The 576,716-nt window shown below is 39.7% G+C and overlaps 1 protein-coding gene and 2 pseudogenes across 10 annotated transcripts; 1 reads left to right on the top strand and 2 right to left on the bottom strand.

The window, feature by feature from the left end:
- Nucleotides 1-13,994, bottom strand: part of LOC119522182 — a 78,637-nt pseudogene extending 64,643 nt beyond the window's left edge.
- An 82,645-nt stretch (nucleotides 13,995-96,639) lies between these two features.
- ARHGEF9 (Cdc42 guanine nucleotide exchange factor 9) lies at nucleotides 96,640-447,290 on the top strand. 10 transcript variants are annotated; one of them, XM_037821289.1, is made up of 11 exons: nucleotides 299,431-302,634; nucleotides 302,993-303,190; nucleotides 313,059-313,238; nucleotides 350,140-350,331; nucleotides 357,874-358,053; nucleotides 380,832-381,064; nucleotides 386,121-386,250; nucleotides 399,416-399,547; nucleotides 420,294-420,537; nucleotides 430,958-431,026; nucleotides 443,976-447,290. In XM_037821289.1, the coding sequence occupies exons 3-11, from the start codon at nucleotides 313,113-313,115 to the stop codon at nucleotides 444,155-444,157; spliced, it is 1,488 nt and encodes a 495-aa protein (XP_037677217.1). In that variant the 5' UTR covers nucleotides 299,431-302,634; nucleotides 302,993-303,190; nucleotides 313,059-313,112; the 3' UTR covers nucleotides 444,158-447,290. The 10 variants fall into 10 exon arrangements, with proteins under 10 accessions (XP_037677210.1, XP_037677218.1, XP_037677211.1 ...); XM_037821287.1 differs by having other exon boundaries at nucleotides 302,835-303,190; XM_037821282.1 differs by lacking the exons at nucleotides 299,431-302,634; nucleotides 302,993-303,190 and adding an exon at nucleotides 96,640-96,683.
- LOC119522705 lies at nucleotides 235,716-236,831 on the bottom strand (annotated as a pseudogene).
- Nucleotides 447,291-576,716: the final 129,426 nt, after the last annotated feature.

The following is a 576,716-nucleotide window of genomic DNA, read 5'->3' as shown; positions in this document are numbered from 1 at the left end:
AACTATCTGGCCAGACCTAAGACTAAAGCTAGACCTCAGACTGTTTTACATAGTTAGCATTAGTGAAAAGCCCCTGCAATATGCCTTAATTCCACTCTTGACAAGGCTAAAGTTCGCTGTTTGTCTTGCTTGCCCAAACCTCTCTGATGTGAAACATAGCGGGTACTGGGACCCATGCAGTATGTGTGCGTGTGTGTGCACACGCATGTGTGCCCACCCCTAACAATAGTGCTATAGGTGGATAGTGATTGTCTTTACATGGGGTCTCCACTCTGGATATAAATAAAGGTGAGGGAATGATTCCAAGAGAGAAAGAGCTGCTGAGGCCAGAGCAAGCTATGCAGACTGGATTAACAATTCCCAGCAGGAACAGTAGCTCTGGAATGCCAATTAGAGCAGATGTATAGGACGTTAGGAAACTTCCAGAGGCAGGTCAGGCGTCTGTGGTGAGAGGAACCTTATTTAACGCTTCATGGATACTGACGGTTTCCCATCCCTTCCAATGAATCTCTTGGAAAGTGGGTTATGAGTTTTGCCCTTGCTTTCCAGGAAAGGAAATGGAGGTGTGAGGGAAGTACTCAGGAGGATAGCAACCTTGCTCCAGAGTCTCTCCTCTTCCAGATATGAAAGAACCTCCTCTGGCAGGGAAGGGACCCACAACTCACCATGGGCATTAAGTTAGGATCCATAAGACCCAAAAAAGGTACTGTCCCAAGTTAGAGATATAAAAGCATGGAAGATCTTCATCTGAGATTATAAATAGTAAAAATCAACCCATATTCAATGAAGCTAGCTGTCTACAGAAGTGATAGAGCCAAAAACTGAAGACAGCATGTGCAAATGGCTGCTGATGGGAACTGGTGTTTCTAAACTCAGTCAGGAAAATAAGTTGATCCTTAAAAAGGTGTTACCCACTCACTGCTGGAGAGGGAAGTGCTCTGGCGTGGGGGTTGAGAGCCCTAGAGTTTGGATGACAACTTTGTTATTAATTGGCTACATGACCTTGGGCAAGTTCTGCTTCTTCAGTGGAGATGTTTCCTTATCTATAAAATGAACGGACAGGACAGGGAATCTCTTAGTACCTCCTAGTTGAAAATTTGATGATTCCATTCAAATGTGTTGTAACTTACCTGAGATAATTGTGATTTCATAACAGAGAGTGTACCTGTTAGGGGGTGTTGTGTGGGAAACCGTGTAGATTCCAAATTTCTGAGAAGGTGTGAGAATTGCCCTAACACACAGAGGAGAAAAACTTGAGCTGTGGAGACCAGACTCCCTGAATCAAGAGAAACATCCTTGAAGAATATTTAAACTCCTTTGTCCTAATTCTGTAATGACCAAGAGACCTCCTGAGGATGCATTCAGCCTCCTGAGTGGACTGACCTACCAGGAGAGAAGGCCCTTGAATGTTAGTTGTGGGTGACCTAAGCAGCATTGTCCCCAAGGGGAAATTAGTGAGTTGACATCTGCCTTTTCTTACACCAAGCTCTGAAGAATTTGGTTAGTAGAGATTTGTGTTCCTGAGCCTGAACATCCCGGGAGGAGGGGGGTGGGCAGTACATTTCCATTTCTGGCCTTCCAAACTGAGGCCCAGCTCCCACTCCCATGGCAAGCTCCCCAAGACCCTGAGTCTGTCTGAGTCTGGCCCCCCATCCAATAGCAGCCAGAGCATCCTTTTCCTTGATATCTCTGGAGCAGCACCATCCTCTCTCTTTCTTAGTCAGACTGCATATTGAGGGAACATGTCCCAACCTATGCTGCATTTGTATCCCCTCACAGGTATAGCCTGACAAGGCTCTAGGCACTCTAGCAAGCTGCAGGGAGAGCCAAAGTGTTACCTTGCTTGCCAAAGCACATTCATGAGATGGCAGCTGTTCATAGGTCATGCCACCCGGGGCAGAGGACAGATCCCTGGCCTGGGGAGAAGAGGCCCTTTACCTTTCAGTGACACAGATTATTTATGTGACCTTGAACAAGTTGTTTTCTCTGTATAGGCCTCCATTTCCTCATTTTTGCAAAGGTGGAGATCAGACAAGTCCAGGGGTACAAACTCAAATGAACCCTATAAATATTAATGCTAGCAAATGAATGATGGTTGCTTAATGCAGTACAACAGGGAGTGATAGGGATTTTGGCAAAGTGAAGAGTGTATGCTTTGACTAAAAGAAGCAACTGCTCCTCAGCCCTAGCCATGTGTGGCCATATTCAAATGCATAAGAGATGGTAGAAATCTAGAATTTTTAATGTGAAATCTTCTGATTTATAACTAATTGAATTTTTTAAAACAGGGTGCAGGCCACTTGCCAAAGTCTGTCTGCAGATCGCCAAGTGCTCTGGAAGTTCAGGGTAGCAGTGTGATTGACAGGAAAGAACAGTGAGGTAGGGTCGCTGGAGCCAGTTTACAAGCCATCCTCGAACTTGAAGGACCTGAAGTGCTGCTCAGGGGCTTGCTTTTCTCACCTATAACCTGGGACAGTAAGTATTGTCATGCCTCCCTTTCAGGGTTGTTTTGAGAAGCCAAAGAGATCAGGTTTGTAAAAGTACTTTGATAATGATAACATCTATAGAAATAGTGTTCATTTAAACATTTATTGAGTACCTATTCTGTGCCAGATAAAGGGTGGGAGGGACACAAAAAGATAAATGAAGCAACACTGTGGTGTTTAAGAAGTTCCTATTCTAGTGAAAAAGATAAAATGAGTGCTATTGTGGTGCTTAGTGCTATAGGGGATACTACTCAACAGAGAAGGTGGTATTTGACTTGGGATTTGAAAGATGAGTAGGAGTTTTTGGGGTGAACAGTAATTGTGATGAGGGTGGAGATAAAATTCAAGGAAGAGGGACCAGCTCCATTAGGACAAAAGCTCCATGAGGCAGGGGTCGTGTTTGTTTTGTTTCTTACTCTATACCCAATGCCAGGTACATAGGAAGTGCTCAACAGATATTTGTTTCATTGAGTGAGTGTATATGTAAAAGCATGCATAAAGACAGACAAGTGAGAAAGGACAAATAGATTTAAGAGATAGTCAATAGTCTGATGTGGCTGGAAGTAAGCTCACTTGGGGATTGGTCGGGAAACAGGCACCTCATCTGCTTCATTTGTAGCAAAAATGCCAGACAGGAAACCCAAGCTACTATTCCATTCCTTGACCCAAGTTTCCAAGCTAAACCTTGGGGCAAAACCTCTTTAGAGACTGGCCTTGCAGGGATAAGAATGTGGAGAAAGGAAATGGAAAGTTCTTACTGTCCTGTTCTCCATGCAGAATTGGAAGAAGGAATATGGATCTGTCATTGGTTAGCTGCCATACTGGGTTATGTGATACCTACAAGATTTGAGGACCACTTTGGTGAGGGCTAACTTTCCAGAATTGTAATAATTCAAAACCCATTAATGGAGGCCACCATTGAAGATCACAGAGCTGGGAGTTCTCTTAAGGACAAGCTAGCTAGGCCAGTGGTTTTCAGTCCTTTAGGAACTCCTCAAAGATGTCTTAGTGGGAGGCTAGCTGGGAACTATAGCTGGCAGCCAAGTGGGAGGCTCTGAGTCCCCAGCATAGCTTAAACTAAAGCAGCACTACTTATATCTGTTTTATCAACTGGTCTTCTGCATTAGCTTTCATTTGAAGAAAGGATTCCACTGAAAAAAATTTAAAATAAAATAATAGAACAAAGCAAAACAAAATTAAAAAAAACTGGAAACTACTGCTTAAGTCAAATTCTGCCATTTTACAGGGACTGAAATGGAAACTGATGACAAGTGGCCACAGTGATGTCACACAGACAGGAAATAGCAGAGTTAGGACTCAGGGACACCCTGTTGTACAACTCTTGGGGGCATAATTCCCATTGTAGTCACCTGGAGTTGTGCAGCATGGCAACCCTTCACTAGAATACATCTCTCTTGATGCACAGCTGTGTTATTTTCATACTAGGACATATACACAGCATTAGTAAAGGAGGTGCTCAAATTCAAGGAGATGCAAACTTTGAAAAACTTGACTATGCTCTTCACTTGAGTGGGAAAACCTTTCATGAATTTCAAAAATCAATTTTTGAATTGAAAATAGACACACTTATACCTGGATATATTTATTGAGCACCTACAATGCACCAGGCATTGAACTTGGTGTTGGGAAAACACATAAGAACAAGATCTGGTTCTTATTCTCATAGAGCTTACAGTCTAGTGGAGGAGAGCCAAGACTCTTAGGTATTCAATACCAACCCTTATCTTCCAGCTACCCCTCAAATCTTTTGAGAATTGAGGCAGGGTATGTTCAATGGTGTGCTGGTAAATTTTTAACAAATTGACACTCCAAGAAAAATTCCCAACAACCCTAATTTGCAGTCTTTGCCAATTTCCATGATGTAAATACTCCAGCCATGGCCAATTTCAGGCTACCAGTGCGATGTCACTGAATGTGGAGTTGGGAAGAGATGCCTAACATCATCTCTCTCGCCAGCTGATGTAAACCAGCTCTAGCACACTACTAGAGGAAAACACTCTCTTTTAAATTCCCTCTGAATTATTTTATGCCTAGCTGTAATTTGTGTGCATGGTGAATTTTGAGTCATATTTTCCAATTATCATTATTTGGTAAACACAGGCATCAACAGCATCGTCACATTTATCATTTTTTATTGAGAGCAAGGGGCTTTAATTTACCATTTTCTCTGCTGCAGCACGTGTTTCCTAAAGAGTAACCATAGGACAATTGATAATTAGGATGCTAGTGCCCCAGTCCTTTTTCCTAGTGTCCTTATTACAGCCACTTTATCTATTCCCCTCCATTCTTGGCATTTACATCCAGACCATCCTCTGAGACAGAATGACAGTTATCACAATCAGAAGATGGATATATAGCAGGACTCGGTGGGCTGGCATTTAGGAAGGTATGAAGCTGACAGAGAGGAACTCGAAACGACCCAGAAAGAGCTGCTTCTTTTTGCCAAGGCCTTTTCATGACACTCACCTCATTGCTGATACCTATTGGTTTGACAACTCTATCATTACTTAGATAGAGGAGTCCATGACAGAGAAGTTGTCTCAAGATGCCCATCAAGATGGTCTATTGGCTTTTCTGCTCCCTCCTCTCAGAAGCCCTAGTTCACGATGCACACCTAAGAATGGACCTCATTTCCAAGGTCAATTGTGGTGAAGAAAATATGCAAAATAGGTATAAATGTACTATCTATATCTCTTCCTCCAGTAAGCCTTCCCTTATCTCTTCTGCCCAAGATTGATCTCCCTCATTTATGACTTCCTATAATAAATCACCAACTTGATTTATTATTCAGTTTAACTTCTATGTTTTATCTCCTCAACTAGGCTGTAAACTTTTCAAGATCAGGGAGTTTATTTGCTTACATGGCTGTTCACCTCATGATAATATAGAATTTTATAATTTACAAAGCACTGTGTCCTCTGTCATCTTACTTGTGTCTCCAGAAAATCTTGTGATGATCACAGGATAGAAATGTTAATATCCATTTTACAAAAGAAGAAATTAAGGCACAGAGAGGAAAAGTGACTTGCTCAAGTTCACACAACAGAGCAGAGCAGAGGCTCAAACCCATTTCTCTTGATACTCAGTTTGCTGTGGTTTTTACTACCCCACACAGAACATAGCAGAACTTCACTGGATGGTTGTTGATGACTGAAAAAAAGGAAAGTTAGCATGAAGCAGTGGCTCAACCTTCATCACAGCCTGAGCCCAAGCCTGGTAAAGATATAGGGCACACAATCAAGCAGTACAACATATTTCCATTCATTTGTACCCATGGAACATGGGCATATCTTTATCATAGAAATATTTGCACATCAATTTTTCCTGACACTTGGAACATTTAAACCCCCATTCATCAATTTTACTTGAAATCCAGGACACTGGAATCCCCCCCTTCAATTTTATCTAAAACTCTGATCATAGAAATCCACACTAAATTTTACCTAAAACTGGGATAATTAAAATCCCCGCACATCAATTTTTCCAAACACCTGGGTCATTGAACTAATACAATTTTGTTTTGCTGCTCAACCCCTCCTTAACCAAAAAAGTCCTGTGAGACAATAAGGATGGCCCAGAGTGGGTGCTGCTATTTAATTTCCCTGCCTACCTGGTTGTGGGAGACGTTAGTGGAAATAGCACAATGATCCAAAGTTAAGGAAACACCTACCTCAGTGTATGTATGTGTGTGCATGATGTGTGTGTGGGGACAGAGGAGAGACAGGAAGGATGGGTAGGGGAGGGGCTTGAATTGTCAGTTTTGAGTTATCTAGAACTGTTTCTTGTTCTGTGATTCCTTTTCCCTTTTTTACTTCTATGAGAGAGCACTGAGCTGCTCGTGCATGTTCTGAGCAAGATCTCAGGGATCTGGGTCCATAGCAATAGTAGCACAGGGCAGAATACCCCCAATCACAGTGCCAAAGAACAACAAGGTTGGCATGGTTATCTGAAGCCATAGAGTCCAACCCCTTCAATTTAGAAGTGAAGAAGCAGAGGCATAGAGAAGAGAAGGGACTTGTTCAAGGCTGCACAGCAAAATTAGAATCCTTCTGGATTATCTTCATAATAATAACTATATAACTTTTATACTTGATTTAGACATTATCCTGTGCTATTTATCAGTTTCATATGCTGTATATATATGATCTCCCCAACTAGAATATTATTTTGTTATTATTCTTATCAGTATTATTTTACTTGTTTCCACTTCAGCCCAGAGTCTCCTGTATCACTATTATTCAGTAGGCTCAAACGCCAGGATATCTATGTCAATTATAAGAAAATGTTTCCATGGTCAATACAGAGCATATCTTTCACTATGGTGGGAGAAACAAGACAGAAAATCAAGGTTTCTCTAAACATGATGCTTTTTTATCTTAAGCTTCTTTGAATGTGTGTGCACATGCATGTGTACATTTGTGTGTTCTGAGATAAAAATCTGTGGTGCTTATTTCTCTGCAATAGACTTATATAAAGCAGTCTCATCAGTGACAGGTCTGGAACATCAGAAAGACAATTTCCTAACTATTCCCGTACATTTGACTCTAGTCTAGCTTTATTATCACCTTGTCTTTGCCAATCTTGGATGTTTTGATCTGATTATTGACATTTAAACTTTTTTTCTTGAGGCTTGGATCATTATCTAGGTGCTTTTCTCCTCCAAGAAATTTGCAAGCCCTAGAACTAGCCAGGTCTCCGAGGGGCCTCATGTCTACCTCACCTCCAAGCAGGACTGTACTTAATTCAGCCCGGAAAAAGAATATTCTATCCTTTCCTTAACTCTCTTGAAAAAATTATTTTGCAACATTTCTTGATCCCATCTCCTTGTGCCTCAGAGTCAGGAAGTGTTTAATGATGTCTAGCTTGAAGCCCAACTGCTACTCTTGGTGTCATTTCTATCTTGCCTGGATATTTACAAATTTGCAATGAGCATCTTATGGTTACCCCTAACTTCCCCCTTGCCCTCAGGTGTCATTAAGGGTGCCCTAACTCAGTGCTAAGATTATGTATAGGGTTGTATGGGCTGTGCACTGTACAATTTCAGGAGATGCCAATCACCTAGACAGGAGTTTTGCAAATTGCTGGCCCTGTGAGAACCCTAAGCCAAAAAGTCTCCAAGGGAAGCCCAAATGGTTTCTATAGCAAATGAAGCTTCTGCATTCTTCTAAATCACTTCCACTATTATAAGAGTAAATGGGGAGGAAGTGAGACACCCCCCCCACACACACACACACAAAATACACACATCCCCTTCTTCCAGGAACAGCAGTAGTAATGGATATACTTCAACTTCCCTTTCCTCTTGCTGTCTCAACCTTCCCTAGTAGACCCCACACAAGATCCAGGAGAGCTCAAAAGAAGGGGAACTCTTTTTTTTCCTCCTTCTTCTTCTCCTTGTCCTCCTCCTCCTCTTTCTCCTTTAACTCTATTGAGCCTGTACCCTTCATTTCTTAATCAAGGTAATGCCTCTGCCAAGCCTCTTTAGAATTTCTTTTTCACAAGACATGGTCCTTCTGGAAGCAGGAGAGATGATGTTTTCTAGGCTGACTCTTTGGTCATGGGTAAAAACAAGTGTTTAATAATGCAAGATCCTAGATCTACATGCTAACTTTTTAATTCCTTCAAGGTCTTTATTTTACCATTACATGGTCAATAGCAGCCTTTATTTTCATGCCTCTAAGAGGCTTACACAAGATGGAGAGTGTTCTAGTTTGCTAATGCTGCAGAATGCAAAACACCAGAGATGGATTGGCTTTTATAAAAAGGGGGTTTATTTGGCTACACAGTTACAGTCTTAAGGCCATAAAGTGTCCAAGGTAAGACATCAGTAATCGGGTACCTTCACTGGAGGATGGCCAATGGCGTCCGGAAAACCTCTGTTAGCTGGGAAGGCACGTGGCTGGCGTCTGCTCCAAAGTTCTGGTTTCAAAATGGCTTTCTCCCAGGATGTTCCTCTCTAGCAAGCTTGCTCCTCTTCAAAACGTCACTCACAGCTGCACTGCATTCAGTCTCTTTGAGTCAGCACATTTGTATGGCTCCACTGATCAAGGCCCACCCTGAATGAGTGGGGCCATGCCTCCATGGAAATATCCCATCAGTTATCATCTACAGTTGGGTGGGGCGCATCTCCATGCAAACAACCTAATCCAAACATTCCAACTTAATCCCCACTATTATGTCTGCCCCACAAGATTGCATCAAAGAATATGGCTTTTTCTGGGGGACATAATACATTCAAACCGGCACAGAGAGCTATTCTGCTGCTTTGCGATGGAACCTTTAGCCAATCAGGATTCTGGAATTGAGAGGAGAGGGGAGCCACGGATAAATACCCAGATATGGGTTAAAAAATGTCTGCCCATAGATAGGCTAATATCAGACTTATTGAAGTCAGTCTCTGTGCATGCTTTAGAAGGGAGTGACTATCTTGCAGCAAATCTAGCTGGTGAGAACCTGCCTAATGGGATCCCATGCACTGGACTATAGGCTTACTTCATATGAGGAAATGTTTGTTTATTTTTGGTGTGTTTCTTGCTCCCATAGTTGTGAGGAAAGGAACCACCTCAGCACTGGAGTGAGTACAGACCAGAGTCACTGAGCCAGGGCTCCATGCCAACTTCAGCTACTGTTGGGCACATCAGAAGAATTCAAGACAGGAAAGATGTATGAGATCATTTTTTTTTTTTGCCCAGGAGCCAGTAAAAGATCCCCCTCCTCTTCTTACCCAGCTCCATCTAACTACTGGATGATTCAGAACGCAATATTTTTTTCTTTCCCCCACTTTTAGATTCAGTGATCCACCAGCTAGGGTATTGGGCAGGACAATCTGTTTCCTTTTTAGTACTGAACTTCATCACAGCTTGAATGAATCTCGTTAACACCTGGCAACTACTAATCTGTTCTCCATCTCTATAATTTTTTCACTTCAAGAATGTTATAACATTGTAATCATACAGTATGCAGCCTTTTGGGATTGGCTTTTTTTCACTCAGCATAATTCTCTTAAGGTTTATCCAAGTTGTTAGATGTATCAATAGTTCATTTCTTTTTATTATTGCTAAGTGATATTCCATGGTATGGATGTACCAGAGTTGGTTTAACCATTCACCCATTAAAAGCCAACTGGGCTGTTACAGTTTTTGACTATTACAAATAAAGCTGCTAAGAAATGTTTGGATGAACATAAGTTTTCATTTCTCTGGGATAAATGACCAAGAGTCCAATTGCTGGGTCATATGGTAATTGCATGTCATATTTTTTTTAAGAAACTGCCAAACTGTTTTCCACAGTGGTTGTTCCATTTTAAATTTCCTCCAACAATGTATGAGTCATCCAGTTTCTCTGAATCCTCCCCAGAATTTGATGTTATTACTATTTTTTTTATTTTAGCCATTCTAATAGGTGTGTAGTGATATTTCATGGTAGTTTTAATTTGCATTTTCCTGATGACTAATGGTGTTGAACATCTTTTCACGTGCTTATTTGCCAACTGTATATCCTTTTCAGAGAAATGTCTGTTTATGTCTTTTGTATGGCTTCACTTTTTCCCCTTCCTCTACTTAATAAGTTCATATAAAATTCCCAAGGGTCTTCCACAATCCTTCCCCTCCCAAAAACCTTGGTGGCAAACACCTTAGAAGTCTTGATAAGAAAATTTACTGGGTTTCATCTTTTTCCCTAGCCATCCACCTATTACCAAATAAACCCCAATTAGTATCAGCCTAACATACAGGAACAAAGCTTCAACTTGTAACTGCTGAAAGGCCACTGTCTCCTGTACTCAATCCTCCCTGACGGGCTCCAGAGACATATGACTGTGCATGCAAATATGGAACCCAGGGCTTACTTCCTCTTAACTTGCTGGAATGTAACAGCTGGCCACAGGATTCTGCCTGGGGAGCTCCTCAAGGTCTTATCAAAGTATCAGTACTAAGATTGTTATGCTTATAATACTTGTTTCAACAAATAGCTGCTGAGTGCCAGGCTTTACACAGAAGCCCATTGAGGTGACAGCCTAGATTTTCCATTGGTGGGAATAAGCAAATTCAGAAGCTTGGATGTTTCTACAGTTGAGGACTGAATTGCAATTTTTTTAGGTAAGGTTGAGGAGGCAGCTGGACATTGTCCCAGATTGCCTTTCCTCAAAGGGTAATAAATCAAGCCCCAGGTCTGAAGCACCACCTCTTCCTGGGGATCCTTCACCCTGCTGGAAGCTCTAACCAGGATCTTTGGACCTGTGGCTAAGGGGGTGGATGTGAAAATAATAGCTCCCTTTCCCTTTCCATTTTATCTCCTATATTATATGATCAGGCAAGTGAAACAGCATGTGTGAAGTGTTCATCATAGATGCTTAACACTCAGAAAGACCTTTGATATGCTATTGTAATTGCCAATTGGTTAATTTAAGGACAGAGAAGACAAAAAGATGTTTGGAGACAGGCACAGAAAGAATAATGATTAAAAGAAGATAAATAGAGAAAAACTTGAGAGCAGGGAGTAGTTTGTGGAGGTTCCTAGGATGATAGAACTAGGAGAGATAGCACATTCCTCTAATTTTCAAACTTGATTCTAGGCACCTTTGCCCTTTGTAAGGGACTGTAGGGCGGCCTCTCTGACTTGGTGACATTTGAGCAAAGACCTGAAAGAAGTGAGGAACAAGTCAAATTGAGACCTGGAGGAAGAGCATTCCAAGCAGAGATAATAGTCAGGACAAAGATTCTAAGGTGAGAGCGTGTTTAGCTTGCTGAGGAATAAGGAGGCTGCAACATCGCTGGAGCAGTGTGAAAAAGGGCAAGAGTGTAGGAGAGGAGGTCAGAAAAGTATTCAAGATCAAACCTACGTACCTACTTCAACACACCATACTTTCTAATTGACATCCCTTAGGATGTTTACAAAGTATATAATGTCTTGTTCTTTGTATAGGAGGAGCTACACTGACAGAACCCAGCATACTGTTAGCAGTATATCAGCAGTAGTTATGGATTGCAATGAGCTGGGCATTCTCTCCCCACACCATTCCTCTGACTACTTTTATGATCAGTGGTATCATTTCATTTATTCATTAAGTATGCATTATTGAATGACAACTAGATCCAAGGCCCTCTGCTGGACATCGTAGCTTATAATATGGTGGGGAGTCCTAGCAAGGACATGAATAACAAATTAGATGACATAGAATGAAATACAACTATAATAAAAGTGTATTAGTTTTCTATGGCTGCTGTAACAATTTGCCACAAACCCAATGTCTTAAAACAATGAAATTTATTCTTTTACAGTTCTGGAGGTTAGAGGTCCCAAATGAGTCTTATGTGGCTAAAATCAAGGTGTCAGCAAGGCAGTTCCTTCTAGAGGTTCTGGGGAAGAATCCATTCCTTGTCTCATCCAGCTTCTAGTGGCTGCCAACACTCCTTGGCTTGTGGCCACATCACTCCAATCTTCAAGGTCAGCATCTTCAAATCTCTTTCTGCTCCATCTTCACCTGGACTTTTCCTCTGTGTGTGTAAAATCCCCCTCTGTTTCCCTCTTATAAGGATATATGTGATTGCTCCTAAGGCAAACCCTGATAATCCTTAACTTAATCACATTTGCAAAGTCCCTTTTGCCATGTAAGTAAAATATTCACAGGTTCTGGGGGTTAGAACATGGGCATTTTGGGGAGCCATTATTCATCCTACCACAAAAGGTATGTTTAAGGCCAAGGAAAGGTGGCAGATGCAGGAACATATCTAGGAGGCAGTTGGTGGGATGAGAGGTGAGGGCTGGGGCTAGAGTTTTTTTCTTGGCAACCCCAACTGGCTTATATGGAGTCCAGAAACACGACTGTAGCCTCTTCAATACCATACTAAACAGTTGATTAGAAATGATAGCCCACTCTACCAAAAATAACTGGAGAAGTCTACACCCAGGGGACCTTTGTCAAGTATTAACTAGGCTGTGGTGAAAGGCTTAAGGAAACAAGATGTATGCACTGCTTGACTTTCAACAGGAAAAGTGTATAGTGGCAATTTGTTTGCACAATATTAGTGCAATTTTCTACTGTCTCTGGGACAATGAGAGGTGGAAGATGCTAGGTGGGGGGCCTGTTGTTTGCTTATTTGCCTTATCTCCTGGCTAGACAAAGGTTCCTTGAGAGCAGGACCTGGGCTTTGTCCATCTCTGTGTCACAGTTAAAACCCAGCCAGGTTGCCTCCAGTGTAGGTATTCAGAAAATATTTGTTGACTTCCTGAATGGCTGTCTTTCTCTGGAAAGCTTGACATTCATGAATAATCCTTGTGGCAGGGGCCTGCTGGGAGGCAAGCAGTTAGATGAGAGAGCCTCTTGAACTGTCCCTTGTTATCAAGGTTTCTTGGAGTGTATTTCCACATGGGCAGAAAGGCTTGTCTCAGAAAGGTTTAATACTCCTGCTGTCTCCTTCTCCATTACAGAGGCTCTCAGCTGATATTATTGTTATTATCATGGTAATTATGATGATGAGGAATGACTATAGCAAATCAAAATATGTAATCACGTCTGTATTGTCAACAGTGTGCCTGCCACGTGTATATAGCATGTTGGAAGAGCTAACCCTTGTTAGGGTTAGGGTGCGGGTGAGGGTGAGGGTGAGGCCTGCTTCTAAAGCAGGAGACCAGGCCCTTTCCCTCAGAGATCTGTCCCGTCCTCCATTGAAGATAATGGTCCATGTATGACATAGGGGATCTGGGACTCACTATCTTTCAATTCTGGAGGGGAAGGGAAACATACCTTTATAGATCCCTTACTATGGGCCAGTCATACAGCATCCCTTTGAATCCTTTCTAAATACTGTGAGGTAAGTCCTCTTATTATAGCCTTTTGCCAGATGAGGAACAAGAGGTTCCAAAGAAGTGAAGTGACCTGCTCAAGGTTTCCATCTCAGTTTGGAGGTGGCTCAGTGCTCTCAGTCTTCCATCACTGTTACATACCCTTGCAAGAAGAACAGGAGCAGGATGGGGTAGAGGGATGTGGGGAAGGAAGAGGTGGCTTCTGTATGGTGCTGACAGGCTATATTTATGTGATAAATTTGTTCAGGTTCATTCACTTAGTGAGGATTGCAGCTTTTCTGTTTTCAGGCATAATTTTGAGGAAGTCTTACCAGGGAAGTGTTGCCACACACAATTGCCTCCTTTGCAGACTGTTGTATCTCAAGAGTGAAATGTTTCCCATGGCTTTCCCCCACCCCCACCCCGGCATGTTATACAAATTTATTAGCATAATTGCCAGGTTGATTAGCCTGATTTCTCTATTTAAAATTAGAGGTGTGTCCAATAAGCCCTCCTGGAAAATTCTAAAGTCTTTTTTCCCACCTAGAGAGCAAGGCCTGGAGGCATGACCTGGAGGAGGTAGAGCTCATTCTTCCTAGTACACGCCTGGTAAGAGGAGAGGGAAAGCACCATCCAAGTTCCCAGGTCCACCGCACCCGAGCTAGGTCTTTTCTCAACGTTCCCAGGCGTGTTGGTCAGAAGCATATGATAACAGCACTAATAAAAAAGAAGGGAGGAGGGTGATTAAAAAATGCACTCTGTGATTAACACTCAGAGAATCTGCCCTCCTGGGGATGTAGCAATCGCCGGGAAACCATGAGGAATGAATTGAATGGATCCAGGTAAAATGTTGTCAACAGTCGGTCGCGCCTTCCCACCCCATCATCCCTTTCCCTCTCAAGCTTGTTGTCTCCGGGGGCGCGAGGCAGGGCCCAAGGCGAGGGTGTGGCACTCCGCAGGGCGCTCGGGTGGCTGGTGTAGGCGCCCCTTTCCCCTGGCCTACCGGTGCGCGGCCATTTACTCCCTGGAGCTCAGCAATTAGGCTGATGAAATGTTTGAATTACAAGTCGGAGCTTGGCAGACCAAGCCAGGCTGCACGACCAGAGCTGGAAACGGGGGGTGGGGTGGGGACCGCCATTAGGGCGCGGCTGGATGGATCCGCCCTCACCGCTGCGCGCACCCTGGCACTGCGTACCCACCTCCGTCCCCCGGCCGTGGCGAGGTCGCTTGAGTCCGCCCCTGGGGAACGCTTCAGGGAGTGTGTTGGACTTCCGCCAGCCTTCTCCGGGCTAGCAGCTGAGTTCTGAACTGAACTTCAGAGTTAGGGCCCTTCATCCCCCTTCCCCCACTCCCTTCGCTCGCCTTTTCGGCTCCATCTTCCCCCAACTGTGTCCAACAGAACCCGCCGCCCCGACGTCCAGTCGCTGGCGACAGGCAGCGGCCAAGAGCTACAGAGTTGGAAGCCTCCTCGGCCTGGAGCTGGCGCTGTGTGAACCCCAGCCAGCGCTCCCTGGCGCACGTAACCTGCTGAGGGCAGTTGCGGCCCTGTGAGGCAGGGCAGGGGGCCAGGGGCTATACAAGCAATTCCAAGGTTCTCTCGCTCAGGCTGGTGTGCCGGCGGGCAGCGGCGCTCCGGCCGCAGTGGCACGCCATCCGAAACCGCCGCCGTGCCGCCGGCCGCTTCGGCGGGCCGCCTGTCAGACAGTAAGTCCAGCGCGTGGTAGCGCGGGGCTTGGGACCGCCGCTGGTAGGCCGTCCGCAGCTCTGTCGGTTGCTTCGTACCGCGCTGCCGGACAAGAGCAGCCGAGGCGTGGACCCACCTACAGGCTGGTCTGGCGGCCCGACGGAGCGCTGCGGCTTGTTGCTCCCAAGGTAACTCCCGCTGCCGGCTCCCTGCCGAGCCCGTGCCTCTGCCGCCAGGGGAACGATCCAGTTTTGCCACTAGCTCCAGGAAAGTGGTAGACTGGCAGACGAGGGGCGGGGGTGGGGGTGGCTCCCGGAGTGCCTTACAGGGGCAGCTGAGGCGCGCCAGGATAGGGAGGTGAGCTAGGGCTTCCTACCCAGTGGCCCGACAGCCAGTTTGCATGGGTCTCCAAGCCAATTTAAGGATTTAGCAATTTAGGGGAAACTTTACCCATCCCTGAGGAGTCTTCCCATAGGAGTGGGATGGGGAAATGGGAAAGAGAGGAGGGGGAGGTGAGTAGAGGAGGACAGGGAAGCTGCCATTGGCAGCGGAAAGTTTTGGTTCTTCTGAGGGCCCTTCAGTAGGCAACCCAGACGTGTGGAACTCAGCTCCCTTTCCGAGTGCAGCGCAGGGGCCAGGGACCACAGGATGAGTGCACTTCCGTTGTCCCAACTCCCCAGGCAGAGACGGAGTGACAGCCTCCAGTGACAATGTCACAATTTTGTCGAAAGCGAGGGCAATCTTAAACCGCCTTTATGAAGGGAGATGCAATCTTGATTGGTGGAGATTAGTGCAGTGAATTGTGGTGAGGGAGGGGAGATGGGACGGGGGTGCTGTCTTAAAATATCTGCAAAGCTGTCATGCGGAAAAGGATTAAGACTGTTCTGTGTGACCCCAGAAAGGAGAACCAGAATGAGTCAGAGTTCAACAGGGTGGAAACCACTGGGAGGCAAAATTCAGCTAATTATAAGGGAACACTTTCTAACAGTCAGGGAGGGAGGAGCGCTTTTACTATGTATTAGACACTGTTAAGTGCTTTACATATATTATCACATTAACACTTAACATTACTCTGATCTGTTCAATGATGAAATGGGCTGGCCAGGAAGTAGTGAGTCACTAGAAGCCCTTATGCAAAAAAGAGGTTGAAGAACCACCTACTAGGTTGCTATATTGTGGGGGATACTCAGACATCATGTGGGGATTTGTACTATGTGACTAATAGGCCTTTTTAGACCCTGCCCATTCAGAATCCTAAATCCAAAGGTCAGGGATTTTTTAAGAACAGAAAGAACCTGACACCCGGAGGGATGTCTGTGTCAAACTCCTCACTGCACCCATTCTGTGAATCCTTATTCCCTGTGTTGAAAGTTCAGGCTTGGCAAGAAATGGTTATACTTATGTAGCTTGCAAAAGCAGCCTCTCTGATTAAATACTTGGTTGGCCAAAATACACATTTAGCTATAGGGTAATTGTTCCACCTGGACACCTAGAAGGATGGCTGAACTTTTGAAAGTCCATGTTGGTTGGTTCAGTGTGGGCAACTTGAGGCACCTTCCTTTGATAAGAAAGGGATGTGTGTATATGTGTGTGTGTAGCTGGTAGTTAAGGGACAAGATATATGAAAGAGAGAAAAATAGCCCCCCACCCTTTGGGAAAGGAGACTGTGCTCATCTAAGGCTGTGACTCTCCAAGCTCTCAGGTTAAAGTGAGGTTGGTGACAAACACCTTTGGATTTGGTGGAGTTGAAAGAGGCTTGCACAAGGAATTCAGTGGTTATGTTACTGACTGGTGTTGTGACTTCAGGGAAGTCCTAGCACTTCTCTGGGCCTCAAGTCTCCCATATGTAAACCTAGGGAGATGGACTTCACTGGGTGATTTCAAAGATCCTTTCAACCAGCAAAAATAAAAATTAAAACAAACTAGGCTTTGGTGTCTTCTACACTTATGTTTGTGTGTGGGGTGGGGAGGGAGGTGTTGAATCAGAGCTCCATAATGCCTTAAAGATGGGTCCCTTCAAGGGAGGGAATTGAAATGCCTCTCCCACTATTTGTTGGGTAAAGTGTGCCTCTAATATTGTTTCAACTAAGATGGGCTTTCACTGGCTTCAGGGTTTCCAATCAGCCAAGGTCCCTAATGGGTAAAAACTTAAGGTCTCCTTTGATGATGCTTGGATTTTCCTACGACAGCTGCATTGCTTTCTTGTCACTGCCAAGGCAATTGCCTTAGCCTGATGTGCAAAAATAAGGAGTCTCTGCTGGTGTGAGGTGCATTGTGCTGGATAATTGGAGAGGAGGGCAGAGAGGACTGGATACAATAGGCTTCTGTCATTAGGGGGCTTCAAATCTGTTGGAGGAAAAGTGGATACAACCTACCATATTATAAAACAGAAAGACAAAGTGCCTTGGGGGTGCAGAAAGGGAGGAGCCATGTGGATCAGTAAAAAAATACACTGGACTAGAAGTTTGGAAGCCATGGATTATAATCTCAACTGGTCACTTAGGGTAGCTCAGTGAACCTCCTGAGGCTTGCAACTTTAATGCTTCCTGATATTAGAAGAGTATTTCTGGTTTGGGTGAATCTCCTAAGAGCCATTCATGGTGGGCTTTGAAGGACTCTGGATAAGGTTTCTACTGACATAGTTGACAGTAAAGGCTTAGACTGAACTTTCTCAGGCAAGTGAATAACATGTGACTGTGAAGAGGCAATGAAGTACTGGATGTTCAGGGGACAGCTAAGAGCTGGCATGATTGCTCAGCAAAAGTGGGGAAATGGAGGTTGGGCTTGCAAAGGGGTCCCTTGAACACCAGTTCTAGGCTAGACTTGCTCCTGGAAAGACAATAGCAGCCATGCCTGGTTCGTGAGCTGGGCAGTGCTGGCAATCAAACAGCCATGACACTGAATAGAGGTTCCTATAATGACTATACCATATACAATTTCTGTTCTGCTCAGGAATTCAAGGAATGAGAGTCCCTCCCTCTTAAGGAACTTGAGCAAATGGCCTACTGAGTACCTCCCAATGCCAATGGAGAAGAAACAGTGTAGCTGTAGTGGCCTATCCTTGAGATTGCTCACAGTTGACAGTACATGGCTCTAGCACTTTGCTGGGAGCCAGGTGGTCCAGTCTAGTTGGATGCTGAGGGATGGTGAAGGAGGTGATCAGTGGATTGAATGTTATCCTCTCTGCCTATCTGAGGCTGATTGATGGAGGGCATAGTTGAGGCTAGGAGGAGGGTAGAGGAAGGTAAGGGCTTCTTCCAGATCACATGGCTTGTCTTAGTTATGAAGCCCCTTCAAACAATGAGTTTGGAGACCACCAGGGGGGTCAAGAGTGGATCCAGTTTCTGAAGTGGAACCTGCATATTGGAAAAGTTCTTTAGCCAATCTCACTGCAGATATGGAAAAAAACCTTGGCCTAAGAGTCAGAAGACCCTGATGCTATCAACACCCTTTCCCTTTCTGAGCCTCAGTTTGCCCACCTTCAGTATGCAAGTGACAGAGATTGGCCTGGATGATTTCTCAGTTCCTAAATCATTATATGATTTGAATCTTCTGTGGATAAGAGAATTTATCCAGAATTGAAGTAATAAAGATTGGGTCTATTGAATTGTGGAGGGTAGAAGGGTCTAGAGGTAGTTTGTGTAGCTCTGCCCCACATTGTAGTTTCTAGAACAATGGCCTTATGTGCTACATGTTCTTGCCTTTGGAAAATGATTTCCCTTCATCCATCTCAGGGCCCCCATCTCTGGTAGAGGAAGGTTTGTAGGCATGTCAATGAGCTGAAAACTTTGGATACTTCCTTTCTCATAAGCCTCTCTTTTCCTCTCTTCTTCCTTCTTGTGCCCCACCCACACTTGTCGCTCAGATTTCCAGTGACCATTGCTCTGCCCAGAACACCTAGTTCATTGGGGATTTTTTCTCTTTTTACCTGCAGAGGGCAGCTCCTAGGTTCTTTCCCTCGTGTCTACCAAGCAAAACCCCAAGCCATCGTTGTCTTCCGTATCCTAGAGCTGAACACATCCCTCCCTATCCCCGATTTACTTAGCTGCTAAATCTTTATAATCAATAGTGATAATTTTATTGCAGTTTTTCAAATAAGAGAAATACTGCAATTTACTATGAAATGCATCAACATAAGATCGATGGATGGATTGATACACATGCACATGAGAAGGAGAGGAAGACAGATACAGAGAGGTTTCAGAGAAGAGTGTATACTTCCATCTTTGAAGGAGAGGACTCTGGCAAGACTAGAGAAGGTGGCATTTAATCTGAGCCTTGAAAGATGAACAAAATTTGGTCATGTGGAGATGGGGAGAGGGAAGAGCATTTTAGGTGGGTGGCTTGAGGAAAAGCAGAAAGGAGGAAAAATATAAGATGCATACGTGAGCTACTTTATCACTATTTACTTTGTATGATGGCTAATTATGTGCATGTGTGTATTACATTTTTCTCTCTTTTCTTTCCTTCTAAGGGCATTAGTTTCTCATAAAATGAATAAATGTATGAATTTTGCTGAAAATAAGCATGGACCCACACACCTAAAGAATGGGATTTTCCCTGGCTTATGTTGAAGATTTCGGGGTGAAGGAGTGCAGTAGGGTTGGGGGAAGGGTGGAGAAACCCATGATGTGCTTAGTGCTAGCAGACATGCTTTCTCTGAGACCAGTGACATGGGGAGAATAGTTCAATGAGGGAGACAAGGAGAGGAACTATGGGTGGGACCAAAAGAGCTATTGCTGTGCAATTAGTGCTTTGAGTACTGCTTATTTGCCAGAGTCACTCTGAGTGTAATGGGTGAAGTCACCGTGTTGTGTCACCTTGGACAAACCACTTCCCTACTCTGAGCTTCAGGTTCTCATCAGTCAAACAATGGGTAAATAATACTGATCTTGCTATGGGAAAAAGCAAATGAGATATCTGTGGGAAAACATATTTTAAAAATAACTAAAATGCTTCATAAGTATGAAGTACATCTAATTATAATAATGTTTATTTGTATGGTGGAGAGTCAGGAGACCTGAGTTCCTGTCCTGGACCTACTCTAGCTTCATACATGACATTGGACAAGTACCTTGTTCTCTCCTGGGGCTTGGTTTACCATCTGTAACACTGGATTGGGCTAGATTAGTGATTTTTAACAAGGGTATCTCCCATGGAAGCCCAATATGCTCCTGGTGGAATTCCTTGGGCTCTGAGATCATCTTCTGGGCTGGTGCCCAAGACATGGTCTAGACTAGGCTAAATAATCTTCAAGGGTCCTTCTGGTTCTGACATTCCTATGAGTCTTTCCCTTCAAGTAGCTGTACCACCACCCACCACTGTTTTCTAGGTGAAAGGTAGGAGAGAAGCACAAAGCATGACTCTTCCTGCTTTCCCACCTAGTCTTATGCCCCCAGTCACACTCTTTTTCCCAGCACTTGTTCCCTTTCCACTTTTCAGTTCAGGAGGCTGTGGAAATTCATTCAGGAGCTGTGGGAATCCAGGATTGGGTATTATTCTTGGAGCTTGTTCTCAGACACCCAAGACCATTGTTAATGCCCACAGACTGACCTTTATTACTGAACAATTCCAGATGAGATCTGGGGAAGCAGGGACCAATGTGTGAGGGAAGAGGGTACAGCATGGGTGCCCACAGTCCTTTGTGGATATCTCTTTGGGTTATGACCTTTTGGGTTTTGAGGGAGAGGAGCAGCAGTTACACATAGGGTTCTCTACACATTCCCCACACTGAGTTTGATTCTCAGTGCTTGCAACTATTGTAGACATCTGAAGTCACTCCAGGATTTTTGCACCTGTGAACAGAATGTGCTCATCCTTGCCTAGCACCTGAAGCCAAACCCTCAGTCTAACCTTCAAGGCATTCTTCTAAATAGGTCCATCTCTCCCATTTCTTTATTCATTTATTAAGGCAACTGAGTCCCAAAAAACCTAGTTGAAAACCACACTCATGTAATATGCAACTGAGTGCAACTAAACTCCTTATGTTGGACCACATTCAAATAAAACAACACAGTTTAGAACATTTTAGAAAGAAATTTTCCTGTCTTAAAAAAGAACAGGGAGAAAAATAGAATATTCAACAGATTGGAATTCTCCCCAACTATACTTTAATTCCCATAATGGCCAATTAGAGAGGAGTAGAGAAACAGAGGGTAGGAAAGGGAGAGATAGGTGGGGTGAGGAGGGGTGGGGTGAAAATCAGTGAGTGACAGATACAGAAGGAAAGAATTATGATGTTCTTGAATTGCTCTTTATCCTTGAACTTTCAGAACTTCCCTCTGAAAAAGAGGGAAATTATTCATAACAATTCATCCAAAGCAGTGATCAGAGCACCATTACCCCAGACTTTCTGTTGAAGTAGGACCCCTCCAACAAGCCATTTGTTCCTTTCTTTCCAGTTTCTCTTTCCCCCCGCCGCAATCTGCTTGTTGCTGTCTTGGTGCTTTCAACTACTATTCTGCAAGCTAGACTGGGAAGCAGGGCATCAGGGACAGGGCTGTTGGAAGATGAAGATGGATAGGGAAGGTTGGGCCCTCAGGCTGAGGACCTTGAAGCCTGAGGTGGGGGAGTTTGTACAGTCACTCTTCATGGCCCTGGTAGTAGGAGGTTAGGATTTGGTTGGGAGTTGGGGGTGGGGCTACAATACAAGCAAATATAGGCTACAGAGCTTGGGCCATGATTATTACCAAAACCAGATAATTATAAAACCTAGTTTCAGACAGTAGCCTCCTTCACTTTTTTCCCACCCCCAAACCAAAGTATATTTGCCTTCTCTGCCATTCCCATTTTTATTCCCTAGGGAGAGAACGAGGAAGGGGCAGGGGATCAATGCTTGGGGGTGCGGATGGGTGAGGAGGGAGCCAACTGAGGTTTCAGAGGAGACTCAGCCAATAAGAACAGAGGGAGTGAAAGGGTTTCTAGAGCAGTGGGCTGGTAGACAGAGGCTCTCTGCTTCTCTATCTTGGTTTCCGATGGAATCCTGGGCCAGAAGTCAGGCTGTTCTTACATTATTCTCCAGCCTGGAAGATAAGTATCTGGTGATCTCCTTGGCCAGTGAGAGAAGGCTGAGCATTGATGAGAAAGCACCAAGCCCTGTAGCTCTGTGTCTCTGCTACCCCCACACCCCAGCCCTGGCTTCCTTCTTGTTTTTCTTGTTTGAAAAGTAGTAGGCCTCATCAGAGTCCCAAGAGTCTGACTTCAGGAACTAGAGGGTGGAGATGGGTGAGTGTAGAGGACAGTTCCCAGCTCCAGGGTCTTCTCTATTGGCCCTTCTTCATTTGCTCCATCCCTCTCCACTCAATGATTAAGTGCCCCAGCCTCACAATTCCCTTACCTTCTGCCCCTCCCTTCAAATAAAGCCCCCTTATTCCAAGACATCTGATCTTAACTAGATTTTAAGGAAAATCCTGTGATTGATTACAATTAAGGTGTGCCTGACTGATTTACATGTCTCCTAACCTCTGTTCTTTGGGGGCACAGTTCTGTTCCTCCAAAAGCAGTGCTTGGCTCTCACTGGTGGACCATTGTACTTCTGGCCAAAATTCTCACTTCAAGAGTGTTTCGATTTATTTATCTGTAATGCTGCAAAACACTTAGAATGGGGCCTGGCACATAGTAAGCCTACGATAATGTTAGTTGTTGTTAATTCCATAAGGGAAGGAAGAGTGTGAAAAGAGCACTGGACCAGGAGTCAGGAATTTGGGGTTCTAGTACTAGCTTTTCCATCTTGCTGTGGCTTCTTGGACAAGTCCCTGACTTTTCTGGGCTTCCATTTCCCCATCTGTGCCATGAGGATGGTGGGGGAAGGTTGCAATATGCTGAAAGCAGACCTCTTCCATCTTGTACCCATTCTGGACTACTTAATAGCTACAGCTGGCAGGGTGCAAGGGAGTTATCAGGCTGACTTGGCCAGTCTGAAGGCTCCATGGTGGGGAAAGCTGTATAGCCTGAACCCAGATGGAGCCTTTGCTGCTCCCCTGATAGAAGCCTGCAAATTCAAACGCCTTGCAACATTGGGATGTGCTGCTCAGCCTCCTTCCCTTACGTAGAGGCAGGCTTATGGAAGACAGAAATTGGGGTTGATTTGGAGGGGGGAGGGTATTGGGTGAGGATTGGTGCAGAATGGGGAGTATAAATGGCTTTCAGTTAGTCAGTATTTATTGAAGGCCTACTATGTGCATAGCCTAGAATCAGGCCATGCTGTAGGGGGAAGAGAGGCTGTGGGGGGGGGGGGGTCAGAGGGCAAGGACCCCAGCCCTGAGGTCTTCAGAGCCAAGGCCTCCTTACTGTACCTCCTGGACAGAGAACAGTGATTCTAACCTGTAGATCCCAATTCCCAGGGCTATAAAATTTCAGAGAAAGGGGAGGCTGCTTCCCACTGAAGTTGGCATGTGCTGGACTTTGGAGGGTGTGAGAAGTTGAGAGTTGAGAGGATGACAATCCAGGCAGGGTTTGGGGAATTTGCATTACTAGCTGAAATCTGAACAAATCATCCTCCTCTTCCTAATCCCTCCTGGGAGTGGTTCCTTCCTTTCTCCCCTCACAACTCCTTCCCACCCTCCTTCCTGTCCCTTGACTGAACAAAGATGCAGTCAGTGCTTGGACATACGTCTCTGAAGATTGGGCAACCCTGAACCTGTGTTAAATTATCCATTTGTCCCTTTGTCTGGATGTTTCTCTGCACCAGACCATTCCTCAGAGAGCTCTTTTTTCCTGTAAGATGGGGCAATTCTGGAGGTGCTGGCCTAGGCTCCCCCAAGTAGGAGGTACAAAGACAAATGAGATAAGGCCCCTGTGCCACGGTCTGGCAGGTGGGGGAATAAGACAAGTATGGAAGTAAATATTAAAAAGCTGTGGGAGGAGGCAGGGCAATATGGCAGAGAGGTGGAATTTAGTTATTCCTTTAGGGGAGCTGGTAAATAGCCAGGAACTGAATGAAACAGCCTTTTGGGTGTTTTTGGTGACCAATCATACATCGTACAGTAGTCTGGAATGGGTGGAATGGCTGAGATTGCAGCAAAAAACTTTAAGTTTCCCTGGCCAGGGGACTGGTGCCCCTTCCCACCAGGCATGGCAGAGTGTCTTGGAGCTGGCTCCCCAAAGTAAAAAGAAAAAGTCTGTGCTGGGAACAAGAAGGGGGGCTCAACCCAGCCTCAACTGCAGAATTAATTCACAAATTTCAGGCTGCTTAATAAAAGCTTCAAGCAAAGATAAATCAGGAACAGGCAAGTGCCAGTTTGAATGTATTATGTCCCCCAGAAAAGCCATATTCTTTGATGCAACCTTGTAGGACAGACATATTAGTGGAGATTAAGTTGGAACATTTGGATTAGTTTGTTTCCATGGAAATGCAACCCACCCAACTGTGGGTGATAACTCTGATTGGATAATTCCCATGGAGGTGTGGCCCCACCCATTCAGCATGGGCCTTGATTAGTTTACTGGAGCACCATAGAAGCTCAGACAGAAGGAGTGAGCTTGCTACAGCCAAGAGGGACTCTTTGAAGAATGCACAGAAGCTGAGAGAGTAGCTGAAGATGAGAGACAGTTTGAAGATGGCCGTTGAAAGCAGGCTCTTGCTCCAGAGAAGCTAAGAGAGGAAAAACACCCCAAGAGCAACTAAGAATGACATTTTTGAGGAACTGCAGCCTAGAGAGTAATGTCCTGGGAGAAAGCCATTTTGAAACCAGAACTTTGGAGCAGATGCCAGCCACGTGCCTTCCCAGCTAACAGAGGTGTTCCAGACACCATTGGCCATCCTCCAGTGAAGGTACCTGATTGTTGATGCATTACCTTGGACACTTTATGGCCTTAAGACTGTAACTGTGTAACCAAATAAACCCAATTTTATAAAAACCAATCCATGCATGGCATTTTGCATTCCAGCAGCATTAGTAAACTAGAACAAGGCATAGAAAAAAAAAACCAGGGGATCTTTGGCCCAGCAGAGAGAAGGTGGGGTGTATTAGTTAGGGTTCTCTAGGGAAATGGAATCAACAAGAGATATCTATAAATGTAAGATTTATAAAAGTGTCTCACACAACTGTGGGTATGCACAATTCCATATTCCATAGGGCAGGCAGCAAACTGGCAACTCCAATTAAGATGTTTGATGAACTCCTCATTTAGCAACTCACAACTCTGATAAACATGTTTGATGAATGAACTGGCAAGTTCAGTGAACTCCTCAGGTAATGCTTCAGTGGTTAGCTGAAGAAGAAGTGAATGTCTTCTATCTGACTCACTTAAAAGTCTTCAACTGATTGCATTAAATGCAGCTGATTGCATTCTCTCATTGTGGAAGACACACCCTTTGTTGATGTAATCAGTCACAGCTGCAGCCAATTGACTGATGGTTTAATAAACCAGCCTTCTGGTTTATTAAGCAGCCACAAATGTTCTTGCAATAACAGTTAGGCCAGTGCTTCCTTGACCAGACACCTGGGTACCATCACCTGGCCAAGTTGACACATGAACCTAACCATCACATAAGGCCAACAAAAACAGCAAAAAGAGAGAGAGAGAGAAAGAGAGAGAGAGAGAGAGAGAGAGAGAGAGAGAGAGAGAGAGAGAGAGAGGGAGAGAGAGAGAGAGACTTTTGGAGTTGGAGGTGTTCAGAATACTGGAAGAAGGCTGGGATCCAAGAAAAAGGGGTACATAGAGAAAAGGGCAGCAAATCAAGCTCTCATTTGCAAACCTGGTGAGCTGGGGTCTGGCTCCAAAAAGGACTGTTGTTTTATTTTTTTCTTTCCTTTTTCTTTTCTTGCTCTCTGATGCTTCATCTTTTTGCACTTCAACAGCCCTCAGAGCTCCAGAATTAATGCTGTTGGAGAGTAACTATTCAGGTGAAAGGATAATAGCCTAAATCACAGAGCCCTAAATACTCTATACGGAGACTGACAAAACTTTGGGGCTGGGGAAAGGCCTTGAAAAGGGATTTCTTTTGTTTTCTTAAATAACTATTCTAAGTAGCTCTTTACAAAAAGCCTCAGATATTTGCAACTGGCCTCTGGACCCAGGCAACAGAGAGCTAAGATAGGTCTGACAGAGCAATGAATATAGTGGGGGGTGGGGGACAAGTTCCTAAAAGGCATAACTTCCCCAAGAAAAGGGGTATGTGGCCCAGGTCAAGTGACTGCCCTCCTTCAAAGAACTCAGAGCCCAGGGGCTGGAAGAAAGAAACCATCTTCAGTCAGCAAGGCTCCTGACAGGGACAGGGTCTGCATAGAATTAAAGGCACCTGTGGCACCTCTTTAGCCTTGTGGGGAGCTGTGGGCTGACAAGCACCACCTGCTGGACAGGATAGGAAAAGCAGAGTCTAGAGGCCTCCCAGGAGGGTTTCATTCTCAGGGAAACTCCATAACTTACTCCTGAGACCTGGGCCTCTTGGTACTGGGAAAACCTGTTTGTGGTGGACCATATCTAGGAAGATCCTCTCACAAGAAGGTTACATAGATGCAGGGCAAGAAACAAACAAAAAAAAAAAACAGGTGAAAAATTCTGAAAAACAAAATAGAAGCTAAGTTAGAGGTCTAGAATAAGTTGAATTGAATGCCAAAGGATAGAGAAAACAGGCAACCAATAAGAAAACCCTAGGTAAAAGAGTGAGAACAAGCTCCAGAATAAATTAATCAAGAAAATCAGATGCCTAGACAGCTAAAAATAATTAGACACACAAAAATATGGACCAGCCAAAGGAACAAACTAACACTTCAACTGAGATACAGGAATTGAAACATTGAATTAATTCTCAAACAAATCTCCAAAATCAGTTGAAAAATCAAATCAGTGAGCTGAGGGAAGATATGGAAAAAGAGATGAAGGATATAAAGAAGACATTGGGCAAACATAAGGAGGAACACAAAAGTATAAGAAACCCAATGCAGAAGTTATGGGAATGAAAAGCACAAGAGAAGAGATGAAAAACACAATGGGGACTTACAACACCAGATTTCAAGAGGCAGGAGATAGGATAAGTGATCTAGAAGACAGGATATCTGCAATCCTACACACAAAGGATCATTAAGGGAAAAGAATGGAAAAATATGAACAGGGTCTTAGGGAGCATAATGATAATGTGAAGCACACAAATATATGAGTGATGGGTGTCCCAGAAGGAGAAGAGAAGGGAAAAGGTGCAGAAAGAATAATAGAAGAAATATTCACTGAACATTTACCAACTCTTATGAAAGATATTAAATTTCAGATTCAAGATGTGCAGCATACCCCAAACAGAAGAGACCCAAATAGACATAGTCATAGACACTGATCAGATTCTCCAATGTCAAAGACAAAGAGACAATTCTGAAAGCAAGAGAAAAGCCATCCATCACACATAAGGGAAGCTCAATAAGATTATGTACAGATTTCTCTGCAGAGAACATGCAGGCAAGAGAGCAGTGGGATGATATATTTAAGATACTGAAAGATAAAAATTGCCAACCAAAAATTCTATATCTGGCAAACTGTCTTACAAAAATGAGGGACAGATTAAAATATTTTCAGACAGTCAGACACTTCAAGAATTCCTAAAGGGAGTGCTACAGGCTGATAAAAGACAGAAGAGGAAGGCTTGGGGAAGAGTGTAGAAATAAAGACTATCAGGAAGGGTAAAAGGAGAGAGAGAAAAAAATAATATATGACATATAAAATCCAAAAGACAAAATGGTAGAAGAAAGTACTGCCCATACAGTAATAACACTAAATGTTAATGAATTTAACTCCCCAATAAAAAGACACATACTGGCAGAATGGATTAAAAAAACAGGTCCACTCTATGTGCTATCTACCAGAAACTCACTTTAGATACCATGACAAAAATGGCTGAAAGTGAAAGGTTGTAAAAAGATATATCAAGCAAACAACAAGCAAAGAAAAGTGGGAGTATCTATATTAATATCAGATAAATTAGACTTCAAATGTAAAACAATTAGCAAAGAAGGACACTATATACTAATAAAAGGGACAATTCATCAAGAAAACATAAAAATCATAAATATTTATCCACCGAGTCAGAGTGACCTGAAATATGTGAGGCAAACACTATCAACACTGAAGAGAGAAGTAGATAACTCTACAATAATAGTTGGAGAATTCAGCACACTGCTCATATCAATGGGTAGAACATCTAGACAGAGGATTAATAAGGAAATAGAGATGTTGAATTGTATGATAAATGATCTAGACTTGACAGACATTTTTAGAACACTACACCCCACAACAGCAAGATGCACATTTTTCTCAAGCACTCATGGATCATTCTCTAGGATAGATCACATATTGGGTCACAAAGCAAGCCACAAAAAATTTTAAAAGATTGATATTATACAAACCACCTTATCAGATCATAATGGAATGAAGTTGGAAATCAATAACAAGCAGAAGTTCAGAAGATTCACAACTATATGGAGGCTAAATAACACACTCTTAGAAAGTCAGTGGATAAAGGAAAAAATAATAAGAGAAATTAGTGAATACCAGAAGACAAATGAAAATGAAAACACAACATATCAAAACTTATGGGATGCAGCAAAGGTGCTGAGAGGGAAATTTATTGTGCTAAATGCATATATTAAAAGAGAAGAAGAAGAAAAAATTTAAGAATTATATGCTTACTTGGAGGAAGTAGAAAAAGAAGAGCAAACTAACACCAAAGCAAACAGAAGGAAAGAAATATCAAAGTTAGAGCAGAAATTAATGAAATTAAGGAGAGGAAAACAATACAGAGAATCAACAAAACTATAAGTTGGTCTTTGAGAAAATCAATAAAATTGATGGACACTTAGCTAGGCTAACCAGAGAGAGAGAGAGAGAGAGAGAGGGAGAGAGAGAGAGAGAGAGAAAGTGGATTTATTATACACAATCAGAAATGGGAAAAGGGACATAATTACAGACCCTGTAGAAATAAGGGACATAATGAGAGGGTACTATGTGCAACTATTTGCTACTAAATTAGACAACTTATAAGAAATGGACAACTCCCTAGAAATGCATGAAAAACTGACATTAACTCAAGAAGAAATTGACAACGTCATCAAACCAATCACAAGTAAAGAGATTGAGTCAGTCATCAAAAAGCCCCCCAAAAAGAAAAGCCCAAGACAAGATGGCTTCACATGTGAATTCTACAAAACATTCAGGAAAGAATTCATACCAATCCTGCTCAGACTCTTCCAAAAAATGAAGAGGAGAGAAAGCTGCCTAACTCATTATGAAGCCAGCATAACCCTAATACCAAAGCCAGACAAAGATACTAAAAAAAGAGAAAATTATAGACTAATTTCTTTAATGAATATAGATGCAAAAATCCTTAACAAAATACTTGCAAATCAAGTCCAGCAGAATGTTAAAAGAATTATACACCATGATCAGGTGGGATTTATTTCAGATATGCAAGACTGGTTCAACATAAAAAACTCAATTAATGTAATACAGCACATCAATAAATCAAAATGGAAGATGCACATGATCATCTCAATTGATGCAGAAAAGGCATTTGACAAAATTCAACATCATTTCTTGATGAAAACACTTCAAAGGGCAGGAAAAAGGGAACTTTCTCAATATGATAAAGGCAATATATGAAAAACTCATGGCTAACATCATACTCAATGGGGAAAGAGTGAAAGCTTTCTCTCTAAGATCAGGAAGAAGACAGGGAGGCCCAGTGTCACTGTTGTTATTCCACCCTGTGCTGGAAGTTCTAGCTGGAGCAAATAGGCAAGAAAAAGAAATAAGAGGCATCCAAATAGGAGAGGAATAAGTAAAACTTTCACTGTTTGCAGATGACATGATTCTCTATGTGGAAAATCCAGAAAAATCTATAGCAAAGCTACTAGAGCTAATCAATGAATACAGAAAAGTGGCAGGCTACAAGATCAGCATGCAAAAATCAAAAGTCTTCCTATAAACAAATAATGAGCAACAGGAGGAGGACATCAACAAAAAATTCTATTTACAACAGCAACCCAAAGAATCAAGTATTTAGGAATAAACTTAACCAAGGCCACAAAATATCTATACAGAGAAAACTACAAGAAACTGCTAATATAAATCAAACAGTACTAAAAAATTGGAAGAACATATCATGTGAATGGATTGGAAGCCTAACTATAGTTAAGATGTTGATTCTACCTAAACTGCTTTATAGATTCAATGCAATACCAATTAAAATACCAACAGCCTACTTTCCATATATATAAAAACCAAAACCAAATTTATTTGGAAGGGCAAGGTACCCTGAATAGACAAAAATATCTTGAGAAAGAGAAAGGAGGTGTGAGGCCTCACACTACTTGATTTTGAAGTATACTACAAAGCAACAGTGGTCAAAACAGCATGGTACTGGCATAAAGACAGATATACTGACCAGTTCAACTGAGATACAGGAATTGAAACAACTAACTAAAGAGGTTCAAACAAATCTCCAAAACCAAATCAACGAGCTGAAGAAAATGTGGCAAAAGAGATGAAGGACATGAAAAAGACACTGGACAAACATAAAGAATTCATAAGCTTGAAGAAACAAATAGCAGAACTTATGGAAATGAAGGACACAATAGAAGAGATGAAAAACACAATGGAGACATAGAACAGTAGATTTGAAGAGGCAGAAGAAAGGATCAGCTAACTGGATGATAGAACATTTGAAATCATGCACACGAAAGAACAGACAGGGAAAAGAATGGAAAAATACAAGAAGGGTCTTAGGGAGCTGAATGACAACATGAAGTGCACGAATATACATGTAATGGGTGTCTGAAAAGGAGAAGAGAAGGGAAAAGGGGCAGAAGGAATAACAGAATAAATAATCACTGAAAATTCCCCAACTCTCATGAAAGACATAAAATTACAGATTCAAGAAGTGTAGCATAACCCAAACAGTACTGATTCCAATAGACCTACTCCAAGACACTTACTGATCAGATTGTCCAATGTAAAAGACAAAGAGAGAATTCTGAAATCAGCAAGAGAAAAGCGATCCATCACATACAAGGGAAGCTCAATAAGACTATGTGCAGATTTCTCTGCAGAAACCAGGGAGGCAAGAATGCAGTGGCATGATATATTTAAAATACTGAAGGAGAAAAACTGCCAACCAAAAATTGTATATCCAGCAATACAGTCCTTCAATAATGATGGAGAGTTTAAAATATTTTCAGACAGACACTGAGAAAGTTGGTGAATGACAGACTGGCACTACAAGAAATATTAAAGGGAGTGATAAAGGATGATAGGAAAAGACAGGAGAGGGAAGCTTGGAGAATAGTGTAGAAATGAAAACTATCAGGAAGGGAAAAAGCAGAGAGAGAAAAAATAAGGTATGATATATAATATCCAAAACACAAAATAGAAGAAAGTACTGCCCCTACTGTAATAACACTAAATGTTAATGTATTAAACTCCCCAATAAGAAGGCATAGACTGGCAGAATGGATTAAAAACAGGACTCATCTATATGCTGTCTACACGAAACTCAATTTAGACAGCAGGACAAAAATAGTCTGAAAGTGAAAGGTTTGAAAAAGACATTTCACACCAACAACAATCAGAAAGAAAGTGGGAATAGTTATATTAATATCAGACAAATTATAGTTCAAAAGGAAAACAAAGAGACAAAGAAGGAAACTATATATCAATAAAAGGGTCAATTGATCCAGAAAACATAACAATCATAAATATTTATGCACCAAGCCAGAGTGCCCCAAAATACATGAAGCAAACACTGAGAACACTGAAAGGAGAAGTAGATACCTCTACAATAATAGTAGGAAACTTCAGTATTCTGCTCTCATCAAAGAATAGGACATCTAGACAGAGGATCAATAAGGAAGCAGAGATGTTAAATTGTGCAATAAATGAACCAGACTTGAAAGACATTTATAGAATACTACACCCCACAACAGCAGAATACACATTTCTCTAAAGTCATGGAACATTCTCTAGGATAGACCACATGTTGGGTCATAAAGCAAGTCTCAACAAATTTAAAAATACTGATATTATACAAAACACTTTCTTAGATCATAATGGAATGAAGCTGGAAATACATAAGAGGCAGAAGGTTATAAAATTCACAAATGTATGGTGGCTAAACAAGACACTAGTAGAAAACCAGTGGGTAAAGGATGAAATTACAAGAGAAATTAGTAAATACCATGAGGCAAATGATGACGAAAACACAACATATCAAACCTTATGGGATGCAGCAAAGTTGGTGCTGAGAGGGAAACTTATTGCCTTAAACACCTATATTAAGGGAGACAAGAGACCAAAAATGGAGGAATTAACTGTTCATCTTGAGGAACTAGAGAAAGAAGAGCAAACTAACCTGAAAGCAAAAAAAAAAAAAACAACAAAAAAAAAAACAGGAAACAATAACAATGATTAGCACAAAAATAAATGAAATTGAGAACAGGAAAACAACATAGAGAGTCAACAAAACCAGAAGTTGTTTCTTTGAGAAAATCAATACAATTGATTGACCCTTAGCTAGGCTAACAAAAAGAAAAAAGAGGGGATGCAAATAAATACAATCAGAAATGGGAAAGGAAACATAAATACTGACCCCACAGAAATAATGGAGATAATGAGGAGATACCATGAACAAGTATATGCTAATAAACTAGACAACTTAGATGAAATGGATAACTGCCTATAAAACATGAACAACAAACATTGGCTTGAGAAGAAATAGAATAGCACAACAAACCAATCACAAGTAAAGAGACTGAGTCTGTCATCAAAAAGCTCCCAAAAAAGGAAAGCCCAGGAACAGATGGCTTCACATGAATTCTACCAAGCATGCAAGAAAGAACTAGTACCCATCCTGCTCAAACTCTTCAAAAATTTGAAGAGAAGGGAAAGCTACCTAACTCATTCTCTGAAGCCAACATCACCCTAATACCAAAGTCAGACAAAGATACTACAAAATAAGAAAATTATAGACCAAGATCTTTAATGAATATAGATGCAAAAATACTCAAGAGAATACTCACAAATCAAATCCAGCAGCACATTAAAAGAATTATATGCCATGACCAGGTGGGATTTATTCCAAGTATGCAAGGCTGGTTCAACACGAGAAAATCACTTAATGCAATACACCACATCAATAAATCAAAGCTGAAGAACTACATGACCACCTCGATCGATGTAGAAATGACATTTCACAAAATTCAACATTCTTTATTGATGAAAACAATTCAAAGACAGCAATAGAAGGGAACTTTCTCAATATGATAAAGGCAATATATGAGAAAACCACAGCCAATATCATACTCAATGGGGAAACATGGAAAGCATTCCCTTTAAGGTCAGGAACAAACTGGGATGCCCACTGTAGCCATTGTGCTGTACACTGTAGCTAGTGCAATTAGGCAAGGAAAAGAAATAAAATGCATCCAAATTGGAGATGAAGAAGTAAAATTTTAACTGTTTGAAGATGACATGATCCTATATGTAGAAAATCCAGAAAAATCTACATCAAGCTTCTAGAACTAATCTATGAATACAGCAAAGTGGCAAGCTATAAGACCAACACAAAAGAATCTGTAGTGTGCCTATACAGAAGTAATGTGCAACAGGAAGAGGAAATCAAGAAAAAAATTCCATTTACAATAGCAATGAGATGAATCAAGTATTTAGGAATAAACCTAACCAAGGCCACAAAGACTTATACAGAGAAAACTACAAGAAACTGCTAAAAGAAATTGCACAGTACCTAAAAAGTTGGAAGAACATACCATGTTCATGAATTGGAAGAGTAAATATAGTTAAGATGCCAATCCTATCTAAACTGATTTATAGAATCAATGAAATACCAATTAAAATCCCAATAACTTTCTTTGAAGAAACAGAAAAAGCAACAACCAAATTTATTTGGAAGGGCAACGTGCCCCAAATAGCCAAAAACATCTTAAGAGGAATGAAGAGGGATGGCTCACACTACATGACTTTGAAATGTAATACAAAGCTACAGTGGTCAAAATAGCATGCTACTGGCATAAGGATACATATGCTGACTAATGGAATTGAGCTGAGTGTTCAGAAATAGAACCTCAAATCTACAGACAATTGATCTTTGTTAATGCAGTCAAGCCAAGGCAATTGGGACAGAGCAGCCCTTTCAATAAAGGGTGTTTGGAGAACTGGATATCCATATCCAAAAGAATGAAAGAGGACTCCTATCTCACACCTTATACAAAAATTAACTGAAAATGGATGAAAGACCTAAACATTAGCATTAACAACATAAGACTCTTAGAAGAAAATTTAGGGCAATATCTTAAATATCTGGTGATAGGAGGTGGTTTCCTAGACCTTACACCCAAAGTGTGAGCAACCAAAGAAGAAATAGATAAATGGGACCTCCTCAAAATTACAAACTTTTTTACATCAAAGAACTTTGTCAGAAAAGTAAAAAGGCAGCCTACACCATGGGAGACAATAATTGGAAACCACATATCAGATAAGGGTTTAATATCCCACATATATAAGGGATCCAACAACTCAACAGAAGAAAGACAAACAGCCCAGTTTAAAAATGGGCAAAAGACATGGACAGACACTTTTCCAAAGAGGAAATACAAAAGGCTAAAAAACATGAAAAAATTCTCAACTTCACTGTCCATTAGGGAAATTCAAATGAAAACAATGAGCTATCATCTCACACCTAACAAGAATGGCCATTATCAAAAACAAAACAAAACAAAACAAAAAACAAAATTACAAGTGCTGGAGAGGATGTGGGGAAAGAGGCACACTTATTCACTGTTGGTGAGAATGTAGATTGGTGAAGCCACTCTGGAAGACAGTGTGGAGGTTCTTCAGGAAGCTAAGTATAGATTTGCCATATGATTCAGCAATTCCATTACTAGGTATATACTGAGAGGAACTGAAAGCTACAATACAAATGGACATTTGTAAACCAATGTTTATAGTGGCATTATTCTTGATTTCCAAGATATGGAAACAGCACAAATGTCCATCAATGGACGAGTGGATAAACAAACTGTAGTACATACACATGATGGAATATTATGCAGCTGTAAGACTGAACAAAGAACAGAACATATAATAATGTGAATGAAACTTGAGGACGTTATGTTGAGCAAAGTTAGCCAGAAACAAAAGGAAAAATAGTGTATGGTCTCACTAATATAAACTAACATTAATGAGCAAACTTTAAGAGTTAAAAGCTGAGAACACAGATTATCAAGAGATAGGAAGAAGGTAGAGATTGGGCATTTGATGCTGAAGGTGTGTAGAATGTTCAACAAGATTGATTGTATAGATCCAGAAATAGATAGCACAATACTGTGTTGTGGTAGCACAATATTGTAAGTACACTGAACAAAGATGTCTGTGAGTAAAGCTGAAAGATGAGGGCTAGGGGCATGTATGACACCAGAAGTAAAGATAGAAAATAAAGACTGGGACTGTATAACGTAGTGAAATCTAGAGTGTTCAATGATTGTGACTAAATGTACAAATATAAAAATTTTTCTACTGTGGGAGAACAAATGAATGCCAACCTTGCAAAGTGTTGAAAAAGGGATGGTATAGGGGAAAAATATAATCAAAGCAAACTGGAGTCCATGGTTAACAGTAACATTGTAATATGCTTCCATTAAATGTAACAAAGCCAATATACCAAAGCTAAATATTTGTGAGAGGGGGATGTAAAGGAGGGATATGGGATTCTTGGTAGCAGAGGTGTTGTCTGACTTTATTATTATATCAAATTGTGTGGTATTTTATTTTTTATTATCTTATTCTTTAACAAAATTTTTTCATAGTAATGAATGTGTTCAAATGCTGATTGTAGGGATGAATGCATAGCTATATGATAATAATGTTAACTTTGAGAGTGGATGATTGTACAGTATGTGTGTATATCTCTATAAAATTGTAGGAAAACTATAAATAGTGATAAAAATGCTGGAGAAAACATGGAGAGAGGGATGCACCTATTTACTGTTGGTCAGGAAGTGGAATGGTGTAGCCTATCTGGAGGACAGTATGAGTGTGGTGCTTCCAGAAGAAGCTAAGTATGTGGGTGCCATAAGGTCCTGAAACCTCATTATGGTGTATGTACTTGGAAGGTCTGAGAGCAGGAACATGAATGAACATTTGCTCACTGGTGTTTATGGAGGCATTATTCATGGTTTGCAGTGGTTTGGAGGTGGCCTAAGGTTACATCGACTGATGAACAGAAAGGTAAACTGTGATGTATGCATACAATGGAATATTGAGCAGCTGTGAGGAGTGAAGCTGTGAGACACGCAGTGAGGTGACTGGATCCTGTATACAGCATTTTGAGTGAAGTACACCAGAAACAAAAAGATAAACATTATAATGCCTCACCAATATGGACTAACTACAATGTGTAAACTCTGAGAATTGAGTCTTAGAGCACAGCGGAACACTTATTGAAATGGTCCCTAGATTGTAAGCTCTTACAACAGTCACATCTATTCCTGAATTGTAATGGCTGCCTCCAAATTTTTAGATGCTGATCTCTTTTTTTTTAAATGAGACTGTTCAGAAACCATGCAATTATCCAAAGATCCAAAGTGTACAATCAATTGCCCATGGTACCATCATACAGCTGTACATCCAACACCACAATTAATTTCTTTCAATTGTTAGAACATTTCCATTACTCCAGAAAAGAAATAAAGACAAGAAAAGGAAACTCAAATCCTCCCATACCCCTAACCACCCCCCCTCCATTACTGATTCATAGTATTGGTATAATACATTTTGTTACTGTTGATGAAAGAATGTTAAAATACAACTAACTGTAGTATATAGTTTGCAATAGGTATGTATTTTTCCTAAATACCCCTCTATTATTAACTTCTATTTATAGTGTCATACATTTGCTCTAGCTCATGAGAGAGATTTCTAATATTTGTACAGTTAATCATGGACATTGTCCACCACAAGATTCACTGTTTTAAACATTCCCATCTTTTAACCTCCAACTTTCCTTCTGTTGACATATGTGACTCTGAGCTTACCCTTTCCACCACATTCAAAGATCATTCAGCACTGTTAGTCATTCTCACAATGTGTTACCATCATCTCTCTCCACTTCCAAATGTTTAAGTTCGCCCTAGTTGAACATTCTGCTCATAATAAGAAACTGCTACCCGTTCTTTAGCCCCATTCTATATCCTGGTAACTTATATTTCATGTCTATGAGTTTACATATTATAATAAGTTCATATCAGTGAGACCCTGCAATATTTGTCTTTATGTGTCTTATTTCACTCAATATAGTGTCCTCAAGGTTTCTTCATCATCCCATTTTTTAAGACAGTTTTGTTCACAAACCATACATTCCACCCTAGGTAAACAATTGATGGTTCCCTGTATAGTCACATATTAACGTATTCACCACCATCACCGCTATCTATATAAGGACAGCTCCCTTTCTTCCACAAAGAAGGAGGAAGAGTCAAAGAAGATATAGAGACAAAAGAAAAAAGAGAAAAAGAAAAAGAAAAACCTGATAGCTAGGAAGCAACAAAAGGAGAGGTAGCATTAAACCAAAGTAGAATAAAGAGTCCGACAAAATCATCAATGCCAGGAGTCCATTACCACTCCCTATATCCCCACCATATACATTTAATGTTGGTATATTGCCTTTGTTACATTAAAGGAAGCATAATACAATGTTTCTCTTAATTATAGTCTGTAGTTTGCATTGATTGTATTTTCCCCCAATACCACCCTATTTTTAACACCTTGCAAGGTTGACATTCATTTGTTCTCCCTCAAGTAAAAATATATTTGTACCTTTAATCAAAATCATTGAGCACTGTAGGTTTCACTGAGTTATACTGTCCCAGTCTCTATCTGTCCTCTTCCTTCTGGTGTCCCACATATTCCTAGCCTTCCTCTTTCAACCATATGCACAGTCATATTTTTCAGTGTACTTACATTGCTGTGCTACTGTCTCCCCAAATTGTGTTCCAAACCTCTCACTCCTGTCTTTCCCTTTCTGTCTGTGGTGCTCCCTTTAGTATTTCCTGTATGGCAGGTATCTTGTTCACAAACTCTGTCATTGTCTGTTTGTCAGAGAATGTTTTAAGGTCTCCCTCATATTTGGAGGATAGTTTTGCCAGATATAGGATTCTTGGATGGTAGTTTTTCTCTTTTAGTGTCTTAAATATATCACACCACTTCCTTCTTGCCTCCAAGGTTTCTATTGAGAAATCTGCACATAGTCTTTTCAAGCTTCCTTTGTATGTGATGGATCACTTTTCTCTTGCTGCACTCAGGATTCTCTCTTTATCTTTGATATTTGATAAACTGATTATCAAGTGTCTTGGCATAGGCCTATTCAGATCTATTCTGTTTGGGGTACACTGCACTTCTTGGATCTGTAATTTTATGTCTTTCATAACAGATGGGAAATTTTCATTGATTATTTCCTCTATCATTGCTTCTGCCCCTTTCCCCTTCTCTTCTTCTGGGACACCCATTACATAGACACTCCTGCCTGTCATGTTGTCATTCAATTCCTGGAGTTGTTGCTCATATTTTTCCATTCTTTTCTCTGTCTGTTCTTTTGTGTGTAGGCTTTCTGGTGTCTTGTTCTCCAGTTCATGAGTATTTTCTTCTGTTTCTTGAGATCTGCTGTTGTATGTCTGCATTGTGTCTTTCATCTCTTGTGTTGTGCCTTTCATTTCCTTAGATTTTGCCAGCTGTTTTTTCAAACTTTCAATCTCTACCTTATATACAGCTGGTGTTTTCATTATATGCTTCATCTCTTTTGCCATATTTTCCCTAAACTTTTTGAATTGATCTAGCATTAGTTGTTTTAATTCCTGTGTCTCAGTTGAAGTGTAAGTCTTTTCCTTTGACTGGGCCATAACTTCATTTTTCTTAGTGTTGGTTGTAGTTTTCTGTTTTCTAGGTGTCTGATTTCCTTGGTTACCCTAATCAGGTTTTCCCAGACCAGATCAGGCTCAAGTCTCAAAAGGAAGCAATATTCAGTATCAGGTTTCCCTGAGGATGTGTCTTAGAAAACTGTTGCACCCTGTGTGCTCTCAAGCCACTGTGCTTTTCTGCCCAGCAGCTTTTCTGCCCAGCAGCTGGTGCCTGTCAGCCTGTCCCTTCATACTGGTGTAGACAGGTGTGGCCCATGGCTGTTTTTCCCCAGGCTCTGGGGTCTGGTTCTGAATGGAAGGCAGGTAGTAGAGCTTGGCACCACCTCTTTCCTCTTAGGGAAGATAGACCCTCTGGGGAGATATCGTTTGCATTTGAATAGTGTCTCTGACTCTGCTATCTCCACCCTTTTCTGGGTCAGAGCACTGGGAACTGAAAATGGCTGAGGCCTCCACTGAGCCAAAAAAGGGAAAGAAAACCCCCCTTCAGGGCCAGTCTGTGGCCACCATCAGTTTCATCCATGGCCAGAGACAGCACCTGATCCTCTGGGCTCCCCCTCCCTCCCAGAGAGGTCCTCTGGTTCTCCAAGGTCAGTCATCACCAAAAGCCTCTGTCTGCTTGTTGGGGATTCATAGCTTGTATTGAGCAGTCAACATTTGTTAATTAAAACCTCAGTTGGAGCTGGGCTGAGGTATATTCACTTGTTCATAGACTGCTGCTCTCTAGCACAGTGAGGCTTTGCAGTATGGGCTGCCATGAGGGAGGGACTCCTGGCTCTGGTCCACAGTTTTTACTTACAGATTTTATGCTGTGATCTCGGGCATTCCTCCCAATCCAGGTTGGTTTATGGTGTGTGGACAGTCACATTTGTCCCCCTGCAGATATTCCAGATTATTTACTAGTTGTGCCTAGTTGTTTATTAGTTGTTCCAGGGGGACTAACTAGCTTCTACTCCTCTCTATGCCACCATCTTCCATGTATTTTCTTTTGATCTGTACCTTTCTTAGCCTTTTTCTGCTCTCATCACTTGTACGGGTTTTTCCCCTCATGTAAACTCTATGATGGGCTGGGACATTTTCTTCACATTTTAGTTATTTAAAGGAGCATCTTTACATGCAACAAACAAAAGGCTTGCGGTGTTTGAAAGTGACTTTCAAATAAGAGTAAATTTTTCTTTTGATGAAGCCTTCAAGAGTCATCCTGTTTGCTGCAGGTCTGCTTAAGACTCCAGGTGACTAGGGCAGAATCCCTCCCCAGTCCCCATTCCCCACCTCCTGTAGACCTGGCCTGCTGCTGATCTCTTTTTGTATAACCAGGTCAGTCTCTGGAACTTTTGGTATCTGTGTGACACCTGAAACTCAGGGGTAGAGCTCAGCAGCTCTGAATGTCTGTATTAGTGCATATAGCAACTGTTAAGAAAGCTGAAAAAGAGTCCAGACTTCAAGTAGAGATATGAATGAAGAAGATCTGGTTAGGACTAAGGTAAATCTGGCCAAAGGTAAAAGATGATTTTGACTGTTTTAAAACTTGAACTTCTGTATGAGACTGTTCTGGTTTGCTAATGCTGCCAGAATGCAAAACACCAGAAATGGATTGGCTTTTATAAAGGGGGTTTACTTGGTTACACAGTTACAGTCTTAAGACCATAGTGTCCAAGGTAATGCATCAACAATCAGGTACCTTCACTGTAGGATGACCAATGGCATCTGGAAAACCTCTGTTAGCTGGGAAGGCACATAGCTGGCATCTGTTCCAAGTTCTGGTTTCAAAATGGCTTTCTCCAAGGATGTTCCTCTCTAGGCTGCAGCTCCTCTTCTTGGGGTGTTTGTCTTCTCTTAGCTTCTCTGGAGCAAAAGTCTGCTTTCAAAGGCTGTCTCCCAAATGACTCTAAACTGCAGTTCCTCTCTCACCTCCTGTGCATTCTTTGAAGTGTCCCTTTTAGTCATAGCAAGCTTGCTCCTTCTGTCTGAGCTTATATAGTGCTAGTAAACTAATCAAGGCCCATGCTGAATGGGTGGGGCCACACCTACAAGGAAACTATCCAATTAGAGTCATCACCCACAGTTGGGTGGGTGACATCTCCATGGAAACACTCAAAGAATTACAGTCTAATCAACACTGATACCTCCGCCCACACAAGATTGCATCAAAGATAATGGCATTTTGCGGGACATAATACATTCAAATCAGCACAGAGACCAATGGATGAGATGTGTATTTGGTGCAGGGTATATATCTTCTATAGCACACTAAATAATTTGACTTGTATGGTCAGCTTATTGAAACACCATAATTATATGGAACTTTGAATAGGAAGTGAGATCTGGTAGGTTTGTTCAGGTTAGTGTGAAATAGTGATACATCCCAAAGTTATTTGGGCAGAGAATAAAAATATATTTGCAGTGCCCCCTGAGTAGCTGGGGAAAAATGTGGAAATGTTGGATGTCCCCACCTGGGTTATTGCTAATATTCTCACAAAGATTGAGGACTGAAAATTTGGTATATTGGGGCCTTGATCTTGGGCTTTGCCCTTATGAGGCTTGTTACTGAAAAGGAGAAGCTAAGCCTACTTATAATTGTGCCTAAGAGTCTCCCACAGAGAACTTCTTTGTTGCTCAGATGTGGCCCTCTCTCCCTAGCTAAGCCAACTCAGCAGGTGAACTTACTTCCCTCCCCACTATGTGGGACCTGGCTCCCAGGGGTGTAAATTTCACTGACAATGCAGGATATGACTCTGGGGGATGAGCCTGGACCTGATATCCTGGGATTGAGAAAATCTTCTTGACCAAAAGGGGGAAGACAAGTGAAAGAAAATAAAGTTTCAGTGGCTGAGAGATTTCAAATGGAGTTGCGAGGTCACTCTGGACACCATTCTTTTTTAATGACAAATACCCTATTTTATTAGTTGGAGACAATTCATATATAATAGAGTATATAATTTTGCCTGAAACTTTAATAAATTTCTCTTTAAGTGCTGCTTAGACTACACAGAAACTGAAGACTCTGCATTTCTGGAAAAGAAATCCTAAGTACAGTCATTTACAAAATAATTGCCAAGAAACTTTTAGAATGATAATGCCATAAAAGATATATTGTTTTATCTATAAAAAATGCTAAAGCCATTTTTTCCATTTTTCAGGATAAGTTTCTTTTTTAAATGCAATTTAATTGGCATATATTCCCATAGCATACAATCTATCAAAGTGTACAATCAGTTGTTCATAGTATCATCATATAGTTGTGCATTCATCACCACAATCAGTCTTTGAACATTTTCATTACTCCAAAAAAAATTAAAATTAAAAAAGAACATCCAAAACATGCCATTCCCTTCCTTCTCCCATTGTTCATTTACTCCTTTTTTAACACTAATTCATTGTTTTTTCTTTAAATTATCAAAAAATTTAAAAAAACAAAAAAACATTTCAAACAAAACCAAAACAAGGGAATAAAAAAATAACCTAAAATAACTACAATGCTTCCAACATGTTCCTACCATACCCCAAGAAAATTAACAAACCATACTGAACAAAGGAATAAAAAAAACAAATAACCTAAAATAACTACAATGCTTCCAACATGTTACTACCATACCCCAAGAAAATAAACTATAACCCAACAAAGGAATAAGAAAAACAAATGACCTAAAATAACTATATTTCTGTGAACTTTTTCCTACTATACCCCCAGAAATTAACAAACCACAGTCATTCCTGAGCATTCCCATAACATTAGGTTTACCCTCCATAACTTACCTGTTTTTATTAGACTATCATTCCCCCTTCACTATTTGCTGTCTGTCACTAGGTCCCCTACATTCTACAATATAAAACATTTATTTTACATTTTTCACAGAGTTCACATTAGTGGTAACATACAATATCTCTCTTTTTGTGTCTGGGTTATTTTGCTCTGCATTATGTCTTCAAGGTTCATTCATGTTGTCACATGTTTCACCACCTTGTTCCTTCTTACTGCCATGTAGCATTCCATCATGGGTATAAACCGCATTTTGTTTATCACTATGTGTTGAAGGACATTTGGATTGATTCTATCTCTTGGCAATTGTGAATAATGCTGCTATGACCATCGGTGTGCAAATGTCTGTTCATGTCACTGCTTTCAGATCTTCAGGGTATATACCAAGAAGTGAAATTGCTGGGTTGAAGGGTAGCTTTATATCGAGTTTTCTCTGGAACCAGCAGACTGTATTCCAGAGTCCCACCAAAAATGAGTTAAGAGTCCCAATTTCTCCACATCCTCTCCAACATTTGTAGTTTCCTGTTTGATTAATGGCAGCCAATCTAATTGATGTGAGATGATATCTCATTGTGGTCTTAATTTGCATCTCCCTAATAGCTAGTGAAGATGAACATTTTTTAAATGTGTTTTTTGGCCATTTATATTTCCTTTTCAGAAAATGTTTTTTAATATCTTCTCCTCATTTTATAATTGGGCTGTTTGTAGTATTATCATTGAGTTGTAGGATTTCTTTATATATGCAAGATATCAGTCTTTTGTCAGATACATAGTTTCCAAAATTTTTTCCCATTGAGTTGGCTGTCTCTTCACCTTTTTGACAAATTCCTCTGAGGTACAGAAGCTTTTACATTTGAGGAGTTCCCATTTATCTATTTTTTTCTTCTGTTGCTTGTGCTTTGGCTGTGTGGTCTAAGAAGTGACCTCCAAATACAAGGTCTTGAAGTTGTTTCCCTACATTGTCTTCTGGGAGTTTTATGGTACTGTCTCTTATATTGAGGTCTTTAATACATTTTGAGTTAATGTTTGCGTAGGGTGTGAGGTAGGGGTCCTCTTTCATTCTTTTGGATATGGGTATCCAGCTCTCCCAGCCCCATTTGTTGAATAGACTATTATGGCCCAGTTCATTGGTTTTGGGGGCCTTATCAAAGATCAAACAACCATAGATCTGGGGGTCTAATTCCAAATTCTCAACTTGATTCCACTGATCAATATGTCTGTTGTTGTGCCAGTATCATACTGTTTTGAATTCTGTGGCTTTATAAGCTTCAAAGTCAGGGAGTGTAAGTCTTCCCACTTTGTTTTTCTTTTTTTAGAAAGTTTTTAGCAATTCGAGGCATCTTTCCCTTCCAAATAAATTAACTAGCTTTGCAAATCTGCAAAGTAGGTTGTTGGAATTTTGATGGGAATTGTTTTGAATCTGTAGATGAGTTTGGGTAGAATTGACATCTTAATGGCATTTAGCCCTCCTATCTATGAATGCGGGATATTTTTCCATCTTTTTAGGTCCCTGTCTATTACTTTTAGTAGTGTTCTGTAGTTTTCTATGTATACATATTTTACATCATTTGTTAAGTTTATTCCTAAATACTTCATTTTTTTAGTTGCTATTGAGGATGGAATCTTTTTCTTGAGTGTTTCTTCAGTTAGGTCATTTCTAGTCTATAGGAATAGTACTGAGTTACATGCACTGATCTTGTATCCCACTTCTTTGTTAAATTTGTTTCTTAGCTCAGTTAACTGTGTCATTGATTTCTCAGGGTATTCCAGATATAAGATCATATCATCTGCAAAAAATGACAGTTTTACCTCTTCCTTTCCAATTTGGATGCCTTTTATTTCTTTGTCTTGCTGGATTGCTCTGGCTAGTACTTCTAGCACAATGTTGAATAGCAGTGGTGACAGTGGGCATCCTTGTCTCATTCATGATCTTAGAAGGAAGGCTTCAGTCTCTCACCATTGAATACTATGCTGGCTGTGGGATTTTCATATATGCTGTTTATCTTATTGATGAAGTTTCCTTCAATTCCTACCTTTTGAAGTGTTTTTATCAAAAAAAGGATGCTGGATTTTGTTGAATGCTTTTTCAGCATCTATTGAGATGATCATTTGATTTTTCCCTTTTTATTTGTTAATGGCTGTATTACATTGATTGATTTTCTTATGTTGAACTATCCTTGCACGCCTGGAATGGGCCCTATTTGGTCACAGTGCATGATTTTTTAAATATATCTCTGGATTCTATTTGCAAGTATTTTGATGAGAATTTTTGCATCTAGACTCATGAGGGAGATAGGCCTGTAGTTTTCCTTTCTTGTAGCATCTTTACCTTGTTTTGCTATTAGAGTGGTGTTAGCTTCATAATATGAGTTAGGCAGTGTTCTATTTTCTTCAATGTTTTGAGAGAATTTAACTAAGATTGGTGTCAGTTCTTTTTGGTAAGTTTGATAGAATTCTCCTGTGAAGCCATCAGGACTTTGTCATTAATTTGTGGAAAGCTTTTTGATAACTGACTGGATCTCTTTATCTGTGGTTGGTTTGTGGAGGCCTTCTATTTCTTCCCTGGTCAGTCTAGGTTGTTCATGTGTATCCAAGAAATTGTCCATTTCCTCTACATTATCTAGTTTGTTGCTGCACAGTTGTTCATAGTATCCTCTTATAATTTTTAAATTCCTTCAGGATCTGCAGTAATGTCCCCTTTCTCATGTATTATTTTGTTTATTTGGGTCTTCTCTCTTTTTGATTTTGTCAGTCTAACTAGGGGCTTGTCAATCTTGTTGATTTTCTTAAAGAATCAACTTTTGGTGTAATTTATTTTCTCTGTAGTTTTTTTGTTCTCTATTCCATTTATTTCTGCTTTAATCCTTGTTATTTCTTTTCTTCTGCTTGGTTTAGGATTAGTTCACTGTTCATTTTCTAGATTCTTCAGTTGTTCCATTAGTTCTTTGATTTTAGCTCTTTCTTCCTTATTAATGTATGCATTTAAAGCTATAAATTTCCCCTTCAGTACTGCTTTCACAGCATCCCATAAGTTTTGATATGTTGTGCTCTCATTTTCATTTGTCTATATATTTAGCAATTTGTCTTGCTATTTCTTCTTTAACACACTACTTGTTAATGTCCAGATATTTGTGAATGGTTAAATCTCTGATCGTTATTGACTTTTAATTGTATTGCATTGTGATCCGAGAATGTGCTTTGGATAATTTCAATATTTTTAAATTTATTGGTGCTTGTTTTATGGCCCAGCATATGGTCTATTCTGGAGAAAATTCCATGAACACTAGAGAAGAATGTGTATCCTGGTGATTTGGGTAGAATGTTCTATATATGTCTGTTAATTCAAATTCATTTATCAGATTGTTTAGGTTTTCAATTTCCTTATTGGTCCTCTTTCTGGTTGATCTATATGTAGGAAAGAGTGATATATTTAAGTCTTCCACAATTATTGTGGAAACATCTATTGCTTCCTTCAGTTTTGCCAATGTTTGTCTCATGTACTTTGGGGCACCTTGAATGGGTGCATAGACATTTATTATTGTTATTTCTCCTTGTTTAATTTTCCCTTTTATTAGTATATAGTGACCTTCTTTGTCTCTTATAACATCCTTGCATTTATAGTCTCTTTTATCTGAGATTAATATTGTTACTCCTGCTTTCTTATGGCTGTAGCTTGCACAGAATACTTTTTTCCATCCTTTCACTTTCAATTTCTTTGTGTCTCTGGGTCTAAGATGAGTCTCTTGTAAGCAACATATTGATGGCTCATATTTTTAATCCATTCTGCCCATCTATATCTTTTAATTGGGGAGTTTAATCCATTCACATTTAATGTTATTACTGTGAAGGCATTTCTTCAATCAACTCTCCTATCTTTTGGTTTTCATTTGTCAGATTCCCCCTCTTTATTTCCTTTAATGTACCCTTACTAATCCACTTTAGTTCTGAACTCTTCTCCATACTTCTCTCTCCTTTCTTTTTTTCTCTGATGGTCAGGCTCCTGTTAGTACCTCCTGTAGGGCAGGTCTCTTGTTAGCAAATTCTCTCAGCATTTGTTTTTCTGTGAAGATTTTAAGCTCTCCCTCAAATTTGAAGGAGTGCTTTGCTGGATAAAGAATTCTTTGTTGATAATTTTTCTCTTTTAGAATTTTAAATATGTCCTACCACTGCCTTCTCACATCCATGGTGGCTGCTGAGTAGTCACTATTTAGTCTTATGTTATTTCCCTTTTATGTGGTGAATTGTTTCTCTCTTGCTTCTTTCAGAACTTGCTCCTTATCTTCAGCATTAGTATTTGACAATCTGGTCAGAGTATGTCTCAGAGTGGGTTTGGAGTTTGTTTGGTGTCTATGATTTGTGTATTTATGTCATTTAGAAGGGTAGGGAAGTGTTCCTCAACAATGCCTTTGAATACCCTTCTTAGATATTTTCCCTTCTCTTCCCCTTCTGGAGCACTAATGATTCTTATATTGCATGCTTCATGTTGTCCATCACATCCCTGAGATACATTTTGAATTTTTGATTTTTTTTCTCTGTTCTTTATTTTGTACTTTCACTTTCAAGCTTGCACTCTTCCAGTTCTCTTATTATTTCCTCAGCTTCCTCTAGTCTAGTACTGGTATCCAGAATCCTTTCAATTTGATTAACAGTTTCTATTATTTCCATAATATCATCTATTTTTTATTTACTCTTGCAAATTCTTCTTTATGCTCTTCTAGGTTCTTCTTCATGTCCTTTATATCCTGTGCCATGATCTTTTTGGTTGCGATTGCTTCTTTGATTAATTGCTCCAAGTACTATGTCTCCTTTGATTTTTTGATTTGGGTGTTTGGGTTTGGGTTACCATATCTTCCGGTTTATTCATATGTTTAAAATTTTCAGTTGTCTTTGGCCTCTTGGCATTTGCTTATCTTGATAGGGTTCTTTTAGCATATACAGACTTATTTGAACAATTATCTATAATTTGTCAAAGCTACAGTTTGGTGGCATCCACTTTCCCTGACTTACCAGTAAATGGTGCCCCCAAGCCATCTATTACCCTCAAGCCAATTCTCCTCAACTTTGTGTATGCAGCCCAGTGGGGTTCCAAACTTTCTGGGCATCCAATCAGTGCACCAAATTTCCATGTGCCGTTGGGCTGCCAGCACTGAGTGTGAGTGGTGTGCCCTGTGCAGTTAGGCAGGGAAGACCACTTTAATTTTCAGAACTCCCAGCCATTCCTGGAGCCTTAAAGCTGTTTCATGAGTCCAACCTTTCAGCTCAGATTCCCCACAGTCTTTCTCTGCTATGGGCCCACAAGTCCCTGGGATTGGTGTAGGGCCCTTGGGACCTCCATGTGGGACCCTGACTCTAGGCTGTGAACTCTGCAGGTCTCTGTGGAGGAAGACTGTGCAGCATTGCAGTCACATAGAATCCCCAAAGGAAGCACTTGGTTGCAACACTGCAAAGGGGCATCTTCCAGCCTGCTGAAAATGTGGCTGTATGGGGTGTAGTAACTTTCCAATTCTGTGGTCACCCACCTGCTGCAGCAGGCCATTCCTAGCTCTAAGACAATTAGCTGTGGATGTGTGAAAGTCTATCATCCATGCCAGATAATGAGGCAGGTGCTCAGGGCATGGAAGGCACTCACCACTGCACTCAACTGTGCAGTTCTTTCTGACAGATCTGCAGCTGCTTTCTGGGTTTTTAAACTAACCCACTACCAAACACAAACCCCAGGTTTCTCCCCACTATGGCACAGCTGCCATTTCCCCAGCCACCTCACGCATTCAATTTTGAATGCAGAGTCTTGGTTTCACCAAATGCACAGTCACTGTGGATGTAGCAGACTTTGTCCAGCCAGTACAACCCTGGCACTGGTATTTTGGAATGATTTCTGTCTTTTATCTAGTGTTTTTCATGGAGAAGTATTTTGCTCTGTCCCTCCCAATCTGCCATATTGGATCCTTGAGCCTGGAGGTCATTCTTATGCACTATATAGATATCCCTTTTTAGATTTTAGTGTATTGGAATAGCTAGAAGGAAATACCTGAAACTATCAAACTGCAACCCAGTATCCTTGATTCTTGAAGATGATTGTATAACAATGCAGCTTATGTGGTGTGACAGTGTGATTGTGCAAATCTTGTGGCTCACACTCCCTTTATCCAGTGTATGGATGGATGGATAGAAAAATAGGGACAGAAACTAAATAAATAATAGGGTGGGATGGGGGATGGAATGATTCATATGTTCTTTTTTTTAATTTTTATTCTTATTTTTATTCTTTTTGGTGTAAGGAAAACGTTCAAAAATTGATTGTGATGAATGCACAACTATATGATGGTACTGTGAGCAGTTGATCGTACACCATGGGTGATTATGTGGCATGTGATTATATCTCAATAAAACTGAATTTTAAATAAAATCTATGGTAGTGTTTGCAAAGTCCCCTTGAGGGACTGGAGGAAAATGTGGAAATATTAAACTTCCTCACCTGGGGGATTCCTGATATACCACAAGTATCATGGAATTCCAGTTTAATAAGTCAATCCCTCAATCTTCAGGCTTACCCTTATAAAAATTATTGATGCAAAGGAGAAGATAAACCTACTTATAAGTGTGCCTAAGAGTCACCACCTGAGAACCTCTTTTGTTTCTCAGATGTGGCCTCTTTCTCTCAGTCAGTGCTGCAAATAAACCCACTACCCTCCTCCTTTTGTGGGACATGACTCCCAGGGGTGTAATTCTCCATGGCAATGGGGAACAGGACTCCCAGGGATGAGCCTGACCCTGGCATCATGGGATTTAGAATGCTGTCTTGACCAAAAAGGGGGAAAGAAATGAAAGAAAATAAAGTTTCTTTTGCTGAGAGACCTCAAATAGAGTCAAGAGTTCAATCTGGAGGTTAATCTTATGCATTATATAGATATTCCTTTTTAGTTTCTAGTGTATTAGAATATCAAGAAGGAAATACCTGAATCTACTTAATGGCAATCCAGTATACTTGATTCTTGATGATAATTGTATAAATTTATAGCTTTTATCATGTGACCATGTGGGAATGAAAACCTGGTGACTGATGCTCTCTTGATCCAGTGTATGGCCAGATGAGTAATAAAATAATGACAAAAATATATTATTTAAAAAGGGGGTGTAAGGTGTATGAGATGCTTTGGGTGTTCTTTTTTATTTTTATTTTTAATTTTTTAAATTTATTTTAGAGGAATTCTTATTTTCTAAGATTGATTGTGGCGATGAATGCAAAACTATCTGATGATACTCTGAGTCATTGATGGTATTCTTTGGATGGATTATATGGTGGGTGAGTATATCTCAATAAAAATGCATTAAAAATAAAAAACTGAGATCAAGAAGATGGTGGCATAGGAGTGGAAGTTAGTTAGTCCCCCTGGAGGAATTAATAAACAACTAGGAACAACTAGTAAACAATGTGGAATAACTCCTGGGGGACAACCATGACTGTCCACACATTGTACATCAACCTGGATTAGGAGGAATGCCTGAGATCACAGCATAAAATCTGTAAGTAAAAACTGCAGAACCTGATCCAGGAGCCCTCTCCCCCCATGGCAACCCAAACTGCAAAACCTCGTTGTGATATAGAGCATCATTCTCTGAACAAGCAAATATACTTCAGTTCAGTTCCAACTGGGGTTTTAATTAACAAACATGGACTGCTCAGTGCAAACTACAAATCCCAACAATGAGAGGATTTTAGTGATGACTGACCTTAAAGAGCTGGAGGATTTCTCTGTCCTGGGAGGGGGAGCCCAGAGGACCATATGCTATCTCTGGCTGGTGGGTGAAGCTAGGGGAGCTGTGGACTGGCACAGAAGGTGGGCTTTCTGTCCCTTTTTCTCTCTCTCAACTTGGGCAGCTCAGTGGAGAAAGCCACAGCCATTTTCAGTTCACAGGGCTCTGACCCAGACAAGGGTGAAGATAGCAGAATCAGAGAGACAAAGAACCTATTTAAATGCTGATGATCACTCCCTAGTGGGTATATCTTCCCTAGGAGGAAGGAGGTGGTGCCCAGCCCTACTACCAGCCTCCATTCAGAACCAGAATCCAGAGTCTGGGGGAAAACAGCCAAAACAGGAACTAAACTGGCCACACCTACTTACACCAGTCAGGAGCAGGCTGACAGATGCCACCATTGGGCAGGTTAGGAAAAGCACAGTGGCTAGAGGCCTCATGGGGTGTGTCAATCTTCTAAGACACACCCTCAGGGAAACCTGATGCTGAATATTGCCCCCTTCTGAGATCTGAGCCTGTTCTGGTCTGGGAAAACCTGATTGGGGTAACCAAGGAAACCAGATGCCTAGACAACAGAAAACTACAGTCTACACCAAGAAAAATGAATTTATGGCCCAGTCAAAGGAACAAACTTCACACTTCACCTGAGATACAGGAATTGAAACAACTAATGCCAAATCAATTGAACAAGTTAAGGGAAGATATAGCAAAAGAGATGATACATATAATGAAAACGCCGGGTGAACATAAGGTAGAAATTTAAAGTTGGAAAAAAACAACTGTCAGAATCTATGGAAACGAAAGGCACAAGACAGGAAATGAAAGACACAATGCAGAATATGACAGCAGATCTCAAGAGGCAGAAGAAATCACTTGTGAACTGGGGAACAAGATAACTGAAATCCTACACACAAAAGAACATATGGGGAAAAGAATGGAAAAATATGAGCAACATCTCCAGGAACTTAAAGACTACATGAAACACAGGGATGTATATGTCTTCAGCATCCCAGAAGGAGAAAAGGGAAAAGGGGCAGAAGCAATAATAGAGGAAATAATCAATGAAAATTTCCCATCTATTATGAAAGACATAAAATTACAGATCCAAGAAGTGCAGTGTACCCCAAACAGAATAGATCTGAATAGGCCTATGCCAAGACGCCTAATAATCAGATTATCAAACATCAGAGATAAAAAGAGAATCCTGAAAGCAGCAAGAAAAAAGTGATCCATCACATACAAAGGAAGCTTGATAAGACTATGTGTGGATTTCTCTGTAGAAACCATGGAGGCAAAAAGGAAGTGGTGTGATATATTTAAGATACTGAAAGAGAAAAACTGCCAACCAAGAATCCTATATCCGGCAAAGCTGTCCTTCAAATATGAGGCAGAGCTTAAAATATTCTCTGACAAACAGACAATGACAGAGCTTGTGAACAAGATACCTGCTCTACAGGAAATACTAAAGGGAGCACTACAGACAGATAGAAAAAGACAGGAGTGAGAGGTTTGGAACACAATTTTGGATGGTTGTAGCACAGCAACTTAAGTACACTGAACAAAGATGACTGTGAGTATGGTTGAAAGGGAAAGGTTAGGAGCATGTGGGACACCAGAAGGAAAGAGGAAAGATAAAGACTGGGACTCGATAACTTAGTGAAACTTAGAGTGCTCAACCATTGTGATAAAATGTACAAATATGTTTTTACATGAGGGAGAACAAATGAATGTCAACCTTGCAAGGTGTTAAAAATATGGTGGTATTGGGGAAAAATAAAATCAATGCAAACTAGAGACTATAATTAACAGAAACATCATATTATGCTTCCTTATTGTAACAATGACAATATACCAAAGCTAAATGCATATAAGAGGGGGACATAAGGGAGGTGTATGGGACTTTTGGCATTGGTGATGTTGGGTGACTATTCTACTTGAGTTTAATGATATCTTTCCCTTTGTTGCTTTCTAGCTATCATGTTTTTTTCTTTCATTTTTCTTTTTCTTTGGTCTCTCTACTTTCTTTGACTCTTCCTCCTTCTTTGTGGAGGAAATGGAAATGTCCTTATATAGATAGTGGTGGTGGTGGTGAATACATAAATACATGACTATACAGGGAACCACCGATTGTTTACTTAGGATGGAATGTATGCTGTGTTAACAAAACCATTTTAAAAATGGTTGATGAGGAAACCTTGAGGACACTATATTGAATGAAATAAGTGAGACACATAAGGACAAATATTGCAAGGTCTCACTGATATGAACTAATTATAATATGTAAACTCATAGACATGAAATATAAGTTACCAGGATATAGAATGAGGCTAATGAATGGGGAGAAGTTGCTTATTATGAGCAGAATGTTCAACTAGGTTCAACTTAAGTGTTTGGAAATGGACAGAGGTGATGGTAACATATTGTGAGAACAAGTAACAGTGCTGAATGGTGTGTGAATGTGGTGGAAAAGGGAATCTCAGAGTCATGTATGTCACCAGAATGAAAGTTGGAGGTTAAAAGATGGGAATGTATAAAACTGAATCTTGTGGTGGGCAATGTCCATGATTAACTGTACAAATAGTAGAAATCTCTTTCATGAACTAGAACAAATGTATGACACTATAACTAGAAGTTAATAATAGAGGGGCATATAGGAAAAAATATACCTATTGCAAACTATATACTACAGTTAGTTGTATTTTAACATTCTTTCCTCAACAGTAACAAATGTACTATACCAATACTATGAATCAATAATGGAGGGGGGTGGGTTAGGGGCATGGGAGGATTTGAGTTTCCTTTTTTTGTCTTTATTTTTTTTGGAGTAATGAATATGTTCTAAAAATTCAAAAAAAATTAATTGTGGTGTTGGATGCACAGCTGTATGATGGTACCATGGGCAATTGATTGTACACTTTGGATCTTTGGATAATTGTATGGTATGTGAACAATTGCAATAAAAAATAAAATTAAAAATTATGCAAGGAAAAAGCTATGGACCCAGTGCTCTGGTGAAGTAAAGGAGAGGCAGCTTAATCAAGGAAGGCTTCATAAATGTTATGCTTCAGAATGGGCAAATTGGGCATGTGGGAAAGAAATGGGAGATGAAGTTAGACCAGTAGGCTGGGGACAGATTGGGGAAGACCTTGAATGCTAAGTGAGGAATTGTATTTGATTCAGAAGGCAGCTGTGTGAAGAGCTGTAAAAGAGGAGGAATCTGGAAGCAGATAAACTGGTAGGAGGCTGTTGCAGCCATCCTGGTAAGCAAGGTTTTGTGTCTGAACCAGGCAGTGGCAGTGGGAGCACAAAGGAGGGGATGCATGGGAGAAATACTTAGGAAATATGATCGAACATAACTTTTAGATAAATAGCATTGCACCTCCCTCTTCTGTTACTGCTTGTGAAGGCAAAGGAAAGACATAATTCCCAAAGCCATGGAATAAAGTCTAGAACAGCATTTCTCAGAAGTACAATCTGGATATTAAGGAACTACTGTTAATTGTGTTAGTCTTTATAGTGGTATTGTGACTATGTAGGAAAAGCTATTTTTTTGTAGAGCATACACTTTTTTATTTTTTACTTTTTTTCTTTATTAGAGACATTGTGGGTTTATAGAACAATCATGCATAAAATACAGGATTCCCATATACCCCCCATTATCAATACCTTGCATTGGTGTGGCCCACTTGTTACAATTTATGAAATCACATTTTTATACTTATATTATTAACTATAGTCCATGGTTCAACTTAGGGTTCACTGTTTGCATACTGCAGTTCCAAATTTTTTTAAAAATTTATTCTATAACCATTATAGAATACCATATATGCAACCTAACATTTTCCCTTTTAACAACATTCAGATATATATTCTGGTGCTGTTAATTATGTTCACAATGTTGTGCTACCATCACCACTATCCATTTCCAAAACATTTCCATCATTCCAAATAGGAACCCTGCATATTTTAGGCCTTAACTTCCCATTCTCTGTCTCCACCCCATCCCCTGGTAAACTATATTCTAGATTCTGACTCTGTGAGTTTGCTTAATCTAATCATTTTGTATCAGTTAGATGACACAATACTTGTCCTTTTGTGTCTGGTTTATTTCACTCAATATGATGTCTTCAGGGTTCATCTATGTTGTCATATATATCATGACTTCATTCCTTTTTATTGTTGAATGATATTCTATTGTATGTATATACCACATTTGTTTATCCATTCATCAGTGATGGACACTTGCCAAAAGCTCCTATTTTAAAAATAAGCATACTGAACAGTTAGAGAGAAACTTCATGATATCTGTAATTTACTTTAAAATACTTAAGGAAAAAAATAGATGACGCGAGGGAGAAAACATGGCGGCATAGAGAGAAGTGGAAAACTGTTAGTCCCCCCAGGAACAATTCGTAAATGACCAAAAAAATAGTAAATAACCAGGAATAACTGCGGGGAGACAAACGTGACTGCCTACTCATCATCCACCAACCTGAATTGGGAGGAATGCCCGAGATCACAGCATAAAATCTGTAAGTAAAACTGCGGACCCGCACTGAGAGCCGAGAGCCAAGAGCCCCTCCCTCGCAGAAGCCGCGCGGTGCTAGAGAACAGCACTCTCCGAACAAGCTAGCGTACCGCAGCCCAGCTCCATCTGGGATTTTAATGTTAACTGCTAAATACAGACAGTGAATCCTCAACAAGCAGACAGAGGCTTTTGGGGACAACTGACCTTGGGAGAGTCAGGGGACATATCTGTCTCAGGACGAGAAACCCAGAGGCTGACGGGTGAACCTGGGAGCTTTCCTGTCCCTTTTGCTTTCTGTGGAGAAAACTACAGCCGCTTTCAGCCCGCAGCGCTTTGCAGTAAAGACAGAAACAGCTATTTTAAAATAAAAATACTTTGATCAGCAGAGTCAAAGAAACAAAGAACTTCCTGATAGGCCGTGACCTCTTTGGAGGGGGCATAGCTTCCCAAAGGAAAGGGAGGGGCCCAGCTTTACCACCCGCCTTTCTGGAACCAGACCCCAAAACCTGGGGGAGGAGAGCCACAGGCCACACCCCCTTACACAGGCAGTGACAGACTGCACCTGCCAAACAGAAAAGCACAGGTGTATTAATCCTCTAAGAAAAACCATCAGGGGAACCAGATACTGAATATTTCCTCCTTCTGTGACCTGAACCTGTTCTCATCTGGGAAAACCTGACTGGGGTGGCCTAGGAGGTCAGACGCCTAGACAACAGAAAACTACAACCTACACTAAGAAAAACAAAGCTATGACCCAGTCAAAGGAACAAACATACACTTCAACTGAGATACAGGAATTTAAACAACTAATGCTAAATCAATTCAAAAACTTTAGAGAATATTTCGCAAAAGAGATAGAGGCTGTAAAGAAAACACTGGGCATATATATGGCAGAAATTGAAAGTTCAAAAAAACAACTAGTAGAATCTAAGGAAATGAAAGGCACAACACAAAAGATGAAAGACACAATGGAAACATACAACAGCAGACATCAAGAGGCAGAAGAAAACACTCAAGAACTGGAGAACAAAACACCTGAAAGCCTACACACAAAGGAGCAGATGGAGAAAAGAATGAAAAAATATGAGCAACATCTCTGGGAACTTAAAGATGAAACAAAGTACAAGAATCTACGTATCATTGGTATCCCAGAAGGAGAAGAGAAGGGAAAAGGGGTAGAGGCAATAATAGAGGAACTAATCAATGAAAATTTCCCATCTCTTATGAAAGGCATAAAATTACAGATCCAAGAAGTACAGCATACTCCAAACAGAATAGATCTGAATAGGCCTACGCCAAGACACTTAATAATCAGATTATCAAATGTCAAAGACAAAAAGAGAATCCTGAAAGCAGCAAGAGAAAAGCAATCCACCACATACAAAGGAAGCTTAATAAGACTATGTGCAGATCTCTCAGCAGAAACCATGGAGGCAAGAAGGAAGTGGTGTGATATATTTAAGACACTGAAAGAGAAAAACCTCCAACCAAGAATCCTGTACCCAGCAAAGCTGTCCTTCAAATATGAGGGAGAGCTCAAAATATTTTCTGACAAACAGACCATGAGAGACTTTGTGAACAAGACACCTGCCCTACAGGAATTACTAAAGGGAGCAATGCAGAGTGATAGGAGAAGATGGGAGTGTGTGGTTCAGAATACAATTTTGGGAGATGGTAGCACAGCAATGTAAGTACACTGAACAAAGATAGCTATGTATACGGTTGAGAGAGGAAGTTTGTGAGCATGTGAGACACCAGAAGAAAGGAGGAAAGATAAAGAATGGGACTGTGTAACTTGGTGAAATCTAGTGTTCAACAATTGTGATAAAATGTACAAATATGTTCTTTTACGAGGGCAACAAGAAAATGTCAACCTTGCAAGGTGTTAAAAATGGGGAGGCATTGGGGGAGGGATGCAATCAATGTAAACTAGAGACTGTAACTAACAGAATCATTGTATTATGCTTCCTTTAATATAACAAAGGTGATATACCAAGGTAAATGCAGATAAGAAGGGGAGATGGGGAAGCAAGATAGACACTTGACATTGGTGGTGTTGTCTGACTCTTTACCCTACTTTGATTTAAGATTACTTTTCCTTTTGCTACTTCCTAGCTGTCATTTTTTCCCTCTTTCTTTTCCCTCTCTACCTTCTTTGATGCTCCCTCCTGCCTTGTGGAAGAAATGTAGATGTCCTTATATAGATAGTGGTGAAGATGGTGAACACATAAATATGTGACCATACAGAGAACCATCAATTGTTTACTTAGGTTGGAATGTATGGGGTGTGAACAAAACCATCTTAAAAAAAATGGGTTGATGTCAAAACCTCAAGGGCAATATACTGAGTGAAATAAGCCAGACACATATGGGCAAATATTGCAGGGTCTCACTGATAAGAACTAATTATAATATGTAAACTCATAGACATGAAATATAAGGTACCAAGATATAGGATGAGGCTTAAGAATGGGGAGTGGTTGCTTAGTATGAGCAGAATGTTCAACTAGGATGAACTTAAATGTTAGGAAGTAAACAGAGGTGTAGGTAGCAAGATGTGAGAATAACTAACAGTGCTGAATGGCATGTGAATGAGGTGGAAACGGGAAGCTCAGAGTCATATATGTCACCAGAAGGAAAGTTGGAGGTCAAAAGATGGGAATGTATAAAACTGAATCCTGTGGTGGGCAATATCCATGATTAACTGTACAAATATTAGAAAACTCTTCCATGAACCAGAACAAATGTATGACAATACAACTAGAAGTAAACAATAGAGGGACATATAGGGAAGAAATATATACCTATTGCAAAGTATATACTACAGTTTGTAGTATTTCAACATTCTCTCATAAACAGTAACAAATGTACTATACCAACACTACGAGTCAGTAATTGAGGGGGGTTGGTTAGGGATACGGGAGGATTCGAGTTTCCTTTTCTTTTCCTTTTTTTTTTCCCCCATCTTTCACTTTATTTCTGGCCTGGAGTAATGAAAAGTTTCTAAAAATTGAACAAAAATTAAGTGTGGTGATGGATGCACAGCTGTAAGAGGGTACCAGGGTCAACTGATTGTACACTTTGGATCTTTGGATAATTGTATGGTATCTGGACAATCCCAATAAAAATTAAAAAAAATTAAAGAAAGTAGATGAAGCAAATACAGTAGAATGTTAATAATTGCTAAATCTAGGTGATGGGTATGTGGGTGCTCATTATACTACTCCCTCTACTTTTTAGATATTTTATAGTGAAAGTTAAAGAAAATAGTGCAATCTGGGCACAGCCTGCATCAGAGTCACCTGGGGAACATATTACACATGGAAATTCCTGGGTCTCATGCCCAAACTCCTGGATCAGAATCTCAAGGGTAGGGCCCAGGAGTCTGCATGTGCATCAACTCCTTAGGGTTTCTGATGTCCATTTGAGTTTGAGATCTGTTCATCTACCATCCAGTCCAGGGACTGTTGCTTTCCCTGTTTTCCTGGGAAAAATCCTGGGTCATTGCTTCCATTGGTGCCAGTTCCCCAGTTTTAGCAATGGCAGCTCTAACATTGCATATTTACAGAGGCACAGAGCAGAGACAGGGACTGCCTAAGGCTCTGATGTCAGTCAGGAACAGGGAAGAGGATGTTACATCTCTTGGGCCACAGCTCTTCCCAGAAACTAATGACTGGACTTCCTCAAGGATTTCAACTCTGCCTTGCTAGAATGTCCAGAATAATCTTCAACCATTGTTGTTTATCATGGGAGTAAAAAAACACTGCTTCTGAAGAGCTCAGAAAGTGGATTGATAAATGGACAGACAGACAGATAAAAAGATGGGCAATAGTTAGATAGATGGATAGAATGATATGGCAAATATGGCAAAATATTAAAATTGATGGATCTGGGTATCTTGGAGGTTGGGATATGTTGGAGTTTTCTCTATGGGGTTTGTATTATTTTTGTAACTGCCCTGGAAGTTTGATACTATTTCAAACTAAAAAGATAAAAAGAACCCAAAACACTGCCTCTGAGATCAAACAGATTCAACTCAAATCCCAGCTCTGCATTTACCAATTCAATACATTAACTGCCTTAAGCCTCAGTTTCCTCCTCTGGAAAATGCAGGTACTATGGTACCAACTTCACAGGGTTGATTTGAGGACAGGCTCAATAAATGATGGTTTTTATTATGATTATTTTTCCCATCTCAGAGACTGTCTCTCTGGTGTTGAATAGCCTTCAGCTGTTATCACCTATGTATAGGCAGACAATTAATTCCGAGGCACAAGGGATTCCCTACTAGAGCTTACGAAGGATTTAATTCCTGTACAGTCAAGTCCTCTGAGGACCCTGTAGTGCTATGCCAAAGTACTCTGTCCCAAATTTTCCTATACAGCTGTGTGGACACTATTAATACAGGCTGAGAAGTGGGTGAAAATGTCACAAAAAACCCAGGGTCTGGAGCCTGAAGCTTAACTCCATTCAGTTAGTTATCTAGTAGATTAAGGGACAAAGCATTTTACAGCATAGTTTTCCACAGCCTTTGTCAAACAAGGAGTACCCCATGTTTCTGAGGAAGTTGGAAGTTGAGCTGGGATAAGAGAAGACAGCATCCATGGAACAAACCTCCCAAAGGCTGTGTACAAGAAAGAATAAATCTTTTTCAATCTTTATAATGTGAAGCTGATGTACAGTGTAGAAGAAGCCCTAGGCAGTGGTCCAGATACTTCTGATCTGAGGAGAAGTCGGATCTTGGTTTTGAGTCCTGGCTCTGCTATTGTCTAGCTGTGTCATCTTGAGGAAGTTCTTTTCTATTTCTGGACCTTAGTCTCATCACCTGCACAGTGTTGGTTAGCGAGTGGAACTCACTGAATTTGAAGGCCTCCAGCAACTTCTGCTAGCCTATGATGGAAATGTTTTGTCTCCTCAGAGGAATTTCAGGCATCAGTAAACAGGGAAGAAATTGTTTCTGGGACTTGGACCCTTGAAACATTGTAGGATTTTAAGCTAGCACATTTTCAGGCCCAGCCACAGATGTATAGTTGTTCTGAAGGAGATTCTTAGAAAAGGCAAACTCCCTCATGGCAATGCCTGGCTGACTTTTTGCCTCTGGTGTTTCCCAGTCACCTATCCACTTTTTAACTTCTGCGAGGAAGTGTCATGAGTTGCAGGAAGTAATATAGAATTGCTGATCCCACTCCTGGACCTTATCCTTGCTAATGTGAATCCTTTGTAACTCAGTTTCATTAAACATTTATTGCAAGTCTAGTGGGCAGTGTGACCTTTCCTCAGGGAACTTTTCCTAACCTTCTTTGCAGTTGATTTCCTGAGAAGACAGTGCAAGTTGGTAGAAATTCTGTGGTCCTAGCCCCATTCTGTTCTCTTGGCCTGATTCTTCTCATCTGTAAAAATGGGTGGGGATGGGGTGGAGGAGCTTGGTGATGTGGTTTCGAAGGTCTTTTTCAGCTTTGACAGTTCTGTTTCTGTGATTTTGTTCCCCAAGTTCTGCAGCCCTATCTGGCCAGTGAATCTTGAAGTCCCTTCCTAACCTCCAGCCTAGGCCAAGAGGCCTCCAGGCATGATCAGATTGCCTCAGTGGTACCTCCATGACTCTCCAGTTTGGGAGAAGAGAGGTGGAGTGTAAGGTAGGCATAACAACTTTTTACCCTGAATAACTCAGATGTATATTTTCTGTTTGGGAAAAATTCCAAACCTGTTTGGTTGGACATTTATTAATCTTTCTGTTTGAGTTTTAGATACAACATATCTAACTATGACCCTACTGGGAATGGTGGTACTTAACATCATTTAAAAGGAGTCAGGGAGGTGGTTGGAAGATGGTGGCAAAGAAAGAAGTGGAAGACTTAGTCTCCCCCAGACCAATTCATAAATGAACAAAAAACCAATAAATAACCTGGAATGGTAGTGGGGAGACAATCATGACAGTACACTCAACTTCCAATGACATGAATTGGGAGGAATGCCCGAGATCACAGCATAAAATCTGTAAGTAAAATTGCGGACCCGCGCTAAGAGCCGAGAACCTAGAGCCGGGAGCCCCTCCCTCACGGAAGCCGCACCGTGCACTTTCTCAGCCCAGCCAGTTCCAAGTGAGGTTTTAATAATAACTGCTCAATACAGACAGCGAATCCTCAACAAGCAGACAGAGGCTTTTGGTGACAACTGACCTTGGGAGAATCGGGGGAAATATTCTGTCTTTCACTCTCTCTCTGTGGAGAAAACCTCAGCTGCTCTCAGCCCACAAGGCATTGCAGTAAAGACAGCCTCACACATTCTGTATTCTGAAACGAGCTGAGAGCCCCGCGGCACAGCCAAGTGGCCCAGGAGGGACAGCACACACTGATGACATAGCACGGGCAGCCCCCTTGGCTGAGGGAGGATCGTGGCTGGGAAGGGGGATCCGCTCAGAGAACCCAGGGGCACTACACCAAGTCCGGTGGTTTAGGGGGCACAGAGAGAGAGCTGCCCTTCCTCCCTGGCCACCCGTGCGTGCGCCCCACATTCAGGGCGGGCAACTCCAGTGGTGCGCCCAGGCTGAGCTCTCCAACTGAACACACAAGAATCATTTCCCCTCACTACGTGAGAACTGACTGGAGGGATATAGGTGGCTCACAGACGCCATCTGCTGGTTACTTAGAGAAAGTGTACAACACCAAACTGTGTCTCTGAAAAATTAGATCGATATCCCTTTTTTTTTGATACAACTTGAAAGAACCCTATCAAGCAAAACAAATGCCAAGAGGCCAAAAACAACAGAAAATCTTAATGCATATGATAAAACCAGATGATATGGAGAATCCAGCTCCAAACACACAAATCAAGATTTCAGAAGAAATGTTATACCTCGCAAATTTAGTTAAAGAACTACAATCAAAGAATGAAAACATGGCAAAGGATTTAAAGGACATCAAGAGGACCATGGCCCAGGATATAAGCGCCATAAAAAAGACACTAGAAGAGCATAAAGAAGACATTGCAAGAGTAAATAAAAAAATAGAAGATCTTATGGAAATAAAAGAAACTGTTGGCCAAATTAAAAAGACTCTGGATATTCACAATACAAGACTAGAGGAAGCTGAACAACATCTCAGTGTCCTAGAAATGCACAGAACAGAAAATGAAAGCACAAAAGAAAGGAGAAAAAAATTGAAAAAATCACAATGGATCTCAGGGATACGATAGATAAAATAAAACGTCCAAACTTAAGACTCATTGGTGTCCCAGAAGGGGAAGAGAAGGGTAAAGGTCTAGAAAGAGTATTCAAAGAAATTGTTGGGGAAAACTTCCCCAACCTTCTACACAATATAAACACACAAAGCTTAAATGCTCAGCGAACTCCAAATAGAATAAATCCAAATAAACCCACCCCAAGACATATTCTGATCAGACTCTCAAATACTGAAGAGAAGGAGCAAGTTCTGAAAGCAGCAAGAAAAAAGCAATTCACCACATACAAAGGAAACAACATAAGACTAAGTAGTGACTACTCAGTGGCCACTATGAAGGTGAGAAGGCAGTGGCATGACATATTTAAAATTCTGAGAGAGAAAAATTTCCAGCCAAGAATACTTTATCCAGCAAAGCTCTCCTTCAAATTCGAGGGAGAGCTTAAATTTTTCACAGACAAACAAATGCTGAGAGACTTTGCCAATAAAAGACCTGCCCTATTTCAGATTCTAAAGGAAGCCCTACCAACAGAGAGACAAAGGAGAAAGAGATATAGAGAATTTTAACAGACATATATAGTACCTTACATCCCAAATCACCAGGACACTCATTTTTCTCTAGTGATCACAGATCTTTCTCCAGAAGGGACCATAAGCTGGGACATAAAACAAGCCTCAAGAAATTAAAAAAAAAAATTAAATGTACTCAAAGAACATTCTCCAAACACAATGGAATACAAATAGAAGTCAATAATTTTTGAACTATAACTCCACTATTTACTTCCTACATGATAAAAAAATACACAAACTCTAAGGACAAATCAGTGGTTTTGAACTCAATGTAAAATATGTAATTTTAGACAACTATATAAAGGTGGGGGAACGAAGGAGTATAGGAACATAGTTTATGTGCCCTATTGAAGTGAAGGTGGTATCAAAGAAAAACAAGATTGATAGGGATTTAAGAGGTTAATTTTAAGCCCCACAGTAAACACAAAGAAATTATCAGAGAATATAACCATAGAGATGAAATTAGAGTTTGGGTTAAGAGAAATGGGGGAAGGGGCAATGGGAAGTTAAGAAAGGAGTGTAGGGTTGCTGTTTGAGGTGAAGGGAAATTTCTAGTAATGGATGGTGGGAAAGAGCATAACATCATTCTAAATGTGATTAATCCCACTAATGGAAGGCTAGGGAGGGGGTGGAATGGGAAGATTTAGGCTGTATATATGTTTCCACAATTGAAAAAAGGAAAAAAAAAAAGTCCAACTAGATGACAATTGAATGCTAAGGATGAACTTGGATGGGATTGGAGGGTGGAGGACAGGTGGCATGAAGGGACACAGTTGAGACATAAGGAAAAGGAAATATAGAATGTAAGCATTGTATCATTGCTGAATCTCTTATACTTCTTAGCTGTGCTTAATGGAATTACATAAAACAATGTTCTTGTTCACGGGAAGTACATACGTGAATTATAGTGTATGTTCAAGGATGTGTGCAGCTAACTCTTATATGTTCAGAAGACAGAGAAATATATGATGGATGATAGATAGGGAGGGAAAGAAATAGTGATGTGACAGCATGTTAAAGTTGGTGGATTGAGCTATCAGGGGAGGGGGGTCAGGGTATGATGGAATTCTGTGTATGGGGCTAGTATTGTTTTTGCAACTATTCATGTAACTTTGAATTTATTTCAAAATTAAAAAAAAGGAGTCAGTAAGAAGTACCTGTTATTTTCTGAGGCAGAACATTCTATGAGTTCTCAAGCAAGGCATTTCTACTCTGGAGTGGGGCCCTGGGTTTCCCTTTCTGTAAAATAGGTGTCATGGACTAGGGGCTATCCAAGGCCCTTGAGCTTTGACTTCCAAGGATTTGAAAATGATTTCTCCACTGTTGTAAGCCCAAAGTGTTTATGAAACTAGAAAATGAAGAAGGGGTACAGGTCAGGTATAAGAGAAGCCGTCAAGTGGGCTTATTTCCTGGGTTGTGCTCTCTCTCTCCACAGAACTGGAGTTTGGGGATGGTCTCTCTCTAGACTTTTGGCATTATTCTTATACTTTCAATAGAAAATTGAGGAGGTTCCCTGGACTATTCTCAAAAAAATAAAGAAATAAAAACCAAACAAAAACACCGGACTAGGAGTTTTGTCCTGACTCTGTGACTTCCCACTTGTGTGTCCTTGAGCAAATGGCTCTATATTTATGGGTCTCCATTTCCTCATCTGTATTTTGGAGACAGACCTTCTGTCCTGTCTCCCTCTGTAGCATGTTATAAGGAAGATATTTTTAAGAATGTATGTGAAAATAGGCATCATACACTACAAAAAATGTAGGGATATCCAGGCCCATAGAGGAAGCTTTGTGCATCAACTTGCAGTTGGTCCAAGGTATCAAAGAGACAAAAGCTGAGCTACAGAAAAGGAATAAATGGCCCTAGGGGTCAAAAGAGTAGAGGTGAGGGCAAGATTTCCCTCAGGCTCTGAGAATTTCAGCTTTGGAAAGGCCCTTACAGATGGAGAATTCTCCTACTCCTAATTGTGCAGATAGGGAAACTGAGGCTTAGAGAAGGGAGGGATGTGTCAGTGGGAGTTGGGGCCTCTTGGTTGCCAGGATACTGATCTTTGAAGCACACTACAGTGTGTCCTTTGGAGAGGCAGTCTAGGCTTCAGGTCTTCCTAGAGCTAATCCTCTTTCCATATCCAGGCATGTTGACTAGTCTGGCTGAAATATTCAGACTATACTGGCTCCCTGATCACTATTGCCAGGGCAAGAGTCTGCCTCTTTAATCCCACCACATTCTCTGAAATCTCCCTTCCCTGGAATGTTCTTGGATTTCATTGAGCCATACACCTGGGAATGGGCAAAGTGGTCTTTGTGTTGATGGAGGTCTATACAGAGTGATTCTGTGTCTTCATCTCTACCTTTGTTCTCTCATGCTTAAAAGATAACTGAGGGAATGATGTAATCATCATGGCAACATAAGACATTACCTGAAAAACTCTTCCCTCAGAATCAACTAATAAAAGGACAAATCCCACATGCTTGGAACTCTGGAGGATAATAAGAGACTGGACAAGGATTCCACAAATGCTGAATCAGAAAAAAGAAAAAGAAATACAATAATCAGGTAGGAGATTTGCTTCTTGGGCATGCCAGTCTGGACCTCTCTTCCTTGCTCCATCCCTCACAGCTTCAGAGTTGCACAGAGACACCATGGCCCAGGTCCCTCCTTCTGTGTTTGCAGACCATAGAGCCTGTTCCAGTTTGCTAATGCTGCCATTATGCAAAATATTAGAAATGGATTGGCTTTTATAAAGGGGGTTTATTTAGTTACCAATTTCCAGTCTGAAGGTCATGAAAATGTCCAAATTAAGGCATCAACACAAGTATACCTTCACTGGAGGAAGGCCAATGTCATCTGGAAACCTCTGTTAGCTGGGAAGGCATGAGGCTGGCATCTGCTGATCTTGGGTTGTGTTCCAGCTCCTCTCTCAGCTCCTGTGCATTCTTCAAAATGTTGTTCTTGGGGTGTTTTGTCCTCTCTTAGCTTCCCTGGAGCAAACTCTGGGCTAGCATCTCTGAAGCATTAGCAAACGTCTGCTTTCAATGGCCATCTTCAAAATATCTCTCGAAGCTGCAGCTCTGAGGTCCTTCTGTTTGTGGGCTCTTTTGTAGGACTCCAGTGATTAAATCAAGACCTACCCTGAATGGATGGGGTCCATATCCCCATGAAAATAATCCAATCAAATGTTTCACTCACATTTGATTGAGTCACATCTCCATGGAAACAAAGGATTCCAACCTAATCAACACTAATACATCTTCCCCCCACAAGACTGCCTTAAAGAACATGGTGCTTTGGGGGACATAATACATCCAAACTGGCACAGAGCCATTCACAGAAAGGAGTTAGAATGGGCATATCCAGGCACAGGCACCAAAGGCTGCAGAGACCCGGGGCAGAACACAAGTGGCTGAGGGGTGCTGAATACAAAAGTGCCCCCAGGGGAAAGAAGAGACAATGGCAGAACTGTTGGCAAGCGGTGCACACATTCATCCCAGTCACTATTTTCTGGACAACCTAAATGTAAAACAGACCCTATGTGGCTCCCGAGGCTGGGATACCCTAATGAGAAACAAAGCAGTTGAGGAAAAACCTCACAAAAAAAGGTGAGGAAACTGAACTGCTATAAGAAAGGAGAGGTTCCATAACTGAAAAGGATAAGGAAAAGGGGATACTGAGTGAGGGACTGAATTTAAACAAATCATAGGAAATAGGGAGAAAATTCTGCACAGAACCAAACAGAAGAGGTCAAGTTTCCAAGAAAAGGAAAAGAGGAAAGGAAGCTTTCTCCTGAGGGTGAAACAACTGTGTGCAAAGCTGGCAATCTTAAAAATTGCACTGTATATCTAGGGCAAGAATTGTGTGCAAAAGAGCCTAGAAAATATGAATGTTTAGACATGGGTTACTCTAAAAGTCCAGAATAAGTTGGAACAAGCATCAAAGCAGAGCCTTAACATAAAGCTACTCAACAATAGCATCCTAGGCAGCAATGCATATAGAATTTTTAATGAGGTTGAACTTAAATGTTTGGAAATGGATAGAGGTGAGGGTTATTGAGATTATAAGTAATAGTGCTGAATTGTGGGTGAATTTGGCTGAAATGGAATGTTTAGAGTCATGTATGTCACTGATTAACACTACAAATATAGATAAGCTCTTTCATGAACTAGTACTAATCTGGTACACTTGTACAGAGACTAATAGAGTGGTATATGGTGAAAATTGCATATTGCAGAGTATGGACTATAGTTAACAGCAATACCTTAATATTTTTTCATCAACAGCAACAGGTGTACCACATCAATACCAGGGGTCAATAATAGGGAGGGATAAGGGGTGAGGAGTATTTTGGATTTTCTATTTTTATGTCTATCAGTTACTTTTTTTCAGTCAATGAAAATGGACTAAAATTGAGTGTGGTGATGATTGCACAACAAGGTGATGATACTGTGAGCCACTGTATACATTGGATTGTATGGTATGTGAATATATCTCAATAAAATTTGCAGTTTTTAAAAAATCCTATGCAAGAGGGAGAAATTGACATTCAGAGCTAAGACATCAAAATAATCAGATGCCCAGATAAGCCATACTATGAAACAGGAATATATGACTCAGTAAAGGGAACAAACTAAAACTTCATAAAGACAGAATTTGCAACAACTAATCAAAGAAGTTCAAACAAATTTCTTAAATCATTTCAAGGAGATGAGGGAACATATGGACAGAAATAAATTAACAATTGATAAGAAGAAAATGTGTGATGTGAATATATCTCAGTAAAAACGCATTTAAAAATAGAATAAATAAATAAAAAGAAGAAAATGTGTGAGTGCAAAGAAAAATTCAGAAGTTAAAAAATAGCATAACAGAAATTATGGGGATTAAAGGCACAATTAAAGAGATTAAAAATACACTAGATGGGGGTGCAGAGCAAGATAGCAGCATAGAGAGGTGTGGAATTTAGTTAGCCCTCTAGAGCAACTAGAAAACAACCAGAAGCAACTAGCAATAATCTGGAACAACTGTTAGGAGACATCCATGAATGAACACATATCATACACCAGCCTGGAATGAGTAGAGTGGCTGAGATTGCAGCACAGAATTATGAGTAAAGTTCTGCAAACCCAGAGCTGAAGCCCCTCCCCACTCAGACAGGGAAGGCTGAGCTGAAACACTGTCATGTGAACAAAAGAAACAGGCTACAGGAAAAGTCACTCAACAAAGCTCCAATTGTGGTTTTAACTAACACATTTGGACTACTAAATACAAGCTATAAGCATGGAGCAGGAAGGGAAGCAGATTCCTTCCAGCATAGAGGAGGCAGGGCTGATGGGAAAAACTACATAGATAAATAAAAACAGAGACTTTTCAGAATGCTGGAAGATAGCTGTGTCCCAAGAAAACTGAGGGACTGGGGACTGGCTCTGAAAAGGGGCTTTTACTCCTTTCCCATTTTTTTTCTCTCATTCTAAACAGCCCATTAGAGAAAGCCTCAGGCATCCTCAATTCTCTGCTGACCCAGACAAGTGTGGAGTTAACAGAGCCAGAAAGACAAAGGAGGTACTCAAATGGAGATGATAACTTCCTTGGGGGCATATTTTCCTTAAGAAAAGGGGGGAGGGACCAGCTCTAGTGGCTGCTCTCCCTCAAAGAATTCAGACCCTGGGGCCTGGGGGGAAACAAGCAAACTGGAAACAACTTAAGCTTGGCTTCTAACACTCTCCACCCCTCACCAGGTCAGGATCCCCTGTGAATTAAAGGGACTGCACCTCTTTAAGCTTGTGGGGAGCTGAGGGCTGACAAGCACCACCTGCTGGGCTGGATAGGGAAAGCACAGAGTCTAGAGGCCCCACTGGCCCCACTGGTCAATGTTCTAGGACCCACCCCCAAGGAAACCTAAGACTGAATACTGCCTCCGCCTGAGACCTGAGCCCTTCTGGTCTGGGAAAATATGATTGGGGCAATCAAAGAAAGCAGATGCCTAGACAACAAAAAGTTATGAATCATATTAGGATAAACAAAGATACAGCCCACTCAAAGGAACAAACTTATACTTCAACTGAGATACACAAATTGAAACAACTTATTATTAATCAAACAAATCTCCTAAATCAATTCAAAAATCAAATCAATGAGTGGATGGAAGATATGGCAAAGGAGATGAAGGATATAAAGCAGACAATGAGTGAACACAAGGAAGAAATCGAAAGTTTGAAAAACGATTGGCAGAACTTAGGAGAATGAAAAGCACAACACAAGAGATGAAGTACACAATGGTGACATACAGCAGCAGATTTGAAGAGGCAGAGGAAAAGATTCATGAACTGAGGAACAGGACCTCTGAAACCCTACACACAAAAGAACAGATGGGGAAAAGAATGGAAAGATACGAGTGACATCTAAGGGAACTGAATGACAGCATGAAGTGCATGAATATACATGTCATGGGTGTCCCAGAAGGGGAATAGAAGGGAAAAGGGTCAGAGGCAATAATGGAGGAAATAGTCACTGAAAATTTCCCATCCTTTATGAAAGACATAAAATTACTGATCCAAAAGCACAGAAAACTCCAAACAGAATAGATATGAATAGACTTACACCAAGACACCTAATAATCAGATTATCAAATGTCAAAGACAAAGAGAGAATTCTGGAAGGAGCAAGAGAAAAGCAATCCATCATGTACAAGGGAAGATCAATAAGACTATATACAGATTTCTCAGTAGAAACCATGGAGGTGAGAAGGCAATGGTATGATATATTTAAGATACTGAAAGACAAAAATCACCAACCAAGAATTTTATATCCAGCAAAACTGTCCTTTAAATATGAGGGAGAGTTTAAAATATTCTCTGACAAACAATGACAGAGTTTGTGAACAAGATACCTGCTCTACAGAAATACTAAAGGGGGCACTACAGACAGATAGGAAAAGACAGGAGAAAGAGGTTTGTAGCACAATAATGTAAGTACACTGAAGAAAGAAGACTGTGAGTGCAGTTGAAAGAGAAAGGTTAGGGACATGTAGGACACCAGAGGGAAAAATAGAAGATAAAGACTGGGACTGTGTGGCTTAGTGAAACCTAGAGCAGTCAATGATTCTGACAAAATATACAAATATGTTTTTGCATGAGGGTGAACAAACAAATGTCAACTTTGCAAGGTGTTGAAAAGGGGATGGCATTGGGGGAAAACACAATCAATGTGAAATATAATTAACACTAACATTGCAATATGCTTTCTTTAACTGTAACAAGGCAATACACCAAAGCAAAATGCCTATTAGAGGGAGTATAAGGTAAGGGTATGGAACTCTTGGCATTAATGTTGTTTTCTGAACTTTTTATGGTATTTTATTTTATTTTAACCTTTTCTTTTGTGGCTTTTTAGTTGACATTTTTTCTCTTTCTTTTTCTTTTGCCTTTTTACTTTTTTCACCTTGTCCTCTTTCTTTGTGGCTGTATTTTTTATCTTATTTTTTATTTTTCATTTTATCTTTTTTATTGCTGATCTTATTGCTGTATTTTATTTTATTTTACTTTCCCTTTTATCCTTTTTATTATTCTTTTGTTTCAGTTCTCTTTTTTTGAGTAATGAACATGTGTAAGTGCCAATTGTGGTGACGAATGTACAACCATATAACAATACTGTAAACAATTGATTGTATGCTGTGGATGATTGCATGGTATTTAAATATATCCCTATAATATTTCAGGGAAAAAATAAACAGAGGGACACAAGTGCTGGAGAGAACTTGGAGAGAGAGATGTATGCATTCACTGCTAGTGGGGGAGTAGAATGGTGTAGCTTACCTGGAGGACAGTATGGTGGTCCTACAAGAAGCTAGGTATGTGGGGGTTACAAGGTCCTGAAACCTCAGTATGGGGTATATACTTCAAAGATCAGAGAGCAGGGACATGAATGGACATTTATTCACAAGTATATATGGCAGCAGAATTCACTATTTGCAATAGATGGAGGTGGCCTAAGAGTACACTGACTGATGAACAGAATGGTGAACTGTAGTATATGCATACAATAGAATATTGAGTGGCTACCAGAAGAAATGAACCTGTGAGACACACAACTAGGTGAATGGATCTTGAGTACAACATTTTGAGTGAAGCATGCCAGAAACGAGAGAACATTTTAATGCATCACTAATACGGACTAATTATAATGTGTAAACTCTGAGAACTCAATCTTAGAGCACAGCTTATCAGGGAAATTCTTACTGTAATCATCCCTAGATTGTAAGCTCTTACAGCAGTCACATCTATTCCTGAGTTGTAATGGCTATCTCTAAATCCTGAGATGCTGAGATTCTTGTGTATAACCTGGTCACTCTCTGGTTGGAAAGAGCTGAAAAAGAATTCAGACTTTAATTAGAGATACGAATGAAGAGAATCTGGTTAGGACAAAGGCAAATCAGGCCCAAGGGTAAAAGATGACACTGATTGGGTTTTAAAACTACAACTTACATGTCAGACCAAGGGAGGAGAAGTTTATCTGGTGCAGGATCTGTATTTTCTGTAGCACACTAGATAATTTAACTTGTATGATCAGTTTGAACACCATAGGTGCACGGAGTTTTGAATGGGAAGTGGGATTTGGTGAGTTTGTACAGGCTGAGGTGAAATTCTGACACATCCCAGAGTGATATGGGCAGAGTATAAGTGTATTTGCAGGGCCCCCCAAGAAGCTGGGGGAAAATGCAGAAGTGTTGAACTTCCCCACATGGGCTATTGCTGATTGTCTCACAAACATTGAGGACTGCCAACTTGGTGGACTGAGCCCTTGATCAGGGGCTTTCCCCTGTGAGGCTAGTTGCTGCAAGGAAGAGGCTAAGCCTACTTATAGTTGTGCCTTGGAGTCCCCCCAGAGAGCCTCTTTCTTGCTCAGATGTGCCCCCTCTCTCACTAAGTCCACTTGGCACACGAACCCACTGCCTTCCCCCCTACATGGGACATGACTCCCAGGGCTGTGAATCCCCCTTGCAATGCAGGAAGTGACTCTTGGAGATAATCCTGGACCCAGCACTGTGGGATTGAGAGGATCTTCTTGACCAAAAGGGATGAAACAAAATAGAGATGAAACAAAATAAAGAGATGAAACAAAATAAAGTTCCAGGGGCTGAAAGATTTCAAATGGAGTTGAGAGATCATTCTGGAGGGTATTCTTATGTGCTATATAGATATCATCTTTTTGTTTTTCATGTGCTTGAATGGCTAGAGGGAAGTACCTGAAGCTGTCAAACTGCAACCCAGTGAATTTGATTCTTGAAGATGATTGTATAACTATTAATATTGCATAGTGTGACTGTGTGAATGTGAAAACCTTGTGGCTTGCACTATCTTTATCCAGTGTATGGACAGATGAGTGGAAAAATGGGAACAAAAATTAGGTGAAGAATAGGGTGGATGGAGGGGATGGAAAGAGTTAGGGGTTCCTTTTTGCTTTTATTTTTATATTGGAGTAAGGAAAATGTTGAAAATTTGATTCTGGTGATGAATGTGCAACTGTATTATGGTGCTGTGAATAATTGATTATACACTGTGGATGACTGTAGGGTATGTGAATATATCTCAATTAAACTGGATTAAAAAAAGTAAATGAACAATAAGGGGAGGAGGGGAGTGGGATGTCTTGGATGTTCCTTTTTATTCTAATTTTTATTTTTCTTTTTGAAGTAATGAAAATGTTCTAAGTTTGATTGTGTGGATGAAAGCACAATTATATTTCAATACTGTAAACAACTGATTGTACACTTTGAATGATTATATGCTATGTGATTATATCTCAATAAAATTGCATTAAAAAGAATCATTATGATCATATAACTATATAGCTTATATGGTGTGACTGTGTGATTGTAGAAAACCTTATGGCTCACACTCCCTTTACCCAGTTTACAGAAAAATGAGCAGAAAGAATAGGGACAAAAAGTAAATGAGAAAAAGTGTCTCCAAGGGCGGGGCAAGATGGCAGACTGGTGAGCTGTATGTTTTAGTTACTCCTCCAGGAAAGTAGGTAAAAAGCCAGGAACTGCGTGGACTGGACACCACAGAGCAATCTGTCTTTGGGCATACTTCATACAACACTCATGAAAACGTGGAACTGCTGAGATCAGCGAAATCTGTAAGTTTTTGCGGCCAGGGGACCCGCGCCCCTCCCTGCCAGGCTCAGTCCCGGGGGAGGAGGGGCTGTCAGCTCCAGGAAGGAGAAGGGAGAATTGCAGGGGCTGCTCTTACCGGAAACTCATTCTACTGATTCAAACTCCAACCATAGATAGACTGAGGCCAGACACCAGAGACTCTGAGAGCAGCCAGCCCAGCAGAGAGGAGACAGGCATAGAAAAAAAACAACACGAAAAACTCCAAAATAAAAGCAGAGGATTTTTGGAGTTCTGGTGAACACAGAAAGGGGAAGGGCGGAGATCAGGCCTTGAGGCGCATATGCAAATCCCGAAGCAAGGCTGATCTCTCTGCCCTGGGCACCTTTCCTTAATGGCCCTGGTTGCTTTGTCTATTAGCATTTCAATAACCCATTAGATCTCTGTGGAGGGCCGGTTTTTTTTTTTTTTTTTTTTTTTTTTAAATCCTTTTTGCTTTTTCTAAAACAATTACTCTAAGAAGCTCAATACAGAAGCTTCAAAGAATTGAAATTTGAGCACGTCAAGTCAAGAGCAGAACTAAGAGAGCTCTGAGACAAAAGGCAATAATCCAGTGGCTGAGAAAATTCACTAAACAACACAACTTCCCAAGAAAAGGGGGGTGTCCGCTCACAGCCACCATCCTGGTGGACAGGAAACACTCCTGCCCATCGCCAGCCCCATAGCCCAGAGCTGCCCCAGACAACCCAGTGTGACGGAAGTGCTTCAAATAACAGGCACACACCACAAAACTGGGCGTGGACATTAGCCTTCCCTGCAACCTCAGCTGAATGTCCCAGAGCTGGGAAGGGGGAGCAGTGTGAATTAACAGAGCCCCATTCAGCCATCATTTGAGCAGACTGAGAGCCTCCCAACACAGCCCAGCAGCCCAGAACTGCCCTGGGGGGACGGCACTCACCTGTGACATAGCACAGTCATCCCTCAACAGAGGACCCGGGGTGCACAGCCTGGAAGAGGGGCCCACTTGCAAGTCTCAGGAGCCATACGCCAATACCAAAGACTTGTGGGTCAGTGGCAGAGACAAACTGTGGCAGGACTGAACTGAAGGATTAGACTATTGCAGTAGCTTTAAAACTCTAGGATCATCAGGGAGATTTGATTGTTAGGGCCACCCCCCCCTCCCGACTGCCCAGAAACACGCCCCACATACAGGGCAGGCAACACCAACTACACACGCAAGCTTGGGACACCAATTGGGCCCCACAAGACTCACTCCCCCACTCACCAAAAAGGCTAAGCAGGGGAGATCTGGCTTGTGGAGAACAGGTGGCTCGTGGACGCCACCTGCTGGTTAGTTAGAGAAAGTGTACTCCACGAAGCTGTAGATCTGATAAATTAGAGATAAGGACTTCAACTGGTCTACAAACCCTAAAAGAACCCTATCAAGGTCAGCAAATGCCACGAGGCCAAAAACAACAGAAAATTATAAAGCATATGAAAAAACCAGACGATATGGATAACCCAAGCCCAAGCACCCAAATCAAAAGACCAGAAGAGACACACCTAGAGCAGCTACTCAAAGAACTAAAGATGAACAATGAGACCCTAGTACGGGATATGAAGGAAATCAAGAAGACCCTAGAAGAGCATAAAGAAGACATTGCAAGACTAAATAAAAAATGGATGATCTTATGGAAATTAAAGAAACTGTTGACCAAATTACAAAGATTCTGGACACTCATAGTACAAGACTAGAGGAAGTTGAACAACGAATCAGTGACCTGGAAGATGACAGAATGGAAAATGAAAACATAAAAGAAAGAATGGGGAAAAAAATTGAAAAACTCGAAATGGACCTCAGGGATATGATAGATAATATGAAACGTCCGAATATAAGACTCATTGGTGTCCCAGAAGGGGAAGAAAAGGGTAAAGGTCTAGGAAGAGTATTCAAAGAAATTGTTGGGGAAAACTTCCCAAATCTTCTAAACAACATAAATACACAAATCATAAATGCTCAGCGAACTCCAAATAGAATAAATCCAAAAAAACCCACTCCGAGACATATACTGATCACACTGTCAAACATAGAAGAGAAGGAGCAAGTTCTGAAAGCAGCAAGAGAAAAGCAATTCACCACATACAAAGGAAACAGCATAAGACTAAGTAGTGACTACTCAGCAGCCACCATGGAGGCGAGAAGGCAGTGGCACGATATATTTAAAATTCTGAGTGAGAGGAATTTCCAGCCAAGAATACTTTATCCAGCAAAGCTCTCCTTCAAATTTGAGGGAGAGCTTAAATTTTTCACAGACAAAGAAATGCTGAGAGAATTTGCTAACAAGAGACCTGCCCTACTGGAGATACTAAAGGGAGCCCTACAGACAGAGAAACAAAGACAGGACAGAAAGACTTGGAGAAAGGTTCAGTACTAAAGAGATTCGGTATGGGTACAATAAAGGATATTAATAGAGAGAGGGAAAAATATGGCAAACATAATCCAAAGGATAAGATGGCCGATTCAAGAAATGCCTTCACGGTTTTAACGTTGAATGTAAATGGATTAAACTCCCCAATTAAAAGATATAGATTCGCAGAATGAATCAAAAAAAATGAACCATCAATATGTTGCATACAAGAGACTCATCTTAGACACAGGGACACAAAGAAACTGAAAGTGAAAGGATGGAAAAAAATATTTCATGCAAGCTACAGCCAAAAGAAAGCAGGTGTAGCAATATTAATCTCAGATAAAATAGACTTCAAATGCAGGGATGTTTTGAGAGACAAAGAAGGCCACTACATACTAATAAAAGGGGCAATTCAGCAAGAAGAAATAACAATCGTAAATGTCTATGCACCCAATCAAGGTGCCACAAAATACATGAGAGAAACATTGGCAAAACTAAAGGAAGCAATTGATGTTTCCACAATAATTGTGGGAGACTTCAACACATCACTCTCTCCTATAGATAGATCAACCAGACAGAAGACCAATAAGGAAATTGAAAACCTAAACAATCTGATAAATGAATTAGATTTAACAGACATCTACAGGACATTACATCCCAAATCAACAGGATACACATACTTTTCTAGTGCTCACGGAACTTTCTCCAGAATAGATCATATGCTGGGACATAAAACAAGCCTCAATAAATTTAAAAAGATTGAAATTATTCAAAGCACATTCTCTGACCACAATGGAATACAATTAGAAGTCAATAACCATCAGAGACTTAGAAAATTCACAAATACCTGGAGGTTAAACAACACACTCCTAAACAATCAGTGGGTTAAAGAAGAAATAGCAAGAGAAATTGCTAAATATATAGAGACGAATGAAAATGAGAACACAACATACCAAAACCTATGGGATGCAGCAAAAGCAGTGTTAAGGGGGAAATTTATAGCACTAAACGCATATATTAAAAAGGAAGAAAGAGCCAAAATCAAAGAACTAATGGATCAACTGAAGAAGCTAGAAAATGAACAGCAAACCAATCCTAAACCAAGTACAAGAAAAGAAATAACAAGGATTAAAGCAGAAATAAATGACATAGAGAACAAAAAAACAATAGAAAGGATAAATATCACCAAAAGTTGGTTCTTTGAGAAGATCAACAAGATTGACAAGCCCCTAGCTAGACTGAAAAAATCAAAAAGAGAGAAGACCCATATAAACAAAATAATGAATGAAAAAGGTGACATAACTGCAGATCCTGAAGAAATTAAAAAAATTATAAGAGGATATTATGAACAACTGTATGGCAACAAACTGGATAATGTAGAAGAAATGGACAATTTCCTGGAAACATATGAACAACCTAGACTGACCAGAGAAGAAATAGAAGACCTCAACCAACCCATCACAAGCAAAGAGATCCAATCAGTCATCAAAAATCTTCCCACAAATAAATGCCCAGGGCCAGATGGCTTCACAGGGGAATTCTACCAAACTTTCCAGAAAGAACTGACACCAATCTTACTCAAACTCTTTCAAAACATTGAAAAAAATGGAACACTACCTAACTCATTTTATGAAGCTAACATCAATCTAATACCAAAACCAGGCAAAGATGCTACAAAAAAGGAAAACTACCGGCCAATCTCCCTAATGAATATAGATGCAAAAATCCTCAACAAAATACTTGCAAATCGAATCCAAAGACACATTAAAAAAATCATACACCATGACCAAGTGGGGTTCATTCCAGGCATGCAAGGATGGTTCAACATAAGAAAAACAATCAATGTATTACAACACATTAAAAACTCGAAAGGGAAAAATCAATTGATCATCTCAATAGATGCTGAAAAAGCATTTGACAAAATCCAACATCCCTTTTTGATAAAAACACTTCAAAAGGTAGGAATTGAAGGAAACTTCCTCAACATGATAAAGAGCATATATGAAAAACCCACAGCCAGCATAGTACTCAATGGTGAGAGACTGAAAGCCTTCCCTCTAAGATCAGGAACAAGACAAGGATGCCCGCTGTCACCACTGTTATTCAACATTGTGCTGGAAGTGCTAGCCAGGGCAATCCGGCAAGACAAAGAAATAAAAGGCATCCAAATTGGAAAAGAAGAAGTAAAACTGTCATTGTTTGCAGATGATATGATCTTATATCTAGAAAACCCTGAGAAATCAACGATACAACCTACTAGAGCTAATAAACAAATTTAGCAAAGTAGCGGGATACAAGATTAATGCACATAAGTCAGTAATGTTTCTATATGCTAGAAATGAACAAACTGAAGAGACACTCAAGAAAAAGATACCATTTTCAATAGCAACTAAAAAAATCAAGTACCTAGGAATCAACTTAACCAAAGATGTAAAAGACCTATACAAAGAAAACTACATAACTCTACTAAAAGAAATAGAAGGGGACCTTAAAAGATGGAAAATATTCCATGTTCATGGATAGGAAGGCTAAATGTCATTAAGATGTCAATTCTACCCAAACTCATCTACAGATTCAATGCAATCCCAATCAAAATTCCAACAACCTACTTTGCAGACTTGGAAAAGCTAGTTATCAAATTTATTTGGAAAGGGAAGATGCCTCGAATTGCTAAAGACACTTTAAAAAAGAAAAACGAAGTGGGAGGACTTACACTCCCTGACTTTGAAGCTTATTATAAAGCCACAGTTGCCAAAACAGCATGGTACTGGCACAAAGATAGACATATAGATCAATGGAATCGAATTGAGAATTCAGAGATAGACCCTCAGATCTATGGCCGACTGATCTTTGATAAGGCCCCCAAAGTCACCGAACTGAGCCATAATGGTCTTTTCAACAAATGGGGCTGGGAGAGTTGGATATCCATATCCAAAAGAATGAAAGAGGACCCCTACCTCACCCCCTACACAAAAATTAACTCAAAATGGACCAAAGATCTCAATATAAAAGAAAGTACCATTAAACTCCTAGAAGATAATGTAGGAAAACATCTTCAAGACCTTGTATTAGGAGGCCACTTCCTAGACTTTACACCCAAAGCACAAGCAACAAAAGAGAAAATAGATAAATGGGAACTCCTCAAGCTTAGAAGTTTCTGCACCTCAAAGGAATTTCTCAAAAAGGTAAAGAGGCAGCCAACTCAATGGGAAAAAATTTTTGGAAACCATGTATCTGAGAAAAGACTGATATCTTGCATATACAAAGAAATCCTACAACTCAATGACAATAGTACAGACAGCCCAATTATAAAATGGGCAAAAGATATGAAAAGACAGTTCTCTGAAGAGGAAATACAAATGGCCAAGAAACACATGAAAAAATGTTCAGCTTCACTAGCTATTAGAGAGATGCAAATTAAGACCACAATGAGATACCATCTAACACCGGTTAGAATGGCTGCCATTAAACAAACAGGAAACTACAAATGCTGGAGGGGATGTGGAGAAATTGGAACTCTTATTCATTGTTGGTGGGACTGTATAATGGTTCAGCCACTCTGGAAGTCAGTCTGGCAGTTCCTTAGAAAACTAGAGATAGAGCTACCATTCGATCCAGCGATTGCACTTCTCGGGATATACCCGGAAGATCGGAAAGCAGTGACACGAACAGATATCTGCACACCAATGTTCATAGCAGCATTATTCACAATTGCCAAGAGATGGAAACAACCCAAATGTCCATTAACAGATGAGTGGATAAATAAAATGTGGTATATACACACGATGGAATACTACGCGGCAGTAAGAAGGAACGATCTGGTGAAACATATGACAACATGGATGAACCTTGAAGACATAATGCTGAGCGAAATAAGCCAGGCACAAAAAGAGAAATATTATATGCTACCACTAATGTGAACTTTGAAAAATGTAAAACAAATGGTTTATAATGTAGAATGTAGGGGAACTAGCAGTAGAGAGCAATTAAGGAAGGGGGAACAATAATCCAAGAAGAACAGATAAGCTATTTAACGTTCTGGGGATGCCCAGAAATGACTATGGTCTGTTAATTTCTGATGGATGTAGTAGGAACAAGTTCACTGAAATGTTGCTATAGTATGTAACTTTCTTGGGGTAAAGTAGGAACATGTTGGAAGTTAAGCAGTTATCTTAGGTTAGTTGTCTTTTTCTTACTCCCTTGCTATGGTCTCTTTGAAATGTTCTTTTATTGTATGTTTGTTTTCTTTTTAACTTTTTTTTTTCATACAGTTGATTTGAAAAAAGAAGGGAAAGTTAAAAAAAAAAAAAAAGAAAGAAAAAAGACAAACAAGGAAAAAAAAAAAAAAAAAAAAAAACGATGTAGTGCCCCCTTGAGGAGCCTGTGGAGAATGCAGGGGTATTCGCCTACCCCACCTCCATGGTTGCTAACATGACCACAGACATAGGGGACTGGTGGTTTGATGGGTTGAGCCCTCTACCATAAGTTTTACCCTTGGGAAGACGGTTGCTGCAAAGGAGAGGCTAGGCCTCCCTGTATTTGTGCCTAAGAGTCTCCTCCTGAATGCCTCTTTGTTGCTCAGATGTGGCCCTCTCTCTCTGGCTAAGCCAACTTGAAAGGTGAAATCACTGCCCTCCCCCCTACGTGGGATCAGACACCCAGGGAAGTGAATCTCCCTGGCAACGTGGAATATGACTCCCGGGGAGGAATGTAGACCCGGCATCGTGGGATGGAGAACATCTTCTTGACCAAAAGGGGGATGTGAAAGGAAATGAAATAAGCTTCAGTGGCAGAGAGATTCCAAAACGAGCCGAGAGATCACTCTGGTGGGCACTCTTACGCACACTTTAGACAACCTTTTTTAGGTTCTAAAGAATTGGGGTAGCTGGTGGTGGATACCTGAAACTATTAAACTACAACCCAGAACCCATGAATCTCGAAGACAGTTGTATAAAAATGTAGCTTATGAGGGGTGACAGTGGGATTGGGAATGCCATAAGGACCAAACTCCACTTTGTCTAGTTTATGGATGGATGTGTAGAAAAGTAGGGGAAGCAAACAAACAGACAAAGGTACCTAGTGTTCTTTTTTACTTCAATTGCTCTTTTTTCACTCTAATTATTATTCTTGTTATTTTTGTGTGTGTGCTAATGAAGGTGTCAGGGATTGATTTAGGTGATGAATGTACAACTATGTAATGGTACTGTAAACAATCGAAAGTACAATTTGTTTTGTATGACTGCGTGGTATGTGAATATATCTCAATAAAATGATGATTAAAAAAAAAAAAAAAAAAAAAAAGTAAATGAATAATATGGAGGTGGGGGATATGGGATGTTTTGAATGTTCTTTTTACTTTTATTTTTATTTTTTGGAGTAATGAAAATGTTCAAAAATTAACTGTGGTGATGAATGCACAACTATATGATGATACTGTGAACAATTGTCTTACACTTTGGATGATTGTATGGTATGTGAATATATTACAATTAAAAATGTAAATGTGGAGGGGGAGGTGGGGTATGGGATACTTTGAGCCTTCTCTTTGACTTTTATTTTTATTCTTATTTTCATTTTTATTTTTTGGAGTGATGAAAATGTTCAAAAATTGATTGTGGTGTTTAATGCACAACTATATGCTGAAATTGTGAACAGTTGTACACTTTGGATGATTGTATGGTATGTGAATATGTTTCAATAAAATTGCATTAAAAATACACTAGACATATACAACAACAGATTTGAACAGGCAGGAGAAAGAATAAGTGAATTAGAAGACAGGGTAATCAAAATCATACAGTCAGAAGAACAGATAAAAAAAGAAAAGAAAAAATTGAGCAGTGTCTCAGGGATGTGCGTGAGAGCATGAAGAGTAAAAGCATATGCATCATGGGTGTCCTAGAAGAAGAGAAGGGAAAAGGGCCAGGAAGAATATTTGAAGAAATAATGGCTGAAAATTTCCCAACTCTTAGGAAAGACATAAATATACATGTCCAAGAAGTGCAATATACTCCAAACAGAATAATCCCTAATAGATCTACTCTGAAACATATACTATTCAGGATTTCAAATGCCAGTGATAAAGAGAGAATTGTGAAAGCAGCAAGAAAAAAGTGATCTGTCACATACAGGGGATCCTCAATGAGACTTCTTATCAAAAACCATGGAGATAAGAAGGCAGTGGTATGACATATTTAAGGTACTGAAAGAGAAAAACTGCCAGGTAAAAATACTTAATGTGGAAAAACTGCCCTTCAAAACTGAGGAAGAGTTTAACATATTCACAGATAAACAGAAACTGAGAGAGCTCATCAACAAGTCTGCCCTACAAGAATTACTAAAGAGAGTTCTTCAGGTTGCAAGGAACAGACAGGAGAGTGGTTGGAGAATCATGAAGAGGTGAAGATTTTCAGTTATGGGTAAATGCAAAACCCAAGAGTACTGCATCCTCAATATATAACTCTACTCTTTAATTCCTATAAGAGTCAGACTACAATTTAATAGGAAAATGTCATATTTCCTGATAACAGACATGCAAAATAAAAGAGGTGATGTGGGACAAAAACAACATAAGAAGGGGAAATGGAGGGATATGAGAGCTGAGAACATGTATGGTATTGAGGTTAAGTTGGTAAATTTTCAAATTAGTAGGTAATACATGTAGGTTGTGTAATAAAAACCCCAGGGTAACCAAAAAGAAAGTAATTTCCAAAAATACACAGAAACAGAAATGAGAAAGGGATCAGATGCATCACAAAACATCAACTATACAGAAAAGAAAAGAAAGCTAAAATCAAAGACTTAACTGCACACTGCAATAAAGGAAATGAGAAACAAAAAACAAATGTCACATAAAAAACAAAGGACAAAATGGTGGATGTCCTGCCTTTACTGTAATAACACTGAATGTTTATGGATTAAGCTACCCAATCAAAAGTCACAGACTGGCAGAATGGATTAAAATCATGATCCAGCTATATGCTGTCTATGAGAGACTCAGTTTAGACCCAAAGACACAAATAGGTTGAAAGTGAAAGGATGGAAAAGATAATCCATGAAAATGGTAATCAAAAGAGAGCTGGGGTAACTATATTAATATACAAAATAGGCTTTAAGTCAAAAGCTGTTACAAGAGATAAAGAAAGAAATAAAACCAAAAAGAAATAGCAATCAAAAATATTTATGCACCTAACTATGGTGCCCAAAAAGACATGAGGCAAACACTGGAAAAAGCAAAGAGAGAAACAAACACCTCTACAATACTTGTAGACATCAATATACCACTCTCATAAAAAAATAGACATAAGATCAGTAAGGAAACAGAGATCTGGAATAACATGATAAGTGAACCAGAACTAACAGACATGTACAGAACATTGCATCCTCCAAACAACAGGATATGCATTCTTCTCAAGTGCACATGGATTGTTCTCCAGGATAGACCAAATGCTGGGTCATACAACAAGTCTCAATACATTTAAAAAGATTGAAATTATATAAAATATCTTTCTGACCACAGTGGAATGCAGTTGGAAATAAATAACAGGCAGAGAACTGGAAAATCAACAAATATATTTCAATAATACACACTTAAGCAATCAATGGGTCAAAGAAGAAATTACAAGGGAGAACAGTAAATATCTTTAGATGAATGACAATGAAAGCACAATATATCAAAACTTATGGGATGCAGCCATGGCAGTCCTAAGAGGGAAATTTATAGCCCAAAATGCTTACATTAAAAAAAGAAGAAAGAGCTAAAATCAAAGACTTAACTGCACACCTGGAGGAACTAGATAAAGAACAACCAACTAAATCCAAAGCAAATAGAAGGAAAGAACAAACAAAGATGAAAGCAGAATTAAAATAAATAGAGTATTAAAAATAATAAACAGCATTAACCAAACCAAAAGATGGTTCTTTGAAAATATCAATTAAATTGACAAACTTTTAGCTAGACTGACAAAAAAAGAAAAGAGAGAAAAGATGCAAATAAATAACATCATAAAGGAGAAGGGGACATTACTACTGACCCCATAAAATAAAAAGGACCGTAAGAGGATACTAGGAACAACTGTATGCCAGCAAATTAGACACCTGGATGAAATGGATAAATTCCTAGAAACACATGAACAACGAACACTGACTCTGGAAGAAATAGGAGATCTCAACAGACCAATTACAAGTAAAGAGATTGAATCAGACATCGAAAACCTCCCAAGAAGAAAAACACCCTGGACCAGATGGCTACACAGGCTAATTCTACCAAACATTCCAAGAATAATGAATACCAATCCTATTCGAACTCTTCCAAAATATTGAAGAGGAGAGAACATCACCTATCGCATTCCAGGAGGCCAACATCACCCTAAAACCGAAGCCAGAAAAAGATACTGCAAGAAAAGAAAATTTCAGACCCATTTCTCTCATGAACATAGATGCAGAAATCCTCAACAAAATATTAGCAAATCAAATCCAACAGCACATTAAAAGAATTATACATGATCAAGTGGGTTATATACCAGGTATGCATGGGTGTTTCACCATAAGAAACCAATAATATAAAACACCACATTAACAAAACAATAGGAATAAACTACTTGATCATCTAAATTAATACAAGAAAGGCATTTGACAAAATCCAGCATCCTTTCTTGATAAAAAATCACTTAGACAAATAGGAATAGAAGGAAACTTCCTCAGCATGATGATATATGAAAAACTGCTATCATCATACTCAATGGTGAAAGATTGAAAGTTTTCCCTCTAAAATCAGGAACAAGACAAGGATGCCCAATGCTGTTATTCAACATTGTACTGGAAGTTCTAAACAGAGCAATTAGGCTAGCAAAAGATTAAATGCATCTAAATTGGAAAGCAAGAAGTAAAACTTTCACTATTTTCAGATGACATGATCCTATATATAGAATGTCTTGAAAAATCTACAACAAAGCTACTAGAGTTAATAAATGAATTCAGCAGAGTGGCAGGGTACAAGATCAACACGCAAAAATCAGTAGTGTTTCTACACAAATCTGAGGAGGAAATCAAGAAAAAAAATTCCATTTACAATAGCAACTAAAGAATCAAATATCTAGGAATGAATTTTACCAAGAATGTAAAGGACTTATACATGGAAAACTACAAAACTTTGCTATAGGAAATTTTAAAAATCTGATAAACTGGGAGGACATTCCAAGCTCAAGGATTGGAAGACTAAATATTGTTAAAATGTCAGTTCTACCCAAAATGAGTTACAGACTCAATGCAATACCAATCAAAATTCCAGAAGCCTACTTTGAAGAAATGGAAAAACCAGCCATCACATTTATTTGGAAGGGTAATGGGTGCCAGATAGCCAAAACTTTCTTGAAAAAGAAGAATGAAATTGGAGGACTCACACTTCATTTCTTTAAAGCTTATTACAAAGCTACTATGGTCAAAACACCATGGCACTGGCAGAAGGATAGATATATAGACCAATAGACTAGAATTTAGAGTTTAGAAACAGACCATTGCATCTATAGTCAAATGATTTTTAACAAGGCTGCTAAGTCCACTCAATTGGGAAAGAATAGTCTCTTCAGAGAAAGGTATTGGGAGAGCTAGACATCCATATGAAAAAGAATGAAGGAGGACCCCTTTTCCACACCATATACAAAAATCAACTCAAAATGGATCAAAGACCTAAATATGAGATCAAGGACTATAGAACTCCTAGAAGAAAATGTAGAGAAGCATTTTTAGGATCTGGTGTTTATCAATGGTTTCTTTGACTTTACACCCAAAGCACAAACAACAAAAGAAAAATTAGATAAATGGGACCTCATCAAAATTAAATACTTTTTGCATCATAGGACTTTATCATGAATGTGAAAAGACAACCTACACAATTGGAGAATATATTTGGAAACCACATATCCAATAAAGGTTTAATATCCAGAATATTTAAAGAAATCCTACAACTCAACAAAAAGACAACCCAATTAACAAATGGGCAAAAGACTTGAATAGGCATTTCTCTAAAGAGAGTATACAAATGGCTAAAAAGCACATGAAAAGATGCTCTACATCCTTAGCTACTTGGGAAATTCAAATAAAAACCACAATGAGATACAATTTCACACCCACTAGAATAACTACTATTAAAGAACAGAAAATTACAAGTATTGGAGAGGGTGTGGAGCAATAGGAGCACTTGTTCATTGCTGGTGGGAGTGTGAAATCGTGCAGCAGATGTGGACAACAGTTTGGCTATTCCTCAGAAAGCTAAGTACAGAATGACCATTTGACCTGGCAATCCCACTACTTGGTTTATCTCAAAAGAATTGAACACAGGGCTGAAACAGATATTGCACAGTGATTTTCATAGCAGCATTATTCAGAAATGTCAAAAGATGGTAGCAACTGAAGTGTCCATAAACCAATAGATGGATCAACAAAATGGGATTTATACATACTATGGAATATTATTCAGCATTAAAAATGAATGAAATTCTGATTCCTGCAACAACATGGATGAACCTTCAAGACATCACATTGAGTGAAATATGCCACACACAAAAGGACAAATTATAAGATCTGACTGACATGAAATAATTTAAATAGCACACTCATAGAGTCAGAATCTAGAATATAGTTTTCCAGGGGCTGGGTTGGGAGTAGGGAATAGGGAGTTAACACTTAAATTGTACAGAATTCCTATTTGGGTTGATTGTAAAATTTTGGTAGTTATTACATTGCAAAGTTTCGGTAGTTAATTACATTCACAATGTTTTGGTAGCAAAATGTGAATGTAATTAACAGCACTAAATTATATATGTGAATGTGGTTAAAAGGGGAAACTTTACATTGTACATATGTTATTAGAATAAAAATTTTAAACAAAAACAGTATAAAATTGAATCACACAATGAATCCTATTGAAAATAATGGACTATAGTTAATAGTACAATTCTAAAAATGTTCCTTTAAGAATTAAAGCAAATGTACCACACTAATGCAAGGTGTTACTAATATTGTGGGATATGGGAGCTCTATTTTGTAGATGTCATGCATGATATTTATGTAAACTTTACAACTTCTCTAACAAAAATTATTAGTAAAAAAATAAATAAATGGAACATACCAAAACAACAACAAAAAAAGATAATTGAAGTGGATTATATGGGAGTCCAAAGTGAGTTTAGAGGAAATGGAGTTACTTGGTTTGCTTGTCTTTGTACTGGACCATTCCCTCATAATACCCCTGTGAGGTATGTATGATTATTAGAACCATTTTACTGATGACAAGACTAGAGATTAGAGGTGAAGTGAACTACCCAAGTTCACTCAACCATCAAATGGCAGAGGGGAGGTTTGAACCAATGTAAGCCTGGGAGAAACTGATACTTATACCACTAAAACCCAAGACAGTGTGCAATAAGGATCAAATGAATGGCACAGACATTGTGCCACAAGGAGTTCTGTGGTGGGTGGGTTTCACTGGCCTAAGGTAGTACAGGGAGACTTTATAGAGGTAGTGGCATTCATGTACTGTACATGTGTCATTGTGTCATTTATAAAGTGCTCTCATGTGCGCTATCTTGTGGAATCCTCAGTTTATCCCTGTGTGGGAGGTTTAACATTTTACATCTAAAAAGTGAGAAAGCCAGGAGGGAAGTGATTAGCTCAATGTCACCTACTGATAAATCACAAGCCTAGAGAATCTAGGTCTCCTGTCTCCTACCCCAGTGCCCTTTGCCACTTTCACACAACCAAGGGCCCTGAAGGACAGGCAGGATTTGGATACAGATGAGAGGTGAAGGAGAGCATGCCAGGCTGAGGAGCCTGCATAGCCTGAACCAAGGCCAGAGAACCAAGGAGGTCATATATGAGGGGCTGGCTGGGATAAAGGGTCTGTATCAAAGAGCAGGGTCAGACTGTGGCAACCTTTTTGTCCTAGAAAGTCCATCCAGAAGGAAGTGTGAATGTCTTTCCAAGGATTAGCCTGAGGACTGTCCAGGGAGCTTGGCTCCTTGATATTCTAGCTTCCAGAGACAGGGTCTGGAACCTGCTACTACCTAAGCCAGTGACCTGCTGTTTCAAGCATATCCATCAGATGGCACTGATGTGTTATTTTGAAATGCTGGCAGTGAGGGGCTGGGATGGAGCTGGCTGCTGTCACCCTGTAGCAACCCTTAAGTGGACTCTTCATTTGGGGCTGAAAGAGCCTCCTCTCCACCCTGTCTCCCTAAAGGTCACTGTCATTTTCACTCCCCCAAGAAGCTTATCCTCCTCCCTCAAGCCTATTCTGGTCTGCCTCAGTTTTTATCTGTTTGGCTATTCACTCCTATTATTCTCTTTCCATTTATTTTCTCTGAGGAAACTTGACTCTGCCCCCTTCTCATGCTACCTCTGTCATCTCTGACCATATATCACCTCCTTTCTCATTACTTTGATTTTTCTCTCCTCTGCTCAGGTTAAGGGTTCCTGTTCAAGCTCACGGTGTCAATTCTTACCTCTATGCAGAAGATGACCAAATTCATTATTCCAGAAATGTTCCCTCAAGTGCTTACGTGGGGCCATTCAAGTACAATACAGTAACTACCTTCACAAGGAACTTGCAGTATAGTGAAGGGTGGGGGTATAAAAAAACCCCACACAGTATGAGATGAGAGCTGGGAGAGAGGTATGAGTAAAGAACTAAGGGTGGCCCTAAGAGCATTGACTAGGAGGATCAGAGTTGGAAGTGTACTTTGAAGGAGGAATAGGATTTGAACAAGTGCAGGGGAGGGAGATGAAATGTGATAGGTAACAGGGTCATTGGGTCCTTGTTTGAGAGTGGAAGGTCAACAGAGGGAGTGGGAGGAGGTGAGCCTGGGAGAAAAGGCAGACTTTCAAATTTGGGTAACAGCACTGACACTGGATCCAGACTGCTTGGATTCAATCCTAACTCTCTCACTTATTAGCTGCAAGATTTTGGGCATTTTCCTGTGCCTTTCCATGTCTCAGTTTCCTCATTTCTAAAATAGGAAAAACACCACAATTTCCTAACCATAGTTCCCAAAATCCAAAAAGCTCTGAAAACCATAAGTTGAGCCACCATATTAGTCAGGGGTCTCCAGAGTAACACAGCCTCAGGATATATGTAATATTTATTATAGCAATTAACTCTTGTGACTATGGGGATTGGCAAGTCCAAATTCCATAGGGCAGGCTGCAAGTTGGGAACTCTAATGAAGGTTTTGGTGAATTCTCCAGGAGAAGATGGTTGGCTGAAGAAGAGAGAGAAATTTTTCTTTCTGACATCTGAAACCATCTGTTCTACCTTTGAGGCCTTCAATTGCTTGGATAAGACTTCTCTCATTGTGGGAGGCAATCTCCTTTGTTGACTGTAGATGCAATCAGCCATAGTTGCAATCAACTGACTAATGATTTTAATCCACAAAATATCCTCAAGGTAACTATTAGACTAGTGCTTGCTTGAACAAACAACTGCACACCATAACCTAGTTAAGTTGACACAAGAACTTAACCATCACAACCCGTAAATTCATTTGGCATTGATATCTGAACAGACATAAGACTATTTAGAGTCCTTATCCCATTTAATGTGAATATTTATACATACTGCTACAGAAATATGGATGTGTTTGATGATGGAGTACTGCCCCAGATCTTGCTGGGAGTGTTTATAATATTTGACATTTTCACCTTCCAAAAACCTGAAAAATTTTGAATTCTAAAACACATCTGGCTTCCAGGGTTTCTGTTAAGGGATTGTGGATCAGCATCACCTACTTTATAGGGTTGTTGTGATGATTTTGAGTTAATATTTGTAAAGGATTTGGAACAGTGTTTGGCTCCTAGAAAAATATGAGTATATGTTAATTCTTGTTATTATTATAATTTGGTCAGATTATAATGGGCCTTGATTACCAATTTAGGGGATTTAGACTTTATAAATAGGCAATGGGAAACTATGGAAGATTTTTTTAACCTTTAATTGTAGTAACATATATACAACTTAAAATTTCCCATTTTAATCACTTTCAAGTGTACAATCTAGTGGTATTAATTACTTTCACAATATTGTGCCACCATCACCAACATCCATTATCCCAACTTTTTCATGGCCTCAAACAGAAACGAAACTCATTAAGCAAGAACTCTGCTTTCCCCTCCCCCCTAGCCCCTGTTAATCTGTAATTTACTATGTCTATGAAATTTGCTTATTCTAGGTATTTCATGTAAGCGAGATAACACAATATTTGTCTTTTTCTGTCTGGCTTATTTCACTTAACATATCTTCAAAGTTATTCCATGTTGGAGTATGTACGAGAATTTCATTCCTTTTTATGGTGGAAAAATATTCCATTTTATGTGCATAGCACATTTTGTTTATCCAATCATCTATTGATGGGCACTTGGTTTGCTTCCACTTTTTGGCTATTGTGAATAATGCATCTATGAGAGAATAAATATTTGTTCAAGTGTCTGCCTTCAATACTTTTGGATATATACGAAGAACTGAGATTGCCAGGTCATATGCTACAACCATCTGTTGAAGATTTTTCTAGAAGGAAGTGATATTACCCTATCTTTGTTTTATAAAAGAAACCCTGATGGTAGTGTGAATGCTGCTTGATGGGAGCAGAATGTTGGACTGAGACGTGAGATAGGCAGAACAGTTGGAAGCCTTTTGTAATAATGGTAATAGCTTATGTGAGAGATGAAGTTTTTTATAGTAAATTGTGGACAATATGATATTTCACCTCTAAATGCTTCAGAATGTGTCTCTTAAAAAAAGACATTATCTTAGTCATAGAACCATTAATCATATCTTTAAAAATTAACAATTCATTAATATCTAAAATCAGTCCATTTTCCAATGTCCCCAGTTTTTCACAAAATGTTTCTGATAACTGGTTTATTCAAATTAGGATTCAATCAAACACCACAAGTTGCATTTAGTTGTTAGATCTCTTAAGTCTTTCTTAATTTAAAATAGCCCCCATCCTCAACACACATACACCATTTTTCTTTTTATTGTTGAAGATAACAGACCATTTGTTCTGTATAATGTTTGCCTTCTGATCTTAATTTAGTTTACTTTTTTAAAAAGATAGAAGTACGTTTACATGGTTCAAAATTCAAAAGGTACAAAAGAAGTACATTGAAAAACCTCCCTTCCATGCAGTACTCTGTCGCACAGTTCCCCTTCCCTGAAGCAGTGTTTCCAGTCATTGATCTCATTTTGAATTCCTGGGGCTCACACTGTCCTCAATGTCCGCTGATATCACTGGTAAAACTCAAGAAGGTCATCGCACCTGACAGAAATGGAAAAATAAGCTCAAGAAGATTTTAGTTAGGCTTACACAGAGAGCAAATCCTGATTACTAAGAGACTCTTGGAAATATTTAGTTAAGTGAAAAGACCAAAGTTCAGGGTATTATGTAGAATATTCTGTTTGTGTAAAAAAAGGTGGGAAGTAAATGCATGTATTTGTGCTTGTTTGTATATGCATTTTAAAAACCCTCTGGAAAACTACTCGAGAAATTAATAACAGTGGTTAACAATGTAAGGAGTGAGAGGTAGACTTTTTTACTGAGTATCTTTTACTGGTTTTAATTTTTAAACTATGTTAATTTCCTTTCAAAAATATATTAATTAACTAAATAAAGAAACAAAATAACAGATATTTGGGGGTTTCCAGCTTGCAACATAGATATTTGTCCCCATTTTTCTACTCATCCATCCATACACTAGATGAAGGGAGTGTGATCCACAAGGTTTTCACAATCACACCGTCACCCCTTGTAATATACATTATTATACAATTGTCTTCAGGAGTCCAGACTGCTAGGCTGGAGTTTGATAGTTTCAGGTATTTACTTCTAGCTATTCCAATACATTAAAACCTAAGAGGTTTTATCTATATAGTGCATAAGAATGTCCACCAGAGTGACCCCTCGACTCCATTTGAAATCTCTCAGACACTGAAACTATTTTGTCTCATTTTGCACCCCCTTTTGGTCAAGAAGATATTCTCAATCCCACAATGCCGGGTCCAGATTCTTCCCCAGGAGTCATATCCTGTGCTGCCAGGGAGCTTTACACCCTCGGGAGTCGGGTCCCACATAGCAGGGAGGGCAGTGATTTCACCTGCTGAGGTGGCTCAGTTAGAGAGAGAGAGAGGGCCACATCTGAGCAACAAAGAGGTACTCAGGGGTCTTCCTCTTCTTTTTTTGCAGAAGAAATGGAAATATTCTCCTATAGATTGTGGTGGTGAAAGCATGTGATTATACCAGGAGCTATTGATTATTCATTTAGGATGGATTGTATGGTGTGTGAATAAAACTGCTTAAAAATAAACAGAAGATACAAGTGCTGGAGAAGATGTGGAGAGAGAGATACAACTATTCACTGTTGGTAGGGAAGTAGAACAGTGCAGCCCCTCTGGAGGGCAGCGTGGTGTTTCCACAGGAGGCTGAGTATAGAGTTGCCATATGATCCTGCAACTCTGTTATTTGGTATATACTTGGAAGAACGGAAAGCAGAGATATGAATAGGCGTTTGCACACTGTTGTTTTATTTTTCAATGAATGGAGGTGGCCTAAGGGTACATCAGCGGTTGAACAAAAAGGCAAACTGTGATGTATACATACAATGGAATATTAAATGGCTGCAAGAAGGAATGAATTTGTGAGGCATGCAACTAGGTGGATGAACCTTGAGCACATTATGTTGTGTGAAATAAGCCAGAAATGAAAGGACAAATATTGTAAGGTCTCACTAATATAAACTAACCATAATGAGCAAATGCTGAGAATTGAATTCAAAAGCATATAATATCAGGGGATAGAATGTGACCAAAGATTGGGCAATGGATGATGCAGGAGTACAGAATGTTCAATAAGGCTTACTGTAAAGGTTCCTACATTGTAAGCTCTTATACCAGTCACATCTATTCCTGAGTTTTAACTGTTATTTAAGAGATGTTTATTAAGTACAAAAATTATATTCTCTGTAGCATACTTTCTAATTTAACTTGTAGGGTCAGTTTATTTAAACAACATAATTACCTGGAACCAAGAATAGGGAATGAGATGTTGTTATTCTGTGCAGGTTAATGTGATACCCTGATGCACCTCAGAGTACTTTGGACAGAAAATTAAAAAAGTATTTGCAATATCCTCTTGAGGGACTGGGGAAAAGTGAGAAAATATTAAACTTCTTCACCTGGGGAATTCCTGATATTCCCACAAACATTAGGGAATCCCAATATAATAACTCAAGTCCTTGATCTTGGGGCTTGCCCTTATGAAACTTATTCTTGCAAAGGAGAAGCTAAGCCTACTTATAATTAAGCCTAAGTGTCACCCCCAGAGAACCCCTTTTGTTGTTCAGATGTGGCCTCTTTCTCTCAGCCAACTCTACAAATAAACACACTACCCTCTTTGTTACATGGGAGATGACTCCCAGGGATGTAATTCTCCCTGGCAATGTGGGACATGACTCCCAGGAATGAGCCTGGCCCTGGCATTGTGAGATTGAGAATGCCTTTTTGACCAAAAGAGGGAAAAGAAATGAAACAAAATTAAGTTTCAGTGGCTAAGAGATTTCAAAGAGAGTCAAGAGGTCATTCTGGGGGTTATTCTTATGCATTATATAGATATTCTTTTTTAGTTTCTAGTGTATTAGAATAGTTAACCAGAAATACCTGAATCTGTTGAACTGTAATCCAGTAGAATTGATTCTTGATCATGATTATATAACTATATAGCTTTTATCGTGTGACCGTGTGACTGTGAAAACCTTGTGACTGACACTCCCTTTACCCAGTATACAGGCAGATGAGTAATAAAATAAAGGCAAATATATATATATATATATATATATATATATATATATATATATATCACTAATGGGGAAGGGGTATGGGATATTTTGTGTGTTCATTTTTATTTATTTATTTTGTAGTAGTGAAAATGTTTTAAAATTCATTGTGGCAATGAATGCACAACTATATGATGCTACTGTGAGCCACTGAATGTATACTTTGGGTGGATTATACAGTGTGTGAATATATATCAATAAAATTGCATTTAAAAAAGCAAATGTCACAGAAGGGACTGTTCCTCAAATCTGTCATTAGCTAGCACTTTAGTGAGAATTAGCAGAATACAAGTTATTTTAGTTTCCTAGGCTGCTTAAAGCAGATACCATGAAATGGGTTGGCTTAAAGCAATGGGAATTTATTAGCTTACAGTTTGAGGCTGAGAAAATGTCCAAATCAAGCCATCATCAAGATGATGCTTTCTTCCTGAAGACTGGCTGCTGGTGATCCTTGACTCCTCTGCCACATGGCAAGGGATATGGCGGTGCCTGCTGGTCTCTCCAAAGCCATTTCAACATTTTTGGTATTTGCAAAAGCAGCACCCCACTCTCCTGGTACCAAAATTGTATTAGTCAAGGTTTTCTGGGAGGGAGGAACTGGAAGAATTCTTTGGATTTGCACAGGACTTTATATTTTGCAGAGTGCTTTCCCATATGTAAATTGATTTAGAAAACTAATTCCAACTATCATCATAATTATCATTATTCCATTAGATAGATGAGGAAAGTAAGGCATGATACATTAGAGAAAAAAAACATTGAACTTGCAGTAAAAAAGTCCTAGTTTAAAGGTTCTGGATCTTGTACTTTACCAGATATGTGACTTTTGACAAGTCATTTAACTACTTTGATTCTTGGTTTCCTTCATATGTCAAATGAAAATAATTAGTCTCCTTTGTTTCCTTATCAGGGAAGAAAGAAAATGCAGATATATTGGGTACCTACTACGTGTTTTTACTCCTGTTATCTCATTTGATTCCTCCAGAATCACCAGTACTCTATTGCTCTCATCACCACTATCCCCTTTTATTGTGCTTCTGCCTACAAATGATACTCATAATCATACTAGAAGCTGCTAGGCAGTGGTTTTTGTCCCCCTTTCACAGATGAAGAGACTGAATCTAGTCCAAAGATGCACAGAGTGAGTCAGTGTTAGATATGGGATCAGGACTCAGGCATCCTAACCCTGAGGCTAGAGCTGGATCTATACTGCCTCTCGCTCCATTCTGGAGGCTCTTAAGAATTATTGTGCCCAATTTCCCCAGACTCCTAGCTGCTACTCATTTCAAAGTTGGTGGCACAATGTCTAGGCTGTGAAGAAAACAAGAGTCAGGTTTTGTCTACTAAATTGTCAGCCACTCTGGCCTCTCCTCTTTGGGCCCCCTCCATGAACTCCTACATACTCCAGGTGGGTTCAGCATCACTTTTCTAGTGACCTCCTGGCAGGGTACAAGGGAGGGGTGGAGAGGGGACTTCCTGAGTAAGCAAGGCTGCCACCCCTGCTGAGGGTTCTGCTATCTAGACCCTCCACACCACTCAGCAAAGAGGAAGAAAGTGCAAAATGGGTACCACATTAAGGTGTTTCTGGACATGCTAAATCTTGAAGTCGATGCTGCAGGAGTCCCAATTTGAACAGCTAGGTTTTAGATTGTCTTTAAAGACATTAGAAGACAAAGGGATTGTGGTCTTAATTCATGAAATTCCTTTTCCAAATGGTCCTTTAGCAAAGGACCATTGTTTTCCTTACCTTCTTCCAGCTCTGGAGGCCCCTGCTCTCTAAGCTGCAAGCTTCTTAGAGCTGTTCCCTCCCCAAGCTTCAGTTTCCAAAATACTCTGTCCTTTCATCCCTGAAGCCATAGCTCTGGTCCCAAGTACAGGCTGGAAAGCAATTTCAGGCTAATTAATATCCACGTATGTTTTCAGTCTCACAAAAAAAACAAGAAGGACCCCTCCCCCCACCATAGTGCTGAAATTGGTAAACTGTCCGGTATTGAGACCAGTGAGGTGGAGATAATCAGGAAAGAGGATTCAAGGGCAAAGATCTCAAAAATCTTACCTCAGAGGTTGACTACATACTCTAGGTAACCCCCTCTTCTATCCAGAATCAAAATAATGCTCCAGTTCCTTCCACTGCTGGGCCTCACCATCTGTTCATGAGGGATAATCTGTCAGGGGGCTTTCAATTCTAACAGTTTATGGGTTTATGAGACAAAGTAAATAAATGAGGATTGGGGGGAGTGGTTGTAAAGAGCAACTTTGAGACTATTTTAGGATTCATAAAAATTCAATTCAGTCTTTTATACCTTTTGCAGATCTATTTTCAGTACTACTCAGTGACCTTGGCTGTTCACAAGGATGAACTGAGTTTGGGAATTGCTTGCCACCCTTGGAAGTTGGGTTAGGTGACTGGGCAGAACTACCCTGAGTCATCCAAATTGTTAACTGCTCCCCGCATCCGACCCTCTTAGGGATGAGTGATGCAGTTGGAAGATGCCTGTACTGTCTCCATAGTGACTTAAGAGTGTTGAGGAGGAGCTGGAAGTATATAGGTACCCAGAAGCTATTTTCATCTTTTCTAGAAAGGCAGCATGGAAGGTCTATAGTCCAACCAACCTACCATTTACTAGTTGTGTGACCTTGGGCAACTAATTTCTCCTTTCTCATTCCTGGTTTCCTTACCTGTAAAATGGTCTACTATCTACCTGTGAAGTGATTGTGAAGGCCAAATGAGACAGCATGCATAAATATGTTCAGCAAGTATCTGATATGTTCTAGATGTGCCACAGTTGTTAGTTTCTTTCCCCTTTTTACTCTTGAGGGGCTGGATTTTGGAAAAGAAAGGATTTCAGATGAAAGTAGCTGACTATGTTAATGTGGAAGGGGAAAACTTAGTTTTAGCTAAGTTCGAGATGTGCTCTGGTAAGAGAGGGTCTCTCTCCCTCCCCCCCCCCTCTCTCTTTCATACACACACACACACACACACACACACACACACACACACACTTTTAGGGGTATTACGTGCTTTACACGCATTTTTCCCATTTCCTCATCCTAGCAAGGTAGATATTATCACTATTCCTTTTGTTCATATAAGGTAACTGAGGCTCCGAGGGATGAAGTCATTTGACCAGGTCTTACATTTAACAAACGTCAGAGTTTATAGGAGATGCAGAATCCTCATCTCCCACATTCCATTACAAATCAAATATACAAAAATTCCCTAGAAAGGACATACAAGTAGATGCTATTTTGTTTCAATTGACTTATTTTCGTTTGCTCCACTGCCTGATGTCTTTTTGGCTCTTGGTAGATGAGTCTTTGCTTGCATTTAGGGATGATATATATTAACCCTGCCTGGAATTGTAGGTCAGACCAGATGATATTTCAAACTAGAAGCTCTGCTGTTTAAGCCAAATGTTTGTTGGTCCACTTCCCACCCCCATAGAGTAACTCATCCTGGTTGGTTTTCTTTACAGGTCATCTTTCCCCCAGATGAACCATCTCCAAGGACCCCACCCCTCAAAAGCCTCCTGGAAAAATGCTACTCTCTATCCATCTCACAGAGCATCCCCATGGAGCTGGACCAAGTGGGCTGGAGAAGACACATGATGCTTGCACAGGTATACCATTTATGCACTGTTTTCTACGTAGGCCTTGCCAAGCAGACCTCATGCATAGACAACTGTGTTGACATGGAGTCCTTCTCCTGAGTCCTCCAGTACTGCTCCTCATTGGTATATGAAAATCCACTACTAACAATGCATTGGTATTGACTTTGCCCTTTCCGTGCTCTTCTTTTAAAATGCAAATATTCCTGCTTGTGGAGCCCTTTAACTCAAAACACCAAAATATCCCATTCTTACCAAGGCCTTTTTTTTCCCTAGACCCTCTGTACCTAGTACCTTCCAGGCCTCATATGGTTCCAATTTCTCCTTTCAACCCTCTTCACCATGCTCTTAGATGCACCCTCCTAGACTCAAAGGAACCATCTTAGCCTCACCTTTCTTGCATCTTGCTTAGACCTACTCCCTGTGGGCCCCAGGTCCTTCCCCTCCTTCACTGGCCATTGACCACAGAAATCCTCTCAAGGCTCAGGGTTGTTTCATTTAACCCATTCTAAGCCCAGAGGCCTCCCCTCTCCCACACCTCAGCTACCTCCCAAAGCCCCAGAATGCACCCTTCTACTCTCAACTCACTGGTCCTGCTTGCCAGACTCTTGTCACTCATAAATAAAGCTCCATATTCTGCCCAAGCTGGAGGAAATCCATTCCCTCCTATCCTTGGGCCTAGCATCACATCCCAACAGCCTCCAGGCCCCACACTCCTTACCTTTTTATGGCAGCACAATTTACCTGAGTGCCGAGGACACATTCATTCCTTTCCAAAGTTTTCTAAAGTCCATAAAATCTCTGGAAACTCTGATCCCACTTCTCCATGCCCCAAATGTCCCTCATTCTTGACCTGTTCCTTCTCCTTTTCTTTTTTCCCCTTATTTTCCTTATCCAGCACGTGGGGTGCATGTGGTATGCTTTGACTTGGAACTTATTTCTAACCCTACTGTTCCTTCCCAGCATTCCAGGAAGGTAAGAGTCAAAGAAACCAGTGGCTTGGGTCTTCTGTAGCATCATCAGAAATTTGCAAGAGCCAATGGGGGGTAGTAAAAGGAAAATGTAAAGAATTCTGTAGACAGGGATATAATCCTTCACTGTCAGAACTACGAGGTCTTAGAGGTTGTTTTAGTTTCCCAGCTGCTAAAACAAATACCATACAATGGAGTTTGCTTAGCAACAGGAATTTATTGGCTCACAGTTTCAAAGTCTAGAAGGTTTGCTTCTTCCCAGAGTCAGTATAATCTGGCTTCTGGCTGGCCTGCAATCTTTGGGCTTCCTTAGCTTTTCCATCACATAGCAATGCACATGGTGGTGTCTTCCTTCTCTTCTGGCTTCTGTTGACTTCCAGTTTCAGGCTGCTCCCTGTGGCATCTTCCCTGTCCAATTTCCTTTTCTTGTAAATACTTCCATAATCCTGGTTAAATCCCAACCTGATTCAGTTGGACTGTGTCTTCACTGAACTAACATCTTGAAGAGATCTCATTTACAGACCCACCAGAACGTGGACCAAGACCAAGAACAAATCCAAACTGGGGTAGACAATTCAATCCACCACAGAGGTCATGCAGCCCTCTCTTTTCACAAATGGGGAAACTGGCTGAGACAGGGCAAGGGACCTGACCAAGGCCACACAGCCAGTTCATAACAGAGTCATGACCGAGGACTTTAACCTCCTGATTTTCCACCATGCCAGAGTGTGATTTTACTGCAGTCTTAGACTAAAGCTTTAAATGCTGAGATACCCAGGCTTTGGTTTCATCCAAGCTCATCTAGAGTGGGGTTACCAGCACCCCCAAGGAGTCTGTAGGTGGGCAGTTACAGACCAATCCACCATGGCAGCAGCTTGCCTTGTTTTCTAAGTCCCATGCCTGGGATAAGGCATTCTCCCATAATCTCCTAGGAGGTCAGACCAAGGTTTCTAGTGTCAGGGAATTTTGTCACAGCTATTCCTCTGCTCCCTTTCTCCCTCTTAGGAAGGAGACCCATTCCCCAGAAATTCTGAGGCTTTTGAGCAGCTGCTACCCACTGCACTTGAAAGTGCATTAGAGATGCCTCCTCACCAGCTTCTTGATTGTCGGGAGCAAATGTCAGTTCCTCAGGGTAGGGCCCGGTAGAGACAAGGTTAATAATCCTTACCCTGGGGACTGCTCTGGGCTTATTTATAGGCTCTGGGTGGCAAAACATACCCCCGAAATTGGCACAAGTCCTGCCATCACCTCAGCAGCCACTATCACCTCTGGGATATAAGTGGCTCCCACATCAGCTCTGTTTCTCAAGGTCCCAATCAGACACACAGCTAAAAATATCCCTGGAAGACCGGTGACATCAGGACCTTATTTGGGAAGCCAGTTGTCATCCAGCTTCTCTTACATCCCTTACCTTGCTGGTGATGAGATCCAAGGACCACATTCAGATCATGGTTAGTACCTGATTTATCACCACCTTGCTCAGGGCCTGAAAGACTTCTGTTTATGCTCTGCTGCTCAATCTCTGTCCTTCCATCTTCCTCCACATACACCTCTTCCAATTCCTCCTAGCTTCTAATCTGGAGGTTCTGGGGCAGATCAGTATAGTGGAAAGAATATCAACTTTGGAGTTGGACAGACCCAGGTTCAAATTTCCACTTTTTTTTCCCATGGACAAGTTGCATAACCTTTCTAGATTTCAGTCTCCCCATCTGAGGAATGGGAAACTAGATCATATCTTCCTCAAGGATCATTGTGAGGATTGAATGAAATAGAATCTTTGGATGTCCCTATCACGGTTTCTGGTACACAGGAGTGCCCAGTGATGGCAGGTGCCTTCTTTCTTCTCCTCTTTACTGCCCACGAATTCCATATGCCCAAGGACTTCTCCCCACCCCCACACATGCACACCTCTGTGGGGTCTAACCTGAATCTTTCCTAGGACACAAGCTGCTTCTCTTCATTATTCACTCACTCACTCAGTCATTCACTCAACAAACATTTATTGAGCAAAATTGGAAAGTCAATCTATAATGTTGGAATAATAATTAGGACAACAGAAAAGTTGTAATGTTCAAAAGGGTTACCAGATATAAAAGTACTTTACCAGCTTTGAGGTACTATACAGCTAAAAGGAATGATAATAATGGCAATAACAATAAACAATTCACAGGTAGGAGTTGTATCTTATACCTTCCCTACCATTACATAGTTGATAGTCCATAATTATCTGTTAATGCCAATATGAGAATTCAAGATTTACTGTTCCAAATGAAGGGGCAGTTCTTGTACTTGAAAGGCCCAGAATCCCAGAAGCATCCCCACATACAGGCCACCCCACATATTGGCTGAACTCTGCTCAAACCACTTGAGACTTGGCTAACTCAGAAGCCTGTTTTGGCAATGACATTCAGATAATTTCCCATTAAGGCCCTGTCACTCTCAGTAAGGGTGGCTTTGGGTTGATCTGGAGAGTTGTAGGTTATAGCTAGAAGAAACTAACACCACTCGATGGAATGGCCCTGGGGACAGTTGGAGGCAATCTTAATCAAGACCCTGGCTTCTGAACAGGTAAGAAGAAACTGATGTATTTTGACCCATTATCTGAGGACTTCCATGATAATGGTACCATTTAATCACATTTGATAACTGAGCCAGATGTTAGGAGACCCGAGTTTTATCACTGGGCTTCTGTGTGTGCTTGTGTGTGCTTAGTTCCAATTGTTCTTCTGTGAGCCTCGTTATCTTCATCTTGGAAATAGAGGCAGTTCTGTGTTTGGCTGTTGCAATAATACAGATTGCACTTACTAATTGGGTCTATTTAGATATGTCCTTGGTTTCTCCTACTCCCTGGTTTTTGGGCACTTCCATTGTCTATTTCCTCTTAGCAGATGGATATAGAAAGGGATGAAAATTCAGAGCTGTTTATATTGTTCTGGATAAGTGTTGGGAGGGGAAAGAAGTTGGAGCCATTGGTGGAAATAAGGTTTGGTAATATCTGTGTATTTTAACTAATCGGGTTGTCTATATCACCTAAGATGTCATGTACTAGAGAATTGTCCAGACCTGGAATTCTTACTAAGTAATTTCAGACACGAAGCTGAGGTTCTTCTTTTCCCACAGTATTCCCTGAGCAATGTAAGATGGTCCAGGGCACTTCAGATTCTGGCTTTGGATTTCTTCTTGAATAATTTCAGCTCCTTTCCTTCCCATCACTGGCATCACATGAACATACCCTCCCATCCCATCCCCCACTTAACCTAATCCTGGTGGTTCTGAAAGGTGGACCAAGGTGACCAGTAGCCAGGCCCCTCCTAAAGGAACTGGGGTCTGGACTCATCTTAAAGCATATTCTCTCACTACAGGTGACTTGGATCAGGGCTCCAAGACACTAGACACCCACAAGAACAGTAGTGGATACTGGAAGTCCCAGGAACCAGGAAACAAGTTAGTTAATAAAGTAAGACTTCTTTCTTAGTTCCTTTGAAGCTTGTCAGGCCCCCAGCACCACTTATGTCTTCTAAGGTTCCCTCTCCCTAGATATATTACCAAGGATTGGCACTTCCAACATGTGGAATGGAAGCAATGTTTAAAATGAGTTTCTGAGCTATTTTATGGCTACATAAAAGATGGGAGCATTAACATTTTTTCCTTGAGATTAATTTCTCCATGAGATAAATCAAGGACATTTTATGGTTCCCATGCAGCCTGAAGCTGCTGTTGTCTTTGGCTGCCTTTCCCATGGCAGATGGGGGAGCTGTGAAATTTTGAACCCTGAGTTCTTTGGTTTGCTTTTATTATATGCTTTGGGTACATGATCTCTTTGAGTTGCGTGCTAACTGGTGATGTACTTATGGGCCATTCCCTAGGAGAATTTGTTTCATAGATGCAGATAAAAGCTGATGCTTAAGAGTTCAGTGTCAGCTGTTTTTTTTTAACTCCATGTCTTCACATCCATGTCTGTCGGGCCCTTATGTGAACCTTCTTAGTGTAGCGTTTTTGACTTTACCTCTGCATATGTGTATGTCTGTCACATACGCCTGTATATTCATCTCTGGCCATCTACATGTCTATTAAAGTATGTATTTGGAGTGTGGGGGAGGGTCCCTGAGCATAACTACCAGTCTGTATGTGTGTTTGGTTTCTTTTTTTTACTTAAATCTGCTTGCATATACCTGTGTTTGTCTTTATCTTTCTGTCTGGTGGTGTTTTTGGAGGTTTTGTCATCTGGTGCCTTTTTGAATGTGTTTCAGTCTATGAGTTTGTCCATTTGTATCTTTTTTTATTGAGAGTGTTAACAGATGTCTGCCTACCAATGTGTATGTGTGTCGGCATGAGACAGTCTATCTGAGAGCAAGTGTGTTTGGACATATAAGGCTTCAGCTCTGTGGCTAAATCATGGTGAGCAATGACAGATGAGAAAGCAACTTCTAGAGAACTAGTTTAGTAGCTTTAGCTTTCACTACCATCCCTCCTATTTGAATATTCCCACTCAAAAAATAGGGTTCAAGTCACAGCAGTTGAAGCTTGTTTCATAACAACCAACCCTTAGAGATTCTTGGCCAGGGAGATGTACCATGAAGTTGAGTTGTTCTAGCTTGAGAACTGCAAAGTGAGGCCCACAGGAAAAAGTAGGATGGCTCTTGGCTTGCCCTCATTTGCTGTTTCCTGCTCAGTTGTCCTCTTGCCAGCCTTCCCCTATTTGGTTTCTTTGCTCTGAACACAGACTGATCCATTCCTCCTGCAACAAAGGGCACCAACAGGCAAATCTGAGCACCTGTTTTCATTTCAGCTTGGTCTCCATCTTGGACCTCTTTTTACTCAGAATGCAAATGATCAGCACCCTCCTAATCAGAAGTCTGTCTATGTACAAAGACAATAATTAATCATTTGTGTTAAGGCCCTTTCCATGGGAAATCTAGCCATTGTAAGGCCCCAGGAGGTGAAATTCAGAGAGGTGACTCCAGTGGGATAAAGTGCCACGTGGCTAGGAGAGAACACCTCTCCCTGTCCCCTGGGAGCACTCAGTTCAAGCCAGTTTCCTATTAACAGTGCCAGGAGTCAAAGTGAGCTACTCCTTATGTATGTGCGTACCTTAGAGCTAAAGTGCATTTTTACATGTATAATGCCATTTAATTCTTGAACTACCCTCTGAAGACTGTGTTATTTCCATTTCTCAGCTGAGAAACTGAGGTTTTAAGGAAAGGACTTTCCAAAGGTCAAAAAGCAAGTTGATATCAGAGTCAGGGTGGATCTTCTTGTGGCTCAAAGTCCAGTGGCCTGATACCTATCCCATACTACCACACAAGGAAAATGGCAGGATGTATGCAGTAAGTCTCAAAGCATATAGATCTAGTCACATTCTCCCTCTGCCACACCAACCATCTGCTGCAGCCATCTCTAGGGCCCCAGGTGGGTTGACCTTGGCCTTGTTGGGCTGGGCCTCCACTGATGGTCTCAACCAGGAAAACCTGCTATAATAGTGGCCCTACCCCACAAAGTCAGGAACCAGCACAACCAGTCCCCCAGAACCGTGGGGGAAGAATACAGTTGTTTTTGGATCTCCTTCAGAGGTTTCTTTTCCCTTCTGGAACCCTCATGTGTTGCATGTTAAAAAGCCAGCCAAACTTTCTCTTGAAATTTAAAATTAGCCAGCTTCCTCTTCTTCCCAGGGCTAGACTGAGAAAAACATTTTCCAAATGAAATTATTAATCAGTTGATGGGGATAAATTGCTTTATAGGATTGGGGCAAGCATTGGGATTCAGAATCCAGTCTGTTTCACTCAACTCTGGGTTGTAGGCGAAGTCTTTTCTGGATCTGGTTAAATTTGGCTGTACAGAGCAAGGATCCTGATCATCATAATAAAAATAAAAATGCTGAACATCCATTATGGAGCCTCATACCCTGGGAAGGCAAGGGAGTATTGTTATCCCTATTTAATGGAGGTAGAGGATGAGTCTTAAAGAAGTTAAACAATTTGTTTAAGATCACATTGTCAACTATTGGCAGAACCAGGATTGGAACCTGAGTGTTTTGACTGTCAGGTCTGTGTTATTTTCTCTGTATCCACCTGGATTACTTACATGGCCTTGGATTTCAGAGTTCCTTTCTTCCTGAGAATCCAGACCTTTCTTTTGTCAGCTTTACTGATGTATAATTTACATATAATAAAATTCATCTGGTTGATGTTTATAATTTTTTGAGTTTTGACAAATGTGTATATTTGTGTGACCACCAGCACAATTGTGATATAGAACATTTTCATCACTCCCAAAAGTTCCATTGTGTTCATTTGTAGTCGTCTCCTCTCCCTACTCCTCTGGACCCTGGCAACCACTGATCTGCTCTCTATCTCTATAATTTTGTCAGAATTTTTAAGTTGGCAATAATTGATTTGACTTCAAAAAGTTGTGATGACAGTAATAACCCTGTTCTGAATTTTGCAACCCTACAGGGAAATAAATGTTTTCTCTAAGTCATCCAATAAGTCTGTTTGCTTATTCATTCATTTACTTATTAATTCAGAAAACGTGGACTCTGTGCCAGGAACTGTTCTGGGTGCTGGGATATAGAATTGGAAAAGACAGTCTATGCTTTCAAAGAGCTCACAGACCAATCAGGAGAGACCCATAAGCCACTGAGGAATCAGAGCAACGTGATAAATCCTAAAAAAAAGGAGGCTTAAATGCTGAACTACAGGATAGGTGCTTAATTCTGTTTGGAGAAGTCAAGGAAAGCTTTCCAGAAGAGGAATTCTTTAAAAATGACTAAGAGTTCTGAAACAAGGTGGCAAAAGTGGGAGAGGTAATGTTGGAGACGTCCTTCCAGGCCAAGAGAGGGCCAAGGTGTGGATACAAGAATCAGCACATTGGGCTTGAGGAACTGCACATCTAATGGATGAGATGGTGGACATCCTGGCAAAAGCTCAAAAAAGCCCCAAAGGTCTGGGGTCCTAGTTGGCTTCATAACAACCCTGAATCAAGTTGGAAAGTTTCAGGGAGTGCCAGAGTGATAATTATCTTCTGAAGCCCTGAACTCTTGGAGCTTTCAGGAGTGTCTGGAGTTGGAGAAAAGTTAAGGTTTGAGGGAAGCTTCTCATTCCTTGCTCAGAGAGCAGAGAGATATGTTCCCAGGGACCTGGGGGAGCTTGCACCATTTGCATTTTCCCAGGAGGGGCAGAAGCAGTAGAAGCTGCTCTTCTCAACCCTGCCCATGGCTAGATATTATGGGGAAATCGGATGGTGGGGTACTGAGATATAGGAGTGACATATTTGTCAGAAAACTCTTAGGCAGTCAGAATTACTGTAGCTCACTACAGGCTTTAGAAATAGATGAACCTTACTTCCCCTGGGGCCAAAGTCTTTCCTGAAGGAGATGCTTTCCTAAGCCAACCACTTGCCATATAGCTTAGAAAATGGATTCTGGAGTCAGACAGTGGTTTAGACCTCTGACCTAGCTGGGGTAGGGACCAAAAAACCCTTCAGATTCTAAGCCCTAGAAATTCCTGGATGGGGAATTGGGAGCTCTAGACTCTAGTTCTGACTCTGGGTAACTTGGGGGACCTTCCCTTCCCTCCCATATCTGGGCTTCAGGTACCTCCTCTGAAATGTAAGAGGGTTGAACCAGTTGCTCTCAGGGATCCTTTCCAGACTTTATACCTAAGGCACATTTTAGTGGCCAAGGGAATCCCCATAGCTGTCGTCATAGAGCCAGGCCCCCACCACGTTCTGGGTTGCTTAGGAAATGGGTGCTTCAGGCCAATAATGAGAGCAGCATGGGGCACAGCAAGTGAGAAAGGATATTTTTTTTCTTTCTTCCCCACTGGGTCCCAGGAATGGGACTATGATAAGGTGAGTAAGGCACTTGCCTTGGGTGCAAAATATAAGGAGGTGCCAAAAAACTCAGTAATTAGGATAAATACAATTTTAATGCAATATTCTAAAAAATCAAAATGAATGCAAAAACTCCACAATTTACAAAATGTCGAAATTTTAAATAAAGGCAGAATTAGTATTACTGATATTTCCTTTTGCCTTGAGTGCCAATGTGGCTTGGCACAGCCTTGTGCAGCACCCTTCCATTTCTCCCCAGTAGACAAACATGCTTCATTTAGGGATCTAAGATGTAGGGTGAACTGGGTTTCTGTATTATGGCAGCTGAGTTTGTAGCTTGTTCTCGAAGAAAAATGACTGATGTATAATAAGAAGGATAGCACAGCATGATGGTTAAGAGAATAGCCGCTAAAGCCAGACAGCCTGAATATGAAGGTTGAGTCTGTTACTTAATACCTGTGTGACCATGGACAAGTTATTTAACCTTTCTGTGTCTCAGCTTCCTCTTCTATAAAATAGGGATAATAATAGCACTTACTTCATAGGAGTGTTCTGAGGGTTAAATTAATTAGTATATGTGAATATTTAAGCAAAGACACTGGCACATGGTATGTGCTTTGTAAAAATTTGTTCTTGTTATATTTAGGCAGAATTTAGTTTAGAATTTCTTGATGAATATTTTGGTGACACCTCAATAGGTGACTGAGGCATGCTGTTGGGTCATCCTTCCTGCTGTTCTATAAAAGCTTCTGAAAGGACACTTGGGTATAGTTTTACTTGAGGCAAAAAGATGAAGTACCTGATTTTTGAAAGTTGTTTCCATTTATTATGATGCCTGTGACAGAGTAGTTTTAATTTTTGGGTTGAGAGCAACTATTTTGTATTGGTCTATCTAAACTATCCAGCAAGTGCCTTACTAAACTGTTTCCTACACTGTGGCCAGCAGGGCCACTCTAGGCAGCATAGTCAATAGTAGTATTCCTTGAGGTTCTAGAAAAACCTCATGCTCCACTTCCTCCTGAGAGAGGCTATAGAGGCGTATGAAGGCGTGTCCAGATGTAGAACTTCGTGAAGGCAAAGACTGTGTCCAGAATTCATTGATTGATAAATTAATGAATTATTTTTTATCTGTTTGATAAACATTAAGTGAGTGCCTACTTTGTTGCAGGTCCTGTGCTGACCCCTATGGATACAAGTAGGAGCCAGACCTAGTCCCTGTTTTCAAGGGGCTCCCACTCTACTAGGGGGAAAGAATGTAGGTGCCACCAACTCTAAATCAATACCCTCTTCCCAGTTAGCAGAAATTAGAGATCCTATGTGTGTGCTATGAACCCCAGAAGAGGAGTTACATCCAGTTGGTTGGGGAGGGGACAGAGAGGGATCATGGGAAATTTCATGGAGAAGATATTATGTTTGAGCTGGGCCTTGAAGGGGTCTCTGGAGGCCAAGTGCTGTCTTAAGCCAGAGAGGCTTTGGAGGAACTTTACAGGGCAGACAGAAGGGCATGCATTGATTGAGCACCTACTGTGTTCCCTGGACTAACCAAGGTACTTAAATGCCATGTTTAGTTAAATTGTGAAGTCTTATTCATGCAACCCAGTGTCTTGCACTCTATCTTCCTTCCATCGACTACAATCTGCTTTGAAGAAAATCTCAGCATTGATCCTTCTTTCTCCAATATGGTAGGCATAGTAATGGCTCCCTGCAAAGATGCCCACATTCTAATCCCCAGAACCTGTGAATATGTTACCCTTACATGGCAAAATGGACTTTGCAGATGTGATTAAGTCAAGGATCTTGAGATGGGAAGATTATTCTGGGTTAACCAGGTGGGTCCAATGTAATCACAAGCGTATTTAAAAGGGAAAGAGGGAGGCAGGAGGGTCAGAGAAGGAGCTATGACAATGGAAGCAGGAGTGTCAGAGTCAGAGAGAGAGAGAGATTGGAAGATGCTATGTTGTTTGGCTTTGAAGATGGAGGAAAGGACCATGAGACAAGGAATATAGGCAGCTTCTTGAAGCTAGAAAAGGTAAGGTAGCATATTCTCCCTTAGAGCCTCCAGAAGGAATGCAGCTCTGCATTCCAGAAGGAAGAACACCTTGATTTTAGCTCAGTTAGACACATTTTGGTCTTTTTGCCTCCAGAACTGTAAGGTAATAAATTTGAGTTGTTTCCAGCACTAAGTTTGTGGTAATTTGTTACAGTAATAATAGGAAACTAATACACCCACCCCAGCATTTCCCTTTTGGCCAAAACCTTCCTTGGAGTTTTAAGGTCTGAGGTTTGGTTATCAGGTTCTGGCCAGCAGGAAACGAGAGAGGCTATTTCAGAACCCTGGCACAGACAAGCCATTATTATATATGTGAGGCATCTCAGCTGTCATGCATGACTGTGTCTAACAGGTGTGTCCAGATTGTCATATCTATTGCTCTGTCTTATCATGAGGATATTATCACAGTCCCTGGTGCAGTCCCCTCCCTCCTCCTTCTGCCCAAGAGGCCCAATTGCAGTAGCTTGTGTGGCTCAGGTGCATCAGGATATGAGGAGAAATCCCATTTAGCACCTTGCTATCCCACCTGTGTCTGCAATGACCCATTCCTAATTCTTGGATTCCCCTAGCCCTGCCTCTCACTCCCAATAGTCTTTTCCTTGCCTTGAGTGCCTCTCATGACTATTCAGTCTCTTCCTCATCCACTGCTACTTGACCCATGACATCACTTACATTTTCCTAATTTTTTTTAATTGTGGTTTAAAACTTTCAATTACAATTGTCAATTTTCAATCTATAGTTATAGATTATAAATAATTGTAGATTCACATTCAGTTGTAAGAAATACTACAGTGAGATCCCATACAACCATTACCCAGTTTCCCCAATGGTAACAATTTTAAAAAACCTGTACTATGATATTGCTGCCAAGATATTGACATGGATACAATTCATCAGTCTTATCCACATTTCACCAGTTGTACTAATATTCATTTGTGTGCATGTATGTATTTAGTTCCATGAATTTTATCATGTGTAGGTTTTTGTGTCCACCACTACAGTCAAGATGTTGTATCATTCCATCATCACAAGGATTCCTCTTTTTATTTAAAAAAATGCAATTTTATTCAGATATACTCACACACCATATAATCCATCCAAAATGTACAATCAATGGCTCACAGTGTCATCATATAGTTGTGTATTCATCACCACAATCAATTTTAGATCATTTTCATTACTCCAAAATAAAGGAGAAAATAAAAATAAAAATAAAAAAGAACACCCAAAACAACCCATACCCCTTATCCCCCCCATTATATATATTATATATATAAAATATATAATATATGTCTTTATTTTATTACTCATCTGCCCATACACTGAATCCAGGGAATGTGAGTTACAAGGTTTTCACAATCACATGGTCATAGATAAACGCTACATGGTTATACAGTCATCATCAAGAATCAAGGCTACTGCATTACAGTTCAACAGTTTCAGGTATTTCCTTCTAGTTATTCTAATACAAACCAAAAAGGAATATCTATATAATGCATAAGAATAACCTCCAGAATGACCTCTCAACTCTATTTGAAATCTCTGAGGCACTGAAACTATTTGTTACATTTCTTTTCCCCTTTTGGCAGGAAGGCATTCTCAATTCCGCAATGCCAGGGCCAGACTCATCCTTGGGAGTCATGTCCCACATTGCCAAGGAGACTTACACCACTGGGAGTCATGTCCCACATACGGGGGTGGGTAGTGAGTTAATTTGAAGAGTTGGCTTAAAGACACAGGCCACATCTGAGCAACTAAAGAGGCTTTCTGGGGTTGACTCAGGCATAATTATAACTAGGCTTAGCTTTGCCATTGGAGAAATAAGTTTCATAAGGTCATGCCTCTAGATTAAGGGCTTGGCTTATTAAATTGGGAGACTTATTGCTTAAGAGAATAGCAGAAATTCCCCAGGTGGGGAAGGTTAATAGATCCACACTTTTCCCCAGTCCCTCAAGGAGACTTTGCAAATATATTTTTTTTTTCTGTCCAAAATATTCTAGGATATATTGGGGTATTACATTAGCCTGTACAGAATAACAAGATCTCATTTCCTATTCTAGGTTCCATGTAATTATGTTGTTTAAATAAACTGATCAGACATGTTAAATTAGATAGTGTGCTATAGAAAATATAAATTTTGTACCAAATAAACCTCTTTTCCTTTGGTATTCACACAGAAGTTGGAATTTTAAAATACAGTCAGTATCATCCTTTATCCTGTATTCTAATTTAACTTTGTGCTAACCAAGTCTGTTTCATTCATATCTCTAATTGAAGTCTGATCTCTTTTTCAGCTTCTTTTATAGTTGCTGTGTGGAGTAATGCTGACTTACAGAGCTGTAGAACTCTAACTCTGAGTCTCAGGTGTCACAGATACCCGAGCTTCCAGGGAAATACCAGGTTACATGCAAAGCACTCAGCATCTCAGAATTTAGGAACAACATTTAAAAATCAGGAATTGATGTGACTGCTGTAAGAGCTTACAATCCAGGAACCATTACAATAAGGCTTTTTAAACATTCTGTACTCCTTAATCATGGATTGCCCAATCTCTGGCCCCGTTCTATCCCCAGATAACTTATGCCCTCAAATTCAGTTCTCAGTATTTGCTCATTATATTTAGTTTATATTAGTGAAGCCTTACAATATTTGTCCCTTCATTTCTGGCTTATTTCACACAATATAAAATTCTCAAGATTCATTCACCTAGTTGCATGCTTCCCGACTTCAGTCCTTCTTGCAGCCACTCAGTATTCCATTGTATGTATACACCACAGTTTGTCCCTCAGTTCATCCACTGAGGTACTCTTAGGCCACTCCATCCATTGCAAATCATGAATAATGCCACCTGATTTCAGTTCTTCCAAGTATACACTACATAATGGGGTTGCAGGATTGTATGTTAACCCTACGTCCAGCCTCCTGTGGAACCACCACACTGTCCTCCAGAGGGGATGCACTGTTCTACTTCCCTACCAACAGTGAATGGCTATATTTCTCTCACCACATCTTCTCCAGCACTTATATCTTTCCCTTTTTTTAAAATTTTTATTGGGATTGTTCAGATACCATACAATTATCCAAAGATCCAAAGTGTACAATCAGTTGCCCCTGGTACCCTCATACAGCTGTGCATCCATCACCGCACTTAATTTTTGTTCAATTTTTAGAACCTTTTCATTACTTCAGACAAGAAATAAAGTGAAAAACGAAAAAAGAAAAAAAAAAGAAAAGGAAACTCGAATCCTCCCATATCCCTAACCAACCCCCTCAACTGTTGACTCGTAGTGTTGGTATAGTACATTTGTTACTGTTTATGAAAGAATGTTGAAATACTACTAACTGTAGTATATAGTTTGCAATAGGTATATATTTCTTCCCTATATGCCCCTCTATTATTAACTTCTAGTTGTATTGTCATACATTTGTTCTGGTTCATGGAAGAGTTTTCTAATATTTGTACAGTTAATCATGGACATTGCCCACCATAGGATTCAGTTTTATACATTCCCATCTTTTGACCTCCAACTTTCCTTCTGGTGACATATATGACTCTGAGCTTCCCCTTTCCACCTCATTCACATGCCATTCAGCACTGTTAGTTATTCTCACATCTTGCTACTGACACCTCTGTTCATTTCCAAACATTTAAGTTCATCCTAGTTGAACATTCTGCTCATACTAAGCAACCACTCCCCATTCTTAAGCCTCGTCCTATATCTTGGTACCTTATATTTCATGTCTATGAGTTTACATATTATATTTAGTTCTTATCAGTGAGACCCTGCAATATTTGTCCTTATGTGTCTGGCTTATTTTACTCAGTATATTGCCCTTGACATTTTGTCATCAACCCATTTTTTTTTAATATGGTTTTGTTCACACACCATACATTCCATCCCAAGTAAATAATCAATGGTTCTCTGTATGGTCACATATTTATGTGTTCACCACCTTCACCACTATCTATATAAGGTCATCTACATTTCTTCCACAAGGCAGGAGGGAGAGTCAAAGAAGGTAGAGAGGCAAAAGAAAGAGGAAAAAAATGACAGCTAGGAAGCAGCAAAAGGAAAAGTAACCTTAAATCAAAGTAGAGTAAAGAGACAACACCACCAATGTCAAGTGTCTAACATGCCTCCCCTATCACCCCCTCTTTTCTGCATTTACCTTGGTATATTGCCTTTGTTACATTAAAGGAAGCTTAATACAATGATTCTGTTACTTACAGTCTCTAGTTTACGTTGATTGCATCCCTCCCCCAATGCCTCCCCATTTTTAACACCTTGCAAGGTTGACATTTGCTTGTTCTCCCTCATAAAAGAACATATTTGTACATTTTATCACAATTGTTGAACACTCTAGATTTCACCAAGTTACACAGTCCCATTCTTTATCTTTCCTCCTTTCTTCTGGTGTCTCACATGCTCACAAACTTCCTCTCTCAACCGTATTCATAGTTATCTTTGTTCAGTGTTCTTACATTGCTGTGCTACCATATCCCAAAATTGTGTTCCAAACCATGCACTCCTGTCTTCTCCTATCACTCTGTAGTGCTCCCTTTAGTATTTCCTGTAGGGTGGGTGTCTAGTTCACAAAGTCTCTCATTGTCTGTTTGTCAGAAAATATTTTGAGCTCCCCCTCATATTTGAAAGACAGTTTTGCTGGATATAGGATTCAGTATCTTAAATATATCACACCACTTCCTTCTTGCCTCCATGGTTTCTGCTGAGAGATCCACACATAGTCTTATTAAGTTTCTTTTGTATGTGATGGATTGTTTTTCTCTTGCTGCTTTCAGGATTCTCTGTTTGTCTTTGACATTTGATAATCTGATTTTTAAGTGTCTTGGCGTAGGCCTATTCAGATCTATTCTGTTTGGAGTACGCTGTACTTCTTGGATCTGTAATTTTATGTCTTTCATAAGAGATGGGAAATTTTCATTGATTATTTCCTCTATTATTGCCTCTGCCCCCTTTCCCTTCTCTTCTCCTTCTGGGTCACCAATGATATGTACATTCTTGTACTTTGTTTCATCTTTCAGTTCTCAGAGACATTGCTCATATTTTTTCATTCTTTTCTCCATCTGCTCCTTTGCGTGTAGGCTTTCAGGTGTTTTGTTCTCTAGTTCTTGAGTATTTTCTTCTGCCTCTTGAGATCTGCTGTTGTATGTTTCCATTGTGTCTTTTGTCTCTTGTGTTGTGCCTTTCATTTCCATAGATTCTACTAGTTGTTTTTTTGAACTTTCGATTTCTGCCTTATGTATGCTCAGTGTTTTCTTTACAGCCTCTATCTCTTTTGCAAAATATTCTCTAAACTTTTTGAATTGTTTTAGCATTAGTTGTTTAAATTCCTGTATCTCAGTTGAAGTGTACATTTGTTCCGTTGACTGGGCCATAGCTTTGTTTTTCTTAGTGTAGGTTGCAGTTTTCTGTTGTCTAGGCATCTGACCTCCTAGGCCACCCCAATCAGGTTTTCCCAGATGAGAACAGGTTCAGGTCACAGAAGGAGGAAATATTCAGTATCTGGTTTCCCTGATGGTTTTTTTAGAGGATTGATACACCTGTGGTTTTCTGCCCGGCGGGTGCACCTGTCAGCCTGTCACTGCTTGTTTAAGAGGGTGTGGCCTGTGGCTCTCCTCCCCCAGGCTTTGGGGTCTGGTTTCGGAAAGGCGGGCAGTAGAGCTGGGCCCCTCCCTTTCCTCTTGGGAAGCTATGCCCCTTCCAGAGAGGTCATCTGCATATCAATAAGTTCTTTGTTTCTCTGACTCTACTAATCAAAGTGTTTTGATTTTAAAATGGCTGAGGCTGTCTTTACTGCAAAGCACTGTGGGCTGAAAATTGCTGAGGTTTTCTCCACAGAGAGAGAAAGGGACAGAAAAGCTCCCAGGTTCACCCGTTAGCCAGAGATAGCACCCGATCCTTTGGGCTCCCAGTCTTGAAACAGATATGTCCCCTGACTCTCCCAAGGTCAGTTGTCACCAAAAGCCTCTGTCTGCTTGTTGAGGATTTGCTGTCTGTATTGAGCAGTTAACACTAAAACCCCAGTTGGAGCTGGGCTGAGAGAGTGCTGCTTTCTAGCACCGCGAGGCTTCCATGAGGGAGGGGCTCTCAGCTCTCGGCTTTCAGCATGGGTCCACAGTTTTACTTACAGATTTTATGCTGTGATCTCGGGCATTCCTCCCAATTCAGGTTGGTGGATGATGAGTGGACAGTCACGTTTTTCTCCCCGCAGTTATTCCAGGTTATTTACTAGTTTTTTGGTCATTTATGAATTGTTCCGGGGGGGGGGGACTAACAGTCTTCCACTCCTCTCTATGCCGCCATCTTCTCAACCATTCCATTTATTTTTTAAACAGTTTTATTCATGCTATACAATCCATCCTAAGTGAACTATCAATGACTCCCAGTATAATCACAGAGTTATGCATTCACCACCACAATCTACATGAGAACAATTCCTTTTCTTCTGCAAGAAAATAAGAAGAGGAAAAAATAGAAAAATAAAGAATAATAAAAAATAAAAAGGAGAGACAACCACATCAGCAACATGCCAGTGCCATGCTGTTTTGGCCACTATAGCTTTGTAATATGCTTTAAAGTTAGGGAGTGTGAGACCTTGCACTTCATTTTTCTTTCTCAAGACATTTGTAGCTATTCAGGGCACCCTGCCCTTCCAAATAAATTTGATTATTGGTTTTTCTATTTCCACAAAGTAAGTTGGGATTTCAATTGGTATTGCATTGAATCTATGAATCAATTTGGGTATAATTGACATCTTAAATATATTTAGTTTTCCAATCCATGAACAAGGTATGTCCTTCCATTTATTTAGGTCTTCCTGATTTATTTTAGCAATGTTTTGTAGTTTTCTGTGTGTAAGTCTTTTATATCCTTGGTTAAGTATTTGCTTCTTTTGGTTGCTATTGTAAATGGAAATATTTTTCTTGATTTACAAGGCTCCCTCTTGTTGCCCTTTTGTGACAGCATCTACCTACCTCCTATCACCATCCTCAACCCTTGGCAAACATCTGCTCTCCATTTCTAATGTTTTGTCATTTCAAGAATGTTATATAAATGGAATCATACATTATGTAACCTTTTGGAATTGGCTTTTTCACTCAGCATAGTTATCATGAGATCCATCCTAGTTTTTGCATGTATCAATAGTTTGTTACTTTTTATTGCTTAGTAGTATTCCATCAAATGGATGAACCATACCCTCACCTGTTGCTCTGGGTTGTTCCCAGTTTTTGACTATTACAAATAAAGCTGCTATATACATTCATACACAGGTTTTTGAGTGAATACAAGTTTTTAATTTTCTGGGGTAAATGCTCAAGTAGTATTTTTGCTGCGTATGATAATCACATGTTTAATTTTGAAGAAACTGCCAAATTGTTTTTCCAGGTTGGTAGTACCATTTACTTTCCCACCAGCCATGTATGAGTGATCCAGTTTCAGTGTCTCAGAGATCCTGTTTCTCAGCATCCTCTCCAAAATTTGGTGTTGTCATAAATTTTTATTTCAGTTATTCTGGTATGTGGTTTTATTTCAATTTCCATAATGCCTAATGATGTTGAATATCTTTTCATGTGCTTATTTGCTTTTTCAGTGAAATGTCTGTTCATGTCTTTCCCCCATTTTCTAATGGGTTTGTATTTTTTACTGTTGAATTTTTTAAAAAAATAATTTGTCAAGGTGAAGTCCACATAACATAAAAGGAACAGTTTTCAAGTGAACAACTTACTGGCATTTAAGTGTCATGCAGCCCATCACCTCTAACTTGTTCCAAAATATTTCCATCACTCTAAAGTGAAACCCCTTACCTGTTAAGTTGTTTCTTCCTATTCTTCCCTTTCCCCATGTCTCCATGGATTTATGTATTCTTGATATTTCAAATAACTGGAATCACACATTTATTCTTTTTTGTTTAGCTTCTTTCACTTAGCATAATGTTTTTAAGGTTCATACACTTTGCAACATTTCTTCCTTTCTTCATTCCTTTTTGTAGCTGAATAATATTCCATTACATAACTATTCCACATTTTATTTACCCATCCATCAGTTGATGGATGTTTGGGCTATTGCCACTTTTTGGCTGTTGTGTGTGATGCTGCTAAGAACGTGTACAAGTTTTTTGTTTGAATGCCTATTTTCAGTTCTCTTGGAGTGAAATTGTTGGATCATATGGTAATTCTATGTTTAACTTTTTTAATTACCACAAACTGTTTTCCACAGTGGCTGCACCATTTTACATTCCCACCAGCAATATACAATGGTTCCAAACATATCCTTGCCAGCACTTATTTTCATTTTTATTATCATTATAGCCATCCTAGTGGGTGTTAAGTGGTATCTCATTGTGATGTGATTTGTATTGCCCTAATGACTAATTATGTAGAGCATCTTTTCATGTGCTTTTTAGCCATTTGTATATCCTCTTTAGAGAAATGTCTATTCAAATATTTTGCCAATTTTTAAATTGGGTTTGATTTTGTCGTTGAATTGTAAAAGTTATTTATATATTCTGGATACTAACTCCTTATCAGATATACGATTTGCAAAAATGTTCTTCCATTCTGTGAGTTGTCTTTTCACTCTCTTGATAGTGTCCTCTGATGCACAAAAGTTTTTAATGATGATGATGTCAAATTTGTCTATTTTTTCTTTTGTTTTGGGTCAGGAGGGAAGTATTAGGCCAGTGGAGAGGAAGAGACTTCCCTGACCAGGTGTGCTTGTAGCTGGATCCCCCAACTGGCCCAGACAGTCACCTTGGTTTCTCTGGGAGTGGAAGGGGAGTACCAGCTTGTTGGGAAAAAGAGGCTTCCAGAATACACCTCTTTCTGTAGCTGGGTTTCTCCTACCATTTCTATGGTCTGTCCTCCCTCCTGCCCCTGTATCTCTTGGAGCTGAAGAAAGTGCCAGGGCCCTGGGAGAAAGAAAACTGGCTGCTTTTTGTCAGTTGGGCTTCCAATAGATCTCTTTTCTGGTTCTTTTGGGTTTATCTGGTGTTTTGATGTGTCTATTTAGTCCAGGGGAAGAATGAGTCTACCTGACCTGCCTTTTGTTGAAGATTGGGAAATGCTGGATCTGGGCTGCCTTCTTCTCTTGGGTGGTGGGTCATTAGACTCTGTGCCACTGTGTTGTTCCTGGAGTCCTGGGGTCCCTAACCAAATCATCTTCCTGTTATCACCTTTCAGAATTCCTCTTTGGTTGCCTCCTGCATTATTTCCAGGGTTTCTAATTGGGCTTAGCAGGGGAAAGCAGAGACAAATGGGTCTACACCATCCAGTCCAGACTGGAAGCCTGTCTCGCATGTATTTTCAAACCTGCAAATACTCTACATCTCTGTCACTGAGCCCCTTCCCAAGTGAAGCTGCTTCTCACTGTTCCTCTCTGAAGCCTCTCACCTCCTTGACTCTATTTCTCCTCACTGAACCCTAATTGCTCACAGAGCTCCCATTCTTCCAGTGAGTTCCCTTTCTCATTAAACTCTCTCCTCCTCACTAAGGCCCCCTTCTCCTGAACCCCCCTTTACTCCATGAGCTCCTTTCTCTGCACTTAATTGTATTCATTCCCTCAGATCCTATCCCTTCTCTTAGCTGTCATATGCACACTGATCCATCATTCCATCATTTACCCTAATCCCCTGGATTACCCACATTGTCTCACTAAGTTTCTCTGTTTCCCTTCCTCCCCCTCCCATGCCCCGTAGGCTTAATTTAGCCTTGTCCTTCAATTAACATCATCTCATGATTGAGTCCCCTGAGTACTTCTTACCACTCTTGTAACCCTGTCACCCAACTTAGCAACACCCTCTTCTTTAGCCTCTATCCACTCCTTTAGTTCTTAACCCCTCACACATCTTTAGCTACCTTCTAAGCCACTGTTCCCTCTGTCTCCACATTTGCATTTTCTTTCCTTTTTCATTGCTGAGCCATCATTTCTGTGGGTGAAACTCTCCTTATCCTCTGTTTCCAGTTACTGCTTTTTTCCCCTCTGCTGTAACCCCCAAGTCTTCCCTTTCCTCATTTAGCCCCTAGCTGACAGTTTCTTATCTTTTAGCTCTGGCCCCATTATTCCTTTAAGCTTCCATATCCTCTCTAAATCCTCATATAACTTTTATGCCACCATCTTCTCCCTCAATATTTCTCTCTACCAATTAACCCTTCTTTCTGCTACTTTGCTTCCATAGAGTGGCTTCTCCATCTTTCATTCCACTGGCCCACATCATGGCTGTTTATCTTCCATCCCTGCCACTTAGCTGGATACACTATTAGCACATCCTTACCGTTTTGCTGTATCTAGACATTTAGTTCCTGTCTCTGCTACCAGAGTAGTTACATTTAGACACCTATATTCTTGACAACACTCTCTTGAGAAAGTAAGAGATCCATAGCTTCTGAAACACAAATCACCTCTGCATGTTCACAGCCAGACAGGCATTTTCCACCATGCCTTTTCTGGGTTGTTCTAGGGTTTTCATGTGCATAAATGGAGACAGCAAGATGTTCAACATTCCCTCCTTCAACAAGTTTCTTTCAGCCCAAGGGACATGCGGTTTTTGCATGGACCTTTGGGGGTGGATGGGATAGCCTGTCTCATAAATTGGCCTCTAGATGCCAGTTGGAAGCAGAGAGTAAGCTGCAATTCTGGAGGCCAAGGTCCATGTCTCCTTCGGATCCTCCTTTTCTTTCATAGGCTGGTGCAGAGTGACTATAATGCTCCCTACTGGGGCCTCAAATTAAATAGGCCAAAGGCCTGGGCCAGACCCATTCAGTTACTTTTTAGTGGCATTGTGACTACTTAAATGATCAGCATCCTTGGGAAGGTCTCTGCCCTTTTGTATTCCTATGGCTGTCCATCCCATTAAGGAGGTGGCACGGACCCATCACCCTTGGCATGTGTGTACAATCACATTTGCGGACACACATGCCACATCTCAGGTCAAGAGCCAGGGCTTTGTTGTCCACTTTGAGAGATAACAATCTCCTATTGTAGAGAATGCATCCTTTCTGTCTTTTAGGTCAGAATATCTTGGCCCTGGAGATTTTAGAATTAGCCAGGGGCCAAGGGGCATGAAGGAAGGTAGGGTAAAGAGAACTCTGGAGTGTATGATCTGATAGGGCCTTGATAGACCATGTGATCCAACAGATTTGTTGCACAGCTGGGGAAACTGAGGCTTAGAGATGGTTGGAGATTTGTCCAGCCAGTTATAGAGCTAAGACCAGAAGCCAGGTTAGGAGAGAGTCATCCTTGTCCATCTTTAGCACACTCTTGTCCCTCAGACTCACACCACCAGACTGGGACTTTGTTGATGCCAAAACAAAGAGGTATGTTGGAAGCCTCCGAGGATTGAAGCCCAAGTGCTTCTCTTTCTGAAAAATGAGCTGCTGTTCTCACAGAGGCTTATCCTGGGTTCATGACAAAGATTGATACTCTTTCTCCTTTGTCAGTCTGTGGGCCTATTTGAGGACCCATAAGGGTCTGACACAGTTCTGCTGTGGGATTGCTGGGAGAATGAGTGATAAGGACAAATAGGCCGAAGCAAACGTGTTTCTACTGACACCTAAGTGGGCTAATGTTTAAGTGCTTATTTTGCACTGTGTGCTTTACATGCATGATTACATTTCATCCTTAAAAAAACTCTGTGAGGAAGGCCCAATTATTATTTCTATTTTATAGATAAAGAAACTGAAACTCAGAGAGGTGAAGTGATTTGCCCAAGGTCATGTGGCAAGTGGTAAAGTTGGGATTTAAACCTGTGTCTGCCTGGTTTCAAAGGCTATGCTTTCATGAAGCTGTTTATCTGTGGATACTTTACCTCAGTCCCATGACTAGAGAGACTCAGGCTAGGCCTTTGAGATGGTGATAGTATGACAATGATGATGATGAAAATTTAACATTTCTTCATCTTGGCACTGTGCCAGACACTAAGGATACAGAGATAAATCAGATACAGCATGTTTCCTCAAGGTACTAACCCAAATGTGAGACAATATGTTTTAGAGTGTGGGTAATGTTTTAGAGTGTGGGCTCTGGAAGGCAGATTGCTTGGGTTCACACTGTGACCTGACACTTCTAGCTGTGTGATCTTTGGCAATTGAACTTGTCTGTGCCTCAGTTGTTTCAACTATAAAAATGGGAATAATAATACTACCACTCTCACAGGATCATTTGAGGACTAAATATAAATATAAGTGCTTAGAACAATGTCTAGCACATATAACCATTTAATAATATTTAACTATTATTATTATAATGATTATCAATGTTGCAATCTGAGGATATTGACCTAATTTTACTAGGTCAACAATTATTTCTACTGATAAAACATACAAAATATTATGAAGCACTTTACATTACCTACCACTTTTGAATAATCTTGTGAATTGAAGGGTCTTCTGATAGATTTATTCTGCTTTAGTTAGCTGTGATCTTTTTTTTTTAAAGTTGCCTCTGCTTAGACAGAGAGAGCCCCTTTCAATCTGGCTTAATTCTCTTTTTTTTTTTTAAATCAAAAATTAAAAAAATTAAAAAAATTAAATGTAAAAAAACATACAATAAAAGAACATTTCAAAGAGACCATAACAAGGGAGTAAGAAAAAGACAACTAACCTAAGATAACTACTTTACTTCCAACATGTTCCTACTCTACCCCAAGAAAGTAACCTAATACAGCAACATTTCTGTGAACTTGTTCCTACTATACCCATCAGAAATTAACAGACCATAGTCATTCCTGGACATTCCCAGAACGTTAAATTTACCCACGATAGCTTATCTGTTCTTATTGGATTATCGTTCCCCCTTCCTTAATTGCTCTCTATTGCTAGTTCCCCTACATTCTACATTATAAACCATTTGTTTTACATTTTTCAAAGTTCACATTAGTGGTAGCATATAATATTTCCCTTTTTGTGCCTGGCTTATTTCGCTCAGCATTATGTCTTCAAGGTTCATCCATGTTGTCATATGTTTCACATCGTTCCTTCCTACTGCTGTGTAGTATTCCATAGTGCGTATATCCACATTTTATTTATCCACTCATCTGTTGAAGGACATTTGGGTTGTTTCCATCTCTTGGCAACTGTGAATAATGCTGCTATGAACATTGGTGTGCAGATATCTGTTCGTGTCACTGCTTTCCGATCTTCCGGGTATATATCGAGAAGTGCAATCCTTGGATCGAAGGGTAACTCTATACCTAGTTTTCTAAGGAACTGCCAGACTGACTTCCAGAGTGGCTGAAACATTATACAGTCCCACCAACAATGAATAAGAGTTCTAATTTCTCCACATCCCCTCCAGCATTTGTAGTCTCCTGTTTGTTTAATGGCAGCCATTCTAATTGGTGTGAGATGGTATCTCATTGTGGTCTTGATTTGCACCTCTAATAGCTAGTGAAGCTGAACATTTTTTCATGTGTTTCTTGGCCATTTGTATTTTCTCTTCAGAGAACTGTCTTTTCATATCTTTTGCCTATTTTATAATTGGGCTGTCTCGACTATCATCATTGAGTTGTAGGATTTCTTTATATATGCAAGATATCAGGGTTTCCAAAAATTTTTTCCCACTGATTTGGCTGCCTCTTCACCTTTTTGAGAAATTCCTTTGAGGTACAGAAACTTCTAAGCTTGAGGAGTTCCCATTTATCTATTTTTTCTTTTCTTGCTTGTGCTTTGGGTGTAAGGTCTAGGAAGTGGCCGCCTAATACAAGGTCTTGAAGATGTTTCCCTACATTATCTTCTAGGAGTTTTATGGTACTTTCTTTTATATTGAGGTCTTTGGTCCATTTTGAGTTAATTTTTTTATAGGGTGTGAGGTAGGGGTCCTCTTTCATTCTTTTGGATATGGATATCCAACTCTCCCAGCCCCATTTGTTGAAAAGACCATTATGACCCAGTTCAGTGACTTTGGGGGCCTTATCAAAGATCAGTGGGCCATAGATCTGGGGGTCTATCTCTGAATTCTCAGTTCGATTCCATTGATCTATATGTCTATCAGTGCCAGGACCATGCTGTTTTGACAACTGTGGCTTTACAATAAGCTTCAAAGTCAGGGAGTGTAAGTCCTCTCAATTCGTTTTTCTTTTTTAGAGTGTCTTTAGCAATTCAAGGCATTTTCCCTTTCCAAATAAACTTGATAACTAGCTTTTCCAAGTCTGCAAAGTAGGTTGTTGGAATTTTGATTGGGATTGCATTGAATCTGTAGATGAGTTTGGGTAGAATTGACGTCTTATGACATTTAGCCTTCCTATCCATGAACATGGAATATTTTTCCATCTTTTAAGGTCCCCTTCTATTTCTTTTAGTAGAGTTATGTAGTTTTCTTTGCATAGGTCTTTTACATCTTTGGTTAAGTTTATTCCTTGGTAGTTGATTTTTTTAGTTGCTATTGAAAATGGTATCTTTTTCTTGAGTGTCTCTTCAGTTTGTTCATTTCTAGCATATAGAAACATTACTGACTTAATGTGCATTAATCTTGTATCCCACTACTTTGCTAAATTTGTTTATTAGCTCTAGTAGCTGTATCATCGATTTCTCGGGGTTTTCCAGATATAAGGTCATATCATCTGCAAACAATGACAGTTTTACTTCTTCCTTTCCAATTTGGATGCCTTTTATTTCTTTGTTTTGCTGGATTGCTCCGGCTAGCACTTCCAGCACAATGTTGAATAACAGTGGTGATAGCGGGCATCCTTGTCTTGTTCCTGATCTTAGAGGGAAGGCTTTCAGTCTCTCACCATTGAGTACTATGCTGGCTGTGGGTTTTTCATATATGCTCTGTGCCGGTTTGAGTGTATTGTGTCCCCCAAATGCCATTATCTTTGTAGTCTTGTGTGGGGCAGAAGTTTTGGTGCTGGTTGGATTTGCTTGGAGTGTGCCCCACCCAGCTGTGGGAGATAATTTTGATGAGATGTTCCCATGGAGGTGTGGCCCCACCCATTTGGGGTGGGCCTTGATCGGTAGAGCTATATAAATGAGCTGACTCAAAGAGAGGAAAGTGAGTGCAGCTGGGAGTGATGTTTTGAAGAGGAGCAAGCTTGCTAGAGAGGAACGTCCTGGGAGAAAGCCGTTTTGAGGCTGGAGCTTTGGAGCAGATGCCAGCTGCTTTCCTAGCTAACAGAGGTTTTCCGGAGGCCATTGGCCATCCTCTGGTGAGGGTACCCGATTGCTGATGCGTTACCTTGGATGCTTTGTGGCCTTAAGACTGTAATTGTGTAGCCAAATAAACTCCCTTTTTATAAAAGCCAGTCCATCTCTGGTGTTTTGCATTCTGCAGCATTAGCAAACTAAAACATGCTCTTTATCATATTGAGGAAGTTTCCTTCAATTCCTACCTTTTGAAGTGTTTTTATCAAAAACGGATGTTGGATTTTGTCGAATGCTTTTTCAGCATCTATTGGGATGATCATTTGATTTTTCCCTTTTGATTTGTTAATGTGTTGTAATACATTGATTTTCTTATGTTGAGCCATCCTTGCATGCCTGGAATGCACCCCACTTGGTCATGGTGCATGATTTTTTTTAATGTGTCTTTGGATTCGATTTGCAAGTATTTTGTTGAGGATTTTTGCATCTATATTCATTAGGGAGATTGGCCGGTAGTTTTCCTTTTTTGTAGCATCTTTGCCTGGTTTTGGTATTAGATTGATGTTAGCTTCATAAAATGAGTTAGGTAGTGTCCCATTTTCTTCAATGTTTGAAAGAGTTTAAGTAAGAGTGGTGTCAGTTCTTTTTGGAAATTTTGGTACAATTCCCCTTGAAGCCATTTGGCCCTGGGCATTTATTTGTGGGAAGCTTTTTGATGACTGATTGGATCTCTTTGCTTATGATTGGTTGGTTGAGGTCTTCTGTTTCTTCTCTGGTCAGTCTAGGTTGTTCATATGTTTCCAGGAAATTGTCAGTTTCCTCTACATTACCCAGTTTGTTGCCATACAATTGTTCATAGTATCCTCTTATAATTTTTTTAATTTCTTCGGGATCTGCAGTAATGTCACCTTTTTCATTCATCATTTTGTTTATATGGGTCTTCTCACTTTTTCATTTTGTCAGTCTAGCTAGGGGCTTGTCAATCTTGTTGATCTTCTCAAAGAACGTACTTTTGGTGTTATTTATCCTCTCTATTGTTTTTTTGTTCTCTATGTCATTTATTTCTGCTTTAATCCTTGTTATTTCTATTCTTCTACTTGGTTTAGGATTGGTTTGCTGTTCACTTTCTAGCTTCTTCAGTTGATCCATTAGTTCTTTGATTTTGGCTCTTTCTTCCTTTTTAATATATGCATTTAGTGCTATAAATTTCCCCCTCAATACCACTTTTGCTGCATCCCATAGGTTTTGGTATGTTGTGTTCTCATTTTCATTCATCTCTATATATTTAGCAATTTCTCTTGCTATTTCTTCTTTAACCCACTGATTGTTTAGGAGTCTGTTGTTTAATCTCCAGGTATTTGTGAATTTTCTAAGTCTCTTAGGTTATTGACTTCTAATTGTATTCCATTGTGGTCAGAGAATGTGCTTTGAATAATTTCAATCTTTTTAAATTTATTGAGGCTTGTTTTATGTCCCAGCATATGATCTATTCTGGAGAAAGTCCCGTGAGCACTAGAGAAGTATGTGTATCCTGGTGATTTGGGATGTAATGTTCTATATATGTTTGTTAAATCCAATTCATTTATCAGATTGTTTAAGTTTTCAATTTCCTTATTGGTCTTCTGTCTGGCTGATCTATCTATAGGAGAGACTGATGTGTTGAAGTCTCTCGCAATTATTGTGGAACTATCAATTGCTTCCTTTAGTTTTGCCAGTGTTTCTCTCATGTATTATGTGGCACCTTGATTGGGTGCATAAACATTTATGATTATTTCTTCTTGTTGAATTGCCCCTTTTATTAGTATGTAGTGGCCTTCTTTGTCTCTCAAAACATCCCTGCATTTAAAGTCTATTTTATCTGAGATTAATATTGCTACACCTGCTTTCTTTTGGCTGTAGCTGGCACGAAATATTTTTTTCATCCTGTCACTTTCAATTTCTTTGTGTCCCTGTGTCTAAGATGAGTCTCTTGTATGAACATATTGATGGTTCATTTTTTTTGATCCATTCTGTGAATCTATATCTTTTAATTGGGGAGTTTAATCCATTCACATTCAATGTTATAACCATGGAGGCATTTCTTGAATCAGCCATCTTATCCTTTGGTTTATGTTTGTCATATACATTTTTCCCTCTCTCTATTATTATCCTTTAATGTACCTGTACTGAATCTCTTTAGTACTGAACCTTTCTCCATGTCTCTCTCTCCTTTCTTTGTTTCTCTGCCTGTAGGGCTCCCTTTAGTATCTCCAGTAGGGCAGGTCTCTTGTTAGCAAATTCTCTCAGCATTTGTTTGTCTGTGAAAAATTTAAGCTGTCCCTCAAATTTGAAGGAGAGTTTTGCTGGATAAAGTATTCTTGGTTGGAAATTTTTCTTACTCAGAATTTTAAATATGTCATGCCACTGCCTTCTCGCCTCCATGGTGGCCGCTGAGTAGTCACTACTTAGTCTTATGCTGTTTCCTTTGTATGTGGTGAATTGATTTTCTCTTTCTGCTTTCAGAACTTGCTCCTTCTCTTCTGTATTTGACAGTGTGAACAGAATATGTCTCGGAGTGGGTTTATTTGGATTTATTCTATTTGGAGTTCACTGGGCATTTATTATTTGTGTATTTATGGTGTTTAGAAGATTTGGGAAGTTTTCCCCAACAATTTCTTTGAATACTCTTCCTAGACCTTTACCCTTCTCTTCCCATTCTGGAACACCAATGAGTCTTATATTTGGATGTTTTATATAATCTGTCATATCCCTGAGGTCCATTTTGATTTTTTTGATTTTTTTTTCCCCATTCTTTCTTCTGTGCTTTCATTTTCCATTCTGTCATCTTCCAGGTCACTGATTCATTGTTCAACTTCCTCTAGTCTTGTACTATGAGTATCCAGAATCTTTTTAATTTGGTCAACAGTTTCTTTAATTTCCATAAGATCATCTATTTGGATGATTGTACAATATGTGAATATATTTCAATAAAATTGAATTTTTTTAAAAAATGTGGCTTTTGGGGGAACATACTATATCAAACCAGCACACTGACCTTAGGAGCTAAGGTAGAGATGAGCATAGGCATTACAGTTAAAAGTTCTGTGTCCAAATCTAGACCCTGGTACTAATAAGCCATGTGACCATGGGCAAGTCACTTTTTCTTGTAGGACTTCTGTTTTCTAATCTGTCAAATGAGAATAACAATATATACTGCTTATGGTTATTTTGAGAATTGGAGGAAACAGTGTGTGTGAAAAGGGTTAGCACACTGCCTAATACAGAGATGCTCAATAAATGTCCATTTCACTGCTTGTCCCCTTTCTCAACCCTTCCCTCAAGAGAAGAGTTTCACTGTTCATCTAAATTCTGATTGGATATGCCAGCAATAAACAATTGGGATTTGAAATTAAAAACACAAAAGCATTTACATTAGCACCATAAAAAAGGTAAATATTTAGGTATAAATCTAACAAAATATATACAAAGTCTATAAGAAGGAAACTATAAAACTCTGATGAAAGAAGTCAAAGATTTAAATAAATGGAGAGATAGTCCATGTTCATGGATAGGAAGACTAAATATTAAAATATAAGTTCTTCCCAACTTGATACATAGATTCAATGCAATCTCAATTAAAATCCCAGCAAGTTATCTTGTGGATATTGACAAACTGATTCTAAAGTTTATATGGAAAGACAAAAGTTCCTGAATAGCCAGAAGAATACTGAAGAACAAAGTCAGAGTACTGAAACTACCCAACTTCAAGTTCAAGACTTACTATAAAGCTACAGTGATCAAGAAAATATGGTATCGGCAAAAGAATAGACAAATAGATCAATGGAACAGAATGGAGAGCCCAAAAATAGACTCAAACATATATAGTCAACTGATTTTTTTTTTAATTCAGTTTTATTGAAATACATTCACACACCATACAATCATCCATGGCATACAATCAACTGTCCACAGTATGATCACAGAGTTATGTGTTCATCACCACAATCTATCTCCGAACATTTTCCTTACATCAGAAAGAATCAGAACAAGAATAAAAAATAAAAGTGAAAAAAGAACACCCAAACCATCCCCCCCATCCCACCCCATTTGTCCTTTAGCTTTTATCCCCATTTTTCTACTCATCTATACACTAGATAAAGGGGGTGTGATCCACAAGGTCTTCACAATCACACTGTCACCCCTTGTAATCTACATTACTATATAATTGCCTTCAGGAGTCCAGACTGCTGGGTTGGAGTTTGGTAGTTTCAGGTATTTACTTCTAGCTATTCCAGTACACTAAAACCTAAGAGGTGTTATCTATATAGTGCATAAGAATGTCCACCAGAGTGACCTCTCGACTCCATTTGAAATCTCTCAGCCACTGAAACTATTTTGTCTCATTTTGCATTCCCCTTTTGGTCAAGAAGATACTCTCAGTCCCACGATGCCAGGTCCAGATTCATCCCTGGGAGTCATATTCTGCATTGCCAGGGAGATTTACACCCCTGGGAGTCGGGTCTCACGTAGGGGGGAGGGCAGTGAGTTCACCTGTTGAGGTGGTTCAGTTAGAGAGAGAGGGGGCCACATCTGAGCAACAAAGAGGTACTCAGGGGGAGACTCTTAGGCACAATTATATGCACGTTTAGCCTCTCCTTTGCAGTAATGAGCTTCATAAGGGCAAGTCCCATGATCAAGGGCTCAGTACATCAAACCGCCAGTCCCAATGTTTGTGACAACATCAACACCAGTCCAGGTGAGGAAGTCCAACACTTCCACACCTTCCCCCAGATCCTCGGGGCTGGGCAGGGGGAGCTGTAAATATAGTTTTTATCATCTGCCCAAATTACTCTGGGATGTGTCACTATTTCACTCCAGCCTATACTAACCTACTATATCTCACTTCCTATTCAAAGTTCCATGCAATTGTGGTGTTTGAACAAACCGACTGTAGAGTTGTACTGTTTAGAAAATTTAGATCCTGTACCAAATAGACATCTCTTCCCTTGGTCTCATATGGAAGTTGAAGTTTTAAAACACAGTCATAGTCAACTGATTTTTAACTGGTGATTGAACCACAGGATTGGCCCCATTGGAAAGTACTCTAATTCAGCAACAAACATTTGTTAAGGCCAACTCATGCATCTCTTAGGCTACCCAGAGATGAGGGAAGCATTGTCACTTTTAAGAAACTCAGGGTCCAGATGAGGAAGCAGGAAATTGACCTTCTAATTATCAACACCTTATACATGCCACAAGAAAGTGTGAATAGAGCATCCCAGGAGCATGAGAAAGGGAGAGATTAGAGGTACTGGACAGATGTCTTTGATGAGGTATGCTTGAGCTGGATAAGGAGAGGAGTTTACTAAGGCATTTGGGAAGATGAGAGTGGGAGGAAGATGTGGTGTGATTCTAGCCAGAGTGCCCAAAGAGAAAGAAGACCAAGGTATGAGAGGGTATGACATATTTGGGGAATGGTATAACTAGACAATTAGGTGGGTGAAGGTGACCATAGGAAACAAGAAGGAAAAGGAAAGCGTGGACCAGATCAGAGAGGTCTTGACTCCTATTTGCTAAGGAGTTTGGACTTTAGATAATGAAGATCCATTGAAACGTTTTAAGCAGGGGCATGGTATGGCTGTATTTATTTTAGATGGATCACTCTGATTGCCCCTTGGAGAGTGGGGCAGGAATGGAGACAGGGAACTCAGTTAGGAGGCAGTCATCCAAGTGAGAAATGAGGGAGGTTTGTGCTAGGGTAGTGTTCCAGTTTGCTAATGCTGCCTTTTTGCAAAATACCAGAAATGGATTGGCTTTCATAAAAGAGGGTTTATTTGGTTACACAGTTACAGTCTTAAGGCCATAAAGTGTCCAAGGTAATGCATCAACAATCACTGGAGGATGGCCAGTGGTGTCTAGAAAACTTCTGTTAGCTGGGACGGCACATGGCTGGCGTCTGCTCCAGAGTTCTGGTTTCAAAATGGCTTTCTCCCAGGATGTTCCTCTCTAGGCCTCAGCTTCTCTCCAAAATGTCACTCTCAGTTGCTCTTGGGGCATTTGTCTGTCCTCTCTTAGCTTCTCCGGAGTAAAAGTCTGCTTTCAAAGGCCATCTCCAAAATGTCTCTGTAAGCTGAAGCTCCTCTCTCACCTCCCGTGTGTTCTTCAAAGTGTCCTTCTTGGCTGTAGCAAGCTCATTCCTTCTGTCTGAGCTTGTATAGTGCTTCAGTAAACTAATCAAGGCCCATGCTGAATGGGCAGGGCCACACCTCCATGGAAATTATCCAGTGAAAGATCTCGCCCACAGTTGAGTGATCACATCTCCATAGAAACATCCAATCAAAAGTCTCCAACCCAATCAACACCAATACATTTCCTGCCCACACAAGATTGCATCAAAGATAATGGCATTTGGGGGAACATAATACATCCAAACCAGCACAGGTAGTAGTGGTGGAGATCGAGAGGATTGGTAGATATAAGATAGAAGTCTTTTGCCCATATTTTAATTGGGTTGATTGTCTTTTTGTTGTTACATTGTAAAAGTTCTTTACATGTAGTATTCTGGATATTAACCCCTTATCAGCTATATGGTTTGCAACTATTTTCTCCCATTCTGTAGGTTGTCTTTTCACTTTCTTGATAATTGTTTTTGATGGACAAATGTTTTTAATTTTGATGAAGTCAAATTTATCTATCATTTCTTTTATTGCTCTTGCTTTTGTTGTTATATCTAAGAATCCATTGCCAAATCCTCAGTAATGAAGATCTGCCTGTGTTATCTTCTAAGAGTTTTATGGTTTTAGCTTTTATATTTAGGTTCCTGAACCATTCTGAGTTATTTTTTATTTATTGTTAACTGTTGAACTGTTGGTACCCTACTCACTGTGTGAAACTATTGATCAGAAAGAGAGACAATTATTATCACTTTCAGGGAAAGGTTCTCACTGCATGGAGGATAGTATGGGCATAACAATGCCTGCTATCAAGATCAGCAGTCCTGGGGTCCCAAACCATTTCATGGTTTGCAGGTGTCAGATTCACCAATAAAAACACAACTCATACAATCACCAGCACAAACACAACTCATACAAGCACTGATGGAAAGATGTTTGCTCACACAGAGAAGAGACAGAGCAAAGTCAGCTTCATTAGTAGGCATTGGTCCCCCTTAGCTAGCAGGTCTTGATCTGCAGCCAAGCAGGGAGAAGATCTGATCTATGCACACCCTTCTTGTGCCATAATGGAAGGACCTGCTACCTCCTTGCCAGGAAAAATTACACCATGGGGTGGGGGGATGAGCCAGATGTCATAAAACATGCCCACTTTAGCCCAATTCTCTCCAATGAATGTTTACATATGCTTGGGACATTAGGGAAAGGAATGTGCTAGCAGTCCCCTATGTGCTAGGGTAAGTGTTTTATCTCAAGGCATTCCTAAGAAGGGAGTCATCCCACATTCATTATTCATCTTAGGAGCCAGGCTAACACAGTCCTGAACACAGGGTTTATTTGTGGGTCACAGGGAAAGGTTGGAGGCTGCACTCAGACTGCCCCCTACCACATATGTGGTATGAGGTAGGAGTCCTATTTCATTCTTTGGCATGTGGAAATCCAGTTTTCCCAACACCATTTGTTGAAGAGAATATTCTTTCTCCATTGCATGTACCTTGGCACCCTTGTCAAAAATCAGTTAGCCAAAGATGTGTGGGTCTATTTCTGGACTTTCAATCATATTTCATTGGTCTCCTTTAGTCTATTATTATACCAGTACCATGTTGTTTTGAGTCCTGTAGCTTTTCAGTGCAGTACATTTTGAAATTGGAAAGGGTGAGCCCTCCAACTTTGCTCTTCTTTTTCAAAATTGTTTTGGGTATTCAGAGCTCCTTGCAGTTCCCTATGAATTTGAAGTTCAGAGTCTCCATTTCTGTAGAAATGCATGCTGGGATTTTCATAAGGATTGTGTTGAATCTGTGATTGCTTTGGGTAGTATTGACATCTTAAAAATAAGTTTTCATGAATTATATTTTTAACATATCAATGATGATAAATAGCTTGATATAAAAATAACTGGGTGGAAATCATGCAAAATATCTTACTCTTTTTCTCCCACTTACTCCTTCTCTCCTTCCATCTTTCTCTCTCTCTCTCTCTCTCTCTCTCTCTCTCTCTCTCTCTCTCTCTCTCTCTCTCTCTCCCCCTCTCTCTCTGTCTCTCTCTCTCCCTTTCTGCCCCAATCTCTCTCTCTCTTTTATAGGAATGTTTACCTAAAGAAAATTGGCCCTTTTCAGACCATAACCCAGGCACCATTGTCTAACTCAGGGCAGATCCCCACATTGCTGCATGATGACTACACAGAAAGAGAACCTCCAGTAGTTAGCCTTACATTCCCAACCCCAGCATACCAGAATAAATGACCCAGGTGCTAGAATGTCTAGGAAGAGACTGAAGATAGGGTTTAGAGGGGCAGGCTGGGTTGGAGGCAGGGAGGCTAGGAAGGATGGTTCAATCTTCCAAATGATGATATAGGAGGGTCTGGATAGAGTCTAAAGTTGTAAGGATGGAAAGAAAGATGCAGATTTGGGAGACAGCAGTGCAGAAAATGTAGCCACCTTCATTTTCTGGAAGAATGTATGGTAAGGCTATTTAATATCAAAATAAAAATTAGTTTCAAAATGTGCTTGTGTGTGCGTGTGCATGTGTGCATATGTGTATCTCTCCCTCTCCTCCATTTCCCTTTCCCTATCCCTCTCTGGGCAAAAATTCTGGGCTTGCTAAGCCTCTTTCTGTCTCCTTCATTGTCTCTCTCCCCAACTTGCCCTAGTTATTGCAGTTTTTTTTTTACTTTTTTAAGTTCTTTTTTTATTCAGTTTTATTGAGATATATTCACATACCATAAATCATCCACAGTGTACAATCATTTGTTCACAGGACCATCATACAGTTGTGCATTCATCCACCACAATCAATTTCTGAACATTTTCATTACTCCAAAAAAATTAAAATAAGAATAAAAATAAAAGTAAAAAAGAACATCCAAAACATCTCACCCCCCATTCTCCCCTATTATTCATTTAATTTTGTCCCCATTTTTCTATTGCAGCTTTTAAATATTGACAGGTGTGGGGTGAATATCAAAACAAATGTCTTCCATATTTATTTGTCAGGTGTCACATGCAAAATTATTATGAAAGTAGAAAGGATTGATTAACGTGCAGCAAGAAACAGATAGGGTCCTGGTAACTTCTCACATCCCCAATTTAACAGCCTCTTTTTGTCTCTTCTTTCTTCTTTGGCTCTCATTTTCCGTCTCTTCAAAGCCCTTTTTGCTATTTTTGCTTTTTTTTCTTCTCCTTTCTCCCATTCTATTTTTCTTTTGTTCCCTCATTCTCCTGACCAGTATGTCTCTTGTCTTTTTTTCTCATGCTCACTTGTTTACTGTTTCTACCTCTCTTACCTGACTTTTCCCTCTTTGCTTTATTTTTCTCCCCCACTCTTTTATTCTCTGGATCTTGTTCTGAGTCTTTCTCTGAGTCTTTCTTTTCCTTGAAATCTGTTCTGTCTCTCCTCTCTTCTATCTGCAGTGGTCAGGAGCATGGTCAGTTGAGATCATGGAACAGTGGGTTTCTGAAGGGTCTTTGCATCACTGCTGCTTCTGCTCTGCCAGGCTTCTCCTGCTACAGTATGCTCAAAGGACTGATCCTGGTGAAAATTCTGCCCACACACAGGCTCCAGGGGAGAGGGAGCACAGAGAGGACTTACTGGCCTGTCAGAGGATAGAATGAGTCCTCTCATCACATAGTCAGAAGATAAATATTGCAATGACAAGACACATCAGCAGCATCACTTTGTCTGGAGCATAACCATTAATTTTTATATATTTTTAAATTTAATTAAAATATTCTAACAGCCTGTACACATCATCTTTAATCCCCTGGTTTCTTCTGAAGCCCTGCCTGGGGAATCCATTTTTACAACACCCTACACTTGTCATCTGTTAGCAGGAGGAGGGTAATTGAGAAAAATGTGTGTTGCTTTAACTGGGGGAGATGAGATGGGGAGTGAGTCATGAAGTGAGTTCTAGGTTTTACAGGGGGAGGTGGGCCTAGGCCAGTGAGTGAAAGGCTTTGGAATTGGTGGGAGTGGGGTAGGTGGAAAGGAGGTAAGGATTGGAAGTTAGGCTTTTGCAGCAGTCTTGATGCCCAAGTGTGCCAGTTTGAGTGTATTGTGTCCCCCAAATGCCATTATCTTTGTAGTCTTGTGTGGGGCAGAAGTTTTGGTGTTGGTTAGATTTGCTTGGAGTGTGCCCCACCCAGCTGTGGGAGATAATTTTGACGAGATGTTCACATGGAGGCGTGGCCCCACCCATTCGGGGTGGGCCTTGATTGGTGGAGCTATATAAATGAGCTGACTCAGAGAAAAGAAGGGAGTGCAGCTGGGAGTGATGTTTTGAAGAGAAGCAAGCTTGCTAGAAAGGAACGTCCTGGGAGAAAGCCGTTTTGAGGCCGGAGCTTTGGAGCAGATGCCAGCTGCCTTCCTAGCTAGCAGAGGTTTTCCGGACGCCATTGGCCATCCTCCGGTGAAAGTACCCGATTGCTGAGGTGTTACCTTGGATGCTTTGTGGCCTTAAGACTGTAACTGTGTAGTGAAATAAACCCCCGTTTTATAAAAGCCTATCCATCTCTGGTGTTTTGCATTCTGCAGCATTAGCAAACTAGGACACCAAGTAAGTTCTAATACTAGAGGAAAGTTGCTTTGTTTTGTTACTTATATAATAGCCTGCATTAATATTGCTGGTGCTGCCTGACACAAGCAGAATGCCTAAGGAGTCAGTCCATCTCAGTCTCCCAAACCCTCAGGAAAAACCACCATTCTCCAACCCACACCCTTCCACCCTGGGGTATCCTCTCCCTATTATTCAGCAATTACAACACCTCTGACTCAGCTTCCAGTTATTAAGCACTGAATATGTGCCAAGCACTCTCTAGGAGGTAGTTATTAGTATCCACATTTCACAGATGAGAATACCAAAACTCTAAGATGTTGAGTAACTTGCTGAAGATCATACAGCATTGAGCTGAGGGGAATAGGTGTGTGTGTGTGTGTGTGTGTGTGTGTGTGTGTGAGAGAGAGAGAGAGAGAGAGAGAGAGAGAGAGAGAGAGAGAGAGATGAGACAGTGAGAGAGACATAAAAACAGAAACAGAGAAACAGAGAAAGAGAAAGAAGAGAGAGAGACAGAAGCAGAGAGACTGTGTTGGGTCTGAGGGTGGGGCCAGAGATTGCCGCAAACTCCTTTGCTTCTCTAGAAGAGGCACAAAACAGTTTTCCTCCTTAGGTTTTTATACCATGCAGTAATTTCAGTGAAAGAATGGCGTAAGATGCTGCTGCTAACTACTACTAATAATAATCATTTCATGATTCCTTCCTGAGGGGGGCTGCAGGATACATAGAGCTCTGCAGTGATAACAAATAAATATGGAGTAGAGTTGCCAATTGCTTGTCATCTCTGACCATAAACTCCCAGAGACAGTGGTTCACCATATTTAATGCCAAGTGAACCCAGACAACCTAATCGATACCCTTCATTTAAGAAGTCCACTTAATTGGCAGAGCTGAAATTCATTTTGACATCCAAGTTATCATTGGAGCAGGGGCCTATAAAAGGCAAGAAGGACTTCCCCTGGCCTCTAGATCACACCCCAGTCATCCTGGACAAATAATTTTCTAGACTTTGAAGCAGACATCTTCAAATCAGGAGATTTCAAAGTCAACCTTAGATTAGTGCCATCCATTGTCTCCCAACTCCTTAGCTGAGGGGTTCTTAATAAAATACCTAACTTTAATCCTTTTGGATGAGGCAATACAGGTCTCTTCCCTCTTGCCCTGTTTTGAGTGAAAAGAAAGCTGTTTCCCATCTAGGAATGCCGAGGGTTATAGCTGAAAATACTTTGGATTTGAAATCAGGATTTGAGCTCTGGCTCTATATGATTACATGCAAGTCATTTCACCTCCAGGTTCAAATTTTTTGTGATATACTTTTGTCATTTTGTATTTGCTTCCTGGGGATAATGGGATTAGTAGCAAGTGAATAGAAAGAGGCTTTTTCCTTCTCCAGGTGTTGCCATAGCCCTTTTAGAATATTCCTTATTACACTGTTGGACATTCATTTAACAGTCCTTGTCTTTTGTAGGACTGAGTTCCTTGAAGGCAAAGACAGTGGTCTTCTCTCTCTTCACAGGGTCCATTGCAAGCACTTTGATGGCTTAGGTATTTCATTCATTCAGTAGATACTTATTGAGGGCAGGTGCTGCATTTCCACTGTCAGTGGTGGGGTGTGGGGGTAATGGGAAAAATGAACATGCTGATCTTTATCAGTCCTGGGACAGGCCATTGGCTTATCTTTCAAGGCACAAAATGAAGGCTTCAGTGTAAGGAGCCCTGAAAGAATGCTCGATTGGGGGCAAGGGTCTGGAATCTAAGCCTTGCTCTGCTCCTAACTCCTTGAGTGCTGTAAATGGACCCTTCTCAGGGCCTTCATTCCCTCTTCTAATAATAATAGCCAACGTTTACTGATGGCTCTCTTTGGGTCAGGAATGGTATGAGTCACTGTACATATATTACTGCATTTATTCCTCCCCATACCACTATGAAAGTATTTTTATAGATGAGGATCTTGAGACCCAGCAAGTGTATGTCCAATGTTACACAGTTAAGAAAGAACAGAGCCAGGATTTGAACCCAAGTCAAACTCCAGAACTGGATATTCAACCACTGTTCTATACTACAGTTGAAAACTGAAGATAATAATATCAGTGCTGCCTTCTTCACGTGGTTGTTGTGAGGACTGAGTACACAGATATGGAAAGTGCTGTGTAAACTGTAAAGCATTGTATATATGGAAGGCATATTTTTTATGTTGTCAGCTGTCAATTCAGATTATTTCCATCTTTCTTTTTCGCTGAGGTCTCACATCACACCCAGGGTGGCAGTAGAGTGTTCTGGTTAAGAATACAAACTCTTGCAGATTTTCCCAAGATCAAATCTCAGGTCTGCCACTCATTAGCTGTGTAATCTTGGGCAAGAATTTAACCTTTCTGTGCCTCATTAGTAAAATTAGGGATATAATAATACCCACCTTATAAGGATATGATGAGCATGCCTGGCACAGAGAAAGGGCTGTTAAATATTAGCTGATATTATCCATGGCAGAACTTTGAGAATGCAGTGGCTCATATTCTCTCCACTACTCTACCTAGGCTAACACAGGTTAGCAGAGAGAATAGTGGTGGTGGGAGGGTAGATGTGGATTGACATCTGATTAGAGCTGAGATAGTACAATTTTCTGGGCCTGGTATAGAGGCCAGCCCCATCAGAGTGAATCCTGCAGGCTAGGGTGCAAGAAATGGTTGGCTTTTGTCATTGTCACCCAACAGGCAATCAAGCCACAGCTGCCACCTGCCAAACCTGGCTTTCTATTCTGATTCTGCCTGTGAGATCATCTTCCTTTGAGGACATGTGTCCAAGATAGGGTTCAGGAAAATAGCAGGTTAGTGGCTGATCTTTGAGCCTGGGCCAAAGGGAAAACTCCCAACCTTTCCAATACAGTGCCAAGGGACCGTGTTTTGGAGTGAGTCAGATGTTAGTTTGAATATCAGCTCTGCCATTTACCGGCTATGTGACCTTAACCTTTCTGAGTCTGTTGCTTCATCTCTAAAATGGGTGGGTAATAACAGTATTTAATTTAGGTAGGGTGACTGGTACATATAAGTGCAATGAATGTTCATATTTCATTTCCACTGAACTCTACCTTTTCACCTAGAAACTGGAAAGATCAAGTAGGGACTGCCTTGGAGTCATAGGGAATCTTGGGATCATTAGATTCTGAGGTTGTGGGTAGCAAGATAGAATATTCATGGGGTTAGAAGTCAGGAGACCTGGTTCTAGTCCTAGCTTGCCCTTTACTAGCTCAGTCCTCATGGGCCTGTTTAAGTCTCTGTTTCCTCATCTGTCAGATTTGTCCTTACCTTGATACCTTCCAGTATTGTTAGAAAGTTCAGATCAGGGGATATCCCTAGAACATGCTTATTATGGTCACACCTAGGTATGGTTTGAGAGATGGGAAGGCCAGGATGGTGGAGGGGGAGAATGGGATGCTGGTAAGCAGTGCCTCTGGAAGTAAGCTAAGAATTTCAGATGATTTCTGGTAAAGGTAAACCAAAAGAACTGAAATACAGAAGCCAAGGCAATACAGCCCAGTAAAAATGAAACAAGCTGCCAAGATAGAAAATGGGATATTGAGGGACCTGTAAATTACAAGCCAACCAGGAGTAAACACTTAAGGCTGACTTTCACCCCCTCCCCTTTTCTCCAGGTCAGTGCAATATGTGAGAAAAAATTTAAGAATAAAATCCTTGTAATCCCACCATCCTAGCACAAACATTTTCATTTCCTCCTGTTATGTGCAAGTCTTTATGTGCATGTTTAGGTATTTTTATATGGCTTCAATCTATCTATTCATTTAACAAACAGTCCTGAGTACCTACTCTCTGCCAGGACCTGCACCTATTGCTGGTACAACAGTGATGACTGCTGGTTGGAGAGGTGAAGAGTCACAGAGAAGAATACAGAAATGTAAAATATTAAGTGCTGTAATAAAGTATTATGTAGCCATAGATGAGAGGCCATAGAACTTTGTGTTTTGCCTTTATTCACCTAACCATATATCATATATAAGCCTTTTTGACCTCTGTTGCAATACACTCTTGATAGTTCAGATCCTTTTCAGTGGCTGCATAATATTCCATTGAGTTAAGGTACCATAATTTATCAAGCAAAAATAATAGGAAACAGCCTCAGTGACCAATAATAGAGAAGCTTGGCTATTATCATAAATGTTGGGAAAAAACCTGAATATGCAAAGCAGTCTGATCACTGGAAAAGAAGTGTTCCATTGTTCTCAATACTTACTAGAGGACTTTAGCCTGTTCTAGGCTTCACATTTAATGGTGGTTGAAAAGAGAGTGAAGAGAATCCTGAGGAGAGCCACAGGCACTGGAAAATAAGATGTACAAAGAAAGATTGAAGAAGCTGTGACTATTTAGCTTGGAGGAGACTGTGGGGCGAATGAAAAATGGTCTTCAAATGCATGACCAATTGTCCTCTGTCTCCAGAAGCAGAAAGAAAAACAAATGGATTACCTTTAATATGAAGAATTTGTGATAAATATAAAGCAACATTTCTTGACATTGAAAGCTGTTAAATATTAAAGTGAATGAGAGAGAGGCCTTGGAACTGCTTCTCTGGAGCCTTTTTACAATGGGATAGATTTCTGTTTACCTGGAAGAGTGTAATCATGGACCTGAAATTACAGAGTGGCTGAGGTGCCTCTTTAAGGTCCTTTCTCTCCCCACCGAATCTCCATAGGAAAAGGCATGGCATTTTAAACTGCAAAGGACTGTGCAAGCATCAGAAATGGGCCAGAAGAACCCTCCAGGGTGTTTGTCTTCATCTTTCCCCCATCTCTATCCCTAAATAGCTCCAGGGAGATCTTTTCCTCTCACTCATCAACCACTTCAATTTCCAAGGTGATTCTTTAAATATAACTTAAATATTTGAAGTTGTGGTTCTAGTTCTGTTTATCGTTTTCTGTTCTTACAGAGAACACTTTTCTGAAATAAATAATAAATAACTTTCAATTCAATAAAATGTTGGAGCCTCCTCCTTCCCCCTTCTCCAACCAACTAATCCCAACTCCTTTAATTTTTCTCCATTGTATGATCAGGAGGCGAGTCTTGTTCCAAGACGTCAGTAGATAGTGAAAACAATGGGATATCTGCCCCATTTTGGCAATATTAGGCAGAGGAAGATTGGTCAAGGTCTGTTCTCAGCAAAGGGTCAGCCAAACATGTGGATTGGCCAATTCAAAGGTTGATAGCCAACTCTAGGGACCGCCCAGTAGAGAATGACTCTAAGTGGTAATGACATAAGCCCCAAGTTGCCCACTGCCAGCTCAAAGCCTCAAATTTGCATCAGCTGGCCTGTCATCCTACTGGGAAGGTGCATCTGTTTTTAGAGGCAAGAATTTCATTTATGCTTTTGAGGAGAAAGTTAGCTTTTCCACTAAATTCTCCCAATCTCCTAGTAAACTCTAATTTTCCATAGCTTTTCATTGCTTCAGGGAATACACTGGGAGTAACATCAGTGGGAAAAAGAGGCATGCTTCTTTCTTCACAGCACATGAGTTGAGAGTCATTAGGAGTTAGAAGCTTGCTAAATTGAAAATTTCCTTGGGTCTCTGCTATAAACTAGCAGAAGAATTTTAGACAAAATTTTGAGCAAGCATTGAGATCTAAGAGATGGTTTCTCTCAGTGTTTCCTCTAGCAGCACAAGATGATAACTCCCTTCCCTGATATGAAGGCATGATATAATAGGTAATTTTTCCAAATTAAAAAGTATGCCAATATTTATTTCATGTAAAGTTACCTTACATATCTTGCTACATGAAGACAAGTTCTTAGACTCAAGAGTCTTGGTAGCTCCATTGCCACACTTTCACATAACAGTTTAGTGTAAAGTAGCATGAGTTAATCCCTTAGCAATAGATTTGCTGAAACCCTACCGTATGCAAAGTATTGAGCTGAAACTTTAACTTCAAGAAATAATAGAAATAGTGCAATCTCATGATCCACAGAGAGGGAAGAGTGAAAGTAGACATGATCAGAGAACATCTTTTTGGAAAACTGTTGGGAGAGGAATTATTTCTGCAGTGTCAATTTTGCAAAATAGCTTTCTCTTTAATGGAAAAACATTGTCCTCCACACTCCAGTTTCTGGCTACCTGCTAAATACCCACAGGAAAAAGGACAGAATGCCCATTAGGGAAAATTGAAGCTCTCTTATCTAATTTGAAAATACAGGGAAGTCATGCTGGTGGTTTCAAACAGGGATTAGCAAAGCAAGCTGTTTTGGTGAGGTCATATGCAGAATATTAGTCTCTAACTAGACAGTCCGAGCTAGGTGAACTTTTCTGGGGCTCGGGACATTACCATAGACTTTCCAGAACAAGAGGCACTGACTGTCTTTTTATTCCTCAGGGATATGAATATGCCCTCATTTCCAAAGCACTTAGGTTTACATGTACAAATCTGCTAGTTCATAAATCCCTCTCACTAGCCCAGGAAAGGAGGGAAGCTGTCCCCTTTGGACAGCTGGGAAATCAAAGATGCAAAGAAGAAAAGTAACTCTCAAGGTTATACAGCAACTGAAGGTGGTGGTTAGGAATGGGATCCATATCTCTTTATCTTAGCATCCAAGTGGGTTGAAAATTCCAACGTGGTCTTGTCCCCATTGAGCCTTAGGTTCATGCTTGCAGCAGCCTCTCTATCCTTCTTCTCCCGCAATATCTCCCCAATGACTCAAAACTTCAGCATCAATTCAGTACCAGCCAAGATCACCCTCAGATCATTTTAGGAAAGAAAATTTGGGGAATTTAAGGGTTGGGCAAGTTTCTTCTTGTCTTTTAAGCTTCGTGTTTTACAGTCATTAATTGTTTATCAATGAGGGCACCATTTCCAAACACCCCCCCCCCCACACACACACACACACTCCATTGAGAAACACTGGTAAACCATTTGCCAATGGCATTCTTGTGGTAGGGGCAGGCAAGAGCTCTCTGATGTGCTGGAGTATGTTGTTCCTTTCTTGAACTTGAACTTCCAAACAAAATGAGGTTTGTAGGGTTGGTCTTTTGTGAAATTAACTGATTATACGGCCCTCTAAACTCTTAAACTGGACATGAACTCTTGATTTGCTCATGATATTTAATAGAAACCAGACATTTCTTCATTGACAGATCATCACTTAAAGCAGTCTATAAGAAGTCTATGGGAAGCAACTTGGCATGGTTTAAAGAACAGCAGATTTAGCGGCCAGACAGACCTGTGTTCAACCCCAGCTCTGCCATGTGAATTGTGTATCCTAGGAAAGTTACTTAACTTCTTTGTGCCTTATTTTCTTCAACTATAAATATGGGGGGTTAGGGAGTGAGATCTTGCTGGTTTGTACAGATTAGTGTGATGCTCCGATACATTCCAGAGGTATTTGGGTAGAGAATAAAAAAGTATTTGCAAAGCCCCCTTGAGGGACTGGGGAAAAATGTGGAAATATTCTAATTCTCCACTTGGGGAATTCCTGATATTTTTGCCTGCATTGGGGACTACCAATGCATTGGCCTTGTGAAACTTACTCCTGCAAAGGAGAAGCTAAGCCTACTTATAATTATGCCTAAGAGCCACCCTCAGAGGACCTCCTTTGTTGCTCAGATGTGGCCTCTCTCTCTAAGCCAACTCTGCATGTAAACTCACTGCCCTCCCCCTACTTGGGACATGACTCTCAAGGGTATAAATCTCCCTGGCAATGTGGGACATGACTCCTGGGGATGAACATGGCCCTGGCACTGTGGGATTGAGAAAGCTTTCTTGGACCAAAAGGGGGAAGAGAAATGAGACAAAATAAAGTTTCACTGGCTGAGAGATTTCAAATAGAATTGAGTGGTCAATCTGGGGTTTATTCTTCTGCATTATATAGATATCCCTTTTTAGTTTTTAGTGTATTAGAATATCTAGAAGGAAATACCTGAAACTGTTGATTGGTAATCCAGTAGCCTTGATTCTTGAAGACTGTATAACTATACAGCTTTTATCATGTGAAAACCTTGCAACTGACACTCCCTTTATCCAGTATATGGGCAGATAAGTAAGAAAATAAAGACAAAAAGAAATAAATAATGGGGGGGGGGCTGAATAAGGGGTATGGGATGTTTGGGGTATTCTTTTTTATTTTTTATTCTTATTTAATTTTTTTTGGAGTAATGAAAATGTTCAAAAATTTATTCTGGTGGTAAATGCACAATTATATGATGATACCATGAACCATTGATTGCATGCTTTGGATGATTATCTGATATGTGAATATATCTCAATAAAATTCCCCCAAAATGTGAGAGTAATATCTTGCTAGGTTGTAGTAGTCAGCCTTCAATAAGTGTAGTTTCCCTCTTCCCATTAATTCTGAGGAGTGGGTTTGCATGGGCAGGTAGGAGGAGTAACCAATCACAAGAGCTAAGTTGGAGTCTCTAAGAACTGCTTTCCAGTAGTGAGGAAAATCAAAGGTCCTGGATTTTAGGCCCGGCTTCCTCTGAGCAGCCCTGGGAAAAGACCAAGGCTCGAGTCTGCTCACAAACATGCTCCAAAATTGACTTCGACCCTGACCACAGTGTGGTAATTGCCTAAACTCAATTAGCATATTGGTGATGTCTGCGTGAGGGAGGTAGTCTCAGGCCTCTCCGCAATCTAGCAGCAATAACCATTTAGAAAGGTAAATTATATTTAGCTCCCCCTCCAGTTGCTAAATCTCAGAGGTTTTGTCTGTATTTACACCCCTCCCCATTCCACATAAAAGCTAGTGATTCAGGCTCAGGTATATAATGGCTAGTGATTCAGGCTCAGGTTGTCAAAAGCACTCTCAGGCTTTTAGTAATAACTAGCATTTACAGAACACTTACTATGTGCCAGATACTGTTACAAGCACTTTATGTATATAAATTCATTAATTTCACAATTCTTTAATGTAGGTACTATTATTAATATTTCATAGGGAAATAGGCATGCAGAGGTTAATTTGCCCAAGGCCATATAGCTAGTAAGTGGTAGAGCAGAAATTTGGGCCCAGAATCCTGACTCCAGACTCCATGTCCTTAATAATTCTACTCTATTGTCTCTCTAAATTATATTGTTAATAGGGAGTTAGAGCTGGAAAGAACCTTCCTTAGAGATCATCCATATTAAATCTCCCTCCCTCTACCTCTCTCAGGTTTAGCAAATTATCCAGGGCTGCACAGATATTACATTGTAGTGACAGATCTTGAATTCAGGCACTCTCTCTCCCAATTCAGCCATCTTTCACTATATAAAGCTACCTTTAATTATTGGCTTTGCTGAATCACCAGCCCCTAAGACAGTGTCTTGTACATAATAGTTTAACAAAGTGTTTGGATGACTGAAGGGGTAAGTGTGTGGCGGATGAGTTAGTGGATGGAAAGATGGATAGATGGATAGATAGATGGATGGATGGGTTGCCAGATGCCAGAGGCTGCCCAGAGTTATAGAGCTGATTTTGAAGTTGGTGCCCCCAACCACCTGTCCAAATACACTACACAAAGCTTTCCTCAGAGAAGTTCTCCTACAGGCTTCTTAGACCCTGAGTCTGAGTTAGTCAGAGAGGCATTGAAGAGATAGAAAATGAGGAGCAGAATCCACTTTGGATATGTGAGGTTTGTTGGAGGTACCTTCATGGGAAAGTTAGATACAAATCTACAAGGCAGGTATTGTAACCCATAAACAGGAGGTCTGGCCAAACACAGGCTACTCCAGATTATCTGCTTACAAATGCTCTCCGGTTGTTTTTTTCTACAAGTACCTTTTAATAGGCCTTTAGGAGATGATGCCTCTCTGACCCAACCCATTAGTGACTCAAATGCTAAGACTGTGTAGATATTTTAATCATTGAACCACAGAATATCTAAGTGGAAGGGAATCCAGAGATCATCATGTCTGAACCCTTTTATAGAGGTAAGTGGTACTCAGAAAGGTAAAGTGACTTGCTTAAGGACACACATATGGTACAAAGTGGAACTCAGCTAGATCCTAGGTTTCCTGACTCCCATTATGGAAGGTTTTTTTCACTTACTCCTGGTGTCTTTGAGTGTGGGACAGAATCAGTGACCCATGGGACAGGCAAATATGAAGGGAAAACATTAGGCCTTAGAGCTCTAGGGTACAGATTTCTGGGAGCCAAAATGGCAAACTAGTCTCCATTTCCCCTTCCTTCCAGGGATTTCTGGCCAACTCTGGCCCTCACAGCCAGAAAACACTTTACTTCTCGTGCTGCAAGCATCCTCTTTGTTGGCTTGCTAACATCCTTCTCCTTAGAGAGAGCTGCTGAATGTTGTGTTTGCATATGATTTCCATGTTCATTTAGTTAATTTATAATATCTCCCGAACTAATGTTAATGCATATAGAAATCTCCTCCCTCCCACACAGAGATAGACACTGAATCTAGAGGGTTATTATTGTCTGTACATAAAAAATATATTCCATTAAGCAGTTTGCCTTGTTCCAAGAGCTGAAATTTTTATGTGAGAGTCTTTACTCTGAGAGAAGGGTTTGGGTTTTCAGGAATCCCTCTTAAAACACACACACACCTATTGGGGATAATCAGATCTCCTTGGCAAGAGCTGGTTTATTAATCAGCGAACAGACCTCTGAGGCATGAGATACAGAGCAGCTTAGCATTGGGGTCACCCGACCTGGGTTTGAATTCCAGTTCTGCCACATTGTGACTAGATGACTTTAGACACTTCACCCTACCTCTCTGAGACTTGGTTTCCTCTACTGTCACATGATGCTGACCATACATACCTCACATGGCAGTTGTGAAGATTAAAGGAGACAATTTAATGCACATTATCATGATTTGCAGTGGGTAACATGCAGGCCACAGTATGGCAGTGGGTTTGATTATGTTGTTCAGTACCAGAAAAGTAAATTGCTTGGAGCTGGCTGGAACCAAACTGCTTGGGTTCAAATCCCAGCCTTAAAATTTGTTAGCTGCACAACCTTAGACAAATTATTTAACCTTTCTGTACCTCATTTTCCTTGTTTATAAACCAAGGATAAAGATGGAACCACCTCTTAGGTTTGTTTTGATGATTAATTGGATATATACATAGAAAGAACTTATAAACAGTGCCTGGCATGTGGTAAGTGCTGTGAGTGTGAGCTATTATTTTTGACAATACCAGCTTCTCAGAATTTTCTCTTCTCTACTTCCTTTCTTTCTAACCTACCCGCCCCCACCACCAGCCCATGACCACTCCTGACAAGATGCTTTGAAGATCATTTCACCCATCTCCCACCTTTAGACAGTCTCCTGTCATATGAAGCTCTGGCAAAGGCCCTCTTCCTCATAAAGGTCTCCAGGAAGATTCTGAAGCCACTCTGGGAATCATGAACAAGCCTCAAAAACACTGAAATAAAAAATAATTTTGTGTTTTATGCCCTGAAATGGGGAAAGTGGAGGTTTCCCAATTAGTAAAGATATATGATGAGACAAGCACTTAGGAGATTCTTTGGTGTCATATGGTCCTGAGTTAAATTATCACTCTTCTACTTACTGAATGCATAACTTAGCAAAGTCAGTTTCATTCTATGGGGCAAGTCACTTACCTTTTTGGCTTCAGTTTAATCAACTGAAAAATGTGGATAATAGACTCTGGTTTCTGATCCAGCATGTAAAGAGCTTGCTTAGAAGACAACACTCCCATCCTCACAAGTAGAAAAATGTTGAAAAACTGAAAATCAACAACTGTTCCTAGATCCATAAGAGAACTGAGGTCACAGAGTAAACCACCATCCTGAAAACTAGACAAACAGGAAGATACAGGGAACCTCAGCTTACCTGGAGCAGAAACTGCTGCTGAACCCAACATTAGGTAGAAATACTTAAAGGGTCATTGGCTAATTACTGGAGACATCAGGGCTAGCTTGAGAGATAAAAACTCCTGGAGATCCAGTCATGGAAGGGGTGGGGCACACTTTCATGAATTTTACCTCCAGAAGCCCATCAGGTTCCTGTGAAGATCAGAAAAAATATTCATTTGTGTTTCTGGTAGCAGGGGTAGGAGTGGGGCAGTAGGAAAATAACCATTTTGAAATACTCCCAGAGCAGTATGTTTTCCTTTACAAATGCCTATCCTTAAGAGAAACTATTTTACCAGAGTCTACCCTATGTGGGAGAAAAATATTCAACTCCAATCCACACTAGAATTCCTCTCTCACCTAAGAGGTAAAAATACTTGAAAAGCACCTGAGAAGGTCACAGCCTAGGGACACAGACTTACTAAAAGACTGAGACATGAGAGTATAGAGTATAAGAGTATAGAATGCTTCCCCACCCCCATCCCTCTACCACATCAATACCACCTGAGACATCATGTCCAGCCTTCAACAAAAAATTACAAGGGATGCTAAAAGGCAAAATACATAGTAAGAAGAGATGATGCAAAGATAAGACCACACTCAGATATCACAAAGATTTTGGAATTATCAGATCAGGAATTGAAAATAACTATGATTAATGTTACAGGCTCTATTGGAAAAAGTGGACAACATGCAAAAACATATGGGTAAGGGGGAAGAAGATGGCAGCATAGAGAGGAGTGGAAGCTAGTCAGTCCCCCCTGGAACAACTAATAAACAACCAGGAACAACTAGTAAATAATCCAGAATAACTGCTGGGGGACAAATGTGACTGTCCACACATCATACACCAACCTGGATTGGGAGGAATGCCCAAGATCACAGCATAAAATCTGTAAGTAAAAACTGCATACCTGAGCTGAGAGCACCTCTCCCACAGAAGCCCAAACTGCAAAGCCTCACTGTGCTAGAGAGCAGCACTCGCTGAACAAGTGAATATACCTCAGCCCAGCTCCAACTGAGGTCTTAATTAACAAATGTTGACTGCTCAATACAAGCTACAAATCCCCAAGAAGCAGACAGAGGCTTTTGGTGATGAAGGATCTTGGAGAGCCAGAAGACCTCTCTGGGAGGGAGGGGGAGCCCAGAGGATCAGGTGCTGTCTCTTGCCGACAGGTGAAACTGAGGGTGGCTGTGGACTGGCCCTGAAGGGGGGCTTTCTGTCCCTTTTTCAGCTCAGCAGAGAAAGTCTCGGCCATTTTCAGTTCCCAGCACTCTGACTCAGACAGAGGGAGATAGCAGAGTCAGAGAGACTATTAGAATGCAAATGATATCTCCCCAGGGGTTGTACCTTCCCTAAGAGGAAAGAGGTGGTGCAAGCTCTACTACCCACCTTCCATTCAGAACCAGACCCCAGAGCCTGAGGGAAAATAGCCATGGGCCACACCTCCTTACACAAGTCTGGAGTAACAGGATGAAAGGTGCCACATGCTGGGCAGAAAAGCACAGTGGCTTGAGGCCTCACAGGGTGTATCAATCTTCTAAGACACACCCTCAAGGAGACCAAATACTATTGCTTCCTTGTGAAACCTGAGCCCATTCTGGTCTGGGAAAACCTGATTGGGGTAACCAAGGAAACCAGATGTCTAGACAACAGAAAACTACAATGTACACTAAGAAAAATGAAGTTATGGCCCAGTCAAAGGAAAAAACTTACATTTCAACTGAGATACAGGAATTGAAAAAACTAACGCTAAATCGATTCAAAAGTTTAAGGAAGATATGGCAAAAGAGATGAAGTGTATAATGAAAACACTGGCCATACATAAGGTAGAAATCGAAAGTTCAGAAAACAACTGGCAGAGTCTATGGAAATGAAAGGCACAACACAAGAGATGAAAGACACAATGGAGACATACAACAGCAGATCTCAAGAGGCAGAATAAAACACTCAGGAACTAGAGAACAAGACACCTGAAGGCCTACACACAAAAGAACAGATAGAGAAAAGAATGGAGAAATATGAGCAATATCTTTGGGAATTGAATGACAAAATGAAATGCAGGAATGTATGTGTCATTGGTGTCCTGGAAGGAGAAGAGAAGGGAAAAGGGGCAGAAGCAATAATAGAGGAAATAATCAATGAAAATTTCCCATCTCTTATGAAAGACATAAAATTACAGATCCAAGAAGCACAGCATACTGCAAACAGAATAGATCTGAATAGGCCTATGCCAAGACATTTATTAATCAGATTATCAAACATCAAAGACAAAGAGAGAATCCTGAAAGCAGCAAGAGAAAAGCAATCCATCACATATGAAGGAAGCTTGATAAGACTATGTGCAGATTTCTCAGTAGAAACCATGGAGGCAAGAAGGAAGTGGTGTGATATATTTAAGATACTGAAAGAGAAAAACCATCAACCAAAAATCCTATATCCAGCAAAACTGTCCTTCAAATATGAGGGAGAGCTTAAAATATTCTCTGACAAACAGACAATGACAGAGTTTGTAAACAAGGTACCTGCTCTACAGGAAACACTAAAGGGAGCACTACAAACAGAAAGGAAAACACAGGAGTGAGAGGTTTGTAACAGTTTTGGGTTATGGTAGCACAGCAGTGTAAGTACTGAGCAAAGATGACTGTGAATATGGTTGAAAGAGGAAGGTTATGAGCATGTGGGACACCAGAAGGAAAGAGGAAAAAGACTAGGACTGTATAACTCAGTGAAACCTAGGGTTCTCAATGATTGTGATAAAAGGCACAAATATGTTTTTACATGAGGTAGAACAAATGAATGTCAACATTGCAAGGTGTTAAAAATAGGGTGGGATTGGGGGAAAATATAATCAATGCAAACTAGAGACTATAATTAGCAGAAACATTGTATTATGCTTCTTTTAATGTAACAAATGCAATACACCAAAATTAAATGCATATGGGGGGGACAAAGGACTCTTGGCATTGGTGATGTTGTATGACTCTATTCTACTTTGGTTTAATGCTATCTTTCCTTTTGTCACTTCCTGGCTGTCTTGTTTGTTTTTTTTCCTCTTTCTTTTTTTTTTTCTTTATTCTCTCTACTTTCTTTGTTTCTTCCTCCTTTGTGGAAGAAATGGAGATATCCTTATATAGATAGTGGTGATGGTGGTGAATACATAAATATGTGACTATACAGGGAACCATCAATTGTTTACTTAGGACAGAATGTATTGTGTGTGAGCAAAACTGTCTTAAAAAAATGGGTTGAAGAAACCTTGAGGGCAATATGTTGAGTGAAATAAGACAGACATATAAGGACAAATATTGCAGGGTCTCACTGATATGAACTAATTATAAATGTAAACTCATAGACATGAAATACAAGTTACTAGGATATACAATGGGGCTAAAGAATGGGGAGTGGTTGCTTATTATGAGCAGAATATTCAACTAGGGTGAACTTAAACATTTGGAAGTGGACAGAGGTGAAGGTAGCATGTTGTAAGAGTGACTAACAGTGCTGAATGGTCTGTGAATGTGGTGGAAAGGGTAAGCTCAGAGTTACATATGTCACCAAAAGCAAAGTTGGAGGTTAAAAGATGGGAATGTATAAAACAGTGAATCTTGTGATGGACAATGTCCATGATTAACTGTACAAATATTATAAGTCTCTCCATAAACTAGAGCAAATGTATGACACTATAACTAGAAGTTTATAATAGAAGGGCCTATAGGAAAAAATATACCTATTGCAAACTATATACTATAGTTAGTAGTATTTTAACATTCTTTCATCAACAGTGACAAATGTACTATACCAATACTATGAATCAATAATGGAGGGTGGGGTGATTAGGGGTATGGGAAGATTTGAGTTTCCTTTTTTTGTCTTTATTTCTTTTCTGGAATAATGAAAATGTTCTAAAAATTGAAAAAAGATTAATTGTGGTGTTGGATGCACAGCTGTATGATGGTACCATGTGTACACATTGGATCTTTGGATAATTGTATGGTTTGTGAACAATCTCAATTAAAAAAATAAAAAATATAAAATAAAAGTAAAAAAGTTTACAAGGAAAAAACAGATGGGTAATGTAAACAGAGAAATAGAAACTCAAAAGAATAAAAAATAATTGCTAGAAATAAAAAACAGTGTAAGAGAAATGAGGAATGACTTAGACTGCCTCATCAGTAGACTGGACACAGGGAGAATCCATGAGCTTAAAGATATGTCAATAGAAACTTCCAAAATGAAAATGCAAAGAGAAATAAAGAATTAAAAAGATGGAACAGGCTACCAATGATCTATATGACAAATATAAAATGTTTTACATATGCGTAACAGGAATAACAGAAGAAGAGAGAAAGGAACAGAAGATATATTTGAAGAATATTGGCTGAGAATTTTTGAAATTTTATTACAGGCACCAAACTACAGATCCAGGAATCTCAGAGAACACAAATCAGAATAAATATGAAAAAATATACACAAAGGTGTATCATATTCAAAATGCAGAAATTCGTAGTTGAAGAGAAATTCAAAATGCAGAAATTCATAGTTGAGAAATTCATAGTTGAAGAGAAATTCTAGAGGAAGAAAACACTTTACATGTAGAGGAACAAGGATAACAATTACATTTGACTTCTCTTCAGAATCATGCATTCAAGAAGAGAGTGGAGTGAAATATTTTTAATACATTTTTATTGTGAAATTTAACATATATACATAACAGTGATAACTTTCAAAGTATGATTTAACAAGAAGTTAGAGAGCAAACTTCAAAGAATATTATGGGTTAGAGTTCCACAATTTCTGTTGTTTCCTTATTGTGAAATATAACATATATAACAGAAAGGTGATAAACTTTCAAAGTACAATTTAACAAGTATTTATTTAGGCAATTTCAAAAAATGTTATGGGTTACAGTTCCACAGTTTCAGTAATTTTCTTATTGTGAAATATAATACATACACAGGAAGGTGGTAACTTTCAAAATACAATTTAGAGAGTAGCTCTAGAACAAATTTCAAACTGTTATTCATTATAGTTTCACCATTTGTTATTTCCTTCTAGCTATTCTAATACCCTAGGATCTAAAAAAAGTTTATATAAAGATTCAGTATTCATAATCCTTTATTGAATCCTATCTTGTCTGTTGCTACCCCTTCTTTTCATTTAATCACTTTCTCAATCTTCAGGGGTGTCTAGGCAGTGATCACCCTAACTTTTTCATATTGAAAAGTGATGTTGACATTATGGGGAAGGAGGCTGCATCTGGTTGTTGCTCTTAAAGGGGCTGTTGCCTCTGGGTTTTAGAACTTGTCTGTCATAGGAACATTCTGGTGGATTTAAGTTTCTGAGAGATAAACTTAGTGAGTGAAACTTTTATAGAATCTCAGATAGAGACTTAGGAATTTTGGGACTGCTGTTGGTTAGGGTTTGGCATGCCTTGGCCATTTGGGATAACTAGCTGGAACTTGCATTAGAGTAACCTCCAGGATAGCCTCTTGACTCTATGAAATGTCTTAGCCATGGAGTAAAATATTTACAGTGTTGAAAGAAAAAGCACAAACCTAGGGCTCTGTATGCATGAAATTATCCTTCAAAAATGAGGGAGAAAAAAAGAAAATTAAAAATTGAGGGAGTTTGTCACTAGTAGACCTGCCTTGTTTTCAGAGAGAAGGAAAGTGATGCATATTTGAGACTTGGATCTACAAACAGAAAGGAAGAACATTTGAGAAAGAATAAATGAAAGTAAATAAAATCTTTCATTTTTCTTATTCTGAACTGATCTAACAGCAATTTGTTCAAAGTAATAATACCAAAAATATATTGATTTATTATACCTTATGAATAAGTCAAATGTATGACAAGAATGTTGTAAGGGACAGGAGAGAGGAATTAGGAATACTCTGTTATAAGGCATATGCACTACCCATTGAATAATATAGTATTATTGGAAAGTGGACTGAGATTAGTTATAAATGTATATTGAAAACTCTAGAGCGGTCACTATAAAAGAAATTTTAAAAGAAGTATAATTCATATGCTAAGAAAGGAGATAAAATGGAATCCTATAAAATGCTCAAAAAGCAAAAAAAAAGGGTGGAAGGCAAAAAAATAAACAAAAACAGTGATGAATAGAAAACATTTACAAATATGGTAGATATTAATTCAATAATTTAAGTAATCACATTAAATATGAATGGTCTAAATGCACCAATTAAAAGACAAAGACTATAAGAGTAGATAAAAAACATGATCCAATATAGTTTGTTTACAAGAAACCCATGTTAAATATAAAAATGCAGATAGATTAAAAGTAAAGGCATGTTACCAAACATTTCAAGAAGCATTAACACCAATACTACTCAAAGTCATCCAAAAATTAAACAGGAGGGAACACTTTCCAACTCATTCTATGAGACCCACATCACCCTAATATCAAATCCAGATAAAGTTTAATGCCACAAGAAAAGAAAATTACAGACCAATGTCCCTTCTGAATATAGATGCAAAAATCCTCAACAAAATACCAGCAAACCTAATCCAAAAGCACATCAAAAGAATTATATACCATGATGAAGTGGGATTTATCCCAGGAATGCAAGGATGGTTCAATATAAGAAAATCAATTAATGCAACACACTAAATTAATAGAATGAAGGAGAAATCCAAATGATCAACTCAGTTGATGCAGAAGAGGCATTTGACAAAATCCAGCAATACTTCTTGATAAAAACACTTAGAAAACTTGTAACAGAAGTAAACTTACTCAACATGATAAAAAAAAAAACATATAAGAAAAACCCACAGCTAACATCATACACAATGATGAAAGACTGAAAGCTTCCCCTTTAGGAGCAAGAACAAGACAAGGATGCCCACTGTCACCACTGTTATTCAACACTACTGGAAGTTCTAGCCAGAGCAACTGGGTAAGCAAAAGAAAGAAAAAGTATCCAAATTGGAAAGGAACAGATAAACCTCTCACTTTTTGCAGAGGACATGATCTTATATATAAACAGAAAATCCATCAAAATCTACAACAAAGCAACTAGAGATAATAAATGAATTCAGCAGTGACAGGTACAAGATTAACATGCAAATATCAGTAGTGATTCTGTGCACTGGTGATGAACAATTTTGAGGAGGAAATCAAGGTAAAAGTTACATTTACAATTGCAACTAAAAGAAACAAATATCTACAAATAAATTTAACCAAGGATGTAAAGGACATGGACAACTTTGCTAAAAGAAAATTAAAAAAAGATCTACATAATGGAAAGACAGTCCATACTCATGGATTGGAAGACTGAATATTGTCAATGTGTCGATTCTACTCAAAATGATTTACAGATTCAATGCAATACCAATCAAAATTCCAATGGCCTTCTTTGCAGAAATGGAAAAACCAACCATCAAATCTATTTGTAAGGGTAAGGGGCCCCAAATAGCCAAAATCATCTTGAAAAAGAACAAAACTGGAGGACTCACACTTCCTGACTTTAAAACTTATTATAACAAAGCTACAGTGGACCAAACAGTGTGGTACTGGCACAAGGATAGATATATAAACCAATTCAATTACACTGAGAGTTCAGAAATACTCTTACATCAGTGGTCAATTGATTTTTGACAAAGCTGCCAGGTCCACTCAATTGAGAAATAATAGTCCCCTCAACAAAGGGCTGGGTAAACTGGATATCCACATGCAAAATATTTAATGTGGTAGTGACATCATCAACATGGTGATATAAACAGCTGCTAAAAACTCCCCAGATATTCAGCAGAAAAGGGGGATAACCCTGACTTGTTTGGCACTCTGGAGGAGGATATGGACAGGAGAAGGACCATACAGATGCCAAATTGAAGAAGAAGAGACATATAAAGTAGGAGAACTCTATTCTGGGCTGGCAGGTCCTCTCCCCTCCTGCTCAATCTCCCAACAGCATGGAAAGAACACAGAACCAGAAGTTAGGATTCCTCTCACCTCCCACCAGGGACACAGCCTATAAAATTTCTCACAGCAGTGAGACAGATCCTCATAATTTGGAGATCAAGGGAAAGGGGAGGACATTTCAAGACCCAGATCTGTGAGGGATGAAGAGTCTGAGAAAATGTGGACAGAGACTGTTTCCAGACATGGGTTTGAAAGCCCTTCTCCTACCCCTGAAGAACATAGTAGCTGGCAGACTGATACTTGCCTGGGGGTTGGCTGAAAACTGTGGCAGCTGGGGGAGTCCACTGCTGCTATTTTTCCCCACTCACTGTGGGAAAAAATAGCCCCACAGTGAGTCAGACTTTACCCAGTAAAGTGAGGGTAAAGGAAACCTGCAGCTTCAGGCCTGCACAGTCAGACTGGGGCACTAGGAAGCAATTCAGCCATATCTAACCAGATTCAGCTGGGCTCCAAGACATAATTGAGCCCCACCCAGCCAGACTCAGCTGGACTCTAAGAGATAATACAGCCCCACCCAACCAGACTCAGCCAAGCTATAACAGGTAATTTAGTTCCACTCAGCCAGACTCAGCTATGCCCCAAGAGGTAAATCAGCCTTGCCTCATCAGACACAGCCTTGGATGCAAAAGGTAAACACCTTCTGAGGACAATTATGTCAACAAACAGTGCCATCTGCTGGGCAGACTGGAAAGTGCAAGGGAACTTTAGGATTTCTAAGAGCCTCTCCATACCTTATCACAGGCCCAGTGGAGCTGGTCTACACTCCCTGCATGGGAAACTGGCCCTGTTTAAGTTGAGAAATATGGATGAACCAAAAGTTAAAACAGTGCTCTAAATCAAACACAGCTTGCTGGCCAGTGAAAAATGAAACACCACTGGGAGCCTGAAGACTTGTTTTACCCACACACAGAGAATTTGCTGTGCTGCACAGTGCCTACCCCCCAGAAGTAGGCTACTGTGGGAACCTGGTAATAGGGGGAGACTTGGGGGCAGAGCTAATCTGAAAACTGGCTAGTGAGAGAGACATTTAGGCAGAGCAAAAACCATAATAACAAGAGCTAAAATTTTCTGATCAGTTAAACAGAAGCTATATTAGAGGTATAGAATAAGTTGAAATGAACTCCAAAAAAAAAATTGAGAACACAGCCAACCAACAAGAAAACCCAAAGCAAAAGAGTGAAAATGACTTCTAGAATAAACTAATCAAGGAAACCAGAGGCCTGTCACCAAGAAAAAATTGCAAGTCACACTAGGAAAAATGAAGATATGGCCCAATTAAAGGAAAAAGCTAACACTTCAACCAAGATACTAGAGTTGAAACAACTAATTAAAGATATTCAAACAAATATGCTGAAACAATTCAAAAATCAAATCAATGAGTTGAGGCAAAATATGGCAAAAGAGATGAAGGATATAAATAAGACACTGAGTGAACATGAGGTGGAACTCAAAAGTTTGTAAAAACAAATGGCATAACTTATGGGAATGAAAGGCATAATGGAAGAGATGAAAAATGAAATGGAAACTTACAACAGCAGATTTGAAGAGGCAGAAGAAAGGATTAGTGAATTAGAGGACAGGATGTCTGAAAATCTACACACAAAGGAACAGATAGGAAAAAGAATGGAAAAATATAAGCAGGGTCCCAAGGAAGTGAATAACAATATGAAGTGCATGAATATAACATGTCTTTGGTGTCCCAGAAGAAGAGAAGGGAAAGGGGGCAGAAAAATAATGGAGGAAATAATCACTAAAAATTTCTCATCTCTTATGAAAGACATAAAATTACATTTCTAAGAAGCACAGCATAACCCAAACAGGTAGACCCAAATAGACCTGCTCAAAGACATTTACTATTCAGATTGTCAAATGTCAAAAGTAGAATTCTGAAAGCAGTGAGAAAAGCAATCCATCACATACAAAGAAAGCTCGATAAGATTATGTGTGGATTTCTCAATAGAAACCATGGAGGCAAGAAGGCAGTGGCATGATATATTTAAGATACTGAAAGAGAAAAACTGCCAACCAAGAGTTCTATACCTGTGAAAACTGTCCTTCAAAAATGATGGAGAGTTTAAAATATTTTCAGACAAACAGACACAGAGAGTTTGTGAATAAGAGACCTGCTTTACTATAAATACTAAAGAGAGTGTTACAGGCTGATAGGAAAAGAGAAGAAAGAGAGGTTTGGAGAGAGTATAGAAATGAAGACTATCAAGAAGAGTAAAAGGAAAGAGAAAAAATAAGATATGACATATATAATCCAAAAGACAAAATGGTAGAAGGAAGTACTGCCCTTACAGTAAAAACATTAAATATTAATGGAGGCCAGAGCAAGAACTTCAGTGGCACCAGGAACAGAAGCACTGGTGGTGTGACATGCAGCAGCTGCAGCAGCTCAAGTACCTGGTGTCCTAAGATATATTAGCCTGGCCTTACGCCAACGGAGATGTAAGGAAAATGCCATTCATTTTGTTTTTCTCCTGTAATTGAAAGAAAATATAATTGGCATCATTAACATGGTGATGTAAGCAGCTACTGAAAACTTCTCTCCAGAGATTCAATGAAAAAAGGTACAATTCTGAATTGTTTAAAACTCTGGAGGAGGACATAGTCTGAAGTAAGACCCTGAAAATGCTGAATTGAAGAAAGAGAAGAAATATCAGGTAGGAATTTTCTGTCCCAGACCAGCCAATCATTGCCCCTCCCCCTCACTTGGTCTCCAGTGGGAAAGGCACAGAAGTGACAGACAAGACCCCTCCCACTGGGGACACAGATTTTAAAATCTCACAGCAGTGAAAAATACACTCATTGTTTGTAGAACCCAGTGGACAGGGGAGGATATTTCAAGGCCCAGATCAGTGAGGGAGAAAGAGACTGAGAAAACATGGGCAGAGGTGTGTTTCCAGCCCTGGGTCCAAAAGCCCTTCCCCCATCCTTAAAAGAAGCAGCAGGGTGGTCAGCAGCCAAACTCGGGGTAGATCAGCCGCTGAGGATGATTACATTACCAAACAGTGCCATCTTCTGGACAGCCCTTTCATAGGAACACAGAGGCAGGTCTGTATGCCCTATACAGAAAGCTGGCCCTGTTTTCACTGAGAAATAGGAAAGACCAAAATATAAAAACAGGGATCCAAATCAAACCCAGGTCTTGCTACCTGATGGAAAACAGAGCACCACTGGAAGCCAGCAGATTTGTATTAGCACACACACTGAACTTGCTGGGGTGCACAGTGCCTACCTCCATCCCTATGGCAGGCCATGGTGGGTGCCTGATTTGGGGGAGAAGACTGGGGGGCAGAGCCAATCTGAAAACTGGGCAGGGAAACAAAAAAAAAGATAGAGATCAAAGTCAACCAACAAGAAAACCTTGGGCAAAAGAGAGAAAACAACCTCCAGAATAAACCAACCAAGAAAGTCAGATGCCAAGACACCAGCAAAAAAATCACAAGCCACATCAGGAAATGGGAAGATATGGCCCAGTCAAAGGAAGAAACTAACATTTCAACTGCGATTCAGGAGTTGAAAAATCATCAAAAATTTTTTTAATTGAATCAACAAGGTGAGACAGAATGTGACAAAAGAGATAAAGGATATAAAGAAGACACTGGGTGATCATAAGGAAGAATTTGTAAGCTTGAAAAACAAATGGCAGAACTTATGGGAATGAAAGGCAAAATAGAAGAGATAAAAACACAATGGAGACATATAACAGCAGACTTGGAGAGGCAGAATAAAAGATCAATGAGATGGAGGACAGGACATCTGAAACCCTGCACACAAAGGAACAGATAGGGAAAAGAATAGAAAAATATGAACAGGGTCTCAGGGAACTGAATGACAACATGAAGTACATGAATATATGTGCTATAGGTTTCCCAAAAGGAAAAGAGAAGGGAAAAGTGGCAGAAAGAATAATAGAGGAAATAATGAAAATCTCCCAACTCTTATGAAAGACATAAAATTACAGGTTCAAAAGGCACAGCATAGCCCAAACAGAATTGATCCAAATAGACCTACTCCAAGACACTTACTAATCAGATTTTCAAATGTCAAAGACAAAGGGAGAATTCTGAAAGCAGAAAGAGAGAAGCAATCCATCACATACAAGGGAAGCTCGGTAAGATTAAGTGTGGATCTCTCAACAGAAACCATGGAGGTGAGAAGGCAGTGGTATGATGTATTCAAGATGCTGAAAGGGAAAAACTGCCAACCAAGAACACTATATCCAGCAAAAATGAGGGAGAATTTAAAATATTTACAGATAAACAGACCCCCCTTGAGGGACTGTGGAAAAATATAGATATTAAACTTCCTCAGCTGGGTAATTCCTGATATTCTTGCAAGCATTGGGGATTGCCAGCTTGGTGGGCTGAGCCCTCAATTTTGGGGCTTTCCCTTACAAAGCTTGATACTACAAGGGAAAGACTTAACCTACTCATAATTGTGCCTAGGAGTCACCCCCAGATCGCCTCTTTTATTGCTCAGACATGTCCTCTCTTTCCAAGCCAACTTGGCAGGGAAACTCACTGCCCTCCCCCCACATGGGATATGACTCCCAGGGGTATAAATGTCCCTGGTATTGTGGTACATGACTCCTGGGAATGAGCCTGGACCCTGCATCAAGTGATTGAGAAATACTTTTGAACCAAATGGTGGAGGAGAATTGAAACAAAATAAAGTTCCATTGGCTGAGAGATTTCAAATGGACTAGAGAAGTCATTCTGGAGGTGACTGTTAGTCATATATAGGTATCCCATTTTAGCTTTTAGTTCATTATAATAGTTAGAAGGAAATATCTGAAATTGTTAAATTGCAATCCAATATCCTTGATTTTTGAAGGTGAGCATACAACTATATAGCTTATATGGTGTGACCATGTGATTGTAAAAACCTTATGGCTCACATTCCTGTACCCAGTGTATGGACACATCTATATGCTGTCTACAAGAGACTCACTTTAGACACAAGTGCAAAAATAGGTTGAAAGTGAATGGTTGGAAAAAGATATTTCATCCAAACAACCATAAAAGAGTGGGAGTAGCTATACTAATATCAGTCAAATTAGACTTCAAATGTAAAACAATTAAAAGGTACAAAGAAGGAACTATATATTAATAAATGGGACAATTCATCAGGAAGACATAACAATCTTAAATATTTATGCACTAAGCCAGACACCCTCTCAAATACATACACTGAAATCACTGAAGGGAGAAGCAGACACCTCTACAATAATAATTAGAGACTTCAATACACCTCTCTCATCAATGGATAGAGCACCTAGGCAGAGGATCAATAAGGAAACAGAGATGTTGAATAGTATGATAAGTGAACTAGACTTAACAGACATTTACAGAACACTACAGTCCACAACAGCAGGATACACATTTTTCTCAAGAGTACATGGAGCATTCTCCAGGAAAGACAGTATGTTGGGTCACAAAGGAAGTCTCAATGAATTTAAAAATATTGATATTGTACAATACACTTTCTCTGATCATAATGGAATGAAGTTGGAAATCAATAATAGGTCGAAGGCTGGAAAATTCACAAATATATGCAGGCTGAGCAACACACTCTTAAACAAACAGTGGGTCAAGGCATAAATTACAAAAGAAATTAGTAAATATCCCAGGAAATTGACAATGAAAACACAACATATCAAAATTCTTGGGATGCAGCAAAGGCGGTGCTGAGAGGGAAACATATTCCCCGAAATGCTGACATTAAAAAAGGAGAATCCAAGATGACAGATTAGGAGAGACAGAGCAAAATCTCTGTGAAAAGCACTAGATAAAAGACAGAAAGTGCTTGAGAATAGTGGCTCCAGGGTTTCACTGGCTGGACAAGGTCTTCTACATCCATGGTGACTGTGCACTTGGAGAGGCCATGAGACTGCATTTGTAATTGTGTGAGTGTTTGATCCAGAGGCTGCTGGGATAAATGGCAGCCAGGGCTGTGCTGTAGTGGACAGAAACCAAGAGACAGTGGTTGGAGGTGGGTTAGTGTAAACTGGGAAAATGGCCAGGGAGCCAGCAGCAAGAGCCACAGTTGAGCACAGTGGGGAGTGTCTTCCATGCCCCAGGCAACCATTTCAGAGTCTGGCATGGGTGATAGCCCTTCACACACCCACGGTCAACAGCCCCAAGCCAGGAATGGGCTGCTGCAACAGGTGGAGGATCATGGAAGTGGGTAGTTTCCACACCCCATACAGCCATCTTTGCAGTGGGCTGGGAGATTCCCCTATGCAGCATCACAGCCTAGAGCTTCCTTAGGGATTCTGTGGGCCTGTGATGGCACACAACCCTCCTCTGTGGAAGCCCATGGAGTGCACAGCCTGGAGGCTTGGGTGCCTCATCAAACTGCCAGGAGCCCTACACAAATCCCAGGGACTTGTGGGCCCACAGAAGAGAGGGACTGTGGGGAATCTGAGTGGAAGGGTTAGATGTGTGTTGCAGCTCCAAGGTATTCCAGCTCCAGTCCTGGGAATGGCCAGGAGTACTGAGTCTTAAAGCCATCTTCCGTGCTAAACTGCACAGGGTACACCCCCCCACCCACAGAGCTGAGGGTGCTCAGTGCACATGGAAAATAGGTGCTACTCATTGCATACATGAAGTTGGGGAGAACTGGATTGAGGGTAAGAAGTGGCTCAGGAGCCCCATGTGCTGGTAGGCCAGGGAAAGTGCACTCCACCAAGCTGTGGCACTGTAAAATTATAGATAATTGTTTCAATAAGCCTGCATATCCTAAAAGAACCCTGTCAAGATAAGCAAATGCCAAGAGGCCAAAAACAACAGAAAAATTTAAAGCATATGGAGAAATAAGATATGGATAACCCAAGTGCCCAAATTAAAAAACCAGAAGAGACACAGAACTTGGAGCAATTAATCAAAGAAGTAATCACAGACATCAATATCAAGGCTGAGGATATAAAGGACATCAAGAAGACCCTAGAAGAGCATAAAGAAGAATTTGCAAGAGTAAATTAAAACATAGAGGAACTTATGGAAATCAAAGAAACTGCTGATCAAATTAAAAAGATTCTGGAAACACATAGCAGCAGATCACGTGAAGTGGAGGAATAAATAAATGAACTTGATGAAAGTGTTTTGGAGCATGAAAGCAGAAAATAATGAATGGAGAAAAAAATTGAAAAATTTGAAATGGATCTCAGGGATATGACAGACAAAATGAAGCACACAAATATAAGAATCATAGGTGTTCCAGAAGGGGAATAGAAGGGTAAAGGTCTAGGAAAAGTATTCAAAGACATTGTTTGGGAAAACTTCCCAGTCCTTCTAAATGACATAAATACACAACTCATACATGAACTCCAAACAGAATAAATCCAAATAAACCCACCCCAAGATTTTCTGATCAGATTGTAAAATGCTGAAGAGAAGGGGAAAGTTCTGAAAGCAGCAAGAAAGAAGCAATTCACCACATACAAGGGAAAAAACATAAGTCTAAGTGGTTACTCCTCAGTGAACACCATGGAGGCAAGAAGGCAGTGGTATGACATATTAAAATTCTGAAAGAGAAAAATTACCAAGCAAAAATTCTTTATCCAGCAAATCACTCTGTCAAATTTGAGGGAAAGCTTAAAATCATCACAAACAAATGCTGACAGAATTTGTTAACAAGAGACCTGCCCCACAAGAGATACTAAAGAGAGCCCTACTTGCAGAGAAAAAGAAAGGAAAAAGAGGTCTGGAGAAGGGCACAGAACTAAAGAGATTTAGTAAAGGTACATTAAAGGAAATAGAGGGAAAAATATATCTTGCACATAAAAATCAAAGGATATGATGGCTGATTCAAGAACTGCCTTCAGAGTAATAACAGTGAATGTGAATGGATTAAACTCCCCAATTAAAATATATAGATTGGCAGAATGGATTAAAAAATATGAACCATCAATACATTGCTTACAAGAGACTCACCTTAGACTCAGTGGTGCAAAAAAAATTAAAAGTGAAAGGATGGAAAAAATATTCCATGCAAGCTACAGCCAAAAGGAAGCAGAAGTAACAATATTAATCTCAGATGAAACAGACTTTAGATGCAAGGATGGCATAAGAGACAAAGAAGGTCACTATATACTAAAAAAGGGACAATTCAACTAGACAAAATAATAATCATAAATGCTTATGCACCCAATCAAGATGCCCAAGGTACATAAGACAAACATTGGCAAAACTGAAGGAAGCAATAGATGTTACCACAATATTGTGGGAGACTTCAATACATCACTCTCTCCCGTAGATAGATCAACCAGACAGACGGGCAATAAGGAAATTGAAAACCCAAACAATGTGATAAGTGAATTTGACTTAACAGACATATATAGAGCATACATCCCAAATCACCAGGATACACATTCTTCTCTAGTGCTCATGGAACTTTCTCCAGAATAGATCATATGCTGGACCACAAAACAAGCCTCAATAAATTAAAAAGGACTGAAATTATTTAAAGCATATTCTCTGATCAGAGTGAAATACAACTAGAAGATAATAACCATCAAAGATCTAGAAAATTCACAAATATCTGGAGGTTAATCCACACACTCCTAAGCAATCAGTGGGTTAAAGAAGAAATAGCAAGAGAAATTTCTAAATATCTAGAGATGAATGGAAATGAGATCACAACATATCAAAACTTATGGGATTCAGTGAAGGTGGTATTGAGGTATTGAGGGGGAAATACATAGCTCTAAATGCATGCATTAAAAAAGAAGAAGGAGCTAAAATCAAAGAAATAGTAGAACAACTGATGAAGCTAGAAAATGAACAGCAAAGTGATCCTAAACCAAGTAGAAGACAAGAAGTAACAAGGATTAAAACAGAAATAAATGACATAGAGAGTTAAAAAAATAGAGAGAATAAATAAAACCAAAAGTTGCTTCTTTGAGAAGATCAAGATTGACAAGCCCCTAGCTAGACAGACAAAATCAAAAAGAGAGAAGACCCAAATAAACAGAATAATGAATGAGAGAGAGGACATTACTGCAGATCCCAAAGGAATTAAAAAATATTGTAAGAGGATATTATGAACAATTGTATGCCAACAAACAAGATAATGTAGAGGAAATGGACAATTTCCTGGAAAAAACATGAACAACCTAGATTGACCACAGAAGAAATAGAAGACCTCAACAAATCAATAACTGGCAAAGAGATCCAATCAGTTATCAAAAAGCTCCCTACAAATAAATGCCCAGGGCCAGACGGCTTCACAGGGGATCTACCAAACTTTCCAAAAAGAACAGACACCAATCTTATTTAAACTCTTTCAAAAAAAATTGAAGAAAATGGAACATTACCTAACTCATTTTATGAAGCTAATCACTATAATGCCCAAACCAGGTAATGATGCTACAAGACAGGAAAATTATAGGCCAATCTCCGTCATGAATATAGATGCAAAAATTCTCAACAGAATACTTTCAAATCAAATCTAAAGACAAATTTAAAAAATCATACACTATCACCAAGTGGGGTTCATTCCAGGAATGCAAGAATGGTTCAACATAAGAAAATCTATCAATGTAATATAACACAGTAACATATCAAAAGGGAAAAATAAAATGATCATCTCAATAGATGCAGAAAAAGCATTCAACAAAATCCAGCATCCTTTTTTAATAGAAACACTTCAAAAGGTTGGAATCAAAGGAAACTTCCTTAATATGATAAAGGGAATATATGAATATCCCACATCTAGCATAGTACTCAGTGGGGAGAGACAGAAAGCCTTCACTCTAAGATCAGGAATGAGACAATGATGCCCACCATCACCACTGTTATTCAACATGGTGCTAGAGGTGCTAACCAGAGCAATCCAGCAAGACAAAGAAATAAAAGGCATCCAAATTGGATAGAAGTAAAACTATCATTATTTTCAGAGGATATGATATTATATTTGGAAAACCCTGAGAAATCTATGGCACAGCTACTTGAGCTAATAAACAAATTTACCAAAGTAATGGGATACAAGATTAATGCACATAAGTCAGTAATGTTCCTATACACTAGAAATGAACTAACTGAAGAGACACTCAGGAAAAAGATTTCATTCTCAATAGCAACTAAAAAAATCAAGTACCTAGGAATAACTTAACCAAGGGTGTAAAAGACCTATACATAGAAAATTACATAACTTTACTAACAGAAATAGAAAGGGAGGTAAAAAGATGGAAAAATATCCCATGTTTATGAATAGGAAGGTTAAAGTCATTAAGATGTCAATTCTACCCAGTTCTACAGATTCAATGGAATTCCAATCCAAATTCCAACCACCTACTTTATGGATGTCAAAAAGCTAGTAATCAATTTTTGGGGAAGAGAAAAATGCATCAAATTGCTAAAAACATTCTAAAAGGAAAAAGTGGGAAGACTTACACTTCCTGACTTTGAAGCTTACCATAAAGCCACAGTAGTCAAAACAGCATGGTACTGGCACAAAAAATAGACATATTGATCAATGGAATCAAATTGAGAATTCAGAAACAGACCCCCAGATCAACTTATCTTTGAAAAGGCACCCGAGCCCACCGTACTGTGACATAACAGCCTCTTCAACAAATGAGGCTGGGAGAGCTGGATATACATATCCAAAAGAATGAAAGAGGACCCCTACCTCACACCCTACACAAAAAGTAAATCAAAGTGGATCAAAGACCTCAATATAAGAGACAGTACCATAAAACTCCTAGAAGATAATATAGGGAAACATCTTCAAGACCTTGTATAGGAGGTTGCTTCTTAGCTCTTACACACAAAGCACAAGGAATGAAAGAAAAAAATAGATAAATGGGAACTCCTCAAAATTAAAAGCTTCTGTGCCTCAAAGGAATTTGACAAAAGGGTGAAGAGGGAGCCAACTCAATGGGAAAAAATATTTGGAGACCACGTATCTACTAAAAGACTATCTTGCATGTATAAAGAAATCTTACAACTCAATGATAATAGTACAAACAACCCAATTATAAAGTGGACAAAAGATATGAAAAGACATTTCTCTGAACAGGAAATGCAAATGGCCAAAAAAACACATGAAAATATATATGTTCATCTTCACCAGCTGTTAGGGAGATGCAAATTAAGACCACAGTGACATATCATCTTGCACCATTTAGATTGGCTGCCATTAAACAGGAAACTACAAATGCCAGAGAGGATGTGGAGAATGTGGAATGCTTATTCATTTTTTGGTGGGACAGTATAATGGTACAGCCACACTGGAAGGCAGTTTTGTGGTTCCTTACAAAAGTAATTATCAAGTTGCCCTTCAATCCATCAATTTCACTTCTCAGTATATACCCAGAAGATCTGAAAGCAGTGACATGAACAGATATTTGCACACTGATGTTCATAGTGGCATTGTTCACAATTGCCAAGAGATGGAAACAATCCAAATGTCCTTCAACAGATGAGTGGATAAACAAAATGTGGTATATACACACAATGGACTACTACACAGAGTGAGGTCGTGAAACATATGACAACATGGATGAAACTTGAAGACATAATGCTGAGTTAAATAAGCCAAACACAAAAAGAGAGATATTGTATGGTACCACTAATGTGAGCTCTGTGAAAAATGTAAAATAAATGTTTTATATTGTAGAATGTAGGGGACCTAGTGACAGACAGCAACTAGTGAAGGGGGATACATAATCTAATAAGAACAGATAAGTTATGGAGGGTGATCTTAATGTTATGGGAATGCTCAGGAACGACTATTGTTTGTTAATTTGGGGGGTATGGTAGGAACATGCTGGAAGCAATGTTGTTATTTTACATTACTTGTTTTTCTTATTCCTTTGTTTTGTTATGGTTTGTTAATTTTCTTGGGGTATGGCAGGAACATATTGGAAGCAATGTAGTTATTTTAGGTCAAATGTTTATCTTATTCCTTTATTTTGTTTAGTTTGAAATGTCTTTTGTTGTTTCTTTTTTTAAACTTTTTTGTTAAGTTTAAAAAAATTAAAAAAATTAAAAAGTAGAAAGAACAAAAATCCAGGAATTAACTGTGCACCTGGAGGAAATATAGAAATAACAATAAACTAATGCCAAACAAAAAAAGGAAAGAAATGACAAAGTTAGAGCAGCAATAGGTGAAATTGAGAACGTGAAACAATAGAAAGAATCATCAAAACCAGAAGCTGGTTCTTTGAGAAAATCAATGAAATTGATGGATGCTTTGCTAGGCTAACAACAACAACAAAAAAGTGAGAGAGGGTGCATATAAATTCTATCAGAAAATGGAAAGGGGAATATAACCACTGACCCTGCAGAAATAAAGGAGATAATGAGAGGATACTATGAGCAACTATATGCTAATAAACTAGACAACATAGACTAAATGGATAGCTTCCTAGAAAAGCATGAACAAGCAACCTTGACCTAGAAGAAATAGATGACCTCAACAAACCAAACACAAGAGACTGAATCATTCATCAAAATGCTCCCAGAAAAGAAAGTTTCAGGACCAGATGGCTTCACCTGTGAATTCTACCAAGCATTCAAGAAAAAATTAGCACCAATCCTGCTCAAACACTTCAAAAAAATTGAAGAGGAGGAAAATCTACCTAACTCATTGTATGAAGGAAAATCGCCCTAATACTAAAGCCAGAGAAGGATTTTAAAAAAAGAAATTGTAGACAAATCCCTTTTATGACTATAGATGAAAAATCCTGAACAAAATACTCACAAATCGAATCCAGCAGCACATTAAAACAATTATACAGCATGAACAAATTGGATTTATTCCAGGTATGCAAGGCTGTTTCAACACATGAAAATCAACTAATGTAATATACCACATCAATAAATCAAAGCAGAGAAACCACATGATCATCTCTATTGATGCAGAAAAGTCACCTGACAAAATTTGACATCGTTCCTTGATAAAAACACCCAAAAGGATAGGAATAGAAGGGGCCTTCTTCAATATGATAAAAGCAATATATGGAAAACTACAGCTAACATTATACTCAATGGGAAAAGACTGAAAGCGTTCCCTCTAAGATCAGGAACAAGACAAGGATGCCCACTGTCACCATTGTTATTCAACATTGTGCTGGAAGTTGTAGCTAGAGCAATTAGGCAAGAAAAAGAAATAAAAGACATCCAAACTGGAGAGGAAGACGTAAAACCTTCACTGTTTGCCAATGGCATAATCCTATATGTAGAAAATCCTGAAAAACCTACAGCAAATCAACTAGAACTAGTAAATTAATATAGCAAAGTGGCAGTGTGCATGATCAACACTCAAAAATCAGTAGTGTTTCTACACTAGTAAGGATCAATATGAGGAGGAAATCAAGAAAAAAATCCATTTTCAATAGCAACCAAAAGAATCAAATGTTTAGGAATAAATTTAACCAAGGACACAAAAGACTTATACAGAGAAAACTATAAGAAATTGCTAAAAGAAGTCACTGAGGACCTAAATAAATAGAAGGCTTACCATGTTCATGGATTGGAAGAATAAATATAGTTAAGATGTCAATTGTACCTAAACTGATTTATGGATTTAATGCAATATCAATCAAAATTCCATCAACCTACTTTGCAGAATTATAAAAGCTGATAATCAAATTTATTTGGAAGGGCAGGTGCCCTGAAGAGCCAAAAATATCTAGAGAAAGAGGAGTGAAGTGGGTGGTCTCACACTACATGACTTTGAAGCATATTACAAAGCTGCAGAGGTCCAAGCAGCATGGTGCTGGCATGAAGATAGATATACTGACCAAAGGAGTCAAACTGAGTGTTCAGAAATAGACCCTCTCATCTACAGACAGTTGATCTTTCATAAGGTAGTGAAGCCAATGCAACTGGGACAGAGCAGCTTCTTCAATAAATGGTGCTTGGAGAATTAGATATCTATATCCAAAAGAATGAAAAAGGACCACTATCTCACACCATATAAGAAATTAACTCAAATGGGTCAAAGAACTAAACATTAGAGCTAAAACTGTAGAACTTTTAGGAGAAAATGTAAGGAAATATCTTAAAGATCTTGTCAACAGGAGGTGGTTTCCTAGACCTTACACCCAAAGAATGTGTAGTGAAAGAAGAAATAGATAAATGGGATCTCCTGAAAATTGAAAACTTTTGGGCATCAAAGGACTTTGCCAGAGAAGTAAAATGGCAGCCTACCTAATGGGAGACAATATTTGGAAACCACATATCAGATAAGGGTTTAATATCCAGAATATATAAAGATATCCTGCAATTCAACAACAAAAAGACAAACGACTCAATTAAAGGGCAAAAAACATGGACCGGTACTTTTCCAAAGAGGAAATACAAATGGCTCAACAACATGTGAAAATATGCTCAACTTCACTGGCTATTAGGGAAATGCAAATTAAAAGCACAATGAGATATCATCTCTTTCCTACTAGAATGACCATTATCAAACAAACAGAAAATTGCAAGTGCTGGAGAGGATGTGGAAAAAGAGGCATTCTTATTCTCTGTTGGTGAGAATGTAGAATTGTGCAACCACACTGGAAGGCAGTGTGGCAGTTCCTTAGGAAGCCAAGCAAAGAATTGCCTTATGATCCAGCAATCCCATTGATAGGTAAATATTCAGAGGAACTGAAGACAAGGACATGAATGGACTTTTGCACACCAATGTTTATAGCAGCATTATTCACAATTTCCAAGAGATGGATATATCCAAATATTCATTGATGGACGAGTGGATGAGGAAACTGTGGTATATACACACAATGGAGTGTTATGCAGCTATAAGATAGAATAAATTCACAAAGCATGTAGCAGCATGGATGATCCTTGGGGACCTTATGTTGGGTGAATTTGGCCAGAAACAAAGGGACACATACTCTATGTTCTCACTAATATGAGCTAACATTAATGAGCAAACTTTGACATTTCATATAAACGGAATCATGCAGTGGGTGTCCTTTTGTGTCTGGCTTGTTTTGCTTAGCATCATGTTTTTTGGGTTCATCCATATTGTAGCATGTATCAATACTTTGTTCCTTTTTATGGCTGGGTGAGATTCCATTGTATGAATGTGTCCCACGATGAATTATCCATTCATCAGTTGATGGGCAGGGAAAATGACATATATGTATTTAAATTGTGAGTTCAACATTAGTATATCCACGATTATAAGTGATAATGAGATTATACATGGTATGAACAGAATGCTGTGTAGAAATGATATGTAAATTATTTGTTGGCATTTAATGTGTGTGATTATTTTCTAAGGCTCCTTCTAGCTCTGGTTTAGTCAAATATGTGATGTAGTATTTTCATCAATAAAGCTTATTACAGGGGATCCAAGATGGCAGATTAGGAGAGACAGAGCAAAATTCTCCTCAGTGGAAAACACTAGGTAAAGGACAGAAAGTGCTCCAGAATAGTGGCTCCAGGGTTCCACCAGCTGGGCATGGACTTCTACTCCCATAGTGACTGTGCACTTGGAGAAATCAAGAGACTGTGTTCAGAGACATTTGTGTTCAGTCTGGAAAGCCACCAGGGAACTGGCCACCAAAGCTGCAGTCAAGTGTGGTGGGGAGAAACTGAGAGACTGTGTTTGGAGGTGGGTGAGTGTTCAACCTGGAAAACCACCAGGGAACTGGCAGATGGAGCTGCAGTTAATAACAGTGGGAAGTACCTTCCAGGCCCCGGGCACCCCCCTCAGCATCTAGCATGAGTGATAACCCTTTGCAGACCCACAGATAAGAGCCCCCATGACATTGCCTGGCCATTGCAGAAGACGGATGATTATGGAAGGGGGTAGCTTTCTATGCCCCCAGCAGCTGTCTTTGCAGCTGGTTAGGAGACACCCTTTTGCAGCACTGTGGGGAAGAGCTTCCTTGAGGGAATTTGGGATTTAGCTGGCTTGTGATGGTGCACTCTTCCTCTGCAGAAGCCCATGGTGTGCACAGCCTAGAGGCAGGGGTGCTGCACAGAAGTGTCAGGAGCCCCCCACCAATCCCTGGGACTTGTGGGCCCATGGCAGAGAGGGAATGTGGGGAATCTGAGCTGAACAGTTATATGTATTCTGTAGCCCCAAGTTATATCACCTGCAACCCTGGGAACAGCTGGGAGTATTGTGTCTTAGAGCCATCTACTTGCCAAACTACACAGAGCATGCCCCCACCTGCAGGACTGTTGGTCCCCACTGCACACAGAAAATTGGTGCACTCATTGGACCTCCACATGGTTTGGGCCCCCACTTAGTGCATAGACAAAGTTGAGGAGAACTGGTTTGAGGGTAAAAGGTTGCTTGGGAGCACCATTGGCCTATATGTCAGGGAAAGTGCACTCCAACAAGCTGTAGCTCTGTCAAATTATAGATTATGGTTTAAGTAAGCCTGCATATCCTACAAGAACCTTATCAAGATAAGCAAATGCCAAGAGACAAAAAATAAAAAATATAAAGCATATGAAAAAAACAGAAGATATGGATAACCCAAACATATAAATTAAAAAGCCAGAGGAGACACAGAACTTGGAGCAATTAATCTAAGAGTAATCACAAATACCAATATCATGGCTCAGGATACAAAGGACAAGAAGATCCTAGAAGAGCATAAAGAAGTATTTGCAAGAGTAAATTAAAAAATAGAAGATCTTATGGAAATAAAAGATACTGTTGATCAAATTTAAAAGATTCTTGAGACACATAACATGAGATATAAAGAAGTAGAGGAACAAATAAGTGAACTCAAAGATAGCGCATTGGAAAGTGAAAGCACAAAAGAATGAATGGTAAAAGAAATAAAAAAATTTGAAATGGATCTCTGGGAAATGAGAGACAACATGAAGCAGAGAAATATGAGAATCATTGGTGTTCCAAAAGGGGAAGAGAAGGGTAAAGGGCTAGGAACAGGGTTCAAAGAAATTGTTGGGGAAAACTTCCCAACCCTAATAAATGACATAGATATGCCAATCAAAGATGCCCAATGAACTCCAAATAGAATAAATCCAAATAAACCCACCCTGAGACATATTCTAATAAGATTGTCAAATGCTGAAGAGGAGAAAGTTCTGGTAGCAGCAAGAGAGAAGCAATTCACTACATACAAGGAAAACAACATAAGATTAAGTAGTGACTATGCAGTGGGCACCATGGAAGCAAGAAGACATATTTAAATAATGAAAGAGAAAAATTGCCAGCCAAGAATTCTTTATCCAGCATAGCTCTCCTTCAAAATTGAGGGACAGCTTAAAATTTTCACAGACAAATGCTGAGAGAATTTGGTAACAAGAGACCTGGCCTACAAGAAATACTAAAGTGAGCTCTACTGGCTGAGAAAAAAAGAAAGGAGAGGTCCAGAGAAGAGCACAGAACTGAAGAGCTTTAGTAAGGGTACCTTAAAGGAAATAGAGGGGGGAAATATATCTGACAAATAAAAACTGAAGGATAAGATGGCTGATTCAAGAATTGCCTTCACAGTAATAACATTGAATGTGAATGGATTAAACTCCTCAATTAAAATATATAGATTGGCAGAATGGATTTAAAAATATGAACCATCAATATGTTGCTTAGAAGATACTCATCTTAGTGCCAGTGATGTCAAACAATTGAAAGTGAAAGGATGGAAAAAATATTCCATGCAAGCTACAGCCAAAAGAAAGCATTGTGCTTTAGTTCAAAATTTGAATGAGAACAATGTTAGGCAGATATGAATTTATTTTCCACATGTAATGATAATGTTTTGAATTTATTTCAATATGCAGTATTTGAAAAAATGTCAATACATAAAGGAAAGGAAATGAGTATAACTAAGTCAATATATTTTTAAAGTAATTTTTAATAATTTAGCAGATATTTCATCTTAATATAAGTCACTATTAAAATGTGTCCTTGTAGAAAATAAAGAATGAAGGTGGACCCCTTCTTCATACCACACAAAAACATTAACTCAAAATTGATCAAAGACCTAAATATAGGTACTAGGATTATAAAACTCCTAGAAGAAAATAAAATGAAGCATCTTTGGGACCTTGTGCTACACAATGGCTTCTTAGACTTCACACAAAGACAAGCAACAAAAGAAAAAAATAGATAAATGGGACCTTATCTATATTTACATGCTTTTTATTTCAAAGGACTTCATCAGGGAATTAAAATGAGTATCTACATAATGGGGAAATCATTTGGAAAACACGTATCTGTTAAGGTTTAATATTCAGAATTTGTAAATAAATCCTAAACATCAACAACAAAAAGACAACCTAATTAATAAATGAGCAAAGACTTGAACAGACATTTCTCCAAAGAAGATATACATATGGCCCAAAACACATGAAAAGATGCGCAACATCATTAGCCATCAGGGAAATGCAAATAAAAACCATAAAGAGATACCATTTCACATCCACTTGAATGGCTATTATTAAGAAAATGAAAACTAACAGGTTTGCAGGGGATATGAAGAAATAAGAACACTTGTTGATTGTTGGTGGGAATGTAATATGGTGCAGCCACTATGGAAGACAGTTTGGAGGTTCATCAGAAAGTTAAATCCCATTTCGAGATAAATATCCAAAAGAAATAAAAGCAGGGACTCAAACATGATTTGCACACTGATGCTCATGGCAGCATTATTCACCGTTCCCAAAAGGTGGAAGCAACCCAAGTGTCCATCAGCCAATGAATGGATAAACAAAATGTGGCATATACATACAATGGAATGTTGTTAAGCTATGAAAAAGAGCAAAGTTCTGATACAATGACAATATGGATGAACCTTGAAGGCATCAGGTTGAATGAATTAAGCCAGACACAAAAAGGACAAATATTGTATGATTTCACTGATATGAAATAATTAGGATAAGCAAATTCATAAAGTAGAATACAGGCTAACAGTGGCTGGGGGTGGAGGTAGGGAATGGGGAGGTAATTCTTCATTGGTGCAGAGCTTCTGTTTGGAGTCATGGAAGAGTTTTGGTTATGTACAGTGGTGATGGTAATATACACTGTGAGTGTAATTAACATCACTGAATTTTATATCAGAATATGGTCATGGGGTAAATTTAGGTGGTATATGTGTTCCTAGAACAAAATGTTTAAACAGAAACAAAAACAAACTTTACACAAATAGTGAACCCTAATGTAAACTCTGACGCATAGATAATAGTAATTTATAATAATATTCTCTCAACAATTGTAACAAGGTACTGCACTAATGCAAAATCTTAAAAATGGAGGTGGGTGTATGGGAACTCTGTATTTTCTGCATGATCTTTCTGTAAATGTACACCTTCCCTTAAAAAAAATATAAAGGGATTGTTCTAGTTTGCTAACGCTGCCAGAATGGAAAACACCAGAGATGGATCAGCTTTTATAAAGGGGATTTATTTGGTTACAAAGTTACAGTCTTAAGGCCATAAAGTGTTCAAGGTAAGTCATCAGCAATCAGGTACCTTCACTGGAGGATGGCCAATGGGTTCTGGAAAACCTCTGTTAGCTGGGAAGGCACATGGCTGGTGTCTGCTCCAGAGTTCTGGTTTCAAAATGGCTTTATCCCAGAACGTTCCTCTCTAGGCTGCAGTTCCTCAAAAATGTCACTCTTAGGTGCTCTTGGGGCATTTGTCCTCTCTTAGCTTCCCCAGAGCAAGAGTCTGCTTTCAACAGCCATCTTCAAACTGTTTCTCTTCTGCAGCTACTCTCTCAGCTTCTGTGCATTATCCAAAGTGTCCCTCTTGGCTGTTGCAAGTTTTCTCCTTCTGTCTGAGCTTATATAGTGCTCCAGTAAACTAATCAAGGCCCATGCTGAATGGGCAGGGCCACACCTCCATGGAAATGATCCAATCAGTGTTATTACCCACAGTTGGGTGGGGCACATTTCCATGGAAACAACCTAATCCAAACATTGCAACTTAATCCCCACTAATATGTCTGCCCCCACAAGATTGCATCAAAGAACATGGCTTTTTCTGGGGGACATAATATATACAAACTGGTACATTCCACCCCCTGGACCCCAGAAAAGCATGATCTTTCCATATACAAAATACATTCACTCCGTCACAATGTCACAGAAACAAATCATTTCAGTAACAATAGCTAAGTACAAGATCTCATAAAAATCAATTACAGGTGTGGTTGGTCCTAAGGCATAATTCCCCTCTGGCTCGGTACCTGTGAAACATAGAACAAGTTATCTGCTTCCAATATACAAAGGAGGGACAGTCAAAGGGTAAACATTCCGATTGCCATAAGGAGAAACTGAAAGGAAAGCAGGGTTTAAGGGACCAAAACAATTCCTAAAACCCACAGGACAAACTCCATTAGATTTCAAAGTCTAAGCATCATTAATAGAATCACATTGTATCCTTGGGATTGAGAGAGTGGGAGTCTAACCCTTCCTAAGGGCCTTTGCAGCAGCCCTTTTCTCTCCAAATGCTGGGGTGAGTGCTCTAACATATCCACACATTGGGGAGGCCACCTTTTTTGCCCCACCCTCCTCAAACATTGGGGCAGCACCTGGATTCTCTTCCATCTCTGGGACACAGGCTCAACCCCTTCAGAACAGTGGGGTGGCAGCCAGGCTCTCCCCGATCCCCTGAGAATGTGCTCCATCCTCTTTGAGGCCTGAGGTGGCAACACCTTTCCTGAACATTGAGGTAGAAGGCCCACCCTCAACCTCCAGGACAAACTCACCATTTCCATGCATGTGGGCCACTCTGTTCCACCAGCCTGAGACCTCTTGACTCCAGACCTCAACCTCCATGGCTTTGTCTTTGAAGAAATGTTTCCTTCAATTTCTTCCTGGTCTGTTTCCTCCAGTCCTGACCAGCAGCAGCTCTGTCTGTAAAGAGCTCACAAAAATTTCTGTTGGCTTCCCATGAAGCACAGAGGGGTCAAAGCTGTCAGAAAATAGGACTTTTCAGAAATCTTTTTTGCTTACCTCCTTCTCCAATTTTGGCTTGTAATGAAATGGTGCCTGGATTCCATGTTTGATTACATCCTCTTGTTGGGCTGTAGCTTCTGAAGTTTCACTCCCTGGAAGCCTGGAGTTTTTCAGGCCATCAATTTCTTGTTTCTTTGAAACCAAGAGTTCATTACTCAGCTTATCTCTGTCCTCTCACATTTTATTATAAGCTGCAAGTAAAAGCCAGGCTACTTATATATTTTGCTTGGAGATCTCATCAGCTAAATATTCCAGTTGTTGCCATCAAATTCTGCCTTCCATCCAACACCAGGGCTCAATTTTGCCAAATTCTCTGGCACCTTAAAACAAGGATCACCTTCCTTCCAGTTTTCAACATCACATTCATCATTTCTGCTCAAAGCCTCATCAGAAGTATCTTTAGAGTCCATATTTCCACAAACAGTCTCTTCAAAGCAGTTTAGGCCTTTTCTATCCAGCTCCTCACAGTTCTTCCAGAATCTTCCCCTTAGCTATTTAAAAAGCCATTCCAACATGTTTGGTATTTGCAAACTCAGCAGCACCAGCACCCCATTCTCGTTACCAAAATCTGTTCTAGTTTGCTAATGCTGCTGGAATGCAAAACACCAGAGATGGATCAGCTTTTATAAAGGGGATTTATTTGGTTACAAAGTTACAGTCTTAAGGCCATAAAGTTTCCAAGGTAAGTCATCAACAATCGGGGACCTTCACTGGAGGATGGCCAATGATGTCCAGAAAATCTCTGTTAGCTGGGAAGGCACATGGCTGGCATCTGCTCCAGAGTTCTGGTTTCACAATGGCTTTATCTCAGATCATTCCTCTCTAGGCTGCAGTTCCTCAGAAATGTCACTCTTAGTTGCTCTTGGAGCGTTTGTCCTCTCTTAGCTTCCCCAAAGCAAGAGTCTGCTTTCTATGGCCATCTTCAAACTGTTTCTCTTCTGCAGCTACTCTCTCAGCTTCTGTGCATTATCCAAAGTGTCCCTCTTGGCTGTTGCAAGTTTTCTCCTTCTGTCTGAGCTTATATAGTGCTCCAGTAAACTAATCAAGGCCCATGCTGAATGGGCGGGGCCACACCTCCATGGAAATTATCCAATCAGTGTTATCACCCACAGTTGGTGGGGCACATTTCCATGGTAACAACCTAATCCAAGTGTTCCAACTTAATCCTCACTAATATGTCTGCCCCCACAAGACTGCATTAAAGAATATGGCTTTTTCTGGGTGACACAATATATACAAACTGTTACAGGGATGGAGAAAGATACACAATGCTAACAATCATCATTAGAAAGCTGGAGTAGCTGTATTACTTTCAGACAAAACAGATATCAGAGCAAGGAAAATGATGAGGGATAAAGAAGGGCATTACATGGTGATAAAGGAGTCAGTTCTCCAAGAAGACATAACAGTCTTTAGTGTGTATGTGCCTAACAACAGAGCATCAAAATACATTAGACAAAACTGATAGAACTACAACAGGAAATAGGCAAATCCACTATTAGTTGGAGACATCAAAACCACTCCAACAGTAGTTGACAGATACAGCAGTCTTAAAATAAGTCAGGATATAGTTTAACTGAAGAGAACCATCAATCAACTAGATCAAGTTGATATTTATAGAATACTTCACCCAACAATAACAGCATACACATTCTTTCCAAGATCACCTGGAACATTCACCAAGATAGACCACATTCTGGGCCATAAATGCACCTTAACAAATTTAAGGGAATAGAAATTGTATAATGTTTGCTCTTAGACCACAATGGAATTAAATTAGAAATCAATAACAGAAAGATAGTGAGAAAATCTCAATATATTTGGAAATGAAACAGCACAATCTGAAATACACATGAATCAAAGAAGGTCTCTAGAGAAATTTAAAAATTGAACCAAATGAAAATGAAATTAAAAGTTATCAAGATTTCTGGGATGCAGTGAAATCAGTGCATATTTTAGAAAGGAAGAAAGATATAAAATCAATAATCTCAGTTTCCACCATAGGAAATTCAAAACGGAAAGGCAAATTAAATCCAAAGTGAACAGAATAATAGAAATAACAAAAAATAGAGCATAAATTAATGAAATTTAAAGCAGGAAATCAATAGAGAAAATCAATGAAACCAAAAGGTGATTCTTTGAAATGATCTATAAAATTGACAAATCTCCAGCCAGCCTAACCAAGAAAAAAGGAGAGAAGACACAAATTACTAATATCAGAAATGAATGAAGCACCAACACAGCTGATCCCATGGACATTAAATGGGTAATAAAGTAATATTATGAACAACTCTGTGTCCACAAATTTGATAACTCAGATGTAATGGACAAATTCTTGAAAAACACTATCTAACAAAATTCACACAAGGAGAAATATATAATCTGAATAGGCTTGTATCTATTAAAGATATTGAAGAAACAATTAATAACCTTCTAAAATAGAAAGCACCAGGCCCAGGTGATTTCTCTAGTGAATGCAAGCAAACATTTAAAAAATGAAGTTATACCAATTCTCTACAAATTTTTCCAGAAAATAGGAGGGAATACTTCCTAACTCTTTCTACAAGATCAGAAGTTACACTAATATCAAAACCAGAAAAAGACATTATTAGGAATAAAAATTACAAACTAATATCTCTTATGAACCTAGACAAAAAATCCTCAACAAAATATTAGGAAGTCAAATCCAACAAGGTATGTAAAGAATTATGCACCACAACCAAGTGGAATTTATTCCAGATATGCAAGCCCGATTCAACCTTCAAAACTCAGCTAATGTAATCCATCACACCAACAGGCTAAAGAGGAAAAATCATATGATTGTATCAATAGATTCAGTTAAAGCATTTGACAAAATCCCATACCCATTCGTAAAAAAAAAAAACTCTTAGTGAAGTAGGGATAAAGGGGAACTTGCTGAACTTGATAAAAAAAAAAATCTACAAAACACCTACAGCTAACATCATCATTAAAGGTGAGAAACTAGATGTTTTGCCCCTAAAATCGGGAACAAGACAAAGATATCTCCTCTCATCAATTGTGTTTAACATCATACTGGAAGTCCTAGCTAATGCAATAAAACAAGTAAAGGAAATAAAACATACAGATTAGGAAGGAAGAGTCAAAGCTGTCTTTGTAGATTATATGGTTGCCTGTATAGAAAATCTCAAAGAATTGACCAAAAGACCCCTGAAATGATTATAGCAAGCTGGCAGGATACAAAATTAATATATGAAAGTTGATTGCTTTCTTTTATACCATCAATGAACAATTGGAATGTGAAATTAAAATACAACACTGTTTACATTAGCACCAAAAAAGTAAAGATATACTTAGGTATAAACTGAATAGAATATGTACAAGACCTATATGAGGAAAATGACAAAACTCTGATTTAAAATTACTTTTTTGAAAAAGATCCAAATAAATGGAGAGATATATCATGATCACAGGTAGAACAACATAGCATTGAGAGACCAATTCTTCCCAACTTGATCTATAGATTCAATGCAACCAGCAAGTTATTTTGTGGATTTTTTTTATTATTTTATTTTTAATTGAGATTTTTCACATACCATACAATTATCCAAAAATCCAATGTGTGCAATCGGTTGCCCATGGAACCATCATAAAGCTGTGCAGCCATCACCACAATTAATCCTTTTTCCAATTTTTAGAACATTTTCATTACTTCAGAAAAGAAATAAAGACAAAAAAAGGAAACTCAAATCTTCCCATACCCCTAACCACCCTCCCTCCATTATTGATTCAGAGTATTGGTATACTACATTTGTTACTGTTGATGAAAGAATGTTAAAATACTACTAACTGTAGTATATAGTTTGCAATAGGCATATTTTTTCCTATATGCCCCTCTATTATTAACTTCTAGTTATAGTGTCATATGTTTGCTCTAGTTCATGAAAGAGATTTCTATTATTTGTACAGTTAATCATGAACATTGCCCACCACAGGTTTCAGTTTTATACATTCCCATATTTTAACCTCCAACTTTCATTCTGGTGACATACATGACTCTGAGATTCCCCTTTCCATCACATTCACACACCATTCAGCACTGTTAGTCATTCTCACTATGTGCTACCATCACCTCTGTCCACTTCCAAACACTGAAGTTCACCCTAGTTGAATATTCTGCTCATAATAAGCAACTGCTCCCCATTCTTTAGCCCCATTCTATATCCTGGTAACTTATATTTCATGTCTATGGATTTACATATTATAACTAGTCCATATCAGTGAGACCCTGCAATATTTGTCCTTATGTGTCTGTCTTATTTCACTCAATATAGTGCCCTCAATGTTTCTTCATCAACCCATTTTTTAATATGCTTTTGTTCACACACCATACATTCCATCCTATGTAAACAATCGATGGTTCCCTGTATAGTCATGTATTTATGTATTCACAACCATCACTACTATCTATATAAGGACATCTCCATTTCTTCCACAAAGAATGAGGAAGAGTCAAAGAAGGTAGAGAGACAAAAGAAAAATAGAAGAGAAAGAGAAAACAAACAAAAAAAACATGACAGCTAGGAAGCAACTAAAGGAAAGATAGCATTAAACTAAAGTAGAATAAAGAGTCACACAACATCCCCTGTATCCCCCCATATGCATTTAGCTTTGGTATATTGCCTTTGTTACATTAAAGGAAGCATAATACGTTTCTGTTAATTATAGTCTCTAGTTTGCATTAATTGCATTTTTCCCGCAATCCCAACCTATTTTTAAAGCCATTCATTTGTTCTTCCTCATGTAAAAACATATTTGTACCTTTTATCACAATCATTGAGAACCCTGGGTTTCACTGAGTTATACAGCCCCAGTCTTTATCTTTCCTCTTTCCTTCTGGTGTCCCACATGCTGCTAACCTTCCTCTTTCAACCATACTCACAGTCATCTTACATTGCTGTGCTATCTCCCAAAATTGTGTTCCTAACCTCTCACTCCTATCTTTTCCTTTCTGTCTGTAGTGCTCCCTTTAGTGTTTCCTATAGAGCAGGTATCTTGTTCACAAACTCTGTCATTGTTTGTTTGTCAGAGAATATTTTAAGTTCTCCCTCATATTTGAAGGACAATTTTGCCAGATATAGGATTCTTGGTTGGTGGTTTTTCTCTTTCAGAATCTTAAATATATCACCCCACTTCCTTCTTGCCTCCATGGTTTCTATTGAGAAATCTGCACATAGTCTTATCAAGCTTCCTTTGTATGTGATGGATCGCTTTTCTCTTGCTGCTTTCAGGATTCTCTTTATCTTTGATGTTTGATCATCTGATTATTCAGTGTCTTGGTGTAGGTCTATTCGAATCTATTCTGTTTGGGGTATGCTGTGCTTCTTGGATCTGTAATTTTATGTCTTTCATAAGAGATGGGAAATTTTCATTGATTATTTCCTCTATTATTGCTTCTGCCCCTTTTTCCTTCTCTTCTCCTTCTGGGACACCCATAACATGTACATTCCTTTGTTTCATGTTGTCATTCAATTCCTGGACACATTGCTCATATTTTTGCATTGTTTTCTCTATCTGTTCTTTTGTGTGTAGGCCTTCAGTTGCCTTTTTCTCCAGTTCCTGAGTGTTTCTTCTGCCTCTTGAGATCTGCTGTTGCATGTCTCCATTGTGTCTTTTCTTTTGTGTTGTGCTTTTCATTTCCATAGATTTTGCCAGGTGTTTTTTTTTTTTTTTTTGAAATTTCAATTTCTACCCTTTGTACAGCCAGTGTTTTCATTATATGCTTCATCTCTTTTGCCATATCTTCCCTAAACTTTTTGAATTGATTTGGCATTAGTTGTTTAAATTCCTGTACCTCAGTTGAAGTGTACATTTGTTCCTTTGACTGGGCCATAACTTTGTTTTTCTTAGTGTAGTTTGTAGTTTTCTTTTGTCTAGACATCTGGTTTCCTTGATTACTCCAATAGGGTTTTCCCAGACCAGAATGGGCTCAGGTCTCAGAAGGAGGCAATAGTATCAGGTCTTAGAAGATTGATACACCCTTTGAGGCCTCAAGCCACTGTGCTTTTCTGCCCAGCAGGTGGTACCTGTCAGCCTCTCATTCCAGACTGGTGTAAGGAGGTGTGGCCTGTGGCTGTTTTCCCCCAGGTTCTGTGGTCTGATTCTGAATGGAAGGTGGGTAGTAGAGCTTGGCACACCTCTTTCCCCTTAGGGAAGATACACCCCCTAAGGAGATATCATTTGCATTTGAATAGTCTCTCTCTGACTCTGCTATCTCCACCCTTGTCTGGGTCAGAGCACCAGGAACTGAAAATGGCTGAGGCTTTCTTGACTGAGCTGATAAAGGGACAGAAAGCCTCCCTTCAGTGCCAGTCTGAAGCTACCCTCAGTTTCACCTGTCATCCAGGGATAGCACCTGTTCCTCTGGGCTCAACCTCCCTCCCAGAGAGGTCCTCCAGCTCTCCAAGAATAGTCATCACCAAAAGCCTCTGTCTGCTTCTTGGGGATTCATAGCTTGTATTGAGTAGTCAGCAGTTGTTAATTAAAACCTCAGTTGGAGCTTGGCTGAGGTATATTAGCTTGTTCAGAGAGTGCTGCTCTCTATCACAGCAAGGCTTTGCAGTTTGGGCTGCCATGGGGGAGGGGCTCTCAGTGTGGGTCTGCAGTTTTTACTTACAGATTTTATGCTGTGATCTCGGGGATTCCTCCCAATCCAGGTTGGTGTATGATGTGTGGAGAGTCACATTTGACCCCCAGGAGTTATTCCAGATTATTTACTATTTTTTCCTGGTTGTTTATTAGTTGCTGCAGGGGGACTGTGCCAGTTTGAATGTACTATGTCCCCCAGAATGCCATTATCTTTGATGCAATCCTGCATGGGCAGACATGTTGGTGTTGATTAGGTTGTAATTCTTTGAGTGTTTCCATGGAGATAGGACACACCCAAGTGTAGGTGATAACTCTAATTGGATAGTTTCCATGGAGGTGTGGCCCTTCCCATTCAGTGTGGGCCTTGATTAGTTTACTAGAGCACTATATAATCTCAGACACAAGGAGCAGGCTTGCTACAGCCAAGAGGGACACTTTGAAGAATGCACAGGAGCTGAGAAAGCTGTAGATGAGACACATTTTGAAGATGGCTATTGAAAACAGACTTTTGCTCCAGAGAAGCTAAGAGAGGACAAACACCCCAAGAGCAAGTGAAAGTGACATTTTGAAGAGGATCTGCACTGAGTTCCCTCTGTCCGTCAGCTCATTTACATGGCTCCAGTGACTCAACTTAGACCCACTCCAAATGGGCGGAGCAACACCTCCATGGAAATTATCCAATCAGAGTCATCACCCACAGCTGGGTGGGGCACATTCCAAAGAAACACTCAAATAATTACAATCTAATCGACACTGATAACGTCTGCCCACACAAGAGTACATCAAAGATAATGGCATTTGGGGGACACAATATATTCAAACTGGCACATTCCACCCCCTGGAACCCAAAATGACATTATCTTCCCATATACAAAACACATTCATCCCACAACAATATCACAGAAACTTAAATCATTTCAGTAACAATAATTAAGTACAAGATCCCATCAAAATCAATCCATAGGCATGGTCGGTTCTAAGGCATAATTTTCCTTTAGCTGTGGGTCTGTGAACTTAGAACAGGCTATGTGCTCCCAATATACAAATGAGGGACATCCACAGGATAAACATTCCCATTGCCACAAGGAGAAAGAGTAAGGAAAACAGGATTAACCAGACCAAAACAGTTCCTAAAACCCACAGGACAAGCTCCATTAGATTTCAAAGTCTGAGAGTCATTTACAGAATGACGTTGCATCCTTGGGGCTTGAGGGAGTGGGAGTCTAACCCTTCCTAAGGGCCTTTGGGGCAGCCCTTTCCTCTCCAAATGCTTGGGTGAGTGCTCCAACATATCCACACATTGGGGAGACCACCTTCTTGGCCCCACCCTTCTCAAACATTGGAGCAGCAACCAGATTCCCTTCCATCTCCAGGGCACAGGCTCAACCTCTTCAGAACAGTGGGGTGGCAGCCAGGCTCTCCCCAATTCCCTGGGAATGTGCTCCACCCTCTTTGGGACCTGGGGTAGCAAAACTCTTCCAGAGCATTGAGGCGGAATTCCCACCCTCGACCTCCAGGGCAAACTCACCCTTTCCATGTGTGTGGGCCACTCCACTCTCTCAGCCCAAGGTCTCTTGACTCCAGACCTCAACCGTTTTGAGGCCAGAGCTTTGGAGCAGATGCCAGCTGCCTTCCTAGCTAGCAGAGGTTTTCCGGACGCCATTGGCCTATCCATCTCTGGTGTTTTGCATTCTGCAGCATTAGCAAACTAGGACACTGCCAGATGGACAGGTAGATGAAGCTTTTTTCTCATGTCATTATATTTTATTCTAAAATATTTTGGCAGCTGCAAAATATCCACATCACATGGAAAAACCATATTTTTAAACTATATCCTGCTTTCAGATATTCAGATTGATTTCAATTTGTACTTTATAGTACTATGAAGAACATTATTATAAATACATATCTTTAACTATATTCATGATTAATATTTTGTTAAATTTAAGTTAGTATAAATATTTATATTATGGCATAAAGCAGTATTTTATACATTAACTCAATTTTACAGTAAAACATTCAGCTCTCCCAGTGGCTCCTCTCCTCAGAAGCAGCTGCTTTCCCATCTCTGAGCTTTCACTTGTGTTGGCCCTGCTCTCTGTTAATGCCCTATCTTACAATTACCTATTTAGACCTTTGGCTGAAAGGCCAAAAAAGATCCTGCATCAGATGTGACCTCCTTCCCTTGGGCTGTATTTATACCTCTAAAATAGCATTTAACATGTTCTACCCTGCTTTAGAGTTGTGTTTCCCTTTTCACCACCACCCCCAACACACACACACACACACACACACACACACACACACACACACACACACTCACATAATGTATTTGTGTTAAGGCCAGAGTCCGAATCTTCCTCATCTGGGTGTTCTACATGATGCTTGACTTACAACAGGTGCTCAATAAATATTGGTTGAGTGTTTTGAAAAACTTGAAGCTTTCTGTCTTAATCTCTCTGTGTACTGCTATATACTGCATCATATAAAGCAGCCCTTTTGGGCTAAAAATATCTTCTTCTAAATGGGGTCAGTTTATGGACTAGGCATATCAGCTGCTTAGCACTCACCAGCCTTCTCAGCAAGTCCTACCCAGTGAACTGATAGGGGGCAAAGAAGGACCGGACAAGCTCCCCCCACCTACCAGCAACTGCTCAGCAGTAGGATAGGAGAGGTTCAGAGAGCAACAAAGCCAAATACACAGGTCAAAATCCAATTTGTACTGGAAAAAAATGTGTGGTAACCTTTATGGTAAGGAGGCTCATAATCTGAAGACTGCAGCATCAGAGGACTCATGGGCATTCAGTGGGGGCACCCTTCCCCTTCACCCCCATTCTAGACAACTTCGTTTGAATCTTCTTTTGATGTTCCTTTGAAATGAAGGCTTTTTGGCCCCTAATGATGTCACTTAGCATATGTAACTATTCATTTTTATATCCTGCCTTGCTAACTCTATACACAAAGCCATTTCTTCTGCCATTTCTTAGCACTGGAGCTAGAGGCGTCAGAAAGGGGAACTGACTTCTCCAAGGTCACACAGCAAGAAGGGTCCCAGACTGAAAATCAGATGCTGTGTATGCCATCTATATCCTTGCCCAAGTCCAAAGATGGGCTGATGTACCACTGGGAATGGATCCTCCAAATGTACCAGAGGGGGCAGGTAATGAGACTCCCTCAGGCAGAATTTAAGGCATAGAAAACTGAAGAGCACTACTGTATGAAATGCCAAGGGAAAGTTATTGCCTGCAGAAGGTCCCCGAGTCCGACAGCCAGGTAAACAAATAACCAAATGCATGCTAAGTGGTCCTAGGGCCATAGAGAGGGAAGTAGTTTATACAATGAATGGATAATGTGATTGTAAGGTCTGCAGTAGTTGGTGGGTAAGAGCATGGGCTCCAGACCAATTTTCCTAAGTTCAAATCTTGATTCCACCACACATTAACCCTGTGACCTTGGGCAAGTTACTTAAGTTCTCCAAGCTTCAGTTTCCTCACTTAGAAAATTGTACCCATTACTCACAAATGTTTATTGAGCAACAATATGTGCCAGACACTGTTCCAAGGTGCTAGAAATAAAGCAATGAACACAACAGACAGAAATCCCTACCCTTGTGGAACTGTCAATAAGGTAGGGAGAATGGTTTCATCCCAGGGTTGTGTGGAAGAGTAATTGAGAGAATACATGCAAAATACTTGGCACAGAGCAAATGTTCAATGAATGCTTCATATTGAACTCTGGTTTGACAAAAGGGGGAGATTATATGTATCAGAGCAATGAAAATGCTGCCTGCCTACCCTTCTGCTTAGCTCCAGCCCTATTCAAAATGCTGTCCTGATAGACATACAAGCTCAGAAAAAGGTGAAGGAGGTGGCATTTGAGCTTGACCTTATAAATAAGTGCAAGAGGAGAGAGCTGGAAAGGCCTCACAGGCCAGGCCAAGGCTTTGGACTTCAGTACAAAGTGTGGAGACATTGACAGTTTAGGAGTATAAAGGACCACAGACTGGGAAAGATGTACCTGAGTGAAGGGAAAGAAAAAGCCTTTATTTTCAGTTCTTTGAGATTGGAGGTGTGTGACAAATATTCAGTTCAGTGATGTGTGCATGAATGTGTGTGTGTAAATTAAGCAGAATTTAAGCATGTCTTTCTGAGGGGAGAAATCCAGTGTTAATCCTTAGCAAATGACATGAAATCCTTATCATTGTTCTGAGCTGCAGTTTTCAGAGGCTTGCTGAGGCAGACCAAATACAGGAGCAGGGGAGCTCCCTTCCAGGGAACAAGGGGGACCACAAATACTGGCCAAGATGATTGAGTGACTGGAGTTCATGTCCATTCTCCCTCAGCTCCTTTCTCTCTGGTCCCAGAATACCTGCTTCTTCACTGGAACTCAGCAAGAGCCCTGGTTGCACCAAGTGCCCCAGCCTTTGTTCCAATGAGACAGAGAGCCAGGCAGGTCTCCCAGACCTTGAGCCCTTCTGTGGAGGGTAGTAAAACGGGAGCTCACCTGGGTCATACCAGCTTGGGTTTATCATCTCCTGGATCACTGATAGGACCTCTATATAAAGCTGCCTTTTTCCCATGACTGGAGCAGATTGCATGGCAAGCTCTTTGGTTTTATCTCTCTCATGTGCTTGCTAGGCAGTACAGTGGTAAAGAGTGAGGGATCTAGCAACAAATTGCTTGTGTTTGAAACCTGCCTGTGTTACTTCCAAGCTATGTGATCTTGAGCAAGTTGCTTATTCTCTCTGAGCCTCAGTTTTCCTATCTGTAAATTAGGGATGATAACACCTTACTCATGGGATTGTTGTGAAGATTCAGTGACTTCCTCTAGAGAAAGCTGCTAGAATTGTGTCTGGCTCATAGGAAGTGCTGTATAGGTTATAATTTTGCTCTAACTCTAATTACTGCTCCTTTTCGGTGTCTCCATTTCCTAACCTGTTGAATACAATAATGCTTACCCTGCATAGTTCCTTGAAGTGAAGGACCAAATGGACAAGAAAGCATTTTGCTGAGAGAAGGCATGCAAGATGCAGTATACTGAGGGCAGGGCAGTATCGAGGGCACTCTCCACAATGACATGTTTCAATGCAGTTTTGGCTGTAGCTGTAATGCAAGTTGAGGAAATTAAGGTGTGGATATGATTGGTGACCTTTATGTGTGACTTAGATCTCTGAGATTATCTGGGGAGAATGGCATGAATCTGTATTCTGGTTGATATTTTGGGGTCTCTCTCTTAAACACACACCTTTAATTTCTCAGACAGTGGAGTATTTCACAGCTCCATGTTACTTTTGATATTGCAACCTAACACATGCTGTGCCAGTTTGGGTGTACTATGTCCCCCAAAATGCCATGTTCTTTAATGCAGTCTTGTGGGGGCAGACATATTAGTGTTGATTAGGTTGGAATCCTTTGATTGAGTGTTTCAATGGAGATGTGACTCAATCAACTGTGGGTAAGACCTTTGATTGGATAATTTCCATGGAGGTGTTACCCCACCCATTCAGGGTGGGTATGAATTAAGTCACTAGAGCCATATAAAAGAGCTGACAAACAGAAGGAACTCAGAGCAGCTGTGAGCGACATTTTGGAGAGCAACTGAGAGAGACATTTTGGAGATGGCCATTGAAAGCAGACTTATGCTAGCCCAGAGTTTGCTCCAGAGACGCTAAGAGAGGACAAAATGCCCCAAGAGCAACATTTTGAAGAATGCACAGCAACTGAGAGAAGAGCTGGAACATAACCCATGATCAGCAGATGCCAGCCACGTGCCTTCACAGCTAACAGAGGTTTTCTGGATGCCATTGGTCTTCCTTCAGTGAAGGTATACTTGTGCTGATGCCTTCATTTGGACATTTTCATGGCCTTCAGACTATAACTTTGTAACCAAATAAACCTCCTTTATAAAAGCCAATCCATTTCTGGTATTTTGCATAACAGCAGCATTAGCAAACCAGAACACAGGCCATTAGGTTACAGCTGGTATTTAACAGGGTTAAACTAATTTTATTCAGTCTCCTAAAGGAATCATTGATAATTTACTAATTTAAATACTTTTATTTAAAATGGTAACATTGTGGTAAGTAACATTTAACCTTATATTGGGGTTTAAGGATTTCCATGCATAAATTTAAAAAATAGCCATGAGAAACATCAGAAATAAGAATAGTGTCCAGTCCTATGACCTCTCTGGGCCTCAATTTCCCCATCTTTAAATTGGATTTGATAATCCCTTCCTTGATTGCCTGATAGGACCATGGTATAACTCAAATGGGATACTCAATCAAAGGAGTAAAAATTGTAAACTAATATGCACATGTGAGTTATAATAGTAATACTAACTATAATTATCATATATTGAGTATCTACTCTGGACTAGGTGCTTTTAATAATGATAACTGACACTTATGTAGTGTTATTTGGTAATACATGCTATTCTGCAAACTTTACATGAATCAATTCTCACAACAACCCTAAGAGATCAGTACTATTATCATCATCATCCCTGTTGTGCAGAGATGATATTGATGTACAGAAAGGTTAAGTCACTTGCTGAAGGTAACACAGCTAATAAGTGGCAGACCTGAGATCTGAAGCAAGGTAGTTTGATTTTGGAAGGCATGCTTGTAACCAGTCTGTTACATGCTTTCAGAAAGAGTCTTTTCAGAGATATGTGGAGTACTGTTGGTATTTAATGACAGTTAATGCAGCCTGAAAAGGCTTCCCATTGAGCAAGTAGCTACAAGTAAATAAAACAAACAAAACAACATACAAACAAGCAGAAACAATGACTGTATTTTTTACATGGTTTTCTGTAAACCTAAAAGTTCTCTTACTAAAAAAATTAAAAACTTTTGCAAAAATCTCTTGTGAAACTTATGGTTGTAAGCCCACCTATAATTATGCCTAGGAGTCATATCCAGAGAACCTCTTTTGTTGCTCAAATATGGACTTTCTCTCTCTAAGCCTATGTGCAAATAAATTCATCACCTTCCCCCCGACATGGGACAGGAACCCTGTGATGGTTAGGTTCATGTGTCAACTTGGCCAGGTGATGGTGCCCAGGTGTCTGGTCAAGCAAGCACTGGCCTAACCATTACTGCAAGGACATTTGTGACTGGCTAATAAACCAGAAGGCTGGTTTATTAAATCGTCAGTGAACTGACTGCATGCGTGACTGGTTACATCAGTGAAGGGCATGTCTTCCACAATGAGAAAATTCAATTAGCTGGATTTAATCCAATCAGTTGAAGACTTTTAAGGGACAAGAGAGAAAACATTCACTTCTTCTTTGGCTAGCCAGCATCTCCTGAGGAGTTCATCGAACACCTTCATCAGAGTTGCCAGTTCATTGCCTGCCCTATGGAATTTGGACATGAGCATCCCCACAGTTGCATGAGATGCTTTTATAAAATTTTATATTTACAGGTGTCTCCCATTGGTTCTGTTTCCCTAGAGAACCCTAACTAATACAACCCCCCAGATGAATGAGTCTCCCTGGCTATGTGAGACCAGATTCCAGGAATGAGCCTGACCCTGACATTGAGCAGTTGAGAATGACTTTTTGACCAAAAGGTGGAAAAGAAAGGCAACAAAACAAGGTTTCAGAGGCTAAGACAATTCAAGACAATTCAAATAGAATCAAGAGGCTGTCCTGGAGGTTACTTCTATGCAAGCTTCAGCTAGATATGCCAAATAGCCTCAGTCAACAGTAGTCCCAAAACCCTAAAGAATACCTGAATCCCTACCTGAAACTTTATTAAAGTTTTACTCACTAAGTTCATTCTTCAGAAATTTAAATCCTCCAGAGAACGCCTATGCCAGATAAGTCCCCAAACCCAAAGACAATAACCTCTTCAAAAACATCAACCAGATGTGTCCCCTTTTCCCATAATGTTGATACCCCTTTTCAACATGAACAAGTTGGGGTGGTCACTGCCTAGACAAAAAAAAATAATAATAAGATAAAAAATAAAAAACAAACAGATGATGACAGCTAACTGAAATGAGTTGTATCTGTAAGAGTTTTAGTACACTTGAGGGTACAAATAAAAGGAAAAATAAAATTACTGACTCAGTAGAATTGGGCATATGTGTCTCAAACAGCAAGAATAGTGATAATTGCTGACATTTGTGTGTTAATTGTCCATTGTGTTTATTGACCCATGTATTATGGGCCAAGCACTGTCCTAAGCAATTTACACATAACTCATTTAATCCTCACAACTATCTTATAAAATAAGGACTATTATTATCATGCCCATTTTCCACGGGAAATAAAGGAAGCATAGGGACATTACCAAACTTGTCCAAGGTCCAAGAGCTAGCAAATTGTAGAGCAAGGATTTACAGCCTACAGAGTTTGATTCCAGAGTTCATTGTGTTCATTCTTCATACAATACCGATTGAATGAAGTCACTTATATTCTTTTCTGAGACTAAAGCCTGGAATGATAAATATATTAATTAACATTTTTTGAGTGCTGACTGCATGTCAGTCACTGTGACCAGATCCATTACAAATAAATAATGTATTTAATCCTCACAATAATCTTGAGAGGCAGGACTATTTTTTTATCCCCAATTGGCACATAATAAGTGTCAAGAGTGTGGGCCCAACATCATAGAGCTACTAAGTTTTGGAGTTGGCATTTGAACTCATGTCTTTCCCCCACTCATTTATATGGCAACAGCACTTTCTCAAGTTGTCTACCTTCCTAGTCCCTCTAGATCTGTTCTCCACTATTTGGCCAGACTGATTCTTTTGAAATGCAAATATAAGAAACCCCCATTTGAACCAAACCCCCTTTTGGTTTTAGGACAAGGAGCCCCATGTGGCTACAGCTGTGAGTTTGGGGTCCGGAAGACTGCAAGGTAAATGAAGTCAGAGAGGTTGCAAGTTGGCAGATCCTGCAGAGGCTTGGAGACCATTGTTAAGGAGTTTGTATTTTATTCTGTGATGAGAAGCCACTGGAGGGGTGTGAGCTGGGCAGGCATATGATTTAAATAGATCTCTCTGGCTTCTGTGTGGATAGTACACTGTAGGGGCTAAGGGAACCAGTTCCCCAGTGAGGAGGTCTCAGCAGTATTTAGGTGGGAGAGGCTGTTGTCTTGTACCAGGGTGTATGGGAAGTGATCAGAGTCTGGATATAATTTGAAGATAAAGTTAACAGGCTTTGCTGACGAATTGGATAGGGGAAGTGATGGAAAGTGAGAAACAAAGAATTACTGCTAGGTTTTTTTTGGCCCCATCAACTTGGTGAATGAGATAGGAAGATGGAGATTGGGTGTTGGGAATCTAGAGATTTTGTTAGCCACATTGAGTTTGAAATGCCTACAAGAAAAAGAAACTGTGGGAATTCAGAGCAGGATGAAAGCATTTCCAGATAAGGAGATCTGGGGAGACTTTCCGGGTAAGTTGGCATCCGTCCTGGACTTGAAAGAAGAAATAAGCATTTGGTTGCATGGAGTGAGTGGGGGTAGGCGTATAGGAAGTTAAGGCAGTGTTTCCCAAACCTCACAATTTTCCCCATGTACAGGCACCATTTTACTTACTATTTTCCTTTAAAGTGATTCACTTTTGAAAAGTTTGATAATTTAAAAAGAGAGCTTTATTCTGATGCTGTAAATGGATTTTAGCTATTTGTTCCTAAATACACATTAAAAACAAACATCTATTAAAGATTTTTGTTGATGTAACAATAGCTAGAATTTGTTAAGTACTTATTATGTGCTAGGAGCAGTTCTAAGTGCAGCAAGTTGATAATTTCATTTAGCCTTGATACTAAAAGCTGATTTTTAAGTGGTTATAAGGCGCTATTTCTAACTGCTTTATGCATATTAACTCATTTAATCAATCCCTGTGACAATGTTATGCTAAGGGGTATTGTCTTCCCCATTTTACAAGATGGGGAAACCAAAGGCTAGAGGAGTTAGGCAACTTGCCCAGAGTTGCAGAAATCTAAGTACCAGAGCTGAGCTTTGAGCTCCAGGTCCATATGCTAATATACCACTCCAGGGATGCTCACCCTTGACTGCACAAAAGAAACACTTGAGGAGATTATTTTTTAAACACTCCTGTCTAGCTCCCCACTCCAGACCAATTAAATTAGAATCTCTGAGGTGAGGCTGGGGTATCTGTGTCTTTGCAAAGCTCCCCAGGTGATTCTCATGTGCAGCCAGGAGTGAGAACTTCTGCCTTATGTAACAAGGCCTCCATGGCCTAAAATCACCCCCTTAACTGCAATACTCTGAGAAACATGAGTTTCAGGTATTTGAGACTGAGAGAACTGCTCAGGCAAAGCTATGAAGAAGTTTATTAGCAGCTCAAAGGAATGCCTATGGCCCCCTTTTGATTAAGGAAGGTCCAAGAGTTCTGGCATCTGGTAGGGGAAGCAGCAGCCCACACAGGGGTTGTACTCCGTAGGAAGGTTGTTCTCCATGGAAGGTCACACAGTCCTCCAAGATGAACTTGGATCACCTGGTTTCCGATTAAAATAATATCCTATCTTTTCCCCATGTTTAATTTGCTGGTAGATTATTAGCTTCCAGTTGCTAAAGTGTGTTGGGGCCTGAAAGGGGGAGGGGAGCCTAGCAACTGATGTCCTGGTTTAGCAACCAACTTCCAAGCTTTAATTACAGCATATGTGGGAGTCTGCAAAACTGCCACTGCTGGAGCTGGGAAGACAAGTTACAAACCAGCCAGGCAGATGAAAGCAGCAAGTAAGGGGAATGCACTCTGCCACTAATTCACTGGATGAGCACAGACAAGTCACTTAGTTGTTTCCAGACCTCAGTTTCCCATCTATAATATAGGGATAATTGGCAAATAGCAAATGAAAAATGTCTTCACTTTTCCAGCAAATACATACTTAGATTAAGAGTTACAGGCATACCTCAGTGATATTGTGGGTTTGGTTTCAGACCACCACAATAAAACAAGTATCACAATAAAACAAGTCACACTAAATTTTTGTTTCCCAGTACATATAAAAGTTATGTTTACACAATACTGTAGTCTATTGTGTGCAATAGCATTACGTCTAAAAAAAGCAATGTACATACAATAATTAAATTGTGACACAGAGGCAAGAAGTGAGTATATGCTATTGGAAAAATGGTGCCAATGGACTTGCTGGACAGCAGAATTGCCACAAATCTTCAATTTGTAAAAAATGAAATATCTGTGAAGTGCAATAAAGCAAAGCACAATAAAATGAGGTTTGCCTGTATTTAATTTTGTATTTGTCACTTATACAGCAATACAGCACATGCCAGGTGTATTAGTTTCTTTTTTTTTACTAAAAACTAGTCTTATTTTAAAATTAAGTGCATGGCACATCATCTAATTCTGTTGGCATAGACTTTAGCACTCACTATTTGTAAATAATGTCATAATATAGACCCATTGGTTTGAAGTCTGTACTTGAGTAGTGTTTATTTAATGAATTTAGGTAAAGCCCTTTACACATATCATTAATTGTTCACATAGTACACATTTAATGATGGTCCAGTAATCTCAAAAGAAAAAAAAAATCTTAAGGACTAATTAATAAATTAAATAAAACAAAACCCATATAACTCCCCCTGCCAATCAAAAGCTAGCAGTTGTGAATTGTATTTATATTGAAACCCAATGTTTAAAAATAGTTCTGGTTTCTCCACCCACCCCCCCCAACCCCACCCTACCTCAGGTATGCAATAATAGTAACCAATCGTTTTATTCTAGCCCACTCCCCAAATCAGTCCAGTGTTCTTTAGCTTTTTTAATATAAATTGGGAAAGTTATTAATAAGCTTTTATAGAAAGGCATATTCTTTTATAACAATAATGACATTTAAATTAACCAATAAAAGCCCTTGACGAGACATTAAATTACCAATGGCACTGATTGTTGTTTTAAGTTGGGATCCCTATCCCAATATCTTACATTCATAGTTTTATTGTGGTAATTAAAATACTGAAAATGGACTCAAGGTTGCTGGGTTCTGAATATGAAAGATAGATTCTCTTTTGAACACACTTTCCCCAAAATAATTCAGGTCATTTTTTGAGGTAAGAATTACCAAAATCTAATTAGCAGCCTTCTCTAAAGAGGAAGTGATGATACTTTCAGAACATAGTTTTCATGCTTGAAAACTGCCATGAGTAAGTGTTTTTCTTTTACCTGAGTGGATTTTTTAAATTCTGTTTTATTTCATCTGCCAGGCTAATAATACATCATGCCCTATGTACTCTAAAAGTAAAAGTTATCTTCCTTTTAAGGAAATGATTTGTCTCTAAGAAATCATGCTGGCGGAATCCACTCATCCACGCTCATCCACTGGAGCCATCCGGATCGGTCTGTTACTGTGTTGAGCCCTTTCCCTCACTACCAAAAGCTACTGGCTTGATTGCTGAGACTTCTGCTGCATACCCATGTATTTATAAGTTTGTCTTCAATGCATATTGTGGCAGTCACATACCTGCCATGCAGATTCCCTTCTATTCATGTGCTGTCTTAAAAAAAAAAAAACACAAATAAAAATACACACTTTACTGACTTTTAAACCAGAAAGTTTCCCTTTATCAAATCTCCTTTCTCCCACAGATAAGAGCACAGTGTATACAGTTTATTACAATGACTTTTTTTACTTTTTAAAATTTATTCCACAAAACTTTTTTTTTTACTTATATTTATTGGCTCACAGTTTCAGAGATCGGAAGTCCAAAATCAAGCTGTTGGCAAAGCCATTCTTTACCCTCAAAGTCGATAGTATTCTGGTGATGACTTGCTGTGATCCTTGGGGTTTCTTGGCCATCGTCTCTGCCTTCCATCATATAGGGATATCTTTCTCCTTTTGTCTACTCTTTCAGTTTTCTGCTGACTTCTAACTACTGGCTTCTGTCCCTCTGGCTTTCTCTCTATAAGACCACTTGCTCCTATGAAGCTCGTTACTGCAAAGGAGAGGCTAAGCCTACTTATAATTGTGGCTAAGAGTTACCCCCAGAGAACCTCTTTTGTGGCCTCTCTCTCTAAGCCAACTATGCAGGCAAACTCACTGCCCTCCCCACTAAGTAGGACATGACTCCCTGGGGTATAAATCTCCCTGGCAATGTGGGACATGACTCCCAAGGCTGAGTCTGGCCCTGGCATCATGGGATTGAGAAAGCCTCCTGTGCCGGTTTGGATGTATTGTGTCCCCCAAAACACCATGTTCTTTAATGAAATCTCATGGGGGCAGAAGTATTAGTGTTGATTAGATTGGAATCTTTGGATTAGGTTTTTCCATGGAGATGTGACCCACCCAGCTTTTGTAATAACTTTGATTCGATTATTTCCATGGAGGTATGGTCCATTCAGCCTGGGTCTTCATTCATTTACAGAAGGAGCTTAGTGCTGCAGCTTAGAGAGACATCTTGGAACAGGCCATTGAAAGCTGACACTGACATCTCGGGGAACGCCAGTTTGAAATGCAGCCTGGGAGCAAGCAGACACCAGCCATATGCCTTCCCAGCTAAAAGAAGATGCCATCGGCCATCCTTCTGTGAAGGCACCCTATTGGTGATGCCTTACCTTTGACACTTTATGGCCTTAAGACTGTAACTTTGTTAACCAGATAAATCCCTTTTATAAAAGCCAATCCATTTCTGGTATTTTGCATAACGGCAGCATTCATAAACTGGAACACCTTCTTAACCAAAAGGGGGAAGAGAAATGAAGCAAAGTTTCAGTGGCTGAGAGATTTCAAATAGAGTCGAGAGGTCATTCTGGAGGTTATTCTTATGTATTATATAGATATCTCTTTTTCATTTTTAGTGTATTGGAATAGCTAGAAGGAAATACCTGAAACTGTTTAACTGCAACCCAGTAGCCTTGATTCTTGAAGACAATTGTGTAACTATAAAGCCTACATGGTGTGACTATGTGATTATGAAATGGCTCACACTCCCTTTATCCAGTGTATGGACAGATAAGTAGAAAAATGGGGACAAAAATTAAATGAATAATGGGGAGAAGGAGGGATGGGATGTTTTGGGTTTTCTTCTTAACTTTTATTTTTCTTCTTATTTGTATTATTTTTTGGAGTAACAAAAATGCTCAAAAATTGATTGTGGTGATGAATGCACAACTATATGATGGTACTGTGAACAACTGATTGTATGGTATTTGAATATATCTCAATAAAACTGCATTTAAAAAAAAAAAAAAGACCACCAGTAAAGTAGATTAATGCTTACCTTAATTCAGTTGTGCCATTTCTAATTACGTTCTTAGAAGAACCTATTCACAAATGAGTCCACACCATGACTCACTTTAACATTATTCAAAGACACTATTTACTAATGGTTTCAGACCCACAGGAACATGGGTTATGATTAAGAACTCTTGCTGGTGTACATTATCCAATCTACCACACCATCTAACCCAGGCTATGGGGAAGGCTGTTGGATCTTCCCTTCATTATGGTCCTTGAAGAAACCATTTCCTCAAAACATTTTACCCCAAAATTGCCCTTGCTATAATGACTATTATTGTTGTTTTCACTCATTACCAGTATAGGAAAATGTCCCAGGACATTTCTGGGGCCAATTCCATGAAAGTGGCTACTGAAATTTAGTAGTCAGTACTTTTGCCTGCTTAGACTGACTAACTGGATTTGAATTTTGCTCATAATGCCTGTCTTCCACATAACAGAACAAAGTGCTACCCTAGCACAACCTGAGAATACCCTGTTCACACTCCATTCCAAAATAAACCTTCAGAACTTTTGCTATATTGACATTTTACAGTATGCTTTCCCTTGAAAAAACTAATTTTAGAGTAATATCAAATCTGGGTATAGATTATTGACTGCACTGAAAAATGCAAAACCTATTGTGCCAGTTCGAATGTATTATGTCCCGCAAAATGCCATGTTCTTTAATGCAATCTTGCGGGGGCAGACATATTAGTGTTGATTAGGTTGGAATCCTTTGAGTGTTTCCATGGAGATGTGACTCAATCAACTGTGGGCAATTTGATTGGATAATTTCCATGGAGGTGTTATGCCACCCATTCAGGGTGGGTCTTAATTAAATCACTGGAGCCATATAAAAGAGCTGACAAACAGAAGGAACTCAGTGCTGCAGCAGCTTAGACAGACATTTTGAAGATGGCCATTGAAAGCTGATGCTGACATTTTGGAGAACGCCATTTTGAAACACAACCTGGGAACAAGCAGATGCCAGCCACGTGCCTTCCCAGTTAACAGGTTTTCTGGATGCCAATGGCCTTTCTCCAGTGAAGATACTCTATTGTTAATACCTTACCTTGGACACTTTATGGCCTTCAGACTGTAACTTTGTAACCAAATAAACCCCCTTTATAAAAGTCAATCCATTTCTGGTGTTTTGCAAAACCGCAGCATTAGCAAACTGGAACACCTATATATGTATTAGGAAACATAGAAACCACCACCATTTCATTCATTCAATACTGCATTTACATTTAATGTAAAATGAATTCTAGAATTTGCAAACAGTTGTTGCGGATTGGTATTTTTCTTTGAATCTTTGTATATAACTTTCCTTATTTCCCTTTTTAGAACATCAGCCTCTAGGAAAGAGAACACATCATTTATAGCTTTAATAGAATGATCTGGCTTTGACCTTTCAGGTGGTGAGATTATGGACAAGTTCTTAAGCCTTTTGATGTCATTGCCTTACTTTTATAGTGACAATAATTTTGCCTACCGACCTTGTATTATCTTTATAAGAATAAAATGGAAGAATGTGGGAAAAAAAAAAGAGCAGAGCAGGAAGCAATTGCTCACAATGGCAATCAAGTCAGTGTAATACTGCCTGAGACTTAGTTGAGGGGACTGGCCTTTGTAGAAGGGCAACTGCAGCTCCTTGTACCCAAGCGCTTGATGAATATCGGCAGCCGGCTGTCATTGCCAACACAGCCTCTCCAGCTCCACGGGCCCAGGCAGTGCGCTGAGCCAGATGCCAAAACATCCATCTGGAACTGTGGCCTTCACAGCCCCAGCCCTGCCGGCGCACTGACCCTACTCTTGCTGTGGACAGTTGGCTGCGGCAAACCCCATGGTCTCAGCTCAGCACAAGCGCTGAGGCACTTGCGCTGCACATTGTTAAAGGACCGGCAGGCAGCTCTGCGTACCTGTATTAGTTTCTTATTGCTGCTGAACAAATTACCACAAACTTGGTGGCTTAGAACAGCATAAACTTATTATCTTATGGTTCTGGAGGATACAAATGCTTCATAAATTCTTCTGCCTCCCTCTTCCACATTTAAGCACTCTTTGATGATATTCGGTCCACTTGGTTAATCCAGGATAATACCCTTATCTTCAGATCAGTGATTAACAACCTTATTTCCATCCACTTCCTTAATTCCTCTTTGCCATGTAATGTAACATATTTACAGGTTCCCAGGATAAGGACATGGCCATTTTTGGGGGGTGTCAGGCACTATTCACAATGACCCCCCTGCGGTAAAATAGTATTATACTTAAATTTTACCAATGAGGACACTGAGGCATTCAGAGGTTAAGAAGCTTGCCTAAGGTCCCATAGTTAAGAAGTGATGGAGACAGGATTCAAACCCAGGCAATCTAGCTCCAGAGTTTATGCTCTTACCCACCCAATGATGCTGCAGATATCCCAACCAGTTTAGGACAAAGTCTCATTCAACTGTATAAAACCAGTGTCTAGCACAGCACTGGGCTAATGTGTCCATCAAATTGAATCAAGTAGGCAAGCACTTATTTAAGGGAGAGCAAATATATATATTTGGGTAATTAGAAGCAGAAAGTTAAGGAGTATCATTTATGAAAATGATATAAGATGACTGGGGTGTGAGAGGGACCAAGAGAAAAAATGGACCTATTTTGCCAGATCTTCTGATTTTTTTGAACGGAATCTGTAAATCTAGATTTTCTTGTGCAATATTCTGCCCCATAAATGTTGTATCAACTTTATTTTTAGCATTATGTGGGGGTAAACCAAACATAGAATCTAGTGCCAGGTCACTAGTTTTCAGCCATGGGTGTAATGGAAAGAGCACTGCATTAGAAGCCCAGGGTTCCAGCTCAGATTTGCTTTGTAACCATAGATAAATATCTTCCCATCTCTGGACTTCAGATTCCCCATCTGTAATCTTAAGAGTATTTGAGAATTTTTTGGTGTCTTCAAGCTCTGATGCTCTAAAATTTTTTCCTTATATGCAATAACCCAATGAATGATTAATTTCTTTAAAACTTTTTAGATGCTTATTTCAACTTTTGCTTTTTAGGAGACATGAACTCATCATATATTTATTTGCTGTCCCTAGAATTGCTACTTGGGAAAATGTCTCATCATTTTTTAAACATTTGTTGTCAAGACTTCCTTGGAACATATTTGCTTCATACACTTCACTTAGAAAATGTAAGGCAACTGGAAGTTCTATTGAACTTAATTTGTTTAATTGTGTGTTCGAGGGTGATATCAACTAATAAATGTTCACATTACTATCTAGCTTGACTATTTCTGGTAACTTCTCAGCAAAGATTGAGGGGAGAATGGGGGGCTTGGAATGAATCAAATCTATGAGTAATTCCTGTTGCAGAGTGCAGAAAGCAAGCTGATGGCAGAGGAGTATAAAATTAATCGTTAAAAAATGGCTAATGTTTGAGCACCTACCAGATACTTTATATAAATTATCTCATTTTATAGATCCACAATCTGATTATAAATCTTTCCCATTTTATTGTGTAGAGCAGAGGCTGTTAAATTTTATCTGTAAAGGACCAAATAGTAATTATTTCAGGCTTTGTGGGTCACAGCAGGTCTCTATCACATATTCCTTGTCTTTTTTTAAAAAAAAAAAAAACCCTTTAGAAATGTGCAAAAATGTATGAAACAGGCTGTGGGCAGGATTTGGTCCACACTATAGTTTGTCAAACTCTGGTGCAGAGGTTAAGAGCATGGACACTGGAAACAGCAGAGTTAGGATCCTGGATCCACCTCTTCCTATCTGTGTGCAATTGGGTGAATTACTTGGCCTCTCCCTGCCTTGGTTTCTTCATTTGTAAAAATGGGTAGAACTTACCTTATGGGTTGTTGTGAGGATTCACTGGGTTAATATATGTAAGTTCTTAGAACAGTACCTCACACATAATGTTTTTTGAATAAATAAGGTAAACTGGAGTCTGATCCTGGAAAGGGGGAGGCATATTTGGGGAAAGCGGCCTCTCTAGCATGCTTCTGATTATACCCTATGGGTAGCCACTCCTATATCTGTGGCCAATGGGTCAGGTTCTCCAGTGTGCTTCATTGCTCTATTCTTTGTGTTAAATACTTCAGATGACACATTAAACACACAATATTGCTGGCCAGTCCAGTCCAGGTCTGAGTGCTTCTTGAGCCATAACCTTGACACCACACTGCTTCTCTATAGACCAATCAGAGAGCTGTCAGTTAGGGAAGGCCCTCCATCCTGCCCACTGAGAACATGTGCCTTCATTGTATCAACCTGACATGGGGCTCAATCCCATATATCAACTCCTAAAAAAATCCCTCTTGGTAGCACTTGACAAAGTTGACCACTGTCTCATTGAAATACTTTCTTCCCTTGGCTTCAAAGCACCACACTCTCCTGTTTTCACTCCTACATAACTGACTGCTCCTTCTCTGATTTCTTGGCTATTTTGTCCTTATCTTTCCAACCTCTAGATGTTGAAAGGCCTCAGGGCTCAGTCCTTGGAGTTTTTCTCTTTTCCTTCTGAACTCCCTTCTTTGGTGACCTCATCTAGCCTCATGGCTTTAAATGCCATTCATACATTATATGTCCAGCCTGACCTTCTCCCTCAACACGTATATCTAACTGCCTACTTAACATATCCACTTGGATATCTAATAGGCATCTCAAACGTAACATGTCCCAAACTTAGCTTTTGATAGAAAACCCCAGATCTGCTTTTCCTGCACTCTTCCTTACCTGGAAGTTAATAGCAACTTCTAGATGCTTCCTTCCAGATACTCAGACCAAAACCCTTTATGCTTCCTTTTCTTTCACACCCCACATCCAATCCCTCAGGAAATCCTCTTGGTTATACCTTTAAAATATATGCAGAATGAATTGCTTCTCACCACTTCTCCTCCTGCCACCCTCATCTAAGCTACCATCATCTCTCACTAGGATTAGTACATTATCTGCCTTACTGTTCTCTCTGCTTTCTCCCTTAACCTACAGTCAGTTATCTACATAGCCAAGTGAAGCCTAGGCTCAAAATCCTTCAATTGCCTCTCATCTCACTCATAGTAAAAGCCTAAGCCTCACAACAATCTCTAAGGCCTTACATGATCTAGCTCACATTACCTATGTGACCCATCTCCTAACACTGTCTCCTATGCTCACTCCCATCCCCGCACCAGCCTCCCCACTCCTCTTTAGAGTGACCAGGCACAATCCAGCCTTAAGGATTTTCTTGCTATTCTCCTTTCTCTAAATGTCCATTCATTCAACAAACATTTTCTGAGAGCCCCTCAACACTAGGTGCCCTGCCAGAGGCTATGTGGATGCAAAATTATGTGAGGGAGACAAGCTCATAAACAGCTAACTACATAAAGCAATCAGTGGCAAGTGGCATGAGAAGGATGCCAGCAAAACGTCATGAGCACGCCGAGTAAGAGAGATGGATTTCAACATTGGTTGAGGCTTCGTAAAAGAGTTGGCATTTGAGCTGAACCTGGAAGGATGGCCAGGTTTGGACAAGCAGAGGTAGGGGAAAAGAAATTCTGGGAGGCTATGAAAAAAAAAATGTCAACTGGAAAATGTAGATATGTAAAGGTACTAAAAAATAGTTAAAAGAGGAGTTAGTTCCAGATTGTGAAGAACTTCTAATATCTTCTGTAAGGAGTTTTTGGGCAATGGGGAGCCATTAAAAGTGTTTGATCAGGAGAGGGTCTGGATCAAGCAGTGTTTTAGGAATATAATTCTAGCAGCAGTGTGAGAATGGTTTGGAAGGCAGCAAAAGGAAGTGAGGGATGCCCAGAGGCTGATGTAATGGTCCAGGAGAGACAAAACAAGGGCCGGACCTCTGGTAGTGGTTATGAGTATGAACAGGAGGGGGCACACAGAAGAAATACCATAAGGTTAAAGGTGACAGGACTTGGCAACTAATTATATGTATGTGTGTGAAGGCAATGCCTTCTCTCCTCTTTCCCAGTTTGCCCCTCACCCCAGGGTTCCCACAGCAACTTGATGTACTCTGAGGATCCACCTATATCAGGAAGAGGAAATATGGGTGTGGGTAGGTGGCTCCTGCTGTGCAGACGGTGAAGAAGAGGAGATAGTTCATCATAGGCAGCCCAGGAGGCCAAGCTGGATGGAACCAGCTTGTCTTGTTGCCACAGCATTTCAGAAAATCATAGAATTTTAGAAATGGAAAAGGACCTTAGGATCCTGTAGTGAGGATGTCCTACTTGAGGAGGAGCCTGATGAGGATGCAGGAGTCTAGAAAGGAAGGTGCCTTTAGAAAAAGTTGTAACCTTGCTCTCTCAAGCTCTTCTCCTCCCCCTCCCTCCTCTCGTTCCTTTTCTCCTTCATCCTCTGTTATTCTTCCCCTCTTCTCCTTTCTCTCATCCACCACTGCCTCTTTCTCCTCCTTCTTTTCATCTTTCTCTTCTTTCTTCTCCTCCTCTTAGCCCTCTTTCTTATTCATCCTCCTCTTCATCATCCTCCTCTATTTTTCCTTCCCCTTCTCTTCTCACTTCTCTCTGACAGACCCCAACCGCCCACCTTCACTAGCAAAATAAGTTTCCTTCGGAGCTCAGGAGTCAGCACCTGAAGCCTGAGAGATGGCCCAATTCATCCCAGGTGGTGGGGCAGGTCCCTTGGAAGAAGCCTCACCTCCCATTAAACAGGCTTGGCACTCGCTTTCTTTGTAATGCTTTTTCTTCTCAAATACTCCTCCATCTGCTGGATTCCCTTCTTGCCTCCTCACCACCTCCTTGAAGAAGGGCAGAGGAGGGCTTAGCAAATTCATTGAATGGAGGCTTTGTGGTGTCCCCAGTCCAGTGGGTCAGTGAGAGCTGCAGCCGGAGGCTCTTGCTTCCTCACTTCTTTGCTTTCTACTGGTCCCTCAATTATGTAAGTGTTGTCCATAGACTAGCAGCACCAGCATCACCAGGGGTCCTGTTAGACATGCAGAACCTCAGACTACCCCAGACCTACTGAATCAGAATCTTCATTTTAACAAGAACATCAGTGAACATTAAAGTTGGAGAAGCAATGCTCTAGATAGACCACATCCCTCTTGTACGGACACAGCCATCCCTAGAGCAACTCATTCTGGATTTGGTCTTCTGGAACTTTGGAGGGGGAAAGAAGCTGAAGGTCAGAGAGCCCTGGAGTGCAAGGATCATCACATGGATGATTTCAGGGGCTAGGCAGTGGCCTGCTGGTAGGGGCTTTGACTCTAAGGGAGCAGTTGCCGCTCAGCTCCAGCTGATTGTTGCATAATGGGAATGCCAGCCCAGAGCTGACAGACCTTCTGATTTTTCAAGAGAAGCTGGAAATCCAGATTTTTATATGAAATATCCTGATTTATCAAAAATATATTTAACATTCAAAAAACTTTAAAATAAATTTACCAGCTAGACTTTCCATTTATGGCCTATGATGTAGGCTAGGTGTTTTTTGTTTTTGTTTTTTTTTTTAGCAGCAGGGGCTATTTCTTCAATCAAAATCTTACCTGGAAGCCAATCAAAAAGTGTTGAGAAACTGAAAGACTATCTCTATGCCATATGACAGACAAAGAGACTGAGTGACTTGTCTGAAGTCACACAGCAACTTAGCAGGCACCCAACTCCCTGTTCAGTGCTCTTCTCACCTCAGCTGACTGATTTCTTTACATGGTTCTCTAATGCAGCCTTCCATCAATGGAGGAATCATTCTACAGAATCTCTGGCAGATATTTTTCCAGACTCTGCTTTATAAGGTAGCCCATTTGTGGACTCTGCCCTGAGCTGCTTGAAGCCTCTCCAAGAGCTTTCTTCAGGTGCTGCTGGGGTTCACTGGGTCTCTTCATTTGCCTGGATCCTTGAGGCCAGAGGGCTGCCTGGGAAACTTGGGGATGAGGAATTGTGTTCTGAGGGGAGAGACTGTCATGATTAGTGTTACCACTGAGGCGATGGGAACCCACATGCCCAGCAAACCTTCTCCCCCAAATCAGGAACCATGGCTGTACTCAGCATCTCTGACTACTACACTTCCAAATACAGATGAAGATGTTTCCTATTCCAGTTTGGGAAAAGAAAGTTATTTTAATGGTTCCAACACAATGATAGAGGTTTTGTCTAGATCCAGGCTCCTCATAAATCATGGAGGATTTTGTAAAAAATAAGCTCCCAGTTGATACCAATGCTGCTGGTCTGAGGACCACACTTTGAGTAGCAAGGAGCTAGACGACCTTGAGAATTTGTCAGACTGGATTCTTCTTCTCAAAGTCTAAGCCATATTATATCTAAATATATACCTATACACACTTTTCGCATTGCACTAACATCTTGCTTTAAATTCTTTTTTGTGTCAACTTATTTGGGGATTACATCTATTATGTTTCCTATCTCTTCCACTTCTGCCTTCACAAACCCCAGTTCCTTGGAAGCACATGCCATCTGCCTCTGCCACCCACTACCCCTTCATGCTGCTTTCATGTCCTGATGTCCTAGCCCCTGCCTGCTTCTCTAACATCATCTTCAATTACCATCTTCTAGCTCACCACACCCTAGCCATATTGGTCTTCTCTCTCTCTTCCACACCTAAGGTAGAAAACCCCTGTGTTAATACTCTGGATCTTGTCATGACTAGCAAGTAACCAACTACTTCCAGAGTCTCAATTTCAAGCATCTCTCTGATCACTCTGTCCATTTCTTCTAGCTCACTTATTTTGGTACCCCACTCCAACAATTCTTCCACCTAATCACAATCTCCAATTAACTGACTCTACCATTCCACTAACTTTGCCCCATTACTCATCACCCCCTCTCATTACCCTTCTCTCCAGCTTAAATTTCCTGGTCCATTATTATGATCACTCCCTTGCAAATACTTGCAACTCCAGTGCCCATTTCTTCTCCTATTGTATTTGCTGGACAAATCTCCTCCAGGTTCCACTCAACAACCTATGTTTTCTATACCTATGCCTGAGTAGCAAAATGGGCTGGAAAAAAAAAGCCCCTCAGCTGGGTTAATTGATTTTTTTCTACCACAAGACTCAATTGAGCATGCAACACTTCCTCCAAACCCTACTACATGTCCTTAGTGTGTTGGCTTTCCCACTCTCTAAGACAATGACTCTTAACCTTTGTTGCACATTAGAATCATCTGGGGAGCTTTTAAAAATCATTTTACCCAGACTGTACCCCATTCAAATTAAATCATAATTCCTGAAGGTAGGATTTGGACACCAGTGTTTTAAAAATCTCCCCAGGTGGTTCCAATGTGCAAGCAAGGTTAAGATCCACTACTTGAAGACAACTATTTCATACTTGCTCCTCCCTCCTCTATCCTCCAATGATACCACCCCTCACAACCCACTCTCAACTTCATCTCTGAGAAAATACAGAAAAATTACAAGGAAATTCTCTTCTCTTTCACTCACTAAATTTCAAATCTACAGACTCACTGCCACCTGCACCTTTACCCTTAACAATTTTCTCTGTCTTCCTTCTTGTTAGAGTGGAAGAAGTGACCCTGTTCCTGACAAAGGCAAATCCCTACTATTGTGCCCTGGAACCCATCCCTTCTCATTTTCTCAAGGACTGTCTTCTGCAGTGCTTCTTTGATATTAATGTACATACAAATTACCTGAGAATATTAAAATGCAGATTATGATTCAGTTGGTCTGGGGTGGGGCATGAGATTATCCATTTCTAACAAGCTCTCAGGTGATGATGATGCTGTTGATCCGTGGACCATACCTCAAGTAGCAAGATTCTATATCATCAGGCTCTCTTTCTTATTTCCATCATCATATAAACATGCTCTCTTATCGAAATCTTAAAAGTGAAAAGAAAAGCTTCCTTGACCTCATTATATTCTTCCAACTCTTTCCCTATTTGTCTTATTCCCTTCACAGTAAAACTTCCCAAAGAGTTGTTGTTCCGGTTTGCTAATGCTGCCATTATGCAAAATACCAGAAATGGATTGGCTTTTATAAAGGGGGTTTATTTGGTCACAAATTTACAGTCCTAAGGCAATAAGTGTCCAAACTAAGACATCAACAAGAGGATACCTTCACTGAAGAATGGCCGATGGTGTCCGGATCACCTCTGTTAGCTGGGAAGGCATGTGGCTGGTGACTGCTGTTCCTTTGCCCCAGGGTTGCATTGATTTCAGTGTCTTTCTCTCTAAGCATCTCCAAATGTCCTTCCATCTGCATCTCCAAGCATCTCCAGGCATCAGCAAGCATTGGGGCCTGTGTCACTCTTTTTAAAGGGCTCCAGAAAACTAATCATGACACACCCTTAATGGGTGGAGCCAAATTTCCATGGAAACATTCAATCAAGAGGTCACACCCTAATCAAAAAGATTAATCAATCTGCCCCCACAAGATTGCATTAAAGAATATGGCTTTTTCTGGGGGACATAATATATATAAACCAGCACAGTTGTCTACATTCATTTTCTCCACTTCTTAACTTCACTCACTCCTTTTTCCCTCATTCACTCCTCAACCCACTCAAGTGTGATTTCTATTACCACAATGGCACTGAAGCTACTCTTGTCAAGGCCAACGACAACCATGATGCTGATATAATGGACATATCTCTGTCACTATCCATTTGATTACTAAATGACATTTTCCTTTTCCACACACCTAACTCTGAGACTTTCTTTCACATGGATATTTCTCCTACTTTTCTTTCTACCTTAATGTTTCTTAGTGTCCTTTATTTTTTTCCTTTTCTTTTTTGCTGTATATTTATTTTAAAAAATATTATTGTGGTAATATATAACAAGAAGTTTGACATTTTAACTGTTTAAGTGTACAATTCAGTGGCATTAATTACATTTACATTGTTGTACTATGATCACCACCATCTGTTAACAAAATTTCTTCATCACCCAACACAAAAACACTATACCCAATAAGCAAGAACTCCCCATTCCTTTCCCCCCTCCCCAGTTCCTGGTAAACTCTACTTTACATCCTGCCCCTATAAATTTGCTTATTCTAGATATTTCATATGAATGAAATGATAAAATATTTGTCCTTTTGTATCTGGCTTACTTCTCTCAACATAAGGTTTTCAAGGTTCATCCATATTGTTGCATGTATCAGAAATTCATTCCTTTTCAGGCCGAATTGTATTCCATTCATTCATTTGTTGATGGATATTTGGGTTGTACCCACCTTCTGTCTGTTGTGAATAACACTGCCGTAAACATTGGTGTACAAATATCTGAGTCCCTGGTTTCAATTCTTGTGTGCATATTCCAAGAAATGGGATTGTCTGGTCAAACGGTAATTCTATTTTCACTTTTCAAATTCTTTACTAGCTATTCTTTTGTTGAGATTTTATATTTCTTCTTCAGTCAGTGAAGGTAATTTGTGTGTTTCTAGGAATTTGTCCATTTCATCTGGTTTATCCAATTTGCTGGTGTGCACTTGTTCATAGTATCCTATCAAAGTACTTTTTATTTCTCTGGGGTCAATTGTAATGTCTACCTTTTAAAAATTTCTGATTTTAGTTATATGTGTCTCTCTTTTATTCTTTGTCAGTCTAGCTAAAGATTTGCCAGTTTTGTTGATCTTTTCCAAGAACCAATTTTGGTTTTGTTGATTCTATTATTTTTCCATTCTCTATCTCATTTATCTCCGCTGCAATCTTTGTTATTTCTTTCCTTTTGCATGAGGATTTAGTTGTTCTTCTTATTCTAGATACTCAGATTTTGAGGTAAGGTCTGTGATTTGGCATCTTTCTTCTTCTTCTTTCTTTAACTGCAAATTTTATTGAGATATATTCATATACCATATAATCCATCCAATGTATACAATGTCTCACAGTATCATCACCTAGTTGTGCAATAATCATCACACTCAATTTTAGACCATTTTCATTGTTCCAAAAAGAAAAATAACAGATAGACATAAAAAAGAAAACCCAAAACACCCCATACCCCCTACCCCCTCCATTATTGACCCCTAGCATTGGTGTGGTATGCTTGTTACTGTTGGTGAAAGAATATTAATGTAATACTGTTAACTATAGTCTGTAGCTTGCAATAGGTACTTCCCCCATATACCACTCTACTATTAACTCTTTGTACAAGTGTCATACATTTGTACTAGCTCATTAAAGAAGTTACTTATATTTGTAGTGTTAATTGGTGACACACATGCCTAAAAAACCTTTTCAACCAAATTCACCTACAATTCAGCACTGTTACTTATAATTCCAATAATGAGCTACTCTCACCTCTATCCATTTCCAAACATTTAAGTTCAATCTCATTAAAAATTCTGTAAATATTAGGCAACCATGCCCCATTCTCTACCTTCTATCTCTAAGTAACCTATATTCTGTTTTATGACTATGAGTTGACATATTCTAGCTCATATTAATGAAATCATACAATATCTGTCCTTTTGTGTCTCACTTATTTCACTCAGCATTTTGCTCTCAGGATTAGTCTATGTTGTCTCATGCTTCAGGACCTCATTCCTTCTTACTGTTGAATGATATTCCTATATATATATATATATATATATATATATATATATATATATATATATATCACGTTTTGTTTATCCAGTCATCAGTTAATGAACACTTGTATTGTTTCCACCTTTTGGCAATTGTGAATAATGCCACTATGAACATCAGTTTTCAAATGTTGGTTCAGGTCCCTGCTTTCAGTTATTCTGGGTACATACCAAGTAGTGGAATTGCCAGGTCGTAAAGCTACTAGTTTTCTGAGGAACCAACAAAATGTCTTGCACAGCAGCTGTACCATTTTAAATAACCACCAGCAGTGAATAAGTGCTCCTATTTCTCCACATCCTCTCCAACACTTGTAGTTTCCTGTTTGTTTAATAGCAGCCATTCTTACAGGTGTGAGATTTTATTTGCATTTCCCTAATAGCTAATGAAAATGAATATCTTTTCATGTGCTTTTTATCTATTTGTATTTTCTCTTTGTAGAAATGTCTATTCATGCCTTTTGTCCATTTTTTAATTGGGTTGTTTGTTCTTTTATTGTTGAGTTGTAGGATTTCTTTATATATAGTGGATATCAAACCCTTGTCAGATATGTGGTTACCAAATATTTCCCCCATTGAGTTGGCTGCCTTTTCAGCCTTTGACAAAGTCCTTTGATACTCAGAAGTATTCAGTCTTGAGAAGTTCCCATTTATGTATTTTTTTCATTGCTTGTGCTTTGGGTGTAAAGTCTAAGAAGCTACTTCCTATTACTAGATCTTGAAGATGTTTCCATATATTTTCTTGGAGTTTTATGGTACTGACTCATACTTTTATACAATTTAGGTTAATATTTTTATAGGGTATGAAGTATGTGTCCTCTTTTGTTCCTTTGGGTATGGATAACCAGTTCTCCCCCACACCATTTATTGGAGGGACAATTCTGTCCCAGTTCAATGGATTCAGTGGCCTTGTCAAAAATCAATTGACCATAGGTCTGAGGATCTATTTCTGAGCTCTCAATTCAATTTCATTGATCAACGTGTCTATCTTTGTGCCAGTGCCATGCTGTTTTGACCACTGTGGCGTTATAACAAGCATTAAAGTCAGAAAGTGTAAGTCCCCCCACTTCATTCTTCTTTTTCAGGATGTTTTTGGCAATTTGAGGCCCTGTTCCCTTTCAAATAAATTTGATAACTAACTTTTCCAATTCTGCACAATAGGCTGTTGGAATTTTGATTGGTATTGCATTGAACCTGTAGATCGATTTGGGTAAAATTGACATCTTAAAGACATTTAGCCTTCCTATCAATGAACATGGAATATTTTTCCACCTATTTAGGTCTTCTTTGAATTCTTTTAGCAATGTTTTGTAGTTTTCTGTCTAGATACTTTATTTCTAGATACTTGATTCTTTTAGTTGCTACTGTGAATGGAATTTCTTTCTTCATTGCTTCCTTGGATAGCTCATTACTAGTGTGTAGAAAAACTACTGATTTTTGCGTGCTGGTCTTGTATCCTGCAACTTTGCTGAATTTATTAGCTCAAGTAGCTTTGTCATAGTTTTTTCAGGATTTTCCAAATATGGGATCATGTCATCTGCAAATAGTGAGAGTTTTGCTTCTTACTTTCCAATTTGGATGTCTTTTATTTCTTTTGCTTGCCTAATTGCTCTAGCTAGAACTTCTAGCATATGTTAAATAACAGTGGTGGCAGTGGTCATCCTTGTCTCATTCCTGATCTTAGAGGGAAGGCTCTGAGAATCTCACCACTGAGTACTAATGCCGGCTGTGGATTTTTCATATATGCCCTTCATCATATTGAGAAATTTTCCTTTGATTCTTACCTTTTTAAGTGTTTATATCAAGGAAAGATGTTAAATTTTGTTGAATGCTTTTCCAGTGTCAATTGAGATGATCATGTGATTTTTCCCTTTTGATTTGATTTTCTTGTGTTGAACTACCTTTGCATACATGGTATGAGCCTCACTTGGTTGTGATGTATAATTCCTTTAATTTGCTATTGGATTCGATTTGCAAGTATGTTGTTGAGAATTTTTGCACCTATATCATTAGTGAAATTGGCATTAATTTTCATTTCTTGCAGTATTTTCATCTATGCTATTACATATGTGTTAGCTGCATAGAATGAGTTAGGTAGTGTTTCTTGTTCTTCAATTTTTTGGAAAAAAATTTGAGCAGGAATGGTGTTAATTCTTCGAATTTTTTGTAAAATTCTCCCATGAAGCATCTGGTCCTGGGCTTTTCTATGTCAGGAAGTTTGTGATGACTTGTTGACTCTCTTAACTTGTGATTTGTTTGTTGAGATCTTCTATTTCCTCTCGAGTCAGTACGGGTTGTTTATGTGTTTCTAAGAAATCGCCCATTTCATCTAAGTTGTCTAGTTTGTTGGCATACAGTTGTTCATAGCATCCACTTGTGATCTTTTTTATTTCCTTGGAGTCTGTGGTATTGACCGTCCTCTCATTTCTGATTTTATTTGCATCTTCTCTCTTTTTTACTTTGTCAGTTTAGCTAAGGTTTGTCGATCTTATGATCTTATCAAAGAACCAACTTTTGGTTTTACTGATTCTCTCTACTGTTTGTTGTTGTTGTTGTTGTTGTCCTCCAATTCATTTATATCTGCTTTAATCTTTGTCATTTCTTTTCTTCTGATTATTTTGGGGTTAGTTTCCTGCTTCTCTAGCTTCCTCAGTTGCTCTGCTAGGTCTTTGGTTTTAGATATTTCTTCCTTTTTATTGTAGGCATGTAGGACTATAAATTTTCCTTTCAGCACTGCCTTCACTGCATCCCATAGATTTTGATATGTTGTATTATCATTTTCATTCATCTACAAATATTTACCTATTTCCCTTGAAATTTCTTCTTTAACCCAATGATTTTTTAAGAGTGTGTTTTTTAACCTACATATATTTGTGAAAGTTCCAGTTCTCTGGTGGTTATTGATTTCCAGTATCATTCCTTTATGATCAGAGAAAGGTCTTTGAATAATTTCAATCTTTTTAAATTTATTAAGACCTGTTTTGTGTCCCAGAATATGGTCTATCATGGAGAACATTCCATGAACACTTGAGAAGAATGTATATCCTGCTGTTTTGGGGTGCAATGACCTATGTATGTCTGCTAGGTCTAATTCATTTATCATATTATTTAGGTTTTTTTTTTTCCTTATTGATCCTCTGTCTGGTTGTTCTATCTATTAAAGCGAGTGGCATGTTGAAGTCTCCTGCTATTATTGTAGAAACATTTATTGCTCCCTTCCATTTCTCCAGTGTTTGCCTCATGTACTTTGGAGCACCTTGATTGGGTGCATAAACATTTATGATTGTTATATTTTCATGGTAAATTGCCCCTCATATTTATATATAGTGTCCTTCTTTGTCTCCTATAACATCTTTGCATTTAACGTCTATTTTATCTGATATTAGTATAGCTTTCCCAGTTTTGTTGTTGTTGTTGTTGTTATTATTGCTTGTGTGGAAAATCTTTTTCCATCTATTCACTTTGAACCTATTTGTATCTTTGGGTCTAAAATGAGTCTCTTGTAAACAGCATATAGATGGATCATATATTTTTTATCCATTCTGCCAATCTGTGTCTTTTGATTGGGGAGTATAATCCACTAACATTCAATGTTATCACTAAAAATGCTGTACTTACTTCAACCATTTTATCCTTTGGCATTTATTTGTCAGATCTAGTATTTTTCTCTCTTTTTATGCTTTTAGTTACCCTTTATTCACAATTATTTCTATACTCTCCTCCAAGCCTCTCTCTCTCCTGTCTTTTTTTTCAGCTGACAGAGCTAACTTTATTTTTTCTTGTGGGGCAAGTCTCTTGTTGACAAATTCTCTCAGCATTTGTTTATTTGTGAAAATTTAAAACTCTCCCTCACTTTTGAAGGACAGCTTTGCTGGTTAAAGGTAAAAATTCTGGCTATACTCTTCTCTTTTCAGAATCTAAAATATATCATAATGGGGATGAGCCTTCTCTTGGAGTGGGTCCATTTGGATTTATTCTATTTGGAGTACGTTGGGCTTCTTTGGTTTGCATATTTATGTCTTTTATAATGGTTGGGAAGTTTTTCCTTCTTATCTCCTCAAATAATAGTCCTAGCCCTTTTCTCTTCTCTTTTCCTTCTGGGACACATATTATTCTTATATTAGTGTCCTTCATGTTGTCAATTATTTCTCTGAGGTCCAATTCAAAATTTTCCATTTTTTCACCATTTATTCTTTTCTGCATTCAAATTCAGTTGCTCTGTCCTCTGGCTCACTTATTCTTTCTTCTGCCTCTTCAAATCTGCTGTTGTGTGTCTCTAGTATATTTTAAATTTGATCTATAGTATCTTCTATTTACATAGGCGCTACTTTTCTAGTTTTTCAAATTCTTCTTTATGCTCTTCTAGTGTCTTCTTGATATGTTACCTCTTAAACCATCTCATTGAAGTTAATTGGGAGATTCGTTTGAACATCTTTGATTAATTGTTCCAAATTCTGTGTCTCTTCTGACTTTTTAATTTAATCATTTGGCTTGATCATATCTTCTTGCTTCTTCATGTCTCTTGTGATTTCTTGCTGTTTTCTTGGCATCTGATTATCTTGATAAGATTATTTTGAAAATTGGTTTCCTCATTTGTCTAATATTTCTTTGCTTGGGTTTGAGTTGAAGATCTCCTTTGGCACTAGATTTGTCAGACTTTCCCAGCCTAAACAGGGCCAGGGCATCATATAGGGGTTGCAGCACTTTTTGGAAGGCTGTTAGAGGCTGGGCAGAAAAGCAGCTTGCCAGGCTGCACTTTACCATTCCTTCCAGCAGATGTTGCTCTTGGGCCACCTATTCTCTACAATTCCACCTCTCCCAAACTGCAGCAGCCCATTGGGCAGGATCCAGACCAGGTGAAAATCCAGTCAAGGTCACAGGCCCCCTGGTGCGCTGGAAGCCACCAGCACTGGGAGTGGGAATGGGCACTGTGCACCATGGTGGAGATTCCTCTTGTGGGAACCATGGATCTGGTGGTTCCCGAACTACTGTATGGAAAGACTACAGGCTATGGAACTCTGAGGTTAAATTTCACCAGCCAGCAGTCAGTCCAGGAGTGCACTGCTTTTTGCCAGCCAGCAAGACCCAGGCCAGTGTGCACCTGCTGGCCTTGGGGGTGGGAGAAGAGGGTCTGGTGTCACAGTGCAGCTCCCTCCTTGTCCCTGCCTCTCTGCCTGTGTACATAGCCAAGCCATGAACACCTGGTCCCCTGTGCAGAGAGGATCAAGGCTGCAGGGCCCAGAGGGTCTCCCTTGCTGACCAATCACCAGATTGACACTGCTCTGCATCCCCCTCTCCTCCTGAGTGGATGGCTTCCCAGTCTCCCCCATGTCCAGGCACCCACAGTGGCCAGCCTCAGGTATGGGGGCTGGGCACTGGTCACCACAGTAGTGTCTTTTTATGTGGCTATAATGAGTTTGCTGTCTTCTGGGTTCCCACATGGAAACTCTAGGCTTTGGGATGGAGAATCTTGATTCTACCAGCCATCAGCCAAAGTAGGAGGGCACCTATTTTTGGCAACCTGATCCATCCAGTTTGCAGCCACAGGCCTCAGGGTTGGTTGTTATTGAGTACATGGACCCCTATTGCTCAGTTGTAGTTTCTCTGATTTTTATCCAGCTCTTCTTTATATACTGTAGTGGTCCATTTCTGGTCACCTGTGTCTCAGAAGTGCTGCTTTGGACAGTTTCCACCTGTTTTCTAGTTGCATCATGGTGGAGGAGTGAGTTCTGCCTGTCCTTATTCCACCATATTCCTGGAAGTCTCTCCTTTCTTCTTTTTTAATATAAACATTTAGAGCTATAAACTTCCCTCTCAGTACTGCCTTTGCTATATTCCATGAGATTTGGTTTGTTGTGTTTTAATTTTCATTCACCTTGAGATATTGCCCAATTTCCAGTGTGATTTCTTCTTTGACCCATAGATTGTTTAAGAGTGCTTTGTTTAATTTCCACATATTTGTGACTTTTCCATTTTTCCCTCTGTCATTGATTTCTAGGTTCATTCCACTGTTATTGGAGAAGATACATTGTATTATTTCAATATTTTTGGTTTTATTGAGACTTGTTCATGACCTAACATATGGAATAGCCTGGAGAATGATCCATGAGCACTAGAGAAGAACTTTGTTTTCTGCTGTTGTTGGGCAAAGTGTTGTATATATGTCTTTTAGGCCTAGATGATTTAGAGTATTGTTCAAGTCTTCTATTTCCTTATTGAATTTCTGTCTAAGTGTTCTAGACTTTATTGCAAATAGTGCATTGATATCTCCTACTATTAATGTAGAACTATCAAATTCTCCCTTCAAATCTGGCAGCATTTGCTTCATATATTTGGGGACTCTGCTCTTGGATTCATATATAATTGTTGTATCTTCTCATTGAATTGACCCTTTTATCAGTATATAGTGACCATCTTTCTCTCTGGTAACAGTTTTTGACTCAAAGTCTATTTTATGATATTAGTATATCTACACAGGCTCACTTTTGGTTAATACTTCCATGGTATATATTTTCTATCCTTTCACTTTCAAGCCACTTAGGTCTTTAAATTTAAGGTGAGCCTCTTATAAACAGCATATGGTTGGGTTATGCTTTTTAAACATTCTGCCAATCTCTGCCTTTTGACTGGGTGTTTAATCCATTTACATTTAAAGTAACTACTTATCATGTAGGACTTTCTATTGCTATGTTGCTGTTTTGTGTTTGTAAGTCATACGTTTTTTGAACATCAATTCTTACATTAATGCCTACTTCCATATTTATTTGTCTTTTCATATTGTACCATTATGAGAACCCTTATTAAATCTTTATGAATTTAAGTAAATTTTAATTAAAATTTAATTTCATAAATCTATAATAGTCATAATTGATTTGATACCAGCTTATCCTCGATGCACTGTTCCTATACCCCTCTCTCTCCCTGCCATTTTTTTGAAAAATGTTCCAAGTTATATCTTTTGTATTTTATGTACAAAACCATCAATATATAATACTTTTTATGTATTTGCATTTTTGCAGATGTATGAAGCAAGAATTGGAATTCAATAACAAATAATGAAATAAAATACACCTGGCATTTATAATTCACATATAGTTAGTTTTACTGGAGTTTGTTATTTCTATATTCTGTTTTTTAATTTTTTACTCAATTTTATTGGGACATAGTCACATATCATACAATCATCCACATTGTACAATCAATTGTTCACAGTACCATCAAATAGTTGCACATTCATCACCACAATTTTTGAAAATGTACATTATTCCAAAAATATAAAATTAAGAATAAAAATAAAAGTAAAAAAGAACACACAAAACATTCCATCCCCCTATACTCCCCATTATTTATTTAAGTTTTCCCCATTTTTCTACTCATCTGTCCATACACTGGATAAAGGGAGTATGAGACACAAGGTTTTCACAATCACATGGTCACACTGTGTAAGCTATATAGTTATACAATCATCTTCAAGAATCAAGGCTACTGGATTGCAGTTCAACACTTTCAGGTATTTCCTTCTAGCTATTCTGATACACTAAACACTAAAAAAGGATATCTATATAACACATGAGAATAATCTCCAGAATGACCTCTCAACACCATTTGAATGCTTTCAGCCACTGAAAATTTATGTTTCATGTCTCTTCCCCCTTTTGGTACAAGAAGGCTTTCTCAATCCCATGATGCTGGGTCCAGGCTCATCCCCAGGAGTCATGTCCCACATTTCCAGTAGTATTTACACCCCTGGGAGTCAAGTTTGGGGGAGGGCATTGAATTTACCTGCAGAGTTGGCTTAGACAGAGAGGCCACATCTGTGCAACAAAAGAGGTTCTCAGGGGGTGACTCTTAGGCAAAATTATAAATAGGCTTAGCCTCTCCTTTGCAGTAACAAGCTTCATAAGGGCAAGCCCTAAGATCGAGGGCTCTGCCTTCTAAATTGGTAGGACCCAATACTTGTGAGAATATCAGTAATTCCCAACATGGGGAAGTTTAATATTTCCACATTTTTCCCAGCCCCTCAAGGGGGCTTTGAGAATACATTTTTATTCTCTGCTCAGTTTACTCTTGGATGTATCAAGGCTTCACACTAACCTGTACAAACCAACAAGATCTCATTCCCTATTCAAAGTTCCATGTAATTATGGTGTTTGAATAAACAGACCATACAAGTTAAATTATATAGTGTGCTACAGAAAATATAGATTTTGCACCAAATAATAAAGCACTGTCAGTATCATCCTTTATTCTTTACTCTGATTTGCCTTAGTCCTAACCAAATCAGCTTCACTCATATCTCTAATTGAAGTCTGATCTCTTTTTCAGCATCTTTAACATTTGCTGTATGGGGTAATGCTGATATTAATAGCTGCTAAACTCTGGCTCTGAGATTGAGCCAGATACCCGAAGTTCTAGGGACTGACCAAGATATACACAAAGAGCTCAGCATCTCAGAATTTAGAGATAACCATTGCACTCAGGAATAGATGTAACTGCTGTTAGAGCTTACAATCTAGGAACCTTTACAATCAACCTTCCCCTGCTAACCTATGCTCTCAGATTCAAATCTCAGATTTTGCACATTATAGTCTGTATTAGTGAGGCATTATAATGTTTGCCTTTCATTTCTAGTTTATTTCACTCAACATACTGTCCTCAAGGTCCATTGACCTAGTTGCATACCTCACAAGGTCATTCCTTCTTGTAGTCACTCAGTATTCCACTGTATGTAGCCACAATAGTTCACCACTCCATCCATCAGTTTGTGTACCCTTAGGCCACCTCCATCCATTGAAAATTGTGAATACTGCCACCATAAATATCAGTGTGCAAATGTCCATTTGATTTCCTGCTCTCACCTCTGCCATGTATATACCCAATAATGGGGTTGCAAGACCATTTTGCAACTACATACCAGTTTCCTGTGGAACAACCCTACTGCCCTCCAGATGGGTTCCACCATTCTATTTCCCCAACAAAAGTGATTAGTTACTTCCCTGATTCCACATATCTTCCAGCACTTGTATCCCTCTGTTTATTTTTAAACAGTTTTATTCACACACCATAAGATCTATTCTAAGTAAACAATCAATGTTTCATGGTATAATCACATAGTCATGCATTCATCACCACAATCTATATGAGGACATTTTTATTTCTTCTGCAAATAAAGAGGAAGAGGAGAAAAAAGAAAAAAGAAAAAAAAAAAGAAATGACAAATAAAGACAATAAAAAGAAAAAAATAGAAATGAAATAAAATAAAATACAATAAAGAGGCCAGACAACAATACCACAGCCAAGAATCCAGTACCCCTCCCTTATATACCCCTCTTAAGACACTGAGCTTTGGTATACTGCCTTTGTTGCAGTTAATGGAAACATAATACCATGTTCCTGTAACTACAGCTCTAGTTTGCATTGATTGTATTTTTCCCCAATACCATCCCATTTTCAATATCTCTTAAAGTTGACATTCTTTGGTCTCCCTCATGTAAAAACATTTTTATTTGTACATTTAATCATTGTCATGGAACACTCTAAGTTTCACTAAGTTATACAGTCCCAGTCTTTATCTTCTATCTCTCCTTCTGGTGTCATACATGCCCCTAGATTCCCTCTTTCAACCGTACTCACACCCATCTTTGTTCAGTGTATTTACAATATTGTGCTACCATCACACATTATTGTGCTATCCATTTCTGGATCTATACAATCAATCCTGTTGAACATTCTATCCTCCTTCAGCATCAAATGCCGGATTTCTTCCTTCTTTCTATCTCCTGATAACGTATTCTCAGCTTTAACTCCCAAAGTTTGCTTATTAATGTTAGTTCATATTAGTGAGACCATACAGTGTTTTTCCTCTTGTTTCTTACTAATTTTTCTAGATGTAATGTCCTCAAGGATCCTCAGTGTTGTTATATGCCTGATGACTTTATTATGTCTTACAGCTCCATAATATTCCATTGTATGTACATACCACAGTTTGTACATCCACACGCATGTTGATGGACACTTGGGCTGCTTCAGTATCTTGGCAGTCATTAATAATGCAGCTATAAACGTTGGTGTGTAAATGTCCATTCATGTCCTAGCTTTCAGTTCCTCCAAGCATATACCTAGTAATGGGATTGCTGGGTCATACGGCAATTCTATACTTAGCTTCCTTAGGAACTGCCACAACGCCTTCCAGAGTAGAATGCACCATTCTACATTACCATCAACAGTGAAAAAGTTTGCCTCTTTCTCCACATCCTCTACAGCACTTGTAATTTTCTGTTTATTTGATAATGGCCATTCTCAAAAGTGTGAGATATCTCATTGTGGTTTTGATTTGCATTTCCCTAATTGCCAATGAAGCTGAGAATCTTTTCATATGTTTTTGAACCATTTGTATTCCCCTTTCAGCAAAGTGTCTTTGCACATCCTTTGCCCATTTTTTAATTGGTTGATTTTCTTTGTGTTGTTGAGTTGTAGGATCACTTTATATATTCTATAAAACCCTTATCTGATATGTAGTTTCCAAATATTTTCTCCCTCTGTGTAGGCTGCCTTTTTACTTTTCTGACAAAGCCCTTTGACACATAAAAGTGTTCAATTTTGAGGAGATCCCATTTATCTATTTTTTCTTTCATTGTTCATGCATTGGGTGTAATGTCTAGGAAACCACCTCCTATCACAACATCTTTAAGATATTTCCTTACATTTTCTTCTAAAAGTTTCATGGTCTTAGCTCCTATGTTTAAGTCTTTGATGTATTTCAAGTTAATTTTTGTATAAGGTGTGAGGTAAGAGTCCTCTTTCATTCTTTTGGATGTGGATATCCAGTTCTCCAAACACCATTTATTGAAGAGGGTGCTCAGTCCCAGTTGCACAGGCTTGACCACCTTATCAAAGTTCAACCATCCATAGATGAGAGGGTCTATTTCTTAACACTCAGTTTGATTCCATTGGTCACTATATCTATCTTTATGTCAGTACCATGCTGTTTTGACCACTAGTAATATGCTTTAAAGTCAGATAGTGTGAAACCTCCCACTTCCTTCTTCTTTCTCAAGATATTTTGCCTATCTGGGGCACACTGCCCATCCAAATAAGTTTGGTTATTGGTTTTTCCATTTCTGCAAAGTAAGTTTTTTGGATTTTAATTGGTATTGCATTGAATCTCTAAATCAATTTAGGTAGAATTGACATCCTAACTGTATATAATCTTAAAATCCATGAACACAGTATGTCCTTCCATTTAGTTAGGCCCTCTGATTTCTTTTAGCAATTTCTTGTAGTTTTCTGTTATAGGTCTTTTTTGGCCTTGGTTAATTTATTGCTAAATATTAGGTTCTTTTGGTTGCTCTTTTAAATGGATTTTTTTCTTGGCTTCCTCCTCATGTTGCTCAGTACAATTGTATAGGAACATTACTAATTTTTGTGTGTTGATCTTATACCCTGCCACTTTTCTATATTCATTTATTAGCTCTGTAGATTTGTGTATTTGTTGTAGATTTTTCCAGATTTTCTACATATAGGATCATGTCATTTACAAACAGTGAAAGTTTTACTACTTCTTCTCCAATTTGGATGCCTTTTATTTTCCTGCCTGATTGTTGTAGCTGTAACTTCCAGCACATTATTGAATAAAAATGGTGGCAGTTCCTGATCTTAGAAGGAAAGCTTTCAATCTTTCCCCTTTGAGTATAACTGTGGGTTTTTCATATATTGCCTTTATCATATTGAGCAAGGTCCTTTCTATTCCTATACTTTTGGTTGTTTTTACCATGAAAGGATGTTGAATATTGTCAAATGATTTTTCTTCATCAATCAAGATGATCATGTGGTTTTTCCAATTTGATTTGTTGATATAGTATATTATATTAATTGATTTTCCTGTGTTGAAACAGCCTTGCATGTCTGGAATAAATCCCACTTGGTCAAGGTGTATAATTATTTTAATGTCCTGCTGGATTCGATTTGAGAATGTTTTTTTGAGGATTTTTGCATACTATATTCATTAAACAGATTGGTCTAGAATTTTCTTTTTTTTATGATATCTTTGGCTTTGGTATTAGCGTGATGTTGGCATCATAGTTAGGTAGCTTTCCCTCTTCTTCAGTTTTTTTGGAAGAGTTTGCACAGCGTTGGTACTCATTCTTTTTTGAATGCTTCATAGAATTCACATGTGAAGCCATCTGGTCCTCTACTTTTCTTTTGTGGGAGCTTTCTGATGACTGACTCAATCACTTTACTTGTGATTGGTTTGTTGAGGTTGTCTATTTCTTCTCACTTTAATGTTGGTTGTTCACGCTTTTCTAGGTGGTTGTCCATTTCGTCAAAGTTGTCTAGCTTATTATTATATAGTTGCTCATATTACCCTCTTGCTATGTCCTCTATTTCTGTGGGGTCAGTAGTTATGTCCCCTTTATGATTTCTGATTTTAATTATTTGTATCCTATCTCTCTTTTTTTTCTTTTTGTTTATCCTAGGTAAGAATCCATTGTTTTTATTGATTTTTCTCAATGAAACAACTCCTGGTATTGTTAATTCTATTATTTTCATTTTTCTTGATTTCATTTATTTCTGCTCTAATCTTTGTTATTTCTTTCATTCTGTTTGCTTTGGGGTTAGTTTGCTGTTCTTTCTCTTATTCCTCCAGGTGAATAGTTAATTCTTTGATTTTTGCTTTCTTCTTTTTTAATATAGGCATTTCAGGCAGTAACTGTCCCTCTCAGTAGTGCCTTTGCCAAATCCCTTAAGTTTTGATATGTTGTATTTTCATTTTTATTTTCCTCAAGATATTTACTAATTTCTCTTGTAATTTCTTCCTTGACCACTGGTTGTTTAAGATTGTGTTGTTTAGCCTCCATGTATTTGTGAATTTTTTGGCCTTCCACCTGTTATTAATTTCCAACTTAATCCCATTATGGTCTGATAAAGTTTTTGTAATATATCAATATTTTCAAACTCATTGAGAATTGTTTTGTGACCCATGTGGTCTATCCTAAAGTATGATCCATGAGCTCTTGGGAAAAATGTGTATCCTGTTGTACAGGGTATAGTGTTCTATAAATGTCTGTTAAGTCTATTTCATTTATCATATAATTCAACATTTCTGTTTCCTTATTGATCCTCTCTCTAGATATTCTATCCATTGATGAAAGCAGTGTATTTAAGTCTCCATCTATTATTGTAGCAGTGTCTACTTCTCCCTTTGGAGTTGTCAGTGTTTTCTTCATATATTTTGGGGCACTCAGGCTTGGTGCATAAATATTTATGATTGTTATGACTTCTTGATGAATTGTCCCTTTTATTAATATAGAGTGTCCTTCTTTGTCTCTTTTAATTGTTTTCCACTTGAAGTTTAATTTGTCCAATATTAATATAGCTACCCCCACTCTTTTCTGTTTCTTGTTTGTATGAAGTAACTTTTTCCAACCTTTCACTTTCAAACTATTTTTTGTCTTTGTGTCCTGAGTCTCTTGTAGACAGCATATAGATGGGTCCTGTTTTTTAATCCAATCTGCCAGTCTGTGCCCTTTCATTGGGGAGTTTTATCCATTGACATATAATGTTATTACTATAAGGGCAATAGTTTCTTCTCCCATTTTTTCCTTTGTATTTTATATGTAACATCTTATTTTTTTCCTCTCTTTCCTTTTACCTTTCCTGATAGTCTTCATTTCTACACTCTTCTCCAAACCTCTCTTTCTTGTCTTTTTGTATCAGCCTGTAGCAGTCCCTTTAGTATTTCTTACAGAGCAGGTCTCTTTTTCCCAAACTTTCTCAGTATCTGTGTGAAAATATTTTAAACTCTCCCCCATTTATGAAAGACAGTTTTGCAAGACAGAGAATCTCTGGTTGGCAGTTTTCTCTTTCAGTATCTTAAATATATCATACCAGTGCCTTCCAGCCTCCTTGGTTTCTGCAGATAACACCATACATAGTCTTTTTGAGCTTCCCTTGTATGTGATAGATCACTTTCCTCTTGCTGCTTTCAGAATTCTCTTTTTGACTTTGACATTGGACAATCTGATCAGTAAGTGTCTTGGAATATGTCTATTTGGAACTTTTCCTTGTGTAGTACACTGCACTTCTTGAACCTGGAGTTTTCTGTCCTTCATAAGAGTTGGGAAATTTTCAGTGATTATTTACTCCATATTCTTTCTGCTCCTTTTCCCTTCTCTTTTCCTTCTGGGAAACCCATAACATGAATATTCGTGCACTTCATGTCTCCATTCAGTTCCCTAAGACTCAGCTCATATTTTTCCATAATTTTCACTATCTGTTCTCTTGTCTGTATGATTTCAGATTTCCTGTCTTCTAGTTCACTGATCCCTTCTTTTGACTCTCCAAGTCTGCTGTTGTATGTCTCCATTGTGTTTTTCATCTCTTCTATTGTACCTTTCATTCCCATAAGTTCTGCCATATTTTTCAAGTTTATGAATTCTTCTTTTGGTTCACTCAGTATCTTCTTTTTATCCTTTACCTCTTTTGCCACATTTTCCTTCAGCTCATCCATTTGATTTAGAAGATTTGTTTGAACATCTTAATTAGTTGTTTCAACACCTTATCTCAGTTGAAGTGTTAGTTTGTTCCTTTGGCTTGTCCATATCCCCATGCTTCCTATTATGATTCATTATTTTTGCTGTTTAGGCATCTGATTTTCTTGATTAGTTTATTCTGTATATCGTTTTTCACTCTTTTTTTCTAGTGTTTTCTTTTTGGTCACCTTCTTTCTGTATCTGTCCTTGGTGTTCCCTTCAACTTTTTCTAGACCTCTAGTATAGCTTCTGTTTAATTGATCAGAATTTTTTGAGCTCTTGTTTTTCTGGTTCTTGCCCTGTATATGTGTAACCTTTTTCTGTGGGGGTCTCCCCAAATATGATCGACCCCAATCAGCTTTTCCCCATCCAGAGAGTCCCATGTCTCAAGAAGAGGGGGTAATCCATATCAAGTTTCCTTTAGAATGAAACCCAGAAGGTTGTCAGGCCATCCCTTGAATTCTCTAGACTCTGTTCTTTTCCCATCCTTTCCAGCAGGTGGTGCTTGTCTGCTTGCCACTCCTCACTGGCATAAAGAAATGTGGTGCCTCTAATTCTCAGCAGCCTGTGTTCCTGCCAGGGGCATGGTTGCCTCAAGCTCTTTCTGTTTTCCTGCCTGTGGGATCTGACTTTTCTGATGAAGGGCCACTACTTGAGCTGGCCCCAACCCTTTTTCTTGGGGAATTTATGCCCTTTAGGGTATTTTCTCCCAGACATCTTAGCTCCACCTTTGCCTGGGTCCAGCTGCCAACTGAAAACATCTGAGACTTTCTCTAGTGAGCTTTTGAGTTGTTTTTAAAAAAGAAGAAAAGCTTTAAAAAAAAAGAAAAAAAAATAAATCCCTTTCCAGTGACTTTCCCCAGCCCCCAGGTTTTGCCAGTCAAGTGTTGGAGTTGGTACCTAGCTCTGTACACTCCCCTTCTTGGGGTACTGCCCTTTTCCAGCACTCTGAGCTCAACTGACTCCAAGCCTCTGCCTTTATTCTTTTTTATTTTATTCCATTTTATTTTTTTCTGACAGCCCTATCTCCTCTCTGACAGGATTAAAGCCACAGTTGTAGCTTGACTGAGCTTCTTTCTCTTGCTCCCAGTAGAGACTAGGTAAAGATACACCCTTTTAGGGAATTACCTCCTTCACCTGACTAATTACTCTCAGACAACTTTTATTCCACCTTTGCCTGGGGCAGTGCTGACTCAAGAGTTCTGGAAGCTCTAATGGGCTATTGAAAATTTAAAAAAAAAAAGAAAAGAAACAGAAAGAAAGAAAATAAAAGAAAACCCCTTTTCCAAGCTGGACCCCAGCTCTCCAGGTTTGCCAATCAAGAGCCAGAGTTTATAACTGTTTTTTATACTCCTTTTCCTTAGGGCCTAGCCCTTTTCCAATATTTTTCAGTCCCTCCAACTCCAAAAGTCTCTGTTTTTTTTGTTTTGTTTTGTTAGCCCTGCATCCTCTCTGCCCGGGTAAAACCTCCTGGATCCTTTCTGGCTTGCTCTTGATTTACCTGTGCTCAGAGCTTTTATTCAGCAGTTAAAATTTATTAATTCTGCAATTGGAGCATTGTTGAGTCAGCCTCCTAGCTCCCAGCAGAGACTGCTTCTTTTTCCTCAGAGAACCAGCTCCTAGACAGCCTGCCATGCCAGTGAGAGAAGGGCACCAGCCTCCTGGCCATGGAAACTTATGGTTCTTTGCTGCAATCTCAGCCAGTCCACCCATTCCAGACTGGTGTACAATGTGTGTCCAGTCACAGAAGTCCCCCAAACAGTCATTTCAGACAGTTCCTGGCTATCTACCAGCTGCCCTAGAGGAGTAACTAAATTCCACGCCTCACCATGCTGCCATCTTGCTCTGCCCTCTTATATGCTGTTTTGATCTATTTTCTAGTGTCCTTTCCTTTCAGTCTGAAGAACTTCCTTTAGCATTGTTATAGGGCTCATCTAGGAGTGACAAGTTCACTCAGATGTATTTGTCTGGGGATATCTTAATCTCACCTTCATATTTTATAGAAAATTGTTATAAGATATAATATTCTTGGTTGACAATTGTTTTCTTTCAGCATTTTAAATATTTCATACCTCTGCATTCTTGCCTCCATGGTTTCTGATGGGAAATCATGTAATCTTATTGAGATCCCCTTGTACATAACTTGTTGCTTTTCTCTTGCAGCTTTCAAGACTCTCTCCTTTTCCTTGGCATTGGATAATTTGATTACTATGTGCTTGGCATGGTTCTTTTTGAATTTATCCTGATAGGGGTTTGTTTGCCTTCTTGAATGTGTCTATTCATGTTTTTCATCAAATTTGGAAAGTTTTCTGCCATTACATCTTTCTATATTCCATCTGTCCCTTTCTTTCTTTCTTCTTTTTCTGGGAACCCCCATAATGCATATATTGAATTGGTTGATGGTGTTCCACATATCCCTTAGGCTCTGTTTGTTCTTTTTTATTATTTTGTCTTTCTGCTCCTTAAATTGAATCATTTCATTTGTCTTGTCTTTGAGATCACTGATTCTTTCTTCTGTCACCTGCAACCTGCTGTTGAAACCATCTAGGAAATATTCACTTTATTTATTGTGATTTTGCATTTTTTAACTCCACTATTTCTCTGGAGAGATTCCCATATTTTTCATTCATTGTTTTCCTCAAATCCTTTAGTTTTTCTTCCTTGTTTTCCATTATCTCCTTGAGCATATTGAGGATATTATTTTAAAATCTCTGTCTGGTAAGTCCAAAGTCTGGTCCACTTCATTGATGATTTCTGGATTTTTTATCTTGTTCCTTTGAATGGATCATCATTTCCTATTTCTTTATTTATCTTTTAGTCTTGTTGCACACTGTATGTTTTAATATTTGAAACTGTTATCTCTGAGATTTATTCTCTGGGCTGCCCCTTAAGTTTGTATCCAACTAGTGATATGACAGAGATTTTCTTGAATGCCAGTAGTTAATCACAACAAACAAACCAAGGCAAAAATCACCTTTCACTCTTTGCAAATTGGCTCTGCTTTGCCTGGTTGTTTCCTTCAGAGATCAGCCCTCTTATCAAGCCTCATCAGCTCAAGGCACATAGGAAATGCAGGGTCCTCTGGGTCCTATCTGAGTGTACATGGAGCCAGAGCCAGGGAGCCTGTTCTCCTGTGCCTGTGCTCACTGGAGGCCCCATGAATTCCCCATTTACAGTCCACAGGGATTTGAGAGAACAACCCCCACTCCCTTTGGAGCAGACCTCTTCCCCCCTCCTGGGTGCTCTTTCCAGTGACTTAATGCAGGTAATCCTTTGCCCTAGGCTGCTTCAACTTAATTGTTTCTCACATTGTCCCATCTGTCTGCAAGAGGCTTCTCTGCCCTGAGGACAAACTCTAGGAGGGCAAGCCTCTGTTCCCTCACTCAGGTTTCCACAGGGTAGATTGACACTGATATACATCCACCCCAGTATGCACACAGGGCCCACTCTGCTCCCTCTGCAGCAGGACAATAGGAATGCAAAGTGAGTCCACCCTGTGTTGTGGAGGTGGAGGGGCCAGCAAGGCTTGTGAAACTGCATTTTCTTAATTCAACACTTGCCCAGTTAATTCAGCCCTTTAACTGTTTTCCTTAGTTTTGAGGAAGTTGCCTGTCTTTAAGATTCCTGGCCTAACTTTGTCCAAGGGGGGTTGAACAATGCCAACCCTCTGAAGTAGCCAATCAAAGGTAGAGATCTGGGATCAAACCACATATCCCCAGAATTTGGAAGACTATTTTAAGCCCCACCCTGGCACCTGCAAGATATGCCAGAAGCCCAGGCTGCAGTCCCCACTGGTGCCTGCCATGAGGCTTAGGGAGGGACAAGGTAGACACTGGAAGGAGGGTGACATTTATCAATCTTTATAACAATTTACCAGCCTCTTCCTCCTCCTCTTCCCTGGATGCAGCATAATGTTCTCCTAGATTCTGGAGTTCCAAAGTGGTTGATTCACATAGTTCTTGCCAGTTCAATAGTTGTTTTCATAAGGGTACTGATTCCTAGAGCTTCCTACTCAACCATCTTCTCACAGTCCTCTCTGTGATTAACTTTTTGAGGAACCTCCAAACTATATTCCACAGTGGCTGCACCATTTTACATTCCCACAATCAATGCACAAAGGTTCTAATTTCTCCACATCTTCATCAATTGTTATTTTCCATTTTGTTGTTAGTCATCCTAATGGGTGTGAAGTGGTATCTCATTATGGTTTTGATTTGCATTTCCCTGATTACAAATGATAGTTGAGCATCTTTCATGTGCTTATTTGTCATTTATATATCATTTTGGAGAAATGTCTATTCAAGTACTTTGCCTGTTTTTTAATTTGGTTGTTTGTCATTTTGTTGTTGAGGTATAGGGATTCTTTATATATTATGGATATTAAACCCTTAACAGATACATGATTTGCAACTATGATTTGCAACTATTTCTCCAGTTTTGTATTTTCTTTTCACTTTCTTGATAATGTCCTTGATGCACAGAAATTTTTTATTATGATGAAGCTCAAATTACCTATCTATTCTTTTATTGCTCATGCTTTTGGTTTTATATCCAAGAAATCATTGCCAAATGAAAGGCAATGGAAATTTTCCCCTATATGTTCTTCTAAGAGATTTATGGTTTTGCTCCTATATTTAGGTTCTTGTTCCATTTTGAGTTTATTTTTGCATATGGTATGAGGTAAGGGTTCATCTTCTTTTTGTGTGTGTGGACAGCCAGTTTTCCTAGCACAATTTGTTGAAGAGACTATTCTTTCCCCGCTGAATATCTGTGGCACCCTTGTCAAAAACCAATTAGCTATAAACATGTGAATTTATTTCTGGACTCTCAATTCTATTCAATTGGTTTATAAGTCTATCTTTATGTGAATACCACACTGTTGTGATTACTGTACCTTTGTAGTAAGTTTGAAATTGGGAAGTGTGAATCCTCCAAATTTGTTATTCTTCCTCAAGACTGTTTTGTTTTTGGGGGTCCCCTTGCACTTCAATAAGAATTCCAGGATTGGATTTTTCATTTCTTCAGAAAAGTATGCTAGATTGATAGGGATTGCATTGATATATAGAGATATATCTAATATATAATATATACCTAAAGCAATATATCTCTTTAGGTAATAATGACACTTTAAAAAAAGTCTTCCAATCTAGGAAAATGAGATGTCTTGCCATTTGTTTAGGTCTTTAATTTCTTTCAGCAGTGTTTTGTAGTTATAGTTCGCAGATTATTTACCTCCTTGGTTTAACTTATTCCTATATATTTTATTCTTTTAAATGTTATTGTAAATGGAATTTTTCCCCCTAATTTCCATTTCAGATTGTTCATTTCTGGTGTAGAGAAACACAACTGAGTTTTGAATTTTTATCTTTTACCCCAAACTTTGCTGAATTTGTTTTTTAGCTCTACTAGTTTTCCAGTGGATTATCTGGGATTATCTGTATAAAGGATAATGCTATTCGCAAATAGAAAGTTTTACTTCCTCTTTTCCAATTTGGATGCCTTTTATTTATTTTTATTGCTTAATTGCTCTGTCTAGAACTTCCAGTAAAATGTGGAATAGCAGTGGTGAAAATGGGTATTGTTTTCTTTTTCCTAATCTTCGGGAGGAAGCACTCAGTCTTTCACCATTGAGTATTGATATTAGCTCAGGGGTTTTAAAAAATTTCTCTTTATCATGTTGAGGAAGTTCTCTCTATTCCTAGTTTCCTGGGTGTTTTTTAAATGGAAGGTGCTTAATTTTGTCAAATGCCTCTTCTGCATTGAGATGATCTTGTGTTTCTTTTCCTTCATTCAATTAATGTGGTGTACTACATTGATTAACTTTCTTAGGTTGAACCACTATTACATTCTTGGAATAAATCCCACTTAATCATGGTGTAAAATCTTTAAATTTTCTGTTAGATTCAGTTTGGTAGAATTTGGGGGGGGGGGGGGGGCATTTGCATCTACATTCATAAGGGATATTGGTCTGTAATTTTATTTTCTTGTGGTTTCATTATCTGGATTTTGTAACAGGATGTGCTGGTTTGGATAGACTGTGTCCCCCAGAAAAGTCAAGTTTAATGCAATCTAGTGGGGGCAGATTGATTAGTCTGTTGATTAGGGTGGACACATTTAATTAAATTATTTCCATGGAGAAGTGGACCCTGCCTATTCAGGGTGGGTCTTAATTAAATCACTGGAGTCCTATAAGAGCAGCTGAGAGACTTTTGGAAATGGCCATTGAAAGCTGATGCTTGGAGATGCAGACAGAAGGATGTTTGGAGATGCTAAGCTAAAAGATGCTAATGCAGAGTTTGGTCCAGAGAAACTAAGAGAGGACCCCCAGATGGTTAGATGCACAGGAGCTGAAGATGCTAGGAGAGACAAGCCCAGAGACATTTTGGAGAATGCCATTTTGAAATGCAACCTTGGAGCAAAGGAAAAGTGGACACCAGCCATATGCCTTCCCAGCTGACAGAGGTGTTCCAGATGCTATCAGCCTTTCTTCAGTGAACATATCCTCTTGCTGATACCTTAGTTCAGACACTTTTATGGCCTTATGACTGTAAACTTGTAACCAAATAAACCCACATTATAAAAGCCAATCAATTTCTCATATTTTGCACAATGGCAGTATTAGCAAACCAGAACATAAGGTAATGTTGAATTATGGTAGGGAAAAGTATGACTGTTATTGTTTATTTAGAGATTCGGTATGGATTAAGGAGATTTTTATGGATGCAAAGTTGATACAGGGTGGATTATGATGGCAAAATTCATTTATCACCAGGTTTTGGTGTCTAGTTGTTTGGTCAAACCAGCACTGGTTCTGATTGTTATTGTGACGGCATTTCATGGATTTAAATCATTATTCAGTTTATTGTATCTATGGATGATGACATCTACAATCAACAAAGTAGATTGCCTTCACCAATGAGAGAAATCTCATTGAAATCAGCTAAAAGACTTAAAGGAAGAACTGATGATTTCAGCAGTCAGAAAGAATTCTATTTCTCATAGTATTTACATATATAAATTCTCTTAGTTCTGTTTCTCTGGAGAACCCTAATTAAATACACCTTATGATTTCTTCTTTCACCCATTTGGTGTTTAAGAATGTGTTGTTAAATTTCCATTTCTTTTTTGATTTCACAGTTTTCCTTCTATTGTTGATTTCTAGCTTCATTCCATTGTGTCTAGAGAAGATACTTTGTATGATTTCAATGTTTTTAAATTTATTGACATTTGTTCTGTGACCTGACTTTTTGTCTTTCCTGGATAATGATCCATGTGCTATTGTTGAGTGAAGTGTTCCATATATGTCTGTGAGGTCTAGTTGGTTTATAGCATCATTCAAGTCCTTTCTTTATTATTAATATTCTGTTTAGATTTTCTACTTATTATTGAAATTGCTGTATTGAAGTTTCCAACTATTATTGTAAAATGATCTGTTTTTCCCTTCAATTCTATTAATGTTTGTTTCATATATTTTGGTGCTGTTTTGGGGTGCATATATCATTATAATTGCTGTATCTTCCCGATGAATTGACCCTTTTATCAGTATATAACATCCTTCTTTGTCTGCTGTGACAGTTTTTGACTTAATGTCTATTTTGTCTAATATTAGTATAGCCACCTCACTTCTCTTTTAGTTACTATTTGCATGAAATTTTTTCCATCCTTTTAATTTCAACCTATTTGTTTCTTTGGTTGTAAGCCAAGTGTCTTGTAAATAGCATTGTGGTGGTTTGAAGCTGTTATGTATCACAGAGAGGCCATGTTCTTTTAATCCATTCCTGCAGGTGCAGACCTATTGTAGGTGGGACATTTTGGTTAGGTTATTTCAATTGAGATGTGACCCACTGCATTCAAGGTGGGTCTCCATCCTTTTACTGGAGTCTTTTATGAGAGGATAAAAGATAGGAGAAGCCCAGAGAAGCCCCAGAGAAGCTGAGAGACAAGTATACACCCACAGAGCCTGAAAGATCCACTAAACCTAGAAGCTGAAAGCAACAAAACATGGAAGAGAAGGACCAGCAGAAACCAGCCATGTGCCTTCCCAGGTGACAGAGGTGTCCCAGATGCCAGAAGCCTTTCTTCAGAGAAGGTATCCTTCTGTCCTTAGTTTGGACATTTTCATGGCCTTAGAGTTGTAACTTGTAGCTAATGAATTCTAATTGTTAAAAGCCAACCCATTTATGGTATGCTTCATACCAGCAGCTTTAGCAAACCAAAACAAGGATATAATTGGATCATGTTTTTTTTTACTCCATTCTCTTCCTTTTGTTTGGAGAGTTTAATCCATTTACACTCAAAGTTATTACTGATAAGGCAGAATTACTTCTGCCATTTGCCTTATGTTCTTTATACATCTTATATCTTTTTGTCCCTCATTTCCTTCACTAGCTTTGTGTTTAGTTGCTCTTTTGTAGTGAGCCATTTTAAATCCATTCTCATTTCCTTCTGTGAATATAATTTTAGATATTTTCTCAGTGATTAACATGGGGACTACTATTTATATCATAAATATATTCAATATAATTTGAATTGAAATCATGTTCACTTCAATGTTATACACAAACTATACCTATTCCTCTCTGATCCCCTTCTCATTGTTCTTGTCATTAATTAAATCTTTATACATTTGTGTCCAATATATAAATTTACAATTATTTCTTGTGCATTTGTATTTTAAATCCTGTAGGGAAAAAAGATGGAGTTACAAACCAAAAGTACATAATACTGGGATTTTGAAGGACATTTTTTCCAGATATAGATTTCTTGGTTGGTATTTTTTTCTTTCAGCAGATTAAATGTTACCCCACTGTCTTCTGACATCCATAGTCTCTGATGGGAAACTGGTTGTTAATCTTATGAGGAGCCCATGTATGTGATGAATTGCTTCTCTCATGCTGCTTTCAGGGCTCTTTGTCTTTGGCATGCAACAATTTGTTTTTAAGGTATCTTGATGTAGAGCTCTTTGAGTTTATCCTACTTGGAGTTTGTTTAGATACTCTGAAGTGTATACCATGTCTTTCACAAAATTTTGTAAGTTTTTGTCCATTATTTCTTCAAATATTCTTTCTGCCTCTCTCTCTCCTCCTCCTGGGAGGTGTGTATGTTGGCACACCTTATGGTTCTCCACAAGTCCCTTAGGCACTGTTCTTCATTCTTTGTTTTTCATTTTGCTTCTTATTCTGGATAATTTGTTTTCCTAGCTTCAAGTTCTCTAATTCTTTCTTGTGCCTAAGGTGGTCAAATCTGCTGTTGAACCCCTGAAGTGAATTTTATTTCATTTTATTGTACTTTTCAGTCACAGAATTTCTGTTCAGTTCCTTTCTATAATCTATCTATTTAAATTCTCATTCTGTTCATATATCATTTTCCTGGTTTCTTTTAATTCTCCACCCAGGTTTTCCTTTAGTTCACTGAACATATTTAAGTGAGTTGACTTAATTTCTTTGACTAGTAATTCCAATATCTGTGCTTCCTCAGGGATGGTTTCTATCACTTTATTTTGGTCCATTCAACAGGCCATCTTTTCCTGTTTCTTTGTATGCATTGATTTTTTGTTGAAATATGGACATTCAAACATTTTTATTTGTTAATTCTGAAAATCTGATATTCCCCCTTCCCTAGTGTTTCCTGGTTTGTTGGCTTTTTGTTTTTTATTGTTGAAGGCTGTAGAATTCTATTTGTTTAATGGTTTTTCTGAGTTATTTTTTCATAAACTGTATTCTTTTTCTCATTGGTCACTTGTCTTTGCTCCTTTAGATTGTTTTCAGCTTATGTTATGGCAGATTTCCTCAAATGTTAGAAGCTTAAACAATAACAACTCTACCAGTCTTTGATGATTGGCTCTGTGCTGGGGATCTCCTTCAGCACTTAGCCAGGCTTTCACTGAGCCTAGAGATCACTCCCAGATGAAAGCTTAGGACCTTATATCTTTTCTGAGCATGCATCTTGCACTGGACATGTGCATGGTTTTATAAATCCCCCCATATATATGGAGCTCAAAATGCCCCAGCTTCCCAAGGAAACTCTCCACAACTTTCCCTCATGTGCCCAGGCTCTGTATTGTATCTCTCAACTATGATTTTTCACCCCAGGTGGCTGGGATTTGATCATTCCCTTATGGTGTTTTTGCAGCCATGTCTGGTGCTTCTACCCCCTGGGTGAGTCTAGGAATAGATGACTTAGAGTCAAGTGTCTTGGGTCAGTCCTTTATGTGGCCACCAGATGGATTGGAGTAGACATGTGTACACCCTAGTTTGTGAGTATTGTGTGCTCTTCTTCCTCTGAAACCAAGGATCAGGAACCCACAACAGGAGCATGGACTGCCATCTTAACAGGTTTCTGCACCAAGCCAAAGAGGAGGTTGGGAAAGGGTAAGTAAAAGCACCACAAGTCTTTCCTACTCTCTTTTTTTAATGCCCATGCATGTTTTATTAATAAAAACTAACAGTGCCAAGTTAAGCAAGTCAAACAATTAAAGTCTCTTTATATTCCATAAAATATTACAGAAAAGTTTATTTGTGTTTCAATGAATAGACTATCGTTTTAGAACAGGCAGCTAAGAACAACTGTGCAGTTAAGTGTTTTGTGAATAAATTTTAAAAGAGACTACTGCCTGTCCTGAAATTCTTTTTTTCTTTTTATAAAAACAAACTATTAAAAATGATTGACAAATATAAAAATGTTCTCACGTGTGGGAGAACAAATGAATGTCAACCATGCAGTGTTGAAAAAGGGATGGCATTTGGGAAAAAACATAATCAAAGCAAACTGCAGTCTATGATCAACAGTAACATTCCCATATGCTTCCATTAAATGTAACAAAGGCAATATACCAAAGTTAAATGTGTATGAGAGGGGGATATAAGGGAGGGATATGGGATTCTTGGCAGTGGTATTGCTTTTTGTCCTTACTGTTATATTGAATTGTATGACATTTTTATTTTTCTTTTTATTATCTTTTTTATTATTCACCAAAAAACACACACTTTTTCATAATAATCAATATGTTTAAGTGCTGACTGTGGTGATAAATGTACAACTATGCAATGATGCTGTGAACAACTGATTGTACACTGTGGATGGCTGTATGTTATGTGAATATATCTCTATAAGATTGTAGGAAAAAATATAAACAGAGGTAAAAGTGCTGGAGAAAACATGGAGAGAGGAATGTACCTATCTACTGTTGATGAGGAGGCAGAATGGTATAACCTTTCTGGAGGTCACCATGGTGGCTCCACAAGAAGCTAAGTATGTGGGGCCATAAGGTCTTGCAACCTCATTATGGGATATGTATTTGGAAGATCTGAGAGCAGAGACATGAATGGACACTTGCACACTGGTGTTTATGGAGGCAGTATTCATGATTTGCAATGACTACAATGTGTAAGCTCAGAATTGAATCTTACAGCACAACCTAACAGGGAGATGATTATTGTAATGGTCCCTAGATTGCAAGCTCTTAAGCAGTCAAATTATTCCTGAATTGTAATGGCTATCTCCAAACTCTGAGATATTGATCCCTTAATGTATAACCTGATTGGTCTCTGGAACATTGGGTATCTGTGTTACACCTGAAACTCAGAGCTAGAGGTTGGCAGATAGAATATCAGTGTTAATGCATACAGCAACTGTTAAAAAAAAAAAGCTGAAATAGAGCCCAGACTTCAATTAGAGATATGAATAAAGCAGATCTGGTTAAGACTAGAGCAAATTGGGCCAAAGGGTAAAGGTTGAAACTAACTGTGTTCAAACTTCAACTTTCATGTGAGACCAAGGGAAGAGATGTTTATTTGGTGTAGGAGCTATATTTTCTAAACAGTATAACTTCTACAGTTTGTTCAAACACTACAATTACATGGAAATTTGAATAGGAAGTGAGCTATGGTAGGTCTGTATAGATTAGAATGAAATAGCAACATATCCTAAAGTAATTTGGGTGGAGAATAAAAATATATATTTGGGCCCCCCCTGAAGAGCTGGGGGAGAATGCAGAGGTGTTGGACTTCCTCACCTGGATTGTTGCTGATGCTCTCACAAACATTGGGGACTGACGGCTTGATGTGCTGAACCCTCTGTCTTGGGGCTGGCCCCTATGAAGCTTGTTGCTACAAGGAGAGGCTTAACCTGCTTATAATTGTGCCCAAGAGTCTCCCCCAGAGTGCCTCTTTGTTGCTCAGATGTGGCCCTCTCTCTCTAACTAAGCCACCTTGGCAGGTGAACTTGCTTCCCTCCCCCCTACATGGGACCTGACTTCCAGGGGTGTAAATCTCCCTGGCAATGCAGGATGTGACTCCCAGGGATGAATCTGGGCCCAGCATTGTGGGATTTAGAACATCTTCTTGACCAAAAGGGGGATGCAAAATGAAATGAAATAAAGCTTCAGTGGATGAGAGATTTCAAATGGAGTTGAGAGGTCACTCTGGTGGACATTCTTACGCACTATATAGATAACACATTTTAGGTTTTAATATATTGGAATAGCTAGAAGTAAATACTTGAAACTACCAAACTCCAAACCAGTAGCCTTGATTCTTGAAGATGATTGTATAACAATATAGCTTACAAGGGGTAACAGAGTGATTGTGAAAACACTGTGGACCACACTCCCTTTATCCAGTGTATGGATGGATGAGTAGAAAAATGGGGATAAAACCTAAATGAAAAATAGGGTGGGATGGGGGGAGTTGATTTGGGTGTTCTTTTTTTTATTTTTATTTTTTATTCTGATTCTGATTCTTTCTGGTGTAAGGAAAATGTTCAAAAATAGATTGGGGTGATGAATGTACAACTATAGTATGGTACTGTGAACAGTTGATTGTACACCATGGATGATTGTATGGTATGTGAGTATGTCTCAATAAAACTGAATTTAAAAAATGACAAATTTTGAGTTAAAAAAACTGTTAAAACACTCTATATTTAATTTCAGCTTTATAATAGATTACAGGAAGATGCTTATGAAACAAATACAACATTCGTTTCAGTACATGTCTTTAAATGATAGACTTATAAGTATGTAAACAACTATATAATAAAAAGTTTCCAAACGTTGCCTGTAAGAAATCAGGCAAAATTTACCATAAGCAATAAACCACTCCAAGCCTTCAAGATACTTTATATAGCTGCACCAGCACGGCAATAAACTTTTATCAACAAACAAACAAAAAAAAAAAAACAAACAAAAAAACCTTTGTCATTTGCTGCAAAATAGAGCAAAAAAAAGTATAAGCTTGATGGAATCACGATAGTTTAGATAATTTAAGGGAAAATAAAGGCATAATAAAATTTATGGTGCTTAATGTTTAAAAAAATAGAGCTTTGCTATTTTGCTTGGTTCTTTGGACACTGCATGATTTAACAAAATAAAAACTTGATATGTCATCTTGCTATCCATCGATTAGTGTCACCATTCAAAACACACTGCAAATAAATGGCCATTCAGTGTACCATTTTCCACAAAAGGATGGGATGAAGTACAATTTCTTCAGCAACTCAACAAGAATTGTTAAGGGGGCAAAAATGAACTCTGAATTTAAAAAAATAGAAAATGAAAACACAAAATCCTAAGAAGTAAATAAAGACACTGCATCAGCACACTGGTGTCAAAACACACATCCACACCACAATTTTTAAAAATCCTATGAAAAGCCATCCTTGCTTGCTCATTGGAGGTGCATAACTAAATTCAATAGCTTACCAATATTTTCTTGGAAGTAGGACAAAAAGAAACAGAAAAACCCACATTGAAAAAAAAAAGTTTCTCTTCCCTAACAATTTTTTCCTGAGGCTGAATTTGAAGGGGGAAGGAGAGTCTACAAGCCAAGAAAATCAGTCTTCATCATCATTTTCATTAAAGTCATTGTCATCATCATCATCATCTTCCCTGACATAAGACATGGGCGTCTCCACCCTGGAGCCGCTGTACTGAGACCCTCTGGAACTCGTGGCCAATGTCCCATCTGCACCATTGATCAAGTCACTGGCAGAAAGCCTTGTGCCATTTGAAGTTGAACCTGATGATGTGACAAATACTAGGCTGATTGATCCCTGAACCATTTCTGTCACATAAGGTTCCAGAGCTTTAGGTACCAAACTTCTTCCCATTTTAAGGTCTTCGGCTGAACAGCTTCCTGATTCTAATCCACAAGCCATTCCCACTCGCTTTAATACTTCTGTGTCATCGTGGAGTTCAAACGTGTTGTCAAAATTAAACAGATACTCAAATTTGTCCTTAGAAATACTACAGTCGATCACTGTCTTCTTGCTGGTGTTCAGGATGATGAACGGGAGGTGGATGACGGAGTTGGAGGGAGGCGGCCGGTTCGCTTGCTGCCCTGCTTGGCGGTTTCTCTGCACCAAATTCTTGAATGCAATTTGCTGTGGAATAAGTTCTTGAAGTTGAGACTGTTTCTGTTTTATTCTTTCAAGTCTTCTCTGACTCTCTACCTCTAAATTCTGACATTCCTGAGCTGAGTTAGCAGGCAGACCAATCCATTTGATTTCTTTCTTCTCCTTGGAGATAATGTTGATGGCTATTAAGGCATTTAAGGCATCATAGACTTGTCGTCTTATATTCTTCTGGTCATAAGCTGATTCATTTGATAAATATGGTTATCAGCCTCACTGAACTCCACCACCAATTCATCTGCTGCCACTTCATTATAGGAAGTGGTTCCCTTCCTCTGAACCTTCTCACAAACCTTCATTGAAAAATGCCTCAGATCCTTTTCATTCTTCTCTCCTTTTCTGTTGCGTTTCCACTTGCTGTGCAATGTTAACATTGGACTGTCCAAAGGTTTTTGGCAAGAGTTGCTTTCCAAGGGTGTTTACTGTAGAAGGATGAATGGCTACTAATGATACCACAACTTTTCCAGTACTAAGATTCTGGTCTATAAAGACCTTCAGTTCTCCATTGGCTTCTATGAGACGGGCATCTTTTGCCATGTTACCAGATCTGTGAAATCAATTCTATAAATGTTCACCCTCCAGAGAAGAAACAATGATTTTTACTTTATACCGGGAGCGTTGAGCCGCGTGACGTGCTGGGAGCGCTGTGACGTGCCGCCACGAGCGGCCCCATAGAGATCCGCCCAAAGTGTCAGTTTCACCCCCGCGAGCTCCGCCTCGGGGAGCATGGCGCACCTGAACGCCTTTTTAGTCTTTCCTACACTTTTAACATGGCCTTTTCTGTTGAATTCAGCTTGGTTGCTGGAAACCTTTTTCCAGAGTTCTGAGAAAGTTGGTTCTTACAGCTTCTGCTTGTTTTTCAGTATTTCTGTTCGGGGATGGATTTTTGGAGCTTCCCCTTCTGCCTTCTTGCTGACATCAAGGTCGAAAATCTAATTTCCTTTTTGACCCCTCTTTCACTACCCAACCTTTTTTTAATTGATGGAGAACCTCAGGACTTGTTTGGTGGCCTTTTTCTATCTACACTTGTTCATGATGTCATCCTGTCTTGCTACTTTAAATACTGTCTATATAAGTATGAATCCAAAATTTGTTTCTCCAACCAAATATTCTCTCCTGAGTTTGTGTATGCAATCACCTTTCTGACATTTCCTCTAATAATATGACTAACAGGCAGCTCACACTTCATACATCCAAAATGGAAGCCTTCATTTCTCCCCTCCCCAAACATGTGATTATGCCAGTCTTTTTACACTGTAAATAGTGCCAGCATCTACCCAGTTGTTGATCCAGAAACATAGTCATCCTTAATCCCTTTCTACCTTTCCCTCATACTATATGTCCAGTCCATCACCAAGCTCTGTTTCTTCTACTTTTAAAATATATCCCAAATTTGTTTACCTCTGTCCATCATCTTCACTCTCCTTCCTGTCCAAGGCATATCCCTTGCCTGGATTACTGCAACACTTTCTAGTTCTAGCCCTCCTTTCAATCTATTTATTACATATCAGCCTATGACAGTTTGGATATATTATGTCCCCCACAAAAGCCATGTGCTAATCCAATCTTGTGGGGTATTTCAATTGGGTTATTTCCATGGAGACGTGTCTCACCCAACTGTAGGTGAAACATTTTGATTAGATATTGCCATGGAGGTGGATCTCAATTAGATTAGAGGGTGGGTCTTAATTAGATCACTGGAGTACTTTAAAGAGAGCTCACACAGAGAACAGAGAGGAAAAAATGCCCCAAAAGAAGCTGAGAGAGACATTTTGGAGATGGCAGTTGAAAGCTGACATGTGGAGATGCTGAGAGATGCTTGGAGACATTTGGAGATGGTAGCCTAGAGTTTGCTCCAGAGAAGCTAAGAGAGGAACCTAGATGCTTAGATGCATAGGAGCTGAAGAAGCTAAGAGAGACAAGACCAGAGACATTTTGGAGAAAGCCATTTTGAATTCAGAACCCAGAAGCAAAGGATCAGCAGATGCCGGCCATGTGCCTTCCCAGCTAACACAGGTGTTCTAAATGCCATTGGCCTTTCTTCATTGAATGTATCCTCTTGTTGATGCCTTAGCTTGGGCACTTTTATGGCCTTAGAACTGTAAATTTGTAACCTAATAAATCCCCCTTTATAAAACCCAATCCATTCCTGGTATTTTGCATAACAGCAGCTCTAGCAAACTGGAACACCTACCCATTTTCTATCCCAACCCTCCCCTGGTAACCAATATTCTAGGTTCTAACTCTGTGAGTTTTCTTATTCTAATTATTTCATATCGGTGAGATAATGCAATATTTGTCCTTTTGTTGTCTGGCTTATTAACATCTTCAGGTTTCATTCACGTTGTCACATGTAACAGGATTTCATTCCTTTTTATAGCTGAGTAATATTCCATTGTATGTATATACCACATTTTGTTTATCCATTCTTCAGTTGATGGATACTTGGGTTGTTTCCATCTTTTGGTAATTTTGAATAATTCTTCTATGAACATTTGTTTGCAAATATCTGCTAGAGTCCCTGCTTTCAACTCTTTTGGGTATACACCCAATAGAGGGATTGCTGGGTCATATGGTAATTATATACCTACTGTTCTGAGGAACTGACAAACTGTCTTTACATTGCCACCAGCAACTAATGAGTGTTTCTATTTCTCCATACCTTCTCCAACACTTCTAACTTTCTGGTTTTTTTTAATAGTAGCCATTCTAGTGGGTGTGAAATAGTATCTCATTTGGTTTTGATTTGCATTTCCCTAATAGTCAGTGATGCTGAGCATCTTTTCATGTGCTTTTTAGTAATTTGTTATATCCTCTTTGGAGAAATGTCTATTCATGTCTTTTGCCTATTTATTAACTGGGTTGTTTGAGCTTTTATTGTTGAGCTGTCACATTTCTTTATGTGTTCTAGATATTAAATCCTTATTGGATATGAAGTTTCCCAATATTTATCCCATTGAGAAGGTTGTCTTTTCACTTTTTTTTTTAATAAAGTCCTTAGTTGCCCAAACTTTTTAATTTTGATGAGGTCCCACTTACCTATTTTTTTCTGTTCCTGCTTCTGTTTTGGGTGAAAAGTCTAAGAAACCATTGCCTAACACAAGATCCTGAAGATGCTTCCCTACATTTTCTTCTAGAGCTTTTACAGTCCTGGTACTAATATTTAGGTATTTGATCCATTTTGAGTTAATTGTTATATATGGTGTGAGATAAGGTTCCTCATTCATTGTTTTGCATATGGATATCCAGTACTCCCAGCAGCATTATATGAACAGACTATTTTTCCCAATCGAGGTGACTTGTCAGCCTTGTCAAAAATCAACTGGCTATAATGTAAGGGTCTATTTTTGAACCCTCAATTAAATCCTATGAGTCTATATATCTATCCTTGTGTCAGTACCATGCTGTATTGACCACTGTAGCTTTGTAATAAAGCTTTAAAGTCAGGAAGGATGAGTCCTCCAAATTGTTCTTCTTTTCTGTATGTTTTTGTCTATTTGGGATCCCTTGCTCTTCCAAATAAGTTTGATGATAGACTTTTCCATTTCTGCAAAGCAGGCTATTAGAATTTTGATAGGTATTGCTTTGAATCTATACAGCATTCTGGTTAGAATTGATATTTTAATGATATTTAGTCTTCTAATCAATGGATATGGAATGTCCTTCTATTTATTTAGATCTTCTTTGATTTCTTTTAGCAAAGTTTTTTTAATTTTCCATGTGTAAGTACTTTACATCCTAGATGGTTAAATTTATTCATAGATATTTGATTATTTTAGCTGCTATTGTAAATGGAAATTTTTCTTGATTTCCTCCTCTTACTGCTCATTACTAGTGTATAGAAATGTGACTGATCTTTGTGTGAAGATCTTCTACCTAGCCACTTTGCTGAATTCAGTTATTGGCTCTAGTATCACTGTTGTCAATTTTTGGGACCATGTCATCTTTGAATAGTGAAAGTTTTATTTTTTCCTTTCCAATTGGATACCTTGTATTTCTTTTCCTTTCCTAATCACTCTGGCCAGAACTTCCAGCACAATGTTGACAGTGTTGTTCTTATCTTGTTGTCTTGGTGTTCAAGATCTTAGAGGGAAAGCTTTCAGTCTTTCACCATTCACTACAATGTTAGCTGTGTGTTTTTTTCCATATATGCTCCTTTTTTCCTTGCAATATACTCACATACCATACAGTCATCCAAAGCGTATAATCAATTGTTCATAGTATCATCATATAGTTGTGCATTCATCTCCAGAATCAATTTTTGAACATTTCATTACTCCAAAAAATAATAAAAATAAAAATAAGAAGAAAAATAAAAGTAGAAAAGAACACCCCAAATATCCCATTTCCACACTCCCCACTATTATTCATTTGCTTTTTGTTCCAGAATTATGCAGCATCTCAGAATTTAGAAACAACTGTTACAACTCAGGAGTAGATATAACTACTGTAAGAGCTTATAATCTAGGAACCTTTACAATAAGCCTTCCCCCTGATAACCTATGCTCTCGGATTCAATTCTCAGAGTTTGCACATTACAGTTAGTCCATATTAGTGAGGCATTATAATGTCTGTCTTTTCATTTCTGGCATATTTCACTCAACATACTGTCTTCAAGGTCCATTGACCTAGTTGCACACCTCACAACTTCATTCTTTCTTGCAGCCACTCAATACTCCATTGTATGTATACTCTACAGTTCACCATTCCGTTCATCAGTTAGTGTCCCCTTAGGCCACCTCCATCTATTTTGAATCATGGATACTGCCATCATAAATGCCAGTGTGCAAATGTCCATTCATGTCCCTGCCCTGGTTCTTCCAAGTATATACCCCATACTTAGCTTCCTGTGGAAGCAGCACACTGCCCTCCAAATGGGCTGCACCATTCAAATTTCCCCACCAGCAGTGATTAGGCACATGTCTCTCTCCACATTTTCTCCAGCATATGTAACCCTCTGCTTATTTTTCAACATTCAATCCTAAGTAAAGAATCAATGGTTCCAGGTATAATCACATAGTAATTCATTCACTACTACAATCTATATGAGGACTTTTCCATTACTTGCACAAAGAAGAGGAAGAGGAGAAAAAAAAGACAAAAAAAGAAAAAAAGATGAATAAATAAAATAAAAACACAATTCAATACAATGAAAGGTTCAGACAACACCAACATCACCAAGAATCCCATAACCCTTCCTTATACCCTTGATTTATAGACAGTTAGCTTTGGTGTATCGCCTTTGTTACAATAAGTGAAAGCATATTACCAGGTCACTGTTAAATATAGACTCTAGTTTTCATTGACTGTATTTTTCCCCAATGCCATTGTCAGATCCCAGAAAGAAAGAAACTAACATGTAGAAGGAGTTTCTAACCCAGAGGCCCCCACAGCTTATCTCACAGAAAATAGGCGCCCCATAAACTAAAGAATGAAGGCTGTTCAAGGCTGTTCCAGCCACAGTGGCACCCCAACCCCAAAAGGCAGGTAAAAGCAAGGTCAGATATGTCTATAAGATGAACAACCAAAAAGGCCTGCTCTCCCTAGATAGATAACACAGCTGCTTTTCTAAGAAGAATAATGGGCCAAAATCCTAACAACCTATCAGCCTAGAAATTGATAGGCACTCACCCAATCGAGGCACAGAACACACTCAGCAGGACCCTTCCCCCCCAACACCCAACGTGGGTTTTTCCTTTAAAAAATGCTGCTCTCAGATAGAGAGCCGGAGCCATTTTTCCTTTCTTTCTTTTCTGCTGGCTGCCACCTGCTTTCTTCTGCTTTCTTCCTCTAATAAACCTTAAACTCTCTACTTAAACCATGACTCACTGCATTGTGTGGATTCTTGAATGGTTCTGGACCTAACATTTGGTGCCAAAGACCCGGGACAGAGGTTTGACTGAGGTTTAAGTTTCCTGGCCCCTCAGGGCAATGGGGCAGCCTCCCAGCCAACTCTGTTCCCTGAACTACACAGCCATTCAGGTTTCCATGCATTCAGTGGCTTGAGTCCATCAACTCAGACCACCTTGATGTGATGCCAGCTTACCCTCATGGCTCTCAAACATCTACAACTAATTCGGCCCTTGGTAGGTAAGTGACGTCTTTCTGCCCAGATCCCCCCATCGGGAGTTTTGTTCAATGTCCCATGGACATCCCAGCTCACCTGAGTGTGGTGCCTCAGGCCACTGTAATGCAGTGCCTGGCTTCATAAGCCTAGGAAAACCTGAGCACTCAGTCAAAACTCTCCGATGCTCTGTGAGCATCTTTCCCCATTGCAGCAAAGTAACCTGGGGGATGCCTTGGGTGAAAGACTGCAGGCATTTCCTGACCCCCAATGGCAAACCAGGGATGCCTGCTTTGTTGTTGCAGTGTTGTGTGGGTCTGGGCCGTTAGTCTCACTTGAGCAACATTTTGGGTGGCCTCTGTAAGCCTCTAAAGGAGCAGGGGGACCGTGGGGGTCTCATGGGTGATCTCCATAAGCCTCTGATGAGCAAAATTCCCTATAAGGAAGCCATAAGCCTCTAAAGGAGCAGGGAACTGTGAATCTCCCCATGGGCAAGCTCCGTAAGCCTCTGACGAGCATAGCCCCAATTCGTGTCAGCCTCATCCAGGGAAATCATAAGCCTCTAAAGGAGCAGGGAACCATGAATCTCTCACAGGTGATCTCCATAAGCCTCTGATGAGCAAAAGTTCCCTAACAAACCACAAGCCTGTCACATTTCTTAAATAATCATGGGTAATATACAGTCACTTTTCAATAGCTCCAAAACTGAATTTCCTCCGAAATCTACCCCCTCATATTTTTAAACTCCAATTAAAAGGGGAAGTAGAACCAATACAATTTGGCTGCAGTATCCTTTAGAACAACAAAAACATTAGGCAGAAAATGGCACTTTCAACTGGCAAATTCTCACTGAACTTAATAATTTTATTTGGCACAATGACAAGTGGTCTGTAGCTCCTAATCTTAAACTGTTCAGTCCTGGCTATCCTTGTGCCACTCTGTTGCCTCCCACCAAATCCTCCTCCTTCACAAAAAAATCCTTCTAAGTCTTCTGCTTTCCTCTCTACAAAAGTTAACCCTGAAAAGCCTTTAAGCAGCTTCTCTTCTTTAACCCTGCAAATCATCCCCCTCATAACTCTTCTCAAACCCCTTCCACTCCCCTCTCCTCACCATTAACCCCTTCCCCCTCTTCTTGTCCCATCACTGCTGCCCCCTCCTCACCTCACCCCACCCACACACAGCCTGCTTACCTCCTGGGCACCCCTCCCCCATCTCCTGCTCCAGCCTGCCTCTCCTGGGCAGGGGGGTGCAGCACAAACTCAGAGCATGCACACCTGGCATAACCAGAGGATAAATGAATAAGGCAAGAACTCCTCAGTTACTGTCACCTGCTGTTTTACCATCAACAAACCTATCCCATCCCTAACAACGTTTAGCCTCTGATTTACAAACACTAAATTTACATCCCAGTAACCTGCTTCAATGTGTAGACAATGTCCTACTGTGCAGCTGCCCTAAAGCCTTGACAGTCACTCCCCTTAACTACCCCCAACACAAAAGATATAAAGTTTCCAAACATAAAAAACAATTTTCTAAGCCACAAGTCACTTACTTAGAAATTTCCCTCTCCCCTAACAAAAAGAAAACTTATTTCTCTATTTAATGAAAGATCAGGTGAGCCTAACTATTTAAAACCATGTTTTCAAATGCCCTAATCCATGTCTTGTGGGCTGTCGAGCTCCCCTCAGCTATCCAGAAATTTTTCCTAGAGTACCGGGACTGGGAAGTCCAGGTGGAAACACCCGCTACAGGCAAACACCAAATGCATCTGAGTTAAGGTAGCTTTGCAATTGAGACTTTCCCTGTGCTGGGTAAGTGTGTAATTTTTGTTTATTATGCTCACTTTGCTTTCTTTTGTTTCAATTAGTTTATTATGTAGTAAGGCTAATTAAGTTGATCCCAGGGTAAATCTGTAAGTTAAAAGAAAAGTCACAGTTTAAAAAATATATGCAGAACTTCCATCTCTGCTTTAATATAAAGCCTTCCAAAGCAATTAAAAAATAATAATGTAAATATGCTAGCCTATCAGTTTTTAAAATTAAGAAGTCAAAAAGAACCTAGTCAAAAGGGTCCTTGCAAAAATCTAAAATTGCTGGAAGGACATCAAAAGTAACTAATACAATTTAAAAATCAACAAAAGTGCAAATTGTCAAACCAGTGTCATAAAATAATATCTCTACTAAAGAATCTGATAATGAGAACTTTGACTCCCTCTCTCTATAAAGAATGTTTTGTTTTAAATATTTAGCATCATTCTAATAAGTTTGATTTTGGTGGTAAAAGCATGATGTATAGAAGGTATAAAGAATGTTTTTCTAATTAAGGGGAAAAGGAAAGTAGCTTTGTCTTAAATGACTGATTAAGAATGTGGAATAAAGTCTGGATAGAAAGCATGGATAGATAGGAATGTGAGATAAAGCCTGATGGATACACAAAGTTGCAGAAGGTTTGTAGAATGGAAAATTTATATCTGTAGTTGTGCCGGTTTGAATGTATTGTGTCCCCCAAATGCCATTATCTTTGTGGTCTTGTGGGACAGACGTTCTGGTGCTGGTTAGATTTGCTTGGAATGTGCCCCACCCAGCTGTGGGTGGTGACTTTGGTGGGATACTCCCATGAAGGTGTGACCCCACCCATTCAGGGTGGGCCTTGATCAGTGGAGCCATATAAAACATGCTGACTCAAAGAGACTGAAGAGAGTGCAGCTGTGAGTGACGTTTTGAAGAAGAGCAAGCTTGCTAGAGAGGAACGTCCTGGGAGAAAGCCATTTTGAAACCAGAACTTTGGAGCAGACGCCAGCCATGTGCCTTCCCAGTTAACAGAGGTTTTCCGGACGCCATTGGCCATCCTCCAGTGAAGGTACCCAATTGCTGATGTGTTACCTTGGACGTTTTGTGGCCTTAAGACTGTAACTGTGTAGTGAAATAAACCCCCGTTTTATAAAAGCCTATCCATCTCTGGTGTTTTGCATTCTGCAGCATTAGCAACTAAAACAGATTTTGGTAAGTTTGCAAATACCAAACATGTTGGAACGGCTTTTTAAATGGATAAGGGGAAGATTCTGGAAGAATTGGGATGAGCTTGATAGAAAAGGCCAAAACTGCTTTAAAGAGACTGTTTGTGGAAATATGGACTCTAAAGATACTTCTGATGTGGACTTGAGCAGAAATGATGAATGTGTTGTTGTAAACTGGAAGAAAGGCGAACCTTGTTTTAAAGTGGCAGAGAATTTGGCAAAATTGAGTCCTGATATCAGATGGAAGGAAGAATTTAAAAGTGACAAACTGGAATACTTAGCTGAGGAGATCTCCAGACTACCTGTGGAGGATATACCCTGGCTTCTCCTTGAAGCTTATAGTAAAATGCGAGCAGAAAGAGATAAACTTAGAACTGTACTCTTGGGTTCAAAGAGACCAGAAGCTGAAAATTACGAGCTTCCAGGGGGTGGAATCCCAGAAGCTACAGACCAACATGAGGGTGTAGCCAAACATGGAACCCAGCCGCCATTTCAGTACAAGCCAAGATTGGAAAAGGAGTTAAGCAGAAAGGATTTGTGGAAAGTCCTATTGTCTGATGGCTTTGACCCCTGCGTGCTTCATGCAAAGCCAACAGAATTTTTGCGAGATCTTTATAGACAGAGGCATTGCCAGTCTGGACTGGAGGAGACAGACAAGGAAAAAATTAAAGGAAAAATCTCTTCAAAGACAGAGCCATGGAGGTTGAGGTCTGGAGTCAGGAGGTCTTGGGGTGGGAGAGCAGAGCAGCCCACACGCATGGAAAGGGTGAGTTTGCCCTGGAGGTTGAGGGCGGGCTTTCCGCCTCGATGCTCTGGAAGAGTTTTACCACCTCAGGTCCCAGAGAGGGTGGAGCACATTTCCAGGGAATTGGGAGAGCCTGGCTGCCACCCCACTGTTCTGAAGGGGTTGAGCGTTTGCCCCGGAGATGGAATGGAATCCGGGAGCTGCCCCGATGTTTGAGGAGGGTGGGGCCGAGAAGGTGGTCTCCCCAATGTGTGGAAATGTTGGAGCACTCACCCAAGCATTTGGAGAGAAAAGGGCTGCCACAAAGGCCCTTAGGAAGGGTTAGGCTCCCGCTCTCTCAAGCCCCAAGGATGCAACGTTGTTCTATAAATGACTCTCAGACTTTGAAATCTAATGGAGTTTGTCCTGCAGGTTTTAGGAACTGTTTTGGTCCTGTTAACCCTGTTTTCTTTACTGTTTCTCCTTATGGCAATGGGAATGTTTATCCTGTGAATGTCCCTCCTTTGTATATTGGAAGCATATAACTTGTTCTAAATCCACAGATGCAAAGCTAAAGGAAAAGTATGCCTTAGGACTGACCACGCCTATATTTGATTTTGATGGGATTTTGTACTTAACTTTTGCTACTGAAATGGTTTAAGTTTTTGTGGTATTGTGATGAAATGAATGTATTTTGTATTTGGAAAGATAATGTCATTTTGGGGTCCAGGGGGTGGAATGTGCCGGTTTGAATGTATTGTGTCCCCCAAATGCCATTATCTTTGTGGTCTTGTGGGACAGACGTTCTGGTGCTGGTTAGATTTGCTTGGAATGTGCCCCACCCAGCTGTGGGTGGTGACTTTGGTGGGATACTCCCATGAAGGTGTGACCCCACCCATTCAGGGTGGGCCTTGATCAGTGGAGCCATATAAAACATGCTGACTCAAAGATGTGTTACCTTGGACGTTTTGTGGCCTTAAGACTGTAACTGTGTAGTGAAATAAACCCCCGTTTTATAAAAGCCTATCCATCTCTGGTGTTTTGCATTCTGCAGCATTAGCAACTAAAACAGTAGTCAAGGTTGAAAACTAGATACACAAAGCTGTAAAAAGTTTGTGAAAACAGTTATTTCTGTAGTCAAAGTTAAAAAATGGTAAAAACTAGTAATAACACTGCTTAACAATAGAACCTCAGAACTTAAAGAAAAAAAGTGGTTTTATAAAACAAAATAGCATTAAATATTTTAACCACCACCCAAAGCAGTAATTAATATTCAATGTTGTGGGTATGTGCCTAATAATTCACAAAATATAAACATTCCTCACCATACTGCAAGCTCCTCACATTAAGGTATCCTGCTGCTTTTATTAAGAAAAAAGTTTCCTTAAATTATTGAGGTGTTATTTCTTAATAAAAGGTTGTAGAAGTGTTTTTCTAAGTAATCAGGGTAGGATGCAAAAAGTCTCTTTTATCAAAATAACTTCTTGCACTTTATGTTAACATTATTATGTCCTTAACTGTTTAAATTCTTGTATTAAGCACTCTTTATTTTTAAATTATTGTCTATCCCTATACTCTTATTTGAATGGGAGATTACTTAATGAAACCCAAACTGGCTAAACAATAACCTGATAAGACTCAGGCCTTTTCTAATAGAAACCATAGGTTTAAAGTGTAACAAACAAACCTGTAACACTAGCACAAAGTCCCTTTAACAGCCTTGTTTAGCCAGTAAGTAAAACTATGTTTACTCATTTTATATTAAATAAAACTTTGTAAATGTATACAAATATTATTTGTCTTCTAAGCTATCCATGCCTCAAATAAATATATCCATCAATTACTTAGAAATCACTGTAATAAACCTGGAATATATAAAGAAAACTTAATATCTTCACTTCAACTTGTCATCAAACCTCAACTATTTAACAGTATTAACACACTACATAAAAAAATAATAAGAAGAAAATACTTTGCCAAGTAATTAATTAAATTAGAAAAACTTCTCCTTGTAATCACAAAGCAAACGCTTTAACCCATATCCTCCTAATATGTCCCAAACCTACCAAGGAAGCTACCTTAAAGCACATAAAATAGGTGGGCATAAAAGGCAGCCATAAAATGGCAAATAGCAAAACCCTCTCAAATACTCTAATTTAATAGTTGTTATACAAAATTATAAAGCTTATTCATAACTGCACCCTTGTTCAGCAATATAGTAATCAATATATTCATAAAGCCAATATGCTATAAAAATTTAACAAAACTAAGAAAAAAATACTTTCATGAATTTCAAAATTCATGCAAAGTTAAATCATTCTGTGCATTTTTTTAAGAAAAACAATGTAACACCTATACATTCCATTAATCCTTGCCAAAAATTGTTTATTACTATTTCAAGATGCATTAACTAAAGTGTTTTAATTATTTAGCAATATTCTAACAAGTTTAAATGTATATTTTTTAGTAAAATGTTATAAAATGTTTTCCTCAATAATCAATGTAAAAGGCAAAAAGTCTGTTCTATCAAAATAACTTATTGCACTCTATATTAACTTTATCGTGTCCTTGGTTGTTTAAAAATATTGTCTTCTCACTTTTAAAAGAGCTAAGTCTTTTCCTTAACTTTAATGAAAAATAAATAAATAAATAAATAAATACTGCTTCAAACCTAATAACGTTTAACATTTTACTTTCTCAAGGTGAAATTCTAAAGAATATCTTTTTATTCCCAACAGTTACAAAGAATTTGTTCTTTCACCTTGGAAAAATAAATAAATAAATAAACTACTAAAAAAATGATTAAATTCACATGTTATAAGTTGCAGAAGAAATGTTTAGACAATGTTATAAAAGTCAGAAACTTCTAACCTTCTTTTGGTTACTGATGTGCATAACATCAAACAACAATGTAGTACTGCTAGTTATAATTTCAGTTATTTTTAAAGTGTTATCTGTCACAAAAACAGCCAAATTTCCTTGTAAGTTACACTGTTTTACTCCGATGTTTCTCTAACAGTGCTTGCAGTTAGCTACAATTCAAAGCTTCATATTCAACCACAGCAAAGAAACACTTTTAAAAAGAAGCAAGGCAAGTATATAAATTATGTTCTACTCATTATCTAACATAACCCTAGTAAAAATGTAAAGAAAAATTAGACCTTTATTTTAATTGAAGTGCTTGCATGTTTAAACCAAGCTCCTAGTACTGTGCCTGCATGCTCTCTCCCCATCAGAGTTATTGGTGAGACCCATTTCTGTGGTCCCTAAAGCTATAAGGGTGTCAACTACATCACATGGATGTGCTCCAGAAGTAAATGGACACATGCTGTTACTTAAAACACCTTTTACTACAGACACCTTTGCCTCTGCCTGCCAGAAAAGACTCAGTCACTTAAACTTTTCAGTGAACATTTTCTCCAGGCTAGCTCTGCTGCATGGTGCCAGAGGGTGCTGTGGAACAGCCCAATGGAACCCTGGAGCCCACCATCCTGTTTCCCAAAGGACAAACGATGCTGCGCTACAATTGTACAAAGAAGTTACCTACCAGAACTGTGACTGCCAGTGTGATGTGGTTGAAACCTAAAAACATAATTAACACTAAGGCCTGCTCTTATGAGGGGACAGCATGTATGGTATTGTAAACTTAACACCCAATGCAGCTCAGGAAAAACTTGAGCATTCATTAGCATTCAGTGCTACACATATATACCAAATAAATATAGCAATGTCTCTTAGATATTAAATCATATGCAAAATAATAATGTTAAAATTATAGTAAACTAAATGCATTTTCTAAGTGGGTAAAAAATTTACCATAAAATAGAAAATAGCCCTTATTACCATAGTTTTTATTCTGCTTGTCACTTGTTTGTGTTAATTGTTGCCTGTATTATATGTATAAGTTTATGTCCAGAGCATCTTCCAGATTAATATAAGAACCTATTCACCCTCGTTCAGCAAAAAGCAGTTACAAGAAAAAACCTCCACCCACTTACCCATTTATAGAAAATGCTCACAAGATACGATTTCTTAAAAATAAAAAAAGTCTCATAAAAACGAGAAATTTAATTGCTGAGTAAGTCTAAGTAAAAAACATTCAATAAAACTTTCAAATTTTCTTTCATTCTTTTCTATGCAATATTCAATAAAACTTTCTCTCAAAATTTTCTTTCATTCTTCTCCATGCCTCTACAAGCTATTCTACTCCCCCTTACGGGGCCAGTAATTATCCTTATATTAATTTTCCTTTTTGCGCCTTGCCTCTTACAATGACTAATTAAATTTATCAGTAGGTCAATAGCAGCCATGACTAACCAGCAAAACTCCAAAAACATACTACTGCTACAAAGAAAAATTGAAAATCTGCTCCTGCCACAGCAAAAGCCTCACTACCAGCGAATTCCAGCAGAAGATATCCAAACATCAATCTAACAATGCTAAAACTTAGTTCAAAGCAACTCTTCCCCAACTCTGTCCAAACCCAGCCAGAAGTAGCTAAAAGATGAGTGTGATGTCCCTATTCCCTTCAAAAGTTGCTTTGAGCTAAGTTAAAGTGTTAACCCAAACTCAACCCAAACCCATACCAATTTTTTATTAAAAATAAAAGGCAGGAATGTCAGATCCCAGAAAGAAAGAAACTAACATGTAGAAGGAGTTTCTAACCCAGAGGCCCCCACAGCTTATCTCACAGAAAATAGGCACCCCATAAACTAAAGAATGAAGGCTGTTCAAGGCTGTTCCAGCCACAGTGGTGCCCCAACCCCAAAAGGTGGGTAAAAGCAAGATCAGATATGTCTATAAGATGAACAACCAAAAAGGCCTGCTCTCCCTAGATAGATAACACAGCTGCTTTTCTAAGAATAATGGGCCAAAATCCTAACAACCTATCAGCCTAGAAATTGATAGGCACTCACCCAATCGAGGCACAGAACACACTCAGCAGGACCCTTCCCCCCCCAACACCCAACATGGGTTTTTCCTTTAAAAAATGCTGCTCTCAGAGAGCTGGAGCCATTTTTCCTTTCTTTCTTTTCTGCTGGCTGCCACCTGCTTTCTTCTGCTTTCTTCCTCTAATAAACCTTAAACTCTCTACTTAAACCATGACTCACTGCGTTGTGTGGATTCTTGAAAGGTTCCAGACCTAACAGCCATCTCATTCTCAACTTCTTGCAAAGTTGACATTGACTTGTTCTCCTGCATGTAAAAACATTCTTATATTTGTACATTTAATCATCATTGACCATGCTATGTTTCACTAAGTTATACAGTCCCAATCTTGATCTTCTATCTTTATTTCTGGTGTCCCACATTCCCCTAGCTTATCTCATTCAACCGTACTCACAGTCATCTTTGTTCAGTGTACTTAATATTGTGCTACCATCATGCAGTATTGTGCTATGCATTTCTGGATCTATACAATCAATCCTGTTGAACATTCTATAGTCCTTCAGCATCAAATGCCCCATCTCAACCTTTCTATCTCCTGATAACCTGTGTTCTCAACTTTAACTATCAAAATTCACTCATTAATGTCAGTTCATATTTAGTGAGACCATACAGTATCTGTCCTTTTGTTTCTGGCTAATTTTTCTCAAAAGAAAGTCCTCCAAGTTCATTCATGTTGTTAAATGCTTCATGACTTTATTCTGTCTTGCAGCTGTGTAATATTCCATTGTATTTTTACACCAGAGTTTGTTTATCCACTCCTCTGTTGATGGATATTTGGGCTATTTCCAACTCTTGGAAACTGTGAATAATGCAGCTATAAACATTGGTGTGCAAATGTCCATTTGTGTCCTTGCCTTCATTTCCTCTGCATATATCCCTAGAAATGAGATTGCTGGATCATATGGCAATTCTATAGTTAGCTTCCTGAGGAACTGCTGAATTGCCTTCCAGAGTGGTTGCACCATTCTACATTCCCATGAACAGTGAATAAGTGTGCCTCTTTTTCCACATCTCCAGCACTTGTAATTTTCTGTTTTTTTTTTTATAATGGCCATTCTAGTAAGTGTGAGATGATATTTCATTGTGTTTTTTATTTGAATTTCCCTAATAGCCAGTGAAGTTGAGCATCTTTTCATATGTATTTGAGCCATTTGTATTTCCTCTTCAGAATAGTGTCTGTCCATGTCTTTTGACCATTGTATAATTGGGTTGTTTGTCTTTTTGTGGTTGAATGGTAGAACCTCTTTATATATTCTAGATATTAAAACCTTATCTGATATGTGGTTTCCAAATATTGTCTCCCATTGGGTAGGCTGCCATTTTACTTTTCTGACAAAGCCATTTGATGGACAAAAGTATTCAATTTCTAGGAAATCCCATTTATCTATTTTTTCTTTCACTGCTCATGCTTTGGGTGTAAGGTCTACAAACCACCTCCTATCACAAGAGCTTTAAAGTATTTCCCAATATTTTCTTCTAAAGGTTTTATGGTCTTAGCTCTAATGTTCAGGCCTTTGGTCCATTTTGAGTTAATTTTTGTATAAGGCATGAAATAAGAGTCTTCTTTCTTTATTTTGGATATGGATATCCAGTTCTCCAAACCATTTATTGAAGAAGCTTCTCTTTTCCATTTGCATTGGCTTGACCACCTTATCAAAGATCAATATTCCATAGATGAGAGGGTCTATTTCTGAACACTCAATTTGATTCCATTGGTAAATATATCTATCTTTATGTCAGTACCATGCTGTTTTGACCACTGTGGCTTTAAATATGTCCCAATTCATTCCTCTTTCTCAAGGAGTTTTTGGCTATTTGGGGCACACTGCCCTTCCAAATAAATTTAGTTATTGACTTTTCTATTTCTGCAAAGTAAGTTGTTGGGATTTTAATTGTTATTGCAATGAATATATAAATCAATTTAGGTATAAAGGTATAATTGATTTCTTAACTCTAAATTAGTCTTCTAACCCATGGACATGGAATGCCCTTTCATTTATTTAGGTCTCCTGTGATTTCTTTTAGCAATTTCTTGTAGTAGTGTATAGGTCTTTTTTGGCCTTGGTTAAGTTTATTCCTAAATATTTGATTCTTTTGGTTTCTATTATAAATGGAATTGTTCTTGATTTCCTCCTCATATAGTTCATTACTAGTGTTTAGAAACACTACTGATTTTTTTATGTTGATCTTGTATCCTGCCACTTCCCTGTATTCATTTATCAGCTCTAGTAGCTTTGCTGTAGATTTTTCAGGATTTTCTACATATAAGATTATTTCATGTGCAAAAAGTGAGAGTTTTACTTCTTCCTCTCCAATTTGGATGCCTCTTATCTCTTTTTCTTGCTGAATTCCTCTAGGTAGAAATTCCAGCACAAAGTTGAATAACAATGATGACAGTAGCATCCTTGTCTTGTTCCTGATCTTAGAGGTAAAGCTTTCAGTATTTCCTGAGTATGTTAATTGTGGGTTTTTCATATATTGCCTTTATCATATTGAGAAAGGTCCCTTCTATTCCTATCCTTTTGAGTGTTTTCATCAAGAAAGGATGTTGAATTTTGTCAAATGCCATTTCTGCATCAATTGAGATGATCAGGTGTTTTTGTCCACTTTGATTTATTGATGTGATGTATTACATTAGTTGATTTTCTTGTATTCCTACCTGGAATAAATCCCATTTGGTCATGGTGTATAATTTTTATTGTGTTGCTGGATTTGATTTGTAAGAATTTTGTTGAGGATTTTTCATCTACATTCATTAAAAGATTGGTCTATAATTTTCTTTTCTTATAGTATCTTTGTTTGGCTTTGGATGATGGCTTCATAGAATGAGTTAGGTAGCTCTCCCTCCTCCTCAATTTTTTTGAAGAGTTTGAGCAGGATTGGTGCTAATTTTTTCTTGAATGCTTGGTAGAATTCACATGTGAAGCCATCTGGTTTTGGAAACTTTTTGATGACTGACTCAATCTCTTTACTTGTGATTGGTTTGTTGAGGTTATCTATTTATTCTCAGGACAATGTTGGTTGTTCATGCTTTTCTAGGAAGTTGTCTATTTCATCTAAGTTGTCTAGTTTATTAGCATAAAGTTGCCCATTGTGTCCTCTCATTATCTCCTTTATTTCTGCAGGGTCAGTGGTTATTGTCCCTTTCCCATTTCTCATTTTATTTATTTGCATCCTCTTTTTTTTTTTTTTTTCTCTGCTAATGGACCATCGATTATATTGATTTTCTCAAAGAACCAGCTCTTCCATTTTCTTTGGAGTTTGCTGTTATTTCTCTAGTTCCTCCAGGTGAACAATTAATTTCTCACTTTTTGCTCTTTCTTCTTTTTCTAATTACAGGCATTTTAGGCAATAAATTTCCCTCTCAGCACCACCTGTGCTGCATCCCATTAGTTTTGATATGTTGTGTTTTCATTGTCATTTTCCTTGAGGTATTTACTAATTTCTCTTGTAATGTCTTCCTTTACCCACTGGTTTTCTAAGAGTGTGTTGTTTAGTCTCCATATATTTGTGAATTTTACAATCTTCTGCCTGTTATTAATTTCCAACTTCATACCATTATGATCTGACAAAGTGTTTTTTATAATATAAATATTTATAAATTTTCTGAGACTTGCTTTGTGGCCCAACATATGGTCTATCCTGGAGAATGATCCATGAGCACTTGAGAAAAGTGTGTATCCTGCTGTTGTGGGGTTTAGTGTTCTATAAATGTCTGCCAAGTCTAGTTCATTTATCATACAATTCCACATCTCCATTTTCATATTGATCTTCTGTCTAGATGTTCTATCCATTGATGAGAGCGGTGTACTGAAGTCTCCAACCGTTACTGTAGAGTTGTCTACTTCTCCCTTCAGTGTTGTCGGTGTGTGCCTCATGTATTTTAGGGCATTCTGGTATGGTGCATAAATATTCATGATTGTTATATCCTCTTGATGAATTGTCCCTTTCATTAATATATAGTGTCCTTCTTGGTCTCTTTTAATTGTTTTATATTTGAAGTCTCATTTGTCTGATATTAATATAGATACCCCCACTCTTTTCTGCTTGTTGTTTACATGAAATATATATTTCCAATCTTTCACTTTCAACCTATTTTTTCCTTGTATCTACAGTGAGTCTCTTGTAAACAGCATATAGATGATTCCTGTTTTTTAAATCATTCTGCCAATCTATGTCTTTTTATTGGGGGGAGTTAATCCATTTACATTTAATGTTATTATGGTAAGGGCAGTACTTTCTTCTACCATTTTGTCTTTTGGATTTTATACGTCATATCTTATCTTTTCCTCTCCTTTTACTCTTCTTGATAGTCTTGCACCTTCCCTTGCTCTTTCCAGACTGTCTAGCAGATGGTGCTGTTTGGTAACTTACTCATCCTCAGACGCTGCTTTGCCTCTGAGCACAGGCTTTCTCTACACAGGTGAGCTGAAACTGCAGGATTCCTATGCCCTCACTTTGCTGGCCAAAATTTGGCTTGATGTTGGGCTCCACCTGTGGCAGAGTACTCCCTCAGCTAACCCAGTACTCCAGCCATCCCCAAGGCAAGGAAATGGCCACTGGCTGCTACTTTCCTCAAGGGTGGAGGAAAGCTTTCAGACCCAGGGCTAGAAACACAGTCTCCATGTTTTCTCAGTCTCTGTCCCTCACTGACTTGGGCCTTGAAATGTCCTTCTCTTTCCCCCAGGTCTTCAAATGGTGGGGGTATGTCTCACTGATCTGAGAGATTTTAGTCTGTGTGTCTGGTGGGAGGGGTCCTGTCTGCTGATTCTCTGCCTTTCCCATACTGAGACTGGGTGAGGGGAAGGGGAGAGGACTGGCTGGTCTGGGATAGAAGCTGGTCTGGGATAGAAGATACTTGAAATATCTTCTCTTTCTTCAATTCGGCATTTGCAGGGCCCTTCTCCATTCTATATTCTCCTCCAGAGTTTCAAACAATTCAGAATTGTCCTTTTTTTCATTGAATCTCTGGAGAGAAGTTTTCAGTAGCTGTTTATATCGCCATGTTGAGAACATCATTCTCCCTACACTTTTAAGTTCTGGGATCTGTCTGCTGTTACAGCAATTCATCCCCCCCCCTTTTTTTTTTTTCTGTGAGACTTTCCTGCCTCTGGTTTCTTCTCTGGTTAAGTTATCCTGCCCCTGGGAACCAGATGGGTTCAATGCAGAAAGGCAGGTTAATCCAAAAAAGTCCATTTTGTGATTAGGTGGTCCAGCCAACAGGAAATGGATTGAGTGCATGCACCTTTTGCCAAAAGTCCTTCTGTGGTCTCTCTCTCTCTCTCTCTCTCTCTCTCTCTCTCTCTCTCTCTCCCTGACTTCTGGGGGGGGGGGCTTTTGCATACAGCAGAGAGCACTACTCAGTGGCTTGTGTTCCTCCTTTGGTCTCTGTGGACCTGAGAGCCTGTGTCTGGATATATTCTCACTTGCTGCTGTGAGTGGCTCTATAGTGGCAGGAGGGACCTGGACTGCACTGCCTCTGCTCAACGACCAAACTGTGTGGGACCTAGTGAGGTGGAGAGGTCTGAACTGGTGGGTCCAGGATGGAAATTTCCTACCTGATCTTGGAGATTATTTGTTTTTCTCTGATTCAGTATTTGTGGAGTCCTTCTCCACTATCATCCTTCAAAGTTTCAAGCAAGTGGGATTTGTCCTTTTATTTGCTGATTCTGAGAGGAGATTTTTCCAGGGGATGGCTTATGTTTCCATGTTGATGACATCACCCCCCTTCGTGTATTTCATTTGCATTTCCTTGATGACCGATGATGTTTAACATCTTTTCATATGCTTGTTGGCTATTTGCATATATTTATTGCCCAAAAGGGTTTTCAAGACCTTAGCCCATTTTTAAAAATTAAGTTATATCTCTTTTCATTTTTGTGTTGAGCACAAATATTTATTGAACTTATGAATAACTTAATAAAAATAGGCAATTATATATGAACTGAATATCATTTTGTCAAGGCAATGCAGGTTATACTGTAGATATTAGTTTTAGGCCCCCAATTCTGGCATTGTAGTAGTTGTGTACTTTTAATCGTTACCTTTTTAACCATTGCCCTCCAGTCACTGTTGAGATCCAGTGTCTTTGTTCTCATTTCAGCTCAGCCATTAACTTAACTTTGACTTTTGGAGTCTCTTCAATTCCCTTGGCATATATTTTTTTAACCTGAAAAATGAGAATATTGGAGGACACAATCTTTACTTTCAGCGCCAACTCTGATGTCTATGGATGAGTGATTGTTTAACACTATTAGGTAAACAATAATTAGTGTGTTCATATGATTGGGGAACCTGAGACACAGAGAAGCTGCGGTACTTGCCCCAGGTCACCCACCAATATTGAATTCAGCTCTTTACTCAGCTTTGCACAAAGCTGCAGCCACAGCAGTCAAAGGCTACCTTGAGTTGGTGTCTCTGCCCTTAGAAGCCTGCTTCTAGGGGCCTTGAATTGCTATGGACTCAAATAAAGGGGATGTGCCAGACTTGGGACATAGCTAAGACTGTCTCTCTCCACATGCTGCTCATGGCCTAAAAGAGAGCAGCATTTGGCTTTTTCCCACCAAGAGCTGGTGTCAGACTAGGTACCAATTAGGCTTCTGGGAGATCGCAGGGTGACAAGAGAGAAGTCTGGGGCACAGATTGTGGAAACCCCATTTCCAGATCTCTGTTATTGGTCCTGAGTGCCTTATTGGTTGCTGGGCCCTGTGCTAGGGCTTTCTGTAGACAAATTCACCAAATCTTCATAACAGCCTTATGAAACAGGCATCCTTATTAGCCTTATTTCACAGATAAGGAACCTGTTGAAGCACAAAGCATTAAGTAATCTGCCCAAGTAAGCGGCAAAACCAAGAATTGAATATAAAGTTTTGGCCCCAGAACTTCTACACTTGCCTACTACATTATATTGCCTTAATAAGCTACTCACAGGTTTGTAGGCAAACAGGTATATTCTGGATTCAACAGACTCTAACTGTGCCTTTGGGACTAACACTTGTTCTGCAGGAGTTTCTAGGCACCTATATGAACACTGGCCATTGGTTACTGGCCTATTTGCTCTTAGATCCATTTTCCACTCTCCTCTTGAAAATCACATTTCCTAGGCTCCCTTGATGATTCATTTTTTTCCAAAGGGAGACACCTGTGGGAGATGAGTGGGTAGAAGGAAGGGAGAAGCCCAGCTATTTCCCCTTCCCTGCTTTAAAGGGGGTGTTTTCTGGAAATTGCTGTATCTCCTCCATGGCTCCAGTTTCCATTGAACAACTCCTTAATTTGTGGCCCCTCTTCTACAAGGCTGCCAGCAACACACATTTAGCTTCTGTAGGTCAGCACCAGATTAGGGGTTCTGATATCAACATCTTCACCTATTATCTATGTGGCCCTATAATTGGTAGCAGCTTCTTGTGGTTGCTAAACACTGGGTTGTCTCACCGTCCTCTGTTTGGCTTCTTAGCTCTTTCTGTGTGATGTGTTTCCTGTATTAAATGCTTTGTTTAAAAGACAAAACTTTTTTTATTTTCCTACTTGACAATGACTAATACAGATAACAATAATTCCTGGGCTAGGTGATCCTTTTAGAATTCACATTGTTACTCTAGTCATGGGTAGAGTGCACTTCAGACCAATGGGTACCTCTCCTATGCTTAAAGAACACCAAAGAATAAATTTCTAATCACTTATTAACCCGTTTCTATGAATCATGAAGTTTGATATAGCTCCTATATCTCTGATTTCATCTCCTGCCACTCAATCCTTCAACAATTCCAGTGTAAATCCTCCCCTTCTTTCTGATTCTCAAATACACCATGCTATTATTGTCCCAGGACCTATGTATTGGTTGTTCCTTCTACTTGGAATGCTCTTCCCCCAGATCTTCATATGACTCTCTCCTTATCCATCAAGTATCTTCTCAGATGTTATTTCCTCAGAAATTCTTTCCAGGACTACTTAATACCCTTGCATTACTCATTCTCTATTTCATCCATTGGTTTATATTTCAGAGTACATATCACAATCTCTAATTATCTTGTTTGTATATGTATTTGTTTACTATGTCACTTCCACTCCAAGTGGAGTGGAAATTGTAAGGTCCATGAGGAAATCTGTCTTGTATCCCCAAAATTTATCACAATGCCTGGCACATAGGGACTCAGTAATATTGTTAAATGAATGCATCAATCAAAAAACCCAAGTTTTTGTAACTATTCTTGGGGATTGTGGGAAAGGCTGAATCCTGGAGCTCCCTACTCCACCATCTTCCTAAACTCCTGTGAACAAGGGAACTCCAAAAAAACTGACAAGCAAAAACTCAGGACAAATCAGAGGTCCAGAAAGTCAGGGAAAACCCTGCACACTGCATTCACCTTGAGTAGACCTTCTTGATGGGAGGGCTGATGTTCAAGAAAATCTCTATCTTATCACCAGCTGGTTACAAAATCCAAAAACCGACATCTCAGGGAATAAATTCCAGAGTTAACATTTTAAAATACTAAAATGAACAATGTGCAATGAAAGAGTACAAAACAAAGAAACAGGAAGTGATGGCCCATCCACAGGAAGAAGATAAAAATCCAGAAAACAACAATGAAGATTACCAGAATGTGGACATACCAAACAAGCCTTAAAAAAAAACTTATCTTAAAAATATTCAAGGAGATGAAGTAATATACAGAGAAACAACTAAGGGATATGAGGAAAACAATGAATGAGTAATGTGGAAATCTTAGTAAAGAGAGAGATTTTAAAAAGGAAACAAACAGAACTACTGGAGTCGAGGACCACAATAACTGAAATGAAAAATACCCAGGTGGGTTTCAGCAGCACATTGGAAATGGCCGAAGAAAGAGTCTGTGAACTCAAAGACAGGACACTTGAAGTGAGTCAGTATGAGGAGCAGAAAGAAAACAGATTTGTAAAAATTGAAAATAGTCTAAGACACCTCTGGGACACTATCAAGCATACTGATATTTGCATTATAAAAGTCCCAGAAGGAGAAGAAATAGAGAAAGAGGCAGAAGGAATATTCAAAAAAAATGACAGAGAACTTCCCAAACTTAGTAAAAGATGTGAATAGGAACATCCAAGAATCTCAGAGAACACCAAACAGGATAAACATGAAGAAAAATATACCCCACCGTATAGTGATCACACTATCAAATGCAAAGGACAAGGAGAGAATTCTGAAAGCTACAAGAGAAGAGCAATGTGTATAAGTGAGTCCCAATTTGATTGAGTGCCGATTTCTCATCAGAAAGAAAAGAATGTCAAGGGATAGAACTAGGGTCAAAGCCAAAAATACTTGTGAAGTTGCTTATTCAAATCTTGACTTTTAATGAAGCTTTATTTTTTGCTGTTCTTATTTAAATATCTGCAAATAAATTTTAATATTAGAGAATAGCTATTTTAAGTAATAAAAAAGAAATCATGGAGGCAAGAAGTTAGTGGGCTGAAATACTTAAAGTGCTGAAAGAAAACAACTGCCAACCAAGAATTTTATATCTGGCAATACTTGCCTTCAAAAATGAGGGGGAGATTAAGACATTCACAGAAAAATGAGAGCTGAGGGAATTCATCACCACTAGACCTGCTCTACAAGCAGTGTTAAAGGGAGTTCTTTAGACTGAAAAATAAAGGACACTAGAAAGTTGTTCAAAGTGGCATAAAGAAATAAAGAGCTGCAGTAAAGATAACTTTTGGGTAATTATAAATTCCAGTATTATTGTAGTGCACTTTTTGAATGTAACGCCACTTCTTAACTTCCTACAGATGTTAAAATGCAAATGCATAAAAAGTAATGTTAAATCTATGGTTTTAGACATACAATGTACAAAGATATCAGTATTAATAAGTTAAAAAATGTGTTGGGCACAGGGGTATAGGAAAAGTATATTTGTATGCTATTGAAGTCAAGTTATCAAACCAAATGTAATTGTCATATTTTTATGTTAAACTTTAACCCCATGGTAACCACAAGGAAAATAGATGAAAAATATATCCTGATAGAAAAGATAAGGCACTCAATATGTTACAACACAAAAAATCAAATAAATATAAATAAATATTTTGTGACTTTTGCTTTGGGATGATGAAAATAGTCTGGAAATAAATGATACTGAAAGTTACATAGTCTTGTCAATGTACTCAATGTCAACAAATTGTCTGCTTAAAATGCTTAAAGTGATTTTCATGTTATGTATATTTTACCACCATTAAAAATAGACTAATTTTTTAAGAAAAGAAGAAAGACTTCAAATCAGAGACCTAACCTCAAAACTCGAAGAACTAGAAAAAGAAGAGCAAACTAAACCCAAAGTGAGCAGAAAGAAGGAAAGAACAAAGATTAGAGTGGCATTAAATGAAATAAAAACAAAAAAACAATAATGAGAATCAACAAAACCAAAAGTTTGCTCTTTGAAAAGATCAATAAAATTGATAAACCATAAGAGATGGTGTACCTAGTGTCATATCTTAAAGAGTCATGACAATTTCAATGGGCTGGTTTGCTGGCAAGGTACATACAGGAGTCTCAATGTGAGTGAAGGCCCAGAGGTGGGAAAGTGTTAATGTTGTGGAGTCACTCATGCCTGGACTGTCAGACTGGGGAGGAAGTTCAAGGTCTCTCAGGCCAATTCCATTTGATTTAAAAATCCCTCTCCAAGGGCCAATCAGTTTCTATTTTGACACATTCTATGATTGGGTGCTGATCAGGCACCACTTAGAGTTCTGGCCATCTCTGTCTGGTCTAAACAATGACTTAGATGAAGTGTGGGGGTTGTACTAGGAAATAGAGAACAATAGGTCATGTGTGTAGTGTGCCAGTGATGTCTTCATGCTGCTTACCTTTAGGTACTTCTTTCTGATATCATATTTTAATTCCTTCTTGCTGCAATTGCAACCTCTGTTTTTGCAATTCCATTCATTCCCAGCCTGACCTGCAGGTCAGGAGCTTTGGATTCTTGTCTGGTTTGGCTGTTCTATCATGGGCAAATGTCTTTCAATCTCTGGGCTTCAGTGTTCATGTCTGTTTTAGAGGGCTAATTAAGACTTCTTGTCATGCCTACCTTTCAGCGTTATTTTGAGGAGCATATGAAATAACAATGAGTGTGAATGTCACCAACAAAGTCAACACTCAGCAGATGGAAAGGTGCCAACCTGGGTTGCATTGCCTAGAGTTAAGGCTATCATGAAGAGGTGGGCAGTTTCTCCGTTTGCCTGTTTTGCTGATGTACATTTGACTCATGCTTAGCAAAATAAGCAAACGGAAAATTCATCCTTCAGTAAGCTACCTTTGATATTCCTGAGGGTGTGAGGCAGATACATGGAGTGCCCACGCATACATGAACAGAAAGAAGCTTGGAAAACTGAAGAGGGATAAGTTGAGGCTCCATCTTTTTGTGTGACCTTAGACAGGTCCTTTACCTCTTTTATTTGTCTTTCTGTAAAATGTACATATTAATGCCTGCCTCCACATGGTTGTTCTGAGAAGTGAAAGCTATAATGTGGATGAAAGAGCTGAGAGTAAACACAGGAGGGCTAACTAGGAGAGAAGATCCCAGGGAAGCATGCGAAGGGAGGGCTGGCAGGAGCAGGCAGAGATGTGCTGACATGTCTCTTCTGGGGCAGGAGCTTATTATTCCAGAGGTTGGTCCAGCACCTCTGTCAACTTTGGAGAGGACTTTTCGCTGACTCGACACCATTGGGGAGCCCCACAATAAACAGCATCCAACTCCAGCGCGGCAGGACCCGGGCTGCGGTGGCAGCTGCCTTCTCACGGGCTGAGGTTATTCACCCCCATTCTCTCCCTGCACCTCTCTTCCAGTTCTGAAGCCTTGGCGGGGGACAAAGGCAGCCCTTTGGGACCCCACTCCTGCGCTTTTCCTGGCCAAGCCCCTGAAGCAGTTGAAGGAGAGGCTGAGCCTGCTAGCTGGCATGAAACAGCCTGACTGAAGGCAAGGTTCAGGGCGGAGGGGATTGGGCTGCAGGGCTGTGGAGGAGGGGAGGCGGAGGGGGCGCTGGGCTCTTCCTCACTCCCGCCCAGCCCGACCAGCCAGCCCGCGACAATCGCGCCAGCCATCGGGCCTCAGAGAAGCTGGACTTTACCGGCACCATGCAGTGGATAAGGGGCGGATCGGGAATGGTGAGTGCACGGCCCCCAGCTTCCCCTGCTTGAGCCGCAGTCCTCCAACCCCATCCTCACCCTCTCTATAAGCGGCCACGCAGTGAGCCCCCTTGCTTCTGCCCACCGCCCTCGCCGCCATCCTTGAGACACCAGCGAGCTTGCTGTGGCCATTTTAGGAGCCCCGGCTGGCCCGCCTGCCAAGGAAAGCCTCACATTCTCTTCCACATCCCTGCCCACATCGGAAATTGGGATGGGATGGGGGTGGGGGTGGGGGTGAGACAAGGCGCCCAGGGGATCACCTATGAGGCCAGAGAGACAAGGGGGCTAGTAGAGGGGCTGTTTGGGTACAGTGAGGCTCGCATTAAGGTGAGCCAGCTGGAACGGGGGTGGGGGGCGTCATATAGCCTGGGATTGTAGAGAGGCCGCATTGGAGAGTTGCATGCCCGCTCCCCCCCCCCCCCCCACTAGGCTGCTTGTGCCTTCTGCCCCTGGACAGCCTCAGAGCATGAGGGCCAGAGACTCACTCTCAAGGAAAGCCACCTGGGGGAGCCCTGCAGCCCTTCCTTGCCTGGGCTGGGGTCACCCTGTGTGTGCACTTGGAGCTTTGTCAAGAGGAGACAGCTGCAGAAACCCTCATCCGCAAATGGGTCTGGGCCACATTCAGTTAGAAGAGTCCCCCAACCCCCCAAGGAGTATGTGCTTGAGTGTGTATGTGTTTAGTGTCAGCCTCCAACAGTTAATTTTATGCCATGGTGCTTTCTTCTCCACCTGCAGACCTTGGAATGACTTCTTTCTGCAGAAGGGAAGCGGTGGCTGTTTCCTGATGCCTCTCTGACTTACCCAGGGGTGGCTCAATCCTGGTCAAGGGTTCTGGGAGTGGGAGGCTACCATGTCTTTGTCCACAGCTGGGAGGCAGAGGCAAAAGGGTCTTGGAGGGCAGTTGGATTGGGTCAGGAGGCACTAATAGCAATGCCAGCCCACACTTCTGCACTGCCGTCCACAAACTGCAGCTGAAGGAATGTAGCCCAAAGCGATTGGGCAAAAACTGAGATTTAACTGTGTTTTGCTCCCTTCTGGAAGGAAAGTGGGAATCTGGCATGAGTTAGGACTCTATTCAGAGGAGCTGTCCTCTTCCCTTCCTCAGGGTTTCATTAGACTTCTGTGTCAGTGGGTCTTGAAAGTATTCAGTTTACATTTCTATATGCCAGGGCTTCAAGATACCTTCCTTCCCAGACCTCCCTCTTTCCCTGTGGTCACATCAAAGTTATTTCAAAGGTTCGTAGAACCAGAAAATGTTGAAACAGGAAAAGGCCTGAGAGTCCTTGTCGTCCAACTAGGAAAGCGAGACCCAGAAATTCAGGGAGTGTTGCCCAGGGCCAAACAGTGCCTTGAAAGCAAAACTGAGTCTGGCACCTGAGTATCTCGACTCTCTGACACTGTCCCTCCCCACTACTTCAAAGCACCATCATTTCAAATGGTGCTGAGAGAGGCAGAAAGGAACAAAGAATCATGATCTTGAGAATGGATTTCATTCAGGATGAACTAATGTCATGAACTTTCCCTGGGAAAAGAAATGCCAGTCCTGGCATTTCTCACAGCTGGGTCTATGTGGGATCTCCTTCCTCTTTCAAATATATTATAATTTAGGGACCCAGAGCTGCCCATTGACAACAATTTAAATTAATGGAGAAATCTGAAGTTTTGCCAATTGTGTGTGTGAAGAGAAGAGAGTTGCAGATACCTTGAGGAGACTACGTAATTAAAGATTTATGGGGAAATCTCATTATAATGTTTTTAAGGGACCAAGATGGTAAATATTATATGATGATATTATTATTTAGCCACTTGCCAGAATTCAAGAGATAGTAGTATTAAACTCTATTCTAAACTGGAAGGCAGAAAAACTGGTTTCTAGTCTTGGCCCTGTCACTAACTGTTTGATTGAATTGCTTTGGGCCAAAATTTTCTCGCCTGTTGAATGGGGCTATTAAAGATTGCCAAAATTCCTTCCAGGTCTAAGATTGTCATTCCTAGAAATAAAAGTTGGATAAATTTTAACCAGTGGCTCATTATGGCAAAACAAGGAGCGCATCTCTAATCACCATTTTATAATGTGGCTAGTCGAAAGGTCTATGCTACCCATTCTTCCATTTGCAAGGCATGTAAAGTATGGATTGAGTTTTTAATAACAGTGAGACTTCTTTTTAGAAATTTGACTATGACAACTGATTTCAAGTGTCATATGTAAATCAAGGTCCTTGAACAGAAAACATCATTCAGGATTTTACAGAAAGAAATCTGTCTAGGTAGATAAAGGGTATTAAACTGCAAGTTCACTTCAGGTGGGAAAGTGTTCAGTGTATTTATTCATAGCTTCTGCCTGCCATGTCAATTTTTACTGGGTTAGGCAGTGTGCCTAGAGTAGAAAGTTCGCTGGTCTCATGGTCACAACCCTGAGGTTGAGGGCCTGGCTTTTATACTTGTCACCTGTGAATGCTTGCCAATCCCCAAACCTCTTTCATCCTCAATATTCTCATCTGTAAAAAGGAGATAGCATATCTTATCTCATGGGTGCTATTGAGGCCCTTAATTCATATAACAAAAATGTATGTAGAATATCTACTATGAGTTGGCACTGAACTAGGCACTAGGGAGTCAGCAGTGAACAAAAACAAAATCCTCACCCCCATGGAGCTTACATTCTGGGGTTTTGGAGGGGGTCCCTAAACAATTACACAAATGAATATGCCATATGCCAGGTGGTGCTAAGCATTAAGAAGGAAAATGAAACCTGGTAAGAAAACTGAGAGGGACAGGAGACAGATAGATACATTAGATAGGATAGATTGGTCAGAACCTCTCTGATTAAAGGAAATTCAAACAGAGATGTGAAGGAAAGGAACAACCTCCATGTAGATTTTTGGGAGAACAGAACTCTAGGCATAAGGAACAGCCAGAAAGAGTACAACTAGTTTGTTTCAGGAACAGCAAGGAGGCATGAGCCCTGGGGTAAAGAATAATAGAGTGGAAGAATGGTAAAAGATGAAATCGGAGAGGAAACAGAGGGCTAATTTTATAGGGCATTTAATTTGAGTCAGATGAGGAGCCATTGGAAGGTTTTGCACAGATAAGGACCATGATATGATTTAAATGTTAACAGAATATATTTTAGTGGGGCAAGTACAGGAGCTGTGAGGAGGCTCTTATAAAGCCCAAGTAAAAGAGGTCATGGTGGCTTAGACTGGGGTAATAATGGTGGAGATGATATGTATGAAAGGGCTGTACCCAGATAAGGGAGTGTTGTTTGTAGATGTTCTGTGTCATTCTCCTTTCTCCTTTCTGTTCACCCATCTGAGCCTCAGATGGATGAGAGCTAGAATTAACAGAGTGGGTGTATGCAGGCAATGACATTTCATATCAAAGTCAATGACTGAACGATCTGCTTTGGGTTCCTGGCCTCTGGTGGGGCTAATTGGGGGTTGATTCTATGTGGATTCCAATAAACCAGTTGTTTGCTTTCTTGGTTCTGGAAAAGAAGATGAAGTATATTATTAGTAATTTGGAGATGCAGTATACACAGTACGTGTGACACCTGGAATTAATGATTTTTAATATTTTCTCCTCTATGTGACAGAATTACTTTCAATAATAATCAGTACTGGTTGTGATTTTCTTGATTTGTTCTTTAATTTTAAAACAATTAATGAAAAATAAAAATAAATTTCAATTTTAAAATTTATTTCAATTTTAAAAATAGTAACATTTCATATATGAACTAAATTGTGCACTCACTGAACAAAGATATTACCTCTTGCCATTTGTACTGTTTGGCTGTTTTAAATTTGAAGCCAAATAAAAACATCCGTTGGTCACACAGAATGACCAAATTGAAGTCACTCTTATTGTTTCTTCATCTTTACAATCACTGTTCTATCATTGTTTACTTTGAACCTACTATTTAAATGCTGGAACATATAGTGCCAGAGGCATTCAGACATGAAATGCACCCAAAGCTACCTTGAATGATTCTGAACCTTTATAAACTTACTCTTGAAATGAACTGAGCTGAATCTGAGTCTGTGAACTGTTTAGCTAGTTTTTTAAATCAACCTCCATATATAATACAATGTTAATTAAAGGATAAGTAATGAAAGGTCCTAATTTGAAGCTTCACATATATTTTTAAACTCAATAATGACCACAACAACAGTTGTTTAGAACTTTGATCAACAAAAGATTTTTTCAGGGAGGAATATTTTATGACTGACATTGTTTACAATTGCTGGTGCATGGTGATAAAAAACGCTTTGACTTTGTCTTTTTAAAAAATTCTTTATAGATAGTGTACTCCCTTACTGCCTGCACTAAGGGTCATCTGGTCCCACTGTCCACCCTTGGTATGCCACTGCTTTGGAGAAGAGTATGGAATCTTGGACTGTTTCTTCTTAGTGCTACATTCCGTGTGACCTTTGTAAAGGCCACAACATTTGATTTGATGTCTATGTCTACATAGGCAAAATGGGATGGCCAGTTTAACAATTGATTATATTCTGCTGTGAATAACAGAGACTGATCTACACATCCTTAAAACATGCATGGTTTTATTTTCTCACATTAGAATCAGGAGGTAGGTATTCCTGAGCTGGCCTGGCAGCTCCAGGAAGTATTCAGGGACTTCTCTGCTCCACTATCCCTAGCATTTGGCCTCCATTCTTGAGGTTGCTTCATGTTCAAAGATGGCTGATAAAGCCCCAGAATATCTATTAACATCCATATTCTAGGAGGCAGGAAGAACAAAAGGAGAAAGGATTTGATCCCTCCATTTTAAGAAGTCTTCCCAAAAGTCCTATATAATACTTTTACTTATAACTCATTGGTCGTAACTGAGTCACATGGCGGCTCCCAGCTGCAAGAGAAGCTGGGAAATGTAGTCATTTAAACTGGGTGGTAACGTGCACAGCTAAAAACTGGAAGGATTCTGATACTAAGGGAGAAGGGAGAAATAGGTTGTTGAGAGACAACCTGCAGTCATTGTCAGTTAGTCCACCTGTATGTCTGCTAGTGTAGAAATACAGACACTAAGGGTTTGAACTCAACTTTTGACTGTGAGCCACAGACTGATATGGCCAACAGTAAAAATACTGTCATGGGTCCGATGAAGGATTTTTCAAGACTTGATGTGCCCCTAATCCTCCTATTTACTCCCAGTGACTGACACACTCTCCTTGTGAGTCCAAGTGGATGGTGGCATCCTTCACTGAGATAGGGAATGCAAAAGGAGGAATTGCATTTAAGGAGGGTGTGGAGATGAGGAGTGTGGTCTGGACTATGATGAGTTTGAAATGATAGGCAAGTCTTCCATTGTAGATATCCAATAAACAGTTGGTGATCTAGATAATGAACTTGGAGGAAGGGGGCAGATCGGGAGGAATTGATGGCAGATGAAGCTCTGATATTAGATGAACTACCAAGCATTTTAAAATTTGTTCAGCTTTGGGAAGTGAGGGGTAGGAACAGAACTTGAGCCTTCTCCCTTTTGAGGTGGTCTCCTAACCTAGAGCAGATCCAGTCTACTCTGTTAACTATTTTCTGGAATTTCCACGTCTGTAGTTTCAGACTTTATTATCCGCAATGCTCATGTTGTTTCAGGGCTGCCTTAGCCATAATGTCTGAATGCAATGACCTTGGGGATAATCTAGCCTAACTCCTTAGAGCAGAGGCCAGGAACTACAGCCTACAGGCCAAATCCAGCCCACTAGCTAAGAATGGTTTTTACATTTTTTAAATGATTGAAAAAATCAAAATAAGAATCATATTTGCCATGCAAATATATAACCTTATGTGAAAATTTAAATGAAATTCAAATTTCAGTGTCCATAAATAAGTTTTATTGGGGAAGAGTCATGCACATTTGGTTACATATTGTCAATGGCTGCTTTTGCAATACAATAGTGAGTTGAGTAGTTGTGACAGAGAACATATGGCTTGTAAAGCCTAAAATGTTTACTATCAGCAACTTCATAGAAAAGGTTTGTGGACCCTTGCCTTAGATCCCTAGGGTTGCCATGGCAGTGCCTCAGGCTGGGGGTGTGGGCAGGGTTAGGCAGGAATCTGGGAGTTCCACCTCTGGTTTATCCAGAGCACCTGGGTTTTTGCTTTATATGTTGGATGGTTGCTTAAGATTTTGGAAAAGGAGTTTTGCTCACCCTGAATTCCTCCCATTTCCAACTCCCCACCCCCAAAAATCTTTGAATACCACTCATTTTGTAGATTGTGAAAACCGAGGCTAAAAGAGAGAGGGTGCATGATCCAAGACCACACAGCAACTTAGGAACTGGGACAAGAATCCAGATCTCTTGGGTTCCAGTCAAGTGTGCCTTCTGCAGCCTTCATGAGGCAAATTTAACAGATAGCAAAAGAAGGGAAATTCACCTGTGTGCCCGTTATACTAAATATTTTCAATCCTCTGCATTAGTTCCTGCAAAATGGTTGTAATGTCTACCTTTATTCATTTGTTAGTTTGTAAGTTCATGCAACAAATATTCGGTGAGCAACTACCATGTGCCAGATACTCTTCCAGCCATTGGCGATGCAACAAGGGAAAAAAAACAGTAAAAATTTCCCTGCTGTCCCAGAGTTCACAGTCTGTTTTAGTTTGAAAACAGGGATAGAGAGTTTAAGCATCTTACTCAGGGTCAAATAAAGGGCACTATTATATTTCTAGTCCAGATCTGTTTGACTACAAAAACCTTACTCTTTCCACAACCCACCCACTCATCCATTTACCCACCCTCCTATGACTCATCTATACCCCATCCTCTTATGCAGCCCTCCATCCACCCACCAATCCACTCATGCATCCACCTACCTATCCATGACCCATCCACATACCCAATCATTTATGCATCCATTCATCCATCTATCCAACATACTTACTGACCACTTATAAAATGCTAGGTGCTGGCAGTGCATCAGGCAAAGTCAACTAGCTTTCATCCAAGGCATTGATGTCAGCAACATAGTGCAGTGATTATGAACACAGACTCTGGACCCAAATTCCTTATTCTGGCCACTTATTGTCTGTGTGGTCTTGGGCAGCCCACTTAACTCCTCATTGTCCTCATCTTTAAAGTCAGGAACTCAGTAGTACACACTCATTTCTTAGTGTTGTTGTGAGGATCAAATGAGCTAATGCATACAAAAAACTTTGAATGGTGCCTGGCACAGGATAAGAGCTATGCAAGTATTTGTTGTTATTATTTTCATGTTTTGTTCAGAGCCAGAGCCCATCCCAGTTGGCTCAGACACACAACTTCATTTGAATGTGATCACTGACAAATCATGTCACATTCCTTAGGGTCTTTTCTAGCTAATATGAGAAGAAATTCACATCAATACTTAATAAAAACTCAATATGTTCCCTCTCCCATGTAATAGATAATAGATCTGTGACAGAAATTAATTATTTATCTTGAATAAGTGCTACATACACATGGTACAAAATTCAAAGGCTTGGGAAGGAAATGTAATGAAATGTAAATCTCTCTCCTCCCCCTGGTTCTCAGACACTTAGTCCTTTTCCCCAGAGGCAGTCACTGTCATCAGTTTCCTAGGTGTTTTTGTAGAGATATTTTATGCATTTACAAGCATATACCTATGTACACACACACACATGCATACAAATATATGAATATACATACTTTTTCTTTTCTTCATGCAGATAGCATATTTTATAGCTCTGTAATTTGCTCTTTTCAATTAGAAATGTTTCTTGGAGATTATTCTATACCAGTACATGTAGAGGTGCCTTGCTTTATATGGCTGCATAGTATTCTATTGTGTCCCACATTGATGGCCAGTTAGGTTGTTTCCTGTCATGTGCCAATGCTGTAACGGATTTTAACAAGTCATTTTAAGAAATCAGATATTTATTAAGCAGCTAATATGTCCAAGGCACTCTACCAGGCTGAGATGTGGGAGAGTAAAAAACAAGATGTGGTTTATGCCTTCAAAGAGCTTATGATTGGGTAGGGGAGAAATAAAGCCAGCCCAAATGCTATAGAAAACACAAAGAAGGTGAGAGTTATTCCATGGTGGGAGAAGGAGTTCAGGGGATTAGGCAAGGCTTCCTAGAGGAGATGGTATTTAGACTGTATTTTTAAGCCTTTCAGATGGCAGGGTTGGCTTGGGGTATGCAAGGTAGGTGAGGTATGAGGATGTTCCAAGCAGAGGGGACAACATAAGACAAGGAATCAAGGCATGAAAGGTGTGGTATATTCTGGAAACAGTAAATGGTTGCTCTGATGTGGCTGGAACCACTAATTCTGGCAAGGTAGGTTGGGGCCCTATCAGAAAGGGCCTTGAATGATGCTAAGCTTAGAAGCTTTAGTGGGTAGATAGGGCAATGACATGATGAGACTAAGTGGTGGAATGGATTCCTTTGATGACACAGGCAGAGGAGATGGGGGAGGGAAGATCTTTTATTTGACAGCTGGAGGCAAATTACACAAATATTACAATAGGGATCGCAAATACTCTGATTCAAATGAGTGTATCTATTCTGGAAATTTCATGAAAAAATGTGTGATTGAGTCCTTTCTCTGCCAGAAGCTGTAGCTATGTGACCTTGCTCAAATTACATAACCTCTCTGAACTTCAGAATCCTTATCTATAAAATGAGGGTAATAGCCTCACTCATTTTCCCAGTCTGCTGTGAGAACCGTATGAGCAAATGGGTGAGAAAGGGCTTTGTAAACTGTGCTCTTCCGTACCCATGTGAGAAGCAATTGTTTTCCTGACAGGTCAGAGGGACACATACTTGGGCAGGCAGTTGTGACCTCTCCCACTGCCTTGAATTCAGACTCCAGAAGACCAGATCTAACTTTTTACTTCGCTAAGTGCTAAGAGAGCCTACAGGAATTCCATTCTCAAGGAACATAACCTTTTACCCTACTCTGAGGTTTCCTGGATCCTGTGCTTGAGGAGAGAATGAGAAACATCCCCAAACATCCCCATAACCTGGTGAGAGGAGCTTCTGCTTAGGAACCCATCGCTTTGAAATGTTTTCCTGTCATGCTGTTTTTGTTTTGCGTGTGTGTGTGTGTGTGTGTGTGTGTGTTTGTGAGAACAGTACTGCAAGTGATTAAGTATTAAATAATGGAATCCAGGCAGTGGGGGAGAGAAGTGTTCAGGCTTTAAGAGGTCCTATTGCCTGCCATAAGGAGACATCTTGTCAAGGGGCATGCCTGGCATACCAAGGAAGTGACATTTAAGCTGACTCAGCTGTGCTGGGATTTAGGAAAAGCTCTTGACACATTTGGATTACAAAAGAAAAATAAGGTAAGAGAGTGAGGATTGTGGGGAGTTGGAGAGGGCTGCAGGAATAGCATGTGCAAAGGTTGAATCAGCTTGGTATGCTTGAGGGATAGAAAGAAGGTCAGTGTGACTGGAGCACAGGGAGAGAGGGGGAGGGACGAGTTGTATGAGCAGATGGCTGAGAACTGAGCAGGGTCCAGATCACATAGGACCTTGTAGGCCCAGGGTAGGTGTGCATCGCTATACTCAGAGGCAGTATAGTTCATTGGTTAATAGCACAGGTTCTAGAACCAGACTGCATGGATTCAAATTCTGACTCTGCTACTTTTTAGATCTGTGACCTTGGGAATGTTACCTAGCCTTTTTATGCCTCAGTTATGCCCTCTGAAAAATGAGATTAATAATAGTATCACCCATAGTATTGTTGTGAGGATTAAATGAATTAACATGTTCACAGTGTGTTTGACAGTACTGGGGACATGGTAAGTGCTATTTATTCTAAGTACAATAGGAAGTGTTTGAAGGAGTGGAATGATGAGGTCTGCTTTGTGATCTGAGAAGTTAATTCTTGCAGCTATATAGACAATGGTTTGGAAGAGGGCAAAAGTGGAGATGGCAAGCCCAACTGCAAGTTCATTGCAGAAATGAGGTCAGTGAAGTTGGGGACAGAAGGGTGTATTTGACGTACATTTTGGAGATAGAATCAGTGGGACTTGCTGCAAGACTGGTTGAGAGAGGTAAGGAAGGAAATAAGAAGGATGACCCATGGATTTCTGGCTCTACCACTGACCAGCTGTGTGGTTTTGGGCAAGTGACCCAAACCCTCTAAGCTTCAGTTTCCTTATCTGTGAAACTGGAATAATAGTAGTACCTGGTCACTGGGTTGTTGTGAGAATGAAATGAGGTAATCTATATAAAGTATTTGGTGCAGTGTCTGTCACATAGCAAGGGCTCAATTATTTTAAGATAATAATAATCCCTCATATTTGTTTGGCATTTCATTATTTCTGAAGCATCTTCACAGGCATGAAGTCATGTAATCCTCACGATGACACTATTCCTACTTTAAAGTTGGGGAAATGAAGGCTGGGAGAGGTGAAGCATCTTGTCCACCCAGCCATCAAACAGAGCCAGGACAAGAAGCAGTCTTGTAACTCCATAGTAGCTCCTCATGTATCAGTCTCCCTATTTGCCAAGGTTGGATATTTGCCTGGCCTCCTTCATTACAGAGGTGAGGGGTACCTTTAATAAGAGCATTTACCAAGCCAATATTTATTTTGTGCCAGACACTGGTCTAAGTGTTCTACATGTGTATCTAATTTAATCTTCCCAACAAACCCATGTAGTAGTCCCAACTGTCCAGTTGAAGAAACTGCCAGGTGAAGTGTGGAAAAGGGAGAGACCTTTAGACCAGGTGCTGAGAAGGATCGAATGACCTTTGCTCCTTTCCCTCTCACCACTTATAGATATGTTCCCAAGATGGTGAAGAATCAGGGAAGCCCTTTGAGTGTTTGTATGATACATGTATTTGGGTGTGTAAAGGGCAGTGAGACTAGCTAAGTGCCCTTTGTGTACCTAGCAGGCACTCTGTGAATTGCTGTTGATTGGTTGAGTGAGCTGATGAAGAGGGTGAACCCCAGGTCCCCTGGAGCCACCAGCTGGCCCCAGAGTAGGTAGAGGCATTTGCAGCAAATGTCCCCTTTGGCCCAGATAAGATACCACCAAACCAACCAGACAATGAGGTGAGGGGGATAGGCTGAAATGGGAAGTTTTAGAAGACCTTCTGGGAAAATTAATTCCTCTTGACATCAATGTACTAATATGGGGCCATTCTCAATCTCTCTCTCTCTCTCTCTCTCTCTCTCTCTCTCTCTCTCTCTCTCTCTCCCCTTCCCTCCCTCCCTCTCCCTCTCCCTCTCCCTCTCAACACACACACATTCATTCACTCTTTCACTCACTAATTCAACAATATTTATTGAGCACCTGCTACATACCAGGCACTCTTCTAGGCACTGGAGATACAACAGTGAACAAAAAAGACAGAAATCCTGTCCCCATGCAGCAGATATTCTAGTAGGGAAGGTACATGGTAAATAAATGATTATATTAGAAAGTATAGTATGTTAGTGATACTGCTAAGGAGAAAAAATACAATAAGGAAGAGGGATAAGAAGTTTGTATGTGTATGGTTAAAATTTTAGATTCCTATTTCTTGCTGCCCCTCCATCACAAGGTTGCCATAAGATTAAAATGTGGTAAAAGGACACAGTGTTTAGGATGCTGGGAAGTGCTATTTAAATGTAAGATGCAGTTATTTTCTTGAGGGATAATTTTCTCTAGATTCTTATTTGCTGTTTCCTTATCCATCATCACTGCAGTAAAGCAGCAAGAGTGCTGGCCTGGAGGACAGGAAACTCGAGTTCTAAGCCTGGTCCTTGCATAACAGTTTCTTAAAATCCCAAATGTACAGAGCTTTAAATATTCTAAAGCACTTTTCCCAGAACTGGGTCTTCTGGCTGACTCTCAAGCCTTTGTTCTTCCCACTCTCCCATAAAGTGGTGAAAGCTGGGGCAAGTCACTTCCCCTCTCAGAGGCAAAGTGTTCCCCTTTATTAAATGGGAAGGATGCCACACACCCCCTCCCCACTGCAAGCTGGCCTCCTTGGGCTGTTCTGAGGTGCAAACAAGATAATTAGTATGAAAATGCTTTATATGTTGTAAAATGAGCCTGTAAGTGCTGGTTGCTAGGATCTGGAGAATTGGTGCTCCTACTCAAGCTAATTGTGTTTTTCCTTGTAAACTGTTGGGGCAGGATGAGTCTTTGGAACCAGGTGAACTTCCTTTCCTTTCTGAGAAGCAGCTGAGGGAAGTGGGCAGTAATGAGCCTCAGCACCTCCTAGAAATAGGAACAGCTATATAGAAACACTTGGAATCTCATGATGGGGGTGGCATCGTCTGTGTGTTGTCCGCTCTCGGTCACCCAGCTTTGGGGACGTGGGAATTGGGGCCCGTCTCCTGAAACTTACTATTCAAATGATTCATGGCCTTTAAAAACCTTCACTGACCCCTTAGATACGATCTCATTCCAAAAACTGAGAGTGGGAGTGGGGAGCATTGAATAGGTAGAATCTTCATTGTTTCCCCTTCCCCTCACTTCTACTTTCACAGTTCCTCACATCCTAAACAAAGTTTTTTATTCCATAGAGCACTTTGAAATGCATTATCTCATCATCTCTTTGGCAGGTATTAGATGTATCTTCTATTTATAGATGAGGAAATTGAGGCTCAAAGAGTATATGATTTGCCTAAAATTAGGGGTAGAGATTATATTCAAAACCCCAAATAATAAGTGTTAGCATTTACTAAGCATTACTCTATGCAGGGCATTGTTCTAAGTGTTTTCCATTATTAATTCACTAAACTCTCACCAATAACCTTATGAATCTCCCTGTTTTGCCGGTGAGGAAATTGGGGCACCGAGTTTCAGGCTTGCTTAAAGTGAGGGGCAGAGTACTAGTATTTGGATAACAATAATACTGATAATAATAGTCATCATCTGTTGAGTACTTACTATAGTGCACAATATTCTAAACACTTTAAATGGGTTAATTCATTTAATTCTATCATCCTCTCGATTTTAAAGGTGAGAAATGAGGCCTAAAGCCATTATGCAATTTGTTCAAGGTCACACAATTAGCAATTGGCAGAACTAGGGTGGAACCTCAACAGGCTCACTCTAGTGCCTCTGTTCTTAACTATTAAGCTACACTGCTTCTGATTCTAAAGCTCTTTCACCTTGGTTAACTGAAGTTGAGAGAGAGAGAGCCAGCAAGAGAATGAGAGAGCGAGAGTGAGAGAGAGAGAGAGAGAGAGAGAGAGAGAGAGCATCTCATAAAGAATAAAGATCACTTAGCAGGCTTAACATTTTTAAAATTTAATTCACATTTAATTTAAATCCAAACTATTAAAATGTATACAGTAGAGGAGGTTCTCTATCCACCCATGTGCCCCCATCAGAAGAGGTGGGACTTTACGGCTGTTCACGTATCCTTCCAGAGTTTCTTTATGGAGATATAAACATATACAAATATATTTTCTTATTTCCCCTTCTTTTTTACCCAAATATCACATAACCATGCACACTATTTTACATCTTGCTTTTTTTACTTAATGCATCAGACCACAGATAGCTTCAACATCCTTTTTGACAACTGCAGAATATTCCACACATATCAGGCTTCTGAGAAGGCCATTGATAGGAGGCCGTAGGGTGGGCATCTCCACAGTGTCAGCTGGGCCCTCACAAGTCTCTACAGTCCTTCGTCCATCTCTGTGTCCTGCACACTTCTCCCCCTTACCAATGTTTGGTGGTGTCCAGCTCTCATTTTATATCTTCACTCAGAGCCTCATTCCTGGACTACCTTGAACTTTTAAACTTATTCCTGTCATCTGCCTACCCACCCACCTACCAACCTACCTGATTAGATATCTACATAATGCTTTTTGAGCACCTATTGTGGAACAAAACTCCATGCTGAATTTCATGATGTGTGCTAAGCATCTTGACTGCCAAGTGGCTTACGGTTTAAGTGAAGTCAGTAATAAACCTGGACATAGGGAAGGTGGAGGTGTCAGAGTAGTTGTCTGAATGGGACTTGAGGCCCAAGAATGGAACTAGCCAGGAGGTTCAGCTCCAAAATGAAACACCAAGTCCTGGTACTGAAGCATTCACTGTCCATCCCAGTCTTGAACTGATGCTTGATTGGGTTTGGCTGCCCCAAAATGATCCTGAGCCTGATTTTAAAAACAAAAAAACAAAACAAAAAAAAAAACCAACCTGTTGTACTTCCTCTGAAGGGGCTTTTAGGCCTTTTGCTTCTCTTTTCCAGCCATTCCTCTCTCTACCCTGAGTAGAGGCAGGTGGTCCAGCCTACTAGCTTGCTTGAAATAGAAGTAAAATAGGCATGAAATATGCCTGAAATAGATCCATGCAAAGGAACAGGAGGAAGATGTTCCTGGGTATTTGTTTCATCATTTATTCAGCCTTTGGCCACAGGAGGGCGGTATAGGCAGTGTTTCCTGAGGGGGAGGACTCGTTAGAATGGGGCCTATCTCAGCAGGGAACAGAAAACCAAAGAGGCTTCTGATTCTTAGCGTGTAATCCGGGCCTTTTAGTTCATGTTTAAAGAGTTCTAAGGAAGGCACTTGGGGTTGGGGGTGGGGATGGCAAAGGTTGGTATTGACAGGCTGCAACAGAGAATATTTTCCATGACAGACTGCCTCTACATCCTATATTGTGAATCAGCAGAACTATGCCTTGGTCTTCATTCATCCATCCATTCATTCAGTTATTCAGTTAAAAAAATATTTATTGTGTGCCAGGCACTGCTCTAGGTGTTAGGAATAAGCTGTGAACAAAACAGTCTCTGCTCTCATGGAGCTTACATTTTATGGAGGGAGACAATAAACCAATAAAAAATAATTATATAATATTTCAGGTAGTGGTAAGGGCTATGCAGGAAAAGCAGGATAAGGGGATAGAGAATGATGGAGTGGTGCAATTTTAGAAAGGGTGGTCAGGGAAGGACTCTTTGAGTAGGTAAGAGAACTAAAGTTGTTGATAGCTAGGAAAAAAGTCTTCAGGCAGAGTCATTCTTAATCCTATGTCTGATTTTACCCCTAAAACTCCACGTTCCCCACACCTGCCTTACACAGTTATTAGTTTTTCAACTTAAACTAATCACCCACCACTCTTTCCTAAGTGTATCTCACCTGTAACCAAGTCTGTGCCTTCCACGCCATTAGCAAGGTATTGAAGATTTAAAAGAACCAGTGCTTTAAGCTACAACTGAAAAAGTTTATAGTTTTTTGAGCTCCAGGGAAGTTGAGAAACTTGTCTGAGGTCACACACTACCAAGAAGCAGCGGTTGGACTTAAATCTGTAAGTTTTAATTTCTTTTCCACTGCTCTCTTCACTTTGCCAAGAGCTTCTAAGCCATCGTGGGGCAAGCATCACACATGAGCATCAGCCATTTCAGGTGAAAGTGAGCGCACCAGTAACTCTTCCTAAGGGTGCATTAACAGAAGACCAGTGTTTAGAATAAGGGAGGTGGCATTCCCATTCTACTCCCCACGGCCACTTCCACCTGCATATGTGCTCTGAGGGATGTGTTCAAACTAAAAAGTAGCTATCCTGGGGTGGGGACTGCAAGTTAAGAACTGGAAGAGTTTGAAGAAATGATCATGTTTATCCTGGAAAAGAAATGTGTGTGTGTGTGTTTGTGTGTGTGTAGAGGGTATGTTTGGGAGGCATCAGGGTTTGAACCCATAATGAATGTCTTGAAACATTTAAGAGGACTATTACTTAGGAGGACTTGGCTTATTTTTGCATGGCCCAGAGGAGAGCAAATTGGCAGAAACCATAGGATAGTAAATTTCACCTCAAAATGAATAATAACTTTGGAACCTTCAGAGTGAGCTTCCTGTTATTGAAAGTATTCCAGCAGCTGCTGGACAAAACTCATTAAGGATAGTGGAGTAAAAGCATGAGCTTTGGAAATAGATCAGAGCTCAAATCCTGCTACTAACAGGATTTGGGCAAATGACATAGCCACTCCGAGTCTCAGTTTTCCAACTCTTTGTCATTGGATAACAATTCCTTCTTTTCAGGCTTCTGGGGAGAACTAAATAAAATGGTATATTTAAAGGCCTAGCACCATGTTTGCCCAAAGTAAGTTTTTCCTCATCCTCCTATCCCCATTCCATCACATACATTGTAGAAGGGATTCCTAAGTAGGGAAGTTAGGAGGAGATGACCTATTTGTCCCTTCATGAAATCCTATGATTCGTTCTTTAATCATCATCAACTTTATTTTGATTGTATTTGACCATTCTTGGGACACTTACTGTATGAGACCAAGATTATGCCCCCCATCGCTAGACTATAAGCTCCCTGAGACCCTCTATGTATCTGCCACAGCTGTCAAAATAAGTGCTTATTAAATCGTATTGCTTTTGGAGAAGTGGTGATCTCTGTGCTGAATAATGAAACAAAACAAGAGTTTCTGCCCTCTGGATGCTGACTCACATCAGAAGCTAAGACAATGAACAGACAGGATCACATATCTGCAGACTGCCTATGACAAGTATCAGGGATTACTGGGTGGATGGAGTGGGGGTCGGATGGCAAATGAGTGAGTAGCTGTGAGGGTCAGGAGCTTGAAGTGAGAACAAAATGTGGAACTTTCCTTGGGTGTGCTTCCTGACAGAAGTGGGACTTTGGGAGTTGTTTAAACCATTAGAGGCAAAGGGCAACCAAGAATTGGCTTTTCCCTGGGAGGAGGCAAAGATATCAGCCAGGCATCTTGGAACTGGAAGGTTGACCAGTGGGGCCCAGGTCATGACACTGAATCAGTTTATCCCTGTGATCCAGGAGGCATCATGCCTGATGCTACTGAAAGGTGGGACGTGTAACACCTGATGGCATTTATATAGCATAGTAGTTAAGAGCATTGGCTCTAGAGCCAGCCCGTCTTGGTTTGCATCTGGGCTCTACCACTTACTAGCCACGTGACCTTGGGCAAGTTATTTAACTACACTGTGCCTCGGTTTCCCCATCTGTAAAATAAGGACAATAATAGTGTCTACATCATAGGATTGTTGTGAGGATTAATAAAGCTTTGACAATGACTCCTTGTAAGAAATATAATTTGCATCACAATCCGGTACTTTTTTATTTACATATAACTGAAAGGAAAGCTTTTCATTAAACAGTACTTACCCTAACTTTATGAGCTGCACCCTGTTATTTCCTGTTCCCTTCTCTTCTATTCATTCTGTTTCCATTAAAAATAAGTTAATTGAGACTGACTACATTGATTTCATAATCTGCTAACTGGTTGCTCCCTGCAGGTTGAGTAATACTGACCTCCAGAAGACAAAAACTATGGCTTCAGTTTGCTAAGAATGATGCCTTCTCATCGCTTACTATCTAGCAATGAACCAGGATTTCCACATCACCTCTCATCATAGTAATAATAGCTAACATCTCTTAGGTGCTAGGCACTGTGCTAAGTGCTTTAGATGAATTAACCCATTTACTCCTCACAAGATCACTTTCATGTAGGTACTATTATGATTCTCATTTACAGATGAAGAAACTGAGGCTATTCCAAACAATGCTGAAGGAAATGTCCTTGTACATATGGCAGGACATCTGCAGGATTAATTAATACCTGTAGGATTAGTTTGTATTAATCTATAGGATTACTCTGTAGGATTAATTAGTACATATTTTACTTAATAAATCTGTAGGTTTAATATATTTGGGATTACTGGAGCAAAGGATACATGCATTTAAAGTTTTAATAAATGCTACCAAGTTGCTTTCTGTCGCAGTTGTACCAGTTTAAATTCCCAGTAACAATGCGCAGAGTTCTTGTTCACCATGCCTTTGCCAATTCACTATTATCAAAAATTAATTTTATCTTTCCCAATCTGATAAGCACAAAATGAATATCTCTGTGTAATTTTAATTTGCATTTCTAATGTATGAGAATGATTATCTTTATTTTAGGTTAATAGCTCTTTATATTTTCTTTTTGGTGAACTATCTTTTCATATTCCTTTCCTCATCCTGCTATTTAGGTGTGGGTCTTTTTCTTGTTGATTTACAGGAGCTCTTTATATATGAAGGTGATTAACCAGTGTGACTTAAAAGCTTTTTATAGGGAAATTTTTTTTATTCATTTTATTGAGATATATTCACATACCACGCAGTCATACAAAACAAATCGTACATTTGATTGTTCACAGTACCATTACATAGTTGTACATTCATTACCAAAATCAATCCCCGACACCCTCATTACCACACACACAAAAATAACCAGAATAATAATTAAAGTGAAAAAGAGCAACTAAAGTAAAAAACAACTCTGGGCGCCCTTGTCTGTTTGTTTGTTTGTTTCCTTCCCCCACCTTTCTACTCATCCATCCACAAACTAGACAAACGGGAGTGTGATCCCTATGGCCCCCCCAATCCCACTGTCCCCCCTCATAAGCCACATTTTTATACAATTGTCTTCAAGATTCATGGGTTCTGGGTGGTAGTTTGATAGTTTCAGGTATCCACCACCAGCTACCCCAATTCATTAGAACCTAAAAAGGGTTGTCTGTATTGTGCATAAGAGTGCCCACTAGAGTGACCTCTTGGCTCCTTTTGGAATCTCTCTGCCACTGAAGCTTATTTCATTTCCTTTCACATCCCCCTTTTGGTCAAGAAGATGTTCTCCATCCCACGATGCCGGGTCTACATTCCTCCCCGGGAGTCATATTCCACGTTGCCAGGGAGATACACTACCCTGGGTGTCTGATCCCACGTAGGGGGGAGGGTAGTGATTTCACCTTTCAAGTTGGCTTAGCTAGAGAGAGAGGGCCACATCTGAGCAGCAAAGAGGCATTCGGGAGGAGGCTCTTAGGCACAATTATAGGGAGGCCTAGCCTCTCCTTTGCAGCAACAGTCTTCCCAAGGGCAAATTCCGTGGTAGAGGGCTCAATCCATCAAACCACCAATTATAGGGAAATTTTTAAACACAAAAGTAGAATAGTATAATGAACCCCCATGTATCCATCACCCAGCTTTAAAAATTATCAATCCATGACCAATTTTATTTCACTTATATATCCATCCACTTTCCTCTCCCATATTATTTTTTTTGTATTTTTTATTGAGATTGTTCACATACCATACAACTATCCAAAGATCCAAAGTGTACAATCAATTGCCCATGGTATCATCATACAGCTGTGCATCCATCAGCACAATTATCTTTTTTTCAATTTTTAGAACATTTTCATTACTCCAGAAAAGAAATAAATACAAAAAAGGAAACTCAAATCCTCCCATACCCCTAACCACCCCCCCATTATTGATTCATAGTTTTGGTATGGTACATTTGTTACTGTTGATGAAATAATGTTAAAATACTACTAACTGTAGTATTTAGTTTGCAATAGGCATATATTTTTTCCCATATGCCTCTCTATTATTTATGTCTAGTTATAGTGTCATACATTTGTTCTAGTTGATGAGAGAGATTTCTAATATTTGTACAGTTAATCATGGACATTGTCCACCATAAGATTCACTGTTTTATACATTCCCAAATTTTAACCTCCAAATTTCCTTCTGGTGACATACGTGACTCTGAGCTTAAACTTTCCACCACATTCACATACCATTCAGCACTGTTACTTATTCTCATTACATGCTACCATCACCCTTGTCCATTTCCAAACGTTTAAGTTCTCCCTAGTTGAACATTATGCTCATAATAAGCAACTGTTCCCCATTCTTTAGCCTCATTCTATATCCTGGTAACTTACATTACATGTCTATGAGTTTACATATTATAATTAGTTCATATCAGTGAGGCCCTGCAATATTCGCCTTTATGTGTCTGTCTTATTTCACTCAATATAGTGCCCTCAAGGTTACTTCATCAACCCATTTCTTTCAAGATGGTTTTGTTTACCCACCATACATTCTGTCCTAAGTAAACAATCATTGATTCCCTGTATAGTCACGTATTTATGTATTCAGCACCATTGCCACTGACATCTCCATTTCTTCCATAAAAAGGAGGAAGAGTCAAAGGCAGAGAGACAAAACAAAAAGAAAAGAGAAAGAGAGAGAAAAACAAACAAGCCAACAAAACCAACCAACCAACAAACAAAAACAAACAAAACTTGACAGCTAGAAAGCAACAAAAGGAAAGATAGCATTAACCTAAAGTAGAATAAAAAGTCAGACAACATCACCAATGTCAGGTGTCCCATACTCTTCCCCTATTCCCCACCCCCCCCCCCCCCAATATGCACTTAGCTTTGGTATATTGCTTTGGTTATATTAAAGGAAGCATAATACAATGTTTCTGTAAATTATAGTCTCTAGTTTGCATTGATTGTATTTTCCCCCCAATCCCACCCTATTTTTAACACCTTGCAATGTTGACATTCATTTGTTCTACCTTATGTAAAAACATATTTGCACCTTTTATTAGAATTGTTTAGCACCCTAAGTTTCCCTGAGTTACACAGTCCCAGTCTTTATCCTTCATCTTTTGTTCTGGTGTCCCACATGGTCCCAACCTTCCTCTTTCAACCATACTCACAGTCATCTTTGTTCAGTGTACTTAAATTGCTGTGCTACTATCTTCCAAAATTGTTTTCCAAACCTCTCATTGCTGTCTTTTCCTTTCTGTCTGCAGTGCTTCCTTTAATGTTTCCTTTAGAGCAGGTTTCTTGTTCACAAACTCTGTCATTGTCTGTTTGTCAGAGAATATTTTAAGCTCTCCCTCATATTTGAAGGATAGTTTTGCCGGATATAGGATTCTTGGTTGGTGGTTTTTCTCTTTCAATATCTTAAATATATCACCCCACTTCCTTCTTGCCTCCATAGTTTCTATTGAGAAATCTGCACATAGCCTTATCAAGCTTCCTTTATATGTGATGGATCACTTCTCTTGCTGCTTTCAGGATTCTCTCTTTATCTTTGACGTTTGATAATCTGATTATTAAGTGTCTTGGCATAGGCCTATTCAGATCTATTCTGTTTGGGGTATGCTGCACTTCTTGGATCTGTAATTTTATGTCTTTCATAAGAGATGGGAAATTTTCATTGATTATTTCCTTTATTATTGCTTCTGCCCCTTTTCCCTTCTCTTCTCCTTCTGGGACACCCATGACATGTACATTCTTGCTTTTCATTTTGTCCTTAAGTTCCTGGAGACATTGCTCATATTTTTCCTTTCCTTTCTGTGTCCTTTTGTGTGTAGGCTTTCAGATGCCTCGTTCTCCAGTTCCTGAGTGTTTTCTTCTACCTCTTGAGATCTGCTGTTGTATGTTTCCACTGTGTCTTTCATCTCTTGTGTTGTGCCTTTCATTTCCATAGATTCTGCCAGTTGGTTTTTTGAACTTTGAATTTCTACCTTATGTACCCCCAGTGTTTTCATTATAAGGTTCATCTCTTTTGCCATATCTTCCCTAAACTTTTTGAATTGACTTTTTATTAGTTGTTTCAATTCCTGTATCTCAGTTGAAGTGTAAGTTTGTTCCTTTGACTGGGCCATAGCTTCATTTTTTTAGTGTAGGTTGTAGTTTTCTGTTGTCTAGGCATGGTTTCCTTGGTTACCCCAATCAGGTTTTCCAAGACCGGAATGGACTCTGGTCCCAGAAGGAAGAACTATTCAGTATCCAGTTTCCCTGAGGGTGTGTCTTAGAAAATTGGTACACCCTGTGATGCCTCAGGTCACTGTGCTTTTCTGCCCAGCAGGTGGTGCCTGTCAGCCTATAATTCCAGATTGGTGTAAGGAGGTGTGGCCCATGGCTGTTTTCCCCCAGGCTCTGGGGTCTGGTTCTGAATGAAATGCAGGTAATAGAGAGCTGGGCCCCACCCCTTTCCTCTTAGGGAAGATAACCCCCCTAGGGAGAGGTCATTAGCCTTTGAATAGACTCTGCCTATGCTCTCTCCACCCTTGTCTGGGTCAGAGTGCTGGGAACTGAAAATGGCTGAGGCTTTCTCCACTGAGCCAAAACAGGGGCAGAAAGCCCCTTCAGGGCCAGTCTGCGCCACCCTCCAACTCTCCAAGGTCAGTTGTCGCCCAAAGCCTCTGTCTACTTGTTGGGGATTCATAGCTCATACCAAGCAGTCCATGCTTGTTAATTAAAACCCCAGTTGGAGTTCAGCTGAGCTATATTCGCTTGCTGGGAGAGAGTTTCTCTCTAGCACCACAAGGCTTTGTAGCTCGGGCCATGGGGGGAGGGGGCTCCCAGCTTGGATCTGCAGTTTTTCCTTACAGATTTTGTGCTGCGATCTTGGGCATTCCTCCCAATTCAGGTTGGTGTATGATGAGTGGACAGTCATGTTTGTCCCCCCACAGTTATTCCAGATTACTCACTAGTTGTTCCTGATTGTTTGTTAGTTGTTCCAGGGGGACTAACTAGCTTCCACTCCTCTCTATGCTGCCATCTTAGATCCCTCTACTCCCATATTATTTTGAAGCAAATAAAAGATAACATATCATCTCAAAATAAATATTTCAGTGTGTATCTCTAAAAGGATGCTTACCCCCCACCTTTTTAGTGGCTGACTCTCCTTTATTGTAACAACTTTGAGATAAATTCACATACTATATTTTATATTATATTTTATTTATATTTACACTATTTTAAAATGTAAAATTCAGTGGTTTTTAATATATTCACAAATTTGTGTAAGCATCACTACAATAAATATTGAACATTTTCATCACCCCCAAAAGAAACTATATCCTTTAGCTATTACCTTTTAATCCAACCCTCCACCCCCACTACCCCAGTTCTAGGCATCCACTAACCTACCTTCTGTCTCTATTGATTTGTCTATTCTGGGTATTTCTTATAAATGGAATCATATGAATATATTGTCTTTTGTGACTGGCTTCTTTCACTTATCGTAAGTTTTCAAAGTTCATCCATGTTGTAGCTTGCATCGGTACTCCATTCCTTATTTTATGGCTGAATAATATTCCATTATGTGGATATGCCACATTTCATTTATCCATCGATCAGTTGTTTCCACTTTTTGGCTACTGTGAATAGTACTGCTTTGAACATTTGTGTGCCTGTTTTTATTTGTACACCTATTTTCAATTCTTTTGGGTATACCTAGGAATGGAATTGGTAGGTCATTTGGTAACTCTTGTTTAACTTCTTGAGGAACTGCCATACTGTTTTCCAAAGTGGCTGCACCATTTTACATTACCACCAGCAATGTATATGGGCCCCAATTTCTCCATATCCTCTCCAATACTTTTTATTACCTGATTTTTTGAATATAGCCATCCTAGTGGGTGTGAGAGGTATATCATTACAGAAAATGCTGCAGTAAATGTCCTGCATTTGCATTTCTGGCATTTGATTTGCATTTCCTTGATGGCTAATGATGTTGACCATCTTTGAATGTGCTTACTGACCATTTGTATGTCTTCTTTGGAGAAATGTCTATTCAGATCTTTTGCCCATTTTAATTGGATTATTTGTCTTTTTGTAACTGAGTTGTTAGAGTTCTATATATATTCTAGAGTAAGTCCCTTATCAGATATACGATTTGCAAATATTTTCTCCCATTCTGTGAGCTGTCTTTTTACTTTCTCTACAAAATCCTTTGACGCACACAAGTGTTTTAATTTGAAGTCCAATTTAGCTATTTTTTCTTTGGTTACTTGTTTCATATTTAAGAAACCATTGCCAAATCCAAGGTTATGAAGATTTAACACCTGTCCTTCCCTCATTAAATGTAGCTACAATATCGTTACCACATTTAATAATTTGTTAATATCATCAAATATTCAGTTTGTATTCAAACTTCCAGTTGTTTTATGAAGGGCACAAATGTGTTTTGCAGTTTGTTCAAATCAGGAACCAGATAAATTCCACACATTGAAATGTTTTTATAAGTCTCAATCTCTAAGTTCCACCTAAATTGATGGATCTCTCTCTCTCTTCTTCTTCTTATTTATTTACTAAAGAACCAAAGAGTTAGTCCTTTAGTTTTTCACAGTCTGGATTTTTTAGACTGTATCCCTAAAATGCAGCTTAACATGTTCTTCTGTCCTCTTTGTGTTCTATAAATTTGGTAGTTAGATCTAGAAGCTTGATCTGACTCAGGTTTTGTTACTGCTGTTATTTTCTCTTTGGGCAAGAATCACTTCTTTGGGGTTTATTTTATCTTGTAGGGCCAGAATATGACCTCTATTCAGAATTTCCAGTAATCTAGTTAAGATGAATGACTGTCCTAACCTCAAATATTTCTAGAGAATAGAAAGCAATTTTCATTCCTCTTGGAGTCCATAATATACTAGCTGTTCCAGTTTCTTGATCCTCTCCACCAATATCTGTTCCCTTATATAGTCCTAGAATGTAAGAGCAAGATAGCCATTAGAGATCTTCTATACCAGTGGGTTTTATCCTGGCCACAGGACCAAGGGACCTGCTGAAATTGTCTGTGTTTTTCTGAGATGAGGGTTCAGAGCTTTCACTGAATTTTAAGATGGGTCTAAGTCCTCATGTGACAAAAGGGAGATGGAGGTCCGGAGAGGGGAAGGGAGTTGCTCAAAAGTCATATAGCAAGCTTGATATAGGGTTGGGAGTAAATTCCAAACCTTCTGGTCTCTAGTCTAGGGCTTTTCCCCTAATTTCACACACAGAGTCACCAACACAGAGCAGGGCAGAAATTGCAAGCAGATAGTTCTGTGGAGGCTTTTTCATGGCAAATGTTTAACTTGTAGCTAGTTTCCCTTCCTAGTGCCCAGCAAGCTGGAAAAGTGTAAGCTAAATGTCATAATCTGAGGAAACAACAATTAGAAAAGAAAATCTGATGGGGCAGGGGCCAGGAATATCATAGAAAGTCAAAAAGAATTAGATTTTGGATCATTTGTAGTGTGTCCGTATGGTTCTGTCCACAGCACTGCTTTGCTGAATATTTATGGCTATTTGTGAGTTGCCAGTAAATATTAAGGCATTGGCCAAAGAAGCCTTTTCTTCCTTCGTGGCCCAGGCTCCAAACAAAGTGGCTGCCCTGAGATGCCTCCTCCCCACCGACTTATCCTTTTTTATCTATTCCTTCTACCCCATCACCATCCCTTTTCCTGCCTTTTTTCCATCCTCTTTCTCCATCATATCTCCTATCTCTTCCCCTCCTTCCTTCTCTTTCTTCCTCGTCTCCTGGTGTCCCACCTCCTTCCCTCTTCTTACCACACTCTCCCTGCTCGCTCTGTCTCCTGTCCGCACTCCCTCCCTCTTTCCCACTCCTTTCCCTCCACTCCTCCCTCTCTCTCTGCCTCTCTCTCAACCCACCCCTAACAAACTCCCCACCCCTCCTATGCCTGGGGCTCGCACTGAACAGGATGGAGCGAGCCTGCTCCGGGAGTCCTGGGCTCTCCGATTGGTTGCCACGGCTTGCACACCAGCCCAAGTCCCGCCCTGGTGAGCGGACACGCAGCCATCGCACCTGCTATTGGACGGCGGCCCTATCAGCAGGTCCGGTCGTGCCTCACGCAGGCGCGCGCAGTCATTCGGTGAATAAAAAGCAGCTTGTGGGCTCCGCGGGTAGAGGAGAGGGAGAGGGCGAGCAAGGCAGGGTTCCAGTGTGCTGCTGGGAGCCCCGCGAAGAGAGCGAGCAAAAGAACTAAAGGGAGTAGGGGAGACCGAGACTGACCGTTAGCCAGGCAGGAGGACGTACGCACGCCCGGACAGACAGATTGAGCAGGCGCCGGAGAACCTCTCCAGGTTCCTCCCGCCTTTCTCTTTGAAAACCAGGATTTGGCCTTTTTCGTGGCGCCCGAGAGAGAATGCTGGACTCTGCTGACTTCAGAGCAAGCTAAGATTCCTCAGCTAGGGACGAAAGACCAGCCCTATCCTGAGGGGGGGGGGGAAGCAAGCGCCCTGTCCCCATCCCCCCTTCCCCCCCTCCCCCAGACCAAACTCGGGCGCCAAACCCAGCCCTTGCCTAACCACCCTACTTCTTCCTCTCCTTTCTAGCATGGTGGCTGTATGGACAGTCTGACAGAACAGAGACTGACATCTCCCAATCTGCCAGCCCCCCACCTGGAACACTACAGTGTTCTGCATTGCACCATGACCCTGGATGTGCAAACTGTAGTCGTTTTTGCCGTGATTGTAGTCCTCCTGCTTGTTAATGTCATACTCATGTTTTTCCTGGGAACCCGCTGAATGCAGTCCAGCCACCTGAGTTGTTGCGAACTCTCGGTTTGATTTCATCCAGACAGCCACCAAGAAAAAAAAAATCAAGAGAAACAGACAGAGATAGGGAAAGAGAGGGAAAGAGAGAGCAAGCTTTCTTACTCAGGGGGAAAAACGTTTTGAGCTTCAACATGGCCTCGCTGTGATATGTATGACGTTGGTATATTATCTCTCCCTAAATCTTTTGTGATGTCTTGTCTTTTAAGTATGCCTGTGAGCTTAGTTGCCTATTGCTTGAGTGAAATTGTTGATAAATGCTTTCTACTTAAGTGTGTGTGTGTGTGTGCATTCTCCATCTATGTGATGTTCACAGAGGAATCACTGCATCCTTAAACAGTGGCTTCGCTGTTTGTGATGTCTTGTAAACTCATTTTCTTGAAAACTACCTTAAACTCCATCAGGGATTTCTGTTTGAAATTTCTCTCTTGACATCAGGAGTGCATCTGGATTTGTTTTGGGAGCAAGGGGGTTTGTGGAAGAGCATGATGATTTTGGGCATCATGGAAAGAGTATTGCACTAGTCCTTTAGAGGAAATAAGTCAGTTCAAGGAACGGACTTGGGGAAAATGATTCTTTAGTCTCTCAGGAGAGGCAAGAATTGGGGTAGTGACGCGGTGGGGTGCATTGGAGGCTGGCGGTTTGCTATCCAGGGTTCATAGTTCCCAATAGGAAAGAAGCCACCTTGAAAATATTTCTTAAACCATTAAATGTCGGTTTCTTTTAAGTCATGGAATGGAACATAAAAGCATTCTCTTATCTTTATGAATTGGCAATAGAAGACATTAATGAGCTGTTTTTGCTCCTTTCCCCAAAGAGTGTACCCCTGGATTTGAGTTTTGGAGTTTTCTGCGTGTCTCCTCCAAAAAATAACAAAAGGCAGCTCTTCAACCACTTTTGGAATAGTAGTATTTGAATATGTCTCTTTTGGGTAATCTCATTTGCACTGATTTTCTTGAACTAAATTTCCAATAGAACTTGGTAGTGCTGATGAAAAGTGGCAGTGTTTTGTTTGCTTACTTGTTTGTTTTAAGAATAGAGGTATCTGATTGAAAGCTTTCCAGACCAAAATGAAAGTATGTAATGTGCTAAGTTGAGAGTTTTGAGCACTAAAAAAAATGTCTAGATGGAATTGGATGAGCTCTGGAAAACATGAGCTGGAAGCAGCATTCCAACTTGAGATATATTTGTTTGTATCAGATGGTAATGGTGGTGATTACTGTTATTGCTATTGTTAATATTTTTATATTTCTGTTTCCACTGAGAAAGCTCTTGGCAGCACCGGGGAAAAATTTGTCTCTGACACCAGTGTGCATAATAGTTGCTTTTTCCCCCTGCTGATGTAGGCAGGTCTTCCTCATTGCTTTACTCACCTGATTTGAAATTGTGCCATTTCTGGTTCATGTAGCAATGAATCAGGGCATCCACACACATATTCCCCCTACATCTTTGTGGGTAGCTGCTCATATGTGATGTGCAAATCTGCTGGTTTTATGCTGTCAAGTTCTGTGTCCCCTCATTCTGTCTCCTTGAAAATGACTGTGAAGGAAAAGGGGCTGTGAAGGGGGCTTTTGAAAATGTCCTGACCATAGAACCCAGAGAGTATTATTTAATGGCGTCAGATGAGGTTTTGAGCCTCCAAGCGTGCTCTCCTTGGCTCAGTGTGGGTGAGAAGCTGAGGTTTATTTCCAGTTGGTACCTTGGTGTAAGCATGATCTGAGAAGTTTGCTGGCATCGATCCTTCTTGTTTTTTCATTGATTCTTACTGACTACTCTTTAGTCCCTTTATGGGGACCCTCTGAATGGAACTGAGGACTTATTTCCTTGCAGAGAGAATCTAATGAGGTTTTTTTTCCTTAACTCCAGTGGTATTATCTAAAGTAAGCTTAAATCATGGTTATCTAAAGTAAGCTTATATCTGGCTGGACACTGTTTTGAAACAGGGTTGGAGAGTGGAGAAAGACTCTGTGCTGGGTAGCTGCAGACCTGGGTTCTCTCAGTTCAGAGGCTGTTTGTTTGACCTTAGGCAACTTTTTCCTTCTCAGTGAGTCTTGGTTTTCCTGTAACATTGGCATTTTGGGTTGGTTGGACTAGATGACCGCAAAGTTCTTGGCATTCTATGATTTTAGGTGCCCATAGGCACTTGAACTCAGGCGGGATGAACTGGAAAGACAAATGAGAAAGGAAACAAAATGTTAATGAAAGGGTAATGGGGGAGGGGGAGGAAATATCTGGTTCCTGGCATCTGGAGAAACTATATTTAATCTAAGGGATTTTTTTCCCTACTTGTGGGAGAAGGAAACTGGGATTGCAACAATGGAATGTCCGTAAAGCTAGACTTTGACCTAGGGTTATGACTAAACAGTGTCAGGAAGTGGCAGTCTTCCCTTTTTAGTGCCTCTCAGACTTTGGCAGAAAGCCTTGGGTATGTGTATGTAGAGTGTATGACAGTATGTTCGTGGGTGTGCATGCACACCCTTCTGTGTGTGCGGTGGGGTGTGGGTGCACACTCCTGAGTATGGATGGGGATTGGGGGTGGTAGGAATGAGGAAAGACAGCAGGGAATGCATTGAGTTCCACGGTTCTGAATGGCCTCCTTACGCCAGATCCTATAAAGATTTGACTGGTGCTAGGATGGATGGGTGTCTTCTGTACCAGTCCTCCCCACCCCCCACAGCCCCTCAGGCTAAACTGGTAGCTTGAGTGAGCTCTTTCACCAGTAATTCAGCTGGCAAAATGGGTTAGCACTTTTCAAATTAACTCATCTCTAAGCAAATAAAGGGACGTTGCTAGCCAGATGGCAGGCCACTCTACAGCAGCCAGAATAGAGTTTGGGGAATAGAGAACAAAAAGTGACAGTGTGACTTTTTACTTGTGTGAATTCTAAAGGTTTGGCATTTCTCCTTCACATGTGTGAGGGTGTGCAAAGCCAGAAAAGAGGACAAAATGAGAAATGCAGCCCGGAGCAGTGGAATCTCTGCATTTTGACTTTTTTTTCCTCTCTCATCTCCTCTTTTCATCTTCTCCCTTCTCCCTTTCCTCCTTCCTCTGATCACCCCTCTAACTGCCCACCCCCAACCCCCACTGAAAGTGAGTAAGAAGTAAGGAGGAGTATAGGGCTTTTTCTCTCTGATTTGTTCAATCTCTTTCCAACAAAGCCCCTTACTCATCCTCTTCCCTTCTCTATGACCCCTTTGAGTAGAAGAAGCTTTTGCTAGTAGCAAAATCTCAGCTCCCCACCTTGGAATTCAAGAAAAGGCCCTCTGCTGGTATCCTAGCAACCAGCAACCTCTGCATCACTAAGCAACTACTGAGCTCCAGACCCCACCCTTTAAAGACCCGGGCACCAACAATTCTGGAGAAGGGGAACTGAGCTCAGTGAGACTTGGAGAGATCCTTTTGGGGAGGGAGCAAATAAAAAGCAAGATCCCCATTGTCTGCAGATGCCTAGAAAACATAGCCACAGCAGACATACAGAGCATAGCTCATCCCAGCCTTGGGGACTGTTTGAAGTTTCTTGGGTTCAAATCCCTCTCCAGTCGCTACCCTTTCCCTAAGATTGTCTGTCCACCTTTAGGGTAAGAAGGTCTGCAGGCCCTGGCAAATAATTTTTTCACCTTAACTGTTGGCTGCAGGAGGGAGCGGGTGAAGGGATAGTTTGGGACCAAACCAAAAGACCAGTGGGTTCTGATACCCCACCTTCAAGTGTGCAGTGCTCCCCAATTATGTCCTGTCTTGGAGAACCCTGCTCATTCCAGCTGCGGAGATTGGGGATTTTTCTTTTTGTAGTTGGTCTCTATGATTCCAAATGGGAAAGATGGGCAAGTTGGGAAGGCTGGTTTAATTGTGGGGCTGGTGAACGAGGCTTGAGACCTGGCTCAGATTCTCTCACCCACTTTTGTGAGTGCTGAAGCTGCTAGGGAGCTGAGAGATGCCAGTGAGCCTGTGGGTGAGGTGCTCTTCTGCCTTGCACTGAGGCCCAGATTAAGAGTGCTTGGCTATGATCAGAGAGTTATAGCCAATCGGGCAGTTGCAGGGATGGTGTTGAAGCATGCCGTCCTCCTTAGCTTTTGCCATCTCGGTGTCTGCTTTCTTGGCCTGTGGAGTGATTGCTCTGGGAAGAGATGTGATTGGGAATTGAATGTTTTCTCCCAAATAACTGCCTTCCCAGAAGATCTATGTAAGACATCTAGATCCAGCCCCAGTGCTTTGCCCCAAGAAATGGGATGGAAGGGGGTTCTTAGACTCTAGCCCTTATTTAGCCTCTGCAACTTGTTCTAGGTCAGCTGGTCTCTTGCTTTCCAAGAATCCTTGATCAAAGCTTAGCTCTTCCAATACCTGCTCAGAGTATCTCCTGTCATTAGGTGGGTCTAGCTCTCCACAGTATTTAGTTCATTGTGCTTTGCCCTGGCACTGAAGTAAAAAGTGGGGTACCTAGAAAAGGAAAGGCCTAAAGGGGAGAGAAGACTTGGGAAACAATCCAATAATGGCAATAATACTAATAATCCCTTTTCTGCAGATAAGTCTGTAGAATTTATAAAGCAAGTTCATATCCATTCTAATTTGGGCATCCCTTCAGCCTTGTGAAGTGGGTAGGGATGATTGTTATTACCAGTTTTACTGAGAATAAAAGGGAGATTGGTGGGATGTGAGTGGGTGTGCCTTTAAAAATGGGGAGGCTGGAGAGTCAGAGTTCATCATTCCCAGCTAGGGTCAAGTAGGGAGGAAGGTGTATGAGTCACCCCTGAAGTCATACTAGTTTCCTCAGCTACTTGCTTACATTTTTTTTGTGCTTTATATTACTTTTCATTTGTATAGCACTTTTGCACAGAATTCCTTCGTCTATAAAATGCTGCCTTTTGTCTTATATATGCATTAAAAGGTTCCCTTCCCTTTAGTTTTATGAAAACTCACTATTTGGGATCTTCAGAGAGAAAGCCCAGTGTGAATTGGTGAAGCCTAAAATACAAAATGTTTTGAAGGAACTGTGGTTTTCATACAATTGCCCTTCTTTTTGAAACACTATTATTTTTCTATATTTCTTTAAAAACGTACTTCCCAGAACTGATCACACTACTCCAGGTGCCTCCTGACCAGGACCCAGTACAAAGAAACTTTGATCTGTTTGTGAAACATCTAATAATGCAGGTTTCAACTGGTTCTCAACCCTTACTGAACACTCAGATCACTTGGTGAGTTTTTAGATACCCTACTCTGAGAGATTCTGATCTAATTGGCTTGGGATAAGGACCAAGCAGCTTATTTTTTTTTTAAAGCTCCTTGAGGTAATTCAGATGTGCAGCCAGGGTTAAAAACCGCCTTTTGAGCTTGTAGGCTACTATTCCCTTTGTTGTCCAGTCAAGTTCTCTACTCTTGTACAATTGGCCTTTTGAACGAAACGTTAAATTTTATTTTGTTTGGCTGGTGTAGTATTGAAATCTTTTATGGGTTTTAAAATTTTTTCTTCATTCCATGCAACAAATTAGTGATTCCTTCTAGCACTACTGTATCAGATAAGTTTTGTTTGGTTGGTCCATCGTTACAGCTTTTTATGGGTTTTTTTAATTCTTTCTTCATGTCACACAACAGATGAGAAGTCCCTTGTAGCATTTGCATCATTTGAAAACTGAATAAGTATCATTCAGGTTGTTGCTTAAAAGAAATGTGCAATACAATGAGGTTAATGATAGCTTCCCTGGCACCTTGCTAGAATCCTTTCTTGGAGTAGGAGCCCATTAATCTTTGTATGTATCTTTGTATGATTAACCAGTGCGGAATTCACTGGGCTGTGCCATCATCTGTCTTACCAGTGTGTTAATAAGGATTAGCATAGTGTGGTAGATTTGTTGCATGTTTTGTGGACATCAAGATATGCTAGGTTAATAGCAATCATCTACCAAATCAGTGGCCCTATCAGAAAAAGGAGTCTGAGTCCTTGGCCTCTTAATTCTGGTAAATCAAGTGCAGCCTCCAGTACTCCATGTTATCTTCCATTGCCTACAAACAGAAAGTTTCTTAATTTGGTCCAGAATTTGGCTGAGGGTCTGTGCCACAACTATAGTTTTTGTGTACCGCATTTCTTAAAGCAGGACGTTATAGGTGTAGCTTAAAATCTGAGTATATCTGATTCTCAAAGAGTTCAGGAATCTCTTTGCGCATGTTTCCGGTGTTGGTTGGCTGAACTGTTTCCTTTAACCCAAGGTTCTCAGCGCTAGCTGCACACTGGAATCACCTGGGGAGTTAATGACAGGAAGAACAACAGTGCCTAGAATCTCTAGGGTAGACCTGATTGAGTTGGTCATAGTGGGGACCTGGTATCAATATTTTTTTTTAAAAGCTCCCTGAGGTTGAGAATGTTCAGCCAGGGGTGAGAAGCTCTGCTATAAAATGGTTCAAAGGAAATACTAGCCTAGCCTGAATCTGGCGTATCACATACATGGATAGGCATACTTTACAGATGTGAGATTTTACTCTAGGGTTGTAGGGGCCTTGACAAATTCTAGGGGTTTGTACACACTCTAAAATGGAGGACTCAACCCTAGAGAATGGTTAGTTTGGGGACCTATTTGGATTTAAAAAAATCAGCTGTGAGATGCTTTTAACCTTTCAGGAAAAAAAAGTCAGTTCCTGTTCATTTGCTATAATGGTGGGGAAGATTCTACTCATTTGTTGGGAGACCTTGTGGGTCTCCCCTCTGAAACTCATCTGCAAAATGAGAATAGCTGGATTAGAAGGCCTTAAAGATTTTTTCCATCTCTAACACTCTGTGCTTACCTTGTGATTAATAATAATGATCAAAATGACTAAGAATATTATTATTCAGAACCAGCAGATAATCCAAAGGTCCCTATTAGCAGGTTTAGAATCACAGGGTGATTTGGGGGGGAGTAATAGATTTGCCTTCTTAATTATATTTGACTTAGGTTTCTTTTAAAAGAACTGAACTATAGGTGTACTCCTTGAGCACATACTGGCTGCCAGCAGGGAAGGGAACCCTACAGTGAGCTGAGTGGCAGGGGGTTGCCAGTTTGGGATTCAGCATTTGTTAAGAAGACACATCACGTGGATAATTGGGAATTGCCTCTTACAGATATAGGACTACCCTTGTAAGTCTGGGAAAGTCTAGCAGACAATGGGCTAGCTGCTCTGACAGCCCAGAGCTTCCTCCTGTAGTATTTTAAGTAGCCACACACTTAGTTAATAATAAGAATATTAATGATTTCAGTAAATAAAGTTCCCTAGTTATTTGTCTCCTTCCCCAAACTGAAAGTAGTTGAGGAAACTAAGTCACAGAGAGATTAAGCAACTTACTAGTGGTCACACAGCCAGGAGGTGGTAGGTAGTGCTAGGCTAGAATTTAGGTCTTTTGATGCCACGTCCTCTGGTGCTTCCAGTGTAGATGCGTAGTGGACTCCTCTGTGGTCAGGATGAAGTCATGGCTCTTTGAGAATTAAACAGGTTCCACTGACATATAGCAGAACTCAGGAGGAAACTTTGAAGAAAGGCACAAAGAGGGCAACCTGGAGTATGAGAGAAGGTAAAGGGAGAGACATGCCCAAGGCTGATTTTGTTTTTACTCTTACCAAACTGTGCCACTTGCAGGCCCTGAAAAGAACTGAGCATCAAGGCCAAGAGTTGATAGCGGAGGAGAGAGAAATTGTGCATATGTGGTAAAGAGACCCCCTGTGGAAGGTAGCACGTGGTAGTAGAAAGAAAAAAGAAAAACATTGGGAAAGGTCTAAGAAGCACTGGGATCAAGTCCTGGCCCTGTGCCTACCAGATCTTGATCAAGGTCTTCCCTACTAGGCCTCAGTTTCCATGTTAATAAAATGAGGAATGGTTTCAACAGCCATTCCTTATGGCTGATGTGTTAGCCAGAAAATGATATATAAAATAGGAAAAAAAGTAGAGCTGGTATGATTGAATTGCTCCTGGGGTAGGGTTGGAGGATGGACTCTAAAGTTCAGACAACCGTCTTACCAATGCAGACATTGTTCATTAGTGAAATTGGAGTTAGGAGAGTGGAGAAAGCTTTGCCCAGTCCAGCCAGACTGTTGGGAAGATGATTCAGATAGGACACTCTTGGATGGTACTGTGAGGACAGGTCTTTCATTTAGGTGACCAGGATTTACAGAGAATCAAATAGGGGCAAGTGGGGCAGAGATTAAAGTACCTTTGCGATCCATTGCTGCACCTCCCTTCCTCTTCGCATTTTGCAAATGAGAAAACTTAAGGCACAGAAGGGGAAAGGGACTTGTCAAGGTTATCGTGATGGGCCTGGGATTCCTGGTTCCTCAAATCAGGCCCTTACCCTTAGTAATCTGTGTTACCTTCTACTCTGTAGGATGCTGACAGTATGCTACTTAAGCCAGGTCTAAGATCTAGATGCTGTTTTGGGTTTGTTTGGAGAAAGTGAGCTGACCCAGCGGCTGGGAGAATGAGATCGTTATGTAACCTCTTGGAGGGGAGCAGACCCCTTAGCAGTCTGGTGGGATGAGGGAGCACAGAGTTTCCTGTAGCCACATCAGAGCTCCTGTGGCAAGAGCTCTGGTTGCAGCCTTGTGCTCTGAGGCCATACACCCTTGGGGCCCAATGGAGCCTGGCCCTACAACATCCATAACCAGCTCTGGGAATGGCTCTGGCAGCTCTGATCTCTTCAGAGGCTTGCCTGCCTTAGTTAGAGGAGGGGAAGAAATGCACCTCCATGCCCAGCTGGCTGCAGGAAGGATGTGCTAAGTGCCTACCCCCCACCCCCTCAAGAATGTGGTGCTGAAGGCAGCAGCTACTTTTAGCTGAGCGTCTCTACCTCCCACGGCCTCTCCTGCCCACCTCTTCCTTCCTCCTCCCTCTGTAAACCAATGCTAGGTGGCAGGAGGGCTGGGCAGTGAAAGCCTTGATATTGGGGTAGAGGCACAGGTGGGCCAGGTGCCCCCAGGAGAGACTCTGATAAGCTTGGTGTGGTGAGAGGGCTTGGAACAGAGGCAAAATGATGATACTGATTTGTGCTTAGGGCCTAAAGGGGCAGGAGGGATTTATTAATATCCTTTGGACCTTGCAACCAGCTGGGGTGTTTTTCTTGAGAATCCAGATTGAATTACACAGGAGGATTCAGGAAGATTTACTGAACAGAGCATGCATAGATGCTCTCTCTACTTGGATTTAGAGGAAAGCAGCTGGGGCTATGGATATTCATTCAATTCTTGATTTTCCCTCTTGAACATTGTTGTATACTTTTCAGTGGGTTTTGCACATTGTCTCAGTTGATATTCTCTGTGGCCCTGTGAAGTGGGTAGGGCAGGGATTTTCTCCATTTCACAGATGAGAAAAATGAGGCTCAACGACTTACTGTTCTGTAGCTGACTCCCACCTGATCTTCTGGGCTCAAGCTCTAGAAGTTACAGCACTGTTTAAAGAGTCATTCTAAGTAGCTATATGTTCTAGAAAAGGGTGCTACAGCTGTTCTTGGGTCCAGATCCCTTATTTTGGGAGCTGGGGAACCAGGCCCAGAGAGGGAAAGGGTTTGTTCAAGGAAATAGAGTATGTTTTTAGTAGTATGTAGTTAGAACATTGCCTTGCAAGGATGTGAGACATGCAAGCCACCCTTGCTTTCTGTCACACCTGAATGGTGTGACAGAAAGCAAAGGGGCTCCTAGAGAACCAGGAGTTTATGCCATTTTTTAGGTCTGTGACCTTGGGCAAGTCTCTTAGCCTTTCTGAATTGTTTTTCTGTTCTATAAATTGGGGCTGATAATCCCTGAGAACTCTTTGAGGAAGAAACCTTCTGTGGGTGACTGCCGCAGTGGAGGGGTCCAAGAATTGGTAGCTCCTCCATAGAAGTTTTGTGGAATGGAGGAAATATATAGCAATAAAGAGGGTCTGCAGGTATGAAGTGAGTTACTGGGTGACCTTAAACAGATCCTCTTGTCTCTGTGCCTCACAGCATGGAGGACTTTCTTTTACTTCTCTCCCTTGAAAGAGGAGAGGCGCCATGACCCAGAACTTGTCTTGGATCCTTGGCCAAAGACTGGGATTTTTTTTTTAATAGGAAGCTTTCTTTTATATACCCCCAGATCTACCCCTCCACTAGTCACATGCATGGTGCTATGAATAGCAGAGTAGCTTTCTCTCTCTCCATCTCCTGCAAAGCTAAAAGAGGAGCTTGGAAAAAATGCCAAAGTTAATTGTGATTTTATTTAGCACCTTCTCAAGTCCATCAAGACATAACCACCTAGCACTTGGCAATTAAATAATTCTTGGCCCCCAGGTCCTTGGCTAGGATTTGTGATGAGCATTATTGGGTTTTCATGATACGATTAAGAGTTGTGTTAGAAATGTCAGGCTCTTGACCAAAGACCTATTTAGAACAAATCCCACATTCTTCACCTTTATCTGAATTAGTTTGTTTTGAAAGTCCTTATTGCTCCAGAGGTAGGGTGCAAAGATAAGGATGTTGTATAGTCCTTTGTTTCTGCCAAGTTGGACTCATTCCCATAACCCTATGGGGTGGGCAAGGTCAGAATTATTCTCCCCATTTTATGGCTAAAGAAATTGAAGCTCAAAGAATTGCTTTGATTGACCCAGATCAGTCAACGTTTCCACTGTTCCAAATGGCCTTTCAAAAGCAATGGTGTGCTAGGAAGAACATAGCATACAGTTAGCTATTACGAACCCACTGATACTAAGTGGCCTTGGGCAAGGAGTTCATCCTGAAGAAACCTTGTGCACTTTGGTTCTATCTAGGTCATGTTATAAAAGTTAGTCAAAAAACAACAACAACAACAACAACAAAGTTAGTCAAGATAGCAGAGAATCAGGCAAATATCAACAGATTGGCCAGGTTGACCTTGAACAATTAGTTGACACTTCACATACATCTATTTGACCAGATATCATCATCCAGGCATGCATGAGAGGCCTTGACAAATGCAGAGAAGTGGCTCCGGATTTCTGGGACCCTTCATGTCCTGTTTAGTGCAAAGGTTTTCTCTTTGTGGATTCATCAGGTTATGTTCTTAAAGACTAGGCCTTGAGCCTAAAAGCTGGATCATTACCATCATCAGTTCCTACAGTCATCTCAAAGGATGAGCAAAAATAATTTGAATTAACTCCATCTCATTTTACCTGGGCTTTGGTGAATATTGTATCACTTTGGAGCTAAGTGTTTATTCCTTTTACAAGTGGTTCAGACCACTGGAAAAATGAGTGTGGAATTACTGACAGGTGTAGGGAAGCAATCAATAGCTTGCTGAGGGCTAGAAGAGGCCTAGCTGGGATGAGACATCTGCAGGTGGTAATCGACATGCATGTATCTACCCACTGATTCTTTGGGGTGATGTGTATGTGAGGGCACTGGTGGGGGCAGAGTTAGTCCCTTATATGTAGGCTGGGAAGTCGCTAGATAAATATGAGAAAGAACCCATAAGATCGTTGACCCTGACCCCCAGGGAGAGGCAGGGACTTGCGCAAAATCTTGAAGTTGGTCCTTAACCCTTGTTTTGTGTCTCTTGTTCAGCTCTTGGCTGTTAGACCTCACAGTTCAAGGTTTTTTGGATAAATGTAGTGGTGGCTAAGTCTCTGGGGAGAAGCACCCATGGTCACCACTTTCAGGAAGTGGCAGAGATGAAATTTGCCCCCAGGTCCACTGTCCTGCTTAGGAGCAGATTGACCCCAGTATCCTGGAGGAAACAAATTTGGAGGAGGAGAATGTTTCAGCCTTGCTGTCCATCAATACCTTTCACCCATACCCACACATATACATACACTATGGGTCATATTTGGGGCACACTTAACACTCAGACACGTGGGAAATATTTGGGACATATTTGGGACACAAATGTGGGGCATACTTTCACACTGACATACTCGGAGCACACATTCAGTTAGCCATGAGGCCCATTCACACACTTGCACATAGTTGGCACAGGCAAGGTACACATACACAGACACACATGAGGCATACTCATGCACACTTGCATGTGTGGACAAACATGGAGTACATGCAAGGCACAACTACATACACACATGGGGTACACTCAGACATGCTCCTGCCTCCTGGGACACACTCCTACCCCTGGGATACAAACTCCTAAGGGGCATCCTTGGTCAAACAGAACTATTCCCCCATGAGACACACTTGAACACACCTGTGGGACACATCCACATGTCCCACACACTCCTAGGGAACATACTCTGATGTCTTTAGGGCCAGCAGCTGTCCCAGTCTTCCACTGGGAAGTTGGCCTCACTGACAGTACTGGCCCCAGCTGGTGGGCCTCTATCAGTTTGCTCCATGACATCAGGCTTCAGAGGGCCATGAGCTCAGGAATAAAATGGATGCCCAAGTTGGGATTGCTGTGGCAGGCGCTACAAGGCAGATGGGGCTCAGAAGGGAGTCCTCGAAGTGAGTTGCACAGACACATGTGGAGGAAAGGAGAAGGCAAATTGTTAGTGATCAATGCAGAAAGCTTGAGGCTGTTCCTCGGTACACCTTCCTCACCATACACTTATAAACCATTATGGAATTATATGATTGTGAAGCAATGTGCTAGAAAACCTAAAGTAATTGAATATTGAAGTTCATTTTTCTTGGGTATGAAGTAAAAACTTGGAGCAGGATAGGTATATCTTAACTGCAGGTAGGAGGGCCTCGAGGGGAATTAGTAGGATGTGTAAAGGGAGACTTTGGACAGGGTTCCAGCCTTTTCTCGGTCAGTGATGGGCTGAGAAATCAAGCCACATTCTTAGTAACCATAGCACAGCCCCTAGGCACAGCAGCTTAGGGCCATCTGGCCCCACTATTGAAGGCCTGATATTTTTCGAGTTCTTCCAGCCAAAAATGAAGTTGGGGTATTCTGGGGAGGTCTTTTTGGCTCTTGGTACCCAAGATTGGAGCTGGAAGAGAGGCGTCCCTAGACTGGGTTTGGATAAACTGTGGGAATCAGTGAGACTGGTGGCTGGGGTATGCCAGGTCTGCCCTGGAGCAGCAGCCTCAAACCCCAGTTGGGTTATTTTTGATTGTGACAGCCTCATGGCTGTTTCTCAGCTTTGGACTTGAAGTCAAGAAACATGGGTTCCAGTCACTATTCTGCCACTTAGAGTGTGCCTCAGCTAGATTCCCCTCCCCTATTGGGGTCTTATTTGGTCTATGGTAAAGAAACCAGTATTGCCCTCAGATGATGGCAAGGCTCAGATAGGGTAAGTGCTGAGAAAATGCTTTGCAGACACATGTTCTTCAAACACAAAGCGGAACCTCCCCATCTGTGAGCTTGTCTCAGTGTCCCCCAGCAACTGGGCCTGACCCCCATCAAAGTAACCATAGAAGGAAAAGGCCGAAGAGATCATCCCACTTAAGGAGGTAACTGAGGAGCTTCTCTTTACTTTATTTCTTCACCCTTTTCCCATACCCCTTTTTAAGCCATTATTGTCTCCATTTTACATATGGGGATACGGGGCTCAGAGAAGGGAGGGTACTGCCTGAGGGCAGGTTCGAGGTAGTGGAGGATTCAGGCCTGGAAGCCCTGTCTTCAGACTCCTAACACTTTGTTCTTTCTATAGCCCCAAGCTGCCACCCTGTGAATTCCAGTGTTAAAGGAAGCTGCCAGCAGCTTCTTGAGGCTTTATTTTCTGGAAGTGAAGGTCTCTGAAGCCAAATCTTCTGCAGCAGTGCCCTGCTTGCCCACGCAAAGCCCATTTACTCGTCATCTCTTCCACAGCAGCTCATGTCCTACTCATCTCGTGCATGTTGGAATCAGTGAAGTGTTGGAGAAGCTGCTAAACTATTGTGAGAGGGAATTGTGCTGCCCATTTAAGCCACTTCAGCAAGTGGTGGCACTTGTTCCACCTTAACCATCCCCAATCCCCTCACAGCTTTTTGGGTACAGGAGTCCTGTGTGGCTGAACTGCCTAAGGAGGTAGGCCAAATGGTTCTGATGAAATAGATTTTAGGACTTTGTTATGTTGAGGGTTGCCATCTCTTGAGGAATAAGATTGTGGATTTCCAAGAACCAAAGCTGGAAGAGCCCTTTGAGACCATCTGGACTGACTCACCTGGTGTGAATACGGACATTAAAACTCAGTTGGACTGACGCTTTTTCTCCCTTAGCTTAGTGTGCTCTTTCCGATTGTACACCATGGCCTCTCCAGCCGGGCCAGATTTCCTAGAGTCTTTCTAGCAAGCTTATATTTGCCTTTCTGAGGCCAGGGAAGTAGGATAGGCACATTGAAGCAGAATGGTGAAAGGAAATAGAGGATTTTGTAGAATTCAAGCCTTGGCTAGGCATTGGGGGAAAAAGCCTTTTGTGTCTCTCTTCATCTGTCCTGCAGCTAACCCTTTACTTCCCTGTATCCTGCTAATTAGCTGTGGGAGCTTAACCCAATCTATTACTATTTTCACTCATGCTGCTAAGTAGTCTGGCTGAATAACTTACATATGGTACTGGCCCTTCTGGGAGATTGGACTAGCAATTGGGGGCTGGGAAATTGGAGGATAAAAGAGAGAGACCTCTTCTGTTCTTCAAATTTAAGAGCCCAGAAAAGCTTAGCTGCCAGAGCCCTGCCAAGAAACAGCAACACAATTTCCTCAGCTTGCTTGATTCTAAATATCTTGTCTATTTTTACTTTAGTTTTGAATAGGAAATACATTTACATGGTACATGGTTCAAAATTCAAAAGGTACAAGAGAGTGCACAGTGAAAAGCCTCCCGTCCACCTCTGCCCTCCAGCCACCTAGCTCCCTTCTGCAGAGGCCACCAGTGAGTCCTTCCAGAGAAATGTGCTATGGACATATAAGCAAATATTAATATATTCCTCTTTCCCTTTTTCATGGCAATATACTATACACACTGTTATATACTGTGCCCTCTTTCTTAATATACCTTGGAGATTATTTGATATGTTATTGGGTAGCATCTAGGGCAGTGAGGATGTACCTTGGAGAGTAGAGGTTATGGGTACTTGGTTCTAGGATAAAACTCTGCATTCTGGTTCTGTGGCCGTGCCATTTAGAAGCCATGTGACCTTCATTTCTCTGAACCTCAGTTTCCTTGTCTTTAAAATGGGAATGGCTTTGTGAGGATCAAATAAGTTAATATATGTAAAAACCTAGATTTGTCTTTGTTATACTTAAACACTTAATAGATGTTAGCCATTTTTTATCATCATGAGAAAAACATTGGATTGTAAGTCAGAAGTTTCATTTCTGACCTCTGCTCCTGAGATGGCTGGGTGACTTCCTTTGCTCAAGCCTCAGTTTCCTCATCTTTAAAATGGAATGCCTCCTCTCTATTCTATTTATTTCCCAGAGTTAAAAGGAGTATCCTGTGAGCTCATGAATGTGAAGGCAACCTAGAAACTACAATGTGCTAAGCAGATGGAAGAAGTGCCACATAGTCTTTTGGTAGAAGCTGCTTTGGGCAGCTGAACACAAGGGCCTGAACTAGATAGAGAAAGCAATGGCTTCTCTTCTGGCATTGGAACCCAAAGTCCATCCCTGTACTGGAGTTCTATTCTGGGTGGGCAATTTTCAAATGGCAAAAATTTGAAGTAGTCAAATTTTGTATTCTGATTTTTCTTACCCCACCCCTATCTCTATCCTGACTTTCTTGTCTCTAGTCTTGGTCTCTCCTCTGTCTCCTCCCAAAACCTGCCTTCCGAAGTAGGTCTGTCAAAGACACCCCCACCTTTCCATTTGAGATAACCTAGTTCCACCAGCTCACAGAAGAGCCAGATCTGCCCAAGTGAGGTCTGGAGGCCATGCTTCCCATCCCATTGTTCTTTGCACTAGTATTTGCATTTTAGTGTATATTTGAATTTGAGATTCCTTAGCGTAGACATCTGGTGGTGAACGAGACTCTGGAAGTGTCTCTACTCAGCCTCAGCCTTCATACTTCTTACCCCTTAATCTCTGGGGTCAGACCTGTTTGAGGGCCTTGAGGGGAGGGATAGGCAGGTGCTGATTGTAGTACTAAAGGGATGATGACTAGAGCAGTGGGAAGAAAGAGCTCCAGAAAATGTCTTAATACAGTGATCTTCAAAGTGAGGCTTAGGAAGAAAATATTAGAAGTTCTTTATATATTAAGTTATCAATTTCATCATTTAATTCCCATTTTGTGGCAATTTTTATATATGCTATATTAGTAGAGTTGTATATGTGCAGAATATACAAAGAAATATTTAGATATTGGGGTAGGGTAGGTGTTCAATTTTTTTTTCTTTTTTTACCAATAGGGATATACAATCCCAAAACAATTGAAATCCATCTTTTGCAAAATACTATAGACTTGGTCTCTAATCCTGGATCAGCTTCGGACTAGCTTGACACCTTAGGCAACTTTTCTCCCTGGAGTCTCAGTTTTTTACCTATAAAATGGAGGACTGAACTAAGTGCACTGGCTCTTGGATGTTTCCAATCTCTGACATTCTCTTGAGTACAAAAACCCCTTCAGGCTCTTGAGCCAGAGACAAAGTCAAGAAGAGTAAGTTCAATGCTTTGGATGCTTTCTCCCTCAATCAGCTGCCCTGGGTCCCTTCCCTCCTCCACCCCACCTCTTCTACTGAAGGCAGGCAGAAGTTCCCTTACATAAGCCTGGCTGACCTATTTGAAATTCTTTTGTTATAAGCAACCGCTTTCTCGGCAGACACAGACCTGGACCCTGAGAACAGGTCTGATTTTGCTTCTGTTGTATCTTCTCTGGCAGCCTAGGTTTAGATATTGCATGTCCCTGTCCAAGTATTTAGTGACAAGGTCTGAGGTGAAGCCAGCTCAGCCAGTTTGAGTTCACTGGGGCCTGCTCACTGAATGTCCCTGCCATCCACTAACTCACTATTGATCGAGTGTCTGATGGGAGTCCAGGACTGTGCTAGGCTTGTCAGGAGGAACCTGGCCCACCCACCCCCAAACAGGAAATGCTGCTGACAGCAGCCAGAGGCACTGCTGAGTGCCTTCACCTATATATCTTTGCTCTCACTGAATCAGTGGCAGAGAGAAATCAGTGAGCCACTGGAAACCGTCTTCCACTTTCTGATGGGGGCTGTTTAAATGCAGATTTCCTCTCTGGGCTGTAATAACTCCCCAGAAAACATTTACATTTTCTTTGGAAATGCATGCCAAGGCCCAAGCCTTTGCAAGCCTGTGTCCTGGATGTACACGCTCAGTAAACTTCAAGGTGGTTAAAGTTGATGGAAGTATGTTTACTTTTCTTCCTCTTCTCCAGATATAGGAGCAGGTCACAGTGCTCCTCACTAAATGCTGTTCTTGTTTCACCACCTTAGACCAGATGGCCACATTTAAAGCCATGAGAACCGTTAGTTCCAACCTATCTCTTCCCCTGTTCCCCCATCCCCCATTTATAACCCTTCTTCCACTACAAGATTTTAGTAAGACATCTGTCAAATAGATAAAATACAACTTTCCCTTCTTCTCATTGCCTTACCCACCCACCCAATGGCTGTGGTGTTGAGTATAGATGTATGCACGTGGGAGTCAGGGAGGACAGATTCTTCATGTGTTCCAGCCCCCTCTTCCTACCCTTTTGTAAACACAGATCCCCCCACCTCTCCCTGGGAATCTCTGAGGCTGGGCTTTAAGTCAGAGTCCAGGAAAAGCTAAGGGTCCTAGAATTCAAGAAAAAATTCGAGATCCCGAGTGCAGACCCCAAGATGTGTCTAGGTTACCTCAGGGTTTGGGGCTCTTTGAGATCTCCTCCCTCTTCCCCAAGCTTGCCCTGGCCAACTCTTCTCTCTCAGAGTATGGAGGCAACAAGAGACCCCTAGTGCCCGCAGCTTAGTACCCATAGTAAGTCCAAGAGGAAGGGCACAGTACCCAGGGCAGGAACATTTTGGGTATAGGGTCCAAGATGGGTCAAGAGATAGGTAGGGCTTAAGGTAACCTCCAGCTTGGGATGGCATGCTTCTAACTCAACTCCTGGAGTGGGCATTGCTGGGTTCATTTTTATTTTACTAATAATTTGTCTCTTAGAATATTGAAGGCTAACTTGGGTAGATTAAATACAGCTCTAGGAAATGGATCCTAGGTTGTAGCAGAGAGAGATGCTCCTGGGATTTTCAAGTAGGGCCAAAGGTTGGGATGGGAGAGCTGAGCAGGCTCCCAGGACAAATCTTCCTGGGTAAGCTATTGTAATTCCTTATCCCACCTGGAACTTGAATATTGAAGGCTAACTTGGGTAGATTAAATACAGCTCTAGGAAATGGATCCTAGGTTGTAGCAGAGAGAGATGCTCCTGGGATTTTCAAGTAGGGCCAAAGGTTGGGATGGGGGAGCTGAGCAGGCTCCCAGGACAAATCTTCCTGGGTAAGCTATTGTAATTCCTTATCCCACCTGGAAGGAGAAGCCTGGAGACAGTTTCAGAGATACTGTTTTCTCCTGAATGGCCCAGTGCACTAAGGGGAAATACATGTATTGAAAACTCTCTGGCCCCAGAAAGTTAGGCTGTGGAGGATCTTGTAGACACACAAGATCTTGTCTACAAGTGCCGGAGGCAGAGTCCAGTCTACAGGGTAGCATGTGAATTCTTGGAGAGAATGAGGTATCAGGAGAGGTGAGGGTAGGGCCTAGACTAGGAAGATCCTCTAAGTGCAGTGGTTTGCCAAGTGATCCCTAGACAAGCAGCATCAGTATCACCTGGGAACTTGTTTGAAATACAAATTCTCATGCCATACCTCAGACCTACTGAATAGGAAACTCTTGGAGTAGGACCCAGAAATCTGTTTTAAAAGGCCATCCAGGGAATTGAGAACCACTGCTCCTGGTCATTGACAGGGTGGGTTCTTCCAGGAGGGAGAAACTAGCTGGGAACTCTCCCTCTCTGCCTTCTTGACAGGCAGTATGGGTGATTGGCAAAAGCAAAGCTTTAGAGTAAGGCAGACTGGAGATGTAAATCTGTTCTACCACCTACTGAGTGACTGTGGGCCAGTTGGTTAACCTCACATTTATCTTTAGTGAAAATGGAGATGAGAATGCTTACCTGGGAGAGTCATAGAGATTGAGCTCACAAGAGAAAACCATTTCCTGGCATATGTTTTCAACAAGTTTAAGTTACATTCCCTCCCTTCTTTCCTTTCTTCCTTCCTTCTCCTTGAAAGAGCCTGCTGGTCATTCTGAGTTAGCTGCCTCATCCTTGTTGATGAGAGACCAGCCATAGATATCAAACTTCCAATGTCTCAAGGGTATGGTGATCTTATTTCTAGGTTAAAAATCAGGGCACTTGGGTTTGATAACAGATGTATCTTTTTGTGGGCTCAATGGGATAGAATATTTGAAGTTGGGACTGTCTTGGGGAATCTGGATAAAAAGGAATAGGATCCTATGATTCCTTTAGGCATTATGTTATGATTGTTCCTCTTCCTCATTCTCTTATTCATGTCCAAAAGTGTGTTTGGTGTCGGGGTGGGGAATGCTGTGTGCCTCACTCACTGGCAAGTCTGAGCAAGAGCCAACTTATATTTGGTGCTGCACCTGAAATGTCCCAGGGATTGGGAGATAATTTGTTAGGAGGCTCTGTGGTGTTGGCCCGTGGCCAAGAGATATTTGGGTACCTTGTAATCTAGCACTGTCTCCTGGCTTTATGATGGGATTGCAGGATGACGTGGGGGCATTTGGGAGTTAGGGCTTTGGTGGAAGGAGTGGTATAAACCAGTTTGAGAGAAGAGACTTTATCCCGGATATAACAATCCCAAATGGCTTTTGCTTGGCTTTTTTCCTCTTATGTCTCTGCACCATTTGATAACGTTGATTACCTCCTGCTGCCTGAAACTTTGAGACTTTATCCCGGATATAACAATCCCAAATGGCTTTTGCTTGGCTTTTTTCCTCTTATGTCTCTGCACCATTTGATAACGTTGATTACCTCCTGCTGCCTGAAACTTTTGTCCTTGGCTTTTGTGAGATTGCACACCTTAGTATTTTAATTACATACTGACAGCTCCATTTCCGTTTGTTTCACCAGCTCCTCTTCTATTCCTCACCTCCCAATGTCTCTATTTCGAAGGGTTTCTGGCCTTCTTTTTTTACGCTTTATCTAGGTTGACTCCTAAACCTATATGTCTGTTTCTCCCAGCCTCTGCATATCTGCTGGCCTCCCAAATTCAGCACATCAAAGAGCAAACTGGTCATCTCTTTGCCCCCTCCAAAACCATTGTTTCCTCATGACTTACCCTTATTCTTTAATGACCACACTTAGGATTGATGCCCCCCAGAATCAACCTTGACCCACCCCCTCTTTTCTTCAAACTAGATTCAAGACACTTTAATCATGACCTCAGACTATCTTTCCAGCCATCCCTTTCACCACTCCCATTTCCCAGTCCTACCCTCTCCACACTCCATTGTTGTTTGCCATCAAATTCCATAATTCCCACCTCTGAGACTATTTAAGTTCTTTCCTCTGCCTCAAATACCTTCCTTTTCCCTTCTCTATCTGTTAAAATTATTTAAGGCCTATCTCTAATGCCCCATGAAACCATTATAGAGCCCAACAGTCATGTATGATTGCTCCTTCCTGTGAAGTCTTGCTTTAGGGTCCTTTATTGTGGGCCAGCATTTGCCAAGCATTGTACTAGGCACTATATATCCAGCATCTCAGTTAAACCTCTCTACAACCCTGCCTGTGGGGCAGACATTATTATTCCCATTTTGCAGGTGAAGAAACTGAGGCCCACGGTTGTAAGTAAGTAGCTAGTAAATAGCAAAGCCAGGAATTGAAGCTAACTTTGCCTGTCCTAAACCACCTTTGCACATTCTTGAAGGGCGTTTAGTGTTCCTGTCCTGTGAGGCTTTGATCTTTAGGATGGCAAAAATTGTAGCTGAAACATAGTAAGCAGAGCCCTGCATACAGTGGGAGTTCTCTCAGTGATTGTTGGACAGAAAATGGATGAACAGACAGAAGTGTTTATTTATAAAAAAAGTATAGCAAGTTAAAAGATCAATTCTGTACAAGAAAGTAAAACTTGGAACTAGTTTCCAGCTCAAATTTAATTTACTTTTTAAGACAACTTTGGAGGCTGGGAGGGCTCTTGCTTGTGTTTGTGATGGTTGTGCTGTCCTCACGCAACAGGATCCCCATACAACTACCATGTCCTTCTGGATTAGCTCTCCCCTCATATCTGCATGCACATCTGTCAGCTCTTGGTTCTGTTTGCTCATGAAACAGATGGAAGTGTAGAATTCTCCCCATTTTAAAGATGAAGAAACTGAGCCCCAGAGGCAGCATAGTTTAGAAGTTAAGAGCAGAGATTCTAGAGCTATACTGAATCCTGGTTTTATCACTTATTGGCTGTATGACCTTAGGCAAGTTATTTAACCTTTCTGAGCTGATTCAGGTTCCTGATCTGTGAGGCGTACATGAATTAATGTGTGTCAAGGGCTTAGAATAGTTCTCTATATTATCTAACATCATCATCATCATCATTATAACCTTTAGCGTATAGTAGAGCAAGGTCTTAAATCCAGGTCTACTTTTTCTGCCTTTCCTCTCTGTGGTACTGTCTTGGGGAAAATACACTTGGTCCAGCAGATTGGCCATCTGGTCACCTTAGGCAAGTCACTCCTGCTATATGATAGCTGATCTGTAAAATGAGGGCTTGAGGGGTTATGATCTTTGAAGTGCTGTCTAATTCTGTCAGTCATTGATTCCAAGTAGGCCCTGACAGCTAACCAGATCCTGGATTGACTCTGTCCAGGGTATAGATTTCTAGAGTTGGACCCTGTGACCTGAGGGCCCAAACAATTCAACTGGATTAAATGTGGGCAAGAGTGAAACAACAACTACTGGAAGAAGCCAAGCATGGAATCCCTAAAAAGATGACTGCACAGTAGAATGAGCACAGGCAGTGAATCAGTCAGACCTGGTCCTGGGAATCTCAAACAGTATTATAGAGAGTGTCCAGAGCAGAGGGTTGGTAACTGATGCCAAAATATTCTTTTCACCCTTGATAAAAAGAGAAGGATATAGCTTTAAATCACCAGTCCTCGTCTTGCTCTGGGATTGGGCGGTATGTGCTTATTGAGTTCTAGCAATAGCCAGTTGGGACCCATCTTTGGAAGAAGAGGGGAGACTTGTCTATAAAGATTTATTTTATTAAGGCCAATGGCCAGCAAATTCGCATTCTTCACTGACACCAGAACAAGGAGAAATGGACTAATAGTGCAATTTGAAGAAAGCGAATTCAACATAAAAATGTATCTCCTGATAGGGATACTGATGACTGAAGGTGGCTGTCCTAACATCCTTCTTTGGGGTTTTTTAAGAATAGGAGCAAGCATTTTTTGATCTTATAGATGGAGTTCCATACATTCAGTATAGCTAATGAGTAGACATGGGTTATATGGTATGATGGGCATAAAAAATTGCACAAGGTCAGGAAGACATGGGTCCATCACTTATTAACGTGTATTGACTGAATGACTAGGTCATCTCTCTGAGCTTCAGTTTCCTCATTTGAAAAATATGGGCAATAGTGAGACTCAGCTCATTCAGTGAGGATTAAGTGATACAGTAGGTGTGAAAACACTTTGAAAACAATAAAGCATGAGGTACTCAAGAGGTGGTATTATAAAAAGTTATGTTGGAAATTCGGAGCTACAATTGTCTTGGGAAATCAGTCCTTCCTCAAAGCAGACAGATGGTAAAAGCTGACTTCTGGCGGACATGTTTAGCAATTCAGTACTGGTGCTGGTGAGAGAATACTTGACTCTCATTGCCTGACAGACCATATGTTCTCTATTCTGGAACCTGTTTCTCCAAATACCATGAAGACTGATGGCCCATCGAGGCTGGAATCAGTTGGGGAAAAAAAGAAAAACTAAGTGGTCAGGATGGTAGCCAGAGAGAGGCAGACTACCCTCACCCCCATCCTTATCACTGTGCTTAGACAAGTGGTGTGAATGTGTATGTGCCCATGTGGCAGTGGGATAGATGTTTGCCTGCTGCTGTATGGAGCCCAGTCCTGCTGGTCAGTGAGTCTAATGACCAGGGTTAGGGTCCAGGCATAGCCTCTGCCTTACTGCGTGATCTTGAGCTCACCCCTTAACTTCTTTGTGGCTCAGTTTTGTCATCTGTCAAATGTGGAAGTCAACCCATATCCCCTGTGTATCTCAGAGTGGTTGTACAAATCACTGAGTGAATCTGTGATAAGGTTGAGGTCCTTGGACAGCAAGGCACCACAGAAAGCCATATTATTTCATACCCGTGATATCTCTGGATGGCATCATGTGTGAGTGAGAGTAGGAGGCCACAGGACTGGGGTCCATTGGGTGTGAGGAATGTCATGGTCTGTTACCCTAAAGGGAGGGGCACAGTGGGGTTGAATACTGTACTGCAAGCTCTCAGTTGGTCAGTTCCAAGGAGGAACAGGGAAAGGGAAGGAACATAGAATTGAAGGCAAGTAAGCCTGAGCCTTGTTTTAGCCATTTATTACAGTCTCTCCACCCATTCCAGACCAAGGGTTGTTTTGAAGCCCAAAGGAAAGATGAGCTTGAGCTTTCTTTCTTCTCTGAGGGAGCTCATAAGTAGGGATAAAAGCATGAGACCTATGTAATTTATATCCACATCATGGGTCATTCTAGCCATTGGCAAATGGAGAGTTGACAATATTGTTCGTCTTGTGGTCAGATGGCGCTTGTACTCCAGTGCCATCACCCTCACCCCTACCCCTTACCACTAGTATGTGAGTTTTTCCATAACTATAGAGGTCTGTGGGTGGGGGAAGGGCCAAGAAAGGTAGCCAGCTCTGTGGACTGAACACATTCTTGTTTTGTCTCCTAAGCTGATCACTGGAGATTCCATCGTTAGTGCTGAGGCAGTATGGGATCACGTCACCATGGCCAACCGGGAGTTGGCATTTAAGGCTGGCGACGTCATCAAAGTCTTGGATGCTTCCAACAAGGATTGGTGGTGGGGCCAGATCGACGATGAGGAGGGATGGTTTCCTGCCAGCTTTGTGAGGGTGAGTGTTAGCCTTCACTCTCCTGTCCTCCCTCTTTGGCTGCCCACCCTTGGCTTACCCTTCACCAGCCCCTGTTCTCTTGCTCATTCCTCTCTTGGTGGCTTCTCACACTTTTTCCCCATTTTTTTCGTCTCCTACCTAGGACTTGTGCTTCATTTAATCTTTGCCCTTCTAATTTTTATGCTTTTCTCTTGTCTCTTGTTTATTTTAACAGCACCTTCTCCTCCTTCCTGCCTCCCACCTCCTTAACTAGTGTGACTTTCTACGAATCATTTACCTTATCTGGGCCTTGGAATCCCTATCTGGGGTTGGCCTTGATTGTTTGTGAAGACACTTTTAGCTTTATATTGTTGTGAACTTTTTTTTTTATTGTCTCTCTTCTGTTTTCCTTCTTTTACTTGTCCCCTCTTTTTCATCCTTTCCTCTCATAGATCCTTCCCATCTGCCTCCTTTCCTTTCCTCTCCTTTGCCTCTTCTCTGCTTCTTTTGCCTTGTTTCTCTCATTTAGGCAAGTGTGGACATCCCCATGTGTTGTCAGAAGACTGTCTTCAGCTGTTAATGTAAGAGTGTGGGTTTTCCCCTCCCTAGGGCCATAGCTTACTGATTGTAGATCTTGCTTTTTCCAAGAGAGTCAGGAGGCTGAGATCTAGGATATGCTGGGGATGGGAGGTAAGCAGGCTGAGAAAGCTTGGAAGACCTTGGCCTCTTTGACATTGTGCCATGAAAAACATGTCCCTTAACGGAGGGGCTCTTGGGAGGGGACACCCAGCAGCTTCTGCTTCCTCTAGGTCACTAATTAGCAGGGTGAACATTGGCTTGTTGTCCAGGATCTTGGCCTTTCTAGGGTTGTGAGTGGGAATCAGCTCTTTGACAATTGTGAACTCTGATTTTCCCCCTCCACAAAATGGTATTGGCATTTCTTTCACGTCAAGGAATGTCACAGCAAATAATACATGTGAAAACTGTTTTGATGTAATACAAGTACTGAAAGCACACAAGGTTGTGGTATGACTATCCTTACCACAGCCTTATTAGCCTGTCATCTTTAGGTAGTTTATTCTGTAAGAGAAGGATAAAGTCCTCTGAACCTCAAACAAAAAGTCAGAGGAGTTTGGGCTTTGGAGGTTGAAGGACCTCAGGATTGGAATGATGACAGTGTAATATAAAGGAAGGAATCAGCTTTACTCCTTCCTGGCTTTATGGCTTTTTGCAAGACTCTTAACTTCTCTGTGCCTCAGTTTCCTCATCTGGAAAATTGGGAGAGCAGACTTTTTTGAGGATTAAATGAGACCACATGTGTGAGTAAAGCATCTAGCAGAGTGCTTGGCATATGTTAGGTACTTGATTAGCTCTGAGAAGTTCCATGTATCAACCTGGTCCTAGTGGTTGAAAGAAGCCTTCTTCCTTGGAGGCTTTCAAACCCAGGAAATACTGCTATCTGGTTGGGACAGTTTAGGTGAGGGTGCTACTTGGAAGCAGGGAGATGGACAAAATAATCTCTCTCCTTTTCTCCCCTGAGTCTCCTAATGGAGTATTCAATCCTTTTCCCCTGCATATGTGACATTTTCCATCAGAGTCTCCAAATGCCATCTGTGTCCCAGCTCATCTTTGCTGGGTAACGAATTGGCCCCAGGGATAGTCAGAAAGAACACATCAATAACCTTCGGGTTGAGTATAAAGCCCTGTACACAGACAGCTATGTCTCATATGCTGACAGCCCACCCCCTCTTTAAAAGAAGGGTTCAACTGTACCCAGTGACAACATCACCCAAATCCTGATGCATTTCACTTTCAGGGAAATGTCACTTTTACAATAAACAGTCAAGTAACTGGGGGAAATTATTGAGCAGTCAGAATGGCTGGGAAGGCAAATGGCAGAGCCAGCCCTCAGAATATCAGTGAACAGCACTGATGTGTCTAAACACAGGGCCAGGAATGTTCTTCCAGGCACATAGCCCCAGAAACTCTTTGGGTAAGTGAAAGCTGACTCTATACCATGTTTGGTAGACTCTAACCTGGTGGTTCTCAACCTTCTGCACAGTGAAATAAATCACTTGGGTAACTTAAAAAACACTAAAACCTACTTAAATCGGAATCCCTGAAATTGGATATTTTTTAGAAAGCTCCCAGATAATTATAACATGCAGCCAGGGTTGAGAACCATTGGCCTAGACCAGCACAGTCCAATAGAAATATAATGAGAGCCACAAATGTAAGCCACATATGTAATTAAAAATATTCTAGTAGCCACACTAAAAAGGTAAAAAGGTACATGTGAAATTATTTTTAATATATATTTTATTTAAACCCAATATATTCAAAATCTTAACACAAAATATTGTATATTATCACTATAAAATTATTGATATATTTTACTAAATCTTTGGAATCTGATATATTCTATACTTACAACACATCTGAATTCACAATAGACACATTTCTCCTGCTCAGTAGCCACATGCGACTGGTGGCTACTGTATTGGGCAGCACAAGTCTATACTGGGACAGAGCCTAAATCATAACTCAGAGCTCCAGTATTCTTTATACTATACCAATGTTTTTTTCTTTGAGAAACTAAGACAGTATTCCATGTTGCCTCATATTGTATTAAGAATGAGCATTTATTTGCTTATTGTGAGCCTTTTTGTTTAAAAATAGTCTAATGGTCTTCAGATCTCAAAAGGGGAATACTCTAAAGGGGAACCTTAGGGGCCAAGCTACCAGTAAGAGGAAATGTGCCTAGACTGTTACATGAATGATGTGAATATTGGCTCCAAGGAAGAAATTGCAGTTCTCATGGATTAGTATTTATTTGTAGATTTACATTTCTGGTAAGATTGTGTGTTACTCAAGGGATTGAATAATGGAGGTTATGGAGGCTCTTTCCCAGTAGATCTTTAAAAGTAAAATTGCTATCTTCATTATTCTAAATTGGTTTTGGTTGAGGGTAGAATGGTATTGTGGAACAGTGATAACTATGTTAGGAAATAGGAGACTTGAGTTCTAGTCATGGTTCTGCCACTCCTTTGGAATATGATAACGGGCCACATCTCTGAAGCACTCTCTAGAATCCATTCCAGCTTGGACTATCTAGGTAGGACGTAGGGATGACAGACAATGGAAGTGACTTGCTCATTCATCCAGGGAATTAGTGACAAAGCCAGGACTTGAACCCAGGCCTCCTGAATCTTAATCTTGCACTTTCTGGACTATAACACAATCAAGGAAGGGCAATCCTGAGCTGCTAACAAGACTATAAGCAATTAAGGACCCTTTCTGGGCTGATGGCATTAGTAGTTTACTTTCTTTGGACAACTCTGGGAATGCCATGCCTTTGTGCCGGTTTAAAACTCTTATGTACCCCAGGAAAGACTATGTTCTTTAATGCAATTTGTGACGGCAGACTTATTAGGGAGGGATCTTTTGATTAGGTTATTTCCATGGAGATGTGACCCACCCAACTGTGGGTGAGACTTTTTGATTAGATTATTTCCATGGAGGTGTGACCACGCCCATTCAAGGTGGGTCTTAATTAGTTCACTGGAGCCCTTAAGAGAGCTCAGGGGCTGACACAGACCCAGATACTTGGAGATGCAGGCAGAAAGACGTTTGGAGATGCTAAGCTAAGAGATGAAGCCCAGAATTTGCACCAGAGAAGGTAAGAGAGAACCCCCAGATTCTTAGAGAAAAACTCCCTGGGAGAACAAGTAAGGGATGCACAGGACCCGAGAGAGAGAGTCTAAGAAAGACAGAAGCCCAGAGACATTTTGAAGAAAGCCATTTTGAAACCAGAACCCAGGAGAAAAGGACCAGCAGATGCCAGCCACCCCAGCTTTCCCAGCTGACAGAGATGCTCCAGATGCTATCAGCCTTTCTTCAGTGAAGGTATCCTCTTGTTGATGCCTTAGTTTGGACACATTTATGGCCTTAGAACTGAAAATTTGTAACCTTTATAAAAGCCAATCCATTTCTGGTATTTTGCGTAACAGCAGCTTTAGCAAACAAGAACACCTTGTTTATCCACACGCATTTCTAGTGGTCACTGAGCCTTAAACATCTAGGTAGAAGGTTCTGTTTGTGGCCTTAGAAGTGACTAATGGCAGGCTTTGTAACATGAGGCATACATTAGCAGGAAGGACCTTGCTCCTTGGACTATAGAGATTTGTCTCCCCCATACTGGAATTCCAAATGGCATTACTAGCCCCCATTTCCATTTACATGGTCCTTCTCAATGGCTTCTCACTGTGTACCCGCTTTAGAATTGCACTGTCTATCACATCATTTGGTTAATTGGAGGAGGATTTTTTTTTTATATGGAGCCATCTCCAGCTCAAAGGGAACTTTAAATGTAGCTGTCACCTGACCCAGAAGATTGCTCCAAATTTGGGTAGCACAAGTAACGCTGTAGGTGTCTCATGAAATATCAAAATTGATAGCAATCTTGAGGGTCATATAGTCCATCCACCAGTCTCCAGGCAGGCTCATAGCTAAATCATCCTGGACTTTTGAGAACCTGGCCAGCATCTTTAAGCCAAGCCTGAGCTACTCCCTTGTTTCCAGATGCTAACACTTACACTGTGATCTAAGCCAATCTCTTGAAACATGTTGCTTTTTGTGCTAGGAAGATTATGTTTAAGAGCTAGCACCAGTAGGATGCACTCTGCATTGTTCTATTGGTAGTGGGGCTTTCCTTCCAGGTCCCCCTTTTTGACCCATAGTGTGCATTGGTGACTTGGTTGGCTGCCTGATTTGAAGAGTGTGATCTGGAACCTAGAGTCTGTTTCACTCTCTGTGTAGCCATTTCCTTGGCTTATTGGGGTATTAGCTTGGGCCTTCCTAGCACCAGGGGTATACTACCTTGGTGATCCAATAGCTTGAGGAGCAGAGGACCATAATTGAGTGCCTGAGGATGAAGTATGTTTCTGGGGCCATTTGGGAAGCACAGGACTTTGGAAAAATCATCATAATCATACATGTTTTTTTTTCTTTTCAGTTAATATAGTTATCATTATGAGTCATGGTAAACATTTCATCTTTTTTTCTATACAACCTTTTATTACTAGTGCTATTAACATTTCCTTGCCGGTATTTTCTGAGCCCTGAATAAAAGTGTTTGTCCAGTTCTTAGCAACACCCATCTTCTTGAGCCAGGTGGACAGGTACTGAGGATATCTGACATCTAGAGAGGCCTTCTCCTAGGTACCATGCCTGTCTTATTAAAGGGTCACCAGAGAAACCATACTCAGAAGCTGGTGGGTCTCCTTTTTGGCTTTCAGAAGGTGAGTCTTTGAAGAGCCCTGATTGGGATTTCTTAGTGTTGGATGAGAGAATTGACATTTCCTGTTTTATCTCTATTCTCAGAATGGACTTCGTCCCTCAAGTTAACATGGGGTAATTATTTCTGAAGGACTTCAAGGGTCTTTGTCCATGTCCAGAAGAGCCACAGGGCAAAGGGCTCTAGGGCTCAGGCCTCATATACACCGTTGCTGACACAGATCCAGACAGGGATCTGATACCCCTTGTCTAAATAAATAAGTACGTACATACTTACATATACACACTTAACACCGTTGTCTTTCAGAAACATTCTCTCTTCCTCAGAGATCAGGAATAAAGCAAAGGAGGTCAAGGCCTTAAGCAAGACACCAAGCCTCACCACTGAGGATAGAACTCCTTGAGCATGGTGTACTGATCAATTTAAGTAGTCAGTCCTTGGGGGACTTACTCTTTCCCTTGACTAGAATTGGAACTGATCAATTTAGGTAGTCAGTCCTTGGGGGACTTACTCTTTCCCTTGACTAGAATTGGAACTCAGAGCCAATGAGATCTGAGCCTTAAGCTCACTTTTGCCTTAGAGGAGCCAGGGGGTAGATGGATGATACTAAGAGGGCAGGGGAGGTATATGAATAGGGAGCTATGGGCAGAGATTCTCCAGCCTTTTGAGGTCAAGTGGCCTTTCTCTATTGGAAATGTACCTTGTAGCATATCAAAGATCAGTTTGTGTATGTTGGGCAGGGGACAATCTCTGTGGAGTAATAGGAAATGGTGGGGCTCCTAGGGATGCAGAGATAGAATACCTGACAGGTTATCAAGCAGGAAGAGCACAGTGAAGGTAGCAGGAACACTGGACTGGGAAGTCAGAAGAGCTGAGTTAAAGGGCCAGCTCTGCTGCTGATTATCTGAGGAGTGTCAAGCAGGAACCTCCCATTTTCTGAGCCACAGCAAGTCCATTTACAATCCAATGGGGTGGGCCAGGTGTTTTCTAAAGGCCCTACCCCTATTACCAGTCTGAGGTTCTCCTATGATTCTAAAACCAGGGTCACCTCACCTATGTTTGCCAGCATGCAACCACTTTGAACCATACATCAAATTGGTTTGATGCAGCTGTCCAGTGGAGCAGGAAGGAGTTGGCTTGGCATCAGAACTGTTGAGTGGATCAACCATTAACACTTTGAGATTTAGAGGGGAGAAGGAACCATGAGGGTGGCAAGACAAGGAAGGAAGGGAAGGAAAAAAGGTGGTTAGAAATACACATGGGAAGGGCAGACTACAAGCACACTTTCTTGTCACCTCCATTTGCTTGGAGTCAGCTGGCCCACCATGGAGGCTGCCTCTCAGGACTTCACACCCCTTAGGAAGCACTTTGAATTCTAGAGGACTGGCATGAGAGTCATATGGAACTAAGTTCACATCTTATATCCAATGCTTGTAAGCAGTATGATCTTTAGCATATTTCTTCACCTCTTCAAACCTTTTATTTTTCTCCCCTTAAAATGGCAACATTGAGCACTGCTATTTCTCAAATATCAGACCCTGACATTTGAATAGCATGCTGCAATTTGATATGGACTTTCCAAACATGGTCATGATTTGCCTTCTCTGACATATAGAGTTCTAAGGCTAACATATCAGAGCAGAACGGCTCGATCCCTGTTTATAGCTGAAAACCAGAATTCAGAGAGGGTAACTTCTCCAGAGTTCTAGGTCACTTAGGAAGAGTAGTACCTGAACCCTGAGCCTCCCAGGGCTCATAGTCCAGTGCTTTTCCCAACCCCTGTGAACATAATGTGGTTCAAAGGAGCTAGTGGTGTGAAAGGAATTTATCAAGTCTGTATTCCATGTCCCCACTAGGAATTAGGCTTTCTCTATCCTAGAAAGGGAATGTTGAAGATTGATTTGACTTTCTTGAGGGAGAGAGTCTACAAGTAGGCCAGAGTAGAGGACTGCTTTTGACACTGTGAGGACTAGCTCATGGTGAATTGGCTCTGACAGTTTCTTTTGGCTCCTCCTTGTCCTCAAGTTCCAGTTGCATGATGGCAGTATTCTTAGCTTCCACTACTGATGACATGTTTCCAGACTGGCCTGGGAACAAAGGCACCCCAGGCCAAGCTTTACAGGAGCTGGCTTGTCAGCAACATTGACTGGGCTGCTAGGCCCAGCCTCTTTGGGGCTCTCCTAGGGCCTGCTTCTCCCTTTCTTGATTCCCTCAAAGAGATCTGGTCATTCTTCAGAAAGAAACTCAGGCCATGGAATCTCCATGTCTACCAAGTTTGGCTTTAGTTGGCTTTAACGTGTACCAACTTCTCTCTTATCTTCCTTTCCCATCTTGGTTCTACCATTCCCTGACCATTGGAATAACTTCTCCAGAGTAGTGTACCGGGTCAGGTGAACTAGGCCATGTGGGTACCAGACTCAGGTGTGGGCTGAGTTGGGGCTACAATAGGCCAGAGCTAAGGTTGGCACCAAGTCTTTGCCAATCTCAAAGAGCCAGGACTCTGATCCCTGGGCATCAGGCACTTACTGGCTCAAGATGGGATGCCTCGCAGAGTTCCTCGCATTACCTGGCTGACTCCACAATATTGGATAGTCATGAGATGCCGCCTAAAGGAATAATAAAGCAGGGGTACCTGGGCAAGCCATCCTATTGTCTCTAGCCTTTCTCACTTTTCCAGGAGCTTTACTTCTAGCATATACTTACTCTGTTTCTCTTTCTTGATTGGTGTGGAATGGGGGCTGTTTCCTGTCTGCCCAATTCCCTGTCCCCAGATACAACCCTTCAGCTTTGTAACAGAAAATACTTGAGCTGACAGGCAGATTCACTCAGTGTAATTTATGTTACCTCACATAAGACATTAAATTCATAGTTTTCTTCAGGTGAGGTACTAAGATAAAGCACAGGGAGGGAGGCTGGGGATGGGGTTTTATATAACAGAGCATCAAATGTGGCACCATGCCCATGCCCCAGCTTCTCCTATAGATGGTGCTAGAAAAGAAAAAACAAAAGCCTGCTGCTGGTGCTTTCCTTAAACGTTGAAGTCCTTTCCAATCTCAGAAATGTCTGGTTCTCTGTTTCACTTTGCTCTTTCCCCTCTCTGCTGGATAGAGTACTACAGTTATACAAGGAGAAATCCATTTGAGGTAGTTGGGTTTAGAGTTCTTTGTTAAAAAGTAGTTGTAAGTATTTGGGGTAGTATGCTTCCCCACTACTGTCCTTCCTTTCCTCTACCACCACCACCACCTTACCACCTGCCTCCCCTCACCCAGGTTAGAAATATCAAAGCCCATAGCAGAAGACCTAGAAGGTGAAATTGGCTCTAAACAGAGAGTAAAATGACTTTGTCAGCTTTCTTGGCCCTGCTAAATAGACAATAGAAACTAAACAGATGGCAGGGCTGGGGGAGGACAGGATTGGGGAGCAGAGTGAGCACAGGGAAGGGAGAGTCTGGACCCTCTTTACCATCACTACCAAGTGTTTGTCAAGCCCCTCTTTACTACGAGACTCCCTGCTAGGAACTCTATGGTTCTAATTGGCTCCATTTAAAAGACTATTTCCCCAGCCTGGAGTCCCATCTTCTCATCATTTCTACTAGCTAAACAAATGTCATAATGGAGAAACCGGTTTTGTTATGATAATCTTTTTTTAAACATCTAACAAGATTTTATTCTATCAAATGTTTGTATAATTTCATTGTGAATCTTTCTTACATACATTTGTTATTAAGGTCTCATTAAAATCTGTAAGATGGGTCACAAAGGATTACGAGTCAAGAGAGGTGAATGATAGAAACCAGTGCTTCAGGTAACAAATTAGCCCTATGGATTCTTGATTCTGGCAATGCACTTCTTATAGAAAGGGATAAATGCTGTAAGTTTTTACACCTTGAAAGAGACAATTATTAAGAGATAGTCAGAACCCATTCCAAGTGAGTTTAGCTAATTGGCCAAGGGGTTCACCAAGTTATCAACTTGTACATGTCCAAATCTAAAGCCCTGGATGGGCTGGGTCAGGCCCTGTCACCTGTACCCAATGACCATCATATGATAATCTTTTTCATTACTTGGGGACTTTTCTTTCTACTTTTTGAATCATCTGACATGCCTTATCTCATGGAAGCCTCTCATCACCAGCAATTCCCATCACTATTTCAGATAGGGGATGAGGGAACTAAAGCCCCAAGATGGGACATGACTTATCCAGTGTCCTGCAGCTAGTTAGAATTGAGGAGCAGAATCAAGTCTCCAATTCAGCCCTTCTGATTGGTAGCTCAGTGTTGTTTCTGTGATACCACATTGCCTCCCAGGAGCTTTTGCTTTGTTTGAAGGTGCTTGGAAACAGGATTTTCTTTCAAGTAGTATAAAGATCTTCCCTGCAATCTCATTTGTATTAATATGTCTTGTGTACCTTTTATTTGCCCCCACAAGAAGCTTCAGCATTAGTGTATTATCTGTATGGTGTTTTGAATGCTCCAAGAATCATTCTCTGTGACTGCCCATGGGTTCTCCTTAGGGAGGGAAGTTCTGGCCTAAGTTTGTATTTGATTGCAGTTGGTTAAATTGAACCCAGCCAAAAGGCCTGTGAGCAATGGTTGTTGACTCAGAGCCAGGGAATTTTCAAGGCTGGGAAGGATTTAAAGTCATCTACTTCTACCCCCCTTGCTGATGTTTGAACCCCTCCAAAATATTCCTGCCCCCCAAGTGGTCATTACAGTCCCTGCTCTTACACTCTCCACTGATACTTAGCTTTCTTCCTCTCATGCTACCTGTTGTAGCTCAGGACAGCTCTGAGGAGAATGTCCTTATGTTGAACTGAAAACTTTCCAGGGCTTCTACTCATGGGAAGGGTGTACATGACTAAAAGCACTGGGTCTGCAGATAATCTTCCTGAGTTAGAATCCCAACCTTCTCATTTATTAGTGATGAGTCCTTGGGCACATCACTGGTACTTTCTGTGCTTCAGTGACCTCATCTACCTCTCCAAGTTGTTATGAGGACTAAACAGAAATTATGCAAGAAAACTGTTGTTAGTATAGTCTGACACATGGAAAGCACTCAATAATAATATGGATGATACTAGCAGCAAATTTTTAATGTTAATGGTAGAAATATCATTAGTCTCCCCCAGTTGGGGCTACACTGACCCTTACTCCATCTTCAGTCCTTCAGGGGTCCAAAGCCTAAGACCAGGTATGCCAAGTATCTCTGTTATTCAGGCTTTTAGACCTTCATTCTCTACCCATCATCTTGCATGACTCTGAGTTCCTCTGCATCAACTTCCTGCTACCCCCGTGTGTGTGTGTGTGTGGCTAGACTGAGGCCATATGGACACTCGAGGCTTCTGTTAAACCCCATTCAGCCACTTGTATGAAGCCATGGACTACATAGATGCCTGGGCATTCTTATACTGCTGAGCTCTTGAGACTAGTAAAAATGGTGTTGCATCTAATGAACTTGCTGAACATGTAATTGAACAATGTACTTTCTTGGCTGCTCTGGCTTCTACCAACAGGCATAATGATGTAGATAAGGCTGTACATCAGCAGTTAACCCTCATTTATGAGTTTATATATGGAGGAACACTATACTATACATATGAGCCCAAAAAAGGGTTAAAAAACAAATTTTGTAAGAGGTACCAGGGAAAAGAACCATAATAATAAGCCCATAGATTCTGACCTTTAGTCCAGCTATTTGGTTGTTTGATAAGCTTATTAAAGTAGTGGGATTACTGACATTGCTGCTCAGTAGACCTTGCCATGTATGAGGTGGATTCATGCCTATGTTCAGTTACATATTAAGTAAGCATAGCTTATTGGCAAGGACACATTTAATAATGGTGCTTCATATGAAACAGGGCTAACAGTACTGCTAAAATTCCAGTGGAGTCAGATAAACTTGAGTTAAGGACAGGTCCTAGAAGTTTACCTTCCCACGTGGGTGGGATAGGCTGAGGGGATGGGATGGGTGAGGACCCTCCCAACTGCAAGTGTTTAGGCAAAGTCCAGTATGGTAGGTGGAGTGTAGACTGCATAGGCAGCAGACAGAGGGTGGTTTTGTTTTCATGGCAAGTGGTTGGGCCATAAATTGATTTCTTGAGCATATTCCAACAAAAGGTAAAGCATGGTGATGAGGAATCCAGAGACAGGCAGTGTGTAGTGAACAAATGGTTTTCTCATCTATAAAATTTGGGACTTAGATACAAATTCACTAATCCAGCAACTTATTATCAAATGGCTACTGAGGAACCCATGCTCTGATAGTCTAATAATAGAGATGAGATCTTACACAGAAGGGAAGTGGCTTGCCTAAGCAGTGTGATCTTAGTCAAATCCTTTCCCTTTGTCAGGCCACAGTTTTCTCCCCTGGAAGATGAAGGGTTGGATCACATAAGCTCCAAGAACCTTTTTAGCCCTGATAACTTCATAATGTTTTGTACACTGGTCAGCAGTTGGAGGGAAGAAGACAGGGAAGGGATGTGGTTCAGTAAGAAGCATTTGACTTCAGTAGCCATCTGAGAATAAATAAGCCAGTACAGGGACTAGAAGGGGTTAGAACAAAAGGAGAATGGTGCAGGAAAACTCTCAACGGGGAAGAGGCCAAATTTGGGACACTAGTAGAGTTGGCAGGACCAAATAGTGAGTGGACTTGCCTATGCTAATTAATGGCATGGCCCGTACAGGATCCCAGATCTGACTCCAAAGCCCGTGCTCTCCCAGGTCACCACCCTGAAGTGGTTTTTCTGAATGGCTGTCAAGTAATTATGAACTTTCTTGGGATGAGTTTCTCAGATCAGCTTTATTTCAGCATCCTCCCTTAGTGTGACTTTCATCATGAAATCAGACAGGGCAGAGCTTTGTATTTCCAAACCTGGAGAGCTTAAATAGAAACCTTTTCTTTCTTGTAGCTCAAACAGAGAGCAAATAAAAGGAAATACAGAAGGAATGAACTTCTACAGGTTCTTGTAGAGTCGATTGATATCTATAACATCTACACATGTTGCATGTTTGTTATATCTCCTTTCCCCAAGAGCACAGGGCCCTGCACATACCAGATATGTGGAAAATCCTAGATGATTTGATTTCATTTGATCCAAGTACTTCCTTTGTGGCTACTTGTCTAATGCAAACCTATATCCTAATCAAGGTCTTAGCTGATGATAAGCCCATGATAATCAATAAAAGGAGGTGGCTTAAGGGTAGAGTGGTATACAGTTTGTCCCAGAGGCATCCAGTTTTCTTGGCTGGGAAGGAAACTATGTCCTCTATGAAGGGTTTCCCTGAACCCCATCCCCATCCTTATTCTGGCTTGAGCTTTCACCTTAATACACCTTGTCATGGGAAAAAACATCAACATCTCCAGCCCAGACAAACTCTCCCTTCAGTGGTGGGTGTTTAAAATCTACTTGTCAAGAAGGTAGCATTTGAAGTGTGAGAGATTTGGAGGAATTATGAGAACAATGAAAAAATTATCTCCTAACACCCTTTCCTGACTAGAAAGGATAGTTTTTCTCAGGTGCCATGTTGCCTCATGTTCTAGGAACAGATGGTGACAACCTCTAGGGGATAATAAAAATAACAGCTAATACTTGACTCTGTGTCAGGAGCTATTCTAAGGGTTTAACATGCATTACCTTATTTAATCTTCACAAAAGCTCCATGAGGTAGATTGGTTTATTTTTTTTTATTTTAAAGATGAGGAGACAGGCTCAGAATGGTTAAGTAACTTATTCTAGTTACTCAGGTAGACAGTTGTAGTGCCAGGTTTGAATCAAAGGCTCCCAAATCTACACCCTTCACCACTGTCACAGACTGTCTCTCCTAATTTTGGCATAAGAGTCTGGAGACCTTGCTTCAATCCTGACTGCCAACTGTAGTCATCCCCCTCTATGGCCTTGGTTTTCTTATCTGGGAAGTGGGAATAATAATGCTTGCTTTGACTGCCTTTCAGGGCTGTTTTGAAGCCCAAGTAAGAGAGTTTTGGGGAAGGCACTGTGCTTGAACTGGGTTGTCAAGGAAGCCAGGGATCAAAGAAGAATGACAGAAAAGAGTAGGAAGGCCTTCTTGTAGAGTGGTTGTGGGCAGTCACTCAAAGGATAAAAAAGTTGAGAATAAGTAGGATGTGTTGGATTAAATGGAAAGAGTAGCCAGACTGAGGTCATAGATCTGTGTTGGGGAAGAAAGGAACTTGGTGGGCTGGACCCGTATGATGCGCTGGGGGACAGCCATGAGTGCCAAGGAAAGGTATTCACTCTAGTCTTTCTTTTTCTTTTTCTTTCTTTTTTTATTTTGGTCTGATGTTTAATGAAAATCTTCGACACTCTTCTTCAAGCTCATTGCTTCTTATTGTGTCTGCATTGGAAAGGGAGAACAATTTGTTAGCAGCCTTCTTATAATGATCTTTCATGTATTTAGTAACAGTTCTTAAATCCCTTTTACTTGAAGGGCAGAGGAGTGATCCCTGTTCCTGACTGTACACACCATGCCGATTGGCTTTGTGCTAGGAAAGAATGCTCAGAGCTTCCTGACATGCATGCCAGGATCTCAAAAGGCACGCCTGATTCTCCTGGAAACTGGGACTGGGGGTCCAAAACAGAGGTGGGGGATATGTGTGAGAGAAGTAGGAGCTGTGCCTGCAACTAATCAGCCTTCTCTCAGCCCCTGATATCCACTTTTTTTTTTTAGAGAAGTTGTAGGTTTACAGATAAATAGTTTACAGTTTACAGTTCCCATATACCACTCTATTATTAACACCTTGCATTAGTGTGGTACATTTGTAACAATTTACAAAAGAACATTTTTATATTTGTACTGTTAACTGTAGTCCATTGTTTACATTAAAGTTCACTGTGTAGTATTTTTAAAAAATGTTTATTCTAATAACATATATATAACCTAAGATTTCCCCTTTTAACCACATTCAGATATATAATTCAGTACTCATTACATTCACAGTATTGTACATCACTGTCCATTACCAAAACTTTTCCATCACCCTGAACAGAAACTCTGCACCAATTAAGAATTAACTTCCCGTTTCCTACCCTCATCCCAGCCACTGGTAACCTTTATTATGCTTTCTGACTCTATGAATTGGTTTATAACTGATTATTTCATATCAGTGAGATCATTCAATATTTGTCTTTTGCATCTGACTTATTTCACTCAACATGATGTCTTCAAGGTTCATCCACATGATTTCTTCAAGGTTCATCCATGTTGTCGCATGTATCAGAACTTCATTCTTTTTCACAGCTGAATAATATTCCATTGTATGTACATACCACCTTTTGTTTATCCCTTCATCAATTGATGGAGACTTGAGTTGCTTCCATCTTTTGGCAATTGTGAATAATGCTGCTATAAGCATTCATGTGCAAATAACTAACTGTTCAGGTCCCTGCTTTCAATTCTAGAAGTAGGAATTCCAGGTCATATGGTAATTCTATACTTCACTTTCTGAGGAACCACAGAATTGTCTTCCACAGTGGCTACACCATTTACATTCCCACCAACAGTGAATGAGTATTCCTATTTCTCAACATCCTTTCCAACACTGGTAATTTACCTTTTTTAAAAAATAATAGCCATTTTAGCAGATTTGAAATGGTATCCCATTGTGGTTTTGATTTACATTTCTCTAGTAGTAGCTTATGGTGCTGAGCATCTTTTCATGTGCTTTTTGGCCATTTGTATATCTTCTTTGGAGAAATGTCTATTCAAGTCTTTAGTGCGTTTTCAAATTGGGCTGCCAGTCTTTTTATTGTTGAATTGTAGGATTTCTTTATATATTCTGGATATTAAACTCTTATGAGATATGTGATTTCCATATTTTCTCCCGTTGAGTAGGTTGTCTTTTTACTTTCATGATAAAGTCCTTTGCACAAAAGTTTTATATTTCGATGAGGTCCCATTTATCTATTTTTTGTTTTGTTGCTTGTGCTTTAGGTGTAAAGTCTAAGAAACTGTTGCCCAACACAAGATCCTGAAGTGCTTCCATATGCTTTCTTCTAGAAGTTTTATACTTCTGGTTTTTTTTTATTTGGGTCTTTGGACCATATTGAGTTGATTTTTGTATATTGTGTGAGATAGGGGTCCCCTTCATTGTTTTGTATATGGATATCCTGTTCTCCTAGCACCATTTGTTGAAGAGTCTATTCTTTTCCAATTGAGAGGACTTGCAGATTTGTCAAAAATCAGTTGGCTATAAACATGAGGGTTGGTTTCTGTATTCTCAGTTTTATTCCATTGGTAAATGGGTCTGTCCTTGTGCCAGTACCATGCTGTTTTAATTACTGTGCCTTTGCGTTTAAGTTTTAAGATTGGAAAGTGTGAGTCCTCCAACTTCGTTGTTCTTTTTCAAAATGGCTTTGGCTATCTGGGGTCTCTTACCTTTCCCTATAAATTTCATGATTACCTTTACAATTTTGTAAAGAAGGCTGTCTGGATTTTGATTGGGATTATTTTGAATGTTAAATCACTTTTGGGTAGAATTGGCATCTTAATATTTAGTCTCCCAATCTATGAACAGAGAATGCCCTTCCATTTATTTATGTCTTTTTAAATTTATTTTAGCAGTATTTTGTAGTTTCTGTGTGCAGTCTTTTACGTCCTTAGTTAGCTTTATTCCTAGACATATGATTCTTTTAGTTGCTATTGTAAATGGATTTTTCTGTTAATGTCTTCTTCTGATTGTTCATTACTAATGTATAGAAACCCTACTGATTTTTCCATGTTGATCTTGTACCCACCACTTTGCTGAATTTGTTTATTAGTTCCAGGAGCTTCATGTGGATTTTTCAGGTTTTTCTGTATACAGAATCATGCCATCCATCTTCATATATGGAAAATTTCACTTCTTTTCCAATTTAGATGCCTTTTATTTAATAATTGCTCTAGCTAAAAATTCCAGTACAATGTTGAATAACAGTGGTGACAGTGGACATCCTTGTCTTCTTCCTGATCTTTGAGGGAAAGCTTTCAGTCTTTAACTGTTGAGTATGATGTTAGCTGAGGGTTTTTCACATATGCCCCTTATCATGTTCGGGAAGTTTCCTAGTGTTTTGGTTTGCTAAAGCTGATGAAATGCAATATACCAGAAATGGACTGGCTTCTAACAGTATGGACTTATTAGCTTACAAATGTACTGTTTTAAGGTGAACATGTCCCAATTAAGGCATCAACAGGACGATACCTTCTCTGAAGACCAGTTACCAGTGATCTTGGGCTCCTCTGTTAGAGAGCAAGGTACATGGAGATGTCTGCTGGTCCTTCTCTCCCATATTTCAATGCTTCAGCTTCTGGCTTCTCCCTCCGTGGCTTTTTTTCTCAGCTTCTCTCAGTGCTTCTCTGAATTTCATCATTTAGCTTCTTTATGTGTTTTATCCTCATATAAAGGACTCCAGAAAGTGGATTAAGATCCACCTTGAATGAGGTGGGTCACATCTCAATTGAAACAACCTAATCAGAAGGTCCACCTACAATAAGATCTGCACCCACAGGAATGGTTTAAAAGAACATGGCCTCTTCTGGGGTATATAACAGCTGCAAACTACCACACATACTATTCCTAGTTTTCTATGTGTTTTTATCAAGAAAGGTGTTGTATTTTGTTAAAAACCTTTTCTGTAGCTATTGAGATTTTTTTCCCCTTTGTTCTGTTAATGGGATGTATTACATTTTTTGATTTTTCTTATCTGAAACCATCCTTGCATACCTGGGATAAATCCCCCTTGATCGTGGTGTGTAATTCTTTTGATGTGCTGTTGGATTTGGTTTGCTAGTATTTTGTTGAGGATTTTTACATCTATATTCATAAACAATATTGGTCTCTAATATATTCTTTTCTTGCAATATCTTTTTCTGGCCTTGGTATTAGGGTGATGTTGGCCTCATTGAATGAGTTAGGGACATTCCCTCATCTTCAATTTTTTCAGAAGAGTTTGAGCAGGAGTGGTGTTAACTGTTCTTGGAATGTTTGGTAAAATTCACCTGTGAAGCCATCTGGTCCTGGACTTGACTTTTTGGGGGAGTGTTTGTTCTCTTTTCTTCAATCTCTTTGCTAACTATTGGTTTGTTGAGATCTTCTGTTTCTTCTTGAGTCAGTGTTTATGTGTTTTTATAAATTTGTCAGTTTCATCTAGGTTATCCAATTTGTTGGCGTAGAGTTGTTCGTGGTATCCTCTTATAATCCTTTTTATATCTGTGGGGTTGGTAGTAATGCCCCCTTTTCCTTTCTGATTTTAGTTACTTGAGTCCTCTCTTTTTTTTTTTTGTCAGTCTTCTCAATTTCTATTGATCTTTTCAAAGAAATAACTTTTGGTTTCATTTTCTATTTCATTTATCTCTGCTCTAATCTTTGTTATTTCCTTCCTTCTGCTTGCTTTCTGTTTAATTTATTCTTTGTTTTCTAGATCCTCCAGTTTTGAGGTTAGGTCTCTGATTTGATATCTATCTTCTTTTTTAATGTAGGCATTTAGAGCTATAAATTTCCCTGTCAACATTGCCTTGCTGCATTCTATAAGTTTGGTATATTGGTTTTTTCATTTTCAGTTGTTTCAAGGTATTTCCTAATTTCCCTTTTGATTCTTCTTTGACTCATGGTTGTTTAAGAATACCTTGTTTTATTTCCACATATTTGTGAAATTTCTATTTCTTCCTCTGTTACTGATTTCTAGCTTCATTCCATTCTGTCCAGAGAATATATATTACATGATTTCAATATTTTTTAATTCGTTGTTACTTTTTTGTGACCTAACATATTGTCTATCCCAGAGAATGATCCATGGGAACAATGTGTGTTCTGCTGCTGTTAGATGAAATGTCCTATATATGTCTGTTAGGTCTAATTAGTCTAGAGTATCATTGAAGTCTATTTCTTTATTGATCTATATAGATAGTCTATCCATAATTAAAAGTGGTATATTGAAATCTCCTGCTATTAATGGAGAACAGTCTATTCCTCCCTTCAAATCTGTTAATATTTTTTGTGGCTCTGCTGGTAGGTGCATACATATTTATAATTGTTATGTATTCTTGTTTATTTGACCCCTTTATCAGTATATAATGACCTTTTTTGTCCCTCATAACGATTTATGACTTAAAGTCTGTTTTATCTGATATGAGTATTACTACCCCAGCTCTCTTTGGATTAGTACTTGCATGGTATATGTCTTTCCATCATTTCACTTTCAGCCTATTTATGTCTTTGAATTTAAGGTTGATGTCTTGTAAACAGCATATAGTTGAGTCATGCTTTTTTATCCATTCTGTCAATCTCTACCTTTTGACTGGGTAGTTTAATCCATTTACATTTAAAATGACTACTGATAATTCAGTACTTTCTTCTGTCATTTTGCTATGTAGTGTTTGTAAGTCATACTTTTTTTGACCCTCGCATTTCTATAAATGCCTACTTCCATATATATATATATATTTTGTATTCTACCATTTTGAGTCCCTTCTCATTACTTTCTGAATATATTTTTCATGTATTTCTTTGTGGTTACCATGGGGATAAAATACTAAATCTATAACAATCATATTTGATTTGATACCAACTTATCTTCAGTAGCATACATGTAAACTGTTCCTATACCCCTCCATCCACCCACCTTATTTTGTGCTTGTTACAAATTATATCATTGTATATTGTATGTCCCACACCATCAATTTGTCATTACTTTTTATGTATTTGCATTTTAGCACCTGTAAGAAAGAAGTAGAGTTACATGACAAAAAGTACAATACAGTAGTATTAGCATTTATAATTACCCATATGGTTACCTTTATTAGAGGTCTTTATTTCTTTATGCTGCTTTGATCCACTGTCTAGTGTCCTTTCCTTTCAGTCTGAAGAATTACATTCAGCATTGCTTGTAGGGAAGGTCTAGTGGGACTGAATGCCTTCAGCTTATGTTTATCTGAGAATGTCCTAATCTCTCCTTCATTTTTGAAAGAAAGTCTTGCTAGTTATAAAATTCTTGGTTGGCAATTGTTTTCTTTCATCACTTTAAATATTTTGTACCACTACCTTATTGCCTCCATGGTTTCTGATGAGAAATCAGCATTTAGTCTTATTGGGATTCCCATGTACATAACTTGTTGCTTTTTTCTTGCACCTTTCAGAACTCTCTTCTTGTCCTTGGCATTGGACAATTTGATTACTATGCGTCTGGGTGTGGTTATCTTTGAGTTTATCAAGTTTGGGATTCATTTGGGTTCCTGAATGTGCACATTCATGTCTTTGATTCAATTTGGGAAGTTTTCTGTGATTATTTCTTCAAATACTCCTTCTTCCCCTTTCTCTCTTCTCCTTCTGAGACTCCTGTAATACATGCATTAGTATGTCCCAAGGGCCTTTTAGACTCTGCTCATTCTTTTTTATTCTTTTTTTCTTTCTGCTCCTAAGCCGGAATCATTTCAGTTGTCTTACCTTCAAGATCACTGATTCTTTCTTCTGCCACCTTCATTCTGCTGTCAGAACTCTCTAGGAATATTTTCATTTCAGTTATTGAATTCTTCAACTCCAGTATTTCTCTGCAGTGATTCCCATGTTGTTCATTCATTGTTTTCCTCAATGTCTTTCTCCATGTTTTCCTTTATCTCCTTGAGCATATAGAGGATCATTTTTAAAAGTCTGGTAATTCAAACACCTGGTCTTCTTGCATTGATGGTTTCTGGATTTTTATCTTGTTCCTTTGAATGGTCCATCATTTCCTTTCTTTGTTTTTCTTGTAGTCCTTTGTTGTACACAATGCAACAGCGTGTTAACTTTCAGATTTAGTTCTGAACTATCTCTTCCTTAAATTTTTGTCCAACTCATGATATGAAAGATTTTTTTCCTGAATGCTTGAGCTAATCAAAACAAACAAACCAAGGCAAAAAGCACATATCAGTGTCTTTGTAAATTGGCTCTGATTTTGCTGGTGGTCTCCTTCAGAACTTAGCTCTCCTATCAAGAAGATAAGCCCAAGTCACATGGGAAGTGCAGGATCCTCTCTTATCTGAACTTGGGTGGAACCAGAGCCTTGGAGCCTGTTTCTTTTCCTGAGCCTCTGACTGCTAGAGGCCTTAGGAATTCCACATTTACAGTTTACAGGAGTTCCAGTATATGCCTCCTCTACTCCCTTTAAAATAGGCCTCTTCCCTCTCCTTGGTGTTCTCTTTTTCTTTAATTAAACTTTATTTATCAAAAAATAAAAAACTTACAAAACAAAGGACTAGGAAAAACAAATATCCTGAAATAAAGTCATTGCTTCCAATGTGCTCTTACCGTACCATAAGAAAATTAACAAACCATAGGCACTCCTGAGCATTCCCATATTATTAAGATTACCCTCAATATCTTATCTGTTCTTATTAGATTATCATTCCTCCTTCACTAGCTGCTATTTATCTCTAGGTCCCCTATATTCTACAATATAAGACACTTGTTTTTACATTTTTCACAGAGTTCACATTTGTGGTAACATACGATGTCTCTCCTTTTGTATCTGACTTATATTTCACTCAGCATTATGTCCTCAGGGTTCATCCATGTTGTCATATGCTTCATGACCTCGTTCATTCTCACTGAAGGGTAGTATTCCATAATATGTATGTACCATATTTTGTTTATCCACTCGTCTGTTGTAGGATATTTTGGTTGTTTCCATCTCTTGGCAATTGTGAACAATGCCGCTATGAACATCGGTGTGCAAATATCTCTTCATGTCACTGCTTTCAGGTCCTCTGGGTAAATATTGAGAAGTGAAATTGCTGGATCATAGGATAACTCAATACCTAGTTTTCTAAAGAACTGCAAAACTGTCTTCCAGAGTAGCTGAACCATTATACCGTCCCACCAGCAATGAATAAGAGTTCCAGTTTCTCCACATCCTCACCAGCATTTGTAGTTTCCCCATTCTTATTGGTGTGAAATGATACCTCACTGTGGTCTTGATTTGCATCTCCCTAATAGTTAGCGAAGATGAACATTTTTTCATGTGTTTTTAGCCATTTGTATTTCCTCCTCAGAGACATGTCTATTCATATCTTTTGCCCATTTTATAATTGGGCTGTTTGTACTATTGTCATTGAGTTGTAAGATTTCTTTATATGTATAAGATATCAGTCTCTTATCAGATAGATGGTTTCCAAATATTTTCTCTCATTAGGTTGGCTGTCGCATTACTTTTTTGACAAATTCATTTGAGGTACAGAAGCTTTTAATTCTGAGGAGTTCCTATTTATCCATTTTTTCTTTTGTTGCTTGTGCTTTAGGTGTAAGGTCTAAGAAGCGACCTCCAAATACAGGTCTTGAAGATTTTTCCCCACATTATCTTCTAGGAGCTTTGTGGTGCAGTCTCTTATATTGGGAACTTTGATCCGTGCTGAATTAATTTTTGAATAGGGTGTGAGATAGGGGTCCTCTTTTCATTCTTTTAGATATAGATATCCAATTCTTCCTGCCACATTTGTTGAAGAGGCTGTTTTCTCCCAATTCAGTGGATTTTGGGGCCTTACCAAAAATCAGTCAACCATAGATCTGGGGGTCTATTTCCGAATACTCAATTCAATTCCATTGATCAATATGTCTATATTTGTGTCAATACCATGCTGTTTTGACTACTGTGGCTTTATAGTAGGCTTCAAAGTCAGGCAGTATAAATCTTCCCACTTCATTTTTCTTTTTTTAGAATATTTTTAGCAATTCGAGGCATCTTTCCCTTCCAAATAAATTTGTTGAATAACTTTTCCAAGTCTGAAAAGGAGTTTGTTGGAATTCTGATGGGAATTGCGTTAAATCTATAGATCAGTTTGGGTAGAATTGGCATCTTAATGACATTTAACCTTCCTATCCATGAACATGGAATATCTCTCCATCTCCTTAGGTCCCCTTCTGTTTCTTTTAGTAGAGTTATGTGATTTTCTGTGTAGAGATCTTTTACATTACTGACTCACGTGCATTAATCTTATAATCTTATATCCACAGTGCTCTCTTGAGTGAGTTAATACATGTAGTCCTTTGCCCAGGCCACTTCAACTTACCTGTTTCTCACACTGTCCCAGCTGTCTGTAAGTTGCTTCTCTGCATCAGGAGAAACTCTGGGAGGGGGATCCTGAGACATATGCCTCAGCTCAGTCTCAGTCTTCTACCTGATAGATTGGCACTGACATACATGCACACCAGAATGCACACAGGGGCCACTCTGTAGCCTCTAGAACACAGCCAGGAACTTACAATGAGAGCACAAGCTGGTTCAACCCTGCATTGTAGAGATGTGGGAGAGGGGTCAACAAGGGTGCTAGGAGCTCCTTCTTCTATGGTCTTTGAAGCTACATTTTCTTGATTCAGCACTTCCCCAGTTAATACAGCCCTTTAACTTTTTCTGTAGTTTTGAACAAGGTTACTGTCTTTGAGATTCCTCTGCTGCCTTTGCCCAGGGAAGCTGGAACAGTGGCCACCCTCAGAGCTGTCCCTCAGCAATCTGAAGTAGCTGATCAAGGGTAGAGATCTGTGATAAGTCCACATACCCCTGGAGTTTGGAGGATTCAGTTTTTATGACCCACCCTTGCAGCAGCCAACACCACCAGGACCCCGAGCTCCAGTTCCCATCTTCTGCTCAGTGTTCCACTAGAGTCTGGAGTTTTGAAGTGGTTAATTCAGCCAGTTCCTGCTAGTTCAATATTTTTTTTTGGTGGACATACTGATTTCTGGCACTTCCTACTCTGCCATCTTCCCACAATCATTCTCCCCCAACATCCACCTTTCCAGCCACGCTTTGCCATTGCTTTACTGTTGTGGCAGAGAAGGGCAATTTGGTGACTTTTATTATGGGAGAGTTCTTCCTGCATCATCTGTATAGTGTTTGCTGAGATATTTGGCTAGAGCCTTCACTCAGAGGCAGAACAGAGGACTTTGCTCAAGATTAGAACTATCTGAAAAAGGAAAGGATTATCTTTCCTCCCCATCACTGGTTTTGTTCTAGCAGTTGGTTGGGCAGTTGTTGATAAGAGATGTCAAGGGTGTTTATGTATTGAATAGAGGGCAAAAGGTGAAATCAGCTAGATGACCTTCCTTTTCATTTATAACTCCATGATTCTACTCCTCTGAAATTTTATTATTTAATGTGGCTGGCAGTAGCCCCTTACTTTTTCAGAGGATGGCTCACTTTTCACTCCTCTCTGGCTGGCTAGATTTGGCCTTTGAGAATACTGAGATGAGATTTAACCAATATTGCTTACCCATTCTCTTCTCAGAAATGTCACCCCACTGGAGCCAGGGGTAGGCTGGCTTTCCCTTGCTGTTTGAGCCTTTACTGAACTCTTTCCTGGTATTAAGCATCATTCCATGACTGAAGGAACTACCAAAAGGGATGTCAGGGCACCTCTCCTTTAAGAATCAATCCATTTTGGGGTGGGGGTCAGCTAAAGATCCTGAAGAGTAGGTATCAAGGGCTTAGTGAGCGTAAATTTAGTATATAGAAGAGTGACGAGCCACTGAAGCATGCATATATACACTGAGAAAGATTTGCAAGGGTTACACACAAAATCTATAACCGTGGTTTCCTTGGAGGGAGGTAGAAGGGGATTAGGATGGGAAGCAGTCAAAGGGAGAATTTCATTTATCTAAACTGTTTTAAATTTATTTTTTTATTGAGATATAATTCACATACCATAAAATTCATATTTTAAATTATGTAATTCTGTAGTTTTTAGTATATTCACAAGGTTGGGTAACTATCACCATAATCTAATTTTAGAACATTTTCATCATCTCCAAAAGAAAAGCTGTACCTATTAGCAGTCACATGCACACCCCCCAATTTTCCCCTCCCCACAGTCCTTGGGAACCACTAATCTATTTTCTGTCTTTATGAATTTGTCTATTCTGGACATTTCATGTAAATGGAATCATACAACATGTGGTCTTTTGTGCCTGACCTCTTTTACTTAGCATTCTGTTTTGGAGGTTCATCCTCAGATCAGTATTTCATTGCTTTGCATTACTGGATAATATTCCATTGTATGGATATACCACATTGTGTCCTGACAATTCATCAGTTGATGAACATTTAGGTTGTTTTCACTTTTTGGCTATTATGAATAATGCTGCTATGGACATTCATGTACAAGTTTTGCATCAACCTGTGATTTCAATTCTCTTAAGCATGTGCCTAGGAGTGGAATTGCTGGGCCTTATGGTAACTCTATAGTTAACATTTTGAGGAAACCCTAAATTGTTTTTCAGAGTGGTTGACCATTTTACATCTCCACCAGCAGTGTATGAGGTTTCCATTTACTCTACAACCTCACCAACATTTATGTCCTTTTCTTTAAAATCCAAGTGGGTGTGAAGTGATATCTCATCATGCTTTTGAGTTCCATTTCCTTGATGGCTAATGATGTTGAGCATCTCTTCTTGTGTTTATTGGTCATTTATATGACTTCTATGGAGAAATGTCTATTCAGATTCTTTGTCCATTTTTAATTGGGTTATTTGTTATTTCGTTGTTGAGTTTTAAAAATTCTTCACATATTCTGGATATTAGACCTTTATCTGATATAGGAAATGCAAAATTTTCTCCCATTCTGTGGGTTATCTTTTCACTCTTTTGAAAGCATCCTTTGATGTGCTAAAGGCTTTAATTTTGACAAAGTCCAGTTTGTTTATTTCCTTTGGTTGCATGTGCTTTAGGACTCATATCTATAAAACCATTGCCGAATCCTAGATCACAAAGCTTTTCCCCATGTTTTCTTCTAAGGATTTTATAGTTTTAACTCTTCCATTTAGGTTTTTGATATGTTTTGAATTAATTTTTGTATAGGGTATGAGGTAGGGGTCAAACTTCATTCTTTTGCATGTGGATATCCAGTTCCCCAGTACCATTTATTGAAAAGAGTATATTTTCCCCCTTGGCACTTTGGTAAAAAAAAAATCAATTGAGAATAAATATAGAGTATAGTTCCAGCCCCTCAATCGGTTACATGGTTCTCTATATCTATTCTTGTGCCAGTACCACACTCTGTTGATTACTGTAGCTTTGGACTAAGTTTTGAAATCAGGAAGTGTGAGTCTTCCAATTTTGTTCATATTTTTCAAGATTGTTTTGGCTATTCTTGGTCCTTGAATTTCCACATCAATTTTAGTATCAGATTGTCAATTTCTGCCAAAAAAGCTGTTGGAATTTTGATAAGGATTCTGTTGAATCTGAATCAATTTTGGGTGTACTGCCACTTCACAATATTAAATCTTCCAGTCCATGAACATGGGGTGTCTTTCCATTTATTTACGTCTTTAATTTCTTTCAACATTTTGCAATTTTCAGTTTACTTGTCTTACACTTATTTTATTAAATTTATTCCTAAGTATTTTATTTTTTTTATTCTATTTAAAAGGCATAGTTTTCTTAATTTCATTTTCAGATTGTTCATTGCCAGTATACAGAAATAATGATTTTTGTACATTGGTCTTGCATCCTGCAACATTGTTGAACTTGTTTATTATTTCAAACAGTTTTTATGTGCATGCACATGTATGGATTCTTTAGGATTTTCTATATACAAGATAGTTTTACTTCTTCCTTTCCAACCTGGATGCCTTTTTATTTATTTTTTCTGGCCCAATTGTCCTGGCTAGATCCCCCAGTGCATTGTTGCATATAAATGGTGACAGCAGCTATTCTTGTCTTCTTTTTGAACTTAGGAGGAAGCATTCAGTCTTTCACCATTAAGTTTGCTATTAACTGTGGGTTTTTCTTAAGTGCCCTTTATCATGTTGAGGAAGTTCCCTTCTGTTCCTTGTTTTTTTCTTAGTGTTTTTTTTTCAATATGGAATACATTTTCAGTTTATTCTAGACCATTTTCAATTTGGAATAGTTAAACTTTAACTCCCATGATGTTTCCAAGAAAACAACAAAGGCAGTTGCAGCAGACGATGTCAGGGTTAGGGAGGTTTCCACATTTTCATCGTGTTTTCTCATAAGCTGCTTATTTTCTTATTATACTTTTCATCTGCATGGGCAAGCAAGTTGTGGTTATGAAGTGCTTTTATATATATCTGAATGCTTTCTTTGATTCTTATATCACAGTTAATGATTTTTGCACACTTTTTTAGAACAATCGATCTTCACAATGGTATTGTTGCCAGATTTGGGCTTCCAGGTTCTTTGCCTTGGCATGAGACAGAATTCAAGGGCACAGCACAGCATAGAGTAAGCAGGTAGAAAATTTATTATTTACACATGTGAGAGAATATGTGGGCACTCTCGCAAAAAAATAAAGGTCAGAGGTGAGAGGTCTCTTAGTGTTTTTTTAAATCATGAAAGGGTGTTGGATCAATAAGGAAATGGAGATGTTGAATTGTACGATAAATGAACTAGGCTTGACAGACATTCATAGACCACTACACCCCACAATAGCAAGATACACATTTTTCTCAAGTGCTCATGGAACATTCTCTAGGATAGACCACATGTTGGGTCACAAAGTAAGTCTCAACAAATTAAAAAATATTGATATTATACAAAACATTTTCTCAGATCATAATAGAATGCAGTTGGGAATAAATAACAGACAGAAGATTGTAAAATTCACAAATATATGGAGGCTAAACAACACCCTCTTAGAAAACCAGTAGGTAAAGGAAGAAATTACAAGAGAAATTAGTAAATACCTCAAGGCAAATGACAATGAAAACACAACATATCAAAACTTATGGGATGCAGCAAAGGTGGTGCTGAGAGGGAAATTTATTGCCCTAAATGCCCATTTTAAAAGAGAAGAGAGAGCAAAAATTGAGGAATTCACTGTCCACCTAGAGGAACTAGAGAAAGAACAGCAAATAAACCCCACAGTAAACAGAAGGAAAGAAATAACAAAGATTAGAGCAGAAATAAATGAAATTGAGAACAGGAAAACAATAGAGAGAATCAACAAAACAAGAAGTTGGTTCTTTGAGGAAATCAACAAAATTGATGGACCCCTAGCTAGGCTAACAAAAATAAAGAGAGAGAGAGAGAGAGAGAGAGAGAGAGAGAGAGAGAGAGAGAGAGAGAGAGAGCGCACACTTGTGCACATGAAGTAGAGAGAGAGTGAGAGCAGATGCAAATAAATGCAATTAGAAATGGGAAAGGAGACATAACAACTGACCCTGCAGAAGTAAAGTAGATAATGAGAAGATACTATGAGGAACTATAGCTAATAACTAGACAACTTAGATGAAATGAACAACTTCCTAGAAAAACATAACCAACCAACATTGACTCGAGAAGAAATAGATGACCTTAACAAACCAATCAAGAGAGATTGAGTCAGTCATCAAAAAGTCCCAAAAAAGAAAAGCCCAGAACCAGATGGCTTCACATTTGAATTCTACCAAGCATTCAAGAAAGAATTAGTAACAATCCTGCTCAAACTCTTCAAAAAAATTGAAGAGGAGAGAAAACTACCCAACTCATTCTATGAAGCCATCATCACCCTAATATCAAAATCAGACAAAGATACTACAAAAAAAGAAAATTATAAACCAGTCTCTTCAATGGATATAGATGCAAAAATCCTCAACAAAATACTTTCAAATTGAATCCAGCAGCACATTAGAAGAATTATACACCACGACCAGGTAGGGTTTATTCCAGGTATGCAAGGCTGGTTCAACACAAGAAAATCAATTAATGTAATACACCACATCAGTAAATGAAATCAGAAGGACCACATGCTCATCTTGATTGATGGAGAAAAGGCATTTGACAAAATTCAACATCCTTTCTTGATGAAAACTCTTCAAAGGATAGGAATAGAAGGGAACTTTCTCAATATGATAAAGGCAATATATGACAAACCCACAGCTAACATCGTACTCAATGGGGAAAACTGAAAGCTTTCCCTCTAAGATCAGGAACAAGACTAGGGCACCCACCATCAACATTGTTATTCAACATTGTGCTGGAAGTTCTAGCTAGAACAATTAGGCAAGAAAAAGAAATAAAAGGCATCCAAATTGGAGAAGAAGTAAAACTTCCACTCTTTGCAGATGACATGAATATCTATGTAGAATATCTAGAAAAAGCTACACCAAAGCTTTTAGAACTAATCAATGAATACAGAAAGTGGCAGGCTACAAGATCAACATGCAAAAATCTGTGGTGTTTTTATACACAAGTAATGTGCAACAAGAGGAAGAAATCATGAAAAATATCCATTTACAATAGCAACCAATAGAATCAAGTATTTAGGAATAAACTTAGTGAAGGCCACAAAAGACCTATACAAAAAGGAAAAAAAAGGGAAACTACAAGAAACTGCTAAAGGAAATTGAACAGGACCTAAAAAAATGGAAGAACATATCGTGTTCATGGATTGGAAGACTAAATATAATTAAGATGTCAATTCTACCTAAACTGATTTATAGATTCAGTGAAATGACAATTAAAATCCCAACAACTTACTTTGCAGAAATAGAAAAATCAATAACCAAATTTATTTGGAAGGGCGAGGTGCCCCGAATAGCCAAAAATAACTTAAGAAAGCGGAACGAAGTGGGAGGTCTCACACTACCTCACTTTGAAGTATATTACAAAGCTACAGTGCTCAAAACAGCATGGTACTGGCATAAGGATAGATATACTGACCAATGGAATCAAATTGAGTGTTCAGAAATAGACCCTCGCATCTACAGACCACTGATCTTTGATAAGGCAGTCAAGCCAAAGCAACTGGGACAGAACAAACTCTTCAATAAATGGTGCTTAGAGAACTGGATATCCATTTCCAAAAGAATGAAAGTGGACTCCTATCTCCACCTTATACAAAAATTAACTTGAAATGGATCAAAGACCTAACCATTAGCGCTAAGACCACAACACTCTTAGAAGAAAATCTAGGGCCATATCTTATAGATCTTGTGATAGGAGGTGGTTTCCTAGACCTTACACCCAAAGCGTGAGCAACCAAAGAACAAATAGACAAATGGGATCTCCTCAAAATTAAACACATTTGTACATCAAAGGACTTTGTCAGAAAGGTAAAAAGGCAGCCTACATAATGGGAGACAATATTTGGAAACCACATATCAGATAAGGGTTTAATATCCTGAATACGTAAAGTGATCCTACAGCTCACCAACTGAAAGACAAACAACCCAATTAAAAAATGGCAAAAGACATGGACAGACACTTTTCTGAAGAGGAAATACAAATGGTGCAAAAGCATGTGAAAAAATGTTCAACTGCATGGCTATTAGGGAAATGCAAATAAAAACCATAATGAGATACCATCTCACACCTACCAGAATGGCCATTATCCAAAAAACAGAAAATTACAAGTGTGGGAGAGGATGTAGAGAAAGAGGCACACTTATTCACTGTTGGTGGGAATATAGAATGGTGAAACCCCTCTGGAAGACACTGTGGCAGTTCCTCAGGAAGCTAAGTATAGATTTGTTGTATGACCCAGCTATTCCATTGCTAGGTATATACTCAGAGGAACTGAAACTTAAGATAGTAACAAACATTTGTAAACCTATATTTTTCATGGCATTAGTCACAATAGCCAAGGGATGGAAACAGTCCAGATGTCCATCAACAGATGAGTGGATAAACAAACTGTGGTACCTACACATGATGGAATATTACGCAGCTGTAAGACAGAACAAAGACACAGAACATATAATAATGTGGATGAACCTTGAGAACATTATATTGAGAGAAGTTTGCCAGAAACAAAAGGACAAATGCTGTATCGTGCCACTAATATGAACTAACATTAATGAGCAAATTTTGAGAGTTAAAAGCTGATAACACAGGCTACCAGGAGATAAAAAGAGGGTAGAGATCAGACATTTGATGCTGAAGGGTTACAGAATGTTCAGCAGGATTTACTGTATAGATCCAGAAATAGATAGCATAATACTGTGTGATGGTAGCACAATATTGTAAGTATACTGAACAAAGGTGTCCATGAGTAAAGCTGAAAGAGGTGGGCTAGGGGCATGAATGACACCTGAGGTAAAGATAGAAGATAAAGACTGCGACTGTTTAACTTAGCAAAAACTGGAGTGGTCAATGATTTTGACTAAATGTACAAATATAAAAATGTTCTTGCATGTGGGAGAACAAATGAACGTCAGCCATGCAGAGTGTTGGAAAGGGGATTGTATTTGGGAAAAATATAATCAAAACAAAGTAGAGTCTATGGTCAACAGTAACATTGTAATATGCTTCCATTAAATGTAACAAAGGCAACATACCAAAGCTAAATGTGTATGAGATATAAGGGAGGGATATGGGATTCTTGGTAGTGGTGGTGTTGTCTGATCCTACTATTGTATTGTATGATATTTTATTTTTTCTTTTTATTACCTTTTTTATTATTAAAAAACACTTTTTTTCATTGTAATCAGTATATTCAAGTGCTGACGGTGGTGATCAATGCACAACTATATGATGATAGCATGAACAATTGTACACTGGATAATTATATGGCATGTGAATATAGCTCTATAAAATTGTAGGGGAAAATATAAACAAGGATAAAAGTGCTGGAGAAATTATGGAGAGAGGGATGTGCGTATTTACTGTTGGTTAAGAGGCAGAATGGTGTAGCCTTTCTGGAAGACAGTGGGGTAGTTCCACAAGAAGCTAAGTATGGGTGCCATAAGGTCCTGCAACCCCTTTAGGGGGCATATACTTAGAGGATATGAGAGCAGGGCTATGAATGGACATTTGCACACTGGTGTTTATGGGACCGTATGCATGATTTGCAATGGGTGGAGGTGACCTAAGGGTACATCGACTGAGGAACAGAATGGTGAACTGTTGTGTTTGCATACAATTGAATATTTAGCAACTGGGAGAAGGAGTGAAGCTGTGAGACAGCATGGAGGTGAATGGATCCTGTAGACAGTATTTTGAGTGAAGTACGCCAGAGACAAAGGCAAACACTATAATGTCTCACCAATATGGACTAACTGCAATGTGTAAACTCAGAATTGAATCTTAGAGCACAGCTTCAGGGGAACACTTATTGTAATGGCCCCTAGATTGTAAGCTCTTACAGCAGTCAGATCGATTCCTGAACTGCAGTGGTTGGATTCTGAGATGCTGATCCCTTTGTGTATAACCTGATCGATCCCTGGAACTTTGGGTATCTGTGTGACACCTGAAACTCAGAGCTAGAACTCGGCCAATATGAATGTCAGTATTAGCGCATATAGCAACTGTTAAAAAAGTTCAAAGAGAGTCCAGACTTTAATTAGAGATATGAATGAAGCAGATGTGGTTAGGACCAGGGCGAATCGGGCCAGGGAGTAGGGGACGGTACTGACTGTGTTTAAAATTTAAAATTCCATGAGGGACCAAGGGAAGCGATGTTTAGTTGGTACAGGATCTATATTTCTTAAACAATTTAACTCACACAGTTTGTTCAAATACTATAATTACATGGAACTTTTAATAGGAAGTGGGACCTGGTGGGTTTGCATGTCTTAGTGTGAAATAGTGACACATCCCAGAGTGATTTGGGCAGAGAATAAAAATATATATGCAGGGCCCCTGTTGGGGGAAAATGCGGAGGTGTTGGGCTTCCTCACCTGGATTGTTGCTGATATTCTCGCAGACATTGAGGATTGACCGTTTGGTATGCTGAGCCCTCTATCTCGGGACTTTCCCTTGTGAAGCTTGTTGCTGCAAGGGAGAGGCTAAACTTGCTTATAATTGTGCCTAAGAGTCTCCCCTTGAGTACCTCTTTGTTGCTCAATTGTGGCCCTCTCTCTCTAGCTAAGCCAGTTCAGCGGGTGAACTCAGCGCCCTCTCCCCTATGTGGGATTTGACTCCTAGGGGTGTAAATCTCCTTGGCAACACGAGATATGACTCCTAGGGATGAATCTGGACCTGACATTGTAGGATTGAGAGCATCTTCTTGACCAAAAGAGGGATGCGAAATGAAACAAAATAAAGTTTTAGTGGCTGACAGATTCCAAATGGAGTCGAGAGGTCACTGGTGAGCATTCTTATGCACTATATGGATAACCCTTTTTAAGTTTTGATGCATTGGATTAGCTAGAAGTAAATACCCAAAACTATCAAACTGCAGCTCTGTAGCCTTGACTCTTGAAGACGGTTATATAACAATGTAGTTTACAAGGGGTGACAGTGTGATTGTGAAAGCCTTGTGGATCACACTCCCTTTATCCAGTGTATGGATGGATGAGTAGAAAAATGGGGACCAAAAACTAATTGAAAAATAGGATGGGAGGGGGGATGATTTGGGTGTTCTTTTTTACTTTTATTTTTATTTCTTATTTTTACTTCTGGTACAAGGAAAATGTTAAAAAAATAGGTTGGGGTGATGAATGCACAAGTATATGATGGTACCATGAACAATTGATTGTACACTTTGGATGATTGTATGGCATGTGGATATATCTCAATAAAATTGAATTTAAAAAAATAGTAAATGTCTCCTCTATCATTCCTGGTTTTAAAAATTTCTGTATTTACTTTTTTCTGTTTTAACTTTTTACAGTGCAAATATATTCCTGTATCAATTGTATAAGTTAGAAAACAGAAAAAAAGGAAGATGGAAAATGCAAAGCATATCATATCAAAATGGGAATCTGTCACTAAATCCCTGGCAGTAACTTCTCTGTGGGCCTCGGTTTCTTCATCAGGAAGTTGAGATGTTAGGTTATTGCTGCTAAAGTGGTTGAAAACCTCTGGATTATATTATTTCCATGTTCCGGTATGGGATTAAGATCATAGGTGGCACTATTTGTGGACAGAAAGTAGAGTAGTCTGGGGGGACCCCAGAGTTCCAGAAGGGAGTAGGAAGAGGTAAGGGTAGAAATGCAGATTGGAGTCAAATTATGGTGATCTTTGAATGCCATGTGAGGTAGGTGCATTTGCTCTATTATCAGTGGAGGGCTATTGAGGATTGTGGGGTGTGGGAGTAGTCAAGCTAAGTGATAGTTTGATAGTGGTGTGTTAGAGGGATTGGAGCTAGGGGTGACCACCCAAGGATTTGTTTAGGTATAAGTGGATGAGAGCCATTGCTATTGGAATGGAAAAGGAAGACATGAGTGCAAGAGATCTCTGATTTGGAAAAAACTCTCTGGGTCTAAGGGATAAGTGAAGAGTCATTTTTCTTGGTCACCCCCATATCTTTCACAGTTAGTGGTTAGGCATGGAATAGGTCCAAGTAGATATTTGGATATTTGTTAAATTCAATTGCATTAACCCAGCCTTGCTTCAGAGCTCAATGAAGTCCAGGGAAACCAGTCTTCAAGTAATCTGAGAGGGCTTCCAGGAAAGCTTTCCAACCTTCCAGGCTTGTCTGTCTTCTCACTTATCACCCTGGAGCCCATGTGTACTAATTGCAGCATCAGTTAAGAACACTTGTAAAAAAGTATGCATTAGCCTGCACAGGTTGTTGGCAGGGTTGATACAGGAGTCTGGGCTGACATTCTACCCAAGGAGGATGAGCCCATGGGCTGACCTGTGCCAATGCAGGGTGACAAGCAAGTAGAAAAGGGCCTTCATTTGCAGAGAACAGGGAAGTTCTCTTATGAGTAGGGGGATTAGTTGTAGACCAGAAACTCATCCTCAGGTTCTGGGGACCTTTGGTAGGTCCCTGAAAGGACAGAGATTTTTGTCTGTTTTGTTCATGGTTGTATCCCCAGTATCTAACACTAGTAGGCACTTAATATAGATTTAATAAATGAATGACTCTGCTAGCCCTTCTTTTGGATTGAAGCAGTATCTTAATTCAAGGAGTGGGCTTCTGAGGTTGCTTTTTTTTCATGTCTTTATTTTATTACTCATGTAACCATACACTGGATAAAGGGAGTGTCAATCCGAGGTTTTTATAATCACATGGTCATAAGATAAAAGCCATATAATAATACAGTCATTATCAAAAATCAAGGCTACTGGTTTACAGTTCAACAATTTCAGGTATTTCCTTCTGTCTGTTCTTATACACTAGAAACTAAATCCTAATGTCTCAGTTACAAACTCTCTTTCTCTCATTTGATTACTCTCTGAGTCTTCAGGGATATTTGGGCAATGACCATCCTAACTTCATGCTGGAAAAGGATGTTGACATTATGGGGTAGAGGAGTGAAACTGGTTGATATTCTTGGAGAGATGGGTAACCTGGGTTTCAGGGCTTATCTGGCATAGGAAAAATCTGGAGGCTGTAAGTTGCTGAAAAAAAAATAAACTTAATAAGTAAATTTTTATAGAGTCTTAGAACCCAGGATGTTCTTTAGGGTTTTCAGGAATACTGTTGGTTGGGGCTTGTTATACTGTGGCTAAAGCTTGGATAAGAGTAATCTCCAGAATGATCTCTTGATTCTATTTGAAATCTCTTAGCTGCTGAAACTTTGTTTCATTTCTTTTCCACCTTTTGGTCAAGAAGGCATTGTCAATCCCATTATGCCAGGGCACTTCTGGGGTTGTTGCAATGGAATAGATAAAGGTGCTGTTTTCTCAGAATCCCCCTAGGGAGGGTATTTCCACTTAGGCCTTTGGCATTAGCCAGAAGGGTCTCCTCCACCTGGTTGTAGTTGCCTTCCTCCCTTCTCATCGTTATTCAGGGTTAGAATTCCATGGAGTATAGCTTGAACCTAAATCATGTTTTGTTCCTCATCACACCCCATGCCCTGATACCCTGTGCTCCTTCCTGTCATAATTGTTCCAAAACTTTATCTCATTTAAGCCATCCAGAAGCTAACATTTTTAGTTGACTTGTCTTAAACTCCTGAGAAGAAAAGAAATAGTTCTTATCTCTTAAAGGCCTGCCTATTATATCCTTTCCATAGGTGGGCTTTTCTTGCTTTATGAAAAGCAGGGAAAAACTAATGGGTTACTGAAGGGTGAGGGTCTCATTGCACAAATGGACAGTGTCCTGTATATGATGTGTTTTGCTTTAATGCCTTAGAATCGCTTCTTTGAGCACTTATTTTCCTTGAATAATTGTCCCTCATCATTGTCTGTTGATTGTATTAAAGGGTAGCTGTTAGCACGTTGAAGACACAAAGGCAACCTTTTAGAAGCTGAAAAGACATTTCCAATAGAGTATTTGTTGAGGGCGATAGGTTCTTGGAGGAGAGAAATCTTTGACATTTGGCTGTGTTTGCAAAATGTATTGAAATTGAGTGAGCTCTTCTTGCTTTGGCCTGTGGCAAATAAGTGGAATATATGTTGGTAAAATTTCTGTACTCATCAAATGGTAACCATGGCCCCATTCCCTGTGAGGCAAAGGGAGATGGGAGAATGCATAGAATTTGGAAGTAACTACTGTCCCTTTACCTCCATCCCAATGTCTCTGTCCCCTTAGGGTCACCCACCAATAGGCTTTTCTGGTGGCAGAAATAGTGATGCATCTAAATTGCTTGAGCTCAACTTCTTGAACCAGGAACATGGAAAAAGCTGGGGTGTAGGGAGAGGAAACATGGAGAGTTGATTAAAGTTGTTGAACCTACTGGCAAGCTCTTACCTAATTCCCCCAGCAGATTTTGCCACTCTGCCTTAGGGGTCTGCCCTTCTTTTTTTAATTACCCCATAGTTTGCCCTCCTTCCTAGGACTGAGGTGAAATTGGCTATCTCACTGATTCAAGCTACATCATCCTAGATTCAGAGGTATCTCCCCTAGCCTTCCAAAAGGAGGTTATTCAGTTTCCCTCTGCCTTCATGATTTGTAATGGAAAGTTTCAACGTGTACCAACTGCATCCATTTCTGATGATTATAATAATTATTAGCCCACCCTGACCCAAACCCTTCCCTTATCGTTTCCTATCACCCTTAGAGCTAGAAGCAAAAAGGTACTGGCACAGTGGTTAAGAGTACAAGCTCTGGAGTCAGACTGTCTGGCTCCTATCTCAGCTCATCCCCTCTGCTCCCTAACTTGCAACAAATTCCTTAGCTTTTCTGAGCCTCACTGTCTTCTGTGAAATGGTGGTAATAATGATACCTACCTAGCAGGATTGACTAAGACAGTGCATCGAAGGCCTCTACTACAGTGGCTGGTGTATAGGAATTGCTCAATCAATAGCTCTTGCTATTATGTGCTGGGGGAATATTCTGCCCTCCCCACCCCATACTTGATCTTTGCATTACCGAGAATTTTCCAGTCAAATTTTAATGAATATTTGTACATCCTTTTGTGGAAATCAGCACTGAAGGTCCTGTTTTTGAGACAAACACTCCAGCATCCAACTTTGGACTTCATGCTCATGGCCATTTAAATGCTATGTGTTGACAATAATCCAGTTGTGGCACCCAAGATCTATAGCTTAATCCTTATTTTTTATGAGGTTGTACTGCTGAGATGTGCTCCAGCATGAACTTGCCATCATTTCTCTCTCTTCTGAAACTTTACCTGAGAGGGATCCCAGAGATAATTTATTCCCACCCCTCCCTATCCTCATTTTTCAGATGGGTCACAAGAGGCCTTAAGAGGACTAGATCCATGCCTAAGGCCAGCAAATCACCCTAATTTCAGGTCTGGCACTCCATTTGCGGGGGCTCCCTGGCTAAGGCTCTCTGAATGCCTGAAGAATTTAATTCTTCCTGGTTCTGCTTGGCTAGAAACTACTCAAAGAAGAACGTTAACTCATTCTTCTTTGTTTATCTGTTTTCTACAGCTGTGGGTGAACCAGGAGGATGGGGTGGAAGAAGGGCCCAGTGATGTGCAGAATGGGCACCTGGACCCCAACTCAGACTGCCTCTGTCTGGGCCGGCCACTTCAGAACCGGGACCAGATGCGGGCCAACGTCATCAATGAGATCATGAGCACTGAACGTCACTACATCAAGCACCTCAAAGACATCTGTGAGGTAGGCCCAGCCATCATGGTAGACATAGAAGGGGGTACACAGGTCCATGAAAAACTGACAACCCTCCTGGGCCCAGCTTATGACATCACCAAGATTTTGTAAAGGGCAGATATACTGACTTCCTGGATTCTGTTCCATGGGGTCAAATTGCTCCCTTGGAGCTTCTCAGTCTCTATCTATATGTCTATGTCTCTCCTTTTCTCTGTCTGCTTGTCTCTCTCTCTCTCACTCTCTCTCTCCCTTTCTCTGAATCCTTCCTCCCCTGAATCTCTTCCCAACCCTATCCCCTTAGTTTCTGACTAGTTGCTGCCGCCCCATGTAAGGGCCTGATCTCCTTATTAACGAGAAACACATCTCCCTCTAAGCCAATGGTTTACAAACTTGAATGTGCATTAGAGTACTTGGGGAAGCTTGCCAAGCATACGTATCTCAGACCCTGTATGTCACCCCCCCCAAGATATGAATTCTGTCTGTCTGGGTTAAGGCACAAGCATCTCTGTTTAACAAGCATCCCTGTTGATCCTGATACTGCTGGTCTTCCTACCTCATTTGCAGAAACATTGCTTTGGGGTTGAGCAGAAAAGGCCTTGGAGAGAGGAATCTGCAGGAAATGAAGGCTGAGTGGACAAGCCTCGGTTCCTTCAGTATGCTCCTTTGCACCTCAGGAACTGTGGTTTTCCTTTCCCTACCATCATCCCTTCCATCTATCTGCCTTACATGAGAGGGAGAGCCCTTTTCGTCACTCTCTTGTGTTCAGCAAAGACTAGCTAATATTTTCAAAGGACATGCTTCTAAACAGTAAGGGAAAACCAGTGGGAAATAGAGAATTTTTTTTTAAAGATTTAAAACACAGACACAATTATAGCTTTCTTGACCCAGGGAAAACTCTGCTTTGGATCTTTTTGCCCCTTTCTTCTAAAGGAAGGGTCAGGTCCTACTTTTTTTTTTCCCCAATCCTGCTGAGTAGAGCCAGAGTCTATCCTGGGATCAGTAGTACATCTCTAACATTTCTCAAAGTTCTTGTTTCTCTAAAGCAGCACTGACCAGTAGAACTTTCTGCAAGGATGAAAATGTTCTATATATGCACTCTCCAATAGAGTAGCCACTAGCCAGTCACTTGTGGCTATTGAGTACTCAAAATCTTAGTGCAACTGAGAAATGGAATTATAAATTTTATTTAATTTTAGTTAATTAAACTTTAAATTTAAATAGCTACATATAACTGGTATCAACCACGTTGGACAGTACAGACCTGGAAGGACCTAGGCCAAAGACTGAGGTCCTTAACTTTCTTCACTTCAACTCATTTTCTCGCCCCTTTCTGGAGAATTGAAGGTTACCCCCCTCCCATGAGTCAGTAATGTAGGATGGGAAGATAAAGGCTCTGGGGACATGGAGTACTGGCTTTCACATCCTAACTTAGCCACTGATGAGCCCCCTTAACTCTTCTGAGCTTCAGTTTTCTCCCATGTCCAGTGGGATTCATTATACTAACCTCCTAAGGAATACAATATCATAATAACATATTGTTGTAGTTGGAAAAAGGTAGTTTTCCATTTCCTTCCTCTCACTTTTAATCTATTCACCATTCTGTGCATATCTTTCTTTCATTATTTTTTTTTCTCTTCTTCCTACCCCCGCACAAATGTCTTGTATTTAAATAAACAAATCCCCACCCCCCCCCAGGAATGTGCTAAGTGGCATTGGGCATTTAACCACTGACATGCCATTTACTCAGAAAACATTTAGGGGAGTTCTGCTCCATGCCAGGCCCTGGGCATAGCTCTTACCTTCAAAATGTGGTTCCCTAGACAGTTAACGTCTGCATCACCTGGTGTATTAGTTTCTTAGGGCTGTCAAAACAAAGTACTATGAACTGGGTGGCTTAAAACGAACAGAAATATATTCTCTTCTGGTTCTGGAAGCTAGAAGTCTAAAATAAAGTGTCAGTAGGGTGATGTTCTCTCTGAAATACATAGGGGAGAATTCTTCCTGTCCTCTTCTAGATTGTGGTATTCAATAGCAATTCTTGGTATTTCTCAGCTTGTAGATGCATCACTTCAATCTCTGCCTACATCTTCACATGGCTGTCTTCTCGTATCTCTGTGTCTCTTCTCCTCTTCTTATAAGGACACCAGTCATATTGGATTAGGGGCCTGCTCTACTCAGTATGACCTCATCTTAACTTAACTAATTCTATTTGCAATAACCCCATTTCCAAATAAGGTTACACTCTGAGATGCTGGGGGTTAGGACTTCAGCATAACCTTTAGGGAACACAATTCAACCCATAACATCTAGGAACTTTTTAGAAATGCAAAGTCTTGGGCTCTACCTCTGTCCTACTGAATTAGAACTTGCATTTTAAAAAGGTTCCCTTTTGACTTATAATACATATTAAAATTTGAGTATCACTGTTCTAAAATGATAGCTGTCTTACAGTATCATAGAGTCTCTAAAATAAGTAAGTACAGTCTGTTCTCCACATGGCAACCAAGTGATCCGTCAAGACCAAAGTCAGGTCATGCTCAAAACCCTCAAATGGGTTACTATTTCTCCCTGAGTAAAAGCCAACATTCTTATTACTTACAAGGTCCTGTATGAACAGATTGTCTCTATTAGTCAGGGTTCTCCAAGTCCGAATTCTGTAGGGCTGGCCATGAGCTGGAAACTCTGATAAAGGTGAATCCTCCAGGGAGGCTGGCTGGCTTAAGTAGAGGCTGATGTTTTTCTTTCTGTCTTCTGAAATCCTCAGTTTTGGCTTTTAAAACTTCCAACTGATTGGATGAGGAGACTCCCCACATTGCTGAGAGCAATCTCCTTTGTTGATTGTAGCTGCAGTCAGCCATAGATGCAGTCAACTGATTATAGATGCAAATCCATCTACAAAATATCCTCACAGTAACATAAAGGCCAGTGCTTGCTTGACCAAACAACTGGGCACCATAACCTAGCCAAGAGGGCACATGAAATTGACCATCACACCCTCCTTACTCTAAGACTTCAACTCCTGGTCCTTTCGTCTTTACTCTCACTACTCCAGCCACATTGACCTCTTGGTGTTCCTTAAATGTGCTAGATTTACTATACCCCCACTCAGAGCTTTTAGGCTGTCCTCTCTGCCTAGAGACCTCCTCCCTCAGATGTCTACATGGATCTCTTCCTTATCTCCTTCAAGTCTTTACTCAAATATTACTTTCTCCTTGAGACCTTCCCTCACCATTCCATTCAAGATTTTGACCCTGTACTCCCTCTCCCCATTCCCTGCTTTATTTTTCTCCGTTGCACTGTTATTTGACATATTATATATTTTACTTATTTATTTTGTTAATTGTCTATCTCCCCTACTGGAATGTAAATTCCATGAGGGGCAGGTTTTTTTATCTGTTGTCTTATTGATGTATTCTCAACACTTAGCATAGTGCCTGGCACATAGTAGGTGCCCAATAAATACTTTTGAAAGTCAGAATTAAATATAATTTTTCAAATGTACATACAGCTTTGATTGACAAACTACATTCACACCTTATCCTATTTGATCTTCAAACAGTGCAAAGTATGTTATTGTTATTCCTGTTTTTTAAATCAACAAACTAAGAAGCAAAATTACTTGCCCAGAGTTCTCAGACACTGTTCTAGTGGGAGTCCTCTAGTCTTGGAATAATCTTCTGTTCCGAATTCCCAAGCATCTTGACTTCTTCCCACAGTAAACAGACTCTGACAGAAAGGGAAGGGTTTGTCTTTCCAGAAGGTAGAGTGCTTTGATCCTGCTCTGAAGACTTTCCCAATCCATCCAAGCTGAACAAATCTCTTTTTGGTGGTCTGCTGGGTCCTTATCTCTCAACCACTCTTAGGAAATATATCTTTGTTCCACTCTGCATCCATAGGTGTTAAGAAGAGCAAAAGAAGGAAAGAGAAGCTGAGTATAGCAGGGTCAGAGAATGGTATTCTAATCAGGGTTGTGTCATCTCTTAACCAATATTTGTCAAGAGCAATTATGGTTTAACAGAAAGAACATCAGACTCAGAATTGGGAGTCCCAGGTTCAGGTCTCGTCTTGATCACTACTTAGGTGAGTATATCTTCTGGACATTGTTTCCCATCTCTAAAATGAGTAGATTAGAAGAACTGTTCTTTAAGGGCTGTCTGGCTCTTTCTTTGGTTCTGTGAGATTTAAATATGCCCTCATCAGGAAGAGCTCTCTATGGTAGTAGGCTAAGTTACTTCTATATTTTCTGCCTCTTCTTCCTTGGTACCCATGGAGGCACATCTTACTCGGGTATGAATACGTTAACATGGAAAAATCTACTCTTTCTATAGATTAAAGGAGAGCTCTAAAGACTTTCCACTGTTGTACTTGTTGAAGGGGAAATAGGGGACACTGTATTCAGTATAGGAAAAAAGCTACAGTATTTATTAGAGAACATTTTTCTTTCAGTCCTGGAAGCAGAAAGTGCTTTACAAACATTACATTTTACAAATGAGGAACTGAAATATAAAGTGATTTTTATCAAAGTCATCCAGTCAGGTTAGTAATAGAAAATATCTTTTTAAATGAGTTCTCTGGTGAAGACACTTTCTTCTTTCTAAATCTAAACAGTGGTTTAAAAGAGCCTCAGGTTAGTTATATGTCACCATGACCAGTGTGACTGGTGGCATTATCTCTTATAAATGTAGAATTCATATTACAATCAGGGAAACTGAGTCACGGGGCCAGCAGAGCTGAAGATACCTTATAAGGCTGTCTTGTTTGCCTCTCTTCAGGAAGATAACCTCAGTTATCCCATAATAATGAAATAAAGACTGTCCTCAAATGCTTCCAGAGAAGCTGGCCTAGCTTTTCTCAGTCATTTGTGTTAGTATTTCATACCCGTCACCCTCAAGAAATTCTTCCTTAGATCTAATTGAGTTTATCATGCAGTAGCTTTAAGTCATTTCCACTTGGTGTGTTTAACCCTGGGTTTTTTTAAAACTTATTAGCCATTTGGGTTTTCCCTTCTGTGAATTACCTATCTCAGTGCTTCCCAACTGTTTTCTCATTTTGACACACATAGAAAATAACACATTATAGAAAATGGTAATATGTGTGTAGCACATTAGGGTAAAATGGATGAGGCAGCTAATCAGCCTTAAGTGACCAGCCCAGGGTTTTCTGGCTGCCCTAGGCCCTACCTATTTATAGAATTTCCTTGTATATTTCAGATACTAATCCTTTGTCAGTTTTCCATGTTGCAAATGATTTCTTTCTTTCATCCAGTTGTGTTTTTTTTTGTAAGTGGTTTTATTTCATTTGAACAAAGGGTTCCCTGGCCCAAACAAGGGAAAGAAGAAAAGAAACCATGAATTTAAATATTCTACTTCTAATTTACCTATATTTGCCTAATTCAACAAATATTTATTGAGTGGAAAATATATGCCAGTACTGTGCTAAGCTCTGGAGATACAGCTATAAATAGACAGTCATGGTCATAATCCTCTAATTTTATGAAATCACCCTCAAGATGACTATCAGGTTTCCTGTCAGGCCTCATATTTCCAGAAAAAAAAAAAATGGAACCCCTAGAATTTCAGAGCTGAATGGGGCTTTGGAAATCTTTTCTGATGTCTTCATTTTAAAGATGGAGACAGTGAGGTCCCGAGTTGTGAGAAAAATTCCCTAAAAGGTTTCCCAAATGCCAGGTGATCCAGAACCTCTTTAGTCCATCCTTCTTCCCAGCAGTCTTTTGGATCTTCCCCGGAGATGTTGACTGTGGTATTCCACATGAGGGCACTACTTCTAGATAGATGCATTACCTACCTTACATCCTTGTGGGTTCAAGAACAGAGTTAAATGGATAGGTATCCAACCTTGTCTGTTACCATGGCAGTGTCAGGGCTGATTCATGCTGATGGTAACTGATTTGATAACTCCCACAGCACTCTTAGTTCCTCTGTGGCCTGTCTTCACACCTATGCACACCCACTCCTAGACCTACCTGGGAGCCAGAGCTGTGTCTCCGGGAAACTGCTCCTGTTAAGACTGTTAGAGAGAGAGAGAGAGAAAGTAAGATGGGGGGGGGGAGGGAGAGAGAGAGAGAGAGAGAGAGAGAGAGAGAGAGAGAGAGAGAGAGAGAGAGAGAACGAGCACGCCACAAAAAGAACAAGAGAGAAAGTGCCAGAAATAGACCAGGCTCTGGGAGTTACATATTAGGCAGGGAGGGTCCTATAAGAGTTTATTGCTTCTCACCCTATTTCAAGGAGAACTTTATAGGGAGGCAGAATTTGGGGAGCTACTTCAGTAAAGGGAGTGGAACCAAAAGAGTACTCTGGGAATAGAGGGCATCTTCTCCCTGGTCAGGAGTCTGATATGAAAGAATGTAGGAAACCTTGAGCATGTCAGTCAGTGAGGACAGCAGCCAATTTATAGATGTAAAACAGGCACAGTCTATTAATTTCCAAACTGTTGAAGGATAAGTACTAATTAATGGCTGATTAGAAGGTGGGAAGAAATAAGGGAAGTGAGATGTAGTAGGGATTGGGGAAGACCATTGAAGCCAGGCATAGGAATCTTTGTGAAGAATGCTCAGATGATCTGATAGGCAGCTGTGTTAGGGGAGACAAAGAGGAGGTAGAGAGAGGGCCAGAAGTAGTAAGTCAGTCACTGCAACCTTCCTCATTAGGGGTTCAACACTTAAGAAAGGTGTTAAGAAAATCTCATTTAACTTTTAAAAGAAAGGGAGTAAGAACAGTGGTTGTTGGTTAAAAATCCATACCTATAGGTTCAAAACTAAAGACCCAATTTAAATTGTGGTTTTTTTGCCCTGACATGCAGTGTGCCCTGAGTCTACAAGTCTGGTTATGTCACCTCAGTGCTCTCCTAGCTGACCAAGAATCTTTTTTATCTCTTCTTCCCTTTCATCAATGGCTAACTATTAATTCATCCATTTATTCAAATGTGTCAGGAGAACCTACTCTGTTAGAAACACCATGCCCAGACACTAGTAAGCTTGTTGCCTAAGTTCATCCACATTTCTTTTCTTATCAGCAGCCATGGATGCCTAAGACATTTGCTTTAAGAAATGGTTTGGTTTTGTCAATTCTTGTTCTCTTTCAGTATGTTTTCCTGCCCCAGCCTCTGTTGAGAAATTGTTGTCAGTTGTTATTAAGACCTTTTGGATTGGTCCTATAGAACTTCATAAGATGTGAATGGATCCAACAAAGCCAATAGCTACTAAGACAAGTGAAAACGTTTGTGTTCAACCAGCTTTTGGGAAAGGGCCCTATGATATTTGGGATACTTGATATGGAGAATGGTGGTCAAAGCCCTGGACTCTGGAGTCTGAAGACATTTGCTGGAGATCCAGTTTTCTTAATTACTCACTGGGTGATCTTGATGGAGTGTCTTTCTTCTCTAAACCTCAGTTTTCTCCTATGAGAAATGGAAATTATTTCCTGCCTACCTCATGGAACAGAAATGAAGCTCCAAGTGTTTTAGAAGTGGTAAAAGCCTCTGGCAGCAGGAGTGGGAGAGGTCCTCAAACTAGGCTTTTTTTTTTGTCTGTAGGGCTACCTGAAACAGTGCCGGAAGAGGAGGGACATGTTCAGCGATGAGCAACTGAAGGTGATCTTTGGGAATATTGAAGATATCTACAGGTTTCAGATGGGCTTCGTGAGAGATCTGGAGAAACAGTACAACAATGATGACCCCCACCTCAGTGAGATAGGACCCTGTTTCCTGGAGCATGTAAGTGCCTTCCCTCTTTGGGCAGGAGTTTGAGGGAGGTTAGGAAGTAATAGAAGAGTCAGATTTTCTGGTCCTTCTCAGCTCCTTTGCCCCCTAATGTGGAATAGATACCTTACTGCCCCTGATTTTGACCTCCTTGATGGGGCATAAGGACATGGGAAGGTGCTATGATTTGGCCTGGAACTCTCTCTCTTTACTGTTCCCCTCCCCTCTTCCTCTTTTTCCAGAAAATTATCAGTAGGATTTTTCTTAAGTTTCTCTTTTTTTGTTCCTATTGGGTTCAGTTTCCATGTGACCCAGTGTTTTTGTAGGGATGCTGAACATATTTGCTTCACAGAGAATCTAGGGATCTGAGAAATTAGAGGGATCATGGTCATCAGAAAAGGAGGTGCCTGCAAGGCATTTAGGGGAGTGCCCTGGGATGGGGAAAGTGAAAAATGTAGGAAAAGGGGCTACATGACTTAGAAGAAGGAACACTAGAGACAGGAAAGTGAGAATTTGAATCCTGTGTCTGATTGTCTGGGTAATTTTGGGACAGTCCCTTGCCCTCTTTGGACTTTAGTTTTCTCATCTGGAATAAGAAAAGGTTTCACTCTATGTGATCTGTATGGTTCTTTAATATCTTTTGCATCTCATTCACAGGTGACCTAGCTGCTTTAACAGTTGTTACCCCCATTTTGTAAAGTATTTTATTTTTAAATGGGTCATATATTTACATGATAGAAAATTCAAATGGCACACAATCATGGTCTGCTAAAAGTAAGACTTCTTGGAAATTCTCCTGCTTTGCTTATGGAATGTGCCAAAGGGTCTATAGGATCACCCCCAGGTTCAATGTCTTGCTAGGAAGACTCACAGGACTCAGGCTGTGATTTATTATAGTTAGAGAATACAGAACAAAATCAGCAAAAGGGAAAGGCACCCTGAGGAAAAGTCTCGAGGAAACCAGGTACAAGCTTCCAAGAGTTCTCTCCCAGTAGAGTCACACAGGACGCAGTTATCCCAGTAATGAGTTGTGACAACACATGTGAAATATTATATTACCAGGGAAACTTGCTAGAAACTCAGTGCCCAGGGTTTTTATTGTGGGCTAGTCATGTAGGCCACACGTGTTTGGCACACACCCAAATTCCAGGCTCCCAGAAGAAAAGCAAGTATTCAGCATAAACTACATGGTTTATAAAAACAGTTTAGGCACAGTTCTTATCAGGGAATGGTGGGAACCCTCTTGAAATCCAAGTTCCCAGATGCCAGTCAAGGGTGAACCTTGTAAGCAGGCCTTCCTAAGTATTGCAGTCTCAGGCCTGCTATTTTAATTCTTTAGGCACGGTGTGTAAACTGGTTCAGCCATTCCAGAAAGCAACTGGACAGTATTTATTGAAGTTAAGCTTGTGTGTGATCCAGCAGTTCCATTCCTAAATATATATCCCAGAGAAATTCTCAGAGAGGTCCATGAGGGAGCATGTACAAGGACATTGATTATGTGGTAGTGTTGTGTGCTATGGAGTGCAATTAGAAGCAATTTAGGTATTTTTCACCAGGGATTTGGAAAAGAAACATATAGGAAATACTTACTATGGGGTATTATGTAGCAAGAAACAACAGACCAGATGTATGCACCTTATAGCAACATGTATAAATATCACAAATAGTGTTAGCTGGCAAAAGTAGGATGTAGAACAGTGGTTCTCAATTAGGAGCTGCCCTGGGCATTGTAAGATGTCTAATTGCATCCCCAGTCTCTACTCATTCCTGCCCCAGTTGTGACAATTAAAAATGTCTCCAGACATTGTCAAGTGTCCGCTGAATTACCCCACTGATAAGTATCACCGATTGAGTGAAATGGTCATGTGATTTTATCCTTTAACCTGTTAATCTGGTGAGTTGGATTGAGTGATTTTCATATGTTAAATGAACATATGAAAACCCCACCTAACCATGATGTATTATCCATTTTATGCATTATTTTGCCATACTTTAATTTTATTTTTAAATAGTTTTTTATTGGATAAGTTTACAGAAAAAAACATGCATAAAATACATGGTTCCCATATATCCCATCTCATTATTAACACTGCATTACTGTGGTACCTGTTATAATCAATGAATGAATATTATTATAATTGTACTATGAACTATAGAACTTAGTTTACATTAGGGTTCATATTAAAAGTTATACAATCCTATGGGCTTTTAAAAAATTTATTCTAGTAACATATATATAGAAAACCTAAAATTTCCACATTCAAATATATAATTCAGTGGTGTTAATTACATTCACAATGTTATGTTAACATCACCACTATCCATGGCCAAAACTTTTCCATCACCCCAAACAGACATTCTGTACCCATTAAGCATTAACTCTTCATACCCTCCCCTATTCCAGCCCTTGGCAACCTTTATCTGAGTTTCTGACGTAATAAATTTGCTTATTCTAATTATTTGGTATCAGTGGGATCATACAAGAATTGTCCTTTTGTATCTGGCTTATATCACTCAATTTATATCTTCAAGGTTCATCCATGTCATCACATGTATCAGAACTTCATTCCTTTTCATGGCTGAATAATATTCCATTGCACATATATACTACATTTTGCTTATCCATTCATTTGTTGATGGACACGGGTTTCTTTCATCTTTTTACAATTGTGAGTAATGCTGATATAAACATACATATGCAAATATCTGTTAAAGATTTATGCATTATTTTGCCATATTTTTAAAAATTGGGTTGTTTATCCTTTTATTAGTCAATTGTAGGATTTCATTTTTATCAGTTTTATTTAGGTATAATTTGCATACAATAAAATTCACCAATTTTAAATGTGTAATTCTATGAGTTGTAACAAATGCACATAGTCATGTTATCATCATCATAATCACAATATAGAACATTCCTATCACTTGATAAAGTTCTCTCATCTTCCCTTAGCAGTCAAAACCCACCCCCACCCATTGTCCCTGGTAAACACTGATCTGCTTTCTCTCAGTGCTTTTTCTAAGATGTCATATAAATGGAATCATACAGTAGGTAATCTTTTGTGTTTGATTTCTCTCACTTAATACAATGGCTTTGAAATCCATTCCAGGTTGCATGTATCAGCAGTTGGTTCTTTTTTATTGCTTGATAGTATTCCAATGTATGGATATTACAGCAATTCACCAGTTAATGGACATTTGTGTTGCTTCTAGTTTTAACTGTTATGAACAAAGCTGCTATAAACATTCCAGTACGAGTCTTTGTGAGAACATAGGTTTTCATTTTTCTTGGGTAAATGGGTTGCATGGTAGGTGTATATTTAACTTTGTAAGGTACTTTAAAATTCTTTTCTAAGGTTTCTGTGCCATTTTGCATTATCGCTAGTAATATACAAGATCCAGTTGCTCCACATGCTTGCCTACACTTGGTATGATCAATATATATTATTTTAGCCATTCTAATAAGTGTGTATTGGTATCTCATTGTGTGGTTTTAATTTCCCTTTCCCTAATGGCTAATGATGTTGATCATTTTATCATGTGCTTATTTGCCATCTGTATAAAATCTTTGGTGAAATATCTGTTCATGTCTTTTGCCCATATTTTAAGATTTTATTTCCTTGTTGTTGATTTTTTGAGAGTTCTTTATGTATTCTGTTTACAAGTTCTTGGTTATATGTTGTTCCGGTTTGCTAATGCTGCTGGAATGCAAAACACCAGCAATGGATTGGCTTTTATAAAAGGGGGTTTATTTGGTTACACAATTACAGTCTTAAGGCCATAAAGCGTCCAAGATAACACATCAACAATCGGGTACCTTCACTGGAAGATGACCAATGGCCTCCGGAAAACCTCTGTTAGCTGGGAAGGCACGTGGCTGGCGTCTGCTCTGGAGTTCTGGTTTCAAAAAGGCTTTCTCCCAGGACGTTCGTCCCTAGGCGTCAGCTCCTCAAAAATGTCACTCTTAGTTGCTCTTTGGGCGTTTGTCCTCTCTGAGCTTCTCCGGAGCAAAAGTCTGCTTTCAAAGGCAGTCTCCAAAATGTCTGTAAGCAGAAGCTCCTCTCTCAGCTCCTGTGTGTTCTTCAAAGTGTCCCTCTTGGCTGTAGCAAGCTTGCTTCTTATGTCTGAGCTTATATAGTGCTCTAGTAAATTATTCAAGGCCCATGCTGAATGGGTGGAGCCACAGCTCCGTGGAAACTATCCAATCAGAGTCATAACCCACAGTTTGGTGGGTTGCATCTCCAAGGAAACACTCAAAAGAATTATAATCTAACCAACACTAATGCGTCTGCCCACACAAGATTGCATCAAAGAAAATGGTGTTTTGGGGGACATAATGCATCCATACTAGCACATATGTGATTTGCAAAGACTTTTTTCTAGTCTGTGGTTTACCCTTTAATTTTCTTAGCAGTAGCTTTTGGTTGTTGTTGGTTTTTTTAAATGTAATTGTATTGAGATATATTCACATACCATAGTCATCCAAAGTGTACAATCCATTGTTCACAGTATTATCATATAGTTGTATATTCATCACTACAATTTTTTTAATACTTTCATTACTCCAAGAAATAAAAATGAAATAAGAATAAAAATAAAAATAAAAGTATGAAACAACACCCAAAACATCTCATACTCCTTCCCCCCCATTATTCATTTACTCTTTGTCCCCCTTTTTTCTACTCATCTGTCCATACACTGGATAAAGGGAGTGTGAGCCACAATGTTTTCACAATCACACAGTCACACCATAAAAGCTGTATAGTTACACAGTCATCTTCAAGAATAAAGGCTACTGGATTGCAGTTCAACGGTTTCAGGTATTTCTTTCTAGCTATTCTAATACATTAAAAACTAAAAAGGGATATATATATATATATATATATATATATATATATATATATATATCACACAATGCATAAGAATAACCTCCAGAATGAACTCTTGACCCTATTTGAAATCTCTCAGCCACTGAAACTTCATTTTGTTTCATTTCTCTTCCACCTTTTAGTCAAAAAGGCTTTCTCAATCCCACGGTGTTGGGACCAGGCTCATCCCCGGGAGTCATGTCCCACATTTCCAGGGAGATTTACACATCTGGGATTCATGTCCCACATAGTGGGGAGGGCAGTGAGTTCACTGCGTTGTTGGCTTAGAGAGAGAGGCCACATCTGAGCAAAAAGGCCTTCTTTAGGGGTCACCCTTAGACAATTTTATTGAATTAGAATTTAATTATAAGTAGGCTTAGCCTCTCCTTTGCAGTAACAAGCTTCATAAGGGCAGGCCCCAAGATCGAGGGCTTGGCCTACTACAATGGCAGTCCCCAGTGCTTGAGAAAATATTAGGAATTTCCCAGGTGAGGAATTTAAATATTTCCAATTTTTCCTCAGGCCCTCAAGGGGGCTTTGCAGATACATTTTTATTCTCTGCCCAAATTACTCTGGGATGTATCGGGACTTCATGCTAACCTGTACAAACCAACTAGATCTCACCTCCTATTCAAGGTTCCATGTAATTATGCTGTTTAAATAAATTAACCATACAAGTTAAATTGTATAGCATGCTACTGAAAATATAGATTTTCCACCAAATAAACATCAGTCTCTTCGGTCTCAATAGAAGTTAAAGTTTTAAAACACAGTCAATTTCTTCCTTTTCCCTTTAGTCTGGTTTACCTTAGTCCTAACCATGTCTATTTTGTTCATATCTCTAAAGTCTTATCTCTTTTTCAGCTTCTTTATTTGCTGTATGGGGTAATACTGACATTCATAGCTGCTGAACTCTGACTCTGAGTCTCAGGTATCACAGATACCAAAGTTCCATGGACTGAATAGGTTATACACAAACAGCTCATCATCTCAGGATTTAGAAATAACCATTACAATTCACGAATAGACATGACTGCTGTAAGAGTTTACAATTTAGGAACCTTAACCATATGCCTCCTCTGATAACTATGCTCTCAGATTCAATTCTCAGAGTTTTCACATTATAGTTAGTCCATATTAGTTAGGCATTACAATGTTTATCTTTTGATTCTGGCTTTTTTCATTTGACATATTGTCCTCAAGTTCCACTCACCTAGTTGCATAACTCACAACTTCATTTCTTCTTGCCGCTGCTCAATATTCCATTGGATGTATGCGTCAGTGTTCACCATTCCGTTTAACGGCCGATATACCCTTAGGTCACCTCCATCCATTGTGAATCATGAATACTGCCACAGTAAACACCAGTGTGAAATGTCCATTCATGTCCCTGCTCTCAGTTCTTCCAAGTATATACCCAGTAATGGGGTTGCAGGACCATATGTCAACCCCAAAGTTAGCTTCCTGTGGAACCACCACACTGCCCTCCAGATGGGCTGCACCATTCTACTTCCACACTAACGTTGAATAGATACATCCTCTCTTCATATTTTCTCCAGCACTTGTATCCCTCTGTTTATTTTTAAACAGTTTTATTCATATACCATACAGTCCATTATAAGTAAACAATCAGTGATTCCTGGTATAGTCACATAGTTATGCATTCACCTCCACAGCCTATATGAGGACATTTCCATATCATTCACAAAGAAACGGGAAAAGGAGAAAGAAAATGAAGAATAAAAATATAAAAGAAGAAAAATAAAAATAAAGTAAACTACAATGAAAAGGTCAGACAACACCACCACTACCAAGAATTCCATATTACGCCCTTATAACACCCTCTTATAGATGTTTACCTTTGGTATATTGCCTTTTCTACAATTAATGGAAGCATCTTACACTGTTACCATTAACTATAGACTCTAGTTTGCGTTGATTGTATTTTTTCCCTTGTACCATCCAATTTTCAACACCTTGAAATGTTGGCATTCATTTATTTGTTCTCCCTGTTTTAAAAACATTCTTATATTTGTACATTTAATCACCATCATTGATCACCCTAGTTTTTGCTAAGTTATACAATCCCAGTTTTTATCTTCTCTCTTTCTTTCTGGTGTCATACATGCCCTTAGCCTTCTTTCAACCATACTCACACTCTTCTTTGTTCAGAGTACTTACAGTATTGTGCTACCATCACTCAATTTTATGCTGTCCATTTCTGGATCTATGTAATTAATCCTGCTTACCTTTATGCATTCCTTCAGCAACAAATGCCCAATATCTAACCACTTTCTGCCTCCTGATAACCTGTGTTCCCAACTTAACTCTCCAGTTCCACTCATCAATGTTAGTTCATATTAGTGAGTCCATAGAGTACCTGTCCTTTTGTTTATGGCTAATTTCAATCAATGTAATGTCTACTGTCTACCATTTTCACTTTTGGAATATATGTCATACTTATTTTATTTTATTTTCCTTTTCTCTCTCTTTTTACTCTCACTGATAGCCTTCATTTCTACTCTCTTCTCCAAACCTCTCTCTCCTGTCTGCCTGTAGCACTCCCTTTAGTATTTCCTGTAGAGGAGGTCTCTTGTTCACAGACTCGGTCTGTTTTTTGGAAAATATTTTAAACTCCCCCTCATTTTTGAAGGACAGTTTTATCAGATATAGAATTCTTGGTTGACAGTTTTTCTTTTTCAGTATCTTCAATATATCATACCACTGCCTTCTTACCTCGATGGTTTCTACTGAGAAATCTGCACATAGTCTTATCAAGCTTCCTTTGTGATGGATTGCTTTTCTCTTGCTGTTTTCAGAATTCTCTCTTTGTCCTTTGACATTTGATAATCTGATTATTAAGTGTGTTGGTATAGGTCTATTCATACCTATTCTGCTTGAGGTATGCTATGCTTCTTGGTCTGTAATTTTATGTCTTTCATAAGAGATGGGACATTTTCAGTTATTATTTCCTCCATTATTCTTTCTTCCCCTTTTCCCTTGTCTTCTCCTTCTAGGACACCCATGACACATGTATTCATGTGCTTCATGTTGTCATTCATTCCCTGAGACCCTGCTCATATTTTTCCATTCTTTTCCCTATCTGTTCTTTGGTGTGTAGGATTTCAGATATCTTGTCATCTAGTTCCTGAATCCTTTCTTCTGCCTCTTCAAATCTGCTGTTGTATGTCTCCATTGTGTTTTTCATCTCTTCTATTGTGCCTTTCCTTACCTTAAGTTCTGCCAATTGTTTTTTCAAACTTTCGAGTTCTTCCTGAGGTTCACCCAATGTTTTCTTTATGTCCTTCATTTCTTTTGCTGTATCTTCCCACAACTCATTAATTTGATTTTTGAATTTATTTGCCATTTTTGTTTGATGATCTTTAATTAGTTGTTTCAACTCCTGTATCTCTTTTGAAGTGCAAGTTTGCTCCTTTGACTGGGCCATATCTTCATTTTTTTCTAGTGTGTTTCAAATGTTTTTTGTTGTCTAGGCATCTGGTTTCCTCGATTAGCCTAATCACATTTTCCCAGACCAGACGGGTCCTGATCTCAGGTGGGTGTAATCTGTATCAGGTTTCCCTGGGGACAAGACCTAGAAAGTTGTCAGACATTCCTGTAAGGCATGAAAACACTGCTTTTCCTGTACATCCCAGCAGGTGGCACATGTCAGCCTGCAGCTCCCCACTGGAATAAAGAGGTGCATTGCCTTTAATTCTCAGTAGACCCTCTCCATGTCAGGGGTAGACAGAGTCAGAAGCCAAGCTTAAGCTGTTACTGTTTTTTTATTTTTTGCCCCAGGCCCTAGGGTCTTTGTTCTCTATGGGAGGACAACCCCTTGAGTTGGGCCCCACCTCCCTCTTTTCTTAGGGAAGATAAGCCTGTGGGATTTATCTCCTACATTTAACTTCTTCCTTTGTCTCTCTAACTATCAAAACTTCACCCTTGCCTGAGTCAGTGCTGACAATTGAAAATGCCTGAGGCTTTCTCTAATGAGTTACTTAGAATGAGAGAAAAAAAAAGGGAAAAAAGAAAGAAATCGCCTTTTTGGAGCCAGTCCCCAGACCCCCAGTTACCAATCAAGAAACAGAGTTGGTACCCAGTTCTATGTGCCCCTTTTTGTGGCACCCAGCCCTTTTTCAGTATTCTGAGATCAGCAGACTCCAAAAGCCACAGTTTTTATTTATTTATGTATTTTTTTCCATCAGCCCTGCCTCATTTCCACCAGGGGAAGCCTGATGTTCCTTTCCTGCTTGCTCCGGGTTTATCTGTGCTCTTGTCTTATATTCAGTAGTCCAGATTCAGTAACTGAAACCACAGTTGGAGCTTGATTGAGCTACATTCCTGTGCTCCTGGGTGTAACTGCTTCTTTTTCCCACAGGGAAGTGTTTCAGTGCAGCCTGCTCTGCTGGTGGGGGAGGGGCACCAGCTCCACAGTTTAGGGAGCTTTAATTACAGTTCTTATGCTGTGATCCCAGTCATCATTTCATCCTATCCAGGCTGGTGTATACTGTGTGTTCTGTCACAGATATCCCCTAACAGTTGTTCCAGACTATTTACTAGTTGTTCCTGGCTATATGCTAGTTGTTCCAGAGGACTAACCAAATTCCACACCTCCCTATGCTGCCATCTTGCCTCACCCTCACCCCCCAACAGTAGCTTTTGAAAAGCAAAATCTTTTACTTTTGTTGAAATCCAATTTGTCACTTTTTTTTCTTCATGCTTTTTGGGTCTTAAAAGAAATCTTTGCTTAACCCAAAGTCACAAGGATTTTCCCATTTTTGAAAAAGTAGTTGTATAGTTTTAGCTCTTACCTTTAGGTCTATCCATTTTGAGGTAATTTTGTTTATGTTTCAAAGTGAGGGTCAAGATTAATTTTTTTTCATATGTACATTCGTTCTGGCACCATTTTGTTGAAAAGACTATTAATTTCCCCACTGAATAACCTGGGAAACTTTGTAAGACATCAGTTGACAATATATGTGTGAGCCTGTTTTTAGAGATGTTGTTCCATTCCAGTAATATTTTTGTCTCTTCTTATGCCAATATCACACTGTCTTGATTAATGTAGCTGCATAGCAAGTCTTGAAATCATATACTATGAATCTCAAGTAATTTACCTGTAATTTTTATATAAATTTTAGAATCATCTTGTCAAGTTCTACCAAAAAAATCCTGCTATTTTTTTTTTACTGAAATTGCATTAAATCTATAGATAAATTTTGGGAAAATTGACATGTTAATTGAATTTTCCGGTCCCTGAACATCTATCTATTTATTTATTTAGGTCTTTTAAATTCTCCCAGAATTTTTTTTATACTTTTCATTACATAGATCTTAACCCTATTTTTAAAAATTTATTTCTAAGTATATTTTTCCCGCTATTATAAATTATATTTTTATTTCAATTTCCTGTAGTTCATTGCTATTGCATAGAAATAGTGTTGATTTTTATATAGACTTTGTATCCTGCCACATTACTGAATGCACTAATTAGTTCTAGTGATTTTTGTAGATTTCTAAGGATTTTATACATACAAGTACAGTGTTAACTAGAAGTGATGAGAGCAGACATCATTGTCTTGTTCCTAATCTTAAGGAAAAGTGTTTAACATTTCACCATTGAGAATGATATTACCTTTAGGATTTTCATAGGTTCCCTTTATCATGTTGGGAAAGTTTCTTCCTGTTTCTAGTTTGCTGATGGTTTTGATCGTAAATGGGAATTGTGTTTTCTCAAATACTTATTCTGATTCTATTGAAAAGATCATATGATTTGTATCCTTTCATCTATTAATATGGTGAGTTGGAGTGGGATAAAACCATGTTTTCATGGTATAGCAGCCTTTTTATGTACTATTTTGTCTGTTTTTATTAAATTAAGTTGGCTTTTTATTATTGATTTCTAAGATTTCTTTTTATATATTGGATATAAGTCCTTTGATATATTTTTATAATATTGTCTTTTGATCTGTGGCTTGCCTATTTAGTTTTCCTAATCATAATTATTTAAGTTCGTATGTAATAACTTGATTTTTTATTATCAATTTCTATTGCCATTCTTTCCCTTATGTTTTGCTCATGTATCACACTCTCATGCATCACATTATTTTTGAATAAGTGTAGGAAAATCTATAAGAAAAATTATAGATAATTTTTAAGCTTTACTTGGAAATAATTTCAAACTTACAGAAAAGTTGAAGAATAATAACAGTAAAGAATACACTTATGACTAGGGTGGGGCAAGATGGCAGAGTGGTGAGGTGTGGGTTTTAGTTACTCCTCCAGGGCAGTGGGTAGAAAGCCAGGAACTGCATGGAACGGACACCGCAGAGCAATTTGACTTTGGGGATACTTCATACAACACTCACGAATGCATGTAACAGCTGAGATCAGCAAAATCTGTAAGTTCTTGTGGCCAGGGGACCTGTGCCCCTCCCTGCCAGGCACAGTCCCATGGGAGGAGGGGCCATTGGTGCTGGGAACCAGGAGTGAGAACTACAGTTGCAGCTCTGATTGAAAACTCAGACTGCTGATCAAAAACTCCAAACATAGACTGAGACCAGACACTGGAGAATCTGGGAGCAGTCAGCATGTCAGAGAGGAGATAGGGCTAGCAAAAACAGCAAAAAAACCCAAAAATAAAAAAGAGACTTTTTGGGGTTTGGGTAAGCATAATACTGAGAAAGGCAGGGCTCAAACAGAATCAGGCACACATGCAAATTCAGAGGGTGAGGACCCTTGTCTGAAGAGCCAGTTTCTCTGCTTTCTTGATTGTTCCTTAATGGCCCTAAACCCCTTGTCTCTTAGCATTTCAGTAGCCCATTAGATCTGTAAGGAGGGTCCTTTTTTTTTTTATCTTTTTCTCTTTTTCTAAAACAATTACTCTAAGAAGCCCATTACAGAAAGCCTCAAAGACTTGCAGTTTGGGCCCAGGCAAGAGCAGAGCTAAGATAGCTCTGAGAGGCACAGCAATAAGTCTAGTGGCTGAGAAAATTTGCCGAACACCATAACTTCCCAAGAAAAGGGGGGCGTCCCCTTAGAGCCATCTTCCCTGGGGGCTGGGAACTCTCCTGCCTGGCACCAGTGCCACAGCCCAGAGCTGCCCCAAACAACCCAGTGTGACGGGAAGTGTTTCCAGCAACACGCACACATGCCACAATATCTGGTATGGAAAATAGCCTTTTGCTCACCACACCTGCAGCTAATTGTCCCAGAGCTGGGAAGGCGGAGCTGTGTGAAAAGGGAAAAATTAACGTGCCCCATACAACCATCCTTTCAGCAGGCTGGGAACGCCCCTACATGGCCATGTGGCCCGGAACTTCCCTTGGGAGATGGCGCTCGCTTGTGCCATAGCAGTCTTCCCTCAGCAGAGGCCCTAGGAGGGCGTGGTGTGGAAGCGGGACCCACTCAGAAGTCCTGGAACCAAGGACCAAATACCAAGGACTTGTGGGTCAGCGGCACAGACAAACTGTGGTGAGACTTAACTGAAGGACTGGACTCTTGCAACAGCTTTAAATCTCCAGGAACACCTGGGAGATTTGATTATTAAAGCCACCCTCCCTTGCTAACCACTCAGACACATGCCCCACACTCAGAGCAGGCAACACCAACTACATACGCAAAATTGGTGCACCAGTTGGATCCCCACAAGACTCAGACCTCCACTCACTACAAAGACAAAGTTGGGAAGACCTGGCTGGAGGGGAATAGGTGGCATGCGGATGCCACTTGCTGGTTAGTTAGAGAAAGAGTACTCCACCAAGCTGTAGATCTGACAAATTAGAGAAAAGTGTTTGAATCAGTCTACATATCCTAAAAGAACCCTATCAAATGTCAAGAGGCCAAAAACAACATTAAATTTTAAAGCATATGAAAAAACCAGACAACATGGATAACCCAAACCCAAACACCCAAATCGAAAGATCAGAGGAGACACAGTATTTGGAGCAATTAATCAAAGAACTAAAGACAAAAAAACACGAGTATGGCACAGGATATAAAGGACATGAAGAAGAGCATGGCACGGGGTATCAAGGACATGGAGAAGACCCTAGAAGAGTGTAAAGAAGAAATTGCAAGAGTAAGTTAAAAAATAGATGATCTTATGGAAATAAAAGAAACTGTAGACCAAATTTAAAAGATTCTGGATACTCATAGTACAAGTCTAGACGAAGCTGAACAGCGAATCAGTGACCTCAAGAATGACAGAACGGAAAATGAAAGAACAAAAGAAAGAATGGGGAAAAAATTGAAAGCATCAAGGTGGACCTGAGGGATTTGATAGATGAAGTAAGAGTCCAAATATAAGAGTCATTAGTGTTCCAGAATGGGAAGAGAAGGGGAAAGGTCTAGGAAGAGTATTCAAAGAAATTGTTGGGGAAAACTTCCCAAACCTTCTAAACAACATAAATATACAAATCATAAATGCCCAGCAAACTCCAAATAGAATAAATACAAATAAACCCACTCCGAGACATATTCTGATCAGATTGTCAAATACTGAAGAGAAGGAGTGAGTTCTAAAAGCAGCAAGAGAAAAGCAGTTCACCACTTACAAATGAAACAGCATAAGACTAAGTAGTGACTACTCAGCAGTCACCATGGAGGCAAGAAGGGAGTGCCATGACATATTTAAAATTCTGAGAGAGAAAAATTGCCAACCAAGAACTCTTTATCCAGCAAAGCTATCCTTCAAATTTGAGGAAGAGCTTAAATTTTTCACAGACAAATGCTGAGAGAATTTGCTAACTAGAGACCGGCCCTAGTAGAGATACTAAAGGGAGCCCTACCAACAGAGATACAAACAAAGGAGAGAGAGATATGGAGAAAGGTTCAGTATTAAAGAGATTCAGTATGGGCATGTTAAAGGACATTAAGAGAGAGAGGGAAAAATATATCTGACAAACATAAACCAAAGGATAGGATGGCTGATTCAAGAAATGCCTTCACAGTAATGATGGTGACTGTAAATGGAGTAAATGGCCCAATTAAAAGATATAGATTGGCAGTATGAATCAAAAAATGTGAACCATCAATATGTTGCATCCAAGAGACTCATCTTAGAGGGACACACAAAAAATTGAACGTGACAGGATGGAAAAAAATATTTCATGTAAGCTACAGCCAAAAGAAAGCGGGAATAGTAATATTAATCTCAGATAAAATAGACTTTAAATGCAAGGATGTTATGAGAGACAAAGAAGGCCACTACATACTAATAAAAGGGGCAATTCAACAAGAAGAAATAAAATCATAAATGTTTATGCACCCAATCAAGGTGCCACAAAATACATGAGACAAACACTGGCAACCTTAAGGAAGCAATTGATGTTTCCACAATAATTGTGGGAGATTTAAACACATCACTCTCTCCTATAGGTAGATCAACTAGACAGAAGACCAATAAGGAAATTGAAGATGTAAACAATTTGATAAATGAATTTGATTTAACAGACATATATAGAACATTACATCTCAAGTTGCCAGGATACACATTCTTCTCTAGTGCTCATGGAATTTTCTCCAGATCATAGGCTGGGACATAAAACAAGCCTCAATAAATTAAAAAAAAAATTGAGATTATTCAAAGCACATTCTCTGACCACAATGGAATACAATTAGAATACAATAACCATCAGAGACTTAGAAAATTCAGAATACATGGACGTTAAACAACAGACTCCTAAACAATCAGTGGGTTAAAGAAGGAACAGCAAATGAAGTTGCTAAATAACTAGAGACAAAAGAAAATGAGAACACATGATATCAAAACCTATTGGATGCAGCAAAAGCAGTACTGAGGGGGGAAATTTATAGCACTAAATGCATATGTCAAAAAGGAAGAAAGAGCTAAAATCAAAGAACTAATGGAGCAACAGAAGAAGCTGTAAAATGAACAGCAAACCAATCCTAAACCAAGTACAAGAAAAGAAATAACAAGGATTAAAGTAGAAATAAATGACATAGAGAACAAAAAACAATAGAGAGCGTAAATAACACCAAAAGTTGGTTCTTTGAGAAGATCAACAAGATTGACAAGCCCCTAGCTAGACTGACAAAATCAAAAAGACAGACAACCCATATAAACAAAACATATGAACAACCTAGACTGACCGAAGAAGAAATAGAAGACCTGAACCAACCAATCACAAGCAAAGAGAGCCAATCAGTCATCAAAAAACTTCCCACAAATAAATGCCCATGGCCAGATGGATTCACAGGGGAATTCTACCAAACTTTCCAAAAAAGAACTGACACCAATGTTACTTAAACCCTTTCAAAATGTTGAAGATAATCGAATGTTACCTAACACATTTTATGAAGCTAACATCAATCTAATACCAAAACCAGGCAAAGATGCAACAAAAAAGGAAAACTACAGGCCAATCTCCCTGAAGAAGAAATGGCATATTTCTATATGCTAGAAGTGAACAACTTGAAGAGACACTCAGGAAAAAGATACCGTTTTCAATAGCAACTAAAAAATCAAGTACCTAGGACTAAACTTAACCAAAGATGTAACAGACCTATACAAAGAAAGCTACATAACTCTACTAAAAGAAATAGAAAGGGACCTTAAAAGATGGAAAAATATTCCATGTTCATGGATAGGAAGGCTAAATGTCATTAAGATGTCAATTCTACCCAAACTCATCTACAGATTCAATGCAATCCGAATCAAAATTCCATCAACCTACTTTGCAGACATGGAAAAGCTTGTTATCAAATTTATTTGGAAAGGGAAGATGCCTCGAATTGCTAAAAACAGTCTAAAAAAGAAAAATGAAGTGGGAGGACTTACACTCCCTGACTTTGAAGCTTATTATAAAGCCACAGTAGTCAAAACAGCATGGTATTGGCACAAAGATAGACCTATTGATCAGTGGAACCAAATTGGACATTTGGAGATAGACCCCCAAATCTATGGCCGACTGATCTTTGCTAAGGGCCCCAAAGCCACTGAACTGGGACATAACAGTCTTTTCAACAAATGGGGCTGGGAGAGTTGGATATCCATATCCAAAAGAATGAAAGAGGACCCGTACCTCACACCCTACACAAAAATTAACTCAAAGCAGATCAAAGACCTCAATATAAAAGACAGTACCATAAAACTCCTAGAAAATAATGTAGGGAAACATCTTCAAGACCTTGTATTAAGCGGCCACTTCCTAAACCTCACACCCAAAGCACAAGCAACAAAAGAAAAAATAGATAAATTGGAACTCCTCAAGCTTAGAAGTTTCTGTACCTCAAAGGAATTTGTCCCAAAGTTGAAGGAGCAGCCAACTCAATGGGAAAAAAATGTTGGAAACCCTGTATCTGACAAAAGACTGATATCTTTCATATATAAAGAAATCCTACAACTTAATGACAGTACTAGAGACAGCCCAATTATAAAATGTGCAAAAGATATGAAAAGACAGTTCTCTGAAGAGGAAATACAAATGGCCAAGAAACACATGAAAAAATGTTCAGCTTCACTAGCTATTAGAGCGATGCAAATTAAGACCCCAGTGAGATACCATCTCACACTAATTAGCACGGCTGCCATTAAACAAACAGGAAACTACAAATGCTGGAGGGGATGTGGAGAAATTGGAACAGTTATTCATTGTTTTGGGGACTGTATAATGGTTCAGCCACTCTGGAGGTCAGTCTGGCAGTTCCTTAGAAAATGAGATATAGAATTACCCTTCTATCCAGAAATTGCACTTCTCAGTATATATCCGGAAGATCTGAAAGCAGTGACACGAACAGATATCTGCACACCAATGTTCATTGCAGCATTACTCACAATTAGCAAGAAATGGAAACAACCCAAATGTCCTTCAGCAGATGAGTGGATAAATAAAATGTGGCTTATCCACCTGATGGAATACTACACGGCGGTAAAAAGGAACAATGTCGTGAAACATTTGATGAACGAACGATGTGAAATATATGATGAAATATGGATGAACCTTGAAGACATAATGCTGAGCGAAATAAACCAGGCACCAAAAGAGAAATATTATATGCTACCACTCATGTGAACATTTAAATATGTGAAATAAATGGTTTATAATGTAGAATGTAGGGGAACTAGCGACAGAGAGCAATTAATGAAAGGGGAACAATAACCCAATAAGAATAGATAAGCTATTCTGGGTAAATTTAACGTTCTGGGAATGCCCAGGAATGACTATGGTTTGTTAATTTCTGGTGGTTATGATAGGAACAAGTTCACAGAAATGTTGCTATGTTAGGCTATTTTCTTGGTGTAGAGTAGGAACATGTTGGAAGTAAAGTAGTTATTTTAGGTTAATTGTTTTTTTCTTACTCCCTTGTTATGGTTTGTTTAAAATTTTTTTATTGTATGCTTTTTTTAAATTTTTTGATGTAGTTAATTTTAAAAAATAGTTAAAAAAAAAAAAACAGTGAAAAAATATGCAGAGCCCCCCTGAGGAGCTGGTGGAGAATGCAGGGGTGTTGGGCTTCTCCACCTCGATGTTTGCTGATGTGCTCACAGACGTAGGGGACTGGGGGTTTCATGGGCTGAGCCCTCTACCACAGGACTTGTCCTTGGGAAGACTGTTGCTGCAAAGGGGAGGCTAGGCTTGCCTATAATTGTGCCTAAGAGTCTCCTCCTGAATGCCTCTGTTGCTCAGATGTGGCCCTCTCTGTCTAGCTAAGCCAACTTGAAAGGTGAAATCACTGCCCTCCCCCCTACATGGGATCAGACACCCAGGGGAGTGAATCTCCCTGGCAACGTGGAATATGACTCCTGGGGAGGAATCTAGACCCGGCATCATGGGATAGAGAACATCTTCTTGACCATAAGGGGGAAATGAAAGGAAATAAAATATGCTTCAGTGGCAAAGAGTTTTCAAAAGGAGCGAAGAGTTCAGTCTGGTGAGAACTCTTATGCACAGTATAGATAACCCATTTTAGGTTCTAGTGAATTGGAATAGCTAGCAGTAATACCTGAAACTATCAAACTTCAACCCAGAACCCTTGAATCTTGAAGACAATTGTATGAAAATGTAGCTTATGAGGGGTGACAATGTGATTGGGAAAGCCATATGGACCACATTCCCCTTTGTCCAGTGTATGGATGAATGAGTAGAAAAATGGGGGCAAAAAGAAAGGCACCCAGTGTTCATTGTTTGTTTTTTTTTTTTGCTTTAATTTTTATTCATATTATTTTTGTGTGTGTGGTAATGAAAATGTTCAAAAATTAATTTTGGTGATGAACGCACAACTGTAGAATGGTATTGTGAACAATTGTACACTTTGCATGGCTGCATGGTATGCGAATATACTTCAATAAAATTGAATTAAAAAAAAAAGAATTCACTTATACCGTCAACCAGATTCACCCATTGTGAACATTTCATCTCTTTTGCTTCATCATTTGAGTGTTTTCCCTCTCTTCCCCCCCCCCCTCTATGTGAGTGTGTGTGTGTGTGTCTAAACACTCATACATCATGGCCTCTTTACCCCTAAATACTTCAAGGTGTATTTCCTAAGGCATATTCTATTGAGGTAATTTGAGGCTCTGGATGATGTGATTCCTTCAAACACGTTTTTAATATTTTATTCAGCTTTTCTAGCCATTCTTAGTGTTAGGGTTTATCCAAAACAACTTAGTATGCCACTGCCAAAAGTAGAACTGATCCATCTCTTTTATTATTCACTACCACAGTTCTTTTAAATTCAGTTTTATTGAGATACATTCACATACCATACAGTCATCCATAGTGTACAATCGTCTGTTCATAGTACCATCATATAGTTGTGCTTTCATCACCTCAATCAATACTTGAACATTTACTTTACACCAAATAGTATAAAAATAAGAATAAAAAATAAAAGTAAAAAAGAACACCCAAATCATCCATCCACCCATCCCGCCCTACTTTTCATTTAGTTTTTGTCCCCATTTTTCTACTCATCCTTCCGTACACTGGATAAAGAGAGCATGAACCACAAGGTTTTCACAATCACACAGTCACACCATGTAAGCTACATAGTTATACAATCGTCTTCAAGAATCAAGGCTACTTGGTTGCAGTTTGACAGTTTCAGGTATTTCCTTCTAGCTATTCCAATACACTAAAACCTAAAAAGGCATATCTGTGTAGTGCGTAAGAATGCCCTCCAGAGTGACCTCTCGACTCCATTTGAAATCTCTCAGTCACTGAAACTTTATTTTGTTTCATTTTGCTTCCCCCCTTTGATCAAGATGATTTTCTCAGTCCCGAAATGCTGGGTCCAGGCTCATCCACAGGCATCTTATCCTGTGTTTCCAGGGAGATTTACACCCCTGGGTGTCAGGTCCCATGTAGGGGGGAGGGATTTGAGTTCACCTGCAGAGTTGGCTTAGCTAGAGAGTGGGGGCCATATCTGAGCAACAAAGAGGTTCTCTGGGGGAGACCTTTAGGCACAGTTATAAGTGGGCTTAGCCTCTCCTTTTCAGTAACAAACCTCATAAGGGCAAACCCTAAGATCGAGGGCCCAGTGTATCAAATTGTCAGTCATCAATGCTTGTCAGTTCCACAGTTTTAATTACCATAGTGTGTGTGCCAATTTGGATGTATTATGTCTCCCCAAATGCCAAGTTCTTTTACGTAATCTTGTCGGGGTGGGCATATTAGTGTTGATGGGGTTGGAATCCTTTGATTGAGTGTTTCCATGGAGGTGTGACTCAATCGAATATGGGTGAAATGTTTGATTGAATTGTTTCCGTGGAGGTACGGAACCCACCGATTCAGGGTATGTCTTGATTTAATCACTGAAGTCCTATCAAAGAGCTCACAAACAGAAGGACCTCAGAGCAGCTGAGAGAGGACAAAACACTCCAAGCGATGCTTGCTGATGCTTTGAGATGCTAGCCCAGATTTGCTCCGGAGAAGCTAAGAGAGGACAAAACGCTCCAAGAGCAACTGAGAGAGACATTTTGGAGATGGCCATTGGTAGCAGACTTTTGCTAGCCCAGAGTTTGCTCTGAAAAAGCTAAGAGAGATAAAGCCCAGAGTTTGCCCCGGCATATGCTAAGACAGGACCCCCAGGTGCCTGGAGGGAAACATCTTGGGAGAAGAAACCAAGAATGCACAGGAGCTGAGAGAGGAGCTGGAGCACTGCCCCAGATCAGCAGACACTGGCCACGTGCCTTCCCAGCTAACAGCGGTTTTCTGGATACCATTGGCCAACCTTCAGTGAAGGTACACTATTGTTGACACCTTAGCTTGGAAGCTTTTATGGCCTTAAGACTGTAACTTTGTAACTAAATAAACCCCTTTATAAAAGCCAACCCATTTCTGGTATTTTGCATAATGGCAGCATTAGCAAACCGCGACAGATTTTGGTACCAGAGAAGTGGGGTGCTGCTGAATTTGCAAATACCAAACATGTTGGAATGGCTTTTTAAATGGATAAGGGGAAGATTCTGGAACAATTGTGAGGAGCTTGATAGAAAAGGCCTAGAATGCTTTGAAGAGACTGATGGTAGAAATATGGACTCTAAAGATACTTCTGATGAGGCCTTGAGTAGAAATGTTGAATGTATTGTTGCAAACTGGAAGAAAGGCGATCCTTGTTTTAAGTGGCAGAGAATTTGGCAAAATTGTGTCCCGGTGTCAGATGGAAGGCAGAATTTGAAAGCAACAAGCTGGGATACTTAGCTGAAGAGATCACCAGACTAGTTTGGTGGATATAGCCTAGCTTCTCCTTGCAGCTTATAGTAAAATACGACAGGACAGGGATAAGCTAAGAAATGAACTCTTGGGTTCAAAGAAAACCAGACACTTATAGTTTGGAAAATTCTGGGCTTCCAAAAAGTGGGACCCCAGAAGCTACAGCCACACGTGAGGATTTAACCAAACATGGAACCCCACTGCCATTTCAGTACAAGCCAGGATTGGAGATGGAGTTATCCAGAAAGGATTTGTGGAAAGTCCTATGGTCTGATGGTTTTGACCCCTGTAAACTGCTTGCCAAGCCTACAGAATTTTTGCAAGATCTGTATAGGCAGAACCACTGCCAGTCTGGACTGGAGGGGATGGAAAAGGAACAAATTGAAGGAAAAATTTCTTCAAGGAGAGAATCATGGAAGTTGAGGTCTGGAGTCAAGAGATCTCTGGTAGGGACTGCCAAACAACCCATGCAGGTGGAAAGGGTGAGTTTGCCCCAGAGTTCAGGAAGAGTGTTCAGGAAGAGTGCTCCTATCCCAGGCCTCAGAGAGGGTGGAGCACATTCCCCGGGCATTTGGAAGATCCTAGCCACTACCCCACTGTTCTGAAGGGGTTGAGCATGTGCCCCGGAGATGGAAGAGAGTCCAGATAATTCCCCGATATTTGAGGAGGGTGGGGCTGAGAAGGTAGTCTCCCCAGTGTTTGGATATGTTGGAGCACTCAACCCAGCATTTGGAGACAGCAAGGCTGCCATCATAAGCCTTTGGAAAGGGTTGGACTCTTGTTCTCTCAAGCCCCAAGGATAAACTGTCATTCGATAAATGACTATCAGACTTTGAAATCTAATGGAGTTTGCCCTGCAGGTTTTTGGAACCATTTTGGTTGGGTGAACCCTGTTTTCCTTTCACTTTCTCCCTATGGCAATGGGAACGTTTATCCTTGACTATCCCTCCTTTGTATATTGGCAGCAGATAACTTAGTTCTAAGATTCACAGGTCCACAGCTAGAGGGGAATTTTGCCTTGGGACAGACCACACCTGTAACTGGTTTTGATAGGATCTTGTACTTTACCTATTGTTACTGAAATGATTTAAGTTTTCGTGATATTGTGATGGGATGAATGTATTTTGTATATGGAAAGAGGACGTCATTTTGGGGTCCAGGGGGTGGAATGTGCTGGTTTGGATGTATTATGTCCCCCAAATTGCCATGTTCTTTGGTGCAATCATGTGGGGCAGATGAATTAGTGTTGATTAGATTGGAATCCTTTGATTGAGTGTTTCCATGTGGATGTGACTCAATCAACTATAGGTGAAATGTTTGATTGAATTATTTCCATGGAGATATGAACCCCACCCATTCAGGGTGGGTCTTGATTTAATCACTGGAGTCCTATAAAAGAGTATACAAACAGAAGGACCTCAGAGCATCTAAGAGAGGACAAAACACTCCAAGAGATGCTTGCTGACACTTTGAGATGCTACCCCAGAGTTAGCTCTGGAGAAGCTAAGAGAGGACAAAATGGCCCAAGAGCAGCTGAGAGAGACATTCTGGAGATGGCCATTGAAAGCAGACTTTTGTTAGCCCAGAGTTTGCTCCAGGAGAAGCTAAGAGATGAAGCCCAGAGTTTGCCCTGGCATATGCCCAGGATAGACAGGACCCCCAGGTGCCTAGAGAGAAACGTCCTGGGAAAAGGAACCAAGAACACACAGGAGCTGAGAGAGGAGCTGGAACACTACCCAGGATCAGCAGACGCCAGCCACGTGCCTTCCCAGCTAACAGAGGTTTTCTGGCATTGGCCATCCTTCAGTTAGTTACCCAATTGTTGATTGATGCCTTAGCTTGGACACTTTTATGTCTTTAAGACTTTGTAACCAAATAAACCCTCTTTATAAAGGCCAATCCATTTCTGGTATTTTGCATTATGGCAGCATTAGCAAACCAGAACATTGTTTTACGCTTGTTAGGGCCAGTCTCTTCTCATTACCCTTCTTTTTCAGAATTTTCTTAGTATTTACTTAATTTTTTTTCTATATGGCCTTTAGAGTCAGTTTGTCTAGTTCCCAAATAATTCGTTTTGGTATTTGTATTATTAAGTTATAGATCAATTTAAGAATGATTAATATTGTTACTATTTTAATGTTCCTATATAAGAACAGATTCTGTCTTTCCATTTCTCCAAGACTTACTTCTTTTAGGGCCTTCAGTAGCCTTTCCCTTTCTTCCCTTTTTTTCTCTCTGCTCACAGCAAGATGGATTCTGGATATACTCTGAGTACTGTAACAACCACCTGGACGCCTGCATGGAGCTCTCCAAACTGATGAAGGACAGCCGCTACCAGCACTTCTTTGAGGCCTGTCGACTCTTGCAGCAGATGATTGACATTGCTATCGATGGCTTCCTTTTGACTCCAGTGCAGAAGATCTGCAAGTATCCCTTGCAGCTGGCTGAGCTTCTTAAGTACACTGCCCAGGACCACAGGTAAGTGATTGAGGGAGGGAGAGGGAAAGGAAGGAGCCCCCTCCAACAAGTTGGTCCTTATTGAGAATATATGTCCTTCTACCTTTTTGGAGCTTTTGTTGGCTCATCTACAAAATGGGATAATGATATATGCTTGCTTACTTCACAAGGCTGTTGTGCATATAAAACAATGGAATACTTGTGAGAGTTGCTTGTAACATTGTAAATCAGTATACACATAAAATTGTTACGCATCATCATTATTGTATGACTTAGGCCTTGCCTTCAGGGAGCTAATAGCCTGTTCCTTAATCCTGAGCTCAGCCAAGTGAATGAACCCAGAATCAATGTAGCTATGAATTCCACTCTGGCTGGTAGGTTCAGATATTCTGGTGCCAATTTGCCCAACTTGTACTGACCATAGGTTCTTTCTGCAAGGCTTTACCTCTGGTCTTCTTTTTACCCCCTCTCTGCCCCATCCCAATTGTACATTTCCCTTAGACCTAGAGCCTGGCTGGGGACAAACAGACATGAAATTTCCCCTGAAGATAGATATTTTTGAGAAAACTAATTCAGAAAGGACCAGTGAGGTTATCTGTCTCTGAATGGAAATGATACCACTCATCAGTAAGGTACATGCTGAGAATTATCTCCGACAATGAAGATGGCCTACAGTGAACCATCCATTCTCCCTCACATGCCTTACCTCATAGCCTAGAGTTCCCAGGCTGTTTCTAGTGAGCTGTGCACTAGCCTGCCTCTAATTGGTGTTAAATTCCTGACCCTAGACTTGTTGGGCTATTTCTCATGTCTCTTCCTAATAGTGAGCACTCCAAGAAGAAAGAATGCCTTTGCCCAATTTCCCTAAGCTTTCTGCTTTTTCTTATTAGGCACACTAATTACTTTCATTTGGCTCCATTGCCTCGTTTCCTGGGGCTGACTTCTATACCTAGATGCATAAGGTCAAGGATTTGGGCCAGTTGGTTTACAGTCAAGTTTCTAGGCCAGTCCCTAGGTTCCTTTTTGGGTTGATGTTGCTTCTTTAGCAAATCATGGGTCATGTGCTTCAGTGGTTCTGGAACCCAGGGCAGATTTCATATTTGAATCCAAATGTGGTGGCACTGGACTCTCCCTTTGTGTGCGTAGCAATGTCGGTGGTAGTTGTATATTCCATGCAGGATCATGCAAAAGAGGACTCTGCTCTCCTCTCTGAGGCAATTTACTAGTGGTGGTGGTGGGGGTGTGTGAGTGAGGAGTACTCATTACACATGGAATTTGAAGGTGAGTAAATCTCACTTGAGCAGACTTAATACAGCCCATTTTCAGAACCAAGCCCCAAATCTTCTGAAGATATGTTTTCTTGAAAGGGTTTACAAGGACTTTGGAGCACCTCCACTAAAATTGAGAGATTTGAAAACTAAAATAGAAAATATTTATGGCAGCCTAGAATGGAAAGGCTCTTAGAGGAAGATCTTCTAGTCAGATTTACTCATTCTGTAGTCCAGAAAGAGAAAGTGACACAGAACAAATCTGTGGTAAAGCAGGAACATAAAGCATGAGCAGTGCTCTAGGAATCTAGCTGTCTGAAGAGCTCTCCAGGTGATTTTCATGCCTAGGAAGATTTGTGAGCCATTGCACTAGCCAATCTGGAAGACCTCTTCTAACTCTGCCAGCCTGTGATATCATGAGCCTCAATGACCTCTGCAGTCATACTGCATGGTGCTAAATGACCAGAAGCAGCTACCAATGTACCAAATATCAATGGAGCAGCCTTGCATCCAATGGTTTTACAACCTGGATATTCAAAGAGTGGTTCTTAAATGTTATTTATATCACAGCTCTTCACCTGCTTACTCCTGAGTATCTATTCTACAGAACCTAGCAGGAGGATCAAAAAATCATACTTTGAACTGATGATGTTCACTAGGTAGATTACATATTGCATAATTAATTTTTAAGAGCCCCCAAAAGACTATTTTCAAAGTATAGCCTAAAGCCACGTTAGTATCTTAGGCCAAAACAGCCCCAGGACTCTGCTGGGTTTAGTGGGAACAGGCAAGATAGGACATCTGCCTGAGATTTGCCATTCCTCTGCTCCTCCACCTTCTGATTGTAAGACCTGCTTCAAGACCCTCTTGCCCTCTGGGTACCTCGTCCTCTCCCCTTCCACTCCCTGGGGTCCAGAGTACTGAGAGCATGGTTCAGGCAGTGACAGGCTACATCAATCCCTGTAGCTCCTTTGAGGTGACCAACTGGGGCCAAGCACTACCCCCAGGCCGTGGCCCACCCCTTTTGGCAGGCCTCAGGAAGCTGTATTAAGATGACAGCTTTTGCTGTACATGCCAAGAAGAGCTTGGAATTTGAAGGTAATTAGAGGATGCTTCCAGTTCAGAGGCTTAGTCATATTAGTGTTCAGATGGGTAGGTCTGAAATACAGGCAGTCAGAGTGGCCCCTGATGGGGAAGATTAGATGGAGAGTGATAAGTGGAGCATAATACTGCCTTTAATCACAGAAGGGTGACATGCTCCCCTCTTCCTTAAGCTGACAAAAGGAAGACTGTACAGAGGGAGGTTAGTTTGACATGTCTGGTATCAGAAAATCTTGGTTCAGTCATGCTCTCCCTCAGGGTGCTGGACCCATCCTCAGCTGAGGGCCTGGGGTCTCTGACCAGGGTTTGGGCTGGACCACAACTATTCTCCTCTTCTCTCACCCACCTCTAAAACCAGTGGAGCAGTTGAAAGATAGGGACATTGCCCCTCTAGCCATTGTGGGAAAAGCAGCCAGCCAAAAGTGGCATAGGTGGACAGTATGGAACAGTGGCAGTGATGAATCTGTACCTGGGTAGTGCCTGGGGTCAGGCAGAGATAATGGACATTCTCATGTGAGTGATGTCCAATAGAACTTTCTGCAGTGATGGAAGTGTTCTATCTGCACTGTCCAATACTGACGACCTATGGCTATTGAGCACTGGGGAATGTGGCTAGTGCAACTGAGAAGCTAATTTTATTTAATTTTAATTAAATGTGGCTAGTTGCTACCATATTGGACAGTACAGCTCTGTGCTTTACCTCACAGAAAGTATCTTAAGGCCTTTGCCTGACGTCCTCAAATCAGAGAAAGAGGAAAGGCACAGGAGACAGAAAATGGTCCCATGCAAGAGGAGAACTCATTTATGTCAGGAACTTCTATTTCCACACTGAAACCACCCCCTTCTATCATCACTCTACCCTACTTCTAAATGGCAGGCTTGGGCAGCATGTATCACGGAGAAACTTAGGCACTACTACAGAGCTCAAAAGATCCCCCACAAGTTGCAGCAAGGGACTATAAGAGGATGAAATGTAACAGGAACAAATTTAAAGTTTAGCAGTTGGGTCTAAGAAATCAACAGCTCATGTACAGGCTGAGAGAGATGCAGCTTCTAGTCAGTATGTTTCAAAGAGACTTAGGAAGTGTTAGTTGGCCATAAGCTCAATATGATTCAGCAGTGTGATCCATAAGAAAAGCTGATACTAGCTAACATTCATTAAAGCTCAGAATAAAGAAGAGTTTTCTAACAGGGTGTTTTGAGACAGAATAGATTGGTTAGGAGATAGAGTGAGCAGTCCAACACTGGAGATGATAAAATGCAATAGTGTTTGAGGGCCATGGTCCTGGCAGGTATTCAGAGCACAAACTGGAGCCATGGAAGCCAGGTAAGAGGAGATTCTGCCTAGTGTCCACCCTGGCAGTGAAAACCCCCTTCTCTGTGCCCATGTTTGGTCTGCCACCCCACACTTCAATGTATTAAGAAAGGAAAAGAGAGTTGCCATGCATCTTCAGTTTCACCTTTCTTCTTTATAATTGGTACTGAGAGAGTGATGATCACAAGACATTTTCCACTGTTCTAAGGAAAGATGTTAAGACTGAACTGTCACTCATCCTCCCCTCTTCTCTATTTATTATAGCTCCACTGAATGGCTGGGAACTGACTTTGAATTATCCTTTCACAGGAGCCATTCAGTTGGAAATCAGACCATACAAGCAGAGAAAACTGAGCAATATGGTGTAACCTTCAACAACTGGGCCATCCAAATTCCCAGGAAGCTGGGTTCTGGATTGTACTTCTGGGATTATGGGTTTTGGGATTTGGTGATAACCCATGTGATATCCAAACTAGAGAAACATTTTATTTCTTTGACATTTATTGTGGGCCAATAGTTAAACAGTTTACATGGATGATTGTATTTGATTAATAATACAATAAGACAATAATACAATGGGAGGTAAAGCACAGAGCTGTACTGTCCAATATGGTAGCAAGAGGGTTATTTGATTAATAAACCCTCAATAAATCTGACTATGATTATCCCCATTTTACAGAAGAGGAAACTGAGTCACTGAGAGATTGAGTGAGACTTGCCAAAAGCCACACTACTAATCATTGGCAAAACTGGGCTTTAATTTCAAGGAGTCTGACTCCAGACATTGTGTTCTTAACCAAAATGCCACATACAGAGGCTCCCTAGAAGTAGGTGGTGGAAGAGATGGTAGGCTGTGACATCTGTGAAGTTCCCCATTGAGTCCTCAACATATCAGATAGCACCCATAAATAGTGGGTTAAAAACTACATGGGACTATTTCTCTCATGTAAAAGATGTCTGCAAGTAGGCAACCTGTGGCTGGTATGGTGGCTCCATGGTCATTAGAAACTTGGTGCCTTCTAGCTTTCTGCATCCCACCCCTAGGGTATGGAACCTACCCTTATGGTCCAAGCTGGCTGCTAGAGCATTGGCCATCACATTTATATTCCAGGCATCAGGATTGAGTAAGGGCCAAAGAATGGCATTCTCTCTTACTTATAGGGGGTTTCTTGGAAGGCCCACCCAATGCTCCTACTTACATATCATTGGACAGAACTTAGTTATATAGTCAGCCGTTGTTGTAAGGAAGATGAGGAGAGGTCATCTTTTACTTCAGGTGGTATGGTTTCCATTTGAAAACCAAAAAGAGGAAGAGGAGAATGGATGTCAGAGCTGGCACCTAGCAGTCTCTGGCACATTGGTTCATCCAACTTGTTCTCTTGTGTCTTCACAGTGACTACAGGTATGTGGCAGCTGCTCTGGCTGTCATGAGAAATGTGACTCAGCAGATCAACGAGCGCAAACGGCGTTTGGAGAATATTGATAAGATTGCCCAATGGCAGGCCTCTGTCTTAGACTGGGAGGTAAGACCCTTACCAACAGGGGTGTTGGGAAGTCTGAATAGCTTGCCAGCACTCTCCCATCTTATCCAAGGATGGACAAGAAAGAATTAGATTCAGAGCAAAACTTCCTGCTAATGCAAGGTATTGAGTACTCAAACAGCTTTCTAAAAAATATGGAGATATCTTAGTAACAGTATTTCATTAAGAAACATTCATCTCTTTGGGTGTTGCTGGAAAACAATTGGGTTGATTCAGTAGCCTTTCAAAGCTCTTTGATATCCTGGAATTTTATAACTACCAGATACACACTTGGATGAGAAGTAGTTTGTATTAATTCACTCCCACACACAGAATATAAGGTTGAGTCTCAGCTGTCCCCAACCAGGCAGGCCAGCTAAAGTACTTCTTTTCCTCTTGGTGGGGTCAAATCACCCTGCCACATCTCCTAGGTCTACCCAAGCTTGCATACTCTAAGCCATAATCATCATCCCTTTCAAAGACACTACCAAATTCTGTTTTTCATCTGCTTTTAAAAATAATCAGTGAGAGCCTTCTTTTCCATTGCAAACAGCCGTGACTTTTCTGAACTGGGAAAGTGTTCAATGCCTGAGGTCGCTAAAGCCTTCCTTTCCCAGAAGCTCACCTGCAGAGGATAAACACAACCTAACAAATAAATTGGGATTTTGCCTGTGCAACCCCACCGCTGTGTTGAGATTCCTGAGATTATTGTTCAATAGAAACAGAGCTGTGAATTTTAAGTTCTCACAAGTACTTAAATCTCACAATATTGTACTGAGTACAATATTTAGTGTTTGTCTTTTAGTATGTCTTGTGTCCATCAAGAGAACCAGGAGTAATTACATTTCACATTTATCCCTCAGGTCCAAGTTGTGCAATCTGGTAGTCCATATGCTAAAATAACCCAGATGGAGGGGCTGAACATGCTACCAGGGAGAAGGTGGCAATCTTAAACCTCATGATCCTCGTGAAAAGGTAGAGCCAGCTCCCCATTCCACTGACCTCAGCTTAGGTATTGTTTACTGTGATGGTGGTAGTGTTTTTCTAACATTTCAAGCAGTTTAGCCCATTCTAAGGTGTCAGTCTTGCAAATAACCACTCATCCAAGGTAAAATAGATGAATTAAGTATAGAAAAAATTCATCTTTCCTTCATTCTGCCACCTCTGTTCTTCCTTAATGTAGATGGCCAGAAAGGACCACAATTCTGATCAGTCAGCATATTTTTGAGTCTTACTTATGGGATAATGTCCCCATATAGAATAGAACAGTAGTGATTTATTGAGATGCAGAGAAAAGAATGAGTTTATGTAAAGAGACCCTCTTGCTCGTAAGAGGAAGTCAGCACTGGCCCAGACTTTTAGGAAATCATGGATTCTCCTTCCCTTGTGTCTGCTTTGCTTTGGCTAGTTGAGAAGGAGCACACTTCTCAAACCTCCTGCTCCCCACAGCCCAGTTGCTCTCCTTCATGATACTACAGGGACTTGTTTTGGTAAAGAGTCTATATCAGAGTAAGAGAGTGAGACTGTTTCAGGGAAAAAATCCAAAACCCAGTCAGGCTGAAGGTAAGATGAATGTTGAAAGGGCTCCTCAAGAAAGCAATAGGATGTGGGTACTCCATGGCTTGCTGTCTCTTAGGCTGGGTGGCCCATTCTCCCTGACTCTCTGTTATAGTATCTTTGTGAGGTATGTTCTGCCTGCTCAAACAGAGAGAGGTACTGCCTGCTCACTAAGTGTAGCTGTGAGCAAGTCCTGCAAATCAAGAAAAGGAAGCTATCTCTGCCACCCTCTTGCGTGCCAGATGTTTGAACAAAAGGGGTACCTGTGAAAAGCATCTCCATCATAATTTCAACTTCATTTGGCAAATGAAAAAGGAGAATTATAGGGGAAACCTTCAGAGCTTAATTTCTTTTGTAGAGAAATTGGGAAAGAGGATAGAGCGTTGATGGCATACAGACACTTCTGACTACTCACTAAATCAGAATCTGACTAGAGAGCTTGCATTCCATCCAGGCCCTATTCTTCCTGCAACTTATTTCATGAACATTCTGAGTTTCTTTGTCCAACTCCATTTTCCATCCCTGCTCCCTGCCAGCCTAGAGTTCTTGAAGTACCCCTCCCTTTGTCCCAACCCTCCCGGACTCCTGAAGAATAAACAGATGAGTGAAAGTGTCACCCAATCCTCTTAAGTAATTATCAATTTCTTAGAGCAGCTTGGGGGAGCAGCAGGGAGAAGAGCCTATTTCCAGGGAGTACAGTTTTGGGAAATTTCTGTTATCAATTTATCTGATGCTGAGGTTTGGCTGAGCTGTCACTTTGCTACCTTTCACACTCATTAAATCCACTCGAAAGGAAGGGAGAGAGAACATGTCCCTGATAGCTTCTTTTTAATCTTTTTTTTTCCTGAGACTTTTTTACTAGGAGCTTAAGTTTGCAGTTCATGTTTGGAGTCTTGAATGTGTTTGTTGTGATTTCCTCCTCATGGCCCCCTTCCCTTCCTAGCCTGCCTATGTAATACCCAAGTGCCTGTTGCAGTTTACCACTGGATGATTGAATCCAAAAAAAGTTGGAGAAAACAAAAAATGCCAACGTGATAGAAGCAGAAAAAGCTTCTATTTAAAAGTTAAGATGGCTTATTGAGGCTTGCTCCTGGGACTGGGAGATCAAATGTGGGTCTAAATTGATTTGTTGTTTCCCTGCTCTCTTGGAAGTAGGTAGCATTGAAAACAGACTGGAGGATGGCATTTCCCTTGTCCTTCTTTCTCTGTTCTGCTCAGGCCAAATCCCCCATCAGACAGTTGGCCTATAATTAGAATGGGGATGAAGTCAGGCAGGGCAAAATGCTCCTCTTCTCTCTGAGGCTTTGGCCCCAGAGAGGGAAAATGATTGAGCTGGCAAGAAAGCTTTTGGTAGTTTTTGGAGGCCACAATTCATTCAATACCCATTGATCAATTTATTGAACAGATGTGGAGCACCTACTGTGTGTCAGACCTCATTCTAGGCTCTGCAAATACATCACTGAACAGGACAAAATTCCTACCCTCATCGAATTTATATACCAATAGGGAAGAGAAACAACAAACTAACATAATATCATGTCAGGTAGTGATGAGGATTATGAAGAAAAATAAAGTAGGGTAACAGGCTGGAGAGTGATAGGGGTGTTGTTTTTGATTGGGTGATCAGAGACATTCTCCCTGAGAAGGTGACATTTGAGCAAAGACATGAAGGATGTAAAGGAGCAATCCATGTGGCTTTCCAGGACAGATCATTCCAGGCAGAGGGAAGAACAAATACAAAAGCCCTGAGAGATGGAAGCGTATGCTCAAGGAATACCAAGGAGGACAGTGTGGCTGGAGTGGAGTGACTGAGGAGGAGCATGAGAGCAGATGAAATTGGGGAGCTATTAGGAGGTCAGAACATGTAAGGCCTCATAGGACTATGACTTTTTACTCTAAATGAAATAGGAGCTGCTGGAAAGTTTGAGCAAAGAAGTGACACTAGATGACTTATGTTTTGAGCATCTCCTCTTTGCCAGTCCTGTGCTGGCCGTTGGGATGTTGAGATGAATGAGATGTGGCCTTGGCCCTCCAGCGGGGGCAAATATATTCCAGGTAGAGGGAACCGTGCAGGGAAAATCCTGGAACAGGGGAACAGAACAGAAGGCCCTGTAAGGGTTGGGAGGGGAGCAGCAATGTAAAGGATTGCACTTTTTTGGGGCAAGGCAAGAGATGTGTGGTGCGAGGGGGGTAGAGGAGGCAAAAATAAGGGCTCTGAGCAATAAGAGGGCCCATCAAAGTTGTATAGCACCTTGTATTTTTCATAGCCCTTTCCCTTCCATGAACTGATTTGATGCTCTCAAGCAGCCACGTGAAATGGGCCAAACAGGTACTGTATCATCTCCATTGTACAAATGAGGAAACTGAGATTGAGAGCAGTTAAGCTTCTTTCCAAGGGTACAAGGTGAATTGGTGTCAGCACTGGGTCCAGAACCCAGGTCTCATTAGATTCTCACCTCAGAAATCTTCCATGGCAGCTATTGTTCCACTAGCTCATCATTCTACTGTGGTTTGGTGGTTAAAAGAATGGGCTTTGGAGGGAGTCCAGTCTGGTTTCTGCCACTTTGGGCAAATTACTTCAATTCTCTGACCTTGGTTTGGGGGTTATTGTGAATATTAATTGGAGACAGGATATATATAACACCTGGCACACAGAGATAGTAAAAATAAAACAGTAAAAATATTTAAAAAGTAGAAAAATAAAAGTAAAAATGATCGCTTATGTAGAGCTTACAGTGTGATGTGTACTTTCCTAAGCATTTTATATAAGTTAATTTATATAATCCTCTCAACAGCCAATTATTATCCCCATTTTAAAGATGAGGAAACAGGCACAGAGAGGATATATGAGCTGCCCAAGGTCAGTCAGCTTGGTGAGAATGGCAGTGTATTTTTAATGCAATTTTATTGAGATATATTCACACAGCACAGAAACCATCTGACGTACACAATCACCAGTTCACATTATGTACGTTGTTGTGCATACAGCCCCATGATCAAATTTAGAACATTTTCATTACTCCAGAAAAGAAATAAAAATAAAAAAGATAACCTAATCCTCCCATACTCCTTATCCCCCCATATTATTGGAATCAAAGGAAACTTCCTCAACATGATAAAGGGCATATATGAAAAATCCACAGCTAGCATCATACTCAATGGTGTGATACATTTGTTACTGTTGAGGAAATATTATTAAAATATTACTGTTAACTATAGTCCATATTTTGCAATAGATACCTTTTTACTCATATATCCCTCTATTATTAACTCCTTGTAATAGTGTCATACATCTGCTCTAGTTCATGAAACAATTTTTTATATTTGTACAGTTAATCATGAACATTGTCCACCACAAGATTCATTCCCATGCTTTAACCTTCAGCTTTTCTTCTGGTGACATACATGACTCTAAACTTCCCCTTCCCACTCACACACCATTCAGCACTGTTAACTGTTCTCACAATAATGTGCAACCATCACCTCTGTCCATTTCCAAATGTTTACGTTCCCCCTAGTTAAACATTCTGCACATATTAAGCAACGGTCCCCATTCTTTAGCCTCATTCTGTATCCCAGTAACCTATATTCTATATTTCAAGTCTATGAGTTTACATATTATAATTAGTTCATATCAGTGATGTCATTAAATATTTGTCCTTTTGTGTCTGACTTATTTCACTTAACATAATGTCCTCAATGTTTATCCATGTTTCGCGAGCTTCAGGATTTCATTCATTCTTACCATTGAATAATATTCCATTGTATGTACATGCCACATTTTGTTTATCCATTCATCGGTTAATGGACACTTGAGTTGTTTCCAATCTTAGAAGGAAAGCTTATAGTCTCTCACCATTGAGTATGATGTTAGGTGTGGATTTTTCATATATGCCCTTTATCATGTTGAGGAAGTTTCCTTTGATTCCCATCTTTTGAAGTGTTTTTAGCATGAATGGATGCTGAATTTGTCAAATGCCTTTTCTGCATCAATCGAGAAGATCATGTGGGTTTTCTTCTTTAATTTATTGATGTGGTATATTACATTAATTGATTTTCTTGTGTTGACCCACCCTAGCGTATCTGGAATAAAACCCACTTGGTCATAGTGTTTAATTCATTTAAGATACTGTTGGATTCTATTTCCAAGTATTTTGTCGAGGATTTTTGCATCTATATTCATTGGAGAGATTGGTCTGAAGTTTTCTTTTCTTATAGTATCTTTTTCAGGCTTTGGTATTAGGGTAATGTTGTTTTCATAGAATGAGTTGGGTAGTGTTCCCTTTTCTTCAATTTTGTGGAAGAGTTTGAGCAGGAATGATACTAATTCTTCTTGGAATGCTTGGTAGATCTCGCCTATGAAGCCACCTGGTCCTGAGCTTTTCTTTCTTGGTAGGTTTTTGATGACTCATTTGATCTCTTTACTTGTGATTGGTTTCTATTTCTTCCCTAGTTCGTGTAGGTTGTTCGCATGTTTGTAGGAAGTTGTCCATTTCATCTAACTTTTCTGGCTTGTTGCATACTGTTTTTATAGTAACCACTTATGATATTTTTTATTTCTTCAGGGTCCATGGTAATGCCCCACCCTCATTTCTGCTTTTATTTGCAGCTTCTCTCTTTTTGTCTCTAAAGGGTTTGTAAATTTTATTGATCTTCTCAAAGAACCAACTTTTGACTTTATTGACTCTATTGTTTTTTTTTTTAATTCTGCATTTCATTAATTTCTGCTCTAATCATTGCTATTTCTTTCTCCCTTTTGCTTTGTGGTTAGTTTGCTGTTCCTTTTCCAGTTTCTCCAGTTGTTCAGTTAGCTCATTGATTTTAGCTCTTTATTCTTTTTAAATGTAGGCATTTATGGTTATTAATTTCCCTCTCAGCACTGCCTTCGCTGTATCCCATAAGTGTTTATACATTGTGTTCTTGTTTTCATTCATCTCGAGATATTTACTGATTTCTCTTGCAATTTCTTCTTTGACCCACTGATTGTTAAGAGTGTGCTGTTTAACCTCCATATGTTTGTGTATTTTCTCTTTGTTTTTGATTTCTAGTTTCATTCTGTTATGATCAGAGAAAGTACTTTGTATAATTTCAGTCTTTTTAAATATATTAAAACTTGTTTTGTGCCCCAGTGTATTGTCTATCCTTGAGAATGTTCCGTGAGCACTTGAGAAGAATGTGTATCCTGCTGTTTTGGGATGCAATGTTCTATATATGTCTGTTAGGTCTAGTTCATTTATCATATTATTTAGTTTCCCTGTTTCTTTATTGATCCTCTGTTTAGTTGTTCTATTTATTGTAAAGAGTCATGTGTTGAAGTCTTCCATTATTATGGTAGAGTCATTTATTTCTCCCTTCAGTTTTGCCAGTGTTTGCCTCATGTACTTTGGGGCACCTTGATTAGGAGCATAGAGATTTATGATTGCTATTTCTTCCTGTTGAATTACCCCTTTTGTTACTATATAGTGTCCTTCTTTACCCCCTATAACATTTTTGCATTTAAAGTCTATTTTGTCTGATATTAATATAGCTACCCCAACTTTCTTTTGGTTGCTACTTGCATGGAATATCTTTTCCATCCTTTCACTTTCAACCTATTTGCATCTTTGGGTGTAATATGAGTCTTTTGTAAATAGCATATAGAGGGATCATATTTTTAGTCCATTCTGCCAATCTGTGTCCTTTGATTGGGGAGTTTAATCCATTAACATTCAATGGATGTTCAGTAATAACATTCAGTAATAACTGTAAAGGCAGTTCTTTTTTTTTTTTTATTCATGTTATTGAGATATATTCACATACCACGCAGTCATACAAAACAAACTGTACATTTGATTGTTCACAGTACCATTACGTAGTTGTACATTCATTACCAAAATCAATCCCCGACACCCTCATTACCACACACACAAAAATAACCAGAATAATAATTAAAGTGAAAAGGAGAGCAACTAAAGTAAAAAAGAACACTGGGCGCCCTTGTCTGTTTGTTTGTTTGTTTCCTTCCCCCACCTTTCCACTCTTCCATCCACAAACTAGACAAACGGGAGTGTGATCCCTATGGCCCCCCCAATCCCACTGTCCCCCCTCATAAGCCACATTTTTGTACAATTGTCTTCAAGATTCATGGGTTCTGGGTGGTAGTTTGATAGTTTCAGGTATTTACTGCTAGCTATAACAATTCATTAGAACCTGAAAAGTGTTGTCTATATTGTGCATAAGAGTGCCCACTAGAGTGACCTCTTGGCTCCTTTTGGAATCTCTCTGCCACTGAAGCTTATTTCATTTCCTTTCACATCCCCCTTTTGGTCAAGAAGATGTTCTCCATCCCACGATGCCGGGTCTACATTCCTCCCCGGGAGTCATATTCCACGTTGCCAGGGAGATTCACTACCCTGGGTGTCTGATCCCACGTAGAGGGGAGGGTAGTGATTTCACCTTTCAAGTTGGCTTAGCTAGAGAGAGAGGGCCACATCTGAGCAACAAAGAGGCATTCAGGAGGAGGCTCTTAGGCACATTTATAGGGAGGCCTAGCCTCTCCTTTGCAGCAACAGTCTTCCCAAGGGCAAATTCCATGGTAGAGGGCTCAGTCCATCAAACCACCAATCCCCTATGTCTGTGGGCATGTTAGCAACCATCGAGGTAGGGCAGGCCAATACCCCTGCATTCTCCACCAGCTCCTCAAGGGGGCTCTGCATACTTTTTTCCTTGTTTTTTATTTTTAAACTTTTTTTCTTTCTAAATCAACTGTATGAAAAAAAAACATACAATAAAAGAACATTTCAAAGAGACCATAACAAGGGAGTAAGAAAAATACAACTAACCTAAGATAACTACTTTACTTCCAACGTTTTCTTACTCTACCCCAAGAAAGTAACCTAATATAGGAACATTTCTGTGAACTTGGTCCTACTATACCCATCAGAAATTAACAGACCATAGTCATTCCTGGGCATTCCCAGAACATTAAATTTACCCATGATAGCTTATCTGTTCTTCTTGGATTATTGTTCCCCCTTCCTTAATTGCTCTCTATCACTAGTTCTCCTACATTCTACATTATAAACCATTCGTTTTACATTTTTCAAAGTTCACATAAGTGGTAGCATATAATATTTGTCTTTTTGTGCCTGGCTTATTTCGCTCAGCATTATGTCTTCAAGGTTCATCCATGTTGTCATATGTTTCACAACATCGTTCCTTCTTACTGCCTTGTAGTATTCCATCGTGTGTATATACCACATTTTATTTATCCACTCATCTGTTGAAGGACATTTGGGTTGTTTCCATCTCTTGGCAACTGTGAATAATGCTGCTATGAACATTGGCGTGCAGATATCTGTTCGTGTCACTGCTCTCCGATCTTCCGGGTATATACCGAGAAGCACAATCGCTGGATCGAAGGGTATCTCTATATCTAGTTTTAAAACGCAGTTCTTGATTCAACCATCTTATCCTTTGGTTTTTATTTTTCATATCTATGTTTTACTTTCCCTCTTTTTATCCTTTAAGTTACCCTTACCAATAGTATTCAATTCTGTACCCTCCTCCAGACCTCTCTCTCCTGTCTTGTCTTTTCTTCTTACAGAACTCCCGTTATTAGTTCTCTTAGGGCTGGTCACTTATTAACAGACTCTCTCAGCTTCTGTTTATCTGTGAATATTTTAAACTCTCCATAATTTTTTAAGGACAGCTTTGCTGGATAGATAATTCTTGGCTTGCAGTTTTTCTCTTTCAGTATCTTAAGTATATGGTACCACTGCCTTCTCAGCTCCATGGTGTCTGATGAGAAATCATCAGTTAGTCTTATCTGGCTTCCCTTGTATGTGATGAATCACTTTTCTCTTGCTGCTTTCAGAATTTTCTCCTCTCCAGCATTTGACAGTCTGATTATCATGTGTCTTGGAGTGGGTCTATTCAGATTTATTCTATTTGGGTAATGTTGGGCTTCTTTGATTTGCAAATTTATGTGCTTTATAAGAGTTGGGAAATTTTCAGCCGTTATTTCTTTGAACATTCTTCCTTTGAACATTCTTCCTGGCCCTTTTCCTTTTTTTTTCTCCTTCTGGGACACCCATGATGCATATATTTGTGTGCTTGTTGTCAATCATTTCCTGGATACCCTGCTCAAATTTTTCTCTTTTTTTCTGCATTGCTCTTTTGTCTGTTCAAATTCAGTTGATCTGTCTTCTAGCTTGCTGATTCTTCATTCTGTCTCTTCATATCTGCTGTTGTGTGTCTCCAGTATATTTTAAATTTCATCTACAATGTCTTTCATTTCTATAATATTTGTTATTTTTCTATGTATTCTTTCATATTCTTCTTTATGTTCTTCTAGTGTCTTCTTAGTATCCTTTTTCTCTTTGTACACATTTTCCTTCATTTCTTTGAATTGATTCAAGATTTTTTTTGTACATCTTTGATTAGTTGTTCCAGATTCTGTGTTTCCTCCAATTTTGTGATCTATTGCTTCAGCTGGGCCATTTCTTTTTTATTTTTAGTATGCCTTGTGATTTTCTTGCTGATATATGGTCATCTGCTTATCTTGATGGGTCTCTTCTGAAGGTTGATTTCTCTCTCTTGTCTAGAGTTTAGCTGATGCCTGGGTTTGTATTAGGGCCCTACCTTGACAGTTGAGTCATCCATATTTCTCAGCCAAAAGAGGGCTGGGTACCCAAGCAGTGTGTGTTACCAGTTCCAGTGGGCCTGGGATAGGGTCTGGAGAGTCTCTCAAAATCCCTGCAGTTCCCCTGAACTTTCCATCCTGCCCAGCAGATGGCACTGTTTGGTGACTTAATCATCCTCAGAAGCTGTTTACCAATTGGATCTTGGCAGTACCTGACTGGGCTGGGCTGAAACTGTGGGATTCCTGTGCCCTCGCTTCACCAGCCAATATCTTGCTCATTGTGGGGTTGTGTTGCCCACGTTACTTGAGGCAGAGGATTACCCAAGCTGGACCCCAGACAAGGCTTGGGCTCCCCACAGCTGCTTTCCTCAAGGGTGGGGGATGGGCACCATGACCCAGGGCTGAAAACACAGTCTGTATCCACATTTTCTCAGGCTCTTTGTCCCTCTGTGATCTGGGCCTTGGAAATATCCTCCTTTGTCCCCCAGGTCCCCAAACAGTTGATCTGAATGTTTTATGCCTGCCTACTGGCTGCTTTTAGGGAAGATTTTTCAGTTCCTTACCTGATCCTCCATTTTGGAAGCTCTTCCTTGCTGCCCTTTTGTATTCTGCCTTCCCCTGCATTTTAAGTCCTGCCATGGGTCCTGAGGGCTTGGGTCTCTATCTCCAACAGGATATAGGTGGGGATCTGTCTCACTGCTGTGAGAGATTTTGTAATCTGTGTCCCCAGTGGGAGGTGGGAGGCATCCTGGCTACTGCCTCTGGCAACTTCCCGGGTTGTGTGGGACCAAGGGAGGGGGAGGGGAGAGGACCCAGCCAGTCCGGGACGGAAGCTTCCTACCTGATATTTTTCTCTTTCTTCAATTCATCATTTGTAGGATCCTTCTCCAGTCTATGCCTTCCTCCAAAGTTCTGAACAAATGAGAATTGTCCTTTTTTCACTCAATCTCTGGGGAGAGGTTTTCAGTAGCTGTTTACATTGTCTTGTTGATGACATCACTCTGGCAGTGTATGTTTTCAAGTTTGTTTGTTTGTTGTTTTTTTGCTTGGTGGTATTATGTGTGAAAGGTGTTTTAAAATAGAACTGGGGGGGCTCTGGCTGGTGTAGTAGGTGTACCAGATGACAGTGATTAGTCCTTCTGGTCTGCGCATCCAGTTTAGTGATGCCTTTAAAAGTCATCCTAGCCATATTTTTGTGGCAGTAGCCCCCTTTCACTTTATAAATATTCAAAATGGACTTGTGGTACATCTTCCTGACTTGCCTCAGGGTGGGGCATGGCAGAGTGGTACTACTTAGGGTTTCTTGTCCCTCCAACAGGAAAGAAATATTTGCACTATTCCCCCACCCTGAGATCTCCTTCCCCTAGTCCTGGGCCTTCAGAGGCTCTGTGCTAGTGTGGCAACCCCTCAAGAAGATGTTTATCTAGTTCCTATGTACCCTTGAAGCTGGGTCTAGAGTTTGGAGTTACAGCACTATTTCTGAGCTGCTTTCAGGATCTATTATTGAAAAATAATTGCATTGGGCTCTCTTTTTCCTTTCTATCTCATAGACTGGAAAAAAATGCTATGTTGAAGAGCTCCCTTTCCAGATGTCCCTCTTTCTGGCCCACCATTCCCCACTGGGTTATTTGCCCCTGAATATTTCTGGGGGATTCAGCCCCCCACCCACCACGTCTAACCTTGTCTTGAGGCTTTTGTATGCAAGACCGAGATATTAGCATCAGCTATCAGAACTGGGCCATTAAAGATCATCTTCATATACCTGATTTTATGGCTGGGAAAACTGAGGCCCAGAGAGATGAAGAGACTGGTCCTCCAGTGACTTTTTGGCTTAGAAACAGTATAATGTAGTGAGCAGAGTGAACATTCTCTGGAGCCAGAGAGATGGAGGTTGGGTTGTGGATCTGTAGCTGAGTGACCTTGGCCTGTTACTTGACTTCTCTGACTCTTGGACTGTAAAATGGGAGCATGAAAATCTACTTCTCAGAGCTATTTATTGTAAGGCTGAGAAGAAAAAGAGTGATAGTATCTATCATAATGTCTGACCCGTATAGGTGCTCAGTAAATTTTAATTATCTTGAGTCCTGAGCCACTGTTTTTTGTCCCATTTTCAAATAGGCACTGTACACACATCTCTGTGCTCTTCGCTTTGGTGTAGTTTGCCTTGTGTACTATGAGTTGTGAGCATACCTGTATTACTCTGCCCAGTGACTTGTAAGCTCTTTGAGGTCAGAGGCCAAGTCTGAATTGGCATGTGATGCCTCCACATACACGTACCTCAGTCCTAGCAGAGTCATCATAAATAGGAGGCTTTTGGAAACTGCATAGAATTGAATTGGCTAGAAGTTGGGTGTCTTGATATTTTTTTTTTTTTTTTTGCATCTGATTCCATGTGGTAAGGAGAAATAGAAAAAAAACAATTATAAGCAGGTAAGTGGATTCTCTTTCTCCCTTTTATCATCATCTTTCTTTCTCTCCTCTGCTTCCCTTTGTTCATCTGGGAATCAGGGAGACTTCTACCTGAAGTCTTCAGTTACTCAGATTTACTCTTCAGTTACTAGAAAGATACTGAGAGTCTAGATATTGAGAGACTGGTACAGAAAAAAAGATTGAGAGAGAGAGAAATTCACAGAGAGGAGGAGACTAAAAGAAATGAGAGGGAGAGGGAGAGGGAGGGCACCTTATCACAGTTAGTGCTTCCAGAGCCAGAGGACAGCTCACATAGAGAGACTATAGCAGTCCAGGGTGGTGGAGCTCATTTGGCTTCAGGATGAACAAAAGTCTTGGGTCCTTCCAGCTCAAAGAGTTGTAAAGCCTTTTGAGCATTCCCAAAGGGAGTCCCTCTATGCCTGCTCCCCCTCCTTCCCCACCAGGCTCTTTTTTTACCTCCTCCTGTCCCAGCCTATGCCCAACCCTGGGCGCCTCTAGGCAGGTGACAGGGTCAGCCACCCTGCTTGGCTGCCTCTTACCATTGAATGTCCTTCCCAGGGCGAGGACATCCTAGACAGGAGCTCGGAGCTGATCTACACCGGGGAGATGGCCTGGATCTACCAGCCCTATGGCCGCAACCAGCAACGGGTCTTCTTCCTGTTTGACCACCAACTGGTCCTCTGCAAGAAGGTAACTCCATCCCCTTCTTCTCTGAGGAGGCACCAGCCAGTCCCTCTATCATCCCCAGGCTCCCAACGAAGTGGGCAAAAATGGCTAGGACAGGAGATTGGTAACAGTTCCACATCAGGGGTACTGGCATGGCATGAACATCAGAGGCAGGGTTGGCTTGTGGGCAATGAAACTCTCTGAAATTGGTACATTTTGTCTAGGCATCTTTTTTTTTTAAAAAAAACTTACTGCAACATATTATATATACAGCATAAAAGTTGCCTTTTAACCATTTTAAGTACACAATTCAGTGGCATTAATTACATTTACGATGTTGTGCTACCATCACCAGTGTTGCTATCTTTTTTACCCTTTTCCTTCTCTTCCCCTCATGATGCCTCTTCTCACCACCTTCCATTCAGAGCTGATAGCGAGCTGTTTTGTACCAATTGTTAAAAATATTGAAATATTGGTAAACAGTAGCTTCCCTGACCAACCCCCAATTTCCACTCCATGGCTCTGGCCACTCCTTGCCCTAAGAACTAGCAAAGGGCCTCCTACATTTGCCCTGACAGGTAGATGCCATTGTGGTACAGGAATTTCCTGCATGTCTCTACCCATTTCTTACATAAGGTGCAGTCACTTCCCTATAACTCCCAAATGTGCTCTCTCCCTCGTCCCCTTTCTGTAGTCCATTTGTGCAGAGTTCTAGCTCCAGTCATTGACCCCTGGATGACTCAGTATGAGTGTTGGCTTCTTAGCCCTCTCTCATGTTGTCAGCCTCATCCTTCCTTAGGGGATACTGTCACAACATTCCCTCCCTCATGATAAGGAGTTCAGACCAGTTTGAACTCCAGGGATTGGCGAGGAATAGTTTGGGACTAGGGAAAATAAAAGAGGAGGGAGAAAGCAAAGAATGCTTAGAGTGACTTTCCAAATTCACCCTCATACCCTTGGCTCTTTCTCCATTGTCCAGTACCGCTATCCTCTCTCTCACATGGTAAGGAATGCCTCTGAAGAGGAGTACTGAATCATGAGACACTAAGCCAAACACTCTCATTTTTTCCATTCTGAAATATTACCTCCACATAGTTTTAAGCCTCCTGTTTTCTGCCACATGTTGCATTAAATCTTTGTCCATTTGCCTTGACAGTGAACTGAGGGAACAAATTGAACTTATATTCAGACTGCCTCAGTGTTTTGAGGATAACTCTGGAATGCCAGCTCTGGAACCAAATATCCAACTAGATGATGGGGTAATAACTGCCTTGATCTAGAGCTGACTGTGGAAGAGAGAACTTTTATGATTCTGGAACTTGGCCAAACATCAAGGCCTCCTCTTAACTCTGCTCAGCTCTTCCAAAGACTTCTATTAAATCAGGAGGCAGTATTTTGATGGTTAATTTAGGCAGCCAAGGTATTCTCAAGGTATCAGCCATGTCACCAATCGGCATGTCCCATTCTTCCTACTGAGGAATGTTCATGCTCAGCACAACCGATCAGAGAGAGAAACAACAAAAAAATTAAGGAAGTTTGTTTATATTAGGGTCTCCCTACCCCCAACACCCTGTTAATTTTGGCATGTATCAGTCAAGGCTGGGGTTACTTTAAGTAAAATATGATAATGGGCTATGAAAAGCAGTGGCTATAGGAGACAGGGCCAGGAGCCAGGACATTAAACAGTGAGGCAAAGGCTAGGAATAAAGGAAGAAACAGGATGAACAGCAGTCCCAGTTTAGGGGCCAAGGAACAATGGAAGATCAAGACGGAGCAATGAATCAACACCAGTCCAGCTAGTGGCAGCCAGTGAAAGAAAAAGTCAAGGCAGGGCTGGAAATTCAAACCAGCCAAGCTGGCAGAATAGGGGAGGCTAGCAACAGGGATGACAGAAAGAAGAGTAACCTTGGAGTAGGAATAGCCTCACTCAGATGGGGGCCTTCTTATTCTGTCAGGATCTATGGGTTTTCTTCTTCCACCAAAGCCAACCAAGAATCTGGTTTCCAGACTACTTAAGCCACATACCTGGGCCATCTTGACATAGCTTCCCAGAACTTGAGCAGCTACAGCCTGATTGCTCAAAGACCATTAAAGCTACATCTGATATTTGTATTAAGACCATGGTCGAGGATTTCCATTTGTTATCTACAGCAGGCCTTTCTACTCAACAAATAGGAGTACGCTTTAGAGAAATGATGATGGAGGCTAAAAGAAGGTGTGGAAAGAGACAAGGGCTATAATTTGCTCAGTTCTTTAGAGATCTCTTGCTGTTACTACAAAAGACCTCTTGAAGTAGAGCTGGAAGGAGTAGACAATGGCTTGCTGGAGGTGGAGTTTCGTTTGAAAAAGGAAATCCTAGGGGAAAAGGAAGGAGAAGGACTAGGACTAGGGTGAGGCAGGTAAGGTAAGGTTGTACCTCAGGCACAAAAATTTAAATGGATGCCCCAAAACTCAGTAATCCTTATTACAAGGAAACAAACTAAATAATCAAATGTGACTACATTAAGATTTCTGGTGAGCTCGTACTTTAAAAAGAAGAAACAAAGGCTCATAGCAAGTGACTAGATAATATATAACATTTTCCATATGATATGATATTTAGCAGGAGTGACATGGAATTGTAAAAGTAGTTTCATGAATCCTAGAATGAGTCAAAGTTGGTTTTTAAAAATGCTCAAGACAATACCAATAACATTTTTAATGTTTTTTTTAGTATTTTTCTTTCAATTCAGTTTTATTGAGATATATTCACATACCCTACAGTCATCCACAGTGTACAATCAATTTTTCATGGTATCATCATATAATTGTACATTCATCACCAAAATCAATTTTTTTTTAAATTCAGTTTTATTGAGATATATTCATATCATACTATCATCCATGGTGTACAATCAACTGATCACAGTACCATCTTATAGTTTTGCATTCATCACCCCAATCTATTTTTTTTTATTAAATTCAGTTTTATTGAAATACATTCACACACCATGCAATCATCCATGGTATACAATTCACTGTCCACAGTATGATAACATAGTTATGCGTTCATCACCACAATCTATCTCTGAACATTTTCCTTACATCAGAAAGAACCAGAACAAGAATAAAAAATAAAAGTGAAAAAAGAACACCCAAATCATCCCCCCATCCTACCCCATTTGTCCTTTAGTTTTTATCCCCATTTTTCTACTCATCCATGCACTAGATAAAGGGGGTGTGATCCATAAGGTCTTCACAATCACACTGTCACCCCTTGTAATCTACATTATTATATAATTGTCTTCAGGAGTCCAGACTGCTGGGTTGGAGTTTGGTAGTTTCAGGTATTTACTTCTAGCTATTCCAATACATTAAAACCTAAGAGGTGTTATCTATATAGTGCCTAAGAATGTCCGCCAGAGTGACCTCTCGACTCCATTTGAAATCTCTCAGCCACTGAAACTATTTCGTCTCATTTTGCATCCCCCTTTTGGTCAAGAAGATACTCTCAGTCCCACGATGCCGGGTCCACATTCATCCCCGGGAGTCATATTCTGCATTGCCAGGGAGATTTACACCCCTGGGAGTCGGGTCCCACGTAGAGGGGAGGGCAGCGAGTTCACCTGTTGAGATGGCTCAGTTAGAGAGAGAGAGGGCCACATCTGAGCAACAAAGAGGTACTCAGGGGGAGACTCTTAGGCACCATTACATGCAAGTTTAGACTCTCCTTTGTGGTAATGAGCTTCATAAGGGCAAGTCCCATGCTCGAGGGCTCAGCACATCAAACCGCCAGTCCCAATGTTTGTGACAACATCAACACCAGTCCAGGTGAGGATGTCCAACACATCTGCACCTTCCCCCAGATCCTCGGGGCTGGGGAGGGGAAGGCTGTAAATATATTTACCAAAATCAATTTTTGAACATTTTCGTTACTCCAAAAAAAAAAATAAGACTAAGAATAAAAATACAAGTAAAGAAGAACACCCGAAACATCCCATTTCCCCCCTTCCCCCCATTATTCATTTAATTTTTGTTCCCATTTTTCTACCCATCTGTCCAAAAACTGGATACAAGGAGTGTGAGCCATAATTTTTTCACAATCACACAGAGTCACACCGTGTAAGCTACATAGTTATACAGTTTTCTTCAAAAATCAAGGCTACTACTAGGTTGCAGTTCGACAGTTTCAGAATCCCAATGACTTTTAAAGAGGTTTTCAAAGAAATAAGAAAAAAATGTTCATCTGTCAACTCCCTACTAGAGGCAGATGGCTTAGTGTTAAGAAACTCCTCCGTCAAGGGAAAGAGAGCATAAACTTGATTGAGAGGGAATCGAAGCCCCAAATACCTAAGGTTATAAGAAAGCACCTTACTGTTCTGGATTCATTCTTTCATGCCATAAGTGTTTATTGAGCCCCTCCTCTATGCCAGCCAGCTCTGCTTTCATGGGGCTTGTAATCTAATTGAATTTAAGTGCAATGTTGTGTGAAAATTATATATCCACAGGTACTGAAATAATTCTCAGATGTCTCCTGTGGAAGTACAGTACATAAATTTGACAGAATCATTGGTTACAGGAGATTTTTGAGAACACTATAGATGGGAAAATGTATCAGTTTTCAAATAAGATAAAAGGTTATGGAAAGTACAGATTTATAATAAAATAATAATGAACTAACATTTATTGAGTGCCTCTGATTCTGTTCTAAGAACTTTACATTCATTAATTCAGTTTAATCTACACAACAATCCTATGAAGTAGGGACTATAATTATTCCCATTTTACATATATGTAATGTGAGGTATAGATAAATTATAAAATTTGCCCAAGATGATGCATATCCAGGAATTAAACCCAGGCTAGTTGGCTCCAGTTTCCACACTGGTAACCTCTGTCATTATTGCCATTGAGCTTGTCAAAATTCTATATTGTTGAATAGTTTGTCAGCGTTTAGAAGGATATCCAGTGACCACAGGGGCTTAAGCATTGGTTTCCTAGAAGCAAATCATGTCACATAAAACTCAGTTGATGGGAAGATTGAACCAGATGGAGAGTACCTGAATTTCAGCCTAGCATTTCAGATTTTCCTGTGGTTTCTTCACAGACAGAAGCAATGTATAGTAGTAGATAAAGTATAAACTTTGTGATCAGGTAATTCTGTGCTCAAATCCTGCTTCCGACACTCACTAACAATATGATTTCAAGCAAGTGACTTTTTACTTGCTGTGCTACCAATTTATCATCTATAAAATGGAGATAATAGCTACACCATAGGATCATTGGGAAGATTAAATGAAACCAGTGAATGTAAAAATGCCTAATAGAGTATCTGGCACCTAGTAGGTACTCATTAATCTTAGTCTCCCTTCACCCCCAACAAAGAAACAGGCAGCCTTATGAAGTAGCAAAGTCCCTATTACTAAAAGTACCCAAATATGGGCTAGATGATTACCTGAGTGGTTAGAGATAGTACAGGAAAGATAGAAGCACTAGATAGAGATCATTGGTTCAACCACTAAATTCCCATCCGACTCTTAATATTCTTTTAATTACCAGTCAGTCATGCATAACTTGCTCATTTTGTATACTGCAAGTTTAGAGTTGCCCAAACACTCAGAACAGCTTGTTTCAGTTTGCATGTATGAGTGAATATATATATGTGAAGGTACTTTTAAAGTGAAAATTATAGTAAGTGGGAAAAGACACCAGTGGCTTCTAATTATGTGACAACTTCTTTAACTTTTACTGTCCCCATTAGTTCCCTGCCACTTTTATTTTGAAAAATGTAAATAAGACTCTATTCTCTTTCTTTTTATCCCCTGGGATGGCTGTCTGCTCATTTGTGTCTCATTGCCTTGCCATTTTGGTTATGCAGTTATTCATGGGTTTTGTTATTTTCTTCCTGAAATGATAATTTTGGAAAGTCTTTTGATGCTTTATGATGACCCCCCCCCACCTTTTATTCTTTTCCCCCCTTTTTACTTTTCACCGAAGGGGGAAATCCCCTTTCTCCTCTCCCTCAACTGACCATCTGCGAATGGTCCCCCAGCCCTGCAGTTGCCCCAGTCTTTTCGCAGCATCCTCTCTCTTCAATTGTGCCAGAGTGGACATGCTCTGTTGTTCCCTGTGACATCGCTGCTCAGTATTTCTTTTGCTTTCACCATATTCTGGGGATAGCAGAACCAAAACAAATGTAACAATGGAGGGAGGGCTTCTGTTCAAGAGATTTTCTGCATGTGGGCCCTTTCTTCTTGCACTCTTTCTTCTTACATTTGGGACAACTAAGAAAGGCAACAAAGAGCAACAGACCTGAGGATAGAGCAGAACAAAGATGGAGATTTGAAACCAGAGTACCTGGATCCTACACTCTGTTCTGTCTTTTACTAACTTATTTTACCTTGTGTCAGTCCTTTGACTCCTCAGGTCCATATTTTTCTCAATGTCAAATCAGGCTAATGATAAAACCAATTTCAGGAGGCTTTGGGGAAAACCATCTGAGGTAGAGGGGAGCACTGGAACATAATGTTAAGAGAACGGGCTCTAAGACCAGGCTAGAGGGCACCAATCCCCATTCTCCCATGAGCTGTGTGACCTTGGGCAACCTCCATACCTATTATTATCCCTCCATCTGTAAAGTGAGGATCATAATGGTAGCTGCATGGATGGTAGGTTATGAAGGTTAATGAGAGAATTCTGGTTCAGTGCCTAGTACATAGTAAGCACTTAGTAAATGTTAGCTATTGAAATTCTTACTATATATTCGGGGTTACTAACCATTCATTCAGCAAATTTTTATTAAGAGGCAGTATAGCCCAGTGGTTAAAAATAAGATCTTAGTGCCAGACTGCTTGGATTCAAAGTCCAGCTCTGCCATTTAATAGTTTTTATTCTTGGGCAAGTTTTTTAACTGTGCCTACAGTTCCTTATCAAATGGGGTTATAACAGTACCTACCTTGTAGAGATGTGAGGAATATATGAGTTAATAAATGCAAAACAGAGTAGTGCCTAGCACATGATAACTGCTGCTGTCCATGGTTGCTGCTGCTGCTACTGTTGTTCTTGTTGTTTTTATTTTGTTATTATTAAGCATCTTCTCCAGATCCCCAGGATCTGGAGGATAAATTGGAGTAGTCCAGGCCAGGATAAAGAAGTGGGGAGGACCTTCCTGACAAGCAAGTGAGGTAGGCTGCAATCCTGAACAATTGCATTCCCCAGATCGCTTCATCTGTCATTTGAACAAAATGTTCTGCAGTGTCTTACCAAAACCCATGAATACCCAGTGAGGCCAAATTGAAAGAGCTGAGAGTTGTTTCAGTTATGTAATGTCAGGGATGGGGGTGGTCTCCTTGCTGGAACCACAGACTAGGGCAAGGGTCCAGGTGCCTATCTTCAGACTGCCAGGACTCTCCTGGAGAAGCACTAGCTTCCTTAATATCTTTCAATTTGGACTAGCATAAAGGAAAAGAAGACTGGAATCCTATTAAAAACAATAATCCCCATTTAGTCAAGGAATTTATGATGACCTAAATAGTGTCTATTTTGAGCATCCATTTACCATGTCTCTGTGAAGGCACTCAGACCACCATTAACAACTGGCATGTGGGCTGCTCTGTCTCCACGGGGCCACAGGCAACTGGAGGAAGGCTTTATCCCCTTTCCTCATGCAGAAACCAAGGAGAGAGATCTTTGGGACTTTGTCAGAAAACCACTGTAAAAATCCTCAGTGAGGCAAGACAAAAGAAGGTACAGTGGTAGACATAGCCTAAATGGTCAGACAAAACTCAAAGGTGTGAAACAGAACTAATACAACTCAGCAGCATGGACTAAGTGTTGAGTGTGTTTGGGTGCTAGAATATAGTCAGTGCTACAATTTAGTAAAAGAGAGCTACATAGGCTTGGGCTAGAGGGTACAGTAACAGAAGATGACTTTGGGGAGGAAAACCGTGTGCACTCAATTTTAAAGTCTAGGAAGGATTGGAATAGGAGTTGTGGTAAATTAGCCTGACAGGCCCCACTTTTTGCATGTGTGTCTCAGAATTGAGGAAGTCAGTGCATGGGAGTCACCCCATCCTTTTAGTTGAGAATGAGTTTTTATACTTTGAGCATGGCAAAAGGAAAACCAGGTGCTGAAACAGGCTTGTGGCAGCATTGTCCCTATTTGTAGAGCTGACCTTTTCCACTCCTGTGAACTTGATGCTGGGAGCACCCAACATGTAACACCTCATGTGTACTCTCAGCTTATTTATGTGCACCATCATTATGGGAGGAAAAAGAATAGCATGTTAGTTTTTTTGCAAAGTATTTCAACACCTGTGTTTCCCAGCCCAGGGCTTCAAGATTTACAAAGCTATGTTGGTAATTCTTAAATATAGCCTTCCCCAGCCTTACCAAAGAGCCCAAGTGAACATGGTTTTGTTGTCAGTGTGAAGAGTTAGGACTGAGAATACAGTGGACAAAGGCAGATCTTTTGCAAGGGGCCTGCACCTGAAAAGTAAGGCATGTCAGGCAATTCAGTAGAGTGGGAATGGTTTAACTGAATTGTAAAATATTAATAAAAATTGATAAGCATCTCTGACTCTGTCAGGATAATTAAGAAAAAACAGAATGCAAGCAGAGAGAAGGGGAAGTTGGCCAGAAAAGATCCCTGCTACTAGTAAAGGACATCTACCAGGACAAGGCTTACAGGGGCATTCCTAGGCCAAACTCAGCCACACCACATGGCCCATGTGGCCTAGCAGTGCATGTGCTCTCAGAGGAGCCTGAGGGAAGTGCTGAGAGGAGGAGGAGCTGATAGACCACTCTCAGAGACAGTTAATTATTAGACCTGAAATTCCATAGGCCCATAGGTCATTCCATCAATCCCTCTGTTTTTTCTATTTTTAACTTATGAAATAGCTGACATTCAAAAAGATATCAAAATAATACAATGAGCACCCATCTACTGAACATACAATAAGAAATAATTCTTACCAATGCAGTCTAACTCTCCTAGCATTTTCCTTCCCTCCCACTCTTCTGCTTCCCTTCTTTTCCCTGCTTCACATCCTCCTTCCTCTCTTGCCTCTTTGTATTCTCTATGTACTCTCTTGAGTTTTGCGTGTATCATTGCCATGCATTTTTTTATAACTTCATACATAAATGTATCCTTAAACATTATGTCACATTGATTTGTATTTTAAACCTTATATAAGTGGGTAGATACTGATGAGATGAAGCTATACAAAAAGGAAACTAGGGGGATGATTTAGTATGGGATTTAGTATGAAGGTTGCCTTGGTGCTATAGCTTTTAGATTGGACGGCGAGTGTGATGATACTTATTACGTTACTAAAAATAAGTAAGTAAATATACAAATAAGAGCACCATGCATGAACAAATTATGGCTACCTCATGGACCAGGAATTATGAATTCTTTGTACCCAAGAACAAAACAACAACAGAGTAAAATCAGCAAACTGTTTGTATCCATCTACAATCTTGTTTTTCTTATTCACCAAGACTTGTGAGCTTCATCCATCGTCGCTATGTGAAGCTCTTTATTACTTTCACCCCTGTTTCTCTTGCCAGAGTATGCTTTCTCTGAAAAATCCCCAGAGTGCTAAGTGTTAGACCCTTCCCAGCGAACCCTTTCCAGCTAGCAGTCTCTGGCCATCTAGCTACATTTACCACTCATCCCCCCTGTGATATCCAGATCTCACTGGCCTGCTTGGATTCCTGGGCACATTTCAGGCAACAAGTCAGCTCATTTCATGCTTCTGACAGGCTTTCCGATGGTTTGGAAGAGGAAAAGCCCCTACTAGGAGTGCTTTTGTGCCTTACTGCTTCCTACTTTCTATCAGCAATCTTGCAAAAACATATAAAAATCAATGTTTGGGTGTGAGACATACTCTTTGGATATAGGTCAGAGTCTTTTCTGGGGACATCTAGCTAACCAATGTGTCAATGTTGGTGTATTAGTTAGGGTTCTCTAGGGAAACAGAACCAACGAGATATCTGTAAATACAAGATTTTATAAAAGCGTCTCATGCAAATGTGGGGATGCCCGAGTTCAAATTCCATAGGGCAGAATGTACAAGTCCAAATTCCATAGGGCAGTCAGCAAACTGGCAACTCCACTGAAAGTGTTTGATGAACTCCTCAGGCAATATTTCATTGGCTAGCTGAAGAAGAAGTGAAGGTCCTCTCTCTCTCTCACTTGAAAGTCTTCAACTGATTGGATAAAATCCAGCTGATTGAATTCTCTCATTGTGGAAGACACGCCCTTCATTTATGTAATTAGTCACAGGTGCAGTCAATTTACTGATGATTTAATAAACCAGCCGTCTGGTTTATTAACCAGCCACGGATGTCTTTGCAGAAACGGTCAGACCAGTTCTTGCTTGACCAGACACCTGGACATCATCACCTTGCCAAGTTGGCACATGAACCTAACAATCACAGTTATACACATCACCTTAAACAAAACTTATCCATAAGTAGAGCACAATAACAGACATATATTTCACCTAACAATACTCAGCTGTCCTGCATACAACCAGAAAAGCACTAAATCGCTCCAGAATATGGTGCAAGTCCCTGGGTGACATTGACTCTTTTTTTTTTAAATTCAATTTTATTGAGATATATTCATATACCATGCAGTCATACAAAGTGTACATTCAGTTGTTCACAGTACCATTATATAATTGTGCGTTCATCACCAAAATTAATCTCTGAACATTTTCATTACCACACACACAAAAATAATAAGAATAAAAATTAAAGTGAAAAAGAACAATTAAAGTAAAAAAGAATGCTGGGCACCTTTTTTTTTGCCCCCATTTTTCTATTCCTCCATCCATACACTGGACAAAGGGGAGTGTGGTCCATATGGCTTTCCCAATCACATTGTCACCCCTCATAAGCTACATTTTTATACAATCATCTTCAAGATTCAAGGGTTCTGGGTTGTAGTTTGATAGTTTCAGGTATCTACCACCAGCTACCCCAATTCTTTAGAACCTAAAAAGGGTTGTCTAAATTGTGCATAAGAGTGCCCACTAGAGTGACCTCTTGGCTCCTTTTGGAATCTCTCTGCCACTGAAGCTTATTTCATTTCCTTTCACATCCCCGTTTTGGTCAAGAAGATGTTCTCCATCCCACGATGCCGGGTCTACATTCCTCCCCAGGAGTCATATTCCACGTTGCCAGGGAGATTCACTACCCTGGGTGTCTGATCCCACGTAGAGGGGAGGGCAGTGATTTCACCTTTCAAGTTGGCTTAGCTAGAGAGAGAGGGTCACATCTGAGCAACAATGAGACATTTGGGAGGAGGCTCTTAGGCACAATTATAGGCAGGCCTAGCCTCCCCTTTGCAGCAACAGTCTTCCCAAGGACAAGTCCCATGGTAGAGGGCTGAGCCCATCAAACCCCCAGGCCCCTATGTCTGTGAGCACATCAGCAAACATCGAGATGGGGAAACCCAATATCCCTACATTCTCCACCAGCTCCTCGGGGGGGCTCTGCATATTTTTTTCATTGCTTATGTTTTTTTTTTAATTAACTCTGTTTTAATTAACTATTAACTATATCAAAAAAGTTTAAAAAACAGACAATAAAAAAACTTTTAAACAAACCATAACAAGGGAGTAAGAAAAAGACAGCTCACCTAAAATAAGTACTTTACTTGCAACATGTTCCTACACTTCCCCAAGAAAATAACCTAATATAGCAACATTTCTGTTGATCCTACCATACCCACCAGAAATTAACAAACCTTAGTCATTTCTGGGCATTCCAAGAACATTAAATTTACCCACGAAAGCTTATCTGTTCTTACTGGGTTATCGTTCCCCCTTCATTAATTGTTCTCTACCACTAGTTCCCCTACATTCTACATTACAAACCATTTATTTTACATTTTTCAATGTTCACGAGTGGTAGCATATAATATTTCTCTTTTTGTGCCTGGTTTATTTTACTCAGCATTATGTCTTCAAGGTTCATCCATGTTGTCATATGTTTCACAGCGTTCCTTCTTCCTGCCGCGGAGTATTACATCGTGTGTATATACTACATTTTATTTATCCACTCATCTGTTGAAGGACATTTGGGTTGTTTCTATCTCTTGGCAATTGTGAATAATGGTGCTATGAACATTGGCATGCAGATATCTGTTCGTGTCCTTGCTTTCAGATCTTCCAGGTATATACCAAGAAGTGCAATTTCTGGATTGAAGGGTAACTCTATATCTAGTTTTCTAAGGAACTGCCAGACTGACTTCCAGAGTGGCTGAACCATTATACAGTATGGTGTGAGATGGTATCTCATTGTGGTCTTAATTTGCATCTCTCTAAAAGCTAGTGAAGCTGAGCATTTTTTCATGTGTTTCTTGCCCATTTGTATTTCCCTTTCAGAGAACTGTCTTTTCATCTTTTTTGTCCATTTTATAATTGGGCTGTCTGTACTATTGTCATTGAGTTGTAGGATTTCTTTATATATGTCAGATACAGGGTTTCCAAAAAATTTTTCCCACTGATTTGGCTGCCTCTTCACCTTTTTGAGAAATTCCTTTGAGGTACAGAAACTTCTAAGCTTGAGGAGTTCCCATTTATCTATTTTTTCTTTTGTTGCTTGTGCTTTGGGTGTAAGGTCTAGGAAGTGGCCGCCTAATACAAGGTCTTGAAGATGTTTCCCTACATTATCTTCTAGGAGTTTTATGGTACTGTCTTTTATATTGAGGTCTTTGATCTGCTTTGAGTTAATTTTTGTGTAGGGTGTGAGGTAGGGGTCCTCTTTCATTCTTTTGGATATGGATATCCAACTCTCCCAGCCCCATTTGTTGAAAAGACTGTTATGTCCCAGTTCAGTGGCTTTGGGGGTCTTATCAAATATCAGTGGGCCATAGATCTGGGGGTCTATCTCTGAATTCTGAATTCAATTCCATTGATCTATATGTCTATCTTTGTGCCAGTACCATGCTGTTTTGACTACTGTGGCTTTATAATAAGCTTCAAAGTCAGGGAGTGTAAGTCCTTCCACTTCGTTTTTCGTTTTTAGGGTGTTTTTAGCAATTCGAGGCTAAATAAATATAACAAGCTTTTCCATGTCTGCAAAGTAGGTTGTTGGAATTTTGATTGGGATTGCATTGAATCTGTAGATGAGTTTGGGTAGAATTGACATCTTAACTACATTTAGACTTCCTATCCATGAACATGGAATATTTTTCCATCATTTAAGGTCCCTTTCTATTTCTTTTAGTAGAGTTATATAGTTTTCTTTGTATAGGTCTGTTACATCTTTGGTTAAGTTTATTTCTAGGTACTTGATTTTTTTAGTTGCTATTGCAAATGGTATCTTTTTCTTGAGTGTCTTTTCACTTTGTTCATTTTTAGCATATAGAAACATTACTGACTTATATGCATTAATCTTGTATCCTGCTACTTTGCTAAATTTGTTTATTAGCTCTAGTAGCTGTATTGTTGATTTCTCAGGGTTTTCCAGATATAAGATCATATCATCTGCAAATAAAGAGAGTTTTACTTCTTCCTTTCCAATTTGGATGCCTTTCATATCTTTGTCATGCCGGATTGCCCTGGCTAGCACTTATAGCAAAATGTTGAATAACAGTGGTAACAGCGGGTACCCTTGTCTCATTCCTGATCTTAGAGGGAAGGCTTTCAGTCTCTCACCATTGAGTACTATGCTGACTGTGCATTTTTCATATATGCTGTTTATCATATTGAGAAAGTTTCCTTCATTTCCTACCTTTTGAGCTGTTTTTTATCAAAAAGGGATGTTGGATTTTGTCAGATGCTTTTTCAGCATCTATTGAGATGATCATTTGTTTTCTCTCTTTTGATTTGTTAATGTGCCATAATACATTAATTGATTTTCTTATGTTAAACCATCTTTGTATGCCTGGAATGAACCCCACTTGATCATGGTGTATGATTTTTTTATGTGTCTTTGGATTCCATTTGCAAGTATTTTGTTGAGATTTTTGCATCCATATTCATTAGGGAGATAGCCCTGTAGTTTTCCTTTTTTGTAGCATCTTTGCCTGGTTTTGGTATTAGATTGATGTTAGCTTCATAAAATGTGTTAGGTAGTGTTCCATTTTCTTTGATGTTTTGGAAGAGTTTAAGTAAGATTGGTGTCAGTTCTTTTTGGAAAGTTTGGTAGAATTCCCCTGTGAAGCCATCTGGCCCTGGGCATTTATTTGTGGGAAGTATTTTGATGACTGATTGGATCTCTTTGCTTGTGATTGGTTGGTTGAGGTCTTCTGTTTCTTCTCTGGTCAGTCTATGTTGTTCATATGTTTCCAGGAAATTGTCCATTTCCTCTACATTATCCAGTTTGTTGGCATATATTTGTTCATAGTATCCGCTTATAATTTTTTTTGATTTCTTCAGGATCCGCAGTAATGTCACCTTTCTCATTTCTTATTTTGTTTATATGGGTCTTCTCTCTTTTTGATTTTGTCTTTCTAGCTAGGGGCTTGTCAATCTTGTTGATCTTCTCAAAGAACCAACTTTTGGTGTTATTTATTCTGTTTTTTTTTGTTGTTGTTGTTGTTGTTGTTCCCTATGTCATTTATTTCTGCTTTAATCCCTGTTATGTCTTTTATTCTCCTTGGTTTAGGATTGGTTTGCTGTTCATTTTCCAGCTTCTTCAGTTGCTCCATTAGTTCTTTGATTTTAGCTCTTTCTTCCTTTTTGACATATGCATTTAATGCTATAAATTTCCCCCTCAGTACTGCTTTTGCTGTATCCCATAGAGTTTGATATGCTGTGTTCTCATTTTCATTCGTCTCTGTATATTTAGCAATTTCTCTTGCTATTTCTTCTTTAACCCACTGATTGTTTAAGAGTGTGTTGTTTAACCTGTAGTATTGTGAATTTTCTAAGTCTCTAATGGTTATTGTATTCTAATTGTATATCATTGTGGTTGGAGAATGTGCTTTGAATGATTTCAATTTTTTTAAGTTTATTGAGGCTTGTTTTATGTCCCAGCATATGATCTATTCTGGAGAAAGTTCCATGAGCACTAGAGAATAATGGGTATCCCGGTGATTTGGGATGTAATGTTCTATATATGTCTGTTAATTCAAATTCATTTATCAGATTGTTTAGGTTTTCAGTTTCCTTATTGGTCTTCTGTCTGCTTGATCTATCTATAGGAGAGAGTGATGTGTTGAAACCCCCACAATCATTGTGGAAACATCAATTGCTTCCTTTAGTTTTGCCAGAATTTTTCTCATGTATTTTATGGCACCTTGATTGGGTGCATAAACATTTATGATTGTTATTTCTTCTTGTTGAATTGCCCCTTTTATTAGTATGTAGTGGCCTTCTTTGTCTCTCATAACATCCTTGCATTTAAAGTCTATTTTATCTGAGATTTATATTACTACTCCTGCTTTCTTTTGGCTGTAGCTTACATGAAATATTTATTTCCGTACTTTCACTTTCAATTTCTTTGTGTCCCTGTGTCTAAGATGAGTCTCTTGTGTGCAACATATTGATGGGTCATATTTTTTGATCCATTCTGACAATCTATATATTTTAATTGGGGAGTTTAATCCATTTACATTCACAGTTATTACTGTGAAGGCATTTCTTCAATCAGCCATCCTATCCTTTAGTTTATGTTTGTAAGATATATTTTTTCCCCTCTCTCTTAATGTCCTTTAACGTACCCATACTGAATCTCTTTAGTACTGAACCTTTCTCCATCTCTCTCTCTCCTTTCTTTGTTTCTCTGTCGGTAGGTCTCCCTTTAGTATCTCAACTAGGGCAGGACTCTTGTTAGCAAATTCTCTCAGCATTTGGCTGTGAAAAATTTAAGCTCTCCCTCAAATTTGAAGGACACCTTTGCTGGATAAAGAATTCTTGGTTGGCAATTTTTCTCTCTCAGAATTTTAAATATGTCATGCCACTGCCTTCTCGCCTCCATGGTGGCCGCTGGGTAGTCACTACTTAGTCTCATGCTGTTTCCTTTGTAAGTGGTGAATTGCTTTTCTCTTGCTGCTTTTAGAACTTGCTCCTTCTCTTCAGTATTTGACAATCTGATCAGAATTTGTCTCGGAGTCAGTTTATTTGGACTTATTCTATTTGGAGTTTGCTGGGCATTTATGATTTGTGTATTTACGTTGTTTTGAAAGTTTGGGAAGTTTTCCCCAAGAATTTCTTTGAATTCTCTTCCGAGACCTTTACCTTTCTCTTCCCATTCTGGAATACCAATGAGTCTTATATTTGTGTGTTTTATATCATCTATCATATCCCTGAGGTCCATTTCGATTTTTTCAATTTTCCCCATTCTTTCTTTTGTTCTTTTGTTTTCCATTCTGTTGTCCTTGAGGTCACTGATTACTGTTCAGCTTCCTCTAGTCTTGTACTATGAGTATCCAGAATCTTTTATTTCCTTTTATTTCCATAAGATTGACTATTTTTTAATTTACTCTTGCAATTTCTTCTTTATGCTCTTCTAGGGTCTTCTTCATGTCCCTTATATCCCGTGCCATGCTCTCATTATTTTTCTTTAGTTCTTTGATTAATTGCTCCAAGTACTGTGTCTCCTCTGAACTTTTGATTTGGGTGTTTGGGTTTGGGTTATCCATATCATCTGTTTTTTTCATATGCTTTAAAGTTTAATGTTGTTTTTGGCCTCTTGGCATTTGCTTAACTTAATAGGGTTATTTTAGGATATGTAGACCGAATCAAACACTTATCTCTAAGTTGCCAGATCTACAACTTGGTGGAGGACACTTTCTCTAACTAACCAGCAGATCACATCTGCAAGCCACCTATTACCCTCAAGTCAGTTCTCCCCAGCTTTGTATTTGTGGTGAGTGGGGGTCTGAGTCTTCTTGGGGTCCAATTGGTGCACCAGTTTTCCGTGTTTAGTTGGTGCTGCCTGCTCTGAATGTGAGAGTGTTTGTCTGAGCAGTTAGGGAGTGAGAGCAGCTTTAATAATCAAATCTCCCAGGTGTTCCTGGAGATTTAAAACTGTTGCAGTAGTCTAATTCTTCAGATCAGTCTCGCCACTGTTTGTCTCTGCCAGTGACCCACAAGTCCTTGGTATTGACGTATGGTCCCTGGGACTTGCAAGTGGGTCCGTCTTCCAAGCCGTGCCCTCCTATAGCCTCTGATGAGGGAAGACTGCACTACGCACAGGTGAGCGCCACCCCCCAATGGAAGTTCTGGGCTGCAGGGTCATGTAGGGGTGTTCCCAGCTTGCTGAAAGGATGGCTGAATGAGGCCTGTTAATTTCCCCCTTTTCACACAGCTCCGCCTTCCCAACTCCGGGGCAATTCACTATGGGTGTGCAAAAGGCTTTTGTCCATGCCAGATGTTGTGGCGTGTGCGTGTGTTGCTGGGAACACTTCCCGTCACACTGGGTTGTTTAGGACAGCTCTGGGCTGTGGTCCTGGCACTGGGCAGGAGCGTTTCTGGCCCACTGGGAAGATGGCTGTAAGGGGATGCACCCCCTTTTCTAGGGAAGTTATGGTGTTTAGCGAATATTCTCAGCCACTAGACTTATTGCTTTGTCCTTCAGGGCTATCTTAGCTCTGCTCTTGCCTGGGCCCAAATTGCAAATCTTTGAGGCTCTCTGTAATGGGCTTCTTAGAGTAATTGTTTTAGAAGAAGATAAAAAGAAATAAAAAAGAAAAAGAAGGGCCCTCCTTGCAGATGTAATGGGCTATTGAAAGGCTAAGAGACAAGGAGTTTAGGGCCATTAAGGAACAATCAAGAAAGCAGAGAAACCAGCTCTTCAGACAAGGGTCCTCGCCCTCTGGATTTGCATATATGCCTGATTCTGTTTGAGCCCTGCCCTTCTCCATTTTATGTTCACCAGAACTCCAAAAACTTTATTTTTGGTGTTTTTTTTTTCTGTTTTTGCTTCCCCTATCTCCTCTCCGCTGGGCTGACTGCTTCCAGATTCTCCATTGTCTGGTCTCAGTCTATCTATGTTTGGAATTTTGATCAGCAGTCTGAGTTTTCAATCAGAGCAGCAACTCTAGTTCTCCCTCCTGGTTCCCAGCACTGATGGCCCCTCCTCCTCCAGTGGGACTGTGCCTGGCAGGGAGGGGCATGGGTCCCCTGGCTGTGAGAAGTTACAGATTTTGCTGATCTCAGCTGTTACATGCATTCGTGAGTGTTGTATGAAATATGCTCAAAGTCCAATTGCTCTGCAGTGTCTGGTCCACGCAGTTCCTGGCTTTCTACCTACTGCCCTGGAGGAGTAACTAAAACCCACACCTCACCACTCTGCCATCTTGCCCTGCCCTGACATTGACTCTTAAACTTGATTTCCTTTAACTTAAATAATACTCACAACAAAACAAGGAGAAAATATTCATGCCATCAGAGTCCTCGTAGTTCATATTTATCACTACTTTCTGCCACTACCCATTCCATCTTTCCTTTACCCTCAGCAAGCACTTCAGCTGGCCATGGTTCTTTGCCTAGTGGGGTGACCAAAACATTCATTTCTGAGGTTTCTGGGCCATTGGTAGTCCTGCCTGGATTAGGTTGTTGCAGTTTTCCATTGACTTTAATCACAGGGCATGGTAGTACCAAGAGATGCCCTAGGGGATCTTCTGTATTCCAGGAAAACTCTTCTTTACCTCCACTGTGTGGTTGCAGTGCTATTTCCCCTTGATAGTCAGGATCAGTCACCCCAGCCAATACAGTAATTCCCTTCCTTTTCTGTTGATTCAGAGGCATGAGAAGCCCAAAGTGGCCAGATAGCAGTCTTAACTTCCAATTCAGTGGAATTATTGTTACATCTCCTGATGGAAGCACTCCTCCTTTTGGAATTAAGACATGTAGACCATCAAAGCTTAAGATTGCAGGGAGAGGAAGCAAAAATTTTCCTAGTGGATCATGGAGTACCTAGAAGTAAAATAGATGGGCAGTTTACTAAATTCTTGTTTGATCTGTATAAGCAGAATTCTAGGTCAAGTGAAGAAAAGTTTACTTTGAATTACAAAAACAGAGAGTCATGGCCCCTTAATCAATTCCCAGACTTGAGACAGTTTACACACCCAGGGCCCCTTGAATGAGGGGAAGGCCAGGTACACTGTCAAAAATTTATACTGTTAGTCTTCCTGCCACTTCCCCAGGGGAACCTATAGCCTTTTTCCAGGATAACTGTGCACTGGGGAAAAGGAAATGATCAGATATTTCGTGGATTATTAGACACTGGTTCAGAAGTGACATTAATTCCAGGAGACCTAAAACGTCACTCTGGTCCACCAGTCAGAGTTGGGGCTTATGGAGCTCAGGTGGTTGATGGAGTTTTAACTCAGGTTAATGTCACAGTGGGTCCAGTGGGTCCTCAGACCCAATCTGTGGTTATTTCCTTGGTTTCAGAATTCATAATTGGAATAGACATACCCAGCAACTGGCAGAATCCTCACATTGGTTCCCTGACTCATGAAGCAGGGGCTATTATGGTAGGAAAGGCCAAGTGGAAACCACTAGTTCTGCCCGTGCCTAGCAATATAGTAAACCAGAAGCAATACCGAATTCCTGGTTGGATTGCAGAGATTACCGCCACAGTAAGGATTTCAAGGATGCAGGGGTGGTGGTTCCCACCACATCCCCATTCAGTTTTCCTATTTGGCCTGTGCAGAAAACAGATGGGTTTTGGAGGATGACAGTGGATTATTGTAAGCTTAACCAGGTGGTGACTCCCATTGCAGCTACTGTTCCAGATGTGGTATCATTGCTTGAGCAAATCAACACATCCCCTGGTACCTGGTATTCAGCTATTGATCTGGCAAATGCTTTTTTCTCAATAACTTTTAGTTAGGACCACCGGAAACAGTTTGCATTCAGCTGCCAAGGCCAGCAGTGTACCTTCACTGTGCTACCTCAGGGGTATATCAACTCTCCAGCCCTATGTCATAATATTGTCTGCAGGGATCTTGATCATTTCTCCCTCCCACAGGACATCACACTGGTCCATTATATTGATGATATCATGTTGATTGGACCTAGTGAGCAAGAAGTAACAGCTATTCTAGATTTGTTGGTAAGGTATTTGCATGTCAGAAGATGGGAGATAAATCCAACAAAATTACAGGGTCCTTCCACCTCAGTAAAATTTCTAGATGTCCAGGGTATGGGGCATGTTGAGATATCCCTTCTGTGGTGAAGGATAAGCAGTATTAATTAGGGTTCTCTAGGGAAACAGAACCAACAAAAGATATCTGTAAATATAAGATTATATAAATGTGTCTCACACAACTGTGGGAATTCACAAGTCCAAATTTCATAGAGCCAGATGCACAAGTCCAAATTCTGTAGGGCAGGCAGCAGATTGGCAACTCCAATGAAGGTATTCAATGAACTCCTCAGAAAATGCTTCACTGGCTAGCCGAAGAAGTGAAGGTCCTCTTTCTTTCTTCCTTAAAAGTCTTCAACTGATTGGATTAAATCCAGCTGATTGAATTCTCTCATTGGGGAAGACTCACCCTTTCTTTATGTAATCAGTCACAGGTGCAGTCAATTGACTGATGATTTAATAAACCAGCCTTCTGGTTTATTAACCAGCCACATATGTCCGTGCAGTAACGGTCAGGCCAGTGCTTGATTGACCAGATACCTGGACATCATCACCTTGCCAAGTTGACACATGAACCTGACCATCACAGTTGGGCTTGCTAGATGAAATGAACCCCCATTAGTACTCCAAAACAGTGGCAGTGTTAGCATCCTGTTGTGCCCATATGCCTGTTCTCCTGGTACCCATTCTTCACATAATTCCAATGAAAAGCCTTCTCTTCCTTTATATCTAGGACCTGATCCGGAGAGACATCCTGTACTACAAAGGCCGCATTGACATGGATAAATATGAGGTGGTCGACATCGAAGATGGCAGAGATGATGACTTCAATGTCAGCCTGAAGAATGCCTTCAAACTTCACAACAAGGAGACTGAAGAGATACATTTGTTCTTTGCCAAGAAACTGGAGGAGAAAATACGCTGGCTCAGGGCTTTCAGAGAAGAGAGGAAAATGGTCCAGGAAGATGAAAAAATCGGTAAGTGACTTGAGAGGAGAAAGAATATGGCTGAGAAGAACATAGAGTATTTGTATTGGTTTTCATTTTTCTAGAGGCAGAGGAAAGATTTCTCTTGCAAAATTGCTTGAGCCACTTTGTTGGTTCTCTTTTATTAGACTCTTCTTAGTAGATACCAGCTGTCAGGAGTAGGTGAGGGCTATAGGTTAGCCTCCCTTACAATCTTATTACCAGTTAAAATTACGCTAAGAGCAAGCCTCAGGCTGGATTCTGCAAACTCACAAACATTTATTAGCAAACAGGTACAAAGCAGGCATACAACCTGTTCTGTAATATCAGTGAAGTCTACTTCTCTGTACCTAGGTACATGACAGGACCTTTTGTGAAAGGGTTAATCAAGGCAGATTTGGTAATATTATAGTGGTGAGATTCAGCTAACCTTCTACTCAGAGCCTGGTGACAAAATTTTCTTATGAGGGCAAAGATATAGGACTTATTTGCAATCTAATGCTTCAGGCCCCTTTCTGAATGGTATAGGTTATGGGGCTCACTAGATTCTTAAATCTAGTTCTTGTGGGGGCTAAACTGCCTCGAAGACATTTCTGACCAGTCTATGCATTTTAAATAACATTCATTTCGCCAATGAAAATTCATTTCTAACATGTATTAGGCTAATTAGGCCTCCTACATTAGGATGGCTGAAATGCTAGTAGTAGTGGCTTTTGGACCAAAGGTTTCTGAGTCTTCTAGATGTTAACAAATAACCTCTGGGATGTGTATTCCTGATTAGGATACTTCACATGTTAACTAAATGTCCCTAGAGTATTGATGAAAATTAATATGTAGGTACATATCACACTGTCTGTGTGGAAGTATTTTAAAACAAGTTATAACAGGGGTAAAACCATGACCACCTGCATGACTTAGAATCACACTAAAGCATACTCTTTGTCTTGAAACAGGTCATTCTCCTTTTCCAGAGGAGATATGGCTGGTAGAAATATTTCTCATGCTGCTTCCCAACTGTGGCATTTAAGCACCATTTTTTATAGCTTTGTGGCTTCCAAAGCATTATCTGGTCTCTTGTTCATAGATATGCCTTTCTGGCATAAAAAATGCCAAACACAACCAGGTTTTGTAATTTCTTGAGAAGACAGAGTTTCTGTCTTTCTCCCATTCCCAATGGGAATGGAATTGAACCTTAAAACGCCTGTATGCTGTAGTTGATAGAAACTGCCTCTAGAAAAATGGGTCTATGTACTGAGTCCTGGTGCAACTGGATTCTCCTATCCTTCCGTGTTGGAGATTGATATGGTCCAGAGCCAAGGAATGATAGAAAACGCAGCTCAGTCTAATCCCAGTCTTCTCCTCAGGTGTTGAATAGAGTGCACCTTGCTAACTCACTTCAAGTCCCATTAGAGTTAAATTGATTTAGCATATGGGCACTGCACTGGGATACTACAGGGAATGGTATGGAAATACTACTTTTTGCTTCCCCCAGTGGCAGCAACCTCTTCCCCTGCCTATGCTTTAGAAGTGTTAAAGGTCTTAGGGTACTTTCTGCAGACCCTAGATCAACTAGAAGATCCCTGCCATTCCCTCAGGCTCTAATGCCCCCCCACATGGTGGGGGAGAAAGCCATGTAGAGTCTCTACAGAGGGCAAAAAATTCCCTTTGCTTCAGTGTACTTTGGAACACAGAGCATATCATCTCTCCATTTCTGAGACAACTGCTAAGAGAGGCGGGGTGCCTTGACTTTGCATGTAACACAATTTAGCATTGCCCTAATAATAACTTATGACTTTAAAAATCTGCTTCTGATAGCAAAACTACCAGAAATTACTTCTTGAGCAGGTCTACGTTCATCTTTCTAAAAAAATGAGAATTTTTTATCTGATTATAACAGTAAATCACTTTTATTTTAGGCAATTTGGGGGAAAATCAGAAAAATACAAAGAAAAGGGTAAAAATCACACATAATCGTACTACCCAGAGATAACTTTTATAAACATTTTGATATATTTCCTTCCAGTTTCCTTTGTATGTATATAAATAGAAAAACTCTAGTTTTTCTAGAGTGACTGAATCTTTCTTTCTCTCTCCCCATCCTTGTCTCTCCATGATAGATAGATACAATTTCGTATCCTGATTTTTTAATTAACATTGAATCATTAGCATTCCCCCAAATCATTTAATATTTTAATCATTATTTTTAAGGCTGTCATATAGATTTACTGTGAATTTTTTGCTTTTATATTTTTTAGTTTTTATTAATTAAAAATATATGGCCATCATGACCATTTAAACAGATAGGGAGATGTAAAAAGAAAAATTTAACATTCTTTCCCCTTCCCTATCATTCCTTTGCTTGTGTAAAATTACCAGTATTAACAGTTTGGTTTGCCTGTTTCTATGCTTATCTCATGCTTATATATACATATATACATGTAAGAATTTTTATTTACATAAATTAAATTGTATTATACATATTACTCTGCAACTTGATTTTTTTAAAATGTCATTTGTCATAGTTAACTCTCCAGGTCAAAAATACAGAATGTAACTATTACTACTTGTGACAGTTAGGGTTCAACCAAAGAAGTGTAGCCAGGTGTATATCTATTATGAAATTTATTACAAGGAATTAGTTTATATGATTATGGAGGCTGACTAAGCAAGTCCACAATCCACAGGCCTGGCAGGAAGAAACTCCTCAGGTATGTGCTGAAGTTGTGGTCCACAGGCAGAATTTCTTCTCTTTCCTGGGAAATCTCAACCCTGCTTTTAAGGCCTTCCAGTGGATTCAGTCAGGCCTACACAGATTACCCAAGATAAACTCCCATTTATAATGTCAGCTGATGAAGAGATATAATTACATCTGCAAAATACCTTTATAGAAACTCCTAGATAAGTGGGACTGCTACTAGATATTGGATGGAGGGGGGAATATGTCTGGAATATGAGAGATCTCCTGGGGAATCTCTCAGTAATCCCATGTCCTTTGTTTAAAATCAGTGGAAAACTACAACAGCCCAATTCGGTCAGGAATGTCAATGGCCCAGACCCTTCAGGAATGAAGGTATGGGATATACCACAAGCAAAGAACCAGCTGAGGCACTTGGTGAGGGCAAGGAAAACATGACTCATATTTTTTCTTCATCAGTCAATTCCCCATTAGGCTGGTCGTGAGAAAGAGAAGGTAATATAGCAAGAGTAGGGGCCATGGACATTTAGGCCACGTCCACATGCAACTTATTTGTGACTTCAGAACCTGCTCAAGCCCAATCTCATATATCCCACTTCCATTTGATAATGAAGTACTGCTGTGCACACCCAACTTTATGGTTTGGTCAGTCAGATAACACTCAAATCATGATGGGCAACTCAGGTCATATGGTTACATGGTGGTCCATCATGAAACAGTCAGTTTCTACTAAGGCAAATTAACAGTCCAAAAGTTGTTTCCCAGTATACTGATACACTGGTATATAGCTGTAGGTCTCTTTATGGAAGGTCAGGAGAAAGGTTAATAGTATACATTTTTGGCAGTGTAAAGTGTTCCTTCCTCAAGGGGACCCAGTCCCCTTCCATTCAAGAGTTCCTGGGCCTTTACTGACACAAGTCTTGGAATTGGTTGGGGGATCGTTGACTCTCTGTTTTGGTGATTCAAGTCAGACTCCTGTTAACTAGACCTGGATCTCTTCTGCTTATACAGATCAAGTAAGAACTTAGTAGGCTGCCCATCTATTTCTTTTCTACGGATACCAAGATCTAGCCAAAACCATAGATCTCTATGAGTAAGACGATTGTTATTACTGCTTTGATTCTGTTGTTCATTATGGTAACCATGCCCGATTTTTCTTTGAAGATAAGTGCCACCACTTAGCCCTGCCACTCTAGGATACACTTATCCCCATTACATTTGAGGATTTCAGTTTAGGGGCAACAGGTTCCACTGTAACTTCTGACCTACAGACAAGAGTGACCATGGTGCTCTTCAAGGATGCTGATGCTCTCCTCATAAATTTATTTCTCATAGTCATGGTGAAAGATGTATACTCTGGACGCTCCTGGCTATGTGAGCAGTCCTTACAAGAGAAATCCACTCTAGCATTCCAGTCTCCCTAAGCCTTTGGATATATTTCTCTGGGAAGTAGTATTCCTAGACAGTTCTGGCATTTCGTCTTCATTCAGCATAGGTCACCTGTTGGTACACCTTTCAGCTAACCAACAAAACCATTAGAACCCTTTCTAACTCCTTGAAATACAACATGCAATTCAGTCTCTGCTTAGTGGACCCATGTCAGTGAATTCAGACTGATCCAATGCTCCTTCCACCATTATACCAAACACTTGATATCCATTCCCATACATACTCCCCAGATTTCTGCCTATATAAATTGGAAAACTCATTCATTTATTTTGGTGTGGGTCACACTTTGCATTTCTTCCTGGTAACTACTGGGTTCATCTAGTTATATGTCCAAAAGAAAAGAAGAGTGATGGAGGTAGGTCCTGAATAAGATTTATCAATTCCTTACAAGGTAACTATCTCAGGGGAGTCCATTACAGGTTTTCAGGAAAATGGGGACTAACCTACTTAAGCAGGGATGGAAGGGCTGCTTCTTCTGGCAAAGAAGATTTGGCAGGAGTTTGATGTCCCCCGCTTCATCACGATCTCCCCATATGTCCCCATTCCAATTTTTAGGATCCCATTCTATGGAGAACAAAGTTAACATAGCAGGCCTTTAAAAGGTGCTTGTAATGTTGGCCCTTGGCTGGTGTTTTAGTTTGCTAAAGTTGCTGAAATATGGTATACCAGAAATGGATTGGCTTTTATAATGGGGATTTTTATTTTATTAACTTAAAAGTTTACAGTTCTGAGGCCATGAAAATGTCCAAATCAAAGCATCAACAGCTGATGTTTTCTCCCCAGAGACTGGCTACCAGCGATCTTTAAGGCAGTTGGTGACGTCCCTACCGGCTTTCCTTGCTTCCAGCTTCTGGGCTTCATTGGATTCTTCTCTGTTTCTGTGTTTCCTCTCTGTTTTCTGTGTGTGCTTCTCTCTCAGCTTCTCTGGCTTTTTTTCTCTCAGACTTTCTGTGTGCTTCTCTAAATTTCATCTCTTATAAAGGAGGATTAAGACTGACCTAGGGTACCCCTCAACTGAAATAACCTAATTTCAAGGTCCCACCCACAATAGGTCTAAACCCACAGACAGGAATGGATTTGCTTTAAGAACACGATCTTTTTGGGGAAACATACAGCTTCAAACCATCACACTCTACCCTCTGGACTCCAAAAAGACATATTCTTTCCATATGCAAAAGACATTCATTCCATCACAATATCTCAAAAGGCTTAAATCATTTCATTAATAGTATTAAGTAAAAAAATCTCATCAAAATCAGTTACAGGTGTGGTCTGTCCTGGGCACAATTCCCCTCTGGCTGTGGACCAGTGAAACTTAGAACAAAGTATCTACTTCCAGTATACAAAGAAGGGACAGTCACAGAGTAAACAATCCCATTACCATAGGGAAAAATTGGAACAAAACTGGGGTTATCAGTTCCAAGCAGTTCCAAAACCCTTCTGGAAAAACTCCATTAGATTTAAAGGTCTGAGAGTCATCTATAGAATAATGTCCTCAGGGGCTTGTTAGAGCAGCAGCCCACCCTTTCCAAAGGCTTACACAGTGACCCTGCTTTCTCCAAATCCTGGGGTGAAGGCTCCAACATCTCTGAGCTGGACTCTAAGCCCCACATTTCTCAAACATGGAAGTGGTAGCTGGACTCTCCGCAGTCTCTAGGGCACAGGCTCAATCCCCTCAGACCAGTGGGGTGGTGGCCAGACTCTCCTCAATCTCCAGGGAATGTGCTCTACCCTCTTTGAAGACTGGGGTGGCAGCTCTCTTCCAGAACAACAGGGCAGCCAAGCTCTCTGCAATGCCCCAGGCATCTGAAAGCCATGGGGTGGCAACACTTCCTGAAAATAGGGCAGAAGGCCCACACTCTGCAAGCTCCAGGGCATACTCACCCTTTCCACATGCATGTGTGGGTCCACTCTCCTGGCCCAAGGTGCCTTTGCTCCAGACCTCAACTTCCATGATTCTGCCTTTGAAAATCATTTTTCCTTCAGTCTGTCCCTTTTCTGTCCCTTTAGGTCCAGGCTGGCAGTGGTTCCGTTCCGACAGATCTCAAAAAAAAAAAAAAAAAAAAAAAAAAACTTGGCAGTTTCACATGCAGTACATTCTTAGGAGTTCCAACCATCAGACAGTAGGTCTTTCCACAGCTTCTTCCTGGATAACTGCACTTCCATTCCTGACTTGGTACTGAAATAAATGGTTTCTTTGTGCCCAGGAGTTCAGTTCTCAGTTTATCTCTTTCCTCTAGCATTTTACTATAAGCTGCAAGGAGAAGCCAGGCTGCACTTTACACGTTTAGTTTGGAAATCTCGGCTAAATACCCAAGCTCATCACTTTCAAATTCTGGCTTCCATCCAACCTCAGGGCTCAATTTTGCCGAATTCTCTGCCACTTTAAAACAAGGATCACTTTTCTTCCAGTTTGCAGTGAGACATTCATCATTTCTGCCTAAGGCCTCATCAGAAGTACCTTCAGCATCCGTATTCTTATCAACAGTCTCTTCAAAACAATCTAGGCCTTTCTATCAGGTACCTCATAATACTCCCAGAATCTTCACCTTACCCATTTATAAAGCCATTACACCATTTTCAATGTTTGCAATCTCAGCACCCCACTCTTCTGGTACCAAAATCTGTTTTAGTTGGCTAAAGTTGCTGAAATGCAATATACCAGAAAAAGGTTGACTTTTACAATGGTGATTTATTAACTTACAAGTTTACAGTTCTGAGGCCATTAAAATTTCCAAATCAAGGCATCAACAGGATATGCTTTCTCCCTAACGACTGGCTACTGGTGGTCCTCAAGGCAAATGGTGACATCTGCTGGTCTCTCCCTTCTCTCCTGGGTTGCATTGCTTCCAGCTTCTGGCTTCAATGGCTTCCTCTATTTGTGTGGTTCTTCTCTGTCTTCTGTGTGTCCTACTGTCTCAGCTTCTCTGGCTTTTCTCTTTCAGCTTCTCTGACTTTTCTCTCTCAACTTTTCTGGCTTTTTTCTCCCAGCTTCTGTGGCTTCTCTGAATTGCATCTCTTATAAAGGACTGCAGTAAGAGGATTAAAACCCACCTGGGGCACACCTCAACTGAAATTACCTAATCAAAGATCCTACCCACAGTAGGTCTACACCCACAGGAATGGATTGACTTTAAGAACAGGATCTTTTCTGGAGTACAGACCGCTTCAAACCATCACAGCTGGCATCTGGGAGCTTGAATTTTGGGAGGGTCCCCACCACCCTAACTGATAAGAGTTACTTATTATGCCTAAACTATTTGTACAAACAGTATGATTTATGCTTCTTCTGAGAGTCTGAAATTTTGGTATGTGTCAGGCAGAGGGTGCCTACATGAACAGTTCCTAATAAAACCCTGGATACTGAGTCCCTAATGAGTTTTCCTGACAACATTTCACACATGTTGTCACAACTTGGGGGAATTAAGCATGTCCTGTGTGACTCTACTGGAAGAGTCTTAGAAGTTTGTGCCTGCTTTCCTCTGGACTTCATTTCATGAGGCTTTTCCTTTTGCTGATTTTGTATCCTTTAACCGTAGCCATTAATAATCATGTGTATGACTATACTATATGCTGAATCCTGTGAGTTCTAGCAAATCGTAAAACCTGGGAGTAGTCTTGTGAACCCTAAACCTACATTCCTTCCCAGTCAATGCCCTAGCTTTTATAGAAGAGACCCTGTTAATTAATTTGCATTTTAATCTATATACTCAACTGTTACTCATTCAATGAATTTGTCTATTTTTCACTTAATGAGGTTGTGGTAAATTGAATTATGTATCCCAATTTAAACATGTTCTTAATATTACTCTTCATTCCTGTGGGTGTGAACCCATTATAAATAGGATCTCTTAAAGATGTTATTTTAGTTAAGGTGTTGAATAAAAGTAGGCCTCAATCTGGATAACTGGAGTCCTTTATAAGCAGAAGAAATTCAGACATAGAGAAAACCATAGGAAGGAGCTGGAAACTAGAAGTCAATGGAACCCAGAATAGAAAGGAAAGGACACTGCCAACATGACATGAGGCAGAAATATAAGCTAAGGAGCCTCCAAGAATCACCACAGCTTGCTCCAGAATGTTACAGACTTTGAGGAGAAAGTATCACCTTCTTGCTGATGCCTCGATTTTAGACTTCTCCTAGTCTCAAAACCATGAGCCAATAAATTGAGTTGTTTGACCCAAACCCATTGTATGGTATGTTTCATAGCAACCTGGCAAACAAAGACACAGGGAATCCTGCGTCTCATGCCAGCAGGGCCTCCATTAGATCTCAAAGTTTGAGAGTCATCTGTGGATTAAGGCTTTGTCTTCCAGGTCTGCTAGAGTGGCAGCCCACCTCTCCAAGTGGTGGCCTTGCTCTGCCTCAGAACTGGAGTGTAGACCCCACTCTCTCCATGTATTGGCATGGTGGCCAAACTCTCCTCAAACACCTGGGCATAGACCCCACTCTCTCCAAGCTTTGTGGTGGCAGACTCTCCAAACATCAGGGCAGAAAGCCCATCCCCTCCAAGTGCAGAGGCACATGCCCTGCTGCCTCCAAGCACATGGGTAGACCTGCCCTTTCCACATGTATGGATGGGCCCTCTCTCTTGGCCAAAGAAGGTCTTTTTGGTCCAGACTTATGCTTCCATGATTCTGCCCTTGAAACCATTCTTCCTTCAATTTGTCCCTTCTTTTTCCCTTTCAGTCCAAATTGGCAGTACTTCTGTTCATACAAATCTAGCAAAAACTTTGTCAGCTTTATGTGCAGTTCAAGGGGGTCCAAGCCATCAGACAAAGGGACTTTCCCCAGATCTGGTGGATAACTGCATTTCCAATCCTGACTTCCTCTGAAACGGCTGAATGGATACATGTTCAGTAATACCTTCTTTAGCAAAGGGTTGTTCAGTTAAATCCTCATGTGGAGCCCTATTCTCTTGGGAGTCACTTCCCAGTAGCTCAGGAACGGCCCTGATAGAGCCGCTTCTGGCCCTAGTCTCAGAGCATGCTATTTGGATAGGCTGAGAATTTTCCAAATCATCCATTGCTGGTTCCTTTGTGCTTAAGAGTTCAGTTCGTTCTCAGCTTATCCCTTTCCTCTTGCATTTTACTATGATCTGCAAGGAGAAACCAGGCTGCACCTTCCACACTTAGCTTGGAAATCTCAGCTAAATATCCAAGTTAATTGTTGACAAGTTTTTCCTTTCATCTGACATCAGAACACAATTTTGCCAAGTTCTCTGCCACTTTATAGCAAGGATCACCTTTCTTCCAGTTTCCAGTAACACATTCATCATCTTCTAAGGCCTCATTGGAATTACCTTTAATATCCATATTTCTATCAACAGTCTCTTCAAAGCAATCTAGGCTTTTTCTAGCAAGCACCTTGCAATTCTTCCAACCTACCCATTACCCAAATCCAAAGCCATTTCCACATTTTTAGGTATTTCAAATAACAGCACCCTATTTTCTGGTACCAAAAACTGTCTTAGTATGCCAGGCTTCTATGACAAATACTACACAATGGGTTGGCTTAAACAACAGGAATTTATTGGCTCACAGTCTTGAGGCTAGAAGTCCAGCATCAAGTTATCAACAAGTCTTGCTTTCTGCCCAAAGACTATAGCATTCTGATGCTGACTTCCAGCAATCTTTGGGGTTCCTTGGCTTTCCCATCATATGGTGATATACCTTTCTTTCTCTTTTGGGTTCCCCCTAATTTCTGGCTTCTCTCTATGGCCTTTCCCTTATAAGGACTCCAGTAATCCAGATAAAGTTCCACCCTCGTTCACTTCACCACACCCATAGGAACAAGGATTAAGATTAAGAACATTGATTTTAGGTGTGTATAATTCAACCAGCCAAGGTTTTCAGTTATTTAACTATACTTTTGTCCATCTAATTTTTTCTCTTTTTTTCTTCTGAAACTTTTCTTATTTGCATATACATCTTCTGTTCTAATTCTCTTATCTTTTGATTCATTATTTCCTTTTCTTTGTATTTTTGCTTTTAGTTGTGCAATATTTCTTCTACTTTACACCATACTTTATTAACCATTCTCCATTTATTAGCCTCTTAACCTTTGTTCTCATTTTTTGCCTATCACATTATGTGCATCTTTAGAGATAAATCTTTGTCCACGTTGCTGAAAGAGAATGTTCCTAGAAAGAGAATTACTAGATCAAAGAGAATGACATTATTTTTCATGCAACTTGCAAATTGCTCTTCCAGAAGAGTTGTACTAATTTTTACATTCTAGAAGGATATATATTTCTCATAACAGAACCATGTACTTCTCTATTGTAGGCTTTGAAATTTCTGAAAACCAGAAGAGGCAGGCTGCAATGACTGTGAGAAAAGTCCCTAAACAAAAAGGTAAGCTTTCTTCACCTCCTACCCCCATTCATTCTCTGTGTAAGGCTGGGAAACCATGAGGTATGTGCTTACATATTAATAGGCCTGTTTCCATGCTGAAGGTCACTTAAAGTGGGTGGTGGGGGATGTGCCAGGGTCCCCAGGTGTCCCAGATGACAGATGTCAAGTGGTTTTAAAGGTTTAAGCCTTGGGAGTGAATGGTATAGTACAGTGGTGTTCAACGACAGCTCATCGGGCACAGGAAAAAATAGAATCTGTTATTTTCTATTTTTGCTTAATAAGAGAGAAACTAAACTTTACTAATAATTTAGAGACAGATAGATAATAGTAAATATAAATAGTAAATTAATAACTTATTAATAAGTACAGATACATTGGGGATGTGAGCTCAACTTTCTTTTAGTGGTTTGGGAGTACACACCAAATCAGTAGTCCCAAATTAGGATGGAGAATGTCAAACTGAACCAAGAAGACTCAGCTATTCTGTCACTTCTTCTGAACCACAAGCTAAAGTACATAAGAGAAACTGGGAATCAGTTTGAATCTGAAATGAAGCTTTATTTTCTGTTTTTCATAAACCAGAGCAAAACTAAAATGCCCAGCTGAAGAAATGGAAAGAACTGCCTTCTGTTATTAGAGTGACTATTGGATACCAGGCAGAGTGTTTTCATTTCATTTTCTAATTTTTTTTTTAATTAGAGAAGTTGTAGGTTTACAGAAAAAATCATGTAAAAATACAGCATTCCCATATAACCCCCCTATTGTTAACACTTTACATTAGTGTGGTACCTTTGTTACAATTGATGAAAGAATACTAAAATTCTGCTATTAACTATAGTCCACAGTTTATATTAGGGTGTATGTGTTCCCACATACCACCCTATTAATAATTTATTGCGTTAGTGTGGTATCCTTGTTATAATTCATAAAAGAACATTTTTATAATTATACTATTAAATATAGTCCATCATAGAAAATAGGGCTCACTGTGTGGTACAGTCCTATGCTTTTTCTTTTAATTTTTATTCTAAAACATATGTACAATTTATAATGTCCCCTTTTAACAACATTCACGTATATAATTAATTGCTTTTAATTACACTCACAATATTGTGCTGCCATCACCACCATCCATTTCCAAAACTTCACAATCATCCAAAATAGAAATTCTGTACAAATTAAGCATTAAGTCAGCATTCCCTACCCCCAACCCAGCCCGTGGTAACCTATATTCTAGATTCTAACTGTGTGAGTTTGCTAATTCTAATTATTTCATAACACATCATACAAGATTTGTCCTTTCATGTCTGGCTTATTTTACTCAGCATAATATGTTCACGCTTCATCCATGTTGTCACATGTGTCAGGACTTCATTCCATTTTAATGCTGAATAATATTCCATTGTATGTTTATACCACATTATCCATTCATTGGCTAATAGACACTTGGGTTGCTTCCGTCTTTTGGCAAGTGTGAATTATGCTGCTATGAACATTGGTGTGCAAATATCTGCTCAAATCCTTGCTTTAAATTCTTTTGGGATTTCTGGGTCATATGGTAATTTTATACTTACATTTCTGAGGAACTGCCAAACTGTCTTCCACAGTGGCTGCACAATTTTACATTGCCATGAACAATGAATGAGTGTTCCTATTTATACACATCCATTTCAACACTTTTAACTTTCCGTTTCTTTTAATAGTAGCCATTCTAGTGGGAGTGAAATGATATCTCATTGTTTTGCTTTGCAGTTCCCTAATTGCTAGTGATGTTGAGTATTTTTCATGTGCCTTGTATCCATTTGTATTTACTCTTTGGAGAAACGTCTATTCTTGCCATTTTTAAAACTGGGTTGTTTGTCTTTTTATTGTTGAGTTGTAAGATGTATTTATATATTCTGAATATCGAACCCTTATCAGATATGTGGTTTCCAAATATTTTCTCCCATTGAGTAGGTTGTCTTTTCACATTAATGACCAAGTCCTTTGATACCCAAAACTTTTAAAATTTAATGAGGTCCCATTTGTCTATTTTTTTTCTTTTGTTGCTCATGCTTTTGGGTGTAAAGTCTTAAGAACCCATTGCCTAACACAAGATCCTAAAAATGGTTCCCTACATTTTCTTCTAGGAGTTTTATAGTCCTGTTACTTACATTTAGGTATTTCATCCATTTTGAGTTAATTTTTGTAGATGATGTGAGATATAGGGGTCCTCTTTCATTCTTTTGAATTTGGATATCCCATTCTCCAAGTACCATTTGTCGAAGAGACTATTCTGTCCCAATTGAGTGGACTTGGCAGCCTTGTAAAAAATTAATTGGCAATAGATGTGAGAGTCTATTTATAAACTCTCAATTCAATTTCATTGTTCTATATATCTGTCAGTGTGCCAGTACCATGCTGTTTTGACCATTGTAGCTTTGTAATAAACTTCAAAGTCAGTAAGTGTGATTCCTACAACTTCGTTTTTGTTTTTCATGATATTTTTGACTCTTTAGGGCCTCTTACCCTTCCAAATGTATTTGATAATTGGCTTTTCTGTTTATGTAAATTAAGCTTTGGAGATTTTGATTGGGATTACATTGAATCTGGAAATCATTGTGGGTAGAATTGATGTCTTAACAATATTTATTCTTCCAATCCATGAACGTGGAATCTCCTTCCATGGTTTAGGAAAATTTTGTAGTTTTCTATAGGTTTTCTATAGTATAGGTCCTTTACATCCTTGGTTAAAGTTATGCCTACATATTTGATTCTTCCAGTTGCTGTTGTAAATGGAATTTTCTTCTTGATTTCCTCCTCAGATGCCCATTATCAACATATAGAAACACTACTGATTTTTGCATGTTTCTCTTGTACCCTGCCACTTTCTTGAATTCGTTTATTAGCTCTAGTAGCATTGTTGTAGATCCTATATATAGGATCATGCCATCTGCAAATAGTGAAAGTTTTGCTTCTTCCTTTCCAATTTGGATGCCTTTTATTTCTTTTTCTTCTCTAACTGCTCTGGCTAGAATTCCCAGTACAATGTTGAATAACATTGTTGAAAGTGGCCACCCTTGTCTTGTCCTAGATATTAAAGAGAAAGCGTTCAGTCTTTTGCCATTAATTAGGGTGTTATCTGTAGATTTTTCATATATTCCCTTTATCATGTTGAGGAAGTTTCCTTCTATTCCAATTTCCCAAGTGCTTTTTTTATCAAGAAGGTATTTTGAATTTTGTCAAATGACTTTTCTGCATCAATTGAGTTGATCATGTGGTCCCTCTCTTTTGTAATGTGATGTATTACATTAATTGATTTTTCTTATGTTGAACCACCCTTGCATACCTGGGATAAAAACCCACTGGATCGTGATAGATAATTCTTTTGATGTGCCATTAGATTTGATGTGCAAGTATTTGGTTCAGGCTTTTGCATCTATCTTCATGAGAGAAGTTGGTATGTAATTTTCTTTTCTTGTAGTATCTTTATTTGACTTTGGTATTATTCGGTTAGCCTCAGAGAATGAGTTAGGTAGTGTTCCATCTTGTTCAATTTTTTTGGAACAGTTTGAGGAGGATTGGTATTAATTGTTCTTTGAATGACTGTTAGAATTCACCTGTGAAGTCAACTAGTCCTGGGATTTTCTTTGCTGGAATGTTTTGATGACTGATTCCATCTCTTTACTTGTAATTGGTCTGTTTAGGTCTTCTGTTTCTCCTAGAGTCCATGTACTTAGTTCATCAGTTTCGAGCAATTAGTCCATTTCATTGAGGTTGTCTAATTTGTTGGCAAACAGTTGTTCTTGGTACCCTCTTAAGGTCCTATTTATTTCTATGGCATAAATGTTAATGCCCCTCTATTATTTCTGATTTTATTTTATTTATTGTTTGTTTGTTAATTTATTTATTTTTATCTTTTCCCTTTTTTGTTTTCAGTCTAACTAAAGGCTTGCCAATTATATTGATCTTTTCAAAGACCAACCTTTGATTTTGTTTACACTATTTTTTTAATCTTAATTTCATTTATTTCTGCTCTAATCTTTGTACTTCTTTCCTTCTGCTTGCTTTGGGTTTAGTTTGCTGTTCTTTTTCTACTCCCTTCCAAGTATGTAGTTAGGTGATTTTAGCTCTTTATTCTTTTTTAATGTAGGCATTTAGGGCTGTAAATTTCCCTCTCAGCACTGCCTTTGCTGCATCCCATAAGTTTTGATACGTTGTATTCTCGTTTTCATTCATCTCAAGATATTTATGGCTTTCCCCTGTCACTTGTTATTTCTTCTTTGACCCACTGATTGTTTTAAAGTGTGTTATTTAACTTCCATATATTTGTGGATTTTCCAGTTCTCTGGCTGTCCCAAGACAGAGAGACCAGGATCCTTCCCTCCCACCACAAACAGACTTTTGAACCACTTGCAAGAGTGTGCTAGAACCCCACCCATCCAGGTACTGGGTCCCAAGTCTGCAGAGACTCAGAGAAGAAGACAAGCCATTTGGGAATGCCACATGAATAAGGGGCATGAGTAAGGGGAAGAAAAAAGAGAGATGTCGGGACCAGAATGTGGTACACTCACTCAATCCAGTTTTTGTTGGCTGGACACCTAAACACAAAATGACCTTATCTTGAGTGATCCACCTTTCTGCATTGACCCCATCTGGATTCTTGGAGCAGGATACCCTAACAAGGAAGAAACTGGATTTAGAAAAACCACATGGATAGAGGAAAAGGGGGTTTTAAACTGAACTGATGTAAGAGGGGAGGTTCTCAGAACAGAAAACTGCTAAGAAAATGGGGGCAATAAGGGAGGGAGAGAATTTAAACAAATCATAGGAGATGGGGAGAATATTCTGCACAAAAACTAACAGAAGAGATCAAGATTCCTGAGGAAGGAACAGAGAGGAAAGGAAGCTTTCTCCTGGAGGTGAAACAATTGCAGAAAAAAGTACAATCTCAAAAATTGTACTGCATATCCAGGGCAAGAATCAGACGAAGAAGAGCTGTAAAAATCTGATCAGTTAAACACAGGCTATTCTAAAGGTCTAGAAAAAGGTGGACTGTGCATCAAAGAAGAACCTTAACACAAAGCCAATCAACAATAAAACCCTAGGCAAGAAAAAGAAGCTGATCTTCAGAGTAAACTATCAAGATAATAGATGCCTTCACATCAGCAAAATATAAAAAAAGCAGTAATAAGAAACAGGAAGATACGTCCCAGAAAGGGGAGCAAATTAAAACTTCAGAGGAGACACAGTATTTGGAACAACTTATCAAAGAACTTCAAACAAATGTCCTAAAGCAATTCAAAGGGAAGAAGGAAAATATGGCTAAAGAGATAAATGATATTAGGAAGACATTATGTGAGAACAAAGAAGAATTTGAAAATTTAAATAGAAAAATAACAGAAATTATAGGGATGAAAGGCACAATAATGGATATTAAAAATACACTAAAGGCATACAATAGCAGATTTAAACAGGCAGAAGAAAGATTCAGCAGGCTAGAAGACAGGACAGTCAGAATCTTACAGACAGAAGAACAGAAAAAAGAATAGAAAAAATTGAACAGTGTCTCAGGAATTTGAGTGACAGCATGGAGTGCACCAACATATGCATGATGGGTGTCCAAGAAGGAGAAGTGAAGGGAAAAGTGGCAGAAAGAATATTTGTGAAAATAATGGCTGAAAATTTCCAAAATGTTATGAAAGACATAAAGATACATGTGCAAGAAGCACAGTGTACTCCAAACAGAATAAATCCCAACAGACCTACCCCAAGACGCATTCTAATCAGAAGGTGAAATGCCAAAGAGAGAATTCTGAAAGGAGCAAGTGAAAAAATGGTTCATCAATAAAAGGGATCTGCAATAAGACTGTGTCAATTTCTCATCAGAAACGAAAGAGGGAAAAAGACAGTGGTGTGATATACTTAATGTACTGAAAGTGAAAAACTCCCAGCCAAAATAGTTTATGCAGCAAAACAGTCCTTGAAAAATAAGGGAGAGTGTAAAATATTCACAGATAAACAGAAACAGAGAGAGTTTGTAAAAAAGAGACCTGCACTACAAGAATTACTAAAGGGAGTTCTGCAGGTTGACAGGAAAAGACAGGAGAGAGTGGCTTGGAGTAGGGTGAGGAAATAAATATTATTAGTAAGAGTAACTGAAAGGGTAAGAAAAGAGACAAAAAAAGTTGACATATACAAAGGAAAGAATGAATGGCTGAGGTAAGAACTACCTTTATATTAATAACATTGACTGTTAATGAACTAAGCCCCCCAATCAAAAGATGCAGATTGGCAGAATGGATTAAGAAAAGCATGATCCAACCATATGTTTTTTACAAGAGATCACCTTAGACACAAAGACACAAATGGGTTGAAAGTGAAAGGTTGGAAAAAATATATTCCATGCAAATAGTAAACAAAAAAGAGCTTGGGTAGCTCTATTAATATTGGACAAAGTAGACTTTAAATGCAAAACTGTTTAAAAAAAAAAGACGAAGAAGGGCACTATATATTAATAAAAGGGGCAATCCACCAAGAAGAAATAATAATCATAAATATTGATGCACCTAACCATGGTGTCCCAAAATACATGAGGCAAACACTGGCAAAACTAAAGAAAGAAATAGATGTCTCTACAATAATAGTTGGAGACTTCAATATGCCACTCTCATCAATAGATAGAAAATCTAGACAAAGGATCAATAAGGAAAAAGAGAACTTGAATAATATGATAAATGAACTAGATCTGATAGACATTCATCCCAGGTGCTCACAGATCATTCTCCAGGATAGCCCAAATGTTGGTTCACAAACAAGACTCAATATAACTAGAAAGATGGAAATTATACAAAGCACTTTCTCTGACTTTAATGGAACAAATCAGAAAATCAATAACAGGCAGAGGACTGGAAAATTCACAAGTATACAGAGGTTAAACAATGCAGTCTTAAACAATCAGTAGATCCAAGAAGAAATTGGAAGAGAAATCAGTAAATATCTTAAGCTGAATAAAAACTAGAATACAACATATCAAAACCTATGGGACGCAGTGAAGGCACTGCTGAGAGGGAAATTTATAGCCCTAACTGCCTCCATTAAAAAAAAAGAAAGACCTAAAATCACAGACCTAACTGCATCCCTGGAGGAAGTAGAAAATGAGCTGAAAACTAATCCCATAGCAAGCAGAAGGAAAAAAATAATAAAGATTAGAACAGAAATAGAGAATTAAAAAACAATATAGAGAAATAACAAAACCAAATGTTGGTTCTTTGAGAAGATCAATAAAGTTGACAAACACTTAGCTAGACAGGTAAAGAAACAAGGAGAGAAGATGCAAATAAATAAAATCAGAAATGAGGGGGGGACATTACTCCTGACCACACAGAAATAAAAACGCTCATAAGAGGTTACTATGAACAACTATATGCCAACAAATTAGATTACCTAGATGAAATGGACACATCTCTAGAAACATGCAAACAACCTACACTGTCTACAGGAAATAGAAGACCTCAGCAGAGTAATTACAAATTAAGAGATTGAATCAGTCATCAAAAACCTGCCAACAAAGAAAAGCCCAGGACCAGATGGCTTCACATGTGAATTCTTCTAATCATTCCAAGAAGAATTAATACCAATCCTGCTCAAACTCTTCCAAAAAATTGAAGAGAATGGAGCACTACCTGACTCATTCTATGAAGCCAACATCACCCTAATACCAAAGCCAGATAAAGATACTACAAGAAAATTACAGTTTCTCTAATGAATATAGATGCAAATGTCCTCAAGAAAATACTTGCAAATTGAATCCAACAGCACATTAAAGGACTTATCCATCATGATCATGTGGGTTTTATCCCAGGTATGCAATGGTGGTTCAACACAAGAGAATTAATTAATGTAATACACCACATCGACAAACTGAAGTGGAAAAAACCACATGACGATATCGATTGACACAGGAAAGGCATTTCACAATATCCAGCATCCTTTTTTTTTCCTTTCTTGATAGAAATACATAGAAATATAGGAATAGAGAGAAATTTCCTCAACATGACAAAGGGCATATATGAAAAACTCACAGTTAACACAATACTCAATGGTGAAAGACTGAGAGCTTTCCCTCTAAGATCAGGAACAAGACAAGGATGCCCATTGTCACCACTGTTATTCAACTTTGTGCTGGAAGTTCTATCCAGAGCAATTAGGGAAGAAAAAGAAATAAAAGGCATCTAAACTGGAAAAGAAGACATAAAACTTTCACTATTGGCAGATGACACAATCCTATATATAGAAAGTCCTGAACAATGAAAAACAAAGCAATTTGAGCTAATAAACGAGTTCAGAAATGTGGTGGGAATACAAGATCAACACGCAAAAATCACTAGTAGTGGAAAATCAAGAAAAAAATTCCATTTACAATAGCAACTAAAAGAATCAAATATCTAGGAATTAATTTAGCCAAGGATGTAAAGGACTTGTACACAGAGAACTACAAAACATCACTAATAAGAAATTAAAGAAAACCTAAATAAATGGAAGTTCATTCCACATTCATGAATTAGAAGACTAAATATCATTTAGGTGTCAATTCCACCCAAATTAATTTACAGATTCAGCGCAATCCCAATCAAAATTTTAACAGCCTACTTTGCAGAAATGGAAAAGCATATTAACAAATTTATTTGGAAGGGTAAGGGGCCCCGAATAGCCAAAAATATCTTGAAAAAGAAGAACGAAGTTGGAGGTCTCACACTTCCTGACTTTGAAGCATATTACAAACTACAGTGGTCCAAACAGCATTGTACTGGCATAGGATAGATGTAGTGACCAATGGAATTGAATTGAGAGTTCAGTAAACCTCACATCTATGGCCAATTGATTTTTTATTCAATTTTATTGAGATATATTCACATACTATACAGTCATCCAAAGTGTACAATCAATTGTTCACAGTACTATCATATATTTATGCATTCATTACCCCAATCTATTTTTTGAACATTTTCCTTGTACCAGAAAAAGTGAAAACAAGAATAAAAAATGAACGTAAAGAAGAACACCCAAAATGCCCCCCTCCCATTCTATTTTTCGTTTAGTTTTTTGTCCCCATTTTTCTAGTCATCCATCCATGCACTGGATAAAGGGAGTGTGATCCATAAGGCTTTCACAGTCACACTGTCACCTCTTGTAAGCTACATTGCTATACAATCATCTTCAAGAGTCAAGGCTACTGGGTTGCAGTTTGATAGATTCAGGTATTTACTTCTAGCTATTCCAGTGCATTAAAGCCTAAAATAGGTTATCTGTATAGTGCATAGGAATGCCCACCAGAGTGACCTCTCGACTCCATTTGCAATCTCTCAGCCACTGAAACTTTATTTTGTTTCATTTTGCATCCCCCTTTTGGTCAAGATGTTCTCAATCCCATGATGTCAGGTCCAGATTCATCCCCGGGAGTCATATCCTGCATTGCCAGGGAGATTTACACCCCTGGGAGTCAGATCCCACATAGGGGGGATGGCAGTGAGTTCATCCACTGAGTTGGCTTAGCTAGAGAGAGAGGGTATGGCCAATTGATTTTTGACGGGGGTGTCAAGTCAACTTGACTGGGACAGAACAATCTCTTCAACAAACGGTGTTGGGACAACTGGAAATCCATAGGAAAAGAATGAAAGAGGGGCCCTATATATCTCACACCATATACAAAATTAACTAAAAAATGGATGAAAGACCTAAATATATGAACCAGGACCAAAAAACTAGAATAAAACATAGGGAAGCATCTTAAAGATCTTGTTTTAGGGAATGGTTTTTTAGACTTTACACCCAAAGCACAAGCCGTGAAAGAAAAAAAAAAAATAGATAAATGGGACATCATCAAAATTAAATCTTTTGTGCATCAAAGGACTTTGTCTCAAAAGTAAAAGGAAGCATATTCAATGGGAGAAAATATTTGGAAACCACATATCCAATAAGGATTTGATATGCAGAATATATAAAGAAATCTTAAAATTCAATAATAAAAAGAGAAACAACCAAATCAAAAAATTGGCAAAAGACTTGAATAGACGTTTCTCCAAAGAGGAAATATACATGGGTACAAAGCACATGAAAAATGTTCAACATCATTAGAAATTAGGGAAATGCAGATCAAAACCACAATGAGATAACATTTCACACCCTCTGGAATAGCCACTATTAAATAACCAGAAAACTACAGGTGTTGGCGAGGTTGTAGAGAAATAGGAACACTCATTCCTTGCTGATGGGGTTGTAAAATGGTGCAGCTACTGTGGAAGACAGTTTGGTAGTTCCTCAGGAAGCTAAGTATGGAATTAGCATATGATACGGCTATCCTGATACTAGGTATGGACCCAGAAGAACTGAAAACAGAGTCTTGAACAGATATTTGCACGCCGATGTTCATTGAGGCAGTATTCACAATTGTCCAAAGATGGAAACAACCCAGGTATCTGTCAACTGATGCATATGTAAACAGAATGTGGTATATACACACAATGGAATATTAAAAGGAATGAAGTTCTGATGCATGTGATAACATGAATGAACCTTGAGGACATTAGGTTGAGTGAAGCCAGACACAAAAGGACAAATATTGTATCATCTCACTGATTTGAACTAATTATAATAAGAAAACTCAGAGAATTGGAATCTAAGATATAGGTTACCAGGAGACAGAGTTAGAGAATGGGAAATTGATGGTTAACTTATACAGAACTTCTGTCTAGGTTGATGGTAAAAGTCTGAAAATGGATGGTGGTGATGATAGCACATTATTGTGAGTGTAATCAACAGCACTGAATTATAGAGGTACATATGGTTACAAGGGAAACTTTAGGATGTATATATTACTAGAATCAAAATTTAAAAATTGGACTGTACAACACAGTGATCCCCATTGTAGTCAATGGACTATGGTTAATATAAGAATGTTCTTTCATGAATTATAACAAATGTAGGATGCTAATACAAGGTGTTAATAGGGCGATACATGGGAAAAATACACCTCCTGTAAATTATGGGCTCTATATAATAGTATGATTTTAATAATCTTTCATCTTTTGTAACAAAGTTAACTACTGTTAAAAAATAGTACAGTTATAAAAAAGTACTGTCATCTGTTGTAACAAATGTTCCACTGGAATGCAAAGTGTTTGTGATGGGTGGTGTATGGGAATTCTGTGTTTTATTCATGATTATTTTCATGAATATGTAAACAAATATTCATGGTGGCTTTATTTGTAATGGCCAAAACTGGAAACCACCCAGACATCCTTCCAAAGATGAGCGATTAAACAAACTGTGGTACTTCCATGGTACTTCCATACCATGGAATATTACTTATCAATATAAAAGGAATGAACTATTGACACACATAACAACTTGGGTAAATCTCCAGGAAATTATGCTGAGTGAAAAAAGTCAGTCCCAAAAGATTACATACTGTATGATTCCATTTATGTAACATTCTTGAAATGATGTAATTTTAAAATTGGAGAACAGAGTAGTGGTTGCCAGGGGCTATGGAAGAGATAGGGAAGGATAGTAATGAGTGTAATTATAAAAGAGGGATCCTTGTGGTGATGGAAATGTTACATGTCCTGACTGTATAAATGTCAGTATCCTAAATGTGATATTTTACTATAGATTTGCAAGATGTTATCATTGGGGAAACTGGGTAAAGGTTACATGTGATCCCTCTGTGTTATTTTTTATGACTGCATGAGATCTATAATTATCTCAAAATAAAAATTTTAATTAAAAAATTAAATGAGAACTCCCAAAACTTTCTCCCTAATACTTCCATATCTTCTGTTGGCATGTTACCATCATGTTTCTGACACTTCCCACCTTTCAAAACTGGCTCTTAGAAAAGAACCTGATTTTTCCAACCAAGTGTCAAAAGCTGATGATGGTTTAATATGATACTGCTTCCAGGGTAATGGGATCAAGTCACCATATAAAGGCAGACAAAGAACCTGTAATAGAATTTCAGAGACTGGCCACCAGATGAGGAAGGTGTTTGGAAGCACCAGAGATGCCTTCCTGGCATGTCTGAAATCATATGCTGTATGCCTCAGCCTATTCCCCTCTGAGAAAAGATTAGGGATACACTTTGACTTTAGGCCCCCAGTTTCTAGGATCCTTCACAATTGTGGATTTTGCTTTCCTGTTTGCAAACCCACCTATGAATGTTGAGGACTTTAATTTTACTATCATTGAAGCTGTTCCTTTTGAAAGGTATCAAATAAATTCTAAGTCGTCCTCAGTTTCCCTGAATCTTATCTTCTGGTGGTGAATTTGCTTTCTCCCTCACTACTTAGTGTCACATCCCTGTGAAATGTGGGATTCATTGCATTTAACCAGGGGCAGAACACTGAATCACTTGTACCTTAGGCTTTTAGAAAACCATTATCCCCCAGGGATCTGCCCTGAAGTCAGTGTTTCTTAATCAGGTTCTTTTGACACTTCCAGGGGGAGGGGGAGGGAGAAAACCAATATCCTCTGGAGTTAAAAGGAGGTTTGTTGGATTCTTTGCTGGGAACAAGCCCTGCATAAGGGATTGGAAAGAGCTTTAGACTGAGAAGGCAGATAATGTAGGTTTTAGTCCTTTTTTTGTCATTAACCTATAATGTGACCTTGGGTATGGCATTTCTCTCCAGTTTTTAGTGTCTGCATCTATAAAATGGCTGATGGCAACACCTAAAGTTTCTTAGTGATACCTGACTACAGGTGAAAGTATATGGTTTTGCAGTAATGGCCACACCATTCCAAAATCTGTTAAGGAGAGAAATTCTCCCCTTGGATGATTTGTAAAAATCCCAGTTCACATTCTCTATAATAAACTCCTTGAGTTATCTGCCCAGAGTGGTCATTGAGCAATTTGAGAAGTGTCTTGCTGCCTAACTTACCTCCTTTCCCTTTGGTCTCCCATCTGCTCTAGGTGTCAACTCTGCCCGTTCAGTACCTCCTTCCTACCCACCACCGCAGGATCCGTTAAACCAGGGCCAGTACCTGGTCCCCGATGGCATCACTCAGTCACAGGTCTTTGAGTTCGCCGAACCCAAACGCAGCCAGTCACCATTCTGGCAAAACTTCAGCAGGTTAACCCCCTTCAAAAAATAACACCTAGAGGGAAGCAGATAATTTTAAAATAAGGTAAATAAAATTATATTTATAGATGGACCTTTTTTCGGAGAAGCACTGTTGAAATATATATATATCCACATATGTATATATGGATATACACACACAGACTCTTGAGTGTGTATGTATATGTATATATACACACACATACACATATACCTGCACACACATACGTATACATATACATATAGAAGGACCAAAAACATTTTCTCTTATTTTGGGGAAATAAAATCTGTAGTTGGTAGGAAGAGGCACCAATGACTTCCAAACATGTGATCCCTTTATAAGTTTTTAGTTCTTACCCCGTACCCCTCCCCTTTTCTTTCAGAAATTGGCATTTCTATTTGTTCCTTTTCTTGTTGAAATAATCTCTTTGTTCCCCTGTGAGTGACTCATTGACTTGTCATTATTATCATAGATGTGTTTGTATTAGTTTTTTTCTTTCCTGATGATACTGATGCTGATGACTTTTGCATTTAATTCGATGTAGTGGAATTGGGGGGGGGTGGGATTTCTTTTTTTCCTTCTTTCACTTTTCACCAGGAAAGGGGGTATCCCCTTTCTCCTCTTCCTCTGCTGACCATCTGCAAATGTTCCTGCAACCCTGCAGTTGCCCTAAACAGCCTTCTCCCAGCATCCTCTGTCCTCAATTGTGCCAGTATGGACATGCTCTGTTGTGCCCTGTGATATAACTGCTTGGTATTTCTATTGCTTTCACTGCATTTTTAGTGTTGTGGAGAGATCAAAGCCAAACAAAAGTTAAGTGTCAGATGGTAATAATGCTGGAAAGGACTTCTGTTCAGGGAACATTCTGTATTTGAGCTGTTTCTTTTCCTAGCACTGGTTGTTCCCATATTGCAGCACTACTGGGTCATCACAGATTTGTATCTGAGTGTTAGTTTAGGCCAATTATTCTCTTCTTCAAGCCATGGGGCTCCTTCTAGTCTTGTTCCTCCCCTAGCCCAGAAGCATATCTGAACTAGAAGCAAAGAGGCTAAGACTTTGCTTCCTAAGGGAGAGATTTACCTGGACCCAAGCACCAAGTGAGTTTAAGGCTGGATTGCCCATGGTAAGCCGTTCAGGGGCCTGGTCATTCCTGCTCCCATTTGCAATCTTTTAGGCAGCATTGAAAGAAGTCTAGGGAGGAATCAAGACAGAGCCCCGACCTGACTGAGATCATCAACTGCCTCCAAATTATTGACCTGGACAGGATCCAAAGGTGACAGTTGCCTCTTATAGGAAAGAACAGGGATGGATATGGAAGGAGACATCCTTGGCCCAAAGTACATACCCACAGTTCCTACCACCCCAGTTGTGTGATACTTCCCCCATTGTTCGAGATTGCATGGACAATCTTCCTTGCCTCCTTCCTTCTCTTATCCCTGTCATCCTCCTTTCTCCTGCTTTCCTGGCACAAGAGGATTGCTGGTGTTGGCATAGTTAAAGCACTTCTGTCACATGAAGAAGGACATGTTTCCAATATCCTCTCATCCCAGGACATTTGAAGCAAGTAAATGAGAGGCCAAGGAGTATTTTTCCTGCAGAAAAGGGATCTGAGGCAGAAATGATCCCTCAGGCTTATTTTTGGCAGACTTTCCACTTGGGCAAAACTAGCCTCTCCCACAAAGGGGCAGGCTCCTCATGGGGGTAAGGGTACTTGTTTCTCCTCCCCACATGGCCTTTTGGGTGGATAGATCTTGAGCAGCAAGGATAATGAGGGTAATGGGAGTGAGGATGGTCCCTGTTGTGAAGAGCCATTCTAGTAAGGAATCTGGAGATGGTGGGTCTGAATTGTACCCTGTGGGAGAATATTTCATCATGAAAGGACCCCAGCTTACCAAGCAGCAGCCATGGCTGCTTGGGGGCACCTCTTAGCATAGCTGGCTTTATTACTGCTCTATGCTTTCTGAACTTGACTAGGCCCTTCCATGCCTGGGAATCTTTCCTCTGTAGGAATTAAATTACAAGCTGTTTAACCTTCTGGTCAACAACATCCAAGTCAGACTGTGGAATAAGCCAAGGATAAGCCTGAGCTGGGCAGAGGGCCAGGGCTTGGGCCTGGCCACCAATGCTCGACACAAGACCCAGATACTTAAGCCCTCTTGGCAAGGGATCACACATTCAGTACTCAGGCTAAAACGTCCTGCCTGGCAAGCAGAGTGCTTCTGAGTAATTGTGTGGGCCTCTCTTGATTACACGTCTTTCTCTTTTCTACTCCTCCCCATTAGGCTTGGCTTTGACGTGTTTCTTTGGAAGCTAGTGGCATACCAGGAGGGGATGCTTAAACAAGTCCCTGGGCCCGCAAGGCCAAATGTCTCTTGATCACGCTTCCTTCCACCTCTGGGTCTGTGCCCAGGGCTCTAGGATCAGGGATATCACCTCCCACTCAAACTCACCCCTCCTCCACTCAGCCCTCTGGCCTCACCAGATGCCAGTAATGCGTCAAAACAAGAAATTGGTTTTCCATTGGTTGGAGTCTTCTCCCAGCTTATGGCAGAAAAGGACACCAGTGAGCAACAGCCCTGAGGAGAGCCTGTTTACCTGGGCTCAGGGTTCCAACCTATCCTGTGTCCCCATGGCAGGGCCATCCCCAAGAACTCTGTAATTCTACTTTTTCTCCGCATGGCCCTGAGCTTACCTTTCCTCTACTCAATGAGGCCTGGATGTGCTCTTCAAAAGGCTTTGCTAGTATGTTCTGTGGACCCTGCTGTGGGATGGTCCTAACACAGAAACTCAACCCCTTTCTCTCTTCCCCTTCTTTCTATGTGTATATTTCTAGTGAATCTATAAGGATAGCAACAAGAGGGTTCTAACAATTCTAGTGTGAAGCCAAATAATTGATCTTTCATTGCTTTGGGTCTGGGCTGGACTGGGCTTGGGTAGATGGTTGGGCAACAGTGATTTTTATTACCCCTACTGCTCTGCATTTGCTGGTTTATTCTTTGATTTCTTCTATCTGATTGTTTGACTCTGTCAAACAAGTGTTAAGTTGTGTGTTTAAAAAATGTTTAACAACAACAAAACAAAAAACAAGAGATGTTGTAATGACACAAAGCCTTATGAAAATATTTATGGAGTTCAATAAAATAAATAAAAAGATACCTCCAGCTTACCTCTAATGCCATTGTGTGTGTGTGTGTGCGCGCGCGCATGCACGCATATGTGTGCACACTTGTATATGTTGCCAGTAAAGGGAATTTACCTGACGTGGGGAGAAGATGCCTCAGAGCTGGGAAGGCAGCTTATCCAACCTAGTCTTGGCCCAACAGCCCTGCTGTCTCATTGCTATGGACGTGGAAAGGACATGGAAAGTCACTTTCTGTGTCCTTTCTAGAAGAGTGGCCACATAACTAAGTTTGATTCAGTAACTAGGGTAGTTGAAGTGTCTTTATGGATGGGACTGTCCTTCGTGTCATCTGCCCTTTGGCAAGATTCAAAGGTCCATTCCTGACCTGGCTCCTTTTCTTTGCAGATGCAGGCCCAATACCTGCCCTTGGGCACTAAAGGGACCTTTAAAACCTGCCATTTGGGTCCAGTCAGAGGCTATATCATTTAGCAGTACCCACTCCCCTGTTCCTTCCTGGTGCCTCTGGTCCTGACTCGTTTCTTATCCATTACCAAGAGTGAGTGGAATGATCTTACTGTTTCTTCCATTGGGTTATCCTCTAGGCCCCCAGGAGATTGAGTTCTGCAGTCTGCCAGAGACCCACTAGTGTACCTATTCTGGTGCTGCTTTATCTGCCTTTCTCCAGAGCAACTAAAAAATGGCCCCAATAAAGTAGTTATTTACTAAAAAGGGTTAATTTAACTGTTCCAAACTTCAGAGTTGGGAAGGGAGTTGGTGTTGTGCCTCTGGGCTAGAGTGTGAGCCCTTTCTGTCTAGGCATTGGGAATGAACCCTCCTTCAAGCCTTTGGAGAATTTGATTATTAAACAAACTCTCCTTCACTTTCTCTAACCCTTCCTCCTCTTCCATTTCTTGGATCTCTGCTCATTTAACTCCTTCCTCTGTTGCCTCCACCCTTTCCCTTTTCCATGGGGTCTGCCTTCTTTCCCCACCAAAATCATCAGGGCTTAGCTCCTTCTAGTCCCTTCTGCTTCTTGCCAATTCCCAGCCTCCCCAGTTTCCAGAGGTGAATGTCAATTACCTCAGACAGCACTAGAGGACAGCACCTGGTCTCAGTGTTCCCTGAATACCTTACCAGGGTGTCCAGTTGGGGATGAAGAGACAAATGGTGGGGGTCTTACACTCTGGGATGCAGCTGATTCTCTCCTATGGTACCTAAAATCAAATATGTCTTATCACCAGAATTAATTTGTTTCTGAAAACCCCATCTGGTCCACTTAATAAATTCATATTCTTTATTACCATAACTTTAACTCTACTACTTACAAACTTATTTGCTAAGAGTATTTACCCCCTTTTTACCTGTCTTTTTACAAAGTACCCTATATTCACTGATGAGAGTGCACTTGCAATTTGACTTCTCTAATTACTAGTTTCTCCTCCCTGACTGGGGGCAAGAAGGGTAGTGAATTGCAGTATTATTTTCAGGAAGGCTTCAAAGAGTGGGGCCAATCAGGGGAAAGCTACAGAGCCTTAGCCCATCCCAAGGCCATTGTTTTGCAGATGATGGCTTCTCATTCTCCCTTCCTCAGGGTCTTCTGTGAGGCTCAGGGGTGATGAGAGATGTCCCTATGGTGTGCCCCAGATGGCCAGAACTAGAAAGGAGAAAGGAGACTCATCCTATCTTCCAGGGAAGGACGTTTTATCCTGAGAAGGCTCTCAATAAGTCTGATGGCAAAGGCTGATGGCTTGTTTAAATACAGCAATTCCTGGTATTTGTGATGACCTTACCTATGTGGTCTCATTTAATCCTTATAACAACTGTTCTTTAAACATATTTCATGCAGGAGAATCCAGGGGCTCATTTACAGTGACTTGTCAGTGTTACCCAACTTGTGAGTATTCTTCACCTATTACCCAACCCCATTCAAACTGACCTCAGAGCTTCTGGTTCTCAGAGTGTGACTGGGGATGGGAGGGAAGCAAGGGCATAGAATTAGCTGATACTAACATGTGAATGACTCACTCCTGCATCCTCCTTGGTAACCCTAACCTCTTAAGTTTCTAACCTAGGCTCCACAACAAGCAACTGCAGCCACAGGTCCTTTTGTCTTTACTACCAAGAGCAAGTGGGAGTAGGACCAAGGTCTCTGATGTGGGCTTTGGCTTATTTCAGTGTTTTAATCATTAGGGCCACCACTGTGCTACTTGTCCCACTTGCCTTTTAGACCCTTTGGGATTCCCTTATTCATGTCAACCTGCTCAACCCTGGCTCCATGGGTCAAAATGGAAATCAAGATATAAGGCTGATGAGACAGACATTCTCAGTTGCCTAGGACTTTAACTGTCAGGTACAAGGTAACATTAGACTTCCCAGCATCCCCCAAGACCCACCAGCTGTAGGACAACAGTTCAGCCTGGACCAAACATAATTGGTAGTGTGTTGTGTGTGTGTGTGTGTGTGTTTGGAGGTAAGATCTATGTCCTAGAAGCACACTATTTTGGTTCCATCTCCCTCATTTTTATCTTGGCTGTGATCTTCTACAGTGGGCCATGAGAGTCAGATGGACAATGTTTTCCCATCTAGTTGTGGAGAACAGGAGGAGGGATGGTGCATGGGCACAGAATGACCCTATGTTCTCTGGAAGCCCCTATTACTTCTACTCAGTTCATGAGGCCTCCACTAATAGGCCACTTAAAGCAACTTCCTGAGCCAGGCTATGCCCACTTCATACCAGACATACCCACATACCCTTTCCACAGCCCTGCTACCAGCCAGTGTAATTCAATTCAATCCACATATTCTTAGTACCCACTCTGGGTCAAGCCTTGTGGTAGGATACACTAGGGATACCAAGATGACTAAAATACCATCTCTACTCACAAGCCACTCACAGTTTAGTAAGGAGACATATAAGCATGGGCCATAACAGCGACTAATGAAAGCTGGAGGAATTCAGAGAAGGTGGTGATTAATTCTGACTGAGGAAGATCTCTGTATCATCCAGGATAAGTTTGATTGTGCTGTGATAGCAATTGTTCCCCAAATCTCAATAGTTTAACAAAACAAGAGTTTATTTCTTGCTCATGCAAATCCTGCCATGGATTCAGGTGATTCTGTAGGGCAGCTATCCTCTATGTGATAGCACAGAGTCTGGGCTGCTTCCATCTTAACATATACTTCCACAATCGCTGCAGTGGGAGAGAGAGCCATAGAGCATTTCCCACCGATACTTAAATTCTCTAGCCCTGCTTCCAGTCACAGTCCAAAGGGCCAAAACTGATTACATGTCTATACTCACCTTCAGGGTGCCAGAAAAATGTAAATGTCCTATGAGCCAAGAAGGACAGAAGAATTAGATATGAATGAGCATTATAAATCTCTACCAAAGAAGGAAAGATTTGAACTAGGACTCAGAAGATGGAGAAAATTCCAACATGTGGAAAAGACATTCAGGCAGCAGGCAGTAAGAGGGAGAGGGTATTCCAGGTAGAAGGAAGAGCATGAGCAACATCCTTCCTGGTAGTTAGGCCAGATTGAGTAAAAAGGCTCTAAATATCACTTTGTATTCATTCATTTATTAATACAATACATATCTACTTGAATGCCCAACACTGTCAGGCTCTGGTATATAGAGGTGAAAAATTAGAGACCTTTCCTACCTGCATGATGCTTATAGAGTGGTGAATCACCTTGAAGTACAAACTCTTTTGTAAGTGTGTATTCTCATGGTGGGGGAAGGGAGCTTCCAAGCTCTTGTAGCAAACTGACTACAAATAGAACCTCAGCCAGATGCCCTCCTAAATGCCCAGCCTCCAAGTCACCAGATCTCATGCCCTATGACTCCTGCTCAGCCTTATCTAAGGCACACCAGCCCCCTTCCCAGCAACCCCTCCCAGAGCCTATCAGCAATCAAAGGGCCTCCCCTAGGGCCCCACCTCCCAGCTGGGCATGTTCACTGGCCGCTGTGGTTTTGAGGACTTATCACTGCCATTTCCCTTTGTGCTCTTCTCACACTGGCTTTCGAGAGCTACCATCTTGAGGATTTAGTTCTTTGAGGGCAGGTGAAACTTCTGTTGTGTTAATGGTTTGCTCTCTTCCAGAGAGGAGGGCAGTGGAGGCCCAATTGCCTGATCCCAGGATAGTCCAGCCTGGCCCAGTAGGAAGTAATGCTAACAACAGCTGGTTTCAACCTCCTATTTCAGTTTGTCTCTGGACTGAACTCCCAAATGGTCAGTGCCTCATCTGAAGAGTCCAAAAGGTAAAGCCCATTTTACAGATGAGAAAACTGAAGCTCAAAGAGAGAGATTTGATGACTTGCCGACAGAGTTGCCCCACTCCCTGGTATGCATAGATCTTACACAGAAGCTCCAACATATGAACAAAACAATTTCAGGTATTATAAAGGTCAAGAGCTCTGGAGATGGATCACTTGGTTTTCACTCTTGACCTGCCCCTCAGATAATGATCTTTCAAAGTATCTGGTCCTCATACTTGTAGGCATATATATTTTCCCCATTTCATAGATTAAGAAACAGAATCAACTCAAAACCCTTTTAATTATTAATAATAAATACTAGCTAGCATTTCTGGAGCACTTGCTATGTGCTATGGCACTATACCAGGCACCCATAGTTGATCATAATACTAACAAGAATGGGAGCTAACATGTAGCAGAAGCTCTTGGTGTTCCATCCAATTACCTTCACCATTTCTCTGCATACCAGCTTCACTTTCAATATCCAGTAGCTGCATCTTTTTTGCAGGACTGCCCTTGGGCTATTAGAACCCATTTTGTCCAGAATACATCAGGTCATAAGTGCCTTGGGATAACCCTTAACCAATGACTGATGTACAGGGTCTTCAAATACCCTGTCTCCATTGCTCCTCAGGCATAATAATTCTTAAATGTTTGGTGCTTTTTTTCCCAGAACTTCCACAGGGATTAATCTTTAGTTGTCCACCATGGTAGCTGGTTGAAAAACATACCCTTTATTGGCTGCCATCACTTCCCTGTATCATCTCTCCACTCTCCTCTTATCCCCTCTTCGTGGAGAGATTCAGCTAAGACACATGAATAAGTGCTCACTATGTAATGTGTGAAATGTTTTAAATGCTCTTAAAATTCTCACTGAAGAATTGGTGCCAGTGTCTGTTAGGAATTGTGTCTGGCTGCATAAAGCAGAAGCAATCAAACAAAGCATCCCTTTCCCTGAATAATTTAGACTCAATATGAGACAAAGATTTAGACAGAAAGGATGAAACAAATAGTGGCATTTCAGGCAGCAGCAGAGAGTGTGAAGTAGCCAGGAGGTCTTTCTTGGTACCTGTTATGGGTTGAATTGTGTCCCCCCAAAAAGGTACATTGAAGTCCTAACCCCCAGTACTACAGAATATGAATCTGATTGGAAATAGGGTTGTTGCAGATGTAATTAGTTATGATGAAATCATACAGGTGTTGGATGGGCCCCTAATTCAATATGAATGGTGTCCCTATAAGAAGAGAAGAAACATATAGACACAGACACAGAGGGATGAAGGCCATGTGAAGACAGAGGCAAAGATTGGAGTGATGCATTTACAAGCTAAGGAATGCCAAGGACTTCCAGAAAACACCAGAAGCTTGAAGAGGAAAGGAAAGATTCTCCCCTATAGGTTGCAGAGGAAGCATGGCCTTGCCAAAACCTTGATTTCTTATTTCTAGCTTCCAGAACTGTGAGACTATAAATTTCCGTTGTTTTAATTCACCCAGTTTGTGATTGTTACAGCAGTCCTAGGAAACTAATACAGTACCCCAGAAATCCCATTTAGAGAAGTGTTGCATCAAGGTATAGCAGTGCAATAAAATGTTTTTCAAATTGCAGCAAGACCAGTATTTTAAAAATTAAACAGAATAGAATAATAACAGTATTGCAGGTAGAAAGAATATGTAGTAGTTTGAATATGTATGTGTACTTGGGTGCAATATTAAAGGTATTTCTTACTGTAGGTTGTTCAAAGAATGTTGTAGAAACACTGGTGTAAAGCCATACTGCCTGGGTTCAAATTTCAACTCTACTGTTAGTTGCCTATGTGACCTTCGGCAAGTTATTTAACTACTCTGTGCCTCAGTTTCCCTATGTGTAAAATGAGGATTATAATAGTGCTTCTCTGTCATCAAGAAACTGCTTATTCCTTATCTAATATCCATTTCTCTCTTCTTTGCAACTTGAACCCCAATTTTGTTTGGGACAACAATGTACTCAGTAAAATACTCATTTTTCCAGCCTCTCCTGTAGGAAGTGATAGCCATTGGACCAATACCTGACTGAAGAAATGTAAGGAGAAGGCTGCTGGAGGGTGAGTTCTCCAGATGTAGGGAAGCCATCTTGTGACCATGAAGTAACAAGCATGAGGATAAGAGCCTGGATCCCTGATGGCATCAGTAAGCTACAGAAATAATGTCAGCAACCACTTACCTCTGGATTGTGATTCTATGAGAAAAAACTCCAATTTGATTAAGCCACAGTTAGTTGGGTTTTCTGTTACTTGAATCCAAAAGCATTTCTAACCCTCATAGGGATTGTGATGATGATAAAATAATTTTATACATGTAAAGCACCTAGAATGGTGGCAACTTTTTTATTATTGTTATTATTACTCTAAATCACTTCGAGGCTCAGAGAAAGGAAGGGGTTTTTTCCAAGATCATAGTTGCCTCTTCTGTAAACTGGAAGCTTGGTGATTTGAGGGCTACTAAAGCTCCTCTCAGCGCCCTGTGCTCTGGAAGACAAAGCAGAATGGAAGTCTCAAGACCCAGGAAAACCTTGAAAGTTTTACTTTGTCCTTTTTGGGCTCAGCATGTCCTCTTTCTTCAATGACAGCAACCCAGCATAACTGGGATAGGGTATCTTTCCTCGCCTGCTCTGCTCAGTTTTGAGGAAAAAAAAGGAAACTTATTTGTACCAGGCACTCAATTAGACAATGGGAGAGCATGAGGCCATTCCCTTTACCTGGTAGGTGTAGATGTTCATAAAATTGAAGCCACTCATTATTTTATAGGTAAATGCGAACTTCCCTTCCCCTGTGAAGCAACCCTGAATAGAAAGAGCCCATGTTTGTCACCCTTAGAAGTCCTTCTTTCATCCTGCGTGCTCCCATCCTTGCCCTCAACCACACAGGGGACACGGGCCCAGCCCTATTCTATCGCCTGTTTCATAGCAGTCTCAGAGAACCTTGGAGGAGTCACTTCTGTCCCTACTCTGGGCCTCTTGGGTTCCTCATCTGAGGCTAGGCAAGCTGTTAGAGTGGAGCACATGAGGTCATTGATGGAGGGTATAGAGGAAAATATTAGAACTTCTCTATTATCTAAAAATAAGGAGGAATTTAAACTTTCTGGATGATTAAACATTTTCAGTCATATTTGATTATAATTTATGATAAATATACCTACAGTGGGAGAGTGTGCTAAGAAATGTTTTACTGATGGGGTACATGATCCAAAAAGTTGAGAGAGCACTAATCCATATATTTTTTAATATAAAAATGTTTTTATTAAGATTTATTCACATACCATGCAATCATCCAAAGTATATAATCCATTGATCACATTTCCGTCACATAGTTGCTCATTCATCAACCCGATCTATTTTTTTAGCATTTTCTTTGTACCAGAAAAAAGTGAAAGTAAGAATAAAAAGTTTAGAGTAAAAACAAAACACCCAAATTTCCCCCCCGCCCTATTTTTCCTTTAGTTTTTTTTTTTTTTTTTTGCCCCCATTTTTCTATTCATCCATCCATACACTGGATAAAGGGGAGTGTGATCCACATGGCTTTAACAATCACATTGTCACCCCTTGTAAGCACCATTGTTATACAATCGTCTTCAAGATTCAAGGGTTCTGGGTTGTAGTTTGATAGTTTCAGGTATTTACTTCCAGCTATTCCAATTCATTAGAACCTAAAAAGGGTTATCTATATTGTGTGTAAGAGTGCCCACCAGAGTGACCTCTTGGCTCCTTTTGGAATCTGTCTGCCACTGAAGCTTATTTTATTTCCTTTCACATCCCCCTTTTGGTCAAGAAGATGTTCTCCATCCCACAATGCCAGGTTTAGATTCCTCCCCTGGAGTCATATTCCATGTTGCCAGGGAGATTTACACCCTTGGGTGTCAGATCCCATGTAAGGGGGAGGGCAGTGATTTCACCTGCCAAGTTGGCTTAGCTAGAGAGAGAGGGCCACATCTGAGCAACAAAGAGGCATTCAGGGGGAGACTCTTAGGCACAATTATAGGGAGGCCTAGCCTCTCCTTTGCGGCAACAGTCTTCCCAAGGGCAAGTCCCATGACAGAGTGTTCGGCACATCAAACCACCAGTCCTCAATGTTGGTGAGCACATCAACAACCATCCAGGTGGGGAAGCCCAACACCCCTGCATTATCCCCCAGCTCCTCAAGGGGGCTCTGCATATTTTTTATTGTTTTTTTTAGTTAATTATTAACTATATCAAAAAATTTAAAAACCATGCAATAAAAAACATTTCAAACAAACCAAAACAAGGGAATAAGAAAAAGACACCTAACCAAAAATGGCTACATTATTTCCAACATGTTCCTATTCTACCCCAAGAAAATATACAGACTATAACCCAGCAAAGGAATAAGAAAGACAGATAACCTAAGATAACAACATTTCTGTCAACTTGTTCCTACCATACCCACCAGAAATGAACAAACCATAGTCATTCCTGGGTATTCCCAGAACGTTAAATTTACCCACAATAACTTATCTGTTCTTATTAGATTATCATTCCCCCTTCACTAATTGCTATCTATTGCTTGGTCTCCTACATTCTGAGCAAAATAAGCCAGACACAAAAAGAGAAATATTATGTGCTACCACTAATGTGAACATTGAAAAATGTAAAATAAATGGTTTATAATACATATACCTTTAAGATTTATTGAGTACTTACTATATACAAGCTCTGGTCTAAGTGCTTTATATACATTAAATCAATTTAATCCACACAGCAGCCCTATGAGGAAAGTGCCTTTATTATAACCATTTTGCATGGGAGGTAACCAAGGCATAGATTGATTAAGTAACTTGCCCAAGGTCATACAGTATTAGGTGACAGAGGTTGGACTTGAGCCCAGACAATCTGGGTATTGAGTTTTGCTTTTAAATACTGGTTTAAATTAAAGAAGCTAGTCAACAAAAGCCAAAATCCAAACTTCTGCTATAAAATGAATATACTCATCTGAAAAAATTATTTTTAGAGAAGTAATTGTTTTCTTTCTGCCTGGCCATCTCCTATTCCAAGGATTCTGGAACCAGACTGCCTGGGTTGAAATCCTGGCTCTATCAGACATTTCCCAGCTGTAGGACCATGGGCAGATTACAACCCCTTTCTGTTTTGTCATCCATCAGGTGGGAATAAGAGTCATTACTGTATACTTCACAGAATTGTTGTGAGGAGTAAATCGGTCTACAGTTAAAGATGGAAAGCACTTAGCACAGTGATAAGGACATAGCAAGCACTCAAACTGCTAAAAGTAGGGAACTTACAGTTCCTGAAAAAGTTTACTATAGAGTAATCATATGACTCAGCAATTCCATTCTTAGGTATATAAACAAGAGAAATGAAAAAATTTCCCCACACAAAAACTTGTACATGAATGTTCATAGCAGCATTATTTATCATTGCTCAAAGGTGGAAATGACACATATGTCCATCAGCTGGTGAATGGAAAAATAAATTGTGGTACATCAATTATAAGGAGTGAAGTACTGATCCAAGTTACAACATGGAGGAACCATGAAAACATTATGCTAAGTGAAAAAGCTGGACACAAAAATCTTTAGCATGATTTCATTTCAATGTAATATCCAGAATAGGCCAATTTATAGAAAATAGAAAGTAGATTAGTGGTTGCCAGGAGCTAGAGAGAGAATGGAGAGCTAATAGTTGCAGAGTTTCTTTTGGGGGTGATGGAAATGATCTAAAATTGATTGTGTTGATGACTGCACAATTCTGTTTATAGAAACTGCCAAATTGTACACCTTAAAATGGAGAGTTTTATGTTATGTGAATTAGATCTTGATAAAGTTGTTAAAAAAAGGGATGGGCATTAACAGAACACTTTTCTTGTCCCATGTTCTTGAGAATTCCCTCAACATAGCTCTCTAGATTCACCGCAAGGAGAGGCCCGAGCCTGTATGAGAGAATTTCTCCTTTCCCCTTTGCCTGGCTCCCAGTTTTCTCCCCACCAACCCTCTGTCATCCTCCCTGCCAACAGGGGTTCATGACCCCACCCCACTAAGTTTTTCCCTGGGGACAGAGTTATGGGGGTAGGGGAAGGGTTGCATAAGTCCAGTTTTCTGTTCAGAAAACAAATTGAGGGATCTAATATACACTTATGCATTATAGTTCATATATATGTTAAGTATATATATATTCTAATTAGATCAACCTTTTAAAAAGATTATGTCGTCTTGCAGAGCTCTTTTAAAGTAAAGAATATTTATCAGTTCTGTGTCAAAAACAATCTGGAAACTGTATATCATAAACGTTTTCAATTTATTTACTTCCAAAATTCCTTGAGAAAAAAAATGTATAAGTTTTTCAGTGTGTGTATGAGTCAGGGTACTCCAGAGAAACAGAACCTATAATAAAGTGATTTATTATAGGAATCAGTCCATGTGACCATGGGGATTGGCAAGTCCAAATTCTGTAGGGCAGGCCTCAAGCTGGAAACTTCAAAAAAGTTGATTCTGAAATCTAGCACATCTGAACTCTGTAGGGCAGGCTGCAAAGTGGAAACTCTAATGAAGGTGAAGTCGTATTCTCCGGGAGAAGCTAGCAGGCTGAAGAAGAGACATAAAGTCTTCTTTCTGACTTCTGAAATCTTCAGTTCCTCACTTTAAGAGCTCCAACTGTTTGGATGAGGAGACTCCCTTCATTGCTGAGGGCAATCTCTGTTGTTCATTGTAGATGCAATCAGCTGTAGATGCAGTCAACTGATTACAGATGCAAATCTATCTATGAAATGCTCTCACAGTAACAGGCCAGTGCTTTCTTGACAAATGGATACCATAACCTAGTCAAGTTGCCACATGAAATTAACCATCACAGTGTGAATATTACATGCACATTGCAGAAGATCTGTTCATGTGATTAATACATCAGAAACTCTGATTGTTCACAGAAACTCAGATTGTTCACATAAACAAACTGGAAAAGTGGGTCCCTTTTGAAAATTCTTCATGGCCTGCTCTGAGCACTTTGAGGTTAGCTGAACAAAAGTCCTGCTTTGATGACATTATTCAAATCTGCATGTTGTCACTATAAGATAAAGAGGTCCCTCCGAATGCTTTTCGTAAGGAAATGGACGCCTTGATTATGGTGTTAACTTACCTTGAAAAAACAAAATTTGATAAGTGGGAATGTTTTTTCAGCTAAGAACCTGCTGCTTCAAAATTAGTTAAAAGTGCTTCAATATTCAGTTTCAATTCCAATGTCAAATGTCAGTGCAAAAAGGGATTTTAGCATCATGGTTACAAATCAGTGAATGCAAAAAATTGAGTGCTGAGTTAGTAAAATGTTTCCTTTAATATGCTTTTATTTGTCTAGAAGCAAAAAATTGACCTCTAAAAATTAAAAAAGTATAAAAGCTGCCAAATTGAATGTAAAATAGAAGATGTAAAATAGAGGATTGTCATCCACAATTTCCCTTGTCATGGGTATATTTTTCAGACAGATACATTTTTTATCAAATATGTCTAGTTTTGGGTAGAAATCATTTGGCAAAAGGACTCTTCCTACTGTTTCTCTGCCTTATGAACTACAAGTCCTCTGTCCCTAGAGATAGAGGCCTTGGCTGCGCTTGGTTACTGGGAATGCTGTTGGAAGCCAAGAGAGAATAGTAGTGCATTTACAGACAGTTGAACTTGGATGCATTAATGTTCAGTTTAGTAAAATGTTTAAGATTTGTGCCTCCAGGTTCAGTAAGACCTGGATTCTAACTCTGGTTCTGCCACTTGCTACCTGGGTAGGTCACTTAAAACTCTTTGGTCTCAGTTTGTCACCTGCAAAAGGGAGATAATAATATTACCTACTTTTCAGGATAATTGGGAGGGATTAGCGAGATAATTCATGACCAATTCCTAGCACACTGCATGGCACATAGGAGGGCAGTTAAGGGTAACTGCTGTTTTCATTGCTGTTATTGCTATTACTACTACTACTTACTGAGAGAAACCAAGGGAAGGGATTTTGTCCACACTTGGACCAAAGCATCCCAGGAGAATCAGTGCCTCCCACCCCACCCACCCCCACCACTGCCCCAGGATCAGGTATGGTGGTGACAGTAAGAATTGAAGTAAGCATGCCTTGGAGGGAAGGTGAAACAGAAGAATAGATTTGAGCCACTTGAAAAGCAACCGCTTTCCTTTCAAGGCCTATAATTAAAGATTCTGAATCGAGTTCTCTGAAGGGAGGTGGCTCTCCTTTTCAACCTTTGTTGCTTGTATCTGATCTCAGTTTTTTTTTTTCTGAAAACAGCTCAGAAAGGAAACTTGCCCACATTTAACAAGGAAATGGAATTCTAATAGTAGAACTTCAGGCCTCAAACAGCAGGTGGAAGAAAAGACCTCAATGACTATGAAATTAAAAATAATACTTTTGTTCCAAGGTGAGCCCATACATTTTTCTCTCCTACCCCTTCACAAATCTCATTAAATTGAAAAAGGCAAGGTAAAAGAAAAAAGTTTGTAGCAATGCTGGAAAACTAGGAAGGGTACATGGAAGAAACCAGAAAATTTGAGGAATTTGGGGATGATAATAGGCAAATGAAAATTGATTGATGGAAAAAACAGAAAAAAAACTGAGATACAGACCAGCCAATGCAGACAAGGTATGAACTTCCAGGAACTTCCTGGAAAGTGGGATCTGGCCTAGCCCCCCCTCAAATTCCAGCAGGTCCTTGAGACAAGGGGACTGTGGAGCTGTTAGTGGAGGAATGGAAGGGCTTTAGGAGCATGGCCAATGACCCATTGGTAAATAATGACTGATTGCTGCAGCTACCTCCATGTTTCTGTTACTGAGGACCTCTCTTTTGGGCATTTGCTACAGAATCCTCCAAAATTCAGGGTTAGGGCCCAGGAGAAAATCAAGCTAGTGTTCTGGCATCTTGCTAAGCAAAGGATGGTCCATGGATCAGCAGCATCAATATTATCTGGGAGTTTGTCATAAATGAAGAATCTCAGGTCATACCTCAGACCTATGGAATCAGAACCTACATTTTAATAACATCCTCGGGTAATTCATATTCACTTTAAAGTTTGAGGAGGCTAGAATTGCTCTAGCTAACTTCAGAATCCCCTAAACAAAAGCAGAAGTTGAAAAAACAATGACTCATTACACACGTGAAATTCTCTTCCTATTTTTTTCTCCTGAATGCCCTGCAGATAAGTCCATCTGTGGGTTTGTTCCTGTTCATCCACCACACCAATTCATAGGACCCCACAGCTACCATTTATAGCAGCCAGTGGTTCTAAACCCTTGGTACCTATTAGAGTCATCTGGTATACTTTTCAAAAATGCCAATGTTCAGTCTGTACTCTCTGTGTGGCCCTTCCTCACTTTTACAGTACAATGTCATGTCAATGCATCTGATTGATGCAGAACCCTAGCTGCAAGTGGTTATGCAGCAGAAGAAGGAAGGCTAAAAGGAACTTGGCATGGATATTTAGCACCAATCCACTATTGCTATCACAAATGACAGCAAAGAGAAAACAAGAATGGCAATATTGATTCAGCAAAGAAGAATTCAAGTCACAAAGCATTAAATGGGAGAAAAGGGGCTATATATATTAGCAAAAGGTAAAAACCACTGAGGAGAAATAATAGTCATGAAATTATGTATTAACACAGCACTGAAGTATACAAAGAAATACTTTACAGAACAACCTCAGCCTGGACTGAGGGTCAAGATGGCAGCATAGGGAGGTGTGGGATTTAGTTTGTCATCTAGGGCAGCTAGTAAATAGTCAGAAACTTGTTTGCAACACCTGTTTGGAGGACTTTCAAGAAAGGACACATATCATACACCAACCAGGAACGATTTGAAGGGCCAAGATGTATAAATCACAGCAAAGGAATAATTATTTCATGCTGTGGAGGCTGTTGCCCTTCCCTCCCCCTTCCAGCACAGCAGGCTGACTCAGATTCTCTACCCAGTGGGAAACAGAAGTCCACTCTACTAGGAGCAAGGGAAGGGAAGCTCAACCATGCTCCAATTGTGGATTTGATTAACAAATTCAGACTGTTGAATACCAGCTCTGTGTACAGATAAATCCACACTGCAAATAAGAAATAAACCACATATCAACCCCATTCCCTGCAAGGAGAAGGCAAGCTGACAAAAAAAAAAAAAAAATAATTAAAAAAACACAGAGGCTTCTGGAGTTGGCTGAGTTCAGAATACTGGGAAAGGTCTGAGCCTCAAGAAAAGGGGCACATAGAACTGGGTACCAACTCTGGCTCTTGATTGGCAAACCCAGGAGACAGAGGACCAGCTCTGAGAACAGATTTTTTTCTTTTGTTTTATTTTAAGCAGCCCACTAAAGAAAGAAGCAGGCATTCTCCGTTTTCAGTCCTGCCCCAGGTAAGGGTGGGAGTAGGGCTGAATGAAAGACAATGTAACCAATCAGGTGGAGGAGATAGTTCCCTAAAAGGCATATCTTCCCCAAGAAAGGAGGGGAGCAGGGCCCAGCACAGTGGTGGCTCTCAGAGAATTTAGACCCTAAAGGCTGGGATACAGAAGCAGTTTCAATCTACAGAAAGGGGAGCACAGCCTGTCTCAAAAATGAAACAGTATCAACCAACAAACAGTGGAGCCCAGTCTGTTTCAAACACGTTCCAGATGGGGGAAGAGGGGCTGCTTGAGAGTCCTGTAGCTTTTCCAGCTTGGGTGGAAGAGGGGGCTGAAGAGTGGCTCTTCTACCCCTACAAAGAAAGAGGGGGGCAGGCAAGGCCCAGTACAGATGGTGTCTATTATTTAGAAATTTCAGACCACAGGAGCTGGGAAAGAAAAAAAAAAAAGCTTAAACCCACTTTCAACCACCGTCTCTATCTCAACTGTGCTACTAGCAGGAATGAGGTCTGCTGAGAATTAAAGGCTCAGTACCACTTTAGACCCATGGTGGGCAGTGGGCTGACAAGCACCATCTACTGAGCAAGACAGGGAAAGAACAGAATTAAGAGGCTTCATAGGAAAGACTGGCACCTTACTGGGTCTCATCCCCAGGGATCCTTGATACTCATTATGCCCTTGTCATGAGTCTAGGGTCTGTCTTGTCTGGGAAGACCTGACTGGGGTTGACCTATTGGAGGAGACCCTACACCCTGAGCCATACCTCCAGAAAAAAGTTGCTAGAGGTGGACGCAGGGCAAGATGGAAGCATAGGGAGGTATAGAATTTAATTAGTCCCCTAGAGAAACAAGTAAATAGCCAGGAACAACTAGAAAATAGTCTGAAACAACTGATGGGGGGACATCTGTGACTGGAAAACATTGTACACCTGTCAGGCATGGGTGGAATGTCTGAGATTGCAGCACAGAACTGTAAGTAAAGTTCCCCAAACTACAGAGCTGGTGCCCCTACACCACTGGCATGGCAGGCTGAGTTGCAAAACTTTGCTGTGGGGAAAAGAAGCAGTCCCTGCTGGGAGCAAAGGAATGTAGCGCAACCAAGCTCCAATTGCAGTTTTAATTAACACATTTTGACTACCAAATACATGCTATGAGTACAGATAAACCCAGAGCAAGCAGAAAAGGAACCCAGAGGTTCATCCTGGCAGAGAGATGGCAGGGTTGACAGAAAAAAAATACATAAATAAATAAAAATAGAAGCTTTTTTTAGTCCATGAGCTCAGAATACTGGAAAAGAGCTATGTGCCAAGAGGAGGGGAACACAGAACTGAGTACCTACTCTGGTTCTTGCCTGGTGAAATGGAAAGCTGAAGGTTGGCTCTGAAAAGGGGAATTCTTGCTTTTTGTCTCTCTCATTCTAAGTAGCTCATTAGAGAAAACCTCAGGCAGGTTCAGTTGTCAGCACTGACCCAGGCAAGGGTGGAGTTAAGATAGAGAGTCAAAGGAAAAACTCAAGTGCAAGAGATAATTCCCTACAGGGCTTATCTCTCCTAAGTTAAGGAGGAGGCAGTACCCAGCTCAAGTGGCCACACTCCCTCAGAGAAAAAAATACATAAATAGCCTAAGCTTGGCTTCTGACACCCTTGGTCTCTGCCTACGACAGGGTCCACTGAGAACTAATACACCACACCTCTTTAGGCCAATGGGGAGCTGCAGGATGAGAAGTGCCACCTGCTGGGCAGGATAAGAAAAACACAGCCTATAGGCCTCACAAGAATGTCTGACAAGCTTCTGGGTCTCACCCTCAGGGAAACCTGATACTGAATACAGTCTCCTCCTGAGACCTGGGCCAGTCTGGTCTGGGAAAATCTGATTGATGTAATAAAGGAAACCAGATGCCTAGACAACAAAAAATTACAAATCACACTAGGAAAATGAATATATGGCCCAGCCAAAGGAACAAACTTAAGCTTCAAATGAGATATAGGAATTGAAACAACTAATTATTAATCAAACAAATCTCCTAAATCAACTTATATATCAAATAAACGAATTGAGGGAAGATATTGCAAAAGAGATGAAGGACATAAAGAAGACATTGAACAAACATAAGGAAGAACTTGGAGGTTTCAAAAAAATGGCAGAAAATATGGGAATTTAAGGCATGATAGAAGAGATGGAAAAAGCGATGGAGACATACAACAGGAGATTTGAAGAGGCACAATAAAGGATTAGTGTACTAGGGGACAAAACAGCTGAAATACTACACACAAAAGAACAGATAGGAAAAGAATGGAAAAATATGAGCAGGGTCTCAGGGAACTGAATGACAACATGAAGTGCATGAATATAGGTGTCATGGTTGTCCAAAAAGGAGAAGAGAAGGGAAAAGGGGCAGAAGAATAATGGAAGAAATAGTCACTGAAAATTTCTCATCTCTTATGAAAGACATAAAATTACAGATCAAAGAAGCACAGTGTACCCCAAACAGAATAGATCCAAGTAGATCAACCCCAAGACACTTAATAATCAGATTACCAAATGTCAAAGATAAAGAGAGAACTCTGAAAGCACCAAAAGAAAAAAGCAATCCATTGCATACAAAGGAAGCTCAATGAGACTATTTACAGATTTCTCAGTAGAAACCATAGAGGTGAGAAGGCAGTGGCATGATATATTTCAGATATGAAAGAGAAAAACTGCCAACCAAGAATTCTATATCCAGCAAAACTGTCCTTCAAAAATGAGGGAGATTTTAAAATATTTTCAGACAAACAAACACTGAGAGAGTTTGTGAACAAGAGACCTGCTCTACAAGAAATTGTAAAGGGAGCACTACAGACAGATAGGAAAGACAGGAGAGAGAGGTTTGGAGAAGAGTGTAGAAATTAAGACTATCAGTAAGGGTAAAAAGAGAGAGAGGAAAAATAAATATAAAATAAGGTATGACACATAAAATGCAAAAGTCAAAACGGTAGACAGTAGAAATTATGTTGAGTAAAATTAGCCAGAAACAAAAGGATGGATACTGTATGCTCTCACTTATATGGACTAACATTGATGAACAAAATTTGAGAGTTGAGAACACAGATTATCAAGAGATAGAAAGAGGTTAGAGATTGGGCATTTGATGCTGAAGGAATGCAGAAGGTTAGACAGGATTGTATAGATACAGAAATGGAATGGATAGCATAATAGTGTGTTATGGTAACACAATATTGTAAGTACTCTGAACAAAGATGAGTGTATGACACCAGAAGGAAAGATAGAAGATAAAGACTGGGATTATATAATTTAGCAAAACCTAGAATGGTCACTGATATTGATTAAATGTACAAATATAAGAATATAAGAATGTTTTCAAATGAGGGAGAACAAATGAATGTCAGCATTGCAAGGTGTTGAAAGTTGGATGGTATAGGGAGAAAATACAATCAATTTATACTAGAGTGTGTAGTTAACAGTAACATTGTATGATGCTTCCACTAACTGTAAAAAGGCAATATACCAAAGCTAAATGACTATAAAAGGGTGATATAAAGGAGTGATTGGATTTTTGGTGGTGGTGATGTTGTCTGACCTTTTCATTTCAATTTATTTTTATTTTATTCTATCTTTTGTATTTTCTTCATTTTTTTCTCCTTTTCCTCTTTCTTTGGGGAAGAGATGGAAATGTCCTCATTCAGATTGTGGTGGCGAATGCATAATTATGTGATTATACTGGGAATCATTGATTGTTTACTTAGGATGGATTGTATGGTGTGGGAATAAAACTGTTAAAAAATAAACAGAGGGTTACAGGTGCTGGAGAAAATGTTGGGAGAGGGATGCACCTACTCCCTTTTGATAGGGAAGTAGATAGGGAAGTAGAATGGTGCAGCCCCAGCTGGATGACACTGTGGTGTATCCACAGAAAGCTAACTATGAGGTTGCCATATGGTCCTTCAACCCTGTTATTGGGTATATACTTGGAAGAACTGAGAGCAGGGACATGAGTGGACATTGCACACTGGTGTTTATGGCCACCATATGCAGGATTCACAATGGATGGAGGTGGCCTAATGGTACATTGACTGGTAAATTGAATGGTGAACTGTGATGTATTCATACAATGGAATGCTGAGCTGCTGAAAGAAAAATGAAGTTGTGAGGTATGCACCTAGATTAATGGACCTTGGGGACAGTATGTTGAGTGAAATAAGCCAGAATCAAAAATTAAAACATTATAACACCTCACTAATATGGAATAACTATAATGTACACACAGAATTGAATCTAAGCACATAGGTTATCTGAGGAAGGCTTATGGTAAAGGTTCCTAGATTGTAAACTCTCACAGCAGTCACATCTATTCATGAGTTGTAATGGTTTTCTCTAAATTCTGAGATGCTGAGCTGGTTGGTCCCTGTAAGTTCAGGTATCTTCATGACACCTGAGACTCAGAGCCAGATTTGAGCAGCTCTGAATGTCAGCATTACCCCATACAGCAAATGTTAAAAAGGCTGAAAGAGATCAGATTTCAATTAGAGATATTAATGAGATGGACTTGATTAGAACTAAGGTAAACCAGACTAAAGGGGAAAGGATGATACTGACTGTTTTTAAAACCTCAACTTCTGTGTAAGGCCAAAGGATGAGATGTTTATTTGGTGCAAAATCTATATTTTCTGCAGTATGCTATATGATTTAACTTGTATGGTCAATTTATTCAAACACCATAATTACATGGAACTTGAATAGGGGGTGAGATCTGGTTGATTTCTATAGGTTAGCATGAAACCCCAATACATCCCAGAGTAATTTGTGCACAGAATAAAAAGTATTTGCAAAGCCCCCTTGAGGGCCTGGGGGGAAATTTGCAAATATTAAACTTTCCCCACTGAGGAATTCCTGATATTCTCACAAGCAGTGGGGACTACTGTTGTAGTAGGCCAAGTTCTTGATCTTGGGGCTTGTCCTTATGAAGATTGTTACTGCAAAGGAGAGTCTAAACCTACTTATAATGGTGCCTAAGAATTTCCCCCAGAGAACCTGTTCTTGCTCAGATGTGGCCTCTCTCTCCTTCTAAGCCAACTTGGCATGTGGACTCACTGCCCTTCCCCCTACATGGGACATGACTCCCAGGGGTGTATATCTCCCTAGAAATATGGGAAATGACTCCCAGAGTTGAAACATGACCCAGCATTTTGGGATTGAGAAAGCCTTTTTGAACCAAAGTGTGAAGATAAATGAAACAAAACAGTTTCAGTGACTGAGAGATCTCAAATAGGGTCAAGAGGTTATTCTGGAGGTTATCTTATGCATTATATAGATATCCCTTTTTAGTTTTTAGTGTACTAAAGTAGCTGGAAGGAAATATCTGAAACCATTGAACTGCAAACCAGTATCCTTGATTCTTGAAGATGATCATATAAATATTTAGCTTATATGGTGTGACTGTGATTGTGGAAACTTGTGATGTACACTCCCTTTATCCAGTGTATGGACAAATGAGTAGAAAAAAGGGGTGCAAAAAGTAAATGAATAATAGGGGGTAAAAGGAGTATGAGTTGTTTTGGGTGTCCTTTTTTACTTTTAGTTTTATTTTATTCTTATTCTTATTTTTGGGGTGATGAAAAAATTGGAAAAATCTATTGTGGTGATGAATGCACATCCATGTGACAATACTGTAAACGATTGTACACTTTGAGTGATTGTATGGTATGCCAATATATCTCAATAAAATTGTATTAAAATGTTGCTAGATGGGCTTCCTCACCTGGATTGTTGCTGATGTTCTCACAAACATTGAGGACTGGCAGTTTGATGTGCTGAGTACTCTATCACAGGACTTGCCCTTATGAAGCTCTTTACTGCAAAGGAAAGGTTAAATCTGCTTATAATTGTGTCTGTCTCCACCTGAGTACCTCTTTGTTGCTCAGATGTGGCCCTCTCTCTCTAGCTAAGCCAACTCGGCAGGTGAACTCACTGCCCTCCCCCCGCCATGTGGGACCTGGCTCCCAGGGATGTAAATCTCCCTGGCAATGTGGGCTATGACTAAGGGATGAATCTGGACCTGACATCATGGGATTGAGAACATCTTCTTGACCAAAATGGGGATGTAAATGAAACAAAATAAAGTTTCAGTGGCTGAGAGATTCCAAATGGAGTCAAGAGGTCACTCTGATGGGCATTCTTATGCATTATATAGATAACATTTTTAGGCTTTAATGCATTGGAATGGGTAGAAGTAAATATATGAAAGTTTCAAACTACAACCCAGTAGCCTTGCCTCTTGATGATTGTATAACAATGTAGCTTACAAGGCATGACAGTGTGATTGTGAAAGCCTTGTGGATCACACACCCTTTACCCAGCGTATGGATGGATGAGAAGAAAAATGGGGACAAAAAACTAAATGAAAAATAGGATTGGGGGGATGATTTGGGTATTCTTTTTACTTTTATTTTTATTCTTATTTTTACTTTTTCTGGTACAAGGAAAATGTTCAAAAATAGATTGGGGTGATTAATGCACAAGTATATGATGGTACACTTTGGTTGATTATATGATATGCGAATATCTCAATAAAATTGAATTAAAATGTTGCTAGAGGTAAAGAAAGGAGTTTTAGAAATGTATGGTGACAAAACAAAAAACAGATCAACATTCCCTGAAGAGGAAGAGAGATCAAAAGCTTTTTCCTGGGTGTGAAACAACTGCATAAAATATGGCAATCTCAAAAAACTTCGGTACAGAAAAATGAGAGCTGAAAAATTCAGATCAGTTAAACAGAAGCTATACTAGAGGTCTAGAATAAGTTGAAATGAAATTCAAAAACTGTTAGAAAGCAAAGCCAAAAGCAAGAAAACCCTGGGTAAAAGAGAGAAAATGACTTCCAGAATAAATAAGAAACTCAGATGCCTAGACACCAGCAAAAATCATGAATCATATAAGGAAGCATGAAGATATGGCCCAGGAAAAGGAACAAACCAAAATTTCAGCTGAGATATGAGTCAAAGCAACTAATTAAAGGTATTCAAACAAATCTTCCAAATAAAAACAACAAGTTGAAGGATAATGTGGCAAAAGAGATGAAGGGTGTAAAGAAGGCACTGAGTGGCCATAAAGAAAATTTGGAAGCTTGCAAAAAAAATGACAGTACTTATGGGAAAGAAAGGCACAACAGAAGAGATGAAAAACCCAATGAAGACCTACAACAGCAGATTTGAAAAGGCAAAGGAAAGGATTAGTGTACTAGAGGACAGGACATCTGAAATCCTGCACACAATAAAACAGATATGGTAAGGAATGGAAAAATATAAGCAGGGTCTCAGGGAATGGAATGGCAAAAAGAAGTGCATGAGTATATGTGTTATTTGTGTCCCAGAAGGAGAACAGAAGGGAAAATGAGCAGAGAGAATAATTGAGGAAGTAATCACTGAAAATTTCCCAAATCTTATGAGAGACATAAAATTACAGGTCCAAGAAGTACATTGTATCCATAACAGAATATACCCAAATAGACCTACTCCAAGAAACGTATGAATCATATGTCAACTTCCAAATACGAAGAGAGAATTCTGAATGCAGCAAGAGGAAAGCAATCCATCACATACAAGGGAACCTCAATAAGACTAATTTCAGATTCTCAGAAAATATGGAGTGAGAAAGCAGTGGTATGATATATTTAAGATACTGAAAGAGAAAAACTGCCAAACGTGAATTAAACATCTGGAAAACTTTCCTTCAAATATGAGGGAGAGTTTAAAATATTTACAGGTAGACACTGCATGGCTTGTCAACAAGAGTCTGTTCTACAAGAAATACTAAAGGGAGTGTTACAGGCAGATAGGAAAATACAGGGTGGATTTGTAGAAGCATGTAGAAATGAAGATTTTCAGTAAGTGTAACTAAAAGAGAAAAAAGAAAATTAAGGTATGACATATAAAATACAAATCACAAAATGGTTGAAGAAAGTACTGACATTACAGTAATAACATTAAATGTTAATAGATTACACTTCCCAATCAAAACACATAGACTGGCAAAATTCATTTAAAAAAAAAAACAGGATCCATCTATATGTACAAGAGATTTACTTTATTCCAAAGGTCAAAAACAGGTTGAAAGTGAAAGGCTGGAAAAAGATATTTTGCAGAGCCTGGACCTGGCATCGTGGGATTGAGAAACTCTTCTTTACCAAAAGGGGGAAGCCAAATGAAGCAAAATAAGGTTTCAGTGGCTGAGAGATTCCAAATGGAGTTGATAGGTCACTCTGGTGGGCATTCTTATGCATTATATAGATATCCCTTTTTAGGTTTTAGTGTATTGGAAAAGCTAGAAGTAAACACCTAAATCTATCAAACTGCAACCCACTAACCTTGATTCTTGAAGACAATTGTATAACTATATAACTTACATGGGGTGACAGTGTGATTGTGAAAACCTCGTGGCTCACACTCCCTTTATTCAGTGTATGGATGGATGAGTAGAAAAGTGGGGACAAAAACTAAATGAAAAATAGGGTGGGATGTGGAGAAAGATTTGGGTGTTCTTTTTTACTTTTATTGTTATTCTTATTTTTATTCTTTCTGTTGTAAGGTAAGTGTTCAAAAATTGATTGGGGTGATGAATGCACAACTAGATGATGGTTTTGTGAACAGTTGATTGTACACCATGGATGATTGCATGGTATGTGAATATATCTCCATAAAACTGAATTTTAAAAAAAGATGTTTCATAGAAAAAACAACCAGGAAACAGTGAGGGTAGCTATATGAATATCAGGCAAATTTTATTTCAAATGTAAAACAATTAATAAGGACAAAGAAGGACACTATGTATTAATAAAAGGGACAATTCTTCAAGAAGAAATAACAATTGTGAATGTTTATGCACCTAGCCAGAGTTCCCCAAAATACATGAGGCAAACACATACAACACTGAAGGCAGAAGTAGTCACCACTGAATAATAGTTGGAGATTTCAATACAATACTGTCATCAATGGATAGAACATGTAGACAGAGGATCAATAAGGAAAAAGAAATCTTGAATAATATGATAAATGAACTAGACTTAAAAGACATTTACAGAATATTGCACCCCACAACAGAAGGATAAACATTTTTCTCAAGTGCATATGGATTATTCTCCAGGATAAACCATATGGTGGGTCACAAAGCAAGTCTCAATACATTTAAAAAGACTGAAATTATACAAAGCACTTTCTTATATCATAATTGAATGGTATTGGAAATCAATAACAGGCAGAGGGCTGGAAAATTCACAAATGTATGGATGCTAAATAACACAGTCTTAAGCAACCAATGGTTCAAGGAAGAAATTACAAGAGAAATAGTAAATATCTCGAGGCAAGTGAAAATGAGAACACACCATATGAAAACTCATGGGATGCAGCAAAGGCAGTGCATAGAGGGAAATTTATTGCCTAAACACCTATATTAAAAGAAGAAAGAGCAAAATTCCAAGAGTTAACTGCCTAACTGAAGGAACTAAAGAAAGAACAGCAAACTAACTCCAAAGCAAATAAAAGGAAAGAAACAACAAAGATTAGAGGAGAAATAGATAAAATTGAGAACATGAAAACAATAGCGAGATTAAAAAAAAATTATTTCCATGAGAAAATCAATAAAATCGATGGATCTTTAGTGAGGCTGATAAAGAAAAAGAGAGAGGATGCAAATAAATTAAATTAGAAATGGGAGGGAACACATGACTACTGACCTGGTAGAAATAAAGGAGATAATGAGAGGATATTATGAGCAACTGTATGATAACAAACTAAACAAATCAGATGAAATGGACAGCTTCCTAGAAAAGCATTAACAACCAACATTGTCTCAAGAAGAAATAGAAGACCTCAACCAACCAATCAAAATTAAAAAGATTGAACCAGTCATCAAAAACTTACCAAAAAATAAAAGTCCAGGATCAGATGACATCACATGTGAATTCTACCAAGCATTCAAGAAAGAATTAGTAACAATCCTGCTCAAAGTCTTCAAAAAGATTGAAGAGGAAGGAAAGCTACCTAACTTATTCTATGAAGTCAATATCAACCTAATATCAAAGCCAGGCAAAGATACTACATGAAAAGAATATTTACAGACCAATCTCATTAATGAATATAGATGCAAAAATTCTCAACAAAATACTTTCAAATTGAATCCAGCAGCACATTAAAAGAATTATACATCATGATCAAATGGGATTTCTTCCAGGTATGCGAGGCTGGTTCAACACAGGTAAATCCACTAATGTTACTTTACCCCACATCAATAAATCAAAGGGGGAAAACCACATGAACATCTCAATTGATGCAGAAAACGCATTTGATAAAATTCAACATCTTTCATGATGAAAGCATTTCAAATCATAAGAATAGATGGAAATTTCCCCAACATAAGGGAAATATATGAAAAACCCAGAGCTAATATCCTACTCAATGGGGAAAGACTGAATGATTTCCCTCTAATCCTAGGAACAAGACAGGGATGCCACTGTCACCATTGTTAGTCAACATTGTGATGGAAGTTCTAGCTAGAGTTATTAAGCAAGAAAAAGAAAAGGCTTTCAAATTGGAAGGGAAGAAATAAAACTTCCACTGTTTGCAGATGACATGATCCTATATATAGAAAATCCAGAAAAATCTACAGCAAAGCTACTAGAGCTTATAAATGAATACAGCAAAGTCACAGAATACGAGAGCAACATGCAAAAATCAGTAGTGTCTCTATATACTAGTATGGAGCAATCTGAGGAGGAAATCAAGACAAAAATTCCATTTACATTAGCAAACAAAGGAATAAAATATTTAGGAATAAATTTTGCCAAAGACATAAAACACCTATACATAGAAAATTACAAAAAAAAAAATTGCTACAAGAAATCAAGGAAGAGCTAAATAAATGGAAGGATATATCATGTTCATGGATTGTAAGACTAAATATACTTAAGATGTCAATTCTGCCCAAACTGATTTATAGATTCAATGCATACCTACTAAAATCTAAACAACTTACTTTGCAGAAATAGAAACACCAATAATAAAATTTATTTGGAGGGGCAGCATGCCCCAAATAGCTAAAAATATCTTGAAAAAGAAAAATGAAGTGGGAGTTCTCACACTACCTGACTTTAAATCATATTACAAAGGTACAGTGCTCAAAACAGCATGGTACTGATGGTACTGGCATAAAGATAAATGTAATGAGCAATGGAATCAAATTGAATGTTCAGAAATAGACCTTTTCATCTACATACAATTGATTTTTGATAAGGCAGTCAAGTCAACTCAACTGTGACAGAGCACCGTATTCATCAAATGGTGTTAGTAGAACTGTATATTCATACTGAAAAGAAGGGAAGAAGACACCTATCCCACAACTTATACAAAAATTAACTCAAAATGATCAAAGATCTAAACATTGGAGCTAAGACCATAAAATTTTAGAAGAAAATATAGGAAAATAATTTAAAGATCTTGTGAGATGAAGTGGTTTCATAGACTTTACACCCAAAGTGTGAGCAATGAAATGGGATCTCCTCAAAATTGAAAACTTTTGCACATCAAAAGACTTTGTCAGATAAGTAAAGTGACAGCCTATGCAATAAGAAACAATATTTAGAAACCACATATCAGATAAGAGTTTAATATTCTGTATATATAGAGATCCTACAACTCAATAACAAAAAGACAAAGGATCCAATTTAAAAATGGACAAAAGACATGGACAGACACTTTTTGGAAGAGGAAATACAAATGTCCCAAAAACATATGAAAAGTTGCTCAACTTCACTAGCTATTAGGGAAATGCAAATCAAAATGAGATATCATCTCACACCTATTATAATGGCCATTATCAAAAAAAACCATAAAACTACATTACTGGAGAGGATGTGGAGAAAGAGGTACACTTATTCACTATTGGTGGGAATGTAGAATGGTGCAGCAGCTCTGGAAGGCAGCTTGGTGTTTCCTCAGAAAGCTAAGTATAAAATTGCTGTATGATCCAGCAATACTATTACTAGGTATATACTCACAGGAAATGAAGGCAGCGGAAAGAATGGACATTTATACTCCAATATTTATAGGAGTATCATTCACGATTGCCAAGAGATGGAAACAACCCAAATGTCCATCAATAGATGAGTGGATAAGCAAACTGTGGTATATACATATGACAGAATATTACTCATGTGTAAGATGGAATAATGTCATGATGCATGTATCAACCTGGATGAAACTTTAGGACATGTTGAGTGAAATTAGCCAGAAACAAAAGGACAAATACTGTATTGTCTCACTAATATAAACTAACTATAATTAGTAAACTCTGACAGGTAAACTTAAGAACATAGGTTATCAGGAGATAGAAAGAGGGTGGATATTGGGCACTTGATGCTGAAGGAGTACAGAATGTTCAACAGGATTGATTGTAAAGATCCAAAAATGGACAGCACAATACTATCTGATGGTAGCACAATACTGTAAGTATAATGAACAAACTGAGTGTAAGTATATTTTAAGAGGGAAGGCTAGGGGCATGTATGACACCATACATACAGATAGAGGATAAAAATTGAAACTGCATACCTTAATGAAACCTAGAGAGGACAGTGATGGTGATTATGTGTATAAATATAAGATAGTTTTTACATGAGGAAGAACAAATGAATGTCACCATTGCAAGGTGTCAAAAAATGGAATGGTATATGGAAAAAAATACAATCAATGCAACTAGGGTCTTTAGTTAATTCAGAGTAACAGTGCCATAATCCTTCATTAATTGTAACAAAGGTAATATACCAAAGCTAAATGTAAATAAGAGAGGGATATAAGTGAGGGGTATGGGATTCTTGTTGTGGTGGTGGTTGTCTCTCCTTATTTTTTTATTATTTATTTCTAAATTTTTATTCCTCTTCTTTCTTTGTGAAAGAAATGAGAATATTCTCATATAGACTGTGGTGGTGAATGCATATCTATGTGATTTTGCTGGGAACCACTTAATAAATTTCTGTATTAAAAAGTACAGAAAGGTGCAAGTTCTAGAGAAGACATGGAGAGAGATATATACCTATTCACTGATGGTATGGAGGTTGAACGGTGCAGCCCCTCTGGAGGACAGTATGGTGGTTCCACAGTAGGCTGGGTGTAGGGCTGCCATATGATCCTGCAACCCTGTTATTTAGTGTATACTTGAAATAACTGAAAGCAGGGACACAGACATTTGCACACTGACGATTATGACATCATTATTCATGATTTGCAACAGATGGAAGTGGCCTAAGGGTACATCAGTGGATGAACAGAGGGGTAAACTGTGGTGTATACATACAATGGAATATTGAGCAGCTGCAAGAAGGACTGAAGTCATGAGGCATGCAACTAGGTGAATGAATTGCGAGGACATTATGTTGTATGAAATAAGCCAAAAACAAAGGGACAAATATTATAAGGCCTCATTAATATAAATTAAGTATAATAAGCAAATGCTGAGAATTTAATTTGAGAGTATAGGCTATCTGGGGATAGAATGTAGGTAGAGATTAGACAATTGCTGATTAAAGAGTAGAGACTGTTCAGTAAGACTTATTGCAAAGGATCCTATGTTGTAAGCTCTTAGAGCAGTCACATCTATTCCTGAGTTTTAACTATTGTTTCTAAATTCTGAGATGCAGAACTCTTTGTATATAACCTGGTAGTTCCCTGGATATTTGGGTATCTGTGTGACACATGACACTCAGAGTTAGAGTTCTTCAGATCTGATAGTCAGCATTATTCCATACAGCAAATGTTAAAGAACCTGAAAAAGAGATCAGACTACAATTAGAGACATGAATGAAACAGATTTGATTAGGACTAAGGTAAATTAGAACACAGGGTAAAGGATGAGACTATTTTTAAAACTCCAACTTCTGTGTGAGACAAAAGTAAAAAAGTTTTATTTGGTACAAAATTTATGTTTTCTATAGCACACTATCTAATTTAACCCATCTGGTCAGTTTTTTTTAAACAACATAATTACATGAAACCTAGAATAAGGAATGAGATCTTGTTATTCTGTACAGGCTTATGTAATACCCCAATAAATCCAAGAATATTTGTGGCAGAAAATAAAAATGTATTTGCAAAGTCCCCTTGAGGGTGCAATTCCTGCTATTCTTTTAGGCAATATGAACTCCCACTTTAATAAGCTAAGTCCTTGATCTAGGTGCTTGCCCTTATGAAACTTATCTCTCCAGTTGTGAAGCTAAGCCTACTTATAACCATGCCTAGTTGTCACCCCCCAGAGAACATCTTCTGTTGCTCAGATATAGTATCTCTAAGCCAACACTGCAAATTAAACACTACCTCCTCCATATTTGGGACATGACTCCCAGTGTATACATCTCCCTGGAAACATGGGACATGACTCCTAGGGAGGAGCAGGCCCTGGCATTGTGGGATTAAGTATACCTTCTTCACCAAAAAGGGGGAAATAAATGCAACAAAATAAAGTTTCAATGGCCAAAAGATTTAAAATATAATTGAGATATCTTTCTGGTGGTTATTCTTATGCAAGATATAGATATTCCTTTAAGTTTCTAGTGTATTAGAATAGCTAGAAGGAAATATCTGAAACTGTTGAACTGTAATGCAGTAGCCTTGATTCTTGATGATTATTTTATAGCTGTATAGCTTTTGTGTGACTGTGTGATTGTGAAAACCTTGTGATTGACTCTCCCTGTATCCAGTGTGGGCAGATGATTCATAAAATAGACAAAAAATAAAAATTAAAAAAATTGTAAAATAGAAATTCATTGAACGTGTGATGGGTAAGATTTTCAGAGAGAAAATTGTAAAATATAGAAAGACATAAAAATAAAGACCTAAATAAGTGGAGAAAAATACCAAAGTTTTGGAGTACTTAATAGTTTAAAGATGGTTCATAATAAAAGAAATTTCAAACAAAATGTTTAATGGTACTCAAGAAAGCCAATCTAATAATCATATGGTGGTGTAAAATGACAAGAATATCTAAGGCTATTTTGATGATCAATAATAAGTTGTCAAGATGGATTATAAAATTATAGTTATTTAAACAATATATTCCAAATAATTTATATATGTACTTCACCCTTAAGGAGGTGGAACATAACTTCCTACTCAAGTATGGGCTGTGCACAGTGACTTCCTTTCAAGGAGTACAATATCAAAAGGGGAACAGGGAAGAGTAACTTTAGCATGGAGAAATCTGACAAATATATTTCACCCAGGTGATCAAGGTCAATGCTAGCAATGATAAATCATGTTGATGTGTAGCCTTGATATGATGTGATGAGAATGGCACTTTACCTCTTTGGTCTTCTTTGCAAGAAACTCATAAGCCCAATCTAAAATGAGAAAAACATCAGACAAATTACAATAGTGGAGTATTCTAAAAAATGCCTGACCAGTACTCCTCTAAACACCGAAGTCATCAAAAACAAGGAAAATCTAAGAAACTGTCACAGCCAAGAGGAGCCTAAAAAGGTATGATGACTAAATATAATGTGTATCATAGATAGGATCCTGGAACAGAAAAAGAACATTAAGTGAAAGCTTGGGAAATCTGAATTAAGTACATATTTTAGTTCATCATAATGTATCATTTGTTCATTAATTGTGACAAATATACCATAGTAATGTTACAATGCTAATAACAGGAAAAACTCAGAGTGGGATATATGGGAAATCTCTGAGCTATCCTTTCAATTTTGTGAAAATCTAAAACTATTCTAAAAAACAGTCAATTAAGAAACAGTATGGAAGCTGTTCAGACATAAACAAAGCCTATTGAAATAAAAAATACAAAGCCTTAGCAACAGACTCATGCAGGTTTCTAATAGAACTTAGGTGACCATATAATTTACTGTCCAAACTGGAATATTTATTTAAAAGTGAATGGGGTGGAGAACCTAAGATTGTGGCTAGGTGAGACAGGGCAAAAAAACACCTCCGTGAAAAATACTAGATAAAAGCCAGAAAGTGACCCAGAACACCAGTTCCAGCGATGCACCAGCCGGAGAAGGTCTGCTAAATCCACAGGGACCATGCATTTGATGAAACCAGGAGTCTGCATTCTGAAATGAGTGAGTGAGCTGGCTGAAAGTCCAGTGGCCATGCTGCAGTGTGGGAAACCATGGGCTGGCATTTGGAGATGGACTAGTTCTTTAAAAAAAAACAAACAAACCCGGGAGTGGCTGCAGGTATGGTAGCGAGAACTGCGCAGTGAAGCACAGCAGGAATGGGCTTTGCCAACACCTCAATATCTGATGTGGAAGATAGCCCTTCCCACACCTGCTGCTAATTATCTTGGAGCCAGGAGGGCAGAGGGGAGCCAAAAGGAGAAAGAAACTGCACCCCTTGCAGCCATCTTCCTGGCGGGCTGGGGATGCTCCTGCCTGGGGCTGGAGTCACAGCCTAGAGCCATGCCAAGTGTCCCAGTGTGACAGGGAGTGTTTCCTACAGCACCACGCACATGCCACAATATCGGCCATGGACAGTGGCCTTTAGTGCACCCACAGCTAATTGTCCCAGAGCTGGGAAGGCGGAGCTGTGCAAAAAGGGGGAAATTAACACACCCCATTCAGCCATCTTTACAGCTGGCTGGGAATGCCCCTGCATGGCCCAGTGGCCCAGGGCTTCTCTGGAGGGTCAGCACACACTTGTGATGTGGTACAGCCTTCCCTCATCAGAGATCCTGGAAGAGCATGGCTGAGAAGAGGGACCCGCTCAGAAATCCCAGGGACCCTACAACAATACCAAGGACTTGTGGGTCAGCAGCAGAGACAATCTGTGGCAAGACTGAAATGAAGTCTTAGACACTTGCAACAGCCTTAAATATCCAGGAACACCTGGGAGGTTTGATTATTAAAGCTGCCCTGCCTCCCTAATCACTCAGACACATGCCCCACATTCAGGGCAGACAGCACCAACAACACACCCAAACTCAGTGCACCAGTAGAACCCCACAAGAATCAGACCCCCACACACCACAAAGACAAAGTTGGGGAGAACTAACTTGAGGGGAACAGGTGACTCATGGACACCATCTGCTGGTTAGTTAAAGTGTATGCCATCAAGCTGTAGATCTGACAAATTAGAGACTGGCATTTTTCATATCCTGAAAGAACCCTATCAAGTAAAGCAAATGCCAAGAGGCCAAGAACAACAGAAAAATTTAAAGCATATGATAAAACCAGATGATATGGAGAACCCAAACCCAAACACCCAAATCAAAAAATCAGAAGAGACACAGTACTTGAAGCAATTAATCAAAGAACTAAAGACAAGCAATGAGAGCATGGCACAGGATATAAAGGACATGAAGAAGAACATGGCACAGGATATAAAGGACATAAAGAAGACCCTAGAAGAGAATAAAGAAGAAATTGCAAGGGTAAATAAAAAAAAAAATAGATGATCTTATGGAAATAAAAGAAACTGTTGACCAAATTAAAAAGATTCTGGATACTCATAGTACAAGACTAGAGGAAGATGAACAATGACTCATGTCCTTGAGGACCACAGAATGGAAAATGAAAGAACAAAAGAAAGAATGGGGAAAAAAATTGAAAAAATCAAAACGGATCTCAGGGATACGATAGATGAAGTGAAAGGTCCAAATTTAAGACTCATTGGTGTCTGAGAAGGGGAAGAGAAGGGTAAAGGTCTAGAAAGAGTATTCAAAGAAATTGTTGGGGAAAACTTCTCAAACCTTCTACACAATATAAATACACAAAGCATAAATGCCCAGCAAACCACAAATAGAATAAATCCAAATAAGCCCACTCCAAGACATATTCTGATCAGACTGTCAAATACTGAAGAGAAGGAGCAAGTTCTGAAGGCAGCAAGAGAAAAGCAATTCACCACATACAAAGAAAACAACTTAAGACTACGTAGTGATTACTCAGCAGTCACCATGGAGGCAAGAAGGCAGTGGCATGACATATTTAAAATTCTGAGAAAGAAAAATTTCCAACCAAGAATACTTTATCCGGAAAAACTCTCCTTCAAATTTGAGGGGGAGCTTAAATTTTTCACAGACAAATGCTGAGAGATACTAAAGGAGCCCTACCAACAGAGAAACAAAGGAGAGAGAGATATAGAGAAATTTAACAGACATATATAGAACATTACATCCCAAAGCACCAGAACACACATTCTTCACTAGTGATCACAGATCTTTCTCCAGAATAGACCATATGCTGAGACATAAAACAAGCCTCAATAAATTTAAAAAATTGAATTTATTCAAAGCGCATTCTCTGACCACAATGGAATACAAATAGAAGTCAATAACCATCAGAGACTTAGAAAATTCGCGAAGACCTGGAGGTTAAAAATGAGAGGGAGATGAAAACATTCCCAGATAATCAAAAGCTGAGGGACTTCATCACCAGTATAAGAAATGCTAAAGGGAATTGGGCAGGATGAAAGGAAGGGACACTAAACAATTGACTGAAACCACATGAAGAAATAAAGATTTCCAGCAAAGAATACATGGTAAATATAAATACCAATACTACTGTATTTTTGATTTGCAACTCCACTATTTAATTCCTACAGGATCTAAAATACATAAACTGTAATGATAAATCAGTGTTTTTGGACTCAATGTAAAATATGTAATTTTTGACAAGAACTACATAAAGGGGGAATGGAGTATTATAGGAACATAGTTTATGTGTCCTACTGAAGTTAAGTTGGTATCAAAGAAAAACAAGATTGTTATAGATTTAAGATGTTAAATTTAAGCCCCATGGTAAACACAAAGAAAGTATCAGAGAATATGACCATAGAGATGAAAAGTGGGGGAAGAGGCAATGGGGAATTAAGAAATGAGTGTAGGGTTTCTGTTTGGGGTGAAGGGAAATTTCTAGTAATGGATGGTGGGAAGGTGATGGCATTGCAACATTCTAATGTGATTAATCCCACAAATGAAATGCTAGGGAGGGGTTGGAATGGGAGGATTTAGGCTGTATATATATTTTTCCACAATTGAAAAAAAAGACATTCTAAATAGATAATGACAATTAAATGCCAAGTATGATCCTGGATGGGATCTGAGGATGGAGGAGAGGAGGCTCAAAGGGACACAGTTGGGACATAAAAAAAAAAAAAAGGAAATATAGAATGTAAGCTTTGTATCAATGTTGAATTTCTTGAACTTCTTAGCTGTGCTTAATGGAATTGCATAAAAATGTTCTTGTTCATGGGAAATGCATATGTGAATTATATTGTTTGTTCAAGGATGTGTGCAGCTTGGTCTCATATTTTCAGAAGACAGAGCAAATAGATGATGGATGATAGGAGGGGAGGGAGGCAGGGAGGGAAAGAAAGGAATGGTGGTGTGACAGGATGGTAAAGTTGGTGGATCAGGGTATCAGGGGAGGGGGGTCGGGGTATGCTGGAGTTCTGTGTGTGGGGTTTGTATTGCTTTTGCAACTGTTCCTGTAAGTTTGAATTTATTTCAAAATAAAATTAAAAAAAAAAGGTGAATGGGGTGAGCTACTGGTAATTATGCTGGAACAAAAAATATTCACTAGCTCTGTCCCAGACATACTGGAACACATGGTCATAAAACATATTAAGCTTTATAAACACATGGTAAAAAGATGGGGTATTCAATAATTGATTTTGTGAAAAATACCAAGAAACTCTGGAAGGATATACAAGAAACTGAGAAAAGTTCATTCCCTTGGTGAAGGGTGGTGATTGGACATATGGACGTGGGTGGGAGATTTTTAACTGTTAACCTTTGTATATTTTTAAATTTTTGAACCATGAGAAGATATTACAAATTCAAGGAAAATTTTTAGTAAGTTTCAGTTCTACTCCTAATTTTCTATGTATTTAAGAAAATAGTCAATGGGTGTTGCATTTTATCAAATGCCTTTTCTTCAACTATTGATATTTGCTTTTTTCTGCCTAAGACCATTAATGTGGTGAATTAAAGTGATGTATTTTTTCCTAGTTAAAAAATCTGGTGTTCCTGGAATAAACCCAACTTGATCATGAAATGTGATTTATTTTATGGTCACTTTTTAATGAATTATAGAATGTATGTAGAAAAGAGCACAAGTTATAAGCACACAGATAAATGCATTTTCACAAATTGAACTCATCCATTGCAACCTGCACCCATATCAAGAAACATAACAAAACTCAGAAACTCTCTCATGCCAGCAACTCTACCCCATCACCCCTTTCAGTCACCACCTCCCAAGAGTAATCATTATCATAATGCCTATGACCTAGGCATTATTTGTTTGTTTATAAAATTTATATGAACTGAATCATAGAGTATACTCTTTTCTGTATGGTTTTGTTTGCTTAACATTACATTTATGGTATTAATCCATATTTTTCTATATTGAGGTAGTTTGTTCATTCTCATTCTTGTGTTCCATTGTACATGTTCTATTGTGTGTATATATCACAATGTATTCATCAATCCTGCTGTTTAAAACATTTGAGGTTCTTCCAGTTTTGGGCTACTGTGAGCATTCTTTTTTTTAATTCAACTTTATTGAGATATATTCACATACCATGCAGTCATCCCCAGTGTACAATCAGTTGTTCATAGCACCATTATATAGTTGTGCATTCATCACCACATTAAATTTTTGAACACTTACATTACCATACATTAAAAAAGAATAAGAAAAAAAGTTAAAATGGAAAAGAACACCCAAAACATGCCATCCCCCATCCCTCCCTATTATTAATTCACTTTTTGTCCTCATTTTTCTATTCATCTGTCCACACATTGTATAAAGGGAATGGGAGCCACAAAGTTTTCATAATCACATAGTCACATAGTGTAAGCTATATAGTTATACAATCATCTTCAAGAATCAAGGCTACTGGGTTGCAGTTCAACAGTTTCAGGTATTTCCTTCTAGCTATTCCAATACACTAAAAACTAAAAATGGATATCTATATAATGCATAAGAATAACCTCCAGAATCACCTTTCAACTCTATTTGAGATCTCTCAGCCACTGAAACTATTTTGTTTCCTTTCACTTCCCCCTTTTTGTCCAAGAAGGTTTTCTCAATCCCACAATGCCAGGGCCAAGATAATCACTGTGAGTCTTTCCCACATTGCTGGGGCATTGCACAACCCTGAGGGTCATGTCCCATGTAGGGGGGGGGAGGGCAGTGAATTTACCTGCAGAGTTGGCTTAGAGAGAGGGGCCACATCTGAGAAACAAAAGAGATTCTCTTGGGGTGACTCTTAGGCACCATTTTAAGTAGGCTTAGCTTTGCCCTTGTAACAAGCTTCATAAGGGCAAGCCCCAAGGTTGAGGGCTCAGCCTTCTAATTTGGTAGCCCCCAATGCTTGTGAGAATATCATTAATTCCCCAGGTAGGGAAATGTAATATTTCCACATTTTACCACAGTCCCTCAAGGAGGCTTTGCAAATACATCTTCATTCTCTGCCAGAATTGTTCTGGGATGTATTGGTGCTTCACACTAACCTGCACAAACCAACCAGACCTCACTCTCCAATCAATGCTCCATATAATTATGTTGTTTGAATAAAAAGACCATACAAGTCAAAGTATATAATGTGTTAGAAAAAAATATAGGTCTTGTACCTAATAAACATCTCTTCCTTTGGTACCACACAGAAGCTGAAGCTTCAAAAACACCATCAATATCATCCTTTACCCTTCAGTCTGATTTACCTTAGTCCTAACCAAATCCATTTCATTCATATCTCTAATTGAAGTCTGATCTCTTTTTTCATACTCTAACATTTGCTGTATGGGGTAATGCTGACATTCATAGCTGCCGTACTCTGGCTCTGAGTCTCAGGTGTCACACAGATACCCAAAGTTCCACCAACAAGGTTATACACAAACAGCTCAGCATCTCAGAGTTTAGAAATAACCATTACAGCTCAGGGATAGATGTAACTGCTGTAAGAGCTTACAGTCTAGTAACCTTTACAATCAGCCTTTCCCTGATAACCAATGCTCTCAGAATCAGTTCTCAGAGATTTTACATTATATTTAGTCCATATTAGTGATGTATTATAATATTTTTCTTTTCATTTCTGGTTTAGTTCACTCAACATACTGTTCTCAATGTCCATTCACCTCAGAACTTCACTTCTTCTTATAGGATTTCAATATTCCATTCACAGATCGCCATTCCATTCATCAGTTGATGTACCCTTAGGTCACCTCCATCCACTGCAAATCATGAATGTTGTCACCATAAACCCCACTGTGCAAATGTCCCTCCATGTCCCTCTTTTCAGTTCTTCCAAGCATATACCCAATATCCAAGTTGCAGAACCATATGGCAACCCCATGCTTAGTTTCCCATGGAACCACCACACTGCCATCCAGATGGGCTGCACCATTCTACTTTCCCAACAATGGTACATCCCATTCTCCACATTTTCTCTAGCAGTTGTATCACTCTGTTTTTTAGATGGTTTTATTCACACAGCATACACTCCATCCTATGTAAACAATCAATGGTCCCCTGTATAATCACATAGTTATACATTCACCAACACTATATAAGGACATTTACTGTGGGAAACTAAGTCTTCCATGTTGCCTGAGGCATATCTAGGGTGGTGGCTTAGAACGCTAAGCCTCAGGCCTGCATGGAACGCCGTGTGGGCCTGCCCTGTAAAGATATGTGTCTTGTGACTATGATGACAGCATTTACTATTGTCCTAAACCTAGATTGTTCCTTCTGATATGCAACAGGATGTAAACATAGGTATCTCGTGGGCTCTCCCAAGCCTGAGGACATTTAGCATATACTCCCTGATCTTCTGAAATAAATAACTGGAGCAAAGGTGCATTATTGTCCACTTAGCATGAGATGCAGTGGGCCCCCTGCTCCCTTAATTCTTAACTTTGTGTCTGTGTCTCATTCCTGCGCCACCCTGTCAGCAACAAGTGGTGCCCAACATGGGGCTCGAAGAACCGGACCTGGTTCCTGACAGAAGAATCACTTGAACGACTGAGGTACAGCGGCGCTGGAACTCGGGTGGAGGTAACGGCCATCTTTTGTATGCGTTCCTTGTAGAACGACCCCAAGCATTATAAGTAGGGTAATGGGTAATGTTGAAGGACACAATAAATATGTTTCCTATATTTCCCTCTTATGGCAGCTGCTGCGGGCCAGCGGTGTCAAGGTGGGGGAGTCACAAATCTTAGAATTGCTACAGGTTATTGAAAAATACTGCTCTTGGTTCCCTACCCTTGGCTCCCTTGAATTGTATGACTGGGAGCGGGTAGGTAAGGAATTGAAACAAAAACATACGCAAGGAGTTAATTTACCTATTACTATTTGGTCTACATGGTCTTTAATTAAGTCTGTTCTTGAGACTTTAAAAACTGATGATGACGAGGAAGAATATGAGTCTGATGACAATACTGGTCCCAATCCTCTTTCTGATAATGATAAGGGTAAAAAAGATCCAGTAAAATCTCAAGTTTTTTATTCTTGTCAATGCCCCAAACCTCCTTCTGCGCCTTGCTGGGAGGAATGGCCCCCGCCTCCTCCACCGCCTCTTCCTGCACATAGCTGTACCCCGGTAGTTAAACCTGCCCGCCTCTCTGGCATACAGCAGGGTCTGTCAGAAGCCAGGCGGCAAGGAGATTTAGAGGCCATATGTTGTCCTGTTGCCTTCCCTGTTACGGTTCATGAAGAAGTGCCTCCTGGCCGAAACACTAATTATCCTGACGGAGCTTATACTTACTTCCATGAGCATGTCCCATTTGCAGTTCTTAAAGAATTTAAAAAAGCTGTACAAATGTATGGGGTACATTCCCCTTTTTCAGTTGGCATATTGCAAAGTTTAGCTGAAGGTTCTCATCTAATTCCCATAGATTGGACCACATTAGCCCATATAGTCCTTAGCCCAGGAGAATATCTACAATTTAGGACTTGGTGGACTGAGCATGCAGAAAGACAGGCTGCACATAATCGGCAACAGAAAGTAAATATAAATCTAGATCAATTACTGGGCCAAGGAGCTTATTCCACTGTTGAAAATCAGTCTGTTTATAATGATCAGGCAATCGAGCAGATTCGCTGTTGTTGTTTGCAAGCTTGGAACAAAATTGAAGCTAAGGGTAAAGCTGAACAATCCTTTCAAAAGGTTTTACAAGGGCCAAAAGAATCGTATCCAGATTTCATTGCCCGGCTCCGAGAGGCAATACACCGGTGGATTACTAGTTCAGAGGCTGCCGATACTATTTTGCAGCTGCTAGCATATGAAAATGCTAATAAAGATTGTCAACAAGCCATTGCCCCATTTAAAGGTAAAGCTGATCTTACTGGCTATATTCGTTTATGCCAAGATATTGGGACTGAAGGTTATAAAGCAGAAATGATGGCTCAAGCCATGGCTAATTTGAGAGTTGGCTTTCATTTCCCAGGAAAATGCTTTTCCTGTGGAAAAGTGGGTCATACCAGAAAAGAATGTGGTCACTTTAAAAATAAATCTCCACAAAAGCAGCCTGGTATGTGCCCAAAATGCCAAAAAGGTTGACACTGGGCTAACCAGTGCCAATCTGCTTTTCATAAGGACGGCACCTCCCTTTTGGGAAACGGCAATCAGGGTGGGCTCCCAGCCCCTCACAGAAAGGAAGCATCAAAATCTGCAGGCTGTCCCTCCACCAACTCCAAGACCTCCATCTTGGAGCTTTCCCCAGCTACAGCAGGAGCGCAGCAGTAGACCTCGCTGCCAATGCTGAGGTATGTCTTCTCCCCAATAATCCTGTTAAGGTCCCCAGCGGCTATTATGGCCCCTTACCTAAAGGGATGGTGGGTCTTTTGCTTGGATGCAGTTCTCTCAATCTTAAGGGTATTTGTGTACACACTGGAGTCATTGACTCTAACTATACTGGGGAAATTCAGGTGGTCATGTCTTCTTCTATTCCATGGACTGCCCATAAAGGCAAAAGAATTGCTCAACTCTTATTATTACCTTATGTACCTGTTGGTTCCTCCTCTAAAAATTGGGAAAATGGAAGTTTTGGTAGCACAGGAAAGGCAGGAATTTTTCTCACAGAGGCTCTGCAGGAGCCGCGCCCTATGTGTACTCTTACAATTCATGGGCATAGCTTTACTGGACTTATAGATACGGGCACAGATGTCTCTATTATTAGTCAACAACATTGGCCCCGACATTGGCCATTGCAAGAGGCATGAATTACTGTTGTGGGCCTAGGCTCCCCTCAGGGACTTATGCAAAGTGTTCACATCTTACCTTGCCTTGGCCCTGAGGGACAGAAGGCCACTTTACAACCTTATGTGGCTGCTCTGCCTCTTAATCTTTGGGGCAGAGACCTACTTGAACAATGGGGTGCTACTGTACATATCCCTCCTAGTGGAATGTACAGTATTCAAAGCCACAAAATGATGGCAAATATGAGGTATGCCCCTAGCTGTGGGCTTGGTGTACATTTGCAAGGTACCCCTTCACCCACACAAGTCTCACCAAAATGTGATCAATTTGGTTTAGGATATAAACCTTTTTAGTGGCGGCCGCTGTTCATTTGCCTCCCCAACCTGTCCCATTAGTATGGACTACAACAAAACCGGTATGGGTAGAGCAGTGGCCGCTTACAAAAGAAAAATTAGAGGCTTTACATGAATTGGTTCAAGAACAATTGTCCTTGCAGCATATCGAAGAGTCTTTTAGTCCTTGGAATTCTCCTGTGTTCCCAATAAAGAAAAAATCAGGAAAATGGAGACTGTTAACTGACCTAAGAGGTGTTAATGCTGTCATTCAGCCCATGGGACCTTTACAACCTGGGCTCCCCAATCCTAGCATGATTCCTGAAAACTGGGCTTTAGCGGTCATTGATATTAAAGACTGTTTCTTTTCCATCCCTTTAGCTGATCAAGATAAGGAAAAATTTGCTTTTACTATTTTGTCCCTTAACAATAAAACCCCTTCTAAACGATATCAGTGGAAGGTTTTGCCACAAGATATGCTAAATAGTCCTACAATATGTCAATATTATGTCCACCGTGCCTTACAGCCTGTCTATTTAAATTTTCCTAAAGCTTATGTAATCCATTATATGGATATTTTGTGCTCTGCACCTCAGGAGACTGAAGTAGAAGCTTTGTTCTATGCTGTTCAAAAAGCTTTACAGGATGTAGGATTGCATATTGCTACTGACAAAGTGCATCATACTTTGCCTGTACAGTATTTGGGTTCTAGTATCAATACACTTACAATTCAACCCCAAAAAGTACAACTCCTCAGAGATGCTGTTACCACCTTAAATGATTTACAAAAACTACTAGGGGATATTAATTGGCTTCGCCCCAAAGTAGGTATAGCTAACTATGAGCTCTCCAACCTATTTTCTCTCCTTTGTGGGGATTCAAAATTAAACAGCCCTAGATCTTTAACTTCAGCTGCAGAGAAGGAATTACAATTAGTGGAAGCTAAAGTTCAACAAGCTCAGATATCCCGTGTTGATCCTACACAACTTTTATCTCTACTTATCTTTTCCACTCCCAAATCCCCCACAGGCTTGCTTTTGCAAAATGATAAGCTTGTAGAATGGATCTTCTTGCCCAATTCTTCCGTAAAATCAATTTCCCCTTATCTAGATCTCTTAGCTACTTTAGTTGCTCAAGCCAGAAAAAAGGCAAAACAACTCAATGGTTTTGACCTTCGTTTAATTGTGCTCCCTATAACTGCTAAAGAACTCTCAGTTATTTTGCAACAACATCTAGCTTGGCAAATTGCTCTAGCTGACTATGTTGGCCAGCTGGATAATCATTATCCAAAAAATGATCTTTTCCAGTTCATTCGATGTACACAATGGATACTGCCTAAGTATACTTCTTGTGAGCCTTTAATCAATGCTCCCATTGTTTTTACTGATGGGTCATCTAAAGGTTGAGCTGCCTATACTGGCCCTAAGTCCAAAGTTTTAGATCTTCCTCATTTCTCTGCCCAGCAAGCTGAACTGGCTGCTGTAATAGCCGTCTTAACAGATTTTTCTGAGGCTGTTAATATTTTATCTGGTTCTGCCTATGTTGTTCATGTAGCTAGTAAAATTGAAACAGCATCCATTAAGCAACAGTTGCCTCCTTGTTTATTTAACCTTTTTCTTGAGCTACAATCAGCTATTCACACTCGTGTATCTCCTTTTTATATTACCCATATTTATTCCCATACCAACCACCCAGGCTCTTTAGCAGCTGGCAATGCTGCTGCAGATAAATTATTACTGCCTGTTATTTCAGAAGCTTCTCATTTTCACTCGCTTACTCATCTTAATGTGCAAGGACTCATGGCTCGATTTTCCCTTACTAGAACACAAGCTAAAGATATTGTTTCTTCTTGTCCTAATTGTCAACTCCTTACTGCTCCACCTTTGCAGGATCCTGGTGTTAACCCTCGTGGTCTAGCCCCCAATGATTTATGGCAAATGGATGGTACTCATATCCCTTCCTTTGGCCGCTTAGCCACTGTTCATGTCAGCATTGACATGTACTCTGGCTTTCTTTGGGCCACAGCACAAACCGGTGAAACATTTCGACATGTTCATACTCACCTTTTTGCCTGTTTTGCCTCTATGGGCTTGCCCCATGCTTTAAAAACTGATAATGGCCCAGCCTATACATCTGCAAAATTTGCTACTTTTACTGCAACTTGGGGCATTCATCATACCACTGGTATTCCTTATAATCCCCAAGGACAAGCTATTGTTGAGTGCACCCATCATACTTTAAAAACTATGTTAACAAAACAAAAAGGGGGCGATAATGGAACTCCCCATGAACGATTATCAAAAGCTTTATTTACTTTAAATTTTCTAAATTTTTATGAAAAACTGGGTGGCACTGCCGCAGAATGACCTTTTCCAGCTGAAAAGACAACACTGAAACATTATTTCCAGAAAGCACCTCCTATATGGTGGAAGGACATGCTAACTAATGAATGGACAATGGGTACTTTATTAACATGGGGAAGAGGTTATGCTTGTGTTTCCCCAGGTGATGGACGAGCACCACTTTGGATACCGGCCCGATGACTGAAGCCGTACCATGAACCCAGCAAAGAAAAGAAAATTCCTATGGGACATCGAGCCACCAGTGATGCAGTTCCAGGGTCTGACACTGAAGACAACAGTGATCAGGCCAACACCCTGAACTAGGGAAGCCCAACATCCAACTTGGGGTCAGATAAAGAAATTATGTCAGGATGCTGAAAAACAAGTCCAACGAGACAAGCTGCCTATGACAGGTTCTAACCTGACGGCAGCAATGTTGGCTCTTATTGCTATTGCTGTGAGTATATCTCCGGCATGTGCTCATTCTGGAAATTATACCCATTGGGCTTATATTCCTAACCCCCCATTGCTACAACAAGATATAAACATTGGCAATGCAAAAGAAAACAGTTCGTTCAGTTTTCCCTCCTTTTTATTTTGGCTGCCTGGGTCCAAACCATTGTTGGGCATGGAGGCCACGGGGCATAGGCTGTCAAGGAGACAAAACTAACCCTCTTGGGGGGCATTGCCCCTCCCTTACATCACCCTGTAAGGTCCCGGAGGATGGCTGGTTAGCCAGAGATGGGTAAGATTCCTCAGGGAAGGAACAACCTAAGACAGGCACAGTCACAGAGGGGCCATCAGGAGAAAACTTGGGGGCCAACAGAGGTGGGGCACAGAACCTCACCCCCCCCCCCCAAGCTTTGCAAGGGTCTGAACCCTCACCCCTTTTAAGGGAGGCCTCTTGCCCCTGTGGCTACTTTGTTTCCCATGCCCGGCTCAGATCGGAGCCCAAGTGGCAGACAGAGATCTGGCCAGTGGCTAAAATAAAAAGGGGGACATGTGGGAATCTGAGTCTTCCATGTTGCCTGAGGCATATCTAGGGTGGTGGCTTAGAACGCTAAGCCTCAGGCCTGCATGGAACGCCGTGCAGGCCCGCCCTGTAAAGATATGTGTCTTGTGACTATGACGACAACGTTTACTATTGTCCTAAACCTAGATTGTTCCTTCTGATATGCAACAGGATGTAAACATAGGTATCTGGTGAGCTCTCCCAAGCCTAAGGACATTTAGCATATACTCCCTGATCTTCTGAAATAAATAACTGGAGCAAAGGTGCATTATTGTCCACTTAGCACGAGATGCAGTGGGCCCCCTGCTCCCTTAATTCTTAACTTTGTGTCTGTGTCTCATTCCTGCGCCGCCCTGTCAGCAACAATTTCCATTTCTTCCACAAAGAAAAAGAGATGAAAAAAGTAAACAGAAAACAAAAGAGAAAAAAAAAATATGACAACTAAAATGCCACAAAAGAAAAAATAAAATTAAAATAAAATGCAATAAAAAAGTCAGACAACAACACCAACACTAAAGATCCCCATACCTCTCCCTTATATGCCCCTCTTATGGACATTTAGCTTTGGTATATTGCCTTTGTTACAATTAATGGAAGCATATTATAATATTACTGTTAACTATAAACTCTACTTTGCATTGATTGCATTTTTTCTTCAATACTACCCCATTTTTAACACCTTGCAAAGTTGACATTCATTTGTTCTCCCTCATGTAAAACATATGTGTACATTTAATCACAATCATTGACCACTATAGGATTCACTGTTATACAGTCCCAGTCTTTACCTTCTGTCCTTCCACCTGTTGTCCTACCTATCCCTAACCTTCCTCCCTCAACCTTACTCACAGTTGTCTTTGTTCAGTGTACTTATATTATTGTGTTACTGTCATGTAATATTGTGCTCCAAACCTCCGTCTTCTGTCTTTTCCTATCTGTCTGTAGTGCTCCCTTTAATATTTCCTGTAGAGCAGATATCTTGTTCACAAACTCTCTCAGTGCTGTCTAAGAATATTTTAAACTCTCCCTCATTTTTCAAGGAGAGTTTTGCTGGATATAGAATTCTTGGTTGGCACTTTTTCTGTTTCAGTATCTTAAATATATCATACCACTGCCTTCTCACCTCCATGGTTTCTACTGAGAAATCCACACATAGTTTTATCAAGTTTCTCTGGTATGTGATGAATTGCTTTTGTCTTGCTGCTTTCAGAATTCTCTCTTTGTCTTTGACATTTGATAATCTCATTATTATCTTGGCATAGATCTATTTGGATCTATTCTGTTTGGGACATTCTGAGCTTCTTGGATCTGTAATTTTACGTCTTTCATAAGAGATGGGAAATTTTCAGTGATTATTTCCTCCATTACTGTTTCTGCACGTTTTCCCTTCTCTTCTCCTTCTGGGACACCTATGACATGTACATTCATGTTATTCATGTTGTCATTTAATTCCCTGAGATGCTGCTCATATTTTTTCATTCTTTTCCTTATCTGCTCTTTTGTGTTTAGGATTTCAGATGTCCTTGCCTCCAGTTTATGAATCTTTTCTTCTGCCTCTTTAAATCTGCTGTTGTATATCTCCATTGTGTCTTTTATCTCTTGTATTGTGCCTTTTATTCATTCTGCCAATTGTTTTTTCACACTTTCAGTTTCTTATGTTCACCCAATGTCTTCTTTTTTTAATTCAATTTTATTGAGATATATTCACATACCATGCAGTCATACAAAGCATACAATCAGTTGTTCAAAGTACCATTATATAGTTGTGCATTCATTACCAAAATTAATTTTTGAACATTTTCATTACCACATGCACAAAAGTAATAATAATAAAAATTAAAGTGAAAAAGAACAATTAAAGTAAAAAAGAATACTGGGTGCCTTTTTTGCCCCCCATTTTTCTACTCATCCATCCATACACTGGACAAAGGGGAGTGTGAGCCACATGGCTTTCCCTATCACAGTGTCTTCTTTATATCCTTCATCTCTTTTGTCATATCTTAATTCATTGATTTGATTTTTGGATTGATTTAGGAGATTTGTTTGATTAATACTTAGTTGTTTCAATACCTGTATCTCAGTTGAGGTGTAAGTTTGTTCCTTTGACTGGGCCATGTCTTTGCTTTCCCTAAGGTGACTCAAAATCTTTTGTTGTCTAGTCATCTGGTTTCCTTGATTCCCCAAATAGACATTCCCAGATCAGATGGGCCCAGTTCTCAGGAGGAAGGTGTAATCAGTATCAAGTTTCCCTGAGCAGCAGGTTGTCTGATTTCCCACGTGGCCTCTAGACTTGGTGTCTTTCTTACCCTGACCAGCATGTGGCACTTCTCTGCCTGCAGCTCCCCACTAGCATAGAGGTGTGGTCCCTTTAATTCACAGTGGACCCAGTCCTGGCCAGGGACCAAGGGTGTCAGAAGCCAAGTTTAAGTCATTTCTGGCTTGTTTGTTTTCTCCCAGGCCTTGCAGTCTGAGTTCCCTGAGAGAAGGCTGTCACTTGAACTGGGGCCTACCCCCCTTTTCATAGGGAAGGTAAACCCTAATTCTTCCTTTGTCTCTCTGACTCTCTTAACTCCACCCTTGCCTGGGTCAGCTGCTCCTAATTGAAAATGCCCAAGGCTTTCTCTAATGAGCTACTTAGAGAAAAAAGAGAAAAAAGGAAAAAGAGAGAAAAAAGGAAAAAGAGCAAAAGCCCTCTTTCAGAGCTACTCTTCAGCCCTCAGTTTTGCTGGTTGACCAGAGTTTGTATCCAGTTCTCTGTGTTCCCTTTTTGGGGTCACAGCCATTTTGCAGCACTCTCAGCTCAACCATCTCCAAAAACCTCTGTTTTTATTCAGTTTTATACATACACACACACACATATATTTTTTCCTTCAGCCTTGCCTTCTCTCTGCTTGGAGGAACCATAGATTCTTGTTAGCTCAGGGCCTATCTGTGCTTGCATGTTGTATTCAATAGTCCAAATTTGGTAGACTAAAACTACAATTGGAGCTTGGTTGAGCCATCCCTCGCTGCTATGTCAGGGACTGCTTCTTTCTCACACAGCAAAGTTTTGCAGCTTGGCCTGCTGTGCTGGGGAGAAGGGTGCAAGTCCACAGTTTTTACTACTTTATGTTGCAATCTCAGCTGTTTCACCCTTTCCTGACTGGTGTATGATGTGTTAATGGTCACAGATGTCCCCCAACAATGTTTCCAGACTATTTACTAGTTGTTTCTGGTTATTTACTAGTTGCTCTAGAGGGCTAACTAAATTCTACACCTCTCTATGCTGCCATCTTGCCCTGCCCCCCTGCTGTGAGCATTCTTGTACTTGTCTTTTGGTAAACACATGTACACATCTCTATTGGATATATGCATTGGTATAGAACTTTTGAGCTATAGGGTTTGCATATGTTCAGCTTCAGTATACTGCCAAATAACTTTCCAAAGTGATTGTGTCAATTGATACTCTTATTAGCAACAGTTTCAGCTATTTCCTTCTTGCTGTTTTAATACACTAAAAACTAAAAAGAGGTATCTGTAAAATGCCTAACAGTAAGCTCCAGAATGATCTCTCAACTCCATTTGAAATCACTCAGCCACTGAAACTTTATTTTGTTTCATTTGACTTCCCCCTTTTGGTCTATGAAGGCTTTCTCAATCCCACAATGCCAGGTCCAGGCTCATCTCCAGGAGTCATGTCCCACATTGCCAGGAAGATTTACACCCCTGGGAGTTATGTCCCATGTAGAGGGGAGGGCAGTGAGTTTACCTGCAGTGTTGGCTTAAAGAGAGAGAGTCCACATCTGAGCAACAGAAGAGGTTCTCTGGGGTGACCCTTAGGCACAATTATAAGTAGACTAGGCCTCTCTTTGTAGTAACAGGCTACATAAAGGCAAGCCCCAAGATTGAGGGCTTGGCCTACTACAATGGTAGTTCCCAATGCCTGCAAGAGTATCAGGAATTCCCCAGGTGGGTGAAGTTTAATATTTCCAAATTTTCCATAGTCTCTTAAGGGGCTTTGCAAATGCATTTTTATTCTCTGCCCATATTACTCTGGGATGTATCAGGGCTTCATGCTAACCTGTACAAACCAACCAGATGTCACCCCTATTCAAGGTTCCATGTAATTATGGTGTTTGAATAAACTGACCATATGTTAAATTATATAGCATGCTTCAGAAAATATAGGTTTTCCACCAAATAAGCATCAATTCCTTTGGTCTCAAATAGAAGTTAACTTTTTAAAACATAGTCAATATCTTCCTTTTCCATTTCGTCTGGTTTACCTTTGTCCTAACCAAGTCCATTTTGTTCATATCTATAATTAAAGTCTGATTTCTTTTTCAGCTTCTTTACCATTTGCTGTATCGGGTAATGCTGACATTCATAGCTGCAGAACCCTGGCTCTGGGTCTCAGGTGTCAGGCAGATATCTGAAGTTCCAGGGACTGACCAGATTATAAACAAATACTCATCATCTCAGAATTTAGATATAACCATTATAACTCATGAATACATGTGATTACTGTAAGAGCTTTTGATCTAAGAAACTTTACCATAAGCCTTCCCCTGATAACTCATGCTCTCAGATTCAATTCTCAGAGTTTGCACATTATAGTTCATCCATATTAGTAAGGCATTATAATGTTTATCTTTTTGATTCTGGCTTATTTTACTCAACATGCTGTCCTCAAAGTCCATTCACCTTGTTGCACACCTCACAATTTCATTTCTTCTTGCTGCTGCTCAATAATCCATTGAATATATACACCACAAGTCACAATTCTGTTTATCACTCAATGTACCCTTAGGTCACCTCCATCTGTCATGAACCTTGAACACTGCCCCCATAAGCATCAGAGTTCAATGTCCATTCATGTCCCTGCTCTCAGTTCTTCCAAGTATAAACCCAATAATGGGGCTGCAGGAACAAATGGCAAACCCATAGTTAGTTTTCTGTGGAATGAACCCACTGCCCTCCAGATGGGTGGCACCATTCTACTTCCCTACTAACAGTGAATAGGTATATCCCTCTCTCCACATTTTCTCCAGCACTTGTATCACTCTGTTTATTTTTAAAGAGTTTTATTCACATGCCATATAATTCATTCTAAGTAAACAATCAGTGATTCCCAGTATAGTCACATAGTTATGCATTCACCTCCATAACCTATGTGAGGACATTTCCATTTCTTCCACAAAGAAAGAGGAAAAGGAGAAAAAATGAAGATAAAAACATAAAATATATAAGAAAAATTAAAATAAAGTAAAATACAATGAAAAGGTCAGACAACACCACCACCAACAAGAATTCCATATCATGCCCTTATAACCCCCTCTTGTAGATATTTAGCTTTGGTATATTGCCTTTTTTACAATTAATGGAAGCATCTTACAATGTTGCCATTAACTATAGACTCTAGTTTGCATTGATTGTGTTGTTTTCCCTTGTAGCATACAATTTCAAACACCTTGCACTGTTGATATTAATTTGTTCTCCCTCTTTTAAAAACATTCATATATTTGTACATTTAATCACCATCGTTGTCCACTCTAGTTTTCACTAAGTTATACAATCCCAGTCTTTATCTTCCATCTTTCTTTCTGGTGTCATACGTGCCCCTAGCCTTCTTTCAACCATACTCACACTCATCTTTTCTCAGAGTACTTACAATATTGTGCTACCATCACACAATATTATGCTATCCATTTCTGAAAACAATACAATCAATCCTGTTTATCCTTATGTACTCCTTCAGCATCAAATGACCAATTTCTAACCACTTTCTATCTCCTGATAATCTGTGTTCTCACTTTAACTCTCGAATTTTGCTCATCAATGTTAGTCCATATTAATGAGTCCATAGAATACCTGTGCTTTTGTTTATGGCTAATTTCACTCAACATAGTGTCTACTGTCTACCATTTTGACTTCTGGAATTTATGTGTCATATCTCATTTTGTTTTATTTTCCCCCTCTCTTTTCACTCTCACTGATAGTCTTCATTTCTACTCTCTTCTCCAAACCTCTGTCTCCTGTCTTTTCCCATCTACCTTTAGTGCTCCCTTTACTATTTCTTGTAGAGCAGGTCTCTTGTTCATAAACTCTCAGTGTCTGTTTGTCTGAAAATATTTTAAACTCTCCCTCATTTCTGAAGGACCGTTTTGCCAGATATGGATAGAATTCTTGGTTGGCAGTTTTTCTCTTTCAGTATCTTAAATATATCATGGCACTTCCTTCTCACCTCCATTGTTTCCACTGAGAAATCTGCACAGTCTTATTGAGCTTCTTTGTATGTGACAGATTGCTTTTTTCTTGCTGCCTTCAGAATTCTCTCTTTGTTTTTGACTTTTGATAATCTAATTATTATGTGTCTTGGAGTAGGTCTATTTGGAACTTTTTTGTTTGGGGTATGCTGTGCTTCTTGGATCTGCAATTTTATGGCTTCTATAAGAGATGGGAAATTTTCAGGGATTATTTCCTCCATTATTCTTTCTGCCACTTTTCCCTTCTCTTCTTCTGGGAAACCCATGATGGCATATTCATGCATTTCATATTGTCATTCAATTCCGAGACCCTGCTCATATTTTTTCCATTCTTTTCCCTATATGTTCTTTTGTGTGTAGGATTTCAGATATCTTGTCCTCTAGTTCCCAAATCCTTTCTTCTGCCTCTTCAAATCTGCTGTTGTATGTCTCCATTGTGTTTTTCATCTCTTCTGTTGTGCCTTTCATTCCCTTAAGTTCTGCCAATTGTTTTTTCAAACTTTCAAATTTTTCCTGAGGTTCACCCAATATTTTCTTTATGTCCTTCATCTCTTTTGCTGTATCTTCCCTGAACTTAATTTCATTTTTGAATTTATTTACCATATTTGTTTGAAGATATTTAATTTGTTGTTTCAAATCCTGTATCTCATTTGAAGTGTAAGATTTTTCCTCTGACTGGGCCATATCTTTGTTTTTCCTAGTGTGATTCATAATTTTTTTTTGTCTAGGTATATGGTTTCCTTGATTACCCCAATCAGATTTTCCCAGACCTGATGGGTCCTGGTATTGGGAGGGTGTAATCTGTGTCAGGTTTCCCTGAGGATGAGACCCAGAGGTTGTAGACTTTCCTGTGAGACCTCTAGATGCTATTCTTCTCCCATCCTGCCCAGCAGGTGGCACTTGTCATCCCACAGCTCCCCACTGGCATAAAGAAGTAGATTGCCTTCAATTCTCAGTAGATTCTGTCCCTGCCGGGGGCTTAGAGTGTCAGAACCCAAGCTTAAAATGTTTCTGTTTTTTCCCCCAGGTCCTGTGTTCTGAATTCTCTGAAGGAGGTCTGCCATTTGAGCTGGTCCCCATCCCTCCTTTTTTAGGGAAGATAAGCCCTTTATGGAATTGGAATTGTCTCCTACCCTTGAGTTTTTCCTTTGACTCTCTGACTATCTTAACTCCACCCTTGCTTGAGTCAGTGCTGACAATTGAATCTGCCTGAGGCTTTCTCTAATGAGCAGCTTAGAATGTGAGAAAAAAGGAAAAGAGCAAGAAATCCCCTTTTCAGAGCCAGTCCCCAGCACCCCATTTACCAGCCAAGAACCAGAGTTGATGATTGGTTCTATGTGCCCCATTTTTTGGCACACAGTCTTTTTTCAGTATTGTGAGTTCAGCCAACTCCAAAAGCCTCTGTTTTTATTTATGTTTTTTCCCATTGCCTCTGCCTCCTCTCTTTTGGGAGAAGCCTTGAGTTCCTTTCCTGCTTGCTCCAGGTTTATCTTTGCTCATGCCTTGTATTCAGTAGTCCAAATTCATTAATTACAACTGCAGTTGGAGCTTGGTTGAGCTACATTCCTGTATTCCCAGGAGGGACTAATTCTTTTTCCCACAGGGATGTGTTTCAGCTCAGCCTGCCATTCCAGTGGAAGAAGGGCACCTGCTCCCCAGTTTGGGAAGTTTTACTTACAGTTCTTATACTGTGATCTCAGCTGTTCCAGCCATTCCAGACTGGAGTATGATGTATATTTGTTCACAGATATCCACCAACAGTTGTTCTAGACTATTTCCTAGTTGTTCCTGGCTGCATGCTAGTTTCTCTAGGGGACTAACTAATTTCCACACCTCCCTATGCTGCCTTCTTGCCCCAGTCCCTTGACTTTTGACCTGGCTAAGTGACTTGCTTTAGCAGATGAGATGCAAGCATAGGCTTGAAAATCACTTGGATATTTAGGTATGCTCTTTTGATCTTCTGCCACTGACAATGAGATAAACATGCCCAAAATAGACCATTGGTCCAAGGGTCTGAGACATATTTGAAGCAGAGCTATGAACCATTCACAGGAAGGAAGCAAGCCCAGCCAGACTGGCAGCTTGAAGCAGAGCTGCCTTGTTGAGTCCAAGCTAGATGAGCTAACCCTAAGATGACCCACAGACTCATGAACAAACAAATACTCATTGTATCTGTCACTGAAATTTTGTTGTTGTTATGCAGCAAAAGCTAAATAATATAAGCTAATGATAGTATTTATTGTTTTACCTTTCAGATTTATATTCTCCAATCTATCTGGAATTATTTATATATGATGTGAGGGAAGGGGTCAAAATTATTTTTTCCCCAATGGATTTCCAATTGACTAGTGCCATTAATTGAGAACACCAACCTTTCCCCATTGCCCATCAATGTCACCACAGTATCCTTTTAACTTTATTTCTAAATTTTTTTATTGTAGTAACCAATATAGACCACAAAATTTCCATTTTAACCACATTGAAGTGTACATGGCAATAATATTAATTCAATTCACAATATTGTGCTACCACCCCCAACATCCAGAGCCCCTCCTTTTCCATCACCTCAAACAGAAACTATCCCATTGCAATATAACTTCCTCTCCCCCCCCCCACTGCACTCCTGTCCCTTGTAACTTATAAAGCATCATCTGTCAGTATGAAGTTTGTTTCTTTTATATATTTCATATAAGTGAGTTCATACAATATTTGTCTTTTTGGGTCAGGCTTATTTCATCCAAAATAATATCTTCGGTCTCAACCATGTTTCAGTATGCATCACAACTTCATTTATTTTTACCTCTGAATAATATTCCATTGTATTTATATAGCACATTTTGTTTATCCATTCCTCTGTTGAATCTGTTGAAATAGCGGGTTACTTCCAACTTTTGGCTATTGTGAATATTGCTGTTATCATCATTGGTGTACAAATAGCTGTTTGAGTACCTGCTTTCAATTCTTTTGGGTATATATCAAGAAATGGGATTGCCAGGTCATATGATCATTCTGTTTTCAATTTTCTGGAACTGACTTCCACAGTGGCTGCACCATTCTTCAGTTGCCACTAGCAATGTAAAAGTGTTCCTGTTTCCCATGTCCTTGTCAAATATTATTTTCTGTTTTTTTTTTTTAATTATAAGCATTCTAGTGTGTGTTAGTGTCCTCTTTGAAAAAGAAAATACCATGCAATGAGTTGGCTTAAACAATGGGAATTTATTGGCTCACACCCGTGGGACTAGTTGGAGTCCAAAATCAAGGCATCAGCAAGAAGTTGCTTTCTGATAGAAGACTGTGATGTTTGGGTGCTGACTGCTGGCCATCCTTGGCCTTTGGCTTCTCTTTCACATGACAATGCATATGGCAGCATATCTTGGCTTCTCCTTTCTCTTCCAGCTTCTTGCTGCTCCCTCTGGCACTCTCTCTCTGTGACCTTCCATATAAGACCTTTAGTAATAGGATTAAGACCCATCCTGACCCAGCTAGCCCACACCTTAACTGAAATAACCTCATCAAAAGATCCCATTTGCAAGAGTTCACATGCACAGGAATGGACCAAGTCTAAGAGCATGTTTTTTTCTTGGGATACATAGCTCAAAATCACCACATACTATTTGGGAATTGACATCTCATTATGATTTTGATTTGCATTTCCCTAGTGACCAATGATGTTGAGCATCTTTTCATGTGCTTTTTGTCCATTTGTCTTTCTTCTTTAGAGAAACATCTATTTTAGTCTTTCCCCATTTTAAATTCCATTATTTGTCTTTTTGTAGTTGAGTTGTAGGAATTTTATATATACTGGATATGAAACGCTTATCAGATACAGATAGAAATTATTTTCTCCCATTCTGTAGGTTGTCTTTTCACTTCATTGAGAATATCTTTTGATGAAAAAAGTTTTTAGTATTGATGAAGTTTAATTTATCTATATTTTCTTTTGTTGCTCATGCTTTTGTTTTCATATCTAAGAAATCAATACTAAGTACAAAGTTATGAAGATTCCCCCATGTTATATAGTTTTAACTCTTATGTTTAGGTCCTTGATTGACTTAGAGTTAATTTGTATATGGTGTGAGGTAGAGATCCAACTTTATTCTTTTTAAGGTGATATCCAGTTTTCCCAGCACAATTTGTTGAAGATACTGTTCTTTCCCCAATGAATGTAATTAGCACCCTTGTCAAAAATCAGTTGGCCATGGAAGAACTGAAAGAAGGGACTTGAATAGGCATGTTCACACTGATCTTACAGCATCATTATACATGATAGCCAATGGATGGAGGTGGCTGAAGTGTACATCAACAGAGGAGCAGAAGGATGAACTGTGGTGTATACATACAATGGAATATTGTGTGACTACAGCTAGGAAGGAAGTCATGAGGCATGCAATGAGGTGAACAAACCTTGAGGACATTGTGTTGAACAAAATAAGCCAGAAACAAAAGGACAATATTGTATGGTCTCATATAGAAAATACTTATAAGAAAATTAGGGCCTAGATTTTAAGTTCTTGCAGAAGTCACATTTGTTCCTGAGTATTAAGTGTTATTTCTAAATTCTGAGATGCCATGCTCTATGTGTAAAACCTGGTATTTTCCTGGAACTTTTGGGTACTTTTGTGACACACAAAGACTCAGAGTTAGAGTTCTGCAGCTCTGAAAGTCAGCATTATTCCATACAGCAACTGTTAAAGAAGTGAAAAAAAAAAGAGATCAGATTTCAGTTAGAGATATGAATGAAGCTGATCTGTTTGGGACAAATGTAAATCAGAGTACAGGATAAAGGATGATATTGTCTGTATTTTTAAACTTTAGCTTCTGTGTGACACCAAAGTAAGAGATGTTATATTTTTCACAAAATTAAAATTTTCTGTAGCACACAATCTAACTTACCCTGTCTTGCCAGTTCATTTAAACAATCTAAACACATGGATCCTAGAATAGGGGATGAGCTATTGTAATTCTGTATAGCTTAATGTAATACCCTAATACATTCTAGAGTATAAAAAGGTATTTGCAAGGTCCCTTGAGAAACAAGAGAAAAAATATGTAACTATGAAACTCCCCCCCCGGGAAATTCCCAACACTCTCTCAAGCATTAGAGACTCCCAATTTAATAAGCCAAGTCCTCAATCTTGAGGATTGCTCTTATGAAATTTTTTTCTGTAATGGGGAAGTTAACCTACCTATAATTATGTCTAAGAGTCACTTACAGAGAACCTCTTTTGTTGCTCATATGTGGCCTAACTCTCTCTCTCTAAGCCCAACTCTGCAAATAAGCTCATTACCCTCCCCCCTATATGAGACATGACTTCCAGGGGTGCAAGTCTCCCTGGCAACAAGGGACATGACTCCCAGGGATAAGCCTGGCTTTGGCATTGTGGGATTGACAATGCCCTCTTGACCAAAAAGAGGAAAAGAAATGTAACAAAATAAGGTTTTAGTGGCTCAGAGATTTCAAACAGAGTCAAGAGGCTATTCTGGAGGTGACTCTTATGTAAGATTCAGCTAGATATTTCAAATTGTTATGGTATGCCAAGTCCCAGCCAACAGTATTTCTGGAAACTCTAAAGAATACTTAGGGCTCTAGCTGAGAATTTATAGTTTCATTAACTAAGTTCATTTGTCAGAAACTTAAAACCTCTAGATATTTCCTATGCAAGATAAGCACTGAATCCAGAGGTATAGGTCTCTCCAAGAACATCAACCAGTTTCATACCCTTACCCTATAATGTCACACCCCTTTTAAATATGAAGAAGTTAGAATGGTCATTGCCCAATATCCCTGAAGATTGAGAGAATGATCAAATGAGAGTGAGGAGTTTTGTTTTGTTTTTTTTTACTGAGATTGTTCAGATACAATACAATTATCCAAAGATCCAAAGTGTACAATCACTTGCCCCTGGGTACCCTCATACAGCTGTGCATCCATCACACTTAATTTTTGTTCAATTTTTAGAAACTTTTCATTACTCCAGACAAGAAATAAAGTGAAAGATGAAAAAAGAAAAAAAGGAAACTCTAATCCTCCACTATCCCTAACCAACCCCCCTCAATTGTTGACTCATAGTATTGGTATACTACATTTGTTACTGTTTATGAAAAAATGTTGAAATACTACTAACTGTAGTATATAGTTTGTAATAGGTAAATAGTTCTTCCCTATATGCCCCTCTATTATTAACTTCTAATTGTACTGTCATACATTTGTTCTGGTTCATGGAAGTGATTTCTAGTATTTGTACAGTTGATCATGGACATTGCCCACCATAGGATTCAGTTTTATACATTCCCATCTTTTGACCTCCAACTTTCCTTCTGGTGACATATATGACTCTGAGCTTCCCCTTTCCACCTCATTCACACACCATTCGGCGCTGTTAGTTATTCTCACATCTTGCTACCAACACCCCTGTTCATTTCCAAGCATTTGAGTTCATCCTAATTCAACATTCTCCTCATATTAAGCAACCACTCCCCATTCTTAAGCCTCATCCTATATCTTGGTACCTTATATTTCATGTCTATGAGTTTACATATTATAATTAGTTCCTGTCAGTGAGACCCTGTAATAATTGTCCTAATGTGTCTGGCTTATTTCACTCAGTATATTGCCCTCACGGTTTTGTCATCAACCCATTTTTTTTTAATATGGTTTTGTTCACTCACCATACATTCCATCCCAAGTAAATAATCGATGGTTTTCTGCATGGTCATACATTTATGTGTTCACCACCTTCACCACTATCTATATAAGAGCATCTACATTTCTTCCACAAGGCAGGAGGGAGAGTCAAAGAAGGTAGAGAGGCAAAAGAAAGAGGAAAAAAAATGACAGCTAGGAAGCAGCAAAAGGAAAAATAACCCCAAATCAAAGTAGAATAAAGAATCAGACAATACCACCAATGTCAAGTGTCTAACATGCCTCCCCTATCCCCCCCTCTTATCTGCATTCACCTTGGTATATCACCTTTGTTACATTAAAGGAAGCATAATACAATGATTCTATTAGTTACAGTCTGTAGTTCATGTTGATTGCATCCCTCCCCCAATGCCTCCCCATTTTTAACACCTTGCAAGGTTGACATTTGCTTGTTCTCCCTCGTAAAAGAACATATTTGTACATTTTATCACAGTTGTTGAATACTCTAGATTTCACCAAGTTACACAGTCCCAGTCTTTATCTTTCCTCCTTTCCTGTGGTGTCTCACATGCTCCCCACCTTCCTCTCTCAACCATGTTCATAGTTACCTTTGTTCAGTGTACTTACATTGTTGTGCTACCATCTCCCAAAATTGTGTTCCAAACCATGCACTCTTGTCTTCTATCACCCTGTAGTGCTCCCTTTAGTATTTCCTGTAGGACAGGTGTCTTGTTCACAAAGTCTCTCATTGTCTGTTTGTCAGAAAATATTTTGAGCTCTCCCTCATATTTGAAGGGCAGCTTTGCTGGATACAGGATTCTTGGTTGGCGGTTTTTCTCTTTCAGTATCTTAAATATATAACACCACTTCCTTCTTGCCTCCATGGTTTCTGCTGAGAGATCCGCACATAGTCTTATGAAGCTTCCTTTGTATGTAATGGATCGCTTTTCTCTTGCTGCTTTCAGGATTCTCTCTTTGTCTTTGACATTTGATAATCTGATTATTAAGTGTCTTGGCGTAGGCCTATTCATATCTCTTCTGTTTGGAGTACGCTGCACTTCTTGGATCTGTAATTTTATGTCTTTCATAAGAGATGGGAAATTTTCATTAATTATTTCCTCTATTATTGCTTCTGCCCCCTTTCCCTTCTCTTCTCCTTCTGGGACACCAATGATACATACATTATTGTACTTTGTTTCATCCTTGAGTTCCTGGAGACGTTGCTCATATTTTTTCATTCTTTTCTCCATCTGCTCCTTTGTGTGTAGGCTTTCAGGTGTTTTGTTCTCCAGTTCCTGGGTGTTTTCTTCTGCCTCTTGAGATCGGCTGTTGTATGTTTCCATTGTGTCTTTCATCTCTTGTGTTGTGCCTTTCATTTCCATAGATTCTTCTAGTTGTTTTTTTGAACTTTTGATTTCTGCCGTATACATGTCCAGTGCTTCCTTTACAGCCTCTATCTCTTTTGCAATATCTTCTCTAAACTTTTTGAACTGATTTAGCATTAGTTGTTTAAATTCCTGTATCTCAGTTGAAGTGTACGTTTGTTCCTTTGACTGGGCCATAACTTTGTTTTTCTTAGTGTAGGTTGTAATTTTCTGTTGTCTAGGCATGGTTTCCTTGGTTATCCAAATCAGGTTTTCCCAGACCAGAACAGGCTCAGGTCCCAGAGGGAAGAAATATTCAGTATCTGGTTTCCCTGCGGGTGTGTCTTAGAAAATTGCTCCACCCTTTGATGCCTCAGGTCACTGTGCTTTTCTGCCCAGCAGGTGATGCCTGTTAGCCTATAATTCTTGACTGGTGTGAGGAGGTATGGCCGTGTTCCCCCAGGCTCTGGGGTCTGGTTCTGAATGGAAAGGGTCCCACACCTTTCCTCCTAGAGAAGACAGACCCGCCAGGTGGAGGTCATTAGCATTTCAATGGTCTCACTCTCTGCTTGTGCTGTCTCCGCCCTTCCCCGAGTCACAGCCCTGGAAACTGAAAATGACTGGGGCTTTCTCCACTGAGCCGAAAAAGAAACAGTCCCCTTCAGACCCAGTCCAAGGCGACCCTGCAGCTCTCCCAGGTCAGTTGTCACCCAAAGCCTCTGTCTGTTTTTGGGGATGCATACCTGTAGTGAGCAGTTCACACTCGCTACTGAAAACCCCAGTTGGAGCTCAGGTGAGCTATATTCGCTTGCTGGGAGAGAGCTTCTCTCTGCCACCATGAGGCTTTGCAGCTCGGGCTATGTGGGAGGGGGTCTCACGACTTGGTTCCACAGGTTTTACTTACAGATTTTATGCTGTATTCTCAGGCATTCCTCCCAATTCAGGTTGGTGTATGATGAGTGGATGGTCTCGTTTGTCCCCCCACAGTTATTCTGGATTATTTACTAGTTGTTTCTGGTTTTTTGTAGTTGTTCCAGGGGGACTACTTAGCTTCCACTCCTCTCTATGCTGCCATCTTGCCCGAGTCCTCCGAGAGTGAGGAGTTTTAACAGAGAAGATAGGATTTAACAAATGATTATGACTGCTGAATCATTACATAGACATCCCTTTTGAGTCTTTAATGTATTAGAAGATCTAGAAGGAAATACCTGAAATGGTGGAACTGTGACCAATACCATACTTTGAAATTTTCTCTATAACTACTTGCTAAGCTGTATTTTGAAATTTATCACTCTTCTGCATGTATGTTATATTTCACAATAAAAATGTTTTAAAATCAATTGGCCATTTATGGATGGGTTTATATCTGAACTCTCAATTGTATTCCATTAACCGATATGTCTACCTTTATGCAAATACCACCATGTTTTCATTACTGTGGCTTTGTAATACACTTTGAAATGAGGATATGTGAGACCTTCAACTCTGTTCTTCTGTTGCAATATTGATTTTCTTACTCTGGGCCCCTTGCAATTCGATGCAAATTTGAGGATCAGCTTTTCCATTTCTGAAAAAAGACTTTTGGGGCTTTTATAGATATTCCACTGAATCTGTAGATAGCTTTAGACAGTAATTTAACTATTTAAAGCATTTAAGTCTTCCTATCTGTTCCTGTTTGCTAATGCTGCCATTATGCAAAATACCACAAATGGATTGGCTTTTATAAAGAGGCTTAATTAAGTTACAAATTTACAGTCCTAAGGCCATAAAAGTGTCCAGTCTAAGGCATCAACAAAATGATACCTTCACTGAAGAACAGCTGATGGCATCCAGAACAGCCCTGTCAGCTGGGAAAGCATGTGGCTGGCATCTGCTGGTCCTTTGCTCCTGGGTTGTGTTTCATAATGGCTTTCTCCAAAATATCTCTGGGCTTCTGTCTTTGCTTCTCTCTCTCAACTCCTGTAGATCCTTGCTTCTTTCTCCCAAGATGTTTCTATGCATCTGGGGGTCTTCTCTTAGCTTCTCTGTGGAAAACTCTGGATTTCCTCTCTTAGCTTAGCATCTCCAAACTTCCTTCTGTCTGCATCTCCAAATCTCTCCAAGCATCAGTGTCAGCACATGTGTTGGCTTCTGGTTCTCTTAAATACTCCAGTGAACTAGTTGAGACTAACCCTGAATGGGCAGGTCCACATGTCTATGGAAATAATCCAATCAGAGGTTCCACACTAATCAACAGACTAATCAGTTTGCCCCACAAGATTGCATTGAAGAACATGGCTTTTTGGCAGGACATAATATATAAAAACTGGGACACTATCCATGAGCATGGGATGTCTTGCCATTTACATCTTCTTGAATTACTTTCATCAGTTTTTTTCCCAATTTTCAGTGCACAAATACTTCAACTCTTGGTTAAATTTATTCCCAGGTATTTTATTCTTTTAGAAGGTGTTTTGCATGGAACTGTTTTTTAAATTTCCATTTTGCAATGTTCTTTGCTGGTGTATAGAAACACACGTGATTTTTGAGTGTTAATCTTGTAGCATGCAACTTTGCAGAATTCATTTTTTAGCTCTAGTAGTTTTTTGTGCATTCTTTAGGATTTCCTGTATAAAGGATCATGTCATCTATGAATAGAAAGAACTTTACTTCCTTTCCAATTAGGATGCCTTTTATTTCTTTTTTCCTGACTAATTGCTCTGGCAAGGACTTCCAATAAAATGTTAAATATCATTCATGAAATTGGGCATCACTTTCTTGTCCTTGACCACAAATGAAAGACTTTCAGTCCTTCACAATTAAATATGTTAGCAATGGTGTTTTATATATGGCCTGTATCATATTGAGATACTTACCATTTATTCCCATTTTTCTGAGTATTTCTGTCATAAAAGGGGTGTTAGATATTTTCAAATGCCATTTCTGCATCAATTGAGATGATGTTATTTTTCTTCCATTTTACTAAATTTGTATATTACCTTGATGGATTTATTTTTATTTTGAATGAACCTTCTATACTGCGCTAAGTTCCACTTGGCCATCATGTATAATCCTTTCAATATCATCTTAGATTAGATATGCTAGCCTCTTGTTAAGGACTATTGCATCTATATTCATAATGGAATTTGGTTTGTAGTTTTCTAGTGATTTCCTTATCTTGCTTTGGTATGATGGTATGATGGCCTTATGGAATGGGTTATGAGGTCTCTCATCTTTAATTTTTTGGAAAACTTTGAAAATGATTAGTGTTTAGTAGAAAATACCAGTGACACCATCTGGTCCTGGATTTTTCTTTTTTGGGAGGTGTGATGGTTGGGTTCATGTGTCAACTTGACTGGGTTGTGTGACCAGTTGTTTGGTCAAGCAAGCACTGGCCTGATTGTTACTCTGAGGATATTTCATGGACTTAAATCATCAGTAAGCTAATTGCATATGTGGCTGATTGCATCTACAGTTAACTGAGGAGATTGCCTTTGATAATAAGAAAGATCTCATCCTATCAGTTGAAGGCTTTAAATAGAGAAGTGATGATTTCAGCAGTCAGAGAATTTCCATCTCTACTTTAGTCATCCAGGATCTCATGAGGAATTCATCAAAAATCTTCACCAGAGTTCCAAGCTTGCAGTCTGCCTTATGGGATTTAGACTTGCCCATCCCCACAGCCATGTGAGGCAATTTTTATAAAGGTCTCATAGTATTTACAAATATCTCCTACCATATCTGTTTCCCTGAGAACCCCGGATTTTGATTACTGATTCAAATCTTTACTTGTTATAGGAGCAATGAGATTTTCTATTTCTACTTGAGTCAGCTTGGGTAATTTGTGTTGCTATGAATTCCTCCAGATTATCTAATTTCTTAGCATAAACTTGTTTATAATATTCTTTTATAATATTTTAAATTCTGCAATATCATTAGCAAAGTCCCCAACTTTGATTTTGAATTTTAGTTATTTGCATATTCTGTCTTTTTTTTGTAAATGAAGCTAAATATTTTTCAATTTTATTTTTCTTTTCAAAGAACTAACTTTTCATCTCATTGATTCTCTTCATTTTTTTCCTATTCTCTATTTCATGTATCTCTGCAAAAATCCATTATATCGTTCCTTCTACTAACTTTAGGATTGGTTTGCTTTCCTTTTTCTTATTCTTCTAGATGAGAAGTTGGGTTGTATATTTGAGATATTTATTTTAAAATATAGGCATTCATAGCTATAAATTTCCCTCTGAGCACAGCCTGTGCTACTTCCCATAACTTTTGGTATGTAGTGTTATAATTTTCATTTGTCTCAAGATATTTCCTAATTTTCCTTGTTATCTCTTCTTTGACCCATTGGTTGTTTGAATGTGTTGTTTAATTTCCACTTATTTTTGAATTTTCCAGTTTTTCTCATTATTGATTTTCTAGCTTCATTCCATTGTGGACAGAGAAGATACATTATATTATTTCAAAGTTTTACAATTATGGAGATTTGTTTTGAGATCTAACATGATATATCCTGGAGAACAGTCCATGTGAATTTAAGAATGTGTATTCTGCTGCTGTTGGGTGCAGTATTCTGTACAAGCCTGTTAGGTCTATGTCATTTATAGTATTGTTCAAGTCCTCTGTTTCCTTGCTGATCTCCTTGTCTTGATGTTCTATCCATTATTGAAAGTGACGTATTAAAGTATCCAGTTATTATTGTAGAACTGTCTATTTCTCCCTCCAGTTTTGTTGATATCTACTTCATGTATTTTGGGGTCCTGTGATTAGTTGAATGTATATTTATAATTGTTATATCTTCTTGTTGGGTTGACCATTTTACTAATAAATAGTCTCCTATTTTGTCTCTTTTAACAGATTTTGACTTAAATTCTATTTTATCTGATATTAATTTAGCCACCCCAGCTATCTTTGGTTTACTATTTCCATGGAATATTTTCCTCATCCTTTCACTTTTGACATATTTGTCTTTAGGTTTAATATGAATTTCTTGTGAATAATACATATGGTTTATTTATGCTTTTTAATCCATTATACCAATCTGTGTCTTTTGATTGGGGAGTTTAATCCATTTACATTCAAAGAAATTACAGATAAGGCAGTACTTACTCAGACCACTTTGTCTTTTGTTTCTTGTATGTCTTACTCCTTTCTTGTCTCTCATTTCCTCCATTGCAGCCTTCATTTGTGTATGGTTGATCTACTGTAGTGAAACATATTGATCCCTTCTCATTTCCTTTTCTGTATATATTTTAGATACTTTCTTTGTGGTTGCCATGGGGGTTATATTTAACATCCTAAATCTAGAACAAACTAGATTGAAGTGGTACTAACAACTTTAATCACATACAGAATTTCAGCTCCTATACCCCTTTCACACACACCCTTTATGTTATTTTTATTACACATTACCTCTTTATATTTTGTGTGCCCAACAATATGAAAATATTATTTCTTCTGGATTTGTATTCTAGATCTTGTAAGAAATAAGAAGTAGAGTTCAATAATGAGAATAAAATAATATTGGCATTTGTATCTATCCATGTAGTTACCTTTACTGGAGATCTTTAGTTCTTCATATGGCTCCAAGCTACTGCTTAATGTCCTATTTTTCAACCTGCAGAACTCCCTTTAGCATTTCACAAGGGTAGGCCTAGTGGTGACAAACTCTATCAGTTTTTTTTTTTTTCATATGGGGATGTATTAAACTCTCCCTAATTTTTGAATGGCACTTTAGTTATGGATAGAATTTATGTATAGAAGTTTTTTTCTCTTTCAGTACTTTAAATATGTCATCCCACTGCCTTAACACTTCCATGGAGTCTTCAGAAATTGGCCCTTAATCTTATTGAGGGTACCTTTTATGTATGACACACTTCTCTCTTGCTGCTTTCAGAATTCTTTTTTATTTTTGGCATTCATCATTTTGATTATGTTATGTCTTAATTTAGGTCAATTTGAGTTTATCCCTTTGGAGTTCAATGGGACACTTGGATGTGTATATTCACATCTTTTGTCAATTTGTGGGAAGTTTTTAGCCATTATTTCTGCAAATTGTCTTTCTGCCTCTTTCTCTTTCTCTTCTCCTGTTGGTGCTTCAATAATGTATATATTGGCATGCTTCTTTTTTTAAATTAGAGAAGTTGAGGGTTTACAGAACAATCATGCTTAAAATAAAGGATTCCCATATACTACCTCTGGTAGTTTAAAGCCATTATGTACCCCAGAAAATGTCAGATTCTTTTAATCCATTCTTGTGGGTGCAGACCAATCATAGGTCAGACCTTTTGATTAGCTTATATCAATTGAAATGTGACCTACCCCTTCAAGGTGGGTTTTAATCTTCCTACTGGAGTCCTTTATAAGAGGATAAAGCACATACAGAAGCTAAAAGATATGAATTAAGAGAAGCTTACAGAGAAACACCCAGAGAAGTTTAGAGAAAAAGCCATAGATAGAGAAACCAGAAGTTGAAGCAATGAATCCTGGGAGAGAAAGACCAACAGACATCACTATGTGCCTTGCTATCTGACTGAGGACCCAAAGCTTGCCAGAAGCCAGTCTTCAGAGAAGATATCATCCTGTTGATGCCTTAATTAGGACATTTTCATGGCCTTAGAACTATAAATTTGTAAGCTAATAAATCTCCATCATTAAAAGCCAGTCAATTTCTGGTATACTGCATTTTGCCACCCTGTTATTAACACCTTGCATTGATGTGGCACTCTGTTAAAATTGATGAAAGCACATTTTATAATTGTATAATTAACTATAGTCCATGGTTTAAAATAGAGTTCACTCTTTGTGTAGGGCAGTTCCATAATTTTTAAAAATTTCTGTTAAGGTATATACAACCTAATATTTCCCCTTTTAAGCAATTCAGATATATACTTCAGTGCTGTTAATTACATCCACAATGCTGTGCTACAATCACCACCATCCATTACCAATACATTTCCATCATTCCAAACATGAACTCTGCACATTTTAAGCCTTAACATCATATTCCATATCCCCAGTCCATCTGCTGGTAATCGATATTGTAGATTCTGACTCTGAGTTTGCTTATTTTAATTATTTCACATCAGTGAGATCATACAATATTTGTCCTTTTGTGTATGGCTTATTTCATTCAACATGATGTCTTCAAGTTTCATCCACATTGTCACATGTATCAGAACTTTATTACTTTTTACAGCTGAATAATATTCCACTGTAGGTATATGCCATGATTTTTTATCCATTCATCCATTGATGGACACTTGGAGTGCCTCCATAATTGGCAATCAAGAATAATCCTGCCATGAACATTGGTGTGCAAATATTTGCTCAAGTTGCTGCCTTCAGTCCTTCTGGGTACTTACTCAGTATTGGGCTTGCTGGGTCATATTGCAATTCTATACTTAATTTTCCATACTTAACTTACTGAGGAATGGAACAGAAGCTGCACCATTTTACATTGACCAGCAATGAATGTGTGTTCCTATTTCTCCGCATCATCTCCAACACTTGTAATTTTCTATTTTTAAAATAGTAGCCATCCTAGTGAATGTGAAATGGTATCTCATTGTAGTTTTGATTTTTATTTCCCAAATGGATAGTGATGTTTATCATGTTTTTGTGTGTTTTTTGCCATTTGTATATCTTCTCTGGAGAGAGGGTTATTCATGTTTTTTTTCCTATATTTAAGATGGGTTGTCTTTTTACTCTTGAGATGTAGGATTTCTTTATATATTCTGAATATTAAAAGTTTATCAGATACATAGTTTCAAAAGATTTTCTCCAATTGAGTAGGATGTCTTTTCACTGTCATGGTAAAGTCCATTGAGGAACAGAAGTTTTTTATTTTGATAAGGTACCACTTACTTACTTTGTCTATTGTTGCTTGTGCTTTGGGTGTAAAGTCTAAGAAACCATTGCCTAACACAAGGTCCTGAAGATGCTTCCTTAGGGTTTCCTCTAGAAGATGATAATTCTAACTCTTATCATTAGGTTTTTGATCCATTTTAGTTGATTTTTTGTATATGGTGTGAGGTAGGGTTCCCTAATAATTCTTTTGCAAATGGAGATCCAGTTTCCCAGCATCATTTGTTGAAGAGACTATTATTTTCCAATTGAGTGGTCTTTGACCCTTTGTCAAAATCAGTTGGTCATAAATGTAAGTATGATTTCCGTGCTTTCAATTCAATTCCATTGGTCTATATGTCTCTCCTTTTGCCAGTACTATGCTGAAATTTTTGCAGTTTTATTCATACACCACACAATCCATCCAAAGTGTACAATCACTGGCTCTTGGTATAATCACAAAGTTGTGCATTCACCACCACAATCAATTTGAGAACATTCTCATAGGTCCCCCTAAAATCCCATATCACTTATACTGCCAAATTATTGATGACTAGCTTTGGTATAATACCTTTGTTACAACTGATGAAAGAATATTATAATATTATTGTTAACTATAGTCCTTAGTATGCATTAACTGTTTTTCCCAGTACCACACTATTATTAACTGTGCCAGTTTGAATGTATTATGTCTCCCAAAATCCATTATCATCTTTGATGTAATCTTGTGGGGCAGACATATCAGTGTTGATTAGATTGTAATTCTTTGAGTGTTTCCATGGAGATGTGCCCCACCCAACTGTGGTTGATGACTCTAATTGGATAGTTTCCATGGAGGTGTGGCCCCACCCATTCAGCATGGGCCTTAATGAGTTTACTGGAGCACTATATAAGCTCAGACAGGAGCGAATTTGCTACAGCCAAGAGGGACACTTTGAACAATGCACAGAAGCTGAGACAGGAGCTGCAGATGAGAGACAGTTTGAAGATGGCCTTTGAAAGCAGACTCTTGCTCTGGAGAAGCTAAGAGAGGACAAATATCCCAAGAGCAACTAAGAGTGACATTTTGGAGGAACTGCAGCCTAGAGAGGAACATCCTGGGAGAAAGCTATTTTGAAACCAGAACTTTGGAGCAGACACCAGCCATGTGCCTTCCCAGCTAACAAAGGTTTTCCAGGCACCATTGGCCATCCTCCAGTGAAGGTACCCAATTGTTGATGACTTACCTTGGACACTTTATGGCCTTAATACTGTAACTGTGTAACCAAATAAACCCCCTTTTATAAAAGCCAATCCATTTCTTGTGTTTTGCATTCTGGCAGCATTAGCAAACTAGAACATTAACACATTGTAGTAGTGATGTACAATTGTCTACTTCATGTAAGAACTTTCCTGTATTTGTAAAATTAACCACATTCATTGTCTATCAAAGGTTTCACTATGTTATGCAGTCTTATGTTTTATCCCCTAGCTTTCCTTCTAGAGACATTCATGATCCTAGGCTTCACTTGTCTGCCATACTCACATTCAGCATTGTTAACTGTACTTACAGTATTGTGCTACCATCACATCTATCCCTTTAAAAACATTTAAAATTATGCTTATTAAATATTCTGTACACCTTAAGCATCAACTGCCCATTTATCTCTACTCTTTCTATCTCCTGGTAACCTACACTCTAGATTTTAACTCCCAGAGTTTTCTCATTATAATTAGCTAATACTAGTGAGACCACACAATATTTGTCCTTTATGTCTGGCTTATTTTGCACAAAATAATGTCTTCAAAGTTCATCCATTTTGTTACACACACAAGGACTTCATTCCTTCCTAGGCTGCCTAATTTTCCATTGTATGTATATACCACAGTTTTTCACTCATCAGTTGATAGACACTGGCTTGTTTCTATCTTTTGGCAACTGTGAATAATGCTGCTATGAACATCAGTGTGCAAACATCTATTCATGTCCCTACTTTCAGTTCTTATGCGTATATACCTAGTAACAGGACAGATGGATGATATGATGGTTCTATACTTAGCTTTCTGAGGAAATGCCAAACTGCCTTCCAAAATGGCTGCATCATTCTACATTACCAAAAGCAGTGGATAAGGGTTCTTATTTCTCAACCTCCTCTCCAGCACTTGTAGTTTTCTGGTTTTTGGATAATGACCATTCTGGAAGGACTGAAATGCTATCTCATTGTGGTTGTGATTTGCATTTCCCTGATGAATAGTGAAGTTGAGCATCTTTTTATGTACCATTTAGCCATTTGTGTTTCCTCTTTGGAAATGTGTCTATTCAAGATTTGGCCCCTTTTTAATTGGGATGTTTGTCTTTTCATTTTGGGTTATAAGATTTCTTTATGTAATCTGGATATAAAACCCTGATTGGATATGTGGTTTCCAAATATTTTCTCCCATTGAGTAGGCTGCTTTTTTACTTCCTTGACAGAGTCCTTTGAAGCACAAAATTGTTCAATTTTGACAAGGTCCCATTTACCTATTTATTCTTTCATTGCTTTGTGTTTTAGAGTAAGGTCTAAGGAACCACCTCCTACTAAAGATCTTGGAGATGCTTCCCTACATTTTATTCTAAGAGTATTTGGGTCCCAGCCCTAATGTTGAGGTCTTTGATACATTTTGACTTAATTTTTGTATAATGTGTTAGATGTGGGTCCTTTTTCATTCTTTCAGGTATGAATATCCAGTTCTCCTAGCACAATTTGTTGAAGAGAATGTTCTGTCCCAGTTGAGTGGACTTGACTACCTTGCCAAAAATCAATTGACCATAGATGACAGGGTCTAGTTTTGAACTCTCAATTTGATTCCATTGATCAATATATCTATCATTATACCAGTGCCATGCTGTTTTCACCAGTAAAGCTTTGTAAAATTCTTTAAACTTTGGAAGTATGAGGTTTCCAACTTGGTTTTCTTTCTCAAGAAGTTTTTGGTTATTTGGGCCCCTTGCCCTTCCCAATACATTTAATAATTGTTTTTATTTAATTCAGTTTTATTGAGATATATTCACATACCATACAATCATCCATGGTGTACAATCAACTGTTCACAGTACCATCATATAGTTGTGCATTCATCACCCAAATCTATTTTTGAACATTTTCCTTATACCACAAAGAATCAGAATAAGAGTAAAAAATAAAAATAAAAAAGAACACTCAAATCAGCCCCCCCCCCATTCCACCCTACTGTTCATTTAGTTTTTGTCCCCATTTATCTACTCATCCATCAATACAGTGGATAAAGGAAGTATGATCCACAAGGTTTTCACAATCACACTGTCACCCCTTGTAATCTACACTGTTATACAATTGTCTTCAAGAGTCAATGCTACTGGGTTGGAGTTTGATAGTTTCAGGTATTTACTTCTAGCTATTCCAATACATTAAAACCTGAAAGGTGTTATCTATATAGTGTGTAAGAATGCCCATCAGAGTGATCTCTTGACTCCATTTGAAATTTCTCAGTCACTGAAGCTTTATTTTGTCTCATTTTGCATCCCTCTTTTAGTCAAGAAGATGTTCTCAATCCTGTGATGCTCGGTCCAGATTCATCCCCAGGAGTCATATCCTGCATTGCCAGGGAGATTTACACTGCTAGGAGACAATTGGTTTTTAAATTTCTGAAAAGTGGGCTGTTGGAATTTTGATTGGTATTGCACTGAATCTGTGAATCAATTTGGACACAATTTACATATTAACGTATTTAGTCTTCCAATCCATAAACACAGGATATCCTTCCATTTATTTAGTTCTTCTTCATTTTATTTTGGCAATATTTTGTAGTTTGCTACTTATAGGTCCTTTATATCCTAGGTTACATTTATTCCTAGGTATTTGATTCTTTTATTTGCTATTGGATATGGAATTTTTTTCTTGATCTCCTCCTCAGATTGATCCTTACTAGTTTATAAAAATGCTATTGATTTTTGCATGTTGATCTTCTATGATGCTACTTCCCTGAACTCATTTATTATCTTAGTACTTTTGCTGTAGTTTTTCATCACTATCTAAGTATAGGATGATGTCATCTGCAGTGAAAGTTTTACTTCTTCCTTTCCAGTTTGGATGCCTTTTATTTCTTTTTCTTGCCTAATTGCTCTAGATAGAAATTCCAGCACAATATTATATAACAATGGTGGCATTGGGCATCCTTGCATTGTTCCAGATATTAGAAGGAAAGCTTTCAGTCTTTCTCCATTGAGTGTGCTGTAACCTGTGAGATTTTCACATATGCTCTTAATCACATTGAGGAAGTTTCCTTCTATTCCTATCTTTTGAATTGTTTTCATCAAGAAAGAATGATCTGGTGCTGGGCTTTTATTCATTGCAAGGTTTTTAATGATCATTTCAGTCTGTATACTTGTGATTACATTTTGAGGTCTATTTCTTCTAGAGTTAGTGTAGGTTGTTCATGTATTTCTAGGAAGTTGTCCATTTTATTTAGTTTGTTGGCATGCAGTTGCTCATAGTATCCTCTTATGATATTTTTTATTTCTGTGGGTTCATTAGTAATGTTCCTCTTCTCATATCTGATTTTCTTTATTTGCAACTTCTCTCTTTTTTTCTTTGTCAATCTAGCTAAGAGTATGTCAGTTTTATTGATTTTCTCAAAGAACCATCTTTTTTATTTCTTTCCCTCTGTTTGCTTTGGTGTTAGTTTGCTGTTCTTTTTCTAGTTCCTCCAGGTGTGCAGTTAGGGTTTTGATGTTAGCTTTACCTTCTTTTTCAGTGTAGAAGTTGAGGGAAATAAATTTCCCTCTCAGCACTACCTTTGCTGCATCTCATAAGTTTTTTTCCCTTGCAATTTTATTGAGATATAGACACATACCATTCAATCATCCAAAGTGTATAATTCATTGTTCACAGTATCATCATATAGTTTTGCATTCATCACCACAATCACTTTTTGAACATTTTCATTACTCCAAAAAACAATAAAAATAAAAATGAGAATAAAAATAAAATTTAAAAAGAACACCAAAACAACCAATTACCCCCATTCCCCCTATTATTCATTTACTTATTTGTCCTCACTTTTCTACTCATCTGCCCATACACTAGATAAATGATATGTGAGCCACAAGGTTTTCACAATCACATGGTCACACCATAAAAGCTATATAGTTATACACTCATCTTCAAGAATCAAGGCTAGTGAGTGGCTGTTCAACAGTCTCAGGTATTTCCTTCTAGCTATTATAATACACTAAAAACTAAAGTGAGATATCTATATAACGCATAAGAATAGTCTCCAGAATGACCTCTTGACTCCATCTGAAATCTCTCAGCCCCTGAAACTTTACTTTGTTTTGTTTCTCTTCTCCTTTTTGGTCAAGAAAACTTTCTCAATACCATGATGCTGGGTAAAGACTAACTCCCAGGAGTCATATCCCACATTGCCATGTATATTTATACCCCTGGGAGTCATGTCCCATGAAGGGGGGAGGTCAGTGATTCCATCTGCCAAGTTGGCTTAGAGAGACAGGCCACATCTGAGCAAAAAGATTGTTCTCTGGGGGTGACTCTTAGGCACAATTGTAAGTAGTCTTAGCCTCTCCATTGCAGTAACAGGCTTCAAAATAGCAAGCCTCAAGATCATGGGCTCAGCCTACTAAATTGGTAGTCCCCAGTGTTTGAGAGAATATAAGGAATTCCCCAGGTGGGAAAATTTAATATTTCCACATTTTCTCCAGTGCCTCAAGGGGGCTTTCCAAATACTTTTTTTATCCTGTGCCCAAATTACTCTGGGGTGTATCATGGCTTCTCACTAACCTGTACAAACCAACCAGGTCTCATTCCCTATTCAAGGTTCCATGTAATTATGGTGTTTGAATAAACTGACCATTCAAGTTACATTATATAGCATGCTACAGAAAATATGGATTTTCCACCAAATAAACATCTCTTCCTTTTGTCTCACAGAGAAGTCAAAGTTTTAAAACACAGTCACTATCATCCTTTACCCTTTAGTCTGATTTATCTTAGTCCTAATCAAGACCATTTCATTCATATCTCTAATTGAAGTCTGATTTCTTTTTCAGCTTCTTTAACATTTGCTGTATGGGGTAATGTTGACACACATAGCTATCAAACACTATCCCTGAGTCACAGGTGTCACACAGATACCTGAAGTTCCAGGGACTGACCAGGTTATACACAAACAGCTCAGCATCTCAGATTCTAAAAATAACCATTGCAATTAAGGAGTAGAGGTAACTGTGTAAGAACTTACAATCTAGGAACCATTACAATAAGCCTTCCCCTGATAACCTGTTCTCCCAAGTTCAATTCTTAGAGTTTGCACATTATAGTTAGTCCATATTAGTGAGGCATTATAATGTCTGTCTTTTTATTTCTGGCTTATTTCATCCAACATACTGTCCTCAAGGTCCATTTACCTAGTTTCATAGCTCATAACTTCATTTATTATTGAAGCCACTCAATACTCCAGTGTATATATACACTACAGTTCACCATTCCATTCATCAGCCAATGTACCTTTAGGCCACCACCATCCATTGCAAATTTTGAATGCCACTGCCATAAAACCAGTGTGCAAATGTCTATTCATGTCCCTGCTCTCAGTCCTTCCAACTATATATCCAATAATGGGGTTTCTGGACCATTTAGCTACCCCATACTTAGCTTCCTGTGAGACCAACACACCGCCCTCTGGGGGAGCTGTACCATTCTACATCCCCACCAGTAGTGATTAGGTATATCTCTCTACCCACACTTTCTCCAGCCCTTGTATCCCTCTGTTTATTTTCCACACATTCAACATTAGTTCATTATATTAATTCATATAACATTCTAAGTAAACAATCATTGGTTCCTGGTATAATCATAGTTATGCATTCACCACCACAATCTATGTGCAAACATTTCCATTTCTTCTGCCAAAAAAAGAGGAAGAGGAGAAAAAAGAAACGAGAAAAAATTATGAATAAAATATAAAAGAAAAAATAAAATAAAATGCATTAGAAAGTTTAGACAACACCACCACCATCAAGTATCCAATACCCCACCCTTATATCCCCTTCTTATAGACATTTAGCTTTGATATATTGTCTTTGTTATAGTTGGTGGAGGCATATTACTATGTTACTGTCAACTATAGACTCTAGTTTGTATTGATTGTTTTCCCCCTCAATACCACCCCATTCTCAACACCTTGCAAAGTTGACATTCATTTGTTCTCCTTCATGTAAAAGCCTTCTTATATTTGCACATTTAATCACCATCATTGACCACTCTAGGTTTCACTAAGTTATGCAGTCCCAGTCTACATCTTCTTCCCTTTTGGTGCCCTACATGACCTAGCCTTCCTTTTTTAACTGTATTCACACTCATCTTTGTTCAGTGTACTTACTATATTGTATTACACTGTATCATGCTATTTCTGCATCTATACAATCAATGCTGTTGAACATTCTATACTCCTTCAGCATCAAATGCCTGATGTCTATCCTCCTTCTATCTCCTGATAATATGTGTTCTTAACTTTAACTCTCAAAGTTTACTCATCAATGGTAGTTCATATTAGTGAGACCATACAGTATTTAGCCTTTTGTTTCTGGCTAATTTTACTCAACATAACATCTTCAAGGTTCATCCACATTGTTATATGCTTTGTGAATTTATTCTGTCTTACAGCAGCATAATATTCCATCATACATATATAACATAGTTTTTTTATCCACTTTTCCATTAATGGACATTTTGGTTGTTTCCTTCTCTTGGCAATTGTGAATAATGCTGCTATAAACATTGTAGAAATGAACATTTGTATCCTTGCCTTCAGTTCCTCCAAATATATACCTATTAATGGGATTGCTGGATCATAAGGCAATTCTATGCTTAGCCTCCTGAGGAGTAATCACACTGCCTTCCAGAGAGTCTGAACCATTCTACATTCCCACCAGCAGTGAATAAGTTTGCCTCTTTCTCCACATCCTTTCCAGCACTTGTAATTTTCTGGGTTTTTTTTTGGAATATGGTCATTTTAGTAGGTGTGAGATGATACCTCATTGTGGTTTTGCTTTGCATTTCCCTAATAGCCAGTGAAGTTGAGTATATTTTCATATGTTTCTTTCTTTGGCATTTAACAATGAGAATTTATTAAGTTACAGTTACAATTCTAAGGTCACGAAAGTGTCCAAATTAAGGCATCGGTAAGTGAATATCTTCTCTGAAGAAAGGCTGCTGGCATCCAGTGTTCCTCTGTCACCTGGGAAGGCACATAGTGACATCTGCTGGTCCTTCTGTTCTCACTAATGATTTCAGTGGCTCTTTCAGCTCCTGTGGGTTCTTCTTGCTTCTCTGGGCATTTCTCTCTCTTCAAATATCTCTGCCTTTTATCCTATCATAAAGGACCCCAGTAAGGGATTAAGAACTACCTTGAATGGGCTGGGTCACATCTCAATTGAAACAACCTAATCAAAAGGTCCCACCCATAATAGCCCTGCACCCATAAGAATGGATTAAAAGAACATGGTCTTTTCTGGGTATATAACAGCTCCAAATGGGCAAAACTATCATCTGGATTTAACTGCTTTATTGGTCATTTTTAAAAACTATCTTTTAGATTTATTTTTTCCCTTTTACTATTGTTTTGTTTTTTATTTCACTCTTTTCGTTAAATCCAGTTTATATCTTTTAAAATGTCCTCTTTCTATTTTCTTTTTGCTTCTTTTGTTGTTCCTTTGCTACTTTCTTAGGAAGAATACTTAGTTCCTTTATTTTCTGTGTTTCTTGTTCAATACTGAGGACATTTAAAACTATTGGTTTTCTTTGAGTACAGTTTTTGCTGTGTTTCATAGATTTGGGGATGAGATATTCCCATTTTCTCTGCTTCCCAGATATTATGTAACATTCCTTCATTGACCCAACAAAATATTTCTAGAAATAAGTTTCCAATGTTAGAAATTCTGTTCATCTATTTTATTATTTATTTCAAATATTATAGATTTATGATCAGAGAATGTTGCATGTAATATCCCTACCTTAAAAAAATCAGTATTTTTGTGGTCAAACTCATTATCAGTTTTTGTGAAAGATCCAGTATGGATAAATAATATATAACCTCTTTTTTAGAAATATAAGGTTCTATTCATACCTATTAAATCAAATGTATTAAGTGTATGATTTAATTCTTTTATGCCTTTTTTTACTTACTTTTTGTCTATCAGAATTGTTAGATTCCAAGAGAGGTCAACTGAAGTCATGTACATTGATATGAATAAGTAGTAATCCCTGTATTCAGATACACACATATGAGTGAGTATTATTTGTAGAGTATCAGTGATTGCATTCAGCAGTGAGTATGAGAAAACCCCCAAAATATTGAATTAGTTTATTTAACAAAATGTTGTAAGGAGGTTGATAGGTAGGTCAAGGCATGTATGGAGGTTCAAGGATGCCATAAAGAAAGTGGTTCCCTTGCTTGTGTGCTTCACTATCCTTAGGAATGACTGTGATTGCTCTGGGATGGCTTGCACATTTCAGGCAGCAAGAATAAGGAAATAGAAGAGGCAACAACAGACTTCAAGCACTTATGTCTCATTGGCCCAAACTGAATCACATGAACACCTCTATTAAAAAAAAAGTCTGAAAAGTACATTTTTAGTTTGAGAGTTGCAAAAATAGAGGAAGTCAAGGAGGAGTTGGAATGGATGTTGAGGGAGTCAACTAAGGTATCTGTCACACATAAGAACTGTTAACAATCATATTCAGAATTCAGTTTTTTTTAATTAGATAAGTTGTGAGTTTACAGAACAATAATGCATAAAATATGGGATTCCCAAATACCACTCTTTTATTAACACCTTGCACTGGTGTGTAGATGTGTTACAATTGATGAAAGCAAATTTTTATAATTATACTATTAACTATAATCCATGGTTTAACTTGGGGTTCACTGTGTAGTGCAGTTTCATGGATTTTTTTCTTTAATTTTTATTCTATTACCATATATACAACCTAACATTTCCAATTCTAATCACATTCAGATATATTTATATATTTTTTTAAATTCAGTTTCATTGACATACATTCACATACCACACGATCATCCACAGTGCACAATCAACCATCCACAGCCCTACCATACAGCCATGTATCCATCCCCCCAATCTATCCTTGAACATATTCTTTATACCAAAAAGAATCAGAATCAGAATAAAAAATAAAAATAAAAAATACCCAAGTCATTCCCCCTTTCCCACCCTATTCTTCATCCAGTTTCTGTCCCCATTTATCCACCCATGCATCCATACACCAGACAAAGGGAGTGTGATCCACAAGGTCTTCACAACCACACCACCCCCCTGTAATCTACATTGTTATACAGTCATCTTCAAGAGTCAAGTCCACTGGGCTGGAGCTCGGCAGATTCAGGTATTTACCTCTAGCCATTCCAATACAATAAAACCTAAAATGTGTTATCTATATAGTGCATAAGAATGTCCACCAGAGTGACCTCTCAACTCCACCTGAAATCCCCCAGCCACTGAAGCCCCACTTTGCTTCATTTTACATCACCCCCTAGTCAAGAAGACACCCTCGATCCCATGATGCCAGGCCCAGACTCATCCCTGGGAGTCATATCCTATGTTGCCTGAGAGAGTTACACCCATGGGAGCCAGGTCCCATGTAGGGGGGAGAGCAGTGAGATCACCCACCAAGTTGGCCTAGTGAGAGAGAGGGCCACATCTGAGCACCAAAGAAGCCCTCAGTGGGAGACACTTAGGCTCAATTATCAGCAGGTTTAGCCTCTCCTTTGCAGCAACAAGCTTCACAGGGTCAAGCCCCAAGACAGAGGGCTCAGCATGTCAAGCTACCAGTCCCCAGTGTTTGTGAGAACATCAGCAACAATCCAGTTGAGGAAGTCCAACACCTCTGCATCCTCCCCCAGCTCCTCAGGGGGACCCCAAATATATATTTTTATTCTCTGCCAAAATTACTTTGGGATGTGTTGCTATTTCACTCTAACCTATACAGACCTGCCATATTTCACTTCCTACTCAAAACTCCATGTAATTGTGCTGTTTGAACAAACTGACCACAGAAGTTATATTGTTTAGAAAATATAGATCCTACACCAGGCAAACACCTCCTCTCTTGGTCCCACATGGAAGCCGAAGCTCTAACACACAGTTTCAACCTCTACCCTTTGGCCCAATCCACCCCAGTCCCAAACAGATCCACTTCACTCACATCTCCAATCGAAGTCTGGGCTCTCCTTCAGCTTTCTTTTTTTTAACACTTGCTGTATGCATCAATACTGGCATTCATATCTGCCGAGCTCCAGCTTTGACCCTCAGGCACCACACAGACACCCAATGTCCCAGAAACCAATCAGTTCACACACCAAGGGATCAACATCTCAGAGTCTGGAGATAGCCATTACACCTCAGGAATAGAGTTGACTGCTGTAAGAGCCTACAATCCAGGGACCATCACAATAATCATTTCCCTGTTAAGTTGTGCTCTAATATTCAATTCTGAGTTTACACATTGTAGTTAGTCCATATCAGTGAGGCATTATACTGTTTGCCATTGTTTCTGGTGTACTTCACTCAAAATGCTGTCTACAGGATCCATTAACATCCTTGTGTGCCTCACAACTTCACTCCTTCTCATAGTTGCTCAAAATTCCATTGCATGCACACACCACAGTTCACCATTCTTTTCCTCAGTCGCTATACCCTTAGGCCACCTCCACCCACTGCAAATCATGAATACTGCCTCCATAAACACCAAAGTGCAAATGTCCATTCATGTCTCTGCTCTCAGATCTTTCAAGTGCATACCCCATAATGAGGTTGCAGGACCTTATGGCCCCCACATACTTAGCTTCTTGTGGAACCATCACAGTGACCTCCAGAAAGGCTACACCATTCTACCTCCTTATAAACAGTAAATAGGTACATCACTCTCTCCATGTTTTCTCCAGTCCTTTTACCTCTATTTATATTTTTTCCTACAATTTTATAGAGATATATTCACATAACATACAGTTATCCACAGTGTACAATCAGCTGTTCATGGTATCAACATATAGCTGTACATTTATCACCACAGTCAGCAACTGAAAATATTAATTACTATGCAAAAGTGTTTTTTGGTGAATAATAAAAAAGATAATAAAAAGAAAAATAAAGTGTCATACAATACAATATATTAGTAAGGACAGAAAACAACACCACCACCATTACCAAGAATCCCATATCCCTCCCTTATACCTCCCTCTCATACACATTTAACTTTGGTATATTGCCTTTGTTATATTTAATGGAAGCATATTACAATGTTACTGTTGACCATAGACTCCAGTTTGCTTTAATTATGTTTTTTCCCAAATACCATCCCTTTTTCAACACTCTGCGTGGTTGACATTCACTTGCTCTCCCACATGTAAAAACACTTTGATATTTGTACATTTAGTAACAGTCATTGGCCACTTCAGTTTTTCTCAAGTTATATAGCCCCAGTCTTTATCATCTATCTTTACCTCTGGTGTCATTCATGCCCCTAGCGATCCTCTTTCAGCTGTATTCATGGACGTCTTTGTTCACTGTACTTACAACATTGTGCTATCATCACACAATATTATGCTATCTATTTCTGGATCTATAAAATCAATCCTGCTGAACAATCTGTTCAGCATCAAATGCCTGATCTCTACCCGCTTTCTATCTCCTGGTAGCCTGTGTAATCAGCTTTTAACTCTCAAAGCTTGCTCACTAATGTGATCATCATGTGGTTCTTTGGCTTTGATTGATTGATGTGGTGTATTACATTAATTGATTTTCTTGTGTTGAACCAGCCTTGCATACCTGGAATAAACCCCACTTGGTCGTGGTGTATAATTCTTTTAATATGCTGCTGGATTCTATTTGCAAGTATTTTGTTGAGGATTTTTGCATCTATATTCATTAAAGAGATTGGTCTTTAATTTTCTTTTTTTGTAGTACCTTTGTCTGATTTTGGTATTAGGGTGATGTTGGCTTCATAGAATGAGTTGGGTAGCTTTCCCTCCTCTTTAATTTTTTTGAAGAATTTGAGCAGGATTGGTATTAATCATTTCTTGAATGCTTGGTAGAATTCACATATGAAGCCATCTGGGCCTGTGCTTTTCTATTTTGGGAACTTTTTGATGACTGGCTCAATCTCTTTGCTTGTATATGGTTTGTTGAGGTCATCTATTTCTTCTTGGGTCAATGTCGGTTGTTTATGGTTTACTAGGCAGTTGTCCATTTCGTGTAAGTTGCTCATAGTATCTTCCCATTGCCTCCTTTATTTCTGCAGGTCAGTAGTTAAGTTTCCTTTCCCAATTTTATTGATTTTCTTGAAGAACCAGCTTCTCATTTTGTTGAATCTCTCTATTTTTTTCCTGTTCTCAATTTCATTTATTTCTGCTCTAATGTTTGTAATTTCTTTCCTTCTGTTTGCTTTGGGGTTTATTTGCTGTTCTTTCTCTAGTTCCTCCAGATGGACAGTGAATTCCTCAATTTTTACTCTCTCTTCTCTATTAAAATGGGCATTTGGGGCTATAAATTTCCCTCTCAGCGCCACCTTTGCTGCATCCCATAAGTTTTGATATGTTGTGTTTTCATTGTCATTTGCCTGGAGGTATTTACTAATTTCTCTTGTAATTTCTTCCTTTACCCATTGATTTTCTAAAATTGTGTTGTTGATTCTCCATATATTTGTGAATTTTACAATCTTCTGCCTGTTATTTTTTTAACTTCATTCCATTATGAACTGAGATAGTGTTTTTTATAATATCAATATTTTTAAATTTGTTGAGACTTGCTTTGTGACCCAGCATGTGGTCTATCCTAGAGAATGTTCCATGAGCACTTGAGAAAAATGTCTATCTTGCTGTTGTGGTGTGTAGTGTTCTATAAATGTCTGTCAAGTCTAGTTCATTTATCATGCAATTCCACATCTCCATTTCCTTGTTGATCCTCTGTCTAGATGTTCTATCCATTGATGAGAGTGGTGTATTGAACTCTCCAACTATCATTGTGGAGTTATCTACTTCTTTCAGTGTTCTCAGTGTTTGCCTCATGAATTTTGGAGCACTCTGGCTTGGTGCATAGATATTTATGATTGTTAAGTTTTCTTGATGAATTGACCTTTTTATTAATACATAATGTCCTTCTTTGTCTCTTTTAATTATTTTACTTTTGAAGTCTACTTTGTATGATATTAATATAGCTACTCCCAATTTTTTCTGGTTGCTGTTTGCATGAAATATCTTTTTCCAACCTTTCACTTTCAGCCTGTTTTTGTCCTTGTGTCTAAGGTGAGTTTCTTGTAGGCAGCATATAGATGGGTGCTGTTTTTTAATCCATTCTGCCAGTCTGTGTCTTTTTATTGGGGAGTTTAATCAATTAACATTTAGTGTTTTTACTGTATGTGCAGTACTTTCTGCTATCATTTTGTCTTTTGGATTTTATATGTCTTGTCTTACTTTTTCATCTCTCTCTTTTTACCCTTTCTGATAATCTTCATTTATGCACTCTTTCCAAACCTTTCTCCTGTCTTTTCCTATCAACCAGTAGCACTCCTTTTAGTATTTCTTGAAGCACTGGTCTCTTATTCATGAACCCTCTCAGTGTCTGTTTGTCTGGAAATATTTTAATCTCTCCCTCATACAACTGTCTTCTCACCTCCATGGTTTCTGTGGAGAAATCTGTACATAGTCTTATCAATCTTCCCTTGTATGTGATGGATTGCTTTTCTCTTGCTGCTTTCAGAATTCTCCCCTTGCCTTTGACATTGGACAATCTGATCAGTAAGTGTCTTGGAGTAGGTCTATTGGGGTCTATTCTGTTTAGGGTGTGCTGTACTTCTTGAATGTCTAATTTTATGTCTTTCCTAAGAGTTGGGAAATTTTCAGTGATTATTTCTTCTATTATTCTTTCTGCCCCTTTTCCTCTCTCTTCTCGTTCTGGGTCACCCATAACACTTATATTTGTGTGTTTCATGTTTTCACACAGCTCCCTATGACCCTGCTCATATTTTTCCATTCTTTTCACCATCTGTTCTTTTGTGTGTGTGAATTCAGATGTCTGGTCTTCCAATTCACTGATCCTTTCTTCTGCCTGTTCAAAATCTACTGTTGTATCCCTCCATTGTCTTTTTTATCTCCTCCATTATGCCCTTCATTCCCATAAGTTCTGCCATTTGCTTTTTCAAGTTTACAAATTCTTCCTTATGGTCATCCAGTGTCCTCCTTATATCCTTCATCTCTTTTGCTATGTCTTCCCTTAGTTCATTGACTTGATTTTTTAATTGATTTAGCTTTGTTTGAACATCTCCAATTAGTTCTTCCTTCAATTCATTGAATGGATTTAGCAATAATCACTTCAACTCCTGTGCTTTTGTTGAACTATTAGTTAGTTCCTTTGGGTGGTCCATATTTTTGTGTATCCTAGTATGGCTCATTGTCTTAAGCTGTTTAAGCATCTGACTTTCTTGATTAGGTTATTCTGGAGCTTGTTTTCACTCTTTTACCTAGGGTTTTCTTGTTGATTGGCTTTGTTCTCTAACCCTTGGTGTTCAGTTCAGCCTATTCTAGACCTTTAACTTAGATTCTGTTTAGTTGATCAGAATTTTCACCTCTTGTTATTCTGTTTCTTGGCCTGCCTCTATGTAGCCTTCTTGTGTGATGGTCTCATCAGATATGGTCAAGCCCAGTCAGGTTTTCCCATTCCAGAGGGGCCCAGGTCTCAGGAGGAGTGTATGAAGTTTCCTTGAGAATGATATCCTCCTGTGAGGACTTTAGAGTCTATCTTTCTCCTATGCTGTCCAGCAGGTGGTGCTAGTCAGCCTGCATTTACCCCACCAATGTAAGGAGGTTTGGAGCCTTTAGTTCTCCTGGTGACCCTTACCCTGTTGGGATGTGGCCAACTGATGCTGGTTTCTGAATTCCAGCCCCTGGGTTCTGAGTTCCCAGAATGAGGGCTGCCACTGGAGCTTGGCCATGCCCCCCTTTTCTATGGAACTTATGGTGTTTAGCAAATTTTCTCTGCCACTAGACTTATTGCTTTGTCTCTCAGAGCTATCTTAGCTCTGTTCTTGCCTGGGCCCAAATTGCAAGTCTTTGAGACATTCTGTAATGGGCTTCTTAGAATAATTGTTTTAGAAAAAGAGAAAAAGTTTTTAAAAAAAGAAAATGAAAAAGAAGGGCCCAGAATGAACTATTTACAGTGCTTGAAGATCTAATTGGCTATTGAAATGCTAAGAGACAAGATATTGAGGGCCACTGAAGAACAATAAGTACACAGAGAAACTGGGCTATTCAGACAAGGGTGCTCACGCTCTGGATTTGCATATGTGCCTGATTCTGTTGAAGCCTGCCATTCTCCGTATTATGTACACCTGACTCTGAAAAGTCTCTGTTTTTATTTTTTTATTTTTTATTTATTTATTTATTTTTGCTGTTTTTGCTAGCCCTGTCTCCTCTCTGCTGGGCTGACTTCTCCCAGATTCTCTGGTGTCTGGTCTCAGTCTATTTATGTCTGGAGTTTTTGATCAGCAGTCTGAGTTTTCTATCAAGCTGCAACTGTAGTTCTCCCTCCTGGTTCCCAGCATCAGTGGCCCCTCCTCCCATGGGACTGTGCCTGGCAGTGATGGGCACAGGTCCCCTGACCATGGAACTTACAGATTTCACTGATCTCAGCTGTTCCATGTGTTCATGAGTGTTGTATGAAGTATGCCCAAAGTCAAAATGCTCTGCGGTGTCCAGTCCATGCACTTCCTGGGTCACTACCAACTTCTCTGGAGGAGTAACTAAAACCCACAGCTCACCACTCTGCCATCTTGCCCCACCACATGAATTTTCATATTTTTGAGCCATTTGTATTTCTTCTTTGGAAAAGTGTCTGTCCGTGTCTTTTGCCCATTTTAAAACTGGGCCCATAAGTTTTGATATGTTGTGTTGTTGTTTTCATTTGTCTCAATATATTTACTGATATCTCTTGCAATTTCTTCTTTTTTTCACTGAATAAGTGTACATTCTTTAACCTACATAAATTTGTTAATTTTCCAGGCTTCCACCTCTTATTGATTTCCAAATTCATTCCATTATGATCAGAGAAAGAGCTTTTTATCATTTCAGTCTTTTAAAATTTATTGAATCCTCTTTTGTGACACAACATGTCATTTATCATGGAGAATGTGATTTCAATATTTTTGTATTTATTGAGAATTGTTTAATGAACTAAGATGTGGTCTACCCTGGAGAATGATCCATGTGCCCTCAAGAAGAATGTTTATTCTGTTGTTGTTGGAAGAAGTGTTCTGTATATGTGTATTAGGTATAGCTGGTTTAGAGTATAGTTCATCTTGTACATCCTTATTGATCTTCTACCCAGATTTTCTATCCATTATTGAAAGTGGTGTATTAAATTCTCCTACTTTTAATGTAGAGTAGTTAATTTCTCCCTTAATATGTCAGTATTTGCTTCATATATTTTAGGGCTCTACTGCTAGGTCCATATATATTTATAATTTTATGACTTCTTGATGAAATGACACCTTTATCAGTATATAGTGACTGTCTTTGCCTCTCCTAAATTCTTTTTTTTAAATTACAGTCTGTTTTATCTGATATTAGTGTGATGGTTTGAAGCTGTGTGTGCCTCAGCTTAAAACTAATCCATCCCTGTGGGTTTAGTCCTATTGTGGGTGGGAATTTTGATTAGGTTATTTCAGTTGAGGCATGCCCCAGGTGGGTCTTAATCCTCTTACTGGAGTCCTTTATGAGAGATGCAATTCAGAGAAGCAGACAAGCTGAGAGAGAAAAAGCCAGAGGCTGAAGGCAATAAAACACCAGAGAGAAAGACCAACTGACACCAACCATGTGCCTTGCCATGTGACAGAGGGGACTCAGATCACATGTACCTGATTTTTGAGGAGACATCTTTGCCTGTCAATGCCTTGATTGGGACATTTTCATGCCCTCAGATTTGTAAACTTTTAAGTTAATAAATCTCCATTGTAAAAGTCAACCCATTTCTGGTATACTGTGTGTGCTGGTTTGAATGTATCATGTCCCCCCAAATGCCATTATCTTTGATGTAATCTTGTGTGGGCAGACTTATCAGTGTTAATTAGATTGTAATTCTTTGAGTGTTTCCATGGAATGTGCCCCACCCAACTGTGGGTGATGACTCTGATTGGATAATTTCCATGGAAGTGTTGGCCCGCCCTTTCAGGGTGGGTCTAAGTTAAATCACTGGAGCCATATAAATGAGCTGACAAACAGAAGGAACTCAGTGCAGCTGTGAGTGACATTCTGAAGAGGAGCTACAGCCAAGAGGGATGTTTGAAGAAAGCACAGGAGCTGCAGATGAGAGACAGTTTGAAGATGGCCATTGAAAGCAGACTCTTGCTCCAGAGAAGCTGAGAGAGGAAAAATATCCCAAGTGCAACTAAGAGTGACATTTTTTAGGAACTGCAGCCTAGAGAGGAATGTCCTGGGGGAAAGCCATTTTGAAACCAGAACTGTGAAGGAGATGTGAGCCATGTGCCTTCCCAGCTAACAGAGGTTTTCCAGACCCCATTGGCCATCCTCCAGTGAAGGTACCCAATTGTTGATGTGTTACTTTGGACACTTTATGGCCTTAAGACTACAACTGTGTAACCAAATAAACCACCTTTTATAAAAGCCAATCCATCTCTGTTATTTTGCATTCTGGCAGCATTAGCAAACTAGAACAGATTTTGGTACCAGAAGTGGGGTGCTTTTGCTGCTCAGTTTGCAAATACCAAACATGTTGGAGTGGCTTTTTAAATGGATAAGGGGAAGATTCTGGAAGAACTGTGAAGAACTTGATAGAAAAGGCCTAAACTGCTTTGAAGAGACTGTTTGAGGAAATATGGACTCTAAAAATACTTCTGACAATGACTTGAACAGAAATGATGAATGTGTTGTGAACTGGAAGAAAGGTGATCCTTGTCTTAAAGTGGCAGAGAATTTGGCAAAATTGAGTCCTGGCATCAGATGGAAAGAAGGATTTGAAAGTGACAACCTGGAATACTTAGCTGAGGATATCTCCAGACTACGTGTGGAGGATGTACCCTGGCTTCTCCTTGCAGCTTATAGTAAAATGCGAAAGGACAGAGATAAGCTGAGAAATGAACTCTTGGTTTCAAAGATACCAGAAATTGATGGCCTGAAAAATTCTGGGCTTCCAGGTGGCGGAATCCCAGAAGCTACAGCCCAACATGAGGATGTAACCAAACATGGAACCCAGCCACCATTTCAGTACAAGCCAAGATTAGAGAGAGTTAAGCAGAAAGGATTTGTGGAAAGTCCTATTGTCTGATGGCTTTGACCCCTGTGTGCTTCATGCAAAGCCAACAGAATTTTTGCGAGATCTTTATAGACAGAGATGCTGCCAGTCTGGACTGGAGGAGAGAGACGAACAGATTGAAGGAAAAATTTCTTCAAAGACAGAGCCATGGAGGTTGAGGTCTGGAGTCAAGAGGTCTCAGGCTGGGAGAGCGGAGCAGCCCACACGCATGGAAAGGGTGAGTTTGCCCTGGAGGCTGAGGGCAGGCCTTCTGCCTCAATGCTCAGGAAATGTTCTGCCACCCCAAGCCCCAAAGAGGGTGGAGCACATTCCCAGGGAATTTGGGAGAGCCTGGCTGCCACCACACTGTTCTGAAGGGGTTTAGCATGTGCCCCGGAGATGGAAGGGAATCCGGGTGCTGCCCTGATGTTTGAGAAGGGTGGGGCTGAGAAGGTGGTCTCCCCAATGTGTGGATATGTTGGAGCACTCACTCCAGTGTTTGAAGAGGAAAGGGCTCCTGAAAAGGCCCTTAGGAAAGGTTAGACTCCAGCTCTCTCAAGCCCCAAGGATGCAATGTCATTCTGTAAATGACTCTCAGACTTTGAAATCTAATGGAGTTTGTCCTGTGGGTTTTAGGAACTGTTCTGGTCCTATTTTGGTCCTTACTCGTTCTCCTTATGGCAGTGAGAATGTTTATCCTATGAACGTCTCTCCTTTGTATATAAGAAGCACATAACTTGTTCTAAGTTCACAGATCCACAGCTAAAGTAGAATTATGCCTTAGGACTGACCATGCCTATAATTGATTTTGATGGAATTTTGTACTTAACTATTTATACTGAAAAGATTTAAGTTTCTGTGATATTGTGGGATGAATGTATTTTGTATATGGAAAGATAATGCCAGTTTGGGGTCCAGGGGGTGGAATGTGCCAGCTTGAATGTATTATGTCCCCCCAAATGCCATTATCTTTGATGTAATCTTCTGTGGGCAGATCTATCAGTGTTAATTAGATTGTAATTCTTTGAGTGTTTCCATGGAATGTGCCCCACCCAACTGTGGGTGATGTCTCTGATTGGATAATTTCCATGGAGGAAATTGCTGATGTGTTACTTGGGACACTTTATGGCCTTAAGACTGTAACTGTGTAACCAATCCATCTCTGGTATTTTGCATTCTGCAGCATTAGCAAACTAGAATACTGTGTTTCATCAGCTTTAGTAAACTAAAACAATTAGTATAGCTACCCCATCTCTCTTTTGGTTATTACTTGCATGATGTATTTTCTCCATCTTTTAACTTTCAACCTGCCTGTGTCTTTGAATTTAAGGTGAGACTCTTGCGAACAGTATATAAGTGGGTTATAGTGTTTTATTCATTCTGCCAATCTCTGCCTTTTGACTGGAGATTTTAGTACTTTTACATTTAAAGTCACTTTGATAATGGAGGACTGTGTTCTGTTCATGACCCTCTATTCTTCCATTAATCCCTGCTTTTATATTTATTTGTGTTTTGGTGTTGTACCATATTGAGTGACTTCTCATTTCTATCTGGAGATATTGTTCATCTATTTTCTTTGGGAATAATATGAGGTTAAAATTTAACATCCTAAATACATAACAATCCTATCTGTTTTGATACCAGTTTTCAATAGCTTGCATATACATTTTTCCTATACTCTCCATTACCATCATTTTTTCTACTTGTTACCACTTATGTCTTTGTATATTGTATGCCCAGAACTGTAGATTTATTATTACTTCTTATATTTTTGCTTTTAACACCTATAGGAAGGAAGAAGTGGAGCAACATACCAAAAATACAATGGTATTGACATTTATAATTACCCAAATATTTATTTCTTTATGCCACCTTGAGTCACTGTTCACTGTCATTTCCCTTGTAGGGCAGGTCTAGTGGTGATGAACTCCCTCAGCTTGTGTTTTTTATGAATGCCTTAACCATTCCCTCATTTCTTTAAAATTCAGTTTTATTGAGATATATTTACATACCATATAATCATCAATGGTTTACAATCAACTCTTCACAGTACCAGCATTCATCACCCCAAACTATTTTTGAACATTTTTCTTTCACCAGTAAGAATAAAAATAAGAATAAAAAATAAAATGAAAAAGAATACCCAAATCATCCCCCATCCCCCCTTATTTTTCATTTAGTTTTTGTCTCCATTTTTCTCCTCATCCATCCATACACTAGATAAAGGGACTGTGATCCACAAGGTTTTCACAATCACACTGTCATCCCTTGTAAGCTACAAGGGGTAGCTTACAAGAGTCAAGGCTACTGGGTTGCAGTTTGATAGTTTCAGGTATTTACTTCTAGCTATCCCAATACACTAAAGCCTAAAATGTGTTATCTATATAGTGCATAAGAATGCCCACCAGAGTGACCTCTCAACTCCATTTGGAATCTCTCAGCCAATGAAACTTTATTTTGTTTCATTTCACTTCCCCCTTTTGGTCAAGAAGATGTTCTCAATCCCAAAGATGCTGGGCCCAGTTTCATCCCCAGAAGTCATACCCTGCATTGCCAGGGAGATTTACACCCCTGGGAGTCAGGTCCCACATAGGGGGGAGGGCAGTGAGTTCACCTGCCAAGGTGGCTTAGCTAGAGAGAGAGGACCACATCTTAGCAACATGGAGGTACTCAGGCAGAGAGTCTTAGGCACAGTTGTAAGCAGGTTAGCCTCTCCTCTGCAGTAACAACTTCATAAAGGCAAGCCCAAAGACAGAAGGCTTGGCATACCAAACCTTCATTCCTAATGTTTGTGAGAATATCAGCAACAACCCAGGTGAGGAAGTCCAACACTTATGCATTTCTGCCCCCCCTCAGCTTCTCAGGGGCCCCTGAATATATATTTTTATTCTCTGCCCAAATTACTTTGGGATGTGTTGCTATTTCACACTAACCTGTACAAACCTATCAGATCTCACTTCCTATTCAAAGTTCCATGTAATTGTGGTGTTTGAACAAATGACTGTGCAAGATGAATTGTTTAGAAAATAAAGATCCTGCACCAAATAAACATCTCTTCCCTTGGTTGCACACAGAAGTTGAAGTTTTAAAACACAGCCAGAATTGCCTTTCCCTCATTTTTAAAAGAACATCTCTCCAGATATAAAATTTGTTGGTTAGCAGTTTTTTTTTTCTTTCAGCACTTTATGTATATCACCCCACTGCCTTCTTGCCTCCATGGTTTGTGATGAGAAATCAGAACTCAGTCTAATTGGGACTCCCTTGTAAATAGCATTTTGCTTTTCTCTTGCAGCTTTCAGAACTCTCTTGTCTCTTGCACTAGACAGTGTGATCAGTATATGATAGAGTGTGTTTTTGTTTATGTTCATCCTGTTTGGTGTTCTCTAGACTTCTTGGATATACATATTAACATCTTTTGCTAAGTTTGGGAAGTTCCCTCTTAGTATTTCTTTGAATATTCCTTCTGCTCCTTTCTCTCTTTCTTCTTCTGGGTTGCCCATAATGTGAATATTGGTAAGCTTGATGGTGTCCCTAAGGCCTCTTAGGCTATTTTCACATTTTATAATATGGTTCTTGTCTTCATGTTTTCTGATTATTTCTTCTGCCAACTGAAATCTGCTATTTAAACCTTCTTGGGAGTTTTCCATTTTAGTTATTTTGGTCTTCAATCTGAGTATTTCTGTTTGGGTCATGCTTTAAATTTCTATCTCCTTATTAAGACTGTCATATTGCTCACTCCTTGTTTTCCTGACATGATTTAGTTCTTTCTCCTTATTTTCCTTCATCTCCTTGAGCATTTTTAGGATTATTTATTAAGATCTTTGTTCAGTATGTCCACACTTTCATCTTCTTCATTGGTATTTTCTGGATTTTTATCCTCTTCCTTTGGATGGGCCATCATCTCATGCTTGTTTGGCTTGCACACATTTTGCACACAGGGAATTTTAATTTTTTCAAATGTTAACTCTTGGATTTATTCCCTGTGGTATCTGTTTCTTGATTTTGTAGCCACCTGGTGATGAGACAGAGGTTTTCTTGATTATTAGTCCTTCTATCAGAAATTTCTGCCCAAGGTGACAGCAGCATGCAAGGTCCTCCCTGCCTTCTCTGGACCTGTGTCTTGTCCTGAGCTAGTGCTTGTTGTTTTGGAGTTACCCTGTTTACAGGAACTTGAATAACCCCTCTATTTCCCATGACACAGACCTCCTTCTCCAGGATGTTTAAAGCAGGCACAACTTTTCCCCAGGCTGTCTGCCTCTAAAGTTTCTTACACTCCTTTCATTGTCTCTAGCTACTTTTTCCCAGAAAACAAATCATGAGAGGGGTGCATGTCAGAGAGGAGTTTCCCACTTTAATATTTCCCAGCAAGAACAAGGACAGTGACCATAAAGGGACACAAACCAGCTCCAAACTCCCCTGGGAAGGGGATCAGGATGGGCACCAGTAGCTTCTTCCATGGATCTCAAAACTTTGCCTTTTTGATCAGCCCAGCAAATGAATGCCTTCAACTAACCATCCCCTATAGCCCCGAGGAAGTGTAACATCTTTAAGTCTCCTCAGCTGTAGGTTGGAAGAATGGCCACCCTCAGAGCAATCTGAAGTCTCAAAACACAACCCATAATGTCCACCACTATTCTTAGGGAAGGGGATTTTTATGTCCCTTTCTGTCACCAGCCACCTAGCCAGGGGTTGGATCCCATGGTGGCTTGCACAAGTGGGGGATAGGTCACAGTAACAGAGCAATTTATTAATCTTCACTGTAATTTACCATCCTCTTCCTCTTGCTCTTCTCTGCATGCTCTGCAGTATTCTACCAGACACTGGAGTTTCAAAATAGTTGCTTTAGATAGTTCTTGCCTGTTTACTAGTTGTTCTGGTAGAAGGACTGAATCCTGGAATTTCCTACTTGACCATCTTCCCACAATCTTGTTGGTATGCTGCTTGATGTCCCACAGGTCCCTTAGGCTCACTTTTCCCATTCTCTTTCTTTCTTCTCTTCAGACTGAATAGTTTCAATTATCCCATGTTTTAGTTTACTGTTTCTTTTTTTTCTTCCTTCATAAATCTGCTGCTTAACACTCCCTCCCACCACATGGTATTTTTAATATCCATCATTGTGTTTTTCATCCTATAACTTTCTGTTTGGCTACTTTTTAAAATTTGTAATTTCTCCTTTTATTCATCTGTCATCTTCTTGATATACTTAGTTCTAGGTCCATGTTTTCCTTTAGCTAATTGAGTTTATTTAAAAGAGTTGACTTATCTTTTATTAGACATTCCATTTCAATGTTTATGCTTTCTATGTTGTTATTTTTGTTGTTTTCCATTTGATTGGGCCATCTATTCCTGTTTCTTTGTGTGTCCTTTAACATTTTGTTGAAATATGGGCATTTGAATATTTCGATGTGCTAACTCTGGAGGTCATATTCCCACTCTTACCCAGTATTTTAGTGTAAATTGGCTCTGTGTAGAGTCTCTTATTCAATGCTTAGCTCAGTTTATGCTGAACCTAGGTATAGTCCATCATGAATAGTTATGTTCTCAGGTCTCTCTGAGCCTGCCTCTTGCCCTGGGAATGCATGTTAGGTTAGCTTTCAAGAATTCCACAGTATGTGAGTTTCTCTTCCCAGCGTACCCTCCTGGGGCCTTAGGCTGTGCTCTGTTTCTCAATTATAGTCTTTCATCCCTGATAGATGTAGTTACTTCAGGTGTGCCCCCATACTCTGTTATACCTTTTTACTCCAGCTTTCAGCACTGGTTAATATCATCAGCTTGGATCCCCCTTTATGTGCCACTTTTCTGCCCCAAGTGACTTCCAGTATAGGGGACCAAAACGCATGCCCTGAGTCAGTCTTCCATGGATCCATTTGGGACCAATGTACAATATTTTCTTTTAAGTGTGCCAAAAACCAGACTCTGGGAACCCACACTTGAATGTGCATTTGCCACCAAGCTGCTGCCATGGGTCATACAAACTACCACACAGAACTGAGCAAGAGAAGAGGCCTGGACAAATAAAATTGTCCCATGGCTTTCTTACTCTTTTCAGTTTTTTTTTTTTTTCCTGATTCAGTGTTCATTGAGTTGTTATCTAGTCTTGAGTTTTGGGAAAGTTGATTATAACAGGTTCCGTCCATCTGCCCATTTTTTACTGTTTCAAAATTGGGGGATGGGACTTGAAAGGTTGTCTTATGCTATCTTGCTCACATCCTTCAGTTACCTAATCTTTGAATCTCAGGTCCATATTTTGAAATAAGGACAACAATACTGACAAGCAGTTGGTGTACAGAGGAAAAGATATATAATATATGCCTCATTTAGTGTCTAGTACATGGTAATATCTCAGTAATTATGAGGTCATTTTCTCTCATTATGCTAGACATTATGAGGAAATAACAAAATAAACAAGTCTGGAACCCTACCCTAAATTGTTAACAATCTACTTGGAAAAACAAAGGGAGAAAGAGCTACCTTTACAGTGGAGAAATCTGATATGCCCCATGATAATAAAGTGATCAAAGTTATCAACCATAATGGGACAAATATGACATCATGTACTTCCTAATACAATGCACTTAGGAAGACAAATCACTTCCATGGATTTCCTGCCAATATATTCTAACCTGAATTTAAAATCATAAGAGAACATCAAACAAACATGGGGGGGCATTCTACAAATACCTGGCCTATACTTTTTAAAAACTCAATGTGATGAAAGACAAAGTAAGGCTGAGGAATTGTTCCAGATTTGAAAGCTACCAAAGAGACTTGGCAACTGAAGGCAAACTTTTATGCTGGATTGGATCCTGGACAGAAAAAAAATGCCACAAAAGACCTTATTGGGATAATTGGTGAACTTAGAAAACAGATGTTACATTAGGTAATGGTACTGATTCAATATTAAGTTTCCTGGATTGATAATTGTGTTGTGGTTATGCAAGAGAATGAGTCACTGGCTAGAATATGTAGGAGTGAATTGTCATGGTGTCTACAACTAACTCTCAAATGGTTCAGTAAAAACAAACAGAGAAAGAAAGCAAGAGAATGAGAGAGCAAGAGAGTGAGAGAGAGTGCAGATGTGACAGAATGTTCATAATTAGTGAATTTAGATTAGCAGTATATGGGAGTTCATTTTACTATTCTATTTTTTAAACTTTGTTTATCAAACAAGAAAACTATTTCAAAAAAAAAAAAAAAAAACAAAAGAAAGCAATGGTAAAAAATATCCTGAAATAACTTCATTCCTGCAAATATACTCCTACCTTTCCAAAAGAAAATTAAGGAATCATAGTCACACATGAGCATTCCCATATCATTAACTTCACCCTCAATATCTTGTCTGTTCTTATTAGATTATCATTCCCCCTTCACTAACTGCTGTCTATCTCTAAGTCCCCTATATTCTAAAATATAAGAAACTTATTTTACATTTTTCACATAGTTCAAATTAGTGGTAGTATACAATATCTCTCCTTTTGTGCCTGGCTAATTTCACTCAGCATTACGTCTTCATGTTTCATCCATGTTGTCATATGTTTCATGCCCTCATTCCTTCTTACTGCTGTGTAGTATTCCATCATGTACACATACCATATTTTGTTTATCCACTCATCTGATGAAGGGCATTTAGGTTGTTTCCATCTCTTGGCAATTGTGAACAGTGCTGCTATGAACATCTGTGTACAAATATCTGTTCGTGTCACTGCTTTCAGAACCTCAAGAAGGGAAATTACTGGATCATAAGGTAACTCAATATCTAGTTTTCTGGGAAACACCAAACTGTCTTCCAGAGTGGCTGAACCATTATACAGCCCCACCAGCAATGAATAAGAGTTCCAAATTCTCCACATCCTCTCCAGCATTTGTTGTTTCCTGTTTAATGTTAGCTATTCTTATTGGTGTGAGATGATACGTCATTGTGGTTGTGATTTGCATCTCCCTAATAGCTAGCAAAGATGGACGTTTTTCATGTGTTTTATTAGCCATTTGTATTTCCTCTTCAGAGAAATGTCTTTTCATATCTTTTGCCCATTTTATAATTGGGCTGTTTGTTCTATTGTCATTGAGTCGTAAGATTGCTTTATATATACAAGATATGAATCTCTTATTAGATATATAGTTTCCAAAATTTTCTCCCATTGAATTGGCTGCCTATTTACATTTTTGAAAAATTTCTTTGAGGTACAGAAGCTTTTAATTCTGAGAAATTCTCATTTATTTATTTTTTCTTTTCTTGCTTGTGCTTTAGGTATAAGGTCTAAGAAGCAACCTCCTAATACTGGGGCTTGAAGATGTTTCCCTACATTATCTTCTAGGGGTTTTATGGTACTGTCTCTTATATTGAAATCTTTGATCCATGTTGAATTAATTGTTATATAGGATGTAAGGTAGGGGTTTTCTTCATTCCTTTGGATATAGATATCCAGTTCTCCCAGCCCCATTTGTCAAAGAGGCCATTACATCCCAGTTCAGTGGCTTTTGGGGTCTTATCAAAAATCAGTCAAACATAGATTGGGGAGTCTATTTCCAAATCCTCAATTTGATTTCACTGATCAATATGTCTATCTTTGTGCCAATACCATGGTGTTTTGACTACTGTGGCTTTACAGTAGTCTTCAAAGTCAGGCCATGTAAGTTCTCCCACTTCATTTTTCTTTTTTAGTATGTTTTTAGAAATTTGAGGCATTTTTCCCTTCCAGATAAATTTGATGACTAACTTTTCCAAGTCTGCAAAATAGATTCTTGGAATTTTGATGGGAATTTCATTGAGTCTGTAGACCAGTTTGGGTAGGATTGACATCTTAATGACATTCAGCCTTCCTATCCATGAACATAGAATAGCTCTCCATCTCTTTAGGTCCCCTTTTATTTCTTTTGTAGAGTTATGTAATTCTCTGTGTACACATCTTTTACATACTTGGTTAAGTTTGTTCCTAGGTACTTAATTTTTTAGTTGCTATTGAGAATGGATTCTTTATCTTGAGTGTCTCTTCAGTTATGTCATTTCTACTGTATAGGAACATTACTGATTTATGTGCATTAATCTTATATCTTCCCACTTTACTGACTTTGTTTATTAGCTCAAGTAGGTGTGTCATTGATTTCTCAGGGTTTTCCAAGTAAAAGAGCATATTATCTGCAAATAGTGAGAGTTTTGATTTTTCCTTTCCAATTTAGATGATTTTTATTTCTTTGTCTCGCTGAATTGCTCTGGCTAGAACTTCTAGCATAATGCTGAAAAATTGGGAAGGCTTTCAGTCTCTCACCATTGAGTACTATACTGGCTGTGGGATTTTCATATATGACCTTTATCATATTGATGAAGTACCCTTCAATTCCTAGCTTTTGAAGTGTTTTTTTTTTTTTATCAGAAAAGGATGATGTTAAAATGCAGGTGGGAGGAAAGAATATGACACCATAGAGAGGAGTGGAAGTTAGTCCCCTTGGAACAACTAATAAACAGCCACGAACAACTAGAAAATAATCTGGAATAACTGCATGGGGACAAACGTGACCATCCACTCATCATACACCAACCTGAATTGAGAGGAATGCCAGAGATCACAGCATAAAATCTGTAAGTAAAAACTGCAGACCTGAGCTGGGAGCCCCTCCCCCCATGGCCTGAACGGCAAAGCCTTGTGGTGTTAGAGAGCAGCACTCTCCCAAACTCTAAAGCATCACAGTGCTAGAGAACAGCACTCTCTGGGCAAGTGACTATAGTTCAGCTGAGCTCGAACTGGGGTTTTAATTAGCACATGTGGACTGCTCAATACAAGCTATGAATCCTCCAAAAGCAGACAGAGGCTTTTGGTGATGACTGACCTTGGAGAGCTGGAGGAACTCTCTGGGAGGGAGGGGGAGCCCAGAGGGCCAGGTGCTGTCTCTGGCCAGTGGGTGAAGCAGAGAGGTGCCAAAGGCTGACCCTGGAGGGGGTCTTTCTGTCCATTTTTTGGCTCAGTGGAGAAAGTCATTATCAATTCCCAGTGCTCAGACCCAGACAAGGGTGGAGATAGCAGAGTCAGAGACAATTAAAATGCAAGTTTCCTCTCCCCAGGGGATATATTTTCCCTAAGAGGAAAGAGGTGGTGTCAAGCTCTACTACCAGCCTTCCACTCAGAACCAGATCCCAGAGCCTGGGGGAAAACAGCCACAGGCCACACCTCCTTACACCAGTCTGGAGCTACAGGCTGACAGGCACCACCTGTTGGGCAGAAAAGCACAGTGACTCAAAGCCTCACAGTGTTCATCAGTCTTCTAAGACACCCTCAGGGAGACCTGAAACTATTGCCTCCTTCCAAGACCTGGGCCTAGGAAAACCTGAATGGCATAACCAAGGAAGCCAGATGCTTAGACAACAGAAAAACACAACCTACACTAGGAGGGGTGAAGTTACAGCCCAGTCAAAGGAACAAACTTACACTTCAACTGAGATACAGGAATTTAAACAACTAGTGCTGGATCAGTTCAGAAAGTTTATAGAAGATATGGCAAAAGAGATGAAGTATATAATGAAAACACTGGGTGTATATGAGGTAGAAATCAAAAGTTCAAAAAAACAACTGACAGAATCTCTGGAAATGAAAGGCACAACACACAAGATTAAGGACACAATGGGGACATACAACAGCAGATCTCAAGAGGCAGAGGAAAACACTCAGGAACTGGAGAACAAGGCACTTGAAAGCCTACACACAAAAGAACAGATAGAGAAAAGAATGGAAAAATATGAGCAATGTCTCTGGGAACTTAAGGACAAAATGAAATGTAGGAATGTACGTGTCATTGGTGTTCCAGAAGGAGAAGAGAAGGGAAAAGGGGGCAGAAGCAATAATAGAGGACATAATCAATGAAAATTTCCCATCTCTTATGAAAGACATAAAATTACTGGTCCAAGAAGCACAGCATACCACAAACAGAATAGATCTGAATAGGACTATGCCAAGATGCTTAGTGGTCAGATTATCAAACATCAAAGATTAAAAAGAAAATCCAGAAAGCAGCAAGAGAAAAGCAATCCATCACACACAAAGGAAGCTTGATAAGACTATGTGCAGATTTCTCAATAGGAACCATGGATGCAAGAAGGAAGTGGGGTGATATATATAAGATACTTAAAGAGAAAAACCACCAACCAAGAATCCTATATCCAGCAAAACTGCCCTTCAAATATGAGGAAGAGCTTAAAATATTCTTTGACAAAGAGACAATGACAGAGTTTGTGACAAAGATACCTGCTCTACAGGAAACACAAAAGGGAGCACCACAGACAGAAAGGAAAAGACAGGAGTAAGAGGTTTGGAACACAATTTTTGGAGATAGTAGCACAGCGATGTAAGTATACTCAACACAGATGACTGTGAGTATGGTTGAAAGAGGAAGGTTGGGGCAATGTGGGACACCAGAACAAAAGATGAAGGATAAAGACTGGGACTGTGTAACTCAGTGAAACCTAGGGTGCTCAATGATTGTGATAAAAGGTACAAATATGTTTTTACATGAGGTAGAACAAATGAATGTCAACATTGCAAGATATTAAAAATGGGGTGGGATTGGGGAAAAATACAATCAATGCAAATTAGAGACTACAGTTAACAGAAACATTGTATTATGCTTCCTTTAATATAACACAGGCAATATACCAAAGCTAAATGCTTATGAGGGCTGGACATGGGCGAAGTGTATGGGACTCGGCATTGGTGATGTTATCTGACTCTTTATTCTACTTTAGTTTAATACTATCTTTCCTTTTATTGCTTCCTAGCTGTCATGTTTTTTTTTCTTTTTTTCCTCTCTTTCTTCTTTTCTTTTTCTACTGTCTCTCTACCTTCTTTGACTCTTCCTCCTTTGTGGAAGAAAAGGAGATGTCCTTATACAGATAGTGGCAATGACAGTGAATATATAAATATGTGACTATACAAGGAACCATCAATTGTGTACTTAGGATGGAATATGTGGTGTGTGAACAAAACCATCTTAAAAATGGGTTGATGAAGAAACCCTGAGGGCACTATGTTGAGTGAAATAAGACAGACACACATAAGGACCAATATTGCAGTGCCTCACTGATATGAACTAATTATAATATCTAAACTCATAGACATGAAATGTAAGATATCAGGGTATAGAATAAGGCTAAACAATGGGGAGCAGTTGCTTATTATGAGCAGAATGTTCAACTAGGGTGAACTTAAACATTTGGAAATGGACAGAGGTGATGGTAGCACATTCTGAGAATAACTAACAGTGCTGAATGGTATGTGAAGGTGGTGGAAAGGATAAGCTCAGAGTCACGTATGTCACCAGAAGGAAAGTTGGGGGCTAAAGGATGGGAATGTATAAAACAGTGAATCTTGTGGTGGACAATGTCTGCAATTAGCTGTACAAATATTAGAAATCTCTCTCATGAACTAGAACAAATGTATGACACTATAACTAGAAGTTAATAGTAGAGGAGCATATAGGAAAAATATATACCTATTGCAAACTACATACTACAGTTAGTGGTATTTTAACATTCCTTCAACAGTAACAAGTGTAATATACCAATACTATGAATTAATAATGGAGGGGTGGTTAGGAGTGTGGGAGGATTTGAGTTTCCGTTTTTTGTGTGTGTTTATTTCTTTTCTGGAGTAATGAAAATGTTCTAAAAATTGAAAAAAAATTAACTGTGGTGATGGATGCACAGCTATGTGATGGTACCATGGGCAAGTGATTGTACAGTTTTGATGTTTAGATAATTGTATGGTATGTGAACAATCTCAATAAAAATGGAAAAAAGTATGCTGGATTTCATCAAATGCTTTTTTAGTGTCTATTGAGATGATCAATTGATTTTTCCCTTCTGATTTGTTAATGTGTTGTATTATGTTGATTGATTTTCTTTTATTGAACTACTCTTGCATGTCTGAGATGAACCCCATTTGGTTAGGGTATATAATTTTTTTAAAGTGTCCTTGAATTTGATTTGCAAGTATATTGTTCAGTATTTTTGCATCTATATTCATTAGGGAGATTGGCCTATAATTTTCCTTTCTTGTAACATTTTTATCTGGTTTTAGTATTAGAGTGATGTTGGCTCCATAAAATGAGTTAGGTAGTGTTCCATTTTCTTCAAATTTTTGAAAGAGTTCAAGTAGTAAAGTCCCCTTTTTTGGAAAGTTTTTTAGAATCCCCCTGTGAGAGACCATCTGGCCCTGGAGTTTTATTTGTAGGAATCTTTCAAATAAATAATTGGATATCTTTATTTTTGATTTGTTTGTTGAGGTCTTCTGTTTCTTATCTATTCAATGTAGGTTGTTTGTGTGTTTCCAGGAAATTATCCATTTCCTCAAAATTATATAGTTTGTAGGCATAGAGCTGTTCATAGCATCCTCTTATGATTTTTTTTTTTTATTTCTTGAGGATCCATACTAATATCCCCCCTCTCATTTATGATTTATTTATTTGGGTCTTCTCTCTTTTTTATTTTGTCAGTGTACCTAGGGGTTTGTCAAGCTTGTTGATCTTCTCAAAGAACCAAATTTTGGTTTTATTTCTTCTCTCCTGTTTTTTTGTTTTCAATATCATTTATTTCTGCTTTAATCCTTGTTATTTCTTTTCTTCTACCTGCTTTAGGATTAGTTTGGTGATCATTTTCTAACTTCTTCAGTTGCTTCATTAGTTCTTAGATTTAAGCTCTTTCTTCCATTTTAATGTATGCATTTAGAGCTATAAATACTGCCTGTGATGTATCCTATAAGTATTTTTTTGTTTTTTTAATTTAATTTTACTGAGATATATTCACATACCATACAATCATCCAAAATATACAATCAATTGTTCACAGTACCATCAGATAGTTGTGCATTCATCACCCCAATCTATTTTTTGAACATTTTCCTTGTACCAGAAAAAGTAAAAATAAGAATAAAAAATAAAAGTAAAAAAGAACACCTAAATCATCCCCCCTCCCACCCTATTTTTCATTTAGTTTTTTGTCCCCATTTTTCTACTCATCCATCCATACACTGGATAAAGGGAGTGTGATCCACAAGGCTTTCACAATCACACTGTCACCCCTTGTAAGCTGCATTGCTATACAATCGTCTTCAAGAGTCAAGGCTACTGGGTTGCAGTTTGATAGTTTCAGGTATTTACTTCTAACTATTCCAATGCATTAAAACCTAAAAAGGGTTGACTCTATTTGGAATCTCTCAGCCACTGAAACTTATTTCATTTCATTTTGTATCCCCCTTTTGGTCAAGAAGTTGTTCTCAATCCCAAAATGTTGGGTCCAGATTCATCCCCAGGAGTCATATCCTGCATTGCCAGGGAGATTTACACCCCTGGGTGTCAGATCCCATGTAGAGGGGAGGGCAGTGAGTTCACCTGCCAAGTTGGTTTAGCTAGAGAGAGAGAGGGCCACATCTGAGCAACAAAGAGGTACTCAGGGGGAGACTCTTAGGCACAATTACAAGCAGGTTTAGCCTCTCCTTTGCAGTAATGAACTTCATAAGGGCAAGCCCCAAGATAGAGGGCTCAGTACATCAAATCATCAGTCTTCAATGTTTGTGAGAACATCAGCAATAATCCAGGTGAGGAAGCCCAACACCTCTGCATTTTCCCCCAGCTCCTCAGGGGGCCCTGCATATATATTTTTATTCTCTGTCCAAATTACTTTGGGATGTGTCACTATTTCACACTAATAGGTGAAAGGTTTTAAGCAAAGGAGTGACATGATCAGATTGTACTCTGGGAAACATCTGTCAGCATAAAAAAACATATAATAAATAAATGAGATCCCTGCAGGGAGCAGGAAGAGTTGAGAAAGAAAGGTTGGTTTGTAACCTTTTGCACAACATCAGAACCAAAGCAGCAGACATGGACATTGACAGAAGAACATGAAGCTGAGTGATATGTACAAGATGGGCTCATCCTGTCTATACAAGCAGTGAGGGGGTTGACATGAAGACCCGCAGATTCCTGGTTTAGCAAATTGGGAAGAAGGTGGTGCCATTAACCAAAATGGAACCTTAGAAGGAGAGGTGGGTCTCTAGAGGAAAGGCCAGACAGAAAAAGTTATGTATTTGTCAGAAGGAGAGACAGCTAAAGCTAGGTTAACCTACTCCAATACAGGTGTCAGGGTTGCCAGCAAAAGCATGACTCACACAGGCTCTGATGGAAAGATGTTTTACTCATATAGAGAAGAGACAGAGCAAGGTCAGCTTCACTAGTGGGTGTTGGTTCCCCATAGCCAATGGGTCTCAATCCATGGCCAACACAGGGAGTAGTCTAAGAGAGCACCTCTCTCTTGTGTTTGTGCATGGTAGTGGTGGATACCCATGAGGTGTGAGCTGGACATTCAAAGGAAGAACTTGTGAATGCTCTTAGGAGATCAGGATGGAGAAAGGGCTGGAAGATTAAAATTTTAGAGTCCCTGGTTTATGCATGATGATCAGAGCTTCAGGAGGTCATCTCAAAGTCCAAGTGAAGTACACAGCATAAATCAGTGCAAGAACCTGTCATAGGGAATAAAAACTGTCAGGAAATAGTCAGCTAGGCATGGGCCATCAAAGAGTGTAAAATGTGAACAGAGAAGTGGAACTCAGAAAGAGTGGCCTTACAGAACATAAGACAGATGGGGGTTTTGAGAAGCAAGGAGTTTCTGACCAGGACACATGTCCTCAAGAGAAGTCAAGGATGGAGGATGAGGACATCAGTGACCTGATATACATTTGCAGTGGTGGAAGAGGGAAGGACAGAAGCCCCAGAGAATTGGGTCAAGGAGTGAATGAAAGTTGGCATGACAATGCCTGTAAGAATTTAGCAGAAAAAGGAAGTATGAAAATAGAGCATACAGTGAAAATCCATTTACTCTCACTGCCCTGTGCTCCTCCTTTCTTCTGGTTTCAGCAAATCTGCTGACTTGGAAAACTAATTCCTCTCCCCTCCACTCTGAGCACGTGGTTCATGGAATGCTGCAATCCTGGCAACCAATGCATGGGGACACCTGGCTGGAGAAAGGCCTATTGGAACTCTTTCCCTAGGACTATTGAATTGGAACTAAGGAAATTGGTTGGTTGTTCCTTTCTGGTGGCAGCACCAGAGAGATATCACCCTGGGAGATGCCCTGAACCATGTGTCCAGCTGATGGGGAAATGCAGTCTGAGTGATTGAAGCCCACCGAGGAAAGCAGAGACAATAGATAGTCTTAAGGGAGCCCCTGACACTAGTCAGCAGGGTCCCTGAGCTGCCTGGGGCCATCCTCCCTGAAGCCTGGTGGCTCAGCTCTTTTGGCTTTCACTTCACTTCTCTGAGCAACCCCGGGTGTGATGGTTAGGTTCATGTGTCAACTTGGCCAGGTGATAGTACCCAGCTGTCTGGTCAAGCAAACACTGGCCTAACAATTGCTGTGAGGATGTTTGTGACTGGTTAATAAACAAACAGGCTGGTTTATTAAATCATCAGTCAATTGACTGCAGCTGTGACTGATGACTCACCAAAGGGTGTGTCTTCCACAATGAGAGAATGCAATTGGCTGTATTTAATCCAATTAATCAGTTGAAGACTTATAAGCGAGACAGATAGAGGACCTTCACTTCTTCTTTGGCTGCCCAGTGAAGCATTTTCTGAGGAGTTCATTGAAGTTGCTGGTTTGTTTCCTGAGGAGTTCATCGAACACATTCGTTGAAGATCCCAGTTCATTTCCTGAGGAGTTTTCAAAGTTGCTGGTTCATTTCCTGAGGATCTCATCAGATATCTTCCTTGGAGTTGACAGTTTGCTGATTGCTCTACAGAATTTGGACTTGTGCATGCCCACAGTTACATGAGTCACTTTTACAGATTTGATAGTCAGAGACACCTCTCATTGATTCTGTTTCCCTAGAGAACCCTAACTAATACAACTTGGTACCGGGAGTGGTTCTTGAGAAACAGAATCTTAAAATGGGCTTTTACAATTTGTTTTCTACTCTGATTAGATTCAAAGGCACTAATGACTCTATTTCCAATAATCAAGAGGGCACTGACAGTCCATGGCATGAGTTGGCAAAGGAGATACACAAAACAGCACCGTTTGATTCTCCTAATCATGCTCTAGTACAAAGCAAGGCTCTGAGTGACAGTGTTTTTGACACCTTCACAGAGTTTTGCAGAATTAAGAGGTATAATGATGTTGGCTGGCTGCTCTTAGATACTTTGGATAAAGTTGTAAGAGAAAGGGATGAGCTAAAGGCTTCAAATTCAAAACTTATATGCCGTATGACAGATGTAAATGGGTCTATGTGTGCCCTGAAAGAAAATCTTATTTCCTGTGCCTGCAGACCGGAAGTTTCTGAAAACCAGACACAGACTCTCATTGTGTGAGTAGCAGATTTACAATGTAAACTAAAATCTCAACCTCTCAGGGTGTCTGCTGTTAAAGTAAAGGCATTGATTGGAAAAGAATGGGATCTGGAAACTTGGGATGGGGACATATGGATTGAAAATAATGGTGGTGAGGACATTGGAAGTCTGGATTCTGCTGAGTCATTGTTAGATTTACCTGTAGAGGGCTGTCCTGAGGAAACAGTTTCCCCACCCCCAGTCTGCCCTAAGGAGTCTGACATCTAACCCCCACCTAAAGAGATTAACCCTTCAGTGCCTGCTAAGCCTGTAATCACCTCCCCTGAGGAAGCAGCCCTCACTCCTCTGTCTGGAGAGATTAATCCTGTTTTAAGAGATGGAAATGCAACAGAATGTCCTGAGGTAAATGGCTTGAGGGATAATTCTAACTCTTTTCATGACCCACCCCCACCACTAGTCTTTGCTTCCAGACCTATAACTAGGCTGAAGTCCCAACAGGCCCCAAAGGGTGAGATACAAAGTGTGACCCATGAAGAGGTATGCTATACTCCAAAGGAACTGTATGAGTTTTCCAACTTATACAGACAGAAACCAGGGGAATATGTGTGGGAATGGATATTAAGGGTGTGGGATAATGGTGGAAGGAGTATAAGGTTGGATCAGGCTGAATTTACTGATATGGGCCCACCAAGCAGAGATTCTGCATTCAATGTTGTAGCTCAAGGGGTTAGAAAGGGTGTTAACAATTTGTTTGGGTGGCTGGCTGAAACAAGGATCAAAAGGTGGCCAGCATTACCAGAGGTTGAAATGCCAGAACTGCCCTGGTACAATGTGGAGGAGGGGATTCAAAGGCTTAGAGAGACTGGAATGTTAGAGTGGATTTATCATGCAAGACCTGCTCACACACCCCTGGAATGTCCAGAGGACACACATTTTACCGGGGTAACTGTGCTTTGGGAAAAAGGAAATGATCAGATATTTCATGGATTATTAGACACTGGCTCAGAAGTGACATTAATTCCTGGAGACCCAAAACATCACTCTGGTCCACCAGTCAGAGCTGGGGCTTATGGAGGTCAGGTGATTGATGGAGTTTTAGCTCAGGTCCATCTCACAGTGGGTCCAGTGGTTCCCCAGACCCATTCTATGGTTATTTCCCCAATGCCAAAGTGCATAATTGGAATAGGCATACTCAGCAACTGGCAGAATCCTCACATTGGTTCCCTGACTCCTGGAGTGTGCCGGTTTGAATGTATTGTGTCCCCCAAATGCCATTGTCTTTGTAGTTTTGTGGGGCAGACGTTTTTGGTGCTGGTTGGATTTGCTTGGAATGTGCCCCACCCAGCTGTGGGAGATGATTCTGATGAAATGTTCCCATGGAGGCGTGGCCCCGCCCATTCAGGGTGGGCCTTGATCAGTGGAGCTATATAAATGAGCTGACTCAAAGAGAGGAAAGAGAGTGCAGCTGGGAGTGATGTTTTGAAGAGGAGTAAGCTTGCTAGAGAGGAACGTCCGGGGAGAAAGCCGTTTTGAGGCCGGAGCTTTGGAGCAGACGCCAGCTGCCTTCCTAGCTAGCAGAGGTTTTCTGGACGCCATTGGCCATCCTCCGGTGAAGGTACCCGATTGCTGAGGTGTTACCTTGGACGTTTTGTGGCCTTGAGACTGTAACTGTGTAGCAAAATAAACCCCTGTTTTATAAAAGCCTATCCATCTCTGGTGTTTTGCATTCTGCAGCATTAGCAAACTAGGACATGGAGTGAGGGCTATTATTGTGGGAAAGGCCAAGTGGAAGCCACTAGAACAGCCCCTGCCTAGCAAAATAGTGAACCAGAAGCAATACCAGATTCCTGGAGGGAGTGCAGAGATTAATGCCACTCTTAAGGACTTGAAGGATGCAGGCATGGTGATTCCCACCACATCCCCATTCAACTCTCCTATTTGGCCTGTGCAGAAAACAGATGGGTCTTGGAGGATGACTGTGAATTATCATAAGCTTAACCAGGTGGTGACTCCAATTGCAGCTGCTGTTCCAGATGTGGTATTGTTGCTTGAGCAAATCAACACTTCCCCTGGTACCTGGTATGCAACTATTGATCTGGCAAATGCTTTTTTCTCAATTGCTGTCAGTAAGGACCACCAGAAACAGTTTGCATTCAGCTGGCAAGGCCAGCAGTTTACATTCACTGTGTTACATCAGGGTTATATCAACTCTCCAGTACTATGCCATAATATTGTCCACAGGGACCTTGATCATTTCTCCCTCCCACAAGACATCACACTGGTCCATTATATTGATGATATCATGTTGATTGGACCTAGTGAGCAAGAAGTAGCAACTACTCTAGATTTGTTGGTAAGGTATTTGTGTAGCAGAGGATAGATAAAGCCAACAAAAATACAGGGTCCTTCCACCTCAGTAAAATTTCTAGGTGTCCAGTGGTGTGGGGCCTGTCAAGATATTCCTTCTAAGGTGAAGGATAAGCTGTTGCATATGGCCCCTCCTATGACCAAAAAAGAGGCACAATGCTTAGTTGGCCTCTTTGTATTTTGAAGACAACATATTCCTCATCTAGGTGTGCTACTCTGGCCCATTTACTAAGTGACCAGAAAAGCTTCTAGTTTTGAGTGGGGACTGGAACAAGATGAGGCTCTGCGACAGGTCCAGGCTGCTGTGCAAGCTGCTCTGCCACTTGGGCCATATGATCCAGCTGACCCAATGGTGCTGGAAGTGTCAGTGGCAAATAGAGATGCTGTTTGGAGCCTTTGGCAGGCTCCTATAGGAGAATCACAACACAGGCCCTTAGGATTTTGGAGTAAAGTTTCACCATCCTCTGCAGATAACTACTCTCCATTTGAGAAACAGCAGTTGGCCTGCTGCTGGGCCTTAGTAGAGACAGAACGCTTAACCATGGGCCACCAAGTTACCATGAGACCGGAGTTAACTATCATGATCTGGGTATTGTCTGACCCACCAAGCCATAAAGTTTGGCGTGCACAGCAGCACTCCATCATAAAATGGAAATGGTATATATGAGATAGAGCTTGAGCAGGTCCTGAAGTTACAAGTAAGTTACATGAGGAAGTGGCCCAAATGCCCATGGCCCCCACTCCTTCCACCTTACCTTCTCTTTTCCAGCCCACAACTATGGCATCTTGGGGAGTTCCTTATAGTCAGTTGATTGAGGAAGAGAAAACTCAGGCCTGGTTCACAGATGGTTCTGCACGATATGCAGGCACCACCCAAAAGTGGACAGCTGCAGCACTGCAGCCCCTTTCTGGGATGTCCTTGAAGGACAGCAGTGAGAGGAAATCCTCCCAGTGGGCAGAACTTTGAGCAGCACACCTGATTGTTCACTTTGCTTGGAAGGAGAACTGGCCAGAGATGCATTTGTATACTGATTCCTGGGCTGTTGCTAATGGTTTGGCTGGATGGTCAGGGACTTGGAAGGAACATGATTGGAAGATTGGTGACAAAGAAGTCTGGGGAAGGGGTATGTGGGTAGAACTTTCTGAGTGGGCAAACAACATGAAGATATTTGTGTCCCATGTGAATGCTCACAAGAGGGTAACTTCAGCAGAAGAAGATTTTAATAACCAAGTGGATAAAATGACCCATTTCGTGGATACCAATCAGCCTCTTTCCCCAGCAACTCCTGTCATTGCCCAATGGGCTCATGAACAAAGTGGTCATGGCAGTAGGGATGGAGGTTATGCATGGGGTCAGCAACATGGACTTCCACTCACCAAGGCTGACCTGGCCACAGCCACTGCTGAGTGTCCAATCTGCCAGCAGCAGAGACCCACACTCAGTCCCTGATATGGTGCCATTCCCCAAGGTGATCAGCCTGCTACCTGGTGGCAGGTTGATTACATTGGACCACTTCCATCATGGAAGGGGCAGTGATTTGTTCTTCCTGGAATATACACATACTCCAGATATGGGTTTGCCTTCCCTGCATGACATGCTTCTGCCAAAACTACCATCCGTGGACTTACAGAATGTCTTATCCACCAACACGATATTCCACACAGCATTGCTTCTGACCAAGGAACCCACTTCACAGCAAATGAAGTGAGGGAATGGGCACATGCTCATGGAATTCTGTGGTCTTACCATGTTCCCCATCATCCAGAGGCAGCTGGGTTGATAGAACAGTGGAATGGTCTGTTGAAGACTCAATTATGGTGCCAACTAGATGGCAAAACCTTGCAGGGTTGGGACAGTGTTCTCCAGGAGGCTGTGTATGCTCTGAATCAGTGTCCACTCTATGGTGCTGTTTCTCTCATAGCCAGGATTCATGGGTCCAGGAATCAAGGGGTGGAAACAGGAGTGGCACCACTCACTATCTCTCCTAGTGATCCAGTAGGTAAATTTTTGCTTCCTGTCCCTGCAAGCTTAAGCTCTGCTGGTCTACAGGTCTTGGTTCCAAAAGGAGGAGTGCTTCCACCAGGAAATACAACAACCCCATTGAACTGGAAGTTAAGACTGCTACCTGTCCACTTTGGTCTTCTTATGTCTCTGAATCAGCAGACAAGGAAGGGGATTACTGTACTGGCTGGAGTGATTGATCCTGACTATCAAGGGGAAATAGCACTGCAACTACACAATGGAAGTAAAGAAGAGTTTTTCTGGAATACAGGAGATCCCCCAGGGCGTCTCTTAGTACTACCATGACCTGTGATTAAAGTCAATGGAAAACTGCAAAAACCCAATCCAGGCAGGACTACCAATGGCCAAGAAACTCCAGGAATGAAGGTTTGGGTCACCCCACCAGGCAAAGAACCACAGCCAGATGAATTGCTTGCTGAGGGTAAAGGGAACATGGAATGGGTAGTGGAAGAAGGTAGTGATAAATATGAACTACAGCCACGTGACCAGTTACAGAAATGAGGACTATGATGGCATGAATAATTCCTCCTTGTTTTGTTATGATTATGTTTGTATTTGTCTGTAAAGCAAATATCTTTGCTTTCTTCTCTGTCTTATCCCCTTATCATATAGCATAACCCATACTGTTCATTTTGCTGTATTTAAGCTAAAGGAAATCAATTTTAAGAGCTAATGTCACCCAAGGACTTGCACCGTATTCTGGAGAGATTTAGTGCATTTCCAGTTGTATGCTGCACAGTGGAGTATTGTTCAGCAAATATGTCTGTTATTGTTATCTACTTAGAGATAAAGTATGGTTTTAGATGTGTATAACTGTCAAGTTGACAAGGGGTGGACTGTGATGGTTAGGTTCATGTGTCAACTTGGCCAGGTGATAGTACCCAAGTTGTCTGGTCAAGCAAACACTGGCCTAACAACTGCTGTGAAGACATTTGTGGCTGGTTAATAAACGAACAGGCTGGTTTATTAAATCATCAGTCAATTGACTGCAGCTGTGACTGATGACTCACCAAAGGGTGTGTCTTCCACAATGAGAGGATGCAATTGGCTGTATTTAATCCAATTGATCAGTTGAAGACTTATAAGTGAGACAGATAGAGGACCTTCACTTCTTCTTTGTCTGTCCAGTGAAGCATTTCCTGAGGAGTTCATCAAAGTTGCTGGATCGTTTCCTGAGGAGTTCATCAAACACGTTCATCGAAGATCCCAGTTCATTTCCTGAGGAGTTTGTCGAAGTTGCCAGTTCGTTTCCTGAGGAGTTCATTGGACATCTTCCTTGGAGTTGACAGTTTGTTGACTGCTCTACAGAATTTGGACTTTTGCATACGCACAGTTATGTGAGTCACTTTTTCAAATTTGATAGTCAGAGACACCTCTCATTGATTCTGTTTCCCTAGAGAACCCTAACTAATACACGGGGTCCATCCAATCAACCCCTCTTTGCTTAAACTCATTCAGGGTGCTTTTTCTGTCACTTGCTATGAAAAAGAAGTTTTAATAAGAGTGGAAACTTGAAGGAAAGGTAGGTTGGGGAGATAGATTATCAATAGATAGGTATCAATAGATATATAAATACAATCAATAAATAAAAAAATAAAAGTAAAAAAATAAAAGTAAAAATTTGGCTCTGAATTTGTGAACACTTTAAAGGTAGGGCATTTTCTGAGCCTTCTCTGTATCCCAGAACTTAGCCATGTGGGTGGTAAATCATAGGTGTTCAATACATATTCATTGAATTGGACCATAGTTTCTCTACAGCAAACTCCTAGAAAGGGTTGAGTTTGTAGTGAGTCAAATGGGGAGGGAAAGAAGGAAAGGGGTAACAAATATTATTTCCATCAGAGGAAAATGTTTCCAATAATGCCAAGGTTCTGCCCAAAACAAAAAATTTCCAACCACTACACTGAGTATCCTATGTCCAGGCACCCTGTAATAAGCCTCTAAAAAGCCTTTATGTCTATAGTCTTCACAAAGCTGCTTTGTTTTCAGTGTGTCTTTTTAAAGCCTTACCTAAGACAATATTGGAAAATCTTTTGGCACAGTTTCCAATGTCCTGCCATGCTGCAAATGTGAGGTTTCCATGTTTAACCTGTATTTTTAATGAAATGAAATTTTATTGAGATATAATCACATAACATACAATCATTCAGTGTACAATCGTTCACAGTATCTTCATATAGTTGTACTTTCATCACTACAAACTTCGAGCATTTTCATTACCCCCCAAAATAAAATAAAATTTAAAATAAAAAAGAACATCCAAAACATCTCATTCCCCTCCTCCCCCACCATTAATTTACTTTTTTAGCACAGTTTAATTGAGATACATTCACACACCCTACAGTCATCCAGAGTGTACAGTTATTCACAGCGCTGTCATACAGTTGTGCATTCATCACCAGAATCAATTTTCAAACCTTTTCATTACTCCAAAATAAAAAATAAAAGCAAAAAATAACACCTAAATCTTTCCATCCCCTCCATTCCACCCTATTCTTCATCTAATTTTTGTCCCCATTTTTCGACTTATCTCTCCATACACTGGATAAGGGGAATGCAAGCCACAAGGTTTTCACAGTCACAGAGTCACACTATGCAATCTACATGATTATACAATTGTCTTCAAGAATCAAGGTCACTGGGTTGCAGTTTGACAGCTTCAGGTATTTCCCTCTAGCCATTCCAATATATTAAAGACTAAAAGGTGATATCTATATAGAGCATAAGAATACCATCCAGAGTGACTTCTCAACTCCATTTGAAATCCCTCAGCAACTGAAATCTTATTTTATTTCATCTCTCTTCCCCTGTTTGGTCAAGAAGATCCTCTCAATCCCACAATGCTGGATCTAGGCTCATCTCCAGGAGTCATTTCCCATGTTGCCAGGGGTATTCACACTCCTTGGAGTCACGTCCCACATAGGGGGAGGGTAGTGAGTTCACCTGTCAAGTGGGCTTAGAGAGAGAGGGAACAACTATAGGCACTCTGGGGGGAATGCCTAGGCACAATTGTAAGTGGGCTTAGCCTCTCCCTTGCAACAACTAGCCTTACAGGGGAAGGCCCCCAGATTGAGGGCTCGGCCCATTAAATTGGCAGTCCTCAATGTTTGTAGGACAATCAGCAATAGCCCACATGGGGAAGTCCAACACTTCTGCATTTCTCCCTAGCTCCTCAGGGGGCACCACAAATACACTTATACTCTCTGCCCATATCACTCTGGAATATGTCGGGATTTCACCCCAGCCTGTACAAACTCACCGAATCCCACTTCCCATTCACCGATCCCTGCACATACGATGTTCAAACAAACTGTTTGTACAAGTTAAATTATCTAGTGTGCTACAGAAAATATAGATCCCGCATCAGATAAACATCTCCTCCCTTGAGCTCACACATAAGTTGTAGTTTTAAAACTGAGTCAGTATGGTCCTTTACGCTTGGGCCTGATTTGCCTTGGTTCTAACCAGATGCTCTTCATTCATATCTCTAATTAAAGTCTGAATTCTTTTTCAGCCCTTCCAACAGTTGCTGTATGGGTAATACTGCCATATTGGTAATACTGGCTGTATGGGTAATACCAGAGCTGCCAAGTTCTAGCTCTGAGTCTCATGTGTCACACAGATACCCAAAGTTCCAGAGACCAACCATGTTATAAACAAGGAGCCCCACATCTCAGGGTTTAAAGATAGCCATTACAACTCAGGAATAGATGTGACTGCTGTAAGAGCTTACAATCTAGAGACCATTACAATAAGCATTTCCCTCATAAGCTGCACTCTAAGATTCAGTTCTCAGAGTTTACACATTATTAGTCCATATTAGTGAGGCATTATACTGTTTGTCCTCATTTCTGCCATGCTTTACTCAAAATGCTGTACACAAGATCCATTCATGATTGCAAACTTTGTGAGTATAATAAAAACATTGAATTGTACACTTAAAAAAAAAAGATCCATTCATATAGTTGTGTGTCTCACAGCTTCATTTCTTCTTGTAGCTGCTCAATATTCTATTGTATGCATGCACTACAGTTCGCCATTCTGTTCATCAGTCAATGTACTCTTAGGCCACCTCCATCTATTGCAAATACTGAATATCGCTGCCATATATACCAGTGCATAAGTGTCCATTCATGTTCCTGCTCTCTGATCTTCCAAGTATGTACCCCATACTGAGATTGCAGGACCTTGAAACCCTCACATACCTATCTTCTTGTGGGACCATCATATTTTCCTCCAGGTAGGCTACACCATTTTACTTCCCCACCAACACTATATACATACATCTCTCTCTTCAGTTTCTCTCCAGCACTTGCATCTCTGTGTTTATTTTTTCCCCTGCAATTTTATAGGGATATATTCAAATACCATGCAATCATCCACAGTTTACAATCAATTCTTTACCATATCATCATATGGTTGTGTGTTTATCACCACTATTAGCACTTACACATGTTCATTACTCAAAAAAAAGAATTGATACAAAAGAATAATAAAAATGATAAAAGTAAAAGTAAAAGCAAATTAAGATACAGCAATAAGGTCAGTCAACAACACTACTACCAAGAATCCCATACCCTTCCCTTACACCCCTCCCTCCCAGACATTCAGCTTTGGTATATTGCCCCTGTCACATTTAATGGGAGTGTACTACAATATTATTGCTAACCCCAGACTCCAGTTGTATTGGTTATATTCTTTCCCCCTATACACTCCCGTTTTCAACACCCCACAAGGTAACCATTCATCTGTTCTCCCCATGTAACATTTTTACATTTGTGTATTTATTCACCATCACTGACCACTCTCAGTTACCCCAAGCTACACATGGCAGTGTCTATCATCCATCCTTCCCTCTGTTATCACACATGCCCCCAAACATCCTCCCTCAACCCTACTCACAGACATACATTGTCAGTGCACCTACAATACTGTGCTGTCATCACACAGCACTGCACTCTCCATTTCTGGATCTATATAGTCTGACCTGTTGAACATTCTATAATCCTTCAGCATGAAGTGCTTGATCTCTAACAACTTTCTACCTCCAGATAACCTGTGTTCTCACTTTTAGCTCTCAAAGTTTGTTCACTGTTAGGTTATATTAGTGAGACCATACAGAATTTGTCTTTTTGTTTCTGGTTAACTACGCTCAACATAATGTCCTCAAGGTTCACCCACATTATTATATTTTCCATGAATTTGTTCTGTCTTACAGCTGTGCAATATTCCATTGTGTGTACACACCACTGTTTTTTTTTTATCCACCATCTGTTGATGGACTTCTGGGCTGTTTCCATCTCTTGGCAATCATGAATAATGCTGCTATAAACTTTGGTTTACAAATGTCTGTTCATGTCTTAGCTTTCAGTTCCTATGGGTATATATATAGTAATGGAATTGCTGTATCATATGGCAATTCTATACTTAGCTTCCTGAGGAACCACCATACTGCCTTCCAGAGTAGCTACATTCCCACCAACAGTGAATAAGTGTGCCTCTTTCTCCACATCCTCTCCAGCACTTGTAATTTTCTGTTTTTTAGATAATGGCCATTCTGGTATGTGTGAGATGATATCTCATTGTGGTTTTGATTTGCATTTCCCTGACAGCCAGTGAAGTTGAGCATCTTTTCATATGTTTTTGAGCCATTTGTATTTCCTCTTCAGAAAAGTGTCCATCCTTGTCTTTTGAGCATTTTTTTAACTGGGATATTTGTCTTTCTCTTGTTGAAGTGTAGGATTTCTTCATATATCCTGGATATTAAACCCTTATCTGTGTGATGATAGCACTGTGTTGTAGGTGCACTGACCAAGGATGTCTGTGAGTAGGGTTGAGGGAGGATGTTTGGGGGCATGTGTGATACCAGAGGGAAGAATGGATGATAGAGACTGGGACTGTGTAGCTTGGTGATATGTGGTTTTCCAATATTGTCTCCTATTGTGTAGGCTGCCTTTTTACTTTTCTGACAAAGTCCTTCGATGTACAAAAGTATTTAATTTTGATGGGATCCCATTTATCTATTTCTTCTTTGATTGCTCATGCTTTGGGTGTAAGGCCTAGGAACATCCTATCACTAGATCCTTAACATATTTCCCTAAATTTTCTTTTAAAAGTCTTGTGATCTTAGAATTAATGTTTAGATCCTTAATCCATTTTGAGTAAATTTTTGTATAAAGTGTCAGAGAGGAATCCTGTTTCATTCTTTTGGATATGGATATCCATTCTCCAAAAACTATTTATTGAAGAGGCTACTCTGTCCCAGTTGTTTTGGCATGACTGCCTTATCAAAGATCAAATGTCTGTAGATGAGAGGGTCTATTTCTGAACACTTCATTTGATTCCATTGGTCAGTATATCTATCTTTATGACAGTAGCATGCCATGCTGTTTTGACCTCTGTTGCTTTGTATTATGCTTTAAAGTCAGGTAGTGAGAGACCTCCTACTTCCTTCCTCATTCTCAAGATATTTTTGGATATTTAGGGCACCTTGCCCCTCCAAATAAATTTGGTTTTTTGTTTTTCTATTTCTGCAGTGTAAGTTTATGGGATTTTAATTGGTATTGCATTGAATTTATAAATCAATTTAGGTAGAATTGACATCTAAACAATGTTTAGTCTTCCTATCCATGAGCACTGTATGCTCTTCCATTTTTGTAGGTCCTGTTCTATTCCTTTTAGCAGTTTCTTTTAATTTTCTCTGTATAGGTCTTTTGGGACCTTGGTTAAGTTTATTCCTAAATACTTGATTCTTTTGGTTGCTATAGTAGATGAACTTTTTCTTGATTTCCTCCCCCTATTGCCCATTACTTGTGTATAGGAAAACTACTGATTTTTTCACGTTGATCTTGTAGGCTGCCGCTTTGCTGTATTCATTGATTAGGTCTAGTAGCTTTGCTGTAGATTTTTCTGGATTTTCTACAGAGGATCATGTTGTCTGCAAACAGTGATAGTTTTACTTCTTCTTCTCCAATTTGGATGCCTCATTTCTTTTTCTTGCCTAATTGCTCTAGCTAGAACTTCCAGCACAATGATGAATAACAGTGGTGATGGTGGGCATCCCTGTCTTGTTCCTAATCTTAGAGGGAAAGCTTTCAGTCTTTCTCCATTGAGTATGATGTTAGCTGTTGGTTTTTCATATATTGCCATTATCATATTGAGAAAGTTTCCTTCTATTCCTATCCTTTGAAGTGTTTTCACAAAGAAAGGATGTTGAATTTTGTCAAATGCCTTTTCTGCATCAATCAAGATGATCATGTGGTTCTTCCATTTTGATTTACTGATGTGATGTATTACATTAATTGATATTCTTGTGGAACAAGACTTGCATAGCTGGAATAAATCCCACTTGATCATGGTTTATAATTCTTTTAATGTGCTGCTGGATTCAATTTTTGAGTATTTTGTTGAAGATTTTTGCATCTATATTCGTTATAGAGATTGGCCTATAATTTTCTTTTTGTGGTATCTTTGTCTGACTTTGATATTCGGGTGATGTTAGCTTCATACAATGAGGCATGTACCTTTCTCTCCTCTTCAATTTTTGAAGAGTTTGAGCAGGATTGGTACTGATTCTTTCTTGAATGTTTGTTAGAATTCTCATGTGAGGCCACCTGGTCCTAGGGTTTTCTTCTTTGGGAGCTTTTTGATGTCTGATTCAATCTCTTTACTTGTGATTGGTTTGTTGAAATCATCTATTACCTCTTGAGTCAATGTTAGTTATTCATGCTTTTTTTAGGAAGTCGTCCATTTCATCTAAGTTGCCATTAGCATATCGTTGTTATTAGCATATAGTTGTTATTAGCATATAGTTGCTCTTACTGCCTTTTCATTATCTCCTTTATTTCTGCAGGGTCAGTAGTTATGTCCCCTTTTCCATTTCTGATTGTGTTTATTTGCATCCACTTTTTTTGTTGTTATTCCAGCTAAGGGTCCATTGATTTTATTTATTTTCTCAAAGACCCAACTTCTGGTTTGATTGATCCTCTCTATTGTTTTTCTGTTCTCAATTTCATTACTTTCTGCTCTAACCTTTGTTATTTCTTTCCTTCTGTTTGCTTTGGGGTTAGCTTGCTGTTGTTGCTCTATTTCCTCCATGTGAGCAGTTAATTCCTCAATTTTTTCTCTTTCTTCTCTTTTAAAAAATGCATTTAGGGCAATAAATTTTCCTTTCAGCACTGCCTTTGCAGCATCCCATAAGTTTTGATATGTTGTGTTTTCATTTTCACTTGCCTTGAGGTATTTAGTGATTTCCCTTGTAATTTCTTCCTTTACCCACTGGTTGTCTAAGAGTGTGTTACTTAGCCTCTTTATATTTGTGAATTTTGCAACTTTCTGCCTGTTATTGGTTTCCAGCTTCATTTCATTATGGTCTGTGAAGGGGTTTTCTATAATATCAACTATTTTAAATTTGTTGAGACTTGCTCTGTGACCCAACAGATGGTCTATCCTAAAGAGTGCTCCATGAGCACTTGAGAAAAATGTGTATCCTGCTGTTGTGGGGTGTAGTGTTCCATAAATGTGCGTCATCTAGATCATTTACTGTACAATTCAAACATCTCTGTTTCCTTATTGATCCTGTGTGTAAATGTTCTGTCCATTGATGAGAGCAGTGTATTGAAGTCTCCAACTATTATTGAAGTATCTAATCTCTCTTCAGTGTTTTCAGTGTTCACCTGGGGCACTCTGGCTCAGTGCATAAATATTTATGATTGTTATGTTTTCTTAATGAATTGACCTTTTTATTAATATATGGTGTCCCTCTTTGTCTCTGTTAATTGTTTTACATTTGAAGTCTAATTTGCCTGATATTAATATAACCAATCTCATTTTTTTTCTGGTTGTTTGAATGATATATCTTTCTCCAACCTTTCACTTTCAGCCTATTTTTGTCCTTGTGTCTGAAGTGAGTTTCTTGTAGAAAGCATTTATATGGGCCTTGTTTTTTAATCCATTCTGCCAGTCTATGTCTTTATATTGGGAAATTTAATCCATTGACATTTAATGTTATTACTGTAAATGCAGTACTGTCTTCTACCATTTTGTCTTTTGGATTTTGTATGTCAATCTTATTTTTTCTCTCTTGCTCTCCTTTTACACTTCCTGATGGTCTTAATTTCTACCCTCTTCTCCAAACCTCTTTCTCCTGTCTTTTTCTGTCAACCTTTAGCCCTCCCTTTAGTATTTCTTGAAGCACAGTTCTGTTATTCACAAACTCTGTCAGTGTCTGTCTATCTGAAAATATTTTTACCTCTCCCTCATTTTTGAAAGTCTATTTTGCTGGGTATAGAATTCTTGGTTGGCAGTTTTTCTCTTTCAGTACCTTAAATATATCATACCACTGCCTTCTTGTCCCCATGGTTTTTGTGGATAAATCTGTACATAGGCTTATTGAGATTCCCTTGTATGTGATAGTCCCTTTTCCCTTGCTGCTTTCAGAATTCTCTCTTTGTCTTTGACATTGGACAGTCTGATAAGTGTCTTGGAGTAGGTCTATTGAGATCTATTCTGTTTGGGGTATGCTGCACTTCTTGAATCTGTAATTTTATGTCTTTCATAGGAGTTAGGAAATTTTCAGTGATTATTTCTTCTATTATACTTTCTGACCCTTTTCCATTCTCTTCTCCTTCTGAGACACCCATAACATGCATATTCTTTCACTTCATGTTGTCATTCAGTTCCCTAAGACCCTCCTCATATTTTTTTCCATTCTTTCCCCTGTATGTTCTTTTATGTCTAGGCTTCAGATGTTTTGTCTTCTAGTTCACTTATCCTTTCTTCTACCTCTTCAAATCTGGTGTTGTGAGTCTGCATTGCATTTTTTATCTCTTCTATTGAGCCTTTCATTCCCATAAGTTCTGCCATTTTCTTTTTCATACTTTTGAGTTCCTCCTTGGGTTCACCCAATGTCTTCTTTATATCTTTCATCTCTTTTGCCTTATCTTCCCTCAGCTCTTTGAATTGATTTTTGACTTGATTTTTGAATTGATTTAGGAAATCTGTTTAGTTATTAATTAGTTGTTTCAATTCCTGTATCTCAGTTGAAGAGTTAGTTTGTTCCTTTGGCTGGTCCATAGTTTCATGTTTCCTAGTTTGGCTTGTTATCTTAAGCTGTCTATGCATTTGGCTTTCTTGATTAATTTATTCTGGAGCTCATTTTCAGTCTTTTACCTAGGGTTTTCTTATTGGTTAGCTTTGTTCTCTATCTGTTCTTTGGCATTCAGTTCAAGTTATTCTAGCCTTCTACCATAATTTCTGTTTAGTTTATCACATTTTTTCACCTCATGTTTTTCTGGTTCTTGCTCTACCTCTATGTAACCTTTTTGTGAGACTCTCTTCAGATATGATCAACCCCAATAAGATTTTCTCAGTTCAGACAGAACCAAATCTCAGGAAGAGGGTATGGAGTTTCCCTGAAAATAAGAATCTTCAGGTTGTCAGACTCTCCTGTGAAGCCTCTAGACTCTGTGCTTTTCCCATACTGTCCAGCAGGTGGTGCTTGTCAACCTGCAGCTCCTGACCAGTGTGAAGAGGTGCCATATGTGTCTTTAATTCTCCACAGACCTTGTCCCTGTCAGGGCCATGGCTGACTCAAGCTGGTTTCTGTTTTCCACCCCCCCGGGCACTGATTTCTCTCAGGGCTGTCTTAGCTTCACTTTTGTCTGGGTCTAGCTTCCAATAGCAAATATTTGAGAATTTCTGTAACTGGCTACTTAGAATAGTTATTTCAAAAAGAAAAATCAAACCAAACCAAACCAAACCAAAAAAAGATAAGGAAAAAGAAAGGCCTTTCCAAAGCCCCCTCATTTTGTCAGTCCAAGTATAGTCTATTTAAATATAATCCCTTTAGGCTATTATCTCTTCCTACTGAATAGGTACCCTGAGACAACTTTAATTCTGTCCTTGCAGGGGTGCTCAGTTTGACACAGGAGCTCTGATGGGCTATTGAAATACAAAAACATTCGGAGAGCAAGAGAAGAGAAAACAAAAAGTGAGAGAAACTGGCTTTTCAGAGAAGGGCCCCAGCTTCATGGTTTGCATATATGCCCCTTTCTGTTGGAACCCAGCCCTTCTCCATATTCTGAACACCCCCAACTCCAAAAGACTCTATTTCTTTTCTTTTTTTGCTCTTTTTGCTAGCCCTGTCTCCTGTCCACTGGGCTGATTTTTTTCCAGATTCTCTAGTGTCTGGTCTCAATTTATCTGTGGTTGGAGCTTTTATTCAGAAGTCTGAGTTTGTTAATCAGTTCTGCAACTGGGGCTGCATTGAGCCTTCCTCCCAGTTCTCAGCACAGACTGCTTCCTACTCCTTCAGGAAACCAGCTACAAGACAGTCTGCCATGCCTGGTGGGGAGAGGTGCCAGCCCTCTGGCTGGAGAAACTTACAGGTTTTGCTGTGATCTCAGCTGTTTCACCTGTTCCAGACTGTTGTACAATTCCTGAGTGATCACAGATTTCCCTATTTCCCTGAGGTGGCTGTTCTACACAGTTCCTGGCTCTGTATCCCATGTTTTGATAGTTGTGCTCTCATTTTCATTAATCTCTAGAAATTTAGCAATTTCTCCTGCCAATTGTTCTTTGACCCATTGATTGTTAAGAGTGTGTTGTTTAACCTCCAGATATTTGTGAGTGCTCTGGATCTTTGATATCTAATAACTTCTAGTTGCATTCCATTGTCATCAGAGAATGTGTTTTGAATAATTTCAATCTTTTTAAATTTATTGAAGCTTGTTTTATGTCCCAGCATATTATCTATCCTGAAGAAAGTTCCATGAGCACTAGGGAAGAATGTATATCCCATTAATTTGGGATGTAATTTTCTATATATGTCTGTTAAATCTAATACATTTATCACACTGTTTAGGTTCTCAATTTCCTTATTGGTCTTCCGTCTGGATGATCTAGCTATAGGATAGAGTGTCATATTGAAGTCTCCCACAATTATTTTGGAAACATCTATTGCTTCCTTCAGTTTTGCCAATGTTTGTCTCATGTATTTTGGAGCACCATGATTGGGTGCATACATTGTACTATTTTTGCAAATTTTGTAGGTTTGAAATTTTTTGAAATAAAATAAAATGTTAGAGATACAGGCATGTAAATGATCAAGCTGAATACTATATAGAATGGAAGAGTGCTTTCCTATCATAAAGGCATAGCTAGAGCCAAAGCAATTTACCCCAAATGAGGCTGCAGAGGATGGGAGTGGTGTGAAGACTATTTTTGCAGGTGAGATGGCATTTTTTAAATTTTAAGTTCAGTTTTATTGAGATATATTCACATACCATAAGTCATTCACAGTGTACAATCAACTGTTCACAGTAACATAATATAGTTGTGCATTCATCACTCAAATCAATTTTTGAACATTTTCCATACTCCAAAAGAATAAAAATAAGAATAAAAATGTAAAAAAGAACACTCAAAGCATTCCAACCCCATCACTCCCTATTTTTCATTTAGTTTTTGTCCCCATTTTTTACTCATCAGTCCATACACTGGATGAAGGGAGTGTGAGCCACAAGGTTTTCACAATCACAGTCACACCATGTAATCTATATCATTATGCAATTTTCCTCAAGAATCAAGTCTACTGGATGGTATTTCCAAAGTTTCATGTATTTCTTTCTAGCTATTCCAATATGCTAAAAAGTAAAACATGATATCTATATAGCACATAGCAATGCCCTCCAGAGTGACCTCTCAGCTCCATTTGGAATCTCTCAGCCACTGAAACTATATTTTGTTTCATTTTGCTTCCCCCTTTTCATCAAAAAGATTTTCACAATCCTATGATGCTGGGTCTAGGCTCATCCCCGGGAGTCATGCCCTGCATTACCACTGAGATTTACACCCCTGGGAGTCATGTCCCACTTTGGGGGAAGGGCAGTGAGTTCACCTTCTGAGTGGGCAAAGAGAGACAGGCCACATCTGAGGTACAAAGAGGTTCTCTTGGGGAGACTCTTAGGTGCAATTATAAGTAGGCTTATATCTCTAATTGAAGTCTGTATTCTTTTTCAGCTTTTTTAAATAGTTGCTGATGAGGAAATACAGACATTCACAGCTGCTGAGCTCTAGCTCTAGTTTCCCATGTCACACAGATACCCAAAGTTCCAGAGACCCACCAGGTTATACACAAAGAGCACAGCATCTCAGAATTTGGAGATAACCATTACAACTCAGGAATAGTTGTGACTGCTGTAAGAGCTTGCAATCTAGGGGCCATTGCAATAAGCTTTTCCCAGATAAGCTGTGCTCTAAGAGTCAATTTCTCAGTTTACACTTTTTAGTTAGCCCATGTTAGTGAGGCATTTCAATGTTTGTCTTTTCATTTCTGGTGTATTTTGCCCAAAATGCTGTCCTCAAGATCCAGTCACTTAATTGTATGTCTAACAGCTTCATTCCTTAGTGCAGCTGCTCAACATTATATTTTTATGCATACACCAAAGTTCATCATTCTGTTTATCAGTCCATGTACCCTTAGGCCACCACCAATCCATAGCAAATCATGAATACTGCTGCCATAAACACCAGTATGCAAATGTTCACTAGTGTCCCTGCTTTCTGATCTTACAAGTATATACCCCATAATGAGGTTGCAGGACCTTATGGCACCCACATGCTTAGCTTCTTGTGGTACCAACACACTGGCCATCAGAACATTCTATTACACCATTCTACTTCCCCACCAACAGTAAGTAGGTACTTCCCTCTCTCCTTGTTTTCTCCAGTGCCTGTATCACTCTGCTTATGCTTTTATCTGCAATTTTATAGATATATATTCACACAGCATGCAATCATCCAGAGTGAATAATCAATTGTTCACAGTATCATCATATAGTTTTACATTCATCACCACAATTAGTGCTTGAACAGATTTAACACTCCAAAAAATTTTTGAAAAATAAAAAAGATAAATACAGTATAATACAATATGATACAATATAATACAATACAACACAATACAATAATAAGGTCAGACAACAACACCGCTACCAAAAATCCCATACCCCTCCCTTATATAACCCTCTTATAGACATTTAGCTTTGGTCTATTGCCTTTGTTACATTTAATGGAAGCATTTTACAATGTTTTGGTAACCATAGACTCTAGTTGGCATTGACTATTTTTCCTCAATATCATCCCTTTTACAACATCTTTCAAAGTTGAAATTCATTGGTTCCCCCACATGTAAAAATATTTTTATATTTATACATTTAATCACCATGATTGACCACTCTACATTTTGCTAAGTTATACAGCCCCAGTCTTCATCATCTATTTTTTCTTCTTCTGTTATACATGACCCTAGACCTACTCTTTCAGATTTACTCACAGACATCTTTGTTCAGTGTACTTACAATATTGTCATACTATCAAACAGTACAATGCCATCAATTTCTGGATCTATACAATCAATGCTGTTGAGTATTCTATGCTCCTTCAGCATCAAATGTCCAACTCTACTCACTTTCTATCACCTGATAACCTGTGTTGTCAGATTTAACTCTCAAAGTTTGCTCATTAATGTTAGCTCATATTAGGGAGACCACAGAGACTTTGTCCTCTTGTTTCTGGCTAACCACTCAACATAACATGCACAAGGTTCATCCACATTTTTACATGTTCCATGAATTTGTTCTGTCTTACACCTGCATAATATTTCATCATCTGTATACACCATAATTTGTTTATCCACTCATCTGTTGATGGACATTTGGGCTGTTTCCCTCTCTTGGCAATCATGAATAATGCCACTATAAACATAAGTTTACAAATGTCCATTCATGTCTTAGGTTTCAGTTCCTCTCAGTATATACTTAGTAATGGAATTGCTGCATTATATGGCAATTCTATGCTAGCTTCCTGAGAAACTGCCACACTGAATTCCAGTGTGGCTGCACCATTCTACATTTCCACCAAAAGTGAATGTGTGCCTCTTTCACCACATCCTCTCCAGCTCTTGTAATTTTCTGTTTTTGTCTTTTTTTTATAATGGCCATTCTGGTAAGTGTGAGATGATATCTCATTGTGGTTTTGATTTGCATTTTCCTAATAGCCAGTGAAGTTGAGCATCTTTTCATATGTTTTTCAGCCATTTGTATTTCCTCTTCAGAAAAGTGTCCATCCATGTCTTTTGCCCATTTTTAAATTGGGTTGTTTGTCTTTGTTTTGTTGAATTTTTGGATCTCTTTGTATATTCTGGCTATTAATCCATTATCTGATATATGGTTTTCAAATATTGCTCCCATTGCATAGGCTGACTTTTTACTTTGCTGACAAAATCCTTTGATGTACAAAATTTTTTTAATTTTGAGGAGATCCCATTTATCTATTTCTTCTTTGATTGCTTGAACTTTGGATACAAGGTCTAGGAAACCAGTTCTTATCACAAGATCTTTAAGAAATTTTCCTACATTTTATTCTAAAAGTATTATGATCTTAGTGCTAATGTTTGTCTTTGATCCATTTTGAGTTAATTTTTGTATAAGGTGTGAGATAGGAGTCCTCTTTCATCTTTTGGAAATGGATATCCAGTTCTCCAAACACCATTTATTGAAGAGACTGCTGTTTTTCAGTTGCATTGGATTGATGCTTTATCAAAGATCAATTGGGGAGAACCTAAGATGGTGGCTAGGTGAGACAGGACAAAAAAAATCTCCATGAAAAATACTAGATAAAAACCAGAAGGTGACCCAGAGTACTGATTTCAGTGATGTGCCAGTTGGATGAGGTCTCCTTGTACCATAGAGACTGTATACTTGGTGAAACCAGGAGTCTGCATTCTGAAATGAGTGAGTAGGCTGGCTGGAAGACCCACAGCCATGCTGTGGTGTGGGGAAGCTGGGGGTTGGCAGTTGGAGACAGACTGGTTCTTTTAAAAAGAAAAAAAAAAGGGAAAACCCAGGAGCCACTGCAGTTGTGATGGTGGAAACCATGCAGTGAAACACGACAGGAGTGAGCTGAGCTGGCCTTTCAGTGTCGGCCATGGAGGATAGCTCATGGCAGATACCCTCGGGACTGGGGGAGTGCAGGGGAGAGCAGGAGGGACAGAGAAGCCCTGTGGCTTGTAGCTGGATCCCCGGAGGGCTGGATAAACTCCTGCCTGGGGCTGTGCCCACAGCCCAGAGCTGCACCAGTTGCCCCAGAGCTGGGAAGGAGGAACTGTGTGAAGAGAGGGGGGGCTGAGATGACCCATGACCCATTCAAACATTTTTGCATCAGGCTGAGAGCACCCCTGCACGGCATGGAGGCCCAGGGCTTCCCTTGAGGGACAGCACACAGTTGTGATGTAGCACAGCATTCCCTCAGCAGAGGTCCTGGAAGACCACAGCTGAGAAAGAGGGCCTGCTTGGAAAACCCAGGGATGCTGCACCAGGTCTGGTGGTTTGTGGGTCAGCGAGAGAGAGGGTCTGGGATGGATCTGAATTGAAGGCTTAGACTCTTATGGTGGCCCCGAATCTCCAGGAACCTGGGGGATTTGAATATTAAAGCTGTCCTTCCTCCCTGGCCACCTGGACACACACCCCACATTCAGGGCAGGCGGCTCTAGCAACACACCCAAACTGAGTTCACCAACTGAACCCCACAAGAATCATTTTGCCACATACCACAGGGACAAGGTGGAGAACTGACTTGAGAGGTATAGATGACTCACAGATGCCATCTGCTGGTTAGTTAAAGTGTATGCCACCAACTTGTGTTTCTGAAAAATTAGATTGGCAATTTTTTTTCAACTTGAAAGTGCCCTGTCAAGCAAAGCAGATGCCAGGAGGCCGGAAACAGAAAATCTCAATGCATATGATAAAACTGGATAATATGGAGAACCCAAATCTAAACACCCATATCAAAATATCAGAAGACACACAGTACTTGGCACAATTAATCAAAGAACTACAATCAAGGAACAAAAATGTGGCAAAGGATTTAAAGGACATGAAGAAGACCATGGCCCAGGATATAATCAACATAAAGAAGACCCTAGAAGAGCATAAAGGAGACATTGCAAGAGTAAATTAAAAAATAGAAGATCTTATGGAAATAAAAGAAACTGTTGGCCAAATTAAAAAGATTCTGGATATTCACAATACAAGACTAGAGGAAGCTGAACAAAGACTCAAAGTCCTAGAAGTTCACAGAACAGAAAATGAAAAAACAAAAGAAAGAATGCAGAAAAAAATTGAAAAAATTGTAATGGATCTCAGGGATACGATAGATAAAATAAAACATCCAAACTTAAGACTCATTGGTGTTCCAGAAGGGGAAGAGAATGGTAAAGGTCTAGAGAGTGTATTCAAAGAAATTGCTGGGGAAAACTTCCCCAACCTTCTACACAATATAAATACACAAAGCATAAATGCCCAGCGAACTCCAAATAGAATAAATCCAAATAAACCCACCCCAAGACATATTCTGATCAGACTCTCAAATATTGAAGAGAAGGAGCAAGTTCTGAAAGCAGCAAGAGAAAAGCAATTCACCACATACAAAGGAAACAATATAAGACCAAGTTGTGACTACTCAACGGCCACCATGGAGGCAAGAAGGCAGTGGCATGACATATTTAAAATCCTGAGAGAGAAAAATTCCCACCCAAGAATACTTTATCCAGCAAAACTCTCCTTCAAATTTGAGGGAGAGCTTAAATTTTTCACAGACAAACAAATGCTGAGAGAGTTTACCAATAAAAAACCTGCCCTACTCCAGATACTAAAGAGAGCCCTACTGACAGAGAAACAAAGAAAGTAGAAAGAGATATAGAGAATTTTAACAGACATATATAGAACCTTACATCCCAAATCACCAGCACACTCATTTTTCTCTAGGGATCACGGATCTTTCTCCAGAAGGGACCATAGGCTGGGACATAAAATAAGCCTCAAAAAATTTAAGAAGAAAAAAGAAAATTGAATATATTCAAAGCACATACTCCAAACACAATGGAATACAAATAGAAGTCAATAATTTTTTGAATTGTAACTCCACTATTTACTTCCTACATGATATAAAATACACAAACTCTAAGGACAAATCAGTGGTTTTCAACTCAATGTAAAATATGTAATTGTTGACAAGAAGTATACAAAGGTGGGGGAATGGAGGAGTATAGGAACATAGTTTATGTGTCCTATAGAAGTTAAGCTGGTATCAAAGAGAAATGGGGGAAGGGGCAATGGGGAGTCAAGAAATGAGTGTAGGGTTGCTGTTTGAGGTGAAGGGAAATTTCTAGCAATGGAGGGTGGGAAGGTGATAGCATTACAACATTCTAAAAGTGGTTAATCCCACTAATGGAATGCTAGGGAGGGGGTGGAATGGGAAGATTTAGGCTGTATATATGTTTCCACAGTTGAGGAAAAAAAACAAAAAACAAAACAAAAAAAAAAAAAACCAGTCTAAATAGACAACAATTGAATGCCAAGGATGACCCTGGATAGGATCAGATGATGGAGGACAAGAGGCTCAAAGGGACATAGTTGAGACATAAGGAAAAGGAAATATAGAATGTAACCTTTGTTTCATTGTTGAATCTCTTGTACTTCTTAGCTGTGCTTAACAGAATTGCATAAAAAAATGTTCTTGTTCATGGGAATTGTATATGAGAATTATAGTGTTCAAGGATGTGTGCAGCTAGCTCTCATATGTTCAGAAGACAGAGCAATAGATGATGGATGATAGATAGGGAGGGAGGGAAAGATAGTTATGGGACAACATGTTAAAGTTTGTGGATCGGGGGGTATCGAGGGGATCAGGGAATGCTGGAGTTCTGTGTATGGGGTTTGTATGGTTTTTGCAACTGTTCCTATAACTTTGAATTTATTCCAAAATAAAATGTTTAAAAAAAAGATCAATCATCTATAGATGAGAAGGCCTATTTCTGAACATTCAGTTCAATTCCATTGGTCAGTATATCTATCTTTATGACAGTATCATGTTCTTCTGACCACTGTAGCTTTGTATTATGTTTGAAAGTCAGGTAATGTGAGAACTCCCACTTCATTCCTCTTTCTCAAGATATTTTTGGCTATATGGGGCACTCTGCCCTTCCTAATAAATTTGGTTGTTGGTTTTTCTATTTCTGCAAATTAAATTGTTGGGATTCTCATTGGTATTGCATTGAATCTATAAATCAGTTTAGGCAGAATTAACATCTTAACTATATTTTGTCTTCCAATCCATGAACATGGCATGTTCTTCCATTTTTTATATCCTGTTTGATTTCTGTTAGCAGTTTCTTGTAGTTCTCTGTGTATAGGTCTTTAGAGGCCTTGGTTAAGTTTATTCATAAATACTTGATTCTTTTAGTTGCTATTGAAAATGGAATTTTTTTCCTGATTTCCATCTCCTATTGCTCATTACTTATGTGTAGGAACACTATTGATTTTTTGTGTATGTTGATCGAGTAGCCTGCCACTTTGCTGTATTCATTGATTAGCCCTAGTATCTTTGCTGTAGATTTTTCTGGATCTTCTACATATAGGATCATGTCATATGTAAACAGTGAAAATTTTACTTTTTCCTCTCCAAATTGGATGCTCTTTATTTCTTTCTCTTTCCTAATTGCTGTAGCTAGAACTTCCAACACAATGTTGAATAACAATGCTGACAGTGGGCCTCCCTGTCTTGTTCTTAATCTTAGAGGGAAAGCTTTCAGTCATCCCCATTAAGTTTGATGTCAGCTGTGGGTTTTTCATATATTGCCATTGTCATATTGAGAACATTCCCTTCTATTCCTATACTTTGAAGTGTTTTCATCAGGAAAGCATGTTGGACTTTGTCAAATGTCTTTTCTGCATCAATTGAGTTGATCACTTGGACCTTCCACTTTGATTCATTGATGTGGTGTATTACATTATTTGATTTTCTTGTGATGAAACATCCTTGCATACCTGTGATAAATCCAACCTGATCATGGTGAATAGTTCTTTTAATTTGCTGCTGGATTTGATGTGTGAATATTTTGTTGATTTTTACATCTATATTCATTAAAGAGACTGGTCTATAATTTTCTTTTTTTTAAGAATCTTTGTCTGACTTTGTTATTAGAGTGTCATTGGCTTCATAGAATGAGTTATGTAACTTTCCCTCCTCTTCAATTTTTTGAAGACTTTGAGTAAGGTTCATACTAATTCTTTCTTGAATGCTTGGTAGAGTTCACATGTGAAGACAGGTCCTGGGCTTTTCTTTTTCTGTGAGCTTTTTGATGACTAATTCAATCTCTTTACTTGTGATTGGTTTGTTGAGTTCATCTGTTTCTTCTTGAGTCAATATTGGTTTTTCATGCTATTCTAGGAAGTTGTCTATTTCATCTTAGTTGTATAGCTTGTTAGCATATAGTTGCTCATAGTATCTTCTCTTTATCTCCTTTATTACTGCAGATTCAATAGTTATATCCCCTTTCCCATTTCTGATTGTGTTTATTTTCATCACTCTCTCTCTTCTTTTTTTGTTAGTCTAGCAAAGGGTCCATTGATTTTATTGATTTTTTAAAGACCCAGCTTCTGGTTTTGTTGATTCTCTCTATTGCTTTCCTGTTCTTGATTTCATTAATTTCTGATCAATTCTTTGTTCTTTCTTTCTTTCTGTTTGCTTTGGGGTTAGCTTCCTGTTCTTTCTCTAGGTCTTCCAAGTGAAAAGTTAATTCCTCAATTTTTGCTCTTTCTTCTCTTTTAATATAGGCATTTAGGGCAATAAATTTTCATCTCAGCACTGCCTTTGCTGCATATCATAAGTTTTGATGACTTGTGTTTTCATTGTCATTTGCCTAGAGGTATTACTAATTTCTCTTGTAATTTCTTCCTTTACCCACTGGTTGTCTAAGAGTGTGTTGTTTATCCTCCACATATTTGTGAATTTTCTGACTTCTGCCTGTTATTGAATTCCAACTTCATTCCATTATGATCTGAGAAAGTGTCTTGTATAATATCAATAATTTTAATTTGATAAGACTTGTCTTGTGGCCCAACATGTGGTCTATCCTAGAGAATGATACATGAGCACTTGAGAAAAATGTGTACCCAGCTATGGTGGGGTATGGGGTTCTATAAATATCTGTCAAGTCTAGTTCATTTTTCATACAATTCAACATCTCTGTTTCCTTACTGATGCTCTTTCTTGATGTATCCATTTATGAGACTGGTGTATATAAGTCTCCAACTATTACTGTAGAAGTATCCACTTCTCCATTCAGTGTTGTCAGTTTTTGCCTTATGTATTGTGGGACACTCTGGCTTAATGCATATTTATGATTGTTATGTTTTCTTGATGAATTTACCCTTTTATTAATATATAGTGTCCTTCTTTGTCTTTTTAAATTGTTTACCATTTGAAGTCTAATTTGTCTGATATTAATATAGATACTCCCACTTTTTCTGGTTGTTTAATTGAAATAACTTTTTCCATCCTCTCACTTTCAGCCTATTTTGTCCTTTTGTCTAGTGTGAGTTTCTTGTAGACAGTATATAGATTGGACCTGTTTTTTAATCCATTCTGCCAGTCTATTTCTTATTGGGGAGTTTAATCCATTAACATTTAATGTTACTACTGTAAGGGCAGTACTTTCTTCTACTATGTTGTATTTTGGATTTTGTATTTCATATCATGATTTTTTTCTCTCCTTTTACCCTTCCTGATAGTTTTCTTTTCTACACTCTTCTCCAAACCTCTCTCTCCCATCTTTTCTTATCAGCCTGTAGCACTCCCTTTAGTATTTCTTGTGGTACAGGTCTCTTATTCACAAATTCTCTCAGTGTCTGCCTGAAAATATTTTAATCTTCCCCTCATTTTTGAAGGACAATTTTCTGATATATAGAATTCTTGGTTAGCAGTTTTTCTCTTTCAGTGTCTTAAATATATCATCCCACTGCCTTCTTTCCTCCATGGTTTCTTTTTTTAAAATCAGTTTTATTGAGATATATTTGCATATCATACCATCATCCATGGTGTGCAATCAACTGTTCACAGTACTGTCATATATTTGTGCATTCATCACCCCAATCTATTTTTGAACATTTTCCTTATACCAGAAAAAGCAAGAATAAGTATAAAAAATAAAAGTAAAAAAGAACACCCAAATCAGCCCCCCACTCTATTTTTCACCCGGTTTTGTCCCCACTTTACCACTCATCCATCCATACAATTGTTAAAGGCAGTGTAATCCACAAGGCTTTCACAATCACACTGTCACCCCTTGTAAGCTACATTGCCATAAAATCATCTTCAAGAGTCAAGACTACTGGGTTGCAGTTTTAGTTTCAGGTATTTACTTCTAGCTATTCCAATGCATTAAAACCTAAAAAGGGTTATCTGTGTGGTGTATAAGAATGCTCATCAGACTGACCTCTTGACTCCATTTGGAATCTCACAGCCAGTGGAACTTTATTTTGTTTCATTTCACTTCCCCCTTTTGGTCAAGAAGATGTTCTCAATCCCATGACATTGGGTACAGATTCACCCTTGGGAGTCATGACCTGCATTGCCAGGGAGATTTACTCTCCTGGGAGTCATATCCCATGTAGCAGGGAGGGTAGTGAGTTCACCTGCTGAGTTGGCTTAGCTAGAGAGAGATGGCCACATTTGAACAATGAAGAGGCACTCAGGGGGAGATTCTCAGGCACAGCTACATGCAGGTTTAGCTTCTCCTTTGCAGTAATGAGCTTCATAAGGGCAAGTTCCAAGATAGAGGGATTGGCACACCAAACTGTCAGTCCTCAATGGTTGTGAGAACATCAGCAACCATCCAGGTGAGGAAGCCCAACATCTAGCATGTTCCTCCAGATCCTCAGGGGGGCCCTGCATGTATATTTTTATTCTCTGCC

The sequence above is a fragment of the Choloepus didactylus genome, chromosome X (assembly GCF_015220235.1).
Source record: "Choloepus didactylus isolate mChoDid1 chromosome X, mChoDid1.pri, whole genome shotgun sequence".
Taxonomy (NCBI): domain Eukaryota; kingdom Metazoa; phylum Chordata; class Mammalia; order Pilosa; family Megalonychidae; genus Choloepus; species Choloepus didactylus.
This window is presented reverse-complemented; position numbering and strand designations above follow the sequence as displayed.

Excerpts from the sequence above, each read along its gene's own strand:
- ARHGEF9 (XM_037821283.1), top strand. The coding sequence starts at position 263,155 with ATGCAGTGGATAAGGGGCGGATCGGGAATG. Across the intron at positions 399,548-420,293 it reads AACTGGTCCTCTGCAAGAAG|GACCTGATCCGGAGAGACAT; the intron begins GTAACTCCATCC and ends CTTTATATCTAG. Across the intron at positions 420,538-430,957 it reads CCAGGAAGATGAAAAAATCG|GCTTTGAAATTTCTGAAAAC; the intron begins GTAAGTGACTTG and ends TCTCTATTGTAG.